This window comes from Barbus barbus, assembly GCF_936440315.1.
Source record: "Barbus barbus genome assembly, chromosome: 1".
Lineage (NCBI taxonomy): Eukaryota > Metazoa > Chordata > Actinopteri > Cypriniformes > Cyprinidae > Barbus > Barbus barbus.
Genome location: NC_136729.1, coordinates 42,646,321 through 43,223,036, shown reverse-complemented (window position 1 = coordinate 43,223,036; position 576,716 = coordinate 42,646,321). Strand labels below are relative to the sequence as shown.

General features: G+C 39.2%; 3 protein-coding genes and 1 pseudogene across 4 annotated transcripts; 2 read left to right on the top strand and 2 right to left on the bottom strand.

Moving 5' to 3' along the window:
* The first annotated feature begins 119,422 nt into the window (after positions 1-119,422).
* LOC306876174 (zinc finger homeobox protein 3-like) lies at positions 119,423-263,108 on the top strand. The gene is made up of 10 exons (XM_079427162.1): positions 119,423-119,832; positions 171,838-174,925; positions 177,906-178,402; positions 202,971-203,202; positions 241,885-241,992; positions 251,407-251,540; positions 251,990-252,190; positions 255,415-255,538; positions 255,651-261,116; positions 261,251-263,108. The coding sequence occupies exons 2-10, from the start codon at positions 171,874-171,876 to the stop codon at positions 262,963-262,965; spliced, it is 11,529 nt and encodes a 3,842-aa protein (XP_079283288.1). The 5' UTR covers positions 119,423-119,832; positions 171,838-171,873; the 3' UTR covers positions 262,966-263,108.
* A 41,698-nt stretch (positions 263,109-304,806) lies between these two features.
* On the top strand, positions 304,807-507,074 carry LOC306870409 (annotated as a pseudogene). Its single transcript has 32 exons — positions 304,807-304,998; positions 357,144-357,211; positions 375,000-375,083; positions 414,014-414,139; positions 418,559-418,642; positions 421,840-421,911; positions 445,692-445,818; positions 448,198-448,287; positions 450,951-451,007; positions 453,354-453,497; positions 458,367-458,513; positions 458,594-458,677; positions 461,218-461,378; positions 462,840-462,877; positions 469,388-469,632; positions 469,709-469,939; positions 474,637-474,845; positions 478,863-478,985; positions 480,160-480,257; positions 480,328-480,473; positions 480,566-480,805; positions 482,459-482,643; positions 486,395-486,401; positions 488,074-488,178; positions 489,603-489,770; positions 490,678-490,834; positions 490,923-491,090; positions 494,233-494,388; positions 494,463-494,635; positions 495,867-495,992; positions 496,164-496,257; positions 506,349-507,074. The product of its transcript is annotated as an uncharacterized misc_RNA (transcript).
* Positions 507,075-516,627: 9,553 nt separating this feature from the next.
* Positions 516,628-541,284, bottom strand: LOC306875382 (pre-mRNA-splicing factor ATP-dependent RNA helicase PRP16-like). Its single transcript, XM_079425896.1, has 27 exons — positions 541,110-541,284; positions 540,048-540,417; positions 539,128-539,339; positions 538,902-539,048; positions 535,416-535,578; positions 535,181-535,299; positions 534,244-534,323; positions 533,559-533,714; positions 533,313-533,474; positions 533,111-533,218; positions 532,894-533,012; positions 532,043-532,180; positions 531,735-531,921; positions 530,614-530,799; positions 530,265-530,405; positions 530,074-530,184; positions 529,168-529,284; positions 528,964-529,071; positions 528,770-528,882; positions 525,773-525,981; positions 524,047-524,201; positions 523,770-523,925; positions 522,234-522,368; positions 522,011-522,136; positions 521,417-521,512; positions 520,867-520,988; positions 516,628-518,151 (listed from the first exon to the last, which is right to left on the bottom strand). Exons 2-27 carry the CDS (start codon positions 540,362-540,364, stop codon positions 518,070-518,072), a joined length of 3,765 nt encoding a protein of 1,254 aa, XP_079282022.1. The 5' UTR covers positions 540,365-540,417; positions 541,110-541,284; the 3' UTR covers positions 516,628-518,069.
* Positions 541,285-543,126: 1,842 nt separating this feature from the next.
* On the bottom strand, positions 543,127-554,058 carry LOC306868112 (cytochrome b5-like). Its single transcript, XM_079414144.1, has 5 exons — positions 553,652-554,058; positions 545,952-546,080; positions 545,231-545,257; positions 545,099-545,130; positions 543,127-545,006 (listed from the first exon to the last, which is right to left on the bottom strand). Exons 1-5 carry the CDS (start codon positions 553,841-553,843, stop codon positions 544,916-544,918), a joined length of 471 nt encoding a protein of 156 aa, XP_079270270.1. The 5' UTR covers positions 553,844-554,058; the 3' UTR covers positions 543,127-544,915.
* Between the last annotated feature and the right edge of the window lie 22,658 nt (positions 554,059-576,716).

Sequence of the window (576,716 nt, the reverse complement as noted above, 5' to 3'; positions counted from 1 at the left end):
CCTTACGGAAAACTGGTATATCATTTCACAGAGATGAACAGCACTGGGAATTGGACATCTCTACTGAACATACATGGATCACCTTCACTCCAGTGTCATCTGGAAATGGACAGGTTCAGGGGTTCACATGGCACCTGCAATCTGGACATGAGCATCATTCCCTTAAATGACTGAATAATTCGTCTGTTTTTGCATATAATTTTACCGCAACTTGTCCAACAACTTTGTGATTGTGATCGAGTTCCTCGAGTTTTTTAAGAGTTTCTCTGTCTATGTTGTGAAAAACCATTTGCACGATCAGCTCAAATTCGTTATTCGTTATTATTATTTTGCATCATTATAATTGATAGATTTTATTTAAAGCCCTTTCGGTATTTCTTACAAATACAATCGCACGTTTAATATATATTATGCATAAATCATATTTCAGTGTAATTATACGGGGCCCACCTGTGAATGCCATTATTATTTTTGTATTTAGGCTATTTATGTGTGCAATTTATATTTTATGTATGCATTCTTTTCATTTTCTTCATTTATTTAGCATTTACCTGCCCACTCGTCGTGTCATCTCAGTAATGCGGACTGACTTGTGATTAAAAGTTAAAAATTGCATATGTATTGTTAGTATAAATTTATTAAAATAATATGACTTAAAAAATATTTTAGCATGCATATATTTAATTTTACATGTCAAGAGGTTATATATATATATATATTTATAGCTGTATGTTAAAGGGAAATGAACGACAAATGCTCATTTCGATGAGCTTTCGATTCGTTAAGTTTTTATCATAAGATAAAAGGTGCATTTCGTCGATTTATTATTAATAATTTGACAAAGTTTTTCATCAACGGAAATCCCTGCTTTATTAGGCTATTTTTTAAATAATTTTTTTCATTGTCGATGTTGTACTTAATGCTATATTGCTGATAAAATACACGTCATTTGTTTTTCATCTCTTTAAATATTTATAGCTAATAAATACATAGTTATAACGTGGGCTTATTTGATCGACCATGTTTAATGTTTAATATCCCGAATCATTTTTTTTTCTTTTTTTTTTTTTTTACTTACTAAATACTAAAGACTAAATAGTTCTATGCATTTATATGATATAGTCCTTAAAAATCTGTTTTATTGTTGTTTTTATGTTCTGTTGTTTGGAATGATTATAATTTTGATTAGAAACACCATTGAGTTTCATTTTGGAATATTATACATCATATTGAAATAAAACGCTTTTTTTCTTGTGGAAAACACAATGGCGATTATTCTTTTGGCAACTTTCAGTGCATATTTGTGTGTGAAGCGCGTGACCATGAGCGTCTCCAGTGAAGCCGGGCCTGATCATCGACCCCCGGGACCTTGAACTTAACAGAAGCTTTCTGAAGAAATCAGCTGTTCAGTGTGCTGAGATGAAAGCCATATGCCTCTGAGTCATTCACCTCACTCAATGCATTGTGACAAATGGACACTGCTGAGGTCCAGTCTGACCTATTTTCTCCACAATAATTACACCCTTCATATAAAACATTTGGACGTAAATAAAAGCCAAAGCATGCTGATTATTAAAGGACAGTCTACTGTGCATTTGCATCCTAGATTATTCATATTTATTTTAAGATTTTGCGGTCCAAGCACACCACCGAGCTTCTGAAAATCAGAAAATACGCTCTTGGCAAAAAGAAAGCCAAAAAAATCAGCGCTGTGGTGGCTCCACACAATATGAGTTTTACACAATGTCAGCACTAGATTTATTGTCACCTTCAGTAGATAACACACAGTAATACTATTACCTACTGTATATAAATCGAAACATATTTCTTTCTTTTTATTAATTTTTTTATTTTTTAGTTTGTCCTCTGTGTCCTTGTGGTGTTAGCCACGCTTAGATCACATGGCACTTTTGCGTATTTCCAAGGTATTTTGTTTTTGATAAATGTTGCTAAAATGATTGTTAGAGGAGGATTTTTACTATTTTTTTGAAAATAGGTGTTTTATTGCTGGCCCATAGATAAATATGAAAAAGAAAAAAAACAAAAGAATAATCTGGATGCACCGATTCAGTTTATTAGATCCTATTATTAATGTTAATATATTTTCATGATAGAAGAAAAATATCGTAATTGTGCCGGGAAAAAATGACACATAAAATAAGTAGATTAAATAGATTTTATGATTACATATATTATACCAAATAAATTAAAATGATTTAGTATAAACCAGCAAAACCACCCTCTTTTCCCCCTATTGCCATTATAATTGAATGACATTGTTCTCCTTTACCATCCCCTCTTCATAAATAATATGCAAACTAGTGGTTTTCTGTTGCATGCCTCTCTTCACATTCCTGAACAGGCTGCCAGTGGGTAATTAATCCGGCCAATTAAGCAACGATGAAGGCTAATTGGCCCCTAATTGCTTTGGAGAGAATGTGGCTAATTATTGCAGGCTAATTGAAAGCCTTTATGTGGCAGGTTGTTGTGTATTCACAGCAGCCGGCCCTTACAAGCTGCTCTCAGTGGTAAACACTATTCACATTCAAATGAGACTGAAACAAGCAGCCCTGCTATTAGTGTTAGTCACTGCTGTATTAACCTGACGTGTGCTGAGCTGATTTGGTTAATTCTGTTGATGGCACAGTGCCCAGAAGAGGGGAGAAGAGCCCATCTACGGTCGTGGACAACACACACACACACACACACACACGATGCACTTGTTAATGCTCCCTTTAAATTAAAAAAAAAAAAAAATCATTGCAACACAAATGCTTTACTCTCTTTTTTGGGGTCATATTTTAACGTTATTTACAAAATATAGATTAGAGATATATGCATTACTAAATTATTATTATATGCATGCAGCAAGGAAACTGCTGTTGGAGCAAGGCTTGCTCGTGCCGGTGTTACAGCTGCTCCGCGCCGCACATGTCTCAGTGTCGGAGGCGCAGATCTGCTGGTCATATCTGTGACCCCCCACGCCTCTCCCGCGGCACTCATCTGCGCTGTGCAATATTTGACCTAAAAAAGCATTGTATTGTCTTGACAGGCGGACGTACGCGATTCAAAAACGACACGATAAGAGACAAGGAGTGCTGTTTAAATATATAAAACCGAGAGTGCGCGCGCGCCGGTGCGTGTGGATGACGTGACGCTCTTTTGTTATTCAAAAATACATAACAATTTCATGCATTTTAAATGTATCTTCATAACATATTTACCTGCTCTGTTATGAATACATTTTAAATATCTAATTTTGGCTGCTTTTTATTTTATTTTTAAATTTTGTGGTGCCTAAAATAAAAAATACAAACAGTCTAGGTGGTGTAACTGTACAGAGATCCTAATAATGCAGTAACATTATAATGTTTTGTTTGCTTTGATTTTGCATAACGCTTTATAACCCCCCCCCCCCCCCCCCCCAAAAAAAAAAAAAAATATATATATATATGTTTCTAATTTATAACAATTTAGTTCTAAAATAATATTGCTTTTGAAAAACGTATGTCAGGCAAATCAAAGTCAGTGTGGCACCAACATGCATGAAGACATTTTGCTGTCAGGTGACAAGAAAAGAAAGAAAAAAAAAAAAGAGGATCCCAGTTTAAACCATAATCTCTCTCTCTCTCTCTCTCTCTCTCTCTCTCTCTCTCTCTCTCTCTCTCTCTCTCTCTGTGTGTGGTAGTAAAAAAAAAATCAAATAAATTTAGGTCAAATGAAATATCCCTAAGAAAATGTCTTGATTCAGGAACAATAAATATAACAAAATAATAATAATAACAACAACAAAAAGATATCTTAAACATTATGTTTGAAAACATATGGATGTGAAGTCAATGCACAAGGAAAAGTAGTTTACTTTTTACATCATATAGCTTTTGTTTTTTTTGCAGTTGTTTGTGGTATTTCTGTAGACTTAAATTAATTCCAGTGATTATGAAATAGAAAAAAGAAAACGAGAGATGCATTATTATTCACCAAACAGCTGATTATCACAAAAATACAGACATTCGTTTCAGAGGAAGGTATCAATCGGATTTCAAATAAATCTATTTAAATGGACAATTATGTCAATATTGATTTGGGGATTTTTGGGCTTCTGATGGCTGCGGTCTGGAGGTGGGGGTAATGAAGGGTAATGCCGAGAGAAGCGTGGGCCTCCCTTTGAATAATCCTAGATGATAAAAGACTGAGTGAACATTTTCCTAGCGGCTCCAAGGTCAAGTCCATGACCCTTGACCCCTGAGAGCGCTCTGTCTGGAGAGGGAGGAGGAGTGTGTGCACGTGTCTGTGTACGAGGCAGGTTCTGTCTGCCTGAGCTAGCTGTCCTGCTCCCTGTACCTCTCAGCTTGGCTTTAGAGTATACTCCATCTATTATTTATCAGACTTATTAAAAGTTATTTCTGAGCCGTCAGGTCTAGCCAGATGACCTGTGAAAGGAGGCCTCTAGAGTGTCCAGCTTTACTGATGGGGAGCGGTGGGAAAAAAAAAAAATCAAAATGGACTTACTGCACTTGCTAAAACACACAGGTTAAAAACAAACAGAAAATACGCCTTCAATTATTCAGTGCAGCATGTGCTATAGGAGGCATAAGAACTGCTCAATATTTTACAAGAACAATGCCAAAAGCAGATGAATGTTTAATTGCAGCCAGGTGCTGTTGGTGGATGTGAAATCTGCCGAGGAGAAAGTTGTAGCGTTCAATTAGGATGTAGAAAATAAAGATGTGGTTTCGAGGAATTGGATCTGAAAGGAAAGAGTTTATACACTTTCCAGTCATGATCATTGAGAATATTTGTTCGGTTAAAACAAAATATTTCTGTGAATGACTCATTTTTTATTTTAGTTTTTTATTTAGAGGTAAAATATGTATTTGGCATATATAATTATTTATTTTAGATTAAAACTGTTAAAAATAATTTAGCAAATTTGTAAGTAAAACATTTTACAATTAAATATTATTTCAGACTTTATACTTCACAATGTAATGTATTGATATTATTAAGTAAATCTTTCAGCGATAACTTTTAAATTGCTTTTAATTATGCTTACAAAATCATGAATAGGTTTTAAATTAGTTATTGCAATACTACCAGTTTTCTTTTAGTGCATTCATTAATTTCGGTCATTGTTAATTCTATATATACTAATATTTTTTTTTTAACATTCATTTGAATATATTAATGCATTTTTATACAATTGTGTTCTTTTACATAATGATTGTTTAAGCTGTACTTAAACAAATCTGATGGAATCATTTCCTATTTATGAAAATGCTCAAAAAACAACAACAAATATTTTCACTGCACAGTGTTTTGGTGCTGAATATTCTGCTCTCATATGCAAAAGTGTGAAAAACAGTCAATCTCGGTAACCTTTTCTGGCGTGATGTGATGTGCGTGCACGGACCTCCCAGCTGTGTCCGGAGAAAGGGGGGGTGTCGGAGTGAGGAGGGAGGGTCGAGGGGCCGGGCCTGAAAGGTCAGGAGGAGGCAGGAGACAGGCGGACCGGCTGGCTGCCGGGGCTTTGAACCTAACAGATGGAGAAGGTTAGGTGACGTCCCCTCGCCTGGCCTTTCCGCAGTAATTGAGGATAATTTGAGCGCCCAAAGAGAGCAGGCCTGTCCACTGTCAGGCCGAGGGAAAGGAGGTGAGGTTAATATGAAAAAGATTTTGCATTACCACTGGCTTTGTGTGGCTAGCCGCTCTCTCTCCCCGGTCCCAGACCTAATCCTGGCCTCGGGCTGCGAGGATGAAGACTTGTCACCCTGGGTTTGAGTGTAACGCCACGCACATGAATACATCTCTAGCTTGACGCTCCTCTCTGCTCCCCTATTAACCAGTGCTCTGCCAGCACTCATTACACACTGGCACCCGGACAGCAGGCAGGTTTGCGGACATTTGGGAAGGTTTTGGGGGAGATCTGGCACTACCGCTTCTATGCAAGGACAAAAGAGTGAAGGAAAATGTCTTGTGTTTCCAACTGTGAACACGCACCTCTCAGTGTGCCATAAACTGCCTAAGACACATTCAAGGCTTATGCTGAATAATGTGCATAATCTTGCATTAATGAAAGTTTGTGCATTTAATGCGGTTCGTATTTTGCATGCTAGTTCAGAATGATAGATTCTATATACAGAACAGTAAATGCTCATGAAGCACAAACGTTTGAGAAATGCATGTATAAATGTAATAACCCTATAAAGTCTACTCTCATAACTATTACACGAATTTAGCCATCTAATTAGCAACACGATGAAAACTAACCTGTTGTACACAATTTACTTCATGCCGTCTGAAAAATGTCCTCTTTCAGTCTTTTTGCAGTAAAATATTTACTTTTTATGATGTAAACATACGAACAGCTTTTATAATGTTAGTAATGTTTGGAGATACACTTTTTTTTTTTTTTTTTTTTTTTTTAAAAACAAGGTCAAATGCATCAAATATGATCCATCAGGCTTTTGAGGAACATTTATTTGTTCATCTCTTATCATTGTCATCATTGTATTACATTGCATTATTTTGCCTCTTAAATAAAAACTATAGTGCTTTGATCATAAAACTAAGCATTTAAATATAATCTCACTAAAACATTGGGAGATATAGAGTTACAAGTGATATTTTTATGCATTTAGTCTGCTATAGTCATTGATTTACATTACAAGCTATCAGAATTTATTTTTTTGGCCATATAAATATCAGCATCTACGCTAAATTTCATATTGTAGCTCAGTTTTGAGCTCCATATTCTGCTCTATCCTACTATGAACCATAAAAGTCTTAAATTATATATTTAAAGTATTAAATATATAAACAAAAAACAAATACATAAACTTATTTTTGCAGATTTTATATTATCTAATATTTTTTGGTCTAAAGTTTCAAAAACTTAAAGATTTGAAGATTTTTTCTGACTATTATTTCATTTGTCAGGCTGTAAATGGTTAAAAACAAAGTCATGCATGTCTTTTCAGATATTTCAATACACCGTCTTTATACCTAAATTCCTATCTGATTCTCTTAGCATGCACAGCAAAATGGCATAAAATGCAGAATATCTGTGTTCCTTTTGAAGCATTTTGTCTATGATAAAGATCAGGGAGCCAAAATAACACGATGTTCCTCAAGCAGTACTCTGTCAGGTAACTGAGGGACCAATGCTAGCTGGAAAGTTTTCTCTTTGGTGTGATGAAGTCATTTACAACTATTGATTTGATAGTCAAACTGTGAGCGTTAACCTTAAGAGCCTTGGAGGGAGTTTGTGGGTAAGTGGTGGTGCCCCAGGGACCCCCTTATCAGTGGAAAGTGATCTTAGTGAGACACAATAGACAGAGATGTATTTTTAAAATGCTGGCATCGCTCAAACCCCTTTCATAACTCAGTCCATGCTAACGCAAAGTGCCAGATGCCACAGACTCCCAGGACTGCTCTTGTCCCTATGAGCTGCCTACGGAGGGAGCATTTTAAGGCATCATACTGTATGTCTGCTCCTGACACGAAGGATGTTCCAAAAGATAGGCAAGTTAATGCTACCAATGTAACTAATGAACTTAATCATCGACCATCCCAGAATGCACTGTGACGATCTCCTTGAAAAATAATCTAAATAAATGTATATTTCGCTCATTCAAACTGTATTGATTACAAATAGTTATGCATGATTATTTTTTTTTTCTTTTTAGCATTTTACCTAATATTTGTGTAATTTTTATGCTTTATGCAGCATAGTTAGTTTAACTAGTCTCACTCATACAGCACTATCTGTGTGCCATGTGGAGTTGCTGCCTATCCAAATCAGTAACTTGAGAAGCTCCATGACCACCATAGAAGACAGCAGCCTATGTAGACAACAGGCAGAAAGCCTGCATACTACAGTAGGCTTTGATACTGAGCTAAAGTGAGATATTTTCTGTAGCATGATGCACCTATCACAGCAGTAACACTTGATTAGTTAACATTAGTAAATGCATTAACTAAAATTAAGGTTAATGCTTTTTTAATGTTTTTTAAAAACAAGGTCAAATGCATCAAATATGATCCATCAGGCTTTTGAGGAACATTTATTTGTTCATCTCTTATCATTGTCATCATTGTATTACATTGCATTATTTTGCCTCTTAAATAAAAACTATAGTGCTTTGATCATAAAACTAAGCATTTAAATATAATCTCACTAAAACATTGGGAGATATAGAGTTACAAGTGATATTTTTATGCATTTAGTCTGCTATAGTCATTGATTTACATTACAAGCTATCAGAATTAATTTTTTTGGCCATATAAATATCAGCATCTACGCTAAATTTCATATTGTAGCTCAGTTTTGAGCTCCATATTCTGCTCTATCCTACTATGAACCATAAAAGTCTTAAATTATATATTTAAAGTATTAAATATATAAACAAAAAACAAATACATAAACTTATTTTTGCAGATTTTATATTATCTAATATTTTTTGGTCTAAAGTTTCAAAAACTTAAAGATTTGAAGATTTTTTCTGACTATTTTTTCATTTGTCAGGCTGTAAATGGTTAAAAACAAAGTCATGCATGTCTTTTCAGATATTTCAATACACCGTCTTTATACCTAAATTCCTATCTGATTCTCTTAGCATGCACAGCAAAATGGCATAAAATGCAGAATATCTGTGTTCCTTTTGAAGCATTTTGTCTATGATAAAGATCAGGGAGCCAAAATAACACGATGTTCCTCAAGCAGTACTCTGTCAGGTAACTGAGGGACCAATGCTAGCTGGAAAGTTTTCTCTTTGGTGTGATGAAGTCATTTACAACTATTGATTTGATAGTCAAACTGTGAGCGTTAACCTTAAGAGCCTTGGAGGGAGTTTGTGGGTAAGTGGTGGTGCCCCAGGGACCCCCTTATCAGTGGAAAGTGATCTTAGTGAGACACAATAGACAGAGATGTATTTTTAAAATGCTGGCATCGCTCAAACCCCTTTCATAACTCAGTCCATGCTAACGCAAAGTGCCAGATGCCACAGACTCCCAGGACTGCTCTTGTCCCTATGAGCTGCCTACGGAGGGAGCATTTTAAGGCATCATACTGTATGTCTGCTCCTGACACGAAGGATGTTCCAAAAGATAGGCAAGTTAATGCTACCAATGTAACTAATGAACTTAATCATCGACCATCCCAGAATGCACTGTGACGATCTCCTTGAAAAATAATCTAAATAAATGTATATTTCGCTCATTCAAACTGTATTGATTACAAATAGTTATGCATGATTATTTTTTTTTTCTTTTTAGCATTTTACCTAATATTTGTGTAATTTTTATGCTTTATGCAGCATAGTTAGTTTAACTAGTCTCACTCATACAGCACTATCTGTGTGCCATGTGGAGTTGCTGCCTATCCAAATCAGTAACTTGAGAAGCTCCATGACCACCATAGAAGACAGCAGCCTATGTAGACAACAGGCAGAAAGCCTGCATACTACAGTAGGCTTTGATACTGAGCTAAAGTGAGATATTTTCTGTAGCATGATGCACCTATCACAGCAGTAACACTTGATTAGTTAACATTAGTAAATGCATTAACTAAAATTAACTAATAATGAGAAAAAAGCTCCTGCTGTTCATTGTTAATGTCATCTTAGTTCAATTAAATACTGTTAACAAATTAAAATTTAACATTAACGTAGATTTAAAAATTAACATCAACAAAAATTAATAAATTACCTAAAGTGATTAACTTATTTTAATGAATGCAACCTTATTGTAAAGTGTTACCGATATAACAACTGCACTGTGATCTGTAACATTAAATTATTTTCCTAAAATAATTTAACTAATATAAATAATATAATTGAATAGTTCATTTAAAATAATTTCCTAAAATATAAAAAGAAAAAAAGATGTATGGATGTAAAATTATACTGAATAGCTTGGATTTGAAGGTTTGAAGTAGTACTTTTTGTCTATTATTATTATTTTTTTTTTATCAGAATTAGTTTCAGATTTTATCAGAATTAAGCCACCACCGAAATCTAATCTGTTACACAATGACCTGTTCTGTAACTCAGCTGTGTCAGATTCAGAAAAATAGGGTGAAATTCATATCAAATTAGTCGAAACTCAATCAAAATATCTGAAGCTATTTTTTCTCAGTTTCAGTGTTGCTGTACGTACATTATTTTGCCTTTATAGGGATCTCCACTATAAGTATATAGTCACGGCTTCTCACAAAACGGATAATTTTATGGTTTATTTGCCTAACAGTGGTTATAGCTATTAAAATGATGCCCTTGTGTTTCTCATGGGCCGAGCACCGGTCAACTGTGCTTTTGCAGGACTCTAGCTTTGCTTTCTATTTTTGTGTATGTGTGTGTGTGTGTGTGTGAAGGTTTGTGATCCCAGCCTTCACCAGTGGGTCAGTACGGCTCTCCCCTCAGGCGCTGTCTAGCTGAAGGCTCTCTTAATGGAGCATCTCTACTGTTTCCTCTAGAGCATGGCCTGTCCTCCTCCCGGGTGTGCTCCAGGAACCTGGCCATTTAGAATGACTCCGGTGCCATTGACCCCATCTGTGAACACAGCCAGCGAGAGGGTCACTCAACTCTGGGCTTCATACTTCCTCTTTTAACCTGAAACACATCGCCACACCTGTGTGTGTGTGTGCGTGTGTCCATATGTGCCGAATGCCTCTGCCGGCTGCTCTTCAGATTATTATTTTTTCTTTCCTTTTCCATTCTTAAGGCAGTTTTATATCTAGCGATATTTTCAGCGTTTGCAGTGGTTAAGGTTGACATTTTGGGTTCTCAGTTCTGGATAATTTCTGCATGGATAAATGCTAGCTAGTTAAGCAACATGTTATAGATACATAAAAGTACTGGAGTGAAAGACATGCAGAAGAGTCTAAATATATGTTTTTGCAACAAAACGATTAGGAAAATGTGTTAACTTGTCAACATAATAGTGCTTCTAAAATAGCAAACTTCTAAAATTGTCAATGTTAGCTATTGCTAATGAAATTAAAAAGTGAGTTAATCACTAAAAGTGAGTTCTTGACACTATCGTTCGTAACTATAGCTACGTGTCCACAAAATTAGACTAAACTGTTGAAACATAAGGCCAAATTTTGAGACTTTCAGCATATAAAATTATGCTGCAAATAAATAAAAGTGCATTCAAATCAATATATTGCATTTTTATTATTAAAAGCAATTCACGTATATTTATATGCAGCGATCATGCTGTAAACTGTGTTCAATTGCCTTTGATTGCTTTGATTGTGAGAATTGGGTGTAGCAGCAAAGCAAGTGGGAAGTTGCAGACGTTATCGTGCATGTGTTTTGTGTTGGAGGCTGAAGTTGTTCATAGGGGAGGGCCGGAGGTGCGGCTGGCTTCTCTCTGTAATGATCCTCTTATTATTTTGCTTTTTTCTCTTCAAATGGAGAAAAAGGGCATTCATCATTCTGTTGACCTGGGAGATCACAGCAGCCAACGCGCCTTTGAAAAGTAAAACTGAACCTCGCTTTTAAATAAGATAAATAGTAAACAAATACAGGCCAACCCTTTGAAAGGGCTTGGCAAGAGATTTACCTCGCCCTGTGGCAAATAATATTTCTTGAACTGGGTTTAAATTTCAAGTGTCTTGGGCTTAGAGAAACCTGCAACAAAAGAAAATGGGTCTCAGAACAGCAAATATTATCTGCTGCCGGGGCAAGATGTCAAGATTGCATTTTTGTTGTCTCAAATGTATAGGAGCAAGGCTGGTGTTTGGCAAATCCCAGAATAAAACGATTTATTGCTGTTTATTTGGCCGGAACGGTATGGCTGCTTTGCCACATTTGCGTGCAATGTACAGAGACAAATGAGTCTGTTTACCTCTTTTTTGATAAACAGATGTCACTTTACCTCTAGCTTTTTCATAGCTTAAATAAAAACATATGCATAGAGTTTTTGTCTTGTCTTGTCGCATTGCATAGCCTGTCATATCTCTTATTGCCGTTGATGACATCAATACATCCAACCATATGATTTAAATAAAATTCAATTGCAACCTTCTGATTTACATTCGTTACTTATGTACACAATAACACCGCAAGCTAATGCAATCTAACCGATACAGTTTGAAAATTGGAAGTCATTCTTGTATATTTATATTAGACTAGTTTGTTTCATGAAATTTATTCATTTTGTACCTAACATCAGCGTGCATTGTTGATTCACATTACATTCATTTGTTGCTAATTCGATCTTATATAAACCATGCATTCATCTTGGAAGATAAAAGGAGAGGATGTTGTGCGCCCTTAGTTGTGTTGTGTACCTTGTGCATTTGAAGCCAATTACGATGATGACTGCAATAACTGTGTGTCTCATAATAACAGTGCTTGGGCCTCAATAATCATTTTGTCCCTTGATCAGTCTCACAAGGGGCCAAGATGAAAGCACACACGATTATGTATTAGCCTCATCAAGGGTTTGTGTCCGACTTGCCATTTCAGTCTACGACAATGCAACAACCCAACTCACCTGACTCTATTTCTGTGCTTGTTGCTTGTCTTTTAAATAAAACATCTTAGGTCAAACAAGTCGAGTAAGTCATATACGGAAGAGAGCTGTGCTTAATTGAGAACCCCTTTTCTAGTGAAGTACTGGCCAGAGCGAGTATGCAGAGCACTTGCACTCCTTTGAACTGATTTCGAGTTTGTTTGGAGTAAATACAGTAGGCAGGACTCAATGCAAAATATTTTTTTCTAGTGGCCCGGTAATAATAGTTACAGTTTCCGTTGTTTTTGACTCATGTAACCTTGTATTCTTATAAATAAGGTTGTTACAATACCAACATTTTAGAAACGAGTGGATTTTACAAGTTTCAGTTCCAGTTTTGATAACACAGTAAAAACTACTAGCCAAACTAATATAAAATTTGAGCATTATTAAAGGCAAGTAAACAGTCAAGAACAAATTACAAGCCAATGGCACAACTGAATGCACAAAGATACAAATGAAATACACAGTTTTTCGGGTAGCTCTAACAGCAGTATTCAGGTAAGATATACAACAGATTTGGGTAACACTTTATTTTAGGGTCTCTTAACTAGTTGCTTATTAGCATGCATATTACTAGAATATTAGCCATTTATTAGTAGTAATTAAGCACATATTAATGGCTTATTCTACATGACCTTATTCTACATCCCTAATCAATCCTACCCAATACTTAAACTTAACAACTACCTTATTAACTATTAATAAGCAGCAAATTAGGAATTTATTGAGGGAAAAGTCATAGTTAATGACATCTACACACTGAGTACTATGCACTGGAAATTTTTATTTCTATGCACTTTCAATGTTCATTGCACTAGTATTTATATATCTTAATGTATAGCTTATTCATATCCATTTGTAATTATATTCATAGTTTTTGCTCATAGTGTACATACATTTACTGTACAATCCATCTGTATAGTATGTTCATATCACCCATCTGTATATCATACTGATAGTATTTAAAAATTTGTAAATTATGTCCATAGTACTACTGCCTTATCTGTATATTCTGTACATATGTAACTATTGTAGACACTGTATATCCTGTACCTCTGCTTATTGCACTTCTGGTTAGATGCTAACTGCATTTCGTTGCCCTGTACGTTACATGTGCAATGACAATAAAGTTGAATCTAATCTAATCTAATCTTAATAGTGAATAAGTGTTCCCTATTCTAAAGTGTTACCCAGATATGTCGTAAGAAATATAAAATAACACTGCATAGTCTTCACTGTATAAATATATAGATTAAGCCTTATTAAAGTTATTCAGTCAAAAGCCATGAGTGATTGTCTCTCTTTTGTCTTGTTTGACTAACATTAATGATCTAGGTAGCAGCAGGTATTAGGCTTCACTTTGAAGGTATGACAACGATGTGCTAAAAACTGAAAACATTTTTTTCTTTGTGTTTTTCACGTACAGAAGACAACGTTGCCATACAATCCTTTTTTACACAGTTTGCAAAAACAACATAAAATGCTATTTTACGCATGCCAGGCCAGTCACTTTGTAAAGAAACACTATGTGAACATGTAGCATGAATGCGCAGGATGTAGTTTTTTTTGTAGTTTACACGTAGATGAAATTATATCATTTTCAAAAATTCAAAAATTTCCATCTTCAAACCTCAAAAACACTGTTGTTGTGTAAATGAATGGCCAAAACACATAAAAGTTTTCTGGTTTTAGTTGAAAACAGTGTTGTGTAAATGCACCCTAAGACCTCGTGCAAATCCCTTGAAAGGTTAAATTTGCAAAACTCAAAAACATGTGCCACAGTACTGCATTCCATGAACTGTCCCAAACGTCTTTCACGCTGGCTTCAGGCCATCGGGCAATCCTTATAGTCGAGCCCTGCTTGTTTCTGCCAACAGCATTTCCCCAGCACACACTGCAGCGGGCCATCGAGAGAGAGGAGAGGCGGTACCCTAGCCCTGCTATCATCATTTTATTTTGATTTCTCCCCCTCTTTCTTTAATCCCTCTGATGAAGTCTGGACAGGCAGAGGCATGCTCTCACAGACAGCAATTTCAGCACACCATATGCGGCTCGCACGTCTGGCCTCATGGGGAGACAAGAGGACAAGCGGAGAGGAGCCCTGGTAGGAGCTCTGAAACACAGTATCAGGGGAGATAGGAAGGACCGTAAGACACATGAAGTCGGAATTGGACCGAGGTGTTGGGTGTGGGGTGGGGTGTTTTCACAGCTTCACCACGCTTGTGATAACCCCTGATTCATTCGCTCGCAGCCGACCACCCCGTTACATCTGTCCATCATGCCTCCCATACATCTATATCCCAAATTTACTGCCTCAATAACAACACCGCCGGACCCCAGACAAATTATTAGACAGGGGGCCACGCACACTATCTGCAGGTAAACAAATGAGGCAGGTACTCACACAAAATGGCGGCCAGTCATCTCCCACCCGCTGGTCTGCGGAGCCTGCACTCCAGTCACGTGACGTGAGCATGCAATGGAGACATATAGTGTGATGCCGGTGCCGTCCAATACCGAAATATCTTCCTGCTGCTCTACAGAATGATTGCAGTCTCTGCTACATGTTCCACATGATTTTACAATATCTGCTGTTCATTCAGCAACCAATTTTTGATTTAGTTTTTTTTTGACACTGGTGCATATTTTTGCTGTTGTATTTGAAATTGTAATGTTTTCCCGATGGAGGTGAGGAAGGTAGTGCATCCTTCAAAAAAATCTGAGTAAAGCAATGCGTAATTGAAACACAAAAATATGATAATATATAAAACTCACATTTTTTCAGCTCTTTGCATTAAAGGTCCTAAAGCATGACATAAATGTGAAGAGGAAAATAGCACAAAAATGGCAAAAGATTAAATAAGAGGAACTGCCTCTACATCACTGTGATCGCAATGAACTGCTCTAAATAGACTGACCAATAACAAAACAACAAACCAATTTTAAATGATAGTAATATTTTTTTGTTGTTGATCGTGTAAAGTAATTAAAGTATTGTTTTATTGTTGATAGTGTAAAGTAAATATTTGAGTATTATTTGTTAATAAAATTGTTAATAAAAATATTATAGCATTTCCCTCTTGTTGATAAAGTAAATATTATAGTATTCCAGTATTCCTTTCTTGCTGATAATGTAAAGTAAATATTTTAGTATTGTTTGCTTGTTGATAGTGTAAAGTAAATATTTTAGTATTGTTTGCTTGTTGATAGTGTAAAGTAAATATTTTAGTATTGTATGCTTGTTGATAGTGTAAAGTAAATATTTTAGTATTGTTTGCTTGTTGATAGTGTAAAGTAAATATTTTAGTACTGGTTGCTTGTTGATAGTGCAACTTAAATATTTTAGTATCGTTTTCTTTTTGATTGTGTAAAGTATGCTTGCTAATGTCAGTTTGCTTGTTGATAAAGTAAACATTTTAGTATTTTTGCTTGTTGATAATGTAAAGTAAGATGTTTTCATGTTGATTATATAAAGTAAATGGGTTTCCATTAGCTTATGACCTGAATATGAAACCTGAAATTCTACTGGTCTAAAATAACCCAGAGAGGCCTCCACATTTCAAATGTCCTCCAGACACCACTGATTTGAAATGATATTATTAGTCCGTTTGTGAATAGCAATTCTGAAAAACCGCTCACGCTGACTGCCACTAAAAACAGTTTGAATAAATATCTAAAGTTTCTAAATCAGGGACGTCAGCATTCGTTTCATATCTCTATGATTGTGTCAAGAAAGGGCACCGTATTCTCGAGAGGAGAGGGAATACCATAAAGCAGGGATGGTTTTGGTTGGGGAGAAAGTAAAATAATTCAATTTTGCTCAATAGACCATGCTCAGTTACATGCAAGGAGAGATCCATAATCCCGTGTGTTCTCTATCTGCCTGCATTTCTAGTTCGCACGCTGCTGACCAAGCAGCCTGCTCTTTAAACCATATGCCTGCTTTCCATACACATAATAAATCCATTGCGTTGCTCCCACCCCCCCTCAAGCTTTGGTTTGGCCGCTGGGTGATATATGAATTTACCTCAGGAGCAGTGTTCTTCATTTGTACCCCTCTCTCTGGCCGAGAGGAACAGAAGAGAAGGTTACATTTAAACAGTGATTGGGGAGTATATAATTAAGGCTTGGAAGGGCAGCTCTGTCTTTTAGGTGTGAATTGAAGGGGAATGAGAATGACTCTGTCTATTAGATGCTCTAAAGTGAAGCCACTGTGCAAGACTGGATCGCACTCTCGGGATTTCGGCTGTGCCTTGTGAAAAACATCTTCTGTTCGGAGAGGTTTTAGTGAAAGGACTGAGGAATCTGAGGTGTGTGTGTGGTTAATAGTGCTTATTCTGTGATTTTGCTAGATGTATTTGGTAGATTATTGTAAGTCACCCTTGAAACTCAACATAAATATCTCTAAATACAAATGAAGCATGCAATTACAGGTTGAGGTTGGTGCTTGAGATGCGAAAATAAATGCATGCTATCAAAAATACATTTTCTTGTTTTACATGGCCGAAGTGAATGCAGTACAGAAGAGAAAGACAGAAAAAACTCTATATATTCACTCTCTTCTTCGCTTCCTCCTAAACAGTCAGCCCATCACTCAGGGAAAGTATTATTTCCAGTGTGAAATGTGGTTGGGCAGTGGAGGGGACTTCTTTAATGGTACGTGGAGCAGGCTTAAATGTCTTTCAGATGACAGGGATGGAGCATGCTGGGAGATTGATGACATTTATGGGCACACACACCTATGCAGTCCTGCCCCCAGCAGGCCCTCATCGGACCCACATCACCAGCACATTAGGCAGAGGGAAATGTTAAATGCATGTGGGGAAGGAGATGGGAGAGAGGAAAAGTAAGGAGAAAGAAAGAAAGAAAGAAAGAAAGAAAGAAAGAAAGAAAGAAAGAAAGAAAGAAAGAAAGAAAGAAAGAAAAGATGAGGAACGTATTTTGCTATTGACTTGATGTTGAACATATTTATAGGTTTCTTTCAAATGTAAAGATAAATTGGAGTGCAAAAGTAAAAAAAAAAAAAAGTCGGATCCTCAACATCATAGATGGAAAAGAGACACAAAGGATAGAAATGTAATGAGACCAAGTTATATCAAATTTTAAGTTTAACCCACAAAGATAATAATACAGACACAGAATGAAGATGAAAACTAAACTATAATTTTATCTGTAATTTTAGTCTTGAAATGGAAGCAAGACTGAAACTAGAAATGTCTACACTGTAAAAACTGATTTTTCAAAGTTGAAGTATGAAAATAGTAATTCAGTCTTTAAAAATGTCATGTGTAATTCTGTAACCTGCTTATTTTACAGCACAAACTACATTTTGTAAGACACTTAAATTATGATAATACAAAAAAAAATTATTATCACAAAATCTAATTTATAGAAACTGTTAAATCAACAAGGTAAGACCCCAAAAAGTATACAGTTAATGTCTTGACATAAGAAAAATAGATCTTGATATCTATAACTTTAATAAACACACTTTTGCAAACACAATTTCTGTACACATTGATGGGCCGTAGTGTTAAACCTATAAGTAAAATAACTCCCCACGGACACATGTGATGTATGTTTATTGTTTCGAATTTATTGCAACTTAACTCTTGAAAACCATTCTTTCTAATGTTTCTAAAGCTTCTTTCAATCTTGACTGAGTGAGAGAGAGGCTCTTCTGTGACCATTCTCACCTTCTCACTATTACTGTTATTCTGTTTCCAGTCACAGAGTCTCATCTCTGAGCTCACAGCACACAAGCTCATGTTTTTGTTAAGCCTAATGCAATTTATAATGTGCTCAAATATTATTTGTAAGATCCCTCAAATATTTGTTTTCTCTGTTTTACTCAAGCATAAGCTTTGAAGCAATCTTTATTCTTTAGTTTTATTAATGCAAGCTTGAATTTGCACTTTTTTGCAAAACAAGTTTGATTTTAGTAAGGCTATATCTTTCTGTTTCTCAAAATGATTAAATCTATATTTTATCTGTGATATTGATCATATTATTTTAGATCTGTTTCAAACCGTGGACTTCACTTTGGGAAGACTGCACAGATTTAAAAGAGACATTTGTTTGTGTGTGTGCGAGCCAGAGAAATGGTAAGTGTGCACAGCAGATGCTTCTATGCATTTGTATGGGTGAGTGCGGTCCCTTGCCCCGGCTAGACTTGACCTCGGACCCCCAGCTTTCAGCCAAGCATTGTCACAGAGAAGGTCAAGGCTACTGCACACATGTTCTATCCAGACTCACTGGAAATCCAGAGCAGAGAGGGAATTATAAAGACCTGGACGTTTGAAAGTTTTCTATGTGGGTTCACAGTTCAGAATATAGTGTTCTTTAATAGTTTTTTGATGTGGATAGTGCAAGACTGAGATTTTCTCCTGTGAAATTGCCTTTAATATTTAGTTTTTATTATGTGATCTTTATTATGCTAAATGTTTGCAGTCACTATTTTGTTATAGGCAACAAATTATTTAATAATATCATGAATACACTGATGCAAATGACATGTTTTAGAATGAACAGTCTGGTTATTTCTCATTTAAAAACAAATTATACAAATCTTATATTTTCTTTAAACACAATGTATGCAGTATAATATATAGGCCAACACTAATGTATTAAAGCGTTTCCAAATTATTTATTTGGCTTAATCGAGTGATAGAAAAGGTTACATGATTATTGTTGTTTTTTTCCTCCTTTTCACCGAACATTTTATACTGCATTTGGGATTATGCACTTTTTGCATTTTACATCTAATTATAAAAGAGACCACGTAGGCTATAAAAGCTCTCAACAAGGCATTGGAAAGGTGACAAACAAAACGCAGTAGGCTACATACAGTAATAACATCAATTGTATTTCGTCCAGCAGTGGACAAAGCAGCTTTAGACCTCTCTTCTTTAGTTTTAATGAGTAAAATATAGCCGGCTGGGATCAGCATTACCTCAAAAGGTATATTTGCATATAGCGCGGGAAGGGAGAAATGCATTTATGAGGTAAAAAGTTATTTTGTGCTTCAGTTTTGTTAATATACACTGAAAAGAAAAAAGAAAAATCTCACTTAAATGTCCCCTAAACATGTAAATATTGACATGCTTCAATAATATCTATGCAATGTGAAGAGTACCATTTTTTGTCAGCCTGTTCTATTTTTACTTGTCCTATTTAGTTTTATTGTGAACAAGCATCTACAAAATTAGAAAAAAAAAAAAAAAAAGTTATGAAGGCATATTTTGTGCATGGTGCTGTATTATAGACAGTTTGACAGGTGTCAGAAGTCTTGAACTTGTCCTTTATAATATAATTGTTAGTATATTTAAAACAAATCAAAGGAAAACTGTTTTCTAAATAATGTTGGGGGCATTATTTTTATATGTACTAAGTAAGAAATAGCAAAACATTAAATACGACATTATTGCATTAAACTAAATCATCAGAAATAAACCGCATAACAAACAAACGTGCAGCATAAGAAACTATTTCCTCCTCAAAATGTACTCAAAGGATAATGCAAATGGCTTCCCTTCCTGTAATTCAGCAGTGTATAAATGTTGTCATTTTGTCACATAAAAAGATTAACATCAAAAAGTGCTTCAGCAATATGCTGTCTTTTGTGTCTGAACGCATCAATCACCCTTATGACACACTGTACACAAAATTACAGGCTGCGACTAGTCTGTCTATATTTGCAGATGTCAACAATTGTTTACCAAGAATGTCTTTCATTAAATCAACAAAAATTAGGCGACTGTAGAGAAAACGTAGTAGTGAAAAGCCAGGAGTTTTTACTGAGCTCACTTTGGACTAAGCAAACCTCATCTCAATCAGGACCTTCTTCTCATTTCATCTATTTCCAAAAAAAAAGGTACTCGCTGTAGGGTAATTGTCTGCACCCTATATAGTGCGGTATCGTCGTTGTGGCTTTGGGATTTTGCCACTGATCAAAGTACTGCTCCTGTACATTAATAAAGGCTTTTTTGTGCCAGCTTGATTAGCTGTAATGTGCCTGCCTGCTTGTCCATGTCTGACATGATCGTCAGATGTACGAGGCAAGAGGGGGGTGTAGAGAGTGTTGTATTTCAACATTGCTGCCTTTTAAGGGCGCTGGGGCTAGATTTGTATTGATTTGAATTTGATAATGATTCTATTTGCTCTATTAAATTTGTATATATTCAAGGGCTCAGTTACACCCAGCTAGAGGAAAAAAATGGAGAAGAAGAAAAACAAATTAGTGTGTGAGGGTGGATTAAGTTGCATGTAATCTTAGAGGAGGGCCATTGGTTAGCATTATAGGAAGTGTCCGTTAAGTTACTAAGAACCAGACACAAAGGCTCGGTGGAAGTGTGTGCGCTGTGTGACCACATGGATTTCAGGAAGACTTTTTTTATTTATTTGTCATGTCACACCTATTTCCACGCTCATTCGTGCAAGTTCCAGTGTATTTACTCTAAGACACTCATAGTCACTTGTAGTCAAGGGTCCAGTTGTGTCACGAGGCCAATGGGTCACCTGTTATTAACAGACTTGGCACTTGTTGGTACCTCATTGATGGTGGTCAGTGGGCCTGCCGATACCTGTCCATTTCCATCAGCTATTGACAGAGGTCATTATCAGGCTGTGACACGGACCTCTGGGATTGAGCAGTAACGCGGGCCGACCCCTGGCTGCTCAGGTCAATGGTCCTCTGGCCGGTACGACCACTTCTCCTCTCTCACACACTCACACTCCTCAGCATATGTCAGCAGCCTCTCAAGTCCAAACGTGCCTCCACGCAAATGACAGATTAACACCCGAGACAAGTGTGAAGAATCCCACTAGTGAAGTTCCACTCTTTTTTAGGCTGTAATATTGGGTTTTTCTTCTCTCTCTTTCTGTCTGTCTCAGTTCAGTTTCTTTATGATAGTATATAAAACATAATATGTAGTGTGTGATAGAAATAAAGGCAGTATTTTATATTTCCATGCAAGCGTAACATATAGTACGATACTAATCTTAAAAGCCGTTTAAACTACAGATTTGTGCTCATTCTTGTAGGTAATTGTTAATTGTGCCTATGTATGAAATGTTTTATAACCAAAATTTAAATATGGTTTTTCACTGGGTAGTAAAGACAAAGCACACACTCATTTCAAACATTAATTGCATTCGTTTTGGGATAATGTAGATTTGAAAGAGGTTTTGGGGTGTCACACAGTATATCTACAGTATGATTTTTTTCAGCATTTTGGTTGCACCACATGACTTGGCATTCAAAAATGTGTTAAAATATGTTTTTCTAAACTGCTAAATGACTTTGAATGATTGAAATAATTAAATGTCTGAAGATTTGCTTTGAAACAATTGTCACTTAGAACTTGTAAATTTCACAAATAATTACAAAGAAATGCCAAGCAACACACTGAATTGAAATTTTTGAAGTAGAAAGACTGAAATAGTGTTTTCTTGTAAAATATACTCCAATTATCTTTGTCTTGTTTACAACTTCAGTTAATTTTTTATTTGTATTTATTTTAATTTTACAGTGACTTTCATTGTTGTAATGAGATTTTTCTTCATTATGATATCAAGACAGATGCATTACCCTGATCAATGTGTTCAAGCCCCCCAATTTTTTCACACAATGGGGCTTTGAAAAAGCTAAAATATAATAGAATTGGTAGAATTATTATTATTTTTTTTTTTTTAAAGTTCACTACATGATTCCCATAATTCCATTTGTGTTATTTCATAGTTTAGATTATATAATTGTTCTAAAATATGTGAGATATTAATACAGAATTAGCAGATGTGTCTAAACTTTCAACTGCTACTGTTTAAAAAAACCTTAACATTTTGTACTTCACACCCGCGAAGAAAATATAGCCCAATCCATGCATAATTGAATAGCTGTATGATTGCATGAGTTTAATGTCCTTTTTCTGTGGTTCGAGAGAGAGCTCAGGGGGCTGTTTAGTGTAATAGGATGCTGATATTTTAATTCTGATCTATGAGAAGAATGGCACGTATTTATGTCACTTCCTCTTCTCGAGAATGTTTGACCACACCACTCAAATCACTCTAATTAAGCATGGTGGCCCAAGGTTAAGCTGGCTTTAATTGCCTGTCATTTCGTTAAACATAAAATGTGTTTGTCTCACATTCCAGTTTAAAAACAAGTTATTTGTAGTGTTATGTGATTGTGTGTGGCTTAGAAATGAAATTGGAGTGATGCTGTTTGCGTGTGTGTGCGGGTGATCATGCATGTCATAATGAACTCTTGAACCCATGACCCAGACAGAAAAGCCTGAAGTGTGTGAATTGCTGTTGAAAACAGCAGCTAATGACTTAAATGCTCTAAATTGTGCACAACACTTATCACATGGATAATAGCCTCTAGCATCCCTCTTAGGGTTGATGACTGTGAATCTGTCACATATCCTGTTGTTGCATGCATATAGACTTTTAAGCAATTTTTAGGTTTGGGAAACAAATGTTGTAACACTTCATTGAAGCCTTTGTGTATAATGCATTATGTTTTCATAAATGATTGTAAAGAAAAATATAAAATTTATATAAATTTATAAAATCTATAAAATCTATAAAATTTGCAGATCACGTGTTTGAATGCATTATACTTTCCAAAGGTGTAAAACCACAGTATTACAATGTGGTTACAATTATTCAGAATTGTTTTTTGTAAGAGAGAGTAGTTCAAATGCATGTTTTTAACCAAGCAAAACCCTGTCCACCATGTCCTCCCCGGTGGGGACACTGGAGGTCCCGCACTGCGCGCGTTCATCCGAAACCAGACCCAATGAAGTCCGACACACACCGTTCATCTTCCAGATGGAATGATTTACAGATTTATCCAGGACCTTGTGTCTCTGGAGTCTGACCGAGACCCAATCACAGAGGTACATTTATATTCTTTAAGCTGATGTTTGCTATTATGAAATTAGAAATAAAGCAGATGAGATGCATTTGGAGCATTCTGTGCATAATAGGACCTGAAACAATGTGAAAAAAATGACATAAGTGTGACTGGATGGATGGGAAAGAGTGGACACTGCTTCTCCTAGGGGATTTGAGGTCTTATAGGAGAAAAAATTAAAAATAAATTACATTGAGATGCAACAGAGATTGTTCTGTCTTCCGTGTGTTGCCATCTCAAATGTAGAAGAAAACCGAACGCAGCCATTTTTTTCACTTTATGCTCAATGAAGAGGGAAGACTGGATTTCACTCCTGTGATTCTCTCATCCCTCAGACACAGCCACCTGTCTCTTCCCTACATTCCCTTCCTTTGTCTCCTCGATAATAAGTATTTTTGTGGGGCGTGGAGAGAGGGAAGAATAAAATGACTGCAGAGGAAAATAGAAAGTGAAAGTGAAATGCACAGGAAAAAACGGATGGAAGAGAGGATATGATTGAAAAGAGGAAGCATTGAAAGCAGAGATGTGACCTTTTTGCTGTTTCTCTGTCTCTCTCTCCCATCCAGCACCAGCTATATGTGCTGGTGGAGGAGCCATTTTGTGGCCTGTCTCATTACGGGGTGTTTTATTCAGTGGTGCGGTGAAGTGCTGGTCATCAGGGCAGGCGTCAGCTGGAGCGTGTGCGTGTGTGTGTGTGTGTGTGTGTGTGGGGCGGGGGAACGAGGGGCTGCAGGGGGTCAGGATTAGACAGACACACCCCTGGGCTTGAACGCTTGAAGCTCAAGTTCATCACAGCAGACAAAGCCATTGGGGTCTCTGTGACAGACTGATGACTTGACTCTGCAAATTGGTTCTGTTGGACTTTTCATTTCATTCGTTTGTTTATTCATTTTGTTTTATTAACCAGTTCAAAGTTGTTTTGCACAGAGTTTGGTCGTTCATAGCTCAGAAAGCATGGGCCTCTCAGTTATATGTAGACTTTATTATTTATTTTCACTTTTCCCCAAGGAATTTTAAGAGAAATATCGATACATAGACATCTGATACAGAAAGCTATAAAATATCAATAACTTAACACAGATAATTTGGTCTTGGAAGCATGTGATATTTGAGTTCATGTGGAAATCACTGGCATGTAATTGCCGCCTCATTATATTTTGAATTAAAATTTTATGTTTTAGTGATTTTGTTTGAGCTTTTATTGCGTTTTATACATTACATACACTAAATTTTGTTTTGTTTTGGTTTTAATAATTTTAATAACTCATCTTCAACGTACATTCTAGTAATTCAAATTTTTTTTAATAAAAAATCTAATACATACATTGTATTTTATTTGAGCTTCTTAGTAGTTTAATAGTTTTACTTTCTGTTAAAAACAACTCTGGGAGACATAAGAAGCATACGACTTCAAATGTATTTGTCCTGCTCTGTCTAAGATGTCTACTGTATGTCAGAAAATACTTCACTCTGTGACCCATAACCTTACTGCCCTAATGGGGACACAGTAAGGCACATGAGTCATTCACTCACAGTCAGTGTGTGTGTGTGTCTGTGTTCTCATTGGCTGGACTATTGTGTCATTCTGTAGCAAAACCTACACACACACACACACACACACACACACAGTCACGTAGTGAGTCTCCCTTCATGTATTGTCTATGCCTTAGACCTGACACCATCACATAAGCACTGTCACCGACCACCAGTCTGCCGTTTAAAATGGCTGTAATGTTATGAATGACCTCCACTACTGAGCATGGACAGAGGATGAGGATGGTCATGGGAAACTGTTTTCAAGAAGCACAACATTGCTGTTTAGATAAACAGCATGACCTCAGACTGATTTCTACCTTTATAATATAAGTGTCTACTATTGTAATTGTTGTTTGAGATATTTGTAATTATGTTTGAATTAGGGTCATAACCACTGAATATGAGGCCATTAGCCCCCATATTCAAATATAACCTATTTTTAAGATTCTCACAGTTTTGTAAAAGACAATAGAATATTTTGAATAGAAAAAAGAATATCTTTAATAACTATGTGGAAGTTTTAGGTTTTTAGTTAGCAAAAAAGGTGGGATTAATAAAAAGGCAATTTTGGCCTGAGCAAATTATCTTTTTGAAATTAATACTTAATATTTTATTATTTCCATATATATTTGATGTGCTCTTTGCATTTTTGCAAAAAATAATGTATCCGTCCACATTCATTTCACCACACCACCTTGATGAGTACTTCAAATGTGAATTAAAGCACTCCATTTTTAGGGAGAAAATGAGTAATAATTCAGAAATATTAATAATACATAATAATAATGCTGTTCAGGAGAATTGAAAGTTCAAAAACAGCAGGAAAGAACAGAAGCAGAGACAGGTGGAGTCATGGAGGCAGAGAGGGTTCTGACTGGAGTTGTGTCATGTTAAGTGTTTTGCCGGGTCCGTGTGAGTGTGATGTTGGACCGGTTGGGGTTTGGAGCAGGTAATTGTGTGGAGGGAGGGTTGGTTAGTCATTTATAGTGTGCCAGACGAGCTCTCCTCAGAGAAAGCTAATTGTGAATGAGCGTTAACAGGTCTCCCCCCCACCTCTTCAGCTCGGCCAGTTGTACTTAACCGATTTAAAAGTCCCTGCCAACACAGGCACCCTTATTAATATTAATTATCCTTCGTGTTAATTTTAGCCAATCCATATCTCTGTGGGCTTGTAAAATGCTGAAGATGACAGGACTACTGAGCAATTCACGAATATCCTCCACCTACTCCTCCTCGCTCTGTCTTTTTCCCTCTTTCCTGCACCTTGTCATTCTTTGAAAAAAGCATTCTTTCTTTCTGTTAAATTGTCTCTGAAAGAGAAATGAGTTCTTTTTTAAGCATGGCTTTTAAAACTGATGTATAAAAATTTGGATGATTATGAGTGTATTAGAATGATTGAGTTGTAATAGTACCTGTTCTAAGCCTTAATGGTTGTGCTGAAATGGCCGTGACTATTTCCTCCGCACCCTCATCTTACCTGCACACAATGGCTTTCTGAACTTCACCAGAATGAGCTGTTCTGATGATTTGGGGAAAGGCAGGAACCAAAGTGGGTTTCTATATATAAACTGTTTTAACTTCAATACGCCTTCTTATGTGAGGTGTGCTGGTTGCTGGTCTGACATCTGATGTCTGGATATGGGGCTTGTGGTTATGTCCAAGCTTGAATGAAATGTGAATCATTGGTTCAGTGTGTGGTTTTGTGTTTTCTCGGACTGCTGCTTTTGGCCTGAGGTCTACAGAGACCTGTGGCCTAACTTGGTAAGAATAGCTTAAAATGATGGTTCTCGACAAGTTAATAAAAAAGTAACTTTACCTAATGCAAACTTTCCTTGAAAACAATACGTTGTACGTAGATTAAAAAATGTACTTTTTTGTTGACTTTTATATGATTTTGGGGTCACAACTTAATGTCTGAAGTAGAGCTTGAATGCCAATAACAAAGACTCAAACACTTTTTTCTAGGTTTTGACCATTTAGATCGGTCTTGCAATATTTCATAATCAGTAAACAGCTGCCCACACTTTTTTATATACATGTACAGTATAGATATGAGCAGTTATATATATAATAACTTATTTTTTTGTTAATTTAGGCACACCGACAGCACACATTTTGGATGTCTCCTTTATCTGACCTATCTATTTTCAGGTCTTGAAGTCTCTACTAATGAACTAATGAGTTGATTCAGATTTATGTGATTAGGAAGAGTTTGGAAATGTGTACCATATGTCCTGTACAATAAGTCACACCAGGTTAAAATTGCATTGTGCATTGAAAAATAAATAAAGACACATCAATGTTTGTCACAATTTCTATTACATTTAGAAATAATGTAAAATGCCAGTAAATAATGCAGTTAAGTTCCCCTCACACCACAAGAAATCATTTAAATCTAACTGTATTCAAAACAAAAAATTTAAAATAATGTCACTATAACAAAAATTATAGTGACATTCATTACAAACAACTTTTTATTTTATAAATGGCAAGCCTAAACAAATTTATTTAAAGTGAAACTGAAAATACTAATGTGTGGGAAATGCATTATACAAATAAACTTGGGCTTATACCTCTGTCGTTTGGCACAAATCTAAAGGTGTTTTGTATGCTTGATATTAATTAAATTATATAATTTGCTATGGAATAAAAGTCGCTCAACGTTTCAGGTGATCAAAGGAAAATGTACTGGTAATCTGGAAAATACAGCACTTTTGGTCTACCTCCAGGAGCAGAGTTGGGAAATGCTGTATTGAATTTTTGGTCTTTTTTTTTCTTCAAAATTTCCAAAAATCACTAATGAAGTTGTAGGAGAACTTAAAAAGCCTGATGTTTTCAGGTAATAACATTTATTAATATGAGTGCATATTTTTATTGTCCTTTTATGTTTAATTATTTATTTTTCTGTATTATTTGGTTTATACTTCCAGCTTTTGGATCTTAGGCTATCTTGCATGAAAGTGTGGACCCATTGGATAGCATTATTCTCAATTTTAGATATAGGCAGTAACACACTGGCGCACACACACACACACACACACAATGAATTGAAGTCATTTTGAAGAAAAATGAGAGGCAGGGTGATTTTGGACAGCTTGGAGAAGCTGCCAGTGATGTCATTAAGAGACACCGGCCTGATAAGGCATGCGGACTGGCTGAATAAATAAATAAATTAAATTAATATCTTATATATTCTTTTCACCTCCCTCTAGGCCTCGCTCACCAAATCATGACCACTGGCTATATCTCAAACCCCCCACCCACAATAAAACCCTCACACCCTTGACCCCGCACCCCCCCGCAGCTCCAGCTCTGATTCTCCACCCCCCTTTTCCATCTCTCTGCGTGTGCAGAGGGGGGGAACCCGAATGCGGCTTGGCAATAAATAATAAATTTGATTAATATACATTCAGCCTGAGTCACAATTTAGCGCACCCGTCCGCCCCCCACCGAGACGAGTGGCCAAGGGAACAAATCCAAAAGCACTAGGCATTCCCCCAGCAGAAACATGTGGCAGCTCAATAATAGGCTAAAACAACTAGAATCAGACAAACAAAAAGAGCAAGAGACTGGAAAGCATATTATAACTCATCCATCTGGATCATCCTAGTAGATTGGGTGCAATCACTTGTCGAAATTGTCTTCTAAACACTCAGAAAGAAAAGAGAGCTCCGCTTTGTGTGTTCTCGCACCGGCTACCGGCTCCGTCAAAGGTACGGAGGTCTCGGCGCACCACGGTCGCATGAATGCCCGAGCCGGCGTCTACCTCTCCAGCCAGCCAGCGACTGGGAGAGTGTACTAGTGTTTGTGTATGTGTGTGTGCGGGAGGGAGAAAAAGAGAGAGAGAGAGAGACACGGAGAGAGGGAGAGAGTGGGGGTATTATGCACTCTAGATGTTGGCTCTTGCTTTAAGCAGCCTGCCTGCAAGCCCAGGTACAGCGCGCCGGCTCTCTAAATAAGCAGCATATTCAGGAACCCCCATCAGGACAGTAGGCAGGGCTGCAGCCTGGGTGTGAAATCACACTAATGCGCCCGCTCTAGTCAGGTTGAGCAGGATCACTCACTCTCTCTCACTCACACACCACCGTTCCTCTACTACTGTAGCCCCAGCACCAGCAGCCAGAAGACAAGTGTGGATTGGACATCAAGGAGGGCAAGAAAGAAAGGAAGGAGGCAAAAAAAGAGAGACAGAAAGGTCAGTACACTGCTTTCTGCTCTTTGGAGTGCAGTTGCACTCTCTCTCCCTGTGTGTGTGTGTGTGTGTGTGTGTGTGCGGTGGAGCTGGGACTGCTGCGTGGTGTTGGCTGAAAGTATTGATTGTAAGTGAGTTTGTGGGGAGTGCACGCTTGTTTGATCCTGCCAGGTGTGAGTATTGGCTTGTTGGGGGGCTCTGGATTCAGGAGCAGGCCAACTGCCTTGACTAGTGTCTGCGAGTTCACAGGTGCTGTGTCGCTGGTTCTGTGTGCGAAACTGTTTGCACCGGTATAGATCTGATTGAATCGGAAATGGGTGTTCATGTGTCTCAATTGCTGTGTGACGGGGGTGTCAGGGTCTATATTTAGGCATTGGGTGGGTTGGCTCACCGGTCAGATAAAAAGAGTTGGGATGGGGGGTGTGGTTGTGTGGGAGGGGGGTTTCAGCAAAAATATAATAAGTCGATTTGTCACAGTGATGCGTCTGCGTGACAGACAGCCGTGCCGTACGCAAGACTTACGTACGTTGCGTTGACATATCACACACGGGGGTCACTGCACTCGTGACCCCAATGCACGTGAGGGCAAACCCCCACGTCATTGAGGAACACTTTTGTTGCACTCAAGTCATGTCCGAAAAAATCGTATGTTTACGAGTTGAACACACATGCACATCAGCACAAAGTGAAACTTTGAATTGTTTTTTAAACCCAGAGTTTCCAAGTTGGGGGCGTGTCAGTGAGAAAACATGTTGGATACAACGGATTCACCTTCTGTAGTAATGTTACATTTGTTAAAATTAGATTAGATTAGATTAGATTCAACTTTATTGTCATTTATGCAGAGTACAAGTACAGAGCTAATGAAATGCAGTTAGCATCTAACCAGAAGTGCAAGAATATAGTGTTTTATATACATATAAGTGCAGAGTAAATGAAGATAAGATTTACAGAATGTACAGTGGAATTGCTATATACAGTATTGAGCAGAGTATATACAGAATATAAAATAGGAATGCAATGTAGGGATTGTATGTACATATGAACAGAGCAATGTAGGTAAAATGTAATTGTAATTGTAAGTTTAATTACTGTTTTTCATATTTACAATAAAACTCTAAGTTACATATGCAAAATACCAAAGTATAGTACAATTGCAGTAGACTGTATAATGATTAAATTTATAGCACCTTTATAAATTACTACAAACATAAAGGCAAATTAAAAAAGCAAAACATACCCGATGTGCATTTATTTTTATTTTTTTTAAAAATGTAGAGTTAAAAAAATCCTGTTCATTTTATGTAGAAAAGGTGTGTTGCCATCTTGTTTCCAACCAAAGTGACTTGAATGAACCTGACGTCTTACTGTAATTACAACTTGCCAACTCATAAATATGAAATTACATGAAGGACTTTTAATGCACCATATAACCCTTGAACATGAATTCCTCTTACCATCAACTACAGGCTAATGAACATTTTGAAAACAAGTTTTTGATTTGAATATTTGATGATTATTCTTACTCTATTTTATACAGGTATGTTTATCACATTACTTACAATAGTAATTGTAACTTGTACATACACAGGACTTTTTCACAGAAAGATGTCTAAATGGACTAAATGTCATAGAGGTGGTCGCAGTATAGGCCCCTTCTCGTGGTTCGTGTCAACGTTCAGATGCCTCATACCCCACACGCAATGCTGTGAGAAACAGAAAAAGGCAAGATTTACCAAATTGTCGGCAACACTAAAGACATCAACACACACATTTTAGCCATCGATCATGGCTGTCGCTGCATTTCTGTGGCGACAGTGATTTATTCCAGTGTGGGAGCCCATTTGAGCTGTGATGGAGAAATAAGCAGCACCCAGTCTGGCTGGAGGACTGAATGCTCACAAACCCCCTCTGAACATAATAACACACGCCGCGACGAGATGCTCCTTGGCACGATTACACGTTCACCTCATGCTAAACACTACAGAAAATGTCATAAATGTGTAAAAATTTGTCTATATTAATATGTTTTAAGTATCAGCGAATATGCAGAAGCGGTATCAAGTATATTTTTCAATTTTATCTTATTTAGATTAGATGTTAACACCAGCTGTACTGTAAAATTGCAAACATATGCTACATATGTGGGACGTAAAAAGGAAATAATTCTGCTTCCAAGCCACATGGTGTGCTGTGCTGCATCTGCTCTCCTCTAGACTGGAAACTCTGTACAGAGATATTCAGAGGACAAGTGCATTCACACACACACACTCACTCATAAACACACTGAAACAGTGGCTCAGTTTTACCAGCGAGTGGAGAGCGTGATTTGGATTTCACAGCATGTTTTGTGTATGTGTGTAGCATGATGTTTTGTGGGCAAGGTTTAATTTTCATCTAGTGTGTGCATGTATGCATTCTCATCTGGCCATATTAAGATGATAAATTCTTACTACAGGTCTCTTGATCTACAGGCAGATTCATGAGAATGAACATGCACATGTTCATACGCAAGCAGTTCATATTTAAGCTACCTAAATGGATCTATATATTTTTTGTCATCGCTGTGTGTGTGTTTGTACTGTTCAGCTTTTGATTTTGATCAAAGAACGTGTGTATGTGTCATTATCAATGTGTGCCTATTTTAGGGCCCAGCTTTATGTTTACATGTGTATTAGATGTGTAAATGTGGGCATTTATGAGCATTTCTTGGCACGTGCACTGGCAGAGTGTATAACTGCGTGATTTAGGTGAATGTGTGGTGGTCCAGGTCTCTATATTTGTTACACTGGGTGGCTGCATCAGTAGCTGTGATCTCAGCCTGGCCTGCTTGTTTCAGAAAAGAGAGCGAGCGTGAGAGAGAAAGAGAAAGAATGAGGGTCTCATGCTTGCATCACAATACTGTAAAATTATTTATATTATACAATATTTTGTGGTGTAATAATAAACCTGAAATCACATCTGAATGCACATTTTAATTGGAAATACATATACACACAGTTGTGTGTGGAGTAAAATGAAAGTGACGTGACGTGGCCAAGTATGGTAACCCATATTCGGAAATTTGCGCTCTGCATTTATCCCATCCAAAGTGCACACACACAGCAGTGAACACACACACCGTGAACACACACCCGGAGCAGTGTATCATGTGTTTCGTCATTTTATTTACTATATATCTGGATTTCTGTTCAGAATGTGCATCCAAATATCATTTTAGGTTCATTACGCCACAAAACATTGCATATTTGTACAGAATATGAGTGAGTATCATTTTTAATATTGGGAAACAATCCTTGCATTGTAGTATTAGCCTAAACTTGTAGCTAATGTTGATATGTTATTTTATTCAAGACTCACCTTTCTTTTATTTTAATTTTTTGGATTACATTTAAATTTGATGTGAACTGTAATATTTAGATTAGATATAGTAGTATTTAAATCACTGTCCTATTTAGCAGGTTAGCTCTGGTGCAGCTGTGCTGCTGAATATGGCAGTTTTGGTCTCCGCTCTGATAACATGACCAAAATTCGGCTCTGCACCTCAAATCCAGGATTAATGACAGCTTTTAGGGCTTAACACGGGCAGTCATTCATATGGACGAGGACAGCGTGGCCGGCCTCTATCCTGTCTTATCGTCTGGGAAAGACCGGAGATGCTGTATGCATGTGCTGTAGCTTCAGATGTTGACCCTATTGAACTGTGAACTGAAGTTTGAACTGCTAATGTAAAATGTGTTCACTGTAAACATCACATTGAGATTTATATTGTCATTTTAGCCTGTAGTGAAGAGATTATGACCATCATGGCAACATATATATTCTTATAGAGCAATAACAAATTTAGCAAAATTTTGGCTATTTAATATACGTAAACAACCCAACTTGGTTGATTTGTTAATGTGTAATAAATTTTTTTTTTATAATTTAAATAAATATTTGAATTACTAATTAACATCAATTATAACAAATTTTTGTATAGTTATGTCAAAATGAATATGCCTCTTGATTCTATGAAGTTACCTGCAATATTAATTTGCTGTGTAACATGTTAGACACTAATGTAATTTCATATAAACAAATATAAATGGACAAAAATGTAATCTCTTCGTAGATCTATTGACATAAATGGTGATTTTATATATGTATAATCAATTTATAATAATCTCTTATGCGAACCTAAACATGATAATTTGATTCTTTTGTAGCATTTAAAATTCTTCTTCTTCTTAAAAAAATAACATATGGCTAAATTTTAAAATATCATATTAAAGAAATCTATTTAATTGCATTTGTTGGAATTTTTGAGAGGATACCATTAGTTGTTTTATGTATGTATTTTTTAAAGAAATGAAGGATAGGCTTGAATTTAAGCTTGTATTTATGGTTGTGTCTGAACTGTGTATGTGAAACATGTTCGTTTCTCTTGTCTGTTGTGTGCTGCCCTGAGGACATGTGGATGTTCTGGTTGGAGATGTGCAGCACGGTACTGCCGGAGTGCTTATCTGAGCTGCTTGCTTTTGAAAGGATTTTGCGATATCAGGCAGTATTTAAAAATTAAATCAGCATGCTACTAATCTGTAGTATGAATTAAAGAATTTTAAAATGTAGGTATAATTTGTGTGTCTATTTCAAAATCTGTCTGTATTTGTTGTATGTACTGTATGGTCGCTGCACACAAGGAAATGTGTGAGTCCGGCATGCTGCATCCGCGGGAGACGAGCCCATTGGCTGCACGAGATGATTGACACCTGTTCTCTGCCTATTATACATCTTAGTCCGGGTTGACAGAGCATCCGTGAGCCGTGGATTGGTCGCTTGCTTTTGATGTGCGTGATGTGCGTGTTCACAACAATCTAGAATCCTCTCAACCCCATTGTGACGTCTGCTAAAAGTGAACTCCTGAATTTCATTTACACCAGTGCACAAAAAAAATTCTTTAATTCAGAGCCGGAATGTGAGAGTTGGATAGGTGGGGGAAAAAAAGGAGGGTGTTTCGCCTGCTGTTTGCTTTGTGTTAGGACATCATTACCAAAGAGACGCAGAATGCCCAAGGTAGAAAAAAAAGTTGGCGTGTTCCTGGAATTAATTTAACTACATGAGATTTGCACGTCTTCTCCTGACATTTGTTGTGTCTCCTTGTTGTTTCTCGGCCGTACCATGCTGTTCCGTTCCATGTTAGTCAAACGTGTAAAATCCCTCAGAGGGTCTGAGGAGCAATCGTGCCGTCTGGAGCAAATACAGATGGTCATCTCGCATCTCATTCCATCTGATTACCGCAATCATGTGGATAATCCTCATCAAACTCTCGTGTCTGGGCTTCTGTTGTACACTCGTACTGTACGTGGAGCCAGATCAAACAAGAGCTTTGGCTTTCCAGCCATCTCGGTTTATTTTCTGTGTCACCGATATCCGAGGGGCTTATTAGTTTACCTTCTTTGTCTTCCCCTCGTCCCCCTCTTTTCCATTTTTGAGAAGCACCGAGAGGAAGAGAGAGGGCTGTCTTGCACCTCGGAAAAGCGTTCGGATCATTTGTAGGCCTGAATCACACATTCTAACTGAAATACACATCCAGTTAAAATATGATAATTCAATCCCGCTCTGTTTTTATTAAATCACGCTCTCGGAATGCTGCGCTCTGCCTGATAGCGCTGTTATTGTTTGTGTAAAACACATTTTCTTTTTCTGCCTCTCTCTCTTTTGGGCTGGGGGTAGATGTTAGTGGCCAGTATGGGGAGGTAGTACGTCAGAGAAGACTAAAATGAGATTTCTCAGCGTGTCGTGTGTGTGCGCATGGTACGTGATGTGTGAGACTAATGGCTGTCGGTTTGGTGCCTTGGCGTTTTCATTCTGCCTTCCTGTCCTGTAATCGGAAAAAAAGAGACAAGGGAGGAAAAACAAAGAAATAACGGCGAAAGAAAGAAAGAGAACGCAGGAGGGGAGGAGAGTCTGTTTATTCCTCCATCCCCCTCCCCATCATCCGCCTCTTCTCTCTACCTCTGGAATATAATCCACTATCTCCTGACCTTCAAATCATGCCGCGCTGCAGTCATTCCAATTCACTGGCCACTATGAGCGTGAAATGTCCTCTAGCCCATTCCCCTCTCTCGGCATGGCCTCACTTCCTCTTTTGCTCTCTCCGCCCCTGCACGTATTACACACACATGATCGTGCTCCAAAAAAGCCATAACACACTGAACATTTCACCGTTTTAAAGCATCTTTGTCCTTTTCCCCTCTGTAAATCCATTTAGTTTTGTCAAAGGCTATTTTTTTTTTTTTTAAATCTGTCTAATTGTGACTATTGTGATAATCCTGATTTAAAAAAAAAATGCTGTGGACTGAAACAAATTGAAAATTGTTTCATTTAAGTTTAGACTTGAGGTATTTTAAAATGGGTACTAATTTAATAGTTACTATATTTAATCAGCCTTACATATAGGTTACACCTATATACAGTATTTTGTATAATAATTCAGAAAAAAACTGTGATTTTATGTATATGTGTATATATATATATATATATATATCTATTTCTGTTATTGAAAATACGTTTATTTCATATGATATGATTATTAAAAATCTGCTGTCTCTTTGATGTGTTCATGAGCTCTTGAATCTGGAGGGAGATTCTCAACACTGAGGGCCAAGAAAGGTTCTGAAGCTCTGACATTTCTGACAAATACATTTGAATTTTTTTTATTGTGAATTCTTTTCACTCTATACGAATTATGAGAACAGTAAACAGTAGTCTGTGGTAATTTTTCGATACATGTGCATCATTAGAATTCACACTGTTCGACTGAATCATATGTTGCAAGGACAACATCATGCAGCGGTTTGTTTCACACTAAAATTGAAGGTGAGATTGTGACATGGTGGGCTTGTTCATGGTGTGTGTGAGAAGGATGTGATTTTATTTCTTCACTTCCTGATGCAGTGGCTTTGAGGTGCCTGAAGAGCGGAACCATTATTGCACTCAACCTCAGAGCTGGAGTTTATTCCTCTAACACACTTTTTCTCTTATTTTTTTCTCTCCCCGTTCACTTGCCGTTAAGTAAGTGTGAAATAAGAATTTGCTGTGTGCCCCTTCCGGATTTTTCGGGAACGTTCCGTTTTAAGATGCATTGCATCATCTTTGGCAGTTTGCCAATTATTTTTGCCTTACCTATTTTCTGGCATTGTGCTTCGTGAAAGTGATTCCCAACCAGGAGTACTTGTAGGCCTAAAGAAACTACAGTTTATATAAGTGTATATATATATACACACATTATTCAGACACCAGATATAATTTTTGACATTTTTTTACTAGTGGGTCCAGCATACATTTATGTAAGTGAGGATAGCAAAATAAAGTAAACTGTGAGATATTATACCCTAAAATTTTTCATACAGTGGACTTTCAGTAAAACTTTGGGACCAAAATTTATTCAGACACTTTGACCTGACCATGTTTTTCTTTAATTGCAAATGCAACCTTTTTACAAACACCGACTGAACAAAATGAAGCATTGCTTGGTAATTGGTTGACCTAAAATGGTATTATCTAATTGTGTACTGCTATTCAACAGCTATTCAACTTAATTCATTACATACCTTTCTATCAAAGTTATCTGACATTATCAAGACGAATTTGTTCTGATACAATATAACTCTATAAGTCCTTGTCATATTTTATTACCATTTTCCAAACTATAGCAAATAAACTGTGATAATATGAGAAATGTTGAAGGTGTCTGAATACATTTTGGTTTGACTTCCATTTAGTCAGAAAACATTTATGTTGTATTCTTGCCATATTCAGCAGTGCTTCGTGTTTTCACCCAGTTTGGGATCCTGTGATTAAATCACTCGTTTGATCTAGACTGCATTGATAGGCATTGGCGTGTGAATGACTGTGAGTAATCAGTGTTTACGATGCGCTGTGAAGTCTGTGTGAATCTACACAGTCAGCATCAATTAAACTATGTGATGCGAGGATCTGTAATGTGCAGGTTTAAAATTGTAGCTTTACAGCTACTCATAAATTTAAAGTAACTACTCATAATATAAAGCAGGTTAAACTTAGCTACACTTTTGAAAAAAATAAAAAACCTATAGCTATGCACTAAGAAAATGACACTAAATAGGTAAATTCAGTCATTCTATTGATAAATGTAGTTGGGTTTGTATGGCACTGATTTTGATTCCAGGATCCTCAGACATGCTCATATGACTTTCACTGTTTTTAATTGTATAAACAGAAGCAGATTTGAGCTAATTGAAACTAATTAGGAAATGTGATGCTTTGTTAATGTGTGTTTGAGCAGTGTGAAGATGCCCTGGAGGACCTTGGTAGTCTCTGGCTATTCATTCTCTCAGGCCCTGCCGCTCAATGAATATGAGCCGAGCTCATACACGTTATTGCGCAGAGGTTCTGCCGCTCATTAATCACATGACCTTCAAGGGCGAGCTTAATGACCTTGCAGGAGCAGATCAGGTGGAGATGGCTGATGCTGGGGAATTAAATTGTTTCTGATCACGTGGTTCTGCAAGGGGCCTGTCTTGCACTGTCTGTACCAAACAGACTGATTCTGGCTCTCTCATGACATACTGTACCATAGGATGAGATTGTTTTAGTTTAAGTAAGAGTTGAGGTGCAAGAACCTGGAAAAAGATCAGTATGGCAGAGCAACGTTTGTATAAAGCATTGAGCAGGACATCCTACATATCATGGCACGCTGAAGATCCATTATCCTCCCCCACAGGAAAGAAATTAAATCTCTTTATGGTTTCAATTGTTCTCTTAGACAGAGATTAAATAAAATGGAGAAGTTTCTTACACACTTTGATATTTCAATACTTTTTTTATGGAGAAAAGATCTTGATATTTTCACATGTGTCTTGAAGTTCTCGGTAGTGTCTCAACTTGTTCTCAGTTTTGGACAATTGTCTTTTGTTTACATCTTTATTTATAATATTTTAGGATGTTTTGAAGAAATCTCTGAGAAAAAGTTGATTCTTAAAGCGTAACTCAAAACTATATATTTTTGGTAATTTCACATATGTGAGAACAATAGTATCTCAGACTGTTCTCATATTAGCCAAGATATCAAATTCTGTTCGATTTTATTATGAGTTAATTATTTAAAAACCAAATGATCTCGGATCTCATATTCACATTCACTTTTCTGCATACTCTTACTGCATGTCAACAAATATATATAAAAAAATTTATTATAATTTTTTTTTTTTTTTACATCTTTATTGCTCATAATTTAGAAATTTGGAAGAAACATCTGGAAAAAAAGTTGACATTTATATAAAACATAACTCTTTGGGGAAAGAGACCTCACACACATTATGTGACTTCAACAGATCTCGGTAGCATCTCAAACTGAGCTCATATTTGCCAAGATACTTAAGTCTGTGAGATTTCAATATGAACTTATTCTTAAATAACAAAAGATCTGAGCTGATATCCACATTCACTTTATTGCTTTGTACTCTTACTGCATGCCAGCAATTGTCTCATTTGTTTACATCTCTATGACTCATAATCTAGGAATTTGGAAGAAACATCTGAAAAGTTGACATTTAAATAAAACAAATCTATATCTTTTAGGAGAAAAGACCTCACATACAGTGTGTGTCTTTTAAGAGATCTCAATCACGTCTCAAACTGTGATCATATTTGCCAAAATACTAAAGTCTGTGAGATTTCAATTGTTTAAAAAACTAATGATCTCTGAGCCGATATCCACATTCACTTTATTGTTTTGCGCTCTTATAGCGTGCCAGCAACCGTCTCATTTGCTTACGTCTTTATTTCTCCTAATTTAGGAATTTTGGAAGAAACATCTGAGAAAAAAGTTGACACCTATATAAAACATAACTGACAACTCCATTATATCCCCAGAGTTGTGAAAAAGCAACCTCTGAGACGTCCTTCTGCTAATCAACCATCACGCTGCTTTATAAAAACTGGTTATGCCTTTTTTTTCATAAGGTTTTTGAAATCTCTAAAATGTTTCACTTGAGTATATTTGAACATTCTCCTTGAATGGCTCATGTAAGTTCTCTTTGAGAGTTCATCGCAATGAATCTTTTCTCTGATAAGTGTCTTTCTGCACTGAACTCAATGAAAGCTTTTTGTGAAGTGCCTTTTTCTGTTGTCATTCTACTTTCTCATAACCTTATAATTATTAAAGGTGATTATAATCCGGATCCCACTGATGTGTAAACTTCATATAAAATTGTGTCGGCAGCACTTTCGCTTCCAGCAGCAATCTTAGCATTAAAACATGGTCTTTCTTCTCGGTGACATTAAAATGGAGGGATTTTGTTTATCCGTGCCTTTGTTTATTTAACATTTCGCACAGCGGGGGGAGTTTTCAGATAGCTTGTTTTCAAGACAGTCCCTGCAGACAGCGAGCAAACACTCCACAGTTTCATCAAACAGAACAATGCTCAACTTTCCCCCCTCAGCGCCGTGCAGCCAAATACGCCAAAGCAGTGCACCACGACTCAGGATGATTGAAAATGATTGTCAAAATTTTTTAGAGTCTGTAGCAATATGCATGTGAAATTTGTTTTACTCTCTCTCTCCTTTCCCCTCTTTTTCGGGATCACAAACATAGGTGTGTACCCCTTCAAGGAGACAAACACATAGAGGAAGAGCTCTCATGGCATGCAAATAAATATACATATGCATGCATTTAATTTTAAATTAAACTTTTGTTATTTGAAGGTGCATTCTGTAAAACTGGCTTGCCATTGACAAGAAGCTGTAGGGAAGAATGGGGTAAAGATATGTCGACCCTTAAAGCAGTGCATCATTTTTGCGGTAGCATATTTAGGTCACATTTTAATTTAGGGACCAATTTTCACTATTAACTAAGCATTAACTATGACTTTTGCCTCAAACTCTTAATTTGCTGGTAAGATAGTTGTTAAATTTAGGTATTGAGTAGGATTAAGGGATCTAAAATATGATCATGCAATAAGGCATTAATATAAGTACTAATAAACAGTCAATATGCTAGTAATATGCAAGTTAATAAGCAACTAGTTAAGAGCAAGTATAAAGGGTTACCCATATTTTGAAAGGAACAATTACATCCATCTGTCTATGATTTAGAAATACACTTGAGAAACATTTTTTTTCTTTTCTTTTTTATCCATGACAAGTTATTTTTAAACATATTGAAAGAAAACCTTTAAACCCATAAAAAAATTATAATACCAAAAAGCATTTTAAAGTTTCACTATATTATAATGTTCTGATTAAATAAATACTTTAATGTGTTTATTTACTTGTTGTCTGTCTGACTGTATGTGTGTGGATAGTTTATAACAATAAGACTTGGCATAATACAAACTTTTAATGTAGTTTTTTTCATTCATATTTTTATTTTAATGTAAAAATGGCACAACTTACCTCTTAATATTAATTTGCGTCACTTACATATAATCTTAGTCGATTGCTTTTAGTTAATAGCACTTACATATAATTTTACACTCTTAAAAATAAAGGTGCTTCACGATACCATAGAAGAACCTTTTTGTCTAAATGGTTCCATAAAGAACCTTTAACATCGGCATAACCTTCCTGTTTCACAAAAGGTTCTTTGTGGCGAAAGAAGGTTCTTCAGATTATAAAAAGGTAAGAAAGAGATGGTTCTTTAAAGAACCTTTGACTGAATGGTTCTTTGTGGTACCAAAAATGGTTCTATGGCATCGTTGTGAAGTACCTATTGAAGCACCTTTATTTTTAAGAGTGTTGGTAGTAGCTGATAACAGTTATTATAACATGTATTTTGCACATACCTTATTTCTTCTTTTCAAGATGACAGTGTAAATAAAGAGTGTCATATCTTACTTCAGTCTCTCCTAGTGAATGAAGAAAATTGAGTGTCTCCCTCATTTCTATCTCGTTTTCAATTCCTCTTTCTTTGTGTCTTCATTAGGCATAGAACAGAATGCGTAGTTGCATAATGAAAAGTGCATTATTAGGAGCGAGACATTGTTTCACAAGGTCACCTGCTGCCAGGGTTCGATGTCAACATAAGGATGATGATGCTGAGGAGGACTGTGAGGGCACAGAGAGAGGATAGAAGCAACAGACTAGTTTTGGACCTTATTAAATTGCACTTACTCTTGAAAACATTGCATCTGTATAAAAGTCTGCCTTTCTCCACTATTTCCATCTTTTCTCCTCTTTCTCTCAAGTGCAGACTTGATTAATATTTTCTTCTGTTTGGTAACCATGGCAATGAGGTCAGTGGATATGATGCTTAATTGAATCTTTCCCGAGCTTTTGTGTTCACCTCTTGTGTTCGAACACCACAAATCTTCTGCTTATTTGAGTCTTTCTCTCAGCACTTGTGATTCATTTTGTGTATGCTTATGCATTTAGTCTCAGAATGGAGTTTTGAATGCATGTCTGGAAGAGAGCTGTACAGCATATCAAATATTCACAATGTATTTGCAGCAGTTTTGCTGATGATGTAAAATTTAACAACATGGTGAACATTACAATTGTTTATATCTCAAAAATAAATGGTTTGAAGTGTCATTGCAGTAGTTGTCTTACAACTCCTGAGAATGTGGAACTGGACTTTTTTCAAGGAATTTTTTTCAAAATTTTTTCAATTCTGAAAAAAAGTCAGAATTGCGAGATATAGACACAAAATGACGAAGCAAACTAAAAAAACGAACTAAAAAAGTCTGAATTATGAGATATAAACTCAGAATAGCGAGATATGCACACAAAATGACGAAGCAAACTAAAAAAACAAACTAAAAAAGTCTGAATTATGAGATATAAACTCAGAATTGCGAGATATAGACACAAAATGATGAAGAAAACTAAAAAAACAAACTAAAAAAGTCTGAATTATGAGATATAAACTCAGAATTGCGAGATATAGACACAAAATGACGAAGCAAACTAAAAAAAACGAACTAAAAAAGTCTGAATTATGAGATATAAACTCAGAATTGCAAGATATAGACACAAAATGACGAAGCAAACTAAAAAAACAAACTAAAAAAGTCTGAATTATGAGATATAAACTCAGAATTGCGAGATATAGACACAAAATGACGAAGCAAACTAAAAAAACGAACTAAAAAAGTCTGAATTATGAGATATAAACTCAGAATTGCGAGATATAGACAAAAAAGGACGAAGCAAACTAAAAAAACGAACTAAAAAAGTCTGAATTATGAGATATAAACTCAGAATTGCAAGATATAGACACAAAATGACGAAGCAAACTAAAAAAACGAACTAAAAAAGTCTGAATTATGAGATATAAACTCAGAATTGCGAGATATAGACACAAAATGACGAAGCAAACTAAAAAAAACGAACTAAAAAAGTCTGAATTATGAGATATAAACTCAGAATTGCAAGATATAGACACAAAATGACGAAGCAAACTAAAAAAACAAACTAAAAAAGTCTGAATTATGAGATATAAACTCAGAATTGCGAGATATAGACACAAAATGACGAAGCAAACTAAAAAAACGAACTAAAAAAGTCTGAATTATGAGATATAAACTCAGAATTGCGAGATATAGACAAAAAAGGACGAAGCAAACTAAAAAAACGAACTAAAAAAGTCTGAATTATGAGATATAAACTCAGAATTGCAAGATATAGACACAAAATGACGAAGCAAACTAAAAAAACGAACTAAAAAAGTCTGAATTATGAGATATAAACTCAGAATTGCGAGATATAGACACAAAATGACGAAGCAAACTAAAAAAACGAACTAAAAAAGTCTGAATTATGAGATATAAACTCAGAATTGCGAGATATAGACACAAAAGGACGAAGCAAACTAAAAAAACGAACTAAAAAAGTCTGAATTATGAGATATAAACTCAGAATTGCGAGATATAGACACAAAATGACGAAGCAAACTAAAAAAACGAACTAAAAAAGTCTGAATTATGAGATATAAACTCAGAATTGCGAGATATAGACACAAAATGATGAAGCAAACTAAAAAAAACAACTAAAAAAGTCTGAATTATGAGATATAAACTCAGAATTGGGAGGAAAAAAAAGTCAGAATTGTGAGATAAAAAGTTTAAATTGCTTTTTTATTTTTTATTTTGTGGCGGAAACAAAAAAACAGAATTTTGATAAAAAAAAAGTCAGATTTGCGAGAAGAAAGTCAATTGTGAGTTCTAAACTCAGTCGAAATTAGTTAATATCTAACAATTCAGTCTTTTTTCTTTCTTTTTCTATATATTTTAAGATATAAACTCAGAATTGCAATTCTGTGAAAAAAGTCACAAGAAAAAAATTCTTCAAAATGTTTAAAGTTTAGATCTCGCAATTCTGACATTTTTCTCTCAGAATTGCAATTCTGAGTATATATCTTGTAACTAAAGACAGCATTGTGAGATATGAACTCACAATTACCTTTTTTATGCTGTATTCGTTTTCTTTTTTTTCCTTTGTTCTGTTTCTTTTATTCTTTATTCTTCAGAAACAGAATAGTTTTATAGATATATAAATTTAAGGGTAAACAGAAGGTCAGAAACAGAAAAGAAAACTGCTTATCACGCTCTTTTAGAAATGTACTGTATATGTAGTTAAGTCATGCTATAAGAGAAATAGTACTTAAAAACAATACAATTTTAATGGGTTTTTGTTCAGTATTTGAATCTGAATGCTACAGTGATGGTTCTTCTGATTGAGGGAAAAATCACTATAGAAAATACATAAATATGTAGATTATAAAGAAACTCGTCAAAGGCTGGAAAACAGTGAAATATATATATTTAGCTATATCGCACATCTCTCATCTGGATGACAACGTTTGCTTCATTTCCCCCTCTTTTTTCACTTTGTTCTTTTCTTTATTGCTGATGATGGTTATTCATCAGTGCAATTATATGTTTTATGTCTCTATCTGTCCGTGTCCCTCTCGCTGCTTTTGTTTCTTGCTTTCACAGTGTCCTGCTGGGAGTGGAATTAAAGGATTCAACTCTTTAATGCAGTAATAGATGCTCACTGCCACTTCTGCATCTCTCTCTCTCTCTCTCTCTCTCTCTGCTTGCTTACCCTGTTTTTCACCGCCGGGCCACATTTACATACTCAAATCATTCTCAGGAACGATTGTTAAATTGATTTCAAACGACTCTGATGATTCAAGTGGTGAAACAAAAAGCCATGCAGTCAGCCAGGCATTGATACACAAAGTGATCCAGTGACACTGAAGACTCTCCCTGAGCAGGTGCTCTCATTAATACCCACAAAATTGGGGTCCTTCAAGATCCAGGCATAAGTGGGACGTCTAGTCCCCGCACACACACTTCGTTCAGGATGTCTCATGGGTTAATCTATGACAACACTGGTGCATGTCTTAGAGAGGAGTTAAAGTTTCGATTTCTAGTTTATATTTCATTCTTCTTGTTTTATATACACTAAAAATGGTGGTGAAAAAAAAATCACCTAGAAATTGCTTGTAAATTTTCATGAATAATTACAAAGAAATGCCAAGAAACACTTTGAATTAAACATGGATTTTCAAAGCAGAAAATCTAAAATAATATTTTCTTGTAAAATGTACTCCAACAATCTGAATTTCACTTGCAATTTTATTTTTTATTATTATTTATGTGTAGCTACTTTATATGGGAGTAGGCTAATTTGTATGCTAATATAATAATGATTCATAAAAAATCCAGCCATACTCTTTCTAAAAAATAAATAAATAAATAAAATATAATATAATATATATTTTTAACTTTTGATTAGACATGGTCACAAAAAAGGATTAGATTAATTGTAAATTAAAGAAATAAATCAACTTAATATAATGTAATTATTATTATTATGTTAGTATTAAAATAATATTAAGTTGTATTGTTGTTCTTATTAAAATTAATGCATGTGGTTTTGTTGTAGGCTAATAGTTATGCATGTTTATATTAGAAATTATACTAGTTATTGTGTCAAAGCATAAATAAAACATATCAGATAAGTTAAATCAGACACAAGAACTATTAATATATCATTAATCTGCACTGGTATCATAAAACTGATCTCATATTGTGAAAATGGTGTATGTTTAGTATTTTTCAATGATCAAGATAATATTGGATTTAATATTGGAAGTATCTGCCTGGGTTAGATAAAGTTTCTTGATATGTGTCATGTCTTGATAAGCAGAGTGAATGATATGTTCACTGCTTCTCATTTTGTCATTCGAAGTGAGATTTTGTATTAGCAAGATTAAAATTAACATTTTATTACATGCAAGGCACTGCATATTATGTCCACTTAATTTTTTTTACATTCAACCACTGCACCCCATGTCAAGTTAAATTTGCATAGTGGGATACTTATTAGCTGTAGCTTACAGTACACCAGCTTGGAAACATCATAGTGTAAAAGAAAGGTGAAGAAATGGAAAAATAAATAAATAAACGAACACACTCCACATCAGATTTGACATATGCACTATAAAATAACCATTAGCAGTTAGCTACAATCTGAAGTGACAGTCTATCAATAATGTCCGTCTGAAAATGGGACAGGTTTGTTGCTGCCTCTAAATCATTGGAGAGTCCATAGAGCTGAGACACAGGCAGGTATAGAAAATGCATTAAGGCAAGATGTTGATGGGAGTGGTGTGAGCGTGGGGACACTTAAAGCTCCAGGGGATGTGACTTTAGCATGCCCTGTGCTGTGACACACACACACATACACACACACTGGAGTAATAGCTCAGCATTTCAGCTCATCACCCTTACCTTTAAACCTTATGCTGTGCTGAAAATCCTTTACCTAATTTAGTGTTCCCAGTCAAAAATGACTGGCCTTTTAAAAATTGCTTGTAAATCTCTCATATAATGCTATATTATCACCAAATCTTGGTGATATATTGGTTGTAGGCCTCATTCATCTGAGGTCATGCATCTCCGTTTTTTGAGAGAAACAAAAATTGTTTGCGGATAATTCTGGCAATATTCACTCAAAAACTGAGGTGCTCAGATCAATGAGGCCTCTCTCTTTTTTTCTTGCTTTCTAGTGGAAAGTTTTTGTACCCTGCATGAGCAAAGTCAGTAAATTTTAGCCCAATGCAATAACTTTAACTAGCATTTTCGAGAAAAAGAAAATTGACCAGAACACACCATGTAGGCTAAACCCCGTAAATCTGAGCATGATAAATGTGAAAATGTTGTTGGGAGTCTTTGCAGGAATGTATTTGGACATCGTAGCTCTGTGAGATTTAATTTAATATTGATATCTTTCAACCAAATGACTTCTATGACTGCCAAGCGTTGTTCCGCTGAAGGTTAATCAAAAATGAATATGCATTTTGTATCAAGTCACTAAATTTCAATAGCCCAAAAATTTCATTTCCTCTCCATCTACAAAAAAAAGGCATGGATATATTCGCCTGCCAGCAAAAAGCCCTTAATTGCTCTTAATCTTTTATCTATATCGATGTCACTTATGATAATCTTTAATAAAACGGAATCATTAAAGCTCTATTAAAGTCCTCATAAAAAAATGTACTTTTTTTAACGGTAGCACACACAAATCTCTTCTGCCGTGACGTCTGGTTAAGTCTGCGTTTATTTAGTACACCATTTCAGACCTTTACTCACCCAACGGCCCACTCTTAATGCACACAAACACCCACTTAACTCCATTGCCTCCTCCCCCTGGCGATATTAGCATAAAATTAGCCTAGGCTGTGCATATGAATGGGCTCTATTCATGAATGAAGTGAATGCGGGTCAGGGTGGACCAGGGCGCCACGTGCCTTTTCTCTCCTGCTGGTATTAAAGTGGCAGCGTCTGCTTGTCTGCTTGCCAGCGGAGCCCAGCCATCTGCCTGCGTGCCGCTCTACTTGGCATAACAGGCTGGCGTTATGGCAACAAGTGTCTTTTTCCACATTGCCACTCTAAAACTTGGCAGCCGGCCTGCCTGTTTGCCCGCCCCCGTATGCAGATAAAGAGCTTATTATGCCCGGGCAGTGGGTGGGGGAGCAGGAGGCGGGGTTGCTGATTTACATATCACCGCCAAGTTGACACCCTCCAGATGCAAAACAGCCAAGTAGCAATTAAGGCTGCTTAGTGCTTTTGTTTAGTGCGGTGGAGCGGGCATCGCTCAGACGTCTCCAGAGGGGACGTGTATGAGAATTTCAGCTTGGCACGTGGCTCCTAAAACCCCTCCCTTTTCGTTGCTTGGCACGCGTTCGGCTTGAACATGCACACCCCTGTCGCTAGGTGGTCTGCTGACTTAGGCCTGGCACTGGGAGCTGCTTTCAAGCGCTAGTCACTGATTACATGGATCACAAACAACTGATACCGGCCGATCACAGATCACAAACACTGCAACAGCCTGCATATTCAGGCTTATTCTCCGTTTCATGCTGACTGATATAGCGACCGTTTTTATACTGACACTTAGTGTCCTGGATGCAGTGTCTCGCAAAAATGAGTTTTCAGTTAGTCAATAATGATATTGTGGAAATTTTCTATTCGCTGTCAGTCATGATTTGTTTATTCCCTGAGCAAAAGTAATCACTAATGTAATGTAGAATTATTTAAATGAAATAAATATCCATCTGATCATGTGATCTCAAAATGGCAGCCTCCATATGGTGACCTGCCTAAAAAAAAAAAAAAAATTTTTTGTAATTTTACATGCCAGTATTTTATTATTGTATAATCTTGCATGTGACTGTGCATCATCATTATTATTATTATTATAGGATTTGATGTCCAATGATTTATTTATTTATTTATTTTAGGAATCATTGTGATAATATTTATACTTATTATTAGTTTGAATTAGTTACATTTTAATTGTATATATATATATAGTCATTTTTATTTCAGTTTGATATTTTAGCTAAAATAATTGTATTTATTTTATTTTATTTTGTTTAAGGTTTATTTTATTAGCAAGTAATAAAAATGTTTTTATGGTCTTAGTTTCAGTTAACTATAATAACCCTGGATCCATGCCATGAAATTTCCCTGTGCTTTGGATCTGAACCAGAGAGATGCACATGCATTTTGGTTGAAAGGTCTATGGCTGAGTATGCATGTGCACACAATATGCGTTGATGAATTGTGGGTGTGTTTCTTCATCTGTTGAGAAGACCTTCCATAGCCGCGGTATAGAAAAACACTTACTGCTAATGCAAATAACAGGGCAGTATAAATCAGTGGCCAGGAGCGGGCAAGCGTATATTGTGTAATAGTTATTGCGAAATGAAGTGGCATTGGGATCAATACCTCACTATATCTCACTCTGCTGTGGTGGGCCATTGGAGGCAGGGGTCCTCTCTACTGCCTCCAAGGGGCACCATAAATCTGTCACTGTGTCTGGATGTATATGTGAACCTATGCCCTCTTATTAAAAAGAGCCAGTAATTAGCACATTGGCCCAAAGCTGCTTTAATGCACCGACAGGAAAATAAAACCTCATGTAAAGCTATTGCGCTAAAATATGTCATAGTGTGCACTGTAAAAAATGATTTTTCAAAGTTGTAAATAAAACAAAGATTATTGAAGTGTTTTTACAGGAGTCTTTCTACTTCAAAATTTCACATTTAATTCAATGTGTTACTTGCCCTTTCTTTGCAAATTATTTGCAAAAATAACTAGCAAAAAATAACTAACAATTTCAAAGTGTGTTTTCAGAGTTCTTTGTTTTTAAATGCAAGAACAAAGTAGTAGAAGGAAAGAAGGATTTTAAACCTGGTGGGTGTCTTTTCTGTATGTTTTCCCACAAGTCCTTGTACAGTAACTGTGTCAACCCAGTCAATACAGTCCTTAAGGTCTCAAAGGCTACTAGGTCGAATTAATTCTCAGTATAATTTATGCTTGTCTCGCTGTACTGAATGTGTCAACTGTACAATTCACAATACAATTTTTAGTTGCTCTTGTATTTATTGTTTTAATATAAAGAGCAGATGGCTGTGAAGTGGTATGGTTTGAAATATCGGTGTGGTCTTCCCAGTGTGTGTTTGTGTCTGCAACGGATTATAAGCGCAAGGGCCTCCTGTTATTCTTGTCAAGATGTACACTTTTTTTTTTGTTGTTTTACAATATGCCTCCTATTGTCATAGATGTAGGTTTGTTCTTTTCCCTGGCTTGTCCATTACAAGGTTTATTCACAAGCTGATTTTATATAGCGTTTAGTACGGTCTTGGGGCCAGAAATGATTGGGACCAGTCAGAAAGTATTCGAGCAAGAATGATGATCAGTCAGCTTGGAGATTAGAGACCTTGGTGTTTTCTTTGAGACGGCTGATTGAAGTGGATGAGGAAAATTGAATTTCAGATTTGATTGAAGGCTGTTTGATTATGATTATTTCTTTGTGTGTCCTTTTTAGGTCTGCGAGGAAACAAGGAAAGGGATTTTGCAGCTGCTCTTCATCGACTGTTGGTGAGTCTGAGCGCACAAAATCATTAAAAGAAGTTTGTCGTCATACTGCGTGTAATTTCTGAATGTGCCATCTGTAACCTACCTCGTGGGCAAATTTTCTGTCTATTTTTTCCACAGCGTCCGAAGTGCATTTAGCTGGGAGTGTGAATTATCACTGTGGCAGAGACGTTTGTGCAGGTTTAGATGTGACAGTATATCTAAAGGAGCTCACTACAATATTGATCTCTCACTGGAATCGATTGCCATGTGCTATTCCTGGCCTCTGTCACTCACTGAGAATTATGGGTAAAAAATGGGATGCCACTACATGACAAAAGGTAAAGGGAAAGTAGGAACAGAGAACATTTATGTGTTGATAAACTACAGCACTGTGCTTTTTCTTTAAAATGAGCGCAGATGTTTGTAATAACATGTAATTAATGTGTTATTACACATTCATGTTCCATTTTAAATGATAAATTATCATTTAAACTGATTTGAAATAATTATAAATAGTTTTTGGAGGGTTTTAAAGGCATTTAGTTCATTTCCTTCAAGATGAGAGGGCGAAAAAGCTCTCTACTGTTTTATTGATGCTTGAAAACATCTCCCTGGTTTCATACTTGCCTTTAAGACATATGATCCTAAAAGGAGTGCTTTGTAATACTTTATATTGAAGTCCCACTGTTTTAAATGCAAGCGAGTAATTACCATATAAATATCAACCTCTCTTTTATGAGAAATTTAAAGACACTTTCAGTGTAAAAAACAGATGTTGAGGCAATCTCGCATAATTGGATATCGACATTATGTGGTTTTGCTAATCAACACCAATGAAGTGGCATTCTATTATTATTTTTTTAATTTATTAATCCACTCAAGTGCAGTTTTATGGCTCTGAAGTGGTAGACTTGTAAACCAACAGGCCTGCGCTCTCAAAGGGGAGCCAGATGGAGAGTGAAAGTGTTTTGGCAACATGTTTTCTAGCAAAGCACACACACAGGCTAACAGTCTCTTCATTTGTAAACCGATGTTGGTCCGTGGGTCTTTGCTGGCCATATGGCTGCTCTTCAAGTCCTTCTTCTAATCTTTCTGTATCTCACCCCAGCCTAGCCTTGAACTTGGAGACACTGGATGGAGGTCAGAAGCCAAAGGTCGTCCTGCCTGTCTGAGGTTGATCTTGTCGTATGGATTATGAAGCGGTGGGTTGTTTGCACTTCCACTCCGGAGTGGAGGAAGGGGCAGTTGCTCAGCACAGCTCAGAGATACAGCCTCTGGCGATCGAGTTCGACTCATGTGTTAGCTGTGTGTTGTAGGGTTAGAGTTCCTGACCTCTGACCTGCATCAGTGAAGGACGCATGATACAGCATGAACAGTCCTAATGCTCTCCTCAATGAGTGGACAATAGACACTGCTATTGATCCACTGGTGCTGTCTGTCTCACTGTTTGAGAGAACTTGGTCTGCTTGCTGTCAACAACTAGACATCTACTAGTGTTGTGCCTTTCAATATGAAAGAGATAAATCAAATTAGTATGGGGTGGGGCGATGGAGCGAGTTCCATCTGTGCTCTTTTATGTTTTTGTGTGCCTTTGGGCATCGCATTGGATCTTGTATTTAGTATCATGAATGTAGCAATTTTAGATGTGATTGGCAAAATAATAATAATAATAAAAAATTATTTGAAATTCAAAGAATATCAGATGACTAATTTTAAATGAGAAAATGACAAACATTACACAAGAAAGTGTAAAATGCCTTGAAATAGATTTTTGGAAATGAAAAAGAACAAGTCACAAATCTGCAGTAAAAACCAGGAAAAAAAATCAAATCAAATAAAAAAGATAGATTTAAAGGGTTACTCCACCCCAAAATGAAAATTTTGTCATTAATCACTTACCCCCATGTCGTTCCAAACCCGTAAAAGCTTCGTTCGTCTTCGGGACCACAATTTAAGATATTTTGTATAAAACCAGGAGGCTTGTCCCATTGACTGCCAAAAAATTAACACTGTCAAGGCACAGAAAAGTATAAAAAAAAATTGTCAGAATAGTCCATCTGCCATCAGTGGTTCAACTGTAAGGTTATGAAACTACAAGAATACTTTTTGTACGCGAATAAAAGAAAAAATCGACTTTATTCAACAATTTGTCTCCTCTTCTGTGTCAGCCGCACTACACGGTTACGTCTTCTACGTTTATTTACACTTTGATTTGAATGAAAACAGTGTATCCGGCTGACACTGAACAGCATACGCTATATGCGTTTAGTGGATACTCTCCAAAATGGCGCTACGCTGACGCTAACATCTTCTTTTTGGGGTGGAGTAACCCTTTAAGGTCAATCTGTAAAACTTAAAATATTGATATCATATGTTTTACAGGTCTGGCGACCTGAGCTGCCTTATTTAAACATAAATGTCTCTTATCTATCTATCTATCTATCTATCTATCTATCTATCTATCTATCTATCTATCTATCTATCTATCTATCTATCTATCTATCTATCTATCTATCTATCTATCTATCTATCTATCTATCTATCTATCTATCTATTTATCTATCTACCTATCTATCCATAGGCGGAGTTTGGGGGGGGGGGGGGGGGGGGGGATCAGAGCCAATCGATTTTGTCAGATCTATGAATACAAAAATATTTTCAGATTGTCTCGTTTTATTTGCATTATCTTATTTTAATGAGTATGTTAAGGCTAAATTATTTGTAATTAATGTAAAAAAAAAAAAAAAAACCTACTCTCACAACTCGCGAATCTCAAAGTATCGTGTGAGTGGACTCTCTTCTCGTTCTCTTCCCGCTTTCTGCAAAGATACGCTAAATGAACAAAATGTATATTCGTTGTTTTTTTAATAAACCCACAATAAAAATCGTGGAGGTCTCTAACTTTGACACTTCTCAAAAGAGGCGGATTCTTCTACATTAGGTAAGACATACGTTTTTATTCCACTCTTTGTATAGCCAACCAGTCGTTGTTGTAAATGTATTTTAAAGGGGCTATGTGTAGGTTTTTACTTAAAAAAATCTTTAAGATAAGAGCTTTCATTTGTCCATTTATGAGCTAACCATAATGTAATAGGAAGAATGACACCTTGACTGTCCACCAAGGTTGCCTCTATCAGCCTGTAGGCTCAGTTGTGTCTGGAGGAGTCGGGTCCAAATTGGCGCGAAAATTCACAAAATGTGACGTCATGCGCGTTCTCGTCTACAGCGGCAATCGCTAGCGGTAGTGTTTGAAATGGACTCTGTGGACGGAAAGAAGCGACCAGCCTCCAGCACAACCCAAGACACCCACAAAAGCTCATCGTAAGCTTAAAACAAAAAACAAACAAACAAACAAAAAAGCCTCATTTAGTGCGCACCGAGAACGAGCATGAGACTGGCTGCAGTTCCTCTAACGGCCACTGGTGTCAGTAACTGTTAGAAATTTCCGAACTTACGCAGTGCTCCTTTAAATGAAGAAGAAAATATATAGGCTATAAATAATTGAAAATGTAGAAAATATGGTATATGCAGTGTGCAAAATAAAAAAAAATAAAAAATGGTATATACGGTGTGTAAAAAATAAAAAATCAGAGCTCATGGTCTACCGGTAGGTGCCCCCCCAGGCAAAAATGTGAAACTCCGCCTATCTATCTATCTATCTATCTATCTATCTATCTATCTATCTATCTATCTATCTATCTATCTATCTATCTATCTATCTATCTATCTATCTATCTATCTATCTATCTATCTATCTATCTATCTATCTATCATTATTATTAAACAGTATAGATTTTTCATCATTCATAATAAATTAACCTTTGAGCACCTGGGTGGAAGAACATTTAATTACCTGGAATGCATTACTTGTGCTAAATTTCTTTGAATTGCAAATCAGTAAATTCCTCTTCCTGTCATTTCAGTTCAGCTTCCATAGCCAATTCAATTCAAAATCACATTCATGTATTGAAAGAGAGACAATTCTTCAATTATGAACTTTGCACAGCCCTGATGTACATGATCCATGAAAGTGTTCTGTAACCTCAGAAGTATTGTGCTTTAAGCCTAATCCTCACACATCTGTGAGACTAGCGCTCCATGTGAGGGATCTTTACGCCAGCTTACACCATTATTTGCTTCAGTTACAATTACAATAAAACTATGTGTAAAACACTGCAATAATAAAACATTATAGCTTGTATAACTTACTCAGGAAGCCCCCGTTCCCCTTATGATAGCACCATATGACAAACAGCACCATGAGGAGTTGAACTGTAAGGGCCACTCGTGCTTGTGGCTGGGCCAGGTGTTAGACCACCACCTTCTTCCACCCAAACCAGCCAAACCACGTCCTACTACGTTCTCTCTCCTCCCTACTGGTTTTGCAATAGCCACATCTGGATGTGGAAGTGCAGAAAGCAGACTAGAAATACATGGGCACAGCAGGCCCCGCTCTCTCATTTTTTCCCTCCTCCCTTTCCCTCGCTCCCTCACTTGTGTCGAAAATCTGCTGGAGTGGTTAGAGGTAGAACAACATGTGGAGCGGCCGTTTTCTCTTTCGTTTTCCTTTTTTTGTGTTTTGTTTTTTCCCCTCCTTCTCATTCCAGGGGAGATCCAGGCCAGTGATAATCCCTCTCTCTCCTCATTAAAGGGAGCTGAATAAACACAGGCCTCTTCCAGTTGTTCCTGCAAATTTCCTCACCAGCCGTCAGGAGACCTTAGAGCAGGCTGGCCCTTCAAAGGCCTGGAGGGCTGGTGGTGGCTCGGGGAGTGCTGGGTCAGGAACATTAGCCGCCACTGAGGGAGCCCGGCCTGGCCCGGCACTCATTTAGCCTGCGGTCAGAGAGAGAGAGAGCAAGAAAGACAAAGACAGAGTGCAGGAAGATAAAGCTAGAGACATTTTGTGAAAGTTTTGTTGCGTTTGGCCCTTCTTTCTGTATTTGGATCTGGTTGTCACTGGATTTTGGAAGAAATACTTCAGAGTTTTAATAACACACTCACTTAGCACAACACACCACACACTAATAAGGTTTTTGGAGACTCTAAATGAGTAGTAATACTCCAGACACAGGCCAATCTTCTCCTCGGTTAAGTTAGAGGCTGTTGTCGGCCTTGTTTTAATTTACAAGCTGTGTAGTGACATTCATTTTCTCCTCTCTTCACTTCCTGCCCATCAGCTAAGAGGGGCAGCGGTTCACTCGTGTCATTTGTGGAAAAGGCAATTAAACAGTCCGAATAACTGCGGCAACTTCAGCGGAGAGTGAAAAGGAGCCAAACCTCTCATTTAATTGCTTACTCAATGACTCTGTAGGATGAATAAATTGATCAAATTGTGTCCCAAGAGGTAATGTGGAAAAAAAGCACCCCTTAAAATGCTAAAAGCATATCTATTATTGCAGTCCAATGTTTGTATGTGGGGTTTTTTCATCTTATGTTACAACAGACTGATTTAGATTTTCATTTTCAAATTATAATCAGTGTGATTGAAAGAAAACAGTGTTGCCAAAGACTTGACCAATCAGTTGTGCTCTGATGCATTCAGCATAGTCATATTGGAAACATGTGCCTCTATCTACATTTTTGCTCATTTTATTTACAAAAAATATGATTGTGAGTAAGATTATCGATTTACAAAGACTTATTTTTGAGCAATTCCTTGCACAATACTGTGTTATGACTTCAAAACACTTTTATGATTTGCAAGATTTGTAAAATAATATAATTTTGACATTTGCATCACATAATCAGCTCCATATGTATGACTTTTTGACGTAGAAAAACTTGCTTGTAAGCTCACCTGGTACATTATTACAATTCAAATCAATTCAAATTACCATGTTACGCCACTTTATAAAAATAGCTCAAAGACTAAAATCACACTTGCAAATTCATTTTATCTCATGTTTGCTTTTATTAACACTACCGCGGTTTAAGGTATTTTCAAATGCAAACATTAAACTTTTAGCAGATTTAATATCCGGACAATATGTCCAATGACCATGATAACAAAATGTTGCCACATTCACATTGATCTGTTTCAGAGAGAACTGAACAAGCTTTCAACCACTCACGGTAAATGTTTACTCTGAAAGTGGTGCGAAAAATGCAAGAAGCATTTGGGTTGCATTCGTTAAAAACAGCTTGCAAAATTTCACCATGCCGTTCATCCATTATTTCCCATCATCTTTTTTCTGTTTCTATTATAAGGCCAAGAAAAAAAAAATATATATATATATAATTGTAACTATGCTTCACTATACACCATTTGTTGTCTGCAGCAAATGTGTAAATCAAATGGACTGGTTTGTAAATTATAGTTTGGATGCATGTGTGTGTGTGCTTTATGGTGATTATATGTGTGTGAGGGTGAGTGTGAGTGTGTGTGTACATGAGAAAGCCTTGTGGCCATCAGACTCCCATCAGGCCATTATTATTGGTTGAGCAGAGAGTCAGTGGCAGAGGGACCTGCCTGGAATACTAATGAGCACAGCAGGTCAGCACACACATACACACATTTAGCATGCACATGTAGTGTTTGATCGCTCACAGTTATTATTTATCAGAAAGGAAACAAGATGGACACAACATGGCTGCCAAATGGACGTGCTCTCTGGATGTAGACGTGTACACTTCACTTCATCAGGGGAGCAGACACATCATAGCTTACACATGCTGAACTAACGTCACACACCACAGTGTACACACACCGACGACCACTGCACAAAGGCAAATATGGCCTTCTGTGTCCCCTTTTGGTCTGTTGTACACACACACACACGTGAGGAGACATATAAGAATGGTCATTACAGCGTACAAAGCAAACACGCAGTTCTGCTGCTTTAGAAAAAAGCTTGTGTTTCTGGGTCCATTTTTAACTCTTCACATGTTGGGAAAGACGTTTGTTATTATGAAGTATCTAGGTTTTCTAAGTGTGGTATTGTGTATTATGAATATTGTTGGCTCTATGACAAATTGCTTGTCATGTTGCTAATTTTTGAGTTGTTTTGTATTAATGAATAAATATAAGTGTAGCTTGTAGAAGGTCAGGCTTCAAAGTAGTCAATCTACTGTATTTCTACTGTACTGTCTTTCAGCTGCCAGGCAAAACAAAATACACTATAGAAGTACTGTAAAACTGCCCATATTGCAAGTCTCAATAACACTAATTTGAATATTTACACTATAGAAGTACTGTAAATACTGTAAAATTACCCATATTGCAAGTCTCAATGACACTCATTTAAATATTTGCTGCTGCAAGATGTGATGTCACATTACATTGGCTCTCATATGTCTGGTGGCTGATTATGACATAAACATATAGCTTTAAACATCATTTTGAAAAAGATTTGAGAGCTGCGAGGAGAAGATTTTCAGTCAATAACTTGTTACAGTTCTTTTATAAGCTGTAGCTGCATAAATATAGTGCATAGCTTAAAATTAAATGCATTTTATGGTGCTTTTTTAGTATATTGTGAGCATGGTATTATCATCTATAACATCTACCATGGTATTATCTGACATGTGTATATATATGTTTTGGTGGTGCATGGATAAACATCGCCCTGTCCTGCACAACACTGCTTCCTCCAGTGGTAAAATGAAGAGTCACATTGAGATTATTTTATTTATTTATTATTTTTTTTTTTTTAAGACAGCAATTTCTGATTAAATACTGTACATCCCTGTAAGAAGAGCTAATTAATGAACACAGACGTATTGATTAGTACAGCGACAGGGATGAGACATAATGAGAGGCTGGACAGAAGCTGAAAATGTCAAAGCCAAAAGGTTTCCAGGGATGGAGAGAGTGAAGAAAGAAAGAAAGAGAGAGGGTTGGTGGAAGGGTTGGTTAGGTTGAGTTCAAGGCCATGAAGAGGTACGCTGACCCCGAGGAGTGGGGGACGCTGGAGAAGAATTGTGAATGGCGTGATGGGCTCAACCTGTCCGACATTCAGCCGACTCTATAGAACCCAAGGGAGAGCAGGGTCAGGAGTGCCCCTCCATCCCCCTGCACATTACTGCACCATTTCAAGCCGCCCAGCACCTATTTCCTTCAATAAAAACTAATAACCTTCTCTGTCAGGAATCACAGCAACCCTTAAGTGTAGGACTGAAGGGGCCCACGCAGGATGGGCTGTAATTGCAGAACAGGAGTCCAACCCCCAAATCCGCACTCACACACACACTCACTCAGAGATCCCTGTTTTACAGTGTGTTGGACTTGTGTATGTGCACTTTTTTCACTCAGCCTATCGCTCCTCGTGGCTTTGCCGCTGATTGCATGCACTGCTCGGACTCTACTCAGCAATCAGCCAAAGGCCGTGGAGCAGCAGCTCAAGGAGGTTTTTAATTGGAAGGATGCTGCAAAATGGGGAACGGCACATTCACAAAATTCACAAGGAAAGCAGGCCAGCTTCTGTAATGCATTATGGTGTGGGATTCAGATCTGCGCATATAAATATATATCTTAAATCAGGATGTGCTGAGGGCTTGAATATTTGTGATAATTGAGAGAAATTGTCCATCCATCCATCGATTTTTTTTTTTTTTTTTATAAAATTTAAAACATTTAAAAAAAAATTGAGTACTGAGTCACAGATCTCCTATCAAAAAAGTGTGGCCATATTTTAATACTCATTTTTTAAATACTGTTTTGGATGCAAAATTGATGTATATCATATTTTCCTGCAGTACAGAGTCATTCACTTGCTGCTTTGTTGTTGACAGTTAAACAAGTTTTGTTTTCTACAATGAATTAAATGTAAATATCTGCTTCAGCCTGCTCTCTTTTTGTCTTATAAAATATCCTGTTACTTTTGAGATGTGAGAAACCACTGCAAACTATTCGGTGCGTGAGCAAACTGTCCAAATGAATCAAACTGAATCGTGAACTTTTTTGCAAACCCATTTGACCGATTAGATCAAAAGAGTAATTCATTCATGAATCTGGAATCATTAGTCCTGATTCTAAACAGCTGATAGAAAACACACATGACTTGATTGCTGAAATATTATCAGAGAAAATTATTCTATGGTCGATATACGTAATCTCATTATCATAAGGATTTATTAGTGATATTTAACTAGGGCACAGCGGTGTTTCAGTGGGGCTCGTGCCCCAGTAAAAAGGGTTTAGCGACACCCCTGGTTACTAGATTAACACTGAAAATATAGTGTCTATTGAAACTGGTACCAGTTCAGCATTCTGTACAAAAAGCTGAACTGATACCAGTTTCACTTGTTGCTACTCTTGATATGTGTACATCCAATTTATGAGTAACATTTTCTGGTCTATTTTTTTGCAGTAGGCATTTGTTTACTAAAACTGGCTCCATTTCCTGTAATAAAAGCCATAATGGTAAATTTGACAGGATGGTTATTGAGTCAGTGAGATAAAAGAGCCGTCACTGCCATTAAATTTTGATTTTAAATGCACACTATTAGAGCAACCCAGAAAGCCCATTTCTCTGACTTTTGTTTGGTATATATATATATATATATATATATATATCTGTAAACTTTTTTGTGTTATAGAAAGGCAAAGAGAATGCATTCACGCCACCACGATTTTACTATCAAATGCACTATTCGCTCTACCCCCCCCCCCCCCCCCCCTCTCTTTCCGCTCTATATCTCCATCTCTTCCTCCTTCTCGGCTCATTTTTAATGGCAAATGAATGAGACAAATGGCCCCTCTTCGCTGCCAACACTCGGTGCCCGGATCAATCAGAGGCCCAGCAGTAATTAACTCTTTGCTAAACTTACACCATTGATTTCCATTTAATGCTGAGCACCACGCTCTAAATGAAGACCGATACCTGGGCGCAAGGGTGGAGGACACTGTAGGGTGGCGAGCTGTGAGGACTTGGGAATCTGACAAATTGGGCCCCCTTTAATTGGGAGTGTAGCAGGCTTAGCAGGGCCCGGTCAGAGAGAAAAGCACAGCTGGGGACTAATTGGGGTGGGTTGTGCGCACCGGAGGGGACCCTGTCATTGTCTTTAGTTTGTTCCTCTATTACTCCACAGGGACCGGCTTTCCCAGCGACTGTAGTGATTCCTTATAGTCTTAGTGGAGCGATCATGTGACCAGGCAGCAGAGTGTAATCAACAGCCCATGTCTGTGGGCTTTCTCCCAGTCTCCCTTATCTGTCCCGATCTGTATATCCATCTTTGCGTAGCAGAGCCTGGTAAGTTATTAAATACTTGAGGGCGTTAATGAATAGGATGCTTTCTCAGGCCTCGCTAAGCTTTTGTATTACGGCAGTCTGTCAAAGGCTTCCTTTGTTTGCACTTTCTAATTGAATCTGTACAAACACGATCCCCCTTCCGAAAGGGGGTCTGCGAGGCAGCGGTTCGCCGCACCGAGGCACTGCAGACGGAGCTGTTTTCGAAGTTGGAAAACGTTAAATCTCATTTGGACAGAAGGCCGCTGACGGAGAACAGAAGGCGCGTGAAGTGCTTCCACAGCGGCGGATACATTCTGTCTTTTCCCGTCTCCTCTTCCCATTTCATTTATTCCTGACTTTGATACATTCTTCAGAAGCATTAATGGTTTAGTCTCAGATCAGTTTACCATCCCGCCGCCATCTATCAGGAAAATAGATGAAATTTTGCATTTGAGGATATTGTTAGCGAGATTCTCTCTCTGTTCTCTGTAGTGCAATCGTTCGCCCGTGGCTTGATGGCTCTTGTCTGAAACTGTTCTCCATTGTTCCAAGGCCTGGTGGGGTGCTCAATGTCTCACTTAAACTGCTGTCACTTGCCAGCCAATGAACTTGACTTTAAACTTAGGGAAATCCAATTGGAGGCTAATACACCATAATGGGCTGATCGATACTAATTATGGGGCCCCCACGTCGAACAAAAGATATCACTCTGGGCTCACGTACACTTATGTGTGCACTCAGCAGTTGACTTAGAGGATGTGCATGTGTGAGTGTGTGTTTGCTTGCATGCGTGTACCTGTTTTGTGTGAACTGTGAAGTGGTAGTCATGCTCCAGGGTTATGTTTGATAAATGTGCATTGCCCGATCAGATGCAGATCTTGCTCATGAGATGGAGGCTGTTCCAGATCTGAAATTGGCCATGCAGACTGTTTTTAATGTGTCTCATACTGTTTTAATTGATCAGCCAGAACTGGTTAAGTCCAGACTCCTGCAGGCTGGCAATGAAATTAGGCCTGCTTACAGACTGAAATTTAAGAAAGACTCAAAACGGCCATAAAGAACCGACGCTGGAAGATTCAAATGGAAATGGATTCACACTTTTCATGCCAAATTAACTCCTACCAAGTCTCTTTAAATGCTTAAGGATTTTTAGCAGCATACACCATACACTGTTTTGCAATCCAATTAAATTATATTGAAACCATTTCAAACACACTAATGTGCAATAAATAGATATATTTATTAATTAGGTACAATTTACAATACAATTGCATTTACTCTATTATACATTTACAATAACTCTCTTTGGTGTCAATATGATGCACAAAACAGTGCTGAATCTTATGTTTTAGAGTGAAAAGCAAACTCATACTTTTATTTTAATTGTAGGTTTAAAAAATAATATTTTTGTGTAACTAAAGAAAACATTACCTTTTCATATTCTGTGCTGCTGATGTCTTATTGATGCATTAAGATATATCAACGTCATTTGCTCTTCAAAATAAAGCATTTTAAAATAACGTTATGGATGAAATGTATTAAGTCATATTCAGCTTTTCCAGAGTTGTGTTGGTAATGTATGTTACAATTATTTTTGGCTTTTGTTCCTCTTTTGTAAGTCGTTGTGGACAAACGTGTCTGCGAAATGCATGAATGTTAATGAAAAGGAAATTATCTGTATTTAATGAAACGTCCAATTTTGTATTATTATTTATTTATTTATTTGTATTATTATTTTATTGTCATTCATACATTAAGCATGGCTTAAGTATCCAAATACTGTATTTCTACAGATTTGTAGGTTGTGTAGGATGAATCCAAATTTTGTCCTGTCCTGTTGGGACATGTGTTGCATGATAAATTAACATTTTCTGCTCGCTCTCTCACCCTGTTGCATACAAATACATGTTTGTGTATGTGTTTTCTGTGCGTACACATCCTGTAATCGAATTAAGAGAATGACGCACTTTCTTACTCTGTTGAAACTCATTGTAATTGTCAGTGAATGGTGCACTAGTGTGGTAATGTGAGAGGACAGAGGGACATCAATGAGAGATCGTTCATAAAACCCGGCTCAATGAGACAGACCTGTCTGGAATGTCACGTGCGCTGACACAAACTGCCCGAGTGTGCTTGAAGCCCGACTGGCATCCACTCATTGTGACATGACTTTTATGAGGAAGAGATAGACACGACCGGACAGAGGGGGAGAGAGAGTGAATGAGTGGAACCGAGATAGAAGAGGGAGAGAAAGATAAGACAGGATGCAGAGGAACAGAGAAAGACAGATAAACAAAGAGTAGAAAGTAGAGGAAGTCGGACAGAGCTGATGAGTTAAACTTCATATTCTGTTTAGACTAACATAATGTTTTGTGTCCAAATTAACCTATATATTTATACAGTTCAGGAAAAGTGCAGCACTGGTTGTGTGGAGTGTGTGCCAAGCCAGACTGTTGGGGTTTTTACTGTAGTGTGAAATTGTGAAATTGCTTTCAGCACACACCAACAAATCAAGAAGAATGACTTACACACGTTTGCATAAACAGTCGAAGGAGAAACACATACTGTATGGAATAGAATTTGGTATTATATGCTGTATTCAGAATATTCGAGGCTAAATAAAGCTTCTATGGTCACACAGTCAGAAAGAGTGGGTAACAAAAATGCACAAATAAAAGTATATTGGTTGCCTTACATATATAATTTCCAACCTGTTTTTACAAGCTAAAGTATAACTAAAATATTTTAGGGACCAGGGAACCACTTTATATTAGGCATCTTTAAAATAAGCAGAAATAAAATTATTCTCTAGATGATTATTATATATAGTACCGAATATATATATACGTATATATATATATATATATATATATATATATATATATATATATATATATATATATATATATATATATATAATTTTAACTTTACCTTGAAATTAAGTGTAACTGTAAAAAAAATATTATAAATATATATAACAGTTGATGAATTCATATTTTTTTCACATCATGCATTCATAATTTTTGTCACAGTAAATGCTAAATGTATTGTTTAAAATTTACTATGACAACTAAGCATAAACCAAACCCTAAAGTTAGTAGTACATCTTAACTAATATTACTCAGTACTTAAATGTATAATTACAGTTTAACAAGGACATCTTAAAAGTGTAACCAAATATTATGATACAAAATATGAATTATTATTTTTAAAGTACACAAATTAATGTTAAATGTAAAATTGCATTTGTAAAAGATTTTTAACATAATTTCACCTTTAAAAATCATTTGTTGTGTATTTAATAAATTAAGCATCTACATATTGTGTGTATGTGTATATTTATATAATTGCATTACTATTAAAAATTTATTTCAACAATTTGTCTACTTATTTACTGAATATGTACACAATATATGATATGCCATACGCCACAAATGGCATGAATAAACCTTAATTTGCATTTAATCTGGACTATTTTAACTCTCTTACTCTTTCTTTAACTAAGTCCGATTGTGTGATTTTGATGGTGCGTTTGAGACCACCAACCATCATGTCATTTTCATCGCCCATATATTGCGACTTGTAATCATATTGCGGCTTATAACGATAATGGTCCTGCAGTCCATAAAAACGGCTGTATATTTCATAAATATTAATTCATACTACAGGTGTGTCTGAAGTATACAGGCAATAATGACTTAAGTAGCTACATAAAACGCTATATTAGTTTACGATGGCTTTCTCTAGATTAAGAGAAGAGTGCACAGGCATGTCTCATGTGTATGAATTTATACGTGTGAGCTGTAAATACACTGACGTCATGCATTAGCTTAATGGCATTGTTTCGTCGCATTCTATCAAGATGCGTGAAACACAATGGTGTGTGCAGCGTTCCTCTGTTCCCCTCCCCCGAATCCCGTCTTATTCGTTTTTCTTTGCTGTTTTCCCTTCTTCGCTCATATTTCTATGCCCCTGCACTATCTTGGACAGTCTCTCTCGCTCCCTCTCTCATCATTTTAATAGTGGACCTCAGAGCGGTTGCTATGTCAACCAGCCAGCATATTACTATGGCAACGGGTCTGTGAGGCGAGCCTGCTGATTAGGGAGAGATGTCTAGAGTAGCCTGGCCAACAGTGAGGTGCAAAGAGAGAGAGAGAGAGAGAGAAGGAGGTAAAGGGAAAGGTGTTTTGGGGGGGTATGTGTATGTGTGTGTTGTCTTGAAGTGTGTAAGGCTTTCTATAATTAGAACTGGGTAGACATTTTTACCAGCCCAGATCGGATCTGTATAAAGCCACAGCCACAAATGTGCGGCTCACTGCTTTATTTCCCACAGCAGGACACGTTTACTTAGTGGTGTTGATCTGGGGCACTCAAGTTAATTGTCTTTTTGCCTTTCCATTTTTTTGTCTGCCTAATACTTCCTTCATGCATCTCAGTACGCGTCCTGTTTGTTTCTATTTCTAGGCACTTAATTTCTCTTCACCTCTCGGCTTGCCAGTGGTTCTGGCAAATACACACGTCACATTTACTATTACTCATACAAACCTTAACACAAACTATTCATTTTGCATTCAAGTCCTCCAAAGACGTTCCCACTTACCAGTTAAGAAATCTCAATTACTGCATGATATGCGTTCACAATGTGCATTCATATTTAAAGTCAGAGTAAAATAGACTTTCTCCCCTTTATTTTTCACTTTATGACAAAGGCTAGAATGTTTTTTTTTGCGTTAATACAAGACATATTAGGTACCACTTCATGTTCCTACTACAGCAATAACAGTAAATTATGCATAATTACATGTGACTAACCATAAACCAAACTTATAGTAAGTACATGCTGATAATTCATATTACTCAGAACTTACATGTATAATTACATTTTAACAAGGACATCTTTAAAGTGTAGCTAAATATTATTATGGGTATAAAGTATTATTAATATAAAAATGGTCTATTTCTTTTTTATTAATTTATTCATCCTGCAGCTCACAAATATTAAAGCTTAAAAGTGTTCCAAGTTTGGTAGTTACAACTTGATAGTGGGATTGCAAACTCATAAATATGATAATTCCAACAGGACGGACATGATACTTGTGCAGCTTTAGGAGAGTCAGGCTGTTATAAGCCTGTCATTTTATGTAGTGGTATTGAGCAACAACCCTAGCACCCAAAAACCAACTTGACAACCATCTTGGTAAACACCTTGCAGTTTAATATTTTGCATGGGCAAGCACTCCTTATATTTACTTAAGAAAACCTAAAAATTTAGTTTGACATTTAGAGACATAATTTTGCATAGCTAGTCATGCAAGAAGCATTGCAGCATAAACATTAGTTGCTAAAATCATATATGAGGCTATAACTTTTCATTAAGACATTTCACAAATAATTACAAACAAATGGTGACACATTGAACTAAACATGCAGTTCTAAAGTATATAAAAATATACTCTTTGAAACAAATTACACTAGTTTTGCATAGCTAGCATGACTTAAATTTGCAGCTAAAGTCATGTTTTAGGCTATACATTTTGACTCAGAAATTGCTAGTAAATTTCACAAATAATTGCAAAGAAATGACAAGTAACATTGAAATAAATGTTCAATTTTAAAGTAGAAACACTGAAATATTATTTTCCCATAGAACATACCCTAGTAATATTTGTTTTGCATAGCCAGTTATGTGAAAAACATGACACTCTCAACATTAGTTGCTAAAATCATATTTGAAGCTATAACTTTTCACTCAGAATTACAAAAATAATTACAAAGAAATGGCAAGTAACACATTGAACTAAACATGCAGTTCTAATTGTTAGTACATTTCACAAATAATTACTTTGAAATGGCAAGTAACATTTTGAAATAAATGAGCAATTTTAAAGTAGAATGAATGAAATATTATTTTCCAGTAAAACATACTCTAGCATTCTTTGTTTTCACTAGTTTTCCATAGTTTTGTGAAAAGCATTACACCCTCACCATTAGTAGCTAAAATCATATTTGAGGCTGTAAATGAGCTCAGTGGTTCCTGTGTGGAGGGTCCTCTGGTTGATCTGGTTGGTCACGTCTTTGTGGGAAGGGGAGGAGGGTCATAAAAGAGCTTCACCCACAGCTATGGCATTAATGAACAGCACACGGGGGGCTGTACAAAGTTGTCTCACCCCTCATGCACTTACCAGGGCCCCCCAGACCTTCCTGATCTATCAGAAAAACTAATTACAACATCTAATTAGGGAGAGAAGGAGAGAGACTGACCCATGCAGCTCATTTAGGACAGTAATTACGCCTTATTTATTATTCATCTCACAGCTAAATAAGACTGACATTTCAATAACAATAAAAGATGGAACATTTAAAACAAAAAGTGTCCGTACTAATTGCCCATTTACAGATGAGAAACAGAATGTTGTTATTTGCATTCGAACGCAGTTCGGGCGACAACAGTACAGAAGATGAACGTGGAGAATGAGGTTGCGGCGAGCTCGCAAACGAGGCTGACCCTCATCACAAGCCGACCGTTATTTTTTAGTGGCGCTGCATTTATTAGAGAGTCTGATTTTTAATGGCCCTCTTTTTCTCTGTTGTGTCAGGTCTTTACAGAGAGCGGCTCTTCTGCCTGGCCTCCGCCGTCTACCTCTTGAACTGCTTCGCGACACATTAGGTCGCCACTTTATTATGAGCCTGTGTGTGGCCCGCTGCCAGAATGGAATAAAAAAATGACTAATAATAGCGTTCAGAAAATGGCTGGCGTGAAGGATGCTGTAGGTTATTTATTACATTTTTATGGCCGTTTTTTACAGTAAACCTCCCCCAGCCCTAGCCACCTTTGTACATTACAACATTTTATCTTCCATTTCTTTAAAACTCCTGTTCTGCTCTTACCCCCCATCCGAACAGCTCATTAGGGCAGTGTGCGTCTGCTGGTCTCATATACTGCGCTGGAGGTGGAGGAATAGCACATAATTATGAAGTGGAGATGGCATTACGCTCATCAGGAATTATGGATGAGTCTCTGGGTGCCGGCCTCGGTATCGACTCACCACAGGCCCGGCGCAGGGAGGACGGTGCTGAAAGCAGACGTTTGGGTTACAGGTAGAAAGGTCACCTAGAAGAACAGTATCTCATCGCCCAGAACATCACCTGCCTTAACCTACACACACACACTTACTGCAGTCATCACCAGTCACAGCTGACACTCGTGTCCTCCAACCTTGTATACTGTTGCTGAGGCAACTACCACGATCTCTGTTCACCCTACTTCATCCATGGAAGGGCACCTCTGATGGAAACCCTGCAATCTGAACTTTCATAGTCAGAATTAGGTCTGTATTAATGCTTAGTAAGCTGCCTACATGCAGTAGCATCACTGCCTATCTTATGGAATATGAAGGCTATTTCATAATTTACGCAGACAGAAACAGAATGAGATACCACATTGTGGTAAACATAAATAATAAATAATCCCGAGTGGTAGACAATGTCTAAAGAAGAATAAATAGTGAATTTCATTGAATAAAGAAATGTAACAAACCCCTAGTTCAATCAGTGTAATCAAATTTAGATTATTTTAGCCAATATTTTTTGTACATTTATGCATAGTAGTGTTGTGTGTTACCCTTATAAAAATTAACCATGGTTTTACTACTGTTACGGGAATATGTGGTTGTAGATAAACTAAATGAGGATACGGAAGACAACGAGGCATCAACTCACTATTTCCATTTATTAACGTGTGATCTGACAAAGACGTAAGGAGAACTGAGGACTTATTAAGGGATCAACCAAACGAGGAAACAAGATAATTAATTAAACACAGGTGATAAGAATGAATGAACTAACAAGGAAGTGATGAGGAAAACCGGAATAAAACCAAATAAGGGCAAACAGGAAACTAAGCAGAAACCAAACCGTGACAGATATCACCCCCCTCCCGGAAGGGGGGCGGGCGCCCTGGAGGCTGGAGTAGGGCCAGGACAGGGAGGAGACAAGGGAAGCCTCCAGAGCGGATCAGGAGACTCGGGAGGCCATGGCGGGACTGGAGACTCGGGAGGCCATGGTGGGACTGGAGACTCGGGAGGCCATGGCGGGACAGGAGACTCGGATAGCCATGGCGGATCAGGGAGCTTGGAAGGCCATGGCGGATCAGGGAGCTTGGTTGGCCATGGCGGATCAGGGAGCTTGGATGGCCATGGCGGATCAGGGAGCTTGGACGGCCATGGCGGATCAGGGAGCTCCATGGCCTTGGCCCTTTGCCTGGCCACACAGGCTGTGATTATATGGCCCCCTCCCCAACATTTTCTTGGGGAAGTTCCCCTCTGGGAGCCATTGAGGAGGAGCGGGCTCTGTGGGGCGCACTGGAGGAGCGGGCACTTGAGGGCGCTCAGGCAGCGCAGACTCTTTGGGGCGCTACACAGCACGGAGCTGGACGGAACCAGCGGAGACATAGGAGAGCTGGACGGAACCAGCGGAGACGCAGGAGAGCTGGAAGGAACAAGCGGAGATGCAGGAGAGCACTTGCGAGGAGCAGGCACTGGAGGGCACTTGCGAGTCTCAGACGGGCCTGCCACATTCTCAGGCGACGGGCTTGCCACATTCTCAGGCGGCGGGTTTGCCATATTCTCAGGCGGCGGGCTTGCCACATTCTCCGCGAACGGCGGGCTTGTGTTGGCCGTAAACGGCGGCAGGCTGAAATTCCCCACAAACGGCGAGCTTGGGGAGACTCCGACTCGGGACCGAAGACTCTCCAGACACCGGATGACCGTCCCCTTCCAATTTAGGTTGGAGGTGTCTGGGAGCTTTGTGCGATGATGGTACGTGATCCCGAGCCGGAACAAGGTCTTGAGGACATGGTCATCTAGGGTACTGGAGAGGGCGAGCGGTACGAATGCCCTTGCATAGTCCAGCGGGTCTGGATGGGATTGGGCCAGGGAAATAAATTTGGCTCGGTCATCCATTCTGTCCTACGGTCCTGTCCTCTGTTACGGAATATGTGGTTGTAGATAAACTAAATGAGGATACGGAAGACGACGAGGCATCGACTCACTATTTCCATTTATTAACGTGTGATCTGACAAAGACATAAGGAGAACTGAGGACTTATAAAGGGATCAACCAAATGAGGAAACAAGATAATTAATAACTACAAAAAAATAAAAATAAATAAAAAGGTTAATATACTGTAGTTAAACCATGGTAACCGCAAATTAAACATGGTCTTGCTATACTACCCATAGTTTAACCATGGTATTTGTAGTAAAACTGTTGGAATACAAATGGTAATAAAAAAAAAAAAAAACATGATTACTGCACTTTTACTACAATAAAACCATGGTTAATTTTTATTAACAAGGTTAAGATGTTCCCTTAGAAGTTAGCTGCCTATATAGTCAGTAAGGCTGCTCAGTAGGTTTTAATATATATATACACACACACACACACCCAAACACATATCACATATCTAAATATTAATAAGCAGTGAACTTTTAAGAAATATCACAACAATATGCCAATTTCCTTTCTTTTCAAGAATTTCATTATTTTTATTTATGGCTTTTCTGTGTATGACCTTCTATTTTCTGAAATAACCCTGTTAAAGACTGCCTGAATGACTCATTTTAAATTGAAGAATTAACCTGTCAGTTTTTTAAAGCACATAACTACTGAAGGTTTGCATTTAGATATGTTATGCTGTTTATGTGTAATGAGGACTTTTGGACAAGTTAGCTTGTTATGTAGTTCAGCTTTACTCTCACATTATCATTAGATAGATGGGTTCCCGTGAGACTGCTAAGCCAGGCTGATCAGAAGGGAAGAAAGGAAAGGAAAAGGAAAGAGAGGAAGAAATTGCAATCAGTGACTTCCTCGTGATCCAGTGCATTTATAGCGTTCGCCTCCTCCCGCCCACCTAAACCCAGAACTTACTGTGTGCCAGTGCAGTTAACAGGTCCAATTAGAACAGTTTCCCCAACACACACACACACACACACACACACACACAATATATAACGCAGTGCCAGTAGCAGTTGCCAGCTTCTTAATGCACACTAATCTTTATGACGTTTACCTGCTAATATGGCTTGATTCAATAAGTCAAGTGGCGACAGACAGATTTCCAGAGAACTAGAAATCAACTGTTAATATTTGACTCAGTATGCACAAGGTGTCTTTGTGCTAAAGTGTGCATCTGTGTTTTTCTGTTGCATCAGAATTAATATTAGTGAAAAATTTACATATTTGCATTGATATTGACCCTTTATGGGTCAATGATGTGTAAGCATGTCCATGATAAGGACAGTAAAAAATAAAATGAAAAAAACTTTAACTTAAAAAAAAAGATTTGTATTCATGTAAAAAGAAAATGGTTTATGTGGTAAATGGTTTCCAAATATCAATAAGCATTTTTAAGAGATACTAAATAATTATGCTGATTACTCAAGATTTTTTGTTCATATATATTTATGTATTTATTTATGTATCATGCTGACATTTTTGACTATGCCCCCTAAAAATATGCCATTTGAATTGCATTTTTAATGAAAAACTAATATCAATAATAATGAGGGTCATGTTATTGACCCTTATACACATTTATTCACACATGCATATAGACACATTGACACTTCAGCAGAGAGAGTGATTTAGTTCTTGACCTTGTGGATGCAAAAAGGAGAGTTGAAGCCCAGTGACCCATATAGACTGGAGGAGTTGTTTTGGGGGGCGTCTCTCTCCTTCGCCCTCCCTTCATTCCTCCCTCCCTCTTACTTTCTACTCCACTTATCAGCTGAAATAAGTGCTGTCATCAGAGACTGGGATTGATGGCAATCCCAGCATGCACCCTGCTACATTATTTAAACCTGGAGTGGACAGCAAGATTTTTGCTTTTGTCTTCTAGTCTTCAGCTGTCAGAGGTCTCAGATCTGTGATTCCTGTTGTGTCATTTAACCAAGCTCCAGTGTGGAGCGGCACAAAGAAGTCTGACAATTTGACAGATTTGAGCTCCACCACTGTATCCCAAAGAAACTGGATTTTGGCTTCACGGCCATGCGAATCGACATGCAAAACCAGATGCACAGACCGAGAGAAAGTGAAAAAGAGAGTGAGCTCTTCACCTCAGGGCTGTGGGGGAAGAGTTTGAACAATGTCTCCCCAGGGGGGTGATATTTTATAGTTTGTGTCCATCAGTGGCGTGGCCCGGGGCGCTGGGGTTGACAGTAAGTGCTCTCAACACCGCTGACACTGATTCATCTGAGCTACGACATACATGAGACGAGGGGAGGGGGGTGAAAGAGGACGAACGAGGCAAAAAAAGAGAAGGGAACGGTGTTGAGACGTCATCTTAGAGCCCTGCGTGCACGACACAGACTTTACCTTTTCATCCGCATGCGCGATACCTTTGTGTTTGTGCGTTTGTTGGTTGGGCTGCCTGGTTTGAGAACGGACCCTCCAATCTAACATGGCATTTCAATTTCTCCTTTACTCCACCTTCTCCGTTCCCCTGCTTCTACATTTATATAGAAGAGGAAGACTGCAAACCCCGGGCCCGCAGGATACGCATACTAAGCAATCAATGTGTCACCTCTTCTTGACAATCCTTTTTTCTCCCCCATACAGAAGACCTGCTCATTTTTTCTTGTCAGCAGAAGGTAGTTTGCTGTATTGTGATTCGGCCCAATAGCTGGTTGATGGAGGTGCATGATGGGTCCACACCCAAACCCCCACCGTCCCGCGCACACGCGTTCTAGACGGCCTCCTCGGCTCGCGCGGAGGCACCCCACCCAGAGCCGCATCTCCATCTGAGACTGTTAAATGTGATAAGCGTGTAGTGTGGCGCAGAGGCCTCTGATTAATAAAAGATGGGGCTGTTCCGAGCTCCCAGGGGGATGTCCTTTCTGAACCGACCCGCCCCATGCGCGCACAGACGCTCAACACAATGCTTCTTGCACCCGCACAATAGACAGGAAATGGGGAGCGAGAAGCAATCATGGAAATATAACATTTGAAACGTTTGCGTCCTGTGCCCCTAGCATCTCACACATGTGCATTAGAATGGACAGTGATTCGCCTTTTGAAAAGCCAAAAATATGACTAATATATTCACATATTTGGGAGATACATATGTGAGACGGGAAGTCTCATACCCCGCTGTTTTGGAGCACAAAAAGCAAAGTTTTCCTTTTATATATTCAGATTTTGAACATGTGCACTGATGCAGTGATGTTTTTATTGTTGATCTATATGGAAGAAAGGGACATTACATCCGTTTGCATATTTATGTGTGAATGTGTGAGCGATCCGGATGCTTTCATGCAAGGAAGCTTGCGTGGAACCGTGTCACCTCTTCACTCATTGACATGTAATGGCTTTGTTACCAACAGACGCTTTGTCCTTATTCTCCTCATGTTTACACGAAAAGACAGCATAACCCTGGTTGCCCATGGAGACCAGAGACATCCCCTTTTCTCCCTTCCTTCTTGGCACTTGAATGTCTCAAATTTAGATGATTCATCCTCTATTTCTGGTTTCAAATGAATAAACTGGGGGATAAATCATAGAAACACAAATGTAATCATAAAGACACACGTCCAATCTTTTTTTTACAACATCTTGCAAAATTGCATAGCTATTCCTCAAATAATACAGCATAAACCTAAACACACACACATGTACACACACAAATTCTCATCAAGCCAGTACCTCAGCCAGGTAGCTTGTAGTTTTTCTCTTAAGACTCTTGAATCTGTACAGTTGCTGCTCTTTTGTAGACGCTGCGTTTATCTTTTTATAACCACGCCCCCGCCGCGGGACCAGACAATAGCAGGTCATTTCTAATTTTCTGCTGGATAATGGCTGTCATGTTAAAATGAAATAGGTCAGAGGTCAGTTTTGCTGGATGTGATTTCTGGGGACACGGTCCTTTCCCTTTTCATAGATTAAATGCTTTAATTCGATTCCATTGAATATTGTCTTTTCAGAATGCCGGCTGAGAAAATAGCTTATGCTTTGAATGAATTTCATATGACAACATTATAAATTTAGTTTTACGACCAGCATTTTGGAATTGTATGTCAACCTTTGGGTTTATTTACTTATTCTGTAATGAGTGCATCCAGATACGATGCAGCTGTGCATGTGCGTTTCTGATATTCATGTGTCTGTGTCCCTTTTGACCTCATCAGCGGGCTCCTCCCACTAGCTTCAGCTGAAATAGATTGATATAGCCGGCGCATGAATATGTATGCAATATGCACATTGACTTGAACTTGGTTTTGACCTTTGTTTCCATAAACAATTTACATATACAAACAAGAGCCATCGGCTTCACTCGGGACAATTGAGGTACATAAGATCTTTCCATACATTATTATATATATGCATATATTTGTTTTTTTCTCACAGCATTTCAGTAACATATATATACACCCAGAAAAAAAAAAAGAAAAAAGTTGACCCTTCACTTTTTTTTTCTTTTCTTTTTTTGGCCAGCAAACTAGTATATACACTAGCCAAAACAGATGGCAGTTACATAAAAATAATTCTTGGCTCTAATGAATATTATTGCCAAAAATGAAATGGCGATGTGTGCAATGTAATGGAATTCTTTACACTCACGTTGACAAAATCTAAAATCTAACAACAATTATTACATAATCTAAAACTAAATATAAATTCATTGTGAAATCTAAGGAGTGTTCCTGGCAAAAAAATAAATAAATAATGTCAATTATGTGTTAAATCTAATAAAATGCATTATTCATTCAATATTTATTGCAATTATTTGCAATACTTGTCAAAATGCAATAATGATTAATGAAAAAATCAAATAGCAAAATCAAATGCTCATTATTGGTTAAAAAAATCGAGAGTCAATTAGTGGAGAACATTTCATGACAAATTCTAAAATCTAAAAATAGTTATTTTAATCTTCTAATTGCAAAACTGAATGGAAATTCCACGTGCAATCTAATGGATATTACTGGCAAAAATCAAATGGCATGTATTGCCAATTCTTGACAAAATCCAATGGCAACTCAAATGCAGATTATTGGTGAAATGTAATGGTAATTTCTGGTAAAAAGCAATGGCAATTAGTGGAAAATGTTTCATGAAAAATTGTAAAATCTAATGACAGTTGTTGGATATTATTGGCAAAAAAATCCAGTGTCAATTATGTGTGAAATGATGGAATTAACGCCAAAAAAATGAATGGTAGTTGTTGGCAATTGTTTACAAATTCCAGTGGCAGTTCTAATGCAAATTATTGTAATATTTCTGCCAAAAATCTAATGGTGTTCATGTCAAAAAAATTAATGGCAATTCCTGGCAAAAAAAAAAAAAAGTAATAGCAATTGGTTGAGAACATTTCATGACAAATTACAAAAACTAACCTCAGTTACTGGTTGCTGTAATCATAAAACAGAATGAAAATCTTTAAATCTGATAGCAATTTCTCTCAAGTGGTACTCTTCATACAAGCACTGTATTTATGTGTTTGACATTTCTCCCCGCTCTACATCTACATTTCAGTCCATATCTGTGCTGGCGTGAGACTCCATCTCCCAGAGAGCTGCCCAGGAGAAGAGGTGGGGTTGCTGTACTCTCTTAAACTGCTGCCCTGGAAGGTCATTGCTCACAGTCATGTGAGAGGCCAGTGCGGCCCCTTGGGTCCTATGACAAACAGGGCTGCAGTGCTGAGGTGTGTGTCAGGGGTGTTTTTCCACAAAGCATTCTATAAAAGTGTAACCGCTCCGTGTTTGCCCTTTCCTCCCTGCACGCACGCACTGCTCAGCCAACAGGCCCCTAAAGAGCTCTTAAGAAATGCTGAGCCAACACACAAGCCGGCCCTGCTAGCAACTCTAGTAATTCTCTTTCTCGCTCTTTCTTCCACTTTTCTGTCCCACGTTCCCTCACTAGTGCTGAATCACGGCAGACTGCGACCGCCTCGGAGGGGAGAGCAGGAAAGGCGGCACTTGTTTGGGGCCTGAAGCTAATTATGGAGCATTAGAGCAGGGCTAAATAAATGTGTAGTTTTGCTAATTGCGTGCCAGTGAAAACAATAACTCTACAACAGATGCCCAAGGGCACAGGGGGATGAGAGGCTCTGGGAATAGAGGGCCTTGGCACGGGGCCATCAGCGGCCCCTCCTGCTAACTCACCAATGATCTGTGCCAGCAGCACTGAGAAACACACGCAACCTGGCATCAACAGTTAGCAGTCAAGCTGTTTCTGCATGTGCGTATGCGCTTCTGAGTGTGAGAGAGAGTGTTCCCATGATTCCCAAGCTGATGTTGTGCATGCAAGCATGCACCGCAACAACACCAGCAATCTGTCCCTGCCACCTTCACACATCGCTGCATTAATAAACATGAATTAGTAATAGCACAATTAGACCAGGCCCGAATGCAGAGAATGCGAGAGCACAAACTCGTGCTTCTGAGAAGCTCTGTCACTCAATTCCTAATACTGTCCCAATGCATATGTTTCTTTTGTGTCTCACACGTCTTTCTTTGTATTTCTGTATGTCTGTGTGTCTGTGCTCTAGGTTTGGATCCGCTCTGTGATGGGAGACGGCGTTTGAACGGTGCACACTGCAGGATCTCCGGTGGCCTGCCGGTACGTAAGCCCACTCTCGCACAGATTTCCCAGCAGCACCTGAGTGAATGAGGCTAACATGAGTCTTTACACCCGCTTAGACCACACATAGGACATGAGTGACAGCGTCACATCACAACATCATGTGTCAAATCGGAACTAGAGATCCAATCACACTCTATTCTACTATAAAAATGACAGGGAATCTGAAAAACACACTTGCATTCGAACTTACAGTGGCCTCTCAGGTCTTTACCGCAGTGTTTAGATAAGATTAGCCTATCTCTCACAGCCAGAAATGCCGCGATGAGTAGCAAGCATATGAGTCTGAACTGTTACAGCTGGTATGTGCTTCACACTCACACACACAGGTGGACTGCAGACTGCCTGTCTCAGGTCCAAGACGAGGCTCCCTCAGCAGGACTTATGCACGCACATTGCAACGGAATCTCCTTGTAATCCAGTCGTAATATAGTGCTAACTTACTGGCAGACACACACTGCCACAGGCTCTTATTGATCATTTTACTCACACACAGATACACACAGTCCTGCACTCACAGGTGTGCACATATACTATATTGTGGCCCACTGACATATTTGTCTGTTGTAACACTAGTCCAAGGAAGTGAAATCTTTTCATATTTCCCCTTTTCCTTGCAACCCGTTCCCTTTTTATTCCCTCATTCATCCGTCGGTTTTTTTTTCCTTCACTGATTGTGGCATTAGCACAGATTGCTAATGATCCCTTCGTTTTGAAGCCTTTCTTCATCACAGTCTCAAGGGAGCCGTTTTCGTTGTGTTTTTACTAATTGACATAATTTATTGACTTGTTAAGGGTTCCTGACCAATTAATTATGCTTTTTTTCTCTCATTCTTTACAAATACATGTCTTGCGCTCCTTAAAATAGAAAGACAGGACTTGCGGATCTGAAATTATAGAATGAGGTCATTCCTTTTATGAAAAATAGAGCTTGCGCATAATATTTGTTTTCCTTTCCTAACTAAAAAGTATACATATATCATTCTTCTCTAAAAATATATTATATACCCAACATTAAAATTGCACAATAATATAGTTTATTTGCTGTAGCACATCCATCATTGAAAGATATCAGTGGAGGATACCCACAGCCTAAGTTTGAGTCCAAACTTAAGATATAAACTTCTAGGTGCGTATAAATAAAGTGTTTTTGGTATTTTGAGCCACAGCACACCTCAATTTCCCTAATTTAGCACCTACTGCAATGAATCAGGCGCTGGTAACATAATCAGTCTAATAACCTGCGGTGTGTCTGTGTAACCACTTAAAGAAATAGTTCAGCCAAAAATGAAAGCTCACAGTCATTTTGATTCCAATCTGTATGACATTCTTTCTTGCATGGAACACAAAAGGAAATATTTAGCAGAATGTCCAAGCTGCTTTTCTACATAAAATAAAAGTGAATGGGGACCAAGGATAACAATGGTGGCCAATCACTTTTGTAGACTGGAGAAAAACAGCTCGGGCCTTATGCAACATAACCCTGCTAGAAAGTCAAATGGGTTTGGAACAACTTGAGTAATTATTAACAAGTTTTGGGTGAACAAAGTTTCGATCATAATCACAATCCAATGTTGTCTCCAACTCCATAGTATAGGTCTTTGTATCATTGTGTCTCATTTAGATCCATGTTTCAGATGCTCGTTGGCAACCAGGGCACTACTACCAGCATGATGTCATGCCAGAGGAGTACGCCTTAAATGTATGTGTTAAAGTGTACATTTCCATTACACAAAGGTATTCAACAGAAAGAGACAGGGCTTCATTCTCTAGGTTTTAGATTGTGGGGCTGATAGGTGATCAGTGGTCTGACATCCTGTATCAATTCTCTTCATTATGGCCTGCAGACCAGGCCTGATCCTCAATCAGCCCTGAGCACATCAGTTGAGCACAAACCACAGTGCTGCCGAAATACACTTTGGTCTGGATCAATACAGGCCTCCCTTGGGCTCTTGTGCCTGATCCCCCCTGGTGTGTCATGTGACTGAGTGGCAAGACAGGCCTGATTTTCTAAACAGCCCTCGCCTCATCCATTGTTCTCCACTGTAGGACCAGCAGATCTTCTGTTTATTATCCAGACTTTTGTCCAAAAAGTGAGACAAATATTCAGTCAGTAGAAAGTTGAAAGTGTCTGTACTCCAATAGCGAGAGACTGATTGATATCCAATTTTTGAACGTTCCACCATGATCCATTGGTGCACAATTGGGGTTTACAAAAAGATCAGGGACCAAAATCCTTAAAGTGGCTCGCAATTATCCTCAAGGCTATCAAATGCATTGGACCTGCTCTCGGTATGATGTTTTCTTATTTCTTCCGAAGTGATCGCCGCCGTATTTAGCAGGCCTCCTTATGAGCGAGAAGTCATCGGGTGTAGTTGTTCGCAGGTAAATTTTATGGTACGTGACTCCATCGCCGTCAACCACAGGCGTTTTTTTTTTTTTTCTAGAGAGAATAAATGATAATTAAATTTACAAAGCAATCAGAATTAATCGCGTACCATCTCCCACAGCGATTACACACCTCCACCTACCCCAGCGCACACATACGCTCATTTAATCACCAGGCCAAACCTGTGCCTGTTTTCGTTCATACGTAACCTCTCTCGCCCACTCCCTCTCTCTCCGTAAATTATTTTGTATACTTACGGCGAAACTCATTAGTCACCCCTCCCTTCCGCGGCTTAACGAGAAAGCGATTAGAATGCATGTTAACGCAGTCCCAATGGCTGCTCCTGCTTGCTTCTCTACGTCCACACCACACTGCTTTACCTTCAGCACTGCCTCCTTCTGCCTCTCTGTGAGATCTCCCCTTCTCTCCCCTCTACCTCTCTCTTCTGTGGCTGCAGCCTCTCTCTCCTTTCCTCCCTCTCTTTCCCTTTCCTCGTCCTCTCTGCAGCCTCTCTCTCCCTTTCCCTCGCTCCTCCCTCTCTTAGAGCTGCAGGCTGCTGGGGGTTTTAGACGGATCACTCTCACAATGCCTGATCAATACGACTATTGATCGGCTGGCAAAATGTTTATAAAATCATCCCGGGCAACCGGAGCGACGGGGTGGAGAGGAGGAGCGCGAGCGAGGGGAGGGCCGTGAGGGCGATGCCATTCGGCCAGGGTAGAGGAGGCAGCGTGCCCCTGATTGGTCGCTTCTCTGCCCGCCTTGCCAGGCAACTAACGGGGTACGTTGTTCCGGCACGGCGCTCCTGCGGCGCTCTGTCGAACTTTCCAGCCCCACGAGCCGTCACCACCACCGCAACAGCGGCACCATTTTTACTGCACGCCGTTGGCTGCCAGCCAAACTCTGACAGCACTCACCCCCCGACATCCCACCTCCCAGGAGTCAGTAACCTTCATTTGCATAAATTAGCAGGCGGCAGGCAGTGCCAGGCTCTTAACGAGTCAGTGTCATGTCATGTCGTCCCTCCTCCCCTCGCTCGCTTCCTGCTACACGAGGACACGCGTACTCCCTGCCCACCTGCTTTGCAGGTTCCCTTTGGCATGGAATACCCTCTGGACCCTTTTCCATTTCACCGGCTCTCTGTGTGGCTCCTGGGACCCTGCTCCCACTATATCAGCATTATCAAACAACACGTCCCCACAGATCCCTCTGCTCCTGTGTGAGCTTGTGCTGGGAGATCTCAGACTAAAACACATGCTGAGTGCTGCCCTTGTCCCTGAGCACATATCCTGGGATCTTACTCTTCTGAATGGTGCTGCGGTTCCTGCAGACAGTTTTCCCACCTCTCACTTAGAGATGCTAACCACAGCAAACCTAGCTCGCTGCTAATCTTTTCATCTAGAGCTCCATTCATGATGGAGAAGGACTCGTCCTTGACATCCCAGCAGTCGTGACAGTAAAGAATCATTAGCATTCATCAGTCATTCATCAGTGTTTGAGGAATAAATCTAATCTGCAGTTCTCACAAAGATGGTAGAAAGATACCAAGAACAATTAAACTCTTGCATCAGACTCTGCTAATGCTTGAAATAGCAGCAGCTCCCTCGTAGCACAGAAATGTTTAGAAAGTCCACAGTTTATTGCTAGAAATGTTTTCAGACACAAAATATAACCGTTCCATGTGGTGTATCAATTACAGACACAAATTACCTGTGTCTGTAATTTTTTCTTTGTTAAAGAGAAGAGAATTAAAGAGAATTATTAATAAATAATGTCAATTTTTGTCATTCATTCAATGTAAATCATTTGTTTGATGTGAGACTCTTTAATAAACAACCACAGTGTATCTGTGATATCCTCCAAATAATAGTGTTTAGCGATCCTACCACTGCTTCTGTGGCACTTGCCTTAAAACACTGTATTTGATAGCCTAGGGCAAAGTCACATAGGTCAAGCCATCAAGTGGAGTCTGTTTAATTAAAGTGGTGTTTTTAATTAACCATAAAAGCTACTTATCTCCCCAACAAATTGGAGCATAGATGGTCTCAGCATCAGGTCTGTTCTGAAATACTAACCCCGCTGAAATGTATTAATATTAGCATAAACTGCCTAAGAATATGAAAACTAGTAAAACCGGAACACTTACTTTCATGGTCTAATGTTAGTATTGTTTTGGCAGAATCTAAGTGGCAGATGACTTTTTGCAAAATTGTGCAATTTTTGCATGACCATAAAGTTTGAATGGCCATACAGCATTTTACATCAGCAACAAAGGATATGGGGTTTCTTCTCCCCTTTGCTATGCTAACTATTCTTAATTTGGCGATCATATCTTGTTAGTTGCATTTTGCATTATTTTTTCCCTGATTGATGAAAGCCACAGTATAGAACAGGCTAATGACCATTGCTGGTGACCGATTCTGCTGTGCTGGAAGACCCTAGATCTGTATCCTTCACTCCATTTTTTTGTTCTCCATCTTTTTCTGTGTACGGTCTCAATCTTTATCCTCTCACTTCTTTTCCTGGTTCTGTTCCTTCTTTTATCTTCATTATTTTCCTTTTGCTTCTGTTCTCTCGCATTTTACTCTTTCATATGCCCCCTCCCCTCCTCATGCTGCATAAGAGGGTGTTTTATTTATTCCATCAGAATGCAGAGGGGCTTGGGGTGTGCGTGCCTCACACAGAAATCAATTTCAGCTCAGCCAGTGGAACCAAACAAAGCACCATGCTCATCGTAGCATCCATGTGCGCTTACGAAACCTATCGCGCTCATCTCTCCTCTACTTCCCTCCCTTCTTGGGAGACATTTTGTTCTCACTCTACCGCCATTATTGTCAATCACTGTGCACAAGTGATGAGGTGTGAACACAGCTGGCAAATGAGTGATGGCCATGTGTATATCATTAGCAGCAAAATGAAGGAAACTCAAACAAGAGCGTTGTCTGTTTGTAGATCGCTCTTTAATGATTCAGAGTTGATTTCTCCCTTTTATCTTACTCACTCTCATTCTTTCTCCTCATATCTCACTTCCCCTCACTTGTTCTTTCTTTTTCTTTGTCTGTCACAGAACAATTTAATTACTCAGAGGTTGCTCCTACATCTCAGGAGAACACATCTAGGAATGGAGTTCCTAGATGTGTTCTGTTCAAGTGTTTATTTTGAGTTTGCTATCATAGCTATGCATGATTACATTGTTTGTTTCACCTTTTTTTGTGTCTAATTTTTCCCTGATGTCTGTGATATAATCAGTATAGAAATGCGACCAAATTTTGGGTTGTGACCTCGTTGAGAAGTACTAGAGGAGGAGACCAAATAGTGGGTTATGCGCATATTCTCATGACATCTCATTTATTATTGATATGGGATGACTAAATTTTATTATATTTTGCACTTTGGTACATGAAAACATTTTTTTTAGATTTTTCTATTACAATCATGGCTAATATTTTACAATAAGGCATTACAATAATGCATTTGGTATCGTGAACTAGCATTTCTTAATCATGGTTAAAGTTAATTTTATGCATACATTTTTCAAGTTGTACAAATTAATTGATGTATTATGAATGATCATTAATTAACTATGAATAAGTGAATTCAGGAATTAGCAGTAACCTAGATTAACAAATGCTGTAAATTTGTTTATTGTTATGTTAGTTCATGATGTTCAGTTATGGTTAGGTTTAGGGGTTGGGCTTTATGGTTAAGTTTGTATAAATGATTATTACGACTTCTCATGAGAGTGGGTTATAGATTACTCAAGTCTTTGTCAAGTCACAGAAACATCAGAAAGTAGTAGACTTACTTAAAGTAAGAGTCTCAATTTTCTCTCCATTTTATCTCATTGCAATCCAGGAGAAAATATTGAGATATAAAATAATGTTGTTTTTTTATTGCATATATAGGCATACATATGTATACTATGTGGATCCACCGTATATCCATGGCATGAGTCATAAATCTGTGCATTAGTGTGTGTTTGTGGGTGTAAATGTGTCCTCGGGGTGTGCTGAACAGTAAGTAAGTGTTGATAATAATATTCTTTTGTGGACTGTGCTGTATAGAGGCCTATGGAAGCCACAACTCTGTCCCTTGGTCTATTTTTCTCGCTCTCTTTCTCTCTCGCTCCTCTTAATGTGAGTTCTGGATCAGCCTTATTCCTCGCTCCACTTTTATTGATTTCAGCGAGAAATAGAGGGAAGAAGAAAGAAAGGGCCTTTTCACGAAGAAGTTAAATGGTCAAGTAGCGGGTGGAGGGTGGCTTTCACCACTTATTGACGAGGTGGAAAAATGTCACTATTATGGAGGCCCTTTCAGGAGATAGCGAGCTGATTGGATGAGTGCCCTGGGGTCAGGCGGAGCGCATTCCCAGCGCAACCAAACAAGTGTGTATAAAAGGCCAGAGGATTCAGTTGAACATGTAGAGGTACCTCTTCACCAGTTGCCCTGTCTATTAGCTGTCCAAGCTACTGTCCGAGGCTACAAGGCGCTGTGCGAAGCCATCGCCTATCTTTCTTCTCATTTTCTCTGCGGGAGGCAGTCTTACAGGTCTGATCTTGCCACCAATGATCAGTAAAAGTGTTTGTTTGTTGGTGTTCTGGCCTCCGTGGCCTGTCTGAAGAGGGAGTCAAAGGAAGCCAATGCCTGATGTGGCTCAACCATATTCAAAGCCTCCAGCAGATAACGTCTGGTGCCAACTGTCTGCACGTGGCTGGTGTCCAAAATTCAAACTAAAGTGCAGTGTGGGTGCTTGTGTATGAGAGAAATAGGTTAATAGGAGCATGAGAGAATCAATGGAATTTACAAGGAACAAGACTGTTGGAGAAAAGAGTTTGGCGGACGCAATAGCAATGTGATTCCTGAAAGACTTCTACTGACCTGTGGCTAAGGGTTCAAATATAAGTCACTCAGGCAGTTCTGGGAGATTGACGTCAAGGCCTTTAATTAGGGAAGCGCATCATCTGGCAAGCCGGTCCCCATAGAACGAGACTAGAGCCTAGCAAAGGTCAGCGTGCCACAGAACAGACACTGGATGGCTTAATCTGAGGTGAAATGGTTGCTTTTCTAAATTGATTCCAGTTTGGCGAAGACAAGGGCTGTCTTGTGTTCTAATTGAGCCACTTGAAGACTTAGGCGGAAAGCAGGAACCCTCTCTGAGGAAGGGTTCATAAAGCAGGACACATGAACAAATAAAAATTGTTCAACTGACATCTGGAACAAAGCTGTCTCCAGGCCCAGACTGCTGCGGGAAAACCAGTAGGCATGCAAGCGCAAACTCGCACTCATTCACACATGCTTATCCAAATGTTTGGGGATTGGATATCTAGTATTGCTTTCACAGTGCTGTTGGAGTTCACTATATAAATCACAGATGAAGTGGTTCCAAAAGTTAAATCCCATTTAGTAAACAAATTTCACCAGCAGCACCAGCAGAATAATTTCCCTAGCAGAATAACACATTGTGTTTTGTTTTATATATATATATATATATATATATATATATATATATTTCTTTCATTGTTAAATATGAAAAAAGTTAATATTTATTTATTTTGATTTTGTTTATTTATTTATTTATTTTTTACAAAGCAAATACTTTAAGTGGCATCCTTTAACTAAAATATAGTCCCTGACATAACAGGACGTTTCTGTGCAACAATAAGTATGGTTTGCTGTTACTATATCATTTATTTTAACACCACTGCAATGCTGTATTGACCAATCAGAAACCAAGACTAGAACTATTTATTTTATTATACTAAATATATATTCCTACTGTAATAAGTTGCAACCCCCAAACATGGTGTAGCCACATGGTTGCCAGAGCACTTGACCTAAGATGGAAATTCAGTTTTTCTCCCACACACACATTAACACATGCCACACTGGCTCACAGACTTTTTCAAGCTGAATGCATAATATATTAAATGAAATAATGTTTCTTGTGGGGATGGTTGTGGCGTGGAATGGATATGCATTGAATCTCAATGCAGCTTGGATCCCTCAATTTGTGTGATGACAGGAGGTAAATGAGTAAGTGTGTGTGATATGGGGGAGGCCTTAGCATATTGCCTCAGGCCAGTCTGTGATGTCCAGAGACGTACATGAGGACTGTACCCCCCGCCATCCCAGCAGACACCAGCAGACCGCTAGATGTGGACCCAGCAGTCATTAGTGAGGTTAAGATTCATTGGCGCTAATTGATGACTATTCCCCCTCTCCTCAAACCCTGTGTCCATGCAAGAAGCTCTTGCCCACCCTCACCCCTCCAGTCTTCAGACCCTGAAGACTACAACTCCTAATTGGACCTACTCGACCCCCCGCCATTAAAGATTTAGAAGGAGGGCGCCTTGTAAAGCGTTAAATTTTGCAGAGTTAAGCTCAGGAGATCGTCCTCGCTAGGCTGTACAGAGAGGCAGTTGGTTGGTGGGAGATATGATTGAGGTAAGTCTATAATGGTGGTACCCCAGGCCTGAAACCTGCCCTGTAACTACATGAGTGACAAAGGAGAGAAAGGTGTTCAAGCCTTAATTTGTCCAGAAGAATCTTTTTGGGTTCTCAAAGAGACATCTTTGTACCTTATTTACCCATAAAGTAGTGCCTTGGAACATTACTACTCTAAAGTATTAATATGCATCTTTTGGGAGTAGATAAGGTACAATGTTGTCCGTTTAAGGGAGAAAGGGGATGCTAGAGGAAGGGGAGGCCATTCAATGCAGTGCCGTAGTTTGAATTCACAGGCCCCCCTGTGAGCTGTAAGTCTCCGGTCCCAGTAAGTTGCATTTTGGAGTATCCATCCACCAAGCCGCTACTTGATCTTGGCAGACTAGATATGCTGCACTGCGGCAGTTAGCATGGGCAAACGCTTCTGCTGAAACCTACTCAGAATTACAGGTATGGTGTACAGGTAAATTGGGAGGAAACTTCCATAGCAGATATAGACAGGTGGTGCTGGGGTGGAGGAGGGACCACGTTTGGGTGGAAATAAATATGTTTGCGTAGATAGATAGAAAAAAAGAGCAATTGGTTCTTCTGGTGGAAACAACTAATCAGCCAATCATGACTCAACTGTGCATTCATGTTTACTGTTATGTTATTAAGACAGCATGCCATTTCAAAATAAGTAGTGATGTATGGCTTCATGTGGAGTGTTTCAAATGTCCGCATATGTGAGACAGCAATATCCTGTACCCTTCAAAGTACTATAATATCTCTGCCCTTCAGAGTGAATAGGACATAGTGATGCTCACCTTCAAACGGATTTCACTCATTGTTTTCCTTGCCCACTTCAAACATTTACAGCACAGCCATTGATATCCAGCAGCTGATTCATTATCACCAAGGGTTAATGCTAAATTTTCAGTCTCTGCCAAAAAATTCATTCAACTTCTACTGTTAATACATCATCTTTCTACTTTAATTTTAATATTTTTTTTACTTTTATTGCTGTATCAATTTCAACAAAAAGAGTTTGGCCAGTTGTTACCATAAACAATTTAATACTGACATTCAAGTAGAATTTTTCCACTTCTGTGTTAGTTCTTTTATGGTTTAAAACTGCCTTTAAAACGTTCAAGCCACTGACCTTTGGGTTGCATCCAGAATGCAAATGACCTCAGTGAATACTGATTATACAAATGAATATTTAAGACTTTTATGAGAGAGTATTATGAAACTCTGTGGAAAAAAATTTCACTACATGGATATGCAATTATTTGGTGTCCTAGATATCACTTTGACAACCCTGTTGAACAGAGAAAACAAACATGCGCGCAAAAAACTATTTGGTATTTGCTCTCTCTCTCTGCTAGAAAAACTCCATATTTTATCAGACCGTTCCTCTGTGTTTGCGCTCCTGGTGCGGGCCCACTCATTGGGCCCGTGTGATCTGGAGACGGGGTGAGGAATGTGAGAAGCATCTTAGGAAACATGAGCTGCTATTTTCCCACAAGCGTAAAAAAACAGATGCCAGTGCTCTGGAATCCTGGTGACGCAATGCTTTCGTGAACGGGCCAGAGAGGAGGAGAGAGGAAGAATGAAAGAGGGCAAGAGGGTGAACGAAAGAAAGAAAGAAAGAAAGAAACAGAGGGAAATGGACGGCTGGCATGAAAGAGGGAAAAGCAGAGAGTAGGAGAGGCAGCTGTAAGTTCACTGGGTCTCCGCTGGGACAGGTTCCTGGCCCCTGCCGTCTCATTTTTTTCTGCAGGAACATCTGTGAAGGAAGACCATTAATTGTTTGTTGGCTAAGTGATCATTACAAAAGCAGATGCTTGATGCCTTTTTTAAGAAGCAAGAATAGAGACAAAGAGAGCGAGCGGAGCGATAGAGCAAAAGGCAAGAGTATATGCTCCCTCAGGCTCTGATTGAGAGCAATACCATCAGCAGCATTTCTTCACCCACCCTAATTTCTCATACGTTCAGATACCCCCTTAAACACAAAAACAGTGCACATCAATGCTTGCTCCTCCATCTCTGCCTCTCCTCCTGCTCTAATTATCGGTGCCTCTGTAATTGCTGTTATATTCATCATAGCTTTTGGTATTTATAGGGTCTGTTTTGATCATAGTAATAATGTCACTCTGGAATTCCCATGCTTGGGAGGAGAAGAAGAAAGAGAGAAAATGAGAAAAGGAGAAAGGGGGAGGGCAGGGGCTGATGTTTGGATCCTGGCAGACTCTCTCAGACATCAGTTGCAGTAGGGGCCCAGAGGCCACTGCTCCAGGCTGCTCTGCTGCTTGGCTTTGGGTGACCCGGGTCCCGTGTGGATCGGGCCTGGCGGGGCTACATGCTCAACGGATCTACGCTGAGCCGAGCCAGGTCTCGCCTGCTGGGGGTGTTCAGGACCAGAGCTGCACTGAGTCTTGGTGTCCCAGGGCCGGAGGAACTGTGGTCTCATTTCCCTTGCCTTTTTCACTCTTATGCCCTCCCTCCTCCTCCTCTTTCTTAATTTCTGTTCCTTCATTTTTTTTCTGTCTTCATTCAATCCCTGCTGCTTAAATGGTCTGTTAAACAGATTTTTGCTGGTCACAAATCATGGCTACATTTAATCATGTCTAATTAAGTCAAATTTATTTAAGTAGCTCTTTTTCACAATACACTTTTTTTTTTACCAAAGCAGCTTTACAGAATATCCTGATGTTAATAAGATCTAAATATCTTCATGTTGCATTTAGCAGATGATACACGCAATCAATCAGAGTTATGGTATATATTACTATTAATTACCCATTTTTCCTTGTAGAAAAGAAAAGGAGAATTTGTAAAGAATGTTCACGAAGCTCTTTTCCATAAAATGTCTATATGACAGTACAATAACCATGCCTGTCTATAAAAGTGCCATAAGAGTAGTTCATATGATTCCTGTGTTAAAAGTCTTCTGAAGCCATACGATACTGTAGCTTTCTGTGAGGAGTAGACCAAATTTTGTATAGGATATCAATCATATAAAACACTATATTTATGACTGATATTTTTTCTTTTCTTTTCTTTTTTCCTTTTCTTTTCTTTTCTTTTCTTTTTACAGAGCAGCAGCTATCACATGGACTATAATATAGTGCACAAGTCACCTCTTTTATGGTGCTTTTAGTGCTTTTTTACTGATTTGGAACTTGAAAGCTTATGGTCTCTGAGCTATTGTTGTATAAAAAAGACTTGAAATCATACCCCCCAAAAAAAACATATTCATTTTGTGTGTGTGTGGGGGGGGGGGGGGGGGGGGGTTGCACAGGATTTTTTTTTTTTTATAAAACTTACAATAATAAAAAGAAAAAAAAGAAAAAAAACTAAACAGTGACAGATTTGTTTTTCCTAAATATTTCTGTAAACAACTTCAGTGCGTTGACATTTATGCATTTAGGCTTGTCTAATTGGCAGGCTTGTTTACTGGACATTTTTCTCTGGTAATCAACAGCATGGCACCCGCAATGAACATAAAATATTCTTCTTAGATCATCTTGGACTAAGTTGCCGAGACGTCACCTAGTCCAAATCAAGCACACCTTTTCCTAAGAGCCATGACTGAACTCTCCACTCATCTCTGTCCCTCTTTACTGTACATGTCTTTGGCTCTCTTTTTCTCCCTGCCTCTCTCCCCCTTCTGCACAGCTCCCAGTGTTTGGGTATATATTTTCCACCCTTGTGTGAGGCCGGGTGAGTGGGCCAAGGGAATGGAAAGGAAAACAATCATGCCCTCTCTCCTGGCCCTTCGGAGCAGGCCACCTATAAATAACTACGGGTGGCGCGCCAGTCCCACCGCCCATGGCATGGGAATCTTGTCTCCTTCAGCCCAGCCCTGGGCTGCTCGACCACCCTGGGAACCCTTCAGCCAGGCCACTGAGGGCGGACAGCAGGCCAGAGCAAAGTCGAGGCTGACGGCAGAGGAGGAGAGCTCTTTCTTCTTGACTTTCTTCCAGCCTTTCTTTGAGACTGTAATTGTCTGTCTCTCTGTTGTGTCTCTGAGGAGAGTTGCTGACTGTTTCATCCCTCTATACCGCAGCCTCTTCGGTGCATCCTTCTCTTTCAAAGCAGTTTTACACTGCATTTAGTCTGTTTTTGCCTTATAAAGATTGTATGAATATGTGCTTTTAGAAGTGTAAGGAATCCGGTTCGTGGAACTCAGATGAAGCATTTGTTTTACCCCACTGAAAATTGATTTTGACTTTCAAAGGCTTGCTCTTCACAGTGCTGTCTTCCGTGTCAGTGTGAGACAGGTTTAGCTCACATTTTTGGAATTTGAGGTAATAGTTTTAAACTGACAGACTAAACATCACTCTTCTTGACTGTTCCACTTCTGAATAGTAAATACTTAGACAGACACACACACACATGCACAAACATACTCTTAAATTCTCTCTCACACACACACATCCAGAGGCAGATGGTGAAAATGAATCTGTTAGCCGGTGGTAATAAAGTTCTGAAGGTTTGTTATGTTATGCACTAAAGCCACGATATGCCTACAGGTGGTTTTGTCACTGTGTTAGTCAAAAACAATCCCCAATCCCTCTGACACTGCACTACAATGGCAGGGGTGGGCAATTTAAATGGGCCACACCCAGCAAAATGCTGAATTGAAATGACAGGAAGTGCAATTTGAATTGTAATGTCAAAGAAATAGAGTTGCACTCAAACATTTAACCAATCGAACAACAAAAGTTTATATATATATATATATATATATATATATATATATATATATATATATATATATATATATTTGTATCATTTTTAGTATAATAATAGTAGTAGTAATAATAATAATTTAGATTGTGTTTAATCATATATAATTTAAATACTTAATTATCCAAAATTATAATTATTACATAATTATCCAAAAAAATAATAATAATAATTTATTACAGAAATGTGATAGTTTCTTTACTGGCAGTTCCTTGTCACTTTATCTTTTCTTTTATGCTTTAGTGAAATATGTCAGTCGTTTCAAAATGTGAACTTGATTTATAAATGATATCCCAGAAAATATGAAAAGCAAAACTGGGTTATTCGCTTTTTTTCAGCCCTGTTGGCTGTACTCTCTAGTATTAAACAGAGATTTTGTAACAAATCCACCGCATGTCTGCTTTTTTCTTCCTTTCTGTTAACTACTAACCTCAGTTTTATGTCTTGATAGATTTTCAGTCCTTCCCTTTAGCCCTTAATTTTTTTTTCTGCATAACCCCATTTTTCTCTCTTCCTCACGAAAACCCCCTCGCTCCCTCTCCTACAAGGCACACTTGTTATTTCTTCGTACAAGGTCCCGTAATTAAGTTTGACATAAGCGAAGGGATTAAATATGTGGTTTGGGAGGGGGAGAAAGGGGCTCTGTTACAATCTCAAGGCCAGCTGTAAAATGGAACCAGATTGCGACACTTGGAGTTGGAAAGTTTGGGAAAGCTGCCGAGACTGAAGCTGTGTGTTCATACAGCACTGGAGTATGAATCCCTCTGCAGCGTAAGAGCAGCCAAAAAACTACTGCTCCCCCTAAAATCCACCCCCTCTGAAAACCTGTCCCGGCTCACATGCTAATAGACCGCAAGCCCCCCAATGCCCACCATGCCATGCGTCCGCTGCCCCCCTCATGCCATCTTGCCACAGATCAAATGTTACATTTTAGAGTAGGCAAGATTTCTGTTGTACATATACGTGGTTCAAGGAACTTTAAAGAGTATCATAGTATTCCTATGGTGCATGTCCATAAAGCATGGTATTACTATGGAACATGGGCCAGTCACATGATTTTTTCCATTATTTTTCTGTTTTAAGTGATATTTTTGTTGCTAATTATTTGGGAAATTATGTTTTAAAAATCAAATCAAGAACATACTGTAGTAGTTTCAAGGGTTGTTCATACGGGACGCATTAAAAACAACTAAAAAGAACAACAGATTTGAAAAGGTCCATATATACAGTAAGTAAATTAATTCCCATTAGTGTAATTTTATTATCATTGCCATAGTATTTTTGTTAATGTTTTGAATTACATTATTTTAGTATTTTTGTTTTTCTTTTTTAGTTTTAGTAATATTGTTGTGTTTTTTTTTTTACCTTTTAGTTTTTACCTAAGGTAAGTTTACCTAAACAAAAATGTGAAATGTTGCCAATATTTAATTTAATTTAATTTAATTTAATTTAATTTAATTTTATTTTATTTTATTTTATTTTATTTTATTTTATTTTATTTTATTTTATTTTATTTTATCAGTTAATGTTTAATTTATTTCAAGTAATTATTTTTTTTTTTTTACTATTTTTTTTTAACTTTTCCATATATTGTTGCTTGTTCATATGCAAAAATGAGTGTTTGTCCGTATTGTAATATGCTGTCCTGCACTCAAATACATTCATTCAAAACCTCTTAGCCTGTTCAAAGAGCATCGCCTGCTTAGGTAAAAAAAAATCATTTTCATATCATGGAAAATATATATGTTTAAATGAATAAAAATAACACGTGTTCGGAGGATTATTACAGCAGGAAGAGAGATTTCGGTCTTTTGTGCCAAAGACCTCTTTGCTTCTTTAGTCATAGGACTTTGGCCTTCCACGCCAAAACCACTACTGCAGCTCTCTCAAAGAACGTCTTAGGTTACTTGTGTAACCCTAGTTCCTCGAGGGAACGAGACGCTGCGTCAACGACGCTTTGGGGAACGCCAATAGCGTAACCGGCTCTGAATACCAATCAAATCTGTCCAGAAATGGGAAGGGATGTCACGGGCGAGGTGACGTAATGACCAGCTGGTACAAAAGCACGTGCGGTGAAACCGGCATCAGCTTATAGAATGAAGCAAGCGCTGGCAGGGATGCCGGAAGTGTGGCTCCGTGACGCAGCGTCTCGTTCCCTCGAGGAACTAGGGTTACACAAGTAACCTAAGACGTTCCTCTTCAGGAACTCGAGCTGCGTCAACGACGCTTTGGGGAACGAGATACCAACGGCTCCAGACTTCCGCACCCCTGCCCTGTGTGTCCAAAAGAGGCGCACAGCTAGGGCAAGAGAACGGAAGAGACTGGAGTGGCTCACATGTCCAGGCCAAGGATCTGACTAAGGTCAGAGGCGTGGACCAACCCGCAGCGTTGCAGATGTCCTGAATAGGAACAACTGCGAGAAAGGCCTTGGAGGCCGCCACACTCCTAGTGGAATGAGCCCTGACTCCCATCGGCGAGGGGAGGTCAGAAGACTCATAAGCCATGTGAATGGCATCCACAATCCACCGACTGAGGGTCTGCTTGGAAGCAGGCAGACCCCTCTTAGAAGGACCGTAGCACACTAGCAACTGGTCCGTCCTTCTCCACATGGCAGCTCTGTGGACGTGCTCGCACCTGGTCAGGCTCCCGAAAGGGAGGAGGACTAAGCCTCAGTGCACCACGGAGGAAACATGTAACTAGGGGTTGTGCGCCCACTGTCAATCCAGCAAGAGGGGTGTGGTAAGCAGAAATTGCCGCCACATAGACCTTCAAGGTGGAGTGGGCTAACCCTGCGGAGAGTCGAGCCTGCAGGAACTCCAGCACTGTACCTACTGGGCAGTTAACTGGGTCGAGCTGGCGATCTCCGCACCATGAAGTGAAGAGTCTCCACTTCAGGGCATACAGTTTCCTCGTAGAGGGAGCTCTGGATTGGAGAATGGTCTCAACAACCTCGGTTGAGAGACCAGAGGCTATCAGCTGTGCCCCCTCAGGGGCCACACCCACAGCTTCTATAACTCCAGGCAGGGGTGCACAAGGGTGCCTCCTGCCTGTGAGAGGAGATCCCTCCTGACTGGAATCTCCCAGGGAGAGCCGTCAAGGAGGAAAATCAGGTCCGAGAACCATACTCGGCCCGGCCAGAACGGGGCTACCAATAGCTGCCGGTGTCCGTCCCGGCGCACTCTCTCCAGAACTCCGGGGAGCAGAGCAATCGGGGGAAAGGCATAAAGACGAAGCCTCGGCCACGTCTGTACCACAGCATCCAGCCCCTCGGAGCTGGATGACGTAGAGAGTACCAGAGGGGACATTGCGCTGCCCGAGTAGCGAAGAGGTCCACCTGGGCCTGGCCAAACACTCTCTAGATCTGCTTCCCCACCTCGGTGTGAAGCATTCCCGGATAACAGCCCCTGCCTCGACAGGGTGTCGGCTCCCCATGAGGTACTAACTCAGATGCTCAGAAGGGAGCGGCATGCTCAAGGTGACCCTCTAAGTTGAGGGGAGCAATGCTAGCTCTACCAAGGCAGATCTCTGGAGAGCGGAGCACTTAACTCTCTGCATGAGAGGGAGCTCAAGACACTCAGAAGGGAGCGGCATGCTCAAAGGTGACCCTCAAAGTTGAGGGGAGCAATGCCAGCTCGACCAACCAGGAGAGCTAGGCCTCATAGCCCACACAAGGATCTGGTGTGCCAGCCTGTACAGGGGGCGCGAACCGCAGACCTCCTTGGTGGTTGCTATAAGAGACCACCGATGTGTTGTCGCTTGCGAACTAACACATGGCAACCTCTTAGGTCTAGGAGAAGTACTGAAATACGGCCAGCATCTCGAGCCTGTTGATGTGCCAGGCGAGATGATGACCCCTCCACCGACCGTGGGCAGGGTGGCCACTCATGACCGCTCCCCAACCGGTGAGGGATGCGTCCGTCGCTAGCATACGCGGCGACAAGGAGCTTCCAACACCAGGCCCTGGGACAAGAACCAAGGTTGTCTCCACATGTCCAAGGCACGTAGGCACCGCCGCGTGACCTTGATCATGCGAAGCGGGTTTCCCCTCGGGGAGAACCCCTTGGTCTTGAGTCACCACTGTAGGGGTCTCATGTACAGCAGGCCAAAAGGTATCCCGTTGGACGCAGCTGCCACCAGACCCAGCAGTATCTAAACCGCTTGACAGTGAGTGACTGGCCTTCTTTCACCCTCCTGACTTTCGTGAGGATTGACTCGATCCGAGCAGGAGACATACGTGCCTGCACCGTGGTCAAATCCCCACCACCCCCAGATAAGTGGTTCTCTGTAATGGAGAACGCACACTTTCCTTGGGGTTCAGTCTTAACCCCAACACTTTTAAGTGAGCGAGAACAACACCTCAATGTTGAGCCGCCCTCCGCTCTGATAGAGCAAGAATCAACCAAAGGCCGATGTAATTGAGTATGCGGGCGCCCCGTAGCTAACGTGGCGCCCACACACTCGTAAAAGTGTGGGGTGAGAGTGCTAGGCCGAAGGGAAGTACCCGATATTGGTAAGCTTTTGCCCCCAAAAGCAAACCTCAGGAACTTCCTGTGAGTGGGAAGGACGGAGACATGGAAGTATGCGTCTTTTAGATCTACGTGTCAAACCAGTCCTCGGACTTGATCTGAGATACTTACCTGCTATCAGACCAGTCCTCGGACTTGATCTGAGTACTTACCTGAGCATCTTGAACTTCAGTCTTGCAGACTGAGCGGTTCAATTGATGCAGATCTAAAAAAAGGGACGCAAACCTCCATCCTCCTTGGAACTATGAAGTACCGGCTGTAGTACCCGGACTCTCTTCGGAAGGAAGACCCACCTCGATGGTATCTTTCCTTAAGAGAGTATCTACCTCTTGTTCCATTACCAGAGCCTGCTCGGGGCCCACAACGTGGAATTCACCCCATTGAATTGAGGCGGACGAGAATCAAACTGGATTCTGTAGCCTCTCTCTACAGTGCGCAGGACCCATCGAGACACATTTGGCAGTAGTATCCACGCTGCAAAATAGTCTACTAAGGGAACCAGTCTCTCGAGACTGGCCTCTGGTGTAACCCGGAGCGGCTAGTTCGGTGCCCTGAAGCGGAACCCCGGCAGGGAACGGCCGAACTAGCTGCTCCAGAGACCCCCGAAGGGGTGGCGAGCATCTCAGCTCCGCTACGATACCGGGCGGAAGAGACTGAGATATGCGCTCGCTGGAGACCGCTGCGCCCTGAAGCACCATAGGTGGCAGGGTTGGCAGAACGATCTCCTGAGGGCGCTGGGGGGAGTGACGATCGCCGTGCGATCGTCGCTCTACCGCAGCGGGGGCTACCCTCATAAGCCCTGATCCCACTCACATCAGGGCTTCTTGGCCGAAGACGTCTTCGCCTGCTTGGCTGGGAGGTCTTTGACCGCGCACCCTTCTTACCGCCCCAATCCGCTCCTGCGGGGGCACGCTTGCCTATACGAGGAGCCAGCACGCGGCAGGGGCTGCTCTCGCCCAGCAGCCCCATGAGCTAGAGAGCGGCGAGGGAGAAACCGCTGGAACTCCGCCACCTGCCTCCTGAACCAAAAAAGGCCAGGCGGCAAAGTGGGGCGTCCAGAAGGAAGGCCCTGTCACGATTGCTTACCATAAATCCGACAGGGTCCACCAAAGATGCCTCTCCGCCGCCACCAGGGCTGCCATAGATCGCCTGACGGTCTCCCTGGCGGCGCGGAGAGACAAATCAACGGTTTTGCGGAGCACACAGATGTGCTCCGCATTAATCCCCCGCCCTCATCCAACTCCTTGAGCAGGTCAGCCTGGCATGCCACCATGATGTGCAAACATAAGCCAGACCGACCTGCTGACGCGTACCCTTTGCCTTCAGAGACGACGCAGCGTCAGGGGACAGATAGCTCGCAAGCGTCTGTTCCACCCGCGGCATCGCTCTGTAACCGCGCTCACTCGTCCCCATGACACTACCGAAATAACAGAATGAGGGGACGAAGAGGCGGGCCGAAATATTTTCCCTACAACCTCGACACCTCAGTGTGGAGGTCGGGGAAAAAAAAGGGCAGGCTCAGATGTGGAGGTGAGTCTGAAACCGCAGAGAACGCAGTATAACCCTCTCTGCGGTTCGACAAAACACTCCACAGGCTCCTCATATGGGACGACAGAGTGGGTGCAACATGCTCGACGCCTCCCATGTCAACCTCCTCGGAGGAAGACGCGAGAAGCGCCGATGCTGCTGCCCGAGGGGAAGAAACCGCCACGCGTGCTTCCGGACTCGGGGAGCGGTCGCGGGATCCGGCAGGTGCGAATGGAGAAAGAGCTCGCTCGTCTCCGATCCCTCTGCCAGATCCCGTTGCGCACCCCACGAACGCCGTCTCCGCTCCGCCTTAGCGGAAGCGGGTCAGTGCCGCGGGGAACGCTAGTGAAAGAGCCCTCTCCGGAGAAAAGAGCCTTTCGGGAGCGAAGCACACGCAGAGGAAAACCCTCGCAGTGCGGACAATCAGCCCCCTCGAGGGCTGCCTCCGCATGCCTCGCTCCCAAGCAAAGCACACACAGACTGTGTGTATCCTCCGTACACAAACAGCGTTTTGCACGGAGGAACACACAGCCCGTATTGCGCCTCACTCCTCTCCCCACTTCGCTTTGACATGTTTTACAAACAGACAGACAACGGTAAATAGGACTCACCAGTCACAGAGCGCTTCGCTGAATGACAAAAAGCTGATGCCGGTTTCACCGCACGTGCTTTTGTACCAGCTGGTCATTACGTCACCTCGCCCGTGACATCCCTTCCCATTTCTGGACAGATTTGATTGGTATTCAGAGCCGGTTACGCTATTGGCGTTCCCCAAAGCGTCGTTGACGCAGCTCGAGTTCCTGAAGAGGAACCCTACATTCCTAAACAAAACACAAGCTCTCCCAGCCAAAACTCTGACACACAAGCCGCCAAAACAAACACGTGCTGCAACCTTTTCCCCCGGCCGCCATCTGTACATATGATACATGCTCTGTAGCTGTTTCAATTATCACAATTTGAGCTGTTTCTTGAAATGTTGATTCACCCATTGTTTGCCTTGAACTTTGTAATTCAACTCCGCTGTCAGACACATGGATAATTTGCTGTCTGTCCTAATGAGTTCAGTGTTTCTGAGAGCCGGTTCACTAGCTAGCGCTCAATCCTCGACACAGAGTGTGGAAATGCGAGCCGTGATGGTCACGTTGTGAAAAAACACAGCATCTCCATGAGATTTCCCTTCTCCGTGAACTCTGTGCGGTCTTCGACGGGAACTTTGCATTCTTAAATAACTCTGGCAAAAACGTTCTAATCTTAATGAGTCTGAACAGCAAATCTCTCATCTGCGGCAAAAAGGGATTAGGAAAGCAGGGAGAAAAACACTGCTGTTCCACTTTGATGAATTGTGTTTAGTAAATCCCTGGGTATGAAGTTCCTCTGACGAACAAAGCGCTGGAGAGGCATGGATGCTTTTAGACAACATAACTTATCAGAGAGAAACAGAACATGCATTTAAGGGGAAATACAAAGGAAAAGCAGATTCGTCACTTCGGCAAATGATAGAAGTGGTTAACTCTTTTTCTCAATCCACTTAGCTAGTTTTGGTAAAAAAAATAAATAAAATCAACCCAAAGTAGCTTTGCACAAATTAAAGGCATTGTGTTTCTCCTGGCCTTATCATCCTCGTGTTGATTTATTTTTACATGATGCGGGGGGCCTTTGTTAACAGTAAACAAATAAATTGATAATTTCCTGCCTCTTAGCGGAGTTGCTATAAACAGCTGTCATAGTGATTAAGGAGTTAATGAATAGGCATAAGCGGAGACCGTGAAGCTTTGCAGTTTTGAAGCAAATTGGAAAGTTACACTTGGGCTAGGTTTTACTTTAAACTTCCTAGGCCTGAGCTTCAGGCTTTGCTGTAGGTTCATTTGGTGGTTTATATTGTAACATACTAAAATATGATGAATGCAGATTAAATCTAAAAGAAATTATTTGTTTGTAGCATGGCATTTTTTAAATGACAGTTTAACTCTTGTTTGGGGGGGAAATAATATAATTGTTGGTGTGTGCATGTATGATGAATATCTTCACACTTGACTTTTGTTAATTTGGGAATACATATATACATCTGGTCACCAGGAGTCTTCTCTTGAGTGACAGATAAAATCTGGGAAGTCTGTAGCTATCACAGGATGCATGGGTTATCTACTCCTCCCTCCCCTTATTCAGACTCACTCTTTTCCTCTCTTCCCTTCTCCCTTTGCATTATTCAGTTAATTCATGAACATATCCCTCCGTTATTGATTTCCCATGAACCCCTTCCAATCTGGGAGGATTGAGGCGGATTGATGCATAAACGCCCATTTCATTGATTTGCCATGCGTCACTCATTTTAGCTCAGCTCTGTCTATAAGTATATACATGTATAGACAGACAGAACAGAACTACATATCAAAATGAGAATTTAATTATTTATTTATTTTGTCTTTTTTATTATAAATACAGTCATATTGAAACAGGAAGTTGTGGGTAGAAACAGGACACAACACATGCAGGATTTTAATTTGTGGTCATGAGCACAATGGCTCAAAACATCTGAGAGACATGCACTAACTAGCAGGCCATGGCTCAGACGGGCCTATTTTTTTATTGTATTTTATTTAATATTATTGTGCGTGTGTGTGTGTGTGTGTTTAAATATTCCTTTTGATGCTTTTCATATGTCGTTTGATGCCCCATGTTTTCTCTGTTAAATATTACTCTTGCTTTCTCATTGATTTCTCTCCATTTTTCTCCACCTCCTTTCCCATCTCTCTCCACCCCTCCTGCTGTTTCTGACAAGTGCTTGCTAATGCTCAAGTAGCACAGTGCCTCTAGGTCACACATGTAGACGTGCATCAGAACTAAAGACACGTAGTGTTCCCATTTGAATTGACAATTCCCTGACAGAACTTCTATGATCATCCAATGGGCTGAGCTGTTCTCTGACATCCATCTTGAGAAAGTGCTGCATGGGCCTTAACATGAGCAAAGTTGGAAAGTGAGTCATTGTGTTATAATACGAGTAGACTTGCTTGTAGACTCTTGTTATTTAAGAGGTTTTAAATCAAGGGTCTGTCAGCTACATACACTCCCATGTCATTTTCTGTGAACCAAAGTATTGTGTGTAGAAGCGGATGGAAGTCTGTACTGTATATTTCTGCTTTTTCACGTATGTACAGTGGGGTCTAAAAGCCTGAGACCACACAGAATACATGGTATGTGTGTGTGTGTGTGTGTGTGTTTATGTATGTGTGCATTTATTTAAGACCACAAGCTTTATCAGAATTCATGCACAATTAAGATTCTGCAAATTGAGAGTTTGAACTCCAATTTGTGACACTGATCTTCTGAATTCCTTTCTTTCTTCCACTGAAGCAAAACCTCTCAAATTATGCTAGATAATCTGATCATCAGGTTTTATATAAATGTGTGGATTTTCATGCAGTTCGAGTGTCATTAAAGTAAAATGCAGACAAACCAAATACTACGAAATTCTGAAATTCATTTTTATTTAACTTTTCTCCCTTTTTTATGTTTTGCTTTTTCCCAACTTGCTATGCTGATGTAAGGTATAATTTGCAATATTATTAATATATAACAAAAATAATGTAATTTATAAAAAGTTATGTAACATATTAAAATGTAAAATTCAGCACCCCTCGGTTTGAATGTGTGCAGGTGTGTGGAAAGAAGCAGTTTACATGTGTTTAGAGTCAGTTTAGAGCATGTGTATTTATTCCTGTTCTGAGTATTTGCGCGAGACGGAACGCGTGCGTTCCTGTTTCTCTGTTTGTCTGGGAAGCACACGAGAGAGAAAAAGTGAGATGCAGAGAGCAAGAATATTTTATTGAGGCATGGCTCGCCTGTACCGGTCCAGCCGTCTGATGTACAAGGAGCCCAGAGGAAGGAGGTTCACAGCTGTTTGTAGACTATACGAAAAGGAAAGGTCAACGTCGTAATGCAGCACGTTTCTGTAACGTGTTTTCATTTCTCCCCTTTCCACCAGAAAAAAACGCCACTTCGGCTCCCTTCAGTAGCACTGGTGCATTTAAATTACTGTTCTTGCCTGGAGAAGAGTGGTTCAAGCATAACCCCATTGTATTTTTTGATAAACTCTGTAAAATGCACAGTATAAGCTGGGGGAAGCAGCATGGTTTAAGGGCACAATTGCCGTGCAAATTTACCATGGAAACTTCCGCCACCCTTCCTCTGCCGAAGTGAGAGAGAGGAAGAGAAGGATGGAGGGAGAAGGGTCTGACTGTTATCTGTAGATGCAGAGCAGAGCAGGGAAGATTGTCTTTGTGTTTGTCATCTCGCTATGGGGGCTCAGCTGTAAAGGAACAATAGTTCTCTAATCCCAGCTCTGATGCCAGATTAATATTCAAGACCACCAAAATATTAATTCCAGCCAAGAGCAGCGCATGCAAAATAATGTCAAAACACTCAAACAAATAAAGACAACAACGAATCGAGAGCACACAAAGAAAACTCTCCAGCTTGCTGCAGCGCTGCCCGCAAACACACACACACACACAGACATCTCATTGCATAGAATTTGCCGTTAATCTTCATAATAATTTTGTTTTCAAAGAAGACTATTTGAGGTGTGCTATGTTGTTTTTCGCAGATTGTCTTCACTTAGCCAGGGGTTTTATTCCAGGATTTGAATATTTACAATTTGAAATAATGGAGGTTGTAAAAATAAACCCTGCTTTATGCTCTGTAATCCGCACGGCTCGAAATTGCCTCCCAACTTCAAAGACCGTCCTGGAGTTGTTGGCCATTAACATGATTTGATGCGAAACTGCTGCAGCCACAGGAAGTGTCCGTTATCAAATAGTTTGTCAATGTTTTTCCTACTGATATCAGTGGCAGTGTGGATTGTAATGACAATTTCATTCATTTCTTTACAATAATGTTCATTTGTAACTTGACAGAAACTAAAAAAAGGAAAATAGGTTCTAACATGGAGAAATTATGTTACATGCAAATCAATACAGGCAAAAGCAACTCAGACTACATTAAATATAGGTCACTTGGAATATATTGATACTATTTACTAATATTCAAATAGGATTTTAATGACAGACACTGTAGTATATATTGTCACAACCATTTTGAGAGAAAACCCACATCTCTTTCTATCATGTTGTTGGTGCACCATGACTCCCATCAAAAAACAAATTTCAGTCTTAGTCCTGTGTCATATGTCCTTTATCATATTTAGTCGACCTGTCCTGTTTTTTGTTTAGCCAAGTTTTAGTTGACTAAAAGTCTGGGAATTTTAGTCTAGTTTCAGTCAATTAAAATTTAATCACATTTGCATAATGGTAAAACTTATAATAATGCTCACAATTATATCACGATTACTGATTATAATTGTTGTCATTTTACATCTGAATTATTGTCACCTATAAGCATGCACATGGTGAATTTTACAATATCGATTTATTATCATTATATATGATTTATTAAATATACACACTCTGTACATTATGAAAATAATTAATTCCAATAATTCCAAATTATGTTCATGTCTTTCTATTAAAACAACAAAAACTGACTTTGTATTGTTGCACAGAGGTTGCATTAGTGCATTTATTCAGCAGCCTCAGTCACAAACAATATATCCATGTTTGGATTTATTACAGTTCATCACTGAGGAGGTTTTGATGGCAGATTTAGTCGCAAACAGTGCAAATGACTGTTTGAAGGAACACATACTGGCTGTATTACACTTTCATTTGAGCAGAATATCTCAATAGAAATTGCTCCAACTTACATGTTTGTCAATGTTTTCAGCTCATCAGCGCTTTTCCACAGTGTAAACAAGAAAGTGTACAAACGGTTGCCAGGTTGTGAAGATAAAGTAAAACGCAGGGGAGAAAATGTGTCATTTTAAGAGAAAAGCACTGATAGGGGGATCTTGGCATCTGGCAACCCCACGCAAGAAAGCTTGTGGATGTCTATATTTTTTCTCCTCTTTTTTTTTTTGGTGAAGAAAATATAGAGAAATTTGGGATAGTGTTTGGGAGGTTTGTGAGGAAGTTTATGGATAGTGGCAGATCCAGGGCTTTTCAGTCAGCAAGAAGTTGGCAGAGAGGTGATTTTTATGGGGTGAGATGTGTCAGAGGGGTCTTGAAGGTTTCCTATAGCGCCTGACATGTTGAAATGGACACAGGCCGGGAGAAGGTGACAGGTGAAGAGCTTTAGTCACCGTCATGGCTTGATGAACAATGATGAATTGCCTCTTTCTGCTTCGGCATGGAAATGGGCCAGTGAAGCAGAGCTGAGTGATGGAGGAGAACGGGCCATGGGACGGCGCTCAGCGTGGGTTGTCTGGATTGCATGGCTCGAGGTGTTAATGAAGTGTTTGAGGTCCTCTCCGGCTTTAGTATAGGTGCAATCCTTTGTCAGATAAAGCTCAGTCAGCACGCGTGCACACACACACACACACATGCAGCGTCTCTCAGTCACTAATCCAACAGCAGGGGACGGGTTGTGCTCCTGCCGACAGTGAGATCTTCTGCACAATGATAAGGTCTAATGTGATCTGGGCTAGTTAGATTAATCTCTCACACATGGCACTAAATATGAAGGGTCATCTTATTTTAATCCTCAAATCTCCACCACACAGACACATGGACCACTGTCTCACAAACTTCACCAATAATCTCACTCTTAATTCCTTATTTTAAGACTTTATCTGCCTTTCAATCTAACCAAGGAGTGTTTTCAAATGTGTTTTTGATGGGCTTCATGGTGCACCAAAAAGGTATTCTTTTCACAAAATGCTTGCAAAAAATATATACTCCAATATCTATTATTAAAATTATATTCTAATGTTAAGTAAGAAACATTTTATTGTTTTGTTTATGATTTTTGAGGGGGTCACATAACCTGTTCACATTTTAGCAACTTATTTTATTTTCTATCAGGTTTTAAATGAACAGTGCTAAAATTATATTTTATATTTAATTATAAAATCTTATTTAAAAATTACTCATATTTAATGAGTTTCTTTTCCATTTTATTGCTTTGCTGTTGATTTTTGAAGATGTCACCATATGTTAGCATCTGCCTAATTTTTGTCTAGTTTCTGTCAAGCCACAAATAAAACAAAAATGCTTATTGTACAAGTATAAACAAAACTGTCATTAAAATCTTATTATAATATAAAGTGAAAGTAACGTCAGTATTTTGTAATGAGTTTTTTTTTTTTGCATTGCATTCTCTTTGATTTGTTAATATCTGTTTTTATGATTTCGCATGATTATCAAATTTCAAATGAATTAGAATTTTAGTCGAATTTGAACGTGCTTGCATTAACATTGACAATGCTTAGTCTCTTTAATATCTAATTTTCTAAAATATTGTTAGTATTTTGCATTGCAACACAGTTTTGTGGTTCAACCCACACTTATTAGGACTTGTATGTTGTTCTTGATCCTTTATTTAGAGGACACCAACGGAAATAATATTAGGATGCAAGGATGTAACTAAATTTGCAAAGTTAAAGTCTAAAAATATGTCATTAAAAACTGCTATTGAATGTCCACTATTTAAAGTATCTATGGTGATCAGAGACCTAATATCAGTCATCACTCATCAGTCAGTTTTTTTTTTTTACATCAATAGTACGCTGTTGATATTTTCACATCTGTCTGTACAGAAGTTATCCATGATCCATGTAGTCTACAGTATGCAGTAATGTTTGTACAGCTTTCTCTCAAGAGCCCTCAAATAAACCATCTCGTGGGTCTGACGGGATCGCCTCGTTCATATCTCTTTAAACTGTTGTTGATATCCAGCTACTGACATGTGACATGTCCTTTAAAGGGAAAATCATGAGGGATGTGTCCAAGTGTAATTGTCCCATTTTATTTCGGGGCTGTTTTGCTCTTTGTTGCTCTAATTGATTTGTTCCATAACCGATTTAAATTCACACACGACAAAGATAAGAAAGTGCCCAGATTTTGAGGGAAGTCAAGACAAATTGAGGTCAAAACGTGGCTGAGATCCTCTTGGATTCACGTAGACCATTGGGATTACTTCCTAAAACTGGGGTTATTGTTTAAAAAAAAGAAGACTTGGTTAATTTGTTATTTTGAAAACCTGTTTTCCTGTCTGAAAGTGTGTCATGTGTAGACAGATGCAAGAATATTTATTCAGACACTGAGATTGTATTAGGATGTTATTGTTTACTTCGTTACTCCGTAACCCCCACAAACACACACTTTTCCAATGGTACAGTTTTCTGCCAAAATCCAACCAACACGCATCAATTTGAACAAAGATCGCCCTATTCTGTAGCCTTAATTAGAAGAAAATTGTAAACAGACGCATGCCTTTCTTAAGGGATTATCCATACTTTATGACAGAGCGTTTGAAGTCAGGAAGCTTTCTGAATCAGCATTGCTTAAGTGGGTCCCGTATAGGACATTGTTGTCTTCAATTATTTTCCCGTTATATACATGTCTGTATGAAGCCAGGATATCATCTATTATTTAGAGATGCAATCGTTTCTGTTTATCAGGTCTTTTTTAAAAAGGGGTTATCTGTATGCATCACTTTTTTGATTAAACGGAACAAAGCGTAATAAAGCAAGAAGGGTTGAAATGGCTGCTCGTCTCTCCTGCTCCGCGGATTCCCAACCTTTATTGTCATTTAATGCGAGCGATGCCGAGCGAGAAAGAGATCTGAAGAGCAGCTGGTGCTGTGCTACGCTAACACACAGGGAAACGGGTTTTACACAAGTTCTCTTACACAAATACACACGCATTTGTACTGAAACTTTCTCTGAAGCGCTCTCTTGCACACTGTTGAACCCAGGTCTACACAGAAGCTGAGAGCTACTTAATCTTGCAAACAGTTTAGGCTTATGCGAGTATCTAACACTAATTTGTTCAGGTGCTGATTACTGCTCTGTCCCTTTAACTGGCTGGTTTCAGAGGGACGCAGTTTCTGGGAATTTAATAGGACATTGGATGTCAGTGTTAATAAGTTTGATATCTGAAATATTATAGAATATTCTGGTATTGTTTACTAACATCTTCTTTACTATCATTTTCTTTCTTCTATGGAACATAAAAGGAGACATTTTGAATACTGTATGAGTTGCTCTTTTCCATGCAATTGAGGTGAATGGCAAGTACATTCTAAAAGTGTGTTGTGTTAACATGAAAGAATTTATCTGTATTCTATAGGACTTTTCCCAAGTGTGTGTCCCATATTCTGAAGAATGCATTGAATTGTGTTGTGTTTTAGGGTTAAAGAGAGATGTTCATAAACTGGCAGTTTTCAAAAATTACCAGTACCTTTTCCATTTTTCTACTGATCTTTCATTGCAGCCCGCGTGAAATGTAACAATGCTTCGGAGACAAACAGGCCATTATTTAAGCCAGTGGTTCCTAACCAGGGGGACGGGGCCCACTAGGGGGCCTCAGCAAACTTCCAAGGGGGCCTTAAGATTACTTAAAATGATTTAAATTAAGCTAAAACAACTAAAAATGTCAGATGAAAACTGACATTAAATTTCTTATTTCAATTAGTTATTTATTTTCAAACTATAATTTTTTATAAAAAAAAAAAAACCAGGATTCCCACAGTCTTGTAAAACCTGGATAGGTAAGGTAAAGACCTGAAAAACTACAACATTCAAAAAAAAAGTCATAGAAATTTCTTTAATAAGTATATATATTTTTCTAGTTATATCAAGCTCTAAAATAAATTATCAAGTAGAAATTGCTGAGAAATTGCCAGTTTTGTGAGCTTAAACTTAGTTTTGGCCTAGTGGATAGAGAGTCGGACTTGTAATCCAAAGGTCACGGGTTTGAGTCTCAGGTCCGGCAGGGATTGTAGGTGGGGTGAGTGAATATCCAACTCTCTCTCCACTCTCAATACTACAACTGAGGTGAGACCCTTGAGCTAGGCACCGAACCCCCAGGTGCCGCAGCATAAATGGCTGCCCACTGCTCTGGGTGTGTGTGTGTGTGTGTTTGATCACTGCTGTGTGTGTGTGCACTTGGATGGGTTAAATTCTGAGTATGGATCACCATACTTGGCCACATGTCCTTTCCCTTCCTTATCCTTTTGAAAAGGCTTACTAGAAAGAAAGTTAGAAAGTCATACAGATTTGGAGAGACATGAGTAAATAATTCCAGAATGTTCAATCATTCCCTTTAAGCTGTTTAATTTTAGTGTGGTCACATTTACTGTTGTTCAAGGAATTTTCACAGGCGAAATCTCAGGCCATTTTAATACGAATCTGGAATTTTGCTTGAGAATGAAAAATTTCCTAATGCAGATTTCGCATCAGGTTCAGCTGGTCACGAATTCGCCATGTTGACCAACATAAAGGCGCTGGGTTTGAAAGTGGCTTTTTTGTGAATGGACCTTTTTTGTCCAGAAATCTTTTTCCAAAATTTTGCTAATGTGACCACATTATTTACAACAAGCAAGTTTTTTTTTTATAGTTGAGACATTTTCGTAGCAAAAAAAAAAAAAAAAGTGCAGATCCTTTTTTTTTTGCTGTGTTTTCACTCTCTAATCTCAGTCACAGACGTATCCACTAGTGCTTAACTGTCCTTTGGAGACTCTGCTATCGGTGATTAGCGTGGCCTTGACATAAACGACTGGATCAATACATGATGTAAGCACTCGGCCAAGGTCACTGCCCCTGCTGTACGATGACCTGGCTGGGTTCGGTCAACTCCTGGCTGAGAAATTCAGGGTGACTGACCTTTGCTGACCTAGGCATTGCATGTCAGACTGACCAGAGAGACTTAGGCTGTGGTGGCTGGTCATTGGGATGATTCTATAATGAAGTGTTCAGTATTGCCTTCCTGTCAGTCAGTAATTAAAGGAAGAGATATGAAGCCTGATAGGTGTTGAATGGACAAGCGGGCCATTGGCTACAGAATGGCAATGAACATGCAGTGGAGCAGTAAAGTGACATGTAAACTACTCTGATATGGACTGCTAATGGCTGCCTGGAAGATAGATTAGATGGGCTGCCTGGGAGTGCTGTACACAACATGAACAGATCTTTAATCTGTGTTATGTGTGATATTAAAACAATGTCCAAATAATTTAGCACAAAATTTTACATTTAAATATTTCCTAATTTAATTTAATTTAATATTTAAAATAATTTACTTGTAAAGTTTATGGATTTTTTATTATTATTTAAAACATGTAGCATTTTTATTAGAAAATTAATGCATTTAATAAAATACATTAAATTGTACAGTACATATCATCATTTGTAATAAATGTGTTGGCCTGTTAAATGGCTGTAGTTTATCATTCGATGTAAGTGTTTTTGTTGGTCTTGCATTGCTTGTGTTATACATGTATAAGGACTATTTATGTATGTATTTTCATTTATTGCAGTTTATTCAGGTCATATGGTACACAACCATATTTAGGGCTTTCCCAGTGCAGGTGAGGAGAGTCCTGGGAACCCCGGCTTCCCAGTCATCCATGCAACCAGCTGCCACCACCTGAGACCTTGCACATTCCTCTGTCCACTAACTATTTAGTTGTCAGTGATTTGGTTAAGTGGAATTGACTTTTATCTTCACTGTGCTGTGGGGCTGCCACTGGCGATACACATTCCCCCATCCCTCAGACGCCTGTCTGCTCTCAGCCCCTGTGTCACATCCAGCACATTGCTATTGGCAGCCAAGGAGCGGCTGATCAATAGCCCAGGTCAGGGATGGCCCGCGGCCCTGCTGCGCTGCAGGCTGGGGTATTGATCCAGATCCACTCCGTCCCGCTGCTTCGCCCAGCGCAAGGCCCCAGTCTGCCCGGTGGAGAAGGTGCGAATGGGGAGGAATGGCCCGAGAGAGCTTTTGAATGCAACGCACCCATGCCACTGAACTGCACTAGAAACATTTAGTGTTGTCCAGCAAGGATAGTACGTTGTAATAGTTTGTATTATTGCAGCCAGACCTTTCTCATCATGTTGCAATATTGAGTATAATTTCTGTAATATTGGTGTGACCAAAAGGAATTTCAAAACTGACTGTTTCAGACAGGTTTCCCCATATATCATTAACCAGACTAACAGATAGTCATGCCTTTTACATCACTTCCTGTCTGCCGGCCTCTGCACAGAGCAGCGGACCTTGTCTTGAACATGGAGGGACCTTTTTATAATTTTTTTTTTAAAGGAATGAAATGATGTAATATGATTTACGGAAATAAAGGAGGGGACACATTTTTATTTGATATAAATGTAATAAATTTGATATTTGATATGATTTAAGATAAATAAATATATATTTTTTATTTAAAATATGCACTCTTTAGCTCTTGATACCTAATATGTTGAAAATATCTCCATTAATGTGTCTTCTTGCTCACATTTAGTCATGAATTTCATGAATCACATAGATTATAGCCTATATTTTCAATTCAAAATGCAAAAAGTTGAGTAGATTGCATCACTGCATATTACCATTGGTTGTTTAACATATCTATCATAATGAAAAAGTTAGATATTAAATGATATTAAATAGCTACTCACTTCTTACCTCATGCTCTTTCACCATTAAAACTGAAGCGAACCGTAAAGCCAGCCTTCTTTCATTTAACTGGCCATCTCAATTTTTGACATTGACAAGCACTGTTATAGATCTGTTACTCTTACGACAAGCACTGAGGCAGACCAGCCTAAAACTTTTCATCATCCAAACAACAAACAGAGCAGTATCAAGAATATCAAATACTGAGCGGGACAATTTGGCCATTTCGAATTATTGGCGAGTACTGGTCCGAGTCATTGTCTATAGCGGTCACGGCCCTGGCGCAGAGACCGGCATCGAAAAAGTTCAGACTGCCACACTCCATCCATTCATCCTCCATCTCGGAACCCCCGCCGCACCTCCTTCTCCGTCCCCTCACCAGCTTTCCTGCCTCAACTGCTTGTTTTTGTTGCAGTTTTAAGTGCCTCTCCCTGGAGCTCCTCATCAACAACTTAATAAGAGCTCTTGGGAACAATTAAACAGCATCTTTAACCCTGCTCTATCCACAGAGGTAAAAATAATCATAAAAATGTTGCCAAATAGAAGAGACTCCAGAGGGACCGTTCAGAAATCACAGTCTGTCTCCTTCTCTGTCCTTTATTCCCTCAACTGAAGCCCAAGCAGCACAGGCGAGAGCTGTCAGAGCCGTAGCCTATGATAGACACATTTACTCGGCTTTCTATCCCAGCCCCATGTGGCGTTCCCTTTTGCTTTTCCCTCCTCCTTTTTTCTCTTTCAATGTTGGAACTGACATGTGAATAAATATGTACTGTCTAAGTGGCTTTGTTGTTGTGTATGAGAGATCTTCCGCAGAGTGCACAATTATGCATGTTATTACAGGAATATGTCTTGTTCTGGTTATGGGGGAAATTAAGTTTCTCCGGAAATTTCAGTGTTTTTTTTTCTTCTTCTTCTTGCCACAAGAGGAAAAATTACTCAAAGAAATGCATTTATTACTTAATGTAATCTGGAAAATCATAAGGTTTTGTCCTGCAGCAGTAATAAAAATAATTATATATTAATTTTCCGTTCTCTAAAACAGCTTATTACAGAATTCAAAAGACTTGATAGAAGCCATATTGTTCTGTGTCCTCCCCTCCTGAAAGAGATTTAGCCGGCTCTTTCTCAGGGGGAACGAGCACGCAAAGCGAAAAATCTGCACTCACTTATGGAGCATAACTAACAATGGCCTTACCTCCTCTCAGCTCTGCTTTATAAAAGGCAAAGAGTGTGTTTATACGTCTCTGTGAGAATCTATTAAATGTGTTTCTTGTTTGATCCTTTGTTCGGTTGCATGAAAGAACTTTTGCTGTAAATGTTAATAGCATGTTTTTTTTTCTTCTTATTCCTAGGTGGCGCTATCACTCCGAATGGCTTTTCCACCGACTGTGGATGCTTCAAACCAAATAGCATAACTGGGTCTTGTAGCTTTGAGAAAAAACCTGGAAATACCTGGAATTATAGGACTACATCATCCCAAGCCCTTGCCAAGGGACTTACTAGTAGTGCCCAGGCACTGGATCTGAAAGCTTTACATTCCTCTTTGCTTTTGAATATACCAACAGACCAAAAAACAAAACAAAAACGATAGCTTTAACACTAGCGATAGATTACGGCCATCCGCCTGCCATTGCACCAAGCCTGCAGTGACCGCAAGGGTTGTGACCTTTCTGGCACCCACTTCAAACGGACACTTGAAAAGAAGGACACGGTCAGAGAGGGCTTCCGAGCGGTGGCAACTGAAACCAAAAACCCCATCAGGTAAGGCTGTGAAGTCACTTCTTTTCCTGCTGGCAACACCCCCAAAGCTCCTCGGGGGCTTTTGAAGCCCAGATGGACTCCCTGCGTCCACGCCCACATAGGCGGCTTCTCCTCCATGCTGGGCCTACAGGAGAGCCCACTGTAGATAAAGGCTTCCCGGGTTTGAAGACTCAATCACCTGTCTGCTGCTGTAGGATTAGAGGGAATGTGTGCTGATTGAATTTGTTTGGCTCAAAGATGCTTAGGTGCAGGGAAATCCTGGAAAGCGACTGAGAAGGAGATAGATTGATTGACAGAAAAGAGTGTACAGATGTACAGACACGTTATCGTCGCATATTTTCATCTACATAATGCAAGTTAGCCTGTGCTGCAGGAATATTCTGAGTTCACTAAAAGTTGAACTAACACAAAAACCACAAAAAGTCATTTTCACTTGTCTTTCCTTTTCTTACAAAATAGAAACAAGACAATATATGTAAGATTATTTTAAAGTTTTACTAAACAATTCTGTTGATCCAGTATTGCAACTTCATTACAATGTTTTAAAATGTCCATAAAATGGTAAGAATTCAAAATAATACACTGGTTTTGACAGTAGAATTAATGTAGCTGTTTTTATAAACTTTCACATTTCAGCTTTTAAATTCTTTCAGAAATTGGCCCCATTTAGTTCCATTGAAAGGCCCTCACTGTAACTTTTTTTTTTTTTTTAAACGAAGGACAAGTCGAAATTACTTTTTGCAGTAATCAATATAATGCCATAAATGTTGTTGCTTTTTTATGTCTGATCTGACTTTTAAAAAAGACTTTCATTGCTGTTTTTGGAGATGATTAAATAATTTACTTGATTCAATTAAAATCAGTTAACTTAGAAGTTTTCACACTGAGTAGATTTTAGGTTAATTCTATAAACATTTTACAATGTAGCTACAAAACAGCCACACAGTGCTGCCCCGGTGACTACCATATTCATGTGTAAATGTTAATGTTAAGCAGTGATATTTTTGTTTTGCAAACATGACAGACACACATGCTCTTTAGCTGTTCAAAATGATGGTATTCACTGCTCTCAGTGTAACCCTGAATGAAAGTAACTAGTGTTTACAGAATTAAGCATTTAAAAAGAAAAACAGACGGCAAAGGAGGTAGAACGCAAGACACTCAGGGAATCAGCCAGGTTCTGAGAAGAGAGCAGGGCCTTTGTTTGAAAAGTTCAAAGTAATTTTGCCAAATTTAGGTCATTTCACATTAGTACTCTGCGGGGAGCTGTCATTTGTGGGGAAAGAGAAAGCAAATAAATAAATAATCTAACAGATGGAGCACTAAAGCTTTTCGTGCATCTCACTCCTATATTATTAGCCAAAAATACAAAAAATAAACAAACACTTCAAAGCATTAAGAAAAAAATCCATCTGTGTTAAACTAATTAGCGACTTCGAAATGGGCTACGTCAAAGGCATATAGGGTTCGAGGGGTCAGGCGCGCTCACAACAGGACAAATGTAAGTCAGCAGAAGTCATAAGCGGTGAACGCCCCTGTCAGGAGAGCCAATCTCCCCCCTCCTTCCCTCCACCCATCCTCCTCCTTTTTCCCCTCCATCCGAGAGCGCTAATGGAACAGTGCTCTTAGCCCAGGGCTCCGGCACCAGACCCCGCTCTGCATGAGGGATGTACTGCACTGCGGCCGGGGTCGCTCCCTTTGTGCCGGCCCTCCTTGGCCTCGCGGTAAAAAGAGCCATGCATGATTTCATACATGAAAGATACATGTAATTGGACAGCAGCAATGCCTATACGCCATATTTACAATTCTAAACAGAAGACGGGAGAAGCAATTCCCTTTATCTCTCTTGGTCATAGTCTCTTTCTCTGCGAGGAACGAATTTCTGCATATCGCAGAGCCCATGATGTACAAAAATACATGAAATGCAGATTATCACACTTCTTATTTACTTTCATTATGGATGAGTTGAATGTGTCATTTTGACACAGCCCAGCGTCGCCTCGGTGTCCTGTCTCATTGCTAGATCGCTTGGACAAAAATAGAGGAATTATTCCCGCTGGCCTCGCTTTCTGACTAATGCTGTGGCGGTGATGCTGTCGTCCAGGTCCTGAAAGGGACGTCCCGATGCTTTGTTTATCCGTGGAGAGATAGCGAATGCATTTGTGTGTTTATGACCTTCATAATGCATCTTTAATAATGGAAATATTTGAGTTAAGAATTTGGATTTTGCACGACTAAATGGTTTGGTGTAATGCTGGGGAATATACAGCCTATGTCATTTATTCCTAAATTTGCTTTTGGACTTTGAGCACCAGAATCTGCTTTATGTGACATTTGACTTGTCTGTGTGGGTCGTGTTGGGGACGCAAACAGTCGTGTTGTGTGGTGGCCTGTTTTTGGTGGGGTCCCTTCTGGAGTGTTAATGTAGTGCCAAGTTAAACACCTCTCTTGTTAATTGTCCTAACGAGCTCATGCTATGCCGTGAACGGCTTTTTTAATGGCTTGTTTTATGGGCGTGTGGAGCTCCAAGGCCAGACGGGGTCTCCGCCGATCCTTACGGGGGCAGCGTTCATGTGTTACTGGCCGTAATGCACAGCTTGTCCCCCTTTTGACGTCAACCCTACCCCCACCTCTGAATTTTGCAGAAGCCCACCTGCCTCTGAGTCCTGGAGGTCACAGGGCGGGGGAAATGGCAGGGTTAAGCACCGTGCAACTATGTTCCAGCCGCTGTGGTCACTTACAATTATACCCCTGCTACATCACCCACAAGACTAGTTGCAGGTTTTAGGCTTTGGCAGAATTTGCTGGTGCATGTTGCTCCACTTGGCCTTTTCCTTGATCCTTAGCTACTCATATTAATTAGTATTCTTGTAATTACTTACACATTAAATTTATGAATTATGATGCAAAACACAATAAATATTTTACTTTTTTTTTTTTAGTTTTATTTGAATTTTTTCCCCTTCGTGATCAGCATAATGACACATATTTTCAATCATTTTAAATCACTAGTGCTTTCTTCTTTTCTTTTGCATAAAACATCAATGAAATGAATAATTTATTCAGACATTTATTACATTCATAGATTACTAGCAAATGTTTTTTTAACAATACAGTACTAATTTTCCTTGTTTGTATGTGCATGTTTTGTGATTCACTTTTTCACACACGTGGATTATCTTCATATTCAGAATTAATTATATAATTTACATATTTTACACATAATTATTTAAATATTATTTACAAGGTGTTTGGCAGCATAACTGTTGAAATACATAGTATTTATTTGAAGTCCAACACACACACACACACACAATTAAACATGGACTGCATGGAAGAATTTGTTGCTGGGTTTGCTCTTTCATTTGTCTTTGAACATATTTGTCAACAAAATGTCATCTGTCTATTTTTTAAGCTAACTGTTCATGACATTTGGGTCATGAAATCACCGTATTTCTCGGTTGGAAACTCAGGGTCTCCGCTTTGAGATGAAATGATTTCCTGAGCAAAGCTTTGCACATAATCCTGCCATATTTGTCAGATGATAGAAGTGGGGAAGGACCCTGCATGGTGACCCTTGGCGGGAGCCCTAAGTCTCTGTTGCCCTTCTGTGGCTGCTTCCACCTGCTATACATGAAACTTATGAGCCAGCTGTGGATATATAGGCCTATATGCGTTTTGCCAAATAAAACAAAAACAAAAACACGCATTTGTAATAAACGTGTCTTATATTTTTTTATAGACAGGTGGCTATATTTGTTTATTATAATGTTTCGTAGGAACTGGAGTTGTTAAGGTTTGGATATTGTATGAATGTAGTAAAAGCGCAGAATTATTCAGTTCAAATGGATGTACAGGCCCAAAATGCGCACATGGCATTGCATCTATATATTTCATTTTGATGTCGAGAAGCGGGAAGACCATCTTCACTTTTCTGCTTTTTTCTTGATTCTTGAGATCTGCTTTAGATCATTTTGTTGTAGTGCATTTCAAACTGGACAGTCGTTTTATTTCAGCCTGTGTTATTCTCTTACCTGCACAAAGATAAAATAGAGGTTGCAGAGAATCGGCGGTGTGAGGATGAGCTGGTTTGCAGTTGTAGCTCCTCTGGACGCAGACTTGCTCCAGGCTGCTTTTCTTTCTGATTGTTGCACGACCGTGAACAGATACATTTGTACTACTGCTTAACTGCACAGACAGTGAATATGATCCGTTCCTAAATAAAAATAATGATAGAATTTAGCAAAAAAAAAAATACCGAAGTATATTTTGGATTAAAATATAATTCATAAAATGGTCGGTGATGCACACACACACACACACGCGCGCGCGCAGGTGTTTTATGATACACTGATATTATTCGATTAACACATTCACACATTCGGGTTTGTTTTTCTCTGTATTTTTTAAAGGGTTATAATCAAATAGTATTTTTAAATATTTACCAATTATATTATCCATTAATATATACACCTAGAGCTTTTTAGGCTGCTGAAAAGGTTTCGACTGAAACCGAGCCCAATAACACCATACATCATTTTATCAATCTGTATGCAAATACAACTCAGTGTTTATAAATATCTTGTTTAGAGGATCGTTGTTTTTTTATTTTATTTAATAATTGATTTAGCTACAATTAGTTTATGTGCATATGTTAATTTTGTTTTCGAATTACACTTGTTTGGGCAGTATCAGGTAACTTTAACGATCCAAATCAGTAACAATGGAATTTAATTTAAGACAATAATTATTAATTAATTAAAAAACATTTGCATAATTAATTGATCTAAAACTTTAATGCGTAAAAACGTTTTGGAAAAGCACAACACATAAGCTCGTTTTTTGAAAATGTAATTTTGATTAATTAGTGTTTATGAGGGCAAATTAAGTTTTTTATAATTAAGATAAATTGACATGCTGTGCGTTATTCGAAATGTTTGTCTTACAATCTGTTCAAAGCAAGACAGTCTATATTACTAGGAACGTTCTCATTAATTAATTAATTTAGTAATTTATTTAAAATTATGTGTTTCGAAAGTAATTTTAAACACGCAATTATTATTATTATTGATTTTTGGGGTTCAAAATTAAATTTCCAGACATCTTTATTTGCTATATAGACTACAAAACATTGAAATGATGTGTAGCAGCATATAACAAAAAAAGACACGAACATATTTAGCCTTGGACAAACTTTTATTGTGTTTATTAACGCATTCCCTGAAATATTCAAATATTAGTGAATATAGAGTGTTTTGACACACTAAAAGGAACATATGTTAACATTTACCCCCGCGTAACTGAATTTTTGCGTTGAGTGTCCAGCTCTTTTTTTCAGTCTCATACTGGACGTATTTGTTCCACATAGATATTTTGAGATGTCAGGTTATAATGTAACGCTAAAACATGCATCATTCTCATTACATGTATGTATTTATTGACAGTACTTTTATTGGTTTTAAATAGTTAATTTAAAAGTTTATAGTTCAGAAACGTTATCATTTACGCAGTTCTGCGATTAAACATTCTACATCACTACAATAACAAAATCATGTGAATAAAACAGCGTCTTTTGAACCATTATACAGTGGTATTTGAAATAAGAGATGGCATGTTTTCATCTGTATGTAAAAAAGAACGATGCTGTTCACCTTCAATTTGTCTTTAAGGTGCTGATAATTAATACATTCCTTTGACGCGCATCATATTTGATTCACTCACGTGTTTGTCATCTGCGAGCTGATTTATATCATAAGACAATGTCGTTTTATCTGTGAATCTTGATGTTACACAGTCATGAAATAATTTTGCAGTAAGTGCAATATTGCTTATTCTGTCTTACAGCGTTTAATCATTTATACACTGCTGTTTTTTTCTGTATTATTATTTATGATTTCCATCATATCTGATTTTTCCTAGCTCATGATATTTTCATTTTCTGCTTTAAAATTGGCCTCTTTTCATAAACTCACACACAAAAAGGGTCTCCAGTCGTGCGCGCTACGCGATTCAACTATGGCTTCGTGAGTAAAGTTAAGATATTTGATGAAGCCGGGTGAAATGGTAAGCAAGGAACCTAGTCATTCGCCAACAGACATTTACCTGTATGCATATGTGCTCGATTTGACGCAGTCGGTGACATAGGACACGCACAGATCTGCTGCAGATGGCAGATAGGGAACATATATCCCTGACAAGGCAGGTTCATGTTGTGTTTGAGCCCTTTGACCAGAGTGAACATAAGAGGGCGCTGCCATTGCACCTGGTAACACGTCCTGCCCCATGCAGCCACCCGCAGCTTTAGGCCGGACAATGCTCCTGTGCTGTCAATGCCATTGAGTCCCAGTGTGCTTCAGAGCAGCCATGCGCCACAACACTCACCTCCTCTGCTGCTGCTGCTGCTAGTGCATGCGCCCGTTGGAGGGCCCGTTCCCAAAAAGCCGCTGCTGTTCACCGGTGACTGAGTAAAAGTTGTGTTAGTTAACCATGCGGAAAAAATGCTAATTAAACGCCAGATTCTTTCATTATGGACGCATGAGGATGGAACCCCTTTGATAGCTCTATCCGAATGCAGCTTGAACGTGTGTGCCTTCCATATTAATATAGTAACACAATTCCCAAATATGTTTATATTTATCTGAACTACTATGTTCTTCGCTTTTTAATAAAGTTACGAGACTGTTGTAGACAGCTGTCTTTATCTCTGAATGCTTTCGCCTGTTTTCATTTCCTTACGGCTCGTTTTTGGTCTTTATTATTCAGTGGTGGCACACACGGTGCATGAGGGTTAAAAGCACAGGCTGTCTTTTTGAAATGCTGGAGAAAAAAAACAACAACATACACATTTAATTTTTTTTTTTTTTTTTTTTTTTTTTTTTTTGTCCTCTCTAAATTTGGTAAAACAATTCTAGCATTTTGTTTTTATCATAAATAGCAACGGATTGTGATTCTGTTACTGCAGTTTAGAGTTCATATGTGAAATTCATTGTTTGCACGGCGATGGACCGAGGTTTACACACACATCTCTAGTCAGATCAATCAGCATGTTCACCAGAGGGGTTGGTCATGCGTATTTGGATGTCTGTTCAGTCATTCCCAGTCATATTTAGGACAGAGCATTCGCAATTGATTGGACCTAACAGATAAGAAACACATTTAGTCTATATTAAAAGAGCATGCAATGACGATTTGAGTGAAGAAAACGAAGCCCAGGTGATATTTGCGTCCATAAATACGGCTATCAAGCGCCAGACAGGACCACACTGCATATTAAAATGTGCGTAGATTGGCCATGGCAGGTTACAAAGCGACAGACAAGCTCTGATTCTGTCCCTTTTCACGCACCGGCCTCTTATTATCTCACTGCCCCTCTAACTCTTCGCGCACTCTATTCTCCCTCCATTCATTTTTACAATCCCTCTTTCCCAAGAGAGCAGGCACATCACCAATCCTGAAGATACTCTCAAGGCAAAATCCGTATGCATATCAAACATATCAACGTTTTATTTTGTAACTTTTAATTTGTCACTTCTGTTTTCAGTCGCAGAAGTTAGTTCCTGCGAAGGTGTAGTCCTGCTTACTATTTCATATATCTCTCCATGTGCGCGTCAGCAATATAAAAATATATGCTTTTAAAACTACAACTTATGCGAGCACACACACGGACACCCACGCGCTATCCACGCACACACAGCAGCAACTGTCACGTCTAGCCTATATTATTGCACGAGGCCTGAGTGTTTAATATTGCTATTGTTTATATAATGCATTTGATAATGCTTCAGTGCGATGGATAGTTTCCTTCAATCTCCCAAAGCGAGTTCCATACTGACTGCATGCTCTCCAACATGTTCTGTATAATATGACATGAGATGGAAATAAAATAAAATACAATATTTATTATATTCTATATATTTATTAAAACATTATGAATGTTATTACATTGAAATATTACATTTCCTCTGATAATAATTATTCTACAGCACATTTATGACAACTTCAATATGTAATTCTAAAATAATATACACACCACAATCAATTATAATCGTGCAGAACACAATAAACATGTAATTATTTTTTGACATATAAATGGTATACATTGCCTAATGCGACAGTAAATGATTGCACGGAATTTGGCATCATGTATTCAGAGAAACAATTCGGAAAAAAAAAATTGTCTTATAAGAAAAAGAGAGAGAAAGAAAGAAAGAAAGAAAAAACACACTCAACAACCAAAAAAGTTATAGCCTATATGATCATTTTCCAATAAACTTTATGCAATCGATAAAAACAGGTTAGCTGTATTTGGCAAGATTAGGGCCCCTTGGAGTTGTCAATAGCGAAAGTAGTCATTGAGAGGGAGAGAGGAATTGTCATTTCTTTACTGAGAATCAACAATAGAATTATCATGAGAAAGGACACTGGCCTGGGCTCAAAGGTCGGTACACGCTTTTGATTCGGGAAGAGGGCGTTTTAAATGACCACCAAGAGCAGGAGAATTGTTTTGGGGCAAAGTGAAAAAAGCAAACCTGTGGAGAAACCCACCGATCTATACTACAGTTGTTACTATTGATCAAATGTCACCTCTTTGAACGCACGCGCTTGAAAGTTACACTACTTATCGAGAATTATTAAAAAAAACACACGTAAAGCGTATCGTGTCATTTTATCGCCGCTGACTGTTTAAGGAGCGATTTACATGCTATTTAAATGTCTAACTAAATACACATGACTTGTGTTCAAATGCTCTATTTAAATTATCTTTAAATTATAATAACACATGTTGAGCTGTTTATTGCTATGAAGTAAAGTGCAGGAAAGACAATGTTCATTAAAAAATTGTGATTTTTACATTGCACTCTCTCCCTCTCTTCACCTACTGTCTGTGAGTGTATGAGAGAGAGAGGAACAGAAACAGAAAATGTCATATTAAAACTGTTCATAAAATCTATACAGTGCTTTTTGGTTCACCTAGTCTACTCTTAAAGATAATATCTAAAGAAGCATCTCTTATCATATATTGCTGATCGTCTCAAAGTGAATAAAATGCGTAACCTACATTGCCTTTGACTTTGATTACAGGCTATGATTTTGTCCAGAAAAGCTGAAAAGAAGGAAGTGGTTGTTTTTGCGCGGTCTAGTTTTTGCACAGTTTTTCTTCGCGTTCGGTTGCAATGTCTTGATTTTTCCTCGTGCACTCATCTCAAGATCCAGCATGATGGGACAGACCGTGAACGTAAATACTGGCAGTATACTGAGGTGTTACTACGACATATAAAAGTGCAATTTCATTTATTACACATAAAAATTATTATAGCTACGATTTTACAAATGTTATGTTACATGCATAGCGTGTTGCTAACGTGTCGTTTTCAGAAATAGTTTGTTTACTTCAGAAAAAGGCAATACTAAATATAGCTACAGATATCATCCTATAGCTATCACGTAACGTGCATGCTGAAATGATAACATTTCCTGTGTGCATCTATGCTCATCTTTACAACCAGATTTAAAAAAAATAAAAAAAAACCTGATAATAAAGGTGTTTGTGATTTACCAATGCACACAGTTTATTAGTCTGCTTTTTGTCAGTGCTGTTCTCGGCATGTTTTAAAGTGTGTTGTTCACCATAAGTGCATAAACACTCAAGTGTTTTGCTTATTTAGCATTTGCACCGATAAAGCTTCACAGAGAGTGTTGCGTTATGTTATTGTCCACATAAAGCCGTCTTTGTTTCACTTTTGCTCGTTCTAAAAGAAGAAAAAAATCTAAACTGTGTTAATCCTGTCATGAGATTTTTGTTTTATTAAATGCGAGGCAGCTGGACGTGTGACGAACTTGCTGGGGTTTGTAAGCGCTCTAAAGTTGTCGGGTTCGAGGTTATAAGTGCGTTATTTCATTTCTTAAACATACTCGTTTTGATTCCTAAATCTAAAACTAGCGAGCAAATAACGCACCGCGCAGCAGCAGCAGCATGCGCGCTCGCCTCTCCACTATTAACTTTCAGTGTCTCCCTTCTTATCCAACTCTTACTTTGCGCTGTACTTAATTCCATATTTTCAATTCCCGATCACTACTTTCCTCTTTCTCGTTCTCCATCTATCCATCCATCCCTCCCTCCCTCCTCTATCTCCCTCCTCCCTCTCTCTCTCCTCGGCTCTCTGCTGAATCTTATTGATCCAGAAGGTGGCTAATTAGCCCTTCCCGTCGTGCCTGTGTAATGAAGCACATGCGCACTGAATTAATCACAGCCATTTTTTGCAGGAAACTAATTAGCAGGAATAAAGATCCAAAGAGTTTTTTTCTTTTCAATCATCAGATCTCACTTTCACCTCTTCCTCTCTCCCTCTAACACAAGACTCATCGCCTGCTTTGCATCCAAATTATTTTTATATTGCCTTTACAACTAATACTCCGGTTTTTTTACTCTCCGCAACAACAATGATCTTTCTTTTACCATCATCCTAAACGCAAACTGACCAAAAGGGACTGCCTTGATGGGATCTTTAGCAAAAGCGTCTCAATACTGGATTAAAAAGCAAGGATCTCAAAGCGGCAGCCAAACATTGTAAGTTATAACTTTGCTTTCTCTTTCTTTCTGTCTCTCTCGTAGCGTTACGATCCTCTTTAGTTTCAATAACAGACTAAAGCGATGGCTTTCGGGATTTCGCCGCATCAGCCCCGGCTTTGCCTATTCTCCTAGCAGGATAAAGAACAGGCGATCGCAAGTTATTTTCATGCAAGTTGCTTTTATTTGATGCCGTTTATTAGTGTCGTTACCTGTGTTTACATCTGGCTTCGTCCTCGCTCTTCTCATGACTGGAAGAAAAGAAAAGGGCAAGACAGCGATTCCTTTTTCCAAACAGTTGGATTTAAAACACACTTCTGCACGTTCATGTATTCACACGGGTCGCAAAAGGACCGAATAGTGTCAAGAAAGAGGTTTTTGAGAGTGTGTCGATGCGCGAGGCTGCTGGGAGAGGAGCGGGAGCTCTGCGCGATCGTAGCCGGGAGAGGAGCGTCTTAGTCCAGCCTCCGAGTCCGTCCGCGTCCGCTGAGCGGGAAGCGTCGCCCGCTTTCCCATTTTTACACCGATATGCTCGTTCGTCCTCTACTTTCATTTCCTCCCTCATTTAGCGAGCAAAAATCCTCATCATTGCGCCCATCGTTACTTTTTAGTGTGGATTTCTCCGCCCTTTGCCGTGCATTTCAGTTCCTCTACTTTTTCGCTCCTGTCACTTTCGCCGTCTTTTCTCGTATTATTATTATTTTTTTCATTCCAGACGACGTGAAAGTTGTTCTTTGCTGCTTCCCAGCCGGAGTCACATGCAAATGGATAGGCATGTGTGTGTGAAGTGTGTGCGAGTGTTTAGGGGAGTGTGTTTGGTATAGAGACGGGTCTCAGGAGCGGTTCAGCCGGAGCTCACGGAGCCTAAGAGCCGCGCTACACACACTGAGATCACGGCGAACGACCTAAAACTAAAAACCCACGCTTACGGCGTGAATTTGTGAATCTAAAAATCAAAACGATGGAATGAAATGTGATTTCGACAACAAAGACGATGAGAAATAAATCAGAATGACGTTTTAGAACCTGCTACGTTCTCCCGAGAGAGAAAAATAGAACGAAAAAGAGTTTTCAAATTATAAACAACTTCGCCTCGCTTAGTTTGAACTCGCTTAAACTACTGAGGCGAAATTGCCCCCACAAATAGACGAGGGGCTTGAATTTTAATTATGCCAAAACTTAATGAAGACCACAGGTGTGGCATGAATAATAATAATAAAAAACAACAAAAAAGAAAATGGAAATGGGGACTTAAAAAGTAGCGTGAACGAAGAGCGATTGAGAGATAGATAGTCCTTCCAAGGTGTACAGACAAGAACAAACGGAAATGTGGATCCATAACAATGATACAATGTAGCCCACAGTGAGATAGAAAAATGAGAAAACAGAAGAGATGCAATGGAAGGACAGACAGACCCAGAGCTGACTGACTGTTTGCGAGCTGCTCATGGATGTGCAGGGTTGGGGAAGAAAGAGAGGGGGAGGTTGAGAGACTTGGGGTCAGATGGCAAGAAACAAGGGAGCAGGGGTCACCGAGTGAGTGGAAGAAAGATAAAAAAAGAAAGAAAAGGGAAAAACCCAACATTACCGAGCCAGCGAAGAGTGGGAAAAGAGTGGGGTGGATTATGTTGTGGGGTCACACAAACAATACGTTGAGATTGTGGGGGTTAGCAGTAGGCTACTATAAAAATATACCTCAAGTTTGATCAACAAAAGAGCAGAGTGTTTGATTTTGCACTAGGAAAAAAAGTCCTTAGTTTGAAGTAATGGATTATCATAATTTTTTGTTGGAGGAGAGATAGAGAGAGAGAACACTCATGAAGGAAGGCATGCATGCAAAGAGAGTTGAGGATAGACAAGGTCAAATAGCCACGGGCCATATCGAAGGAATCAGGGAAGAGGTCAGAAAAACACAAATCCCAAGACCTTTTTATCCTTCCCAATGTGTCATAACAAGAGGAACCAGAAGCTAATGTAGGGACGGCACACTTGTTTAGGTTAAGACTCTGCAGTGTCTGGAAAGCGTAGGTTTTTGCATTTCGCTTTTCTTTTTTAAACAAAGAGGAATTATTACAACAGAATTGCAGAAATCTGTGTGTGTGTGAGAGAGAGAGGGGGGAAATTGGCAGGAAAAGCCATTGTGTGTTTTTGTTATTATATTTCAATCTTTTTTCCTTTTCTTAACCGTTTAAAAGAGGGCATAGTGGGCAAACTAGCTTCTCTGTTTTTAGGAGAGAGAATGAGGGAGGGAGGAGAAGGACAGATAAGTCAGGGGTTTAATGTCTCTCGGCTCCCTATAGAGGGGTGGCAATAATTACAAACGTCACACAAAAAGGATATATAGTATAATTCAGATGCTGTGCATGGACTCTCTCTCTCTCTCTCTCTCTCTCTCTCTCTTTCTCTCTCGCTCGCTCCAGCTCTCCCTTATCCTTTCTCTCCCTCTCTGTGCTCCGGCTTTCACCATCACAAAACAAAGACAGCAGGCAAGGTCTTTGCCATCTCACTCACTCTTCAAAAACTCACGGATAGGCTATTCAGGGCTAATCCTTTTGCGGATAATGATTTTGATGGCAGTTGACTCATTTCTAGGAAGTCATATTGTTTCACTATTTGTTGTCTGTCCTGCCTTTTGTGTTTCACCTGCTCGTGAAACACTTTAACATGTAGCATTTAGTAACTCTCGTCCATATTCAAGCAGTGTAAAAACTACGTTGCGTTGTGTGTATGTACTTAAGTCAGGGAAAACACTCTTATTATAGGCTCTGAACAGATTTGTGTGCTGTAAGGATATTCGCTGTGTTACAGAAAATGAGTTGTGCATATGTTTGCGTTGCGGTTTGGCTGAAAGTTTGCATTGTCTCAATTCTTTCAGGCTTTTCGCAAGCCTACAGAAAGATACAGACAGGCGCTGTAGTCTGTTCATTTGTACCTGATTTGAAATAAAAGAATAAACTGCTCACCGTTTCTGAGATATACAAGGACACAGGCTAGAGTGTAATGATTGATTTTTCACCGTAGTTTATACGTACATGTGTCAGATTTTTTTGTACGTTTAGTTTTAGTGTAGATTGTAACGGATGATATAATGTTTTTGATTTAGAAAAAAATGATCTTAATTGATGTAGTTTTTTAATTATAATTTGTTAATCATTTGCTGCTCACATTTGTACCTAAATTAATGTTAAATAAACACTATTTACTTTTATGAATTTATTAACATTTGTAACTATATTATTACAATTATTATTAATTCTGTTGTTCTTGCAGTTTTTTTTAGAATGCTGTTTAATTGTAATTTTGCAGGATTGTTATGCTGTTCATTTGATACTGTCGCTAGTGAAATTGCTGGTTCAGCAGTAGATTTGCTATATTTGCTTTCTTTCTCTTTTCTATTTTTTTTTCTCCTGTGTCTTGATTTCTAGTCACTTCCTCTTACAACAAGAATTGTACATATTGGCAAGTGTACTCATCCTGGTCATCTGTGGTGCATGAATGGAGATGCTTGATGATGAGACGGCATGCTGTGTGGCGTATGAGTGTGTATGGATATCGTTGTGGAGATATAGGGCAGGGGTAGACTGTGCTATCCTCTTTACCCCTCCCTATTCTCTCTCTCTCTCTCTCTCTCTCTCTCTCTTGCTGGCACCCTTAGGGAAAGCCTCAGTGATGTCCTCGGTGGAAGAGGGCCCTCTTTGGGTCAACATCAATGACAGGCCGCCTATGAGTATACTGCCTGATAATAACAGTAATATTAAATGTTTATACATTTCATGCTCATTTATTTTGTAATCACTATTGCACTATTAAATATAAATGATGCATTAAATTTAATATTTATGTTATACTGTCTTATATTAACTTATGTTACACAATACAAAATATCACAGCTATAGTAAGCATCAAATACACTGATATTTTTAAAAAAGCTTACACTGGTGTGTATATATATATATATATATATTGTAGTAACAAAAAACACACCGCATAGAGATGGTCCAATGTGAAGGTGAAAGCGGTGTGTGTGTATGTGTGTGTGTGTGGAGAGGAGCCGATCTCTGTCACGAGTTTTCCATTAATCCAGTCGTGCCGAGGAGGCGCGCAGAGAAAGCCCAGCCACCTCCATTTGCTGTAGGGCTTGGATTGTGAGTGTGTAAATTAGGTTAGCAGGAGCACTGGGTCTGATTACACATGATGGTTTTGAATATGCAAGCCTGTGCAGTCAGGACCAGTTCTTCCAGTCGTCCCATAATGAGGAGGAGGACAATGGCGTATGTGTCAGTGCTATCATTAAACCACGGACTGGGGGTAGACTGAGCGTGGGTGGGGAGGATGGTGTATGTGTGTGTGTGTGTGTGTGTGGAGGGGGTTCAGGGATAGTTAGGTACGCTATACCTGTGTAAACTCAGCTTTTACCACAAGCTCAGCTCAAGCCACGGTTTCACCTTTCAGACGGTTGCACTGACTGTCTGCATGTTTCTTTCTGCTTCCTCTTTTTCCCCCTCCTCTTCTTTTGCTGTTTTCTTTTATTTGTTCCCAGTGAAGTTGGCAGAAATGTCTGTGGCTTGCTGTTTCACAATATGTTGTCATGTTAACTGTCTCCAAATCACTGCGGTGGAGATTTATGATAGAGAAAATATGTGTCTGTACACGTGATCGTGTGTAATGCACATCTCATCTGCCAATTGTTTTTTATTGAATTTATTATATAATACATTTTTTTTCCCCTAATGTTTTCAGGATAATTTCTGTTGTGCATATATACACACGTGTTATAACAGCATGATTTAACTACCACATCCAAACTGCTAAATAAAGCGTTTTTATTTTTGCTTCAAAAGGAAAAAATGAGCGATAGAAAACAGAAGGAAGGAAGCAGAAGTCTTCACCTGATCTAGTGGATTCTGTGCTGTTTATAGACAGGGCCAGCCCTGAAAACGAGATCTATATATGTTTGTGTGTGTGGAACGGCGACAAGAATTCCTCTTTTATTGCGAGAAGCTGCTTTTGCACATTTTCCGTCGGTCAGGGAATATTTTGAGAGACAGACGTAGCCCTCAGCATTTGTCATTCACGGCTAATGTCATGAGGACGCTCAATGCCTGCATTTCACAAACTCATGTGAAGCAAAATAGCCAATTTATGAAAAGAAAAAAAAAACGGACAAAAGATTGGTGTCATTTTTGTGTGTGCACTGTCAAACTGTCAAATAGTAACTGAAGAAATGGAATTGATATTTGCATAAATATATAATATGATCCAAAAGCAGATGTTATTTCAGGGTGTTTTTGCTGAGGTACACCCCCATGCCTGTCGTGTGTGTTTGTGAGGGTAAATTCTAGCCTAGTAGCTTGCCTGCACAGGCGGCAGTGATATGGAGGCTGTGGGTAATAACAGTGTAGCCGGCCACTGGAGCTGAGGCTAGTTTCAAAAGACAGCTCCACGTTCTCCGAAACAGAGATGGACCTGCTCTCCCCCCTCCTTTTCGTTGCACCCCGGAGTCCAGCGTCCGGCCCTCTGCGCTGTCGCTTATCATCACAAAGAGGCAGAATGCATAAAACATGGAGGACACACAGACACTGGCAGCCCAGGTCGCCTTTCTCTCCATGCAGAAACAAAGCGTGAGGTCCTGTGGCCTGTGACTTGGACCCGATCCTTGCCTTCTCTCTCTCTCTTTCACTCTCATTCACGCTTTAATTTTTTCGATCACTTTCTCAAGTGTGCACACTTATTTTTGTGCAAATGCATGCATGCGAGGGTCTTACAAGTGTCATTTTCAAATGAAAAGTCCTCTTTGTACACATAATAATGATGTTTTTATTAAACATATTTAGAGACAAAAAATGTTATATTAATAAATATGATATATTAATTAAAGGATTATTATATTATTATTAAATAATTATAATTATCAATTGTTATTAGAATAAATAAAAAAATTGAAGTAGTAAATATGTATGCATGTCTGTATGTATAGTATATATATATATATATATATATATATATATGTAATATATGTTTTATATATATACATACAGAATGTTACAGAATGTTCTAAAAGTCTAATATTAGAAAACTCTGTTCTAACGGCTATTTTTATGATATGATAATAATATATTTGTCGATATCGCTTGTGCGGTGGTGGAGGCCCTGAGAGCGTCTGCAGATGTCATTTTTCCAGCGCATTTTACGCTTAGCACAGCATGTGATACAGCCAGCGTTAGCCTCAGCTAGATTAGCACCATGACATGAAAACAGACCTGGATTGAGTGTGTGTGTGTGTGCGTATCGGTCGAGGAGTGTCGCTGTATTATGCTCTCTCTCTCTCTCTCTTGATTTCGTGGCTGTGTTAGATCACAGAATGCAGTCATTTGTTGCATTACTGCTGCATTTATTCAGCTACTTCATATGTTGCAATTTTTGCATTTAAGTGCAAGAATATTTGTAGCAAACTTTGAGACTTAAATAAGACTGTTATTCTATATTTTAATTAGAAAATATTTAAACTTAAAATTGTATTGCATTTTTCTTTCCTTTAAGGCTGCATATTGCTTAGCATTGGTGGACGTATAAATAGATTTTCATGAAACGTGCAGCACATTTGTTCCTGAGTGACAAAGTGCTTAGATCATTTGCAACTGAGCGCCGTGGTGCATGCGCTGTCAGTAACGTGGGTCTTTTCTGTGCATGTGAGTGAGTGATCGACAGCACGCGTGTGTGTGTGTGTGAGAGGCTGCAGGAATGCTGAGTGGGAACGGGTGAAGCCCGACAGGCCGATGGCACTTCCTCTCTGTGTACGGCACAGCTTATCCTCCTCAGGATTAAAGACAGCAGAAAAGAAAAGAGAGCGATGGCAGGAGCCCCCCTCTCTCTATCTCTCTCTCTCTCGCTCGCCCTCCTCTCTCCCGTTTTCCGTGTTTGGAGAAGGGGAAAAAAAACCTCAAACAAAAAGCGTGATTCATTTGCAAATGTGCAGCAGCCCATACGGGTCCCCCATGGTGCACTGGGAGAGGAGGAGCGGAGAGAGCGAGGATGAGAGGAAATAAAGGTATAGTAGAGTCGTTCGATTCTGTCTTTGTGGCGTTGAGGCCTAGCGGTACGTGTCAGGCCGGTCGGACTCTTGAATCCATTAGTTTGGTCTGAAACGGAGCGGCTATTACAAACTGCCATGTTTACGTGTGTGTGTGTGTGTTTCTGCACGTGTGAGAGGAGTGCTTGTGGTTTCCAGGTTGTGTGAGTGTGTGTGTTTAGTACTGAAGGGGTTAAGAGGCAAATAGATACCCCTTTGTCTCGGCGGCCCTCTTTGTCATTGTTGTGCTGGAATTGAGCTCGCTGCACCTCACTTGACCACAGCAAAGCAATAAAATGGCCCCTAAGTGCTACGGGCTCCATGTCCCTCTAACAGCACATCCTTTGGGCTTTCACTTCTCACACACACACACACACACATGTGTGTGTGTGGAGGATTTAATACCATGTATGTTACACCTGTTTCCATTGTAATATTTTTTGTTTGTTTGTTTCATTCACCTTTTTTTTTTGACTTGACAGAAGAGAGAATTGTTATTTAGGCCTATTTTACATTTTATTTAAAAAATATAATCTTGAATCATTACATTTTTAAACTGTTGTTCCAAACTATAGTCAGTCATTAACCTTATAAAATAATTTATTATATTTATTTGTTTATTATTCATTATGTATGTTTATTTATTTCATTGTATTCATTTTTCTTTGTATACTAATTATTGTGTGCATGCATTATATATATATATATATATATATATATATATATATATATATATATATATATATATATATATATATACAGACACATTATTATTATCTTTATTATAATTAACTATCACTGAACATATGTTGAATATTGTTGAATTTAAGGGGTCTGCATTTTTATTATCTCACTTATAATTTGTATTTTAATTCATATATGTAAACTTAACTATATAAATTAAAATCAGCATTAACAATACATTTATGATATTTATGATGTTATTGTTATTCAGCAGCACAAGCAATCCTATATGGCCTGTGCTAGTCATTTGACATGTTTTATATAAAAACATAATTAAAGGTGATACTGTTTGTGTGACTGCATTACACACAACCACAGTATCACCTTTGTGTCTGTTTTGTGTGTGTGTGTGTGTGTGTGTGTGTGAGGATCAACTGATGGCAGCCATTTTGGTGCCATTTCAAAAATATTTATGAGGAAATCAATTTAGGATTCAGTACTGCTTTATTTTGCATAATGCATCATTTATGCAACCATAGTCTCAGACTGACAATTTAATATTTAAAAATGATTCTAAGAAGCGCTGTTATATGTAAATGTATATTTGTACATTTATTAAATCCGTTATTTTTGTTCAATATCAAGTAAAAACGCTTTTAATTTAGTACTTTTACATTATTTTAGCCGTTTATTTACAAGCTGTAAATAAGCTGTAACAGCTTTTTTTAATAAAAGAAAAATATGACAGCAGTGCGCAAATATCAGTGTCTGTGTCTCAGCGCTCAGAATAAGTAGTGTTGTTTTCAATAGTAATGATGATTGTTTACTTTGCAGAATTCTTTTCCTCCCAGACATTATAATTAAAAAAAAGCTGTCTCTTCTTGTCCCCTTCCTATCACATAGGTATTTAATGAGACATGAGAGGTGTGGTGTGATTGGTTTATTGGCACGAGGAGTCCTGTGAGAGGTCAGCTCATTGGCTGAGGTGTTTAATTGGTACTGTTGGACACCCCTCCACCCCCTCTTGGGTGTAACTTGTTTTTGCCAGGTGCTCTGCGCTCTCTATTAAGTGTTACATAGGACCACAATTAAATCAGGCCTGAGTGAAGTTGTACTATTGCTGTCTGTCTGGCGTCTGGATACTCATCCTTTACCCACACGTGCACACACGCAACCTCTCTCTCTGCACTTGTTTTATTCATTTTGTGCATTTTGAAAATCAAATATATTAGAAATAAATCAAAGGAGCAGTGTGACTCTACACAGAGATGCACATATATAAAACACAGAAGACGGCGGGTTACAGTGTGTGGATCTACCCTTTTGTCGTTTGAAACGAGCTTGCGTCCTAAGGTTGTAACATATACAAGCCTGTCCTTATTCTAATTTGGGGGTCTGGGGTGTGATCATGTCACTGGGGATTGCTGAAGGCCAGACAGCCACAATAGATTGGTGACCCCCACACCGTGACGTCACACGTGCTGTCTGCCATTCTGTCATATGTCAACCAGAGGCCGACCTTTTGTGACATACAACCAGTGTCAAGTACTAGATATTCAAATTTTAAAGTCTACATGAGTTACAGCATTGACTGTTTACTTTCTTAAGGCACATTGTGTTATTATTGGAACAATTTATATGTGACCCTGGACCACAAAACCAGTCTTAAGTCGCTGGGGTATATTTGTAGCAATAGCAAAAAATACATTGTATGGGTCAAAATGATCAATTTTTCTTTTATGCCAAAAATCATTAGGATATTAAATAAACATCATGTTCCATGAAGATATTTTGTAAATTTCTTGCCATAAATATATCAAAACTTCATTTTTGATTAGTAATATGCATTGAAGAACTTCATTTGAACAACTTTAAAGGTGATTTTCTCAATATTTAGATTTTTTTGCACCCTCAGATTCCAGATTTTCAAATAGTTGTATCTCAGCCAAATATTGTCATATCCTAACTAATCAGCTTTCAGATGATTTATTAAGCTTTCAGATGATGTATAAACCTCAATTTTGAAAAATTGACACTTAAGACCAGACTTTGTGGTCCAGGGTCACATATGTGCATGTTATAAAAATGCAAACAAACTATTGCTATAACATTACTAAAAAAACAATTGTTTGTCTTTTTGATCTTTGAGCAAAATGTAAGAACTTCTCATACTAATAGCTTATTATACTTACACTATTTTTTAAATAATTTGTAAAAAATTATAAATAAATAGGTGTTGCTTAGTCATGCCTTAACCCTTCGTCTAAAGCGGTCTAAACTAACCGGACAGCAAATAAGCGATAGAGTGGGAGAGAGAAAGAGAGAGGAGTGTAGGGGGGTCAGGCAGAGGTGAAAGACAGGCTTGGCGCTCACATGAAACATTGCTGGAAATACACATCGAAAGCTAATTTATTCAGTATTAATATCTGAAGTGGGTAATGACAGACATGCTGTCAGGGAACATGACACTCGTGTGACAGGGCGTCAGAATGTGTCAGAAGTCCAAATCACATACAATATATGGAACTGAGTCATGTTGCATGTAAAAATATCCGCTTAGCCTGCTAACTTCAAGATTGGCTTTCTCGCATCAAAAAAAGAAGAAATGTTAATGAGATCTATTTAACATTTCATTTCAGTCACCGAGCCAGATCAGGTTTTTTAGGTTTTTGTTTTGCTTAAGTTTCCTGGTCCTCAGATATGTCTTCTAAGAAAAAAGCTCAGATGTTTCTTCTCTAAAATTTCAGAAAAGATGTCACGCACTGCACCGAGATACCAGTGTCTGCAATTAAAGCAAAAATTTTGCATTTCTCATCAAATTCATCCCAAAACAACAGTTGTCTATAATTATATCTTACCTAAGGAATTTTTTAGGAGAAGCGTCTGAGCAAAAGTTACTACTTAAATAAAGAATAACTGAAAACTCCACCGAGAATATCCCTAGCTCTGAAAGAGTAATACAATTTATCAGGGTCCGATGAGGGTTCGTTTTAGGCAGAGCTGCTGTGAGGGCCAGCTGTGTGTGTTTTTCTTAGTGTTCTGTAGCTTATCTCTGTTCTGGTGTGGGTAACTCCTGTTGGTGACTTTCATTGTGTTTACAGTGGATGGGATGGAGGGATGGAAGGAGCACAGACACTTGTTTCATCATTTCCTTCCTCCTCTCCGTTTTTATGAATCAATCTGTCATAACAACTGCGAGAGACATGGAGGAAACTGAAAGAGAGAGAGGGACAAGGGGGGAGACTCATGGAAAGGAAAGAATTGTTGCATGTTGTACAGAAAGAGAACAATAGCAGCCATCCCAAGGCTAGATGAGGTGATCACATAGCAGTTGCAGGGAAGAGGTTATGTGTTATTTTTATTTCCCAACTCCATCTGTGGGGCCGAGCGCTCGCAGTATCAGGGGTCTAAACGGGCAGAAAGAAAACGTATTAAAACTTCCTGAGAACACAGTGTGTGCGCTTGCCTGTTTTGTCAGGGCTCATTTTGTTGGGTCGAAACGCTCTCGTGACATAAGCGGAGAAACAGGAAGCCTGGCTACCATCTTTCACAATCTCTTTCGAAACAGGAACTGAGAGCAGGCCAAGCCATGGCCCCTCGCTGCTGGCAGATGGGTGCCAACATGTTGAAGGCAACGGGCACGGGGGAGGAGAGCCGCAGAGGGGGCTTGTGTCTGCGGTGGGCCCCCTGGGATCCCTTTCCCTCTCCTGGAGGGTCCGGAGGTGTGGTCACCGTCTGTTATGGGCATGGCTCGTGATGGTGTGTTTAGCACTTGCCAGCAAGAGCATTTATATGCAAATGCTAAACAAGCATTGGTGAGACTAATTATGGCAGATCCCATTGAGTGCGTGCCAGCTCAGAGAGAGGAAGGGAGGTCCTACAAGCTGGGGTGGACTTGCCCTACTTGTTTACTCATTGTCTTTCTTTATTAGCCCCTCATTGACACTCCTCCTCAACGTTGAGGGGGGTCTGTTTGCAAGGGCATCTCCTTTCTACGGGGAACTGACTCTTGGGCTTGATGTTGACGAAAATAGCAAAGAGTTCCTCAGTTCTTGTTCACTATTAAGGTGGTGGGAAAAACAAGGTGTACCAGTTTATTGTGATCAGGTTTATTTTTGGAACATGTTAGCTGGTGTGTTGCCTGTCCACGGGTCCACCAACTGGGAACGCAGCTGATCAACCATTTAGGCTAGGGTTGTGCCGATAGACGATAGTATTGTGTATCGACGATAGTCAGAGATATCGCCTGTGGCTGATGCCTTTGACGATAGCAAGACTATTATTATTATTATCAGGCTAGTAATACGATCTAATTAATATTAGGGCTTATTTGTTCCATCATATTTCTTTTTGCATGTTTTTACAGTGTGGCGTGTTAGGACCAATCAAACACGATTCTGTTGATGAGTCATCGCTGAAACAGCAGAGATTTGTTGTTGAGTGTGTGCATGTGCTTACTGAATTCAGCTCTCTCGTGAATTCTGTCATCATAAAGTGAAAGAAGAGATTTATTTATCATAACGTGTAGATAACTTCACTGATTATAACGGGAGTGTTTTTTAAAGTGCATATACTCACGCTAGACTGAAGTCAGTGATGTTCTTTGATAATTTAAGTGTTCTTTGCTCGTTTTCTGTAGCTGCTTTTTGAATAACTGAGGAAATGCAAGCTTTATAATTAGTAACTTACAATGTTTTTATTAAATTGTTATCATGTTAAATACAAATTCAGTCATATTAAACACATTAGGCAGCTTTTAGCGTTACGCTGGAGTTGGTTTACTTTACGGCAATGAAACTAAGCAAGTAAATAATTAAATAAATTAGCACAAATATATCGTGTACCGGCAATCTCGCAGGCTGGCAGTAGGATGATATGACGATTGAGCATATCGCCCAACACTAATCTAGATCAAGTTGGACCAGCTAGAAACCATTAAAGTTTCTACTGACAAGTCTCCAAGTTGCTAGTGGATGTTAGTAATCGCATTTACATAAAGTTGAACTCTAAACTTTATGCAAATGCTCAACTTTGTCACCGAAGATCTCACATGCCAGCTCAAATTGCATTTTCTCATTGAATATTGCAGATTTCCAGTCGGATTGCCTGTGTGAACACCCCTTAAAACCAGCTACCATCTGAAAATGGGTTTTCCAAAAAGGGGGGATGAAACCTCTTAACACATGCCCTCCTACAAAGGATGCTATAACTAATTACAAGCGGTTCTCAAAATGCATTTAGGTCAGCTGTTTTAATCGTATGCAAATTTATGAATGGAAGAGAGGGAAATATTAACTTTCAGAGTCAGTGGCTCACTCTGACTGCGGACAGAGGCGGCATGTACTCAACTCTGAAGTACCCCTGCAGTCCTGCCAGAGAACAGGGCTACACTTACTACCTTACAGTTCAGACATGAGCTTTAGAGGCTGTGCGACAACACAATAAATCAGCATAAAGGACAGAGTTCACAAACCTGGCAGCACATTTTATTTGGCTAATTATTTTTAGGTGCTTGGTAATCTGAATTTATCATGGCGTACATATCGTGCTGCTCCAAATGTTTACACACAACAGCAGATCTCATATAAGCCACGTTTCAAAACGGACAGGTTTTCGTTGATTGAAAAGTGTCCCTCTCTTGCAGAAATGACAGCGGTGCTGGAAGCAATTAGCTCTGATGGAATTATAGCAGAAATGGGCAACTCTCCAAGAGAGAGACGAGAGGGCAGGCGATTCCTCCATTTTGAGCAGAAATGTTTTTGAGGTGGAGGAAATGAATTTTGACAGTGTTTGAGACTAGCCAGATCCCCGAGTTTGGAGTTTGGGTTTGACCTCGGTGAAGATAAATCAACTGGATAAGCTTTGCTCTGGTCTGGTTTCCAGCTCTTTCACAGACCAGCTCATCCCTCAGTGCTTGTTTCTCCTGCAGTTAAAACTAATTAGTTGTGGTGCCTCTTTAGTTATCCTTGATAAGCAGTTATAGTGGGCCGGAGAGAGGCACTCTCTAACGCTGTTCCAGAACCTAGTGTGCTGCCTATCTAGACAACATTATAAGGGATCAATCATAGGCTCACTGCCAAAGCGACAGCTGATCCAGACCGGTAGGCAGCAACATTAATGCTAAGATACTTGTTTCATCCAAATTCTTTTTTTTAAGTAGATGACAGTGTCAATATAAATGTTTACTTCATACTTACATTTCATTCAATATTAAAAACTATTGATAACTGTTCAAAAACTGACTTTTTGTTTTCCCAAAGTGGGTGTGTGTGCTATGCATACATTCTTATAGAGTATCATGTTGTTAGTATATCAATATGCTAACAGAAAACTGTATTGGAATCAGTTATGTTTTACATCTCTCATATGCTCACAATTTTGCCACAGAAGGCAGCTGTCTAAGTAAGCCGTAGACAGCTAGGGAGCTTGCTAGCTTTTGGAACAGGGCCCATGACTGTGTACTGCAGCCATGCATGCTAATAATTAGCATAGAAGACAGACAACGTGAACGAGAAAGATTCTTACTGTCTTGTCATTCTTTCTTTACACTATGTTGCCTTTTCACTGTGCCAAGTTCAACTTCCACACACACACACACACACAATTAAACACATAAATGCATGACTGTTTGTATGCACAGTGTCTGGTGAGGGGCATGTTTGGCTGGGATACGGTGGTTTGATCAAAGGTTGTGTATGTTTGTGTAAGCCATGGCTATTCACTGAACACAGCTGGTCAGCACTGTTTCTCTTGCAGAGGAAAGCATAAGTTCTTCTAGACCTCTGCCCTGGACAAGGGTCTCTCTCTCCCCTCACTGTGCCAAACAACTGTCACACACACATACAGTGGCCTAAAAAGTATTTAAACACTCAGTTCACACTTAAAATGTATGAATTTTATTACATTTGATAACCGTATCTAACTTCAATTTTTTACAGACATTTTTACAGTTATGTTTAATCAGCTGGACTTTAGTGAATGTATGAAGTCAGGTTCTCCTCAAGTTCACACAGGTGTAGTTCATTAGTGTCCAAAATACTTTTTTATCTTCACTTTAAAGAACATGTCTATTTGTCTTAAAGTCATATTGATTTACATTTTTTAAATAATTTATTAATGTTTTTTTTTGCATGTGCTACCTTTGTTCAAAGTAAATGTTTTAATATTTTGTGAGTAATGCAATTATATTAAAACATTTTAACCCACTGTAAAAATAAGTTTTTTTTTTGTTTGTTTTATTGTTATTGTTTAAATGCATTTTCTTTATATTCCTGTCGCTCTTTCATATTTTCTTTTTTTCCCTTCCACATCCCTTTCTCCTAATTTTAACATTTATTTCTCTCCTTTGGAAAAGTGTGCATGTGCTATCATTATTTAAAGTAGATGTTTTAATATTTTGTGATCAATGCAATTACATAAATACATTTTAACCCACTGTAAAATACATTAGGCCTACATCACAACAGCTGTTTTTTTATTATTTAAATGCATTTTCTTTATATTCCTGTCATATTTTATTTTTTCTTCTTCCACATTCCTTTCTCTCCTAATTTTAACATATTTTTGGGGGTATTTTCTCAAGGTGCTTTTCTATTCATTGTTCTTTCTCTCTCTCTCTCCATAGGCTTTTCTCCCCATGTCGTCCTACTTTTTTTCCCTCTTGTGTTGTGTTGTGTGTTCAGACTCTGTCAGAATTGAGAAAGGCATTCAGGGCCCTTAATCCCAATTCCCTCTATCAGGAATGCAAATGTGTGTGTGATCGTGTGACCCGCCAGGGCCTGGAAACATCTGCAGGGCTCAACAATAAGGGTGGCCCGCTGGTCTGCAGCCGGTGTGAGAGTGAGTTCGGGCCAGTTGATGGAACTGTCACTCGCCCTGTCGGGGCACAACATCACTACGTTTGAATGCTTGAAAACATAAGCATATGGTTTCCGTGATTTTTTTTTTATGGAATGTTGTTATGCATTATGCTTGTTAAACCAAGGTGAAGTTATCTAGCTGGCAAACAAGTTTTGTTGAAATTGTGAGTAGAACTTCAATTATTGGTGAAAGTATCTCTATGAATTGGCTTAAATTTATAAACTAACTAGTTTTATATTTGATATTTGAAACTATATGTTTTTTTGTGAGGCCAAAAACCTGAACTACTAGCTTGATCAGGTCAGAAAGAAAAAACAAATCTTATTGTTGATCCCTGATCTGCATGAGGAGCCCCCCTCATACTCACACTCTCTGTGAATTCATTATTTCTCTTCGCAGCACTATTAACCCTGTCTTGCATGGCTAAGCTCCCAGCCCGGCCCCTTTCAGAGGCCATGTCTCCACACCACGTCTGTCCATCTGGACACTAGACATAACACACTGTTGAATCTCCCTCAGCAGTGTGTCTGTGTATGTGGCTTTGGGGTGGGGGTGGCCTGGGTGAGGCCTTCTGTCAGGCTTGTGGTTGATACTCATCTGGCTGGTAGCAACTGAAGGATTCTTCCCCCATGTTTTACCCACTTCACGAGTCTAGGCGGAGCCTGTCCATGCATAAGAGCAAAGCTGTACTGTCGGCCAATAAAATGTAGTTATTAGATTTGCAACCGCCCCTCTCTGACAGGTATCAGAGGAGAGAGAAATTATTATTTGGATTGTCTCTGTTTTCGAAATGATAAATTAATGGTAAAGCGCATCTGACAAAGTGAATCTGCGTCAAAGCCAAGTGGCGCTGATTGAATTACAGTTTCAGAGACCTAAACTCTGGCCACATTCCTGCATTGACTCGCAAGCCGCAGCATTGGCTTGTACGAACACATACACACAAAGGCTTCATCTATCTGTTGGGTGAATTCAGGTGAAGTGGGCCACAGTTTCACATTGACATGACTGTTACAATGTGGCCTGGTTTACCTGAATTTACCGTTTGTTAGTGATGCCCAATAAGAAATATAATGTGTGTGTGTGTGTGTGTGTGTGTGTATCTATTTATTTATATAATATTACATTATATTTATAAAAAATGTTTTAATTATAATCTATGGAATAAAATAATGAAAAGAGGACAGTTATATTTATATAGCTTATACTACTACTACTGCTACTGCTACTAATATATCTAATTTATTGTGATTCTTAATCCAGGCCTAGAAAAGTAATACAAATTGATTATATTTATCTAGATTATATTTGAATCTATCTATCTATCTATCTATCTATCTATCTATCTATCTATCTATCTATCTATCTATCTATCTATCTATCTATCTATCTATCTATCTATCTATCTATCTATCTATCTATCTATCTATCTATCTATCTATCTAAATCAAAGTCTTTTTTATTTTTATATTATTTGTAATTCTTATACTCTAATCTATTTGTCTTTTTTATTGTCTCTCTTGACCATACAAACTTGCAGTGATTGCTAACTTGCATCAGTAGCACACTTTCTGATGTGCGAGCGAGCACATGGTCACACACGGCCACACACCCCTCGCATTCAGCGAATGGTGGACAGCAGGGGAGTGGGTGTGCGTGTAGGTCCGTGCATGGATCCCCCTGCAGTCACACACTGTCTTCCTCACAGCATTTATGTTGGAACAGCGGTGCCGGCCATTGTTATCAAAGGCGTGATTAATCATTACATTTGTGCAAAGCAGGGGCGCTGTTGCCATGGGGATCCAAATGATCTGCACTGCTTTGCATATCAACAGAAAAGTTTACAATCGTGGCAGAGCAAGGGCGAGGCCTCAACTGAAACCTGCCAACCTGCCTCGGTCTTGCTCTCTCTCTTTCCCTCTTTCATTCTTTCATTCGCTCTTAGTGGATGTTCAAATAGCTCTTCAACAAAGCCTTCCGCAAGCTAATCAAGATGGCTCCTAATGAGCCAGGCTTGAGCACACAGAAGGAAAAAAGTGCGTTAACAACTCAGGAAATCTCATTCACATTGATTCCACTCTGTTTAACATCAAATGCGTCCACTAATAAACTTCACAACACGAGAAGTGAAACTTTTTACCTTTTTTCCCCCATGACATCCACCGATCAGGCAGTGTTATGACATCATGCAATGCTTAACCGCTTGAGTAATCTGCAGGACAGAAGAGGAAGTGAAAGCGAGAGAGATTTGGCAGTGCTCGAGGAGAAGTTTGAGGGTTATTCAGCGTCTGAGGGTGTTTGCTGTCTGCTGAGAGCTCTGGAATGTTCTTTGTAATGCGTTCAGACCTCAAGCCCTGACCTGCCCGAGCTAAAGAGCTTCTAGTGACCCCCGAAACACTCAGAAGGACTTGACAGCGTAGCTATAACACGCCGTTCGTGCTGAGTGCTTAGTTTTCAGTCAAAACACAAGGCGACCGCATTCAAACCATCCATATTTTTTCATTATCTGCGTCGGACACATATTCATCCTGTTTGTTTAGTTATTTCAAACAAACTCTGCTTGCTGGTTTTGCTGGAATGGGCTCTCGGCAGCCAAATGGGATTTGTATATGTAAATATCATTTGGACATGCAGCGAGGAACAAAGTTGGCTAATTATAGCAGCTCTGAGGGTTAGCGTGGAAAACAGGCCCAAGTTTGGCCCTCTTTCTAAAACGTACAGTGACTGACTATAGCAAAACAAATCTGGACATCATTGAGGACTATGGGATTGTTGAGTACACCATCTTCATCAGGCATTTTGTAAAAGTGTTCTGCAATTTTCAGAGCATAAATCGTTCATTGTTTACTTAAACACACACTCACGACTCGATTTTCTGGAAACCAGATTTTGTCCATTCTTCACATTGCATGCCATTCATGTGACAGCTCTGATTACATGTTGCCAGTTTATTAACAGTTGGTTAACAGGATTTCATGGAAGTAGGTGTCAACATGGCTGTTTTGTGTTTGTTCATCTTTAAAGTATGTGCAGCAGGTTTGGGGGCGATAAAACACACACACATATACAATCACAGATACGTCAGTCTGTGAGTTTTTTCATGCCCGTAGTACAAGAGGAAGTTTTTCTTCTGTAATTACATGCAGTCCTGACACGTTTATGCTAGGCTCCGCCAGAGCGAGGCTCACTTCGTGACAAAATAGCACTTAAAATTCCTCCCCAAATCATTTATCAGTGCCTTATTCTTACTCCCTCCATTTCCGGTCACTCGCTGTCAGAAAGGTTTGGTGAAAGAAGGTATGGTGTGCATGTTGTGTGTATAGTGAAATGTACACACCAGTCAGGGTGAGGATGAATGTCGTATGTGGCATCTGTTTAATACAACCCAGCATGTGTTTCCTTTCATTTATTTATTTCACTCTTGAAATAGACGAAGGAAGGAAGAAAGGGAGAGAGTGGAAAAAGATTCTTTGCGTATTTTCTAAACGGCATATTTCCATACTAATCTATTACTTTATTACTGTATGTTCAGTATTGTGCAGTATGTATACTTTACCCAGTTTGCAAATGTATTAAAATCATACAATAACCAGAGGAGCTACTCTGAAACTAATTGTTAGAATACTAAAATGCGGAGTATACGACTGCAGTACTGTGCTCAGGATTCTTTCTCCCATAATGCAGTGCGTTCAGTAAATGATCCCAATAGGGTCTGGAAGCAATATCAATTTTCTTAAGCGAACTGTAAGGTGTATACTTTTTTGCATTCAATTGATGAGTTGATAAAACTTCACAATAAGCTTTTAGTCGATGCATTTACATATCATTTTTACTGCAATTATGTAGGTTAATGTTAATTTATAAATATGTCAACATTTGTTTTCCCCATAATGTGTGAACTTACCATTTTAAAAAATGTATTAGTATATGTAGAAATGATTATTAACCCAAATTAGTAAATGATTAGTTTATGATAACAAATGCATTTTTATTTATCAAATGGGAACTTCTACTACTGTGGCAAATGTTTTTCACTGAACACTACATATAGTTTTAGTGTTTTTAAAAACTAGTATGCATTATACAGTAGTCTAGTAAGAGATATACTAATATTCCATTCAGAACATAGGCATTGTTGTCTGTGGTTCTAGTGTATAATTCCCAGAGCTTAAAGGGAGTATTTTAAATGCATGTCTGTGCTGAACGGGGGTGTGGGCAGTGGTGGGGTCACTATCTGCTGTTTTATGTGGAGGAGAAGTCTTTGTGGATGTGTAGCGAGCTGGCAGAGCACAGCACGGTGATATTGAGGTCAGCTGTCCAGAATGATCTCATGTTAAGGAATCGGCAAGTCAGCAGGGTCAGAGCAGAAATGCTATGACGACACTTTCTCCATGCCGATAAGGACTTGCCCTCTTTCCGCTCTTCTCCTGGGAAACGGAGTAAGAGAGTCCCACCGGCACCCTACCCACCAGACTGGAGAAACGGCACAGATCACACATTGTTCGCACGCACTCATTCACCTCTTTTATGAAAGAAGCTACCTTCGCTTTAAGTCTTTATTCACGTTTCCCGAGCACAATCTCTCTCTATTCCAGTTTCTTCCACCACACACAGCCTGCGAAGTTCTAAACAAATATCAAAAATGGCTTAAAATAGCTATTGGAACGTTTCCTGGATGCCATGGTGGTGCTAACCGGTGCCTGAACAATCCCTGCCTCTGTTTCCCATGTTGCTCTGACTCTCAGCCTGGCGGACGAACTGAGCTCAGGAATTCGGCATACGGGCAACAAGAGCGGATTCCTCCTAAAGAGTTCCGTTTGGAAAGCACAGGATTGTAAACAGATAATGGCACTCATGCAGAAAGGAACCGGAAGTGGGAGGGATCGGGCCAAGTTGGTGCTGGAGTGTGAGTGTGCTTTTTTTCTTTCTCAGCACATGTGACTAGCATTGTGTAATCTTGAGGTCTTAATTTGGCCATTTGAATGCTTGGATTGGTGTAACAAACGTGATAGAACACTGTAAGGATCTTTGTGTATGTGGCCAAACGCGCACACACCCTACCCCCAGCCGCTGCTGTTAAAAGATAGAACCAGAGCTCTTTGTGATTTTGAGGGTGTGTAGATGTAAGATGATCAGCTCTGTTGGGGGCAACTTTGCGCTGCCTGCAGTTTAAACTTTCCCATCGTTTCGCTTTTCAATGAAGAAATTCCCCCGGCACAGACACATTCTGCCACACACACACGTACTGACACACATATGTCTATAATTTATGGCTGCGAGGTCCTTGATCAATTGATAGCTGCGAATCCTTTGGTAAATAGAGTTTCAGACATATTGCCAATAGACTTGGGCTATTGATCGGAGTGTAAATTAAAACTTAATCAGGTCTCCAAGATAAGATTTATCTCCGCCCCTAGCAAATTACAAGGCGGGCTCGGAGTCAGGCGAGGCGGCCAGCGGTGCCCTAGGAGAGCGTGCCAGTCCCGGGTATCAGACCGCACTCCCTTCTGCCTGGCTGCGGTCTACACTCACTCAGAAAATCTTTGCACGCTCCCTTTCCCGGCCCATTGAGTGTGCTTAGGGTATTTGACATAGTGGATTACATTGTCAAAGTCTTGAGAAATCGGGATTGGCTCTAAAAACATTGCTTGTATTTCTTTAATGGATTGACTTGTTTTGTAATCCTCTTCCCCGCATTTTTACACTCTCGCCTCGCCTTGTGATGAAATATGTAAATCGTTAAACTTTCGCCTCGTTTCTTCAATAGCCACAATCCCCCGCATTGGTCATTTTCACAATAGCATTTCCACGTCCATTTATGCAGCCTATCATTGTATACATATTCAGCACGAGCCATATTTTATATGTATTAAGACAATCCCTTTGAATTGCACATTGATTAGATTATGGATTTTTACAGTAATTGCGAAGCGGAGATTTTCTCTGTCCCAACCTGTCTCCATTATTAACATTGGGAAATGAGAATGCATCGGAATTGAAGAGCTTCCTGTGATGCTGCTAGTATCTCGGTGTAGGGTTGACGCGCCAATAGAATAACCACCGATTTTGTACGATAATTGACGTTTAACGTTTTTTTCAAACTTCAGTGGCATTGTGCTCTTCGGATATCTTCCTTTCTCTGTAATTAAAACCAACATTTAGTCTGTGATTAGAGGATGTACTAGACTCCTCTGTGGGATTATACTGCTCTCATTATCTCTCCATTCTGCTGCTCATATTCAGAGAAGATAGAAAGACAGGAGGAGGAAGAGGAAGGAGCCTAATTGCTACATCACCAGCCTTCGTCTATAGGTGAACTTTAGGAGGCCCAGGAGAGTAAGTCTGCCTGGAGATGCTAGTACCTTTTATACATTTTTTATAACAATGTATCTCCCCTCAATCAGTATTGCCATTGGTTTTTGTGTAAAAATATCTAAATATTCCTAAAACAATTTAAATTTATTTATTAAGGCTTGTATTTATACTAGCATTAGTTTCCAGGTTAGTTAATACTGAGGTTTAGTGTTGATCTGGTTGGTGAACCAGTATAGTTTTGATGTTCACCAGCAAAACTTAGCTGGTCAGAATCTTTAAGAACATGGTTTACTAAGAAAGTTGTCCTGGTTAGGTTACTTAAAAAGCCTTCCATGATGGGAACTAATGTGTAAAATCCAACATATGCTGGTGACTAGCCATTCAGTTTTTTTTAGCGAGGTCATTCATGACGTCACTTGTGATGAGGGAGGTATCCTCACCAAAAGGCCACGTTAACTCCTGTCCTCCCAGGTGAAGGGGATATTAAAGGGGTAAGTAATAGGCTCTCTGGCCAGATAAGCTGTGGAAAGACTGGTTTAGTTAGGAAAAGTGTAGTCGGATCTTAGCTTGATAAAACCACTCTTTCCCTCTATAATACCCAACAGCTAAAATCAATACATAGGATAATACTGCCGCTATTCCTTCAGTTGCTTTTGTCTTCCGCCACGCTCTGCCCACATAGACTGCATCAAAATAAGTGTGTGCGTTAGTAGACGCCTGCGTAACTGGCAGGAACTGATAGGCTTAATCTACTATATTTTAGATTTACTGATATATTGCTAATTTAGTTCCTCTTGAGGTCATGCATAACTGTGTGTTTTTTTTTTCTTTCTTATATCACACTTCTCTTTTCCCTAGATGAGAACGAGTGTGTGAGCCTGTGTTGTGAAGTTACACATGTAGGTCATACGGTGCTAGTGGACGGAGTGTTACTTCCAAAGGATAAGAAGCAAAAGGGTGTGTGTCTGTTTTCACTCAGGTCAGGTGTATGGGTAAATCTGAGTGAGGGAAGTTCCTGTCAACACCTTGATATTTCTGGAAGTGTGTGTCTGAGTTTTTCTCTCGTCCACCTAACTTTGTGGCTAAAAAGCATTCAACTCAGGCCTGCTGGTCTTCATCATATACGGCCTACTCAAAAACACTTTTTAGCTCTGGATATTTGCTGTACTTCTGCAACCTCTTTAAGTTAGAAATGGTGTTTAAACATTGCAGTTTCTTTTACTATGAGTATTAGCCAGAGCTGTGGCCTAGCATTTAGCTCACATGGTGCTATGGTGCTCCTCTTCCTCTCATCCACATCATTTCCTGTCTTCTCTACTACTGTACCTATTAAAGGATTAGGTCTCTCATCTGTATCTTTTTCATGAATTTCAGGGACGTATTGTGAAAAAGGAAGTACACATTAACATACTTCTGAAAGGATTAATTATTTAAAATAATAAAACAATTATATACTAAAATATGCAAACTGAATATGCTTTGAGACACTGAATTTCAGGTTAATTGCAATGAAACAATGGATGCAATGAAATTTATTATAGCGATGCAATGAAATTTATTACAGTTTAAATTCATGTTAAATGCAAATGTTTGAACTTTAGAGGGTATTTTTGACACACTTATATAGTACTAAATGTACTTTTACATTTATATTGTACTTTTAAAGCAAAACGTTTTATTTGACATTACGCTTTTATTAAATATTGTACACCAGTACACTTAAGTGGCTTTTTATCTATTTAATATTATATTATCTGCAAGTACAGTACAGTAAAAGTATGAAAAAACATTCAAATTCTGAAGCATACTTCTTTTTCACATGCATACACATTGAAGTTTAATACTAAGACTCAGGGATTTGCTCATTTCCTTAATCCCAAGTATGAATCTTCACAAGCACTGCTAAAAATGAAAACTGCATATTTTAATTGTAAAACCACTAGTAAAGTGATACTTGTTTTCTATTCCGGCCTTCTCAGTCGTCATAGTGCAGCTGTAAAATATTGCCCCAGGTGCCGAGAGGTTAGCCTGTGACATCCTCACCCAAAGTGCAGTGTATTAAAAAGCAGTGGGGCCCCAGATCTCAGTATATCACAGAGAGAGAGTCTGTGATAAGGCCTGCCTGCCTGCACGTGGATCAATGAAGGTTACTGACATCATATCACAAAGTGATAGCCAGTGCTTTACCCCCGGCTATTTATCAGCCCAGAATCTCACAGAGAGAGGAGACGGTGCTACTAGGGGCTCTCTGCTTTTTCTCCGTTACCCCTAACTCTTTGTACCACACCTCGACCGCCCCATCCTTTCACCGTGTCACCTGTCTGTCTACTACTGGAATGCTTTGGTGGTGGGCCGTACACATCAATGCTACTCAGGTGCTTTAGCACTACAATAATCTTTCTCACATTCGCCTCTCCGCCTTTCTGTTGTTGTTTTTTTCCCTCCGTGTCAATACCGTGCTGCGTTTGGAATCAGCGAGCTGTTTCCAAGGGCCTTAATTGGCTATTGAATGCTTTCATTTTTTTTAATCAAGTATTTTGATCATGGCCACATGTATCGAGCGTACGTTTGTGTACTATAATTTTCCATCCTGTAATCTTGTGCCTCTTGAAGCTGAGCAAAATGATTTTCGGCGTAGGGAGACAAACATCTGTGTCCAAGGAAACATCGATGACCTTCACATCTTTACTGACCATTTTTCGCCCCTCGTACGTCTCTCTCTCTTTGTCTCACTTCCTGTTATTATCCTCAGATTCTTTGCTTTGTCAAGTTTTCTATGTGTCAGCCCCGTTCTGTGTGACCATGCCTCTGCGTTAGTGTGTGTGAGAGAAAGCGTGTGTGTGTGTATGGGCGCTTATACTATCAGGTAGCGTATGAGTTCCATTTATCAGCTGCCCGGGGCACATTGTAGAGGATTTCCCCCAATGGGTTAGTGTGTAACTGCTCTGTCAATACCTGCTTGTCAAGGCAGTGGAGAGCAGAGGGAAAAAGACCCCTCACTCTGTGAACCGAAGCCACTTATTGAGCAGCCAATAGCTATTTACCTCCTGACAGGAAGGGGGAGAGAAGGCCCCAGCTGAGGTAGTCAGACTTTGGCTCTCTCGCTCTCTCTCTCTCTCTCTTTCTCTGTCATTTGTTTCCTCATCTTGTTTAGTGTGGTTTTAAGTGGACTTATGAAGGATACATTAGCAGTACAACCTAACTTCGGTGTATTTTGTTGATCAATAGCTGTGGAAGAACAGATTAAGAGCACGCTCGAGGTGATTGACCCTCCCAATTTAGGAAGTTTCATGCTATTGTAACACTAATGTAACATTTCCACTAAGCTCTGAGCTTTCCAGACTGAATTTTCTTACTTACTGTGCAGATTTTGGAGGGAAATCAGTGGATTTAAATGTGGTAAATTGTGTTCAGTGGAGCTGAGAGTACTACACCCAAAGTTTGGGAGGAGTTAGTTCATCTAGTCCTGTCAATCACAACAAGTGACAACAACAAGCGCTTAGTTCACCACGACAATTCCTCTCCTGGCATCCCTTGACCACTCTAATCTCTACTATTAATTAAGTCCAACGGGGAACCAACTTGATTTGATTTTCTTGTTCTGACCCATACTTAACGTTCACCTTTTTCTTGAGAAAAAAAGCCATTTTTATAGCTATATACTTTACCACAACAATTGTCTTGTTTGTTTCCTGAGGAATTGTATCAATAGAATTTAAGGTATAGATATTGAGCTATGAAAAAGCAACATCTGAGCAATAAAATGCCTTTCTTTTTGGTGTTAGTTGGGTGTTTGTGGTGCAGTAATCTGTGTCTTGTGCTCTAAAGCCCAGTTTCCTCTGGAATCGTTGTGTTGACAGAGCATCTGGATCAGGGTGAGCTGCTCCGAACACGCTCAGCACTTCTCAGTGTGGAGGTGACCCAGCCCAGGCTGACTTTCATCTGGCGGTCACACCCTGCCTATAACCCAGCCCCGACCCCCTTCACCCCCTCCGCCCCCAAGCTGCAAACACCTCTCTCCTCTCCTGCCCCTTCGCCTGCGCCCCACCGTGAATGCCTGTTTTTATGGATATTTCATTTAAACTGATCTACTTTGATTCAACAAACAAAAGGAGCTTTCTCTGTGATCTGCATTTTTTTTCCTCCTCTTCTTTCCGTCCGCTTTTGTTTTCTTTAAACTTCTCACTCTCTCCCTCTCCCTCTCTTTCTTTGTGGGTTGAGTGGAGCGTTGTGTTCCATGCTGGGCTGTTGGTGGCCTGTTGGGACACGTTTGGTATACCTGAGTCACAGAGCAAATGTTTAACTCATGCAGGTCCACAAAGAGAACACACACACATGCATACATGCATGCACAGCTGTCCATATCAGCCTAGCATCAGGCCTCGAGACATCAAAATCTGTACATTAAAGCAGGCGCGCACATACAAGCTCGATAGAAAACAAAGCAAAATCATATGCCCGCACAAATGGCCTTTCAAACATACCACACACGAATCCCCCTCGGTAACCCGGGCGCCTTCCCGTTGCCAAATTGGAAATGTATTTCATGTTTATTAAGTTGAAATGAGACGTTAATTCCACAAAAAAAGCAGAAGAGTCATGCTAGAGCAGCATCTGAAGATGTCCCGCTGTTAAAGGACAGCTGTCCAAACAAGCAGAGGGGGGAAAAGAACTAGAAAAACACATTATATAAACATTTGACAACAGTTGCTCTGTAATCTGGTATTACTTCCACAAGCGGAGGAGAGACCCGTGGTCCTGGGTTGGGCCGGGCTGAAGGGGGACACCACTGCGGTGGGGTTGAAGCCTGGTGTGCTGAAGAGGTCAGTGGCAGATGAGAGGGAATGAGGATTCATGGAAATCCCGCTGAGGAGAGCTAATCACGTTTGATGTGCATGTGAACCCGAGCAGGTTCGTTGCAGCACTATCCTCATGTGTGAACCGGGCACAATGACCCACTAATTGGCTACCATGGTTTTCTAGTTTCATAAAGCTGTTTTTATTCTATATTCCAAAATACACTGCACCCACATCTGCCTATTTTTAAAGAAAGATTACACATCTCATGTCTCTCTTTCCTTGTGTGCGTTTTTTTGTGTGTGTAAGATGATGGTTTGATGCTTGGGGGGGTTTCCAGCGTAAAACCTCCCTAGAACAGAAGGAGGTTTATGTCCTTGGCCTACTAGTGGGTGGCATCCCAGCATTCTCATGTACATTGCAATTATGTGTCAGACTGTGATGAAAAGAAATGTGCACGTTTTGCTCTGATACATTTATCTGTGACCAAAACTAAATAGTAGCCTACATTGGGTACTAGTAGACTAGAAGTCAGCACATGTCTTGACACTGAGCCATAGTGCTCAAGAGGATAATACAAATTTGTATCTGCTATTGTGAGGTAACAAAAATATAAAAAGGTCAAAAAAGTTGAAATATGCATTTCTTGTTCTGACACATTCATCCATGTTTGAGACCATATGGTTTGCTATCAGCAGCTATGAGAATGATGGTTAGTAATATATATAAAATGATAGATATTAGGATGTATTAAAAATAAAAATGTTATCATTGGTGAGGCAGAACAGGCTTTCATATCAAATCTTTGGAGAGGAAGAAAGAGAAAAGCGATGAGGAAGGCTATGAGTGGTGGTGAGTTGTACCAGGATAAAGTAGTTAAAAGTGAGTCAGCTGCTTCTTTGGTTCTTATCACAGACATGCAAACATACACAGACTTCCCGTGCCCTGACTGTCATCTCTTTAATATTGTTTTGGAGCTGTTCAGGTGTGGCTACCTTTGGCAGCAAAACCTAGTGCTTAGGGCAATAACAGGCTAGTAGGCAGGGTGCCAGTTCAACTCAGGGCAAACTTTTAACTTCATCAGCTACTCCATCTCTTTCTCTTCCTCTGCTTATGTCTCCCTTTCCCAAAGAGAGATTGACCTTTATACAAGCCTTGGAACACTTCAGCTGTAACAGACTTCAAACAGAGCTAAAAAGGGAGAAAAGAAAAAGTGTCTATTAAAACATACTTACATTCCCTTATTTGCTCCTGTGATTCTGTGGGCATGTAAGTGACTTGGAAAGACAAAAGTGAGCAAGAGACTCACACAAAGACAGTTTTTCTCTTAGTTGGCCTCAGTCTTTTTAGGATGTGATCTTCCCACATCAGAGTTCAGAGAGTAGAGGTCACGTCTGGAATCACTCTCTGTGCTTCATCTCTTGCTCACTTCTAGCCCTCATAAGTCAGACGTTCTCCACAGAAATGCTGTGGTGAAGGTATGAGGTTGAAGCAGCCAGACAGTCTATCGTGCAAACAAATAGATAGCCTGAGAGCATTTTCGGTCAGCTCTGGTAAATCTGAGGACATTTTGTCACGGAACGGGGCTGTTGGAAAAAGTTAAGATGAGCACAGCTGAACATAGCAATCTGGCTGCTCAGCACTGATTCATTAGTGACTCATGTGCTTGATGCCAGTATTCCTGGCTGTTTTTAAAAATAAACCTCCCCATTTCTCAACCTCATCTCGCTGAACTCTACATAATAGATGAATTTATTAATTCACTCACCACAGCTTGTCTTGCTCAATCATTACTCCGTCCCAGAGTTGAGGAGCCCCACAGGACTAGAACAGCGCCTGCTTTCCCTCAGGTTCCTGTCAACCGTTCAGAAACCTACAGAGATAACAGAAAATCGCGAGATGGGTTGAGTTACTACAGAGGTCTTGCTTAAGCTACAACCCTCTTTTCACTCTGCTTCCATTAGAAGATCGGTGTAATAAATGAGTTTTGGTCAGAGCATTGGCTTAGTGTTCAGATGGTGCTCATGCAGGGAATTTGTTCGAGTCTTGCATTTCCAATTCAGTTGTGCATCTTTCCCTATTGTTTCCTTCCAATGCCTTTTAAATAAAAGTGATGAGAACAGTAGCTATTTAGAATTGATGTGAAAAAGATGTGAGCTATGGCTAGTAAAGAAGTGGATGGTCTAATTGTGTGCTCAAACAAAAACCTGCGGAGGCAACTTTCCCAACTTTCAAAAAGATTTTGTATTGTAAAACCTTAATAAAATGTACTAAAACTATGCCTTTGTGAGAAAGCTATCAAGGTTGTTCTGCCCATGGAGTGGGACTCTTTTATTAACCCTGGTTTGTTTAAGGCTGTATACATACTCAACATGCGTGTGTATTTTATTATTAGCGTGGTCATGTGGATGTTTTTGTTTGCACGGTAGTACAACAGTAATTAAAAGCTATAGGGACCATTTGCGAGTCTTTTTATTTGCTGGCTGCTGGGGTTAAGCTGTCATTATGAAAATGGCCGTCCTTCCCCTGCTGATACCTTTCTTCAGCTTTTGTGTGGAGATCTGTGCTTTAATTACAGGTCTGTGAGTGATGTCACTGCTGTGGCGTCTCCTGCCATTCACCCGGCGCCTCCCCATTCCCCCCATACACGTGTGCTTAAACACACACCTGCCCCAGCTTCCCTCCATTCCTACCTCCTACCTCCATGAGTCCTCCTCAGCCACACTGGTGCTCGGATCTAAACAACTCCCACCTAACCCCAACCCCCACCCACGATTGTTTATAGATGGCTTGATTATTTGTTCTGTGAATGCGGTTATTTAACTTTCGTTCTCAAGCGGAAGATAAGGAGCCCTACAACTGTTTTAACAGGAATGAACTTGTGCCAGAACGGAAAGAAGTTGGTATGCACGCACTTTTTTTTTTTTTTTTACACGGATGTACACCTAACACGTGAGTTTTAAATGTATGGGAGTATTCAGGGGACGTGTCTTTGAGTGATTTGGATTCCTCACGAGGTTATTGCCGGGGAAAGAACAAGAAGTGGAGGCACGCCACTGAGTGAGAGAACATTTCAATGGTGGAACAGCGGACACGTAAAACAGCTGGAGAAGCAGGATAAAGGCATGTACAAAGCAAATCAGTGTGGACGTCATGCATCAGCACTACACCTGACCTAGGGAATGCGTTACCTAAAAGGCCACAAAAAATGCCTGGAGACCATGGAGCTCTTATCGTAGATGTTAGATGACCCTGCTAAAAAAAAGGAGAAGGATCCATCATGAAGTCTAAGAGCCCTGCAGATAAACAGGATTGAAGGCTTTCTCTCTGCTTTTTGTATGTGCGGAGAGAGCAAGGGGAAAGAATGGTAGGTAATGTTATCTTGTTCACAGTTACAAGAATCCTGCTCAGAGAATTCTATGGGGTTTCAAGTTTCTAATATGTATATAAAGTTTCTCTGGCACAATGGAGCTTTTGTGGAGTGCAAAATGACCCCCCCCCCCCCTGCCTCTCTCCCTTCGTTAAAAAAATGCATTCATATGCTAGCAGAGCTACGAGTGCAGACTCAAGTTTCTGCTATCTTTATGTGTTGTGTCGTCACGGAGCCCCCGCGGGCTGAAATGTGCATCTCATTCACCAGCTCCGGCACTCTGCCAGCACTGCCAGTGCTCCTTCCAGACATGGATTAGGGAGAAAATCTGGGAGAAACAACAGGCTCCTGATGAAAAAAAAATAGCTGGAATGACAGGTAACCCAAGCCAAAGAGAAGGACAGAGAAAGAGAGAGAAGGCAGACGATAATTACAGAGCTTTTTGTTTTCAGGGCCACATTTAGCTGGCTACTTAAGTGCCTGATCCCAAATATATGCCTTGTAATTATAGTAGTGGGCCCCATTAGGGCAGAGGTCTTTGGGGGGATTATGCTTTGTATGTGTATGTGTGGTGAAGTAAGAGATGGCACAGTCGTGTACCATATCCTTGTCCTTGATTAGCTGTAGATGCTTGGGTCAAGTTGGTTAAGTCAAGTCCCTGGTTTGCCCATGTGAGGGAAGCACAGTGTTTTCCTCCTGCTTTCTGCTCAGTTACTGCTGTGAGTGCTGCCTGAAATGCCCATTCTCAGAGTTCACAGCTGAAACATACAACCTAATTCACATCTGTGAGTGTCTCCTCACTACAAGCGTTCCTTCTCACTCTTTCTTTCACTGTGTGCTGAAGCAGGGAGATGTATGGTGATTATGACAGGCTGTCTCAGTGATGACTGCCCAGTGTGGCGTGTGTCATGTCGAGTTGACTGGGACTTTTTTGGTGGGGTGTCTGTAGAGGCCAAGCGGTAGGAACACCACCAGTGCTGGGTATCATTAGACTGAAGGAGACAGTGCCAGACCTCACTTACAGGGGAATTTTCAAGCCATGGCACTCAGCCAGATCCTTCCATTGTTTTAGCCCTTGTAGATTAGCACGGTGACACACAAACACAAGCTTAGACGAACAAATGGCATGGAGCCGTGCTTTGAGACTGAGCAGTGGAGAAGAGGAGAAGGTGATGGCGAGCAGGGGCGTAGCTGTGCCTGTGTGTGTGTGTGTGTGTGTGTGTGCTTGTGGGTACATCAAGCCAACCTGAGAGAAAAAGAGGGAGATCTGCCTCTTTAAGATGTTAGCTTTCCTAATAGATTCTTAAGCACTGGCTTTAGTACATGTTAAACCAGGATTACCCAATCAATTATGGCCAGTCCAAACAAGGATTACTTAAAACATTACATTTTTCTTGTGCAGAGGGTAAAAACGGGGCAAATGAAGGGAGCAGCACCAGTGGTGATAAGACAAGCAGCTCATCCAGGTCAGCTTGACCCTGATCAAAAGGGACATTTTTTGTTAGAGGGTTGCCAGAAAAAGGACATTGCTTGGCCTCTTCTAGATCCACACTTTAGTGATATAATCTTATAGTAGCTTGCTTTGTGCACAAAGATTGCACTAATGAGCATCCTTCTGAGCCTTAAAATATTCAATAGGACACTCTGCAGTCTTGTTGACTTAAGATATGCGCACTCGTCAGGTGTGCATCAAGTATTTTCCTTATGCTTGTTGTTTGCAGCAGGACCCCATTTAAAGTTACTGTTATGTCACTCTCTTGGGCATTTTATTTGCACAGGTTGGGTTTTTCATTTGAGCAACAATGTAAGGGGTTATGCTTCTGTGGTGAAGTGCATTTTCTCAGTGTGATGTCATTTCAATGTGGCCATGTTAAAGGTGTTATGCAAGATGGGTTATATGTGTTTAATAGTTTCTTTGAAGATAGAACAATAACATGAATGAATTGCATATTTCATTAGCTGACGTTTGTGTGCACGTGTCTGTGCTCTGGCTGTGACCTTCCTGAAATCTGATCCGGAGGGTGTAGCGTAGGGTGTACGTGCTGATACATCGCCATCTCTGCAAATATACAGAAAGGGTCTGTGTCTGTTTACTTATTTTAATCTCAATTAGCAGTCAGAGTCTTGCTGCACAATGTGAAGCAAGTATGGACACATTCTTGCCAAACCAGCTCTGTGTGTATGTGTGTACTTCTGCGCTTGTGTGTGTGTATGTGTTTAATTGAGCTCACCTCTCACTGAACCAGTACATACTCAATGCATGTTGTAAGCACATGATGGTTGGAGCTTGCCCACACTGCTTGTTCCCTTTCCTTCATTCCCTCACCTTTCTCTGACTCACTTTTCCGTGACACCTTGACTGCCTGTTGTGTCTTTCCGTGAGTTTCTTTGATGGAGTATTTTACTCAGGCTTACGGTGTGAGTTGTCCCTTTTAGACGATACACAGAGCCTTTGAAAATAGCTTGTATATTATCTTAACCTCCGAGTGAGGGGTCAGCCCCTGTTGAAAAGAGTGCTCAAGGCGAAAGAGAGCAGGAGAATCCCATTGAATGTCTTTTATAAACCCTTTCCCCCTTTACATTCCTGCGCCATCCCTCTCTGCTCCCATTTCTGTCCGGGTGGCGAGTGAATGGTGACTGTAAACCCTCTCTGCCCTTCCTTCTGGCTGGGTGACTGTGGTAGGAAATAAGAGTGGCCTAATCAGGCCTAATAAGAATGTGTTAGTGATGGGGGGTGCTGTTGAAAGGGTTTGAGTCCTCTGTGGAGACACAAATAGACAGAAGACATGCCGGGTATTGAGTTACTATGTCTGGGCCGAACTAGAAGAGCTCTCTTAGTGTCTCCTACATAATGTACTAACACAAGGCATGACTTTGCTGCCAGTTATCATAGCTACTGTCAGTGGTACACAAGAATGTGGTTGCATGTGCTTTTGTTACATGGGTTAACAACACACAAGAGTGCCATGATAAAAAAAAAAAAAAAAAAACTCATTGTAGAACTGTATTTAAGTCATTGTGTATTGTGTGCATTGCATTTTAACGTGTTTTGAGTAAAAAAAATTAATAAATAGAGCATCACGTCATTGACCCATGTCTGATACCGATGATGTAGTGCAATGCACATTTTGTTGGGTTTAAACGTGCGACACTTGTAATTCAGATTTGCTTTGTCACTGTAGCAACATTTGTCTTTGATATCATTTGCGATGCGTCTGTAGCACATCTGTTTGTTTTCTAGCGTGAGAATATGATCCCATCTTTATCACATCTGTGCCATCAGCTGTGGGAGCCCTCGGGCTAACTCCCACCTCCGAGCAAGCTGAGAGACAGGGAAAACACAACACAAAAAATGTGACTGTTTTACCCCCTTTAGAAATGAATCCTACTTAATTAAGAAGCAATGAAGTATCCACAGATAGCATTCTGTAATTAGCTTAAGCAGGGGCTGCTGTAACCAGATCCACTGCATTAATGACAACATAAGGCCCTGTGAAAAGCATCATTGTTCTCTGGATAATTGTCCTTTTAGTTAACGGAGGGCAGGGGAAAGGCTCTCCTTGTTAGAGGATCTTGGCTGGGGCGGTCGACAGCCAGGGGCACAGATAAGAATGGGTATCTAGGGATGGGGCTGGCACTGGCCCTGTGCCCACTATGACAAGCCCACTTGTGCCCTCTGCCGAAATCCGGATGGCATGTATAGGAATTAGGCCTCCCCTGGGTGTGAAGGGGGGGGGGGGGGGGGGGCACGTGTTAATGACATGCCCCTGAAGGCTAATGAATGAAGAGAGATCAATAAAATAAGGCAGATGTATGCAAACAGCATGCTGATTATGCTGCCTAATGACGCCTGCTGGAGCAGAGCTCAGACGGGAGGGATGGGGAGGGGAAGGAAAGTGCCATAGAGGCACATGGAACATTTACGTCTCCTCACACACTACCAAGGAGTGAATTAAATAGCTCCTACTCAAGGGGTAAACTGTCAACTGATTAAATGTCATAGATGTTTATGGCAGCGCAACTTTTTTTGTTTTCCTCTATATCCGTGTTGTCAGTGTCACATTTATATTAAATAAACCAGTGTTTCCTGCACCGCTGAGCCTGCTGCCGTGGCAAAATAAATTCTATTTTATCTAGTTATGTTAAATGATTAATCGCGATTAATCACATCTAAAATAAAAGTTTTTGTTTAAATAATATGTGTACTGTGTTTATTTATTATGTATATATATATATAAACAAATGCATTCAGTATATATTTTGAAAATATTTACATGTGTATACATTTATATATTCATATTATTATATTTTATATGTAAATATATTTAATATACAAACAAATAAACATAATATATTTTTCTTAAATATATACATGCATGTGTTCCTGATTAATGTTAATGTACTATTGTTTACTAATTTTCATTCATACTACATTTAACTGGTGTTCATTCATAAGACTAAAGCTGTAAAAGTATTGTTGATTGTTATTTCATGTAAGGTACTGCCATTTAAACATACTTAAACATAAAACAACTTAAAACATAGAATGTGCCTTCTTACAAAAGTTTTTGTAAGAATATAGTGGTGTTAAGTCACACTCTATTTTTTAAAACCTTTGTATTGTAGTTTATGTTAGATTTTGCCTATAAAAACTAACATAACAAAACTAACATAGAGTGATTTGGTAACATTTAACGATACGTTATTTGCATTACTGTAGATAAGAACGAACAATACCCCTAATCTTCCAATCTTTTGTTAAACGTATACATATCCTAATTTTTAACATTTCGTTGTTAGTTCATTCAAGACTGGCAGCAAGCTTTTTGAAGTTAGTCAGGGGCTAGGGGTTAGGGTGCAGCCTAGAAAGGCAGGTAGCGTCACCTGTTTGGAGCTCTTTTCTTTGAGCTCCCCATTGTATCCAACCAGCCGGAGCTGTTAGAAACACGATATCTACCTTTAAGCAGAGAGGGCGAGCAGCCAAGACTTAACTGCTGTCTCATCCTGGCAACTGCATGGATGCTGTCTGCTTCCATTCATGAGGACTCAGGGAGATGAAATGAAAAGAGAAGGACTAGAAGAGTAAAAAAGAAGTCCCCTCCCCCTGTTCCCTCTCCGTTTATTCCAGGATCAGGTCCTCTGAGGAATGTGTCGAGCTCTGTGTACTTGTCCAATTCAGCCAGAACTAGAGACACAGACTTAAGTCCAACAGATAAAGCCCAGGTCTGCACTTTCCCCAGCAGGACGTTTCTGGTGTTGAGTTTCGGTGTAGGTGACTGTACGTCTTAGATTTTGAATGTTGTTCTCTTTATTTCCTCTGACCAAGCCACTTGGGTTTACAAAACGACAGGCAAAAGACTTCATGAGAACAGACGTCCAGTGCCATGGCTTTGTGCCAGTCTCGCAGAAGTTGAGATGTTTGCTAGTGTGCTCAGAGGGATATTGTAAACGAATTGTCTGGCTGATGACAACAGAGCCAGCCACTGACGATGGGGTTGACGGTTATTCACATTATTTTAATGAAAACAAAGATCCAGCGTCCATCAAGCCAAACGACGTGCCCTGCAATGCATCAATTGTTTTGTTGCATTGGCTTGAGAATATGATTACGCCCCTCCACTCCCCTTGGGCTTGAAATTAAAACCCTAGTCCACTGTTGAAGACCTTGGAGGACTTTCTAATAAGAGGCCAGAGAGCAGGTGGTGACCCCCTGTGGCCTTGGAGTATATTATTGACCAGGGTCCGGCACCCTGGTTGATTGCTTTATTGTATTGCTATGAACCTCGGTGGCTGGAGACCTCTGGTTGACCCGGGACTGGAGGGAGCATTGCAGTGACCCTCACCTTAGTGGAAGAGATATGTGGCTTTGACCTGCGCCTTGATGAGGGAAGGCTTGACCTGCAGGACTGCGGGGATAATGGCTCTTCTTCCAGTCACCTTCCTTCTGTCTCAGCCTGTAATTTAAAGGCTGTTGGGTCAGTGGTGTCCTCTGCATTCGGGTGGGGCTCTGCCCTGACTCCAGACCCTGTACATGACCCAGTGGTGTTCATCATGTCGGTCTGGCAGGAGGGAGGAGGAACAAAATGCTGATTAATCTTCTCCAAATAACAGCAAAATGCTGCACGATCACTTTGATACTCGAGAGCTGGGGCTTGGAGGGAAATTAATCTACACTCCTGGCTACCCTGTGACGCCTTCAAATCCAATGATAAATCTCTTTATCATTGGAAATGAAGGGTCAGTAGCAGATGCAAGCCGGTTTAATGCAAACTCATACCTCCCCCTAGTCGATATGAATATGTTGTTGAAGCCCCAACCAAAGACGTCATGGATTTCTTGCTTCCTGTCTCCGTTTCTGGATAAGACTACAAACCCCGGAGTGGTGATTGACACGCAGACCTGCTGGATCTCCTGTGCTCTCCATAAACTGTCACTCTGTCAACCTGATCAAGGCACTTCAGACTTGCAGGAGAAAAACCTTTTCTAAACGCACATACATAAGCTTCTCACTTCCTTATTACCTTTTGTTTTCCTTTGTTTTGTCTTAAGTGCCAGTTTCCAAAGGCTTCCATCAAAGCTCCAGCAGTAAATGCGGGTTGCTGAAATGTTTGAATAACAGCCTTGAGTGAAGCGTGCTTGATCCCTCTTACATGTAATATTACCAAAATACATGGCTTTTAGTGTGACGCGTTTCTCGTATGATTTAATTTCAAATTGACTTCTCTTTTTGTGTGCTTTTAATGAGGATGAGAAATGGATAGGTTTAGATAATGAGCAGGCGGTGACAGGGCCAACAGGTGTTGCTTTGGCTTCCTTGTCTGTTCCACCTCCCCCACACCTTACTGGCTAACATTTAAGTTTTTATAGTTGTTCGTTTTTGTCTCAGCTGTTAATCTTAAGATTGTATGTAGTCCTGGGTTTGGTTAGGCTTTCATCCCAGTACGTCCTAGCTGTTTGTTTGCTTCGAGCATAACTGCACCATTTGCTTTAGTATACAGAGCTTTGTTTGTCTAATGCAGGCTCGCTCACCGTGACCCAGTCAGGCTTGCCACTGAACTCCCTCTGCACCCGCCCAATGAAAGGAGTGCACCTGGCATCATAGAGTTCACTTCAATTAATCCCTCCGAATTACAGTCCCTGAGCCAATTAAGCACCTCTCGTCTTACACACTCCCTCCCCAGCACGAGACTCTGTCCATTGCTGACATCAACCGTTCAGCCCTGTTGAGAGAGGGGTTGGGCGTTACACCTTTGCTCTCTTCTCCGCATAGCCCATGCAAACTTTGGCCCGATTTGGCAAATTTTATAGAATGCCTGATCCCTGAAACTCTCCCTAAAGTGGCGGAAATGAAACACTGGGACCTTCCCAGCAGTGAGGGCAACTCTAGATAATAAGTGTCAACAATGTTTCAGAGAATACCTGTTAGATAACTTCTCAGAAATTATTGATCTGCATTTCAGCGTATGTGTGTGCATTTGTGCACATTTTAGCATATCTGTGTAGCACTTCAAATACTAAGGCATGTGGAGCTTTCCCATGTTGTGTTTGCGTGTATACATAGCCTCCCACTCGTGCCCAGAACCCTGGCAAAGGCAATTCATTCCAAACTTTCTGCTCCACCGAGCGATTTCATTCACAGTATAGAACTATATCTGGCAGCTTTCCCTTACCTTGTACACACACACACACAGGCGCAGTAGCGTGTGACAGGTTCTCTAATGGTAAGGAAGATTGAGCAGAGCAGTACCGTGGCCTTAGGTTAAGATTCCAAGTGCCTTGCTGTTGATCTTTTAGTCCTGTTTCCTTTAGTAATCTAAAAACGCACGTCCTGACAGCCATCGAATGTTTATCTTGTTTTCTGGCACGCTTCCTCTTTGTCAAAACAGTGACATCATTAATTAAGCACAGTTTCAAGCTCTTCAAGGCCTGGCAGATTCCAGTTCCTTTGAGCAGCACACAGATTTCATTGTGTTATATTTTATTAGCATCTAGTGTGTTTATTGTTGAGTCAGTGATATATAGGGCTATATATGATACAGACAAACAATAAATAAATAAATAATATTTTTTTTTTGTCTAGTTTAAAACACATGTGCCAAGGTCTTAATATTGTTTCATGTGGTTTGAAAAGATGGTGCAAACATCATGTAAATGTCAAATAATAAAACATTTTCTTTACACCTGGACTATGTGTGAGTATACACAATCTTATCATTATTTTAGGAAACACTTATTCACGATTAACTACAACTTTTCCCTCAATAAGTTCCTCATTTGCTGTTTATTAATAGTTAGGAAGGTAGTTGTTAAGTTTAGGTGTTGGGGTAGGATTAGATATATAGAATAAGGTCATGTAGAATAAGGCATTAATATGTGCTTATTAGTACTTATAAATAGCTAATATTCTAGTAATATGTATGCTAATAAGCAACTAGTTAAGAGACCCTAAAATAAAGTGTTACTATATATATATATATATATATATATATATATGTGTATATATATATATATATATATATATATATATATATATATATATATATATTATATTATTATTATTATTTTATTTTTTATTTTCTTACTTCATATGGCAATACATTTTATAAATTGAAATGGAATATATTTGCATACAGGATCTTATATTTTGTATTCAAGTAGATACAATTAGATAAAAGTAGAATAATGAGATAGAACAAAAATAAACTATGTCACTTACTCTTTAATATGTAAAGATTTATTGGCTCTTCAGTATCGAAACATCTATTAGGTTCTAATCAGCTAGGTAATGGTAGGTCACCACCAGAGTGTCGCAACAGTGACTGTGTGCACTGCTGGAAAACAGAGCCAAAAACAGTTTGCTTACTTCACTCTGAACAATACAGCGTGGACTCAAGCTCTTTTCTTGTTGCCATTTTGTAACCGGTTTTAAGCTCAACCTCCTAATGAACAAGTCTAAGTTGCAGGGTTAGAACACAGACATGTGTCCTGTCTTTAAGCATGCTTAATACTCAGTGCTTTTCTGCCTTTTTTACCCCTCTTAATCCACCCGCCTCCTCCCCCAGCAAGAGATGATGGACGGGAGTTTATCCCTTCGACTCGCAACAGTGAATGGGCCCTGTCGTTGCAGTTTGATGTGTTTGCAATGAAAAGGTCTCTGTGTTACTCCACCATGCCAAAGATAACTTTCTGGGTGTGATACTGATTTGTCTGTACTCAACACTTACTTGTTGGCATGTTCTTCAAGTCTGCATTACTCACGGCTCGTTTTCTGGCCCAAACGCTGAGCCCTGGGAGACCTTTAGTTATTGCAGGAGGTGTGTGTGTGTTGGATGTGAGAGTTGGAGAAGGGAGGGGGGGGATTCCATGTATCTTTGAGTCTCTTATTCTGCAGGTAATTACACAGCAATGTAAATTACAGCGAGGCAGCAAAGAGCCATGGCCCCTGCCGGCACTAGCCTGGCCCTGCATTCGTCCCTCCTGCCTGACCCTGCAGCTAACAGCTTAACACAACAAGCCACATCTTAGTATGGGCCCCTGTGCATGGCTGCCCTTGGATAAATCATTAGCAGATGATGCTTTCTTTTGAATTCCCTTTCTTTTTCTCTTTCAGTTTCCATCTCTACCTAACCCTGCCATACATTACGCGTAGTTCAAAAGGAATCATATCTGGTTAATATTTAGCTACCAGGTCCCTGTGTAAAGGGGTGGAGACTGTTGCTTTGGAAAGCTGGAACTCGTAGGCACGCATACTGAAGATATGTTTCTGTCCACGGAGGAATGTGGCTTCTCTTCCAGGACCTGACCTTTGACCCTGTTCTGACACATGACTGAGATTCTTTAAGCTGCACTAACGGCTTTCTCTCGCTCCTTTTCTGCCTCTCTTTCAGGTCTCTCTGTTATTACGCACACATTGATCTGTCATCAGCAGTTAGAGCTCCATGCTCTAGTCTCTTCCTCGGCTTTTAGACGTAAATCCTAAAAACATGACCACAGAGTGACTGGAGATCAGTGTCTTTCTCTGTTTTTCCTACCTCTCTCTCTCTTTCACCTTTTCTTTCCTACTTTCTCTTTCTGGCCCAGCTGGGCTCCAGATGTAATCTGCATTTCATATGGCGCAGTGCAGGGAGGCAGGCCATGTGAGCGGAGCTGAGACTGGGCCGGGATTTGGGTCTGCCGCTCAGCAGTTCAGCTAGATGTTGCGGTTAGCGTGATGTGAACTTTGACAGTCTGTCATGCTTAATGCCTCACTTCCCAAACACAGCTCAGTGAGGCTGATTTATATCTAACAGGTGCTGCATTCAGTGCAGCAGCGGGGCTGATGGGATAGGGGACAGCTTGTGGCTGCCTCATTAAAGAGAGGAGGAGATAGAAAGCTGATTCTCTGTCTGATATCCACACCCGCCGGCAACAAAGAGCATAGAAGGAACTTGGACTTGCGAAGAGTTGCCACGCTTCTGAGGTTTTTAACTATTCTTCTTCCTATCTCACATGCTTTGGATTTCCTCTCGCCCTGCTTGGGCTTTTAGGCGCGGTGGGCTCTCTGACCTCTGCCGAGTGCACAGTGGCTTAAGCCTTGGCAGACACCACAATGCCAGGATTGTCTGGGAGTGTTGACATGCCAGCAAACTTTGACGGGCTTATGTTAGTGGCACGGTGTCGGTTTCCCCCCGGCCGCCCCTGTGAAGGCAGTCCTTAGCCTCCTCTCTCTTCTTTCAACTTTCTGTCTGTTTCTCTCTTTCACCTTCTCTCTGATAGCAGTCTTTACCAGTTGGCCTGCAAACTTGGATCTGGATCCATTTTAAATCTTGATAATTAGCTGAGGGTTTGCAGGTATCTTTTAGGCCTTTCATGTAAGTCTGTCTTTGTAGGTGATTACAAGTCTTCCGTTTTCTGGTGGGTGTGGCTTGGCTGTGACTGAAATGGTCACAAATGTGGCATCAAATAAAAAGTTGCGACGTCATAACGATTCACAAACAAATGATTCTTCGGAGCCAGTTCTTTTTAACAAGTCAGTCTGAAAGATTCACGAAACGGATTCTGGTTAGCAGTTAGTAGTTTAAGTCAGACTCATTCAGAATCAAAGAGCTAGAAAGGGATTCCCTCACTGAACTATGAATCACGTGGTTTTTATATGGCACAAAAGCTATTTTAAATGAGAGCAAATTTATTTTAGGATTTCTAGTAATTTTTTTATTCTTAGAAATGGGTGTGGCCTTTTTTCCGCTCTAGGTTGGACATCCGTGGAGTGCCCTTCATATAATCAAATTAGTTTTCAGTTTGAAAACCCGATCTTCATGCTGAGCTCAGCTTTTTGTCACCCCTCCCCTGCTGAATGAAACATTCGTTGTGTGCCTTGACAAGTCAGAGGAAGACCATTAAATGTTTTCGATGTTCCTCTTCGCCTGGAGCGTTGGCATCTTTCGACACCAGCCTTGAGGCCACCTTGTTACACACTTAACTACTTGTATTCTCATAGTGTTTTTCTCTTTCTCTTCTTCTGTTGAGAGTTATTCATTTCATCACCGCTGAGGAAGAATGCACGTCACTTCACTTGCTCTGCCTTGGCTCTTTTTCTCGTAAATACTGCGGGCTAGGTCTGTACAATGAGATAAACCGCAGGCGTCTGTAGTTATGGTTATGATATATTGGTAGCATCTACATACCCCAAACGGTACACTTAGATAATGAAAGTTGTTACAGATCGAACCATCTGCAGGTGGATTGGCACGGTGTAGTTTAGAAAATAATAGTATGAACATTAACAATTTGGTTGTTGTGTGTAAAACGAAGCTTTGAACATCATCACTGTCGGCTCCCATTTTCTTTATGTTTCTGCTGAAAATGAGCCTGCTAAGCTTCCGTAGCAGCCCGTAAAAATAAACTGTCAGTAAGTAAGAGCATGGGTACCTAATTGGAGATGCTGTTGTTCGAGAATAGCGGGGCTTTAAGAGTTAGTGCCATCTGTTTAATTCGCCCCGACAGTAACTACCTGTAGCTTGTTCTTTGAGAGCAGCCTGAAAAAAAAAATGTTTAACTGTAATTTGTTCGCTGTGCCTCGTTCTCCGGATGTTCAGCACCAACAATTCTCTGGCTTTGCTTCCCTCTGTTTCTCCAAAGAACACATTATTCCTTGTACTTTATTAACACTCCATAATTCTTTAAAGGGGGTCGGGGCGGGTGTGGGGTGCAGTAGAAAGCCATCCTCCCTTGAGGTTTATTGCTTAAAGCAAGCACGGCTCTTTCCCAGGATAAGAGATTTAACTAAGCAGAGAGGAATTTGGGCCAGAACTCATAAAAGAAGTATTTGTGTACCAGAGAAAAAGTTCGTACTCTCTTTCCAAATCTTTGTCATTAATGACTTTAGCAAATGTGAAGTGGAGAGTGAATGGAGATGCAGTGTAGGGTCTTCAAAGAAAGCCTCTAATTATTTATCCAGGATATCCCGCTGAAGAATTAGAGCGAAGAAATCACTTCCACAGAATGGTTTCACTGGGACGCCCTTTAATCCCCCTTGTTTGTGTGAGCGTGCTTGCCTTTGCGCCGGTATTAGATCCTCGGCTATTTGAATACCCACAGTCAGGGCAGAACATGTAGGAGATTGCGTCTTCTCCTCCCCGTTACTGCCTCCTGAACCCAGAACAGCTGTCACCCTCTTCACTCAGGGTTCCTCCGTAGTCTGCCCTCCCGTGCCATCCAGAAGGATCGTATCGCACTCCTCAGGTTTAAACGTTTAACAAAACACCAGGCCTCGCTGTGACTCCTCTGCCTGGCAGCCTTGAAAGCTCTCTGTGTTTCGGGGCCACCTTTGCTAGCCTGTAACTTTTTGAGCCCTGGCATGCAAGTTATTGGACCGTTTGAGAGTTTTACACTTGTTGAGACAGAGCGTTAAGCCCAAGAGTGAGCCTGTCTCCTCTTGCGTTATGATTCTCGTCACTTTCGGGACACCTGATAGCTTGGATTTGTTTCAGCGGAGCAATAAAAGGGTGTCTGCGCCTTTAAGAATGCCCTACTTGGATTATTTGGCTAATTCCAGGCGCTGTCTCTCCCGTCGTTCTGTTTTACCAGGTGCAAGACTGGGTCATTACTGAGGTATTTGTTTTCCAGATTAGTTAAAAAGGTCTTGGATTAGAGGCGGGTTATCCAAACTCTAGCCTGCCTGATGCTGATTCTTGAGTTAAAGCTCAGGTGTTCAACATGTCGTTGAACAGCATATTGTGGCGTTACTCACAAATAATCCTTTATGACTTCCCCGCAGGGTGGAAAAATACAACTGCGGGTCTTATATAGACCTCAAATCCAGTGTCCCAGTGCTGTGTGCAGCTGAAGTCCCTCTCTCTAGCGTTTACATGGAGCTTCAGTGATTATGATAATGAACAGTTTTATCATCGGCCTTACAATCAATAATGCGGCTTTTTAAGGTTTAATATTTCAATGGTATTGATCATCTTAACAACCGTGTTTGCGGTCGACTTGCCTTAACTGCAGCCTTAGTGAGAGGAGAGATGAAACAGTAAGGGTATGTATGAGGGGGAGATGTTTGGACATCAGGAAGTTGAGTAGGAAGGGATTGAGCAAGGGGAGAGGGGGAGTGGGCTGACTCAGAGTGCCAAACTCCTTATAGCAGATGAAATGTAATATTTCTTATATGTATAATAAATCAGTGGTGTCATGGGGGAGTCGGGGTGGTGGGGTGTCTAGGGGATGGTGGTCTCATTATGTAGATGTTGACAGAGCTCAATCTCTCTATCTGACCCAGTCAAACATCCTCTTTTACACAAGACTGATAAGCGTGGCGCTTAAAGAAAATAAAAAATAAAAACTCTGTAGTTTGCATATTTCTCTTCTAACCGTCCACACTCGCTTTTATGTTTTCTCTATCTGTCTGTCTCTCTCTCTCGTTCTGTCTCACTCCCTCACGAGAGAGGAGAGAGCCGCTTCCTTGAGCTATTAATAGAGGAGATTTGATAATTAATGAAAATTAAAGCCTTTGGGCCTGGCTGCCTTTGACACACACACACATAAGTGCACACACTCACACATGTTTACCTAGATATCTAAATGGTGACTTATCCTTGACTTCTGTGGTTTTTAAATTATTTGTCTCTTACTAATCCTAGGGTTAAATGTAGTATTAAATTAATATATACTACCCCTAACCAACTGCAAATTTAGGATGAAAAACACATTATTAATAATGTTAGTAATATTAATAGTTAGTAAGGTAGTTGTTAAGTTTAGGTATTGGGTAGGATTGATTAGGGATGTAGAATAAGGTCATGTAGAATAAGGCATTAATATGTGCTTAATTAGTACTAATAAATGGCTAATATTCTAGTAATATGCATGCTAATAAGCAACTAGTTAAGAGACCCTAAAATAAAGTGTTTATATATATAAATATATATATATCCTAAACTTGGAATTTAACCCAAGGCTAGGTTAGAGATGAGTATTTTAAAAAAAACTGAACTGAAGGATAAGTCCCCATCTAGATAAATGCCAGGTAAATGGATTTTCTTGGATTTTACTAAGCTCTGACCATTTTTTTTAACCAAATGTGTTGTCAAAGCATGGTATAGTCACACACACCCACGTAACCCTTTATTGGAAATGCAGTCTGAGATTCTTATGATTTGTGTATTTTTGTTGTCAGACCAACTCTCGCTCGACCTTTGAACATGCAAGTTTCAAGTCAGAATGCTTTGTGGTATTTTTTTCAAAAACTGATCTGTTGGGTTCGCAGTGAGCACGTCTTAAACACGCCTTCAGTATGCGTGTGGAGAAAACAACCTGTAATTAATTGTTTGTTAGAATTGATCTAGTTTGCAAATGCAAAGTGTACAGGCAGGCACATGAAGACACAACATTCTTCACGAGAGCTAAACAGGCAAATGCACTCTCTCTCTCTCTCTTTCTGAGAAGTAAGTAGGCTCTCTCCACTCCTCCCTCCTGTGTTGTGGAGCATGCTGTGCGCACTCAATGTGCCTGGGGGTGAATGGAGGGCTTTTTGCAGCACGAACATGATCACCCATCTCTGATTATACATCAATACCTTTATCCCAGGGATAATTTATGCACTTACAAAACACAAAGCTTTATCTGAACCAACCACTGGGGAATGTGGAGGCAAATGTGCTATTACTTTACTGTAAGATTTGTTAAGAAAAGAGTGGAAAAAGACAGCATGCAGGGGCCAAAACAAGAATTATTTTACTATTCTAGAAATGACATCCTCCCCTCATTTTATCTTAAATGTGAGCCTGGACCACAAAACCACTCATAAGTAGCACGGGTACATTTGTTGCAATAACCAGCAATACGTTGTATGGGAATGGGTTTTGTGCCAAAAATCATTAGGATATTAAGTAAACATCATGTTCCATGAAGATATTTTGTAAATTTCCCACCATAAATATATACAAATTTGGGCAACTTTAAAGGCGATTTTATCAAAAAAAAAGAAAAAAAAAAAAGAAAAAGAATTTTTTTTTTTTTTTTTGCACCCTCAGATTCCAGATTTTCAAATAGTTGTATCTCAGCCAAATATTGTCCTATCCTAACAAACCATACATCAATGGAACGCTTTAGGTGATGTATAAATCTCAATTTTGGAAAATTGACCCTTATGACTGGTTTTGTGGCCCATGGTCATTATTTTTTGTTTCATTTTAATGTGGTTCATTTTATGTAGGTATATTTTTACTTGATAAATATTCCTACACTATAAAATGCCTGTAATATATTAAGATGATATTGGATTTTCTAGAGAAAAAAAAGAGCCTCTTTTATTCTTAGCATACGATGCCAAGAAGAAACGAGTGGCTGCTGGGCAAATGGAAGCGCTTACCAAAAACAACAGTGAGCGGAGAATCTCTAACAGTATGCATTTTTAATAGGGGAATGTGGATTTGTTTAGTGTGGTATTAGCTCTGTGGCTGCGAGTGGGCTGGTGTGAAGCTCATTTGTACTCGCGGCCCTGTTCCTCCGCCAGCCCCCCATGCTGCCTGCTAATTGGCAGGAGACTGGGAGCTTCCTGCTGCGTGTTCGCCACTTTCCCCTCGCTCTACCACCCCACCAGCTCTTTTTTGCCAGCTTTCCCCTCCGAACTGAGTAATTAACCCACAGCTAATTAACCACTTCTAATTACACAGAGGAGCCTGTTTCTTTCGCACTCACCAAAAGTGATGAGCCACTTTGCCAGCGCGCGGATTCCCCTTCAGCTGCCTTTGAACCCGCTCCAGATTTCATCGGCGGAATAAATGGCGCTAAAAGCAGCCTGACGTTGCATCACACGCTTTGTCAGGAAAACATTTTTATGCTCCCTTTGTTTTGCTACATTGATTGCGTTTACAGATCTTATGCTGTTACCCGAGAGCGAAAATTATCACCAAGATTCAGTTTCAGCCCCTAGAACAGAGAACGCTATTGATACCTCGGAATCAATTCGTTTGTGTTCAGGCCAGAGACCAATTAGTAACAGATGAGTTTGCAGATGTTTACTGTTACATAAAGTCACAGAGGAGTGCCTCCTATTTCCACAACAAACATAATCTATTAACTAGTGCCAGCGTGCAGGTAGAACGCTCGGGCCTCACTCACTAATGGCTGTGGCTCTGGAAGCGATGCATGCTGGGAACCGGCGTTTAGTCCCGTTTTCAGCACCGCATTGGCAGTAGCTGCAGATAGCTGTGCTCTCTCATCCTTTACCCACAGCCACGCTGCACTGATCTCTCTTTCTTTCTCTATCGCTTTTCCTCCCTCTCTCCACAGCCTCAGTCTCATCACAGCCGCTGCTATTTCTGTTGCACAGACTGATAGCTTGAACTAAAGATCATTGATTTTACGGGAAGCAGTGTTTACAGCCAGAGTGCCATCGACCTGAGGTGACTTTTTGCCTTCTGACACAGCAACTCCTCTGAAGTGTCGCTGTGTCTACATGAAACGTTCAGGACGAGGAGAAGGAGGTGGAGGAATTTTTCAGTCCTCTCTGTTTACCGTTGCACGCTAATAAAGCTGAAATTGAATAGGTGCTGACTCAAAATACCCAGTGAGGAACTTCTGCAGAAGTGCTTTTGAATTATATGAGTCATGACATTCTGTCACTGATGTTATTAATCATTTAACAAATGAGGCATTTTTATAATAAGAAAAAAATAAATAAATAATATATATATATATATATATATATATATATATATATATATATATATATAATTGTATAGAAGTTACTCTTTCTTATCTGGTGTGGTTTTTATCAACATTTTTAGTCTGCGTATTATATATCATATTATATTTTCTTGTATTATACAAGACTTTTAAATCAACACATTGTTTGGAAAATATTTCTTTATTTAGATTTTTTAATTATATTTATTGTGTTTATATGTATTATTTATAATTTTATCTATTGAATAACTATACTTTTGGATTCTTTGCTTTGATTAGGACACATGATGGGAGGAGAATAAGACAATGTTATTTTATGAAAAAAATATGAATAAAGAGCACTGCTGCAGAAACATTCTTCATTGTCCTTACATAAATACTGCATGTTTTTTGCACATGTAATGAGCTACAAGTGTCATCTACAAATTGACACAAATATTTTGTCCGCTCAATGGTTATGTTTAAGTTGTAGATTCTGTTTTATTTTTAACAAAGCAAAATGCAGTCATTTTAGCATTAAGATTGATAATGCAGTTGTGGCGTGAACAGTTTCTCTACATATGTTTGTGATTTAATTGGCCTTACTTCAAAGATGAGGCCTTCTCACCCAGCTTCAATGAATATATCCCCTTGTGCAAAATCAGGAGGCCCTCCCTGCTTTATCAATAGAAACCTTCCCTTCCCACATCTTCCTGTAACTTGCCTAGCATTTATGCCATTGATTTTTCAATAAGCGCCCTAACCCTGTAGTGGCCATCCTGTGCGATGCCTAGATTTTGCGGGAGATGGGAAAAGAAAAGCAGACCACAGGGAGGTGATGATGAAGCCTTTTTCTTCCTCTGAAAGTCTCTGGATGGATACGTTCTCTACATATTGAGGGGTGCTGGGGGTGGGGTGTGGGGGGTCAGGCTTGCACCCCGTGGCGGTTCTCAGCTGGGGCAGAGCAGGAGTTAATTCCCCAGGAGAGGGTAGGGAGCGCTGGGCCTCTGGAGGCCTGGCCCCTGGGCAGGTGATTGTGCATGCTTATAATCAGACGGGTTCTTAGCCTTTAATTCCCTCCTTGCTCAGCCAGTAAATCCCACCAAATGAAAAGGCCCATAAATAAAAACTTATCTCATTTTCTATCCCCTCTAAATGACATCCAGACCCAGCTTCTGACAGTGTTAATTATGTACTGCACTTTTTTTTTTAATCGTTAGAAACCTTATCTATTTTGTTTGGCAGGTTAAGAGGGAATGTTTTCTATTGTGCTTAATTTGAGTTGAGAAGAGTTTCTGTGTCCCTCTATGAAACACTTGAATTCCTGACTCGCAGTTTCATGGAGAGGGTTGCTTAATGAAGCCGATAACAAAATCTGTAGGATATAAAGGAAACAATGATGTTTTATATATATTGGTGAGAGAAATGCCTAATATGCGTCTGCTTGTCTGTCTGAACCTTCGTTAGTGTAGGAGAGAGATTAAAGATTCCCTTGTTTAAACAGGTGTCGCTTCGGAAGCAGACCTTGAGCGGACAAACTACATTATATCTGCCCGCCCATCTGCGACTGGCAGACTCCAGACAATCCTATTGCACATCAGTAACCATTGCAGGTTATTGAATTAGACCATCTCCCTTTTAAAGGGCAATCCTGTTTTCTGTAAGCAGCAGACGCGCCCAGACGGCTTGGGCCGCCACTCTCTGGTCCTGTTTAATTCTTTAAAGGAAGCCATCGCATTTGCTTTAAATGAAAAGCGTATCATGACAGATTTTCAGGAATGACCATTTGTGATTGCCTAAGTCATAATCTTTTAGCTGTTTATGTTTAACAGTTTTAGTTCTCTACTCCATCTATTACATACAATCCCAAAATGCTGCAGCAGCGCTAAGGGGAGCATAACAGGAACAGGTTACCGGAATGTCATTTTTGGACTTCTGTCAGTTGTTGAATTTAAATGTATTGTTGCTGATTGACATTTTAATTGTGCAACACTTAATTCTTTTGTATTGGAATTTTAAAGAAACACTTTAAATGTGAAAGAAACAGCTGTCCACTTAATCTTCATGTTTTATTAGTCAATAATAACAATATGTCTGTTTAATTAGACAAAGTACTGTAATTATAAGAACTGTAATTCTGGCGTAAATTTTTTAGAATTATATAATTACAATTAGCAAAATACATAACAGCAGTAAAACATTTACAAAAAAAATAAAACATGGTCATTCTTTGACATGGGTGGGTGGGGGAAGGAGCGTGTGGCTTTGTGGGTTGGACTTGAGGGGTGTCAAATTTTCATCAGACATTCATGAAGAGGGAGTCAAACATTATCAATCTCCCCAGCCAAACGCTCTCATGTTAATACATTTGGTGGGGGTGGGGCTGCAAACACAGTGTCTGATCACTGCTGAAATTTGCATCCATAAGTAAATAAGTAAATCAAGTAGAGGCAGTGAATGTGCTAATCAGGCAGGACGTGGTGGTTACGTGCTGCCGGGAAACTTTGCTCATGTAATATTCAGCAATGGAGGGTGAAAGGGCAGGCCAGAGTTATTGGTTTCAGTCCGGTTGCCCCCTTTAATCAATGCTGCCTGCATCCCTTTATTAAAATTATTAGCTCAGCAGTATCTCTCGCTATCATTTTATCTCCTTTATCGCCTGCTTGAAATTGTAGCCTGCTCATGGCTCTTTCGTTGCTCGGGGCAGCACTCTCCTTTAGAAAGTTTGGCTCTCATTTATTATTTCAGAGGCAAAGGAGTGTTTAAAACCAGGCTAAGCGTGCAGGTTATTGGATGCTAGATCTATACACAGCATTTAGAGTACCAACATTGCTGTTGTATTTTAAGCTTAAAAAATATTATAAACAAATGTTTCTGTGTTGTGTGTATTTACGTACATAAATATAAATGCTTGCTGTAAAAAGCATATCCGCATTCAATAAATGCATCTTACGGGCGTGATCGTGCAGTGTGTTCTGTGTGTGGGATCTCTCTATAATGGAGGTCCTAAAACAGCATGGCTAATATATTTTTGTAACCTTCAGTTCTTTCTTCGGGTGTGAGATGGATCATGTGCTGATGGCGGGTTTCACTGTGTCTAATTAGCAGCACAAAGAGCTTTTTTATCCATTAAGTTATTCTGTTACTGTGTTTCTCAGACTCAACGTTAATTAAAAAAAAATGTATGCGGGATTTGGAACATAGCAGACTCTGGGTGTTGTGTGGAAGGTCTAGATAAAAGATAGTAACTGGCTAATATGACAGGATGAGGCATCTGAGCTGCCTTATTAGTGGTTGTCTTAGGTATTGTGTTTAAGTACCTAATCTAACTTAATGAGCACTCTGTCATTTTCCACCATTATATCTCACACTTTTGTTTCTCATCTAATCTAATATACATTAAGCTATTCCCCACTCACTATTAGGGTTGTGTATTGGCAAGAATCTGGCGATACGATACGTATAACGATACAGGGGCTGCGATACGATATATTGCGATACATTGCGATACTGTAAGCAAGGCGATATATTGGGATATTTCTTATTTTAGGAATAGGATATATATTTTTTAGGAAAGCTGTCATTAAGAACACACCACCATATGCAAACCTTAGCAAAGAATAAATAAATAAAAATAGTTTAACCAGAACACACTGCAGAACACACTGGGATCTGCATTTGCAATAATCAGTCCCTGTAACATTCAACATTATTGAACCACTTTTTGTGCAGTACGAGTAAAGGGGGAAATATTCAAGTGCTTGCATGATTCTTTAGTTAAATTTATGTATAAAATATATTTTATAAAAAGAAAAATACATATTTATAGACTTTACTTTAAAGGTTCACAGTTTAAGTTTACAATTGTGACATACAATGTCACAACATTTGATCTGAACAAAAAAATTACATCTGCTTAATATCAATGAAAAATAAAGTGCTTGCAGGATTCCTAAAGAAAACAAAACAATTGTAAAACAATCAAATAAATACAGATGTCAAACATTCTCAGAACGTTTCAATGTGGATTTCACAGGTTTTTCAGTTTGTATTTATGTTCCGCGTGGAATCGCAGAGACCGCAACGTGAGAACCGCCCCAACTGCACAAAACGCCCCCGAATTACGAGAGAAAGCTGCAGCTGCGCGACGACTCTACCACTCGCCACGCCCCGCGCAAAGGCTCTTAACACGGGACGCGGCAGAACCGAGGTTGCACTCGCGCCGCGGTCCTGGGGCGGACATTACCACAATAGCCCAAATGGCGCCACACTTCAGCTTTGTACACCGAAATGAGAACTGGAACAATTCTTTCATCCTCCATTACTGGCAGCGAACTAAATTAACGCTAACATTAGTGGAGTGCCCTGATGCTAGTATTTCCTGTCACTGTTTAAGTTCAGCGATGAAGACTGTTATCTAGCGGTCAGGATATGAACTCAAAACGAAACAAATGCCATGAATTTTTTTTTTAATATCAATATTCCATTTTGGAGAATCGATACAGTATCACCAAACTAAATATCGCGATACTCACGTGTATCGATATTTTCTTACACCCCTACTCACTATACATGTACATAACTTCCCCATTTATCAAGATGCTTTGTATGTCCAGTTGAATGTTCATCTGAAAATGAGCTTGAATAGAAACAATGAAAAGAACGCATTTAAGATGTCTATTATGTACTTTTCTTATTTTCTGAGACATTATACATTTCAAGCAGTAGTTTAAACCTGTCTCTTTCTCTCTTTTTTTCTCTTCAGGCCTGGATGCGATGAACGCCTCATGTAGGCATCAGCATGGAAAGCTGTGAGTCTCCCGTGGTTTCTGGGACAGACGATGGGCTTGGCTCCTCCGCCACCTCCCAGCAGCAGCACCATCCACAACCCTGGAACGATCACCCTAACACACAGGTCCCTTGCAACCAGCCCCTTTCCTTGGAGCCCCTGTCTCTCTGTGCACCCCACTCAGCCCAGCTCCAGAATCCCAGCACACCCTGCGTGGCTGTAAAACAACAGCAGCAGCAAACACTGTCACAGGCTCACGGTGATAATTCCACTGCCAGACAGCTGTACCCCAAAAGAGAGGGGTTAGAGGAGGAGGAGCAGGAGGGAGTGAGCTGTGGAGAAGAGGACGAAGACTTGGAAGAATTGGATGAAATGGAGATTGACAGCTGTTTCCCTAGTCTGCAGCCCTTCCCTGGTGTACCTATGGTGCCAAGTGGAGGGGGCATGCCCATGCTCATGCGGCAACAGCCCTCCCATCGGAGGGGAGTCACAGAGAGTGGGAGCGAAGAAGGAGAGGAAGAGGAGGAAGAGGAAAGTAGTGATGTGGAAAACCTGGCTGGAGAGATAGTCTACCAGCCGGATGGCTCTGCCTACATTGTGGAGAGCCTCAGCCAGCTGATCCAAAGTGATGGGAGCATGGAACCAGGCCTGCTCCCCTCAAACTCTCTCCCCAGTGGGGGAAAACCAGGGGAACCTGCGGGGACCTCTTCTTCGGTGTACCCTCAGATCATCAACACATTTCATATAGCCTCGTCTTTCGGAAAATGGTTCGGCTCCTCAGACCAAGGTTTCCCCAATACCTCAACCCTGGCAGGCCTCAGTCCTGTCCTGCACAGTTTCCGCGTCTTTGATGTGCGGCACAAAAGCAACAAGGATTACCTGAACAGTGACGGGTCTGCCAAGAAGTCCTGCGTATCCAAAGATGTTCCCAACAACGTGGATTTCTCCAAATTTGATGGCCTGGCCCTTTATGGCAAAGGCAAGCCCATCCTCATGTGTTTCCTCTGCAAGTTGTCTTTCGGCTACGCACGCTCCTTTGTCACTCATGCAGTCCATGATCATCGCATGACCCTGTGTGAGGATGAGCGCAGGCTCTTAGGCCACAAGCATGCATCGGCGATTATACAGGGCATTGGGAAAGACAAAGAACCACTCGTTAGCTTCCTAGAACCAAAAAATAAAAACTCTCCTCCACCGCCTACCCTGGTACCCATGAACTCAGGCCAGAGCTTCTACGGCACGTTCAGTGGGGTTCATTTAGAAGGGGGCAGCAGTAGTGAGGGAGGTGAGAGCCTCCTCAACAAAGACTCTGACTCGGGTCTCCAGCAACAAGCCCTCCTCACTTTGGGGGGTCTTGGCAGCCCCAAGCCCTCCCTTACCTCAACCCCAGGCCCAGCCAAAGACTCCAACACTCTGTCCAAGCAGGGTAGGAGAACAGAGGGGTCTGTAGGGAAAGAGGGGACTCATAGAGGGGAGGATGGGGCTGCAGAAACCTGTGAAAGAAAGGCTCTCCTTCACGGTGAGGAGATGGCCTCAGAGGAAGAGGATGATCTTCTTTTAGAAGAAGAGGATGAAGAGGTAGAGGACGAATGCACTGCGGTGACCTGTAGTGGAAGTAGCAGCAGCGGTGGCGGATTTGTGGGGGAACCGGCTGTCTCAAACCAAAGCATCTCCAAATCTCCTTTATTAATGCCTAGTAGCACTCTCCAGCCTTCTGCTTGTCTCTCTGCAGCCAGCCCCAAACTCAGCAGCAAAGCCTCTGCTTCCATGTCCTCCTCTTCTATCAGAGGGTCAGAAGACGGGATGGCTGCAGATGGTGGAGGGAGAACTTTAGATCTCTCTCTGAGCTTTAACTGCCAGGGGTCTACACTCCCCGCGGCAATGGCGGCAGTCGCTGGCAGAGGGGGAGAAGAGGATGGGGCCGCATGTTCCTCTGCGAGCACGTCCTCCCCTCTTGCGTCCAATGCTGCTGCTGAGGAAAGTGCCAATCGAGATAGTGCCACAGCTCCTGAACCAAATGAATGCCCAGCAGAAGGAGATGAGGACAACGGTGCCCTCCTTCACCACCACCACCACCTTCACCACCATCACCACCACCCGCACCCTTCACCTAATGCTCACACGCACCTCCATCACACAGCTGCTTGTGACATGTCAGGAATGAGTGAGTGCACCCAGAACCATGGGCCTGGGGTCAGTGGAGGGAGTGGAGTGGAGTGCCCGAAGTGCGACACTGTCCTAGGCTCCTCTCGCTCACTGGGTGGCCATATGACCATGATGCACTCGCGGAATTCGTGCAAGACACTGAAGTGTCCCAAGTGCAACTGGCACTACAAATACCAGCAGACCTTGGAGGCCCACATGAAGGAGAAGCACCCTGACTCTGGAAGCTCCTGTGTGTACTGCAGCAGTGGACAGAGTCACCCTCGCCTTGCCCGTGGGGAGAGCTACACTTGTGGCTACAAGCCCTTCCGCTGTGAGGTCTGCAACTATTCCACTACCACCAAAGGCAACCTAAGCATTCATATGCAGTCTGACAAGCATCTTAACAACATGCAGACGTTACAAAATGGAGGAACTATTCCGACCGCTGGTGAACAGGTGTTTGGGCATGCACCTGGAGGGGTGGTGCCTGTTTCTTCGGCTACCCAGGCCAGTAGCCATCATCCTAGTCACCACCATCATCCTGCCCAGTCCTCCACCCACATGGCAGGGCCCTGTGGTGCCCCTTCACCCACCAAGCCAAAAAGCAAGCCCACCTGGCGGTGTGAGGTATGCGACTATGAGACAAATGTAGCACGTAACCTGCGCATCCACATGACGAGTGAGAAACACATGCACAACATGATGCTGCTTCAGCAGAACATGACCCAAATGCAGCACGGCCGGCTTGGTCTAGGCACCATGCCTTCACCCTCAGAGGCTGAGCTGTACCAATACTACTTGACCCAAAACATGAGCCTGCCACCGGGCCTTAAGATGGACCCATCTGGAGCTGATGCCCAGTTCTTGCTTGGAGGTTTTCATCTGGACCCCAACATGGCGGCTCTGGCCCCAGCACTAGGTGAGTTTAATGGGTTCCAGGTAAAACATATTGCAGTTTATGTGGGTTTTGAGCGCTGTCTCTGTGTTTAACTATTTATCTGTAATTTCTCAAAGACAGATAAGAGCCTTTCCTGTTTATTCAAACCATGCCTTTCCTGTAAAACTATTTGACTTTTATCTTATATGGGTGATAGATTTTTTTAATTCTATGTTATATTTCTGTTTTTCCCCCCACATGTAGTGTTTTTAAACTCACTCTTGCTGCATTATTATCTCCACCCATACTAACACATGGCTACAAATGCTTTATTTCCCCACGCTGACAGCTCTGTCTGTGCCTGTAGCCTTCAGGCACACCTTCCTTGTTTAACATGCACTCACTCTCTTAAACAAGGTGTGTGAGGGAGAGAGAAATAAAAAATAGGCACATATAAGGCTGAAATGTATTTGAAGTGAAGCGAGTGTCTGTATGCAAAGAGATAAGGGCCACTTAGCCAAGTGTGTAGAAAACAAAATGTGTGGAGTGGGGGGAGAAGTCATCATGTTTTATGAAAGGTGCACTCTTCAGTCTTGAGTGACAGGTATTATTTAACCTGATTTACAGCATAATGAAAAAAAAAATCTGTGGCAACATGTTCAGTATGTAGATTTCTTGAAATAAAGACATGATTCTTTAATGCAGACCTCATGCTTGGTTTAATGCCTGAAACAAGAAAAAATATTTGTTTATTTGTGTTTGTAAATGCTGAAACATAAAAAAGCATAGATGCTACATTAGATTTATGAGGATGTGGTTTTAGCTTATTGAAATAGTGCTTACTAGTCTTGCAGATTTCAGCTTCCACAATGCAGACACAGGCACACAGACAAGAAGAGGGAGTGAGCGAGTGGGAAAGACAGGCACACACATCTTCTTAACACTCAAGCTTCGGTTTATTTTTTCGCATTCTCTGTGTCATTCTATCTGGGTCACTTTAGCTGGGAAATTCCCCCTTTTGCTGCCCCTGTGTTTCTTGTGAAAGATAGTGTGACGGAGTAGGCTGGGGCCAGGGGAGTGTTCCACATGGCCCTGTCCTCTAGGCTCATACTAAACATCACTGTTTTCATGTCAATACTATGCCACTACCACTGCATACCAGCTTGTCCTTTTTTCCTGCTTTTGTAATTGCAGCTATATACTTTACCATAGTCAAAAAAGGAAGGAAAAGGGGCCTAGTGAGGGTAATTCAGCAGCATAGTAGAATTTGGCATGCCAGCTACGGGCCCACAATTTGCACAGACTTGTTTCAAACTGTTGCCAGTTCAAAGACACAAACAGGAATTGATTGCTGTGACTAATTCTTTTTTATCCTCCCTCCTCTAGTAATTTGGTTTGTTTTCTGGTGAGGGAATGTTCAATAAACATATTATAGGGAAGAATTGACAGGACATAAGACTTATAAAGAACAGTGGTGTTCAGTGCACTTTCATATATTTAAAGTCTCACAGTACTAAATATCACATTTGTGTATTTGCATATTAGTGACATATCTCTGAGCTCTGGTCATCATAATTAAAAAAAAAATTGGTTATTGCAAAGTAGAACTTGTAAATCCTTTCAGATTAATGCGTTTTCCATAAACATTCCTGTTCTGCTTAAACATTGATATCGACTGGCACAAGCAAAATATAAGTCATGCTCAAGAGGTCATGAATACAAAGCAGAACTGACAGAATTACAGGTATTTACATGAAAGGTTTATCAAAAGAACATGTCTTTCTTAATCGATGCACATTGTAAGAGTACTAAAAAGGAGAGTTTGAGCAAATTTCAAAAGACCATAAGGCAATAAGAGGCATAAAAAACCCTAAAGACTGCTAGAGAGAGAGAAAGAGAGAGAGATTTTTAAGAGTAAAAAAATCAACAAACTAAAACAAAGAATTATTAATAGAAATAGTTTTCTTCAGAGTGGTGGATCTGACAATGATTTGAAGGAGATTGCCAGAGGTCTTTCTGTCCCTGCACTAAAAGCCGAAGGTAATGGTGAAATTAGCAGACCGCATGCTGCCCCAATAAATAAAAGGAGCTGCTGGAATTAATTTAGTGTAAAGCCATACTGGTTCAGCGGGTGCTCTCAATCTGGGCAGTGACAGATTGAAGATCAGCAAACTGAGGCAACAGCTTCTATGCATCCCTTGTCTCCAAATCTCAGCCTCTAGCGTCTTCCCCAAGCTGTTCTTAGATGCCTTTTGCTTGTGTTGTTGAATATATAGTTTCTTTGGCTCCCACAACTTCTTTTCATTCCTTAAAAATACACGAAAACAAAAAAAAAATACAAACATTTTGAGCAGGAAGGTGTTTGCATTGATTTGTTCCCAATCTAAGGTGAAAGAGCCAGACTTCAACAAGGAAGATCTCATTTTTTATATAATTATTTTGTGAAAAGATGCCTGTAGTTGATTTACAGTAATGTGTGCTTGGGAGCTCTTTAGATCTCCAGTAATGATTGAATAACTTTATTTTTGCACCTCCGCTCACAGACTCTGGAGTTGATTTAATGGCAGGGCTATGAAAGTGCATGACTGTGTAAATCCACACCTCCACTCTCTCTCTTCTTACTCTTTCTCTGAGCTCAAAGGAAAGAATAATCTTGATTTAATAAAATTATGTAGATAAATACACACATGCACATTATCCTGGAGAGCAAATCCACATTGACTGCACAGACAAACATGACTCTGTTAAAAGGCTGAACTGTGCACCTTTTCCCTGTTTCGCAGGACATTCTTGTAACTTGAGGAAGTTTAAATGAGGGAGGGAAAATCAGCACAGATGAAATGCCCATCCATCACTGTTACATTGTTTTAGACCATGTGTCCATATGTCCCTTATTGCCACAGATTAAAATTAATGGATAAGTGGTGTTAAATGCTGTATTTTAAAAGAGACAGTGTATTTGTGAAAGACTGATATTCTGTCGGACAGATCACTGATCACTTTTTGTGTCTTTTGCTCTCAGTTGGAGGGGACATTGCAATGGATGTACGCCTGGGTGGGGGACAGCTGGTCTCAGAGGAGCTGATGACCTTGGGTGAAAGCCTATCCCAGACCAGCGACCCCTCCCTCAAACTCTTCCAGTGCGCCGTGTGCAACCGCTTCACTACCGACAACCTGGACGTGCTGGGCCTGCACATGAGTGCCGAACGCTCGCTCCCAGAGGAGGAGTGGAGAGCGGTGGTGGGCGACTCGCACCAGTGCAAGCTGTGCCACTACACCACGCAGCTCAAGGCCAACTTTCAGCTGCACTGCAAGACTGACAAACACGTCCAGAAGTATCAGCTGGTGGCACACATCAAGGAGGGTGGCAAGGGCAATGAGTGGCGCCTCAAGTGCGTGGCCATTGGTAACCCTGTGCACCTCAAATGCAATGCCTGCGACTACTATACCAACAGCCTGGAAAAACTGAGGATGCACACGGTCAACTCCCGCCATGAGGCCAGTCTCAAGCTGTACAAGGTGAGTGGCTCTGGTAGCCCTACACTAACCGAGTGCCATACCTGCACTCCACTGAAAGCAAAAATGCTGTTCAGCAATCTCATAACAAAAATAAAACAATTCATATACAGCTAGGAAAAGGGACATTTTGAACCAGTAAGATTTCATGACCCAGTGCAACATGAAAACAAAAAGCCTCGTAGCTTGTACAACAACTTCAATCTTTCTGGTTAGCATACAGTGTTACACTTTCTACGGGTTTTAAACACACCTCCAGCCTACTGTGCGACTGAATCGACCAGCTCTCTCCGTCTCTACTGCCCACTATGAGTGATGGCCCGGTGCAGTATATTAAGGTCTAATGCGCATGCAATGGAGAGGGGAGAACAGGGGCACTTAGACGGAGGGAGGAACATGGCAGGTCAGCAGGGTGGGGAGAAGGGCAGCTGATGAAATTGCTGGAAGAGAGGATGAAGAAGTGTGAAGAGACAAGAGGTTTGGTGCTAATACCGTTCGGAGTGGGAAGGGCAGAATCGCTCTCGACAGCTGTATTGATTTTCGCCGGACTTGGAGCTTCACCTTCTACTCTAATCATTCCATAATAGCCAATGGATGAACACTCTCTGAACAAATGGCCATAAATCTAACAGGCCTGATTCCATTTAGGCACCTATCCTGTGTGTCTGTGAGCCTAGCTCAGGCTGTGTTTAACCTAGACTGGCACGACTGCACACAGGGACTTCTCTCCTTAATTCTCCCTTTCTTTCTCTCTATCACTTGTTCTCACATGCTCAATGAGATACTGACTCACATACCACCCATTTGAGCTATACATCACTGCCCATGCTTACTCGACCTTTGTTTACACTCCTTTCTCAAGACTACATGCATTTGCAGCCTACTTTAACATACTTCTGAGAATATTCAAAGAAAAAAAAAAAAAACGGTAGGGTCAGACATCATTGGCTATTAACCTTACCAAACGTTGGCTAAGACATTGGCTTAATAGCTATTTGGCTTTTGGTTAACATTACTTTCCCTGCCAGCACCAACTAAATGAGGGCAGCTGAAAAGGAAAGTGATTTTGGAGCCATGTTATTACATTTTGATATAAAATTACCAAGACCACTATTGACTTCATTGCAAGTTTCCCATATGTGGACCCATTACAATCAGAGATATTCTAGCATTGTCAAAGTTTATCATTACCTTGGCCCTGGGCTGAGAGGCTCTTGGTCAGCTGTGCCCCTGATGAACTAGTTTGTAATGGTAATTAGGGGAAAGCCATAAACCAGCTTCCTCTGCATCTGGTGATAAAAGCAGACAAGCCTGAGCTGAGATTGTCTGCCATACTCAAGCTGGAACACGCAATGAGCGTATTTACAAATACCACAATGATTCAAATATGTAACACAAGACTCCTGATGTGATTGGCTGACCTGTGGAGGCATTGCTGTAGTCATTGTCCTCATGTAGCGCCAGGCAGGGTTTGAGACCAGGGAAACCAGGAGTTTTAGAGTCAATGGTGAGAAATAGCAGAAAAACACCTTATCTAGCCATCAACTGTGATTTATTATGCTGCGTGGAGCTGGAAATTCCAGCATCCACCTCATACTTACATTAATCAAGTCTACTGTTAGCACCGAAATGTTTTAGAAACACTATAATATTCCTTCCGCCACCGACGTTCCCTTTAAAGAAAGAGGGCTAGCAGAGAAGAGACTAGTCCGCCTAACTGCGAATGTTCAGTACTCTGTGGCAGATTAGAAATGTTCGACACTTCCAAGCATGATAATTTGTAAGCTTTAAGCTGCTTAAAATGGTTCCTCAGCCCTAAAAGCCCCACAGATCCGAACAGAGGAAGAGAGAACAGAGTTGACTGACAACAGCATCAGCTTTGTAAGCAAGCAGCTCCCATCAGTGGCGACAGGCCTACCCGCAAACTAAGACATTCACAGTTTGAGTTATAGCTGTATTTCATGACATACAAATGTGATTAGAGGACGATAAGCACATGCTGCCGCTGAGGTCTTGCTCTAGCATGGGTTTCTAACCCCACAATGACACAGGCTTCACTTTGCAGTGAATTTATAGCCCTGATAGACATACTGACTGGCTGACACCAATAGTATGATTTGCTAGCTCAGCTAAGCTGACTGTACAAGTGGTAAAACAGGAAAGGAAAATGAAAAACACTATTTTTTCCCTCCAAATGAAATCTGATTCAAAATGCAAAAATTTTCGACCTCCTGCTGGGAGAAAATAAATCATCAAGTCAGCATAAACAGGCCCTAAGATGTGGTAGATCCTTGGGACACTTTGCCCAAATCAAACTGGTTTGCATTAAACAGGCCCTTTGTGTGCACAGCTCCGTAAATTGGAGCCTGTAATTATTGGAATTAAAAAGGAAGGTTTAAACTGAAGGCTAAGCTGGATGGGATAATTTGAGAGTCTGTGGTATGCGGCACATATTAGGGTTTTCTAAAAATACACCTTCCCCCACCACCCCACGGATTGGAATGTTCCGAAAGCCTTTGGAGAGCTTGGGAGAATTGTCCTAACCGCACAGACCACTGCACAGCAGGGGTGATGCTTCCCGACTTTGCTATCTGGGGTACAGGACTGAGTTCCTCTCTGGTTTCAGACACACCCGTCAGTCAGTCTTGAGCTCATCTCAGATGAACTTTTACCTTCCACTGCTCCCTCCAAGTTCCCGCTCGCTGGCTGCTTTGTAGTGGCGAGAATGATGTCATGATGGTCACCCATAAGCACTTGCAGATGGGCCGTACAACAATACCCAGGTCATGAAAAAGCTTATGCTTCTCAAGTTCTAAATTGTTGGTGGAACCTTCAATTTGCAGAGTCAGAGAAAGTCGCCACACAGCTTGTGTATGAAAGTGAACATGAAATCGAGAACAACACTAATTGCTTTCTTAATACAAATTCCAGATTTCATGGCGCACTTGAAAAAGATGCTTTTGTAATCATTCATCACAATGTAATAACTTGTTTGCAACCTTCCTTTTTGGCTAATATTACCAAACCACCTGTCAAAAAGAGACTTTTTACAATCCTGTCAAATAGGATTGTGTCCTGCCCTACATTTTTTGCTAGTTTTACTTCCGTAACATGAATTGCAAATGCCTTTTCAAGATGACTTTAAGTAACCATATACTGCATGATTAATTTTCTCTTGCACCACTTGTATATACACAAGTATACACCACCGCTCTGTAGAGGACACATTCACTTGATATTTGAGTTCTTGTTCATGCTGAGTAAGCATGTCTCAGGTGCTGGGCTGCACTCGTGCCAGCCTTGAGTCTGAGACTTGGTTCTCCACTCCAGACAGGATGGAGAGAGGCAGGTCTTCCAGGCAGGCCTTTCAATCGAAGAGGAGGAGCTTCGGGCTGGCTACCTTCCTTGTCTCAGGGGCCGGTACAATCTGGGGTAATTGAGATTGATTGGATGTTATTTTTCCTCTTGCAAATGTAGTCCATTAGCTTGGCACATGCATAATCAGTTTAGAGCACAGTTAACTGAATGTAATCATGTTCTTCGGTGTCTGCTCGCACAAAATCCACTCCAGATGCCGCTTGGCCGTGGAAAGAGAGGAAGAAAGTGCCGTCACTATCACATGGGGAATCTTTACCCAAGAAAGGCCTCATAACATTCACCCCCGCACCACCAGCACCAGTGTGCTGGTCTCGCTCCATTAAACACACAAACTATACAAACTGTGTGCTGCACACATTTACACACTCCCTGTACATGTACAAAAACACACACACACATGCTCACACATTCTGTCATCTGTTCTCTACTGCCCAAAACTCCTGCGAACAGACACATGTTGATGTGTCTCAGCTATGCTAACAGCGCTTTGACTGTGCTCCAAGCGCGGCCCAGGATCCAGCGCAAAGCGTCTGGATTTTGGACTCTCTCTACTTATTTTTCTCTCCAGTGCAATCCAACCGGATCAGCTGGGGCGTGAGGAAGGAAAATGTCTACACTCTGGAGAAAACAAAGAAAAAACACATTAAAACAAAACAGACAGTAATGTGTAGAAGGGGATTAGCCGTAGCGGCTGTACTGAAAAGTATTAATGTGCTTCTCAGATATCGTTCTACCATTTACAACGGAATCCTGATCAATGATGCAGACCCCCTCCATTAATAATTATGATTTTTATCATGACTTATCCTCATCATAACAACAGACTCCAATCATCAAAAACAAATAGACTGAGAATGCCCTGGCTCCAGCAAGATTGTGTTTGTTTTTTATTATCAAATAAAAGTGCAGAGTAATTTCGAGTTAAAGTCGCAAGGGAGTATTTTACCACTATTGTTACGGCTCGTGGTTATATCTTTCATCTGTGGACAGTGAAGCTCAACCTCTATGCCAGAGAGAGTGCCACACCCAAACTCCATAAGTCCCTCCAGACATCAGTTAGAGAAGAGACAGAGAGAAAGATGATGGGAGGGAGGGGGGAAAGCAGGTCTGAGAGCGATAGAGAGAGAGAGAGAGGCGCTCATTTAGATGGAGATACTCTGCTAATTATCATGGCTGGCCTGTGATTGTTCAGTAATAGTGCTCAGTGGGGAAAAAAGGTTTGCTGCTGTTCCAGGAAGGGCTGAGCTTTGATTTACCGGTAGTACCACGCTAATAAAGCGCCCATTCCATATCCACAGAGCCGCTACTGAGACATCCTGCCTCCCTCCAGTCAAAGATACAGTCCATATAAAGTATAGGAGCCCAGGTTTATAATTATAAGACCCTTTTGGATTTGTATATGTCATATTTATTTGTTTATCGTAAGATCTCGATGTAGATCCATGTCAGCACCAGGTTGTCCTTAGGGTGCTGAACTCTGCCTCACAGAAGCCAAACAGAGGCTCTGCTCCCTTTAAGACAAGGGGCGGAGGGCTTTTCCCCAGCAGAGGAGTCAAGTTTTGCTGAGAGAGCTGTCCGTTAGCGTGGGAGGGGCGTTGTGCAGCGCGACATTGGTTTGTAGAATAGTGGGCGGGCTTAAAGCTGTGTCTGGAAGTCTGCGGGAATTTCACAACTCCTTCAGCCCCCGCCTCAGTAAGGCCAGGCGCTGACCCGTCGCACAGCTGCAGCTGATGATTACGCATGCATATGCGCCTCTAAGTATGTGTGCATTCAACTGAGGAACCAGCAGCCAACCAGATACACATGGTAGGCCATGCACAGCTTTCATACAGTATGTTGTCCTATAAGTTGGGAGAGAGGGGCAGGGATATGGAAACGGACTGCAAGAGAGCGGATCTCTTTGTGCAGAGGCTGAGGAGCAGATATTATTGTGTTGTAATAGCTGTTTGTTTTGATTTCTCCCCCCTCTTTCTTTTTGGGCAGCCAGACAAGAGCAACTGAGCAATGCTCCTGCCACTGCTGAAGGAAGCTGTTGATCCTATTATCTGCTGCCTGATCAGCACAAACAGGGGATTGGAGACTGATGAGGGACTGGGCTGTATACAGGGATCAGAGAGTATATTACACCACCGTAGGAAGGCGCAAGAGTGTGGTGGTTTATAAGGGATGTGTAGACATAGGCAGAAATATAAACAAACCCAAAGTATTTGAAACTTTGGAATGTAACTGCTCCCGCAACGTCTCGGCTACGGACATAACTGATACCACAAATTGTGTGGCTTGTTGAGTATTCCAGTACTTTTCTAAGGAGTCAGACAAAGTTTTTGCCTGGCAGACGATAATATAAAATACACTGAACAAGATACTTAAATCATATCTAGGGGATAAGAATATCAGAACAACAGATTCAGGAGTGGACTGTTTTGAGTTGAACTTCATAAAATACTCTCAAAACACCTTAGACACTAAAATCAGTTAGCACATTTTTATGTCAGTCTTCGAAATTGCCAGTGTGATTTAAAGCCATATTCCTACCTTCACCTTATATTTGGGACTCACTCCATCTGCGTTTCTACTGCTTGCATGTGTCTCACTCATTCCTCTAGCACATCTTTCTCCACTCTTTGTCTCTTTAAAATGAATAAACAAAGCAAATACCCATCATGCACAAAACAAACCAGCATGGGTCACAAGCTGGTGGGTGGTCCCGCTCCGCTGCTCTCTTCTTAAGGTTAAATAGCTTTAATCCAACCAGCCTGGAAAACTAAATATTTCTCCAGCCAAATCTTCTTTCTTCCCCCTTGTTTTCTCTTGATGTTTGCAACCTTTCCTTCTGTAATTCTCTTTTTAGTACGCTGAATATCTTTGCCTTATAAAACACCTTATGAAGGGTAAAAAGTGGAAGTTATAAAGATATAACAAAAAACAAAAGTTCGTCAAAGGTAGGCATCATCACACTGACTAGCTAATCTATTTTAATTGATGAGTTATGTGGAGTGCAATTACACTGCCGTGCAATAAACGTGCAGGACTGACCTGACTCCTTTTTTATGTAGTTATTTGACATTTAGTAGATGCTTTGAAGCGATTTAAAAGTTCACTTACTACAGGCACAATCCCTCTGGAGTTAAGTGGCTTGCTCAAGGGCACAATGTTGATAGGTCTCAGCTTTTCTTGCGTTTATGGATTACACCCCGGGTTTGAACCTCTTGACTTTTACGTTCCCAGCCCAGATTTTTTAGCAACTTTGCCTTTTTATAACAAGGCTTAATCAATGTTTTATCTTAGTAGTGCCAGCCTCAGTCTTATAAAATATATTATAGTTGTATAATTTATATTGCAATCTCAGCCCACACCCCCCTAATCAGAAGCTCCTCAACTCCTTCCTCCACCTCCAACTTCTCTCTGGCATAGTGAGAAGACTACATTTGCCCAGTCTTCAAAAATACCCTTTAATAGCCTAATTTGATCAGCTTGATGTATGTTTTTTTTGTACATTTACATGTGTTTGTTAGTCAAATGTGAGTCAAATTAGTTCAATCAAAGTCTTGAATCATGGCGTAGCCCCTGGATGGGTAAGGCCTAGCCTTCTCACAGAACATGACCACGGTATCAAGGCAGGTAGATTTTCTTTGAGGCAGACACTGGTTGAGGAAGAAAGAGAGAGTGTTTAGGAAAAAGACAGTGGGTGGTAACAGGCAGGCTTACTGGTTCACCAGCATCAATACATCAGTGACTTAGCAACCAGATTAATGGCCTGTGAGTGGCCCAGGCCACAAGGCTGCTCTCGGCGCTTAGTGGAAGGCAGAGCGCTAGAAAACACACTGTGTTTAGCTTTGGGCTGCTGAAGAGAGTCTTGGGACAAATAAATCCACACATGAAATGAGGCTTTGGACCTCACTGTTTTTCACTCACCCTTCATCACAGACAATGTCTCTCTTCTGAATATTCACAACGATGTTGTGCTGAAATTAGGAAATCCACATCTTCCTTGTGCTGGACACCCATGAGTGTTTACTTGTGTGCGATCAAGGTCCACTCCACAGCAAGCTAGTTAAGTGCTGGACTAGAGCTTTCGTTGTGGAAAGGCTGAATGCTGGATATGTATTTAGACCCTGTTGAAATTACAAGGTGGTCCAGACTGGTTTATGATCTGTAGATATTGGTCAAATTGGTAACCATGCTGTTCACCAGCAGCTTGCTCAGTCAGTGTGGTTTTGATCCAGGTGGCAGTTGTGGTATTGGTTGACCAAGAGAATATTTCTGGCTTTAGCTAGTTAAGAATCAACAGGGCCAACTCATAGACCTTACTTGATATTAGCCTTTGAGTAGAGCTAATAGTACAGCCTGGGGTTTAACCCGCCCCCCTGGCCTAATTGCCACGCACTCGAGTCCAAGGTTAGGACTGGGAGCTGTAAATCTATCAGTGTTATGGGGGCAATGTTCTCACCAGATGCAGACTACAGATTTTCATCCCTTTGTAATTAAGCAGTTCAGCCTGAGGTGTCATATGGTTTTTATTGAGGCCCCTCTGGAAAAAATCATTTCACACCTTGTTTTCTCATCATGTGCTTTTATGCATGTAAAGAGGGGGAAAACCAAAAGAAACTAAATAAAAAAGTGGGAAATGAGGGATAAAAGCTCTACAGTAATATATGGAGATGATGGTTTGCTGTATTAAAAAGCAGAGATGTAAAGTCATCAGGAAGTGACTCAATTAGTTCAGTATGTTATCCCCAAATGCTTTCTTTCCTTCTTTCTTTCCTTCTTTCTTTCTTTCTTTCTTTCTTTCTTTCTTTCTCAACCTGTGTTCTAATAAAAAAGTTGTTAGTTGGGAGTCAGAGCAGAGAATTAGAGGGCCAAAAAGAGAGCGGTGAAGGAGTAGCACTATTTTTCAAGGTCAAACTTTCACTGCAAGTTTACAAGCCTTGCATTCTCTGCTTTCAAACTCTGGTTGCCCATACAGGACACCTAGTGTTTAAGATGCAACCATTTACAGATATGCATCCCAGCATTTTCTTTGAGAAACCCCTCCCACTGATTAGGTGAATTCTGAGGTCAGCCTCTCAGAGGTGCCTTATTTTACTAGCTGCAGCTGCTGAAAGTAGGGGAAACACTTTTGTTCTGTTGTTAAGTGGTTTCACACATTTGTGTATCATGAAGCATTTTTCAAACAGCACTGCTGATTTATGAAGTGGAGATCTTGGCATTGTGGGTGCAGAGATGGAACACAGAGACAGCAGAGGAAGTCTTCAACATAGCCGCCACATTCCTCCACCCACTCCCCACAGGATCAACCAAATTCTCTCTCTCTCTTTCTTCATCCCCACAGCATCACCACATTCAATCAACACCAGGCCTAAAATTAGGCTGCCGCAGACTTGATCGTTCATTTGAACGGGTTATCTCTGTCACTGCAAAGGCATTTCCTTAATTTATACTCGTTAGGTTGGAATGGTCTTGTTCTGCTAATTTGAACCAGAAAGCCTGTTTTTGCTTCTGAATAAACGAGGTCTCAGGGAGACGTTATATTTTTGCCACTAGAGAAGATTACAAGATCTTGGTATGCAAATGATTATTCAAATTATTGTTATATTAAATTAAGCACTGAGAGAAGAGAGGTAGTGCCATATTAATGAGTTATATGAAGCAGGCTTTATTAAATATTTGTTGATGTTGCAAAGGGAGAGGCATGTGTGTATTAATTCAGCACTGGCTGGTCCCAGTGGGTTTCTGTACACACACACACATGCACACACGCTCACAGAACAAAATTTTTGTTCTGTGTTTAGTCTGAGCAGATTTAACAGATTTAAATCGCACTCTGTTAGAGCGTCACATTCAGAGTTATGAGATCCCTAGCTCTTCGGTGACCCCCAACCCTTTTTAATATGGATCTTGTTACCCACATCCCAGTGCATACTTTAATAGCTGTCACCTTAGAAATGTTGTGAATGGTAGACCCACTTCTCCGTTCTTTCATTCAGAAATATAGCTTGTTCTCTGTAATTCCAATCTGCTTTCTCTCTGATCGGTTCCTACATTTTGTTTTATGGCTTCAGGAATCTTTCAAAATTGTAAAAACAGCTGCAGTTTATGGGAAATCAGGTGAATAAAGTACGGTGTTAACCAACTTATTTCAAATCTTATTAGATATTATTCCTCTGGCCCTAATATTCAGTAAAAAAATGTAAATCACAAAACCACAAAAACAATGTCTCATCATTCCATTTCTATCCATTCTAACTGTTTTCAATAGCTGCTCTTTCATTAAAGAACAATGTGACAGACAGGCCCTTTGAATTACTGCGCGAGTAGATGATGTCCTGTGCTTAGTATTGTTTTCACTTGATTGAAATAGAATGAAACTTGAAGTTTGTTTTAAATTGTGAAAACTTTAAATCAGTGCTTTCATTGCTTTCCTATTTATTGAGAAGTCTAGTGGTTTGTTCAGACTCTAAAGCTTCACCTCTGTGCCTGGGTAGAAAGGAATTCCCAGTATTCAACTTAACTTTTAAATGATTTAACATGATGAAGCCATCTCCAAAAAGTCAGGGCTTTATATACAAAAATCAACTGCAATCTGCCATCTCTGATCAGAAGCAACAGCCATCAGAGCGAGGTTACAAAGGCAGAACAGGAAAAGCCATTAACTGCCAATCACAGCATCGATCGACAAGCCAGTCCACCACTACCATCACCACTGCCCCCCTTTTACTCACATGCACTCTCAAACACTCCAGCACACATGCAGTGTTGCGTATTTGTGTCCACATTGCATGTTGTCATCAAGCTTAACAAGGTATAACTCAGAGTTGGTCCGATTTTTTTTTTCAATAACTGAGTCATAGCCCAATAATTTGACTGTCGACTATTTATTAAAAACACTAGCCTGTCTTTATCCATTCTTTAAATGCATTATTTTTATTCCCTGCAAATTTCGCTTCTCCATCCAAAACGATTTTAATTACAATGCAAACCCACACATTTCTTAAGGAACCAGACATGTGATTTATACAGCTTTGCATCAAACCAATATCATGCAGACAGCAGCTGCACCCTCTCCTCATCAGCACCGGTCTCTGCGTTTTTGGATCCCGACTTCAGATAAAATAGGAAAACTAATAGAGTTGGAGAAGGACAAAAGAAAAAAAGGCGATTGATTTTTTTTCCCTCCATTTTCAGTAGTGCCGTTAGGACGTAGGGTCTTTAGGAGAATATTTACCTACTTCCCAGCTTAATAGAGATGCTGTATATCAGAGGGTGATCAGGAGCAGAGGTCAAGACTGGGGGGAGCAATTAAAGCCTGTGCATCTGCCAGAGCAGGCCATCCCATTGTGTGCACTGCAGGCTGAAACAGATAGGTGTGCAGGGAGCAAGCAAAAAGGCAATAGTTATCGAGCACCATCTCGTGTTATTTATCGAGCTTTACTGTAGGTGATTCAGACCTCACCCTGCCTAGACCAAACCCACACTGAGCTGTAAAGGACTGCAAAAAAACGGACCCACCTGTCAACTTTTTGTGTGAGCTTTTCAGATATGCTCTTCTTTATCTCCTGGATATTTCCCCTGCCCTCCCCTGGAGTGCCTTTGACCTGCGCTCCATGACCAGCCAATAAAGCCGGACGGCGTAGTCATGATAGATGTGGCCTGGGGCCTGTGCTCTCTCACCCCACTGCTGTGGCGTCCTCGTCGGCACATGAGGTGGGGGAAGAGGAGTGGAGGAGTGGAATGGAGCGGCAAGGAAGAATAGAAGGCCAGGGATATAAACCAGACCAACCATTTTCTCCCGTCCAGCTCATAAATATTTGCATGGCTGATTTATAAACAGGCCATGCTAAGACAAGATCAAAGTTAACCGTATCGGTTATAGAAAAGCCTGGCTTCTCGCAACGTCGCCTCGCACACCACGCTTATACCTATTAGAGCTCAAGGCCATACATCAACAGACGTATTGGCAGGGTTTCAGATCGGCCTGCTCTCGCTGAAAGGCTAATGGTGCCCCTGCTGAGGCTGTATGGGGCTCCGGCCACAGCGCGAGAGACACATGGATTAGTTTAATACCGTGTCTTTGTGCTAATGAAACTGCATAGCCCTGTCGAGCAGCCCAGGTTGAGTGGCAGAATGCAGGTGGTGGTCTGGTTTCAAAGTATGCGGTGTGATGTTATGTATAGCCCTGTTCGGATGCAGGAGTGCGGACACCAGAGACAGCGTGTCCGAGAAGAGAACGGCAGACAGCTGTTCGTGCTTCTCTAACCAGCCAGCCAGGCGACCTACACAAAGGCCAAGGTGGGGGTAGGCGATTAAGGGTCACTTCTAGCGTGGGACTGCTAATGCCGGACCACATGGTAAATCTGTGACACGTAAACATATGTTTGTACAGACTCACGCATGCGCATCGCAGTTGTGGCGGACGAGGGGTATCCAGTCCTGGGCCGCTCACACATTAATAAGTGCGCAAGCTAGCAGATGCGGTTGGCTTGAGGAGGAGGGCTGTTTGTTGACCCCTGTGGGAGGGTTAGCGAACTCAGTAATGGTAGAGAAAGAGAACCATTCTCCATGGAGATCTTCTCCTTTTGTCCTAAAAATAGCTGAATAAACAGGGAATCCATCACCGGGACAGGGTGTGCCCCGGGTACGAGCGCAGGGAGAGCTGCTGCTAAACAGGCTGTCTGAAGACATCTGTCTGAGTCGAATATAAAGCCAGGGTGACACGCAGACAGCAAGCTGGACATATATGGACTACACGACCCCCCTTCTGTAGCATTCGGGTTATATTAAGGGATTTTAATGTTGCTTCTCTCCAGGGCTGAGGGACTGCCTCGTGTACTGTAACTGTACTGTTCACCATTTGCTTTCACCACAACATCATTTTGACAAATTAGCCTCAGTCTCGACAAACTGGTTTCTAAAAACCTGCTGTCTCAAAAAGGCTAATAGAAATTGCTGAACATCTGTCGAACGTCGTGGTGCACACATTAGAGGATGTGCAGCTACGTTTTTGTCTGCATTCAGCTCCATTAGCACCAAACTGCAGTGTATTTCTGGCCTGGCCAGCAGTTGTGCTCTAATCTACAGGTAGAGCCATGCGTAGAGCACTGAGAGTTTGTTATGCACCAACTTCAAAGATCTCCCACCGCATCAGAGAGCTGCCGCTGAGCAGGCAGACGCAGCTTTGGTCTGGGAAGGGTTACTAAATTATTACTGATGCTTTGGGGGGTAACTGTCCGACCGCAGGTCTGGGGAAAATTAATCATTTATTTGATTGTCCGTATGTGCTGATTAATCAATTTGAGCGAGATCTTCAGGATTAACTACCCTATTATTCCTTTGTAAGAACAGATAAGAGATAAGACTTTAAAATATCATGTACCATTTATCATGTATTTTTAGTCCTCTGCAGATGAAGGCAGGCGAAATAAAAACTGAGGTGAGATTAGGCAGAACAGCAACAGAGGGAAAGGGGGAGGGAGAAAAAGAGAGAGAGAGAATGATTCCTTAGATCCAACCAGGACAGAGCACAAAAGATTTAACTGCTGTACTTCACAAGAGGTGCAGGATGAGGAGTGAGAACAGCTCATGTACTAGACTTACATAACCAGAGAGAGCCTTACTTTCAAAAAGCAACATGCAAGGAGAAATCAGCAAGTGGTGGAACAACAGGAAGTAGAAAACAATAGTGCTCTGCACCTGTAACCACCTGACTGAGAGCAAGGCAGCGAAAGGTGGTGGTTGGCTCCAATGAACCAGTGAACTCGGAACCTGTCATAGGTGAGTGAGTTGTACTTGCTTGTGGCTGTGCATGATCAAACAATGGCATAGTTCCTGGGCGCACCACCCATGTTCGAATCCGCCCTATAAATTCTCTATCCGCTGGCTGCTTGATGTGTTATGTCATGTGGTAATGCCTTTGATTTCGACATACCTCCGTTTGTAAATACATGAGCCTCTTAAAGAGCTGTGGTTACTTTTACAAGCATGGCGCTCCCGGCGCTTTGGTGGAGAATGCAGGGGAGGGAGAATGAAGGCGAGAGACACAGAGACCGGTTTAGAAACTGTATACACTTCTCTCGTAGCGCCATTGCCAAGTGCACTTATGCCTCCAGCCGCTCGTTGCACATGCAGAGCAAAGTGAAGTGACACAGAAACTCGAGCCGAAGGAGAAGTGAGGGCCTCTCTGTTAGCGGCGTGCTTGGGCGCAGTTATGCACTTTCTAATGGTCTCTACCTGTTAACACATTGTCATCATGCACCTCTGATGCTGTTTGCATGCTCAGTAAGTCCAAAATCAAAACAGGGTTGGATCTGGTGCCAGCTAATGCCATTGTGCCATATTTTAAAGTCTCTGCTCTTCAGTGAGTAACAGCTTCTTTTTTTTTTGCAAGTACCTAAACTGGCTGCAAATCTCATAAGAAGGGCACTCTTCCACAACATTTAATACATTAAAGGAATCACGTTGGTGGCTTAGTGCGATCCTGTAACTAACGTTCAATTTACATTAAGAGCGATACAAAGCTTTGCTGTGCTGTCACAGTAGCAGCGCTCGAAATTAAATGCCTCCAAATGGGCAGCCATCGGCACAACCTCTACAATGACACGGGGACTGATGGCGTGAGCAAGTTATTTTGGGACTCGCATGCAGAGGTCCTTCAGAGGGCCCTGCACAGTATCTGTATAGCGACACTAAAGCAACGGAACTGCCTCCAATTAGACCTGTACCTTTTTTTATTTTAGTGATAATGACCATATCTCAGCTGTAATTATGCTGGACTTGGAATGATGAGGGCTTAGGTTATCGATCCACTATTGATCACTCTGATCAATGAACACTTTGTTTCTTTTTTATGGAAAGTGAAGTTGTATTTCTTCTTTCCTTTGCAAGTTAATGAGTCGGCGCTGATGACGGGTCCCATAAAGCGCTCTATGTTTTCATCGCCCATGTGTATTCCGAGATTATGGAATGGACAGGTGAGCCTCTCCCAAAGAGCTCCACTTTTCAACACAAGCGCTCAGGCTCCTCTGGGCATAGGCTGGAGGCCAGGGTTTAAAAAGTGCTTGTTTCAAATGCATGTCTTGCTGAAGGGCAAAACATACACTGCTTCAGGGGAGTAATATATATATTTTTTAAATTAATTAATTTATTTATTTTTTGAGATACACATCCTGATAGTATAGACATTGAATACTTGTATAAACCTGCATAGCATGTTGTGTATTGGAAATAGGACTAAAACTGAAACATTAATAATAAAAACATAGTCTAAAATATTAAGTATTAATATAATATTTATTCAGTGCAGTCTAAGCTAGAACTGTGCTTTATGAACAGTAGATTGCACACCATATGTTTTGTTTCTCACAATATTCAGGCACTGTATGTTTAAGTTAATGACACTAATTAACAAGTTAATTTGCTCCGATAAAGTGACAAGTACAAAACAGCTCCCTATCCTAGGCTATTGGGAGTTTAAAGCTCTTTATGCACTCAGTAGAAGTCAAAGCAATTGAGTAAAGGCAAACAAAGTGTATCTTTAGAAACAGAGAGAGCCACTAGAAATAGGTGGATAAGTAGATAGGTGCTTAAAGTTTGTGTTACCACTACATTGCCCTTAGACACTCAGAATGCGTATGTGCTATGCAAACAAGCTTCCAAAAGTAAACCCCCCCAGCCCGCCCCCGCTCATTCATTTGCATGTGAAGAAGGTGAGAACTCTTAGGGCCTGTTGTGCCATTGTAGGCCCAACGCAGTTAATAAAAGCCAGGCCCTTTAAGCAAAGCTTAAATATTTACTCTGGCACAGGGCCACGATCAGGCCCTCTCATTACACCAGTCCTGTGGGTGAAGGTGAAGCCGGGCAGATGAGAGGGGGGCAGAGCCTGGCAACTCAAACATTTCCTCATCGGAGACCAGTTCAAACACACCATGCTGCCGACTCCAGACTGCCCTTTGTGAATTTTAGAAAAGAGAACAAGGAAGAGGGGAGCATTCTTACTGCTTCATAACCTAGCCTGAAGCATCAACCAATTATGTGGTGATGAAATATTCAAGCAGACTAACAAGGAACGTTGGAGGTGAAAGCTAGATAATACAAACCTGAGTTAATACTGTGGAGTGTCCTTTTCATCACGTCTATGGCTTTTTTAGTATAAGGGATTGTTCACTTGGGTTGGGTGTTGATAACTTGTGGTTTATTGGTAAGGGCTTGACTATAGTTAACTCGGATGATGATGATGATCATCATTCAGGATCCTTCTATACTTTATTTTAGTTTTGCCCCGACTTCTGTGAAGCATTAGATATGTTCTGGAAGTATGCGGACGAAGAGTTTGTTGTTTTCACTAATTTTGTGTTATAACTACCCCTATAGATAAACAAATGCGGTAGTTCGGTTCCTTTTTTACTTTTTGTACACCAATTATAAACCCATCTATAGACTAGCCGCTTCTAACAAACTTGTGCCACCACTCATTTTCAGTTAAGTCCAAAAGGTTTTTATAACAGTGGCTACAATGTTAAGTCACGCTTACTATACTCAGAAATACAAGATGACTCATTCTGTATCTCCAGGAGTGTTTTTGTATTTGTCTTTGTGAAAGAGACACAGTGATTTCTTTTGCAGGTAGGCCATGGTTTTTTTTGTTTGTTTTTTCTCACAAATTCTATTCTTGCTAGATCACCAGAACAAGTCATGTGTTTTCAGCTAATATAACAAATAAGACATCATTGAACGGTCTAAGTACCTCTGAATGTCTCTCGATTGATCGTGTCTGTCTCCTGTCTGCATGCCCCGAGACATGCACAGAATTCTTTCACTGTCCTGTCCTAATAATTAGCAATACCGTCTCTTACCAAAAGGGAGGGTTAGTTATGGGAAGCGTGCTGGAGGTTGCGGGAGTAGGAGGATCCGTACAGGTCCTAAACTGCCCTCCTAAATTTCCAGATGGCACCAGACGGCCACAGATGTCTAGGGACAGTTGGAACAGCTGTGCGTGCTGCCCCTAGAGCTCCACACAGCTGTCGCCTCCTGCAGGCAGAGTTATTGTACTACGGGGCTGGATGCGGCTTGGCGCTACAGGGCTCGCATTCATAAAAACAACAGGAGGCTAAGCTGTTAATTAGCTCTTCATGGTGGAAGGCGACGTCTAGCGATTAATATAGTTTTGCAACTCTTTTTCTTTTACCCAGCCCTGGATTAAACTTAATTTCCTGCTTGATCTCTGAGTCACTTACTGTAAAATGTGGCTCAGCTCAGTGTACAAGTAAAATGTGTTGGTTTTGACTTACTCAAATACTCCATTATGTGTATATTCTTGCTCTTATTCGTAAAGGCCTTGGAGGGCATTGCCACTGCCGTATTATCACCGATCTGGGTATTGATATCTCCACCGCCACGATCCCTTCTGTAGAGTTCCCTTGTTCTCTCTTCCTTTCTAACCCTATCCAATTCACCCAATGAATTATGTGGACACATTGATCAGCTGATTGAGAACCATTGTTTGGAAATGCAGGGGCATTACTGGAGGAAGGATTACCCTATGCTTGTTTTGCGCCGGTGTATGCGAGAGGGTATTATTTAACTGCTTGTCACTACACCCTCCCTCTAACCGCTATTGCTTTTTACTCAAAGACATAAAGAAACATACACAAACGAGCGTACGCATAATCAACACAAGCTAAATGACTGCAGGCATTGATTACCTTCTTTCTACAATTATGTTCCTATTGTTTACTTTCTAGCTGCTTATTTATTCCAAAGGAATTCAATAATTATTGCTTTATTTACTGTTAAAGTGCACTGGGGTGGTATAAGCTGCTGGAGAGGATTGTTTTTAAGGCCCCCATTTCTGTTTTTCACCCTTGTTCTTTCTCAATGCACATGTACAGTAATCCATCCAAACCGGACCAATCTATGACAGAGAAATAAATCACAAATTCAGCACAGCCATTTTTACCGAACTTGTTTAAATCACTGTACATCTGGAACATGAATTGTAATAGCTTCGTAAAGTTTTGGACAGATAAATCACAAACAAGATTGCTTTAATGTCTCAATTGTATCTCCTAGACAGAGATTGAATGGAGATTGACTTCTCTCGTCCTCAGTCAGTGTGAGAACAATCTCACAAATTGTGTTCAGATTGGCCAAGATAGCAATGTCTTTCATTGAAGAGCCAGAGATTTCAATGCGATCCCAATTAAAACCATCAAAGATCTCAATTTCTAATCAAATTCTTCCAAATTATCTGAAGTTTGATATCTACATGAATTCATTTTATTTCATTATAGACCTATACTCTCACTTTGTCAACTGTTCCCTCATTTGTGTCTGTGGCTGTTTCTCCTTTTTAGGAGAAACATCAGAAACAAAGTTGTTTCTTGAATAAAACATTACACAGAACTCCATTAACTCCTGAGTTATGAAAGAGCAACATCTGAGCAATAAACGTTCCTCTGGGAAGTGGGAGAATGGCTATTCCAGGAGTACAGAGCAAAGCAATCCTGAAAACATAGCAGAGAGTGAGAGAGGTGCAGGAAGTGGTAGGTATGCAGTTAAGGGGTGGGTACGTCTTTCCAGCCACAGCACAGTGTCTGGGCATGTCGCCGCTCGCAGTGGCTAATTTGAACCAGCCGCTGAACTTGGCATCCAGAGCAGCTTCTGTGGTCGTGGTTCTGCTACTCCTTCCACTACTGTTGCAAAATAAGAAACGAGATAAAGAAAAAGAGAATTAGAGAAGTGACGAAGGTAAATCAAAGCTTTTTACTACTAACTTTCTTGAAATATCATATATATATGCCAACTTTTTTGGGACAGATCAGTTCAGTTTTGTAGAGCTAAGTAAACCCACTCAAACACACACATACACAGAGGGTGAGATATGAGAAAGGGTGCAACTTCCCATCTCATCTCTGCTTGGGTTTTTCTGCCCATTAGGCAAATCCCTTTGTCTCTTCTCAGGATGCAGAGCAGTGATATCATTGGCTATTATTTAACCAGTGACATCATTAGGCCGGTTACAAAGGTGTCAACGCACTTGACTGTATCCATCAAGATGACATGCGGCTGAATCCAGTTTAGTTTGCTACCCTTAAGGCACTGGTGTGACCCCATATCATCATGATATCAATGGATATATAACCTGGCATAAAGTGTGTGGCCAGTGGTTTGTTAAAGGTCCCATGACATGCTGTTTTTTGGATGCTTTTATATAGGCCTAATTGGTCCCTAGTACTGTATCTGAAGTCTCGTTCCCGAAATTCAGCCTTGGTGCAGAATTTCAGCCACTACGAGCCAGTCCCAAAATGAGCTTTCCTTAGGACGAGCCATTTCTGTGTCTGTAGCTTTAAATGCTAATGAGGAGGAGAGAGGCGGGGCAAGGTGGAAGGGTGGGTGTGAGGCCTGCAGCTTGCGGCCACGGTACCATGCGCTAATGTTGACAGTGGATGTATCGCAATGGCTCGTAGACACGCAGTCGTTCGAGCTTTTCAGTTTGACCCAGAATCTGATCCGAATGGAAAAGCACCAGATGAAGAAGTTGCAACTCAGCGGCTACAGCAGGACGTCTCCGAATGGTTAGTTTAAAATATTGTGTCTGGATACGGTCAGTGTTTCCCACACATAGACTTTACCTGGGTGGACCGCAACAATATCCACCGCCCGCTGCCATCAGTTCCCGCGTCTCACACACACGAGAGCGACTTTAACACAATATTTAGTAACTTTCAGACCCTTTAGGCGGCTTTTTTTCCCATAACGGGTACATACTAACAAACCTAGCGACTTAAAAAAAAAAAAAAAACCTTATCATTCAGTTGGAAGATGTCTCCAGTACTGCCCCGCGAGCGCAAGGTCTCTCTCCAGGCGCAGTGTCGCCTCTCTCGGCGTCTGTTCTGAGCAGCGAGCGGCAGAGAAGCAACGCTTTCAGTTTGCCTTAAAGCAGCAGACTCATCAATAAATCATTTAAAAAACAGCGTTTCCAAGCTCTTGTCGCTTACTGACTGTTTGGACTTTTAAATATGAACATAATTTGTCTGTTAATATGCACAGTTTATTACTCAGACGCAAAACAGTGCTTCACTTGTTTGCAAGCCATGACGTCTTTCGAGGAAAAAAAAAATATTGCGCTCGCCTCGCACGGTCGTAGCTCATTTTCTCATGGGCGGGCAAAGCAGAGAAAGGGGAGGTAACCTTTCCCCGTATGATGACATAAGGGGAAGATTCCAGATTGGGCCATTTTCTCAAAGGCGAAGCAGGATACCCAGGGCTCGGTTTACACCTATTGCCATTTCTAGCCACTGGGGGACCATAGTCAGGCTAGGGGAACTCATATTAATGTTAAAAAACCTCATAAAGTGAAATTTTCATGCCATGGGACCTTTAAGCATTTTGGCTTAGATTGTGGTTTAGTCCAGTTTCTGTAATTTTCCCGTCTTTGGTATCAGTATCACACAGTATGCATGTGTGTGTCAGGTTTTACCTATGTGGGGACTAAATGGTTCCATAAGGACAGTAAATTCTAAAATCAGCTATATTGTGGAGACCCCCCCCCCCCCCCATTTCCTTGTCAGGAAAATGGCTTAATAAATATCCATAATGAAAATGCAAAATGGTTGGTGTTAAGGGTTGAGGTAGATTTTAAAATAAAAATAAAAGTGAATGGAAAGTCCCCACCATGATACACTGTAAAAAGCAGATGTATGTATGTGTGTGAGCGAGTATGAGTGGAAATCACCAGGCCTCGCCACTAAGTGCTGAGAATCATTGGGATAATTACAAAGCAATACACATTCAGACACTCTCTGGCTCACTCACAGTGGGAATTCGTCAGCTCTGGGAGAAATTGATAGCTATTTAGCCACTGGATAGTCATCTGTTTTAATGCATTAATTTTGTATTAAGAGCACTGCCAAATTTAATAGTAGAAATAGGGGTTGGATCAAAAGGGGGTCTTGTATGTGTGTGTGGCTGTACACGCACCACATGCACATTTGTGTATGGCTTTAGGCCAGAATAAAATTCTCTACACAAATGCATACGTGAATGCTTGGCCAGTGTATGTGTGCGGTCCAGTGCACATACATAACGCGTAACAAACCACAGTACTCGAGCGAACAATAGAGTATAGAGTATAATCTATATACTGTAGGTTGTTGTAATTCAGGTAGGAAGTGACAATTATGTGGCATGGTGATAGTTTGACATCAGATAAATAGCTTGCATTCAAATTCAGATTGAAAAAGAACTGACTATTCTGAACTGACTGATGAAAATGTTTGCTTTTTTCATTAGTGATAACAAGTGTATCATGATTATTAAACCATTTTATTTTTTATAAAGTATTAATAAAATGTAGTTTTTGTTGACCAAAATTAGAGGTAATTTTCGTTTGATAGTAGGTTTGACTAAAATGAATAAATGTGACATGATGAAATATTGATAACATTTTTATTTTTCATTATAAAACAAATCTGTGTGTAAAAATGAACACCTACTGTAGAAGACAGTTTGCTCTAATATCTTGTATAGCAGCTCTTGCAGTAACATTGAAAATCCAACACGGACCTGCATATGAATAGCTTGCATTTGTGTGCATGTACTTGTGTAGAGTATGTTGTGGAACTTATAGCCGCTTTACCACGATTCAGCTGTGGGCCTGGGCATTTGTGGAGGTATGCTGAGTGCCTGCCCTGTACTCGGCTCTCTGGCAGTTAAAGTGGTGAGGGTTGTGAAAGGTGTGTGTTTTTTCAGCCCACATAAGTGGATGCTTCTGTAGATCCATGCACAGGAGCAGGTAGGTGTTGAAAGTGATAGCTCTGCGTGATGGGAGCGAAGCAGGCAGAGACACAGTGTTGAGTTGCGACGGGGTGGATAAGGTGGGTCGCCCTTGCTTTTCCTCACCTACACAAGTACAGGGGACTGATTCATCCTCCACTTGGGTCGTTATGTGCATATGTGTGTGTGAGAGACAGTAATCAAAACTCCTGTCCGGTAAAGATGGGCCGCACTTTCTGCGCACACGTGCACTCTCTTTATCTCTCTCACACACACACACACTTACTCCCTCCAGCCCACTCAGGTTTCGCTCCACTGCACTTCCCCACAGCTCATGTGCTCTCCTGTAAGTCTGCCATTAACTTCCAGCCAATTAAATGAATTTTGAGTAGTAATGTAAGCCATGCTGACTCTGTGGCCTTCTCTGGCTCCAGGGGCCTGTATGCGGCTGTTCTGGGGCCCCTGCGGAGGGAAGACTTCTCAACAGCACCCTGACCGGCCCCTCCCTGCTCGGTGAACATGACTTTTTCATTAAGCCGCTGAATTCCTGCACTTCAGTTGGAGGTGATTTATCAGCATGGAGCTTCATCTCAGGATCATAGGAAACAGACAGGCCGCACACAAGCACTCTCTCATGTGTTATTGTGTTTCACGTTCAGACCCAGGGGTGTGTGTGTGTGTGAGTGTGTGTGTTGGGTGGGAGATTAGGTGTAGAGAGCATCTCAGGGGTCCCTCGTGTGGATGATTCAGATGGAATCATGTGGAAATATCTGTGTGTTTGTAAGAAAGAGACGTAGGTCCTTGGACCTGGAGAGCAATATATGTATCTCTGCTACATGGAAATTATGAATATAAATGAATATTATTTCTTATGTTGTGTAGGAGAGCCTTGAACCTTCTAATATCCCTTACATACAGTATCATCGCAATGCCATGTTGGTAAAACGATGTTATTCTTTGAAGCACCATGGTGCTTTGGAGTAAATATAGTAATTGTACCAAAATTGTAATGTTGTAGCATATGGCTAACATATTTAGCATCAGTTGTGTGGTAGACTGTCTTTAGTTTGGGTAAAGAAGTGATATAATGCTGTTCTCTGGACTGAGCCAGCTAAGGATCACCCCCATAAATCCTGCCCTTTTTATGGGCGCTGTAAAAACTCCCCGCATTTTTTTTTTTTTAAGATCTTTGAAGTTTAGTTCAGGTGTCGTCTTTTTCGCTCCACTTATTTCCACAAAAACGGCTGAAGTATAGAAGCACATTTCAGTTCATATATTCTCCTCCTCTCTTGTGAAGAAAGAAGAAACTGTGCCATCTCAAAGCACGCAACAGATTGATTTGGTGTTTTATGCAAGCAAATCTGTGACAGATCAGTGTACCTGAGCTCTGATATGCTGCATATGTGTTAGGGAGGGTGAGGTAGAGAAGCGCAGCTCAAGCAAAGCCCAAAACATCCAGCAGCACCTACTCAATGACATCATACCCCCACTTCAAACAGGAAAGGGAGAGAAGCAGAGCAAGCGAGAGCGTTAGGAGAAAGACAGAGCCTTTTACGATCACCTAATAACTCCATTACATGGAGCTGAGGGGCACACACAAAAACCCATTCCTGGAAGTCAGTGGCCCTAATGCACATCTTAGGTATACCAGGGTGACATATGATACCAGCATCACAATTGCCTTGAAAAAAAAATCCCTTACAGCAATGTTACCCGAAAATTAAATATTACCAGAGAAGGAGAACATTTCAGGGAACATAATATTTTTTTCCTCTCTCACTGTTGTCAACACCTGATGTGGCCTTAATTGGGTTAAAAATCTAATGTTACTCTGGCTTTGTGCATCCGAAGCCGATGGAAACACATCTCATCTCTGCGCTGCAGGGCAAAGCCAACTCAGCCGCGTCTTAATGAATCAATTTGTTTTCCCCGACCTTTGTCAGGGTTTGGGGGTGGTCTGTGCAGGAGATTAAGAGCTTCTCCAGAAGAGAGAAAATACATGTTTCGCCAGGCAAAAAAGCAGAGAGATATTTTTACAGATTTGCATCATCTCCTTCATGGTGCAATTTAGTTGATTTTTCGTGACTCACGTTACAAACGTAAGGTAAACAACGAGTACAAGGTAAAAAGGCCTTGGAAAGATGTAGATATTTAATCGCATCATCATAGTTGGTCTTTTTATATATGGTCTTACAGGGGAGAGAGGACAGGAAATGATGAACAGAAGTGATTGGAAATGTTACGAGATGTTTTATGTTGTTTTTTTTTTAACTCACATTGCCCCTTAAAGCACCACAGTTCAAATGCTAGCTCCTGGCCATGGCTCCAACCATCTTATGTGTTTTGAGTATTAAAGTTTCCAATGACCTTCATGCACCTTTGTCACATAATTTCAAAGATGCACCGTGCCGTTCTTGAACTCAGAAAGGTTATTTGTTTCCCTTGTTTTACATTGAGTGTGGACAGTAGGTATTGTCTCGCTATAAATCTGTCACTCTACATACACAAACATAATTCACCAAAGAGATGATGGCATGAATAATGAATAAGTGAAAAACTGCCATTGATTAACACCGGCAGTATTTACAAAATTTGCTTTCGTGAAGCTTATAAAACAATCATGACTTGAAAGAAGACATGAATTAAGGTTAGCCAAGATGTATAAATAAGTGCTTTCAGCATTCAAGATTTTTTTATTCAAGATTTTTTATACATGCACAGCATACAGCATACATGCACAGGTGATAACTAGGGACTAACAGTCAGATCTATAGACCTTCAATGCCCATATTGTGTTGGTCTTGTCTCATTGATTAGGTGTGGTGTGCTCAATGAACAGAGACTCAGCTCGGGATTGTTGTGTTACCGTTGGGTGTGCGGTGTGGTTGGCTTATTTTGAGTTTGTGGATCGTAGCACATATCTGTGGTCCCCCCAAGGATCTCTATACCTTCTTCTGAATATGGTTAGAGCTCCCCACCACCGCCCCATCTCTCTCACTTTGCCTCGCTCTCAAAGAAGCAGGATTTGACTCACTGGTGATCAATATTTAGCATCCCATGCGTGAAACAGGCAGATGTTTGGAGTTTCCTTTTCAGAGACGAAAGACTTCTCTTGAGTGAAAGGGATCAATGCACTTTCCTCCGTGTGTCCCTGCTCAAGCTCTTCCTGTAGATGCTGACATGCTCCTCTCGGCTACCTCCTCAGCCCCGGGGACGCCAGTGTCCCTCTTCTGTCTTGTTACCACACAGAGACACACACTTACGCTAAGGTCCAGAGACCAGCATACTGTTGATGAATGACGTTGACTTTGTGTTAGACAACAGAGTCCTGATTGGTAACTAATTCATTCATTTGTAAATGGCATTAGGTATCCCGTTCATTCAAAACCCCATGCTAACTCTCTTGTTCATTCTCTCACTACAGCATTTGCAGCAGCACGAGAACGCTGTGGAGGGCGAGTCGTGCTACTACCACTGTGTCCTGTGTAACTACTCCACCAAGGCCAAGTTGAACCTCATCCAACACGTCCGTTCCATGAAGCACCAGCGCAGCGAAAGCCTGCGGAAGCTACAGCGCCTGCAGAAGGGCTTGCCTGAGGAAGAGGAGGAGTTGAGCGCCATCTTCACCATTCGCAAATGTCCTTCTGCTGACACGGGTAAGAAGTAAAAGAATACGAGTTTATATGCTCATCTGATCTTCATGGCGTTCCCCTCTTTTGAAACTGACAGTGGAAAATTCCCACTCCATTCATAATTCAGACTTGATAATTGATAGACATTGCTTTGTAAATAGACTACAATGTTCAGTGTAGTGCGGTTTCAGATCCGGTTACCAGTAGAGCAGATTCTTATTATCACCTGGTTCTTCAGACCTAGCTGTGCGGCATCAGGTGCACAGGGGTTAATGAGATGTTTCTAAGTGAAAGAGCACAGCACATCTTCAGTCCCTTGGCCGTGCCTATGACATCACTGGCGTGGCTCCTTGCTCCGCTGATGACTGATAAGGCGAGAGGATATCCTAAGGACAATGGCGATCTGGCACAGGCCATTCATTAATACGAGTACAGTCCCCGTGCTATTCTGCCATTAAACAAACAATCATAGATGCCATTAAGCTACGAACCGTGAGAGGAGGGGGCGCCAAAAACAAAAGACGGGGGCTGAGGCCTTAGTCAGGCCGTACGTTAGTTCGCCATTAAGATGACAGAGCCGCAGTCAATTAACACACTATTTCAGCATGGATTTGGTTTTCTAAGCATTTTGACTCTTGTGCCCTGACAAAAGACTTCTATTGTGCATTACTCCCCTCCTTCCCGTGAGCCAGGCGGCCCGACTGGCTCTTAGTGTTGTGTCGTTGGGGGGAGAGAGAGAGAGAGAGAGCGAAAGACGGCGGGGGGAGTTGGCCTCTAAAGACGCTTTGTTCCGAGGAGGCAGGGATAATGAAGCCAGCGGCCGGGAAATTGCGCAAAAGGCAGTCACAGATCTGAGGAGAATCATTAGAGAACATATTTAGCCGAGCAATTAAGGACAATTAAGCTTTCTGCTCGCTGCACTCCAAATATGTTAATGACTATAGTACAGTGGACAAGTGAACATGCAAAGGCAATAGGAAGGCCCACTTAGGTTAAAAGGGTGGGGGTGCGAGAGATTTAGAGTGTGTTTCTGGGTAGGTGGAGGTAAAGAGTTCACAAACAAGTCTGGTTTTCTCTCTCTCCCTCGTGCTCTCTCTTTTTTGGTTGATGTAGCATTTATTTATATATTTTCTTGGCTAACCTTTGATGTGCGTTAATGGATTCCCTTGTTTGTGAGGCTGTTTGGAGGTTAGGTAATGACTCCTGCAGTAGAGATGTGTGGGCAGAGCAGCATGCAGTCACTACACACGCACACACTTGCAACACTCTGCCATCTTTTTTTCTAGTTGCAGCAATCCAGTCGTACCCCCTTGACGTCAAATGAGCCGACAACTGACAAACAACACATTATGTCTGCTGTGCGGTGCAACTTTTCCAAACTCTTCCAGGATTAGTCAGATGAGATGTTCTTTTTTAGTGAGAAATAGCTGCGTTCTTTGATGATGGCTGATTGCATGGCCATTCAAGCTTTTTGATGTATTTAATTACTAGCTTTTTCTAGACTAGATATTATTGAATTTCTGTACCTTTAGGAGAGAATATGTAGGTGATTAAGGCTGAGGTCTAGCCCACTGCTGACTGGGAAATGCTGATGAAGGACAAGGTGAGTGTAAATCGACCAGCAGCTCAAAAGGGAACCAGCCTGCCTCTTATTATCAGCTATTGTTTCCTACGCAGACGGAATGAGCGAGAGAGAGGGGTCCCAGCATCCCTGTCCTTTGATAGTTGATACATGCTAAGTGACGTCAGGATCAGGCCTGAGAGCGCTCTGTTAGGGAGGCTGGGTCTTCAGAGAGGAACCGCTGTCCTAATAGCCTTTGACGCTCTGTTTACCAAACGGAGTGGGCTGCAGTCGGAGCGTTGAACAGCTGATTGATTGCCCTACGGATGCAAGATCAAACTCAAGCTCCTATCGGCCAAGCCGTGGCACACTGCTCAGCTTGAAAACAAGTCCCATCCCTTTAAGTAGCGGGGCCAAAGTTGACCAACTCTTGTATGTAGAAATAAGTATATATATATTTAAATGTCAGTTAAATTAAATGAGGTGTATAATAAAGAATGTCAGCCTTCTTCGCCTTCTCCAACTCCCTGCTTCAGCATCTTGTTCGAATTACGCTGATAATGAACATACTTCTTCATCAGCGAGTACGAAACATTGCTAATTCCTCACCGCCGTCCACCGCGCTTATGAACCCGCCCTCCCCCAGACTACCTTTACACTTCTTAATGTCCTGCCCCCCTTATCCAACTGAAACCATTCCCTGATGGTGTAATATTTAATTTCCTCCCCGCTAGCTCTTCTGAGGTGCTGGGCTCTTTCTTGTGGTTGAGGCACAGTTGCTAAAGTGGTAGAAGGCTCCCCCGCTTGTTAAAACAAAGCTGGCCCTGGATTTCTGGGTCAGCTAAGCAGCAATTCCCTTGGCTGCTGCTGTGCGGTGTACAGCTCTGTTGTAGTTAGGTGCTGGGCTTCTTCCCCAAGCAGAGCTTGACTTTCCTACTCCCCAATTTTTTCACCCCAGAGTTTCTGATGACCCTGGGCAACAACAATGTGGACTGAGAAGTTTTGCGTAACCCCTAACTCCTAAGTATTAAACTTCAGCATGCAAGTCATCCTGTGCTATGGGCATGAATTGTACCTCAAATCATATAGACTAAAACATCTACGGCCAGATTTACTAAACAGGGCAAATTAGCGTTAGAGCACAATTCCATAAGAGCGATGGGATGGGAAAATTCTGCATGTGATTTACTAACAATGAGCACAATTAAGAACACAGATGCAGTCAGATCATTTCCATATGTCCAGCGCAATCTACCAAGAGCAGCACAAATTAGCGCTTGCTTTAAGATATGCTTTTTTGGGCGTTAAATAATGCTGCAAATAAAAAGTACTTTGATAAGCGCAAACATTAGTAAATCGCATTGCGTGATTCATTTTAATACTCTCCTCCCATAAATGTTGTGCCTGAAAAGGAAACTCCTACAAATGCATATTCAATAAGTTATATATCCTGACAGTTCTATTTTAAGGCCAAAAGACAGTTTGCTCTGGCACAAGTAAATCTGTTAGTAAATATGGCCCCTACTTTTCAATTGGTCTAGAGTTCAATGAGTTCAGAATGTAGTATGCAGATAGTTCGCATGAACTAGGAGGTGGGACTCCAACCTAAAACTCAAAACTCTTTGCCGAACAATTAGTGTGGAAGTCTGCGAATTAAGAGCCCCCAGTAATGTACATTGACCAACAGATACAGCACTTTAATAGTTCCCAAATTAACCCCTGAGGGAGGTCTTTCGCGTCTCTCTCTGTAGAGCTGTCACATTCCATTTTCTGGTCATTTGTTAACAATATCAATGAGCATCATTTTTAAAAAAGATCCATACCACTACTTCAGAGAAAGTGTGCCATAGCAGATGCTGTTGATGAAAACAATTGATTGTGGAAATATTGATTAGCGTTGTTTTCAGTTCTGATCCATATGATGTTATGATATTGTTTTCTCTCAGAACTAACTAACTAAGTTCAGGCTTGATTAAAGTAACCAATCACCTGTGAATACATGCCAGCTAAGCATTATTAGACCCATAACGAACACAATACAAGATATTCAGATATGACATTAATACATACACACAAGTCTGTATGGCGGTGGAGTCTGGGCGCGAGAGCAGGTGATGCAGTCTGGGTTTCTGTGTCATATTTTTTATGCCCTCTGATTTGCCCACTGAGTGCTAAGGCGGCAGAGTTCCCCATCCAATTAGAGCAATGCGTGGATAAAAGGCAGGCATTGTTTTAATTCCTGCCCCCGCGTTGAAAATGTGCTGCTCAAGCATGCCATTCTCTCACTGGATGTCCATTTATTGTTCTTAACCCTTTCGCTAGCCACAACACAAAGGAGCTCTCTGCAAGAAGGGTCTCCCAAAATGATGAAGCTCAGGCACCCAAGACAACACACACTAACACATGCTTACACGGACACTGTCAGCTTCCCGGGTGTGTGTGTGTGTGTGTGCATGTCTGAGCTTGATGTGTGGGAAGAGACACTACAGCAGGAGATGACAGGTTTTATGAGTGATGTTCACCAGGGCATATAGCTGGATGACACATTGGGGTCTCTCATTTCAGAAGACTTAATGGACTGAAGTTTTTTTGAACATTGCAGACTGACAGATACAGGGGAGAGAGAGAGTAAGAAAAGAGGTAAGTGGAATTGAAAGATGGTTAGTTGGCTTTTTGATGGCGCCACAGGCCTTTGGGTGGCATTGCTTACAGCCAGTCTGGAAGATTTGTGTATGTTTGTAGGAGGGAGGAGAGAAAGCTGTTTTGGAGTGCGTACACATTGCACCGGCGCTGTGGATTAGCTGCTGATGTAAATCTTTTTCAGTCGCAGATGGCAGTGCCGTGATCGCTGAGCTATGACGTGCTGCAGGAAATCCCTGTCTGTAGACACGGGAACAGCAGACTGCTTGGCTTCTCGTGCCAACCGCAGCCCTCCCTCTCAGTGCCCAAGTGGGAGAGGGAAGTGCACTGGAGAGTCTAAACTAGACTTTGACCGATCCAAGGGTCAATGACGTGACTTTTTGTTGTTATTGTTGCTTTATCTAAAGAATTAAATTCATACTTACAATGACTTGAACACACCTCTTCTCTGATGAGCGTGTTTTTAATTTTTGAATTAAAGTTAATTTACATATTTAGAGTTTTTTGAAGGCATAAAGTCAAAATGTCAAGGTGATGGAACTGTCCTGATATCAGAATGAAGAAAAAAAACCTTACTGCTTATGAAATAATAAAAAAATATATATATATTTTTTCTTTTTAATGAATAACTCATATTTCAAAAAGAAAATATATAATTGAATATATACCTTTTTGTATAATATGTATACAGTATAATATATACTATGTAAAATGTATATTATATGATTTTTTTTTTCTTTTTAAATTGTTAATACACTTGTAAGTCACTGGCCCCTAAACTAGATTTGCATTTTTGCTGCCTAGACCAGGACATGGGGAAGAGTATAATTTTAAGAATATAATTTTTCCAGTTTCTCCCTATCCCAGCAAGAATTGCATCTCTCTCCTCCAACTACAATCTGCCAGCAGCCTCGTGAATAGTATAAGCTGCTATGCAAAAATACATTGCATGCGCAGATTGATACATTATTAAAGCAAACGCTGGATGTTTGCTAGGCTCTTTGCTTTACTTACTAAAGCCCTTGGACGACGGACAGGAAATATCAATCGAGAGGAGAGTCGAGCGGTGTTAAAAAGGCCTTACCTTTATTTTTACTGGACTGGAATGGCACCCTGTGCTAAGAGAGATGTGAATATTTGTGTGTGCGCATTTGTATGTGTCTGTTTCTTATTGACTGGGGCCACATGTCTGCATGAAGCACATAAAGCATGTGCATTCCGCAGGGGAAGAGGCGCTATGAAGGCTAGCTAGGGCTATCCAGGGCAAGGCTCGTGTCTGGATCCGGGGCCCGTATAGCCCTGCAGACAGCAGCCGGGCCTGGAATGTCCTATCATTTTTACATGCTTGTAGAAATGCAAAGTAAACCTTCCCAGAAACAGGATATTATAGCCTCTAACCACGACCCCCACACCCCAACCATGCCATGGTACATCTGAGCAAAGACAGGGCAACTCATGCAACAAACATCATTGAGGCTTCTTTTAATAAAGTCTGGTATTGCTGGGATGCTGCTAGAGATGAGGGGAAGTGATCCGATTGGCAAGGGCCCCGCCAAGGACCCGGAGGGCCTCGGGTCGGCTCCTCTTGGACATCTGTCCCCTAATCCGCAGTTGAAGGGCACAGCCTAGCAGAGGAAATTGTTTTTAGTCCTATGAGCGTGCCACGAATTTCATAAATGCATTACCTTTCATTTTGAAAAATATTAAAATGAAACTGGCCCTTTTATTAAAGAGCCTAAGTGATGGCTTTATGGATTTTCCACTCAGCACAACGTTGGGCAGGGCTCATATGTCCACGCCAAGCTCACACAAGGAAGTCTTTTCTTTGCCAGTTGGTTTATAGACAGCCGCTGTATAAATTCCTTCCCTGGCTCATCCTGCTACTGCAAATTGACCAAGAAGCGGTATTGCTATTCTGGGATTGTCTGTGAATCAAAGCAGATTGCGTGGCGATTTCTTCTGCCGTTTTACTTGCCGGGCCCGCATAGCTCTGACCACTGGCTGCCCTAAGAGGGAGGTGAGAGGAGCTTGGGTCAAATGGAGGGCCTCGAAGCAGTATGTGAGTCTATGTGTGTACACTGAGCCTGCTTCTTTGCTCCATCTGGAGATAAGAGGGTGTAAATTGTACAAGTGCAGCAGATTTGTATTGTATACAGGCTCACATGCTCACAGACACCAAATTAACATGCATGTGGGTGTTCACAAACCCACAGTGGAATCCTGCGTGTGGGTGAAAGAGGCCTCCTCTGTCATCAAGCCCACTTCAGGGCCCTCCATTTCAGGCCGTTGTGAGGTGCACTGCCCGGAGTGAGCGCAGAGAGCATTATAATATTAGTTTCTCTCCCCCTCTTTCATTCTCTTCACCCGTCATTACGAGACACTCTCCCTGAAAGCTGATCCAAAAGATAGACAGTCCATCAGGAGGCAGTCATCTCATTTGTACTTACCAAACGTGCTAATGAGTTCTATTCCGGGGCCTGGAGGCTGCGGTGGGGAGCGCAAGCGGGGCGCGAGGGTTTCGGGTGGCAGGCTGAAGGCTCGCGCTCGTCCTGTGTCAGTCAGGGCACTGAGACCGCAGAGGACAGGAACTGTCAGTCATGTGTCCAAGCTGACTGCGGCTAAGCAGAAATGTGCTGCTGGAGGAAAAACAGCAGATGACATGGAGAGAGTTGAAAAGGTCTTTAGAAGTGAAAGTCCAATATATTGTGTTCTTTTTTAAAATACAAATTGTTGACCACTTTGAGATTATTAGTATCACCCGCAGACTGTAATTTAAGCATCCAATATCTACTTTCAGAATCCTCCAAAATGAAATGATATATTTTATGTGACCCTGGACCACAAAAACAGTCTTAAGTTGCACAGGTAAATTTGTAGCAATAGCCAACAAGACATTGCATGGGTCAAAATTATATATAGATTTTTTTAATGCCAAAAATCATTACCATATAAAGTAAAGATCATGTTCCATGAAGATATTTTGTAAATTTCCTACCGTAAAAATATATCTAAATAAAATTTTTGATTAGTAATATGCATTGATAAGGACTTCATTCGGACAACTTTAAATGCGATTTTCTCAATATTTAGCATTTTTTGCACCCTCAGATTCCAGATCTCAGCCAAATATTGTCCTATACTTAAAAACCATATATCAATGGAAGGCTTATTTATTCAGCTTTCAGATGATTTATAAATCTCAATTTAAAAAAATTTACCCTTTTGACTGGTTTTGTGGTCCAGGGTCACATATTTTATTTTATTTTTTGTATTTATTTTTTTGTATTTTATTTTATTTGATCCTATATTATCCTATTTTATACTTTTCATTCGCATGTACTGAATAAGTGTCCACAAACACACACATTATAATTAAAATCTGATAAATGTAGAGATAACTAAATGTGGAGTTCTTCTCCAAGTATTTTGAAGTGATCTTTTGTATGTCAGATGTTAAGAAATGACTGGCTGTACATTCATATAGATTTTTCTTTTAGTTATGGATGTCAGTTATACTTGAGACTGAAGCCAATGGGTTTCTAGCTGCTCTCAGATTTGGCATTTGATGCCACGCTGCTACTTCAGTGAGACGGGTGATTTTTCCCTCACTTAGAGTTTCATCAGTTTGGTGTGACCACAGGCTATAAAAAACACAGAGGGATTGAGCGATGGAGTTTTCCCGTTGTTGATCAGAGACGGTGAAAGTTTTAGATTTTTGTCTTTTTTAATAAGTTGATTTGTCCCCTCTAGAGAGGAAGCGAAAGCTCAAAAGCTATGATCTTTGGCTGTGGATGAGCTGCCTGTGTCTTCAACATACACAGCTCTGACAGCAGAAGCCCTCTCTCTCTCTCTCCGGCTGCGGCTTCTCAGGGCAACTGGCACATGAAACAATCCCTCACTGATGGGAAGATGCACGTTTCATCGCAGAAATGCTGTCTGTTGTTTTGCGGCTAGAGCGCCGAAGATCGGGCTCTCACACACATATAGGTACTGAAGAGAGCCATCTTGTCCCTCTGACCTGTCAATTAGAGCCAGCCAAGCAGATGGCACTGATGAGAGAAGCAGGAATAATTCAATATTCCACCCTGCTAACCTTTACCTGTGGAGCCGCTCGGCAGCCATTGATTCAGCCCTCGCTTGATTATTCACGCACAGCCCAGAGGAGAGAAGGAGCGAGCGACAGAAGTGGGGATGGAGGGATGTTAGGGAAGGCAAGACGGTTGATCATTGTGACATTAGTGTTTTCTGACAGGGGTCTTTGAGGGGAGCGAAGGCAGGATTCCTACACGAAGATGCCATCATGTTTGCTCCTTGTATGTGGCCGCCAAAACTTCACAAGCAAGGAACAGCGATTCTCACGCTGTAGGCCGTCGCAGGGCTTATCGATTAGCCACACTGTAACATGTGGTTAGCGTTGTTTATGAAGACTTCTGATTAGTCCACATACTGCTGCAGAGGCCTTCTGGGGCAATACGATGCCCCTTCAAGGCCTTGTTTGTCCGAAATGGACTCGACCAGATTCCTGACAGAGCGCGAGGACTGTTTGACCAGATGTGAGGGCTCCTTTGCCCAGCAGTGGTCGGAGACAAGCTGCTATTTGTTTTTGACAAACTGGGACATTCCTGGAGTTTGACTGGGCCAGATTTATGACGTCTCAAGGTTTCACACTATCTCTTTGTCTGCTTGGACTCTGTCTCTGTCATTTCTGTTTTATTAGCTGCTAGCAGACACATTCTTACTGCAGCCCGTTCAGATGGGTCTGAGCCCACTGATTGATGATCTTTAGACAAAGACGTTCAGTGCGAAGCTAATGTTGTGTATTTATTCTAGCACTTTGTGTCTTGTCAGACTGTGACTAGATAAAGTACGAAGTCAGGAGAGCCGCCATGGCACATCAAAGGCTGAGCTCTCATGAAAAGAATCAAAACCATTTTTTGCAAGTCTTGGTGTCAATTTATGGCCATTTGGCAGCGATTGCACCTTTATTTTAGCTGTATTTTACCAGCCCTACGTAAAGACAGCGGAACAATAGCACTACTGAGCCCGAATTTCCCTCTTTCTTGTTTTACACATTGCCTGTTAAACGCTTACTGCATATGCAATCATTGTCTGTTGATTTCCAATCCTTGCTGCAGTTTACAAGCTTTTTTGCCCTTTTTATTGCTCTGAGATTCTTGGCATGGTCATTCGCAGAGGTCTTGGAGTGCATTATTTTTTTTTTTTCCGGTTAGAAATGAGTTTTAAAGACACAGAGAAGGGAAGGAAAGGAAAGAAGGCAAGTATGTCGGAAGGTTCCAGCTCAAGCCACCCTGACCAATTGAAAGCATTAAAGATGAATAATCCACAGTTCAGAAAGCAAGCAAAGGTCAATTTTCATGCTAACTGCTCAGTCACCGTACAGGAGTGCTCTGCGTATCGAGTCAATTCAGCTGTGCCGTACAGTCAAGAGGGAAAGACACGCAATTCCGGCCCCACTTTAGAGCCGTGTGGCACTGCATTAGAGCGAGTGCCGCTATTAAAAGCTGCCCTCTGTTTTCTCCCCTCATTCTCTGTGGTCAATGACTCTACACACCTGTTTTGAAGATTCCTTAGAGTTCCTCTCATTCTGAAGGACTAACTATCAGCTCATACGGCCTTAAAACTTTGCAGCTCTTTAGAAATGGAGTTTTTATCACTAGATAATAAGTTTTATAATGTTCATATGTTTCGTAACTCTCATGCAAGCGGTTAGCATGCCAGATACACTCTTGAGGGCCTTGTTTTCTCTCACTCTCTCCATATTTGCCCTCCTTCTTTACTGTTGCCCATATGTAGGGGGTGCAGATGGAGCCCAATGTAGGATTTAAATCAGAATAAAGGGATTTAATTTGTGTGTCTCTGGTCCCTGCTTATCTGAATATTCAAACAGGCACTAATAGTGTCTCAGAAGGGTGGTTGAGCAGACAGGGACGGAAATTAGCATGAACTTACCAGAATCACTCCGCTCTGTGTCCTTAATGAGCCAATGCTGTGGAGCAGCCATAGAGATGACAAGCCAACCCGTGCCTGTTAAAGAAAACATACTGTACACACACACATGCTGGCTTCGCATCTACTAGTCCCTCAATTTCAAATCCATTCCCATGGTGTCAGTCATTTAAACCAGCACAAACCAGACACATCAACAAACGATGAATAATACAGCGAACCTCTGTTTATTGCTGAGCACAGCCTAGAGACTCGAACGATTATTAGCAGAGTGTAATATATTAATAGTACATAGCATTTCTCAGGCCACAGTCAAAATGAAGTGAGGAGAGATTTTTTAAAATGTGTCTTTTGCGTGTATTTGCTGAATATCACACACAGTTGTAAAGGAGGTGGAGACGCTCATGGAGAGATAGGGAGGATTCATGGTTGGGATGGAGCTGCGGCATAGGTGTCCGAAACGAGCATGCAGGTCGCTGTCAATCATGCCATGCCTGGTGCTAATCTGCTCCTGGTTTAGTTTCCGAGGTGCCTGTGTCAGTGGCAGGGAGGAATTAGGCAAAAATGGACCCTTTTTTGTAATGTAAAACAGGTGAGAAAATCTAATTGGGAAGGGAGGAAAGAGCGATGTCTCCTTTGTTTAAGGGTCTTCCGCAGTCACTTCGCAGGCCCTATTGTGCGCAACCTCACAATAGCATTAGTTTGTGCTCCTGGCCTGGGCTCTTCCTTTCTCAGCTTCGCTGTGCAGTCAGCTCCTGTCCGTTCCACTCTGTCTCTGTGCTTCACCTCCACGCCCCAACAGAGCCCCAAAAAAAGAGTGGATGAGAAACAGAAGTCCCCGTGTCAAAATCCTATATATGCACCCTTTTTTCTTATTCGGACCCATAAAAAAAAAAAGGCAAATTCTTTTGGGCTTTGTCTGTTCGCCGTTTCCCACCTCCAGGAAAGTTTTTTTTCCCAGAGAAATCCATTTCTCGGACGAAGCCCGAGTCTCTCCCCAAATGTTATCTGATTTCAGGCATTCGGGATTTTAATGAGAAATGATTGAGTTTTGATTGCTCAAAGAGTTAAGTGCCGCTCTCACCATCAATACAGAGCGAGTTCCCAGCCACAAGAGATTTCACTTCCAAAGTCTAAAACCGCTCGACTCCCCATCTAGAGAACGTGAGGGGGAAGGACTATGACTAGTAATAACTGATGAGCAGATAATTAAAAGCACTTCACTGCTGATTTTATTATTCTTTAAGATAAAAAAAAGTTCTACCCAAACATTTTCAAGTGGATCCGTCTGACAGAGGAAACCCTCAGAAGGCATAGAACACCTTGTTTGACCTAATGGCCGAGCTCCAAGTCATTTCGAGTCCTAACTGTATCTGACTGATCAGCCGAATGATAGTGTGACATTTTACTTGATCATAAACAGACTCGGCTCTGCGAGTGATTCCTCTCAAGTGCGACAGCTGCTCCAGTCGTCTTTTATCTGAAGATAGGAGCCATCTTTAAATTAGCTCTTGAACATCGCTACAAAAGAAGTGCTCTTAAAGCATATGTGATCCTCTTACAGATGCTACATGTAAATGTAGTGTGACTTAGCACCCTGCTTTTTACTCTGAGTAAGCAGGAATCGAGCAAATGTGACACTTAAGATATGAAGCTATTGAAATAATATGAAAATCGTCTCAGTGAGTGGCAGCAAAATAAGATTCAAGGTTAGTCCGCTCATTCTAGGCAGCACTGAATGACAGATGGATGTCCAAAGAATGACATCCCCCATCTCTCTCGCAGATTTGCCCCTTGCCCTCTTCTTTTGTGCTAATTGAATAATGACTAACCTCATCATATTTAGTGCACTATTAATGGCCCTGTGCCTTGTGCAAGTGTAATCATGCGTGATAAAAAATGGGCCAAAGTTACTCAGCTACATGTAGTCTTGTGCACATTAAAGTGTCCTTTTTTTGTCGGAAAGGTCATTCATAACTTGGTTGCGCTGTTGATGTACAGTGAGAGATATTGATTGATTAATGCATAAGTGCTCGGAATCCATTTGGCTCAGTGAAAGGGAATGGAGGGAGGACCTCTCTCTCTCACTCTCTCGCCCTCCCTGTCTCTCACTCTTTATATTTTCGCCTCTCCCCCCATTGTTCGAAGGGCATCATTTTTCGCTGGCTGGGTTTAAGGGACAAAAGGCCTGTTTCTGCCAAGTAATGCATTCAAAGGAGCATTGATTCTCATCAGTGTCAGTTGAATTACTCTCAAAGCCTTGACAAGGATTGCTCTTATTTTAACCTCCTGTTTTTTTCTGCCTGAAGAGAATTTCCTGCCCCAAGCTCCCCCTCTATGTCCAAAGGAAGGGGCCTTTTCCACCCATAGGTGTCCACCTTGAATCATGAATACATAAGGTTGCAATGGATGCGAGTACAAAACATAGGTCCTTTGATTGACTTGTGTATGCACCCACACGCATTCAGAGCTTCCTGGACCTGTGTGTTCATTTATGATGCAATCGTACCTTATCGGCTGTTACTATAGGCTGTCGTGGGGCGTTAAACCATGCCACTGCTCTGCGTCCATTGTCTGTCCGCAGATTAATTCCGCAAAGACATGGATATGCTCCCCAACAAACGCTGTGAGGCCTCCCCAGTCTGGCCAAGAGGGATTTTTAGGGCAGGGTCAAGAGGTCAGTACCTTTGCGCAACATGACAAGGCAGGAAAGAGCTTCATCAGCCTGCTCCTCAGCGGGGAGCTCTGTGAACCGAGCTCCTGAAAAGCGGCCCACCTGCCTGAGAAGCTGAGAGAGACCCCAGGCCTGTGAACCCACTCAGCTCTGCGGCTTTCATCTCCTCCGGGGAAACCTCCATTACATGCCCTCTCCCTCTGGACTGATTACTGTTACTGATAATGCCCGTATATACACACACACACACACACACACACATAGTTGGTGATATCCTGCTGGAGTTTGAAAGTGAGTAGCAAAAACGAATGATTTGAAGGCAATAGCTCCGGAATATGTATGCAATTAAAAGGAAGAAATGCAAATTGTGTTTGATAATGTCGTTTCAGATTTGTTTTCATCAAATGCGATCTTTTACGGAAAGATAGCTACATTACGGCACAACTTGTATGCGGCGAAGCGAATACCGTAATCACCCTACTGTTGAAAGGTAATTCTTCGGAATATATGGAGAGTCGCCATGTGGCCATTTGTGCGTCCGGTTTAACGCAATGAGAAACAACATATTAATGACAACGGCCTTTCAGCAGTGGAGGCAGTGGGCAATATCTGAATTAGCCCTCTAACACTCATGGCGAAATTGCATTAATGCCGCTCGCAGCTGTCATTCTCTGAAAAGCCCATCTTTAAGAACTTTGCTTTGGGGGAATGAAAAACAATCATATAATGGTATAGTAATTTATGCAGGCCAATGTTTTTCAAATGTTGTAGTAATTATGAGAAATACTCTTACTTTCTCCTGCACAGGCGTGGAGAGCGAAATCTCATTTCCGAGGGAAAAGCGGGGAAAAGGAACACCCTGAATAATCATTGTGTTTAATGCTCTAGTCATAATCCCAGGTTTTATGATGGTTTTCTAATGATTTTCTAATGATGTTAAATATTAGTAGAGAGTGCAGCTATAATTTGAACGCAGCGGTCGTTTTTGCAACGCTCTATCAGCGCACCCGATTGCAACAGCAATGAATATTGCGGTGGGGAATAAGATTTAGGGTCCATTCCTTTTGGTGTTTTATTTTGCCGTCTCCCTGTCCTCCATAAATCCTCATCAGGTCCCTTTCCTTATTCCTCCCGCCGAAGCCACCGCCTTCACCCGCTCTTCCCAGGTGGGAACGCAATTAGGTGCCGAGGCCATTTCATTCAGTGCCACTGTCTGCTCGCTCTCTGCAGTCATTCGTACTGAAAAAAAATGCCCCTCTCAAATGAGTTGCACCAGCCCTGGTGGAGCAAGCACCTCAGTGGTCCCCTGGGAAATAAGAGCATAAAAAAGAGGGGAAGGGAGGAGGTGGGAGAGGTAAAGGGATTGGAGGGGGGGAAATGGAATGGACCGAGAAGGGGGAGAAATAAACTCTGAATGGCTATCAAACGAACGCCGGCAAATGCGCGGTCCCTGATGACTGGCAACGCACAGCAAAATATGTATTGGAGACAAAGCCTTTGTCTTCTTCCTGGGCCCCTACAATGAATTACACAACCAGCCCCCCACCCCAACACACCACCACCACCCAGCTTTTTAATTAAATGGCTGCTGTTCCATCTCTCTATCCGTAGCTCCCCATTACAGAGGCTAGATAAGGGATTGCTATCTGTAGCATGTTAAGAAAGGCTTCTGGGCAGCCAAGCCTCATGAAATTTGTCACAAGATCTCATTTTCCTCATTGCCAGACGTGATGCTTATAATTGATGTGGAGGCAGTAGTAATTTATTGGCCATCTGCAATTATCATCCCTTACGAGCTGGGGGTTGTGACTGCAATTTAGATGGTGTGGTGGGGTGGAATGGGGGGGCAGCGAGAAACAAGACGGGAGGGGGTGCATTGCGTGCATCAATGCAGAATCCTTTTGTAATTATTTCCTTTCAAAGCCATGATCACCTGAGAATGCCAAGAAACTTCTTGACGCTTTGAATGAATGAGCCATGAAGTCTGGATCTAAATTGCACCTTTGGAAGCATTCAAGTGACAAAACGTGACTTTTAATGTGAAATAGTGTAAAGTCAGCAAATCAGATTGGAGCTTGCCATTTTCCAAAAGCTCTTGCAACTTTTTTGTGCAAAATGCATAAGGCAGGTTTTCACTACCTTTTCCTTGCGGACTGTCCTATCGCCTCTTCCCGATTCCTTCCCCTGTTCCCGCATCACTCTTGGGAGCGTTTCTAATGCAGTCATTTGAATACTGAAGAGGATCAGGGACTTGCACTCTATCAGTGCAAAATGCAATCAAGCATTTATTTTTATATTTTAATCAATTCTTGAATTTATTTTCCTCAATACCTTTTACTGGCAGATCTAATTGGGAAGAGCAAAGAAAAGAAACAACAACGAAGGGCAAGTCGACACTGTATAACATGAAGGAAATGTATCCATTCAGTGCGAAAGAGCAAGAAATCAATCTCTTTTTTTCTTGTTTAATGTTCACTCGCACTGTTTGGATTTTCATCTGTGTCTCAAGTTCATTAATTTCCCTTTTCTGGTCATAACATTAAACAATCGATAAATAAATCCTCCAATTGCCAGTATGAGCCGAGCAGCTGCTGCTTTAAAAACAGGCAGTCATTAACACAGAAATATCATTAGTGATTTTAGACTGAAATGAGTGTTTGGGGCACGTGAACTGTCTGGGAAAGGGTTTGTGTGTTCATTAGCAGTGCCCGCTGTGCGTGGGTTGGTATGTAGTGTTTATCTTTTGCCACATCCTTATTTATACCATTCACTCTGAACATTAAGGGTGACTCTCTGAAAAACACCTCTGTATTGATACTCATTTTAACGACTCAATCCAGACATGCATGTGCATATTTAATGGTTTCTGACACCCCTGAGACTCGCAGTTTTGCGTGAAAATGCATGATGCGTTTTTGATGCACCCGTTTTATTGTCACTTCTCCACCAGACTATACCACAAGAGGACAGTTAGCTTCCTGCCTCTAGTCTCCGCTACACTTTGATGTGCATCTCGTACGTGGGATATTGCGGAGAGGTTGATCAGAATCAGCGGTTAGCACAGTTTCTGCCATCGCAAGCTGTCACACAGACAGCCTCCAATGGCAGCGGATGATGGGTCTGTCACCACCCCTCCACACAGAGCATGCTCAGTGAATCACGGGAACTGAGGCGGTTTGTTTTGTACAAGCTGTATGCCTGTTGTGTTGTGGCCAAATTAGACTTTCAAATCACCTGAAGCCAGTGGGAGACTGAGAATCTCATCTTTTTCCCCCGTTTTTTTCACATCCCTTAATAATCATACCTGTTTACTCTTCAGGGAGTCCTTTCTATATTTTTCCTAAATGTGCTGTCTGAGTGTAGAGCGTCTGTAATGAAGCCAGCAGGCAGCACGCTCAGGACTCAATGAATGGGGAAAGTGCATCACACGGGAATGCAGGATTGGAGGCGGTTGAGAATTATGGGTAGGGATTGGAAGGGGGGGTGGGCGGTGGGGTCTAGACTGTGTGGGGGGAACGTGGCACCCTTCATGCTATTATCTTTATGGTATAGAAAAGCATGCTTCAGGCAATCAGCATGAAATTGTTAATTGCTCAGCCCACTTACGTGTCGCCCAGGGGACGGAGTCTGGGGGAGCTGCCTGAAGGAGGCGGCTCGTGCGAGTGACTGGGTGCCCCTCCGAAGCTCCGAAGCATATGCTTTCATAGGCAAACTAGTCTGAATCCAGCCTTTCCCTTTGCATCACACATTCCTCTGACCTTGATCTTCCTCTCGCAGTCGCTTCTTCTGCTAATGTGCACATCTGAGCCACCTCGGCTTCGACAGTGCCCTTGTCTAATGTCAAAATGTCTCTGGAATCCTGGCTGTGTGTGAGTGCAACTAACCTTTGTGCTAGCCCTTATTCAGGTTTAAAATATGCTTTTCAGGAATGTTGTTTGTAGTCTCTGATATGTGTAGTCTGAGTTAAAGGGAAGGGAGCATATTGGGAAGATGCCTCTGGGACGCTGTGCTCTGGGTCGGGCTGTCATGGCTGTGCGGAGAAATGTGCCAGTTGAGTCATTTAGAAGTGAATGAGCCGCTCGGGCAGATGAACTCCTGCAAAACGAGTCTCTCTTTTAATAGGACTCTAGGGGAGTTTGGATTCCCTGTCTTCTCAGGACAACCTCATTTGACGCGCAACATTTGACCAGTGCCCCACATATACTTCAAGTGGCTTTGAGAAGGAAGTGGAAGGAACTTTCAAAACAATTACTAGAAATTGCAATATATAATGCAATATAATATAACATAATATAATATTTTGTGTATTTTACATATGAATATTTGAATTAGGCTATTATATCATGCTTTGTATTTGTTTTGTAAAAAATATATAGTGTGTGCATAAGTGTATATTTTTAGAGGGCTCTACAAGTATAAAATGAACTTTTACTATTATGGACATATATTTATGATATTTTTCACAGCTGAGAATAGTCACTGTTAAAGGGTTGAGCGCTTTTCATTAGCCAATCTGCTTTGTCCTGCCATCATTATTTCTGCATTGTTTAGACGCATGGCATTTATAATGGCTTAAATGACCTATTAACAATTTTCAAATCGTCTACTTCCGAGGTGTCATGCGCCAGCCGAGCAACTGCCATTGCAAAACCAGCAAGGTTTTGTCCTGAAAATGGTCCTTTGCAGGTGATATAACACTCTGTGTTCTCGCCCTCCAAATTATTTGTTATTAGGCAAATGAAGTGCTGCACACCTGCCATTATATCCCTCCATTTTGTCATGATGCATGTCCGCCTATCATGGGCTGTTTTTCCTTTGTCCCCTTATCTACCCTTGTTTTTCTCCAAGAACATGGTGTTTTAGTCCAACATGCTGCTGTAATATTTAACATCTGCATTCCCTGTAGAACCCTCGGTGATACAGAGAGGATTTTAAGTGCTAATCAATGTGTCTTAAAAAGCAGCATTGATCTCAATTAGAAAAAGAAAAAGAGAAGTTTGGGAAGGAGCGGCTCTAGGACTGAATGTAGCACATGTTTAACAGCGGTGAGGATGATCTCGCTCAGATGTGCCTCTTGACATTGTAAAGGTTATAGGTAATCCTACTGAACATTCCAACAAGTCTTGAAATAATGGTTAGAATTTCCCATTGCTATTTCCGTTTTTAGTGCCGTCTGTCTGCCCAGATGTTTCCGTGTCTGCCTGTCTTTTCTAGAAGCACTACACTGGTGGCAGAAAATGAATAATCAGAATTTGAATGTATTTACTGATAAGTAAATAATTAATAAAGATAATCATTCATTTAAATTAAAAGAAAACTCAGCTTAAACCAACGAAAACAGACAAGAAGAAAGTGCAGAAAAGAGAGACCAGATTTATGTTTCTATTGTGTAGGTCCTTTTGACTGTCTGTTTTTTGGCACTAACGCTAAATTAGATTGACTTGTGGAATAACACTAGTCTGGGATGGCCAACTTGCTCTTTTTTATTTACCTATATATATATATATATATATATATATATATATATATATATATCCACCTGCGTGTATCCTGTCTCTCTCTACTTCTGCTTCCTGACTAAGCCAAGCAAGCCAGCACTTCCTCTTAAACAGAAATGAAGGAATCTCTCAGTTAATTCCTGGATGACATCAGGCTGTTGTCTGGCCTGTCCGAAGGAATGATGGGGATGAGAGGGAGCGAGTGCCGGGCCCAGGGAGGGAGGAATGGCAGCTGCTCGGCAGGAATTGATTGCATTAATTGATATGCCAATATGTAAGCTTGTTACATCCACCATTGCTTAGGATGATGGCTAACAAGTCCTGCTGATCAATGGAACCAATAAAGGCTTCATCCATTAATGAGCAATGTGGTAATTAATGTTAGCCCTAAACCAATTAGAGCAGCTACTGCATTTGCTGGTAAGAGCCAAAAGAGGTCCTGTCCATTTTATCTCTTTTCCTATTGCTTGCTGCCCTGTTCTCAGCCGACACGCAGATCACCCTTATAAAAAGTTCTGTGGTGGTATCATAATGGAAGCAATAGTGTCAGTAACAAGCTGTTCTAGATTTTTTGGAATATAATACTATTTTTTGATTATCTGATGTTGAATCAGCTAATTCAGCTGGCTCATAAGAGTCATTTGTTCTGAATTTTTTCACTTTTTTGGCATGCAACCAGTAAAGACAACGCAGTAGACATGTTGTCTATTATATTTTCTTTGTATTATTTTGCAGTACAAAAGTTTTTTTACCGTGGTACTGTAGATTCAGCAGCAGTGCAGGAAACACTTTTAGATCCATGGTGCCTAAAAAAAATAACCATGTCCAAACCATGTACATCTAAAAATATGAGCACATAAACTGTGGTAAAAGTAGAAATTTGATAACGTCGACTCATACTCACTTCCACACAATTAGCAATTTTAAAACAAGTCCTACAACTACACGCATGATCAGTGTCATGTGATGACACATTGCTGAAGTCTGATATCAGCCCTAGTAAATGTTCACGTTGCAGCGTTCTGCTTTAAAAGAGACGTGTGCTTATTACGCACAGATATCGGGTTACAGAGCTGAACGCGAATCTCGTTCCTCTCCAATGACATCATCGCTCACCTGCCTATTGTGGAGGTATTTTGCCAGCAATCTCTCTTTCCCCGTCTCTTTTTTTTTTTTCACCGCAGCTGTGTAGACAGAGTGACAATCCCGAGCACTCAATCAAAGGGCCTCTGATAGACACCCGGTCTGTACAGGAAACACAACACGCTTATAAATCAATACTATTGTTTTCACATTGAAGAGCAGGACCAGTCCTGCCTGGAATCCATTACCTCACTTATCAGGCTACACCATTTTAACAAAGGACATTTTTCCCTCCCCTCCCCCTGCCCTTCTTGACTGATGTAGCAAAAGTAAGTTGTTTTTTCTACTTCTTCTTCCTTTAATCCAAAAAAAAGGTTATTACCACAGGAATAGATATTGTAGATAAGGTGGGACATTGTAAATCTCACCGAGAAAAAGGGACAGGAAAGGAGACTGAATTTGGAAAGAGAGGACAGCTCACAGAAATGATGGTAATCTTGCTTTATTTGCCATTATGGTTCTGCCTCCCAAGGGCTTGTAATGAATTTATGCACTTTAAGTGAATGTGAGAGCTGGCACGGCGACGGGTTGTGTGTATGTCTCTTTGTGTTTCATAAATTATGGAGGTCATCCTTAATTATGTATTTGTTTTTGCGTGAGAGATTATGCGAGGGGTGTAAAACGTGTTATGTTTTGCATGTTTTGTGTAGTGTCTGGGGATAGGAATGGGGACTCTTGCCAGGCTGCCAGCAGATCACAAAGATACAGTGTGAAATGGTACATTCACTAATACATATGAAAGCTTACGCAGGGAATTAGGATGTGTAAACATCCCAGAGGACAGTTTTATTGCTTGGAGGTTGCTCTTTCATGGCTCAAGAGACCTAATGGAGTTCTTAGTGTTCTTCTTTTTGAGTTTTAACTTCTAAAAATTCTTAAAGGAAAATATTGTTATTGGTGTGTATATATATATATATATATATATATATAAGTAGGAAATGTATAGAGCTATGAATTTAATGTGGATAACGTAACTCAGAAAATTTGGTCTTTGAAGAATTTTATGAGACATATTTTAACTTTGGCATCTTGATATAATGTGACCACATTTGTTGAGACCTCTTATGAAACTTAGTTTTTATTCAGAGGGCCTCAGATAAATTCTAAGTGGGCTGCAAGATGACTTAATAAATTATTATTGTTAATATAATATAATATTTTCTAACTTTAACCAAAATAAATATGCCAAAAATAAACTCGAAAGGGAGCTGCAAGATGACTTAAAATAGTATTTGAATTAAAAAATGATTATAAATATAATAAAACTTTAATCAAAATTAAAATATAAAAAATAAAATGCCAAAAATAAACAAAATCCAGATGTAAAGTGAAATATTTCCCTTTTATTTCCCACCCCAAAACTATTGTTTTTATTGAAGAATTTTTTTTAATAGAACATTACTTCTGGAATCATAAAATTAATGATGAATAATTAATTTAATACATTATATTATAATTGTTATAATTAACCATATTGTTTAATTCAATATATCAGAAAGGTTTTAAAACAAGCAGCAGAAATACTGGAAAATCTTACACTGAAAAAAAAAAATCTGTAATTTTTACAAAATAATTTTAGCAGCTGTGGTTGCCAGAATAATTTTGTAAAAAAATACGGAAAAACTGTAAACACATTTACAGAACAGTATAAAACTGTAATTTACAAACAAGGAAATTTGAATGTAAAATCTGTTTTGTACCTTTAACATACTGACAACTACTATAACTATGCAGGAGGTAAAAGAGAAAACCTCATATAGAATCAAAGCTCATCACAAGTAGCTTCGCCACAAGCAGAAGTATATACTAAGATATAGTGTACATGAATGGAGGAATTTGAATATTGTATTGGACCTTCAAGTCAAAAAGGTTTGAAACCACTGCTTTAAAAAAGGCGTGCAGTAAACTCAAGCAAACATCTCTATTTGCGCTCTATTTATTCTCATTAGTGTCTAGGAGAAACTATTCAGATATTAAAGAGATCTGATTTTGCTACTGGATTGACTGAAAAAAGTAAAAAGCAGCATTCGAAAGGGAGCAGGAGAGATAGGAACAAGAGAGGCGGGTGCTCCATCCATCTCTTAGACTGAAACCTATACTCCTAATTGGTGCTTACAGCGGGGCAGACCAAATAAACAGTAAGTAAGGTGTCTTGGTGGTGGAGGAATGTCAATTCTTGCAACTTGCTCAAGCCTACACTCTGAATGGTTGTGTATTGACCCTAGCAGACCCCTGGAGGATACTCTAATTGAAAATTAATATTGAATCAATGCCGCAGGCAATTTGCATATTGATTATAAACATCCAGGAAGGCACCAAGTATGCGCAGGATCAATAGGGCCCTTCTGCAGCTGGGTGAGCACACTACATCACATGGCAGCTGCCTGCTCCGGAGGTTAATGACTGGCGCTTGTAGAGCTGCTCTTGTCAGGTGAAATCCAACCAAGGTTCGGCTTCCAAACCTAGAACAGGCTACTACGGACAGATGGAGAGAAAAAAGGAGGTATGAGAGACGTGTCAGCCATTCTTGAGGCCAAATATTTAATGCCATTGCCAGAGTTCTTTTTTTCTGTGGATTTCAGTATGATTTAGAACCAGTCTTTGTTAGTTCCTAATTCTATTTGAGAGCGGAAGGAACGTTTTCAAAGTTCGGTCAGCTGAAATGATCAATATTTATTCTATTTTTGAGCACTTTTCACATTTTTTTCTTGTTAAGTATGCGGTCACTCATAAATGTGTCACATTACGGACGTAAAATGCATTGCAAATTGTGAGTTACGAAGGAAAAGACTTACAGTTGTTATGGCCCCAAAACCCAGCTGAACAGCGCTGTTGTTGTTTTAGGAGGACACATTGACCTTGTTTTCTGCCCTGCAGTTGAACCGTGAACCTACAGAAACAAATTATGAGTACATCTGTGATAGCTTGGTAACCTTGACTTCCTCTCCCTTTTGAGGAGTAGAGCATGATATGAGACGGATCAAACGGGCTTCGTTTTAATTTTGGTAGAACATGCACAGCATTAAGAGACAAAGGAAAACAGAATTCAGCACTTTAAGGTCCAGATTATGATTCAACACATGCATTCCTCTCCCTGACTCCCTGTAATGCTTTCCACATGTTGAACGGGACAGAGCAGAAGAGGTTGAGAGGGGAGAGGGCAAATAAATGAGAGAGGGAGAGGGTGAGAGTTAGCTGTGAAAAGAAGAAAGAGAAAGTTTGGCTGGATATAGTTACTTCTCTAAACCTCTCTAACACAACACACTGCCACAGGTGATGGCCCTGCTATCAACTCATTGTGCAGTTTAGCTGCTAAGACACAACTTTTTGCCTTTACTTTTGTAAATGATAATAATTTTTGCCTAGTGGAGTTTAAAATGGGTGAAATGTTTTATATTAAAGGAAGGTCCCGAGCCATAGCTAGAAACCAGAATACATACAGAGCCTTTGACAAACCTTTATCTTAAAGAGTTAGTTCACCCAAAAATGAAAATTCTGTCATTAATTACCCTCATGTCGTTCCAAACCTGTAGGACCTTCGTTCATCTTCGAAACACAAATTAAGATATTTTTGATGAAATCCAAGATTTTTCCGACCCTCCCATAGACAGCAAGGGTCCTACCACGATCAAGGCACAGAAACGTAATAAGGACATCGTTAAAATGGTCCATGTTACATCAGTGGTTCAACCGTAATTGTATGAAGCTACGAGAATACTTTTTGTGAGAAAAGAAAACTAAAATAATAACTTTATTCAACAATTCTTTTCTTCCGCGTCACCATTTTGACGACGTATGCGCATGATATTCCTGCGCGTAAACAATTAATGCAAGTACGAAGTACCGAGTCAGTAGGCTTTTTAATATTAAAACACCCAGGATACGCACAAATGGGCATTTTAAACGATAAACTGACACAAAGACATTTGAATATGTGTATATGGTCCTCCTTCCGCACATTTGTAAACACTGACTCGGTACTTCCGCTTAAGTCAACCGTGACCTTTTCAACGTCATTGCGTATTACGTGACGTCGCGAACGCGCATCACAGAACAGAGCAAGGTGAGCATTTGTGCTTATAAAACTTAAACTTTTTTATTTATTTTTGAAATGACCGATCGATTCGCTAGATAAGACCCTTATTCATCGTCTGGTATCGTTTAAAGCCCTTTGAAGCTGCACTGAAACTGTCATTTGGACCTTGAACCGTTTGGGTCCCAATGAAGTCCATTTTATGGAGAAATGTTTTCATCAAAAACCTTAATTTCTTTTCGACTGAAGAAAGAAAGACATGGACATCTTGGATGACATGGGGGTGAGTAAATTATCAGCAAAAGTTTTTTTAAAAGTGAACTAATCCTTTAATAATGTGCTTGCTACGTTTCTGTTCCTTGATCGTGGTACTACCTATGAGAGGGTCAGAAAGCTCTTGGATTTCATCAGAAATATCTTAATTTGTGTTCCGAAGATGAACGAAGGTCTTACGGGTTTGGAACAACATGAGGTTGAGTAATTAGTGACTGAATTTTATTATTTTTGGGTGAACTATCCCTTTGAGGGCACTCGCAATCTTTACCACCTGAGAGAGGCTAGAACTGAGATCAGACTGACCCTTTCCCATTTTTACAAGGAAGATCTTGCTCTCGCGGTCGTTATAAAGCCGCAGACGGTCTGCGCGAGAACCAACTCCCCCCGCTGGACGGCCTGGCCTTTCTCGGGAAGCCTGGAGCTGAGGCCAGGGCCCTGGGAGCCAGGCTGCATCTTATTGCTTCATTACAAGCCCTTTCATTGACTTGGCTGCACTGAACTGATGAACTGAAGCAGTGGACAAGAGCACATAATTGGGAGAAATGAATTCTTATCACAGCTTTCTCATGAGGCCGCCAGTCCTGGCTGGAGCCATGCGAGGCTGTTTTTTCTGGCGCTCAGACAGAGAGGGAAAAGAAAAAAAAGCACAGAAAAGAGGATCTGGGATGAGGCTTCCGCTTGTATCTGGTTCTGGATAAAGGGAAACAAAATGAATGTGCAATTTGGGCTTAATTTGAAAGCGGAGGCAGCCTAAGCCTAAGTCGGCCCGCCGTGAACCTCGCGCTTAGGCAACTGTCCCGTTCTAATACCTCCTTGCTCCTAGAGGTATTAGAAGCAGCGTTGTTTTGTTTCAACTAAAAAAGTGCAAAGGATTCTTCAGCGTCTAATGCACTCTGTTTATTTTCCTCTCGGCAGCCCCCGGGGGAGAGGCCTGTATTAGTTAGTGGCTTCACCCAGCTCATCCTTTCAGTCCACTCATCAGGCATGGCCGCCCCAATGTTTACCTGTGGGATGAATAATTAATGCGAGCTACCTGCTCCCTCATTTCAATGAGACAGACCTCTGGCTAATTAGAGAGAGAAGTCTTCCGCTCCAAGCCTCCACAGCGGGGATGACATCAACAGCAACAATAAAAACAGCAATAACGGGAGCTCTGTAAATAAAAGCAGGAAGTTGCGCTGGCCTGCGATTGCAGAATTTGGTGGAGGGATTGGTGGAAAACCTTGGAACCAATTTAGGTGCAATGGTGGTCTCAAAGGAGCAGAATAATAGTTAATCCCATGCTTGCCCAAGAGAGACCAGTGACAAGCAGGCTCTCTCTCTCTCATTCTCTCTCTCGCTCTGCAAAGTCAGCACAAAGAAGACACAGAGACACACACACACACACACACACACACACACACACACAGAGGCTAACCTTTCATTCCACAAAATGCTGCTGTGTTGATCCTGAGACCATTAGCCATACAGTTTCCTCTGAAAGTTGGAAAGTAATACTAATTGCATGGCCAAGCATTCCTCTCACACTGCATAAATTAATAAGAATATTTAGCTTGCCTGGCTGATGAGCCCATCAGCCGCTGTTTTTTTATTGGTTCTCCTTACAGCCACATAAACCACACATACTTGAACTTTACATCACCAGCATCATGTTTTTTTTGTTTTATTTACCATTGTAAAAAAAAAAAAAAAAAAAACTGTACTATTTGTTATATGTGGAAAAAAGTTTATCCTCAGCCCTGTTAAGGGCAAAACTGAGGCTGATTACAAATAATGCTTGTTAAAGAAAAACAACTTCCTGCTACTCGTGTGTCCTCTAAAACAAATTATTAAATAAATAAATAAATAAGTAATTATTAATATTTATAGAATTTTACAAAGCCAAAAACCAGACAAGTTGTTCATCTTTAGATGTCTTTTTCAAGAAGTATGCTTTCAATTCAATATTTGAATTTATGATTTTTTTTTATATGCATACATGCATATTCTAAACTGAATCGAAGGCATATTTTCATGAATAGTATTATATAAATTATAAATAATTAAGTAATGTATTTTATATACATAAAATGATATTGTATAAACATTAATATTAAATCTCAATTATTAATAAATGTTATTATAATTGTAGAAATGTAATTTGGTGTAGAGGACACATAAACAGCAGGTAGCTGCTGATGCATGTTCGAGCAAGATTGGTGCGATCATCTCATCTCTAGTCTTTTCCTTCTCTTTCCCTGAGCCAAAGATAACTCGCTGAGTAACAGGAGTGACTGTAATAATTTCTGTTCCCCTCTCCAGGAGCCCGTCACAACACAGCGCTCAAACTTCACACCGCACCGTGTGCCCTTGTCCGTATAGACTGATTCGAGACACGTGTCAGACAAAACTGAAATAGCTAAAATCTTGTTCTGAATGAAGCCAAGTAGTATGTACGCTCAGGGGTGAAGGGCTGCACTTTCAGCTGTGGGAGGAAGTGGCCTTGGAGGGCCGGAAGGCAAAACAGAGACACTCTGGGAGAAAATTGCAACTGTGAATATCTGTAAAAGCACGGACGGTCCCAGGGCTCGGCTTAAAATGAAGTCCCGGGTGCCGTGCGGCTGTAGTTAAAAGCGTAAACGGTGTGCGAGAGAAAATCGAAAAGAAATGAAGTGTGCTCACTTGACATATGTGACCCACGCTAGTGGAGCTGAATACAACCAAACTGACCATGGAACTGTTGCCTCTGCCTGTCATTAGGGCTGAAGTAAAGATAGATAGAGCGAGGGGAGAGTAGAAAGGAAAGGAAATGATGGAAAAGACAGAAATTTTGGCCTCGTTGGTGTCAAATCTTTTTCAAAGAATGTTTTCGAGTCCTTTCTTTCCAGTGAGCCAGTCACCATACAGCAAATTGGTAAACTGATTAGACTGAGATTAGAGGCTGCTGATAAGAGATTGGATGGATATACTCTCGAGATTAAATGGATAACTAGATCGACTGATAGCTGAGTTGGTGCGTCGCCTCTCTTCCTCGACCTCCCCAGTTTCCATTGTAATTAAGGCTTTAAGGTGTGCACGTAATCAAATAAATAAATAATGCCTGAATTATGCGATAATGAATTAATACATTACAGGAGGAGAATAAATAAGCCCCAGCTAATTGCATAAGATGAGTTTTTTTTTCATTAGCTTTTTGAGGGGAAATCTCATTATATGCATCACAAACTATAATCCTCCTTTAGAAATATGTAAATTTGCAATCACAGAAATAATAAATAAATAAACTGACAAGAGGAAGGAGAGATACTTTTGAGCAGCGTTATGTCATGTTCGCATTCCGCTTCCTTGGGCACCTCATTTGTCTCGACGTGACAAAAATGATCTTCGCCCACCAGTACATTTGATGAATTTTGACTGCTGTGTGTATTGAAATCAAAACAATCGTCTGGTTAATGATACCGCAGTTTTATTTCATATTTCATTGGTTTTATTTTTTAGTATTTTCAATCACTCCTTCCGTGAATGGTCCCTTTAAGAACCCTAGGCTGGCCTAATATTTGCCTAATGTTTGTCTGCCACAGCTCACTATTTTTAACATACACATTGTGTCTGTTACGGAAAGAGCCCTAGATTCTCTTAAGCGCTGTAAATTTTCATTTTGCTATTTGCACTTTTCACCACATTATTTCCTAGATGAAAATGTGCTCTGCAACCCTGTAATGAGGATGAAGTGTGACTTTAATTATGAAAAAATGAGCGTTTCCTTTCATTTGGCATGAGCTCTGAAGTACAACGTTTTACTTGGGCTGTCAGAATGCATACATATACCAGGGCATATACTCATGCAAAAAACACACACGCGCAAATATTAATTGTCAGCCGGATAAACATATCTATAGTAATTACATCAGAAAATGGAGATGGGGCCGATCATGTTGTGCATAATTACTGCAGAAAAACAATGCATGTCTATTAAGCGTCATTATGGAGCTTTCACGGATAGCAATCCAATTACCACTAGTTTGCTTCTCACTGTAAATAGGCACATTCGAGACAGTGCAGTCCCGCAGTGTCTGGGCGTCTCGCAGCACGAAAAGAACAGCGGTTCACCACTGATCTGAGATCTGCTGGGTTTGTTAAAGGTCCTCTATTAGATATGTGACCATCAGCTGATCTGAGATCAGAGTCCAGGCTGGTGGTTGCATCTGATTGCTCCTGAATTATTTATCCCGGCTGCAGCACGCTAGGCTCTGAGATCCAGACCCCAGTATGGCGACAACGGTCCTCGCTAATGGCCATTAGATGCCGTCTCGTAGCTACTACAGAGGGAGATTGTGTGTGCGACGGAGGGCTTATAACGGGGGTTCAGGATGACCCCCCTGCTCAATTACTTCACGCTGGGTCGACCCGAACGCCTCTTTGTCACTAAAGAGAGTGAGCAAAGCGAGATTCTCCAGATCAAAGTGCAGAACTTTTTAATTAAGAAAGAGAAAAGGCTTTATTTGTAACGAAAAAGAAAGATAGAAACAACCAGACATTTTCCTATTAAGGAGAAATGTCAAGCGCAGTGGTGAAGCGATAGTCTGCTCGCTTTCCTTTGTTGTCCCTCCTGACATTGCTGGCTAATTTTTCATGGTTATTTGAACTGGAAAATGAAAGAGAGGTTTGCGATTATTTCCTATAAATGACAACACAATCGCATTACGCTTCAGTACAAACACAGAGAGGATATTGCCTTTTCATATTTCATGTGAACGTAATGGATGGGTTATGCAAAGAGGTCCAGAAAGAAAGACAAATGGAGGAAGGGGGCAGCAAGTGTTTGATTTGTATTAGAAAATGGCCTGAAAGTGGGACGGATGAACCGTATTTCCTTTTTTTCAATAACTGGTGGCGATACTGAGCTTGTTTTAAGTGCCTGCACGACGTAACGATTGGATTTCTGTAGCGGATTGCTATTAGCTGCCACCGGGGGTGGAACTGCAGCGATCCGGTGTGTGTGTGCAGGGGGAAGCTTTTCTGTGTGTCCACACCGCTGCCTCTGCCTGGAATACTGGTGTACTGTTTACTGCATGCTGCACAGTATTTTTCAAAAATGCTGCAATATTATCACAACATTTTTTTGTTTTACTGAAATGTACAAAAAACAGCTTGTCTATCTGATTATATACTTAGTCAAGAAGGAGTAAAAAAAAGTCAGGGTGGATATTATTTCCTGTTCATCTGTCTCACTGGAAGTGAATGGTTAGATAAGAGGATACAGTATTCTGCTTAGTATGAACTGCTGCATACTCACCAGGTTATTCTATGGCCAATAAATTAGCAGTAACACTTTAGAATAGGGACTAATTATCAATATTAAATAGTTGCTTGTCAGCATGCCTATTATTAATATATTGGCTGTTTAGTAGTGCTTACAAAGCACATATTCTGCTTAACAACTACCTTACTAACTATTAATAAGCAGCAAATTAGGAGTTTGGGGCAAAAGTCATAGTTAATGGTTTGTTAATGGCGAAAATTGGACCTTAAAATAAAGTGTGACCAAATTAGCATACACTCTAAAAAATGCTGGGTAAATATTGGACAGAACACATGATGGGTGGTTTTCAACCAACGTTCTGGGGTGCGTTTCCCAAAAGCATCGGTAGCTAACTATGGTGGTAAGTACCATTGAACTCTATTGGTAACAACGGAACTTGCGACCATAGTTGCTTTTGGGAAACGCACCCCTGGGCAGTAACCCAACCACTGCATCTAAACAACCCAATCGCTGGGTTCGTCCATATTTTACCCAGTGCTGGGTTATATTTAAGTGTACCATCCACAGTAAACATACTGCATACTACATCTACTGCTTTTTCTGCCTGGCTGTGTTCCAAATGGAATACTGGAGTACTGTTTACCGTATACATATACGGTAGGATACAATAGGATATAGTATTCTGTTCAGTATGAACTGTTGCATTTTTTATCAAATAACAACCATGGTATTCCATGGCTAAAATCGTAGCATACCATCCACCTTACAAATAATGTACAGTATACTGCAAAAAAAACTAAAAGTAACATGCTAGTATGCTATTCCAAACATAACTCTGCTTATGAACGCTATGCACGAAAGGTCTTCTCCTTATAATAACGGCCAGCAACTCACTGCACTTCAGAACGTGTGTATGCATGCGTACTAAGTGATTCACTATCGCGGTTCGCAAAAGCGAAAAAAACAGCATTGAAATCATACCTCTCACAGCTACGAGGGTGCAATGGATTCCCAGCGCTCAAACACATCAATATGAACCCCGCTCTTATATTTCTTAAATAAAATTGATTAAGTCATCTGGTATTCATAAGCCTTAAAAATTCTGTTTTATCTCCTGGTCCGCTGACATAAACAAGCAGGTGGTGCTACACAGGGTCTTCAATTGCAGGACACACGTTTCCTACAGAACGCCTCGATGCCTACGGAGCCCACCTATGGCGGGATGCCGTCCAGATTGAGTTTGTGTTTTCTTAATGTCTGTTTTTTGATGTACACAGACTCCTGTTGCATTATCCACACAGGAGCCGTGAAGGGCAACATGCGTACACAGTAAAGACCGCACGCCAAGGTGGCCGCTACATACATACGTGCGTACGTTCAGACCGCATTGATTTTCTGAGCTAATACCTCTACAGAAGGATCCACAGGCAGATGGATGCACTACAAAGATATGCAAATGCAACGCTCAATATATCGACAGGCGGAGATCTTTCTCAGACGTCCCACTGTACCAGGCAGAGCAGTCTAAAGAGAGACGTAAACAGATAAGTAGCTGTTAATGGACAGGCTCTGGCTTACACAAACATTGGACAAACCTTGCTGGTCCTCCACACGTCCACGGTCAAACTTTTCCTGGTAGGAAGCAGAGCGTGTTGGTTGATGCGTAGCATCCACCTTAATAGGGAATATTTGCATGGAATATGAAAAGCAGCGAGTGTATTTTGTTTTCAAAACAGGGAAATGTGATATAATGACATTGAATTGTTAGAGAATTTTTTTTTCACTGTTTGTGGATTAGCTCTGTGTTCTCATTCAAACATGAATTTCCATATCAAATATGACCGATCAAGTCGAATATCACATTTAAAGCCATTACAAATGCGATCGTACAGTGTGTGTGCAAACACTCCACCTGGTAATTAAATGGAGTTTGTGGCCAGTGCCGTACATGGGGAGAGATGAGCTATGAACAGAAGAGCTGTGACAGTTTCAGGTTATGATTTTTATGTCCCTTTTTGCCAAATGAAAAATCAATACCTTTTTTTCCGGGTTATACATATTCAGAGCGCCGTCGAGCCCCTGTCCTTAATGGGAGGGGGGTATCCGCTCGGCTGTCACAACTGTACCATCACATTTTCCAAGCCACTGGTGAATATATCAGACTGTATGTGATTGCCCTTCTTGACTTTCCTCCTCCTTTTCCTCTTGTCTCAAAATAACAGAAAGCAGTGTAGTATGAGAGAAAGATAAAGAGGGAAAAAGTATGTTATGTTAGAATGAGAGCAGTAGGCCAGTAGTGTACGCTGTGGCCGTTGAGGGACGCTCTGACAGCCCGTCCTCTCCTTTGTGCAGCAAAATGTCTCCAGGCGCAAGAGAGCAACGTCCACACGGCCCTTTCAACCTCACAGAGTGCAGGGCAGAAAAAAGCACAGCGCACTACTCTGCTATTAATGTGTTTTGTGTTTGAGAGACCACTGTCAAACACTGCCTAATGGCTCCTGCATGTGTTTGTGTGCACAAATGTCCCCACAAGGATATTAAAACCTGAAATCATGTACACTGTGGAGACCAAAGATCCCTCTGGTGTTATCATTTGAAGCCCTGACTGGAATATGATATTGCCACAATAGTTTTTTGATTTTGTAAAAATTATTCCTATTTTGATTGTATTTTATCCATCTAAATATTTATAAATGGTTAAAATTAGATTTTTGAAATCTTTAAAAATCAGACTTCAAATGGTCATGAAAAAACCTAGAAGTAAATTTAGAATAATAAAAAAAATCTCCAAAATGTATATAGTTAATATGGTAACACTTTATAGTAAGGTCTGATTAGTTCATGTTAGTTAATGCATTAACTAACGATGTGCAGTATATTTGTTACAGTATTTATTATTTAACTTTGTTAACATTAGATAATAAAATTTTGTTAGTTAACTAATGTTAATGAATGGAAACTTTTACCATTATATTATATTATATTTAGTGCTGTCAAATGATTAATCACGATTAATCGCATCCAAAATAAACGTTTTTTACATAATATATGTGTGTATACTGTGTATATGTAAGTATATATAAATACAAACACATGCATGTATATATTTAAGAAAAATATGTAATGTTTATATATTAAATATATTTATATATAACATAAAATATAAGAATATAAATATAGAAATGTATATACAGGTACATATTTTCAAAAATATATACTGTATGTGTGTGTGTTTATATATACATAATAAATATACACAATACACATTCATATATTATGTAAACAAAAACTTTTATTTTGGATGCGATTAATCGTTTGACAGCACTAATTATATTATATTATATTGTAAATATATATTATATTATAAAGCAATAGATAAGTGATTGTGAGTTGTTCTTTTAAGTTATTTATTTTACATTAATTGGTCAAACCTGCAAAAAAAAAGTGATCTGAATAATTAATTAGCGATTCGGTCTGAATCTAAATTTTTTTTTTCTTAACCAGCAATAAACAATGACAAAATGAACACTATATGCATAGAAATTAGTATTGGATTGGTGTTCAGCTGACACGTGTACATAGACAAGCAATTAAAAAATAGTTTGGTCAAAATGCAGACATGCGACCATAACGGTAAACATGCCTTGTGTTTATTTACATATTTCTCTATAATTTTGTGCAAGCGGTGTGATGTGTGTCACTTTCAAGTCACTTCCTCGTGACGACAGGCGCAGATCAGAAGCTATTGGAAATGTCATGCTTGTGATGCGATGTCACGTCAGGTATTGAAACGGAATTATGTCTGTTTAGAAGAGGAGGATTTGACAGTGCCAGTGTAAATTCAATTTCCCCTGATTAGACGTCTCCTTCCGCCGCGGACCGCATCAGTATGTGAGCCGTCCACCGAAATGGCCAGTGATTTTGAAAGGCTTGGGGGATCAAATTAAGTGTTGCGCAGAGGGCGTGTGGGGTCGCCTCGGAGGGTGTATGGAGAGTCGGATGTGAGGCGGGGGAGGGGTGAAACGAAACTCTTGTTCTAAGGCAGTGTGAGCTTTCCCTTCTGTTTGTGATCAACTTGCTGTTTAAAGTTTGCTAGTTGTTAGCTTGCCCACCCTCCTCCTCTTCCTCCTCCTCGTCCTGCGCCTCCCCCACAGCCCCATGGAGACACAAAGTATTCATTCACATTTAGATTTGGGGGTCACGACAGGGCCAGTGCTGAGCAAACGCCATGGCTTCTGGAAGGCAGGTCAGGAATCTAGCACATAACTCAACCCCGCTCCGATACAGAGCCACGGCCCTTTAAACCAAAGAGGTACTTAGCTTTTCTTTTTTCGTTCTGGAGGTGAGTGTGTGTTTGTTTGAGAGTGTGTGAGAGCGATAAAGTCGAGCTTGTCCTGGTGTTTTGGGGTGTGCGTGAGAGGGAGGGTGTTGCTGTTGTTTGGGAGTGTGGTCACCATGTCGGTCTCCCTGACGTTTGCCTGACTCACGCTCTGTGTTTATGGTGATGGAGGGGTTTACCCAGCGTGCATTGTTTTTAGTGGGTTTTGCTTCAAACGCAGTTTTGGGGAATAGCTTAAATATTTTGTTAGGAAATTGTTTTATGATTATATGGTTGTTTTCCCACAGCAAAATAATGTAGAGTAATGGAGTGGCTGTGACTGGAAGGTATTTTTGAGTGTTTACTTGGAGTTTATTCTTGATTCTGATTGGTTGACAGACATGCCAAGGTGTTGATTAGTTTTCTATAACTTTTAGTTTTGACTGCTTTACAGTTTCACATCCGCTCCGCATCTTTGCTGGCGTTTATGGTTCCATGAAGAACCTTTTAACATCTACCGAACCTTTATTTTGGACCGAAGCATCCTTATAGTGGAAAAAGTTTGTTTGTGTTTTTTCTCCACATTACTAAATGTTCTTGACACTAATAAGAAAAAAATTGAAAGTTTTTTGAGGAACCAAAAAAAATATTTTATGGCACTGCTGCAAAACCCCCTTTTTGGAATCATTATTTTTCAGAGTGTAGTAAACTTGTCTTGGAATGTTTTAAACACAATTGTTAAGAAGTGAATCAAATCAAGATCATTTAAGGATAAAAACCTGAAAAATATACACCTTGCAAAGACATACATGTGGTAACTGTGGTTTAAGCAGATTTGATTCTGGACCGCCACGTTGATGTGCTTTTAATTTTTTTTAAATTCAGCGGTCAATCATCAATTATTCCTCACACATTATAGTGCATTTGGTGGACAGAGGCATTAGGGTTTTCGCCTATCCGGTGATGGTGTCTACAGATTGCGGCTGGTCTGGGATGGAGGCAGTGTTTTTTTGTGTGTTGTGGTTTAGAGGGGGGTCCTGTTTTGGGTGGGAGGGGCATGAACGAGGCCGGAGAAGTGCTGATATGAGGAGCGGACAAAGCGTGAAAGCCCCCAGCATGGAGCCTATGTCCCATTGTCCCGCCGAACCCTTCTGTCACTTTCATTTTACACCGCGCGCTCCGAAGTCAGGACAGCTTTGATATAGGGAAGGGGTACGGGAGCGGATGGTGGGGGGCCAGAGGGGGATCTCGCAGAAAAAAAAAAAAAAAAACAGGACAAGCAAGGGAGAGAGAGATAGAGTCCGTGAGGTGTGAAATAAGATTGCTTTTTTATCCAACAGTGCAGCGTTAAAGACAAGGAAGCTGTCTGTTGTGGGGCAAAAAGAGGGGGAGAAGGAGGTAGATGGGGGGGTGGCCCCACAGATTTACAGTGATGTGCACTGTGACACCTGGTTAAAATGATAACCAGTGCTTCGGTAATCCTAATGAGAGTAATGAGAAAGAGCAGCCGCTCACAGAGAGACCGACTCACAGCGCTCCACGGCGCTCTGGCTGGAGGAAGGGTGAGGCGAGGCAGGCCAGAACCAATGCTAAACCTACAGAGGATCCCAGGAGCTTCTCAGGTACGGTTCTTCAACGTGTTTTCGAGAGTGCCAGTGCCAGTTTTCGAGAGTGCCTGATTTCTGTCGAGCTAGATGCTAGGTTTGTGTTATGAACGCTTACACTGGCCCTTCGGTCTGGGTAGGAGAGGCTTGATGGAGCAGTGGTTACCATGTATTATTTATTTGGCGGTTTGTGCCTGTCAGTATGATTAGTATGTGTGTAATCACCATTCTTCTAGGGAAACGGGGGAAGGCAGCTCGGTCTCATCTGAAGGTAATCGCACAGTCTTCTGAGTCTCATCACTTGGCGAGGACTTCCTGTCTAGCATCTGCTTTTGTCATCTCCACATATTTCTCTGTCCGCGTTCTGTATATATTTGTCTGTGCCTTTCTAACCTCTCTCTGCCTTCATCTGCTCTGTGTGTGTGTCTTGCCAATTTCTCTTCCTTGCTTGTATAGGGTGACACCTATAGGTCAGTGTGAGATACTGCACGTCGAGAAGGACCATGTGTGCCGGGTTTGAACATTTCATCTGCAGTTCTCTCACACGTTATCATGCGTTTCCCGGTCCGCACGTACAAAATGAAAGTCAGTTTTCTGTATCCCTCCACGTCTGGCTTTGTTGAAATGTTGTGGGATTGCGTTTCCTCTGAGAACAGACAGACGTGCTTTGTAATTTTAGTCGCAGCGGTGGGTTTATTCGGTTGGCGTGATTGGATTGAGGCAAAAGTTTAATATCACTGTACGAGGACGGGTTAATGAGGACGATTAATTAGAATACCTAACCTTCAGGGTATTGTCCTTTACATTTTTAGGATTTGGGTTAGCAAATGGCCTCTCGCCATAGCTGCGAGTGCTTCCTCTTAATCTATTTCCAGGCCAGATCTATGACTACATTTGGGTGGGTTCTTTCATTTGCAGCCTACTCTAAGGCCACTTGTGACCTTTCATTAATTATGGCTGGCCCGGGTTTAATCATTGTGTACTGCGGTGGTGGCGGAGATGAGGAATAGGCACATTCATTTGCCTCTTAGACACACGGCCATGGGTGGAATTAAATGTCTACCTTTCTGCGTACAACTGGAGGGGGGAGGGTGGCCGGCATACAGTCGAGGAGCATGATGTTGATGAGAAAAGGGTGAGAGATGATTTCGGGGTGGCAGCTGTTGCGTGAAGCAACTCTCCATTAAGAGAAGGAAGTGTGCTAGAGCAGGAATTAGACACAGTGGCGGCTCTTCCAGAGGTGTAAAATCTACCTAGGGATTACTTTGTAATCTGGCTGCTTCTGACTCCATATCATATAGTAATTCCCAGCCTGGCGAAGGTGGATTTATCTAGACAGCAGTGCGTGTTGCTTTCATTTTTTCTATTGCCTTTCGAGCCTATTTCTTAGCCCAATGCTGTTGGGTTATGGAGAACGGAAATTGCTCGTTGCCTGGGGATCATAACAGAAACAGGCACATTTGTGAAAGAATGAAATTTCGCATATGTATATATAGCCGGTTATTCCATTTACGTGCCGTCATTTAAACACAGAATCAGTGTGGGCTCTGGGTAATATGGCCTAAGTGCATAATCCATACTGCGATCAAGCGCTAGGTGCTTCATCTACACCAAACACAGGTGCAAATGCAAAAAGCACTGAGCAAATCACAGTTTTTATGCTTTGAGAAGCTTTTGTGGTTGTTTTTAGAAAAAAAAATGAGGCTGAGATGAAATTAACAACAGCTCTGTTTATCTACCTCCTCGTTCAAACCTGCACTCCTGTTATTGTTTAATAATTTGTCTGTTTTTGCATTTGTTCGTCTGACGTGTTATTGCCGTTATGCTGAAAAACAACTCTTGTGAATTAGCGCATGTATTTTTACAACCTTGCAGTGTACGGAAGACTCTGTATACCAGTGTTTTCTTGTGTAATTACTTTCTCCCAGAATGCCACAGCGGAAACCACAACGATTGTAGGCTTTGGCAAACGGTCTGCCCCAGTCGTGTTTCCTCTCGGTGCATCAATAATTAACACAGTGCAACAAAATGCAGAATTACACATGGCAATCCACACAAGACCATCAGATGTAAATGGCTGCTCTAGATACACACACACACGCACACTCACACACAAATGGTTTCTTGTAGCACATTATGTCAAGGAGATGGAATTTTTAGAGATGTTGATGTATTACTCGCAGCGAGAGAGTTATGGCGGAGGCGTTTATTAAATACGCCGCTCCATGTTCATGCAGAGACCAAAAAAGCGTTTTTGAAGAATGATGGATTGAGGTTGTAGTTTAACAGTTCTAGAAACCGAACACTGATGAGAATAAACTTTAATGGATTGCGGGGCGGCTTTTGGAAGCGGCTGGTCCGGATTCAAGTCGCGTCCCAGGCGGGCTTCTAAAGCAGCTGGAACGTTATTGGACAATAAAAGCTGTTTTAAGTTAAGGGTTCGAATATTGTCGTGGAATAGCGATCTTTGAGGATGGAGATGAATATTTGAACAGGATATTTCAGCGGCTGTTGTTGTCCTGTCGATATGTCAATAACCCACCTGATAGAGTGTAGAGTGCAGGGGGAGGCATTTTCAAAAGAACATTTAAGTACATTTGCTGAGAATTAGCTGACTTGTGTAATAACTGATAAGGCTTATTGACTGCCACGGACTTTACTGTTGCAAAATCAATGTTTGTGTGTGCTAGCCACCGTACTTTTAAACAAGCTCAGCCTGGGAAAGGGGGTGCTCGGGGGGCACGAGGTGGGAATAAAAAGGATTGATGCCCATTTTATTATCTGTTTTTCAGCATCTTCTCTCTGTTACTTACACATGGCATTATTGGAGATCCATTGTTGGGGGTTCGCTGCCTTTAAATGGCCTAATATATTGAGCATGGGGCTTTTAAGATGGTTACAGGGGATTTCTACATTTGACTTGGCAAAATAAAATGAATAGCGGGCTGAGTTTTAAATATTTATTATTTATTAAATATATATATATTTTTTTTTTTGCTTTGCATTGCCTTGGGTTTTAAAAATGAACTTAGCCCGATATTGGTGAGCGGCCCAGCAGCAAACTGCAGCAAGGGACTGTAATTATGAACGTTGGGAGAGGTACTAGAGAAACTCTCCTCTCTCTTGAAACTCACACAATTATTTTTCCTGTCTGCATGCTCGGAGCCGCTGTGGAAAATGTGTGTATGTCTCTACCACATGTGTGCGGTTTGCTGCAGTTTTATGTTCATATTAAACAGAGGAAGCCATAAAGATATTTGTGTCATGGTCCTGCATAAATGAAGAATTATAACTGTGGAGTCGAGGCTCGTTTTAAAAGAAATCTCTATAAAATGATGCCATCAAAAATATAAGACATTATTAAAATAATCATGTGCTTAAAAAGAAAAAAATTTATAATTTGGTCATTTGTAAATTTTGGAGGCTCAAATATATTATTACAGAAAAATGCAAGTGTGTGTGTGTGTGTGTGTATGTATATATATATATATATATATATATATATATATATATATATATATATATATATATATATATATACCCCTATATATTGTATTTTCTACGATTGTATGGTCCAGCATGTGTGGTAGGAGAGAGAAGCGGCTTGGTCTTGTAACCTTGTAAATGCTTGCCAGAGAATGTAATTGTTGGGCGCTCCTATAGAAAAAAAACGCTGCCGTCCCTTTAAGTGCTTCCACCAATTCTGATGGAGTGCTGATTTACATATCCCATCCTCTCCTCCCCCTTCAGGAGAGCTGAGTGAGGATGTGGAGGCTGCCAGTGAGACCACCACAGATCAGGAGGACCAAACCAAAGACAGAGAGTGTGGGGGGGAGAGGGAGCTCACCAAAGGGACAGGTAAGCCCTATCTTTCCAATTCACTATACAGGGGGTCCAATATAGCAGGGGGCTTTTAGATTTTAGGGTTATCTTTTACACATAGATACTGAGAAACCTTTATATTCCACAGCTTTAGTGTTGTGGCTTATTAAATAAGGTGATGTTTTAATCAAATATGTCAGCGGACTTTTAAGAAGCTCACATATTTCCAAGAATCAAGCTTAATTTAATATGTTTTGTTCCTCACCCCTGAGAATTTAGTTGGAATTCCCAGGAAAAATTATCCCTGATTATTGCGAATCTGGTCAAGTGGCAAAAACACAAGTCAGGGCCTGCTTACAGAGTTACAGCACGGCCATGTGTCTAAACACATGTGACTGTGTTCTCTGCCTCACACACACACACACCTCTGAAGAATGCTATCAGATAGGAGTATTTTGCAGGCGGCGATGGGGGCGGTTGTGGCAGGTGCAGGTGTCAGGTTTCATAGAGAGGTGTGGTTTAAGAGGAGGGGGGCTGCTCGGGGGGGTTGGAGTGGAGTGGAGTGGAGTGCAGAGGAGAGAGAGGCCTGTGGAGGTGTAAGTGGAGATCAGTGGTGCGTTGCTGTGCCGCTGATGTGTACGGAAAGCTGCGAGGGCCTGCAGCACGTGCTGTGTTACGAGCTGGTGTGTGCATGTGTGAGAGTGTCAACTGGTCTATGGTTCAGTCATATGTACCTGTGCATGATATGTACCATTTTAAAATGGCATAACTCTTCCCATTAGGTCTCATTAGTTAATGTTAACTAAAATGACTTAATGCAACTAAAATCAACAATAAGTAATGCATTCATTACAGTATTTATCAATCTTTATGTTAGTGATTAAAAAATGCAGGTGTTTATTGTTGGTTCACATCAGCTCAGGTCCCTTAAACAATTAAATAATTAACATATAATTAATACATGTTTTAGAATTATTTTTCATTGTTAGTTCACTAATACTAATGTAGTTAACGAATGTTAACAAATTAAACCGTATTGTAATGTATTACCAAAAAAGGAATACAAATGATAAAATATGAATATGGAAACACATACAGTATGTAATGTAATTCAAATTGAACTGTGTTCTTTCAAACCCCAATCAAGACTACCTCTAAGGTGTCTACAAAATAGTTCCAAACCCATACATGAAATAAAGTGCAGAGGGTGATCATTTTAAAAACAAAATGTTTTTTCAAAAAATGTAAAGCAATAAAAAATAAAATAAAAAAATATTTAAACATTTTAATAAATAAATAATTTTAAACAATTAAGAAATATTCATGATCTTATCATGCCTTTTCAGTTTTTTAAGGAAACAAAATAACAATAATAATAATGTGTTTATGTTTGGATGCCAGATTTAGAAGAATATATGTACTACCTGGCTCCGACCCGGTTGATTATTTTTCTATTTTATTTTTTAGGTGACTTTAATAATAATATTGATAAATGTTATCTAGTGTAATATGGTTTAATAGGAAAGCACATGTAGTTTGGTCACAATGAAGGTATACTTACCGGTCGTGCTGGCTGTATAAAAGAAAAAACGGTTGGGTAAAACAGTACATATGCATGCGAGTGTGGTTTCGACGTTGAGCATTAGTCATGTCCTTCGACAGGTGCTCGCCGGTCTGAATGATCGCTGTCCATTCTTGCTCGCCATCTCACGTTTGAAGTTCCATTCGCGCGGAGTTCAATTGGTGCCAGTGTATTGAAGCCGTCTGATTGTGAGGAGGAAGCAGTCAGCGCATGCACCTGTCTGGGACAAGTGTTTTCACTCCAGCTGTACCTCACAGGCAACAGGATATAACTTTGTTTCTTCATAATAGCAATTTTAGTCTTTTGCATGTTCCACGTTTTATTACTATTATCATTATTTTTTAAATTCCGAAACTACAGCAAAAAAAAAAAAAAAAAGTTCATTGGAGCATTTGAAAGCAAATCTGTGATTTTTTTCAACTTTCATTTGAAATGAGGCTGAGTTGTTTGTGCACTTTGAGCGAGTGCCACTCAGCTTTGATGGGGAGAAATAAAGATATGCATCACTTGCCTGAAAATGGCTAAAAGTATATTTTAACACATCAAAATAAAGCACTTTAAAAAGCATTAAAATGAGCTGCTTGATTAATAATTCAGGCGTTACCTGTGGTGCCGAAGAAGACGACTCTGCACATTAGGAACCCTTGCGTCTTTTTCTGAAAGGCATGCGATTCCATACAAGAATATTCAATTCCTTTCCTCCCCTTGTCAGTTGCTAATCACCAAATAAGTGTGTTTCTGTGTTTTCACAAAGGATAAGATGTGCTTGCATATGAAAAATTTACAGGCTTCCCAGCAGCTTATTAGGAACGCTTAGTTAAAAATAGCGTGCATTAGGAAGCCAGGTCTAGGGTACCGTTTGATGTCTGAGGAGAGGTGGAGAGGGGAGGAAGGAGTGACGGGGGTGGAAGAGTGAAACCTGGTGATGTTGTGATCTAAGATACTGGTGCTGCTTTAATGGAAGCTCTTTTATATTCTTTTTCTAATCGTGTTTAGAACTTGCTTTCATGATTGACGGACAGAGCAGCGTGAGACGAGAGGCTTTCTGAACTCTGCCTGGGAAGCGCTGGAATGCTTTTAGTAAACAGAGGCGCTCTTGTTTTGGCTGGAGATTGTCTGAGAATGCGTCAACGGTGAGCCGCTGGACTCCGTCGCGATGGGGACGTGGCTAACCTGTTATTTCAAGGCACGCATCTGAGCGGATTTGAGTCATCCTGTCTGCGTGGGCTGTTATTAGGGCCTGTCATTAGTGTTGTTGAAGGTTTTCCTCTCATCCTAGTCATGCGAACACCGAGTGTTGAAACGCACTTCGCAGATGACTCTCGGAGTGCATAACGGATGGACTGAGAACGTGGAAGATACGTGCCAATGTGGAGCAGGATTGTCAATTCACTTAAGGACTGGAGGAGCAACCACAATATGATTTGAGATGTTTAACATAAATATAGGTATAGGGGAGGGGAGGGGGCGGTTTACAGGCAGGGGGGTCTGCGGTCCTCAGCAGGTTTATGAATAATTCCTTTCAACCCCCAACTTTCAAATTACTGGGGTTATATAGCGAGGGAGGGAGAATAATCTGATGCAGGTCAGACGCTATCTGACACGGCAGCAGCAGCCTTCCAAATTGCTTCCATCTCTTTTGCCTTATATATTTACTTAAATATATGAATGTCATGGATTGGATGCACAGGGAACGGTGTGTGTGTGTGTCTGTGAGAGACACTGACAGGAGAGACAGCATTGAGAAGGACAGCAAAATAATTGTCCTCCTACTGCAAGGTGAACATTAGCACCCCCTGGATGCAGAGGAAGTGCATTACAAGCAGATCTGTTTCCATCTCCATCATTATTTCATGGCCTTGATGTCCATCAATAGATTTTACAGGAGTTGATGTGAATAGGCAGGAGCTCTAGCCGCGGCGTGTTATAATCGTAGTAAATGCAACCGTAGCTGTCAGGCTTGTCAGCTGACTGCGTGAATATCGCTGAAGAAATTGTACATATACGGATGAAAACTGTCATGATTTTAATGATGCCATATTTATTGCATCATCCTGAGGGTGATTTAAGATGAATTTACCGGGTAGTGAAACAATCTGAAAAGCATGTCACTGAAGTTCTTCCTAACACCCTCTCTCTGAAACGAAGCATCAATCAGAGCCGTTTTAAAAGCACGGATGCGTTTGCATATTCATATCGTGTCCTTTAAAAGCTTGTCATCCCTTAAATTAAAATTATTTTTGTCTTGCGGACTAATAGGCTATAAATTGTCCTTGTTTGTGAGCCAGCACTCACAGAGACCTGTGTTTATGAGTTTTACTCCCTGTATTCTAATTGGCATGCCATCCTGAGACAGAGAGAGAGAGAGAGAGAGAGAGTTGCATGTATGTGTGTCAGTGCGTGTATGTCCTCTAAAGGTGATTGCAGCGTTAGCTCCCGCCTAGCCATCGGAAGATTAATAACGCGTCCACTAATTGATATCTCCTTTTAATTTCTTCATTTTAAAATTTGTCTTTGTAGCAGTCACGCCTGTGGGGTTACATGGGCACTTCCTTTGCAGAGCCATGGAGGTGGTCCTTTCATTTAATAGTGGGTTATTCACCAAGGGAACTGTTATATGATAAGCCGCAATATGGAGTGGCGTTGGCGTTAGGCTTTGGTTGTAATTTTCTTTATTTGAAATTAATTGATGCAAAGTAATTACCTGAGAAATATGAGGTGAAATGGAATATAGCCCTTTGTTGCTCAGGGCACCGACACGGCCTGCAGATTAAAAAGAGGAGGGATGAAAGGGGGGGAGGGAATGAGCAGAAAAAGATAATATTCAGTTATTGTTAGCCGTGGTAAAAGTGAATGACTTATAACACTGGGGAGTTGAACCGCTCCTTCGTATTAATGGTTAAATAGCAGAGGGACTGAGAGCAGAACTGTCATGAGGAGCGGGGAGAGAAGGTCTGGGCACAAAAGCAGGACAGACGAGAGAACGATTGAAGAGGTCTGACCTCTGGAAAAGAGAAGCATGGGATGCTATTGTCCATGCTTCGCAGCTAGCCTAACCTAATGCTTGTTGATCACCTTTGTACCAAACTGATCTAACCATCATAAACCACCATATGTTGATGCTCGTGTTGCAAATTGGTGAGGTTTTTGTAGGACTCGCTGATGGTGCCTTTTTTCGGAGCGAAAGCTTGGCTGGATAAGATAAAGAAAAATTGACCACTTGACGTTTCCAATGCCTTCTTGGGAGCACATCTCCAGAACTCTGTTAGGTTTTTGCAAAATGCACATGCTGCACTCCATATGCCAGGAGAAATCATTTTTCTGCTCTTTCCCTGTCCGCCCACTTTCAGTGTCCAGTTAGTCTCATAGGAAATGACTTCCCAAGGACACCTGGGTAATGATGTGATGGACATTTTCAGTGGCGCAGGACTTGTTGCGTTACTTCTGCCATGCTTGTGTCAGTCTTATACTCGTGCGGTGCCTCCCTTCACTAAAAGTGTTTCACGTCTCTGATTTAGAGGCTTAGCACTCAGCACTGACACCCTTCTCTGGCTGGCTGAGAAATGCTTCTCAGCTCCAGGGGTTGAGAGAAGGTGCCAAAGTCCAATTCACTTACGGGCAGTGTTGTGCAAGTTACTTCCAAACTGTAATTCATTACAGATTACTTGTTACTGTTATTTAAAAGTAATCCCTTACCTTACAATATTACTTTCTCAGAATTGTAATGCGTTACATGACTCCTGTATTACTTTTGAACCGCTCTTGACAGTCGCGGCAGCACGGACTCATGTCATGTCCACCAGCGCGGCAATTTTTTTTCATCAATAATTGATGGATGTCTAAAATATAAAGATAAGGAGAAGCCTAAAACAGGCCAGAGGACCGGCCCGCATCTGAACTATGACGTGAATATTGTCCCGAAGCCGGGCCTAGGGACATAAAAAAGTTGGAGCCCGACTTAAAAAAAAAAAAAATTAAAAATTAAAAAATTGGGCTAAAAGTGTGTTGTAACTCAAGCGTTACTGAACATATACTGAGTAAAATATTACTGAAAATTGATTAGTAATGCCTTACACTACTGCGTTACAGCAAAAAGTAATCCGTTACTGTAATGCATTACTTTTGTAACGCGTTACTCCCAACACTGCTTACAGGACACTCCAGAACAAAGACCTCCTGCTTACGGAAAAGGCCCATGAATAAATAATCACCTAATTGACTTTTAAGACTTTTTTCACTGCTTCTCCTTTGGCTTTTGTGATGTCAGATGAAAGTTGGGGCGTTGTCGCTGTCTCTGTGGGTTTTGCTGCAAGTGCGGTCTACTGCTGAATGGTAGAATTGAAGTACAGATACTACATTAGGACGGTTTTGTAAAAAGGCACAGGGGGCGAGAGCTGCACACAGGCAGGATGAAGTAGATCCCACTCCTGCCTGTTAAAAACCGTGTGGCTTTAAAAACAAGAAAAACCTCCAGAAAGATTTTCGTTTTCGTTTTTGTGTAACACTATTTCTGTCAAAAAATTTCCATCATAAATACACATAAATACACATTATATTGATATTTTGCAATTTTGAGATTATTTGTGTGGGCTAATATTTGGCTATTTAAAGACTATTTTTGATTATTATGAAATTCGTATGTTAAACCGTTGGAAACTCTATGCTTTGTTTCTATGCTTGAAACTCTATGCTCACCCAGGAGCTTTGTCTCCATTTTAAGCACTTCCCCTAAATGTATATTAACTACAATGTATCACTGCCTTAGTTAGACTTTTGATTGTACATCAGAACATAGGATCAGTAGATCTAAGACAGATTCTTTAATTTGTAATCCCACAGTATGTATGCATGATATGATTTTGTCTTCATCTCCTTTCACATTTTGTGAAATTTTATTAAATACATGATACCCTGCTCTCAAGATTTGGCCTTCGAAAACCCATATTGGTCCACCACTATTACACAGTGATCATACCAGAGCCTGACACACATAGCCAGGTTCACGAGGAGAGACCAGGGAGAGGGAGGGAGGGGAGAGAAAGAGAGACCCCAGCCATCAGGTTCTGGTCATGGTCTCTAATAATGGATCTGACCTGCTCAGATGTTGAGGCATGTTCCTGCGGCCGCCCAACCGTGCTGAACACACACGCATTGCACATGCCAACAGTCCCTTTTCTTTGCCTGTTTAATGGTCTCCATTTTGTTCCAGCGTGCTATGTTTTTTCCCCGTTTTCTTCCTCCGTCTCTTGACAACAGAAAACAGGATACGGTAGCTGGGCTTTAGTCATGGGGGTTTGGTGGCAGAAGTGGGTTTTTGGGGCTTTTTAAAAGCAAACAATTGATCAGATTTATGGAGTCCTAATAGGGCGTGACGAGGTGCGGCTGTGCCCAGAGGCAGCGGGCCGCCCTCCCCTCCACACGTGCTGCAGGCCTCCGGCAGGCAGCTGCTCCCCTGACCTCATGTTATTCACTTGCAATTGTCTATTAGACAGAATTTACAATGAAAAAATGTACAAGTAGTACTCAAATAGTGTACTTAACCCCTTTTCAATCATACTTAGAGTCACAGGCAATTGTTTTGTTGGTTTATTTACATGTATTTAGCTTGTTTAGCATAAAAGCATTAGCAAAATGTTCTGTTTTAAACCACTCTACCTACTTTGCTCTCTATGCTGCACTCCCTAACAAAAATGTACCATGGTAACCACCACAGTTACTGCAGTTTTTGTTAAACGTATAGCTTGCCTTTTAAAAAGCATTAGCAGCTTGTGTTTGATGAGAGTGGTGGCTAATACCAAGATTCCACAGTTTTATTGTAGTAAAAATAACTACAGCTGTTTTTGGTGGAAAATTTGGGTTACCAAGTATATTGATCCAGGAACCTTCAAGGCACCTGAGAAGGGGTTTCCCGGGAAAAAAATTGGGTAGGCAGATGATAGATGGGCTAGGAAGAGTCAAGGGACCGCCACAGAGACAGCCAGTGTCAGTAGGAGCAGTGCACTAAGAGAAAGTAGCCAGGATAGAGAGTAGAGGTTAATGGCAACGAATGGGAGGTTCCTTTGTTTAACATTTCCTTTGTTTATTGGTGGATGTGTCTAATGGGATTGGCCATGACTGGACCTAATAGGGTAGCACTGGCTGATTGGGGGAGTCTCTGGGAGCCACAGCAGGCAGCGTTCCCCAAAGTAGGGCCCCCCACTAAAGCCAGCGCTCAGCTGCCCTGCCCTGATTGGACCTGACACTTTAATGTCTGCCCAAGGAACATGGTCAGCCCGGCTTAAACTGACCCCCACACCCCTCCCCACAATCTCCTGTTCTCAATTTGCCCTTTCTGGACTGGACAAATCATGCCAAATTTAACTCTTTATAGCCTCGTTATGGGCTGGTGAGAGAGAGTGTCTTAAGTTTCACTGTGAATTCTTTCCCCTAGCAGCGTGAACAGTGTGTTCTCCCAACCCCTCTCTGGCTTAGAGAGGATTTAGTTTCTATACGAGCTGATTATTTTTACCATGTGGTCCGATATCGCTCTGTATTGCCACCTCTAGTTTGCATCCTTTGACTTTATTGTTTATCCATGCATTCTAGCTAGCTAGCTTGAGATGTAGTATTCAAGGTTTTTTTTTTTTTTTTTAGAAATGAATGAGCCACACCAATAGCAATAGATTCAATATTAGCACCCGACTTCGTTTGCGAAAAGTCTTTTCTTAAAAAACTATATCAAAATGTAACAAGAAACTTGTGCAAAACTATAAGATTTGCTGAAAACCAAAATAACTATTTGCCATTCCAATGAGAAGTGCAAATAAGCAAGGAAAAAGAATCGAAATAGGAACCAGAACAGAACTCTTTCTTCTTTATACATTTTGAAGCCGCCTGTGGTATATTTGACTCTTTTCAAGTTGGGCGAATCCCTTCGCTGAAGCCACACTTCAAATGGCTTCATCTGAGAGAGCATGCATCCTAAAGCTGCTCACCGTGGCAAACTAATGTTTTGATTAGATGTCTGTGCCGGTGTCTGATGCCCTAAACATCCAACATAGGGAAAGACAAGCCGTCAAAGCATTGCGCACTGCCTCTTCTAAGTGCCATGGGAGGAGCGGTTAAAAGACTACATTGGTTTGGAGGGGGAGCAGTCTGCCTTAGCAATCCGCCGGCCTGGCTGTTACCTGTTCAATGCCTATATATCACAGTTTAGAGAGGCATGCTACTCACTTCCTTACAAAAATTAACTGCAGTTTCTTAATTGTACCGTTACTGCGGTAACATCAGTACTAAAATCTGCTGTAATACTGCATCCATGTAATCAACATTGTAAGTGAAGATAAGACAGCAAACGGGATGGTGATGTGACACCAGTCGGATTTGAACCACTTGAACGCTAATGCTCAGCATTTGTTTACCTCACTTTTACTGAAATACAGAAAGCTGCAGAAATATATTTTATTTCCATTATCACACATGCACTATTGTACTGTAGACTCACTGTTGTAGCTATCAAGAACATAAAAAATGTGTATGAACACAGATGTCTTGAAAAATGATTTTTCAGACTTTTACATGTTCCTTGAGTATCATCAAACCAAAGGCAAAAAACTATGCTTTGTTTCAACATTAGCAAATTAATTTATTACCACATTTTCATTTTAGTCTGCTTTTACTAGTAAGCTCAGCATAGCAGGCTTCATAAAAGCCATTTTAACTGTGATACATTTTTTTCATTGTGCAGTACAGCATCATTATACGGCACAAAACTGCAGTTTTACTGCCTTTCATTTCTGTAAAGGCTGGCTTATTGATTGATCGCATGCCCTGACTGCCAAATCGACGCTGTGTTTTGACAAGTAGGCTTCTTTTTGTGTCTATGACAGCATCCAACCAATCGGAGAGGGATCAGACGGATTCCCCGGTCCCCTCCAAGCGGCCTTCTTCGAGGTCCGAGGCAGCAGAAAGCCCCCTCTCGTCGAAACGACCCAGGACCGCTGAGAAGAGCAGTGGAGAGCAGGTATGGAGGAAAATCTACAGCCTCTGCGAAACATTAAGAATTCTCTCTGTCTGTTTTTTGTGAAGTAGATTCAGATAGACCTTATCTAATCCCCAGGCATGTAGGTCTCATTAACTGTACCCATTAATTAACAAAATATCCAAGGATGTTGTTTTCAGTCCTTTTTAATATGGAGTAGTAGAATGTAGCTGGCCTTTTTAAATTATGCATGTATTTTTTTCTAAAAATATTATATTTCTCCATCTTTTCTGCTGATCTTGCAGTGCTAATTGTGCAAAAGGTGAAAAATCAATATGATATTTGACAGACGAGAGCCCTTTGAAGTGTCTACCTCTCAGAGTAGACCACTGCTCACTGCATGGGAGATAGACGAGCCTTGCTTTGCCCTTGATTTTACCACTCTTCCCAAGAAAATAATGTTCTTTTTCTGCCTTCTCGTTATTGTATAGATGTACCAGTGCCCCTACTGCAAGTTCAGCAACACAGATCTGAACCGGCTCAGAATGCACGTGATGACGCAGCACTCAGTGCAGCCCATGTTCCGCTGCCCGCTATGCCAGGACATGCTCAACAACAAGGTTCACCTGCAGTTCCATCTCACACACCTCCACAGCGTGGCACCAGACTGCGTCGAAAAGCTAATTGCCACAGTAAGTTACCTCAGAAGTGTATTTAGGGGGCAATCACAGAGTAGACTTTACCTTCCATTTCATATGCATGCATTTGTTTCCTTTAATGAATGTCCAAGGCATTCAACCAAGTTTATTCTACTTCCACAGTCAAAAGAACCTTACTAAATATTTCCCATTCAGTCTCTCTAGAGGATGGATATGTATGAAGCCCAGTTAATTTCTCTCTGCGATCTTTTGTTTTTCATGTGAGGCCTCACTGTCCTTCTTTTGTGTGCAGGTCATATGCTTTTTACACAAAAGCAATATGGCCTTACTGCCATGTTCAGTAGTAATCATGTCAGACATCAACCTCACAAATGACTCACAGTTTCTCGCTCACTCTGCGAGAAACTCACTTTTGACCGCAGACATCATCTTGGCAAATTAGAGCACATTTCGTGACACTGTCGAGATCTCTGAAACTCAAAAAGAGACGCATTACTAGGGTCTTCTCAGGCAAAAATTCTGCGAACCAGTAGACTTATGCAAGCCTTGGTTTGCTCTCTATTTAATTTCAGCGCTGATTAGAAGAAACAGACAGTTGGTTTGTAGACAGTAGATGAATATTGTAATTCTTAACTTTAGAAGAAATGTTCTCGGTTTAGTGGAAAAATTATAAAAACCTCTTGTGATTACCAAGGTCATTTGTATTCCAGGCACTCACTAGAAGCAGTAATACTTACATCATCCCTTTACGTTATTTCCACCTCTCTAGTCCCAGAGCGCTCAGGCCTCCAGCAGCCTAGTCTGCTCGGTCCCTCAGAGAATACTCACCTTATTCCATTTCAGCTTCTACTGAGACTACCCTGCATTCATGGGTTTTTTTTTTTTTTTTACTGAATTTTAGCAGTGAAATAATTATGTGTAAGTTTGCCTGTGGTGTTTGAATTGCTTGCTTGGCCAATCACTCTGAATTCTGTGAAGGCATCTCCACTCCCCCAGCCCAAAAGCAAATGGTGAACACATTAGTAGAGGCCAGACAGCAATATTTTTTCTTTTATAGACGTAATAACACACCGAGCGCTGTACAAGTGCGGTGCATGATAGAAACTGAGCTAATACAATGCACATTAAAATCGGTACCTTTTATTACAAGTAACGAGAGATGGAGAGGTACACTATCCTGTTCCTCGTGTCAGGCAGACAAGCTTAATGAATTCTGAATCAGGTGACTTTTATTTCTTGCAAACATTGCATAAAGATGCACTCTCTTCCACTCACCCTACCTCCTCCTTCTTCCTCTTCTCTCGCTCTCCCTCCCTCGCTCCCTCACTCTATGTCTAATGTTCTTTCTGTCTAAGATAGGGGTAATGAAAATAATTGTGCTTCATTAATTCTGAGCCTGGCTAGATGATAGCCATTTGGAACTATGTTTGCCAGTTAGACGGTCCAAATTAAAAGTGACCTTGGCATACTCTCAGCACTCGGCGCTCTTTGCCTAATGATGCAGTTGTCTAGAAACAGTCCACTTTGTAAAGTTAATCATAGGCATGTTTTGTTTCTGGAATTCTCCATACTGGTCACAATCATTTAACACGTTAAACTAGGAGGAGAGTGGGTGAGGGAGGAAACTAAAAAGCAGAAAAAATGGCTACATTTTGCCCAGTGTGATTTTGATTGCAGTAACCAGATGTTTATGGATGGCTCTGGTTCACTGACTATTTCTCAGTGTTTCAGGCTCAAAGGTTGCGTAGCACTCTGCATTTGATGGCACTGAGTTAAAGCTGCTGGTTGTGATTAGGTTTTAAATGCACTATAAAACAGCTCCATCTTTCAGATCTCAGAAGACCTGTAAAACTGTAATGATACTATGTTTGCTTAGGTCTCTAACAGGAAAATAGTCATTTTTGGTTAACATAACCTTAATAACTTGACTAATTTTATAAGTTGTGTTCAGTTTGAAGGAAGTTATTTAATCTACAGTTCAGTTTTTTTTAAAATAGATAAATAAATGATGACGTAAAGCTGATGTCAGGTGTTAGAAAAATAGGATTGGTTGTCTCATGGGAAGGAAAAAGAGGCACAGAGTTTGCACAAAAGGGCACAAACAAGGGATGAAAAAAATGATACATGCAGAGAGAGAGAGAGAGAAGGGGGATATATTTGTGGGGTTGGGGTATTGAAATGCATGATGAGTGAGGCTGATTGTTCAGTTTGGGGAGTTAATTGAAGGAAGGTGAAGCACACAGTGGCTCATCTCCCAACCCTTTCCAATCTCAATCACTGATTATTGTTAAATAGGGTCCTGTTAATGAATCTGTTTTTTATTATTATTCTGAGAAAGAGAGAGATAGTGAGAGAGTAAGAGCCATGCATGGAGAATCATGTGCATTTAAAAGATAGAAGGGAGGTTGCTGTCATTCACACTTGATTAACTTCAACCTTTGAAGTGCCAAGCAAACCTTGGTACACCTTTATCACAATAATATTCATTGCTACTTTACATTTTCTAATTACATTGAGTGAAAAACATGCTGCTTGCCATCTACCTACATTTTAAATTTATCCATTTTTTTTTATTAATGACTTTGTTTCAAATAATAATTTGCATAATTGTTTAAATTAAAATATTCTTGTTTGCTGGAAAACATATTAATGAGCGCTTTATGTTAAATTAAGAGTGCTGATCATTATCCAGAGATTGACAGTTGTTGCATTATCCAGAATTCCAGGCTGAATGGCGGCATTTCACCATTGCACCATGCTTTTCTATTGGAATGAAAAGCACATTTTATGAGGTGGAAGACTTATTTAATTAGGCTCTCTAATAAGCTTTTCAACTGGCCAAGGTAGACCACTCAGCCCATCACACTAATTGGCTGCAGCAGCAGAACTATCGCAGAGCATGACAAAACACCATCAGTGATCAAAGTGCAAATTCCATGGATGGCAAATTAAGTCGCCTGTGTGAAAGAGGGGGACAATAAATGTGTTTGTGTCCAGTTCGAATAATATGATTATCTTGTCAAATATTTTTTATGTTTATAGCACATCTCTCACCTGTACCACCTTATATGAATTTTTTCTTTTACAAATTTTTGTTTACAATGAAGGATTACTGTATATGATGCAGAAAGTTTGTCTGTTTTGAATGTGTAAGCTTGTCCTTTACATTAATTTGAGAGGTTCTACATTTCTTATCAAGAAGCTATTGTTTAAGGCCTATAATTAACCTAACAAATACTATGTTTTTCTTTTTCCAGGTGGCAGCATCAGAAGTACTGCCAGCAAGCTTGTTCTTACCAGTCCCTGGACCAGAGAAAGATACTCAAACTGCACTTCAGTCCATGGTCAACTCAAACTCTGATGACATTAAAAAACAAACAGGTTAGAATGTTGTGCAATTAAAGACAAACATTTATGAAAAATACACACAAAAAAACACACAAATATGTTTATGTTATCAGAATTTTAATGCGTGTTATTTTTCTTATTGCAGAGGTGGCAGATGTTGAGCCTGAAAAAGGAGTTTGTCTGGCCTCGGACACTGCTGAAGCTCGCAAGTCTCCTCTTGAGGAACAACAGCCTGCAAGAGATGATTCCACTGGTTTCCTTTGCTGGAAAAAGGGCTGTAACAAAGTGTTTAAATCCTCCAATGCCCTTCAGATGCACTTCAATGAGGTCCACAATAAAAGACCCCAACTGCCTGTCTCTGATCGTCATGTCTACAAATATCGCTGCAACCAATGTAGTTTGGCATTCAAGACAATAGAGAAACTTCAGCTGCATTCTCAATACCATGTAATCAGAGCAGCCACCATGTGTTGTTTATGCCAGCGCAGCTTCAGGACCCTACAGGCACTTAAGAAGCATCTGGAGACCAGTCACCTGGAGTTGAGTGAAGCTGACATCCAGCAGCTCTATGGAGGTTTACTGATGAATGGAGACCTAATGATTATGGGTGATCCCTCACTTGGAGAGGACCAGGGAGCTCTTCTTGATGATGAGAAAGAGGGAGACGAAAGTGACCCAGAGGAAAAGCAAAGCCCAACAGGCAGTGACTCTGGATCTTTGCAAGAAGATTCTGGATCTGAACCTAAACGAGCCCTGCCATTTAGGAAAGGCCCCAACTTTACTATGGAGAAGTTTCTAGATCCGTCCCGTCCTTTCAAGTGTACAGTCTGCAAAGAGTCATTTACCCAAAAGAATATTCTTCTTGTACACTACAACTCTGTGTCTCACTTACACAAAGTCAAAAGGGCTCTACAGGAATCCACCACCGGTCAGCCAGAGCCTACCAGCAGCCCTGATAATAAACCCTTCAAATGCAGCACTTGCAATGTAGCATACAGCCAGAGCTCTACACTAGAGATTCATATGCGCTCTGTTCTTCATCAAACCAAGGCCAGGGCGGCAAAGCTCGAAGCAGCTGGCAGCACTTCTAGTGATGTTAACAGTAGTGGCCCAAGCGGAAGCACTTCCAATAGCACTTCAACCCCAAGCCCTATTCCAGCCACTAATTCAACTACCAGCTCCAGCAACAGCAGCAGCTCTCCAGCTGGAGCTCAGACAGCACAGAGCATCATGGGAGGTAATCATCTGTCAAGTCATTCTCACAATGTTGAGAATTTGGGTAACTCAGCCTGTCATCCCTCTCCCTCTGAGAATCATGAAGTGAAAAAGAAGAAATTTGCAGATATGCTATCCTCGAGGAGTCATCAGCAGCAGCTCCAGCAACAGCAGCAGCAGTTGGCCCAGGCTCAAGCGCAGGCACACGCTCAGCTCCAACAAGAGCTCCAGCAGGCTGCTCTCCTTCAGTCCCAGCTTTTTAACCCTCTTCTCCAGCACTTCCCTATGACAACAGACGCTCTTCTCTCTCTTCAGCAACAGCAGCTGCTCTTTCCGTTTTACATTCCTGGGGCAGAATTTCAACTGAATCCAGAAATGAACCTGAGCAGCTCTTCATTGAACTTGAGTGGATCTGCTTCTTCACTGCTGGAAGAACAGAAAAACTCTGCTCAGCAGGCCCAGCAGAGCTGCTTACAACAACAGCTTATGCACCACCACCTTCAGCAACAGCATCAATCTCATTCCCACTCCCAAGGATCGAGCCAAATGGCTTTACTTCAGCAGAGTGCCCTTTCACACCCTGCAGACAAAAAGCCAAAGCCATCTCCTCACACTGAGAAAGAAAGAGAGCTGCCAAAGGATAAAGAAATTAGTAATAAAGCTGAGGATCATGTTCCAAAAGATATGTCAGACAAGTCCAAAGAAAAGAAAGATCCTCCTCAAGCTGTTGTAAATGTGAACCATGACTCTGGATTTCCTCCTCCAAGGATTGCCTCAGATGCCCGAGGGAATGCCACCAAAGCCCTACTGGAGAATTTTGGCTTCGAGTTAGTAATTCAGTACAATGAGAACAAGCAAAAAGCACAAAGAAAGCCAACAGGATCTCTCTCAGGGTGCAGTGGGCCAGCTGGTATCACCAGAGTAGTTGACCCCATTGAAGGATTAGCGAAACTGGAGTGTGAGTCTTGCGGTAAGCTCTTTTCCAACATATTGATTCTCAAGAGTCATCAGGAGCATATCCACCAGGCTTTCTTTCCGTTCAGATTCCTAGAGAGATTTGCCAAAGAGTACAGGGAACAATATGACAAGCTGTATCCACTGAGACCTCAGACACCAGAAGCTGCTCCCCCTCCTCCACCGCCTCCACCCCCACCTCCGCCTCCCCAGAGGGTACCAACACCAAATATACCCGTTTCTGCTCCTACCCTGACACCACCAACTGCTCCAACTCCTCAGCCTCAAGTTCCACTGGCCCAAATTCAAATGCCAATGGATCTGCCTCTCTTCTCTCCACTTATGATGCAGCCCATGTCACTCCAGTCATTACCTTCTCAGATTCCTGCCCAACTGCCAGCTGTGGAGCCCAGTCTGGCCACTGATCTGGCCCAGCTCTACCAGCAGCAGCTTACCCCTGCCATGTTGCAGCAACAGAATAAGAGACCCCGCACCCGTATCACAGATGACCAGCTAAGGGTGCTCCGCCAATATTTCGACATCAACAACTCTCCCAATGAGGAACAAATTAAGGAAATGGCAGATAAATCTGGACTCCCCCAGAAAGTCATCAAGCACTGGTTCCGCAATACACTCTTTAAAGAGCGACAACGCAACAAAGACTCCCCTTATAATTTTAACAACCCTCCAATTACAACTCTTGAAGATACAAAAATTGATTCAAAACCACCCTCCCCTGAACCTCAAAAGCAGGAATCATTTGGAAATAAGAGGTCCTCAAGGACAAGGTTCACAGACTACCAGCTGAGGGTGCTGCAAGATTTCTTTGATGCTAATGCTTATCCTAAAGATGATGAATTTGAGCAGTTATCCAATCTTCTGAACCTTCCAACTCGAGTCATTGTTGTGTGGTTCCAAAATGCCAGACAGAAAGCCCGTAAAAATTATGAGAACCAGGGAGATGGAGGAAAAGAAAGTGACCGACGCGAGTTATCCAATGACCGATACATTCGTACTACCAACTTAAACTATCAGTGCAAGAAGTGCAGCCTTGTTTTCCAGCGCATATTTGACCTTATTAAACACCAAAAGAAGCTCTGTTACAAAGACGAGGATGAAGACGGGCAGTATGACAGTCTAAATGAGGACTCTATGGATCTCTCTCATGAATACTATACTCCCTCTGGGTCATCAGGTCAAACACCAGTGCCCTCATCCTCAAGCCTCTGCCCTCTTCCTCCTTCATCCTCTGCATTCTCTCACACCACATCATCTGAAAAGGAGGAGCCTACACCAGCTAACACATCAAACTCTTTTGATGAAAAATCAAAACACTCTTCAGAAGCATCATTGGGCCAAAGAGAGCAGACATCTTTGAAACAGGAAACCATTCATCCATCTGAGACTCCACAGCAAAGACCACTAAGAGAGGAAAAGACACATACAGTCCCAAAGAATTCAAAGCTTTCTTCACCTTCCCTCTCCCAACAGCAACAGCATAGCGGTCCCTCCATTTCACATACCATTCAGACCTCCCAGAGTTCGCACATGGCCCTTAATCCTCATTTAGCCTCTGCCTCACAGCAGCAGTTGGCCCAGCAAATGATCCCTTACCAGTGTGAGCAGTGCAAACTTGCCTTCCCTTCATTTGAACACTGGCAGGAACACCAGCAACTGCACTTCCTGAGTGTCCAAAATCAGTTCATTCATCCTCAGTTTTTGGATCGCCCAATAGACATGTCCTTCATGTTGTTTGATCCTAGCAATCCTCTGCTTGCTAGCCAGCTCCTTGCAGGAGCAATACCGCAAATGTCCAGCAACTCTGCCACCTCCCCATCAACACCTACATCCACTATGAACTCCCTGAAGAGGAAGTTGGAAGAGAAGGCAGGAACTAGTCCAGGAGAAAGTGACAGCATGAATAGTGGAGAGGAGCCACAACGAGACAAGCGCCTCCGAACCACTATTACACCAGAGCAACTAGAGATTCTGTACCAGAAATATTTGCTTGACTCCAATCCTACTCGTAAAATGCTTGACCACATTGCTCATGAAGTGGGGCTTAAAAAACGAGTGGTACAGGTATGGTTCCAAAACACAAGAGCCAGAGAAAGAAAAGGTCAGTTTCGGGCTGTTGGGCCAACTCAAGCACACCGCCGCTGCCCATTTTGTCGAGCTCTATTCAAAGCTAAAACTGCCCTCGAGGCCCATATTCGTTCACGCCACTGGCATGAGGCTAAACGTGCTGGTTACAACCTAGCGCTTTCTGGTCTGCTACCTGAACAGGAGGTCATGCAGTTGAAGATGGATCCTCTGGATATCTCCAGCTATGCTCATCTTGCCCAGTCTAACAATGATGCACAATGTTCATCACTATCACCTGTGAGCAAAAGCATGGACTTGTCCCCCAGGGCTCTCCTGAGCCCAACATCTATTAAGGTTGAGGGAGCAGAGGAGTTTGAAAGCCCAACCATTTCCTCAGTTAACACAAACTTTGATCAAAATAAACTTGATAATGATGATTGTTCTTCTGTGAATACAGCCATCACTGACACTACCACAGGTGATGAGGCAAACGTTGACAATGACAGTGCTGATGCAAAGCACAGCCATAACAGTGGAGATTTTCTCTCTAAGTCTGGGGGTGCGGTCCCCTCCATTGAGAACGATGAACAGATGTCCTCGGGACTGGTGAGCCCTGCAACAAGCTTCTACACAAAAGACTTTGAAAATGAAAATATGATAGACTACAGTGAAACATCTAGTCTGGCCGACCCTTGTTCACCAAGTCCAGGGGCCTCTGGAAGCAGAAGCATTGATAGTGGAGACAGACCTGGTCAAAAGCGCTTCCGAACACAGATGTCTAATCTTCAGCTGAAGTTGCTCAAGTCCTGCTTCAATGATTATAGGACTCCAACCATGCTGGAGTGTGAGGTACTTGGCAATGACATTGGACTTCCAAAGAGAGTTGTTCAGGTCTGGTTTCAAAATGCTCGTGCTAAGGAAAAGAAGGCAAAGCTCAGCATGGCTAAGCACTTTGGTATTAACCAGACTTCTTACGAGGGACCTAAGACAGAATGCTCTTTGTGTGGTGTTAAATACAGTGCTCGCCTCTCAGTGCGAGACCACATCTTTTCCCAGCAACACATCTCCAAAGTAAAGGATACCATTGGAAGCCAGCTAGATAAAGAGAAAGAGTACTTTGATCCAGCGACGGTTCGTCAGCTGATGGCACAGCAGGAGATGGATCGTATCAAGAAAGCAAATGAGGTCCTGGGACTAGCACAACAACAAGCCATGCAGCAACAAGGGATGTTTGACACACCTGCCTTGCAAGCCTTGAACCTTCAGTCAGGTTACCCAAATCTACAGGGGATCCCCCCTGTTCTCCTGCCAGGTGTTGGTGGTCCCTCCATACTAGGCTTTAACTCATCCAACTCAGGTATGTCATCATATTATGTCTCTAGTATGAGTGTGAGACTTTTGAAATAAGAGCCGTAAAACTAACTACTAATTCTCAGATGTATATTGCAACAATCTTAATCTTGCTTTGTTTCTCTGTGTCAATTTCCGCAGATTTAACCCCTCCGAAACCTCCGAACCTCCTGAACATGCCTGGTGCCAGTGTACCCTCTCCTAGTCTCCCCACATCTGGTTTACCCAACAAGATCCCTTCCTCCTCTTCATTGGCCTCGCCCAGCCCAGCTCAGGCCAGCACATCTGTCGCCCACTCGAGCCCTACCCCCACATCTACATCAAACTCTTTGATGACCCAGCCAGGCCCTCGTCCTGATGCTCCCAAAGATCGCGATCCTGAGAGGGCCAGGGAGAAAGAGAAATCCAAGGAGAAGGCTGAGAAGCCCCCCACACCATCCTCAGCTGGGGGTACTCCTGCTCCCTCTACTTCTGCTGCCAGTGCCAAGAGAGAAAAACCAGACACTGCTGTTCCGGCCACCTCGATGCCAACACCTGGCATGGAGTATGTGGTCGATACTGCCCAACTTCAAGCTCTACAAGCAGCTTTAGCTTCAGATCCAACAGCTCTGCTAACAAGTCAGTTCCTGCCCTACTTTATGCCTGGCTTCTCTCCATATTATGCCCCTCAGATACCAGGTGCTCTTCAAGGTGGATATCTTCAGCCCATGTATGGCATGGAAAGTCTTTTCCCCTACAACCCAGCTTTATCACAGGCCCTGATGGGGCTGTCACCAGGATCTTTGCTTCAACATTACCAGCAATATCAGCAGAGCCTGCAGGAGGCACTTCAGCAGCAGCAGCGGCAGCTTCAGCAGATCCAGCAACCCAAAGCAAGTCAAACGTCACAAAACTCGGTGGACCGTAAGGACTCTGCCAAAGACCCAGTAAAAACAGAGGAGCAAAAGAGCAATTCCTCCATTGAAACCTCTTCCATTCACAACAGCCACCTAGCCACTGAGCAGCATGAAGTGGATGGCAAAGGTGCAGACCCCCATCTTGACCAATATATTGTCCCCAAAGTTCAGTATCGGCTGGCGTGCCGCAAGTGTCAAGCTGTCTTCAACAAGGAGGAAGCGGCTATCAGCCACCTCAAGTCAATTTGTTTTTTTGGTCAGTCTGTGGCAAACCTGCAAGAGATGTTGCTTCGGGTACCCAACAGTGGGAATGCAGCAGAAGGTGGCCTCTACGACTGCCTCGTCTGTGACACAACACTAGAAGGGGACAAAGCTCTCAGTCAACACCTGGATTCAGCCTTGCACAAACACAGAACAATCAAGAGATCCAGAAATGCCAAAGAGCACGCTACTAATTTATTACCTCACTCTTCAGCCTGCTTCCCCAGTCCTAACACCGCATCTACCTCGCAGTCTGCCACTCATTCAAACAACACCCCTTCCCCTCTGCCAACAACGTCAGCCACCACACCGTCCTCATCAACGTCTGCATCTTCATGCACCTCCTCCTCCTTCACAGCCACTCCACTCAACACAACAGCTACAGGCAAATCATGGTCCCAGACCCCTTTCTCCAGAGCTTTAGCTGGGAAGTCCAATCCCCCTTCGTCTGCATTGTCTTCTTTTCCTCCAGTTTCCTCTCCTTCAACGGTTACCTCAAGTTCATTGAGCACCTCAGGGGTCCAGACCTCGATACCAACAGACATCTTTACCGACGAGTCTGATTCTGACAGCAGTCAGAAGTCAGCAGACAGGCTGGGCAGGCCAGCAGAGGAGCCACAACAGCCTGGCTGTCTCAAAGACAGCAGTAGTTGTAGTAGTAAACTCGCTAGTGTAGGATCGGACTCCATCAGATTGTAAAAGCTTTCAGTGATGAACAATATTTAAAAAAAAAAGAAAAAGAAAAAGGAAAAAAAAACACAAGGCAAAAGAAAACAAAAGAAAAAAAGCAGCAATGTTTAAAATATGTTTAAAGTATACAAACCAATTTCAGAAAAAGATGTGTAAAGACTAACTGCAATTCCAAAGCTTGTAACCAAAAATTTAAATGTTAATGGATTGTTTTCCCATATCAACATGCTGGTTTTAGTTTATTACAACTCCTAATACATATATATGTTTATATATATATATAAATATATATGTTTATATATATATATATATATATATATATATATATATATATATATATATATATATATATATATATATATATATATACATATATATATATATATATATATATATATATATATATATATATATATATATATATATATATATATATATATATAATAGAATAGAGATCACAGCAGTCAACAGTCGGTTATTGCTAGTGGAATGCTGTATTGCAGTGGACTGCCTCAAAGTTGTTTGAATGGCACCACAATTCTCTCTACAAAGAACGAGTCAACAAGCTGTCCCTTGTTTGCAAAAGTATTTCTGCTTAATAGCACAGTCACATAAAGCCAGTATGTACTGTATGGGAGAATAGTCTTACAGTTTTCTTGCTATCTAAGCATTCAGATACCAATGGCTTGCTAAAGAAAAGAAAAATAATGTAATGTCTATTTTATTCTCAGGTCAACAGCTCACAACCTTTTCTTGTGTTATAAAAAGTCATTATTTTATTCATTTTGTTCCAAACAAATGATAGACGTTTCTGTTTTTGTATAACATTTATTGGCATAAAGTATTCAGAAATGATACTAACTCAACTAAAATTTCTGGGCATTCAATGAGTAGCTGAATTGCTGGTTTTAAACCTTCTTAATTATTAGTATCATTAAATTTTTATTTGTTTGTTTGTTTTTTAATGGGAGAGTTACTAATCCCATTTTACCCAGACACGAAAAGCATTGCAGACTTGGTGGGGGAAAAATATTTTTTTTTTTTAGGAAAAAACTTTCTGTATTTATGATAGATATATACATTTTTGGTGTTCAGTAGATTGTTGCATTGGAAATGAATTTAAACAGTATGGTAGATTGAAAAATCTTTGTGTACATTTAGCTTTTGTATCGTCCAACTTTAAGGCGCTTCATTTGTTGTTGTCTTGGTCATTCCAATAGACTAGATTAAGGAGCAGGAAACGATCTCTACTCTATTTATGTCCAATTCTGAGCTTCTTGTTTTTGTTCTCCCAGCTGAATCTCTTTGTCACAAGGGGTTTCTCTCCTTTGGTTGGTGCAGCATTGACCAAAAGCGACGGGAAATTTGGGGTGTGTTTGAAAATTGTTCAGTTATATTTGTGTTACCTTAGTGCACTTACCACTGTCTGACTTTCTCTTTCTTTCTTTCTTTCTTTCTTTCTTTCTAGCTATCTATCTGTTCCTCCTTTCTTTCCTCTTTCTGTACCCCCTGCCTTTGTAGATTTGGAGATAACTGCCTCTCCTTTAGCACTACAAAGCAGATATGTGTTTCCATGTAGTGTGGCTGCAGTCTGCTTTATGTTCATTTCAACTTTTGTGTTGTCATATATGAAAATGAAAAAAGAATAATAATAATAATAATTCTCACGCTTTAAAACAAAAAGGAAATCCAAAGACTTAACACTTTCACCATTGGTGCATAAAGATGAGAAAAGAGGCTTCTTTATACTTGAGAATTTGTTGCTGTTTTTAAGGAAAGAAAACAAAGTTTTAAAATAAAAGAAGTACGCATCAGAGTTGCCGTTTTTGCTTCTTTGCAAGCAGACAGGTGGCTTTTTTACGTCAAATACTAAGAAAACCAAAAATCAAAAAGGGCCCTTGTCCTTGCATTGTGGAGTAGCACCGTTACAGAGCCATTGCAGTTTGTAAAATAGAGGTTTTGTTGAAGTTTCTGTCACACATGAAATCCATTTTTTTTCCTTTTGTTTTCTTTTTGTAAAAAATATATATAAGGTCTGGTCTTTAAGGACATATGTTTTGCTGCTAATGTAGATTTGGAAAGGAAGAATACCTAGATGCATGCTCCTTTTGCTTTTTGGCTAAGCTTTAAGAAAAAAAAAAGAAACAAACAATAAACCATTTCCCTGCCCCAGCTCATATTTTTTTCCCCTTCTTGTTGCAAAAACGGAACTTTGAAGACTGTGAATATATGTTCCAAAGGACATTTTAGCTTATTTTTTCATTTTTGAACAGACCAATGTTAAAAGCCAATGATCTCTAATGTTTGTAAAAAATAACAGTGCATTCCAAATACTACACCTGAGTTTTAATTTCTTAAGCAAGGACTGCTTCTTTTTATTCAAATTGAGTATAAGTCTATTTTATCCCATTTCTAAGGAGACTGTAAGCTGTTGTGTAACTCTGCCATCATGGATTGCTGAATATCACCTCACTCCGATTATGATGTGTCGAGAGTGAACAGAATCCCTGCAGCCATTAAATGACTTTACTCACTTAAACTAGATCACCAAGTCATAGTGGTTACCAAAAATGTACATACTGCAACCTGTCTGGTACTTACGCATCTCCCTGATCCGGTGTCATCATGCTTCTTGATTTAGAACTAGTCTTAGAACGAAAGGCTGTTCGGCAAAGCCGGCCTCCCCTCCTGGAAAAGCGAGTAGGGAATTCGTTATCTGCAGGGTGTAAAGCCATTTTCATGCTGGAAATGTCTTTTGCAGGTTTGTAAGGGGCATTTTCATTCCAAAGCATTATAAGACCAGGGAAAGCAGGATTTGTTTTAGGTGTCCCTTGTTTTGCGTGACGACAAGGTAGAAGTGTCCAAAGAGGTCCCTCACTGCAAGTCATTGCAATGGAAATGGTAGCGTTTTAGCGAAACGGCCCCCATCCAATCGTAAATGGAATTGCTCTTTATTTTCTTTTCCAAATCACGTCATTTTTGAAATGCGTAAAAGATGCTTTAGGGGGGCACAAACATATTTGGCTTTAGTAACGTATTTCCACACTTGTCCAGGTGTGTAAACAAGCATTACGTCTTGCAGAACAAATTGATTTGGTGTTATTTGGTGTGCATGCTATTGAAATTGGGTTCCTTTGATCTGCAAGCTGATCCACTCCTCTCAATCCATGTTATATTGTTCGTAATTATTTTTGAGAAGTCTGATATTGTATAGTTTATTTTTGAATGCTTTGCATTGTTTTGGTCTCAGATAATATCTTTATGTTTATTTTCATATAACTGTGTATTTTATTTTCCTTCGTTTTTGTTGTTGTCCATTTATAAATTAATGTTACAATGCCAGCTTTAAATTGAAATCCCATCTATTTGTTTCCTATCATTCTCTGGCCACTTTATGGTGTTACATTGTTCCTATATTTGTTTGTCTTGACACAGTTGTGTATCTCTTGCTTCCAAAGTGTTCTCGTTTTGTATTGGCTCTCGTGTGGGGCAGAAGCCCTCACAACTGTTTCAGCCAGCATGGACTTTGTATGTGCGAGCGTGTGTGCGTGCGTGTGTGTTTCATAAGAGCCAGCATCAGTCTGAGTTTTTATACTTTGTATTCTATTTTCTACTTTCATTTCGCACCAAAACATACTGAACTGCAAAGCTGAATCTTCATTAAAGGGGTTTGACAAGTCTGATGTTCAACACAATAATCTTGTAACGTGGCGAAAGAGGATACCGAAGCACTGAGCAGTTATTATTTTTGTTAATTATATGAATGTGGCCAAAGCTTCATGCAGTCGAAAACATGAAAAACTTTAGTTGGTGCCCCTGATGAGTGTATATTTATTGTGGTTAATCCAACACATGGCTGAGATACATCAACTCTCATTGGGATACTTGATTTTTTTTTTTGTGTGGACATTTTGCAAAGAGAGAACGAAAGCGACAGGTTTTGCTGTAGAGGTCATCCTTTTGCCCACTGTGAAAATAAACATGTATACAGATATAGATATATTTAAAGAAGACATCAACACTTTTCTTTGAAATGACAAAGAAGGAAATAAAGAGAAACGAACTCTGGGAAACTTGAGAGATGACATTGAGATGTCTGAGAAGGCTGTTGTTGACACACCAAAACTGGGCATGGGAGCCAAAGGCAGGGCCGACGCGCCCCAATATCAAGTCATTATTTAACTAACACTATATGCCGACGGGAGTGGACTCTGCAACCAGTGGACATATGTGACACGGAGAGGAATTTATCTCCTTTTTCTCTCTCTGGCTCTGCATCTACTTGGACATTTTCTGCACTTCTGAACGGGATGGACTCAAACGCATACGTTGTCTCCCAGTTCACGGTGTTGCTACCTGTTTCATTTCCTCCTGCCCGCTTCAGTGACTGACACGTGGTTCCACTCTGGTGTGGACCGGATCCATCAAACCATAAAGAGTGACTTTACTGTTCAAGGGGAGGGGATTTTCCTGGGTGTCATTCCTGAGGAAGCAGATAAACACAAAAAAGCGAATCAACCAAAATTAATAACCAAACTAACAAGCAACCAAACGAAAAAAACATTTGCTCCAGTTTCAACGATGAACTGCTGCTGGAGCTTCCTGTTCCTTTAGTGGCTCCTGGTGCCACAGCATTTTTTATGCTTTTTGTGTTTCCTTTTTTTTTTCCTTTTTTCTCTTTCGTTCTCCTCAAATTATTCCTCCTCCTCCGAGCCTCACAAGCACGGCTCTGTGGCTCCAGGTAGCCCATCCAAGGGTAGAACTTACAGCCTTGCAATGTACAAAAAGAGCAAGTTAAACCAAAAATGTTGTTCTTGATGTCTTTTCTATACTGTAGTCTTGTTAGCTTTTTGTTACTGTAATTATATGATGAAGATTTCCAAACTGTACCAAATTACATGGAGACTAACATACATAAACCACATGGAACTTCAGACTTTTAAAGAGAAACTTTTGTCACAAAAACCTTGTTGTCCTAGTTAAGTTGATTGTAGATGGTAATTGAATATACTCCTTTGAAAATATTTCATCAAGTATGTTTCTTGCTCATTGTGATACATTAAAAAGTATGAGCATAAAAGTTTATCGTGTGATACGTTTTTGGCATGAGTGAAGAACACAACACAACAAAGGTCACTTTTAATTAAAAATGCACGTTTTTGGCATTAAAACACACATGGATCCAATAATAAGCAACATAGTTCATCTGATCATTGGCATGAGCTTGATTCTGAAAACGCAATTAACCCTAATTGCAATTAATCTAATGCAACATGCACATGATTTGACACACATTCCCAGTAGTTCATTGTCTTGTTGGTATGGTATTCTCTGCAAGAGCAGTCACATTGAAATTCCTCTTAGGGAGCATTCATGAACAAGATTAATTAAAATATATTAAGCAAGATATGTAGACATGTAGCTAATTAGAAGTGGCTGTTTATGACAAATTTAACTTGATTAAGACTTACAATCAAATATAATTCCAAGTGAAGTTTGCTGTTAAAAGCACAGCTCGGAGATTCGTTTTGACTCGTGCAGAGGATCAAATGCAACGTTGCAGGCTAATTCAAAGCCTTGTGCAGAGCAGGATCAGATGAAAGCTCCCTTGCGTACGCCCTTTGTGTGTGTTATCATATATGTATTTTCTATCAAAATATTTTGTGTGCATGCGTCTTACTTTGTTTCTCTTGATTATTTGATTTACAGTATTTGGAAGAGAAAGAGAAAAGAACTGATTACTAGCAGCAGGGATGTTTCACAATGCTGGTGTTCAGGGCCATTAATGAACTCCTGCTCTGTACGGCTTTCAACTAAGGTTTTTCACAGGATGTTGGAAGAAACACTTCCACATCTTGTTGCAATCAGACACAAACAATCTACATTTACATTTCTTCAAATGGCAGGTTGCAGTGCATCACTTTGGTCATTTATTCAGGAAATGTTTCGGCTAAACTTTAAAATTTTGTCTCAGTTACCCAAGTCAATTAAATTTATTACAGACAGGTTTTATGTTCAAACAGACAAATGTTAGGCTCCTGACACCTAGACTGTAAATGTGCCATATGACTAATTTTATAGCAAACGCTAAAGCTTTATTATATATATATATATATATATATATATATATATATATATTTATATTATATACTGAATATGCTGTTAATAAAAAATAATAGTCATGTCTTTAGATTATGAAGCATACTAAAAGCATACACACTATAATTAAAGCAACCAAAATATACACTTTCCTTTTTACTTAAATCACTCAATACATTTTTTTCTGGGTGGAACATTAATGAAAATGTTTGTTATTTTTACAAAATACACCTCAGTACCAAATGAGTGCATTGTATAGTAAGTTAATACCAATGTTACATCTACCTGCTCTCTAGGAATCAAACTCATGACTTTGTTGTTGCTAGAACCCGCTACAGTAAAGCTACTGCAACCTTGAGGCTGTTGTACAGAACAAAATTCAGTTTCTTCTCATCTGTTAAACACATGACAATAACATGCACTGGACTGATTTGCAACAATCTGTTTTATATGAATGCTTAATTTAAAAAATATATATTAGCACTGATCTCGGTGGTGTGGCATAGATGCTAAAGATCAGGAGCCTGTCAAACATCAAAAGAATAAAAAGCACCATAAAACCACCATAAACGTATTAAAAGCATGAGACTGTTTTTAAGTCATTTTAAAGTAATTTTAATCCATTAGTCACTGATAATATTTACGTCTGCAAAAGATTACATCTATAGCCCTCATCCGTGTCGAAATTCAAAAATGTACTTCTTTTATGATGTTTTTTTTTTGCTCACAATGAACTATTGTTATAAGGCAAGTGACATTTCTTCAAAAAATGATGGCTAAATATTAACAGAATTTCCATATTTAGGTGAACTATTCCTTTACTTAATGAACTATTTTTATTCAAAGTGTCCACATAGAGTGTGCATCAGTGCAGAACACTTTGCAGAAACGTATCTTTTGTCCTGTGTTGAAACCAATTTTCCCTCACTATGAAGAGCAGCCAGTGGGTCTGTTCTCAGGAATGTGACACACTCACACCATATTGGTTTAATTCTAATGCAGGAAAACTCCCTATGAAATGAGATGCTCTTTTGAAAAAACAAAACTGCTTTAATATGGCAGGAGGGGTTGATGGTGGGCCTCTCTTGCAGCTAACCGAAGGCATTGGCTCCACTTTTGAAGTCTTCCTTGATAAAGGACTGCTATTGTATCTGCCTGTAGGCCGCAGTTGTACATTAATATTGTGCAGTTTGAAGCACTTTCGGTTTTCTTAGAAGGGTTGTAGCAAGGGGGGACAGGATGACCTTGAGTGCTGCAAATTGTCAGAATTTTTAAAGAATCGTTTTAAAGAGGATTTGAACAGAGTCCAAACCTAATGACACGGTTTCAAAGGACTTATGGCTTTAAATTCATATTTCAAACAACCACACTTTCGAGCTACAGTTAACCCCCACTGTCCCCACTGTGTTACTTAACTGACTGAAGAGATGCAATTTGTCCTTAGCGTAAGAATATGATACTTGACAAAGTGTTGAATGACAAGGCGCACAGTAAGATCAGTGGACAGGGATTTAGACGTGTTTTTCACCATCTAACGGCTCACATTTCCACAGCAGCGGATCAGACCTGCTGTTTCCAATATTTCTCGCCTGTGGGACCAGCTCTCTATTGTTTTAGAGCTTGTGTAGCAGAGGAATCCTATACTACGCATCTCTGCCCCTAAGTGTAGAGTTCTAAGAGACAGGAAGTTGAAGAGGTACCTCTGCAGTTCCTCTTTGCGCTTCCATACCCCCTACTGTCTGGATTCGAGGAGTTCAAGCAGTGTAAGATATGAGCTATCCTGGTCAGCAAGTGGCTTCAGATCCGCTGGCCATGCTGAGCTAGTTAACACACAACAGAACATCCTTAATGAATTAAAAAACGCTCTAATTGGATCAGTGTGAAAACCCAAGCCGCTTCCTCTCAAACTCTGGACCAGATGTTACACATACTCAGATGCGATGTTGGCCAAGCACAGGGCCTGAGTTTAGGAGTGTGAAATTGAGTTAGCACCTGGGTGTAGCGCTGATATTAAGCAAAGTTGCTTCCTCTTTAAGGTTTGTGACCTGTTGGTGTAGAGTTCACCTCATCGATTCAGGTCCCCAGATTTAATTAGCTTCCCAAGGCTAACTTTGATGCACAATGTTCCTGAACATTTGTACACTGAATTTCAGAGATTTAGCCAATGTTAGACTTACACAAGAATGGTTTGGTATATCACGATTTGGATAACTTTTGACCAGCATAGTCTGGAAATGATCTCAGCCAAGCTAGGTTAAGGTGAAACTTAAAGGAGGACTTAAAACAGAAGAAATTCAAAAGGGTGGACCAACAATATGGCAGAAAAATTGGTACAAAAGCAGTCACTGGGGCGGTACCCTTTCAAAAAGTACTAAAATGTGCATTTTTTATATTAATATATGGTAACGCTTTATTTTGATAGTCCACTTTTGACATTCTGCTAACAGTAATTAACTTTGCAGCTACATGTCAACTAGTAGTCATTAGTATACTGTCTGCTTAATAACTTCTAACACTTTATTTTGATAGGTCCTATGATGGGACTATGAGAAACTGCAAGTATATGTCAACTTATTCTACTAACCCTAAACCTAACCTAACAGTCTACTCTGAGAGTTAGTAGACGTAGTTGCAAATTAATGAGAATTAGTTGACATGTAGTTTCAAAGTTACTTATAGTTGGTAGAATGTCTAACGTGGACTATCAAAATACAGTGTAACTTAATATATATTTTAAGGTACCAGTATGAGCCCATTAGGGGTAAATAAGATACAAAAGTATAGGTACTGCCCCAGTGACAGCTCTTGTACCATATTTTTTTTTTCTGAGAGTGCAAGATGATTGTTCTCAAATAATGCAAATAATCTAAAGACCTTTCAAGAGTCTCAGGAAAATAGGCCAATTTAATCAAAAGCATTTTCTTTGAATACCACTGTGAAAAACAAGGACGATTAGAGCTTTAGGTATGCAGTCAACACAAAAGTGTGAATGAAAATTGGCAAAATGTCATGAGACTATTGTACATGATTACTATTTAACTGAAAAGTATCTTAAGGTGAAATGGTGGCTCAGTGGTTGCACTGTTGCTTTAAATCAGTTGGAGTTCTGGCTGAGCCAGGAGGCCTTTTCTGTTCTCTCAGTGTTTGTGTGGGTTTCCTTTTTGCTTCTTTAAATTCAAAGACATTCAGCATAAGTGAACTGAAGACACTAACCCAGGGGTGTTCATTCCTGATTCTGGAGCGCCAACGTCCTGCAGAGTTTAGCTCCAACCAGTTCCAACACACTTGTGATTTGTGGATACCTCGATTAGTTGGTTCAGATGTTTTTAATTAGGGTTGGACCTCAACTCTGCAGGATAGTAGCCCTACAGGAACAGGTTTGGACACCTCTGCACTAAACTGTCTGTAGGTGAACGTATGTCAATGCATGAGCCCTGTGGTCCAGGATGTTTGGATGGGCTTAAGCATCCCAGAGACCCTATGGAGAATAAGCTTTTTTGGAGAATGGAAGTATGATTAGCTAATCTCCCAGTTTAATATCCAGTAAAGTCTGGAACAAAGGCATTCAAGACTGTTTAGTCTCAAAACTCAAGTTCACATGACAGATGAAGGGTTAAGCACTGCATGGGATCTCCAAACACTGAGCAGCTCACATAGTATGGTACACTGTTGCAGTGGTGCTATGTGATGTCTCATGCATTGCATGTGCTCTTCTAATCAGTCTGAGGGTTTAGAAAAACCCTCCAAGCTCTGCTTCCATCATTTGCGGAACATCAAGGGTACAAATGTTCGACAAGTTAAGTCAGAGTGACTACAAAAGGCACAAGTGTGCAGAAGGCTGTGTGATCACTGTCATTGTCTTAAATGGAAAACATGAATGGTTTACTGGCTGCTGGCACTGAGACGTATGACCACATAGGCAGCAAATGAGGAGCAGAGGGCTGGGAGGGAAGCCATGGCCTTCCCTATTTCTGCTTAGCCCACATTCTGGGTTTGCTCAAGATAGGCCCAGAACAGCTAATTTAGCAGTGCTTGTTAAATTGTTAGTTCATATTTGAACAAACACACAACCCAAAGTTGTTGTTGTTGTTTTTAGCCCTATTTTCTTGGATAAAGGAGGTGTAAAAGGTAAATGGAATCAGATCTAGGTAAACCTGGTCTAGGTCATACTCAACCCAACTTCAAATGGTTTGTAGTTGACAATGTAGGTTTTGACATGTGCACCGTCTACTGTCCCACAGCTTGCACTGTATGGCTTGTGGAGTTACAATGATCTTCAAAATTAACTTTTACTTGGCAGATGATGAAATAGGCAATAGTTCCATAGACTTGCTTGGAAAGAGAAGCTCGTATCCAGGACTGAAAAAAAACCTGCTGAAAATACATTGAACCTTTTACAGAATTATCCACTGTTAAAGGGATAGCTCACCCAAAAATGAAAATTCTGCCATTAATTACTCACCCTCATGTTGTTCCAAACCCGTAAGACCAAATTAATATATATTTGATCAAATCAGACCCTGCATAGACAGCAATGCAACTGAAATGCTCCCAGGCTCAGAAACACAGTAAGGACATCGTTAAATAATCCATGTGACATCAGTGGTTCAACTGTAATTTTATCAATAGGGACCAGCAACTGTACTGGTAATTTTTGTGTACTATCCCTTTAAGTGTGTTAAATAGTCATGAAAGATTTGAAGTACATTATAAGTGCACATTTAATACAATTAAGCACAATGCTTTTTCACAATGTTATACATGGATAAATGGATATGAGTCATGGTATATTTATGGGCCAATTTGACCCCTTTTATGCATTCTGCAGATCAAGTTCTTAAAAATAGATATTTTTATTAATTTCTAAAAGCGTTTTGTTAACTATTGGTGTAATTTTCTTTAGAACAATGTTTTAACAGCAGAGGTTTTCTCTCTGCAAGGTCTTTGCACGTGAACTGCTTGCTTGATTGGCCAGGATTGGTCCCTAACAGACTGATCCCTAACAGTCCTGTGAGATAATGAGATCAAACACCAAGCAAGGCATTTTATTTGGTCAAGGTCTTAAAATCAGGCAGGGCTTCTCCTTCATTGCCATGCATCCTGTGATCACTTCCTTCCTCTGTCTTCCCTCTCTCTTCCATCTATTCATGTCAGGCATCTTCCCTGCTATCAATGTCAAAGCCAAATTACGCTCACACTGTGAGGACAGGTCAGACTAATTCAATCTCATCCGTCAGAAGAAATGATGGGTGAAGAGGATCCGAGGAAGAGACGTCCAGAACAGGGAGAAGACTTAAATGGGAATGACGAGTCACTCCTTTGAGTTGAGGGAAGCAGCAAGAGCTTTATTTAAACAGGCCCTCCTCACAGGCAGGAATATGAGGCTGTCCCTGACAAGAGCGGGCGAACTGATCAATTGATCACATACACCTCAACTGGAGCATCGCCAACAATTTCTTTCTAATTTAATACACAGGGCATTTTAAAGGAATAGCTCACTCATAAATGAAAACCAAATGCATACTACAAACATACATACATACTACAATAAAAGTGCAATCTGTCTATTAATTAATGGAATAGTTCACCCAAAAGTGACAAATTCTGCCATCAGACTTTCCCAGTTTCGAGGCCCATTCACACCAAGGACAATATCCATGACAATAACTATTACATTTTAATGATCATTCTAACTCAGTGAGAATAAGAAAGTCTGTACCACAGCTAACGATATCTTCTAAATCAATTTCAGATTTTGTTCCCCATTCTGTTTTAAAGAAGTGGATATAGTTATAATATAGCTAATTAAAAGCCTAATATATCTAATATAGTAGACTTTTAATCTAATCAACAAAATTACTGATGGAAATAGCCATATACCAAGGATCAGACATATTATTGACAAAAAATTTTACATTTTTATTTTTTGTTTGTTTGTTTGTTTACAACAATGTATAGCATTGTTTTATTATGTGGTTTAATTATGGTCAACTAAAATTTCATTTTCGTCAACTAAAATTATTAGATTAAAATCAATGTATCTTTTTTTTATCAAAGGACAAAAACGAATCACTGAAACATACATGCATACATTTTCTTTTTATGTGAATTCCACAGACTGAAATATACCATAGTTCAATAGGGTAAAATAAAACCAATACAAACATTACAGCATACTTTCCCCCAGTTGATTAATCACAGTTTGTTAAGACTGCTGTCAAGTTTTGTTTGATTATAAAAATGAGGCATTATCTAATCATATTCAAAAATTGAAGAGTCGAACTCTAAACATTATATACTGTAAAGCCATGTTCAAAATTCTCATTTCATTTTGTCAGTTTTTACAGAGAGGATTTTGGATCTCCCTTTCTATTTTTAATCTCTCCATAAATTAAAAAGGACTGTCAAAACAATACTCTCACCATGTTTTTAGGAATAAAATGCGTAATAAAATTTGAATCAAGCAAATTACACATTAACAAACCACTCTGTAAGAACCTTTAATGTTTGATGTACTGTATGTAAACGCTACTGAAGTGGAGGAAAAAAAAAACTCACTTTAAGATAAATATTACAACTGAAATCTATACAGATCCAAATAGATAAAGTACAAGAAAATAAGCACTTAAATGTGATTTTGGATGTTTTCTTTTCACTAATTTCCACTAGTTTCCACAATTGACTATAGTGCCTGGTCTGTAGTGCCTTAATAGTTACGTACATTTTATAAAATAAATCTTAGATAATGTGCGTTAAAGAAATTTAAATCCAAACAGACAACATGCATTTTACTGTTCATTGGCACATTTATAAGTCTCAGACATTCTGGTGTTCCATACTCATATCAATCAAACTCCTGCAACCTTTCATGATTATCTTTGACCAACACCCCTGACCCGTCCCGCCGCCCATTTGGTGTCCTAGGGAGGGCGTCTGCGGCGAGGGTGCATTGGCAGGCACCAGGCCTCACGGTGCACTTCCTGTCTCTTGGACACAGCATCAGGTGTCACAGTTTTCACAGCACCTTCTGTTTCTGGTTAACACGAAATGAGCTCCATCAGAAGGAGTCTGAGCAAAACTGAGCAAAAATCAGGGCTGACAGGCAAGAATATTAGCCTGTGACGGCAGCCAATAATTGAGCGATCGGCTCTCTCTCTCTGGTAATGAGGAGAATATGTACAGGGAATGTGGTTGTACTTTTCTCCCTCTCCCTCTCTCTCACTTTCCCTTGCTCTTCCTTCTTGGTTGCCCTCTCCTTCCCTCACTCCTCCAGCCTCCTCTTTTCTTCAATACCCGATATATCATTTCAACAGAAACGGAGGGATAGTCTTACTTCACTTCAAAGTTGTGCTCCAGGTGTCATCTCGGTAACCTCAAAGTAACGTTATGCAGAGAGCTCTCTCGGGCCTCTGTGAGAGAGCAAAACTTTTTTTTTTTTTAACTCCTGAAATGTTTGCTAAGATTTATGGGAGTGAAAGTATATGGTGCCGTGAGAGAGTGGACCATTACACTTCATTACTGTTTGTTTTTTCTTTCTCTCCCATGCAAAAATGATAATGGGAGGACCATGTACGCTCTTTTTCCTTCTTCTCTTGGGGTGTCCCAGTCAATGTGCTTCTCAGATTAGTCTCAGATGGGTCTGGCAAAGTGCTTTAATGGTTAACCCTTTCACATGTAAAAAATAAAATGTCTTTCACACATGCATTTATATTCCCATGAATGGGTAGCAAATTTTCTAAGTAAAATCTGCATGGGTTTGAATAGCATGATTGGGGTCAAAGGTCATTTTGAGGTTGTTCACCAAAATGACCATAACACAAAAGGGGCTTTAAGCTTAATATATATTTCAATTTAAGCAATATATTTCTTCATCTTTTATAAAAAATCTATATATTTCATATTTCTGACTTCTTATGCAAATGTGTGATTATTTTAATAATAAAAACAAGATATATTTCAGATTATTTGTTTTAAAGGGTTGTAATAAAAAAATATTACTACTTTTATCAATTATACAATGTAAATGTTCTACATGAAAACTAAAAATTTATGCAAATTTGTGATTATTTTAATAATAAAAGAAGTAATATTGCAGATTATTATGCCTTAATTCTTCGTGGCATAGATTCAACAAGGTGTTGGAAACATTCCTCAGAGATTTTGGTCCATATTGATATGATAGCATCACGCAATTGCTGCTGATTTGTCGGCTACACATCCATGATGCGAATCTCCCGCCCCACCACATCCCAAAGGTGCTCTATTGGATTGAGATCTGGTGACTGTGGAGGCCATTTGAGTAAAGTGAACTCATTGTCATGTTCAAGAAACCAGTCTGAGATGATTTGAGTTTTGTGACATGGTGCATTATCCTGCTGGAAGTAGGCATCAGAAGATGGGTACACTGTAGTCATAAAGGGATGGATATGGTCTGCAACAATACTCAGGTAGGCTGTGGCGTTTAACGATGCTCAATTGGTACTAAGGGGCCCAAAGTGTGCCAAGAAAATATCTCCCACACCATTACACCACCACCACCAGCCTGAACCGTTGAGACAAGGCAGGATGGATCCATGATTTCATGTTCTTTACGCCAAATTCTGACCCTACCATCTGAATGTCGCAGCAATAATCGAGACTCATCAGACCAGGCAATGTTTTTCCAATCTTCTATTGTCCAATTTTGGTGAGCCTGTGTGAATTGTAGTCTCCATTTCCTGTTCTTAGTTGACAGGAGTGGCACCCGGTGTGATCTTCTGCTGCTGTAGCCCATCTGCTTCAGGGTTCGACGTGTTGTGCGTTCAGAGATGGTATTCTGCATACCTTGGTTGTAACGAGTGGTTATTTGAGTTACTGTTGCCTTTCTAACATCTCTAACCAGTCTGACCATTCTCCTCTGACCTCTGACATCAACAAGGCATTTTCTCTTTTTCAGACCATTCTCTGTAAACCCTAGAGATGGTTGTGCGTGAAAATCCCAGTAGATCAGCAATTTTTGAAATACTCAGACCAGCCCGTCTGGTACCAACAACCGTTCCACGTTCAAAGTCACTTAAATGCCCTTTTTTCCCCATTCTGATGCTCATTTTGAATTTCAGCAAGTCGTCTTCACCACATCTAGATGCCTAAATGCATTGAGTTGCTGCCATGTGATTGGCTGATTAGCAATTTGTGTTACCAAGCAATTGAACAGGTGTACCTAATAAAGTGGCTGGTGAGTGTATATATATATATATATATATATATATATATATTAGAACATTTGCACTCAATAATTGATAAAAGTTATTTATATATATATATATATATATATATATATACATACTGTATATTCAATTATTTAGTTAGTTGGTTATTGTTGCTTTCCCCATCTGCATTGCAGTTATGTACATTTTTACATACACAGTATGCATACTATTTACTGTGCAAAACCACCACATTTTTACCCTATAAATTAATCTTATTGCATAAATTCTCACTCTGCAATATTTCCTTCAATAAAAAAAAAATTATAATTTTAACTAGTGCAAAGTCGTGACGTATTGTCAAGTATGGTGACCCATACTCGAAATTGGTGCTCTGCGTTTAACCCATCCAAGTGCACACACACAGCAGTGAGTAGTGAACAAATGCACACACACACGCACACACACCGTGAACACACACCCGGAGCAGTGGGCAGCCATGCTGCGGCGCCCGGGGAGCAATTGGGGGTTCGGTGCCTTGCTCAAGGGCACCTCAGTCGTGGTATTGAGGGTGGAGAGAGCGCTGTACATTCACTCCCCCCACCTACAATTCCTGCCGGCCGGGGGCTCGAACTCGCAACCTTTCGATTACGAGTCCGACTCTCTAACCATTAGGCCACGACTTCCTCTTATTAATTCCTCTTATTCCACGACTTGCTCTTATTAATGCCCCATTTGCTACTTTCCCCCCTAAAGTACATTAAGAATATTAATGAAATGGGAAGATTCATATTTTAAACTATAATGCAAAATGAGAGTTAGTTTCTCGCTGAAAGTGTTAATAATGTGAAGAAGTGTCAATGAAAGGGAGGTGAATGAGAGCGAGGCGTTGCAGATCCATATGTCTGCAGCCGTCACACTTAGGAGTATATTTAGGAGGGAAAGCCTGCAAAATATTCAGAATAAATCTAGCACTCGGCATATATCAGCCATATTCAAGTTTGAAACCAAGAGTGTGGGTGCATGTGTAAATGACCGTAATATACGTCTGCTTCACTAGGTTTGATATTTCATGTATGTATGCATATGTTTTAAACAATTGAAGCCTATATGGAAAGCAAGAAGGGTTACAGCTGTATCAGAGCATCACTTACTGTTTCAGACAAACAGACCCTTTGAGGTAAGGCTTCAGGTTTCACATAGTTTTTGGGACAAGGTCCAACCCCAAGCAGAATTCTTAATACAATAATTGGTAGAAGACTTGCTCTTATTAATACTTCTCAGACTGCAGCCTGTTTCGGATTTCTTTCTTTTTTTTCCCTCCTCCACCCTTCCTTTTTTCCCTAACCAAAATCAGTTTTGTGTGTTGCCGCTCGGAGGGCTGTGGGACAGGGCCCTGACCCCGGGCGTGCTGCTCTAATGATGAGAGGATGAAAGCGCTGAAGCTGGTTCCCAGGCTGGCCCGTGAGGGGGTGCACTGCTGTGAAATGGGCAGATAATGGAGACCAGGTGTGTTTAGGGGATCCAAAGAGGAGAGAGATTCTCCTCTCCTCGCCTTTTCCTGAATGGGAGGTGCATTCCTGCTCCAAGTCCATACCCTGCCTGGCAAATTCCAGATTTGCCATGTAGTATCCCTGATATACTATTATAGTTTCTGAATACACTGTGTGTATATATTTATTTCAAGTAAAGATATATTTTTTTTAATGTTAACAATAATAACCCTGGTACACACTGCAAGGTCATGGGAGTGATTGCAAGATTCCAGTATTCTTTTGCAAGCAAATAATTTATTAAATTTTTATTATTGCCTAACAGAGTGATATTTAAAATTGAATTAACTGTAGATGCTGTTGTCACGTATTTTTGTAAAAAAATTCTGAAAGTTAATTTATTTCCTATGAAATCTTAATTAACAGTGTCGATTGTATGAGCAAATGATCAAAAGCACAAAAAAGATCAGTGTTAATTAATTCCTTTTGTGATGTCATTTCAGAAAATTGATGTTCTGGCTGACTGGGTTAATATGTCAAAACTGCCATTAGTATATATTAACAAGGTGGAAATCCAAACATGGGACATTTACATTGACTCATTCAGGTTTTAATTAAATACGGTTTTCCTTAGAAATAAGGGACTAAATTCAAAAAGCTTTAATAACATACCGAAAACCTTGACGTGTTCCCAGGGGAATATTTGGAGGATTATAGCGTAACCAAGAAAAAATTATCAAAAATCATATTTAAATAATATAATAACAAAGAAAAATGTAATGTCTGCACACTGATGATACCACTGCAATATACAGTATCAGTGCCTTTATTTTGTCTCAAAAAGCACAACAGTAATGATTTTTCTAAGGCAGTTTTATTAAAAATTACTCAAATGGCCTAATTGAACTATGGCCTAATCCTGGTTTAGTCTTAGCCCTGTCTGTGAAACCAGGCCTTAGAATATTGACCAAGTACAAATCACATCATAAGGACGTTCTTAGAATTATGAGATTGTTTATCAAGAATAAATAGCACCACAAGGGCATTTTGAGAATATTGATCTCAGAACTTTTTCTCTCAACATTATGAGAGCTAATTATCAAATATAATAAAATTATAAGAGCGTACCATAAACATTACTTTAAGAATATTTTGTCCTAACATTCATCTAACTTTTAAAAACCGTTAGTGAGAAAGTTCCTTGTTAACTGAGTCTTGCCAGCATGTACAGTAGACAGTCCTGAGTCTTAATGTGGTGGAGTACTGCAGGTATGACTATTATAACACTGAGACTAAGCTTATTGGCTCTTCTGTGGATTCCTGCATAAACACTCTTTTATCTGCAAACTTCCTGGCGATTAAACCAGACCAGAGCAGTGATCCTGTGATATAATGACTCGCTTTGATGCTGATAAGTGTTTTGCTGCATAGATGAGCCTTTGTGTTATCTTTCATCCAGAACACCTTCATTTGTTGAGCGTTTACCCCTGATGCTTGCTGTTAATCTCGAGTAGCTGAAGTTTTAAAGGAAAGGTCAGAAGGATCAGGCCGCAAAAGTGTTTCTAATCAGAGCAGACAGTCTCACAAAGCTCCCCCGTAATTACAATCTAATTAGCAGGCACCAGATGAAATCCAGCATGCCATTTCACATCAATAATTTAACTCCTTCCTAGACGGCCTTTAAAGAACATGTCTGAGGAACGGATATTGCAGCTGGCGTTAAAATACAGAACGTCTCACTCTTTCTCCTCACCGCAGGTCATAGAGTGTGTCAAACGCAGGCGGTTAGGGCTGCTTATGAGGGCCTTTACACTAGGGGCCCAATCTAGACCCTCAACATCACAGCACTTCTCAAAACCGCTCGTCCTTCAAAGGGAATGTGATAGCATTATAAAGCTGGATATTGTTTCTCGTTACAATCTTGGTCGTGTTAAGCCAAAATTCAGATGTTTCTAGGGCCAGGGCACATGTCTGAATGCGTGTGATGAGGAGGGACAGGAAGTTGACGGATGCTAAGGCAATCATTTTTGAGGAATATTGAAAAGAGGAAGATTTCCATTTGATTTACTCGCTCTGACTATTGAAATGTCTATCACTTTCAACTGTTTGTCTTGTGAGGAAAACAAAAAAACCGCAATTCCAGTTTTGGCATGTTGGATTTTCTGGCATATTAATCATATATTGACATTGTGTTTACTATAGAAGTCCAGGACGAGAGGAAATCATAAAAACAAGTATGGAAGCGTTATATACCGCAGATATTAAAACAGAGCCGTGTGACGAGAAGGTGGCTTCTTGTACTATATGTCCAACCTCTTTATAATTACAGACTTTGTCTAGTGTGGAGAATCGCTTTGACGTACAATCGTGTGCAGCTATCTGAAGTTATTCTTGTAAAAAGCTCTTTTGGCAGAAGCAGGCGTGCTGAGTGTCTGAACAGAAGGAAATAGGATTTCAAAGACAGATCCCTATTACTTTGTGAATTAGGTTGTTTGCAGCAGAAATGCGCGCTGTACTGTTAGTCAATTGTAATGCGTTGATCATATTTTTGTGTCCTTTCCTCTCAGACTGTGAAGTCACCTGACAGGACTTGATAGAATAAGTATTGACTGCACAGGAGGGATCAGTATACTCAAGTTTGTAACTGACATTGTTTGTGTGCTCATCTTTTTTTATCATTACGGTTGACTAACAAAAACCTAATTTTTTGGGAGCAAATTATCAGCAAGTTAACCACAAATAAACAGGATGATGTTTGGTGGCTGGTTTGAGCATTTGCATTTTCTGCTAGAGTACAAATTATGGAAATTCATCTTATGCGTTTTTATATTTTTTTTATTGTATATTGAGAATATACTAAATATTAATATATTCAAGTATGCTGAATAATACATAAGGAATTGCTACTTTTCATATAAAATATGGGACATTATGTGACAATATCAGTCATAATATACATATATATGTACATGCAATAAAATATACATGTAAGTAAATAGATTTGAACGTATTTATCATATATTCACATTTATATGGGAACGTGTACTTACAGTATATATTGTAAATATTATATATGTATTTGTATTTTTTTTTTTTTTTTTTGTATATAAAGCACATTAAATCGATTTATAAATGTCAAATGTCATTTTCCATCCAACATATGTTGCCTTTAACGACATCCACTATAAAGAACCTTTTGTGCAGTGGAAAGGTTCAAAAGATGTTAAATGTTCTTCATGGAATCATTAATGCCCGTAAAAGACCTTAATTTTTAAAAGTGTATTGGTACTATTTTTGATTAAGTGTGTGTGTGTGTGTTGTGCATAAGTTCAACATACAGGCGACATGCATATGCATATCATCACAAGTACCTTGTGTTACATTATGCTTGAAAACAGTGGCTTAAATTACCAAAGATAATTTATGAATCCTTTTCCACCTTGTTGTGCCTTCAAGGAATTTCTGAAATCATTATTTTTCAGAATTCTATGGGATTCAAATACACATTTTCCCATTAAACATCAATCAAACTAAATATTATTTTGAAACGAGCAGCAGAAAGAAGGCTCATTTGACCTGAGGAAACACATATTAAAAAGTTTTCTCTCCAATGAAAGATAGACGCTGCACAAAACTAATCTTGTTCCCTGCTTATCTGATGATAATCACTTAACGAGGAAATTGCCTCATATTAGAATCTGGGAGACTGTAAACGTGTAAGTGTCTGGTGAACACAGACGTGTTGGAAAGCAATGATATCGCTTCCTGTCTGAATGACAGGATTACAGTGTGTGTACGTTAGTTTCATTATGTGGAGATAAAAGCTTTTGATGCTTCACACTGATGTTTTCCTCACTTGTGCCTCCACCAGTACAGCCTTGCATTCACTTTCAATCATACTATTCTGGTCACTGACTATATCTGAGCAATTTTTTTGTTTTACTGTAAAAACACACACATGCTTTGTGATTTGCACAGACTCACACAGACATAGAAAGCAATCAAGCTTAAGGTTAAATTACAAAATTAATCTCTTTTCATGTAAAGCTCAATAAACAGGGTTTGTGGCATAATGGCGCAAAATTGCACTTAAAGTAAATTGGGTTATACATAGGTTATACAAAATACATATGAAATATATTTTAATGTTTATCTAGAAGACTAGAAAGTTACTTTAAAAAATAATGCACTACAATATTGTAATACTCAATAAAAAAGTAACTTTTTATGGAAAGTAATGCAATATACTACTTTTGCATTAGCTTTGTCACCTGCGCTAGGCTTCCTTGTTTGTTTTTTAATAAATAAAAAAACCCTAAAGTTAAATCTTTGCAACTTTAAAGGTACCCTTTCACACAAAAAGTGAAATGAATAAGCCCCAGTCTGTGGGAAACACCTCTGCCTCTGCACCTCACTCCAAATTTCTCTCAACATGGCAACAAAAACGTATTTTAAAAAAGATATTTTGTTGTAAATTTAAAAGTAATACATTATTTAACTAGTTACTTCCAAAAAGTAATCTGATTACACAACTTGCGTTACTTGTAATGTGTTACCCCCTAAACTGACGATAACTACAACTTTTATCAATTTTTATTAATAATTCTAATTATATGAGAACGTGGAAGTCCAACCCACAACTATAACAATATTGTTGAAATCACTTTCAGAACATAAAATGTAAATTATGAATAATAGCTAGCAACAGAAAATAGTTATAAAAAAGCCAAAAAAACATCTGCTATGTCTTTACCTGACACCAGGAAAGAACAGAAGTCTTAACACAAAATTATGTCTTTTTTTTTATAGAATTTTTCAGCTTAAATAATGCACAAATGAATGAATAAATAAATTTAAGTGATTTTCACTTTTTTTTTTTCTATAAAAACTAAGTGACTCTATGGTAATAAGCAGTATGCCCTAAATGCAATCAATTAAAGGGTTACTCCACCCCAAAATGAAAATTTTGTCTTTTATCACTTACCCCCATGTCGTTCAAAACCTGTAAAACCGGGAGGCTCGTGACTGTCCCATTGACTGCCAAGTAATTACCACTGTCAAGGCACAGAAAAGTATGAAAAGCAACGTCAGGATAGTCCATCTGCCATCAGTGGTTCAATATGAATTTTATGATGCAACGAGAATCATTTTTGTATGCATGGAAAATAAAAATAGCGACTTTTTTCCAACAACTCGTCTCCTCTCTGTCTCTCCGCGTCAGCGTAGCGCCATTTTAGAGATTATCCACTGAACGCAAACTGCGTACGCTCTTCTGTATCAGCCACAACATTATCCTAGTATTCTGACGATGCTTTTCATACTTTTCTGTGCCTTGACAGTGTTAATTGTTTGGCAGTCAATGGGACAGTCACAAGCCTCCCGGTTTTCATCCAAAATATCTTAAATTGTGTTCCGAAGACGAACAAAGCTTTTACGGGTTTGGAACGACATGGGGGTAAGTGATTAATGACGAAATTGTCATTTTGGGGCGGAGTAACCCTTTAAGCTTATATTGTATTGACTGCGGGAACATTCATTTATGGTGGTCAAGATGGTTATTAGCTGGTTTGTTGATTGTCTACCAACTGTAGATGGTCTACAAAATGGTAGTTACTAAATCCCATTATCACCTTAAGCTGGTTTCAGCAAGATTTTTTACAGCAACAATCAGAAATAATTGTAAAAAAAAAAAAAAAAAGTAAACATGCAGGGTAATCCATTTTCTGTAACTGATACTGAGTAATCCATCCCATTTTTCCTTCGATTTATACATTTTTGACCAAATGTTCCCGCTTGACTACTGTAACGAGGTATGATGTATTGAGCCTTTGCTGTTGCCATGGAGACCATAGTCCCCTGTTACTTGTCACTAGAACACAAACACGCATCTAATGTCATTCCATTCCATATGTGGGAGAATAGTGAGGAAAAGAAGGAGCATCCATCTGTGTATCTGCACACACACACACACATCAAAAATTGTGTTTTATTTTTGTGAGATTGATCAGCGTGTTCCATTGCCGTGTGTAAGCGGGCAGCAGAGAGAGAGGAGGCCTTTAGGGGAGGGGAGACACCTCGTCTGCTGCCTCCACCCAAGCCTTCAGAGATTGAAGGTGGATCTGTAGATTACAAAATGGAGTAAGCATGTCTCAGAATAATTGCTTTTTCCAGAGAGACCTCTGTCATCTCTCTCTCATCCTTCAAAGCTGCTAGTCTACCGGTGTCTTGCAAGAACCATTGAGGATTCCACTGAAAAATACAGAGATGAAATATTCATCCTATACAGCAGCTCTTCATGAAGTATACATTTAATTTGCTGCTGGTTACAAATCTAGAACTTAAATTTCTCATTGACTTTTGTAGCACAAATATTAGGGGAGAGATCAATAAATAGTCAAATATCTCTACCCTTACAAATATTTACCATTAACTATAGTTTTCACCCAAATAAGTATGGTTATTGTTACTGTTGTCATAATAATAGTAATTATTATTATTATTAGTAGTAGTAGTATTAGTATTATTATTATTAAGAACCTGAAGATCAATTATTTGAATTACTATGGTTATTGCTACTTTAGTAACAACAACAACAACAACAGCAGCAGCAGCAACAACAACAACAACAACAATAATAATAATAATAATTATTATTATTATTTTAATTACTGTTGTTATTGCTTAGTAACAACAACAACAATAATAATAATAATAATAATCATCATCAAGATTCTGAATTAGATCAATTAATTTAATTAATTATTATAGTTATTGTTACTGTAAAAAAATATTATTATTGTTGTTGTTGTTTATTGTTGTTGTCATTGTTATTGTTAGTAATTAAAACAATTGATCTTCAGAGTCTTTATTATATAATTATAATAATAAATTAATTTAAATAATTACTATGGTTATTGTTACTGTCAGAAAAAATAAGAATAAGATAAAAATATTATTTTTAAAAATCTGTTTAATTTATATATCCATTGGTCTTTCTGTTCAAACTAAGGCTAGTAATTGTTTAAAATCATTTTGATCAGCTTGCATAATATGCCAACATCAACGCCATGGCATTTACAGCCCTGGCAACTGGTTCAAAAAGTGCTTATGAGCTAAAAACATGACAAAATTAAAAAAAATTATAGAAAGCTGTCATTGAGGTAATGAATACAGTAGCTTTCTCCAGATATTATTCTGTGGTAAGATGGTAGTGAATTCCTTATTAAGAAATTTACTTACTGGTCAAGGGACATGATTGATTGCATATATACAGTATTCTAATTGCATTATTTATTTATTTTTATAATTAATTACACTATTGTAAGTGCACACACTGAAACTGCCCCTAATTTAAACAATAGAAATGAGATATTATCGCTTTGGTAGAAAACACTAGTCATTTTCCAAACTTGAACGAGATTTGAAATGAAGTAGTACTCGTTCAGAAGTGTTTTATTCTAGTGCTGTATAATTTGCAAGCTGCTGGCTGTCCTCTTGAGCTTCACTCTGGTGTCTTTATTGCTGAATATTGCTCTCATTTAAATGGAGATATGGTTGAACAAGCAAACAGATTAACAGCAATCAGAATACTTCACACCGCAGTGACTCACACACAGCAGAACATGATCTAACTGTCACTGTGACCTAGACACAATGTGAGTGAATGAGATTGTTTCACATACTTTATTATATCACGCCTAACTCCAGTCTTGTATTCCAACTGGTCGTTACAGAAGTCTTGCTGTGCTAAAATTCACTATATCGTAACAGCTGTGACATGAAACAAATTGACCATATCACTGAACAGCACACACAGAGGCCAACAAATAACCTTAATATTTTTATTATGTAACTATTTTATACAAGCAAAAAGTCACAAGTCAACAAGTCAAAGTTTAGCTGGTTAGTATGGTCTAGTTAGCCCCTGCTGGTAGATGCTGCAACTACACCACAAGGGCCTAAAAAGTGACTTTCTCCATTGACAACTTTCAAAAGTAAGGGTAAAGTGTAGAGAAGTTGAAAGAAATCTCCTATGCTCACCAAGGCTACATTTATTTGATGGAAAATACACTAAAAACTGTAATATTATGAAATATATTTTTGCATTTGAAAATAACTATTTTAAATGTTAATATAATTTATAATTTATTCCTGTGATTCAAAGCTGAATTTTCAGCATCATTACTCCAGTCTTCAGTATAACATGATCCCTCAGAAATTTTGAAAATAATTTTTGATGCTTACAATTTTGGTTAAAACTGTGATGCACTACAAAAACAATGCTTTTAATTAAGGGCAAAGTGACAAATTTACAATGTCACAAAAAAATAAATTTTTAAATGCTGGTCTTCTGAACTTTTTATACATCAAAAAAGTATCACCATCACCACAAAAATAGTAAGCAGCAAAAACTGTTTTAACTTTGATAATAATAATAAAAAGACCAATTTTTAAGAATTGAGCACCAAAATATTAGAATGATTTCTGAATCTGAAACCTTTAGTAATTAAACGGAAACCTTGAGTAATGGCTGCTGAAAATCCAGCTTTGCATCAAAATAATAAAATACATATATTCATACAAAATATATTCATATACTGTATATATTTGAAATATAAAAACAGCTCTTTTAAATTGTAATAATATTTCACAATATTACAGATTTTACTATCTTTTTGATCAAATAAATGCAGCCTTGGTGAGTATAAGAGACTTTCAAAAACAACATTTTTAATTACTCCAAACTTAAGACCGGAAGTGTAGTTTTTTATTTGTCAGTTCAAGATTTTTTTGAAGCATCTTCAAGCATGAAGTTGATTTATATTTTTCACCATAGATAGTTTGGGAACTACATATAGTTACAGAGTAACAATGTTTGTAGTCATGACTATATTCACATTATAGCACTGCCTCTCATTCCTTATTGGTTGTTTAAATCACTTGTGAGAAAACGTCTTGGTTACGTACGTAACCCTCGTTCCCTGATGGAGGGAACGGAGACGTTATGTCGTGACGACATTAGGGGATTTACTTGGAAGCCCCAAACATCTCTGACTTAAGAGAAAACGCCAATGAAAATTGGCTAGTGGATTTTGCATACCTGAGCAACGCATAGGAGGAGGCAACACTCCGTGTGGAGTGAGCCCTCACCCCAAGGGGGCATGGCTCGCCTTGGGATTGGTACGCCCAGGTGATGGCATCCACTATCCAGTGGGCCAACCTCTGCCTGAGGACAGCCTTCCCTTTCTGCTGACCTCTGTGGCAGACAAAGAGCTGCTCAGAGCTTCTGAAGCTCCGGGTGCGGTCCACGTATATGCGCAATGCTCTTACGGGACACAGCGACGCTAAGGCTGGATCTGCCTCCTCCGAAGGCAGTGCTTGCAGGTTCACCACCTGATTGCGGAAGGGCGTAGTGGGACCCTTGGGCACGTATCCAGGCCGGGGTCTCAAGACAACGTGAGAGTAGTCCGGCCCGAACACAAGGCACTCTTCGCTCACCGAAAATGCTTGGAGGTCCCCGACCCTCTTGATGTAAGTGAGCACGGTCAGGAGCGCTGTCTTAGCCGACAGGAATTTCAGCTCGACTGAGTCCAGCGGCTCAAAGGGACCCCTCTGAAGTCCAACCAGGATGATAGAGAGGTCCCAGGAGGGCATTAGGGGTGACCTAGGGGGGTTCAACCTCCTGGCACCCCTCAGGAGCCTCATGATAAGATCATGCTTTCCCAGGGACTGGCCGTCCACTGCATCGTGATGGGCCGCGATAGCTGCCACATACACTTTCAAGGTGGAGGGTGACAGCCTACGCTCCAACCTTTCTTGCAGGAAAGAAAGCACTACTCCAATCGTGCATCTTCTGAGGTCTTCCCGGCGAGAAGAACATCAGTTCGTGAACAGACTCCACTTCAGTGCATAGGCTTGCCTTGTTGAAGGAGCTCTAGCCTGAGTGATGGTGTCAGACTTAAGTGAGACAACTTAAGTCTGCCGCGTCCTGTCCAGGAGCCACACATGAAGGTTCCACAGATCTGGACGCGGGTGCCATATGGTGCCGAGCCCCTGAGAAAGGAGTTCCTTCCTCAGAGGAATGCGCCAGGGAGGGGCTGTCGCGAGGATAATTAGTTTGTGAAACCAGGTCCGGGTGGGCCAATATGGCGCGACCAAAAGGACCTGCTCCTCGTCCTCCTTGTACTGCCATGCCCGACCCTCGAACGCAAACCGTAGGAACGGTCTGTGTCGCGGAAGGATCGAAACATGGAAGTAAGCATGCTTCAGGTCGATCGCTGCAAACCAATCCTGGGGCTGGATGCACCTGATCATGCGCCTGTGCGTCAACATCTTGAACGGGAGCTTGTGCAGGCCCCGGTTCAAGACTCGCAAATCCAGGATTGGTCGAAGACCACCGCCTTTCTTGGGTACGATGAAGTAAGGGCTGTAAAAACCCTGCCTCATCTCGGCTGGAGGGACCGGCTCGATTGCATCCATTGCCAGGAGGACAGCAATCTCCTCACGCAAGACAGGGGCGTTCCGAGCGTTCCGAGCTACCACTGAGGTCTCCATCAGCTTACAGGCTTTGGACGGGAGACACGGACGATTCCTCCAAGTGGCGGCGTTTCACGGGCACAAGTGCACCGCGACCGCTCTCTCCACCTGGGGAATGCACGCGTACCCCCTGGCAGCCCCGCCATCGAGGGTAGTGAGGACGGAGGAGACAGACAAGCGGCTTCTGGCCATGAAAGGGGCCATCCATGACTTTGTCAGGTCCTCATGCACCTCCGGGAAGAAAGGCACTGGAGTAGAACGCGGTTGTGAGCCGTGCCCCGCTCCGAGAAACCAATAATCCAGCCGCGAGGGCTCGGGACTGGGCGGTCTGTTGACCTCCAGCCCAATGCTCACGGCTGCCCGGGCAAGCATGGCCGTCAACTCTGGGTCCGGTGCAGCGGTGGCGACTACACCTGAGGGGGGCAGCCCCGCTGCACCTTCATCCTCAGAGGATGTAAACCCGTCCCCCGATGCTGCGATCGACATCCTATCCTCGGGAGGCGCACCGAATGAAATACTGGGCGTCCCGTAGGACGAACCAGTGAAATCACCCGGGAGCCGGAGGGGACATTCGCTGCGTGAGGAGTAAGAAGTCCGTGGGGACGTACCCGGAGGAGAGGCTCTTACTGTAACCCTCAGATCCCCCAGAGCACCAGCCGGCGGTCCTCTGCTCGAGTCAGAGAGACCGGGGCGGGTGGCGGCAGAGGGTGCCAATCCTTTCAGAAAGGAAAGGCGAGATCGCAGTGATGTCATGCTCATACGCCCACAACAGGCGCATGAGTCATCCACAAACGCAGCTGCAGCATGCTGGAGACCCAGACACTGAAGACAACGATCGTGTCCGTCATCCGCGGGCAGGAAACGACCGCAACCAAGAGGACACGGATGAAACGGTATCTTGAAAAAGATGCGATCGTCCGTGATTTGCTTTTTTAGATTTGCTCTTTCAGTTGAAGTGCCCAAGGGAATCGCTGGTGAAAGGGACTCCGCTGTCTACACCGTGACGCCAACCGGGAACAAAACAAAGATGAGGCTTTGTGGAGAGCAGCACAGTCTTCAACCACTTGGCTCCGAAGCAAAAATCTGATGAGTGGATGCACCTGTCGCCCTTTTATACCCGTATGTACGGGGAGTGGCTCAGGTATGCAAAATCCACTAGCCAATTTTCATTGGCGTTTTCTCTTAAATCAGAGATGTTTGGGGCTTCCAAGTAAATCCCCTATGTCGTCACGACATAACTCGTAGTGACCGACAGATAGGGAAGGCCATATTCTCATACTGAAAGTCTGCACTCTACGGGATGAATAAAGGGAGAAATTAAGTTGAATTATGGGCAGTCAAGATGGTGTTGAAATGGCTGTAAAAACAGAAGTGTTGGGGGAGTGATCACAGACGAGTGATGAAACTCACAACAAAGAAGACAGAACGCATTACTGCTTCGCAAACATTCTGACTTTCTGACTTCTTCTGTCATCAACTTTTTGTATTGATAAACAAGTTTTTCTCCCTCAGTGTGTATGCATCTTACCTTGATATACAGTAATATGTAATATTCATATATATATTTTTAAATCAATAACGTTGGCTAATTAGAATGGATAAAACCTAAAGCTAAAAAGACTTTATACTACTTTATAAAGGTTTTTTTTTTAAACAACTTGTCCTAAAAGTTGAACAATTAAAGCAATAAATATAGTAAAGATTTGTGAAGATTAAAAAATAATAATTTGGCTCAAGCTGTTACCCTGAGAACATTTCAGCTTGTAAAAGCTAACTGTCTCATCCTGAACTGTTTCAAGTATTTTTGTTACATTTTCCCCCTTTTCCTCTTTTCATATCTTTAGAGAACTAAGTTTGACTGTTTCTTTCTAAAACTAGCACAGTGCCAAACAAAGGCTATTTCTCCCCCCTCATCGGCCTCCCAAACACACGTCTGCCTGTGAGCGAGACAGGGCTTTTCTCACCTGCGAGTAATAAAGGGTCCAGCACAGAGAGAGAAAATAAGTGAGGATTAATGTTCAATGCGAGCAGATTATTTTCCGAGAGAAGACAGGAAGGAATGCAGTGCACCGGCAACAGCGCCAGAGAAGCAAACATACAAGAGGTCTGCACTGCATGTGGACAGAAATAGGTGAAAACAAAGATTCACAAGGTCATGGTTATTATTATCATGTCTGGATCAGCTATAATAGCAGAAGACTTAGCTTATAAGGATCAACACAAATTAAACCTTGTACAATTTTGCTTAATAATAATAATTAAATCATACAGTATTTTAAAACATTCTTGTGTCTTCAAAAGAGAATTTATTTTAATTTGTTAGGCATATATATATATATATATATATATATATATATATATATATATATATATATATATATTATGAATGAAACAGAAATGTGGATCCAGCATGCAGGATGCATAGAGATTATCTCAGCAACAATGCAACATTTGCAATAAATGTTCAAATTAAGGTGTAGTTAAGGGGGTATATATTAATATAATGTTGTGTATCATTTATGTTCTTATGCATTTCAAATGTATACCTTTGGGTATTAAGGATTATTAAATTATGCATTTTCCATATCAACCTGTTTGTCTTGTTTGATGTGCATTTTAATAGGCTATGACTACAGAGAAATATCTACAGAGAAATCTATATTGATGCCAGTTACCAGGATGTTACCAGTTATTTTGACATTGTGGACTTGTAAACATGTCTAATTAGCTGAATGTTCTCTACCTATCAGGGAATAAATATGCAAACATGGGGGAAAATAATGAGGTATATCTGTGTTAAATGTCTTTGAATTGCAATTCAGCAAAATGCACTTCCTGCCATTCCTATTCCATATTCTGTGGGTGTGTCCAGTTCAATCACATCCACTAACCAACCATCATGGAATTACAATTTACTGACTAATTGGTAATAACAGTCATATCAATGAGAATTTAAATGCTCTAAATAGGTTGATTTCAGTTTGAAATCCACATAAAAATGTCCACATGATATGCTGTATATCTATACAGTGGCTACATGCTTGAGAGGAATGAGGAATGATCCTGGGCCAGACAGTTTGTCGACTCAAACCCTCCCATTTTCCCCTCTGGACTTTCTCTGTTTTCCTGTAAGCCGCTAAACTGAGATCCCATGTACTTGCAATGAAAAGTGACAGGTAATTGACTAAACCATTGGAAATCAATGGAAAGTAAATGCACTTCTTAAGTACAAGTGAACAGCTGAGAGCTACCTTCTGTCTTTTCTCTCCTTTTTCTCTTCTTCTCCTCATTCTCAGCCTTTCTCTCTCTCTCTCTCTCTCTCTCTCTCTCTCTCTCTCTTTCTTGCTGTATCTCCACATTTTCTCTATCTAGAGCTTTCAATCTCTGTCTGTGTCTCAGTGTGGGTCAATATGGATGGTTGGAGCCTGAAATGCTGTTTGTTTGTGTGTGTGTTTGTGTGAACAGAAGCATCACCAATGCCTAAACACTCAATAAAACCAAAATGTCCAAGTAAAAATGTACACGTTTATGTTGCACACATTAAAACCACCATCTGACAGTCTCGACTTCAGAAAATCACACCAATACAAACCACCCACAGACCATCAGATGGATATCACACACAAAACTGGTAAGAGTTTTCCCAAAAATGTCAAACGATGTGATTAGCTGGCCTTTCCAGGAGTTAAGGTGCTCTGTCCCAAATCTTGCCCTCATCCCTTGTGGCCCTCTGCATAAAGTGTCTGGTAGTAGAACACCACGAAGTCCAGGAAATCCAGCAAATGGGTGTATCGAGGGCACATATAAAGCAGCTGAAAAAGGCTTGTAAGCATCATTCTAAATCATAAAATGACACAAGAGGCACCCTTGTGAACAAGCACAAGATACTTCAAGCAGGCCATTTAGATGATAGTTGCATCCCTAGACCAGGGGTGTCCAATCCTGTTCCTGGAGGGCAGAGTTTAGTTTAAACCTGTCCCATCACACTCGCCTGAAGTTTCAAGCAAACCTAAAGACCTTTATTATCTGGATACGGCTAAATAATCTTTAATTAAAATTGGAGCTATAGTGGCCCTCCAGGAGCAGGATTAGACACCCCTGCCCTAGACTGTTCCTTTATGTCCTTCCAAGAAATTATATCCCTTATTCAATATTTGTGCAATTCATTCCATCACATAATAGATATTCTAGAATTTAGTAGAGACTTAAAGCAAGCAAACAAGATATCCTTGTGCACACCTGTATTTTCCACTTTGCTTTTAGGAAAAGGCCTGTGTTTGATTTTGTTTTTAACTGCCAAAAGAAGACAACTTCAAAGCAAACTTTGTATGATCACTCATACTTTCTTTTACGGTCTTAAGGCAAGCCAGCTCAAGGTGGGTCAAGCAAATGACAAACGAAGTCAAAAAGGCACACCCAGAATGCTCTTCTAATTTGATATCTTCATCTTACCCGAGCATCCAATATGCAAATATTTGGGAATTAAGACAATTAAGATCAACTGATCAACATGATTCATATTCAAAATGGCATGCAAGGGTTGCTTTGCTTGTGGCTTTACTGACTAATTGGTGATTTCCACTCACGTACACTGAACATATGAGCTAATTGGCCATTAGCTATAGTCTTTGTGACTTTTTGCAACAGTTGGCTTTCTTCACCACAAGTTCTTTGATGTTGGTTTGTTGTGTCACAGCCTTGGCCTGTTTTTGTCCAGAATCAGCTGCAATGTGGACTGAGAGATGGGGGTAAGTCACATATGTTCCTACCATCAAGTCTCAAGTAAGTCAAGTCCCAGTGCAAACAAACCAAGCAAGTCAAGTCAAGTTACTAGCTTACCTCAAGCAGTCAAGTCACAGTACCAAACAGAGACAAGTGTATTATTTTTGCCACAACCTTATTTATTTTTACTTTAGAAATGAAATTTCTTAAATATATATTTAAAATAATCTTATTTTAAATATAACATTTTGAAAATAGAAAGATAAAATTAAATGAAGCTTTTAATTATGAAATTAAAATCGCCAGAAGGTGGTTGCAAATTACTGTCTTCATGACTAATGCTGCCTTCACGTGCTATCGGAAATATCGTAAATACGAGTTTCCATAATCGGAAATTGGACGTATTTACAACTGGGAAATTCGGAAATAATTTTGATACCCGAGTTTCCGAGTTGGGCGAGTCATAAACTTTAAACATGGTGGAGGGGACAACCATTGCTGCTTTCGATGCTGTTCTCACAACAACTAAATCGCTTTGTCTTGTCGATAAAGTAGTGTATTTATAGGCTAGATGTGAACGATCATTTGAAGCATATTGTATGTTTTATAAGCAGTGAAATAAGCATGTATTTGACCAAAATTCCAGCATTGTCTGCAAACTGCATGTATAGCGCGGTGAATGTTTATATGATTATCAACCAATGGGATGCTACATTTTATTCTTTCCAACATTAAAGCACTTGAATACGACAAGCTCGTAATCACGACTTCATAAGTGGGAAATTGGAAATTTCAGACAGCACATGAAGGCAGCATAAGTCACAGAAAAAAAAATCTCCTTTTATGGATGTGGTCAGTTTCAAAGTGTTTATGTCCAAAAGAAACAATTTTGGGAGATTCTATTGCTTTGTGTATTTCACATGCTGTAATTCCCTTTCAGTCAGCCAGTCACGTTGACGTTAGGGACACCCAAGTGAGACCTCTAACGTCAGTCGACGTAACGTCTCCATTCCCTCCTTCAGGGAACGAGGGCTACATACGTAACCGAGACGTTCTCTGCTTGTGCAGCTTCACTGGTGCCGTTGGTTCCGTGTCTTGCAGTTTATTTACCAATTTATGATTTATTTTTTAAAAATATTTAATTACAGTTATTATAAAGTCAAATCAAGTCATTGGATCTCAAGTCTAAGTCGAGTCATATTTTTATTTAGTCAAGCAAGTGTCAAGTCCTTAAATTGGCAACTTGAGTCAGACTCCAGTCAAGTCATGTGACCCAACTTTATGCTGGTTCCACCCAGTCAATCTATAGGGTGCTTTGGGGTCAGAAAACCATAACTAAAAACATAAAAATTAAAAGACCCAATTTTAGCAAATGTACAAATAAGGAGAGCTCTGAAATTCAGAGTTTCATCTTTCGCTTACGGGGTTCACACTGCATGATTTTAGCCCTGATTTTCATTCGCAGACAGTTTTGTGGAAAGCTGTATGAACCCGGCATTAAAGACTGCAAAGGACCAAAACAAATCTGTACCAGTCTTCAGAACAACACTTGAAATTAAAATAATAAAACTCATTCACACTTCTCCAAATGATGTTCCTCTAATTTAGTAAATTTTTGCTGATGTAATGCTCCATTCCGGTTAAAAGACTTTCCTCTTAATCCAGACCACCACTGTCCCTCAAGAGCTCAATGGGGGTGGGGCCTGATCAATAGCATTACATTCAAACACACTGTTTTTCTATGAGTTGTCTTGCTCAAGTTCTTCTTCGCTTTATAGTCAAATAAACAAATAAGAACCATGAAATGCAGTGAACAGGAAGAAGTTACAAAAGTTGCAAAAACACTATTACATAAATGAGAAGACATCAGTGCATTGAATAAGGCTGGATGGTGTAACAGTATATATACCACACAGTGATAGAAATATGTGAAATATAGACATTTGCTATATGGCTTATTACACTTTGCATACATGTGAGAGTTACAAAGAAACTTCCAGTAGTGTAAAATGCAGAGTGGGTCATGGTCAAGTTGAAGAAAAAAGAGTGTTGTTTGGCATAATGCAAAGATTTAATGAATGGTTTTTCATTTATTCTGAACAATTTTATATTTTGGTTTGCATGATAGATACAGTACTGCTACTGTGATATATACCATACCACCCACACCTACACTGAAGTTTCTGTTAAGGCCCTTTGCCAATTTGTGTCTGCTTTCTTTAACAAGAGCCTGCTCAGTCTGAAAGGTTAATGAGGTGTGTGTATCACAGCAAGAGAGAGAGAGAGAGAGAGAGAGAGAGGTTGTGGGTGAGTGGAGGCCTGCAGGTTCATGTTTCCATGAATAAAGCACAAAACAGGGCCTAGATCTTACATTTTGAAATCTAAAAAAATATTATTTTTTCTTATGTTTTTCAACAAATGGTCAGTTAAAAGATGTGCTTCACTTTTAAAAAGCTGTTAAATCAAACTAAATATTATATGAGCTACTTTTTAAATTATTTTTATTTTTATTATTATCTTTTAATTTGTTGAAAAATATTTTTTTTTTAGAAAAATGACCTGAATATAATTTCTGTAGATCATGATATTATTGTACAATTTTATTTGATGGATACTATAAGACCTCTGAGGTGGACCAGACCAAAAATCACAAGTCCTTAAAACAAGACGTTATTTTATGTTAGGTTAGTTTTATGCTAGACAGTAGTTTATCTAAAATATCCAATATTTCACATTAAAAAAAAGAAAAGAAAAGTATTTATGGCTCTAATTTTTGTAAAAGTTGGGGGGGTTCTCATGGGACACAAATGTGTACCGTGTTCATATAATGTCCATTTTATTGGTAATGGCTTGCTCCTGGCAACAAGACTAGGTTGTTTCTCTTTTTGCTGCCTGTGTTTTCATTACATATTAAAAACCATCTCTGGGGAAATTAAGCTGTAGGTACAACAGAAATTAAGAACAGATCTTTGTCACGACGTAGTCAGTTGTAGATGATGAACACAAAGATGTTTGCGACAGTTTATCTCCATTATCTCCCAGCCCCGCAGCAAACACATACACTCGATGCATGAGCAGGGGTGCGAATAGGCAGGGGTTAAACTCATTGCAATATAAAACCAGAGCTGTTCATAAAACGGGGGAATAAGATGGAGAAATAATATTTCAAGTGTGATTAGTTCATCCGCAGGGCACCTTGTGCGATTGAGGACGGGGATAGGTGGGGGGGATGGGAGTGTTGTGCACAAAGAGCAGTAAATTATATCTAGCCTTTGAATGATTCTTGCAGATCCTATTACAACAGTGAGCGTGAGAGAGGGCGATAGAGAGAGGGAGAGAGAGAGAGGGAGAGAAAGAGTTGCAGCAGAACAAATCGGATGAATTCTGTTTCCAGCTGTCTGAATGATCGGGAGGAGCACTGAATGCTAAGTGCAGCGAACTGGGCTTAAGGAAAAGGGGAGGCATTAAAAAATGCATTTGTCTCAATTCATTATGCTGTCTAACCAGCTGCTAAAACACAGCACATACTGTAAATTCTCTTTGTTATTCACTTCTGCCAGCTCTGTGCCCTCTCGCTTGGCCTTCCTCTCTTCCTCCAGCCTATGAAGAAAACTAAAGTGTAACTATCTTCTTTCTCATCTGAGCCTGTACCTGGCCTGCTGGAATATTTCAAATGTTCTTGTCCCCCATTTGTCACTTCGAGTGATGATAAAGTAGCTGACACTGGCTATTGCATTAGCGCTCCAGTGAAGATTGCCTCCTCGCGAAAAAAAACGTAAGACAGGCAGAATTTACTTGCACCGCTCTCTCGTCTGCCGTGTTTGTGTGCAGTCACCCAAATATTGTGCCTGATCAGAGTTTTCCCCAGCTCAGCTGAATTAAAAACACACACAAGTGATGAATAATTTCCACATTTGTCATTGTGGCCATGTGCTCCCTTAAAGTTAAACTGTGTCATTTTTATATGTTTGTATATTTATGTTTTCTATACTATCCCTGTAAGTAAACATAATTTGGGAAAAGTATTCAGTAAAATTTTTAAAAACGTAACACTGGCTCAACCAATAGCGTGAGTTTGGGGCAGGACTATCTATTTGACTGACTATTGGCAGATGGGAGAGTGTTTGGCAAAAGTTCATAATTTTTTTATATTAGTTCATCATATTTAAAAAAAAAAATGAGTATGAGCCATGAGTAAATCTATTATTGATAGGTTAATGCCAGGGTTTATAAAAATCTTGATGCCAGGGACCCCGAAATAAGATGATCCCCTTGTGAAGCATCTCCTTCCTAAGACATGAAGGCCATTATGTAGGCTTTTTTAATGTATAAAAACTCCATAAGTATGTTTGAGAAAAATAGTAACTGTGATATTATAAAAAAAGTAAATTCTGCTTAAAAATATATAAAAAATTGACTGCTTAAAAATATAACAATATAAAAAAATTATATTTCCATTGTATTAAACCCAAAGAAATGATTAAAATACCATATTTAAAAGTAGATGTTTAAGGCAAACATTTTCCATTCAGTTTCATAGTGCTTGTCATAAATATTGTTGCAAAGCAGCTTTACATATAATGTTGCCTCACAAGAAGAAACAACATGGAAAGACACAATAGATATACAAATTTCTGAAAGCTTGTATATTTTAAGAAAAAGAAAAAAAGAAAAGTGTAGGCTATGAAGAACTTGTTTTGATTTGTTATTGGCACCAGAATAAAATAATTACCATTAATGATGATTTTTCATGATTTCTGACCAGTCTTTTAAAAAGCAAAATAAAACAATAATAATGTAAAATTCAGTAAATGTCTTTTTTATGAAACAGGTTGTTCTTAAAAATGAACGGAATTCTATTATTGAGCTAATACATTAAAAACATTGCATACTAAATAAATACATTATGTAAAATTTATTTATTTACTTACTTGCTCACGTCTGTACAGTCTGAGCTGCATGAAAAGTACAGCCTGAACTTTTATCATCTCCTTTGTATTCCACAGAAAATACAGATTTGGAATAACATAAAGTTTCTCAAGCCATGTGACAAATGAAAACACTATATGTTCTAAAATCAGCTCAAAATATCAAACATGTTTGATATCCTCTGTCAGGATGGAATCATAGTCTGAAGATAAAAAATCAGAATCTGTGACCATTATGCACTTTTATACAAAATCCTTCAAATTCAAATCTGCAGACTGGCTCTGATTTTCAGTAACTTGTTCAGACTGTAAATTGGGGGGGGGGGGGGGGGGGGTCTGCGCAGAAGTCGTGTAGTGTATTCTAGCCTTCAGGTGAACTTTTGCTTTAATGTAATACAGTGTCGTGCTCATCAGCACCACCGACATAAGTGAAATAACAGCAAATAAAAACGAGCTTGTTCAGGATTTGACCCTTTCAAACGGTCAAATGAGTGTCTCTTTATATGTGGAATTTCTAGACACAAGTGTTGCCACCAACTGAGTGCTCAACATTCTGCAGAGGATGAGAAATGAAAACAGGTGAGACTCTGACAAAGACACGCTCCTCATAAGTCACCTCATCTGATTGTGTTGCATTACATTACCCGGCCTGACATGTACTACGCCTCCAACCGCAAAAACCCCTCCTGCTGACCGCGGTCTCTCTCCCACGTTCACCACCAAAGAGATTCCACTGGGGTCAGAGATCAAGCGCCTTTTGGTGCAACATTTGTCTTGACAGAAAATTCAAACTGCAGACCGGAGCGATAAGAGCCGACTAATCATAATATAACCAGAAGCTAAATGAATGTCTTTGTGCTGGACTTGCGGGTTAGTTAAAGCTGCTCAGTCCCTGTTCTGCTGAGAATGTTGTACTTACGCATCAGAATATTAATCAAGTCTTATTTTCCCTCCAAACACAGGGAGGTAGACATAAACGTAATAGGGTGGCCGGACATGTAATGCGGAGCATTATTAATAAAGTGGGGGGTTGAGGGTGATTGGAGAGGGAAAATTAAAACGAGAGAATCTTGCACCCTACCTCCTTCTTTAATTGCAAATTTAAATTTCCCATAATGGATTCTGACATCTCAAGTCACCAAAATCCATCATTCTGAAGGGTATTTTTCTTCAATTAACCCGTCACCCCACAGCGTTTCGCCTCTTTCTTCCCAGGTCCGCACAAAAGAAATGAAGAATTCTAATCACCTTCAAATGTAAAGCAGATTGATAATTCACTTTCCCCCACCTCCTCCTGTCTCCCTCTCTGCTTATTTTCATCTGACTTCTCTCAGATCAGAGAAGCACCTGCCAAGAGTTGCTGCCTCCCAATATCCATCCACACATACCGCCAAATGCTGTTTATTTCACTTTTTTCCTACACTATTTATAGCAAAGTCTTGTTGTTGACTCTTACATACTAATCATGGGAGATCATAAATTTGGAGAGCAGCAGACATTTTGGTTTAGAAATACGTTCCACACCATCTCAACCACAATTTATGAGCACCAAACTAAATTCTATGTCTGAAAGAATGTTAAAAGTCTTACAGACATTTTCTTTATAAGTAAATAAATAGATGGATGGATGGATAAATGAATGAATGTAGTGTCAGTTGCTTGCAAAGCTTTTGTCTTGAAAATATTCTATTATTAAGAGGTGACTCATCCATGATATATTGAATTGTAAGTCCCCTTATTTCAGCAGTCTATAGTTTTTGTCTTAGCAAATCCACATTTGAAAAACTAAATACATTTGACTGATAGCTGGGTTAAAAAAATAAAACTATGTACATGATATAAACAACCCGATCTCATGAAAGTGCGTATAAATAGAACGCAAAATAAAAATGAAAACTTGTGGTATTAATACGCAAAAATGGATTTTGGCGTGCATACACTACGCGATGGGTAGGATTAGGGTTTTGGGGGATAGATAAAGTATGAGTATGAAACGATATGCTACTCACTGTTGCTATTTTTTAATTATACAATTTAAAAAAATTAAAATTGCAATTTATTAATAGAATAAAGTAAGATTTTTTTTTTTTAAGATTTTTTTTTAACATTTATATATTTAAGCTTTTTGGAGTATGGATGTAGGATGTAAATTGCCTCAAGAAATGGCATATGTGGACTAAAACTCATTTGAAATGTTATCTGATCATTCAAGATCAGAATGGGTCACATATACTATTGGGGCACTGCCATAAAAGGCGAGAAAGAATAATTATGTCGAAAAAAGTTTTTTTCTTTGTCTGGTTTAATTGTCATTGATTTGTTATCAATGTTAACACTCAACTTTCTCTAAATCTAGTTCATTCAAAGAGCAGATCATAGACTAAGTTCTCACCAGCCTGAGTATGTGCTTGTCTTTTATGTCCATGATCTTCCCGTGTGAAGCTATTGTCAACGCATACTATGAATTCTTTAAATACAATGTGTGTGCAGGTATCAGCTTTCGAGACAACAACTTCAATTTCAATACCAGCTTTTGCAATAACTCTTCAAAGCCAAATTCATTTTAATGCAGCTTTTCGCTTAGTTTGCATGCACAAATGATTTTAGGCTGCAGTTGCGAATTGTTCTTCACGTTTTATTGTTCTTATTCACTTTCCATTTAGAAGACGCTTTTCATCCATAGCCACTTACGGCGAACTAACTGAAGTAACAGTCCTCCAGGGGCAAGCTAGGGTGAAGTGCCTTGTTCAAGAGCACAATGATGATAGAACAAGGCTGTGATGTCAGTTGCTAGGTCAGCTGCTCTTGCTCTTGAACATGTAGCCCAGGTGCATATTCATTAGGAAGCCACCAGCCCATTTTCCTTGAATTTCCATTTATGTTTCAAAAGAAAGCGGTAAGTAGAGAAACATCAAACTTTTTTCACTTATTATTTGTAATTAAATAATTAAAAATAAAGAGGCCATTTAGACAGAACCTTGACGTTAAAGCATGAATCTGAATGTTTTCGTAAGTTACAGCAATCATTCAATGAGACAAATGACAGGCTTTGCACAACGTTCTACGAATCAAGGGCTGAGAAAACGTGTTTACGAACTGTCTTTTGTTGTGGGACGTGAAATACAAATAAAAAAGATTCACTCTGACAAAATCCTGCTTAACTTCTCAGTTCTCAGTGGATGAGCTCTTTCTCTAAACACTGACATTCACAAAGCCGATAATTAGCGACGACAGACACGGTTTTACACACAATATAATTGTGTTTTCGGTCTCTGTCTAAGCTATTCACCACAGTCAATCACTTTCATGTCCTTTCATGTATGTGGAATTAGATATAACACAAAGAGAGTGAAAGCACTCAAGAAATGGACGTGTTTTTACAGCTATTCTGTCACCACAATGTCATAGAAAATTGCATTGTCTTGATTGTAAAAGAGAACATTAACTATTGGTATGCGGCTAACCAGCATTCAGAGTTAATGGGACAGATTCGAGCACTAAGCTGAGGAATTTTTAAATCAATAAAACAGCCCTGAAAGACTTTAAAGGATGGGTGTAGTCGGTCTGAAGTAATGTACTGTTCCATTAAATCATTTATTCCAAGATCCGTCTATGCAGGGGAAACAAATGAGCCCCACACACAGACAACTGAGAGGACAGGAGGACGGACAGATGGACATACTTGCGAGATTTTCGATTGTCAGAGAGGCGATGGGCATGAGAATGAGGGACAGTTGAACGGCAGGGACAAGGCACCTGCCTGCTGGCACAATGTCAGACTAGCCAGCAGTTAGATAGCTGTTGATTTTTCTTTATTTTTCATAAGATTCGGATTTAATTAAAGGGTTAGGAGAAAAATGGCCTAAACTGATGGTATAATGAGTTGCTGCGGGACATCTTTTTAATAATCTCAGTTTGTAACAAAGACATTGCCAAGTCTTAGTGTGCTCATGAGTCACAGGCTTCGGTGGCCATGTGCTTTCATTGCCCAGATAAATCTCTCAGAGCCTAAGGAATGCTTTTGTTTGCACGTAATCTTCTGATTAAACTGATGACTTCATTTCACCTTCAGCTCTAACCTATAACTGACAACAGAGAAAGGCTAGTGCAATAGATCACATTCACTGTGTACTTTTCTCGGTGGACCTCTAACAAATACTTTCCTTTTGCAAAAACATTGCTATGGTCTTCAGATATTTTCAAAAAAAAAAGAAAAGAAAAGTAAATAAATATAGCATGCTTTAAGAAATTTTTAGCATGCAGGCTCTAAAACAACAACAACAAAAAAACACAAACATCAGTGTTTCTCATTAATTTCAACTTACATTTATGAATGATAATCATTCTATAACAAAACATGATGTGAAATGGTAACTGGCTTAATTCACTACAGAAGTGAACATAAAATCCAACATAAACAGGGTTCACCAGAGGGAAAAGTAATAACGCAAAACAACTATTTACAACAAAACAACATCAATAATACTAAAAAGAGTTAAGCCGCTATTAATTCTTAATGACAGCTTTTTAAATGCACCCCCAGCCATATGAATCACGTTAATATATATATATATATATATATATTTTTTTTTTTTTTTTTTACATATTACTGTAACATATTATCTCCTTGCACATTACACTGTGGGTTATATTGCTGACTGTAATAAAACCATGTTTATAAAGTGCGGCTACAGGTTTCCTAGACGCGTCTGCCTCGTGCTAGTCGTGTTTGGCATGTTCCCATGGAGACCAGCACCTTTCTTTGACAGAGTTCCGCCCACCTGGCCGCAGCTCTGATTGCGATTGGTCGGTGATAAGCGAGTTCTGGATGTTCATTGGCTCGCTGCGCTGTTTGTCAATCTGTGAGCAGGATGTGTACAAGTGGGTGAAGCGGGAGAGAGAGGCGGCGGAGCGGGCGTTTAGAAATGATGAGAAAGTAACAGTGCAGAGATTTCAGTCTTTATGTTGACTCTTGTCAAAACGTCTACAGCTTGGAGAAGATGAAATCTACGTGAACAGTCATCAAATCACGAGACACGGGTGAAATGAGGCACTGTCTGTGTAACTGCAGTGCAACAGGTAGATGAATTAACTTTGTTTATTCCGCCTCATAACCACTCAGACAGAAGCAAACACTTTTTATGGAAAAATACAATGATTTTGTTAGAAATATGCAGCAGACTTACTCTTTTAGATAATCAAAGCCTGTCAAAATAAGGGAAGATATTTATCTAACACGCAAGACCTGCAAGAGAATAATTTAAAAAGCTTGAAACATGTTTTCCCTTTAAATATAATCAGTATATTTTGTAAAGTCTTTTAAGGAAGCGGTGTTAATTGCTTGTTTATTCAGTGTGTGGTGTAATTGCGATTATCAGATTTAACAAGAGCTGCAAATGAAGCATAGCTCATAAAGATTTATTTATTACTGTACATATCTGAGAATGCCCGGATGTTTCCATCAGGCTCTTCTTCATAACACTCAATTACTGCTAATCAGAGTTTGTTAATGCAGTTTGTGTAAGCTTTACAATCTTCTCATTAACTTATTAAGCAGATAACTGTTATTGATATCAAATATAGAATGAATTTCCCTCTTTATCAGGTTGGCTTGCCTTAAATTTCCAGTCCAGAAATGAATATGATGGCAATAGGAAATAAATACTTTGCGAAAAGGTTGTTTAATGTAAAGATTTGTATATAAAAAAATAGTATGTTTATAATGTAAAAGGAACATAAGTTCAACATAAAAAACCTTATTGTAAAATGTTACAGAATAGGGTGGCAGATGTAAAATAAAGGATGTTCATTGACTTATAAATCTTAAATATGAATACACATGTTTTTAAATCTTAAGATAAAAATTTTATCCAAATCGACTTACAAATGAGGACAACAGAAGCAATCAAAACCAACAAAAGAGCAATAATATGTAAGTGCTGTGATAAGTCTCAGTTAGCCGAATGCAGTACATGTAGCAAGGATTTTTTGTTTTGTTTTATTTTTTTATAATAAATAAAAAGAAAACAAGTAGATAGAATAGAAAAAGAATAGAGAATACTAGTGTTAGAGGCTCTATTTATTTTAAATAAAAAGAAAGCAAGTATTGTAAAGAGTGCAAGTGTTAAAGGATCAAGTGTTTTTTAAAAATAAATAAATAAAAAGAAAACGAGTAGATAGAATAGAAATAGAATACAGAGTGCTAGTGTTATAGGGTCAAAGAATAGAAATAGAATACAAAGTGCTAGTGTTAGAGGGTCAAGTATAGATGGAAGAGATGTGTTTTTAGCCATTTCTTGAAGATGACTAAGGACTCAGCTGCTCGGATTGAGTTGGGTGGGACATTCCACCAGGAAGGAACAGTAAAATGTAAAAGTCTTGTGAAAGTGATTTTGTGGCTTTTTGGGGTAGCACTTAGAATAGAGTAGAGTAGTTTAAAAATTGCAGAATGCAAAGATCTAGAGGGAACATAAGTCAGAAGTAGTGAATTAGGGTATAGGGGTGCAGAGCCAGTGGTGGTTTTGTAGCCAAACATCAGTGCCTTGAATGCGAGCAGCTATTGGTAGCCAGTGCATATTGATGAACGGAGGTGTGACATGCACTCTTTTCAGCTCATTAAAGACTAATCTTGCTGCAATTAGATAAAATGTACAAAGAAGGAACCAGCATTTTTGTAAATTCTTATATTAGTTTTTTTTTTTTGCTTAATCTGACAAACTCGGGACATTTTATGTTACATGCTTTATTTTATATGAATGAATAAAGCCATATGAATAAAGCACATCCTTTCTGATTCCACAGAGATATGAGTGTTACACTGCATCTTGATGATCGGTCATGGTTGCTCTGTTGTAGATGTTCTCCGTGCCATTTGTTTTCTCTACAATGATTTTGGTTTTTGGTGCATTTCTTTACTAATATGAACCAGGTTGCATCAGCACAGACAGAGATCAGACCTTTTGTCACAGTTGATGAGAACTCCAAGGTCTAACCGTCAGACTTCAAGCAATGTATTTTCTCCATAATGTTCTTTTTTGCCCAAATCTTCCCTTTTTCATGAAGAAGTCCCCTGGTTTTCTCATTAATTGCAGCTGTGGTAGACGATACAACTAGCTATTGTGATTTCAGGCGGACAGACCTTGGTAAGTTTCGCAGCACATTGCCTAATTAGAACTGGTTACATGTGGAAAACAAAGGCAAAGTACGCTTGGGGATTGTGATATGTTATTAAAACCGTTTATTGCGGGGGCGGCTGGCTTTTAGGACAATGAGGGGGCCTATTGGAGATCTGAGGGACTTTAGCTGTCATCTGAGGCTGTGGTTCACTTTCTTTTCTTTACTGCTGCTCAAGGGAATTTTTAGTTTGTGCGCCACAGAGCTTTGTACTTCTGACCTTCATGTTGAATTTGTCTGTGCGCAGATGACCAGCCCCATTAAGGAGACAATGGATAATCCAGACCAGAGGAATGGTATTCTGTAATGCATGTACTTTTGAAGTAGACTGTCTGCTCCCAGCGTATTTTATGTACTGCAACTGTTAAGGCAAGAATTACGAAAATAGGCCCTTTGAAATTGCTGTTTTTAACTCAGATAGGGTAGATAGATAGGGTAGATAGAGTCATGCACAACACAAAACTTCACATTGCTAGTTAAATCAGGATTAAGGCCACAATGTACAGCAAATGCATCTTTAAAAGTCATTCTGCTGTTCATGTGTGAAGAGTGAAGAAATATCATGTCTGATATGAATGGTAGGAAATCTGATATTTTGAGGTACTTTGAAACTTTATTACCACAGTGCATGACTGCTAAAAGGTATTGTACCATAATGAAAGCCTGACAGTTTGATCAGCACCTTTAACAGAATTAGTTTCTTTACATCAAAAAGCTTTTTGGGTTATGTTTTTTATATCTCACCTTTCCATTAAGTGGCCTCGTGCTGAATATTTTTCAGATGCCCTTTTTCACCGGCGCATACCAGTCAGAGAAGAAAGAGTATTTGCCACGACATGAAGAGAGTAATTTCTTTACGAGGCACTTGCTCTCAGCTCGTGTAAATGTATTACTAATTCATTGGGTTCCTCCTCAGCATTTAAAGAGGAGCTGCTTTTTTTTTAGACGAATCTGGCCGCTGATGACTGATGAAAGCGGGTGGTGTCATGTCACAGGTTCAGGGCTGCTGCTAAGGATTGTGGGAGACGATAATGCGCACCTAGCTTTGATGAAAGATGATGAAAATTTCAGGGAGTAAAGGGCCCCACAGTGTCTTCCAGCTTCAGGAAATAATAAATGTCATCTTCATGCTTTAAGGAGCACTGGAGGTTTAAGCAAGACTTTATTTTAAGAATGCAGATTTTAGCTTTATTTTTGGAAGTGTCTGAGAATTTAACATCTATGAAAGAGGTATACGGTTTTGACATCCTAATTGTTGAGTATCTAGATTTTTTAATTGCGATCATAGATTTCATCTAAAAGTATTTGGATTAGAAAAACTGTTTTATGCCATATTCTGATGATCCCATCTCATTTGAATTAAATGAAGCTGCAAAACTGTTTATTTCAACATCAACTAGTCAGTTGGTTGCCCTAAATGTTCACCCAAAAAGGAAAATTGTCGTTTTTTTTTCCATGCTCAAAATTTGCTTGTCAAACACATCTACTGTGTAGTGACCATTTCAATGCAATTACTAATAATGGGGCTGTTTTCAAGCCTGAATAAGGATGCATGATGGGCAAAAAAATAAAATTGCGTTCAAACTATTTATTTATTTATTTATGCATATCCTGCTTGCAGTATATCCTGGGTGTTGCACCATTTATATTGAAAGCTTGATTGAACCAAAAAACGAAACAAAACAAAACAAAAATATTGTTTAAGCTTAGTATTTCAATGTCATGTAGTGCAACATGTTTATAGTTAATGTGATGGACAACATCTGTGGTTACTCTGCTAAGACACCTTTTGTGAACTTGAGAACTGATGTCCTTTGCTTGCAGATGCCACCTTATTTTAATATTTGGAATCTAAAACATTGGCATTTAGTCATTTGTAAGTGTGGCTTAAGTTTGCTGTTTTGAGGGCCACTGTTTTTTTTTTGTAATCCTTTCGATGCCAAGTTTGCAGTTTACAATAATTGTGAAAGGTTGTTTTGACACGGTATCTGTTGGGTGTTGCTCCATCTAAAGTGCAAGCTTGATTGAATCAAAAATGTTTTACAATTCTTAATTGCTGCAAACCCCTGTAAATAGAATGTTTTGGTGCTTCATGAGTAGACCTAAAAAATGCTATTGCACATTTTATCCTTCATATAATGTATTTAGCTATCGTACAACAAATCTTTCAAAAATATTTGTATTTTTAACAATAAAAACAAAAGATATACTGTTTAAATTAGGATTTCGCTACTTTGTGGTTGTCAGACGTTAGTGGCACATGCTCATAGTTAAAGTGATGAACAACACTTGTGCTTATTTTGCTAGGACACCTGTGTAAACCTCAGAACTCTCGTCATTTGTTTGCAGATGCCAGTTGATCCAGATATTCTGAATCAAATACATTGACATTTATACCTTTTTATGTGTGGCCTAAGTTTTATGTTTTGAAGGCCACTGTTTTTACCAAGTTTTTTGATGTTTACAGTATTTGTGAAAAGTTATTTTGACACATAGTCTGTGATCTCCCTGTACACTAAGGCCTCTCTGGCATAAAGCGTATAATTTGCGATCTATTTTCTTTCTATGTCTCAAGTTCAGAGTGGACAAAATAAATGCACATTTTCTCCAAACTCAGCTTCTCAGTCTTATAGTGAATAGAAACCACCATGACCCAGCCAGTCGCATTAAATGGCATTCTACTGTTTACAAGTAGCAGTTTACTCGCCATTACGCTTGTGTAAACAAGAGTGAGTGCGGATCATTGTAAAAAACAGGGTCTGAGTGGTTGGGCTTTTATAGGGCATATTCTCTTACCCTCTCTGACACTGAGAAAGCTTTATATAGACTTGTCCGATAAATAGTGTTTGTCCTCCCTGGTGTATTGTGGGAAGACAGTGGCAGGCAAGTGTATGGAATCTCTGATACGTCAAAGGACAGGTCGGATGATTTAGTAGACGTGTAGGAACCCGGACGGACAAATGAGCCTATAGCCACAATTTACCGAGACAGGTCGGGCTTTGTCTTTGAGACTTACAAGTGGTGTTGTGATGGTCTAAGAAGCAATTCATCTACTTTGAAAGGATGCTCCCTGAAGTAGGCCTATGGCTTAATACCTTGACAAGCGCTTTAAAGACGTGCCTCTTTGTCAGTCTCCGCAAACGTCTCTCCGTCCGTGTATGCATGCATTGCACTATGGGAGCTGTGGGGGTATTAGGAGCCGGGAAAGATGAAGAGATGTCTGTCTGTGGTCTGTTTGACGTTACAGACCGCATGCGCTTGCTGATACTTGATCTGATGTTAATGTGCCGCTCTGTGAGAGAGAGCGCAAGAGAGGGAGAGAGAGCGAGTAACGGAGGGGGAGATGGGCAGATAATCCCGTCTGCCTGATGAGATTGAAGGCTCGGATTGATTGATCGCCTAATCATAGGAGGAAATGGGCCTGAAAATGAATGGGACTCAGCCCTTGGCTTGCCGGGGAGCCGGGCGGCTGGATCGCAGGGGATGTTAGCTGCAACTCTACATGGCCTTAATGTGCACGGGACCTGATTTCATTTGCGTCTGATATACAGTTATACGATCCCTACTAAATGATCAAATATAAAAAGCAAGAGGGGGAGCCAGGCAAAGGGTGTAAATCAAGCTTTATTGCTGGAATATTACTTTTTCATGCCATCTGAAATTGATGCTCGCAGGAAGGTGAACGAATGAAAATCCAATACGAATTAGCACCAGTGGAAGCGGCAAAGACGAAAAGGAAGCCGAAAAAGAGATGACGAGGATGTGAAATACTAGTTAAGGGTACCGGCGGATTATATTTTTTCCTCCTGATTAGTTTCGCATTATCAGCCCGGTACCTCGCAGATTTGTTTTGAGAAATTTCCTTGCAACTGGGAGGCAGGATTACGAGAAGATCCTGTGCCGTCATGATGAGATAACGGGTGGGATTCTCTCGCTTTCAAAGGTACCTGAGGTTTCAGCTGCATCTGAGTGTGTAACCCAGAGCTATTCTTCACCTTACTGAGGTAAACTTCATCTCGGAGGGATCTCTGCTGGTGAGCTCTGCTTTGCATGAACCCCAGCCCTTGGTGGTGCCTGTAAATGAGACAGGCCTGTCACATCCTTTCGGTCTCCGAATCTTGCTGGTGGAGAGGTGCATGGTTCATGCATTTATCTCTATTTCCACCTGAAGCCCGACAGACCGGCAATAATACTGGCATGTCCATCCATGCCAAATGTCCATCTAAGCCCAAAAGACAGCAGCCCTTTTATGATTGGAGCGTGAGCGTAATGAGGGTAAATTTAGCGCTTAGCTGCCATTTGTAAGTGGAGGTGCCATGGCAGATCAGGGGCAGTATGTGACTAATGAGATGATGTCTGTTATCACCAGCAGTCTCGTAAACAGGGAGGTCATTTGGTGTGCCAGCCCGCATTGTGGATATGTGAATCTTATTTGACAGAGAACGATGACCCACACCGTCCCTCCTGGCTTGTCCCTTTGGATCAGTGGCAGTGGCTGTCACAGAGCTGAAGATGATTTCTACTCGCTGGACACACTCGGAGCTGGCAGGAAAGGCTTCAGTTAAGCTCTCTTTCTTTTCAAGCCATCCGTTTTTCACCGAATGCTATCAGTGACCAAGAATATATCGTGGTTAGAGTGTATTTTACCACGCTCAAGTGGGTTGTTTTTCCATCATTTTGATAAATATTTGGCCTTTTTGCACTTTTATTAGAGAGAATATACAGTCCCCAGGGATTTACATAATCTTGCACATTGGCTTTCATATATGTTCAAAGCAATAATCAACATAGACATTGAAGGGGACACTTTACACTTTACCCCCAGTATTCAGATGATCATTTGGATTTTCAGTAACTAGTTCAGAACTTTTACATTTGATCCAATCCAATTCACAATATCATTATATTGTGCTCAATGACATTTTAGAATGCCATTTGTGGGTTTCAGGTAGGCCAGATGAAACTCACTTCTGGTAGGTGACTCCCTTGTAGATGGTGGGTGATTATCCTCTCTGTTTCCTCCTAGAGGAAGGTGTCTGGGCTGCAGATTTGGGCAGGTTTCCAGTCTGCATATGCTTTGGAGTCAGCAGAGGGCGAGACAGAGACTTTGTGAGGCCTCAGTGTGCCTGCTGAAGGAGAGGGAGCTCGCTGATCAATAGAATTGATCATGAAGTCAATACCCCAGTTTATATCCCTCTCTGTTTACTCCCACCCGGCTGTTGGCGTGTTAAACAGAGTGTGCTCTAAGCAGTCACCCTCGGGACCCTCTAAAAGCCGCCCTCGCACCCACCATTGATTGACACGCAACAAGCAGCGGGAAGTGTTGACAGTGCAGTGGCCAGATTCTATTTCCAAATTCCAGCAGAAGATCAAGACGAGATGGCTTGGCATATCCCAGCAGCTCCACACGTAGTGGTTTCAACAAGTGTTCATGCGTCCTAACGGTGCTGAGTTTCTGATTAGCCTAGCTCAAAGAGTCTCCAAATGCAACATTTAATCAAATTTGGGATTGATTTATTTTCAAGGACAAGAACGGATGACCTCAGTCTTACTCAAAATGATTTCTCTTACATTTTCCTGGCCGCTATTAACAGGGATCTCAACTGTTCTGTACATCTTGCATCCAGAAAAATAGCTTTGTTCATTTATTTGTAAGAACTCAATATGTCATGTGTTTCATTTTTAAAGGTAATTGCGAGTATATTTTTAATGATATACTCTACATAGTTTCACGCTGCCAGCTGATTTCATCCTTTTTGTATGTAGACCTTGGGCTTTGCTCATGTAATACAGTATAATGAGAAAGATAATTGAGATATCAAAACATAGTGTTTGGAGAGTCTGTTCACTTCAATTTTCCATTAGCACAAGCTCTGCTCTGTAAAGTGAGTTGACAGTAATCTTGAAACAGTGAATTATAACCATGACACTTGACAGAAAAGTTAAATGACTGTTTTTGTGCTGGATTGTTCCAATAGGACCAGCGTTCTCTTGAGAGTGACTACTTTTCTCTGTCTCTCTCTCTCTATTAGCCCAAGCCCCCCCCCCCCCCCCCCCTTCAAAAAAACTGACTCTGAAGACCCTGCAGTGATTTAATCTTCACGTGATTTGAATACGTTTGACCTGATACAGACAACACTAATTACAAAACCAAATCAGCTCTTTAATACAGTGCAGGGCTCCAGACAAAAAAATCGAGTAAGGAGCCATTGGCTCCTATAAAAGAAAAACTTAGGCGCCAAATTATTTTTTTAGGTGCCACAGAATAAAAGTGGTTTATTTTATTATTATCATTTTATTTTTCCCCCCTATTTTAACATTTAAATCATTTTGTCATATGTTTATGTCTTATCTTTTCTAGGCTTTATCAGCATTTTAATCCATCTTGTAGATGATCAGGTCGACCGGGGGACTAAGGTTCACTTAAAGTGTGAATTAAATGTCTTTTACAACTTGAAATATACAGTCACAAAGAATTGTTCGTTACACAGAATCTGTACCAATATCATAAGCATCACTTGGCAACTGAGTGCAGTGCATCCTATAAATGTTGTCACGTCTTTCACACATTCAGTCTGTTTTTCTTCATTAGTAAAATGCAATTTTATAGGAGGAGTTGAATCATGTACAACAGAATAAGTAAAAATATTAATATGCAACAGCGCATGAATATAGCAAAACGCTCCTCTTTATAGTTATTTTTCTAGCTGACTGATGAGTTTATGGACACTGAGTGGTTATTCTGAGGTAAATGTATTACAATGCAATGTTTACAAGCTTTATACATTTCCTCAGTTTGAAACACTGAATGAGCTTTTACATAAAACAGTTGTAGCCTACTATAGGCTTTCTTATTGCCTACCTTTTGATCATGTTCATTTCATACTATAGTAGTAAATCGAAATATATAATGGCTTCACTTGCTGCTTTAACTGAGGCGCTAAAGAGATCGCGCCTGAGCATTAAGTGCGATACTCTCCGCTCGCGCGATCCGGACGCATACACGGACCGTGTGGACGCGGGGTGCTGGTGTTTATATTACCGAAAGTGTGCGCTTGTGGTCCGCATTAAAGAGCACCCAAACCGCATCATTTGAATTTCGTAGCATTTTAAAGCTGATACTTTGTTTATTAAAAAGTAAGACAGCACAAAGCTTTTTGCGATTACTGGATGGCAAGTGCGCTTCAAATAACAGGAAGTCCATGCATTAACAGAACACAGCCTATAGACTAAGATCTCGATAAGAAGATCGACCGGACAAGTGTAAATGCATCTGGTTGTTGAAACCACATATGGTAATTTTACTCCTCCCATAATATTAAAATAATAGACGTGTGAGAGCGTTTTATAGGCTATATGGCATGTTATAGTCAGATATGACAGCGCAATGCAACAAGCATCACCGCGAATGAGTAGCGGAATATTTCTTCAGCAAGCGACGCGCAAACTGAATGAACCTGAAAGTAAGCCGCAGACGCTCAACACACAATCTTCTTCATTAAAAGTAGCGAGACTAGCCTATCTTTCCAGTGCTGATGCCGCGCGCTCTCTTGATATTGAAATTAGCTGATAATTAATAAAATTATCCATTGCTTGTGAACTCCGTTATATTTGCATATGAAGCGGGAATTGAAGAACGGATTTATATCCGTTTTGCGAAGACACATTTATGTGGCCAAGTGTAAATGGGGAAACGTTTTAACAAATCATATAGATATCCGATCAGAGAAAATGCATGAAGTGACCAGGTCTCTCTCACTGCGTTCAGCAGACTGTGTGCGGCAGAGACGAGGACTGTTTGAAACTCTTTTCAGTAAAACTTTGATGCGCATCGTCTTATGTAAGTTTAATACGTGAACATAACAAAAGATGTGAGCGCAAAACAATCGGGAAAAAAGTCCTTTCATGCAAATTATATATAGTCGCCAGTGGCGACCTCAGCAAAAACTTCACTCGCAAATTAATATTTTTGGTCGCAAATGCGACCATTTTAGTCGCAGTTTGGAGCCCTGCAGTGCTGTGCATATTTGTGAATATTTGGCACTTTGACGCAGTGCAGAGCTGCTACTGTGATAAGAGCTTGGTTGATGTCTAGCTCACCCTATTTGCCTGTAGGGTCGAACATCACACAGCCTTTTTAGGGCCAGAGTTTAATTGGTGCCAGGTTGTCTTTGGCATTTCAAAGTGCAGTTGCACTTACCGAGTCAACGTTGCCTCTCAGTGTCTGTTTGCTTGATAGCTCAAGATGTGGTCACCTGGAACGAAATGTTGTGCCTCGCAGGACCACAGTGCTACATAAATACAGATATACAACAATAAAGTAAAAAAACACTATAAACCTATACACAACTAACCTACTGACATATTTTAACTATAAGTATACTATATATAAATATTTACCCTATATAAACTAAAAATAATAAGATAAAAAATACAAACTATACGAATGCTTCACATAAATACTGTACATGTGCAAAGAGAAACATTTTGAGTCAAGCAGCTGGTTGGGGAACAGTGCAGGATGATTTGTAGTGCATGAGCATGTGAACATACATATATTGCTGAGTCTTTTGTGGGATTGTGTACACACAGCAGTGTGTGTAAAGTGTCTAGTGCACATAGAGGAGAGTGTGTTACTACAGGTGGTTTGTACAGGCCCACTCACCTTACTTTACTTTACTTTTAGTCATTTAGCAGACGCTTTTATCCAAAGGGACTTACAAATAAGAAAAAGTAACTAAAACTAAAAGTTAACACTCTGTGAATACTCTATACACACCCATTTAAGAAAATACAGAAATTAAATAAAATTGACAAATGCATACAACAACATATAAAGGAAAATAAATAAATAAATAAAATAAAAATAAAAAGCGATACTTATATCCTTTGCCGGTGTCCTAGCCCGGTGGAGTCGCACGGTAGAGTCGATGGTCTTTACACTCTTTACTTTTTACTTTTAGTCATTTAGCAGACTAAAGACACCTGTGTGTAGCACACTTCGAATTGCACAAAAAAGTTCCATACAGTTTTTTCTTTGGTGTGGTAAGGTTTAGGGTGGGGGGTGGTCCATGTTTCAGGAGGTAGGGGTTTGCATGGGGTTTCAGAGGGGTGCGGGGTGGTTTGGGTTCAGAGCTCTCACAGCCTGGGGGAAAAAGCTGTTAAGTAGTCTGGCGGAGCGGGCTCTGATGCTCCGGTACCGTCTTCCTGATGGTAGGAGCTGGAAGAGATTGTGAGAGGGATGGGTGGAGTCCTTCACGATGCTGTTGGTTTTGCTGGAGCATCGTGTAAGGAAAAAGTGTAGGCGCTGTAGTGCCTTTTTGGAGAGTGACATGGTGTTGGTGGTCCAGGTGAGATCCTCTGTGATGTGCACCCCCAGGAATTTAGTGCTGCTGACTCTCTCCACAGTCGAGCTGTCGATGGTCAGTGGGGGGTGGTCAACAGAGTTTCTCCTGAAGTCCATCACAACCTCCTTTGTCTTCCCTACATTGAGGGACAGATTGTTAGTGCCACACCATTCAGCCAGCTGTGCCACTTCCTTTCTGTAGTGCGTTTCATCGTTGTTGCTGATGAGACCTACCACTGTTGTGTCATCAGCAAACTTGATGATGTGGTTGGAGCTGAACTTGGCAGTGCAGTCGTGGGTCAGCAGCGTGAAGAGTAGCGGGCTGAGCACACAGCCTTGTGGGGCACCTGTGCTCTGTGTGGTAGTGCTCGAGGTGTTGTGGCCGACACGGACTGACTGGGGTCCGGTTAGAAAGTCCAGGATCCAATTACAAAGGGAGTTGTTAAGGCCCAGCAGGCCTTTAGTTTATTTATGAGCTGTTGTGGGATTACTGTGTTGAATGCCGAGCTGAAGTCAATGAACAGCATTCTAACATAGGAGTCTTTATTTTCTAGGTGGGTAAGAGCCAGGTGGAGGGTGGAGGAAATTGCATCATCCGTAGAGCGGTTTGAACGGTATGCAAACTGGAGCGGGCCGAGTGTGTTGGGGAGGCTGGTTTTGAGTCAGTGCTATGGGACGGTAGTCAATTAGACAGTACAAAGGTGATTTCTTTGGTACCGGTATGATTGTTGTGGATTTGAGACATGTGGGGACGACTGCCTGGCTCAGCGAGGTGTTGAAGATATCTGTAAGCACATCTGTCAGCTGTGCAGCACAGTCTCTCAGAACACGGCCAGGTATGTTGTCAGGACCCGCAGCCTTGCGTGGGTTAATCCTAGATGGGGTCTTCCTTACGTCGGCTGGAGACAGACAGACCGCCCGGTCGTTGGGAGGTGTGGGCAGTTTTTGTGCAGGTATGTCATTCTGCATTTCAAACCATGAATAAAAGTGGTTGAGTGCATTGGGGAGGGATGTGTCATCATCACAGGCCTGTGGCGGGGGCTTGTAGTCAGTGATGATCTGAATGGCTTGCCACAGGCTCCGTGTGTCTCTGCTGTCTGTGAAGTGATTGTTGATTTTTTGAGCATATGACCGTTTTGCATTTTTGATGCCACAGGACAGATTGGACAGATTAAAGGGACAGGACACTAAACATGCTGTCGACTGTTATTAAAGGGATAGTTCACCCTAAAATTTAATTTCTGTCATTATTTACTCACTCACATGTTGTCCCAAACCTCTTAATTTCTTGTGCTGAACACAAAAGATGATATTTTGAAGAATGAGGGTAACCAAACAGTTGCTGGTCCACATTGACTTTGATAGCAGGAAAGAAAAATCCTATGGAAGTCACTGTGGACCAGCAACTGTTTGGTTTTCCACCTTCTTCAAAATAGCATTTATGTTCAGCAGAAGAAAGAAAATCATTCAGGTTTAAAACAACTTTTGAGTAAATGATGGTATAAAAATAAAACATTATGACAGAATTGACAGACAGATGACTATTTAGTTTTAGGGGGAACTATTCATTTAACGTTAACAAAACAACAAAATGCAAAGAGAAAAATCACTCACTATTCTTGACTGAAAAACTTTAATACAGTTGCTTTAGGAATCAGTCTATCTAGTGTTTTATTTTTATATTTGTTCATTCAATTTCATTGAATGCTCCTGCTAAATACACCTTTTGTACCTGAAAATAATGCACTGTTTGTTTTATTTGTATATTGTGTATATTTGTAATGTGTATCTTTGTTCTTATTTTTTAATAAGAAAGATAAAATGATGACAAAGATTTTTATCTTCGCCCACTTTGGCCTAAATATCTGCCATGTCTTTTTTTTTGTTTTTTGTTACCTTGAAAGGCTTTGTCTTTCTAGTTTGGCTGTAATGCTCAGACAACTTGTAAAACCAAAATAGTAAAACCAACATGACAAAGAATCGTGATAAAATCGTGAATTGTGATATTTCTGAAAAAGAAATCGTGATATGATATTTTTCCCATATCGCTCACCCCTACCAGACAGTGATGAATCTCTATCCGCTCGGTAGCTGGTTAGCCTGTGCTGCTGAATGGCGTAGTCCGGGATGTTGTCGTTTAGCCATGTTTCGGTGAAAACAAACACACAACAATCCTTTGCCTCATGTTGTGTAGACCGACTGAGTTGAATTAAGTCCAGTTTGTTTTCCAGAGAGCGAACGTTTGAGAGCATGAGTGTTGGAAGAGTCGGTCTTTGGCGATCATATATGTTTTGGAGTGATTTCCTTGTGAGTTAGCGGTAATTTTACACTATTTGGAGATGAACAGACGACATTAAAAGACATAAAAGCACTGTCTTTGGGACCCGGAGCAGCCGCTGCGTCTGACCGCGCCGCCATCTTGGATCATTACATCGTTCCAGTTCCTTTTAACAGTTACTGTTAATTAAGGGTTCCATAAAGTATTCTTTTAGTGCATTTATTTAAGGAATAAATATTTTGAATGAATAAATATTTGTAATAAAAGACATAAGATATGCCATTGGAAAACAGTGAGATAATTTAAATAGTCTATATATTTTTATGTGTTTACATTTTTAATGACTTTTCACAGTCTTTTTAGAATTATTAGATAAATTCAGTATTTGGCGTTATACTACGTTAAACTATACTATATTTTATTCATTTATTTTAGTGCTGTCAAACGATTAATCGCGATTTATCGCATCCAAAATAAAAGTTTGGTAACACTTTAGAATAGGGAACACTTATTCACTATTAACTAATAAATTCGTAATTTGCTGCTTGTTAATAATTAGTAAGGTAGTTGTTAAGTTTAGGTATTGGGTAGGATTAGGGATGTAGAAAAAGGTAATGTAGAATAAGGCATTAATATGTGCTTAATTACTACTAATAAATGGCTAATATTCTAGTAATATGCATGCTAATAAGCAACTAGGTAAGAGACCCTAAAATAAAGTGTTACCAAAAGTTTTTGTTTACGTAATATATGTGTGTATACTGTGTGTATTTATTATGTGTATATAAATACAAACACATGCATGCATATATTTAAGAAAATTATGTTGTTTATATATTAAATATATTTATATATCATTTAAAATATAAAGAAATGAAAGAATATGAATATATAAATGTATAAACGTAAATATTTTCAAAAATTATACTGTATGTGTGTTGTATTTCTATAAACATAATAAATATACACAGTACACATATATATATATATATATATATATATATAATGTAAACAAAAACTTTTATTTTGGATGCGATTAATTGCGTTTAATCATTTGTAGTAGTCGACTGATATATTGCAAGGCTGATATATCGGCTGATATTTGGTATTTTTCAAATATCGGCATTAGCTGATAAGTTTTTCTGTTTGGCTGATGTGTTCAAGGCAGGACTTTTATTTTGACAGCGATGAGAACGGCAGCACCTGAGCACACAGTGCTCATATTATCCCTCTTGTTCGCTGTTGTCGTTAACAGTTCTAAGACGGATATCTAATGACCAGATAGAACTGCTAAACAAAGTAATTAAAATGCATACAAAAAAGTTTTATAACGATTGCTTTAATATTAGTAGTAATAGAAAGGCAAAATTGTAATACTTTCTCGTTTGCCATCAGCATTCAGCAAATATGCATTTATATCATTTAAACAAATCTTTGAATGACTAATGAACATTTAGGCCTAATTTCACAAATCTTGCAGACTTAGTCGAATCTAGTAGAGATCTTGTGAAGTGTGCATTTGTATCCTGCATGATCACATATGTTCTGTGTGACGGTCGATGCATGTGAATTGAATGCGGACAGGAGGAGAGTTCAGTTTCAATAGAAAGGCACGATAGACAAACTTTAAGCTTGTGATTTCAAATTATGCTGTGCTTTATGCATTTGCCCACTGTCATATTCATGTCATTTTCAACGTGTGCTGTGTGTAAAATGAGTGTTACCTTGGCTTTATTTGAAAAATATGATTACCAATGCACACAAACTTCACAGAATACTGAGTGCCCTGTTGGTTACAGTGTTGACTTCCTTTTGAATTATATTTTTATTAAATATTTATTTATTTGTGAAAAATACTTTGACCTCTAAAGTCTAAGTATGTTTATTTTACACATTTATTTTTTAAATCCATTTTCAAATAATTTCAAATTTCTTAAATATTAATTAACATAAATACAATTATATCGGCTTTATATCGGCCATCGGCCACCTTGCTTTCCAAGATATCAGCATCGGCTGTCAAAAAACCAATGTCGGTCGACCACTAATCGCTTGACAGCACAAATTTATTTAAAAAAACACTACTAACAAAATGTGTATCTCAAGCTTTATGTGATGAAAAACTATTACACAGTCTCACAGTCAGCTGTATGTGCTTGATTCACTAAAAAGAACTGACTCAATAGAACTGACTTAATAGAGTCATTCATTCAGGAGTCAACCTACACTGGTTGCACTGTATGTGTTTGATTAATTAAAAGGAGGAGACTCAGTAGATTCATTCGTTTGGAATTCGGAAAAACACTGGTTGTGCTGTATGTTTTTGATTTGCTGAAAAAGAACCGACTCATTAAAGTTATTCATTCTATAACCCAACTGCACTGGTCTCACTCTCTGTTTTGCGTTGCAGATTCATTAGTGATGCTGTAACTCCACCGAATAAATAGTGCAGGATACTCTGCCAGAATATTTCACTATGGTGTTCTGTTTGCATTGACGGAAGAATGCATATGCAAGAACTTTTAATTGAATGTTTTTTTGGTTCTGGAATTTTTAAAACCAATGGTTCTGTTTAGATATGTGGGCAGCAACCTCTTTTGAGGGACTGATGGTTGTTTAATGCATCATTTACTGCCCGTAAACAGTTTGTGTAAAGGTGTTTATAGATGATTCGTGAGCGCCCCTCACCCCACCCGTCCTCCAAAAGGGTTGGCCTGAGTTACACAACTTTGATAGGGGCTCAGTAAGGGTAGGACGGGCTAGACTGTGGTGGTGGAGGTGGTTTTGGGTACTGAGCACATAAAAGCTTCACGCTCAGCTGGGGCCATCTGCCTTCCAGCTTCTGAATTACTCCACACAGCATGGCACCGACTGCAAACGAGAGTGCGAGTTCATTATGGTATGCCGCATGTGTTTTTCAGCACCCTTTTTTGGCCGGGCATCAGATAAAAGTCATACTGCACTGGGCGGAATAACAGAAGATGTGGAGGCCCTTCTGTAAAATTGACTTTAATCTTTTTGCCTTTTCCATGTCACCTCCAAACATGTGGAGTCTGATATGATAATAATGTGAACCTGTCCTGGGTATTAGAGTTAAGCTGGCTGATTAGGCCACACATCGATTAGTCTATCACTCAGTACTGACCGGTTGAGAAATGCAGTGGCGATCTGAAGGATGAGGGCTCTCACACACACACACGTTTGTTTTTGTGAATTGTGGGGACATTCCATAGGCGTAATAGTAACCTACCCCTTACAGGAAACTTTGTGCATTTTTACTTTCTCAAAAAAAAAAAACTCACTCTGTATGATTTATAAGCCTCTTGAAATATGGGGACATGGGGCAATGTCCTCATAAGTCACCTTCTCCTTGTAATACCTATGTCATACGCATGTCATTATACAAATGTATGTCCTCATTTGTCACAAAAACGCGCACATGTTTGTTTTTGTGAAAAGTGGGGACATCCCATAGGCGTAATGGTTTTTATAATTTACAAACTGTATGTGCTATTGCCCTACACCAACCCTACACCTAAACTTAGCCCTCACAGGAGACTGTGCATTTCTACTTTCCCCCCAAAAAATCTCACTCTGTATGATTTATAAGCATTTTGAAAAGTGGGGACATGGGGCAATGTCCTCATAAGTCACCTTCACCTTGTAATACCTATGGCATGCCTGTGTCATTATACAAATTTATGTCCTCATTTGTCACAAAAACGTGCGCACACAGACACACACACACACACACACACACACGTTTTATGCATTTCAGAGGGAACAAGGCTATTTATCAGACAGATCTTCCATTTATTCTCATTTCTGTTTAAACTGTTGGTGTGGGTGTTAATGCTTGTGAAACAGACTGAAAACAATGTTTTTCTGATAAATTCCTTTTTTTGGGAAATAAGAATTGGTAGTTTTTGTCCAGAGACTGAGTGTAACTGAATTATAGGAATAGTTCACCTAAAAGTGTAAATTGACATTATTTATTCACCTCTAGTCACTCGGAAACTGATTGATAGAACGATAGACTGTGCACGTTTATATATATATATATATATATCCATATAATATATACACACACACCAAGATAGACATATAGATCTTCCAATTTTTATTGGTAAATAAATAGAGATATGAATGCTGAATAAAAACGGTAGTGCACATTTATATTTCAAGGCTTAATCAACTGTGTGTCTTTCTGTGACCTTAAAGGTGATGGATCACATTTAGGGATTCCTTTGAGGCTAACAAATTTTGGGACCCATTTTACCCATATACTTTGACCTGACTGTGTGGAGAAATTGTGAGAGAAAGAAAAACAGAAAGAGAGAGAGCAGTAAAGGTTATTGTTACAGAAGTAGGACTCGGATAGAGAAATGGATTAATTGACAGGTATTTATTGACAAAAGCTGAGCAACAAGGAGTGAGACAGGTGAGTGGTGATCCTGGAGGTCTTCGGTGAACTGGAGAAGTGTTAACTTGAGTATCTTCTTTTGACAGGGAACTTGGAACACGAACTGGACACATACACCTCACCCAGATGGCAGACAGGGACAGAACACAGGAGCAGACTGACTGGGGATCACTGGAGAACACACTCGGAAGGAGACACTGCAGGTAAGTTGACAAGGAGGTAAGTAGTCGGCATAGAGCTGTGATAGCTATGGCAGTCCTCTTCGCATGAACGAGACCGGACACTGGGGTGCTGAGCGGAGTGTGTGTATTTAAGGCATGGCTAATGAGTGGCTCAATGATGGGCAGGTGGGTGTGATCAGTACTCAGGTGAGGGAGTGCGCTGTGATTGGTTGGTGACAGAGCCTGGCAGATCTGTGACACTACCCCCCTCTCCTACCCCCCTCTCCACGGCCCACGTCGTGGTGGTCTACCCCTCCCTCTGGGTGCTGGACGTTCCGGATGTCTGACATGGAACTCTTCACTCTTGATCCTAAGACAGGATCAAGAACATCTCTAGGAACCCATGATCTCTCTTCTGGGCCATAGCCCTCCCAGTCTACAAGACACTCCAGCCGACCACCACGGCGTCGGGAGTCCAAGATCTCCTTAACTTGGTAGATGGCGCCGTCTTCCAGCATCAATGGGCGAGGGGGTTCCTCCTTGGGGCCAGGCTCTGTGGAGGGAGAAACAGGAGAGAGGTAAGGTTTAAGCAGTGAAACATGGAATGTGGGGTGAATTCTGTACTGAGGGGGAAGCTGAAGCTGGTAAGTGACCGGGTTGACTTGCTTGATTATGGTGAAGGGGCCAACAAATATGGGATTTAATTTCTTGCAGGGTATGCGCATCCTGATGTCCCTGGTTGATAGCCAGACCAGCAGCGTCCCAGACCCTCTCGCTCTCTCGGAACCAGTAGTCTACTGATGGTACATCCGCCAGTTCCCCAGACCAGGGGAACATGGGTGGCTGGTAACCGAGTACGCACTGGAACGGAGTCATACCGGTGGCTGGTTGGCGCAGAGAATTCTGGGTGTACTCGGCCCAGCCAATGAACTGGTTCCAAGAGTCCTGGTGGCCATGGCAAAAGGTTAGAAGGAATTGTGCTACTTCCTGGATCTTTCTTTCAGTCTGCCCATTCGTCTGGGGATGGTATCCGGAGGACAGACTGATGGTCACACCTAGGAGCTTGAAGAAGGCTTTCCATACTCTTGATATGAATTGGGGTCCACGGTCAGAAACGATATCCTCAGGGATACCAAAGTATCGGAAGACGTGGTTGAACATTAACTCGGCAGTCTCCATTGCTGTGGGTAAGCCTTTGAGAGGAAGAAGACGACATGACTTAGAAAATCGATCAACCACCACCAGAATGCATGTGTTACCATCGGAGGCAGGAAGGTCCGTAACGAAGTCAAGTCCTAGGTGTGACCAGGGCCAATTGGGAACGGGCAGAGGAAGCAGCTTGCCTGCTGGTAAGTGGCGTGGACTCTTGGACATGGCACAGTCTACACAGCCTTGGACGAACCTTCTAACATCTCCGGCCATATTGGGCCACCAGAAGTGATCTCTTAGCAGCGAGAGGGTGTTGTTGGCCCCTGGGTGGCCAGTGCCCAGAGATGAATGTACAGACTGAATGAGGGGTGTGCGTTGAGCCCTGGGAACATATTGCAATCCGGGTGGACAGCCCGGCGGAGTGGCCGTGGAAGCATTGGTGGGGGTGAATGGACTTGAATTCCACTGAATGGGAGAGTGGCGCTGGCCTGGCCATGGGACTGGAGATCACGGTAGTGGAAGAACTGGTGGAACTGGTGACGGAAGTGATGGGAGGTGCAGGCGGTGGTGCCGGTGTGAGAGCTCGTCGGAGTCTGTCTACGAGCTCTTGGAAGGGGTCGGGAGTGCTCACGCTGTTTGTCTGTCGGTGATGGTCTTCTGTTACAGAAGTAGGACTCGGACAGAGAGAGATGGATGAATTGACAGGTATTTATTGACAAAAGCTGAGCAACAAGGAGTGAGACAGGTGAATGGTGATCCTGGAGGTCTTCGGTGAACTGGAGAGGTGTTAACATGAGTATCTTCTTTTGACAGGGAACTGGACACACACCTCACCCAGATGGCAGACAGGGACAGAACACAGGAGCAGACTGACTGGGGATCGCTGGAGAACACACTCGGAAGGAGACACTGCAGGTAAGTAGACAAGGAGGTAAGTAGTGGGCATAGAGCTGTGATAGCTATGGCAGTCCTCTTCGCATGAACGAGACCGGACACTGGGGTGCTGTGAGGTGTGTGTATTTATGGCATGGCTAATGAGTGGCTCAATGATGTGCAGGTGCGTGTGGTGATCAGTACTCAGGTGAGGGAGTGCGCTGTGATTGGTTGGTGACAGGGCCTGGCAGATCTGTGACAGTTATAACCCAGCTCTTGTCTGAACAGTCTGAGGCCTTTAATCCAGGAACAAAGTAATTAAATTCCACCTTTGCAGAAAAAGGCCAATTAAAGTTGACCGCACGTCTCAGAAATGTAGGCATTTGCTGGCGAAAGTGAGCTCTTTTATCAGAGCAGTGGGAATCTTCACCCTGCTGCTCATGCTATCCTTGAGAGCACACCAACACTGTGCCATTTACACGCTAAGAACATGTGTCCCTCTTCTGTAACTGGTGAAAACTAGAGGTGGATATCACTAACTACTGATACATATGCAATACATATATCATGATTCAGTACATTGCAGTGCATCAGAATTTCACAGTTAGATTGTGATGGAAACTGTGCCAAATGTGTAAGAGAGACCCAGTGTGTCCACAGGAATTTTATTATTTTTTTTAATTTTAAATTTATTTATTAGGATTAACCCCTTGAGATGTACCATCTCGTTTTCGAGGGGGTCCCGCAATGTATTACAATCACAGCATAGTAACAAAAGGAAGAAGATTAAATCTGTGGGCTAATACTAAATCTCTCTTCCACATAGCTTCCTGTTCTTTTTTTATTTTATTTTTTTACGCTTCTGTACCAAAAGTAATAAAATAGACTATTTTACTGTGTATTTTCAATGTAATTACCTTAGTAACATGCTCAAATCCTAAGTCTTTTAGTTTCACTTATGAGTTTAATCTTTTTGTGCTTTATATCAGTGTTGTTTGCTGAGTTGCTGCCCAGATTTGATTCCAAATCAGTAATTTTTACAATTCTGTCTGGTTAGTGGTGTCTATGTAAACAGTAGTTAGTAGGAGCTTATTAGGCTTTGGAACGGAGACTTTATATTGTTTAATAAAGGATACACTGTAAAACAATTGATTTTAATAGTTGTAACTAAAAAATATTGGGGTATGTTTTACAAACAAATACAATACTATTTCAGTTTTTCTACTTCAAAGTTTCACAATTAATTCAATGTTTTACTTGCCATTGTTTGTCATAATTTTTTTAAATTTACTAGCAAATTCAGAGTTAATTTTTTTTAAGTATTGTTTTAAATTATTCACCAAACATTTATTGATTTGTTCATTGAATCATTAAGGCCTTTCACATAGTAATACCAGTAAATTGCCGTAAAATTACCGGAACGAATTTACCGGTAAATTCAAAAATGTGCAGTGGCGGCCCGTGGGTTTTATAATAGAGGAGGCACACTAATTGAATTGGTCTGGGGATCCCTGCCGATTATTATTATTATTATTTGCTTAACCACTTTAAATTGGCTTTTTGGTTGCTTTTACTTTTAAAACGACACACAGCAAGATAATATAATTTCACTTACCTGGCCGATCACTTGAAGCAAACTTCCATCCCTTCTTAAAAGTCTGTGCTAACTGCCTGTTGTGCCATTTAATTAAGCCGCGACTGCTGTAGCCTATATCCAGCTTAGGCTTGTTCTTCCTTTATTTTTAATTTGTATATATACTGTTTGAATGACAGCTTGGTAAATCTGTTGGTGATCAAATATTCAATATCGCTACTCATCATAAGTACTTGGCACATTATCAACACAGCAGGAGAAGTTCAAACTAATATCACGTAAATTACGTCTCTATGATGATTGTTTGATATACCAGAAGGGAGGCTAGCCCTTTTCTCAACACTCCTCAGCGCTGAAAGTGAATACTTGATGCTGATTGGTTAATTATTTTTTTACCAACGAAGGCACGAGAGTTCAGCGCTCCCGCTGTGTTTGTAAACATGGAGGGGTATACATATACGCGTGGTCAGTGTTTTTGTTGATGTTTTCATTTTTGTGTCAAACTTTCACATTCATACAGCACTTTTGGCCTAGAGACATCGCAATACACACGACTTCAAACCGAACTACACCGTGAGGAGTAAATACGTAATCTGCATCAGAATGTTATGTTTGGCCCAGAACCATTGAATTTTGAATTTCAGTGGCTCTGGATTGGCCCAGAGTAGATCTTATGTCACCTTATTTTGAACTTGTACGTGCTCATGCCGATAAACTTCATTCTGCCTTTACACACAGCAGAATTCCTGCAATTTACTGGTAATGTTACAACTTCTCATACCGGTAAATTGCCGGAACGAATTTACTGGTATTTTTGAAAAGGTCCTATTCACAATTTTTGTAATTTTCCAGAAGGGGCTATTTACTCACCCTCATGTTCCAAACCTGTATGACTTTCTTTCTTTTGTGAAAAATACAAACAAAATAAGATATTTTTAATTATATCTCAGTACTTTATTGTCCACACAATGATAATCAGTGTTGTTTTTGACCCCACTGACTTTCATATTATGAGCAAAAACAGTTGACACTCTTTCGAAATAAGAAAGTCATGCAACTTTGCCAATGCCAAACATTTCATAAATGTCAGTAGAAAAGTTTGATTGAGTAGTATGTTCAGGGTGGATGATGTCAGGACAGCTACTGTAGTGGTATTAGATAAGACATATCTTAGGTTAGGGCAAACAGGCCTGACTTAAGGCTCTAATGTGGAATATTCTGGAACAGAGCCTGATGTTGGTTGCTGTGCCAGGCCTCTGTCCTTAAATCCTTCTCCAAATATTGGGAGCGTTAAGAGCACTGGGGTTGTGCGGCGTTACAATGATGAAAGAGACAGCAAAGCAAAGCGAACAGCCTTAAATGCAGCCAGAGTTCTATCAGATTATGTTTACTTAACCTCTGAGCATCTATTAATCTGTTCCCAAACTCTCTGGTTACAGTGAGCGATGGGCACCCCTGCCATCGGTCTCCGGTACAACTGGCCCCAGCTGCTCCCCAGCTGTGCTCTCTGGGTTTTAGCCTGCTAAAGTAGCCCCATCCAACACCCCGGCCTCGTTCACATCAGCCCATCAAATACATCTGTAGCGCATTCACCTCACAAGGCTACATTAAAGGGTCCTGCGTTTACCCAGAAGTCACCTCGACACATGATGCACACACATGTCTTTGCCTTCTCTGTATTCATCAGGGAGTTCTTAAGGATGATGGATAAATAGTTTGAGCTGTTGGGCTGATTGTCAGCTTAATATGTGTGCATTGAGTGCCGCTTTGCTTTGTTAATTTGTTTTGGCTAAAACTGATGAATACAGGAGCGATGAGGGTTGAAGTCTGGTGCATGTTTGAATCATCGTGTGTGTGTAAGACAGATTAGGAACGCTGCAGGCCTGCTCTATGGAGGGATGAATACTGCTTGTGCTGTCAGGCCCAGCAGTCAGCATTCAGCAGGTTGCCACTGTCAAACACTAAATCCACGGCAGCGACCCTCTCTTCGCCTCTGGCCTTTCTCCCTGTAGATGATCTCTTAGTCCTGCTACAGATCCTCCAAAACATACACACACCCACATACGCCAGTCTAAAGAGGCCACATCACACCTTGAACTCCCTACTTCTTTTGACAGGCTCAAACAGAACCACTGGTGGTCTTGCTCTACTCAGCATCAGACTTCTTCACACACAGAAGTTAATCGATAGGGCTCTGGCAAAAAGCCTATTAATATTCATAGAAATTTTGGATGATAGTTTGACCAAAGCTGTTAAATCAAGCAGTAAGATGTTCCCAGTGCTAGGGTCAGAAGTCTTCATTAAGCTTAAAATCTTTAGAAAAGAAAAAAGTTTGCTGAAATTTAGTTTAGATAAAAATGAACTGGATTTTTGGGTGCAAAATTCTAATCAAAGAATGCTAAAAATTGTCAGATTTACCAAAAATGTCATTTCGCAAATACCCTACAGTAAATGGTGTTTTCCAACACTCCCGTCTACTGCTGGTTGGACTAAACAATTTTGTGAAACTGAATTTGTTTTCTATGAAACACAAAAAAAAGACACGAGGAATGTTTCAACTGGTTTTGTCCATTGGGTTCCAGGTACTTTAATTGTATAGACAAAAATACTAAAATGTTTTCAAAATATCTTCTTTTGTGTTCAACAGAATAAGGTTTGGAATGAGGAAATGGTGGCAGAATTTTAAATTTTGAGCTATTCATTTAAGCTTCCAAGAGCATACATGAGGGAACTAGTCATCACTCATTAAATTACACCAAAGAGTACAGAATACCCAAGATGTGTCACTCGTATGGTTTTGAATGGGGAAAAATCCAAAACTCAATATGGCTGCTCTATCGAAGGAAGCCCGTCTTCTGAAAAGCCTTAACAATGAGCTTTTTAATGCGATTTGAGCAAAAGAACCAACATTTATGAGACATTTGTCAGATAAAGAGATAGGAGCTGCACTTGCATACTCAAATTTTGTGTTTTCTAGAATCCAAATAGACTTATTTATTATCACTGTATGTGTGTGTGTGAATGGAAGGGCATAAATGAAGACGGTATATACAACCTGAATCCCGGAAATGTTGGGGTGTTTTTTTAAATTTGAATAAAATGAAAACTAAAAGACTTTCAAATCACATGAGCTAATATTGTATTCACAATAGAACATAGAGAACATAACAAATGTTTAAACTGAGAAACTTTACACTTTTATCCACTAAATGAGCACATTTCAAATTTGATGCCCAACATTTCTGGAATTCGGGTTGTAAATTAAACAAGATAGAGACTAGAGGTGGACGGTAAAACAGGAGAGAAATACACCTGTCGATCGTTCTTAATAATGAATGAGACAGGTTTTACAAAATTTCACGTCATAAAAGTAGCTCTTTAGTTGCTGCTTTATGTGTTCACCAGGATTACATGAAGTGAACTGCTTTGGAGACAGACCGCACTGGGAGTCTCCGCCAAGACTCATAGAATGGTTTCTTGTAACGTGGAAACTCAAGCTGTGTTATCCAGTAATTGAGGCTCCCTGCAAAATCTGTTCAGTAAGCAGTATGGGAGGCCATTTTCAAAGCTGCTGCAGTATGCTGTTTAAAGGGACAGTCCACTGAAAAATCTAAATTCAACAATCTAAAGTCGTCATTTATTCATTTTCATGTCATTCCAAACCTGCATGGCTTTCTTTCTTCCGTGGGACACAAAATTAGATATTTTTAAGAATATTCATGCTGTTCACTTAAATAAAGTGGATGGAGACTAAGCTCCAAAAGGACAAAAAGCATCATAAAAAGGTCAGTATAAGCTGTGTTACGATTCAGAGGCTGCATCCTTAGAAGGCGTTTTTGAAGGCTGCGAAGGTCAGAACGAGTGTTGTTAAATGGGATGGTTTTAGCTTACGAAGGATTTCTCTTGTCACCTAGCAACTATGACAGCTGCCATTGACAAGCAGCAGTAATGTTTATACTGGACTTTTTTTGTTTAAGTTATATTAAACAGGTTCACAGCCTGTGTAAATGTTCACCTTGATCCAATTATGTCCATTTTAAAAAGCTATAAAATCATATGTTTAAACCACCTTTTTGTTTACATATTCAATACATTACATATTCAATTAAGCTGAAACCCAGTGCTTATTAAAAAGTACAATTCAGCATTCTCTCTCTCTAAAACAAAACAAAAAAAAAGTAAAATAAAATAAATGAATAAAAAATTCTGTCATCACCAGGGGTGCAATGAACCTGGGGCCACAAAGAATCTATGCTCAATCCTTCATTGCCCGAGAAATGAAGGATGCATTTTGAGGCTGCATATGAAGAAGAACTTATACAGCCTTCGTTTGCACCATTGTGACATATTCAGTCTTTAAATGCAGCCTTCAAAGAATGCAGCCTCTGAAGTGGGACTCAGCTATACACAATATTACAAGTCTTCCAAGGCATATGATGGCTTTGTGTCAAGAAAAGACTATAATTTATGTTATTATTCAAATATATAAATAAGTACAGTTGTGGTTACCATTCACTTATATTGTTTAGTTCTCTTGTAAATGCTTATCTTTTAAATGGTAAAAAGTCGAGATGGATTTTATTTAACATTTACCTGCAGTGAGATTTATTATATATGATGGAAAAACATCTAAAAAAAAAAAATTCTACTAATGAGAAATGTTACTGTCCTTTTAAATGGTTTGTTCCTCAGTGCAGTCCCTCAGAACTTCCACCAAGCTTGCCACTTCAATCTTGTGCTTGTCTCATATTCTGTTTTTATTTTTATCACACTAACTTTTAACTTCCTGCTGTTTTGTGTATTGTTCAGTTCTTCTTTTTTCCTGTCTGTCTGTCTGTCTGTCTGTCTCCCCCCTCAGTTAGCATTGAACTGACACATCCTTTTGAAAAGGTATTGATGCTGGTTTGTAGAGATGTGCGCAGTGCAATGCAATGGCCCTGCTTTTTATTGCCTGCTGCATACTAATCCCAGAGCTGGGGGTGTAAAATGACACCTGCAGGGTGCAGTGTGTATGAGTGTGTGTGTGTGTATGTGAGACAGAGCGCTACACACCCACATGAAAGTACTGCCATTAAAAATGATCAAAGAAATTACTGCACTCTGCTTCACAAGCCTGTTCTCATGCCTGGCTCGGTGTAGGATACATCTTTGTACTCGCACACACACACACACACACACACACACACACACACACACACACACTCACACTCATACCTCTGCATACATCAATTAGCATTTGTTAATAGATTCCTGGAGATTCACTGTGTATATATTTCCACATAAATTAGCCTAAGGCCTTTTACTGACATAAATATGCTTTGAGGAAGAGGAAATGTTGCTCATGGATGAGTTTTTAATTGTGATCTGTTTTTTTTTTTTTTTAATGCCGAATACTTCTAAATTATGTATGGATCACTCATATTTTGTTAACGTTCTGCAAACTCATAATGAAATATTGATATAATATTAAGTTAAGATATATTATTATGTGGTGCAGTGTTATCATTAGGGGTGCTGACTGAAGGAAGAATCGCTATTGTATCGCACACTTAGGGTGTTATTCTAAACCCTTAACCTTAACTAATAAACTTTGGCTAGTTACTCATCCCACACTTGTGCTACAGACTTCAATGATGCATCAAATCACAATTAAACTTTTTTTTTTTTCTTAGTGCTGATGAAATCTATGGAAAAATCACAAAAGTTCATATCTAGGGCCCATAATATCATAGAGGATGGTCTCTTTTTATTAGTGACCATCTTCTTTTTTTTGGTTTTGTTTACTGAAACATCAAAATCAGAAAAAATATAGTTTATTTAGAGGTTTTTAATGATATAATTATGCTTCTACTCCAATCCATTATTACAGTATAAAAATATAACCAATAGCTGTAGTAAAAAACTTGTTTTAAGGACATATTTATTCAAACATACATTAAATACGGACAACAGCACTAATGAGTGATATAAAAATATGATGAATATGTAATATAGTGCATATTTTTTGCACATCGCTCCTCTCTAAAGTTTATTTTCTAACAAGCTATGCACAATTAATGACTTGTGAGGTAAATGTAACATTGTGTGACATATTGTTTCCAAGTTTTAATGAGATGTTTATGCTGTTAAAATGCTGATTGAGTGATTACATGAAATATCATTGTCGCTGTTTCAGTCAGTTATCTCAGCCCTCCAAAACCTTTTCAACAAAACCATTATTTATTTATTTTTTGCTCTTTCTGGCGAATATTTCTGGTTGCTTAAATTTCAGCACATTTTGATTTGGGCTTGATAGCAACCACCTGTGGCTCCCGGACAGTTATGTTTGTACTGATATTTTATTTTTAACATTTAAATTAGTTAATAATAACCATTGTAACATTTTTTACATAATATAAAAATAATAAGGTTGAAAGATTTTACAAGCTGAATTTTGAAATATGTACTTATTGTTTTTGTGTATTTAAATAATTTCAATTTACCATGATGTCTTTCTACGTCTTGCCACATCATTTTTTACTTAAAGCATCTAAAGCCCAGCATCCACCACTTGTCCATTTACTTTCCACCACCATTGTAAATAAAGCTTACGTTTTTATTTGTCTTTATACAGAGACAAAATTTTCCGCCACCGCTGCGTCTACCTACTCGCAACAGACCCACATTATGATTAAAGGCAATTTCGTTCCCTACCGAGCCCGGAATAAAGTGCTTGCTCATGTTAAATGGCCAGTCTGGAATAGCAAGTGCATCCTAATATGCAGCCATATCAACACGTGCAGGAAAACAGCCATACACGGGAGGCAATATCATAGCGTGGGCGGTCAGGGAGAATGACGGCGGGGTACTAGAGGAAACCGCATTGTGTTCTAATTATTTTCGGAAATGTCATCATCACTATTCTTTTATTTCTCTCCACGTTTGCAATGAACGGCACAGAGAGATGGTTATCTCAGGGAGCCATTTTAGTGAAGGAATACTCCTTCAGCCCCTTCCCCTCCCTCGGCGGTCCATTTTAAAAGCGAGCGGCTGGCTGTGTGGTGGGCTTGGTAATTTTGCTGGCTTTTCATGTGTTGGAGGGTGATGAGTCCTCTTCCATTAGGTAGCGTCGGCCTGTGATGTATGATGTATGCGCGGCAAGGCATTCTGATGTTTATTCATGATTTTCAAGGCAATGTCTCAGTGAAACCCTCTGATTTCCTTTTAAGGAACAAACTTTGTGAGATTGAGATTTCAGTTTAAAGGTGCAGAGCCCTATATCCCGCAGCGATTCAGCCTTGCTTCTTTTCCTCCCTCTCTCTTTTTAATCTTCATCTCTCCTCTGATATTACCTCTGTCAGCTTTCATTTACTTGACCACCCCAAGTAAAAAGATCACATATAGTTATAATTCTGCCAGCTAGCTTTCCTTCCATGCCCTCTCCTCTCTGAAGGATTTGTTAAACATTTTAAATGTAACATTTTCATATCTAAAATTTTCACACAAGCTATTGCACTTTTTATATTTATGAGCATTAATGGTATTTTGTATGTATTGTAAAAGACAGCAAAGATTAGACCAGAAAGTGGAGAGAGGGTTGGCATCAAGACTGGATTCAAACCAGTGTTATCATGAGCACACAGCTTGTATGTGTAAGGAACATGTGTACTATAAAGTACACTCTGCTTACCGCCGAACAGATAAAAATTAAAATTATTTTTTTTAAATAATACTATTGAGTATCACAGTTTATACAAAAATATTAATATTAGTTTTCAACAATGATGATAATAATAATAAAAAAGTGTATTATTGTTATTGCTATTATTTATTATTATTATTATTATTATTATTATTATTTTAAGCACCAAATAAGCATATTATAATGATTTCTGAAGGATCATGTGACACTAAAGACTGGAAGAATGGCTGCTGAAAATTCGGCTTTCCATCACAGGAATAAATTACATTTTAAAATATATTAAACAGAAAACTATTCATTTTAAATTGTAATAATATTTGACAATATTACTGTTTTTATTGTAAATGCAGTTTTGGTGAGCACAAGAAACTTAAAAAAAAAAAAAAAAAAAAAAAAAACGGTCGGTAGTCTATACATATTTAATGTTTTATTTTTTTTGTATTCTTATTATAGTTAAAATATGATTTATTTAAAAAGTCATTAAAGGGATAGTTCACCCAAAAATGAAAATTCTGTTATTAATTAATCACCCTCATGTTGTTTCAAAGATTCAAATTCTCACAAATTATGATATTTTTGATGAAATCCAAGAGCTCTCTCACCCTCCATAGACAGCAAGGGTCACGGCACAGAAACGTAGTAAGGACATCCTTAAAATAGTCCATGTGACATCAATGGTTCAACTGTCATTTTACGAAGCTACAAATAGTTGAATGAAGTCATTATTTTTATTTTCTTTGCACACAAAAAGTATTCTCGTAGATTTATATAATTATGGTTGAACCACTGATGTCACATGGACCATTTTAACGATGTCCTTACTACGTTTCTGTGCCTTGATCGTGGTTGTACCCTTGCTGTCTATGGAGGGTCAGAGAGCTCTTGGATTTCATCAGAAATATGAATGTCTTACGGGTTTGGAGCGACAGTGAGTAATTAATGACAGAATTTTAATTTTTGGGTGAACTGTCCCATTAAGTACACAAAACGTATTGATTTGGGACGTACATTGCTGAAAGTAGTGAGCATCTTTAATTCAGTAAGTTAGTCAGATGTTGATTGTGTAATTGTTCTGTTGGATTCAGTTAAGAACTGATTCAAAGTAATAATTTGTGAGATCAGTTATCTCCAGTAATCCCTTCAAACGGATTGTGAATCAGACTACACTAGACAACTCAATAACCATATAACGTCAATAAACCTAGGAACTGTTACATGATACTGACAAGGCTGCCTGAGTTTTTGCAAACTGGTGAGTGAGTTGAATTTTCTTTTTTCTTTTTTTTTTATTGCAGTTGACAGCATGTCACTCACCATAATTCATGTGGATCCAAACGTGGAACATTCTTTTAACCTGTTGCCAGTAATGGCCCAGAGCCAACATAAACTTACTTGTTTACAGAGCAGCAACTAGAATCTACTTTATAACAACTGTAATGTGCAAAGCTAGTTCCTATTTGTCTTGTAAATTACTTTTTAATGATAATTAAGCCACATCCATCCATCACAGCAGTACAAATCCACACTGACTCCTCCTACATAAAAAAAGTGACATACTTTCCAATAACCGACCAGCAAGCCTTAACGCAACGAATGCGTCATAATGTAGCAACATAGGGCAGGATAAATATTAAAGACCTACGCAGAGATGGACAAAGCCTGGAGTTGTTGCATTGTTCGGTGTGAATGAAAGCAGCGAGGCTACAGCGCCACCTGTCTTCAGCAGAAGCCTGTAATGAGGTACCACGTGGAGCCGGAGAGGCTCATTGTCCAGATACACACGCTCTCACTCACACACACACACGTGCATGACAAATGGCCCCGTGCTGCCAAGCCACTTCATGCTAATGCCCGTTTGGTGTGTGTGTGTGTGTGTGTTTGGCCGAGTGCCTCTATTTGCATACGCTGAGCAGCGAGTGTCCCGGCACCTCGCTGTGTCGTCCTCTCTACCCTCCCTGCTATGTTTGGTGTCAGAGCCTCTGGGATATTAATAAGAGCCCTGTTTTATGTTCAGGACTGAAAGCGGTGCAGGGGAGCGTTAGTAAAGGGAATCCGTCTCCTTGTGCTTAACATATGTAATGCCACACTAATCAGCGTCAGCTCTGCCGCACAGCGGCCCCATATTCACACTGATATGATAAATAATGCAAATGTGGCCAGCCACCGCAAATGCCAGAGTGAGCCAGTGAGGAGAGAAAGCGTGCCGGAGACCAAGAGCCGGCGGAACAGAATGATTGTTGTGCTGTCAAATTGATTTGCATGATAAAGGGCAGCCTAATTGTAACACTTAGCTGTGGCGTCCTGATAATATGCTACAGGATTATTAAAGGACGCGCGTCGGCTCTCCTTTGACTTGACTGATATACCCTGGACTTTTTGGGAGGCACCGGGTCGGAGTTGTTTGCTGCCACCACTCCCAGTGTGAAGCCTAGTAGCTGCCGTATGCCACACACACACACTTAAATTTCCATTTAAACGCCCATGTATTTCTGTTTCTTGTTCATTTTCTGTCACATAGGTGGCATAGAGTGGACTGAGGGGGGTAGGGGAAGAAGCCTGCCATGCTTCCTTTTGACTTTCCTTTCTTCAGCGGTTCCTTCCATCTTTCCTTACTTCATTTTTACTTTTCTTCAGTCCTCCTTTATTTCTATCCTTCCTACACTATAAAAATTTTACGTTTAGGAGTACAATGGCATGCCACTGGGGAAGGACCCTCAAAAGTACATCTTTGTACCTTATTTACCCCTAAAGGGTTCATAGGAATACCTTAAGGGTACATATTATCACTCAAAGGATCTAATATGCAATAAGTGTTGTCATTTTAAGGGTCCTGTTCTGGTGACCAGCTGTTGTACTTCTAAAGGTGCAATTTTTGTGCATTTTTGTAAAGACATAAAATAATGAAGAAAGGATTTTCCCTTCTTTCCTTCATTTTTACTTTCCTGCCTTCCTTTCTTTAATAATAAATGATTGATGTTTCAAATTAGAAAACACTGTAGAAAATCCAATTTAGTCTCTAGCTTCAGAGGAATGAAAAAATAAAGGAGTGGAGTTCTGTATCACTGAGCCAATCTTTAGCTTTAATGCTCACACAGGGGCCGGCACTCTATGATTTAATGTGGCTTGTGAAAATGGCCGCCATTATGTACACTATTAACAAATCAAGTGCTGTGCTATCCCAGAGTGAATCTGTCGCACTTATGCTGGGTGGCTTTATGCCTTCCACTTATGATTTATGGACCCTTTATAATCAAAGCAATTGCAGAACACTGGAAGTTAGAGATTAGTATTCAGGTTTCTGCTCTTTTTAATCAAGGAAAAAAACCAGTGTCTAGCTTGGTCTAGCAGGTGGACCTCAGTTTAGCACCATCTGGAAGTCCAGCTGATCAATCATCTAGACCAGCTTAGAGAAGCAAACGACCCTAATGACCAGCAAGAATCCATGTAAAGCCAGCAAGGACTCTTCGAAGATCTAGTCTTTCTACTTATCCCTAATGGGCTCTGTCTTCTTCCTTGTCCTAATATTCCAGCTCTGGCTCTTGCTCTCTGACTCTACTGGAATCCTAATGAAGCCAGCATGACCGTCGAGCTTCAGCCAGGAGGAAGTCTGGCTTTTCGCTCTTGCTACAGATTGGTTAATATCCCTGTGCACCGCATTAAAAAAAATAAAAGGAAAAAAATGGGCATTCCTATTTAATGAACCATTTCCTCAGAACAGGGACACAAAAGCCAAACCATAAAATTGCAGAGAGTGCAAGGAATAAAAGCAGCGTACGCTATAAAAGACACATTTCCTCTTTTTGTTCTCGCTGTGATAGCAGTAATGCTCGGCGATCACATTGAAAACGCTGTTAATTATTTTGGCCAAAGCGCAGAAGGAAAAGTTTGCTCAACTCCCTTTAGCGCTCAGCAACGTCCATATGTCCATAATCTTGAAAGCATTAAAATGCAGATTTTTTTCAACCCTACTTTTATGCCTCCCGAAGGAACTTCAAGAGAGGCTGGATTGAATTATCTGCTTATATTACATATCCACTACAAAATCTCGAACCAAGGTAAGGGACACATATCTAAAAAAGCACTAGTACATATCAATACTCATCAAAAAGTGTGCACTGACACAGTCATCAGCATCAGGTGACATATTAGCTCTCTTACAACAGTCTCCTCCTGAGAAGCAAAGCGTAGAGCCCTCTGTAGGTCTAACACCCGCAGTCAACAAACATTCATATTCTCGGCTCACACATAAACAGGTACAGCTGCTCTAAAAAAAGCAACCTGCCTTTCATACACTTCATCATAGCATGCAGATGTTTTTCTAAGTCTTTTCACACGTTAGAAAGGGCTTCTGCATCCAAGGCCACAGCTGTGTGGATCTAATGTCTTTTCCCCCCTCCTCTGCTTTAGTGAATGACTCTCTATTGTGAACTATGTCAGCTCTGTAAAGATTTGGCTTGGAAAGGGAACAGCTCTGCGGAGTACATGTTAGTTTTATTTACGTTGAGGTTTTATTCGCGATTCGAGCTGGGCTTAAGTGGGTCTCCTGCGTATTGTATTTAAGCAGCTACAGATGCCGGCCCGTACGTCTCAGGGTTCCCATGTTGAAATTGGCTACCACATTTGAGAGGTACCTCTGACAGGAATCCCCGAAGTTGCCAAAAAAGCTGCAAGATGCACTTTCCCCTGATCCAATTAAGTCTGTCATTGCCCTTTAAGTGAACATGTGGACATAGCAGAAACATTTTTGCAGCAGTCAGAGGTCATATACCAGAACCTCCACTCATATGTTTAGAGAGAGTTGTCTTGGCCTTTCTCTTGTCAGCTGTGCAGCCCGATCTAATTTGGTGGGGTCCGAGACGTGGATGCCGATCTCCTGACAAAACACGTAATTTGGAGCGGTGACAGGCGGCTCTGGGGTAGGACTGAGTGATTCAGCAGGACACCTCGGCTTTATTAGATCAGTCCGGCGCTTACCCATCACCTCATAGGAGTGCACTTGCCGTGTTCGTGGGATCCTGGCACACACACAGGTGACAGGTTAAACCCACACAAGTCAAATGTGATAGACGAGGCAAAGCGGACTCCAGGCTGAGCATTTTTGGCAGTCGTAGCTATATGAAAGATTAGCGTATTCTATTGCTTATTCTCATGTTCTGTCGGTAACATTGAAACTGTGACGAGACAAGCTATATTCCAGAAGCTGCCTTGCCATTGACTGCCTACTTGGGCAGTTGCCTTCTAAGGGAACAACTTATCTGTCCACACAATTGGCACTAAAAGAAAAAAGTATGGGAGAATTAACTCACAATTGACTTTAACAGAGTTTGGTATTAAGCTAACATCGTAATACATGAATAATTTTAAAATTCAGACATATTAGGTAAGAGTCCATTTTTTGTTTTATTTGTAGTTTATTTCTATACAATATGTGTCATGATTATGTTTGATTATTATAGTATCATGTTGTTAGCTTAGCAATATGCTAACGTCAAACTGGAAATATTGAATTAAAGTATATTTTGAAAGATCTCAACTTATTCACCAACATGAGGTCACAATGCATTCTGGGATTGCCTTCTCCTTGAGGAGATGCTATATACTGTATGTAGTGTTGCCTTATATGGCCAAAACAAGGCATCCTTATGTTGTCTACCTTTGAAAACAGGCAGCTCACTAGGTTTTGTAGCAGAGCTACAAGCAAATAAAAAGCCATGTAGAGTAGAACTCAGAGGCAGCAGGAGTTTGAGTGTTCAAGATCGCACCCTGGACCAGATTATATTAAGTGCTGTCCTTTGCCTTCTTGGCAGCAAAGTGAAGACACTGTGTTCAGCAGGTTCAGAGTCCTTTGATTTACTCACAGCTTATGGTGACTACAGTCTGCTGTGAACCAAACCAGGCTACCCAATCATGCCACATGTCCCATGGAAAAGAAGGGATTTGAGCTGTGTTTGGGGAAAAGGAAGATGTCTGCCAGCATGAGGAGTAGGGCCCCGGTGGAGAGCGAGAGAGAGCGTGTGTGTGGACTACAGGCATCCTCCTGCTGTAATGAGAGCATAAGCTGTCAGAGGTGCGTATGTAATGACTCCCCTGCCAGCTGCTCAGTTCAGGCCCTGCAGGACGTCATGCAAACCAGCAGATACGAAGACATACACTCTGACATGCACACTACACCCACACGCGCACATTACAGACAAACTTCTGCCTTCCCCTCTTCTTGATGAGTGTCACAGCTTGATGCTCCTAAGTTTACAGATACGTTTAACATTTGTTTGAAATGAAATCATAAAGATAGTTATAGTCAAACACTTATAGTCAAAATGACTCAATGAATAAAAAAGGCTGCAAGCAGACGCAATATAGTAAGAATCAAAGGATTGTAAACTTTTAAACAGAATAATTTGTTATTATTTTTAATTTTGTGTAAATTAAGTAAAGCAAGTTTCTGTTATATAGATTGTTCAGGGCAGCACTAAAAAACTTATATATAAATTCTATATTATTTCTATATGAACTGGCCAGTTCTACAGTATATTAAACTCACAAACCCCCTGCAGTTCCTTCACGAACCCCAGTTTGATAAACCTTAATGTAATGTAATGGTTAATGCATTTTTGTGTTGTTAATAACAACTAAATAAATATATTTACTTTCTCTTTGTATCTTTATATCAAAACAAGGTACAAGAATATCCATTTAAGTCAATGTGGTAAATGTGTTAGCTCAAAAGTAATCTGAAAGTCATTAAAAAGTAGTCGAATTATACCTTAATGTGAAATGTAATGGATTACATTACTAACTACAATTTTCTATATAATTTGCTATCAGTAATGGACTACAATTTTGAAGTTATTTACCCAGCATAAATGAAATTTCTCTGCAAAGTATATGTGTAAACTAGAAAAGAGGAGTATGTAAACTATGTAAGTGTTGAGTCTTGCTGATTAAGCTTGTTGAGGACATCTGCATACCAGCATCCAACACAACATATGTTGGTCTTTTCAGCAGAGAAAGCTTTTGGATTTTGGCCCTTGTCTGAGTGGTCCTGGCCATTGTGCAAAGCTTTGACGCCATGTTTTCAATCTTAATGCACCTGTGACAGACAGCTCAGCCAAGCCTCAGCCAAAAAGCTCTTAACAGCACCTGCTTAGCGATGTCAATTTGACTAATTCATCACAACACTTCTCACATACCAAATGAATGTCAAAGGCACTGAATATTCAAAAACTCAGGCTTTAAAATGAACAGCCTGCTCATGTGGGAGCTGCAGTTTTACAGATAATACTACACAGATGACTTAGGCCTACTTTTCTGACTTACTTTTTTAGCATTCTTATAGCAGTCATATCAAAATTATACAGATGTGTTTTTCCGAAACCTGATAAGTTGCCTTTCTAGATTGCATTTTAAGGCATAATAGATGTGCTCCAAGCACAAAGGCTGTAACTAAAGGTAAGCTATAAAATTATGCTGCCTTCTATGAAGCCTCATTTTGGATAAACTGAACACATGTTGATTGCATATGACAGACTAGACATGGCTTCATCAAAATATATTACAATTACTTCTGTGAAAAGAATAAATCCAAAACGGCAGACAGAATCATAAGGTAAACTAAGCAGTAAATATACTTATTTTTCATTTGATTTCAAAAAGTATGAATCTGAAATTCTGAAATTGATAATTTTACAGAGTATTTGTGTGATTTCTGAGTTTTCTCAGCAACAACGTTAGCTGTTAGAATCAATGTGAGTTCAATTTGAGTGGCTTCAAATGTAAGCCGTCCAAATCAGTCACTTATGAGGATGTACTTTTGTTAGAAGGCGACTTCACATGTAGACACATTTCCCATCAATCCTTTATAAACCATTTTTACCGCAGCCAATAACATCCCTTGGTCTTAAAGGCCTATTATCATATTGTGTGTAATGATTGACAGTTAACCTTCACTTGAGTTCATGCTGTATAGACATTGTAGGTGACCTCCGTGGCCCTAGCAACGGTGTATTAATACTAATCTGATTGAATTACCAGGAACCAATTAATGTGCAGGCCGGTGCCCGGGCAGCAGTTAAAGAGATAAATGTTACTGCACTGCTGGTGCTGCAGGAGGACTGCGGATTTCAGCGGCAGGAAGTGCCATCTCTGCAGCCTCCGTCTGGAAATGTTAGAGGCCAGGAGGTGAAAGCATCAGCATACAGGAAGCTTGAAGGTTGGCTAACAGTGTGCCTGCTTGGTCTGACTCAAACCTCCCCACTCAGCTCCCTCATTAGCTGTGTCGCGCAGGAGGGGGAGAGAGGACGTTGAAAAGGGCAGTGTTTTAAGGTCACTTAAGAAAAATACAGCCACGGTTATGTGGCGAGAGGAAAGCATTGATCAAACTGTACATGTTTTACACTAGGTTTCTTTTTTCAGCTCTTCAGATCATTTTGGGAGAAAAGCCACTCCTCTTTAATACTACTAGGTCTGGTATTTTTAGGCTACTCGATGATGTTGTTCATTATGGCATTTTAACATTTTCACAGGCTGTGTGTGCTCTCTTAATAGCGTTAGTGCGTAGAGGTTGGTGACACAAAACCATTGATCAGCTGTATTTTTGGACAGTGGGATTTAAGTGGATCTGAGCCCTGGATTTAAGAGAAGTGCCTCTGAACGTAACAATATGACTAGCTAAATACATGGATGCCTGGGCCTGCTTATATCATGTCTCCAGACAACCTCAAGCTTAATATCTTCATTAACTCTTAAAGGAATGTGCTGCTTAAATACTACTTAAGCTCTGTGGTTAACAACATGTCAACAGTCACATGCTTAAAATGGAAGCGAATCATTTAATCTTTCATAATATCACACTTTTATGTCCAGATACTGCGGGATTTTGAGAGTAAAGTTCATTGCACACTGAGTCCAAAATTTTCACACGTTAAAAAATAAATACGACCTCACGTTGTGTCAATCATGTTTACACACTGCCTCCGAAACTTTTGTCCATCATAAAAAAATTTGGATCAGGTTTTTTTCTGAGTTTTCACATCCGTAGCATGCATTTTGATACGAAAGGATGAGGAATACGGAAAATCGCACGAGAAAATTTCGGACTCCGTGTGCAATGACCTTAAAAAGTTGCAGTGCTCTATACAGTAGAATAGACACTGCAACCAATGTCCCTTTGCCCATTTTGGTAATGTTCCCAGGCAGATATTTTCTGTAATATACATGCAAGTTCAGATCCTACTTTAGTGGGGAAAGAGAGAATTCTACACAACTGTCTGTCAGAATTGCATTTCAATAATATGTTTTTAAATCAGCAATGAAATTGGACAGCATCATGTGTTATTTCTTGCTCAAATCCCACGGAAAAATTGTCCGGTTAATGAATGCATGAAAATGTCAAGAAATCTTTAAAAAATTTTGAAAAATCTAATTCTAGGGTAAACAAACAGAAAAATCTCAATGAAAAATGAAATGTGGCTTTTTTAAGTGAAAGTCCTTCCAGTACTGCCATATTTAGTGTTATGATTACTCCACATCTCCCTACTTGTGAGGCAATATCACAATGTACTAAAACAGTACAACCTGTGAGGACAGCACAAGCATGTGCATTTAAACTGCAGTAGAGCCATTTCTAAATTAATGAATCTATATATATATATATGTAATATAAAAATTTATAGTAAAATATAATACCTCAAAAGCAAGCAGGCACCATGACAATGCTGATTTCAGAGGACTTTTGAGTTCACGCTTGACTGATGCAACATGTTGTTAATGTTGGTGTTGCTAACCCAAGTTAATCGATTCCAAACCCCTTTGAAATCAGAAATATCCAGAATTTTATATATTAGTCTGTTATAACCTCACAGGGAATCATAAGTGGTCTGCTACTGAGAAATCTGTCAGCTAGGCAGATAAGGAAAACAGCATTACTGCGCCTGACAAGGTCAAGAGCTTCTGGAGGGCAGTTTGAGCTAGAGGCAGCAGATTTCTTACTACCTGCCAACCAATGGCAAAGCCAGTATGACCCTTCAGGGTCAGTTCAGTGCCAAAGTGATGGAAACCTGACTATGGCATGCATTTTTCATAAATGATGGGCTCAACCCAGTGAGATGGTCATGAAGTGAGTAGTGGACTTTGCAGACGACCAGTTTTATTGGTTTATTGTTAGACTCTTCCAAGAAGAATTCTTCAGGATTTACATCTAAGACTGATGATACCACTTGATATGGCTTGTGCCACTCCACTTTAGCTAACTGTCAAAATACAGTGCCACTATGAAACGAAGGCGTCTGGGGCATAAACAGTCAATCATCTGCCTGCTTGCGCTTGCATTTTTCGTGTTTTCTTTTTTAAACAGAGCAGCAGATAATTAAATATTTTGAAAGTGGTTAGAGAGGAAACAACGAGGGTCTGTTTGCTCTGTGAAAAATAACGATTGCCTACTGTAACAAGAGCATGGCTGCTGCTCCAAACAATATTGCTTTAGTGCAGGTCTGCATAATAAAGAGGATGCTTATGCATATTAATGAGGGCACTTTGCATAATTTCTACTCCATGTGACATGCACAGCAGAATGCAGACACTCTGTCAGTTGTACTTTATTTGTTGCATGAATAATGTTATTTCCGTCCACATTGCTCCATACAAAGATCTCCAGTTAAACAACCCCCCTCCCACCCTGTCTTAACTTCACTTGCCCCCACAGCCATGGCTTTCCCCCCATTCCGACACACACTTGTGTCTGTAAAAACATATGGTAGAGGTGTGTGTGATTCCAAACGAGGTCCTCGTTACCCCCCACCCCCTTTTCGTTCGTGCGAGCTTTTGGAAGAACTACAGCGACATCTGCATGTATCATGGCTCAAAAGCGCCAGGCAGATACCCGCTGCAAGCGGGCTCTTTCTGCCAGGCTGCTGCCCCTTTGCCCCACAGCTCTCATTACAGCTTTCATAAACGTGGCTAATTACTCCGTTCTGCATCCTCTCAGCATTTGCATATGCTAAGAACCACCCAAGGGTATTTAGCAGGTGAGACGTGGGCAAGACGGCTATAGTGATTTTGCCGTTTGCGATTACTTAAGCTAGTTTAGCGAAGAACTGAATATAATCTAAATATGGATGTATATATATTTTAATAAACTTTTGTATCCGGCACCCTTTGTGCCACATGTGAATAAATGTATATATTTTCAAACTTGTATATTTATTATTTAATATTTCTGGCTTTTTGTGGCCATGTATTTTTCAAAATAAATTTATACATTTATTTACTCTTTATATTACATGTAAATATTTTTTTTTTCTCTTTTGAATAAAGTGGCTTAAAAGGGTCATAAACAATGTTGAATCAAGCTCTCATTTTCGTGCACCAAACAATCTCTTCCTCTTAATTAAGTGTGTAACCGTTTGTTTACATTTGTGTGTTCATGTGTGTGAATGCGCATATGTGTAAAGAAGCTCTTTTATCTATTCTTTCCACAGGACAGTGTGCCAGACATAATGACAGCGAGCACATTTAACCAGAAACAAAAGATCAATTTCGCTATGTGATTTAATACAGGCAATCAGAGTCTCGGTAAGCATACTAATTATGCGCATAGTCTGTTTGATGGGTGGTTGGCAGAGGGGGCAGATGTGAGCAAGTGTTGGATTTGTTTCATACAAGGCGAAAGCTTGTGACAGAATGCCCCCAGCGATTCCCACGCTTTACTCCTAACCCTGAGTTGCCAGTCCCACACCTCCCGATCTCGTTGGCGCCCAGTGCCAACTTCTCACATCCCCACTTCTTTATCAAACATATTTAGCAGCAAAATTTCCCAGGGCTCCTGAATAAACATGATATTTAAAAGTGTTCCTTTAAGATGTAATGTACAAGATAACATTACACATGAGAAGTGTACAAATATACATTTCCTTTCTGTGTAAAAGTGGCATATTTTGGCCTTCGTTCGTGAAAAAAATATTCCGGTGATTACGAACAGACGTATCCGCATTCACCCAGCACATAAACAGTACTCTTGTTCCTTGGAAGACGCTCAATTAATCCGCATATGACAGGCTGAGCGAGCCCCTCCTTCTTTTTTTTTTTTTTAATTAACGTTGAATTAAAATGAATTGGCAGGATGCCGGAAAGCAGGCACACAGCTTTGAAGATTGCCATCGCATAATGAGTCGCTCTTTCCTTTTTTTAACACTTTGTGCTCCTCATTTCCCCACTCCCTGTTCTCCGCTGCCAGTTGCCAGCGTGCCTTAGCGATTTAATGATATGCAAATGAAATATGCATAAAACCATTCTGCTGTACGATGATTAAGCGCTGAGGACATTAGCAGGTGCCCTGCCATAGGCTCTCATGTTGTCTCCTCTCCATTTCGCTTCGCCCGCAAACGCCACCTCTATAACAAAGCTCAACACTAATAACTGCAGAAAACTAACCATTTTAATAATGACGGTAATATCCAATCGGCAGAAATTTAATCCCGTGCAGCGTTTGTCTCGCCCATGTTTTGTAATATCCACATCCAGGGAAAGCAGAGGTCCTTGGCATTTGAAGGATTTGGCTGCAGTGAGCAGGGAGAGAGGAGAAACATGCTGGGTTTTCCTGGGGAGGACTTGGGAGAGACTAGCATAGCCAAGCATTGCAGTTGCTTTTCTCTGCTTGTTTGCATGTGGTATTATGTGTATGTTGGCTCACAAAGAAGGAAAATATTCTCCCTTTCTTTTCCTTCTGCCTCTCCCTCTCCCCCCCTCTCCCTCCTTGTTTCTGCCAGCCAGTTTTTTTTCCTCCTTTTTTTTGTAATCCATTTGTATAATGAGGACGAGACGCAATTAACTTCCCCCGTGGAATTAAAATAAAAGACAGATCATCCAAACCTCATTAGCTCCAAACGATTATATCCTCACGTGTTCCGCGGCAACAATTAAAAAAAAAAATACACACAACAAGAATTATGAATTAAAGCACTAATCGCATATGCGACAAATACTTAATCGATCGTGTTGACGATGCCCCAAAAGATGCCACCATTGCCCAGCCTGTCCTTCCTGGTGGCAGCCTTGGTTCTGTCATCTTGGTGGTTATGCCAAGGCAGTGTAGGAAGCACAAAGATCTTATAATCCCTCCCTTTGGATGACTTCTTCAATTATTCATATTCCACAACCGTGCCCCTTTGTCCAACAAAATTGAGAGGCATGAGAACTGCAAGTAAAAGTTTGGAGTATCCACTCGTAATTAGCGCGCACAGATGAGCCTCCTTCCCCCGCGCTAATTGCCGTTTTAATTTTCGCCATGCATTTTAATCAGTTAAAACTAACTTAAGCAAATCATCCGTTCTCGCCGGTTGCATCGCCCCCACGTAGTTGGCTGTGTGCCCGATGCCCATCGTCTTTGCGGAACCGGGGCGACGTTCCTCCTCCGAACCCTGCAGGTACCAGTTCTCAGAAAGGGCTACCACTTCTGTGGTCGATTTATATATCTAAAACATAAACAAAACGAACGGGAGGAGTTTGCCAGTTTCTTGATTGGGTGGCAAAGAGGGGGCATGCAAAAAAGTGGGGGGTGCCAAAAACGTTCCCACAACCCCCCTGCCCCATTTGGCAGAGTTACAGGCAGGCTGGTCTGGAGGTTACCGCCTCCCCAAAGAGTCTGATGGTGTGATTCTGTGCCCCCTCCATCAGGTTCCTGCTTGGCTGTTGTGGGTGGCACCCCCCTTGTCTCTTGTCTCCCATACGGTTGATGGCGTAAAGAATCTACAGTCTTAGCCATTCATCTCCCTGGTGATTGCTGTGAATGTAGATAAATCGCACACGCCTGCCTCCTCCTTCCCTCTCTGGCATAGCCTTGCTTGCTGCTGAAGTGGAGTTTCATACTTCTTGTATTTCCTCTTCTTATTTTGCTTTTTAAAAAGTCGATCTTGAGCTACACCTGAAAAAGCCCACGTAGTGGAGAAAAAAAATATCACTTTTCTTTGTTGAACGAATTAAAACGATTAGCGCGTCGTTAAGAGAAAATGAATAAATTAAACCCCATCTGGTTAGTTGATTATGATTTTATGTGCCGGCTCATTAGTATGCATCCTCATGTTTGCTGATTCTCTTTCTTGCCCCTTTTTTGTGTTTAGCCTTTGTAAACATCTGCTGTTCTGCCGTTGGCACCGTCCCCCAGGTCCTCTCGTGTTGAAAGGCGATTGGCAGATTGGCAGCATCTAACGCCGCAATGCTCGTGGTAGACATTCTTCACTGCATTGGTTGGCAGGCGCTTGACGAGGTGGTGGTTCATATAGTGCAAAATTAAGTAGTAAAGGGAGCGGGGTTGGCACAAAAAGATGAGCACCTCCCTTTTTCGTATAACAGCTTGCTGCTTTAATTTTGTTTTGTCTTGTTTTTCTTGCGCCAATTTGTTTTCATTCACAGCCGCCTCGTTGCCTTATTGAATCCGTCGCGCTAATTAGCTGCGCAAACTTTTCTGTTTAATTAGTCAACAAAAGCACCACCGTTGTCTTTGTTTGTTCTTGATTCCAGTTATCTTTGCCAACCGATCATGTCGGGCACGTACATGTTCATCTTTCCACAACAGATGCCACTGCAACGATCCTGGCATCCTGTTCAAAAAAAAAAAAAACGCCTTGGCATCTCCAGAAAACGTATCGCCGTGGATCGGTAGACGCTGAAATGTGCCACATGTATCCACCTGGTGTCTGCGGCATGGTTGCCAGCATAGAACTTGGCATGGCATCTGCTGCCTGGCTGGCAGACTGCCTGCTTGGCACAGGAAAATGCGCTGTAGGAGAGAAGAAAGCGAGGAAGAGAGAGGGAGGCGCTTCATGCCCCGCCTCCAGTGCCATTTGGTGGACAGCGCCATTTTCCCCATAAAAGTCTGGATACACTTTGTACCTTTACAGTCCCGTGGGGTAGTGTGGTTTAACGCGACTGCCATTGGCGTCCATTGCGATGGCATGCAAGGACTTTGTTGTCTCTCCCGCCCTGATGCCAGGCAGGCATTATCGACATCTTCACGTCTTTAAATTCCGCACTGAACGTCACCGACATTCCGTAATCACAAGCAGCAGATGGTATTCCCCTCCTTTTCCTGTTCGCTTTGAGTTGAGGTTTAGCCTCGTACTCAAGAACCCCCACCAGCAATCCTACTTTTAATAATAGTTGTATACACGTTGCTTAAAAAAAAGACCATTCTCCTTCGCTAAAACGAACCAAATGGCGTGAGTCTTCATGTTTTTTTTTTCTCGTGTCTACCTGCCTCCCCCCCTAAAAGCGAGCGCTAGTCCACCTTGGCGCTACCACTGAGTGGATGGCACCGTGCCAGCTTTTCACGGCCACAATCCGCATTTGCAGCTTGTTTCTCGTGCTCGCCCATCCCCTATCCTCTTCTTGTCTTTTCGCACCCTCCCCTCCATCGCTTTCAGCTCTGCCAGCACATCCCCCTGCCGCCCCCCCAACTTTGTTCCATAAGCCTGACATTAATTAACATACGGGTTAATTGATTCTAAGAGCTGATGAATTGCTCATAACATCTGTCGCAGGCTGGTTACCCTGCTGCCCACCCCACTGCACCATTACCCTGGCATTGCCAGCTTGTCTGCTTTGCCCTTTCCTCCATGGAGGTGCTCAAAGCCCTGCAGCCCAGCATCTGAGGTGAACAGTTCCCTTGCTCCTCTGTACGCTGGGAAGGTGGCTGCTTATTGGAATGCATTGGAATTTTGTTATAAATATCTAAGTCCTCCTCGTAACCACCTCCCACCCTTTCCCCCCCTCTCAATCACCCTTCTATACTGTCTTTTCCTGATCCACTAAAATATTATCTGTTTCCCTGGAAACTTTAGTTTTTGGGTCTTAATTTTGTTCTAATTCAAGATATTTTTCATAACATTCTGATCAATAACAACATTTAGTGTGCCGTTTATTTTAATCACCGTTGTGAACTTTTCATCTGCACTTAATTATTATGTCTTATGTGAGCGCCACTGGAAACGTTTCTGCAGTTTACTGCTGAATTAACGGTGTCGGTCATATTTCATTAAGCAATTATCAAAAGTGTAATTATCAAATATTATTGGGTCTCCGCTTTTTTTTTTTTTTTCGTGTGTGTGTGTTGCTCTATTCGGAGCTGACGAGGCTAAAAACATGAAGCTGTTTTGAATTATTTAATCATGTGATTTCCCCCTCAACTCGGTCTCCTCTCTGTAATTAATTAGTCTACGGCAGTGCTCACATGCAAACGATATCACCGACTCATTAAGACGTATACATGCACGTTAGCAAATCACCACATCTTATTTTTGCACACAGTATTATTTGTTATTCTTAACCACATCATTTAATCAGAAAATGTAACTCTGGAAGATCAAGTTTTGAATTACACTCTCAATGTTCCATGGCAAGTATTGCCCTGCATTTTTTTCTGGAAAGCAGCATGCTTGTGTTTTGGGGCACTGGCACACATGGCTCCGGCAAAGCTCGATACGACATTCTTTCCTCTTTCTCGTCTTTTGCTTTTTTTCATTATTAAATAAAAAGGAGCACAAGGCTTCGCAGGCAACAAGAGGAATCCATTATGCAAATCGCCTGTTATTTGCATAATGTCTTATGCCAGGAATATGCAAATGAAGCATATAATTTATGAGTGCCTGTATCTGTCTCGGAGTGTTCCCATAAGTTACAAAGAGAAGATTTATTTTAATTTTTTTATTATTTTTATTTCTCTCTGTTCTTCTCAAACTGGTAAAGATGACAAGCACCATACCCACAGAAAACAAGCACAAAGTGCGTTCTCACAGGCTGTGTACCATCAAAGTGTGAGAAAACTTGGCAGCTGGTGGCTAGGAGACAGGGGAGGGGACGTGCGGATGGCAGATACGGGGAAACTGGCACAATAAATCGCTTTTCAAAAGGGCGGTAGCAGAAGGCACTTTCCTAAAACAATTGAACGCGTTAGCACGACGAAAAGAAAGGGAAATGCAAATGTCAACAAGCCTCATTTAGGGGGAAGTTGGAAATTCCCTGCTGTCCCCCCACACTACTGGGTGCCGTCCTGCCCACTTGGCTGGGCGTGTGCCCCTCTTGAGGAGCTGCCAGCTTTGCCTCTTCCCCCACAGGAGTGTCTGCGGAGTCATTCGTGATGTTGGCTGCGTAGTGCAGCTAAGCTAGAGAGAGGGAGAGAGAGGGATGTAGAGAGAAGCTTCATGAGGAAATGTAAATGCATGAGTACGTAAGTATGTGAGAGCACGGGCTCTTCCAGCACCCAGGAATGCCAATGCCGCCTTGGCCAGCACAGCAACGGCGAGAGTGGGACCATCGCCGTCGTTGTCGTCGGAAGTGCCCTGCTGTCTGTGATTTCGCTAATTCCATCCATTCTTACCTTTTGTGTTTGGCTTCTCGTAATCAACGGCCTGTTTTGCATACTTGATCTCTCCCTAATGTGACACATTGAGGCAAGGCAGAGGGAGGGTGTGTGGTACAGGAAAAAACTGTCTTTTTTTTTTTTTTTTGTGCAGTCGACTGGAGAAGTGATAATCGTTTTTCTGTGTTGTTCTTCGCAAGGCCTCTGTTCAAAGCGAACATCCTTTGGATGTTTTCTCTCACTTGCCGTCAAGTCATGATTCGTCAGGAAAACTTCAGGATTTTGCCCGTATGTTGTCTTTGGAACTATTTCCTTTGGATTGGGATGAAGTTGGCATGACGTTGTACTTGCTTACCCGGATTACTCTTTGCCCTAGGAATGCTCTCTATCTCTTCTGTAATATTTCCACAGAATTATACAGCCAGTTGTATACTTAACTGCTTTCAGAGCCCATTGTACCCTACGTGACTGCTAAGACTGATGATCCAGAGGTCGTGTGGCAGTCTGGCAACCGCTCGGAGCAGTGTGTGGGCATCTGGAGGGGTATGAGAGGATACTCAGAGCCTGAGTGAACCGGGCTGGAGCTGATGTCCTTGGTTTCAGAGCGATCCGCTGGCTGTGGTGCTGTGTCTCGTCAGGTCTCCTGCTCTAAGATTCTGTGAGCCGTTGTTAATTAAAGCGCAGAGATCATTATCCGCATTCGTTTCGTTCGCCTGGAAATTTTTGCTTGAAGATATATCGTGAATATTAGCGTGATGTAATTGGGAGCTCTCTGTAATTTTTTTTAATAGCGAATCCTTTTCTTTTTTTCTTTACATTGCCGTTAAGCCTTCATCTTAATTATGCAGAGCAGACGTTTCATTATTCGCTTGCATACTGATGAGATTTGTGGAGATTTTTTTCACAGAGGTTTCTTAAATGAATGGGTTAAGAGATGTTTTTTTCTTGTATTTTATTTACATTTTTCTTTTTGTAAATTTTAAAGACCAGTTGTTAAAAAAAGTGGAATTTTAATGAATGCAAGACGTTTCTGAAATATAAAGTGGGATTCATACAGAACGAAAGTAGCATGACTATTACTTGCTCAATTATCAAGCTTTCTCATTTTGTTGTCACATGATGCTTCTGTAAGCATATGTATCTTCATTTACTATTCCTTCATGTGTTTAACCAAAGAAAGACAAGTTTTAATGTAGTTTGGCTAAGAAAGGAGATTAAAGCATTTAAATACCTCACATGACATTTCTTCTTTTTCTTTAAAAAATATTAGTAATTTCTTGAATTCAAAAAGAGAAAGACAATTCAACAAGTTAAAGACAAATTGTATGAATAAAAACACTTGCTCATTTAACTCCAACATGAGTCAGCAGTTCAGGAGAGGACACTAAACTACCTTTTAGATGGCAACCAAGAGGAGAGACATTGGAGTAGGAATTTAAGTTGCAAGAAATGAAAAGAAACATTGTTTGTCAATGATAAAAATGATTTGTTCGCTGTACTGAAATACTATACTGCAACATCTTTAATGCTGGATTTTTTAAATTAGCTAATATAATTCCAAAAATGTACAACAATACGTTTTAAAAGTAGAATTGTTTTATTTGTTTATTGGAATAAAATGGAGCATTGCATGTTAACTATTTTATTGCATGAAACATTGCTTGTAGTACTAAAACTTTAATTAGAAATTAAATATTTTGCTAGTGTAAACATTCACAATTTCTACATAAGATGGAGACATTCTTCTTGATGTATATCATGATTATGTTTCAGGTTAACATCTTTTTAAAGAAATAACATTATCCTTAAACCGGACTGCTTGAGAACAATACACTCGCATACACAACAAAACATTATACTACGTGCTTGTGTAAATTTGCGCTATAATTGGGAACGCTGTATAATTGTTCAGTAATTACAATTCGTTTTTTTTACATTGTCGTTAAGCCGTCGTCTTACTGTAATTATGCAAAGCAGACAGTTCATTAGTTGCTTGCATATTGATGAAGCCATTCAGTCAGACCTCTTCTAGCAGAAAGATTAACATGCTTTATAAAATGACCGCTCTGTAATGCATTTCATCAAATTCTTAATTTTTAGATTAGAGTTTCGTGGAAATAGGTACCCTCTAAATAAATAAAGTAAATAAAATAATAAATAAATAGAAAAACAACCATGTATTTTTAATAAAAATGGTCTCTCAACTTGAAAATGGACTCATTGAGAGCCATTGTTAATGTGCAACTCTATTACAGTGTTACCAATAAAATAAATGGACAGCTATCAGTCATAGTTTCAATGGGTAGGCTACCCTTCGTGCACTTTCCCAAACTAATCCTAAACTAACTCACTAAAAGTAGAAAAATGCCCTCTTTGTTCCCTTTCACAGACTTATTATTTATATCATATATATTTTTTTCTTATAAATTCAGTATATTTTAAAATTGATTAATTTTAATATTTTATTTTTGTTATTTGTTTTTTATTTTCACAAGGTAAAGGTGATTCTGAAAGAAAATGTGCTAGGTATCTACTGTTATTCTGTAGTGAATGCAGCTTTCATGCGCATCTGATTGATCAATAAAAAATGCGCTATGTTGTTAAAGTTGTTGTTAAAGTGGTTATTCAGCAAACAGTTTGATTTGTACTTTAAGTTTAACATCATTTACTTTAAAAGGCTACCTTTAGCATTCAAGCATAGCTCACTTACCTTCACTGAAAATATCAAAATACTGATTCAGCACACACTTATTAAGGACCAGTGAGTGACAAAGCATGATTTAACCCTTTATCGCAAGTGCTGCACCTCTTCAGTAGTTTAAAAAGTGCCGGGTCAAAAGCCAGCTCAGCCCTGTCCAGCAGCGCTCGTGTTTTCAAATGAAACATATATATTAGGGGTGGCACGGTACATGCATTCATACCGAACGTCATGGTACGGACATCTCGGTTCGGTGCATGAGGCCTTACGACGAATAGGCAATTAACCCCAATCTAGAAGGGAGCGCCTGCAGCAATGCAATGCTGTTTGATAACCGCCAGCAGAAGAACAGCGAATGCCATGAGTTGCGCACTTGAAAACAAAGCCCACGAAACAGTGATCGTGTGCTGATTCTGAACACGTCTCTCACATAGACTACAAAGGAGTATACTTTAAAGGCTTGCGCACTCAACTGTTTGCGAAATGGAGCTTTGTGCTCGTGTATCCTACCTCTCTCATTTGGCACAAATCCAAATATCCAATATTTCCATATTTGCGATGTAACGTATCTGAATGCTAAACTATTATTTATTATGTAAATTATAGGCTTTGTACTTCAGTCGCGTTCCAACGGTGACACAGAGGCAGGCACGCTGATGTTTGTATTTTATGAATAATTGAGCAAAATAAAAATTAAACAGATTTTTTTTTTGGTAAATGTCTGCTTTTATTCAGTGTCACAGATGTAAATGTTAATGTGTCAAGTACAAGATGCAATAAACCTTCTCAGAAACCTTGTGACAAATTATGTAGTGTCCTTTTTTCACATTTATTGAATTAATTCATGAATGTGTAAGATTTTTTATTATGAAAACCATTCAGGGTCAGTGTTACACAATAACTCTAAAGTCATATACATCCAGGTGTTCCATTCAGTTTGGTTGGGCACTTGAAATGTGCCCTTTTATACCACTCAACAGTGAATGAGACATGGTACTTGATTATGGCCCGATCCACGTGCTTTGCATTCACTGTGCATCTTGACCCCACACTATATGTCACTTGGCTAGCATTTATTTCACAAGATGCTCTCTCATAAAACTGGCAATCTAGCTTCAGCTGTGTGAAGGTTTTAGCGTTCAGAGTAACAGCTCCACAGAGCACAAAGACACAAATAGGCCCAGGCTATGAATAATTGAGGTGGCCCTTGGAAAAGATGGATATTGGCGCTCTATGAAAGGACTTAGACAGCTCTGTCATGGTAATCACATAAGTGACTCAAAACACTTCAAGTAAACAATCATCCATTCACGGGTAGATGGAGAGGAGCAGCTTGCTTCGTGTTTGATGGTGCGGTAATGTTCAGTGTGCTCTTCAGGTGTAGGGATGCACACAACTACATATTTTCAAATCAAGTTTGTAGCTTTTGCACTAATTGAGGTGTCTACCTGCATGTGTATGGCTGTAGCGGCAGTCCATTAAAGGGGATAAATTTAAGGATGCAACTTTGAGAAATAGTTTACCGCACAGTTTTAGCTGTTAGCAAAAGTGTTGCTACTAAATATAAACAACAAACTAATCAGTTGTTGGATGGCTAGTGTTTGACTAAGACCTTGTCTGTCTCTGGTAAAGCCTAAAGCCAGGTACACACCAAGACGACGGCGACGAAAGCAGACTGCGGGGTCAGCTCACGTCAGCAGCGTCTGGGTCCAAAGTTGCCCTGACACACCAAGCCGATGCTCGACACCCGACGGCCAAGTAGCACATCCGTTCTGCGCTTTTCTCGTGCACTGATTTGCCAGCTGAACAGCCAATCAGAACGATCAGATGGTCCGACTGACCGACGAGCTCCGACGCGATACAACATGTCGAATCGGCTGAAAAAAAGCAGACAAGGACCAACTTCAGCCGACGGTGCAGAACACACTGAGAAAACTTAAACTTAAACTTAATTATTACCTCACAATGCTTTCACCATAGCGTATCATTTGTAAACTAATATATTTTAATGTTTACGTCACAAAATTAGCACCATATGTATGGCTTTTCTAAAATTGTAAACTTGCTTGGTAGCTCACCCAGTACACCATTGTGCTTGTGATATGGAGCATTCATGTATAAATTCCGTGAAACATGAGCCACAATTAAAGAGGTCAAAAACTTGTAGAGCAAGCCACTCACCAGACATTTTATTTCTGAACTGCTGCAATAAGTACAACAGTCAGTGTATTAAAACATTGCCAAATTCACATTCATCTGTTTTAGTGGCACTGACTGAACATTTCACTTTGAAAGTGTTGCAAATTGTGCAATTGTGCCAAGCAATATCAGTTTGCAGAAAGGTTGCCACAGGCATGTTTTTCCAATAAGCCTTGGTTGATTTGTTTACATGGCTGAGGTTTTCCTACTTCATTTGTGTTATCGCTGACAATTATTTATCATCATTTAGCTAAACCTGAGCACTAATAGGCATCTGTCTGTCTTTCTCTCTCCGCTAATAGTCGTCTGAGTTATGATGGAAGCCATCCAGGATGCCATCCAGGAACAGACTGAGAAGCCTAAAACTAAAGTAAGTTTCAAATATTGTATTTCCATGAAACCTGAATCAGCCCTTTCTGTTGCGTGACAATTGCTATGTCCCAACCTTACTGAGCTGCCTCATTGTGTACGGTCTTACATAGGCGGCTGAATCAATAGTGTCTGAAATTAGCATGCTGCTAAGCTATGAACTTGATGGCTATATTAGAAATAGCATATTAGCTTAGTTGCTTGCTACTTATGGTAGAAGTATAAAAATGTAAGAAATACACTCAAACATTAGGTGAAAAAGCCCCAGGCTCAAAGCATGCCTCTACCTGCAGTACGTGTTTGCAAAATAAAAAAAATAAATTACCTATATTGGTACATATATTGGTATATATCAGTTTTCAGCTGAAATTAACACTAGTAGCAGTAAAACACCAACAAATTGTATTCATTTTCACACAAATGTGTGAACGCACATTATGATTACAGGGGCAGATTATCGATTAATAAAGACTGATTTTTGTGCAGATTCTTGCACAATACTATGTAATGACCTCACAACACTTTTACACAGTGCATGATTTGAAACCTAACAAATTGTAATGTTTACATCACATAACCAGCTCCATATGCATGGCTTTTCTGATGTAGTAAACTTGCTCAGTAGCTCACCTTGTGCAATGTTGCTTTAACACCTGGCACATTTGTTATGTTGCCAGATATATGTTTATCTGTTTTGGATAAAACTGAAAACACTTTTACCACCACTCACTGGACATTTCACATTGAAAGTGTTGTGGAATATTAAAGAAGCAACATAATATAATTTTGCTGAAATGTTACTACAAGCATGTTATTCCAATGAGCCTGGATTGAATAGTCCAGTTCACAACAGTTTTCCATCATTATTATTCAGTCCTGAATAAAAAGTTTTTTGGGATTCTGCTCATGGTCTTGGATGAAAACTGTTTGTCACAATGACTTCTGGGATTGCCTTGTCTGTGAGCGATACACTACTAAAATCTTATAAGGCAACATAATTTTTCTATCTTCTTTTCAATGTAGTTATAGGATTGGCAGTGCAGGTAAGTAGTTCAGTAAGTATTGCAACAGATCCAACATTTACATGACAACAGCCACTATTGTGTGTTGTTGCATATGCAGTACATGACCTCGTCCCTGTTTCTTTACTCTCCATCTGCTAAATGGAAAAACCCATGTGTTCCCATTTGTCTTTATTCAGCGTATTGCACCTGCCTGAGCGTAAGGAGGACCTGAAACGCATAGAAACCCCTGAGGGTATCCGATGCTTGGTTAGGCAGTTATGTTAACTATAGCATACCATAAACGCCTACATAAGCAAAGGATTGAATAATTCACAGTGCTTGGCAGATCTGTAATTAAGAGCATCTTGTAGGCCCCTCCATAATTCATTTCTGCTGCCCATATGTGGTAAACAGAGCTGGCATGATGAGGTAATAGAATGAGGTGACACGATGCTCAGGCCTGACATGGCCATGGTGCTTCATTTAGCCTGAAGGGAGGTAAGGACCTCATGAATACTGTACATAAATGTATACATGCAGTGATAGTTGTGTGCTAATGTTAGTATGAGCAGCATCAGGCAGTCTTGTTTTCGTGAGTGAACTCCAGTCATTTAATAGGAATGCTATTGGAAAAAGCGGATTTCGCTGCAGTCAAGTTAGTCACTCGGATTCTCAGCATTGACCAACAGAAAGCTGCTTGGTTTGGCAGTGACTGTGTAAACTGTGCTTCATATAATGCTAAACTATTTACAATAGATAATGATCCTTTTTTATAAATTTCTCTGAAATTGTTGCTAATGTGAATACAACTTTAAAGAAATATACTTGATTATTTCTCAACTTCTGTTTTTAAATGTTGCTTTATGAAAGTGAACCAAACCAAGGATAAAATGCAAGATTGAACCAGCTCAGTTTAAGAACAAAGCAAATTAACTTGTGAGTGCGAATCATGGTTTCATATAAAAGTTAAAATAACTAATCTATAGTGTATATATTTTAATACAATATAACCTTTATATTGCTGTTGTGCATTTTCTGTTTTCCGTAATACATATTTTTAATTTTAGGTTGACAAGTGTACATTTGACTATACATTAAGTGAACGTCACCTATAATTATTTTATTCACATAAAATGCTAAATGATTTTTGTGTTAGCTTCATATGGGATGAGGATCACAGTCTAAAATGGTTATGCAATATGAAAAGTTGATGTTAATTTGAGTGAAAGTCTTCATTTCTTTGATAGATGCCCTCTGCTATGTGGTTGGACTGCATGTCCTCAGACGATGGTGAGGCGTTAGAGCTCTTATTGATTTAGCATATTTAAACAGCTCCAATATAAGAGAATGGCTTAAAAAGGGCACAACTAATTAGTCAGTTGTCAATAATTGACACTAAGATGTATGCAGTGCGACTAGAACTGGCTTTGATTGAAAGGCCCATTTATCTTTTACAGATCTGACTGTGGATGTGCTTTTTTTCTTTTCTTTTCTCAAGCGTTTAGTGTAGAGGGAAGTGAATTAGAAGTGAGCTCTGTCGAGTATGAATCATTAACCTAAAGCAGACCATGTCTGTTTCATCAGTCATTGAATATTCACTAATAGACTATCAAATTGTTGCCTCTGGGTTATGCTGTGATAACCTTGGTCTCAGTCCATACATACACATACATGAGATGCGCTCTGGCAGGGAGTCGGATGATGTCAGCTGTCAGGCTTGGGGACAGCGGTTCAGTTCATTGTCTAGCCCTCTCTTTTGGAAGTCTGCCGAACACAAAGTGATTCCCAGAGCTGTCTCATGACCTCTGATCAGTAATTGTGAAAGTCTTTTCTTGCACCATTTGTGTATAGACATAAAAATACTGGTTTGCTGAGGACCTGTGCAATCATGTTTTCCACCTAGCAGATGAAACAGGGTGATGAAATCTTTAATATTTACATCGAAATAGAGACCATATCTATGGACCAGAATGTCATGTAGACTTGGGTGATATTTGACTTGGGTTGGAGAGCAGCCACTTAAGTCAATGACTTGAGAATATTAAAGTTAATCTGCCAAGTTCTTACAAACTTATAATCATTTTTATGCAAATTGTTTTTCATGGTAAAAAGTTACTTTATTTCTTGTTTTATGTACTTTATTCCTTCAGGTTGTTTGCACCAAATGACTTTGGCAGACAAGTTTTTCAAATATTAATAAATAAATTACTAGATTTCTAAGAGGCAATTATAAAGTATTAGTTCAAACTAAGGTTTTTTAAAATACTTTTTTTACATTCATTAAAAATATTTCCATCTTTAAAACAAAAACAAAAACAAGTTTATTTGTAGAAGAGGGATGCTCCATTCATTGTATTTTGAAATAAATTAATTGATTCATAATTGATCATCAGAGCACCCTATCAATCACCCATTTTCTTCATAGAATGTAAAAATCTATTCGCAGTATAGTGTATTGATAATATTGTGAGTTTTTGCAGTACCGGTGTATTGAATAGAGATGTTCCGATACCCTTTTTCCCGATACCGATACCGATTCCGATAACTAGGCTCAGGGTATCGGCCGATACTGAGAACTGATCCGATACCTTGTTGTGTATCTGGTTATACAGCTGTATGTACTACTAGCCCTGTATGAACTGATACAATTATTTTATGGTGTGCTTCACCATATATATATATATATATATATATATATATATATATATATATATATATATATAGATATATATATATATAGATATATATATATATATAGATAGATATATATATATATATAGATATAGTCTGGTGAGTACACAAAAAAAAAAAATAAATATATATATATATATACAGTATATAATGTTTGGAAAATGGCACAGCTTTTTAAATATCTAAAATTACACTCTTAACATCAGTCAGTCAAGCATAATAAATATATTATGATAATCAAGTATTATTTTACAGAACTTTAGTAATTAGAATTAAAACCTGGTAACCACGTATGACTGCATACTAGTCATTTTAACTGAACTTGGTGGTGCTTTTTTGCTCACTTAGCGTTTCTGTAAAAAATGGGGAGGGTTATCAATAATACTGATAAGATAATAATCCTACTATGAATTCTACTAAGAACAATATAAAACGCACTAAGGATTAATGAGCTACTGGATTCATGAATATTAATCACGTTGTCTGCATTTGCTCGAACTGATTTGCTGAAATCAAAACAGGGACGATAATAGGTGAGGACCAGCCAATGAGATTGTCGTTTGCGCATTAGCTCTGCCTACTACCGGAAAGTCCGGCAGTTCTTAAAAGCTGAAGAATAGATGAAGAGCTGCATTTTTTAGCCAGTGGCTAATATTAGACATAATTTAGTCGCCCAGAGTGAAGATTTAATCGCATATGCGTGTGATTTACTGGCAATGTGCTAGCACGTTTGTATTTCTTCTTCGCTGCTCTAAATAGTTGAAGAACTGATTTCCGATTTGCAGCGTTAAGCAAAGCTAGAGGGCATGGGTTCAAGTTAGGGCTGCACGATTATGACAAAAATCATAATTGTCGATTATTCCCTTGAGATTGTAACAGCGATTATTAATAACGATTATTTTTGAACAGATTTATGCCATTGTTTGAAGCTGCATGCCATATTTTTTATATAAAATATATATTTAAAAAAAGGCTGAATATAAGCTGTATATTTCATTTACAATTAAACAGACGAAATTTCAAATTACAGTAACATTTTAGAGTACAATTTATAATATCAGGGCTCCAGACTAACATTCGAGAGCAGTGGCACCAGCACCTGATTTGGTAGCACTGAACATGCTAAGAGAGAGAAGTTTTGTCTCTTAGAAATGCACATTAGAACAGGAGCTTGAGATCAGAGTAGCAGGAGCTTGAGTTGGGATGCAACTGTAACAGCCTCATCTTTTATACATAACCAAAAGTACAGCACCTCATTACCATGGTAAAAAAGTAGCCTAACTATATGGTTTCTATGTTGTTTGTATTGAAAAACAGTAGCCTAAAGACATTCAGTCAATTACAAATCCACATCAACTGATTTGGCTTTAAACTAGTTTAAATGAAAGAGATGTGATTTGTACTCTCTCTGCTCTGAACTCGAGTGCTTCTTACTGGATTTCACAGCGTTGTTTAGCGCGTGATGCAACTGGTCACTGTAATGAACGCATACACTCTAAGCTCGTGCTGCGCTGTTTTCTTTTGAGGCGAGAGGATAAAAGGTCAGTGTGGCGCGCAGTTCAAACGAGTACTGCTATTTTGTTCCGCTTTTAACACGTTTGGCGTTTAACATATATATCATGCACAACAGAGTGACAACTATTATCAGTTAGACAAAATGTCTTGTCAAGTTCAAGTACTCGCCGATAACGATGCCGGAATGTTTTGTGGTATCGGTGGAATTTCCGATACTAGTATCGGAATCGGAACAACCCTAGTATTGAACTCATCAGTGTGACGATGTTTGTCCTTGCGCCATGTCACACATGGGGTCATCATTGACCTCTACCTCTCCCTCTCTATCTTTACCTCTAAATCTAATTTTCAGCGCCACAGCATTGTGTGCAGCATGCTCTGGTGGCTAAAGGTGCTTGTTAAAAGCTATAACTTATCTCACGTTTGAAGCTAATGGGAAGAACACTGGCCACAGTGAAAAATAAATTACATTTTCCCCCCCCCCTTCCCTTGCTCTTCCCTTCTAACCCATCGCGTAATATAGCAGTGGTGAGAGTATGCATTACAGATCCGAGACATTAGAATTTATCTGTACTGCACAACGCTGACTGATGCATTTGAAAATAATGTACTGCAGTCCCAACATTACAGGACCCTGTAACTAATGGACAGCTCTCGCCTGAGCTCGCCTCTGTATATCATTCAACTGCTGCACCTCATCAAGCCCAGAGTCCTTTACAGAGCAGCACAGAACATCCTTTACTTTCTGTCTTGCTCTTATGGTACGTGTCCACTGGTGTGGAATAAATCTGCCCACTGTTGATTTGGTTTTTGGTGTCTGTAAAACATTCAGCGGTGCAGTTGTTGTCATATATGGGTGTTTCTGGGGCACTTTTATTTAACAAGAGTTGATTTTTAGTTTATTGATTCACAAGAGATTTCAGCATAATTTTAATGTGAACTCTTTTGGAAAATTGTTATCATACCTTCATTATTTAATTATGCTGGTTTGTAAAATGCATTTTATGTGTACATTTTATTGTTTTACCCTTGTACCAGAACCAGACTTTCAGGCTTAAAGTAGTAAAACAATCATAAATCATTTCAATATTTATTGTCTGGATTTTTCTTTTTTTAAATAATAAATATTATAGCTGACCCTCAGGGCCACTTTCACCTGACCAACAATTTTACCTGTATTTTTTAAATAGCACTTTATATTTTATATTTATTAGTTTGTGTACTTGCTTCGTAACCAAGAAAGCTAAAGTGTTAATGAAGAGCTTGATTGAAATGAAATATAAAACACGATGCGTGAGGAAAAGATAAATCAGAATGACATACTACTTTCAAATATTAATAAATAACAGAGTTTTGTTAAACACTACTTTTCTAAGAAATAACAACCCTGACATCTCTGGCTTTATGCCTCTTAAAAGCCCCTTTTCTCCATTAAAAAACAAAACAAAAAAACATGTTAATTGTGGAAGAGGTATTTTTAAGTCATTTTAGTTTTTTTTATGAATTTTTTAAAAAATGAATAGGTCTGTCATTGACCCCTGGGGCACCCTAACAATCACCCACATTTTCTTTACAGAATGTAAACATCTAGTTGCAGTGTATTGACAATATTGTGCTAAGGACAATGTGATGCATGAGGAAAAGATAAATCAGTATCACCTATAAACAGAATGTTTTAATTTAATGGCATTTCCAATAAAGCTGTATATTTGTCTAGATTTGCTAAAATTTTAATATTTTTTTTGTTGTATTTAAGATATATTAAATACTAGCTAAATTAAATTAACTTTACAGAGAAAAAGGATGATGTTTAAAATGTCTTGTATTGTATATTAGCATCATCAGGTAGAATATTTTTCTTTCTGATTATAGCCCCATTCACACCAAGATGAGATAACTACAACAATAACTGTAACAATAACTATATTGGCATCTACACCAAGGGAAGATAACATTTTGTTTATTATAAGCATCCGCTGCAGTCTCATGTGCTGCTTTAAATGCTGTACTCTTTAAAGTGGGGATTGGATGTCAATGTTTTTATCATTCATCAGCTGAAAAATAAAAGATTATGAAAGTGATTCCAACAATACCGTTCCTCTGTGTTGTTATTGTTGTAGTTATATATTGGTGTGTGTAATTCACTATTGTCAAAGAATTAGAGCTGTTATTAAAAATGTACAGTTATTGTCCTTGGTGTGAACAGGCCTTAAGTCAGGTTAGTGCTGAAGGAGACCATTCAAAGGTTCAGAATAAATTACATGCATATAACCTCAGACCCACTATTATCATAAGAGTATGAAACTGATAAACGTCCAGATTATTAATAAATTCTATCACAATCTAGTTCTTTGTGACCCTCTGATTTTCTTGGTCTTGGTTATTATGTTGATGCATTCAATACTCTACCAAGGACATATAGCATTTACTAGCCGTGTAAAACAGTACACTGTTCTGTTCCACAGTACCCTACCTTAACGTTTGTTTGTTTTTTCTACCTAACCTTTTTTATTTAATAACATAAAATATGTATAATGTGGACCGATTTAATAATTACTGTCAAAGTTAAGCTTTTCAGGAAGAAAAAAAAAACATTCAAAACTTGCAGACATGAAGTAAACATGGCCAAATCAGTCACACATCAGCATTCAAAGCGTAATAAGTGACTGATGAGATTTCTTTGAAGCACAGCTATATCCCAACTCTTTTATCCTTCATCCTATTTCCACTGTCTGTATTTCTTTAATAGTGTTTATCTAAAATAACCATGGCCAGCTGCCTGCTTAAGCCAAATCAGCCCAAAGAAGGAGAAGACGGAAAGGCCAAATGAATTCCATCCACGCATAGGTCAGAGAGACAGAAAGTGCATAGCAATGCAGTTTGGCCATCAGACAGGTGGAGATGGGATGCTAATAAGATCACAGAGAGATGGGGAGCTCGGGCCCCTGGGAAAGGTATAAAGGTGTTGTCTGCACATTACAAAAAAGGACTAGCTGAAAAAAATAATGATGCCTGCCTTAAGGTTTATTAATAATCAGAGGCAGGTTTTTCTGTCCAGAGGATTATTATGGCATTGAACCAACACAAACCAAATCAGAGCAGATAGAGGAGGAAAAGAAAAGAAAGTGAGAGAGAGATAAAGCAAAAAACCGGGAGTATCTTTGATATGAGGCCTCTTCCTTCCAGTACTGTCTAGGTGTTTGGCTCAGTCCATGTGGACTCTCATTATCTGCACTCTCCTTTTACTCTTAATGGAATACTCAGATGGTAGGCTACAGCGGCTCACGGGTGGCATGCTTTTCCTCCCAGACAATGCCCTTCCTCTAACAAAGGTGCACAAGAACAGTACTTTGTAAGAGTACCTGAACAGGTCCTGCTCGTCCCCTGTGATAAAAGACCTAAAAGCTCTGTCTAGCTGCCCTCAGCTTAATTGGAAATTCATAGAATAGCTAATTAAATGAGAGACCTGGATGAAGGATGCAGTATTCGGTATCACCCGTCAGGAAAGACCAGTGCTGCGTTGGCTTTATCATACTGCGGATACCTTAAGTGGATAAGATCTCGGTTATGAAAGAGTAATGTGATTATAATGCAACAATGCGGAGTGCCGAATGCTACGAGCAGAAGACAAATATATGCTTAAGCCCTGTGGGTGTGTGAAAGCCAAACGTCAGCAGTACCTCCATTTAACCAGATGCACATGCTTTACTTTGAATCTCTCTTTGTTAAGGTAATCTGATGTCTACAAGTGAACTACTTTAAACTTTCTCAGGGAATGTCCTTGGGAGCCACTGTCCTAGTGTCCAGTCCTGCAAAGGAAAGTTCCAGCCTGCTCCTGAAGACTTTGACTACCTTGTTCAGGTGTCTTCAGTTAGTAAAGTGAAAGTGAAAGTGAAGTGACGTGTGACCAAGTATAGTGACACATACTCTGAATTTGTGCTCTGAATTTAACTCATCCAAGTTCACACACACACACACACACATGTTGTTTTTTGTGGTTTATGGGGACTCTCCATAGGCGTAATGGTTTTTATACTGAACAAACTGTGTGTGCTATTGCCCTACACCAACCCTACACCTAAACCTAGCCCTCACAGGAGACTTTGTGCATTTTTAGATTTTCCAAAAAAACACCATTTAGTATGTTTTTTTAAGCCTTTTGAATTACGGGGACATAGGCAGTGTCCTCATAAACCACCTTCATATTGTAATACCTCTGTCATACCCATGTCATTATACAAATTTGTGTCCTCATAAACCACATAAACATGCACACACACACTGTGAACACACACCTGCATATTTTTTCAGCCATATTGCTGCGGTGCTTGGGGATCAGTTGGGGGTTTGGTGCCTTACTCAAGAGTCTCACCTCAGTCGGACCTGAGACTTGAACCTTCGGGTTACAAGTCCAACTCTAACCTTTAGGCCACGACTGCCCCACAGCACAGTCTTTGTCCCTGCTTCTGATGACCCACTGTCCTGCAGAGTTTAGCTACAGCCCTAATCTAACTCTAACCCACCTGAACCAGCTAATCAAGATTTTCAGGTGAGCTGAAGCAGGTTGGAAATAAACTTTGCAAGTGGATCCTCAGGAGCACTGTTGAAGACCTAGACCAGAGGTTTCCAAACTCGGTCCTGAAGGGCTGGTGTACTACAGAATTTAGCTGCAACTTGCCTCAACATACCTGCTTGGAAGTTTCTGACATGCCTAGTAAGATCTTAATAAATTGGTTTAGGTGTGTTTAATTAGAGTTGGAGCTAAACAACGGCCCTCCAGGACCAAGTTTGGAGACCCACAGGAGCCTGGCCTTGTAGGAGCAGGATTAGACACCCCTGCTCAAAACATATCCATTAATTACCCCTAATGATAGATAAAAAAAAAATGTTACAAGTCTCAAGCCATAGCCCAACTCTAACCTCAATCCTACATCTAAAACAAAAATCAAATTTCCGGTTTCTAGTAAGGTCAGCCAACCCTGCTCCTGGAGGGCTACCTTCCTGCAAAGTTTAGCTCCATCCCTAATCAAAGACACTTCACCCAGCTAATCCAGGACTTCAGGATTACTTGAAAATAACAGGCAGGTGTGTTTGAGCAGCGTTGGAACTGTAGCCTGCATGAAGGTAGCTCTCCAGGAACAGTGTTGGCTATCCCTGGTTTAAGAATGTTTTTCCAAGACCAACAAGGACTGATCCTACATGTTCACCAAGTCATACCTACTGAGGTCTCACATGAAAGAGTGCTCAGTGGCGAGTCAAGCCACATGGGTGAAGATATTATTCAGTTTGTCTTTATCCAATACAGTGGGGCAGGTATCCGCTGTCCTCTTAAATGAGCTTGCTTCAGATGAATGGCATGGTGAATCAGACTAGAGTGCTTTAGTAATTGGCCTATGTGGAAAACTTTGCTGGGAATGGTTTTAAACCAGGAAAGCACTGAAATGCCTTTCTGGGTGGTTATCGGTTAGCAATGCAGCATTAAAAGGTCGACCGTGCCTGATGCAAAATGGAGCCGGTGAGCGACTGTCCCAATTTTAGCAAATCCCTGCTGCCTTATTGTCTCCTGAAGTGGCCTTGTGCTGCTCGCATTTATTAATGGTCCACTAGAGGATTTATTTGATTATTGCCTTTATTTCTTTTTCTGCATGTTTTTTTTTTACTCTGTCTGGCTATCATTTATAATTTCCCAAACTGCATCCATTGCATCAGCTTGATTTAGACGGATCTGATGGAGTCAGAGTGCTTTTTTCATGGTAAATAGCTCATGTTTCAATGTCAAGGCATTAACGGTAAAATTGTGCCTGGTATATTTTCATTTGCTGACTATAACAGCCCCAGAACGTAGTCATTGTGTCCTACCCCACCCCCACCCCATATTCCCCTCTCTCTATAGCTTTGATGTGTGCTATCAGTAAGCCACATCGCTAACACCCCTCTGCACCCCAAACCACTCCATGTCAGCACCTTTTGATGTAGCCTATGTGCACATCCAAATAGAATTTTTAACAAGCTGCCATTATCATTTTGATTTCTGCCTGAATGAAAAGAGTGACCTCTGGCATTTGTGCGGAGAGCGAGGTGGAGGAGGCAGTGCAGGGAGATACGACTCATTGACATTAAGCCCAATGTTGTGTGTGCCGTTTCTGAGAGTGTAGCATACTGTCACAGGAGTGAAAAGAAATGACAGATTCTCAGATAAGGCCTCTGTCGTTCTCTGTGTACTCAGTGGGTCTAAACGGAAATGTTAGCTGTTTCTGATTTAGCCATGGAAGAGGAAAAATAATTTTATGCTGATGAGTTTATTTATAAATTGTTGGTCTTAGAATTACACTCCTATCAACCAGTAAGAGTGTTTGGTTAGGGTTCAGCATAGGGCCGGGATTGAGATTGGGTTTGAGTTTAAGGTTTCAGGTTCAACTAAATATTTTGATCCTGAAAAGGTCTGTCACGTCCCTCTTGAAAAAACAAGCATATGCTGGTTAGGTATGTTATGAAGCATGGCAGCTGGTTTGAGCATGTTTAAGCTGGTCCTGTGCTGGTTATAAGCTGGTTATGAGCTGTTTTTAGCTGGTCATGTGCTGATCCTAAGGAACTAGCTCCTGCTCAGGACCAGGTTAAACCAGCTCAAACCAGCTGCCATGCTTCAAAACATACCTAACAAGCATATGCTGTTTTTTTTCTACAGGGACCCCAGAACATGCATGTACATTAGCTGAACTAACATGAAAAACAGTTTAGGAGATTTTGGTGTTTCCACATTCAGAAAATGTTTGCCGTTATCAAGATGGCCGCCAAATATAACCCTGCTTCCAGAAAGGACTTTTTGTTCAAGTAGTTTCTGTTTATATATTAACAAAAGTTTCTTGTCAACAGCAGCCAACAGTTAGGCTAATGAATTACAGCATATTGCTGTATCACTCTATTAATATCATATTTTACTCTATTAAAAATAATGAAATAAAAAAAGTAAAAGGTAAAATGACTTTAACACATTGTTTATCATAATCTCTATGCATAAATGTCATGTTATAAATGACATGAATTAAAGGCTGGAGTATCATGTTGCGAACTCGTTCTGCTGAAAGCTATTTGGCCAGACACAAAACTCTCTGTACCTTGTTGGAAGTGAGATTCATGGGACATAATGTAATTTTCTACAAAAAAAGCTATTTGTAACAGCAGATTAAAAAGAAATCCCATGGCCCTAGCTGGACAAAGTACTTCTCTTCTTTTCTTTTTTCTCTCTCCCTTCATTTTTTTCTTTCAGCTCCGCTGACAAAGTTGCAATTAGCATGCTAATACTGACATCTGAACCTCAAAAGCTATAGAGTCAGTAGGAGGCTTTTCTGGGTGTCTGGAGATAACAAAGGACCTTTTACAAAAATTACTAGATGAAACACTGCCATTTATTCTGAAAGGCCTGATTTCTTCAAGATATGGGTGTTTGGCTCTTTTTAATCTCCTTTCCTCAATATGCTATTGAGGTTGTGTGTGTTTATGGCTTGTTGTGGTTAATTAAGTTGCATACACTTTACCATTCTTCTTTGGGTAGAATTCAGTGGATCATCCAGGGTTGTATGATGCATTTTAGAGTCTGTAGTGGTTCATTTAGGAGTCCTACCTGGTTGTCTTTTCAAAGAGTTGAAGGATCAAAGGATCTCCTAATGCAGAGGTGCTGGGCACCAGCTAAGACCTGTGGTTCAAAGATGGCTGGTCTTAGCGTCAGGTCAGAAATAATGAAGAGCGCATAATAGCCCTATTAATGGAACCTTGGGGTCCAGACCCAAGTACTCACAAGAAACAAAGAAATGTGTGCAGTGCTACAATTGAGAAAGAAAATAGGCATTCTCCTTGATTATGCAGGCAAAGGGAAACAAATGGTGTGAAAAGTGGCCTGTTAGTATAAGGGGGCTCCTGTGATCAAAGCAGCTGTGTCTAAGTTTTTGCTGAGCCCTCCTGCTTTTGCTGTTACTCGTAAGAGTTGGAAATGCTGGAAATACAAGCAGGGCTTTCCACTTCAATGCCCTGCAGTAGACCTTCAGTGCTGTCAGACTAGAGGCAGTCCATTGGAAGCCTTGCTGTCTATCTTGCATTAGGCTAAACCACAGAGCATTGTCGTACCTTATATCTTCTGTGGTACTTGCTGTTATTTAGTGCTCAAAAGTTCAGATCTCTTGCAGAGAAATTTTCTCAGGTTATCATTTGACTCTTATTTACTGTTCTCTTTTTTTTTTCTTTTCTCAATAGCAATGAGACCAAAGGGAGAACAAATTGAGACTTTTTGTTATAAACCGTGCTCAAATTTGCAAAGATTTGCACTCACTACTACATACCCCCATCGCCCCTTGCAGGCCGGGGGGTACCCTCGAGAGAGCTCTCACTCGCGGTGCCATGCGATGGTACTGGACCTCTTTGGTGGACGGCTCGACGCTCCGCCTCCTGGCGGACGGCGATGGCTCCTCCGGTCGAGGGCAGCCGGCAGCGAGTCCCCCACTCCCTGCTCCTCCCCAACATGGCGGATGGCAGCAGGCTACGGCCACATGGCGAATGGCGCCGACTCCTCCGCTCCCTCTCGGATGGCAGCCCCCCTCCTCGACCCAGGAGCACGGCAGCGAGCCTTCCGTCGCACCTGTTGTTCCATCGCTCCAGCACCACCGCCGCCTCGGGCAGCCAGCGGCCGCCCCCGCTATTCCCTGCTGCCCGATCTCCTCAACACCGCGATCCCCCTCAGCAGCGAGGGCTCTCTCACAGCGTTTCCCTCCTTCCTCCTGGGTTTCGGCACCATTGTAACAAAGTTCGTAGGTCGGGAAGAAGGAGGTGGGAACCGGCAACTATTTAAAGATTTAATAAAAATAAACAAACACAAAAGTAAAGCAGCAGCCCCTCACGGACGACTGCCGCACACAAAGCACAAAATAAAATCCAGGCCTGGTCCTCTCTCGTCTTCCACTGTCATCACTCCTCCTTTTATCCTTCCGGAGCTCCTCCGTGGGACTCGAGACCGGTGAGTGGTGCAGGTGTAGCTCATTATCATTCACTCCACCGGCCTCGCTCCGCTCCCACGGCTCTCGGCCCCGCCCCACTCACTACTACAATATGTTATTGTGTTTTTTCCATACAATGGTGTAACTATGTGAGCTAAAATCTGCATAATATTAGGAAGTTCAAATGGCACGGTTGCATCAACAAATACGTGGGGAAGAATTCCGAGTATGGGTCACCATACTTGGCCGTATGTCACTTTCACTTTCACTTTAAAACATCTGAAACAGTCTTCAAAATATCATTTATTGTATCCTACAGAAAAAAAGTTATATTCATTGTAAATATGAGTATGAAAATGTGAGCATGATGATATCATTATTTTGAAGTAGTAGCAATAGCATTGTGCTATAAGTATGGTATTAATTTTCACTTCTCACTCATGTTTCAGTTAACTGTAACCCTTCGCTTCACAATCTGCTGTGGATTTCATACAGCAGTCTAAACACAATGAAATCTTGATTAGATCATTCAACAGTTTACATAACAGCCCTTCTGTTTATTGCTCTCAAATGAGTTCTCTCGCTTAGCAACATCAGATGTTCAGTCTGATGGAAGACAGTGCCTGGAGAAATTGATTTCCTTACCCTTCTGTATCACAATCTGATTTATCGGGGCACATTTCAGATGTTCATTAAAACATCTTTATGTGTGTTATCTAAGATTTTCCTCGCTGATGTGCCCACTTATGCTCTGTGTGATATGAAATAGGCCTCTTCAGTGCATAAACTCATTTTGCTCCAAGTTCTGATAGGAAGACTTTGACCTTTTGGATTTTTTCTTTTGTAACAGGATACTTATAATTCACAGTGTGATTGTTGCTTCTGAGGTGAAACCTATTGTGCCTTCTCACTTCTGCTGCGTGTCTCATATTGTCATATACTCATATACTAATATCACAGTATCTCATATTGTGACCCACAATTGCAGAGGCCAGTTTAGTAGTGGAAAATGGATTCATACAATCCCTGGAGTTCACTTACAAGTACCACCATGACACACTCTACCTGCCAAGCTATTCTATATGACTGATATGTGATGCATCACAGAATGGTGCCATATCTCTCATATTGATGCATTCACATTATATGTGGAGTTTTGAGGAGGTCTTGGTGTTCTTTATTGACATAGTGTTAAGAATCATAAAGATTAAATGGGTTTATCTATCCTTACATTTGTCCATTTTTCTGTCATGTAGGCTACTACACCACCAGTCAAAAGTTTGAAGCAATTAAGATTTTTGAATATTTTTGAAAGAAATCTCTTATGCTCACTGAGGCTGCATTTATTTGATTAAAATGCAGTAAAAACAATAATATTATGATTTCTATTTGAATATGTTTTCAAATATAATTTATTCCTGTGATGCAAAGCTGAATTTTCAGTATCGTTACTCCAGTCTTCAGTGTAACATCATCCTTCAGAAATCAATCAAATATGTTGATTGTGTGCTCAAGAAACATTTTTTTGTGCTTCTTAATACCTACCTTAATGCTACCATTATACATTTTGGACAAGTATTCATCAAGAATGCAATGTAATAGGACTTCACTGTATTTGTCAGGATTGTGGACTTGTTTTTCCCTGTCCTCCCTACCTCCATGAGACGTCACAGAATTAATATGAATATTTTAATTTTTATTATTTTTTTTACTGGTTTTACCTGTATTTTCAATTTTGTACTTGGAGATTCAGGTTCAAATCTGGTCTGTGTCCCTGACATTCCCCCTCTATTTTCTTGTTTTTTACTGTCTTACAAAATAAATACATAAAAATAAGTGAATAAAAAAATAAATAAAATAAATAACCTTCCACACAGTTGATTGGTGGGTAATTTTATGACATCTGTCATGGTAAACACACAAAATCTGATTTAGATGGCATGACATTACCAGAGCTTTAGACATGTGTTTGGACATTTGTAGGTGATTTCTGCCCAACTTCTCATGTGCACATGCTTGTTAGGTTGAACATGTCCCTGCAGCAGTCACTGTTGAAACCCAAACATCTTTTGTGTGATCTTACTGTGTCCGAGTGTTTGTATGACATTCTTAATATTTAATACCCTCACAAATAACCATGCAACTCAACACATAACCATCTTGAATAAGTCTCCTGACATGGCAGCGGTCGTGTTGTAGGTGGAGGAGCGAGAGGCTCTGATCCTTGAACTACAGGATGTCATCACTGAGCTACACCAGGAGATGTCTCTGAAAGATCAGCACGAGCTCCAGCAGCTTAAACGGCTCCTTCAGCTGGAGGCCAGAGACTTTTTTAGATCCAGCTGGATGTGATAGTCTCATATCTTAATCTCATATACTCCATGTGAAATGTGCTTTCACAACCATTCAAAAGTTTGGGATTGGTAAGATTTTTGAAAGAAGTCTCTATGCCCACCAAGGCTGCATTTAATTTAAATAAAATAATGTTTTCTATTGTAATGTTTTTTAAAAATATATAGTTTATTCCTTTGATGGCAAAACAGAATTTTCAGCAGAAAAAAAAAATCCAGTCCATTGTCACATGATACTTCAAAAATTATTCTTCAGATATTATGAACATGCTGATTTAGTCTTCAAGAAATATTTATTTTATTGTTATCAAAATGGCTGATAATAATTTTGAACAGTATAACTTTTGAAGTTTCAATTTGATAAAATGTCAGTGAAAGCTATATGATATTAAAAACACAAACATTTAATAAAGAATTAAATTTTATTTTGAATATGTATATGTACAGTGGTGGCCAAAATTATTAGAACACTTGGCATATTTAAGAGATTTCAGTTTTTTTTGTTGAATTGGCCATTACAATACCCATAAAACAAATTATTGCCGTTATTTATTAATGTTTCATGAATATTATGAAATTAAATAATGTTTTGGAGGCCAAGAAAGGTCAATATTTTCAAATCTGTCATTTTGGCCACCACTGTATATATGTGTGTGTGTGTGTGTGTGTGTGTATGTATATATTATATGTGATCTCAAATACAAAAATTGTATTGAAATGTATTTGAATGTCATCCTTGTACCTGCACTTTAAAAAAAAAAACTTTTCTTAGCTCTATAAAATGTTCTTTATATAGTCCTCTCCTCCTACATGTGAGTGAGAGAGCAACTCATTTAGTGTGCTGAGCATCTCATTGACTTTTTAGGAGGTTCAGTGTGAGAACAGAATCACTGCAGGGATGAAGCTGTAGAGCAAACCATTCAATCAGCTCAATGTTCCCCTTCAGCCCAGATGACTGGATGAAGGATTGGCATGTCAGGTTTTGATTGAAGAAGTCTTTCACAGGCATAACAGTTGTTTAAATTACAGCAGGCTTTCTCTAGCGCTCCCAGTGATGCGATGTCCAAATAAACCTGAGGAGATGAGAATATCGAAGGGTTATTATTATACCACAGCAAAACATAAGAACATTGACAGTGTTTGCATTTGTCTTGCATTCTGACTCAAGTTCTCAAATTGCTCTCTGTTAGTCCCGTGCCCTTTAGATGTACATACTAAACACACTCTGTTTCTCATCTGTTCAGGTGCAAGGTTCAGAGGAGACTAAAGCTCAGCTGAGACTAGACCTGGGTGAGAAAGCAGAGAGCAGCAGCACCACGCTGAATGTCGTAAGTACCCTCAAAAGCAAGCGTTTGTTTATGAGTATGTGTTCACACCTCACTTACTCTTAACCTCATGTCAGCATGGTTCTATAACAAACCAAAAAACATGTTGAAAAAGGTGTTGGGGTTAAATGGATATCTTAATTTAATATTTTAAATACTAAATGCACTTAAGGCCATGTTTTAAACAATGTGAAGTAGAATGCCAAAAACACTACTAATAATGGATAAACTGTAGTGGACAGCTTCAAGTAAGCTTACTGCGTTAATATAAGTTAAATATATTATTAATAATAATTGCAGTAAACAAATTTGACACCAAGTAATGTGGTTTGTTACCTTGACTGTATGCTATTTAGAGAGTGTTGATGAAACCTGGTTTGTTCATTTAGAATTCGACAGATTTGAAGTTAATGGGACAGGGGTGTATTACAACAGCTTCAAATGGGGTTCATTCACTGAGAATTTAAAACCAGAACAGAGACCTGTTTTATCATAGGACATAGTACATGAATTAAACCTGTAAAGCCTGACATATAAAAAAAAAAAAAAAGGCAGATATTTTTTTTTATTTTTTTTTTATTCTTAAATGGAAGTGTTTATTGAAATTGTAGACAAAAACCTTAAAAAAATAAAAGTTTACATCATATTTAATACATCAGACTTGTTGGGCTCATATAGTATGATATAAGAGAATGTATATCTCAGCTCGAGGAGAAAAACACCTCGGTTTTTTATTGTGGGGTACAAAACATATCATTCAAAGCAGTATGATGATGATTGAGATGTACAAATAAACATTCCACAAAAGCCTGATGTATCATATTTTGTATTCACATTTTAGCATGATTTAAAAAAAAAGGATAGTAAACCTACAGTAAGTTGCTTCAGTCCAGTAAATGTTCCTCTCAAAATATTACCAACAATTTAAAAGTTATTCTCATGTATACTTTATAAAAATAAAATAAAAAATCAGTAAAGATTTCACAAAAAATATATATAGTGAAATCAAAATATGATCCAGCAAACTTTATTGGGTTAAAGTAAATTTACCACTGGTTTAACATGCTTTTAGTAAGAATAGTCATTATACAATGAGTTACAAGGTGATCAGTGTTCTGTTCGTTTATAGTATTAGTAATCTAACTGCATTTTCAGTACAGTCTTGAGTTGCTCTTTACTCTCATGTGAACTTATTGTGAAATCAAATAAAATACAATATTTGATTGGCCCATATGGGAGCTCTGGCTCTCAGAACTATTCATTACGATATAGAGACCAGCTCGGTTCATCCGTCTTGGTCTCAAGCGCACAGATATGAAAACCCACATTCCCATTGAGTGACAGGAGGAGCAGCGAGAATCTGTGTGTGTGTAAGTTTCTGATGAGGCTAAAGCAGGAGCTGAATAGAGCCACTGTCCCTCCTCCGTTCCCCATCTGGGGGCTGCTGACATCTTCACGCATCTGGCTGAAAGCCCAGAGACACTGGGAGTCAGTTAACTCTAATGAATTGTAATATTGTGCAATTTTAATCAGGCACTAGTTTGGTATAATTATCATATAATTTCTGGATAGGATTAGATGGCAATTAAATCCATGACTGAGAAATGGGAAAGAGGTCAGCTGTGGAGCGAATAGACAGACAGTGACAAAGTTCTTTTTGTTTTTGTCTAACATGAAAATTGTTCTTAGGAAATAAAGTGGTTTTTCTCAGTCGGTTATTGGATTTGGTGTGGTTGGTTGCAGTGATTCAGGATGTAATTATGCATGTCGTTTCATGTTATTAGGTAACGTCTGGAGATTTTTTTTCTCTCAGGTTGGTGACCCTCAAGTAAAATCAAATATCAAGGGTCTTAAGGTGGTTTGCGATGGTGTAGGTGATTGATTTGGCTGTTTAAAAGCCTGAGAGTGTCTCGTCCTGTTCATCGTGGAATAGAGTGGTTCCAGGATTTGTTTGGCAGAGGTGAAATGTCACCCAGCATACGTTAAAGGACTTGTTCACGCAACAATTTTGATAAGCTTGTCATCTGTAGTACTTATAAAATCTAATTTGCCCACGTGCTTATTCAAACTTGCTGCTTTTAGATAATGATGCCAAAATCTGGTTCTTATGAAACTAATTACTGCAACTTTTGAATATATAAAAATTAGCTACAGCAGAGGAGGAGATTATTGGAAAATGAGTGAATGAAAATGTGCCAGATCAAGGAAAATCCAGAAATATATATGGCAAGTCTTTAGAAATTTACTCTTTGCATTTATTTTGATTTCATGTGGTTTTGAAAATCTTTTATACCATTTTACATTTGCATTTAGCAGTCATTAAGCAGACGCTTTTATCCAAAGCGACTTACAAATGAGGCCGATAGAAGCAATCAGACCAGCAATATAACAATATTATGTAAGTGTCGTGACAAGTCTCGGTTAGTCTAACGCAGTACACGTAGAATTTTTTTTTTTTTATATAATAAAATAAATATAATGAATAAATAAATAACAAGTAATCAAGTAGATACAATAGAAAAATAATCGAGAATGCTAGTGTTAGAGGGTCAATTTTTAAATAAATAAAACAAGATCGAATAGAAATAGAATAGAGAACCCTACGTTAGAGGGTCAAGTGTAGATGAAAGAAAAGTTCTCTTTTGAAGAAAAGTTTCAATTTAATGACTCGAGATGTCATGTGGTGTAACCATCAAGTAAAAAGTAATAACCTATTCAGTGTAAAAAGTCCTTTTTTAACAACTAACATGAATATACTGTGTGTGTGTGTGTGCATGTGTGTGTGTGTACATAATAGTGAAGGATCATGTCAAATCAACCTAGGGTTCTCTTTTAAAGAATTGTTCTTTTAATTTTTTTTTTTATTAATTATGATGTCAGGACAGTTGCATCATCCTGATATTTTTGTCTTTATGCCCCCTCAAAAATATTTCATATTTATATTTTCTTATTAGTTTTTTTAGGAACATGCTCACCATACAAAAGGTGTATTTATGTCATTGTGTGAATGAATTGTTTTAAAAAATATTGTAGATGAAATGAATAGATTTAGACAAAAATTGAAATCACACTTGATTCAAATAACAGCTTAAATTTGAGTATTTTCGTCACACAGGTCTATCGTCTATCGTCTAAACTTGGAATATAGCTCACGAGTTGAATAGCCTACTTCTATGGTGCTTTAATGCATTAGAAATGCAGACTTCTTAAAAATAATTTTAATTTTGTGAATTATTCCCATATTTTTGGAAATTGTGGCAATATGTAAAGGAAGCGGTCTTATTCCAGTGGCGCCTACGGGCAAGGTAAGAAGAAGGGGAAGGTTATCTGTGTCAAATCACTTGCTCTTACTGCCCACTCTTTGGGTATTTCCCAGCTGCCCAGGGGCTGTCGGAATCCTTACCCTTGTCTTCTATCTCCCTACTTTGCTCCTCTCCTCTCTCCTCCCCATCATTCTTGTCCTCACTGTAGCGGAAACGCATTGCAAAGGAGAGCCAAAGTCACACAACATTAGTTTGGTAGTAGCAGCAGCAACAGAAAGCCATTACTCTTCCCTGACAGTATCAAAGAGAACAGTGGAGCCGGGGTGCGGCCGGTCCCCCTCCCTCTCGCTTCCTCAGCTACACGCTGCTCGCAGGAAATTGCCTCATACTTCAGTGCGCAGGAGGTGACACGCTGGTGACAACCACGCATGTGTCACTTTCAGGGTCTGGGTGGGAGCAACCCCTGAATTCTGAGACAAGTGCTGCCCAGGGAGTTGCATGAGGCCAGCGCCTTGGAGGGCTGCATCCGGCAGACCCGCAGCTGATGCGCCGTCTTAGAAGTGCAGCGGGGTTTGGAGCCCTGATGCTGGATTCCATACTAAGGTCGATGCAGAGACTAAGAGTCAAGATCGGAGTGAAGTGCTCCTGGACTTGTTGTGCGACACCACTCTGTCGTACTCTGAGACGAGTGCACTGAGCTGCACACTCACCGGTGAAGAGCTGTTGTGCCTTTGACCCCCTCTTTTAAAGCACAGGGGCAAATTACATCCCGAGATAATAGAGCGCTGCAGTGATGACGTGTTTTTGTAGGCCTAGGCCATCACAGAAGTTAGCATCACCCTGGTTCCCTCGACAAAATCCCAATAGCATTTTGCCACTTGCTTTTGGATTATTGCAGAAAATAAGGTCTGCGACCAATAGTAATGTATGATTCTTACATGTTTTGTTCAACATTATAATCTTCAGAAGTGAACAACTTTTATGAATTCTGAAGCCTAAATACAATTGCCAGACGTATAAAGCCAAACATAGTCTATAAATGAACTACACTACAGTCACATGACTTTAACGTCAACGCCATTAAGATTCTGACAACTCTTTATTTAAAAACATTTTCCCTCAAAGTTTAATTTAGAATAGTTTGCAGAGAGCTTTTATAACCATAATGAGGCTGGGAAAGCAACTAGTGAGTAATTGAGTTTATTAGTGATGTATTTAAGTCATAGAATAAGTGTGAAAATATCTTCAGATTGATAATATGAATCTGAATAAATTAAGATTTTCTGGCATTTAACCAAAATATATTCAAAAGCCGAATCGGGACGATGGAACCAGATGTGCTAAAGTGCTAACTAGTTTCCAGGTTGACTGGAGGACCGTTTCAATGGGAAGAGGAGCAGTGATGTAATGATTTTACTAATTAGTGTTTGACTCTCTCATTTAAAAGGCGGGATTTATTCCACCATATTGTCCATTGCACATTTTTCCATAGTAATGTAAGTGAATAGTCTTGGTAAACTGTTAGCACTTCCATTCATCTCAGCAGAAGTTGTTTGGCTCACATAGGACCCCTCTGAAGTATACTATTTGAAATCTGCCATCTTTGCTCATGGGAACCACAGAACCTTTTGAGCCAATCATGTGACTAATCACTCTGGGGACTCTGGAAAAGAAAGTCATGGCAATGCTAAATAGCTAATAACAACATAAAGTGCACAGTCACAAACCATTCACTATTGACTGTCATAAGTTGTTATGTGACAGGGAAAACATAAGTTGTACTTTAAAAGGAATTGTCCACTTTATTAAAATTCTATGATAATTTACTCACCATTCCAAACCTGTATGACTTTCATTGTTCTGTGGAACACAAAAGAAGATATTTTGAAGAACACTGGGCAATGTTTAACATTGATTTCCATTGTATGGACGAAAAACACTCAGACATTCTCAAAATGTTTTCCTCAGAAAAAAGAAAGTCATACACTTTTGGAATGACAAGAAAGTGAGTAAATAATGACAGAATTTTCATTTTTGAGTGAACTATCCCTTTAAGAGCATAACTGAATTGGGCACTGATAAAACATTTACTACATGCCAAAGAAATATTTAGGTTTTTAGAACCAAAGTTACATGTAGTTACATCATCTACCAGCAGGGGTTAAAAAGGCCATGCTAAACATGCTAACGCTGACCCTGTGCTTTTCATAGCTCTGGAAATTTGAATGTGTTAAAGGTTGATAGAGTTGCATCATGCGGTTCTACTTGGTAGCTTTTGTCAAAGCAGAGCAGTCTGTGTTTTGTTGTCACATAAAGACAATTTCATGGGTTTTCAAGGCTGTTCACAGTGTTGCTGCCCCCAACCCCCCCCCACACACACACACATATCCCTCCATTAAGCTACAGACTACTGGAGGAGCAGGATGTTTATTGCTATTATACAGCAAGTCTTTGTTACAATCGTCTGCGTTTTCCGTCCTCTTCTCCTTGCACCCCCCGTCCTTTAATTTGGTGCAGGGTTGGGGGGATTGCGGCAGGGGCCGGTGTGGTGGCCGCGGCTGTGTGATTAGAGCGAGAGTGCTTCTCAGCAGGACTCTCTGTTTTATATTCATCAAAAGCGCTCGCTTTGATTTGCTCCTCCTTGACGTGTGGCGGTGCAGGCTGTCGCACCGCTGCTGAGGAAATCATGCGCTTACAATGTCCCAAACCCCTCCTCCTCCTCCACCAATTCCCTTTCTTAGCCAGCTCCCTCACATCCCCCTCCCACCCAAAAGACTCCTCTGCCCAGCCCTCAGGCTGCCCTGCCATCTTATTAATTTCTCTATTATTACTAATATCGCCTTTTTCCCTCAGATAGGCCAACTTTCTCCAAGGTCACTGTGAAAGATTTGCTGAGCTGAAACTTAAAATACTCCCCTGTTATACTCAAGCCCACATATACTGTCTTAAATTTAGATGTTGTTCATTTCATAGTGAACGTGATATCTTTTTCTTGCCTTTCTTTGTTTATGTGTTTATGGGTCACATTTAAGGGGAATTCACAAAATATGTATTTGGCTTGCTTATTATATGCATATTCAGACATTTTTATTATTATTAATATGAGCCTTGTCTTTTTAAACACATTGATGCGTTTTCATATTTTTAACCATGTTCTTCAGCCATTCCACATGTTTTATATACATTAGAAAGAGATTCAAAAGGTGAGAAATGGAAAAAAATCAAGAATTGTCACAGGAATTAATGTACTTATCAGACAGAGCTTGTATGCTAACCACTTCACCCTGGTTCCAACTTAATTTAGCAGTTTATTTAAACGCCACAGTTTTGTGACATTTTGCCTTTCAGAGCAGTTTTTGGCATTTGCACTATTTTTATTCCCAGGGGACTATTTGAGAGTAGACAGGAACCACTTGGAGAAAAGGGCAGAGTGGGACTGGAAAATGACCAGAGTCATATCCAAATGCATGTCAGAGCAAGTGAGTTACCAGCCAAGTCTCATTTTCTGAGCAGTCGGTATAGGGCTGTAAATAAATTAATTGACAGAGTTAATTACATAGTATGTTGATTAATTCATCAAATTAACTGCAGTTAATTAAATTGCTGATGAAGAAATTAGATATTTCGAGATATTACATTGAGGCGGATGAGTAAGTGTGAATAGACATTAATTAACTTAACAATATAACATAATCATAATCATAATCATGAAAGGATCATGCAGTATTTTTTTTATTAAATTTTTCTTTCTTTTTTTGCTAGTAGCTAGAGTTCCTAGTAGCGCAGTGAATGCATTGTAGAAATGTGAAGAACAGTCCTGTTTACTTACATTAATCTTTGCATTGATTCTGATTTGCATTAATGTAATTGGTAATTATGTTCACTTAACTTCTTTTTTAAAATTACATTTACATTTATGCATTTAGCAGATGCTTTTATCCAAAACAACTTACAAACAATGACAACAGAAGCAATCAAAACCAACAAAAGAGCAATAATAATGTAAGTGCTGTGACAAGTCTCGGTTAGCTTAACGCAGAACACGTAGCAAGTTTATTATTATTATTATTTTTAATAGTAAATTATATATCATGAAGTGACTCTCACAAGCAGGTCTGGAGATTAAGTTCATGTGTTTATGTCGTCATATAGTGAGACGCAGAGGCCGGAAATCATTGTAAGCGTCACGAGTGCCTCAGTATTTGTGTAGTGAACAAAACTGTCTTTGCCATTCATTCATACAGAGGCAAATGGAACATACAGGATTCATATTTAAACCATTTTTTGCATTTTAATATTCACAGACACTAGTCCATATACGATTTGAATTAAGCGACAGACATAGTTTTGATTTATTCATCCAAAAATGTATGAGTTCCGTGGCATTCCACGCTATAGAGTAAATTCCTTTATTATGAATGGACTCCACAATCCCGTCCGCATTTTTGCAGAAACCATATGGCCCTAGAAATGTAACCAAACTTCAGAACATTTCAATTCAAACATTGACATCACATCACAGGTTTACGCTCCCAGATGCGTTCTCAGGCTCCGAAATTTGGCACTGATTGATTTAAAGTGAATCGGTACTCGGTAATACCGACGCAATTCGGTCGGTACCCTTAAAAGTACCAAGTTTGGTACCCAACCCTAATATACACAATTCACTGCAGTTTCCTTTTCGCAAAACTTATGATTACAGGGGCAGATTATCAATTAATCAATGGAACCTTGCATAATATTATGCTATGACCTCAAAACAGTTTTAGCATACTGCATGACTTATAAACTGATATATTTTGAAGTTTGCATTGCATAATCTAGCTCCTTATGTATGACTTTTCTAATGTAGTAAACTTGCTTGTTAGCCCACCTGGTACAGCACTGCACTTGCAAAGTGGAGCCTCTGGGTACTATTCTCATGAAACGAGTCATGATAAAAGCTAGCGAGCTAAAGTGCCGAGATTGCTTCAGCAATCAAGGTTAGGTTGGTTTAGGACAGGGTTCCTCAAATCTTTCCCTGGAAGGCCAATCTGCTGCAGAGTTTAGCTCCAACCCTGATCAAACTCACCTACCTGTAATTTTCTAATGATCTTGAAGACTCTGATTAGCAGATCAGGTGTTTTTGATTAGGGGTAGAGCTAAACTCTGCAGGAGTGGGCCAGATTTGAGGATCCCTGGTTTAGGGGTTTAGTGTAGGTGGTGCATTATTTTCAAACACAAGAGTATTAACCTTTTAGCTCCACTCACCAGACATTTAATTTCCAAACTGCCGCATTACATACAATAACCGTCCAATAAAACATTGCCAAATTCACATTCATCTGTTTCGGATAAAACTAAACGTGCTTTTAGTACCGCTCACTGCACATTTCACTTTGTTAAGTGTTGCGATAGGTGCTAGAAGCAACGTAATATCACTTTGGCAGACATGTTGCCAAAGGCACGTGTTTCCAGTGAGCCTGGGTTGGTTAAATTGATAGCCCTATTCTTTTCACATAACAATTCAGAAACCATCATCTAATTTTTAGCATTTTCTTTAAAAATAGGGCTTACCAGAAAACTGAAAACACTGGCTCTCCAGTAGTCAAGCACTTTGAGGCTGTATGTCACAAGTAGCCACTAAGGATCAGTGGTCGAAGGTTAATGAAGCTGGACCTGTAGGCATTCCTCACTCGAGTGTTGTGTTGTGACATGTAATTTGAAGTGTTATTTTAGCTCTTACATGATAGTTACTGATATCGGATGGAATAGGTTGGTTTTATCCCACACTTAATGAGCTTCCAGTCTCATCCCATCCGCAAGCGTTTACATTGAAATCTCATTACCCAGAGAAGCCGTACAGTCAATACAGCAGAGTCTGTGAAGCCTCCAGCTAAACTCACACACACTCATTTCTCTCTCCATACAGCTCATTCACCACACAGCTCGGGGGATTTCTAGCCACACGCGTTCGGGTTTGAACTGCACTGGTCCGAGTGCGGCCAGGAAATTAACTTTGTAAATTATTAAAGCTATTTCCAACTCCGCAAACATTGTCAGGGAAAACACAGCGAGCATAAGAATGCATGAGTGCACACGGATGTAAGTGTGCATACACACAGGTGTGTGTTCAAGGTCCACGGGGAGGGATGGACCAACAGAGGCCGTTTGCTTGATCCAGAAGTGGACGACTAACAAGGTCACACCACCCTCAAGGTCGGGAGGGAACAAACGCTCTGTAATATTTCACAAGCGTCTCAGTGGACACTCAAACAAATGTACACATACACAACACACACTCCTTCAGTAAGTGAAAATCATCATGAAGTGCGCCATTTGCATTCAGGGAGAGCAGCAGCAGAATGAAAAGCAGGAACAGGCAAGGTTGTGTACTGGGGCTGTGCATTTCATTTCTCACCTTCAGCAGCCTGTGCCGCATCTAATTCAGCCTCCAGTGCCTCCCACATCATGTAATGTACTATATGCAGGTGAGGATATGAAGGCTTCTTTGTCAAATTCGAATAAATGCGCGCCACAGCAAGGGTTGAGTCCTCTACCGGCGACTCTGTGAACTAGATCTAGCGTGGCTAGGAGTGAAAACTCGTCTACATTATTTTGGATTTTTTTCCCTTGAGCTCGCAAAGTCTGTTTTGGAAAAAACACCTGGTTCTTGTATATGAGCTCTCTGCCAAAACATAACATGGTATTACTATACATAACATGACAATACTGTTGTATTGTGTCATATACTTTTTTGTATAGGTCAAATCCCTTGATTGTACTGTTTTGTATAAATTAAAATGAAGCATTTCTTGTGAAAAGAAGAACACTTTAGCATACTTTTAAAATGAGTACTTACTGTATTATGAAATTAATATACTCTAAAACTGAATTTAATGTTTTTGGACACTAGATGCATAAATGCATGTTTATTGAAATTGCATGAAAATGTGTTATAGTTTATAAGATTCTATTAAATGTGATTAGATGAATTTAGATTGTTTTTTGACCCACTCGGGTAGGACATAAGTACATCTTTATATGGAATTTCATTATTACTGCTGATTGTTCTGACAAGCATTTATGGCAAACTAAAATATACTTTAATGTTGTTTCTTTTATAACTTGTATGTCAAGTATTTAAATGTATTTGTATTTACTTTATAATGATAAAGTTGTAAATTAATAGATTTAAAATATATGAACTGTAAATGTAATACTAAATAAGACACTACTGTTAACATTATTAATATTTAGAATGCCAATCAGCACAAAAAAAAGCCATCTGCATGTGAAAACCACATTAAACCTTGAAAATTTTACTGTTAATTACTTAAATGAATAATGAATTAATAATTCTTTATATTATATTCTGATAATTGATAAACAGGAACATATTAAATTGGCTGCCCAATGCTTAGAAAATTGTTTAATGTGAAGACAGTTTATTGTCTCTCTTTTCTCTTCATTTATAAACTCATTCCTCAGATGCGTTCAGTGTATGTCTCTTATGCTTCACTCTCTGTTTGAATTGTGCTTCAGCATCTCTGACAGCCTCTTCAGGATCACTGCAAACATCACAATTCAAATTACACGAGGAATCACTGACGAGCCTTGTGCTGTTTGTTTCTTCTTATTTTGACACATGTAATGTTTTTATTTGTAGGCTGCGTGTATGATTAAGAAAAGGGTTTGTGAATCACACTAGCATCATTTGGTTTATCTGCATGAGCTCCTCAGTATCATCCTCTCATCAGTCTCTCCTCTTACCCTGTGAAGTCAGAGAGTTTGATTGTGCTGTTGACGAAATCAGCTCTTGGCAGCCGATCCTTTTGTTCTCCATCTGCTTAAAGTGCCGGAGGTGTTTCAAAAGCAATAAAGAGTCGAGCCATTTCAAAAGATGGAAGCTCTCTCATCAGATGAGGGAAAGTGCTTTAGTGCAAAGCTAGACAATGTGATGGTTGTAGAAATTCAACTTCAGGGTTGGCATTGCAACCAATTTCAGCTTTGACACTTCATCTGCACTGATCTGCAGATATCAGTCATCTAGTAAAGGGTTCATATCATACATATATATTTTTATTTTCCCTTGAGTCTGCTTATAGTGTTTGTGAAGGTCATCATTTCATTTTTTTCTCTTTTTTTCCATAACCATTTTCCACCCTCTCTCTGACCCTTAGGATTAAGTGGGCCATTTTTAGCTGCTATGATTTTAATGCCGTATTCACACTTAATGCACAGGAATGATTATATGGACACTGCAACGGTTTTGATATGTCGTCACACTGAAGTCTTTTTTGAAAACATAAATCATCACCATACATCCTAGTACATCCCTACAACTTTTTCTTATTCTATTCATATTCCATTTTATCTATAGCACACCTGTACATATTTTTTTATTTGTGTGTGTGTGTGATTTATTTATATTCTACATGTGTATTTTATCCATATCTTTTTTTATTATCCATATCTTATTATTTTATTATTTATATTTTTATTATTTTATTTTAGTGTTGTTGTTGTTTCTATGTACTGGAAGCTTGTGACACAAAAACAAATTATATATATATTTGTAAACATATGTATATGTACATAACATATGTATATGTACTTGTATATGTAAACATGAAAATGACATATGACAGAGTATTTCTGTGCCTAAGACACTCCATGATTTGTATAGGTTTTGGAAAGTTTTTGTGAGTACGGCCCTGTATGACATCATTCTCCAGGACTTCTCCAAGAAGAGTGCGTGCGCGCATCAACCAGGGGTGTGTTTCCTTTTTGTAAGTTTGCGACTCTTTGTGAATGTTCGTTTGAACTATGGTTTCGGGAAACACCGAATTGTTGAACTACGTTGGTAACGATGGAAGTTGCGACCATAGTTGGCTAACGATGCTTTTGGGAAACGCAGCCCAGAGCGAGGGCAAGAACACGTCCATCTCAACATGTTCATTCAGTTATGGAAGTATGGAAGTTAATTTAAGTCAATAACGTTTTTGTCCCTGATTTATTTATGTCAATGTCACAGCTTGCAGACAATCGCTACCCAAAATCTTAGTGTGTTCGTGACTCTTTAGCTCCACCCACACCACGCCTTCAGGAGCGTATACACTCGAGCGTATACACTCACCTAAAGGATTATTAGGAACACCATACTAATACTGTTTTTGACCCCCTTTCGCCTTCAGAACTGCATTAATTCTACGTGGCATTGATTGGATAGCATCTTGCAGTTGATGGAGATTTGTGGGATGCACATCCAGGGCACGAAGCTCCCGTTCCACCACATCCCAAAGATGCTCTATTGGGTTGAGATCTGGTGACTGTGGGGGCCATTTTAGTACAGTGAACTCATTGTCATGTTCAAGAAACCCATTTGAAATGATTCGAGCTTTGTGACATTGTGCATTATCCTGCTGGAAGTAGCCATCAGAGGATGGGTACATGGTGGTCATAAAGGGATGGACATGGTCAGAAACAATGCTCAGGTAGGCCGTGGCATTTAAACGAGGCCCAATTGGCACTAAGGGGCCTAAAGTGTGCCAAGAAAACATCCCCCACACCATTACACCACCACCACCAGCCTGCACAGTGGTAACAAGGCATGATGGATCCATGTTCTCATTCTGTTTACGCCAAATTCTGACTCTACCATCTGAATGTCTCAACAGAAATCGAGACTCATCAGACCAGGCAACATTTTTCCAGTCTTCAACCGTCAAATTTTGGTGAGCTCGTGCAAATTGTAGCCTCTTTTTCCTATTTGTAGTGGAGATGAGTGGTACCCGGTGGGGTCTTCTGCTGTTGTAGCCTATCCGCCTCAAGGTTGTGCGTGTTGTGGCTTCACATATGCTTTTCTGCATACCTAGGTTGTAACGAGTGGTTATTTCAGTCAAAGTTGCTCTTCTATCAGCTTGAATCAGTCGGCCCATTCTCCTCTGACCTCTAGCATCAACAAGGCATTTTCGCCCACAGGACTGCCGCATACTGGATGTTTTTCCCTTTTCACACCATTCTTTGTAAACCCTAGAAATGGTTGTGCGTGAAAATCCCAGTAACTGAGCAGATTGTGAAATACTCAGACCGGCCCTTCTGGCACCTACAACCATGCCACGCTCAAAATTGCTTAAATCACCTTTCTTTCCCATTCTGACATTCAGTTTGGAGTTCAGGAGATTGTCTTGACCAGGACCACACCCCTAAATGTTGTGACATTGTATGTCACAATTGTAAACTTAAACTGTAAACCTTTAAAGTAGAGCCTATAAATATATATTTTTCTTTTTATAAAATACATTTTATACATACATTTAACTAAAGAATCATGCAAGCACTTGAATATTTCCCCCTTTCCTCATACTGCACAAAAAGTGGTTCAATAATGTTGAATGTTACAAGGACTGATTATTGCAAATGCAGATCCCAGTGTGTTCTGCAGTGTGTTCTGTTCTTTCCTAATGCCAGGATCTTTCAGAAGATTATGCAGAGTGACAGACACTTCAGCAAAATGTTTGCAATACTGTGCCATTCAGAATTGTGAATTCCTTTTAAAAACAAATTTAAACTCTGAATTTGACTTGAATTTGAATAAAGGTAAAAAACAGAATGCAGAATTCCAATTCAAATGTGAATGAAAGGAGGCAAATTTAAAAAGAACTGAAAATCAAATGTTGTAGAACGATAGATAGTAGATAGATAGATAGATCTAGGCCCAAGTTTAAGAAGAGAAGAATAAATCACAATATATCACAGGACAGAAAAGTCACCCTCACTCCCAAACTGCAACACCTGGCTTTGAGTGAGCTAAGCTGAGGCCACTGTAGGCTCCCAGCCAGCGGATCATATACGGGCTGGAAGTGCTGACCATGATTGCTGCCAGCTCTCGTGGTCAGCTGAGGTCCTGTCTGCACTGTAGGGCTTCATTAGAGCACCTCTGCAGCTCTAGTTTTTCCGGTCCCTTGCAGACTTAGGTTTGTAATGTAAGAAAGGTAATCATTACATCTGTCAGCAAGCGCTGTGGGTTATCACAGCATTGCATCTGATATTATTTCTCAGAACTGGTTCGTTTAGTGAGGTAAGTTAAATGAGGCTTAGATTCGAGTGTGTTTATTGGTTGTGTTTTGTGTGTGTGTATAAGGGTGAGCGACCGAATTGTGAGAGTGTGCGTTCTGGCTGAGGACGTGATTGTGTTTTGATGAGGTCTCTGTGCCGCGTCCTGCTGTTCTCTTGTTGAGATGCTCGGCACCCTGCATCCCCTTCACTTTCCCAATTTGACAGCTGATGGGATCTTATATGGAATGTGGGAGAGTTTGAATTGCCCGCAATATACATAATGACCTCATTTCTCTTTTCCCTCCATTGCTCCTTACCGACCGCCTCCTGCATGCTCTTTACTCTTCCATCTCATTTTCTCTCTCTGTTTTTACCTCTTCTACCTTTCATTTACCTCATGCTGGAATATGAAATCTCACTCCCAAACAATTGATTTATTTGTTTTTAGTAGAAAAATTAGGGTTTCATTCACTATTTGTGTGAACATGCTTACAGGTGCATCTAAAAAATGTCTCTTTTTTTTTTTTTTTGGTAACATATTTCAAAAAGTGAAAACTTTTCAAAAATTTTTGTTTTCTGATGATTAGAGCTTACGGCTCATGAAAGTCAAAAATCCAGTATCTCAAAATATTAGAATATTTACATTTGAGTATTTCATTTGAAATACTCAAATGTAAATACCAGAGACAACATTAAATTACTAAAATAGGCTACATCATCGGTTTCTAATTACAGTCCTCGCACCCTCCCCGCTCTGCACATTTCATATGTATATCTTATCACGTCTGACGGTTGTTCTGTTTGACCGTAAGTCATTAAGTGCCCTGTGAAGTGGACATCACCAGATATTCCGCCATGATTCCAGTTCAAAGTGAGCGAATATGTTCTATACAAATGACATTTAAGTGTGCGAGACGTGAATTTCAGTTGTATTTATTTACAGCGGAATATTATGTCACACTTCTCTAGTAAGTTTAGTCTGTGTGTGTGAAGATGCTGCGCAGCGTAAATCCATGAGTGAATGTTCCGAAGTGAAATAAACTTCAGCGGATTTTCCCTGTTCAGGGAGTAGGGAGCAATGAACACTGTGTAGGGAGCATGTCAATTGGCACACAGTTCATGCACGTAGCTCTCTTCTAACGAGCTGGTTATCTGGTTATCTCTTAACTAAGCGAGACATGCAAAATATGCAGAGCGGGGGCTTGAGGACTGGAATTGGGAACCGCTGGGCTACATCATGTGTCATTCACCAGTGAGGAAACTTTATAGCACATTTAGTAAAAGTACTACAATACCAGGAAGGAAGATTGAGTTGTTGATGTTTGCCTGCCATTCTTGCTCGTCTGCACAGCGTGCGTGAACTCGCTGATGACGTATCGTGTCTGCGCGAACAGGGTGCGCAGAGGTATGCAAATACATACGCTGACAGGCAGGTAGGAAAGCCAATTAAAACGCTCGGACCGAGCTTTTTGATTGGTCGAACATTTCTTGGTCCTACACCTTACACAGAATATATAAATACAGATAAATACATTTAGACCACTTAACTTAATGATTGCTATCAGGATGTGAAGTGACTTTCAACCAGAATAACAACAAATGTTTCTGAAGACAATCACCTATTGCACCTTTAACTAGTAAGAATAAAAGTGCTACACTAACTAAAATACAAAAGTGAGATTCACCAACTATAAAAGTCACTGTTAGCATTGAAAATTGGAAAGTTTTTTCAATCAAGAGCTTAGTTAATGTTAGTTAGAAACCTAACAAGCTAATGTTTAGGAGTGTTTGAGAATCAGTGATGTTTTTAGGCCTAAAGACATTATGATGTTCTGTACTTATGAAAAAGAAGGGTGTTTTTATTGAACATGCACTTGTAGTGTACTTTATATCATAAAAAAGTAGGTCCCACTTTATATTAAGTCGCTTTAACTACTATGTAATTACATTTCAATTAGTCATTTAGCACAATGCACTTATTGTGTACATACATGATTTTACATTGTACTTGTATTTAAAAAAAATCCTGCATGTATTTACATCTGTAATTAATTTCTGTAATTATATTTATAATTACACCATTGACCCATCCCTTACACCTTAACCCACCCTTAAACTCTTTTTCACAAGAACAGTCTTGACAAACTACATACAAATGTTGTCATGCACTTCTTCAAATTGACTGATTTCATATCTTGTGGTAAATGATTGGAAAGTATAATATTAAAGGCAATACATTAAAGTCAATGCTCTAATGGTAGTAGAACAAACACTTCAAATCATTTATTTTTGTTTGCTGTGGGACGACCCTGATACATGGGCCTGTAGGCACCGGCCATACCTTCTGCTCCATAGCTCCTCACATCCAGAGCCAGGGTGGAGAATATTCATACACATCTACGTCTAAACATCATCTTCTGCAGTTCTCTGTAAATTTGTATTTACTCTGCTCTATTTTTTCTGAGATTTGTCCACGGACAATGACTATTTATGGCATTACCACAGTCTATTGTTCCCTTAATACAAACGTGTTCAGCATTTGCCTCTGTGTATTTGGATAAACTGCTTTTTTTTGCCTCCTCTCCCTCTGAGCAAAACAATCCTGTTTTATTATTCATCAAGCAGACACTGTTCTAAATCTCCCTGCAGCAAAATGGAGGTGCGGTCGTGGCAGAGGAGGAAGGCATGAGACAGAATAGTCACATGGACACGGCCGCTCCTCCAATTCCCATGTGACTTGATGCTGGGTGACAATGGAATTCATTTCCTAAGAGCTGCCACGTTTGTGTGTGTGTGTGTGTGTGTGTGTACGCGCATCAGAGCGGGCTGTTGTAATGAGCTCTGGCAGCAGCCTGCTTTAGTATTAAAGGCACATACACTTTTTTCTGTCTTCTGCACCTTTAGTGGGCTTCAATGATCTGTTTACAGCTAGCAAAGGAGAGATTGGAGCCTTGCCGACTTTAGCCATGCAGATTACAGCTTCCTTCCTCTCCAAAGACTTCAGTCAGGATGGAGCACCGAGGTCTATAATACCTGGAGACATCCGATAGCATTCATTTCAGTAGAAGTCGCCCGACTGGCCATTGACATTTTCAGATATTCTCTTTTGTTTATGTTGTATATTTTTTGATACATGTTGTTCATATATGTTACATTTAATTAATTTTCATACTTTTTTGGGGGAGCTGCACAGTTAGTGTCAAACATTTAATTCTGTTTTAAAGATTGTGATTCAAAATTCAATAAAAAAAGCTCCAGGTGTGCTATTTTTATTATTATTATTATTATATACAACAACAACAACAAACAACAATATATATGTACTGTGTATATATATATATATATATATATATATATATGCAGTTATATCAAATTATTCATCATAAATAAAATATAAAAATATAAATATTACTAGAAATATTACTATTGTAACATTTCACTGTAAAATAGAGAAATCTTCATATTACATTTAAGAAAAAATATTATAATCAGAAGTTTTAATAATATTTCATAAATAAGATTTTATGAGCTAAATTGCTAAATGTAAAGGACATTTTTGTCAGCAGCATTTGTGTCCACTGGGAATTTTGTGTCAGCTTAATGATTTAACACTAATGTAGTTGTTTTAATTTGTGCAAAATTAAATATGGAGTCTAAGGCCCATAACTACTCACTTCTGACCATCAGTCCCACACTTTAGGGTCACATCCCCAAGGACTCCCTCCATGCTAATAATCATTAAATGACCTTAAACACAGTCGATTATACATAATGGTGTGCCAGCACCCATAAATGGGGCAGCCCAGGTTTTGGTCCACCAAAAAGGCTGTAAAGTCGGCTTGCCGTGGGCAGGAGGTGTGACCACGTGTCAGAGTGAAACTGTGAGGGCTGATGGAAGGTTCCTGAAAGTCATTGGTGGGACGGGGAGGTCAGTAGGAGCAAGGGGGTGTGAAGGTAATATAACGAAGCCGTGCTGTGCTGAGTTAGAGGTTCGCAGTTCGACATAAATCACCTTGGTGGCTAAATTGGATTTATTTGCCATTCAAAGGGCCACATAATCTTTCACACAAATTATCCGCTTTTTGGATAGATGGGAGTTTGTGCCATCATAGTGTGAAGGGTTTTTGACAGGCTGTTTTCTCTTCCTCCTGCCGGGGGTAATCAGCGGGTGAAAATGGTCTTGTGGTGGAGATTCCCTGTGTCATTATGGGATAGTAGTGGCTGCCAGTTTATCCTAAGCCACCACAGCTGCTCAGCGCTGATTTCACATGCATTCTGTGGGGAATTGCTATTGCACACAATCATCACATTGGATTAAAAGTTGTTGTGATTTTTAAGCACTCAACTCCTTTGCCAAAATCAATAGAGTAAGTCAATAGCTAACCCTACTCTTGCCACTGTGCGGTTTTGCCTAGAGTAGCCGACTTGCTGTGCCTCGCTATAGCACCTGAGCTATAGTCACGTGTCAAATTAATCCAGGAATGCTCAATCATCGCTCTTTAGTCTCACATCTGTCTTGTTCTATTCAAGTCTTTTGATTTTGATTGTCAGGTGAATGTGAATGCTAAGGCTTCTACATTCTAATAATTGTTTTGTTCTAATTGCTATAGTGGGCAATCTGTATTATATGGTTTCCTCTTTTTGCTAAAGTCAAGGCAGAACAGCTGAAGAGAATCTTGCTGAGCAAGTTAAATGGACATGCTAACTGATTAGCAATTTTGAAGGTAACTGTCACTCCCATGAGGTTTGTTATTTTTAGAGTTATGCACTATCAACCCAATCACATGCCAGCAATGTGTTGCTCAAGCATTAGTTTCTGCATTTGTGTACTTGTGTAGATGTGTTTTCATACTTGTTGGCCCTAAGCTATCGTAGCTCACTAACTAAAACTTGGGTTACAGTCTCTTTAATTCAAACAAATACGAGCATGGGAGACTGAAGACTCAAGAAGAATGCAAAACCATTTCATTTTCCAAAGTTTAGCGAACTCTAATTTGCAAATTCACCTAACAAATAAATAAATAATTACCTAAAAATAACAAACAGAGAATTAAAAGGTCACAGCTGGCCATAAACAGGTAATTATGTGGTAAAGTTCAAATTATGAGAAATAAAGTTGGAATTTGAATTTAAATGCAGTTTTACAATATGAGAAATGTCACAAATTCTGATTCAATAAAGTCACAGTTGTGCAATGAAATCTTAATTAAATGTTAGAAACTCACAATTATTAATAAAGTTCCAAATAAAGTCACTGATGACAAGTTTGTGGAGACAAAGGGAATGTTTCTCAGTCAACATACTATAGTCTGTGCTTTTTTTTTTTTTTTTTTTTTTAACTAGAGATTGTAATTTCTGCTTTAAAATGGAAAATTGTATTTTTTTATATTTATATTTTTAATGCTTTTTTGAACAAAATGCATACTATATTCTACAAAGATGCATTCTCTATATTTGTTTTCATAGCCTTCCATTGGTTGGAGGACAACATTGTGATGTGAATATATTTTTTTAATAAAATACAGAATATAAAAAATAGGATTTTAATAGGGCTGCAGAAACTAATCGAAAAAACAGATATAATGACCCCGATTGTCCTAAACGTGAGAATGCTTAGTATTGCATGCTTCAAATAAAAGCAGACTTTTTTATGCGACCTGCCCTATTATGTGCTTTACCTGATGCATGTGCTGTTTTATTTTCCTTAGAATTAATTTTTAATTATAATTCTTATTTTTTTGTTATCCAATTAATCAATTAAATAATCAACAAATTAATCGATTATCAAAAATAATTGTTATGGTTAGGGTTAGCCCTATTGTTTTTATCTGATTAATTGAAGAAACAACCACCAGATTAATCAATTAGCCAAATAATTGTTAGCTGTAGCCCTAATATTTTGTTTACTTTGGCCTCACATGGTTTAGTTTGACCTCTTCAGCTTGTGAAGGCCAATTAAGAACTTTCTTGTCATGCAGGCATGAAAAAATTATATCTTTTATAGACCATCATTAAATCCCACAGACTTCCGACTCTAGATCCAAGCAGACTTCCCTCTGTTTGTAAAGCAGAGCCGGGCCGCGTGTTAACGTTAATTGAGCAGCGCTAATAGCGAAGTGTCAAGGATGCAGAAACATTCTCAGCTGAAGCCAGTCCACCAATAGGCTCTTGAGAATTATTTTTAGCTCATTCGATCTACCCATACACAGATGAAACTTTTTTCATTAGTTTGTGTAGGTGGCGGTGATAAAATGAATGTTTGGCCCAGTGTCAGGAGTGAGAATAACCACGCATTGTGATACTCAGCAAACAGAGTTAATGGTGAGTGCTCAGCGGAGCGAACAGAGAGAGTGGGTGGCAGGTTTACTGAGGACAGAATAGAAAACTGATTAGATGATTTTCGCTTGCATTTTTGAAGGTGAATGCCTAAAGAAATGGGCAAAGTCTCCAACTTCTGTCAAATTCTGGTGCCAGGGAAGAGGAAAGGTGGACCTATTTAAGGTTGCGGCTTTGCGAGTGCTGTTCATGTTCCGACTTTCTCGTTCTTTCTCTCGTTTGCTCTGCTTCTGTCTCAGCTGTTCACACACACACACACACACACACACAGATGTGCCCGTGGCGAGGGATGAAATAAGCTGCTGCGTGCTGTAAGACAGGTGTCAGGGTGTCCTCTTCGGCAGCCATAAAAGTTAATTAAAGAAGAGGAAGGTTTATTGTGCTCCTGCACAGACGCAGGACCGCTGCTTAATAACAGCCTGTCCTGTATCTGCTGTCAAGACGAGCAGCCCGGCTGGATAATACACCTCTGTCTGTTATTTGCTGCTCTTTCAAAAAAAAAAAAAAAAAAAATATATATATATATATATATATATATATACTCTTAGAATGTGAGATATTAATTAAATAACCTGTGACAGTTATCTGTGAATTTAGTGAGTATATTATTTATTTATTTATTTACAGATATTTCTTGTATTTACTAGGACATTGAGGCTGGAAATAATAAGGGAACAGGAGTCAGGATGTGACATGAGGTGAATTTGAAATCACATTGCTGCATGAGCACTATGACTCAACAGCTCTATTCTAAAACACAGTGAACTGCCTTGCTTTTTACAGCCTACATAGGCTGCTGTCTTCTAAGGCACTGTAACCAAAATAGGTATTATGAGGGGATTGATAAACTCTTTGTGGATAGACTCTGACTGTATTACCAGATGCACGTTAAACTCACACATGCAGACATAGAGCTCGCTTCACTGTGAGAGGCTGAAAACACCGGATCATGAGATGCTCATGTGAACACAGTGCCGCGCTACATTCTGAAACAAACTATATACTTAATTAAACCACAGCCTTTTGATAAGCGTACTAAGCCAAGCAATGATACAAACCACCACATTAGAGATCTCTTTCTGTATATTATTATGAGAGGTTTCTAAATATTTTCGGTTCATTATGATACTATGGCGGGCCAAAGTCTAATGTAATTAATGTGACACACTGGACTGGATCCACCACTAACTAGAACAAATATAATACTTAAAATAAACAACTTTAAAGCTTATACTGACAGATAAGTGGAAAATTCACAGTAACATAACCTCAGAAAACATTTAGAGATCTCACAATGTCCCTGATTGTTTTATGAGACAGCTCACTGTAGTTCATTGCAGATTTTTAGGGGGTTGGAAGATGAAAGATGGGGGACCAAATAGCCTGCTAAATAGGGTATATCAGCGCCTATGCATGAAACGGTGGACGTCATCACATTTTGCTTTATGTCCAGATTCAGTTTTAATTAGCAGGGCTCAGCTGCAGTGTGCTGCAATGGATGTGAGCGAGAGAAACAAAGAAAAGAGGAAGCGAGGGAGAGAGAGGCAGAGGGTAACAGTCCAGCAGTAAAGGATGCATTAAGCAATTAAAGTTAGGGAGCGCGCGAATGAAGTGAAGCAATGATTTCTTTTTCAGTAATTGCCTGGTGATCACAAGGGAGTCAGGCATAGGAAAGAAGGCAGAAATATACTGTGCATCAGCATTTTATATTGACAGTCTTTAACACGCACATGCACACACATACAATGCTTTTTTTTCTTCTAGTTGCACAGAAACAGCCTTTCTTTCTGTGTGCATCTATACTAATACATCTTATACATCAACCTACATGAATAAACACACAGACATACCTTATGCATGCATTTGACATTGTCTAATTATGTATGCATGAATATTTGATGAAGAACACTGCATTCTCAGTTTACTGTATTAGTCAGTGTGAATGGTGGGATTATATGAACAGCGCTCAGACTGACTCATTTATGATTTATCTGGTGGCTGTGGTGGAGCTCGGCTTGCTTTCCTGCCTGCTTTCAAAGCATTTATCTCGCCTGTCTGCGCCAGATAAGATAGAGGAAATTCTCCAGTCAGGATGCAACAAGAAGAGGTAGGAAGAATAGGAGCGATGGAGAAGAAGGGGCCAGAGGAGAAGTGTAACCTTTTGTTTGTGGCTGGTATGAATAGTGCAGCAGGGCGCAGGGCTGTGATTAATGCTAATGTATGCAGTTGGGTGCGGGCAAGGCCTCCTGGCCACTGATTACCTATAGTGGAAGTGTGGAGGGGGGAAAGGGAGGGTGACCTGGCTGGCCATCTTATTTCAGTTAATACGTCGCAGCATGCAACACACAAAGCGTTGAAGAGGCAGGAGATAATCAAGAGCCCAGCCCATGGGGACAGGCCAGATATTGGACTGCACAAGCAAAAAGCAAAGCCAGAAGGAACACAATTTATTCCACCAAAAATTGTTTTTTTATTTATACCCACTGAAGTACTGAGGAAAACCAGTTTCAATGCAAATCTGTTGGCAATTTGCACTGTATTTGCATGTATTTCTTTTGCACATAAAGAAATACATAGCAGTTTACAAAATGTCAGGATCACATAACCAGGAGAATACGACTTGATTTGTCTTGTTAATATTTGTAAACACATCTGGCTGTGGAATAAGTTATAAGTTATAAATATGCCAAATATGGTGTTTCTGCAATAGCATAAATGTGTGGCTCATTCTTCAACTAGAGTGGTTAAAAATAATTAATGATAGTTAATGGTTAATAATAAAATGTATTTCTATGCATTTAAAATTGGTTTAATATATTATATTCAGTTAAATGTAAGCATTTTTAAAAATTAATTTTAATCAAATAATGGTGCTTACTACTTAAATTAACAAATTAGCACAAATCCAAACTTTTTAAAAAAATATGTTAATGTTTTTTAAATATAAATAAATGTTCAAATTTTATGTTTAGACAAGATCATATTTATCAAAATTGTATTAAAGATGTGAAATTCACAGGTATAAAGCATAAAACCATATACTGTAGTAAAATGTTACATGAAATTTAGCTAAACTTATGAACATTAATAAGAATTAATCATATACCTGTCAGATGAACCATTACTTGCAATTGCCTTTGCACACTAAAAGTAGTCTGAATAAAATTCCCCTTTTCTTCAAGAGGCAACATATTTGTTGTAACTCCACAGACATAAAACTGGGGGGACGCAACTTTTTCTTAAAATATAATAAAACATGTATTTTTTAGTTTTACATGTTACATAAAAACTATCTCTCTCGGTTGTCCATCGACATCCGATGACGACGTCCACACCTTTAACGGTGAGACTTTTGATGACTAAACAGTCCTATCCTGGACCCACAACTCTATTGCAGGTGGGGCATATGTATGTAATGGTAGTAGTAGTGGCAGTGGTGGCAGCCATGGCTGTATTTCTCCTGGCTCACTTCTGCTGTCTTATGGTTGTCCTCTCCATCTCGAGCGTATGAACCCCATCTCTACACAGCTTTTGCCAGATGGTATGGTCAACATCCTCCTGGTCTTCGGGTCTGATCTTACACTTCTTCAAGGTGCTCTTCATCTGATCCTTATATCGCTTCTTCGGCCCCCCAGCTAAACGTTGACCATGATGTAGCTGACCGTAGAGCACTCTGGGGGGCAGTCGACATGGGGGCATCCTTATCACGTGCCCCAGCCACTGCAGCTGGCGCTGGGTGATCATGGCCTCAATACTTCTACAGATGGTCTTTTTAAGTATTTCAGTGTGAGGCACACGATCCCGCCAGGTAACTCCCAGAATGTGCTGAAGGCAGCTTATATGGAAGCGCTCTAGGGACCTGATGTGACAGCTGTAGGTTACCCAAGCTTCACAGCTATAAAGGAGGGTGGTGACACAGACCACTTGGTATACAGCAACTTTTGTGGAAGGATGAAGATTCTTGTTGTGAATTTATTGGGATAGCCAAACCTGAGGAGTACATCCCATAAGAGCTCTCTTTTCACAGTGTCGAATGCTTTAGAGAGATCGACAAAGGCCATAAACATGTCCTGATGTTGCTCCCGGCAGTTTTCCTGAAGCTGCCGGGCTGTGAAAATCATGTCAATAGTGCTCTTATTCTTCCTAAATCCACACTACGATTCAGGCAGCATTGACTCAGTAATGTTGTTAATGAGTCTCTGAAACATCACCTTGTCCAGGACCTTACCACCCACAGAAAGGAGTGATATGCCCCTACTATTGCCACAGATGGCCTTGTCACCCTTGTTCTAGTAGATAACAGCAATATTTGCATCTCTCCATTGCTGTGGGATGTTCTCATCAGTCCAGACCTGGGTGATGTACCGGTCAAAATGTTCAGCCCACCTCAACAGGATACTATTTTGGTCCTTCAGAAGTGTTAGTCCATCTGCTGTTTTCAGGGAAGTGATGCAGCGATTTGTTGGTCCGTAGATGGTTTTGACAGCATTATAAAAGTTATGCATGTCATTTTTATTGGCAAAAGACTGGATTTTGTGTGCCTTTTCAATCCACCATTCATTCTGCATGGCACTTGTTTCCCTTTGCACTTTCCCCCGGATTTTCTGCAAATGCTGTCTGGTTTTGGTGGATGAAGGGTTTTCTAAAGTTGCCCGGTGTGCTTTGTGCATATCCTTAAGCAAGTTATGGATGGCGTCTGAGTTCTCGTCAAACCAGTTTTGCTGGTTCCTGCTCTTATAGCCGATGGATTGGGCAGCTGCGTCGTAAAGCACAGAACTGATATAGGCCCACTGTTGTTCCATGGTGTTTTCTGAGCTCAGACAAGGTTCCGACTCCCTTAGTTTCTCATCTAGGAGACGTCAAAACTCATTTCTTGCTTCTGTGTTTCCCAAGCGGTTACAATTTAGCTTCTTTTTGTTGGGCTTTTGCAGACGCAAGGGGGGGCGCACTGTCATATGGAGCTTGGCCACAATCATACGATGGTCTGTCCAGCACTCTGCACCTCTCATGGCACGAGTGATGAGAACATCCTTGATGTCATTACAATGATACAATGATAAATTCAATCATGTGCCAGTGTTTAGAGCGAGGGTGCATCCACGAGGTCTTATACTTTGCCTTCTGCTGGAAGATGGTATTGGTTATAGTAAGGTTATGCTCAGAGCAAAGAGTCAATAGTCTCATGCCCTTTGCATTCACCCTACCATGCCATGCCTGCCTAGTACTCCAATCCATATTCTGTTGTTCTGTCCGACCCGAGCATTGAAATCCCCAAGCAAGAGGATCTTATTACTCTTAGGGTCTGGCAAAGAGCTTCATCCATTGCCTGATAAAAGCATTCCTTATCCTCATTCTCAGATGGTAAAGTTGGTGCATAGGCACTGAGAAGTGTGGCATAATGCTTTTTTGCCAGGGGGATACGGAGGGTCAATAGCCTTTCACTAATGCCAACGGGTGTTTTTGTGAGACTTGGTAGAATGGTATTCTTGATGGCAAATCCTATTCCATAGAGATGTTGTCCACCTGGTGGGAAACCTTTCCAGAAGAAGGTATAACCCATGGTATCCAAACCACATCAACTGGTCACTGGAGTTCCTCAGGGATCGGTTCTTGGACCCCTCCTCTTCTCCACGTACACTACATCGCTGGGTCCCATCATACATGCACATGGCTTCTCCTATCACTGCTACGCCGATGACACACAGCTCTATCTCTCTTTTCAACCAGATGACCCAACGGTAGCTGCACGGATCTCAGGCTGCCTGGCGGACATCTCGGCGTGGATGAAAGAACATCACCTACAGCTCAACCTGGCAAAGACGGAACTTCTGGCCTTCCCTGCCACTCCGACTCTACGGCATGACTTCACGATTCAGTTCGGCTCATCAATGATTACCCCATCAACTTCGGTCAGAAATCTTGGTGTAATCTTTGATGACCAGCTGACCTTCAAAGAGCACATTGCAAAGACTGCTCGTTCCTGCAGGTTTGCTCTACACAACATCAGAAAGATCAGGCCCTTTCTGACAGAGCATGCTGCGCAACTTCTTGTCCAGGCCCTTGTTGTTTCTAGACTGGACTACTGCAATGCTCTTCTGGCTGGTCTGCCATCAAACGCAATCAAACCTCTACAAATGATTCAGAATGCAGTGGCACGACTGATCTTCAACGAGCCCAAAAGAGCGCATGTTACACCTCTCTTCATCTCCTTGCACTGACTACCAGTGGCAGCTCGCATCCAGTTCAAGTCACTGATGCTTGCGTACAGATCTACCACAGGCTCTGCACCCTCCTACTTCCGCTCACTATTACGAACCTACATCCCCTCCAGAAGTTTGAGATCTGCTAGTGAGCGACGCCTTGTGGTACCATCACAGAGAGGCTCAAAATCACTCTCCAGAACATTCTCGTTCACCATTCCTGGCTGGTGGAATAATCTTCCCACCCCTATCCGGAACGCCGGATCCCTGGCAACCTTCAAGCAACAACTGAAAACTCATCTCTTTCGGCAGTACTTGACTTCATCCTAAACTCAAAAAAAAAAAAAAACTTTCCCTCTATCTTTCTCTCCACCTACTAGCTTGTACTTATTTGAACAATGACTGAGACTTGGTGTTACGAACACTTCCTCTGTCTGACTGCCTCTTCAAGATGAATCGCTTTTTTGTATTCCCCAATTGTAAGTCGCTTTGGATAAAAGCGTCTGCCAAATGACTAAATGTAAATGTAAATGTAAATAACCCGTCCCTTCCGTAGAAGGGACGGGTTATACCCTTGGGGACGCATTATCGATGTTGTAACAGCTCATCTCAGCAGCGATCAGGGCTGTTCTCCGGTGAGGTCTGTCAGAGGTACCATGCGGGTCCAGGAGAATCCTTACATTCCATGTTGCCAGTTTTATACTGTATCGTTTCTTATTTTCCTTATTTTGACCGCAGTAGTGGAATAACCCGATAGGCGCGGTAACCTATCCAGGTAAGTCATTGAATGGGCAATTTTTAGGCCACCTTTTCTAGGCCCTTCCCCAGTTGAGGTGAGCAGTGCGGTCCCTAAATAGGGCTGCTCAGTCGCACAGGGTTCTGACTAGGAGCTCCCAGTCTATTCAAACCTGCTCCCATTGACAGATGCCCCATCGCCGTCAGACGTCAACTATATGTAAGGTCCAGATATTATCACCGTGGTCAGAGGTGGAGACCTGCGCAAGGAGAGTTTTAAAGTGCCAAAGGGGGTGCGCCATCTCCAGTAGCACTATCTTCACCATGATGAGGTAAATCCCGGTGGCAAGGGTGGTCCCAGGACAACTGGTCCCACATCTTGGCTGCAGGAGGTTGCCGGGTCCTTCATCTGTTAAGCCGATGAAGCTTCATCTGTATTGTGCACCTCCAGCGCAATGCTTTTCTGTCAAGGTGTGCTCCCTTAACCTTGTTCAAGTTTGACTTGAACTTGAACTTGAACTTGAACAGCATGCACTAATATGCACTAGTGTCACTACTGCACTACTGCACTAGATGCTTCACACACACCCTGTGTGCTATCACACACACCATAAAAAAAAAACTATAAAAACTATATTCACAATTTAACCACATCCCAGGGTACCTCTTTTTAATTGAGATGTCCATGTTAAGCTGACTGATTTGGTCAGTTCACAGCCATTAACGTGAACACCACATTATGTTATTGTGTTCCAGTGATTAAAACAAACAAATGCAGCTTTATTAAATTAAGAAGGACATGGAGTCTTTACTGCTGATTATTATTTCATGAAACGATGCTCAGAATTATCATTTATAGGCTAATTAGATTTAGTACTGCTGTGAGAAATGCCAGACTGCTCTGACTTCCCCTCGGACAGTTTGAGATGCTTGCCAGAGGTCAAACAGAGCCATGAGCTGGATTAAACTGCTCATCTGAAACTTCAGGTTAGCCAAGTGGATTAAATGTACAGTGGAAAGGTTGGTCCAGAGCATAAGACCTTCAGATATACACAAACAATGAGTTCATTATGCAAGGAAACCATCACACATTTCTTAGTACACAGAAAGCCATTTTACACTACCCTTCGGCTCATGTACTGCTAAACCTAAGAGAGTTTTTCAGGTGAATCATGTTCAGAACGTTCATATAAATATGCCACTTGTTGTTTGGAGATTTTATGTTTAGGGATTTGATTCCAAGGCAGGATGCATGCTGGGGTATTTCATCCAAATAATTAAATAAGTACTTCCAGTGTCTTAAGTTACTTACAATTATTGGCCTACACAAGCTTTGGTGACTTAGGGCCCATTCACAAAAAAGGTATTTTTGAGTTGAAAATTAGAGACATGAGCAGAGGAATGGATGTAAGGAAAATTGCAAGGTTTTGAGACACATTTTTTAAGTTGAACTTTGTTTCACTCAAAAAAATATTTTAGATAATGTATTAATGTTCATACTTTTTTACTAAATAAATGTAATTTTCACAATGAACGGATTTATGCTGATTATTAATGCATTTGAACTATTATTGAAGTCAGATCAAATAAAAGATTTATTTATTTATGCATTTTTCTTAACTGTTTTTTTTAACCTATTTTATTAATGTTTGATTGACAAATATGCATTAAATTAAGTTTATTAGTTTATGTAAAAACAAAGTCATTGTTTGTTAGTTTTTTTCTTGCATTAAAATTTGTTGTGTTTTATATTCCAGCCAAGTGTGCAAATATATTAATATAATAACTTGTTTTCATTAGGTGGAAATGATAAACTTACGCATCAAGCTCAGGGAGATTTAGTTTCTGTTGATGTGTACAAAAGATAAGTAGGGGTATAAATGGAAAGCTTTGGTTCGTATTATAGACCTCCATGATTTATTTCAGAGAAGAGGCTGGACTTTAGAAGGTAGGTCATACTGTGCCATATTTTTGCCCACATTGTGCCAATAAAGACCAAATTTACACTGAGCATGTGCTGTGTGTTCCCATCTATGGGGAAATGCTAGAGGTCATAGAAAAAAGCATGCTCATGCTGCATGGAGAAGGCCTAACCACTCCGCCATCAGCCTGTGTGACCTTTGCCCCCCTACAGAAGAGCTCTCAGGGTCACATTAATGCATTCATTAATGCATTTCCATGAACTTATTGCAAACCAATTGGTGAATGGTGAACAGACCGGAGACCCACACAATCCCAGAGAAAAGGGGAAGGGGAAAGAGAGTGACAGAGATAGATTGTGCTCCCCTCCCCATTTGTGAGATGGAGCAGTAAAGTGCTGTCTGGCAGACGAAGAGCTTGTTTGGTGGAGTGTGCCACTAGGGAGCGCGAGGCTGGGGCTGTGAACTTAATGAAGTTTGACTAAACTCATCAGCGTCTGAGTATCAGGATCTCAGAGACAGAGAAAGCAGATGTGGAGGGGGAAGAAAAGCAGAAATTTCCAAAGGAATCGGCTCACTTAGAGGTCATTACTGTTCTACAGGAAGTCCCATGTGAATGGAGAGGGGGTAACAGAAAGAGTAGGGTTGGGGGGTTGCAACCCACATGCTTTGTTCCCCTTCACTTTTATTATATTTTTTTCTCTTTTAGTGAGGAGAAAGAAACTCCAAACTCGAGTTGACTTTAAAAAAGGTAGGAATTTAGTGTACTACTGGTAATTGTGATGGTTCTAAAGAATGCTGCATTCATACAAATCACCAAAAGTACAAGTCAACAACTCTGAAATATTGGAATTTTTAGAGGGTGATTTTTCATTTTTAATGTATTAGACTTGAAATGCCATTCAGAATGATCTATAAGTCACATTAATAATGAAGAAATTCAACTGTAAAGCAAGTAGCAGTTATAAAGCTGCTGCCATTTTGGTTGTTTCAATACAAATTTTCAAACAATTTTGACTTTACAACTTAGAACAAAAATATTTTGTTCATTGCACAATATTTTTACAAGAAGCAAGTCAGTTTATGTTTTCTTGAGTGTCAGCATTTCTAAGATAAACTCCCTAAAAACCAAAGGCTTTTGTCAAAGCACATTGCTGATGTAGATCCATTCATTAGAACGTATTCACAACCAGTTTTAACATACCTGTGTTAAGCTTGCATTCACTCAAACATAACTAAGTGGAAACTTGGTTAAATTCAACATTGAATCAGAATGAACCCTTTTTACATTTTTCACACACATTCCTCGTATTATTGTGAATGTTTGACTTGTGAAATACTGTAACTTGCTCTTCATCTGATACATCACAAAGTGAGGAACATTTGATCATTTATCAAAAGAGTCAGAGCAAATGCTGTCTGTAAGTATACATTAGATTAGTACAATATAGGAATTATATGAAGAGAAATAACTGATGTCACCTATGCCGCATGGGCCATTGGATAATGTTGACCAATATTTAAGCAGAATTTTAGCAAACCCATATTCAGTCTGGCTTCATTTTTGTTTGGAATGCCAATGTTTCACAAACCGATTAATTACTGCCCATATTTTCTTGTGTACATCACATTGTGTAAGCAAAATGGGGTTGAAAGGCAATTCGTATTATTATTAATATTATTTAAGATTTATGTATATGAATTGCATATAAAATGTTCATCCATTTGGATTATATTATATAGTTATTATATTTTTATGTAGGTTTAACAAGCTAATAAACTTAATGGGATTTGTCAGTCAGTCATACATAAATGAAACAGACAGTCATACTAACAAAGGAAAAGTGTTTTAAATACACAACCAGGTTTATGTATTTATAATCAATAAATCCAATCTCATTCATTTTTGCTTTGCATTTTTGCAAAACATGACTTAGTACTTGGTGGCAAAACCCTTGTTGGCAATCACAGAGGTCAGACGTTTCTTGTAGTTGGCCACCAGGTTTGCAAACATCTCAGGAGGGATTTTGTCCCACTCCTCTTTGCAGATCCTCTCCAAGTCATTAAGGTTTCAAGGCTGACGTTTGGCGACTCGAATCTTCAGCTCCCTCCACAGATTTTCTATGGGATGAAGGTCTGGAGACTGGCTAGGCCACTCCAGGACTTTAATGTGCTTCTTCTTGAGCCACTCCTTTGTTTCCTTGGCCATGTGTTTTGGGTTATTGTCATGCTGGAATCCACGACCCATTTCCAGTGCCCTGGTTGGCTTCAATGCCCTGGCCCTGACGGTATATGGCCCCGTCCATCGTCCCTTTGATGCGGTGCAGTTGTCCTGTCCCCTTAGCAGAAAAACACCCCCAAAGCATAATGTTTCCACCTCCATGTTTGACGGTGGGGATGGTGTTCTTGGCGTCATAGGCAGCATTCCTCCTCCTCCAAACATGGCGAGTTGAGTTGATGCCAAAGAGATCGATTTTGGTCTCATCTGACCACAACACTTTCACCCAGTTCTCCTCTGAATCATTGGCAAACTTCAGACGGGCCTGTACATGTGCTTTGTTGAGCAGGAGGACCTTGCGGGTGCTGCAGGATTTCAGTCCTTCACGGCGTAGTGTGTTACCAATTGTTTTCTTGGTGATTATGGTCCCAGCTGCCTTGAGATCATTGACAAGATCCTCCCGTGTAGTTCTGGGCTGATTCCTCACCGTTCTCATGATCACTGAAACTCCACGAGGTGAGATCTTGCATGGAGCCCCAGACCGAGGGAGATTGACAATTATTTTGTGTTTCTTCCATTTGCAAATAATCACATCAACTGTTGTCACCTTCTCACCAAGCTACTTGGCGATGGTCTTGTAGCCCATTCCAGTCTTGTGTAGGTCTACAATCTTGTCCCTGACATCCTTGGACAGCTCTTTGGTCTTGGCCATGGTGGAGAGTTTGGAATCTGATTGATTGATTGCTTCTGTGGACAGGTGTCTTATATACAGGTAACAAACTGAGATTAGGAGCACTCCCTTTAAGAGAGTGCTCCTTATCTCAGATCCTTACCTGTATAAAAGACAACTGGGAGCCAGAAATCTTGCTGATTGATAGGGGATCAAATACTTATTTGACTCAGTAAAATGCAAATCTATTTTTTTTTTTTTGTTATTCTGTCTCTCACTGTTCAAATAAACCTACCGTTAAAATTATAGACTGATCATTCCTTTGTCAGTGGGCAAACGTACAAAATCAGCAGGGGATCAAATAAGTATTTTTCCCCGCACTGTATATATATACAATATATATATATATCATGCATTTAAGATTTACGATATTACACATAACATTTCCTTCCATTTGAATTGGCCAAGTGTAACAGCCTTGAAATATGTAGAATGTAGCTCTTTATAGTTCAGTAGACTGGTAAAGTTAGAAAATTTAGCTAAGAAATACAAAAATAGAAAGAAATCTTTTATTATCTGTGGTGACAACACAGGCTCAGACAGATTGCAGATATATGTTTTAAGGTTAGGATGTTCTGGCAAAGCAGATGATAGTTCAGGGCACATTACATTCCTTGCATACAGAAACAGATAAACAATGCAGATGAAAAACAAAAAAGCAGATTTTTCCCTCTTCAGAGTTTCATTCAGCCTCACCCATTGGCACGTTTGCTTATATGACTGTTTGTGCTATTGATATGAATGAAGTCTACCTGACTTGTTTTTCTCCTTTCGCCTCTCATGCCTTCATTCCGTGATGCTGTTTTTCTCTGCCTGTCCTCCTGCACTCACCCTCCCTCCCCTCTTCCATCTCTGGTTGCGGGGGGAACTTACAATGCATTTCACGTCGAAGTGGAAGTGTGTTGCTATGGTGATTGCTAGGGATTTAGTCTGGAGTGACATGAAAAGTCCGAATATTTAAGGTGTCCTTCTAACGCAGAGCCGCTCGGAATGAGCAATCACCTCTGAGGGTTACATTTTCTCGCCTCTCTCTTTCATTATCATGTCTGTCTCTCTGGAAATATCACCATTGATTTTCAAAACACACTGACGGATAAACTCGGAGAGACATCAAGCTATGCAGAAGAGAGCTTGGCTTTCTAGTAAATACCTAAACAGCGCTATTGTACAATATGCAGTCACCGTCTGAATCTATGGTAGGAGTAAACATATTTTTGATGATCTGATCAGAATGAGGCTTAAAAAAAACACAAGGTAGCGTTTCTGTTTTTTTCCACCTTTCTTTGCCTGCAATGAGAAAAGCAGGTTCCTAATGTCCTTTCCTCACCTTCCTAATGGAGTGTTTCTCCAGCGCAGATTGTGTGGTTTAAGGATGTTCTTGGCCATGGGTAGTGAGGAAATAATTGATTGTGTTGAAGTATAGTTTGCTGAGGCCACGCTTGTCCTTGTGAGCAGGTTTGTAGGCAATCAGTGTTAACTAACTGTTCTCCAGAGACGGTATTGAGGAAAGGGTCAATACGAGCGTGGAAGGAAGGATCATCATGTCGTCATCGGCTCCTCTCACCAGCACTTGTGAACTCTTTAACTTTCTGCCTTCACAACAAAGCGGATCTCATGAAATATATGTTCTTCAATTACACACGCTCTGGGAGCAGATGTTTTGCCCTGTCTCATTGAGTTCTTTCGTCTCTGTATTTGCTAGCTGTGTTTATAGTTCATCTCTTTCTAGTCTTATTTTAATCAACTCTCTCATTGATGTTTCTCCTAAAACTTCTTCGGAGAAAAAAAAAAGAAAGATTTTGATGTTATACCGTATGAAAATAGAGCTGTAACATGAATGTAGGTAGCAGCTCCGATCATTTGGTCGTGAATAGATTTGATGAGAAGATGAGTTAACATTGATGGTATACAGTAGTCAACATTTGAAGTGGCTCAAAGAAGTTCATCAAAGTTGTCCTAAGACAAGAACGGGTATTGCTTTGGTTTTAGGACATCTTTGATGAAAGGTTTTGATCCACTTCAAATGTTGACTACTGTATATTGTTTGCCTGTGTGTCCATGACATATACTGTAAGAGTCTCCACAAGAAAGAAAATAAATGTATAAAAACTAGTCAAATCAGATGTAACAAGTTGTAGAAATGTACTCTTTGAATTCATAGTGGTTATAATGGTTTTAAAAAAGCTTTTTTTGTCATTTTCAAAGAAAATGACAGATCATGTGGTGTGACCAAGTAAAAGGTATATTTCTCACATCTTGAATTTTTAAGTTTTTAAATACAGTATATTGTCAATGTCAAAAGTATATGTCACTCTCAAATATTATTATATTTTTAGGGAGTTGTACCACGTGACATTTTACTACCCCTAATGACTTTACCTTCTCATGACCTCAATATTTATTACATTACAATTTCAATAAAATGTACTTACCATGTAACTAAGTTATGGAACAGCCTGTACTTACAGTTTGTAATAATATAGATGTAATAGGCAGCGACTCTTACACATATGTAACAGGCCGAGTCTGTTACACAGCAACATGTGTAACCAAAAGATTGTTACATGTGTTGCAGACATTATACAACGTAATTACAAATGTAAGTACACAGGCATAAGCTACTTAAAATAGTGTATCAAGATTGTACTTAAGTGTATTTCAAGTGTATCTATACTGTACACCTTATCCAGCTGCACCTTAGTTTGATTTAACCCACCAATACACAGCTTAAATACATGTAATACCTTTCTAATTACATTAAAATTACAGAATATTACACAGGCATAAGCTACTTAAAATAAAGTGTATCAAGATTGTACTTAAGTGTACTAGTAGCGGTGTAACAGACTTGTTTGTTACATATATGTAACAGTAGCTGCCTATTACATCTACATAATTACAAACTGCAATTACAGGCTGTTCCACAACTTAGTTACATAATAAGTACATTTTATTTCATGTAAGTACAATGGCTACTACTAAGTACTTAATTAGGTAATTACTCTGTATTATGACACCTTCATTTGTTTTAATACTGGCTGATCTGTCTGTTCTGATGTCCCGACCCAATCACCTGAGATGGATGTTAATGTATGAAGTTGGAATTTAAAAGTTCAATTCTGAATGGCACATAACCCTAGAGGGTAGATGGCTTGCTTGATTTTACATGGATGAGAACAAGTCTGTAAGGGACAGATGTACAGTGTGTTCAATTGCTGTTGTTCTTGGCGTTTATTGTTTAGCCAATGAAGCATTTAAAATCTGCCTTCTGAATTAATTTCCAGTGAACTAAAAAAAGCTGACATGAAAATTAGATTTGAACCTACAGGGATGGTTCATTCTCATGTTGTTCCGTATGCCTTTTTTCTTCTGCTGACTTTCAGTCAACCTTCAAAATATCTACTTTTGTGTTCAAAACATGCACATTTTGAATGATGTGTGGGTGAGTAAATGATTACAGAATTTCCATTTCTTGGTGAACTATCCCTTAAAGACTGTACACTACAGCCTATTGAAACACTATAATTCTATCCCTTACAGCCTTGTTATAATTTATCTCAAAGGAAATATGGTGTATAACCTCAAACCAAATGTAAACAAGTCCATAAAGCAATGCTAAAGTCTGCAATCTGGTTGGTAATACATGATTGGCACACAGCGCTGTATCTTCCCAAGAACCCTGATCTCTTGTGCAAAACACGGTACCGACTGCAATACATTTTATGTATAATCATTTTCTTTAAATTTTTTTAAATCATTTTCTATATCATTTTAAAATTCCTTGTTTTTATTATTTTTATTTCCATGTTTTTATTGATTTTAATGTCTATTTCACTTTCTTTTATGTAAAGCACTTTGAATTACCACTGTGTATGAAATGTGCTATATAAATAAACTTGCCTTGCCTTGCCTAATGGTTAGAGAGTAGGACTTGTAATCCGAAGGTTGCGGGTTCGAGTCTCCGGCCGGCAGGAATTGTAGGTGGGGGCAGTGAATGTCCAGCGCTCTCTCCACCCTCAATACCACGACTGAGGTGCCCTTGAGCAAGGCACCGAACCCCCAACTGCTCCCCGGGCGCTGCAGCATAAAATGGCTGCCCACTGCTCCGGGTGTGTGTTCACGGTGTGTGTGTGTTCACTGCTGTGTGTGTGTGTGTTCACTGCTGTGTGTGTGCACGTTGGATGGGTTAAATGCAGAGCACGAATTCCGAGTATGGGTCACCATACTTGGCTGAATGTCACTTCACGTCTTGCAGACAAATCTGACTGTGTAATGTATTGACAGTTGAGCAGTCTACATTAAGTGCATACATTGAACGCACACGTCTGTCAAGGGAGGGGGGTTATTTAGGAGGAAGATCAATAGAAGGTTAAATGACCGGCCCCTCTTCAGCACTACAGGCCCAGCGAGAGCAAGAGGGAGTCACTCTTCCGAACTCGCCCCCTCCTTCTCTCTTTCCCCACTGCTTCTGCAGCCATCACACATACTCAGCTTAGTTAGCCTGGGAAAAAGAGCCCCAAACCCCGATCAATAACTTTGGTCTTGTCTACCTAATTGCTCATTGGTTGACATTGGCACCCGGCTATATGTAAGTGCATGTTCCTGGAGTGATTCACTCTTCCCTTCCCTCTCTCTCTCCACCTCCCTCTCTTTACTCTCAAAAACACCTCACGCCCTCCGTTCCTTCCTCTTCGCCACGTTTGGGATGGGAAACCCGAACCGCAGTTGTCACGTCGGGACGCAAGCATTCAAAGACTCCGGAAAGACCTGCTCCTCTCTCATCAGGCCCGTGACGCCCAGAGCGTTCAGGTAAATAAGCTCCGCTAATGACCATTAGGCAGATAAGACTCGCTCTCGCTCTCTTGCGCGCCTGTTATGCAGATCCGCGACAGGAAATTACCTTTTTTTTCCTTCTTCTTCTTCTCTCCTCCCACACCCCCCTGCATCGATGATTACCATGCCTTCAAGTCTTTTAAGTGTGCAGTGTTCGAATAGCGCTCTGATTATTCTCACGGCATACTGCATGAATAAACAAATGCATGAGGGCGCATATCACGCCAATGCGTATGGCTACACGTTTTTTGTGTATGGAAATATAATTTTGGTTTGTTTCAGCGGGACGATAATGTCCGAAATACATGTTGATTACGGCAGTGCTGTTTGCATTTCATTTAACGTCGAGTGCTAAAGCGACACTGCCCCTCTCTCTGGATTCAAATGCGATATTGATCAGTCAGTCTCGGGAGCTCAAATCAAAACAATGATGCCGGTCCTCTGCACCACATGCATTTTAACCTTAGTTTTTACGTATAAACAAACAATTATGGTCACTAAATGGATGCATGATCCATTTTCCAACCCACCATTTGCCATAAGAAGAGTTTTGCTATTCCTTTCTGCTTTTTTTCCAGTTGTAGTGTGCTAATGTCATGATTTAAATGAAGTATTGATCAGTTTAGGAGGGGAGAATGGAGAGAGAGCGCAATTGTAAGGCAAAGAAAGAGCAGGGTTATCGGCTTGCATCACACACCGAAAAGCAGAGCTAAAGGATGAGCTGGGTTTTTAGGATTAAAGAGAAATTATTCTTATTCTTCCCTCATCGTTTTAGTCCACAGTCTGGCAGGAATTTGAGCGTTCGCTATGCCAACAGACGGATGGGAAGACGAGGCAAGGCTTGAAGTGCTTGACACCAGACCACAATCAATGGGTAAGGCGAGGGGCGACTGTTTGATTTAGGTGACTTAGGCAAATTTTTGGATTACTCTTGGGCCTCTAATGAGCAAGGCTGATTAATTTATCGTCAGCGGGGAGTCCCCGGGCCTCCATTTTGGATATGCGACTGTCATCGTGCGACGATTTGAAATGCAGACGAGGATGGCGGATAATGTCAGACTGGACCGGAACCAGGGGTCTGCCAAACCTCCTCCTCCTCTCTCTTTTTCTCGACTCCCATCTTCCCCTCCTCTCCGTTCTCTTTAGCAGGTGACCATATTGTGCTAATTACAATAATAATTATTTATTTTCGATGTGACGTGGTGGGCCTTGCTTTAATTATTTGAAAAATAACAACATTAATGAATATTTTTTTGCTTCAAAAAGCGGATAATGGAGTGACATGGTGCAAACTGCTTGTGTATGTAACCGAAAATCGTAAAGATCCTTCTGCAGAAGTATTGCTTGTTCTCCCGCTCTTCCTGTCGAACAATGAGCTGCGATTTCGCATTTGGTTAAGAAGCATTGATTTTTGCTTCTGCATTTAGTGCAGGGCAGCCCTAGCTTGTCCGGAGTGTCAGGGTGTATGTGAAGGGTCCTAGAACCTCTCGGGGTGGATGTTGGGGCTGCGATGAGGGCCAGATGAACACCGGTTCCTCTTTGCCGGAGCTCTAGTCATGAAGGGTTCTGCGAAACCAGCAGGCGAGCAGAGAAACGAGCTCTTTGTAGTGAATTGATTTTCTCTTCCTTTGCGCCCTGCCCTCTATTGTGGTTGGATAGCTGGACGTCCAAGAGCAGAGACTGTGGGATCTGCAGAGAGAGCTCCAGAGGGGACACGAATGCAACCAGCAGCTGCACAGGCAGCTACAAGATGCCAGGAAGCAAGATCAGGAGCTGCAGGCTCAGGTAAAAGCTTCACAGCCAGGCCCAGGCTGCTCGGGCCCACACACTCTCTCTCTTTCTCGCTTTCTCAATGTCAGTGCTTTTGTTCTGGGCTTTTCTTTGTTACATACTTTGATTTCAGACTGCTACATTTGCAGTAATTCATGTATTTTTCTCTTCTTGTAAGCATGGTCATTTCATATAAGAAGAATAATAGCTTTAAGTATAAAGAACTGGCTTGTGCTGTAACACACCAAGTTTACCAAGAGGAAATGTTAGTCGGGAATGATTTTGAAAAAGCTTTGAGAGAAAAACAAAACAAAAAATGATCTAAATCCAAGATACTTTATGTAGTTTGAAGCTTTTTTTGTTTTTCTACATGGCTCTTGCTGTAATGACAGCGGCTTATGAGCTCCAGTTGCAACTTTGACATGTGAATGGATGTTTTGGCTCACTGAAATACTTAATATACAGTTTGTTGGGAGTCTGAAATCTGTTGTTTTTAGGGACCAAATAAGCTCTGTATTTGTTTAGGTGACTCTGCTAGCCTTGTTATATTCCAGGTTTGTTATAGAGACTGCAGTGCATGTGTTGAGCAGCTGGCAGTGCCTGTCTGAACTCTTCCAGCTTGACTGAAGTTAGAGTTTACTTTTAGGCAGGTGTTTCCCCTCCCTTGTTGAGGTGAGGAGGGTCCCACAATTTTCCTGCCAGATGCCAGGGAACATGATCCCAAAGAAGACATTTACTCTGGAAGGAAAACTGCAAATAGATATTAAAAACATGTCACAAAACCCTACTAAGGTAGCTCTTTCAAACAAAGCTCAAGAGACTTTATGATCTAAGTTATGTTTTTTTATATATCAACCCTGTCTGAGATGTTTCTTCGGACAGCTATGCAGTATAATCATTTGATTTTAAGATTAATTGATGAGAAATATTTGAGCTTACATTGAACTTCCTGAAACTCTAGTAAAGGACACATTGAAATGACAAAAATCAGAGAAGGTTAAAGCTGTATTCTCCATTTATTCTCATTTGGATATTGAATGTTGTGTGTTTTCTCTCTTTTGGGCTGTAAAGTGTAACACATACATAATTTAAATGCATCTAACTAAACAAACAGTTTGTTGTATTAGGCACGTAGCTGCAAGCTTGTTTGCTGCAATGAGACTCTGAACCCTCCCCTCCTGGATGGGACTGCTGACCAATCAGAGCTCAAGCCAGTGCTGTCCGTCACCAGTGGCTGTGTCACCTGTCTCTAGGCGTCATGGCAGACTTGTTGGGGGAGCTCAACACTGATTGCTCAGAGAACAATCTCACAGTGCCTTTGTTTACTAACACTCCCACAGTTAAGTTCATGGCCTTTTTATGCTCCAGCTGCAGTTTGTTTGCTATCATGAGGGGCACCTTTATCATCTCAGTGTTCACCGCTTTATAGTATTTTAACCATATTCATTACTTTGTCAGCCTGAGTTTTATGTGCAGTATCATTTTCAGTTCTCAAGACATGATGAAAAATAGAGGCAACGCAAATTATTATTATATTTTCTTCTGTTTAGAAGATATATTTAATTGTTAAATGTGCACTAAGTATTTTTTCTTCATGATTTGCTGATTGATGCTATAGTGCTGTTGCACTTTATACTGACACCTATTGCTGTGGATGCAGCATCGCATTTGTGGTCACCAGTGCTGTTTTAAATAAATATCATATACCGGGAACACACTGTACGCAAGAAACAGAAAAGGTGTGTAAGAAAACTTGTCAGGAGTTTGACGTTATCAGCTCATACTCATTCTGTGACTGTGAGCTGCATTACACATGGGGCTGAAATGTAGGCGTATCATGAAAAGCATCCACCTTATTATTCCAGTAAAAATCCAGTAAATTTTATGGGTCTTGCTTCCGGTCTCATTTGCTTCCAGCTATTTTTAGATGTACAAAACTGCTCGTTTTGCTGCTTGATGTTGCAAATTGGTGTGTCTTATCATATTATTTTAGTGTATTATCTTAATTATGAACACTGGTTTGTAGTTAAACAGTTTTACCGTTTACTGCGTTTTTTTCCTTATAATTAACCGGAAGTCTCGCCCATAGGCTTACGTCCGCGTTTAGGAATAAGGTGGATATGGATGGTGGAAATACCGGCATATTTAAGAAGAATAGTGTAAGCAGCACTACACAAGCACATGAAAACAGCGGCGCAACCGGTGTTTATCATAGCAAAGGCAACATATCATATGAGCTCCATGAGTGGAGAAAGGGAATGCCAGAGTTTATGATGGTTAGAAGAAATCTCTATCATTAATTCTGATCATGAATTAAAAAACAAAGGCAGTTTGATGTTCGTCGTAGGAGACATCTTCACTGCAAGACTGAGCGGCAAATCTGACACTGCCAGAATTTCATTGGCGGTCCAATTTGATTGCAATGGCCATTAATCGGCTGTTGGTGAACATGTCAAACCAGCGATCAAAGACTATAGCCTAGAATTATAGGACAATTTTAGGATTTTCAAAATTTGTTTCAGATGACCAAATCGTGGCCCAAATCGCACAGTGTACACTGGGCTATAGCTGATTCATTTATTGAAGGGTGAAAGGTTCAATTATAGAGGTTGTAAGCTCCATACCTGTTGATCCAATCAGCCAAGACACATTGCTCTATACATCTGGTAATGTCATGCGTTAGTGTTTACAATAAGGCCGTAACCATGTCTTGAACATTGGGACGGACAAAAACTTTTTTCTTTTTTTGAACAGATCTAAATAGGATTTAAAGAAATTTCAGGGAATAAAGAAAATGATAGATGAGCAGTAAAAGTAACTATAATTTATTGTAATCAGTAAATAAATAATTATCCACACATTCTTTCTTAATCAGATGCCTAATATAGCAAAAATGGTTTCATTTATTTTTTATTGTTTCATTGCTTTCAGTTATTAAATACACAAATGATGTACATGAATTGCAATTGAAAATTGATAAATTTGAGGAACAAAAATATGCATTACTGGATATTACTGTCATTCTCTAAACATTTTTAATGTAAACATTTAAACATCATAAATATTTAACTACTTACATCTTGCCTTACATGCTTTCACTGAAGCAGTCCGCTGGAATTCATGTTCGGCTTCTGATAACAGCCTGCCTTCTTTGATTGACCATCGCAATCATTTTGACATTGACAAGAACTGTTAGACCACTGAGGCAGCCATATTTGATTATTGGTGGTTATGGCCCTGTTTTACAATGCAGTGTTGCCATGTGCCTTTTTGTCCAATGTTGTTGAAGTAAAGAAATCTCAAAATATTTATTATTATTATTATTATTTTATTTCATTTATTAGGATAATGAATTATTTTATTTAGCATTGTCCCATTTCAAAAATGAGATCAGCTGAACAGGATGTTAATACCAGGTGCAAATGAAGCCATAGTTTGAGTACTCAGGGCCGCTGGTGGCCAAATGGGTGCGTAATGTACATAAATTGTTTATTTTGTATTAGCCTACATTATGTATTTTAACAGTTATTTGATGAAACCATATAATTATTAATTAACCAATCATTATTGCCTCATTGTTTTTATATAATGCATTATAAGTAATTTTATAGGCTATTGTTGGCTTCTGTTTTTATAACCAAAAAAAATTATCTTAATACTTCTTTGTAAATTATTATTTGAAGTAACAAAACCATGGTTAATTTGCGGTTACAATGGCTACAAAAACAATGATTTTTGGTAAAAAAAAAAAAACCAATGGCTAATTTTCGTAAGGGAACATGGAAACTCAGAGAGAATATTAGATGTGTTGGTGGTGGTGACATTATTTCCCACATTAAAACACGTTATTACGTCAACAGCCAAAAAAGTTTCATAGGATTATGAAGTGATGCACGGGCTTCGTTGTCACTTTTTTTTTTTTTTTTTTTTCACTAAAACCCGAACAATGTCACGCAACCCCATTATTTCACCAACAATGAGAAGTTATCAGAAAACTAATCAGAAATAAATCACTGGAGCTAGAGAGATCACAAAATGAAAGTGATAAAAGTGGCCATTTGTTTTATGCTTTGTTGTTTACTTAAAGATTTAAATCCAAAAGCATCGATGTTTTACCAATTATTTGTCAGGACTGAAAATTAGTCACACAGAAATAAAGTGGTATTTGCTGTTATTTCACAAAAGAAAGAGGACACGCTTATTCGGTCACGTCTGATTCTGTTTATTTGTATGAGTATGTAGTACTCTTCATGTGACTCAATATGGAGACCTCCATGAGTGGGCAACCCACTCTATGTGAAATAACACAGCACTGTCTTTATCTCATATGTGTGCACACGATCTTTCAAAACTATTCATTGCTTTAGCTGTAATAAAATACTTTGTTTTCTATAGTAGAGCTACTGTATATGAAGTGTGTCTGCTCTCTTGTAGCTCTCAGAGGTGAAAGGGAATCTGGTGAAGCTGCAGCTGGAGGATGAAGCTCTACTGGGAAACATACGACACCAGGCCACTGAGGTACAACTGCTGATGACAATTTAGATCTATAAATTAATTCATTAAATTATTTTCATGCTTTATTGTGTATTTGAAAAACGGTATTGATGTATAAACTTTTGGAGATTTTGGTCTGTCATAATGAAGATTGGTGCTACACTTGCATGGCTTGTAAATAGCTTGGGATGTTAAAAATTGATTAAAAGGATTGATTAAAGGAAATTGGTACCAAGTTGTTTCTTTAATTTAGTTTGTTACCATGAGCATTACATATAATTAGAAGTATAACCCTGTGACACACGAAATACTTTGATATTGGGTGCAGCATGTCTCGTACCTTTCATATAGTCTGAGATCTTTTTAGCTTGTTTGTGCAGCGGTGTTGTGTGTATATGTTCACGCTCTCTCTCCCTCATTAACCTGTATGGCCGTGGATCTGAGCTCTAGGAGATGTCTCTCTCTCTAGGGGGCTGGGTTTTATATTGGAGTTATACATAGCCATGGCTGAGGGGCTGCTGAGAAAAGGTCAGGCCTTAGTGAGCGAGTCTGATTATAGCTGGGAAATAAGTGCTCCACGGGGCTGATTGCAAGGAGGTCACCTCCACCAAGGGTCAGATTGAATGAGTGTGTCTGTGTGCGCCCTTGGAAAGAAGCTTCAATTGCATTAAGTTTCTCATGTCAGGCGCCGCCCTGTAGGTGGACAGAATCACTGTGGAGCTAGGTTTGGTTCGGTCCACGGCGGAGCAAAAGAGCAAAGAGGCCCAAGAAGCTAGGAAGAAATGCCACAAACTGGAGGATGAGCTGTCTGTTGTCCGAGCCCAGCTGAGCCGGTGCCGGGAAGGGACGCAGGGTGCCAAAAACAAAATGAGATTGGATATTTCACAGTTTACAAATACAATCAAACCGACGGTGAATATATGCACTTGAGTAGTTGCGCTAGGAATGGAAATGTACCTGGCCATACCATTCAGGGTTATTATCATTAAGTAAAACTTTAAAATAATAATAATGAGAAGAAGAATTTATACTTGAATCAAAATAAATATTAAATGAAATAAACTAAATAAACTGAATAAAAAGTTAAATATTGTAAAAACACACAGCAAAATGACTAAAACTTTAACCAAAATTAACATGAAAACAGAAGATATAAACATAAAATCCAACTCAAAATACTAATAAAAACTATAATAGTATATCAGTGATACTAAAACAACACTGATACCATCATGCAGTGATGCTATTGGCTGTTAATATCATGGTACTGAATGATGAATATTCATATGCACCACTGTATCTACATGGCATTCCAAGGTACTTCAGTAAATACCATTTATTACCATCGGATGTGTCTGAGAAACCATTGTCATTCTCTAGTTTGTATGTCATTGTAGCCTTGGCCCAGATTACACACTTCACGTGCACTTGTGGACTTGCAGTGTCCACTGTGTATGCATGATACTATAGGTTGTCCTATTCATCATTTTAGCGAACATCCCTTTGCGGCTGCTATGCACACTCAATGCAGACTTCTACCTGGCAGTCAAAGCGGCATTTCATCACAAAAGTGTGGACTCAGAAGAACGCAAGGGTTTTAGGGTGTGATTTGGGACAGGGCCTCTGTCTTTCAAATACCATCTACTGCTCTCTGTAATGTCACATGGTCTGGGAGTCATTACTGCGGTTAATGCTATTCTGTTTATCCAGTTGACCTCTACACATTTTACTGAGCAATTTTACAGACTTCAGATTTTTGGAATAGTTTTTACCCTGAACATGCATTATACTGACAGATGTTTAGGATAGAGGAACTTGTTAAAGAAGAAAGTAGAAATATTATGGCTGATTACAACTTACTAGGGTACTGTCTGTTCTGTTTTTGCTGTTTTTAGTTTATTATTCATGCCACTTTGATAATAAAATAAAATAATAAAATGCAAATTTGTAGAAAAAGTTTTAGTATATTCGAATTTGCAGACCAATTAGTTAAATATAATTGTATATTTTGTTTTGTTTTGATTTGATCAGAATTGCCCCTTGTTTCTTTCTATCAGTTATCAGACCCCTTTTTTGTGAAATTCCACATGAAATTGTGAATGGCAGAAAATCTCTGTCAGAATATCAATGAGAGCTCATGGGTGCTACATTCTGATTCTTTGTGTTTTATGATTATATTTGAATGATTGTTCATGATCTAGAACTTTAATCAAATTTCTTCTTTTGAGAAGTTTCTAAACATAGTATATTTCAGCATTACCTGCAAAGCCTCACCTAGAATCAGACCTATAATTCATATACACGAATGCCATATTGTTTACTTAAAGGCATAGCTCTCTCCAAAATGAAAATGCATTCATAAGTTCTCACACTCATGATGTTCCAAACCAGAATAACTTGTCGAAATGTCTAAAAGGAGTCATAGAGGTGGTCCATATGTCCTGTACTCTATATTTCAAATCATCTGAAACTTTATGATGAGGAGCAGACTGAAATTATCAGTCCATTATTGTACAGTTTCATCTACATATTTAAATATATTGTCTCAAGGTTTCCAGCGTATAGCAAATTTTTATCTATTCCTCTCACAAATCTATCATATTACTTCATTTATATCATATAAGTCATATGGACTACTTTATTGTGCTCTTTGTCCTTTTTGGAAAGAACATGAGGGTGAGTAAATAATGAGAATTTTCATTTTTGGCTGAACTATTGCTTTTAAAATCATTATTACTCCACTGCACAGCTGGACAATTTTGCCTTTTGAAAGACCTTCATATCAGAGGTTAAAATAAGCCCCCGGCACAAACCCGTCTGCCCACAGATCACACACTTCCACACTCTTAACGCTCATGATTTTCACAGAAATGAAGCTGCGTTCGTGATTGAAACTGTGGCCGCATTATTACTCACCGGTGATTGTGTGAGTGTATACGTGTCTGTCTTGCGTGTTTTAATGACGCATACATCTTTTATCTGCAGCCTGCACTTAATCCCAGCACTGCTGGCTCAGGAACAGATTACTGACAGCAGATGTGATGAGAGCAGGGGAACCGCTTCTCATTATGACAGAACAGTGCAGCCATTTTCTCACTGATCTGTTTGTTCTGAGCTACCATCTTTGCTCTGGTTATTGTCTCCTTCTCAGAACATTTCTGTGTTTGATGGTAAACATTTGTGATGTGAATTTCATGATCTTTGTGCATGTGTGTTCCCAGGCTGAGCAGATCCAGCGGCTGGAGGAGGAAGTGTCCAGGCTGAAATCTCAGCATAGTTCAGTCAGTCAGCAGGTAACAGCAGGTCTTTGCTCCCAGTGTTACCCTGTCAACAGAACTGTCACTTAAACTGTCACTTTTCTTTTTTGGACCTTTTTCTACTTAAATATTGAAAGGCAATCAAGAGATAGATGGGGGCCCATATCAGTCCCTTTAAGGCACGTTGTATACTCTTGGCAAATCCCTCTATTAACTTAAGTTAATTTAGCTGGATTTCTGCTGCCATTAAAGAAAAATGGCTTGTAGCACCAGAGTTATAGTAAACTAAAACCATAAAAAGCTTTTGATTCTTGAAATAAATAAATAAATTCAATAATGGTCTCAGACATTTGGACCACATTATGTGTCAAATCACCAATAATATTGCTTAAATTACTCCAAAAACTGTATGGTCCAGCAAATGCACATGCTCAATTTAAATCACAAAAAGTAAAGTTATAAAATAAAATTAAATTAAAAACTTACAAAAAAAGAATAATATTTTATTGGTCATGTGACCATTAACCAACATCAGAGAACTGGGAATGTGAGAATTTGTTGTTGAATTACCTAAAATCTCAGGTGGTGCTTTAAGTAAATATTTTAGGCCAAAGGGTTCAACTGATATTTTCCAATGGAAATTCGAAGTGCAGATCCATGCACATTTTAACAGCCTATATTGGCTTCAACTCATTGCAATTTTGAGGAGGATCAGAACTACAGACCTGCATCAAAAGTGTAAAAAAAAAAAAAACTATAAGCATGGCACTCGCAGTTAATGAAGAGAATTTAGATAAAGAGATTTGAATGATTAACTAGATAAAAAAGTTTGTCGAGACAAACTTTAAGTTGGCTTGAGAAAGCCGGACCAGAAAGTTAGAAAAAGTGTAAAAAGTTTAAAAAGTTTTATGTTTGATGGTTTTCAGTCTGAAAAACATTGAAGTTTAAAGTAGTTTTAAAAGCTTAAAGTTTGATAGACAGACAGACAGACAGACAGACAGACAGACAGATAGATACTAAGGACCTCAAAGTGTTTACTAGGGTACTTAGAGAGGTTGCTATGATGGTTGCTAGGCTAACTGGGGTGGTTGCTAAGGCAGTTGCTATGCGGTTGCTAAGGTACTCGGGGTGCAAACAGAGGGTACCCTCCGTTCTCTTGGGGAAGCAGTGGGGACAGCTGGCCGCTTGAGCCCTCGGCTGTGTCCAAATTCAGGGTCTGCATCCTCCTTAGGATCCTTCCTACCCGGTTGAAGGAGGAGGGATCCTCCGACGTCCGCAAAACCCGGAAGTCGGTGTTTGTGAATTTGGACAGCCTACCCTTCTTTCAGTTCCCTCCCTTACCCGTTGCTCATATCCTGTCGCCTAGCAACCGTGACAGCGCCAAGCAAGAAGCGGGAAAATGGACAAACAAAGAGTTACGTTATTCTCCTCATTGTAATTCTTTTGGAAGAAATAAAGCAATTAAATAAATTAAATACTTTCTTTGCTCGTTGTCGGAGAGTTTTTTATATCAGACTACAAGACAGTCACATCCAGGTAAGCCATTATAGCCTATTTTTATTTGTTTTTAAGTATTCTACTAATTTCTCCTACAAATTCATTGAGCCGAAGCATAAACTTTAGCTTGTTTTGTCAGAGAAACTCCTCTCCCACTCCGCTACCGCTCGCTTCGTCCGCCATTACGCTCTGCCGAAAAGAATTATGGGATAGGTAGGACGGGAAAGGATGCACCACACCCATCCTTCCAATTCGGGGAAAAGGAGGACGTATTTGTGGGCCGCATTTGAAGGATCCTACGAATTTGGACAGCCTTCGTCGTGGCGCTGTGAAGTAACATCCTTCAAATGAGTACTCCGAAGGATGCAGACCCTGAATTTGGACACAGCCCTCGTGGAAGTTAATGGTGACTCGGGCTCCAGGTGGGAGTAATCAGCTGTATGCAGTCCAGCAGGGGTCAGCGCCGACCAACGCTCTCTCCTGGAGCCCCCCTCCTTCCTCCGGCGGAGGAGTGTTAGGGCCCGGAGAGTGCCGAATGATTGCTAATAAAACATTTGATTGAGAGGAGAGCGGAGTGCCAACCATAAACAGGCTGGATTCTGCCCTTTAATTTCACCATCTCCAGAGAATTGCTTTTGCTGTGCCGCAGAGCGAGGCTTATACACAAACAGTTAGTTGTCTAGCCTAGAACCGAAGATCTAATTTTGCTCGCGCGAGCGTGTGTGCGTGCGCACGTTCAGGTGTTGGTCTATTTTGTGTTCCTGGGGACAAAAACTAAGGGCTTTTCATTTTAAATTCTCACTGCTGTAGATGCTGCCTCGATGCTGATAAGAAAAAAACAATCATTTCATACTGCTGAGAAAATTGGCCGTAGTGCGGCTAAGATGGCAACAGCCTTGCGCAGAACACGTCGGATTCTAATTTGTTTTTCTGTCAGGTTGAATCGTGTTGCTGAGGTGTGTGTGTACCTGACTGCATGCAGACGTTGTATTAATGCACCGTATGATTGACTAAATGCATTTTTGCTGCACTCCCAGTATATAATCACCCCTGTAACGTTCACAACAATAACAACAACTCAGAATTTCAGAACTTTGCATAAAACACGCTTGCTTGCGTGTGTGTGTGTGTTGGGCTCAGATGAAAGGTTAACGCAGGAGCATATATCAGACACTAGCATGCAGTAATAAAGGGCCGGCTATAGAGCTGCTTCTCTCCTTCTGGGAACTGCACGCATTTTTAAAACCTCACTGACAGCAAGATAAAGTGCTCGTCCAATTAGAAAAATATTTGGGCGCATACCTTCCTGCGAGAGTCCCCAGCTTTTTTATTCTCAAATCCTTTTTATATGGAATCTCGGGCATTTTGGTTGTTTGTTTTTCGCTCCACGAATGCGGCATGTGTGTTTTTGCCCTCGCAGCATGTGTACGAGCGATCGCATGCATCCGGTTTTTGTAAGGGCTACGGTTGCAGACATTGCAATGCCTGCACTCCACGATCACGCACGCGCCCTGATTAATTCTTAACCCTCGTCCGTATTCTTTCCTCCTTCTTTTAAGAATAGATGTATTTTGGGGGGCTTTTCTTACAGAGTGCATTAAAATTAAATTCTCTCTTGTTGTTGTGAAAGAGGTGCACGTTAAAAATAATTGGATGAGGGAGAGAACAAAGGGCTGCCTCTCCCTTGCGCGGCTGCATGGCCCAGCGAGGCGTTAATGCCGCGCCCGCCGCATTGTTCGGCTGTCTGCAGCCATCTCCCCAGCCAGACACTCAGTGCTGCTCAAGTCACTTTTAATGTCTGATAATCAAGGTGAATTTTCAAAAAGCTGCCATTTTCAAATGATGGTGTATGTATTATGTGGAGATGGGGATTTTGAGAGAGGGGAGGGGGCCAGCGGTGGAAGGCAGACGGGATGAGGGCCATGCACAGTGAAAGAGAGACACCTACTGGTTGCGGTCCAAACTGCCGGGACGCTGTGCAGGGGGTTTGATGGTTGCATGACAGATGTGTGATTGGCTTGCGTGTAACCCGTGTAGCTTACGTGGAATGCGTCGGTGGAACATGGCATTCCCGAGAATTGCGGTTTCTTTATTAACTATATTGTTCGTAGTACAAATCAGTGAAAGACAGCCAGAATACATGAATATGAGTAAAACACCATATTGTGCTTTTCACAAAAGAGGACACTTATTTATATAATGGATTTTTAGTGCATCAGCAATCAGCTATAAATATACCATTTATACAACTTGTCAAATGCAAATATGCAGACGTCAACTAATTTCTATTTATCAATTTGTTTATTGTTAGTTCATACCTAATGCAATGTTAACAAGCCTTATTGTAAAGTGTTTAATTTATTTAATTTGGCTTACAAATACACTCTTTTGGCAAATGTTTTGTGCTTTGCTAGACAAACGTGTGCTTCTCAGTGGTTTGCACCTTTATTTGCCACTGACATGTGTCAGCTAGCTTCGCAGGCTCTTCCATGAATTTACATTTTCATTTGTGCAGTACAGATGGAACCAGCCATTCGCTACTGTACATGAAGCTGCGCCACGATTTTTATGCTGGTTTCACACATACAGCTAAGGCATTTTCATTTCAGGGAATGAGGCAATTTTTGGGACATGAATTCTGGTAATGGGACGAATTCTTGTTTCCAGTGTTATTTATCGTCATAAAGATACTGTAGTTTTTATATAGATTTTTTTTAATAATACTTGAATAAGTTTTTTATATTCATTTTCTGTTTTATTTTAATTAAAATTTTAGTAATTTTGTTTCAGTTTTACTTAAATGTTGCCTTGGCAAACATTTTTTTATGATTTTATTTGTAAATGCTATAATCCATTAACACAAACATATTTGCTGATAGAAAAGTAGTTTGACCAATAGCATGCAAGCAGTGGACATAATCGACCAATTGTGGCATACGAAAAGGCGGGATGTACAGAGAATGGTCAAAGCGATGCTAATACTTGTACATAGAATGTATAAAGACAATGGAGAGCATTTCAATATCGAAACGAATCCCAGACATTTTGTAAATGTACATCTTTTGGTGTGTAGCAACCAAGCTCTGTCTCACTATACAGCCTTTTTATCTTTCTGCAGTGCTTCTGCATTCTCATTTTTCACCCCAGCGTGCACCGCACCGAACACTGCAATGCATTACAGAGGTGAATGTATGCAGCACATAGAACGTAATCAGTGTGTATTTATTTCCTCCAGACTGATTTACTCTCCCCTGGCTTGGAGGAGGGAGAGGAGAACAACCATCTGCAATGAGCTTGATGTATCAGATCACACTGTTTTTTGCAGTGCAATCCTTTTTATTACTACATTGTGACTGTTTTTGTTATTTTTTGGGCTTGTGCGTATGTGTATTTGTACATCCTGTTTCAAGCAAAAGTCTCTGTGGTGCTGGACTGAGGCGACTGAAAATGGGATGGAAGCCTAAAATTGCCGCTGAGCTTTATGAGGGCCGTGACGTGACAGGGTCCAAATGCATTATCCTCTCCATAAGGCCTCAACTAGTGATAAAGATGGAGAAAAAATACTTCTTTTTTTTGCGTTCTTAGAAGAAAATGGACGAGTAAAAAGCCTTTGGTCCAGTGCGTCTGTTTTCGTCATTGATTATGAGAGCGCTGGGGTTTGTTTTAAGATGCCTGTCTTCAGTGGACTGACTTAATACACCGACAGAGCAGGGGAATGTGAACGAGGAGGACAGGAGCCTGTGTCTTCACTTCTCTTTCATGAAGAGGCCGCTGCAGACGTGCCGTGCTTCCTGAGAAGGATCCTCGTCTCTGTGCGTGTTTGTGACTGCGAAACGAGGACGGAAGTATCTTTGAGGCACACAAACATTTATAAACAAAGAGGAATGCTTTTACCCACGCAGGGTTGTCATGGGTATTTGTGTCTTCAGTACTGGTGGATGTGACTCTGACCTGTTGATCAACTGTGCTGCTCTGAATCAACAAAAAAGGAATGTCATGACAATGCATCGCGACAGGTTTCTAGTCATTAGTCCATCCTATCTGAAAGCAAAAATACAAAGTTCTGGCATGAAACTCTAGATGGCACAGAACTCAATATGACATAATGACATCATTTTCACATGTAGCATGATTGGTTCTCTCCTGTATCGGTAGCCAATGAGCTCGCTGCCCAACATTCAAATACTTGGCTAATGCTTGTGGTTGCAGCACACTTCAGAAAACCCTCCACCTTCCCCAGCTCCACCTGTACAGATCTGCTACGGGGTGATCATGTATGTTATGGAGGTTATTCATATGTTATATGTGCAGCAGCAGTATTTCTTACATGCTCACAGCAGCATCTGCCAATACATCCACAACAGGATGTATTGGCAGTGCCAGCATATCTATTCCACCAAGACCAAATATATTACATGTACATTACCAAAAAAATAACATTATGGTTGAACCACTGATGGCAGATGGACTATTTTGACAATGTCTTTCATACTTTTCTGTGCCTTGACAGTGTTAATTGTTTGGCAGTCAATGGGACAGTCACAAGCCTCCCGGTTTTCATCCAAAATATCTTAAATTGTGTTCCGAAGACGAACAAAGTTTTTACTGGTTTGGAACGAAATGGGGGTGATTAATGACTAAATTTTCATTTTGGGCTGGAGTAACCCTTTAAGGGGTTTATATAGAGTAGTAGAGAACTGTAAGTAGTTGAATATGCCATTTGTTTGGCAACATGCTATCATACTAGTGTTTTTGGGTTTTTTTTTACACAACAGAATGTGTGCATCTCTGTTGTGGAACTATAAACCATGTAGAGTGATAGAGTTAATGCCAATATGGGCACGGTGCCCACGAGGAGGCAGTGTGTGGCCTGAGCCTTCCTCTCACACACAGACATACATATAAACACATTTGACCCATCAGATACAGGTAGAAGAGTCAGAGTCCTGCGATACAACATGTATAGTGTATATATACCAAAAAAATTGTAAACACACACATATGCACTTATTTTGGAAAAAATAATTGGTACTAACACTAAAAATGTGTTTTATCACAGAGTGCTGAGGAATATTTCCACCCAACCCCCTTTTCTCTTTCTCATTCCTCTTCTCTGCTCTCCTCTTTGTATCCTTAAAATATTCCGCACATCTCGCTGCAGTTCCGCATGACAGACACCCCTAATATAATCTGTGTGTCTGAATTCTAATTTATACCGTCAGGATAAAATAAATAGTCTGCAGTTAATTATAGGGAGCCAGCGCCTGCCTTTGCCCGGGTGATTTATGAAGTGCGTGCAGGCATTCACCAACGCATTTTTCTTAATTTATTTTTAATCTGTCTTTCTATTAATTCTGCAGCAAACGTCTTAATGATGTGCGAGATGTGCATTAATGAGAGCAGGTGGGGGTGGGGTACAGGGGGTCTGGATTTACCAGGACCGCTCTTAGACCCCCCTCTTCACTCCAAACCCCCAAAAGCTCTCCCTTCCCCTCTCTCTCTCTCTCTCTCTCTGTTCATGTGTTTGCTTTGTTCTGTTGGCTCTGAGGCTGTGTATGCAATGCCAGTAAAAAATAGTTATACCATGGAGCAGTGATAGTATCAGATGGTAATACTATGTTACTTTGATATCCATAGATTACCATATTTATACCTTGATATTGACATAGTACTCTAAGATACTTTAAACAATATTATGCTGTATATCCAAAAACATGGTATTACTGTACCATGCTACAGTGGCATGGGATAGGCTGATATATCAGGTCATAAAAGGCATTTTGAGGTTATGGGCATTTACCAATATCACTTTTTTTGTGATAAACTAACAAATAATTCAACTTTGCATAATTCACGTTTACGTTACTTAACTTTGTGCTCTGTCATACACAATAACTTAAGTGGCAAATTAAGCCAAAGAATGAAAGGAAAACTTGTGTATTGCTTTGTTCCAATACCTATCATTGCTTGTTTTGAGTCTCCCATGCTGTGTTGCTGCCTATTTAGACCATTCCATATCAGTCACTTAAGAAGTTCCCTTAAAGTTATGATTCTGCCTTAGAGTTTAGCTGCCTATGTAGGCAATAGACAGCATAGCAGCTCACTAGGTTTGGAAACAGAGCTTACAGATAAGTGCGTCTGTCTCATCACATCTCCTCAACTCTTTTCGCACATCTCCCCATCTGCCTTCCTTTCATTTCCTCCTCAGAAAACAGATCCTCGGTAAAGCAGCTAAGCATGGACGGCTGCGGCGCAGCTCCTGCAGGAAAAGAGGGATAATTTAATTTATCTTCCTTTTTGTCTCTCCAGTCTGCTCATTTTATTCACACACAGATCATTACACACCAAGACCCCATTTTCATTTCCTACTGCGTACAGACGCACACATACACACACACATACACATGGCTTTAACTAGGCCGGCAGGCCCAGTCCTGGTGCTGCTGTCGATCGATACCTGTGCTTGGATAGGAGAGATCTGCACTGCCTTAATAGGTCCTGCAGGTCCTACCATAAAACACCTCTACAGACCTGAGGACCAGAGGCTTCATAAATTTCTCTCTCTCTCAGTGTCTCTGCAAGATGGAGTGGGACTGAATGCAGCCACATGGGGTTGGGGCTGAAACAGAGTCGTGCTGGGCGGCACAAGGGATCATCTGAACAGTGTATAGCTTGAAAGGAAAGTATTGGGAATGTTTTTATGGAGTGGGCTGGCATGAACGTGTGTTTTCTTCTTTCATTTAGCACAGGAAACTATTTAAATTAGCTTAATCAGCAAGACAAATTCTATTTTATAACAATACTGGAATCAGGACGTTTGGTTCTTTTGGCGGTTCTAATATGTTGAATCTGGCACCAATGAAAATGGAGCTAGAAAACTGTATAGAACAATGTACTAAAAAAGTGCAATACAGTTCAGCGTAGAACATAAAACATAACCAGTGACCGATGTAATCTGGTTCTCAAGCTAATGACTCTTATGAGCCAGTTCTTGTAGGTGAATCATAAAGCACGAGCAGTGATGTCTGATTCTCGAGTGACTGATTCTTATGAGCTGGTTCTTGTAGGTGAATCATACCGTGTGAGCAGTGATGTCTGATTCTCGAGCAAATGATTCTTATCAAGTCAAGTCGCTATTATTTGTATAGCGCTTTTAACAATGCAAATTGTGTCAAAGCAGCTATACATCGGCTTGATATAAAGCTGGGTGGCTTTACATCAGCTTTACAGTATTTAGACGGGGAAATAGTTTGTAGAAATAGTGTCATTCTCTGGCCAGACAAAATCAGCAGTTTAAATCTAGGCTAAAGAAGAGCTTTTGTGCAAAGGACTCATCTGGTTCCTGTGGTCTTGTCCCGATGGCCATCTAGGAGACAGGGTCTTCACTGGGGATCATCTAGTTGTCCTGGTCTCCGCTGGCGTTCAGGGCTGTAGAGGTCACCTCTAGGAGCTGATCCACCATCTGATCTGGATACGTACTGGATCCGGGGGGCACAGTAAATGCTAATTATTATTATTATTATTAATACTTTAAAGTCATGTTCATATAATCACAAAATTTTGCACCAATGTGTGCAGCCCAACAAACAAGCATTTAAAGGGATACTCCACCCCAAAATGAAAATTTTGTCATTAATCACTTACCCCCTTGTCGTTCCAAACCCGTAAAAGCTTCATTCGTCTTCGGAACACAATTTAAGATATTTTGGATGAAAACAGGGAGGCTTGTGACTGTCCCATTGACTGCATAGTAAATTGCACTGTCAAGGTCCATAAAAGTATGAAAAGCATCGTCAGAATAGTCCATCTGCCATCAGTGGTTCAATCTGAATTTAATGAAGCGACGAGAACACTTTTTTTCTGCGCAAAGAAAACCCAAAGAAAAACTATTTTATTCAACAATTCGTCTCCTCTGTGTCAGCGTAGCGCCATTTTGGAGAATATTCACTGGACGCAAGCAGTGTGTCAGCCGTGCCACACGGATGTGCTGTTTTCATTCAATTCAAAGCGTAAACAAATGTAGAAGATGTATCCTTATATCCTTAAATATCTTAAACTGTTCCGAAGATGAACAAAGCTTTTACGGGTTTGGAACGACATGGGGGTAAGTGATTAAGGACAAAATTTTCATTTTGGGGCGGAGTAACCCTTTAAAAGATACACTTTTTATATTTCTTCCTCAAATTCAATAGAATCAGTAATCGCTCAGAGGAATTGGTATTATAATCGTTAAATTCTCATATCTTGTTGCTGGTGGTTGCCTGGACATGACTATGGGGTTGCTAGGGTTTTCTGTGTAATTTCACCTAGCAATCTGATTGAAGGGGTAGTCAATGGTTCGGTCTATTTTTCTTACACATCAACAAAAGATGTTGATCACGTCCTACTCGGCGGAATTATAGCCGCCAAAATGCATGCCATCTAAGCTGATCTTTTCAGCGGGGTAAGCTCAACTGTTGATGAGATGTTTGTGAGACGGAAAGCATTTGTAGCGGTAGAGGTTCTCCAAGTCCCAGCATGATTCATTACAAGTGATTTTTACCTTCACGACGCTTCGCAGCAAGAACACACGCAGTCGTGATTTGGCGTGTGAAGCACAGCGGGTTGAAACGAGGCGCGCAAGATTGGATTAAGAGTTACACGGGCAGAAAAAGGAGATGGCCGCCCAGCATCTGTTCTCCCTCTTTCCTCCTGGCCCTCAGGCAGCGCGCGAGTGTTATATAATGTGTGTGCGCCTGCATTAGCCAAACAGATAGCTACCAACTTTAATTGCCTCTGCATCCACTTACTCACCCCTAACGCCCTTCAACCTCATCCACCCATCCCGCTTTCCTCGCCCGCGCAAATAAAAGAGCGAGAGGCGGGAGATGGAGGGAGAGAGAAGGCGAGCATAATTACTTATTTTAGTGGACTGCTGTAGAATGCCTCTCACCAAATGACTCTAATTCCAAATGGTTAACAAGAGCCGAATAGAGCCGAATCCGTGTGACAGCAAATTGCTTTCCCATTTGCAGCCTTAATGGCTTTTCATACTTTGCACTTCCAATAAGCAGTAAACTCGGAAATTAATATTGCACGCTGTGTTATGATGCAAATGGGAGGGAGATAGGAGAGCCGTACCTTCATGCAGAAAGCTCTGATTAGATCTGTAATTGCTTCACTCTGATTTTTTCTCCCTCTCTCACCCTCCGTTTTTCTCGTTCGTAACTTTCCGACTTATTTATTGAGCTATTTTGAGATTTGCCATTTTACTTATGCATCAACATTGACTGCACTTTTGATTTGTGTCACGCTGTGGTTTTTGTTTTCAAATCAATGCTAATCAGTGGTAATTTGCCAGCGGCATGGAGACGTTCGTCCTGGGGGTTTAATGTCTTTGCTGTCACCTTTAAGGTGTTTGTCACACATTCTAGTCAGAACAGCTTTTTAAAATGAAATCGAATAATGACAGGAGGCTTGTAAACGAGGCACGAGCGGTTTTAAGGTGTCTTATTGAAATGCACGCCACTTGCACGGTTTCACGATGAATAGACAATTGCATTCGCCGGTTTGAAGATGTTTGCAAAACACTCTGAGGTGACGTGTTAATGGCGGTACTAATGAAAGCCTGAACTCTAAACGCTCGCTCTTCTGCCTGATTTGCACATGCGTCTCACATTTAGCTGTGCTTGATTAAATGTAGATTGCTCTAGATTAAATTAAATTAAATTTGGATTAAATAACATCAGGGCTGGAATGAAGCATGTAAATGTGTAGATAATGTAAATAGGAAGATTTTCCTCTCTGTTGGGTAAAAATGACGTCCGACCATCAAACTTCAAATGATTCACTAAATCATTTGAATCATTCGCTACAGTAGCTCATGTTCAGAGTTAAGGATCTGAACGAACTCTTAACCTTAAAAGTATGTATTATACTTTGGCGAGTAAATGGACAAGAATGATAGGGTTGGGTCGTAATAGTGATATATTCCCATTCTTTATTTCGGGTTATTCTGTGTGTGTTTGTTTTACAAAAATGACTTCTATGAGCTGGTGCTTTTTAGTAAATCAGAAACGGATTAGCTAGTTTATCCAAACTGATCACTCTTATTAGCTGGTTCTTTCAATGAATAGTTCAAAAAGATTGTATGAATCAGTCTGAAACATATTCCTGTTTTTTTTCCTCTATCCCTCTGATGTTAAGAATTCGTAATCAAAATGGACATAATAATCTAGAGGAATATATAGAATCAGAATTAAACTGAGAGCTCTCTCTCTCTCTCTCTCTCTCTCTCTCTCTCTATATATATATATATATACACAGGTGCATCTCAATTAGAATGTCATGGAAAAGTTCATTTATTTCAGTAAATTTCAACTCAAATTGTGAAACAATTTGTGAAAATCGATTGTGAAAATCGTGTATTAAATAAATTCAATGCACACAGACTGAAGTAGTTTAAGTCTTTGGTTCTTTTAATTGTGATGATTTAGGCTCACATTTAACAAAAAAATCTCAAAAAATTAGAATACTTCATAAGAATACACATTTTTAGTGAATTGTTGGCCTTCTGGAAAGTAGTTAATTTACTGTATATGTACTCAATACTTGGTGGGGGCTCCTTTTGCTTTAATTACTGCCTCAATTCGGCGTGGCATGGAGGTGATCAGTTTGTGGCACTGCTGAGGTGGTATGGAAGCCCAGGTTGCTTTGATAGCGGCCTTCAGGTCATCTGCATTGTTGGGTCTGGTGTCTCTCATCTTCCTCTTGACAATACCCCATAGATTCTCTATGGGGTTCAGGTCAGGCGAGTTTGCTGGCCAATCAAGCACAGTAACACCATGGTTATTGAACCAGCTTTTGGTACCTTTGGCAGTCTGGGCAGGTGCCAAGTCCTGCTGGAAAATGAAATCAGCATCTCCATAAAGCTTGTCAGCAGAAGAAAGCATGAAGTGCTCTAAAATTTCCTGGTAGATGGCTGCGTTGACTGTGGACTTCAGAAAACACAGTGGACCAACACCAGCAGATGACATGGCAGCCCAAATCATCACTGACTGTGGAAACTTCACACTGGTCTTCAAGCAACATGGACTCTGTGCCTCTCCACTCTTCCTCCAGACTCTGGGACCTTGATTTCCAAATGAAATGCAAAATTTACTTTCATCTGAAAAGAGGACTTTGGACCACTGAGCAACAGTCCAGTTCTTTTTCTCCACAGCCCAGGTAAGACGCTTCTGACGTTGTTTCTGGTTCAGAAGTGGCTTGGTAGCCCTTTTCCTGAAGACGTCTGAGCGTGGTGACTCTTGATGCACTGACTCTAGCTTCAGTCCACTCCTTCTGAAGCTCTCACAAGTGTTTGAATCAGCTTTGCTTGACAGTATTCTCAAGCTTGCAGTCATCCCTGTTGCTTTTGCACCTTTTCCTACCCAATTTCTTCCTTCCAGTCAACTTTGCATTTAATATGCTTTGATACAGCACTCTGTAAACAGCCACATCTTTCAGTAATGACCCTCTGTGACTTACCCTCTTTGTGGAGGGCGTCAATGTTCGTCTTCTGGATCATTGCCAAGTCAGCAGTCTTCTCCATTATCGTGGCTTCAAAGAACAAGAGATACCCGGAATTTATACTGTAGGGATGGTCATTTAATGAAACTCAAATGTAAATATTCTAATATTCTGAGATACTGATTTTTGACTTTCATGAGCTGTAAGCTCTAATCATCAAAATTAAAACAAAAAAACTTTTGAAATGTTTTACTTTATATGCAATGAATCTAAAATATATGAAAGTTTCACTTTTTGAAATAACTTACAAGAAAAAATTAACTTTTTCATGACATTCTATATATATATATATATATATATATATATATATATATATATATATATATATATATATATATATATATATATGTGTATATATGTGTATATATCAGTGGCGTTCCGTCCATCTAAGCTGTGAATGCTCCGCATACCGCACTCGACTAAATCAAAAGAAAAAAACAGTGAAACTGTATATTTTTATGTTTTCTCAAGCAAAGCAAATTTTAAAAGTCCACTGAAAACATATCTTCTTATTATCATAGACAATGTATGTTGAAGATATACGTTATTGTCAAAAATGTTTATAAAAACGTGGGCTATATACATTTTAATAATTACAAGCAGGAAAAGAAAGAAACAATCCTCTGAACATTTTGAACATTAAGATGTTATTGTTCCCTTTGTTTTGCGTATGCTCATGTCACTTGCAGTTAAAGTCCGTCTATGATTTTATTGTTGTTTGCAGCGTTGCAACTTGGCAATAATTAAAAAATATTATTAATTTGGGTACTTTGCATATTGGAGTAGTATCACCCATGTGGGAGTTTTAACTCCTATTCACTGGGAATAAGAAAAATCATTCAGTCGATGCAGAGACATATAGACCGGGGGAATCCCCCCATCTCCACACCCTCTGTTTATTATGTATCACAATGTAACTACGTGTAGACATTATTTTGATGGTTTTTACTTGGAAAACCAGCTATATTTTTTCTAGCATTCGAATAAAACTGGTTAAACCTGAAACGATAGAAGAAGGATTTGGAGATTCATTTTATTTACAAATAAGGCAGGAAATGTGCATACTTTTAAATCGACACCTGCCACGGGGTTTCTTATTTGTTGTCTGTGATCCCTCTTGGAGTGTGGATTCTAAAAGCCGATCTTAATCTTATCACTCAGCATGCCCGGTTAAAAAAGTCACCGCTGGCCACTGATATCATTTTTTTATGCACATTAAATATGTGATTAATTTGCAATTAGTTAGATTAATCCAAATCATATACTGTATATACGCATACGGAACTGATTACATGCAATCTGGATTATGTAATCAGATTCCTAAAATTTAGTACTCCTAATTGGATTATATTACATTTTGAAATGCTCATAATCAGATTACAGTTACTTACATATGGATTACATGATTGCATATTATTTCTAAATTGGCAGTAAATTATTCATAATTTATTGATTTTCCCCAATTCTTCTTCTTCTTTTTTTCTTTTAAAGTTTCCTTTCCAAAAATCCTACTGTATGTCATACCATTTAACTTTGACAACATTCACAATATAGAAAGGCCTTGTAAAAGTCATGTAAATAATTTTGTGATCCATGAATTTTGTCAGAATGCATTACCTAAAATGAGTAACATTGATTATGTTACTAAATACTATTTTCTATAATCTGTAATCAGTAACAGACTACAACCAGCACTATATATGTATATATGCACTCACACACACACATACATACATATGCTGTACTATATTGTTATGATATTATAATGATTATCATTTCGGTACTCTCTTTCAAATGCCATCATCTTGGTCCCTGCCAGCATTCTCCAGCTTTGGGTTGAAAGTGTACTGTACATTCTGCAGCCCCAGATGCACACAAGCAGCTGACCTTTGGACAAAAATAGCAAATACATTCAGCCTGATTGGCTGGCGATTGCAAGCACTGATTGAGGTTAAGTGGCCTTTGGTCTGTTGTGTGCTGCCAGGCCGCTGTATGCAGTAGGACTGAGGGGAGGGGGTTCACCTGACCACCGCGCATGCAATCTGATCCCCTCACACCGTTTCCATGGCAACCCTCTCTTTCTAGTGCTTCTTGTTCCCATTTCACTTGTTACTTCGGTAATTGCCTCAGAATTTCCCTGCCTGGGAGAGTATTGGGGAAAAATGATGATGATGAAAATAGTGATAAGACAATATTTATGAACGGTGCATTAGTGGACAGTGGATGGAGAGGTAAATTTCAAAGGTAGACGGTGCTGGAAAACAGATGTAGATGGTTGATGATGGTTTTACGTGGTGGTCCAAGCTGGACATTTCTGGTCATTAACTGGCATAGATGACCGATCGGCTCCACTGAAGATAATGAATACCTAGATCAGGGGTCGGCAAGTAAGTTTGGCATCGGGCCAAAAAAAAAGTTCACCACTAGTTGGCGGGCCAGAACATAGCCGAAGGATAATGTAAGATATTAATTTATGAAAAATGCAACCAAAGTTGCCTGTGACTGACTGTTACAATGTATTTTGTAACTGGGAGTGAGCTGTTACTCTGTGTAAAATCCTGCAACGGTCATTAACAAATAGCCACATTTGTGTGGCGGTATCCGATCAGAGTATGTGAGCGGAGTGGAGCGTCAACAATTTCCCCTCTGTGCTCCGAGCATTTAATAATTACTCCACTCCCGCTCAACTCCGTGCTCACTGATATCCGAAACACCGCTCCGCGTCTAAAGTATTTCAGGATGTTTTAAATATCACAGTTCTATGGAAGCCCGTTTCCGCCACTGAATAAAAAATTTAAAAAGCCTATTGTGACTTTTAACTCACAATTATGATTTTGGTTTTTTTCACAGAATTGTGAGATATAAACTTCCTTTATATAAACTTTACTTTATAACTTGCAAGTTATAAAGTAAGAATTGCGAGTTAAAGTCCAGTTTTGAGGGGGAAAAAGACTGATATGTTCTCAGAATTGCGAGTTTATATCTCAGAATTATGACTTTTTATCTCACAATTGCGAGTTTATATCATGCAATTCTGAGAAAAAAAGTCAGCTGTCAGTTTAAAATATTCAGAAGGAACAAATTCCTTGAGAAATATAACTTCCTGCTCATATCCACTGCAGTCATCATAGCCTTCACATTCTTTCTGATTTGAGTGATGCTTTTCTATCTAGCTAGCTAAATATGTTTAACATGTGAATTCTTGCTAAATATGCAGTTATATTACAGGTCGTTGGCATGAATTGTACTCGTGAAGGAGCGGTGATGGAGCGCTCTCGGAGCGAGTGAAAACCACGACACTCCAACTTTTAAAAAATCCGCTCTTCGCTCCATTCAAATTCACACCGCTCCACTCGCGCTCCGTTCACATACTCTGATTGTGAGTAACTGTTGCTGTCATGACAGCTCTATTTCAGAACTAGCCGCTATCAAAATAATCTGGCTACGGGCGCGGCCCAGATATTATTGCTGGCCACTTTTGGCCCGCGGCCCGCCTATTGCCGACCACTGACCTAGATACTCACATGCTGGAAAGGTTAACATTAGGTTAATGCAAACACAGTCTAGCTTACTGTGATTACAATAAGCTAGGACAATATGGCAAAGAAAATCTGAAAGTTTTTCAGAACGTTTCACTAATTCAAGATAATAATTTACATTTTAGTTTAACTAGTCCTTTAATTGTTAAGATTTTTAAAAGTGATCAGGCAGAACAAACTGTAAGGTGTATAGACCTGAAACTTTGAAGGGTGGTATTGCCCACCCCATCTACAACATCACCAAGGCTTGCCCTGATGGTCATGATGGGGGCGCTACGGCGATCAAAAGTACGTAATCGCAAAACTCCTAAACCGCTCGTCACAGACTCAAGTCTCTTATATCATGGGAAGCCTTGGCTCAAGACAAACAAAACACACTTGTTGGATTCTATCATGAAATTTTCTATTTGCTATTTCTATTTCTATCATGCTATTTTGGATTTTGTTTGAAAAACCTACTTTTGCAAACTAGTCCTAGGATTTTTGCTCAAACCAAACGCAGCACAGAAAAATTCACTGGAGACTGAGAATCAGTAATTATCAAAAAAACAATGGCAAAACATTCGAAATTGGCAGGGCCACTTTTCCTAAAAGGCTTTTCAATGGTTTGACCACTGTGTGGCATTATAATACGATATTGCATTTTTCAAGTGTGTAAATGATTCCATATTGTGCGAATTTTCACACACACACACACATTATTCATATAATATGTTAGAGCTCCTCATTCTGAACAAGTTTCCCTCTAGGACAGCTGATGTCAATCAAATCGTTTAAATATTGGAGATTATTTGAAAAATCTACTTTTGCAAACTAGTCCTAGGTTTTTCGCTCAAACTCAACAAAACCACTGCAGTACAATTCTCTGGAATCTCTAGTAGGGTTGTGACGGTTAGAAAATTTTCCCACAGGTTGATCGATGTGTGACAATACGAGTAATACCGGTATCACAGTTGGGGGAAGTTAGTTCGTTTGAGTTTTCCCTCTTTTCCTCGCTTTCTTTCACTTTTAAATAGCTTGTAAAAGCACTGTGCGCATTTTACTTTCACTTGCAAATTAGCGGCAATTCGGCATCAAGCAATTGTTCATTTGAGTTTTCCCTCTTTTCCTCGCATTCCTTCGCTTTTAAATAGCTTGTATAAGCGTAGTGCACATTTTACTTTCACTCTCAAATTAGCGGCAATTCGGCGTTGATTCAATTCAAGCAACAGTAAAATACAACGTCAAACTCCTAGAACTTTTATTAACAAAACAAATAAAAATACACCATGCTATATGCCTAATGTAAAATAACGAATTACTTAGGCTACCCAAAGTTTACATAAATATATAAAACTGAAAATCAACAAACACTGTGGAAGCGAATAAATAAGAAAGATAGAACGTTTATTAGCAAAATGAATAAGAAAGCTTGGGGGAATGGCATATACACCTTGATGTAAAATAAAATAAATAAAATACACAAAGTTTAAATAAAGTAAAAATCAGTAAACACTGTGGAGCTAAATAAATAAGAAACAAATGTTTAAAAAAGCTTCCACAATCACCTAAATAAATGGCAAAAGTCAACAGGCTTTTCAAAATACGAAATATTGCCAAACAGGCGCTTTTGCATTTAGTTTCTAAACTAAACCTTCTGCCATCGTCTTGTCTTTCTCATCTCACTCTTCTTGTCAGTCAGCTCGACTCACTTTCCTCACGTGATAAATTAAATCTGACTCCTGCTCCTGATCTGTGATGCCACTATCATTTGGCATGCTGCATTGAGCATTGATATTGTAATAAAATTTCAGTTTTTAATTGCAGTGTCTTTCATCTAACTGAGCTAAATGATTTTCAATACTAAAAAAAAAATCAAAACGATGGTGGGGGGCGGTGCCGTGGTGGGCAAATGACGTAACCTGTGTTTGCAGCTTAACACCGGTAACATCATGTTTTACTTTACACTTTACAACTTTACACTTTGGTTAGCTATACCAGGGTTGTTTATAATAGATGTGGCCAAATCTACCCAAAAGCGTATAAATCCTAAATGAAAACTCAAAACTTCACGAAACTAGGTGAGCACATGCTGCATATGATAATAAAGAAGCATGCCGACCTTAATGGCGATCGGATTATAGGGGGCGCATATCATCATAAACATCATATTTCTATGGTAAATTATCTGGAATTGCCAAAATGCTCTTTTTAATCACCGATTTAAGTGGTTACAGTCTTGCTAAATAATAACTTAACCATTTAGCATGTTTCAAAATCCAGCTTCATCACCTCAAGTGACTGCCATTTAAAAAGCAGCAAATCAGGGCCCGTATTCACAAAACACCTTAAGGCTAAAAATAGTTTATAACTCGCCGAATTAAGAGAAAATCTTAAAAATAATGGATCACTGTGTGCATAGTTAGTAAGCATGCTGATATCATCCATAGCAACGAGGTCAACCCTGCCCTTACTCTTAGCTTAAGACTTCTCTTTATTCCTTAGTAAAAGTTTGTCTCAGCAGCTTTGTGAATAGGTTTTAAGAGAAAACTCGTAGTTAAATTTTTTTTACTGTTATTAAGGAGAACTCTTAGTGCTAAGATAACATGTTTTGTGAATACGGGCCCAGATTGTTAGAATAATTTCTGAAGGATTTTTAGATTGTAATAAAATTTCACTGTTTTTACTGTATTCTTGATCACAGAAATGCAGCTTTGCAATAGAAATTTCTTTCCAAAAAAATTAAGAAATCTTACTGACCCCTAACTTTTGAATGGTAGTGTGACCCAAGATGGTGACATCCAAACTTTGAGTCCATTTCAAAAGATTCTAGTGATTTCCTGTTCTCTTGTCACTATTATTGTCAGTGTTTCTTCAGTGTTTCCAACCAGACTCCCCTGATTTCTTCCTACGGCCATTAGCACTAGCGCTCCAAGTGTGAGCTATGTTTTACCCTTGAAGCGGTGCTGCATAAGTCTCTGGGGATTGATAGGCCTGGCTGATGCTTCTATCCATCATTATGTGCAGAATATCAACAGCAGGAGAATAGAGCACCTTATGCTTTCTGATAACAGAGAGATTCAGCTCGAGCTACTTGTCTTTCTCCTGCGCTCCAGATCCTATAACCTTTAAGACAAAGTTCTCAACAATAACAAATGTGCTAGCCAGTGGAATATTTCAGAAATTAGGGCATAAAAGTAAGAAATTACTCACACATTCGCCCCTTCTTCCTAAAACAAAAACACAAAAGTCGTGGCCACGTGGAATTTATATTGTGTGCTTTCGGGGGGAATGTCAGTGGAATTAATTGATTTGCCCGTATTTGTCGGGAAAGAGCAAGTGCCTGACTCCAGCCTGTGTTATTAAAGCTAATACCTCAGCGCTTTACTGCCGTGAATCAAGCTCTGACCGTGTCCTTATGATGTATGGATTTATTATTCAAAGTGTTGTGCAGGTCTGGGAGGCCCTGCACTCATCCTGGCCCCTGGAGACCTGCTGTGTTTTCAGAGTAAAGAGCACTTAGAGAATGGCCCGCGGCGGCTGCATGCCGGAGTGCCTCTGGACACAAGCTACTGTCCAGACCTGAGGAAACATCTGCAGATGGACCTCACAGTGAGGACTGTTTGGATGAAATTGCTGTCTCCAGTGGAGCTCTGTGTTTCCAAAGTGTCTGATGATAAACCATACAAATCTGTCATGCATTTTCACAGCATTGGCTTTATAGTGCACAGAGTGTTTATTTAAGTTTATTTCATAAAAAATAACGTACCAGCTGGTCAATATGACAAAATCAGGATGCCAGCATGAAGCAAAGGGCCCTAATATCAACCTGATGGAGATTATTTTGCATCTGTGAGCTAAAGCTACAGTATGTAGAAAAACTGATAAAGAGTGGTCAAATATACAATCAAGTGGTCATTTTCAAAATATTTGACCACAGAAGGCCATGATCAACCAATCAAAATCAAATATTCCAGAGAGCCATGTAATGATTAGCAAGAGCATTAATAATAGTAATGCTTGGTGTAAGATGCAACACTAATGAACATTTAATAAAGTCAGTACTAAACCAATACGAATTCTGAACATGTACAGTAGTTGCATGAGTTAAGGCAATGAACATGGATTATTTTTGTCCAAGCGAGTTTTAGTTAAAATATGTCCTCTTAAAAACTTTAGGAAGTTGAACTTTCCTGGTTTGTTAAGGCAGACTTTGAAAGGGTGCTTTTTAACACCTCTGTCCAATCAAGGAATCTGGGTCAAAGAATGTTCTTTTTGACTCATTTTGTTCTCTCTGGCTCTGATCGGGTGTGAGGAATGCTATCATTAAGGTAATGTTCTTGAGAGGGCGTTTAGCTGAACTGTGATGTCCCTCTGCTCCTCCAGCAGCTGCAGTCTCAGCCCAGTCTACAGTGACCTTTGCAGCAGAATATATCAGCACTGAATATGCAAACACATCCTGAACCAAACGACTCTTCACAAAGTAAAAAAAAAAAAAAACTCCTGTTTACAAGCACAGCCTCTTCCTTTGCTCATTAATAAAATTGTTCCTTGGCATGTTCAACGTTCAGTTCAGCTTGGGAAGTAGAAATTTTCAACTTTGTACTTGTGGCAATGATGCACTGATACTATGAATTGTGGACATTTTTTTAAAATTTAATAAAAAAAATCACATTTATTTTTTTAATTCTATTTATTTATTTGTTTATTTTTTTAAGTTGAAGTATCAAAATTACTAAAAAACAAAAAAAATAATAAAAAAAATAAATTAAAGCTAAATCAAAATAATTAAAACAAAAAACTAATAAAATGCATAAAATTACCTTTTTATACTTTTTGCATATAATTGTATAATTGCATAATTTAAACTTTTTATTTAAGTATTAAAATAATCTGAAATAAAAACTAAAGCTAAATTGAAATATTAAAAAGCTAAATAAAGCACATAACAGAATGGCTGTTTAATATAATATATTTTATTTGTACATATAAAATATAATTTTATTCAATATAATTTTAATAAGTTGAAGTAGTAATTTAATAAGACTAAAATAAAATAATCAGTTAAAGCTAAATCGAAATATTAAAAATAAAGCACATAACAAGATTACTTATTTTTAGATTTTTTACACAGAATTTTATTTATGTTTTATTTTCAGTTGAAGTATTTAAAACTAAATCTGATTTAAAATAAAAAATGTACTATTAAAGCACATATAAAAATGACTTATTTGTATATTTTTTATTTTATTTTATTTTTCAGTCATTCTCACTCATTCTTTTTGTGGAATGGGCTGATCATGACACTGTAGAAGATCTTAATCCATGTAACCTGACCAAACATGGCAAATCAGTGAGTCCACCCTCAGCCCTGCTGCGAGGGTCAATAGCACAGTTCATACGTTTATTTCCACATTTCTCTCCATTTTATTGATTAATGTTTTCTTTTGGAGCGAGACGGTACTTTTATTGCTTTGGCTTTTGTGATATGTTTTTGTTTTGTTTAGGAGTGCGGAGCGTGCTCATGTATCATGCACTTCTGCACAGTTTGCCCTCGCTAGCCTGTGGTGTTCGTCAGTAATTAGACCATAGTCACGGAGGTGGCCAAGTTCAACCTCTTCATTAAGGATCACTCTCCTCACGGCAACAGCTGTAAATGGAGAGAGAACTATCATTCAGAAGTGCTGAGTGGAAATGTAAAATAAACATACTGTGAGATCCAAAAGTCTGAGACCACACTGAAAGTCTGCGGTTCAGAATCTATTATTGAGCTGGACATTTAAAATAAATAGATTTGACATTCTGAAAATTATGGATTTTTTTTAAACGTTCATTTATATTCTTATAATAACAATATAGTAATGAACATTGGAATTACATGTCAGAAATGCTAAATATAATAATTTTCACGACTGTATATAGTAGGGTCATTTTTTTAAATTACGCCCAGGTTTTTTTTAACACTCTTAATAGTTAACTTATCCACTAACTATATTAATTTTTATTTTATTTGATCTTTTTTTGTTTTGTTTCAAATTCCCAGCAAATCTCAAATGACATGTTTAATAACATTCTGTAAAATAAATTACAATTAAAACCTTAATATGTAATAATAAAATAAATCGTGTTCATCTGGGCTCATTTCATTGTTCGCAATTAAATAATAGCATTTTTGCGAAATTTGACAAAATAGCAGCTGGATTGGAAATAATGCACAATAGAAATAAATATTTATTTATTTACATTGATTTACCTTGTTTGTTTGTTTACCTTTAATATTATTACTTGTTGCCTTCTATTACCTATCTCTAGCATGTCGCCTCTTTGGGAAAAAAGCAGTCATGGTAAAATGACTCCGTGAGTAAATGTTCATTGGGAAAATGATGCCACAACTTCATATTTTTATGATGGATTTTCATAACTGAAGATGGATAGTCTGGATCTGGATCAAGGGTAAAACAAGCCTGTACATTCAAAGGTCAAGGCCTTTGAAAAATAGCTAAATTTAATAATAAAGTCATTTTTAATCGATCTTCATATATAAATCTGTTAGTTTTAATAAAAGAGCCCCGGGACCCAAAGTTAGAAAAACAGCAGTAAGTGTTTAGTTGGGATCACCGCAGCGCATGATTAATGATGTCACGTCTGAGGGCGGTTCCTCCGTGTGTCAGTTCGCTGCGTGCGTCCAGGTTAAGTGCAGGTGTGTGTGAGAGTGCTTCGGCACGGTGGCCGTCTCTCCCCCCTCTCAGGGACCCGGGCACAGCTTTCCCAATAGATCTTTATTTACAGCACAGGAGTTGGAAACGGCTGGTCAATCCATTTAGCCTAAGGCCACTGATTTGTTCGTATTTACTGCAACACCCAAAGAAAAGCCGAGGTATTTTTCCCTCTCTCCTTCCTATTGATTCGGCTCTTAGAAAATCTGCTCTGCTGTCTAAACACTATTGATCCCCCTGCTCTCCTCACCAGCTCTTTTTGGATGGATGAATTGAAATTTCATTTCCGACAACTTGTTCCTTTTATTTTTTGCCTTTTTTTCGACCGAGAAGCAAGACTCAGAACGTCGCTCAGCGTGGGTCAATAGCCGTATGAAGGCTGAAGGTAAAGGTCAGTAGAGGTGAACTGTTCTACTGTTAGCTGAGGGTCTGTACTGTAAGGGGCCTTTGAATTTGGCCAAAATGAGAGATGATAGAATCCATTTCCTTCGCTTTTAAACTTTTGTATGACCCATAATGTGTGTGTGTGTACCTACAGGAATGGTGTCGGCTCTGGAGGGCACGAGGAGCTGAAAGCAAGAGAAGAGGAGTGGAAGAAAGAGAGATCCTTCTTTCAAGAGCAGCTCAATGGCGTCAGAGAGGAGCTCCACCGCGCCAACCTCAGGGTACCACCGCCAAACCTTTCTTCCCATTAGCCTTTTCATATTTCTCAGAAGTGGAAGTTGTCTTAGTTGGGTAAACTACTATAGTGATGAATGGAAACTATAACAGAAATAATGTTTGTGTTCCCATTTGCTCCAGTAGCAAAAATCAGTATCGTTCATAATATTTCGGACTTTTCTATGACAAAATATTGAGAGATTCTATATATATTAGGGCTGGGCGATATGAGCACAAATTCATATCTCGGTATTTTTTGGCTGATTTGTGGTATATGGTATATCTCGGTATTTTGTATGTGAATTAAATAAAGTGAATGTAGCATGTAGGCTTATGTTATGTGCAAAAAAGGGTTAAAATCACATTACATTCTAACATTGTAACATTGCGATCTAAAAACAAAAATAATGCTTTGCTTTTAAAGCAGAAGTTAAATTTACTAAACTAAAAATTAAAATAATAAAAAAGCACAGACTAATTGAGTAAAAAGGCTATTTTGATTACCCCGTTATACTATACAGTTCGTGCTATCATACAAATACACTTATTGTAGGTTTAAAATTCATTTCAGCAAAATGTATGGAGTTATTGCGCTCCTATTTCATTGCGCTCTGTCTGTTTGGCGTGCATGTGTGCGGCGGTGCTCGTTCTAAATGAAGTCTGTGAAGTTTAGCGAAGAATAGCAAAGCAAAAGCTCATGCACTTCTGACAGCAAAATGGAAATATTTCCATGGCTTTCTAACATTTACAGATGGAGAATAGGCTATACTTGTGAAATGTAAGTTATGCATTAAGGAAAACGGCACATCTCAAACACATTAAACAGCGCGAGTAGCATCTCTGTCAGCTTCACACTCAGCCTTTCTGTCAGAGCTGCTTTAAACTGAAACTATAAACTATAGCTATACTATATCTTACAAGTTTAAACCCTTCATATAAAGCTTGTCACATGTTTAGAAGAAATTGTATTATGCAGATATTTTTTCAGATGTGCTTGTATTAAACTACTGTAGGCTATATCGATATTAACGGTATTGCTTCATACCGTATCGCCTATTAAAAAATATATCGTACAAACTCGATATACCGCCTAGCTCTAATACATACATACATATATATATATATATATATATATATATATATATATATACATACATATATATATATATATATACATACATATATATATATATATATATATATATATATATACATATATATATATATATACATATATATATATATATATATACATATATATATATATATATATATATATATATATATATATATATGCTGAAGACACAAGTGTAATGGAATATAAGTGGAATACTGACAACAAATTAACCAGATTTTACATTCATAACCACAAGAATTATATTTTGGATAAGATTGCATAATCACTTCCTCAGACATTGTGTTAAAAACACTCTTATCTAGTTATCTGTAATTTAATACCAGTGCTATATAACACAAAGTATAGTGTTATAAATGTACATTCATTTTTCTAATAATGAAAATATAAAAGTTGCTAGATTTACGAGGTTAATAAGCATGGAAAAGCATCATTGTCTGTGAAAAGAGTCCACGCTGCTCATAAATATTCAAACAAATCATAAATATTCCAATAACGACTACGAGCCCATCCCACATTCCATTTCCAGCTCTTAATGTTGATGCATATTTTAATAGATTATCATTACCGCCATCATAACTCTTATTACGGTAAACGTAATTACCAGATTTACGGCCGAATTATTATTTTCGTCCCCTGCAGCCATTTTGCTCAGCAAACCCAATTTTTCCCCCCGTCATAAACAGACAGCTTCTTAGTCTGCGTCCCCATCCTAAAATGTCGAGCCGTTGATAAAGATAAACACACAAACAGGCGACGGCGGCTGCGTCCGTGTCTGTACGACACTCCATCTGAATTGCATATACGCCCTGTCGCTGAGATTGTCATAAACCGTATTAAGAAAAATGGTCACGCGGTTTGACACAAATTGGAAAATGACATTTGGAAAGCGCCGCTGCGGTGGAAATTAGAGATATTAAAATTATAAATCAATGTCTGGGTTGAAGGAACAAACGTGGGGTGGGGGTTAAAGGTCCCCTCATGACTAGGTCCCGCTCGGGATAATCTAAACCCACTGGGCTTTGATTGTTCATCCACTGTCCACTCATAAAGAAAGGATGAGAGGATATTGTGTCTTTTCTGTGGAGTCAAGTCAGCTTATTTAGCGGCTTCCACACCACAACCTGCTAATGGATCATCTCAAAGGTGTGATATGCATTATGCAAAGGCATCCGCTTGACACTTTTAACAAAGCCTTTCCTCCCTGTGCGTCTCACCTTCAGTTGCCTTTGTTCGTGTGTGTGTGTAGGAAGAAGAGCATCGGCTGAAAGTGCTGCAGATTGATGAACTCCAAAGAGAGGTTGACAAGACGCTGGCACTGCTTGAAAAGGAGAGAGAGGTCAGCAAAACCTTATTTAATAGCCTCCTGTACATGCATTTTGGGGTGCACTTTTTAAATGTGCCATGTGAAAACGTAAGGATGTACCTCCGGTTGCAGTGAGCTTGAAGTTCACACTTCTTTATCTGCCATTTTTTATTTATTTTTTAAAGTAAAAGGCTCCCTGATGGTTAGGCCTGCTGGGTCTCTGAAATCCTTGACACGTCTGACCCTTATTCGTCTCAAGACTCTCGCTGTACTCTTGATGGTGCTCAAAGCTCAGAACACAGCAGCATGTTATACACAGCACGATAAAATAGAACAGTTTTCCACTTTCTACACGCTGCTATTATTCACATTCTCTTCTTCAGCTCTCCTGAGCTCTGAATATCTGCTACTTTCTGTAATGGACCTTTCATTTTAAGTGCCACAGCATTGGTAAAGTTAATGCACAGGTTAAGAGGAAGCTCAGGGATCATACTAAGTAGTGCGGTTTCTCAGCTTTATCTCCACACAATACAAAGCTGTCACTGGGGCGGTACCCTAAGGTACAAAAACTAAAAAGGTGCTTTTTCATACCTTGTTTACACCTAAATGGTACATACTGTACTAGCAGTGCTGGGTAGATTACTTACAAATTGTAGTCTGTTACTGATTACAAATTACGTGACGGAAATTATAGTTTGTAATGTAATCTGTTGGATAATGTATACTGACTACTTTTTGATTACTTTTAGATTACTTTTGACCCAAAAGTATATTCCATTCTTTGTTATCAACATCTTGAAGTGTATTAAACATTACATTATGCCAGGGTTTCTTAAACTGCGGTTCATGAATGAACTATAAGCAGTAGAATTTTAGAAAGGAACATTTAAGGGGTGAAAATGAGGGCAAATCAAATTATGAATAATTTACTACCATTGTGTTAATAATATGTAATAATGTAATCTATAAAAAAAAGTAACTGTAATCCAGATTACATGTAATCAGTTACTACCCAGCACTGCATAGTAGTCAGTACCGCCGCTCCCAATACGCAGAGTACGTAGTTTGCGTAGGGCACCAACTCCCAGGAGGGCACCATCCCAGTTACTAAAAAAAAAAAAACAACTTGACACGCCATTTCCACATCCGCGACCGCTCGCACCTCATGTTTGCATCTGAATGCAAATTATCATAATTGATAGACAACTATGCCCGTGAAAAGACATCAATCCCGCGCCGAAAAAAAAGAAAAAGTGAAAACGAAGCCCGTGCATCACTTCATAATCCTATGAAATTTTTTGGCTGTTGACGCTAATAACGTGTTTTAATGTCGGAAATAATTTCACCAACACATCTAATATTCTACTCAAAGAAGAAAATGATCTAGACCAGGGGCACGTCAAGTGATCACAAGCGAGACTATGGGTGCTCCAGAGCGGGAACAAAATGTCAAAAACAAAAAATGGATTCCATTGCAAAACAAAAAATCCACATCCAGGCCCTCACATAGCAACGAAGGCCTGCTTGGGCTGATACGCTTAGGTGTTTTTTAATATGTAGCTCTGTCTAATAAAAGTTTTTGTACTTCGCTTGCTATGTGCCTGTATGTGGATTTTTTGTTTTGCAATGGAATCCACTTTTTGTTTTTGTTTTTGACATCTAATATTCTCTCTGAGTTTCCATGTCCCCTTACGAATATTAGCCATGGTTTTAACAAGAATAAAACCAAAAATCATTGTTTTTGTAGCCATGGTAACCGCAATTTTTTTTTACTTCCATAATATTTGAAGGAGGGGGGCACAACAATGCAATCCTGCTTAGGGCACCCATTTGGCCAGCAGCAGCCCTGACAGTAGTACCTTAAAGGTATGTTTTAGCACTTTTAAAAGTACATATTAATACCTAAAGTCTACATTTGACAGCTTTGTTTGGTCCTTTTTTTTCTGAGAGTGTAGATTGAGATTTAATGGTTTCAGTATTCTGAGAGCATTACAAGCACCTGTTGAAAAGCTTTCATTGTCCGTTCGCTTCCCCTAATATCTTGAATCCAATCAAGGCTGTCTCAGTTTTGAATTTCTGTCATACTCAAATTATTTAGAAAGTAGAAAAAGGAGGAGAAAAAAAGATCAAAATTAGTACTAAGATGTAAATATTTAATTTGATTATGATTCTTTGCTCAGTTTTATAATGCATCGTTTAATTGGATCATGGTTTGATCATGATTTAATGTTATATTTTGTTTATTACAGTTACAGTTTGCTATGTAGCCTTGATAAAGACAGCCTTCTGTTTTGTCATGTTTCAATGCTTCGTTTCTTAGTTTTGGGTTTATATTCTTGGTTATCTGCTAAACCAATCATCACAGCATGTTTTATAAAACATGCCCAGAATATAAAGTGCAGTGTGTGTTTCAATGCTTGTGATTAACGCTCACACCTTGCATGAGACCTTGCTTTTGTTTTCCACTACAAAAGAACAAGAAGAATAGAGGAAATCAGTCAATGCACACAATATAATAAGAATCCATTGTTGCATTCTCCTGTAGTTTACCTATGGAGGAAAGATCAGGTAGAGCATCTTCTCTAGGACACTCTGAAGGACTGTGCATTTCCTTTATTTTATTTTCCTGTTGTTCTTACACATTCATCCCTCAGCACCTCTCTGTTCTCTTCATCTCTCCCTCTCTTTTGCTGCAGGATTGTGTAGAGGTCGAGGAGCTGGAACGACTGAGCGAAGAGCAACTCAAGGACAAGGTCTCTCAACAATCCACTGCCTATTAGCTTCTAAGCAATGTCTTCCTCACCGCAGTTAAGTGGCAGTCATAACCTTGCCATAGTTTGAATTAGAGCTGCAGCCGCACGTGTTAGACACTTAACACCGAGACCCCACGCACACGCATACACAATCGCCAGTGATCAAAACAACATCTCATATTATGACTGGCCCTAAAATAAAATCTAATATTATGTGCTGCAGGGGCCAGATCTCAGCATCAGGACGCCAGTCACCACTCAACAGGCCACTATTGAAAAGCTGCAAAAAGACATATTTTCTAAATCGAATAGTCAAGAAGCTCTCTCTTCCTCAAATATAAAGGCAACTATATATCTTTATTTATACTGTAAATATAAAAATCTATACAATTTTTTTTTTTTTTTACAGCTGTTGGATATACAGACCTAAAAAAACACATAAAACTATGGCTGTCAATAGAATAAAATATATATATGATGTCTTTAGAAAGAATCATTTTTATCTTTAGAGATATTATATATTAATATATTATATTATCACACAGTTTTTCTCTGTTCAATATTTAATAATATTCAATAAGTTTATTATTATAACAATATAATATTTTTTATAATAATATTAAATAGTTTAATACCGTTTAAATTGTTAACTTACCTCACTAATTGACCATTCTGACCCGAAGGGTGAAGCAGACTTTAGGTTAAGTGTTAAGACCCCCCAGGTATGTTTTATTTCCCATGTTCTGCTCACAGTTTAGTGCACAAGCATTTCAAAGTTTACTCCATTGACTTTGAGCATTGATGGATACATTTGGCCCATCTACTGGAGCTTTCTTTTCAATCACTCAAATGACTTGCGTTGCTGTCCATGCACAAGTCGGGCACACTGTGAACGTCACACAGACAGTGGAGTTGGAAAAAATGCAGACGAGAGAAGCATAGTTTTGGCTTTAGATAGGCTGGACTCATGTTTGGGTGAGGGTAACCTGAGGGCGAGTGCTCAGACGCTCTTGTTTTTACAGTGTGGCCTCCATGAGCTTAGACCTCCGTAACGCAGCTGCTTTAAAGTGCGACCAACCGCCACTTACCACTGCATTTTCCTCTGCTCCTCGGACAAGATTACTTTCCAAACAGAGTGCAGACAGCTTGATTAATAGAGGGGTCCACCGAGGTGCCTGCCACAGTATATTTTCACACTTACTTATGCTCATTTCATTCGCATGGACTTTTATGCGCTGAACCTTTCACCACAGGAGTCCATCAGTTCATTAAAAAAACACAGCTCTTTGAGACGATGTCTGGGAAAACTCATTAAAGATTCTAGATGTTGAGTTTAAGAGCTGATGGACAAGGTCACTTCTAAACTAACTTGCTTTTCATCTGTGTATGGGCATCAGTCACGGTGTGATGCAACATTCATTAAAAGATTTATGTAAATATAGAATGTCTTACTAAGGCTTCTGCATGTATATTAGTGACTAAAGCTGTGATGAACATGCTGTATATGGTCTTGATATATCTTCAGCTCAGTTTATTGGCTTTCTTGCTACTTTTATGTGTGTGTACAGTGAGAGATAGGACAGAAAATGATAACTGGACATATAACTGGACCAAAGCGCAGACAGAATAGATGTGTTTCTAAACTGGAGACAGCAAGTCAGTCTACGGTCTACAAAAAAAGAGAAAAAAATATGCATTTTAGTGCAGGAGCCGATATTTACATATGGCCAAAGGAAGATGAAATTCTGCTATCAAATTTATGTAAATATGAGTTGTCACTTGACATCTCCCAGTAATGTCTTACTCAAATAATATTTAAATGCTTAGTTTTATGATCAAAGCTTTGTAGTTTCAAACATATAATGCAATGCAATACAGTGATGATTGACAGATGTACAAATGAACGTTCTTTGTTCATCAAAAGCCTTATGTATGATGTCTGATACTCATATTTTAACACAAATTAAATAATAATAATAATTTATGGATAATAAAGTAAACCTAAGTTGCTCCAGTCAAGTGTTTATCTTGAAATATAACTAACAATAGAAAAGTTATTCTGTTATACTTCTTAAAAATTACATTTCAATACATTTCACAGCAAAAAAAAACAAGTGTACCACAATCTGAAGGTGGAGTATTTTGATCATGTTAATAATTTGTAGGTGTTAGACATTTGTATTTCAAATATGATACAGTATCCTTTATAGGGATAAAATAAATGGCACTTGGTTTGATATTTACGTAGCTAATTCAATAACATTCATGCATTTTGCTAAATTGTCCAAATATTTTTTGTGGCCACTGTGCATGCATGAATGAAGCTTCCTGTGCATGTGCGTGTAGGTCAGACATCAAGAAGAGTTTATCGCAGAGCTGCAGAAAGAGCTGGAAAAGGCTGGATTTGACCAGAAAGAGAAAGAGCTGAAGGAATGGAAAGAGAGCTGGTACTCCGGCACGCTCACACACAGCTCCAGCAGGCCCAGGACAGCCTGGAAATACAGCAGGAGAAGAACCGCAGCCTGATGATGTAGACAATCTCCATACTGCAGTGAGGACAGGACAAAACACTAGAATTAAAGGATAAAGGTCAAGGTCAAAGGTCAAAATTAGAGTCAATCGATTCACTTATTTAACAGAAGCTCTGTTAATATGCGTGTGTGATTAGTCTAAACGGTTTGAAATCATACAAACAGAATGAAGAAGTTATCATTTTATATAAAAAATATATAAATAGAAGGGTGTTAAACATATTTAATTAATTGCATGCATTAGCCTGTTAAAATACTTGGAAAAATGAAGAAGACAAGTCAGGGAGGTTATAGATATAAAGACATAAAGGATGTGGGGAAGTGAAGAGCTGTGATAGAGACTGGTGGAAAGACTGGAAGGAGATAAATGAGGAAGAACAGGTTGTGTGTGGATGGCTAGAGGTTGACAGGTCTCCTGACTTTGACCCCGTGACCTCTCCTCATTCACACATCAGCACACTGGGGGCCAATTAAGCTGAGCTGAGCTTTTTGAGCTCCTACCCTTCCCTCCACACACTTTTTAAAACATGTACATGAGCACTGGGTTTTTATTCATCAGTTTGCACCTACACAAAGACCTTTGCACTTTAATAGAGGAAAGAAACGGAAGAAAAGCAGTTCACTTTTGATTGCCAGTAAATTAGAGTTTTCATTCAATTTGACAACAATTTACTCAATTTAGTTTGTAATACTTTTTATCATTATATCATGATTACTAGCTTTCCTGTAGCTCAAATAGTAGAGCATGGCGTTAGGAACGCCAAGGTCATGGGTTCGATTCCCAGGGAAAGCAAGAGCTGATAAAATGTAAAAACTGTAACTTGAATGCAATTTAAGTCGCTTTGGATAAAAGCGATTGCTAAATGCGTAAATGTAAATATAATTCTAATCAAAATGTCACATCTTGATTGTCCGCTAAAACGGCAGACTTGTCTCATGTGACATATTCCAGACTTCTCCAATCATTTTGTACACGTAACCACGCCCCTTTCTTCCAATTGGCTGCAAGCATGCATTCAGATCTGCCTCATCCAATCAACAACCAGTGGATAGAACCAAGTCTCCGCCCTATTCATTTCACTCGGATCTTCATCACAATATGGAAAAGCTTTGTTTCTTCTTCCATTGCGTGATGACTTTAAGTGTTCTGCTATCAAATAATTTTGTCCAAAATTTTTACTGTCTTTGTATAATAGTTAAAAATGCAGTATGCAGTTTCTGCACTACCATGGAATTACAAAACTAAAGCATACTTTCAAACAACCTCTGCCATTGCCCCTTACAATCACCATCTAGTTGAGATTATTCTTATCTTTACAACATTTTACTGTTTTATCTGGGACTCTCTTCTCTAATGAAACCCAAACATTCCATCGAATTCCTCCATCTTGTAAAAACACTTCCAGTGTTTACCCTTGTTTTACCACGTTTCTGTTTCAGCGTATTTTGAGCAGTTTTAGAATTTTGGCTTGCACTTCAATTCCTTTTCCCATGTAACATGTTCAGTCTGCTACAGTAGCCACACCCCTAACGCTTGCTATTGGTTGAGCTGGGAAGAGATTGACAGATCTGAGCGGACAGCTCTAAATGATTTGCTGGTGCCTGGGAGGAAATAAACACACAAATTGCATACGTATAGTAGTCAATGACCAATAACCTGGGTTAAGACTATGTATTGTGACATAAAATATAAATAAAAATTAAATCTTGCTCATTTGTGTACTTCACATGACCCTTAAAACTGGTCCGGCCCAAATTCTTACTAAATATTTCAAGGACCCCTGCTTCTTCAATTTGTGTTGTGTCTTCCTTTATGATTACTGTAGGCAATTTGATTAGACCATCTATTCTCTGCTTTATATACTACATCCACTTGCAGAAAGAAGCTAGCATCATGTTTTATTTGAAGTTGGATCATTGTGTTTGGAATAAAGGGGGGGAATGGTACTTTAGCAGATAATTATGTGTAATCCACGATCATTTCCAATAATAACAGACGAAGTGGTTTGAGCCCATGTTATACAATTTGCCATTTAATGTGAGATAGGGTGCTGCTCGCTTCCTAAGAATTGAACCATTTCCTTAAATCGGTAATTTGCCCTGCTTCCAGGATGCATAGAGCACAGAAATGATGGAACTTCATATTCCAGTACTGTCTTCTTTATATAGAAACAGAAGATGATTTTTGTTTGTTTTCCATTCTTTGTTTTGATTGGATTGAACCCTGCTGTGTTTAATCGATGCCTGCTCAGGGTCTGTCAGATGGGTCAGTGTGAGGACAAACTGCAAGATTTGAGCCAGGAAACAGGATTGTTGAGAAAGAGACTGCTAGGACATGAGCAGCAAACTACAGTTTTATTTATTTACACAGTAATATTGTTGTAATTACATAGTTCACATAAATATCATTATAATTTCAAATAACAATTTTCTATTTGAATGTATTGCAAAATTGTATTTATTCCGGTGATGCAAAGCTGGGTTACACTTTATTTTAAGGTGTCCTTGTTACGGTGTAATTATACATTTAAGTACTGAGTTATATTAATTAACTACACATACTTACTATATGGTTAGGTGCTAGAGTTAGGGTTTGACTTAGGGTTATTTGCATGTAATTATGCATAATTTATTGTTATTATAGTAGTAAGTACATGTAACGTGTAACAAGGGCACCTTAAAATAAAGTGTTACTCAAAGCTGAATTGTCAGCATCATTACTCCAGTCTTCAGTGTCACATGAGCCTTTGGAAATCATTCTAATATACTGATTTGCTGCTCAAGAAACATTTCTGATTATTATCAGTTTTGAAAATATTTTTTTCCTGCTTAATATTTTTGCAGAAACTATGATTTACTTTCTTTTTTCAGCATTATTTGATGAATGGAAAGGTCTAATGCAAAAGAGTGTCTGTACTGTCACTTTTTGTCAATTCAGTGCATGCTGGCTGAATAAAAGTGTTCATTTCTTTTTTATTAAAGAATGTGTGTATATACACTCACCTAAAGGATTATTAGGAACACCTGTTCAATTTCTCATTAATGCAATTATCTAATCAACCAATCACATGGCAGTTGCTTGGTCTGAGTATTTCACAATCTGCTCAGTTACTGGGATTTTCACGCACAACCATTTCTAGGGTTTACAAAGAATGGTGTGAAAAGGGAAAAACATCCAGTATGCGGCAGTCCTGTGGGCGAAAATGCCTTGTTGATTCTAGAGGTCAGAGGAGAATGGGCCGACTGATTCAAGCTGATAGAAGAGCAACTTTGACTGAAATAACCACTCGTTACAACCGAGGTATGCAGCAAAGCATTTGTGAAGCCACAACACGCACAACCTTGAGGCGGATGGGCTACAACAGCAGAAGACCCCACCGGGTACCACTCATCTCCACTACAAATAGGAAAAAGAGGCTACAATTTGCACGAGCTCACCAAAATTGGACAGTTGAAGACTGGAAAAATGTTGCCTGGTCTGATGAGTCTCGATTTCTGTTGAGACATTCAGATGGTAGAGTCAGAATTTGGCGTAAACAGAATGAGAACATGGATCCATCATGCCTTGTTACCACTGTGCAGGCTGGTGGTGGTGGTGTAATGGTGTGGGGGATGTTTTCTTGGCACACTTTAGGCCCCTTAGTGCCAATTGGGCATCGTTTAAATGCCACGGCCTACCTGAGCATTGTTTCTGACCATGTCCATCCCTTTATGACCACCATGTACCCATCCTCTGATGGCTACTTCCAGCAGGATAATGCACCATGTCACAAAGCTCGAATCATTTCAAATTGGTTTCTTGAACATGACAATGAGTTCACTGTACTAAAATGGCCCCCACAGTCACCAGATCTCAACCCAATAGAGCATCTTTGGGATGTGGTGGAACTGGAGCTTCGTGCCCTGGATGTGCATCCCACAAATCTCCATCAACTGCAAGATGCTATCCTATCAATATGGGCCAACATTTCTAAAGAATGCTTTCAGCACCTTGTTGAATCAATGCCACGTAGAATTAAGGCAGTTCTGAAGGTGAAAGGGGGTCAAACACAGTATTAGTATGGTGTTCCTAATAATCCTTTAGGTGAGTGTACATACAGTATATATAAATATTTGAGGTGAAATAGTATTTATTTATTATTTCAATGCATGTTCAGCATTAAATTAATTATTTATATTTGTAATCAATATCTCAAATCAATATTATAGGCATCTCCCTAGGTTTTGATGCAGAGTTTATACCTTTTCACAAGGGTGCAGGAATCTGAAAATTGTGGAGGTGCAACTAATCATCTTGGCCCATGAATATCAAATGCACAACAGTCATCCAGTACCTGATTTTCTGTGAGGCAGACGTTGGTAAATAGATGTTAACCATAGCTGTTTACCACTTTGCCAATGCTAAGGTTTGACAGTAGCTAACTGGTGTTAATAACCCCATGATCAGCTTGACAAGTGTTTTTGTTTTTTTCACATGTTGAAACAAGACGTTTAAGCCATTTTCAATGCGAAAAAGTACTTAGACATTTCTAAAATGTAATTGTTTTCACCACCGTGCCTTTTCATGTTTTGCTTTTATTAGTTTTGCTCCAGTTTTATTGATTGTGTTGTAAGTGCAGTGTAATGTGCTGTGTAAGAAAAGCAACAAGCAGGTCTAGATCAGAGATGGACTGAGTTTAAGACTGATCCACATCAATACACCACCTGCTACACTCCCTCCAGCCTCCATGATCTGCACATCTATAAACACATCCACTAACCGGCATGATGCAACTTGACCTGTATTAAGAAACATTGCATCTCTGTTTCTGTGCATGTGTTTGGACAGCTGGTGGAAGAGCAGTCCACAGTCTCCAGGCTGAAGCGTGAGCTACAGGAAGCAGAACATCAGAGGGATCTCCTGGACTCTAGAGCAGCTGAGCTGAGCTGTGACATCCAGCAGAAAGACTGCAGGCAGCTCACAGAGCAGGACGAGGTACACCGCACCACATACTTTGGTATCTTTTATAGTGTCTAGTAAGTGTTCATGTAGAGTAAAAGCTGTGTGTGTGGTAGGTGTCCAGTAGAGATGAGACAGTTCTGAGATTGACGGCAGACCTGCGGGAGAATCAGGAGAATCTGACCGCTGCACAAGAGGAGGTGAGGAACACCTATCAATCATTTTGCTCACCTTTTGACTATGACATACACTTTGAAAATACAGCCACCTACACCATTATTGAAATGCTCACCAAAGCTGCTTTTATGGAACTGTATTTCAGTTAAAAGAACTGTTTTCTATTTGAATATATTTTCAAATGTAATTTATTCCTGTGATGCAAAGCTGAATTTCCAGCATCATTACGCCAGTCTTCAGTGTCACACGATCCTTCAGAAATCATTCTAATATGCTGATTTGCTGCTCAAGAAACATTTCTTATTTTTAACAGTGTTGAAAACTGCTTAAAATCTCATAAAATGCATTTATTTTAAATAGATATCTTTTGTAACACTGTAAAAAACTATTTGTGACATTTACAGTAAAATACCAGCAGCTGTGGCTACCAGACCTTTACCGTAAAACAAATAAAAAAATAGGTTTTACAGACTTAACTTAAATTCACAAAAAAAGCCTAATTTCATTAACTGATAAAATGATGAGATTCAAATAATCTTTGAATTTTGAAACATTGAAAAATACTTTTTTACATTGAGTAAACTTGGTCAGCTTGGAGCTTGCGAACATTGTTTCATTTCACCTTGATCATATCAAGATTTACTTGTTTATTTTGGTGCTGAGATGTAGCTCAGGTACATATATAACTCTCAGACTAGAAGACTGCATCTAAAGGTCTCTGTGGGCCGGATCAAGGACGCGGGCCGTCCAGTCCATCCGCTCTCACTCACACACTCAGAAGAATAAAGATGGACTTGACGCCCGGCCCGCCTCCTGCTCGCAGCCAAACTTTTGCATAACCTGTCAATTGAAGTAGAAGCTGTTCTGGTTGATTTATACATCTCTGACTGGTCAGTTATTTGTTTGGCAGAGTGTCCATGTATGTTATAAATGGGACAAAGCTGTCACTTCAGTGCTGACTGGGTGTTTTGAGTTCTTTGAGAGATTTTCTTTTTCATATTTATTCATTTATTTTTACTTTTTTCAGAGCGAGCGAGCGGTGAGTAATGCATTGGATTCTGCTCCATGTACTGTTTTTATCATTAGCATTCAGCCCCAGTTATCTTCCGAACTTATGAGTGCCTGTGAAATGTTTGTGATGTTATTTATTTATGTTGCCCTCTCAATTATTCATTTGTTTATTTATTCATGGCAGAACTAACTGCAATTGGAAAATTCATTTTTGCTGAAGGGCACATCCATCCCTCCCCCACCACACCTCAATCCGCTCTCCCTCCCTCCTGCACATCAGGTTTGTTAGGAACTGCTTCATGTGGCATTTCCTAAGACTCAAGGGGAGATGGCATTTTAATCCAAGCAGACGGCTGAAGAGACGGGAGATACAGACAGGGAGATACAAAAAAGAAAGCGAGTACTCCATCTGCAAAAACTATAAGGGTGATGGTGCAGGATTATAGCGAGACATTTAATGAAAGAGGGATGAATTTGATAGTCCTTGTATATCCACGGTTCTGTGCTACAGCCGTGTTTCATGCTGAATTCCCTCAGGCATCTGTGCCTTCCTGCTTTTTCTGCCCATTCCTTTACTGCTCAGTTGCCCATATATGCACACTATATGGACAAACGTATTGGAACACACCTCTTAATTATTGAATTCAGGTGTTTCAGTTAGACCCACTTCCATATGTGTATAAGATCTAGCATCTAAGCATGCAGTCTGCATTTGCAAAATGGGATGCCATCATTGCAATTAGTCAGTTCGTGAAGCACAGAGCGGTGTTGCTTAGTGCTGAGGCACATGGTACGTAAAAGTCGCCAACGCTCTGCTCTACTGACATTAATATCAGCACAAGATCTATGCAGCGGGAGCTTCATGGAATGGGTTTCCATGGCCTCGCATCAACAAGTACAATGCCAAGCATCAGATTGAGTGGTAATATTAATATTATTATTTAGTAATTCAGATCATAGTAAAACCATTTACATTAAGTGTTTCCTATTTTAATATACTTTAAAATGTAATGTATTCATATGATGGCAAAGCTGAAATCATTATTATCAAGGTTGAAAACATTTAATATTTTCGTTGAAATTAAATTAATAGTACTTTTATTCAACAAGGACACAGGAAATTGATCAAAAGTGACAGTAAAACATCTTAAATATATGTTGTTCTTTTGATTTTTCTACTCATCAAATAATCCTAAAATATGTTCTTGGTTTCCACAAAAATATTTAGCAGCTTAAATTTTTTATTTATTTTTTTTCATTGAAAATATGAAGGATTTCTGAAGGATCATGTGATACTGATGGCTGGCGTAACAGCTGCTGAATATTCAGAATAAACAACATTTTAAAATGTATAGAAAAGTTGTTTTTAATTGTAATGCTATTTCACAATATTACTTTTTTACTGTATTTTTTATCAAATAAATGCAGCCTTGGTGAACATAAGAGACTTAATTATTCCCCACACACAAGATAAAATATGATCAAAATAGCCATATGCTTTACCATAAACTTACAGTTAATATTGTCATTTGTTTGACTGTGGTGTGTTTAGCTGGCAGAGCAGATGCAGCAGGTCACGTCTAGGGAAGAGGAGGTTGTGGCCCTGCAGAAGGAGGTGCAGACTTCAGGAGATCCTGAAACAGAGAGTAGATATGATGGAGAAGAGCAAACACGACACAGCTCCAGCGAGAGACAGACTCCCTTTACAGACAGGTAAACACACACACACAAAGTACAAACACACTAAAAATCACAAATTGGCCAGTCTGGGTATTGACACCTGAGAAAGATCCAGCGTAAGCATGAGTTTGGTGGTGTTGTTGTGAAGCGCTTGTGTGCGTTTAGCTGAAGGGTGTTTGTGAGCGCACTTGTGTGTAATATTTCCTGTCTGCTGCATCGACAGTCCACACATAGCCATGGAATTCCAATTAACTCCCTTTAATTAGGCCCTCCCTTGCTCATGGCACAGTTCCTTCATTTATTTTAATCTTGTTTATGCACCTTGATTGTTTCACAATATAGATTTTTTTAATTAGGGAAGATTGATTAAATTGCATTGATTCTCTGTCCTTATTAAAATGAAACAGCCCCCCCACTCTACTCTCTCCAAACCAGTGTTATTTTTCATAATTAGTGCCTGTGCCTTCAGCTTGTCTTTAGGTATGTGTGTGTGGTATGAAAATCATGTTTATCATACTTCATTACAGCATCTGAAAAACTGTTGTAGTGGTAGTCACTTTATGATTTAGTGGAAGTTTCATTAAATGTTTGTGTGCTGTTTATTAGTTGCATTTTCCAACAGAATAGGTCCTAAATACATGAAATGCTTTGTTTTGTTTTGTGTTTATATCAATATATTAACTTAAATTATAAAAATGAACACAGAAATACATTACTATTGTAAATTATGTGTATACGTACTGTAAAAAAAATGAATATGTAATGATAATTACAATAATAATCTTATTTTCACTTAAAGTCCAAACCCTTGATCTTCAAACATTTCAAATCTATGTGCTTTTATTTTAAGCTGTAATTTTCTGTATATTATGCAACTGTGTAAATAAAGTAAACTTAACGCATGTTGCATTCCAAAATGCATGTTAAACTGCATTTAATGTAAACCGAGCCTCTGAGACTGATTGTCTCATGCAGCCACATTTATTTATTTAAATTTTACATTCAGTGTTGTTAATTATTAACTTTCATTAATAAAATCTCGTTTGGAAAAACCTGACCAGAAAACACCTAGCATGGAAAAAAATCTTTCTGATAGTGATACTAATGATATTGTTTCTCTGTATCTTTGTTCTCATAGAATTACAACAATCATTAGAAACATGTTTATAGTCATGTGAACAGGCCTAGTGTTATATGTTGGCTAGTTTTGCACATCAGGATTTTACTGATTTTATTTACAAAATATGAAAATGTATTTTCTTTCACGGTGGCATTAGATTATTGTAGTAGATGATTGTTATAGCAGATGCTGACCGCTTGCATAACACTTAAAGCCCTCTAGAAGATGCAGTGCTTCTCAATCTCCTGCTGTATGCTTCATCTGATAAACACTTGATGCTGATCCATAGTATTTCTAATCATAAAGCTCAGCTTTTAATTTTGATCGATGACTCCGTTTATCCTTTACATAACACATTCCTGTCTCTGTTCTAGCCCTCCACCTCCCGATCGCCCCCACCTCTCTCCGCCTGGTATGAAATTTATATTAGAAACTAAATGAGATTTGAAATTGTGTGTTTGACAAGTGACTTGATGACAGGGTTTTATTGCAGGCCTTGATCCATGGAAATTTTATGCTAATAACACTGCTGGCCAGCCGATCAAGTACGAAATTAATCAGCGGTGGAAAAGAGTGAGAGAGCTCCATAAAAAGTGTGTCTACCCTCCTCTCTCTCTGTCTGTCTGAGTCTCATCTGAAATAGCCACAGGCTGTTGTCTGTGTGATGAGTTTGCGACTGAAATAGGGACTTAGAAAATTAGACTGAGCTTAGCACTGATTCATGTTGTAACGCCACCACGCGACACACCGCTGTCTACTTCTTCCAAGGACTCATCAAGGTGTGTGGAGTAATTTTTTGTTTATGTCGCTTTGGCCCATCTTGGACGTATACTGACACCTAGAGATGTGAATGCAATATCGCTGATGCCATTGATGTAGACATGCAGTATTCACAGTCAGCCATTGATTTATTCTGTGCGAGAAAGTGTCCAAACGAGGAAGGACAGGCATAAAGTAGATAGCTGGTAATGTGAACATGTCTGCCCAGATTAGGCAACCAACTCCATGTAGAATAAAACATTTGATTAGGTTACTGATATAATGAGATGAGGCTTCAAAACTTTTGAAAATTAAAATCTATATTTGTCAACTTTTCTAAAAAGCTTCATTCACCTGTCTCAAAAATTGTAACAATATAGGAATAATGAATAGGGAATATGAAGTCAACTATACAGTAATACAGAAATCTATAGTCAAGCATAAAGAGTACATTTCGTAATATAATAATTATTACTGATTTGTATTATTATTATTGTAGGAATAATGGGATTTTGTCTGAGCAGTACAGCCAAACTAATTTCCCTATTATAAAGACAAAGCCTTTCAAGGTAACAAAATATAAAAAAGAATGGTGGATATTTAGGCCAAAGTGGGCGAAGATAAAAATCTTTGTCATTATTTAATATTTGTTATTTAAAAAAAAGAACAAAGATACACATTACAAATACACATAATATACAAATAAAACAAACAGTGTATTTCCAGGTACAATAGGCATATTTAGCAGGAGCATTCAAGAAATTGAATGAACAAATGTAAAAATAAAACTAAAAGTCTTACATAGTATTTTTTTCCCCCTACTATCAAAGTCAATGAGGACCAGCAACTGTTTGGTTACCCACGTTCTTCAAAATATCTTCTTTTGTGTTCAGCACTAGAAAGAAATGAATACAGGTTTGGGACAACGTGAGTGAGTAAATAATGACAGGAATTAAATGTTTGGTTGAACTATCCCTTTAATGACAGTCGGCTGCATGTTTAGTGTCCTGTCCCTTTAAGACCTGCACGCATTAAATAAACAGGCACGCATCCATTTCTCTCTCAACTGTTTACTTTCATTTTAGACATAAACAACTGAGTCTATATGTAAACCTTGTGTGTTTTGACAGTATTAGCTCAAAAGATAACTTAGTTGAGTAATCAGGCGCTGTTAGACAGGTGTTTTAGTGCGCGCGCTTCAGGTGTACGGGCTCAAAAAATGAAAAGCTTAACCGGCAAGGCTTTAAAACACACGCAAATAATGTACTTTTGTGATTGCGAATAAGTGCAGTGTTCCATGAGCAGTGTTGGGGGTAACGCATTACAAGTGCAAACTCAGAATATGAGACAAACCTGCAATAATTCAATACTTTACCACAAATATATCTAATCTCATTTTATTAACCGATGTTTTTGCTGCTGACCTTTGATGATCCAGTTCAACCTACTAATAAGCAAAAATGACCTTAGATAAACTAACAATTGTGCTTCATTGTTTTTTATTGCTAAAGAGTGTTGAACCTTCTTCTCCTGTCTTCTACTCTACAGACGTGAATTTACTTTTCCTTCAGCCTGAGGTTTATTCATTACACTTTTTGTTGTGAAAGGGCTTTTACATTTGCTATGATTAGAACTTCTTGTATTAAAAACAATCAAGCCCTGCTCATATTTAAAAAGTTACAGAAAAGTAACGTAACGCATTACTTTCCATGTAACGTAATTAGTTACTTTTTTAGGGAGTAACGCAATATTGCAATGCATTACTTTTAAAAGTAACTTTCCCCAACACTGTTCATGAGTGTAACTCTACCATTGAGTTAACACTGATGTGAATGCATGTCGCGCTGTACAGTATATTGATACGACGGGCGCCAGAACTGTAATTGATAGAATGTGCGCTGTAGCACGATACTACGATATTTCTTCAAAAGCAGATCGTGGAGAAAAAAAAAATTGTCATATCGCACACCCCTAGTTGCGTCTGTGTTCTTTAATTTGCGTGGTTGTTAGTAAATCACTGGCAGACACTTCCCCTCCCATCAGCGCTGTTTTGGAATTGCGCTCTTGCGCAAATTTGCCCTGTTTAGTAAAACTGGCACTTAATATATAAGAAGAGCAATAAAAATATTTTTTTCTAATTCATTGCCAGGCTGACTAAATGAAAACCTTATAGAAGTCTCATGATTAACTTTGGCAAATAATAATAATAAATAAGAACCACCTTTTAACTGTACTATTTTCTGCGATTTTGAATCCTGGTTATACATCTATATGCCATATCTTTGCCTCATTTAAAAAGTCTGCATCAATGCTTCTTTTGTGCCACAACTGCAGTGTAAATCAATTTAGTTGGCCAAAGTCTCAAATGTCCACATTTTGCTTGTGGTTGTCAAGTCTCGCCTTGCCTTTACCACCTTTTACTAGTTTACATCAACTTAAGGAACATTCATATTCTCTCCTTCCCTCTGCTTGCTTGCTTCATTTATCCCATTCATCTGTCAGTGGTTTTCCCATGTGCATGTCCGTGTTTCTCCTCCCGGCTCGATTCCAAGGAAACAGAAGCGTAGGTGAATCACTAATGGAGTCATTATCAGCTTCCACTTTTTAAAAAAAACACAATTAGCGGTGTAGTCTTAATGATGCTTGCAAGGGAAGTCATGTGCACTGAGGAGACTCCATCCAGGGCCTTCACCATGCCCAATAAATCACGCAAGTTAACTCACAGAACTAATATACCGCATGTGTGTGCGCGCAATAGTCTGTGTGATTTATTATTTTCACCCTGCGAGACATCTGTTGCAGTGCTCCTTATTTTTGTAATGCATCATCAGCCAGGGGAAAAAAATTATATTATCCAATCTGGGATCGTCTCTCTCTCTGGAGTCTAATAATCTAATGTAGAGCTGCTATCAGTGAGGCACCACAGACACGCTTCAGGGAGCAAACAGGCTTCGCTGATTTCAGTCTGAGAATCTCTAGCATTCATTATATATGCCAGCCTGTGACTGCAGATGTGAGTCTGTAAATATAGAGTAAAACAGGATGCTTGTGACTCTAAATTATGACTAAATGAGCTGTATTCAAGTGTACTAATTAAGAGTGCCATTGTACTGAATAGCAGCACGGCTATGATTCGAGCACTTCTGTGAACTAGAAATTAGAAGTAACTTTGTATATTTATTTTTTGCTAATAAAAATAGAAAGTTCCAAAAGAAGCCCAAGCATCAAGCAAAATAGTAAATTTTATGAAAGTATTGTATTTATTTTATTGTATTTACGATATTATGTTGTTAAATGTTGTTGGATTACAAATTTATAAAATGATAAATCTAGGTTCCAATGTAATAGTATAACTATTTATATAACTATATATAAACTGAAACAGTGTGTTTTACATTTTGAGGTAAAGATGATGACATTCTAAGATGAAGTCAGGCAGCCCAGGTGTCTGAGACATTAACCTTTTGTCTTTAGGCACTTCCTGACCATTTGGGTGATACTGTCAGGCTGATTGGATTAGCACCTATGCATTTGAATCACACTGTTATGCTGATGATATCAGGGCTAGGGAAATTCTGGTAATGGGCCGATTCCTGTACTGTATTTGAATTCTTTGTTTAGATTGTCTCCACCTCTGTATCCCTCCCCCTCGAAATGTATATAAACTACAATGCATACTGTTTGAGTCAGACTTGGATGACTACAGCGACTACTGCGAGTTCTCAATAAAGAGTAACTTATCCCAAAGTCTCCTGGTCTCTGCTTTGACGAAGGAAAAAGTTTCCAACAATGTTTAATTTGTATCTGCCATGTAATCCTGATACATCTGCTGGTGAACCGGATATGGCAATACATTTAAATACAACCAACCAGCTTATTAGAATGCATATTACTAACATATTGGCTGTTTATTAGTACTTTACAATCACATATTAATGTCTTATATGCATGTCCATATTGTAGATCCCTTAATCATACCCCATACCTAATCTACCTTACTAACTAATAATGAGCAGTAAATTTGTAGTTTATTGAAGCAAAATTCTAGTTAATAGACTTAATAGTTAATAGTTAGTTAATAGTGGGAATTCTCCCCCGAACTAAAGTGTAATTTTATCATTGAATATAATAGTTTTTAATTGACATGTTGAATTATTAAGTTTAAGTAATGTGTATATATATATATATATATATATATATATATATATATATACAGTGGGGAAAAATGTTTTTGATCCCCTGCTGATTTTGTACGTTTGCCCACTGACAAAGAAATTATCAATCTATAATTTTAATGGTAGGTTTATTTGAACAGCGAGAGACAGAATAACAACAAAGAAATCCAGAAAAAAACGCATTTCAAAAAAGTTATAAATTAATTTGCATTTTAATGAGTGAAATAAGTATTTGACCCCTTCGCAAAAAATGACTTAGTACTTGGTGGCAAAACCCTTGTTGGCAATCACAGAGGTCAGACGTTTCTTGTAGTTGGCCACCAGGTTTGCAAACATCTCAGGAGGGATTTTGTCCCACTCCTCTTTGCAGATACTCTCCAAGTCATTAAGGTTTCGAGGCTGACGTTTGGCAACTTGAACCTTCAGCTCCCTCCACAGATTTTCTATGGGATGAAGGTCTGGAGACTGGCTAGGCCACTCCAGGACTTTAATGTGCTTCTTCTTGAGCCACTCCTTTGTTTCCTTGGCTGTGTGTTTTGGGTCATTGTCATGCTGGAATCCACGACCCATTTTCAGTGCCCTGGTTGGCTTCAATGCCCTGGCCCTGACGGTATATGGCCCCGTCCATCGTCCCTTTGATGCGGTGCAGTTGTCCTGTCCCCTTAGCAGAAAAACACCCCCAAAGCATAATGCTACCACCTCCATGTTTGACGGTGGGGATGGTGTTCTTGGGATCATAGGCAGCATTCCTCCTCCTCCAAACATGGCGAGTTGAGTTGATGCCAAAGAGCTGGATTTTGGTCTCATCTGACCACAACACTTTCACCCAGTTCTCCTCTGAATCATTGGCAAACTTCAGACGGGCCTGTACATGTGCTTTCTTGAGCATGGGACCTCGCGTTGCAGGCATTGCTGGATTTCAGTCCTTCACGGCGTAGTGTGTTACCAATTGTTTTCTTAGTGACTATGGTCCCAGCTGCCTGTGATCATTGACAAGATCCTCCCGTGTAGTTCTGGGCTTTGACATGATCATTGAAACTCCACGAGGTGAGATCTTGCATGGAGCCCCAGACCGAGGGAGATTGACAATTATTTTGTGTTTCTTCTGTCACCTTCTCACCAAGCTGCTTGGCGATGGTCTTGTAGCCCATTCCAGTCTTGTGTAGGTCTACAATCTTGTCCCTGACATCCTTGGACAGCTCTTTGGTCTTGGCCATGGTGGAGAGTTTGGAATCTGATTGATTGATTGCTTCTGTGGACAGGTGTCTTTTATACAGGTAACAAACTGAGATTAGGAGCACTCCCTTTAAGAGAGTGCCCCTTATCTCAGATCCTTTCCTGTATAAAAGACAACTGGGAGCCAGAAATCTTGCTGATTGATAGGGGATCAAATACTTATTTGACTCAGTAAAATGCAAATCAATTTATAATATTTTTGAAATGCGTTTTTCTCTTTTTTTTTTTTTGTTGTTATTCTGTCTCTCGCTGTTCAAATAAACCTACCGTTAAAAATTATAGATTGATCATTCCTTTGTCAGTGGGCAAACGTACAAAACCAGCAGGGGATCAAATAATTGATTTCCCCATTGTGTGTGTGTGTGTGTATATATATATATATATATATATATATATATATATATATATATATATATATATAAGTTTTAGTAATTTTGTTGTCTTTTTTGTTTTTAGGTTTTAATTTAAATTTTTTATTATTATTTTCTATTTAAATTATTCATTTAAATTATAGTTAAAGGTTTAGTAGTTTTGTTGTGTTTTTGTTATTTCTATGTTTTTCCTTTTTTAATATCCCTATATAGTTTTTATTATTTTTATTTAAGTTTTAGTTAACTTATAAAAACCCTGGGCTGTTCAATTGATTTGAACATTTCAACACACTTGTGGTGTCCAAGAAAAGCTATCAAAATATGCTTTTTTCACGCTATCAGGCAAACTAGGTGTTATAACACATTCTGTTTATCACTCAGTTTTGTTGTTTGTTGTGTGTAAGTGTGAAGTCCAGAAGGAGGAGCTGTGTGATCTGCGTGAGGAGGTGCAGCAGTGGCAACAGGAGGCGCAAGAACAGATGGAGAGCCGGGTGAAGGAGGTGCAGGCCCTTAAGGAAGAGCTGCAGAGCACACAAAGCCATCTGCAGACGCACAGAGATAACCAGGAGAGTCTGTGCCGAGAGCTGGAGACGGCCCACAGACAGCAGAGAGACACGGAGGACGAGGTGAGACAGCTCAGCAGACTTCACTTTCACTATATTACAGCTTCTGCTTCTAAAAATAAGTGTTTGTGGGTGTCAGGGCTCCTGCAGGGCGGAAGCTCTCCGCAGTCAGGATGCAGAGTTGATTGAGCTGAAGGCAGGTCTACTGGAGGCTGAGAAACTGGGCACAGACGCAGAGGCCCGACTGCAGCCTCTTAGTGAATCCCTCGAAATCTGCAAACACAAGTACAAGGCCTGCCTTAGCAAGATCGCACAGCTGGAGAACACACTGCATGGCCGCGAGGAGGACCTGAAAGAGGCCCACAATCAGGTTGGTATTTACATTAGTATTAGTTACCTTTAAAAATTAAACCTGCATCGCAGCTGTAGGGATGCAAAGTATACTGGTTTTGACTATATTTCTTATAATATTAATCCTTATTCTTTCCCGTTTCCAACAGAATATCCATTTTGTTTGTACTGTGCAATAATTGACCATCTTTTTGATAATCAGCCGTAACATGAAAATAATTATTTGGAAAGGGTATCACAATAAAGTTATTTTATTTGCAAATGTCATTGAATCGTTTGATTTGGTGCAATGGGTAATAAACTCATAAACTGGGCCACTTATTAAATTTAGTTTTAACTCATAATCTGCAAATTGAAGATATAGAGGTCTGTGTGACAAACTTTTCAGATCATATGCCTATTATATTTAAGACTTTTATTGATATTCAACCTGTTCTCTTGGACAAGTTGTTGTGCTGGTCAAGGAAAATAAGTACAAAAACAAATGCAGATTTCTCTCTGTTGTTTAAAACAAATTGTAAACCCTTGATGCTTGAATCTCCGCTGTTACATCTAGACATGGATGAGCATTGGACTTTGTTAAGGTCAACTTGTGTGGACACATTGGACTGTATTGCCCCACTAAGATTAATAAAGCAAAAATTTAAAGTAAATCCCTGGTTAAATGAATCCACTCGCTCCCTCAGAAGACTATGTAGGCAGGTGGAGAGAAGATGGAAAAAGAGTAAACTTCAAGTCCATTATGAAGCACTTTGAGATTCTTTAAGTTTTAGAAAGCTGTAAGGGAAGCAAAAAATACCTACCTTTCCAATATTATTAGGGCTGAGGCCAGTAACCCGAAATTATTGTTCTCTATTATAAATATGGTTATAAATCCATTGAATAATATGCACCAAAAGTCCTCATCGAGTTCTTGTGATGAATTTCTAAGTTTTTTTAGTCAGAAGATCGCTGACCAGCGTCTCCAGATTCCGACAGTGGAAATGGACCCATCAGATTCCCCTGCCTATAGTGCAGCGAGTTCCAGCTTATAAATACATCCATATTACAAACGATTGTTCAAAACCTGAAGCCTACCTTTTGTGAAAACAACATGATGCCTAGTCGTTTGTTAAAGCAGGCTTTCAACTGTGTATCGCTGAGCATATTGCACTTGATTAACAAAAGTTTATGTACAGCAGTGGTCGGCAACAGGCCAAAACTGGCCCGCCAGCAATTATATCTGGCCTGTGCCTGCAGCCAGATTATTTTGATAGCGGCTGCTTCTGAAATAAATCTGTCATGACAGCAACATTTACTCACAATCAGAGTATGTGAACAGAGCGCGGAGCGGTGTGATTTTGAATGGAACGAGGAACAGATTTTTTAAAAGTCGGAGCGTCGTGGTTTTCACTCGCTCCAAGACCGCTCCACCACCAAGTACAATGCATGCCAACAACCCGTAATATAACTGCATATTTAGCAAGAATTCACATGTTAATATTTAGCTAGCTTGATAGAGAAGGATCACTCAAATCAGAAAGAATGTGACTATATGATGACGGCAATGGACATGAGCAGTAAGTTATAGTTCTCAAGGAATTTGTTCGTTCCTTCTAGTCTAGATACTGACTATTTTCAGCTGAAAGCATGATTTAAACAAGTACTACAACACTTGTTCACACGCAATCGCTCTCTCAATATTCAAATAAATGCAATCTTTCAGTGCTACTTCATCTGTATCCAATTTCAAATGAGCAGAAATCTGTAAGAAATGCATCGATCCGTAGGTAAAATAACTGACGAAAACGTAGTTATTTTCATCATAAACAAAATTTGCACCGCAAAAATCAGCTATTATAATGCTGACAACCATGTTATTAGTCATGTGGACGTGGTAGGAAAAACGTTTGCACACTAGTGTTTCAATAAGTCACTTTGAAACTCTCCTGTTATTTTATTTATTAAAATTTTTAATATACGTGATGAACAGAACTGTGATATTTCAAACATACTGAAATATTTTAGATGCGGAGCGGTGTTTCTGATATCAGTGAGTGCGGAGTGGGAAATGGTGAACCCGAAGTGGAGTGATTATTAAATGCTCGGAGCGCGGAGGGGAAAATGTTGATGCTCCACTTCGCTAACATACTCTGATTGTACACCGCCACACAAATGTGGCTTTTTGTTTATGACTGTCCTCCTACAGGATTTAACACAGAGTAACAGCTCACTACCAGTTACAAAAGACACTGTAACAGTCTGTCACGGGCAATTCTAGTTGCATTTTTCACCAATTCATTTCTTAAATTATCCTTTGACTATGTTCTGGTGAAAAAAAAAATTGTCCATTAGATTTTAAGTATGCTGTTGTGTCACCTCGGCTTAAACGGCCTAATTTGGCCCCAGATGAGATGAAGAACTACAGACCTATCTCACAGTTGCCTTTTATATCAAAAATTTTAGAAAAAGTGGTTTTGCAGCAGCTACTTGAATTTTTAAATAAATTCTTTTAGAAATGTTTCAATCTGGGTTTAAGGTGGCTCACAGTACAGAGTGAGCACTATTGAAAGTTTTCAACGATATCTTTTTAGTGCTAGATAAGGGAGACTGTGTTATTTTAGTACTATTGGATCTTAGTGCGGCTTTCGACATGATAGATCATGAAATTCTCATCTCTCGCCTTGAAAATCTGGTAGGCCTGAAAGGCATGGTCTTGAAATAGTTTCGATCTTTTCTAAGCGACAGATATTTCTCAGTTAATTATGGGAGCGCAATTTCAAAGAAAAGACTGCTTCCATGGGGGGTCCCACAGGGATCAGTTCTCTCTCCTACACTGTTTTCTTTATATCTGCTCCCCTTAGGTAGCACTTTTAGAAAGCATGGAGTATCATTCCATTGCTTTGCCAATGACACGGTTGACACCCAACTCTACTTGCCACTAAAACACCCAACGAAATCTCTGACTGAGGTCATTGTTTTTGGCCAGCCAAAAGATTCTACTAAATCACTTTTAGACTTAAGCCCATTGGCACATATCTTAAAACATTGGTAAGAGAGTTAGGTTTTCAAATTGATGACAATTTAAAAATGGAAAAGCAAAAAAACAAACATTTTCAAATTTTCAAATGCCGACTTCGAAAGAGTTATTCATACATTTGTCCTATTATGTCTGGATTTTTGTAATTCGCTGTATGGGGGCAACTCCGCCGCATCCTTGGCTCAATTACAATCAGTTCAGAATGCCACGAGGCTTCTAAAAAGGGTAAAGAAATATGATTCTATTCCCCGGTACTTGCAAACTTGCACTGGCTCACTGTTTGTTTTAGTATTAAATATAAGATTTAAATTTTTGTATATAAATCATTAAACAACCAGGCACTGTTGTACCTCACAAACCTCTTGACACCTTAAAACCCCCCTAGAGCCTTGCGCTCAGAAAACTATAAACTTCTGGTAGTGCCTAGGACAATTTGTCATCAAAAAAGCGATAGAGCTTTTTCGGTAATGGGGCCGAGATTGTGGAATGAGTTGCCGCTACATATCAGGTCTACTAAATCTCTGTCAATGTTTAAGAAACTTCTGAAAGCTCACTTTAGGGTGGCAGTTTATGTGAGTTAAATTACATAGTAGGTTATATGTGATTATTAGATTGTCTGTATGTGTGCGATGGTGTTTTGGTTGTTTGCATTTATGTAAAGCACTGTGGTTAACCCCTGGGGTTCTTTTAGTAGTGCTATATAAATAAACCAAACCAAAGTGCTATGTAGTTGTACTTCTCCTCTAAACCAATACCTTCCAGTGCACCAGAAATGAGAAATGCATTTTCTTTAGAAATTCATATTTTTATTCAGCAATAAATTTATGAAAGTGACATTAGAGACATTTGTATGATTAAAGAAGGCTTCAAATAAATGCTGTACTTATGAACTTTCTATTCATCAAAGAATCTTGGAAAAAAATTATCAGTTTCCACAAAAATATTAAGCAGCACTACTGTTTTCACCATTGATGATATTATGAAATATTTTGAGCTTCAAATCAGCATCAGCGCTGAAGACTGGAATAATGATGCTGAAAATTCAGCTTTTCTTCACAGATATAAAGTACATTTAAAAATGTATTCAAATACAAAACAATTACTTTAAATTGTAATAATATTTAAAAATATAACTTTAAAATATATATAAAAATATATATTTTTTACTGTATTTTTACAACTTAAAAAAAAAGAAATACAAGTTTGGTGTGTATAAGAGAATTCTTTCATGTAAAAAAAAAATCTTACCGAACCCAGACTTTTAAATGGTAGTGGACATTCAATGGACCAAATGAAGAAAATAATCAAATCATCATTTTACTGTACTGTACTGTACTTAAAAATAACAGAATTGCTATAAATACAGGTATTGTATCAGTGTCACACTGTAAAAAAATGATCATGATTTTAACAGTAAGTTTCCTTACTACTGTAAATACAGTGAATAACTGTAATCGATCTTACCATATATTTAATGTATTTTTACAGTAAAAGACTGTTAAATATACAATTTTAATACCTTTTTACATTGCAGCAAATACCAAACAGACTCAGTCATGCATTTAGTTTATAAAAACAGATCCCTAATGACCCTAATTTTTTAGCTAAACTGAAACTATAAAGCTGTATATTGCATTACTGAGAGAAGACAGTGGTGGTGTTGAAGTGCTTTTGGCCTGTTGTTTGTGTCTCTTCAGGTGGCACAGAGGGAAGAGCAGGTCCTCCGTCTGAGGGCTCAGGTTGTAGCTCTGCAGGGGGATCTGCAGGTACACTGCACCCAGCTGGAGAGTGGAGACGATGCCCTCGCCGCTCTGAGCCAGCAGCTCTGAGACACACTGGGAGAGCTGGAGCACCTCTCAGAGCTGGAGCACATCTCAGAGACACCGCTGCTACCCTTCATCGACAGGTAACCCGACCAGAAACACCACTAACTAACCCACAGCTTGAGTAGGTGGGTTCCTTCTCAAGTGGAATCAAACATCTTTGTCATTCCTGTCAAACAAATGTAGTCCAAACCCTACCTCTACTCCTAACCATTAATAATCACTAAACTCAAAGGGAATATGAGGAATCTGATTAGTTGATTATTCAATGATGAAATATGATGTTTCAATGAAAACATTTTTATTATCGATATCCTCAAACAACAAGATCAATATCATCATCAATATTTAAACAAACAAACAATAATAATAATAAATAGTAATATTAAGTGTATATATTGAATATGTTGTTATATATATATATATATATATATTAGTGCTGTCAAATGATTATTTGCGTTTAATCGCATCCAATATAAAGGTTTTTGTTTACATAATATATGTATGTGTGCTGTGTATATTTATTATGTATATATAAATACACACACATGCATGTATATATTTCAGAAAAATATGTTATGTTTATACATTAAATATATTTATTTATATTATATGAGTATAAATATAGACATGTAAATGCATGTAAATATTTTCAAAATATATACTGTATGTGTATGTATTTAATATATACATGATAAATATACACAGAACACGTATATTATGCAAACAAACTTTTATTTTGTATGCGATTAATCGCGATTAATCATTTGACAGCACTAATATATATATATAAAACCTTTTTTAACCTTTGATAAAAAAAGATAAAAGGTATTTACAATTATGTTATTATTACAGTTGTATCACCCTGACTTTACTATATTCTTAAGTTTATTAAGCTATGAATAATATTGATATTAGTGTTTTCATATATATTTAATTTTGTTAACCTTTTTATTTACTTATTTTTAAAGAAAAATTAAAGTTAAAAGGTAGTTTTATCTCACAGTAGAATTTATTTCTTATTATTTCATAAATATCATTGTCTCGTCTTAAAAAAGATTATCACATGACTTTAAGAAAACAGTTGTTTTTTAAATATTAAAAAGCTATAACATATTTTTGTTAAAATATATTTCTTGATACTAATAATTTCTTTATTTCTTTATTTATGCTTTTCTGGAGAGTTGTATCACCCTGATGTTTTGCTTGGTGTCTCTCCCCAAATATATCAAAATCAATTTTAATTAAGAAAATGAAAACATGCTCCTCACAGAAGATGTATATCCGATTCATCGCATGTATGAATTGCATTTTTAATGGTTTTGAAAAAAAAGTTATTAGATCCATCAAAACAATCAACATCATGTCATTGACCCAGGAATATTACTCTAGAGATATTGATTCAGAAGAGTTGTCCTGCTTCTGAGAAACCGCTGTATTTTCACACCTGTGAACTATTAAACTGAGTATGAGAAAGGCTGCAGATCTGAACAATGAATGCCCCATAATGCAACGGACTTAGCATGCTCATCTGTTCCCTAGAGTTGAATTCTGTTGGGTTCAGATTGCATATCAAGCCAATTGAAACCTAGTTACCACACATACAGGTGGAAAGTGGCTTGTTAGTGCTGCCTGAGGTGTGAACACAATGGGGAAGCGAATCTACGCTATTCTCCGGGTGCAAAAGCCAATCTGAGCTTCAGATACGTTTGTGTTCTTACCGGATTGTATTGATCCAGGTCAAAACCTTCCCACTTCTCGCTATGTGAGGAGAGAGCATTTCCAGGTGTTTCATTTCCCACAGTGTCAGCGAAAGAGCTGCTGTAGGCTCTCTTGAGGAATTCTGGGAGTTGAAGTTGCTATTGATTTGTAGTTGTTAGGTAAAGATTGCATGTGTGGCCCTTTCAGACACAGCGACTGGTGTTTAAATGGACCTGAAGTTGTTTTGACTTGCCTGTACATTCACCGGGAGGGCAGCTGGGTGGCGTAAAGTGGAAAAGCCTGCTGGGTCTGCAGTGTCTCCTTGAAATAATGGGCATTGCTCTCAGCGGTGCAGGGACAGGCCTTGTCTACAGCCCAGCGGTGCGGTCACCTCTGTCAGATACTGTGCACACTTGGTGTGAGGACCTTCCCGTGCCTTTTTCTCCTCCAGCACCTCTGGCTTCTCCTCTCAGATGCCTGTGATGCCCAGCGTCCCATTAGCAATCCCTAAACATCGCACTCATACACGCTATTTTGATCTAACTGTTTGCAGTCAGGACTTCAGAACACACACGTCCTTCAGCCGTTCGCCCATGTCTCCTTCCCGTATGTGTAAGCTCCCCCTAATTGCTCCCGCTCACTCAGAACCTGCTGGGCTGTCGGCATTGCAGCACGTAACCTTCAACAGAGTGAGAAGGAAAGTTTCCTTTATCTGTGATTGTGATGTAAAACAATCACATCAGTCAGTCGCCTCACTGTCTTCATTCTCAGTGGAAGCTGTCAGCTGTAATATACTCGTAGACAGACTGCTGTATAGGACTCTCTGAGATGATGCTCAGCTGGACCAGGGGCTTTCTAACGATTTTGATACAGCTATTTTGAGGTAGATCATTCAAACTTGAAAATTTGGTCATTTACTCACCCTCATGTCAAATCAAACCTGTATGAATCTGAATCTTCTGTGCAACACAAGTGTTGAATGTGCAGGTTGCTCTTTCCATAAAATTATAAACTGGGACTGATGCAAGATTCAAGAAAAGTGCCAATGCGTCATAAAAGTATCCATAAAGTAGTTTATATGATGTCTGAGTTCTGAATTAGTATAATAGCTTGTGTGAGATTTTAGTCATTATTTACTGCCAATCTTCCGCTCCAGTGGACTGTTATCTGCTCATTGAGTCAACTAAGGAACCGGATCAGTCTAATTTCTAAACGAATCATTCAGATCGGTTTTGTGTACATCTATCAAATCATTGAACTGAAATTAACATTTCATTCATAAATTGGACATAACTTCTTCTCTCATGCTACTTATTTCGTTTGCAGAACACAAGAGAAGATATTTTGAAGAATGTTGGTAACCGAACCAAATTTACCAAATTTTTTATTATTCTATATTGATTTCTATTGTATGGACAAAAAACAGAAAAACAAAGATATTTCTCAAAATATCTTCTTTTATGTACCACAGAAGAAAGAAAATCATACCGGTTTGAATGACATGAGGGTGAGTAAATGGTAACAGTATTTTAATTTGTGGATTAACTTTAAGTTTTACGGTTTGTTTTGTTTTTTCTTCATGTCATTTTCATTCATTCATTCATTCATATGTGCTTTTATTATTTTAATTGCCTTAAAATTAAGATCTTAATTTATTTTAATCAGATGTCTATATTTCATGTATTTCATTGCTCATTGTTTTATGTGTTTCTCAGAACAGCAGCAGCAGACAGTATTACATAATGAAATATTATCTTCATTAGGCCCGAGCCCATTTGGAACTGTTTTATATTCAGTCTTCAGTTCTGACAGCGCTGTGCTGGACTGATTTATCTTTCTCAGAAGGAAGAAGAACTTAACTGTCAATAGGGCCTGTTATCAGACCTTAACGGCTGAAGAGATGAAAATAGAGACCAGATCAAAACAGAGCTGTGGTTTTATATGCTGTTTTACAGTTCAGAATAATGACTACCCACTCTTTCTCTCTAGATTACAAATTGCTTCCCTATTTTATAGCTATTTTTAAGAGATAATTCAACTAATTTCCAGGCACATAAGAGACATTGGAGAAGTTCGGGGCACGTAATAAACTGCATCATCCTGGCTTATGAAGATTAATTAGGTGATAGATCATTTGTCACCTAATTAATATTCAGTAGTCTTAACTAAAAAGCAGGTAAGTCGGCACTACTGGGCTTTAAGGTTTTTCAAGATATATTTTTTAGTATATGTGTTCCCTATGAACGAAACCAATGTCCATGGTGTTTCTAGCATCCATGTAATAACAGGAAGACAATTTTCATATTTATTGCCCCCAAGTTTGATTGTGTAAACGGCCAGTTGCTGTCATATGAATTTCCAACATCACCGTAAATCTTAAAACCTTGTGTCTTTTCTAGGCTGAAGAGCAAGAAGAGATGGTAGTGAAGACACAGGCTGATTTCTCCATCTACCGGGCCACTCATGCTCACTCTGACTCAGACTACGAATCCCAGCTGTCCCGCATTCAGGAACTGGAGCACGTGAGTGAAGGGCTATAAGTGTTTGTCTTTCTAGTTGAGAGAAACACCACATGCTACTCTCACATCTGCATGGATCCATCACCGTAATCTCTGCCTGTTACAAAGATGGGCTTTAAATGGACCCACCTGCTCCCCGTGTCGCACGTTACTGTATGCATTGACACCGTGCAACTCGGGGACTATTTATCAGTCATGAGCGGAGGCTTTGATTGAATCCGGAGAGTCTTCGCGCAAGTTCATGGGCACCTTTGTGACTAATTGTTTGTTATGTCAGCGTGGCAGCAAGCCATCCAGCTTTAATGGAGTGTAGTGGAGCGATCCATCAGGCTGTCGGGGAGCTCGCACGTCAGCCGAAGTGTCAGAGTTTCGTCGCACTCTATGCAAACGGCGGCGTGATTTAGTGCCCTCCTCATGCCACTGCCCACCCGCTCCCCCTTCTCAGATTGATTACCCTTCTGTCCCGATGACAGTGCCCGCCATCTTCTGGCAACCTTTTAGCAAGGTTTTATAGATGATTTCAGCACCTCGTTCGGCTATTTATACATCTGTAAGTGGCCATGAAATATAAATTTGTCTTGACACGTGTTGGCCCTCAACCTTGCCCGTGTTTGCTGATTATGCCTCTTCTATATTAGTTTCACAATCAGATCTCGCTAAAACCTGTCCTGTTTGCATGCAGCAGACAGAAACGCGGCGTCAAGAGCCGTGATACGCCGGTTCACCTGTCAGAGCCGTGACATGCGAGCGCAACGCGGTTCCCAGGGTAATTAAGAGATGGCACCCACACGTAGAGCATCCCAGAGACTTAATTGAATGGTTGGCGTGTCTAAAGCACAGGCTGCCAGATTGGAGGCAACACCTGTCAGGGACAAACCGGGTATTTGCCTTGCGACGAAACCTCAGCAGGCATATATGTACATGCCGCAGTGGGGATGCTAAGTGAAGGTCAGATGGGAGAGGAACGGAGTCGGAGAGGCGAGCGGAAGCAGCGGGCATAGCGATAGCCTTAGGAATGGAGACAGCTCGGGGAAGAGGGGGAATTCTTATCCGCCTTAGGTCGGCCCCTCCAGCGCCCCGGGCATCAACATGACTCCCCCAAGGCACAGTCACAGAAGTTTGACAGCTGTGTGACGACTTCGCATGTTAGTGGAAGTGTGTGTGTGTTTGTCCTTAGGCGCTGTTCCAGTCGCTGGAGCGCTGCGGTCAGAACGCCCAGGAGTTGCGGGGTCTACCAGCTGGAGTCAGCACGGCACCGAGATTCCAGTGCGGCAGGTGAGTGAACTCGCAGTTCACTTTCTCACTCGATTCTCACACTGATTCCAATCAGCCGTGTGTTTTGCAGAGGTGCAGCGGCTGCAGGAGCAAGTGAGGAAGCTCCAGGCGGATGCAGCGGATGAGGGCCGGAGACGAGCACAAGTTGATTCTCTGGAACAGAAGGTAGCCAATCTGGAAGGAGAACTACAGGCAGCTCAAAGGCAGTGTGATCAGGTAAACAAGTACACAAACACATATATACACACTGTATGTACAGATCAGATACGTTTTGCCTATGGCAGATTCTCACAGTCGCTCTCTCTCAGGCTATCCAGAAGAGAGACGCCCTACTGAGACAGTCCGAGGCTGATCTTCTGCAGGCGCGGGAGAAGATCCGAAACAAGGCGGTGGAGGTAGAGAGGCAGGCCATCTCTACTCGAGGGCTGGATGCTGATCTACAGAGATCCAAGAAAGAGAAAAGGCAGAGGGAGAAAGAGTGCGCCTCCCTCAAAACACATATGCTTCAGCTCAGAGAACAACTGAAGGAGACAGTTGCAGAGACAGGGGTAACAGAGCAGAACACCTGTAGAAATTTCATGGTGAATTGCCATGATATGAATAATTGTAAATTTCCTAAATAAATGAGAAAAAAGCTTTGCTGAAGATTTGCTGAAACTGCAAATACATTTGGACACCTAAGCCAAACTTGGTGCTGGATAGATTACTTACAAATTGTAGTTAGTTATTGATAGCAAATTACATGACAACAATTGTAGTTATTACCATAATCAAGTACATTATACAATTTAGGTAATAGAAATTATATTAATTTTTTTGTTATCAAAGACATGGTGTGCATTAAACATACCTTAGTCAAGATTTCCCAAACAGGGCTTCTTGAAGGTACTGCAGGGGGTTCAAGTTGATGAAAATCTAGTAAATAATGAAATCATAAAAATTTTATATAAGTAAAAACAAATAAATATAAAATGCACAGCAAACAGGATTAAATATTGTATTTGTTTACCTGCATATTACAGTATGTGGCCATTAACCAACATCAGACAGATCCATTCACCATCAAATGTAGAAGCCTATCTGAACATATATAATTGAAAAGCTTTTTTAGAAAAGAAAACTTAAAATATAAACAAAGGGATAATCAATGAATTAAGAATAATTTACAGCCATTGTGTAAACAATATATAATCAGGTTATTGATAAAAATGGAACTGTAGTCTGATTATGAGCATTTTAAAATGTATTACACACTAAACTATACCTGTGCTTACTCTGATAGGACACATTCATTAAAAACAATCTTGGCGCCAGCTGATAAAAAGTCTTTGTTAAAATGGATCAAAAATGAGAAATTTTGGTTCAGAGAAAGCTTGTTTCTTCACATGTGCTTGCTTGACCCACGAGAACAAACCATGGAAATTCATGCTGGTCTAATTTGGTCATTTCAGTAAAGGCAGTGATTTTCTCTTGATTTTGCAAAAGAAAACCAATTGCATTTAAATCTGTGTGACAGAGTGTGTGGGTTTGTGCACCTGTTTGTATTCTTCAGCAGTCTGAGTCTCCCGTCTGAAATTAAACAGCTCATCAATTCAGAGCCTCAAGCCATTAGATACATGCACATCTTCACACACACCACTGTGGGAATGATGCTCATTAGAAACAATATCCTCAACGTAGATGAAGACAGGCAGATGTGGCCATGGTATACCCTAAAAAGGGATTGGCATGTTATTTTTTATGGGCTACAACATATAATGACTTAGACTTAATGAAAGGTTATTTATATGCATTTGTATGTATGTGTATATATATACACTGAACAATATGCCACACCTGTGAGGTGGATGGATTATCTCGGTAAAGGAGAAGTGCTCACTAACACAGATTTAAACAGATTTGTGAACAATATTTGAGCGAAATAGGCCTTTTGTGTACATAGAAAAAGTCTTAGATCTTTGAGTTCAGCTCATGAAAAATGGAGGCAATAACAAAAGTGTTGCGTTTATAATTTTGTTCGGTGTGTATATATATATATATATATATATATATATATATATGCACACACACACACACACACACACACATACCTCAATCATTTGATCGGTAGTGCATATATTGTTAATCACATCCAAAACTCTGACGCTTTCGAAGTGAAATCACAGATATTATGTTTTATATGTGCATATGTTTCAACCCAGGAGCTGATGCGGCAGCAGGAGAAAGAGCAGCTGTTGGAAAGAGGTCAGTGTCTGGCTCAGGAGCAGCTCTCAGAGCGTGTGGCAGAGGTGGTGCGGGCAGAGAAAGCCCAGAGGAGACTCCAGGCAGAGCTCAAGAGAATAACAGAGTGTCTGGAAAGTACCCAGCAGGAGCTCCAGGACTCACGGTAAACCCAAAACTAGGGGGTTAGCATGGTCCAGCTAGCCCCTGCTGGTAGATTCCACAACTACACAATTACTGTATATGGGTAAAAAATGGATGGCCATTCAAAAGTAACCATGTGTTCTGACAAAACTGTTTGCAGCAACATACAATCATACCTTGAAAAATGAAAGTAATCCACGGCGTCCTCAGCAGTTCAGATGTTGGGAGAAAATTAAGACTCTTATGTTCAGTCTTACATCCAAACACAGAGCACAAGGATTGCTTGCGAGACATTGTTGATGTCACAGCTGCTTGAGCGCAGAGAAAATAGAGGACAGCTTACAACCGCTGAGGGCAGAAACTATGGCAATGCAGGCCTGTCAATCTGCCCCCGTGGCCTGGCCCTACGCAATGTGACATCACAGTGCGTGAAAATCAAAACGGCAGGCCTAGAGAGACTGACTTGGATTAAAGGGGATTAAAAAATGAGGAGTGAGTGGATTTTTATCATTGTAGGGTGGTTGTGTTCACACACTCCCAACACACATTTATGTCCAAATAGGTGCCCTTTAAACACCTGTGAGCAAAAATGGCTGCCATTTTTGCATGTTGCTTTCTCAGCATTGACTGTTTTCCAGTGTGCTTGAATGCAGTTTGAGTGATTAGTTGGACAGCTTTCCAAACTCAGTTCCTCAGGATGACGCTCTCATATCACACTCATATTAAGGCTGCTAGTGAAGCTATGAGCTGATTTTCTCAGCTTTATACTGTCTTCAAGTCATGTCTGAATGATCGTATTTACCAGATGAGCGCACATGAACGCCACCACAATGCCAGTCTTACCAGTGGGAAACTCTGGATTTTCTTTGAGCCCTGACTTTCAGAGTTTGGGGCAGGTCTAATGTATACCTATTTCAGGTTAAATACAACTTAAACTCTATGGATGGCAGCTGTCAATTACTGCAGAAAATAATTTATTAATTTAAAATGTAGGTATTAATTTAAAACTACATTTCCCATGATGACAGCAGCATGATAATAGAGTGCACCAGTTGGGTTCCAACAGTAAAAATATTCTATTAATTTTCTCCATAGAGGAATTGATTTTTAACACTAACTTCGAAACCTTTACAGACAGACTTACTGTGAGCTACTGTGTTGTTAATCATCGGTGCATATTATTTCAAATTATTTTTTGAATAGTCAGGTTTAACAGTAGGATTACTGGTAAGAAACTACATTACTCATAGTTTTGTAAAGACATTTCAGTCACACTTCATTAACCACAACTTTTAACTTCAACGTTTACCCCATTAAACTTTTAATTTGCGGCTAATTAATAGTATGGTACTTGTTAAGTTTAGGTATTGGGTAGAATTAGGAATGTAGAAAATGGTCAGAATATGTGCTTTATAAGTACTAATAATCAGACAATATGTTAATAATAGGCATTTTAATAAGCAACTAGTTAATAGTTAGAATTGGTCCCTATACTAAAGTGTTACCCGAAATTTCTGCCAAACAGAATGACGACAATCAAATTGTGCCTAAGAACTCTTTAGCGACCCTCTTCTCCTATGAAGCACTGACAATAATCAATAACGTAATCTAGTTAGTCTCTACACTCTAAAAATACTTAAATATTTGTTTGCATAATACACGATTGTTCCTATATATAGAATCAACATCTTTAAATCAATAGTTTTATATTTCCATTTATTTCGATTATGTCATTCGCAATGCTTCATTGGACTGTTGGTTCTTTTATTAAAGGTTGCAAAGCTTTTTTGTCCAGTTTTGAAAGGGATAGTTCACCCAAAAATGAAAAAAAATTAAAAATCCATAGAATACTAGTCAATGACTACCAGCAACTGTTTGGTTACCAACATTCTTCAAAATATCTTCTTTTGTGCCCAACAGAAGTAAGAGGTTTAGTTGATTATACTTTATTTTGGGGGGAGTGAACTATCCCTTTAAATGCTTCTTTGCTTTAAATTAAAGTTTGTAATGTTGCGATTCACCTTGTAGCTGTATGGTTTGATAACAGCTTATTTCTAAACCCCTAGCGGTAAAAAAAAAAAATTAATGGTCAAAAATACTTTTGGAGCTAAGGGACGGCACTGTTGAACTCTATGGAAGTCATGATAAAGTACGTCAGCCTCAATTACACACCTAATACACATTTGCTCTCCATTTTGTGTTGCAGTTGCTAAAAAAGCATCTTTGGTTTGTTGGTAGATAAAAGAGAAAGGAAGAAAGAAAACTACAATTTACCCTAAATGTCCATCGGCTTATTTACATTTGCCCACGTCATGCAATTTCTTTGAATAAATAGCTACTTGTTCACGTAAAGGTGTAAATGCCCTTCAAAATGCACAAACCATCCCAGATGCAACTGTTTGCATGAATGTTTTGGTTGTTGAAGCCACATATGTGAATGCTACTCTTCCCAAAACTGAAAAAAAGTCTCATATCTAAATTTTACTCATTCCAAAATGGCAAAAAAATAAGGTGTGAAAGAGTGTTATAACAGCTTCTGGTAACCATGCAGCACTACTGCAGCACCAGATATGAGCTTCTTTCTTCAGAAAGCACATGCAAATGAAACTCAACATTCATCTTAAAGTTAAACACACAGTCGTCTTCATTAAAAGTGGTGAATGCTAAATTCTGTCATCAGTGCTGATGATGTTCTCTCAACGTTCGTCCTTTGATTTTGAAATGATCTAAAATGCAGAACATATCTTTTGCTTCTGGTGACGTGAACACTGTTGAATTTGCATCAGATCAGATTTATATTCATTTTACTGCATGTGGCCAAGTGTAAATGATAGGTATCTGATTAATAAAAACCGATAAAGTGGCAAGTGTAAATGGGCACCATTATGTTCCAAACAAAATCACTTCAACACACAGTCCTAATTACTTAATTATACTATGAACCCATAATTATGAGTTTCCCTGGAGGACTTGCATGCAGCATCAGCTAGGGAGAGCGAATGGGATTGGAACTCAAACCAAGTTCCCAAATGAGCCAACAGCTCTTACATTACGTGTCCTTTGACACTTACCGAATTTTATAAAGCGAAGCTGCAATTCTCAGGACAGCTCAGAGTGTGTTTTTGCCTTCATGATCCTTGGCGTGCTGCTTTTACCTCTCGCTCTCCCCTCCTATGAGAAGGTGTGCTGCTCAATGGAGGAATCACTGTGGGTCTGGATCCATATGTGGAAACAGATGTTTAACTAGCTGGAAGGGGACGAGAGAACGCATCTTAACTTGCACCTTGCCAAAGGTCTCTTGTTCAGTCAGCCATCCGCTGGTGCTCAGCACAACTTCCCATCTGCCAATACGCATTACAGAGGATTTAGTAATTAAGTGGTAAGTTGAAGACTAAATTGGGTGTTTGTGGGCCGCAGATCTACCCCAAGGTCCCTGCAGCCATGCAGATAGGGGATTCTAATTGCTAGGGATATTGATCATTCCCGGCGAGGGTGTGCTGGGGGATTTCGCGAGCGATCGATTAGCTGTTACCGTGGCTGCTTCGCCAATAGCAGAGAAAGAGGTAAGAGAGACACGTGGGGCTTTCACATGATCTCCCCACGCTCTTAACCTTATGAAAAAGTGACACATCACCTAGTCAACCGCCCGCTTCGGTGCCCAGACACCCTCTCTTGCCCTTGACTTGTTTGGGTTTCATCTGAAGGCCGAGAAGGTTTGGGTTGGTCAATAACTCTCACTTCTGCTACATTAAGCTTTTCTCTTGCTTTTCCAGTTTTTTTGTGAGTGATTTGAGATGCTGTGGTGGGTCTGATTTGTTGTAGTTGGGTGTGATTTGTTGATCCATGCTGAAACGCTGCATGAGCTCATCGCCGCCCTGCACTCGTAATTAGTTTCGGCCACGCTCATTAAATATTCACGCTTGCCTTCTCTAATTAAATCTAACCTCTCTCTCATGCTCACCGTTCCTGCATGTTATCATGCCTCAATTAAGATGCGTTCTGGTCTGTCTGACTGACTAGTTGAGTTGGAGAGAGATGTTCTGGAAGTGTCCCATTCTCTCATGCCTGATACACAATTTGCTCTGTAAGCACTCCATGCTATGCAAAAAAAAAAAAAGACCAGCTTCAACCAGACTTGGCCTTAGATGCTCCAGAGTCCATTCACTGTCGTTCTAATGCGAATGGCACATAGGAATGGTTGGCATACTTTAATTATTATGGAAAGTATATTATTTCCATAATAATTAAAGTATGCCATGTGGATCATTGTGATGTTTTTATCAGCTGCTTTGGACTCTCATTCTAATAGCACCCATTCATTGCAGAGGATACACCGGTGAGGAAGTGATGTAATGCTAAATTTCTCCAAATCTCTTTTGATGGAGAAATAAACTCATCTACATCTTGGAGTTGAGTAAATTTGCAACAGATTTTTATTTTTGGGTGAACTATTCCTTTAAGTGCAAACTAAATGCAATATTTTTGGACACTTAATTGCATTTTAATTGCAATTAAATGAAAATGTATCATAGTTCAAATTTTTATTCAATGCAAGTAGATGAACTAGTCATGTAATAGTGAAGCAGTGAACTAGTGTTGACCCACTTAAGTAGAACTGAAATACACTTTTATGTGTAATTTCATAATTACTTCTATTGTCTTTGAAATATGTTAAAGTGTAGTGCTGAATGTACTGGCTAACTGGCTGTAATTTCTATTGAAACTTTTATATAATGCATTTAAATATATTAATATGTCATTTGTAATGATGAAGTTGCAGTTTATTAGATTAAAAAAACATATTAACCTTAAATGTAATATTGAATAACACACTGCAATTAAAATTATAATCACGTACTTTACATTTGCTTTACTATGTTAGTTAACACAGTGAAATAAGTTTACTTCTTTAAAGCATGTCAAAGCACAGACTCATATGCAGAACCAAAATGAAAATTCTGTTATTATTTACTCACCCTCGTGTCGTTCCAAACCTATTAGACTTTCATTCATCTTCAAAGCACAAATGAAGATATGTTTAATGACACCTGAGATATGTCTGTCCCTCAATTGAAAGTCCATTCCACCCAAACTTCAAAAAGACAAATGAAAGTCTTACTGTATGTGTTTGGAACAACTTAAGGTTAGTAAATGATGACAGAATTTTAATCTTTGGGTGAACTAACCTTTTAAACTATTATAAATTCCAGTATGGGTTTTGCTAGTTAGCGCTGGTCTGGTATGATCCAGCTTCCCATAGGTCCTCCCTGGTGGCCCCCATAAAAAAAAAAAATATATATATATATATATATATATATATATATATATATATATATATATATATAAAATCACCACAGCATGTGGTGATTTGATACTTTGAAACTCATATTACGTTGTCTGGACTGGTGGAGGATGGAATTTGGTAAAATAAGGCTCATGTTGTCCTCTTCAGGAGGATGCTGGAGCGTGTGAAGACCGGAGACTCCAGCAGGAGAAACAGCAGATCCAGGAAGAGCTGGACATCAGCAGAGAGACCATCTCAGCCCTGCAGATTAAGGTGCTTTAAACGGCAGCATTATTAAACAAAAGTGCTTCACAAAGCCCCCTGTAAGGCCATGATCCACTGTATTGATCTGTATCGATTACTGTGTGCCTGAGGAACCACGCATGCTTGCATGCATTCTCGTGTATGTCTGTAGTTTTGTGGAAAGAGCATGAGCTCCACATGTTTGTGTAAACCTGATGCTTATGATATCCAGCATGATTTGTGAATAATCCATCTTGTGGAGAGAAGCACATCTGACTGTCTGTACAGTGTTCTTATGGACAATGTCATGCATTTGCTAATTTGATTAGTGACCTAGAAATAGTACTGAATATTTAATATTTCTTATTTATTTTACATAATAAAATGAGTTTGTTTTAAATCCTTTAAAATTCTAAAACTTTGTTTATTAGGTTTAAATTAGACTTTTACACAATTCTGTTTAATGGTGTGAACTTGGTAAAAATATTTGATTTTAAAGAAAAAAAAAAAAAAAATCTCCATCAAAATCTCCATCTCAGACATTAAACCGAGGTCCTGACTCTCTGTGGTCATTAAAAATGTTCCCATGGCACTTCTCGTAACAGAGTAGGGGTGTAACCCCGGTAGCCTGGCCAAATTCCCTCCACTGGCCTCCTAATAGTCCCCATTCATTGAATTGGCTCTATCACTCTCTCTCCTCTCCACCTGTAGCTGGTGTGTGGTGAGCTCACTGGCGCCGTTGTCCTGTGGCTGCACATGCACTCTGGTGGTGGTTGAGGAGAGACCCCCACATAATTGTAAAGCACTTTGGGTGTACAGCAATACACAATAAAGTGCTATATAAATGCCTCATTCATTCAAATCAATTTGTTTTCAATTTAATATAATTTAGCACCCTCCACGTTACGATATAGTTTAAATGATGCAAATGTGTACAAATCAGGTAGAAATATGATTTTATTACTCTGCGCTGAAGAGATGTTAGTCTAAAGCAAAGCTGCTCCCTCTGTTCATCTGGTTGTAAATTTACTCTTCTATCTATAGAAACTTTTGTAGATCTGATCCAAAAGTCAGGGGCAGTTTCAAATTAATCTCCCTAATCCCAGTTTAATATATGTTGTACAGGAGTATATCTCTAATTTAGTCAGCCATCTGAGTGAATATGTCAGCCGTTGAGTTCCCTTCACATCTTTCCAGTTTATCTGTGATGCTCTGCACTATTAGGACGTCATATCATGAGGATTCAAATTTGATCTTTTGAAAATAAAAGTTTAAGGTAATAAACGCTGTAACTTTCAAAATGCAAAACTCCTCAACATTTGTGTTGCAAAAATGGCTTTTTCAGAAATCCTTATAAAAGCATGTATATGTAGCCTATGTGATACAGTGCCTTAAAAGAATGTGATTGTCAGCTCTCCATCTTCTCTGTATTTGTGTGTGTGTGTATACTGTAGCTGTGTGAACAGGAGAAGCTTCTAAACACACATCAGGAGCGTGTTTCTGAGCTGCAGTTCACCATCCACAGACTGCAGGAAAAGGAAGTGAACAGCCAGACTCAGCTGCAGCTGTGCAGGAGCGATTCGGAGACCAAAGATGAACAAGTGCAGATGCACTACCAAGAGGTATTATGGGAGCCACATATTAAAGGGTTTTATTTATGATGCGAGTCTTCCTTTGTCTTTGAAGTGTTACAAGCTGTTCTTGCATATAAGATCCGTAAAGTTGCAAAGTCTCAAAACCAAAGAGTTCTTCTATATAAAAGGTAAGACTCATCTACGCTTAAAACTCATCCTAAAACGCCTCATTCAAACACGCCCCTACATGACAGGATAACACCACCCACGTTTACGCAAAGAAAGAAGGCGTAAGTTTTATTCTCGCTGTAGTATTGTTGCCACTGCCGCCATGTCGTGGAGACGCTGTGTGTTTTCAAATATTGGGTGTAACATTTCCGTCTCATGCTTGAGGTATCTGGCCAATCACAATGCACTGGATAGCTGGCCAATCAGAGCACACCACGCTTCTCAGAACGATGAGCTATGTAAAAATCGACGCATTTCAGAAAGGCGTCAGAATGTGGAAAATAATGTGTTTTTTGAAGCTTAAACTGCGTAAACACATTGGATTACACCAGATACACAAAATAATGTTATTTTTAGCATCATCGTATGACCCCTTTAATAATCCAGCCCAGAGTCTCTATCCAGTGCTATTTTGTTCTTCTATTGTCCTCATTTGCGAGTTGCTTTGGATAAAAGCGTCTGCTAAATGACTAAATGTAAAAACATAATAATAAATATATATTATTTGGAATCAAACACAAACTGAAATATAAAACCTTAAACTTCTTTTTGAAATTATTTTTATTTTAGATAGTTATCAAGGCAAGTTTCATTAAGTTTTTTATCCTAACAATGTGAAAGTCTTTTAATGCATCCTTGCTAAATAAGAGTATTAATTTCTTACAGACCCCAAACTTTGAACAGTAGTTTGAGATAAATGTTGCATTTCTTGCTGCTCTTTTCTCAGATGAGCGCTCTGCAGGCTACGGTGACCAGGCTGAAGCTGGATCTGGAGCAGGAGCAGGAGAGGTGGCAGCAGGGGATACGAGAGGCAGCCAAGAGGGAGAGACCTTAGACTGGAGCTCAGCACAGCACAGGCCTCCCATAAAGAGTATATGGAGCTGGTACGCTCACTTCTACTACCACACAGACACAATGTGAAACATGCCAACACACTGGAGACAAATATCACCAGTTAGCTGTGTGTTCTAGATGGCTGAGTACAGCCGAGAGGTGAGGGCCCAGAGGAGTGAGCAGGCCCGTCTGCAGCAGTGCCTGATCCAGCTGACAGAAGAGAGGGTGACTCAGGAGGAGCGAGTCAGACAGATGAGCGCAGATCTACAGAGAGCGCACAATGAGAGCAGGTGCTCTCAGGAGGAGGTAAGACTGATGCATATGCATATTGGGATTCATTGTTCAGCCTATATTTGTTACCATTTACATATATTCATTTGGCAAGATGATTTTATCCAAAGCAACATGCATTGCATTCAAGGTATGCTTTTTATTATTAGTTCATGCATTCCCTGGGTAATCGAACCCGCAATCTTGGCATCGGGTGTCCCATGCTGTACTATTTAAGTATTCAGTAACATCAGCTACAGGAACATCAGCCACTAGATTAATTGCAGCTTTGTAGATGTATATGTATGGTCTTTATACAGTAAGAAATTGAATATGTAAAATTCCTCACCAATTCAATTTGTAAAGTAGTAACATACACCTGTATTTCAACTAACATTTTCATACCCATGCATGCAACACTAGGTTCAAAATGATTAAAATTAATGTAATTGTCATTTTCTATTTCCCATACTACATGTTTATTAATTTCATCACAATTAAAAAGCATTTTCATTTTCAGAATTAAAATTTAAGGAAATGGGTGGATATTTTATTGTTTAGTTCAAAAAGGAAATTTTCATAAATTCATTTAGGTCACAATTTGGTCATCTAATCTTTTTTTGTTTTCATTATTTTTCCTGGATTTCAGCAAATTACTTTTCTGTTTTAATGCAAATAAAAGCCTCAACTCAATTTATATTGATTAATTTCACAATGTCTTTATGAACGTTTTAAAGCTTAAAAGTTTTGGTTACTTGGATTTTCAATGGAGGGACGGGAATCGCTCAGGTTTCATAAAAAATATCTTAATTTGTGTTTAAGATATATTAAGATTAACCCAAGTCTTATAGGTTTGGAGTGACATGAGGGTGAGTAAACGATGACAGAATTTTGGGTAAAGTACAGAAAGGGTTGACTAATACTAATGCCATTAAGCCACAAACCCAAACCTACACTTAAAGTCTGATTGGTTGATAGAAATGTTCCAGAACCAACAGTGATGTCCATAAGGAAGGGAGTTCTCTGACTTTGGCAGACCCCTCAGTGACACTTTGTCCTGAAGTACCTAAAATATGTGCAAAACTGCAGTGCTTGTGCAGACAGTAGGGCCAGTGTAGTTATTTAAACCATTCACTCTCATTCTTTAAGTGCTGTCAGTGTTGTAGGGTAACTCTAATTGGTTTTGGATAACCATCCTCATCATTTTATGGTCAGCAAACTCTACAGGATAACAATAAAACTGAAAAATAAAAAATAAAATGTCTCCACTGTCCAGGCCCTAATGTATACATATACACACACTCATGCATACACCCCGGTCGGACTGCAGAAATAATGATTATGCGTGTGTTGTGCATCGGTTGTCTGTTTTCAGCTCTGGCTTTTAAAAATAATTGCTGTTGGTGCTGCAGCCATATCAGAGGAAGGCCAGTAATGATTCTCGCCAGTCGTGTGGAACGCAGGATGCGGGGAAGCGGGAGGAGACAGACGCCAGAATAAAGGCGGCTATCATTTCTGTGTGTGTGTGTTGTCTGCCTGGCACATAATTATGGTTGCATAAGGTTGTGTATTCATATGGAGTGTGTGTGTGTGAGGTGCTATGATTACAGCGAGCGAGCGTGTGTGTGTGTTTGCAAATATACTCTGGCCCCCGTCTATAAATCATGTGTGAATTGAAGAAACTGATGAGTCGAGAATCTCATTTGAGTTTGTGTGTGGGATCACAGAGGGATTAGAGTTGGATATAAAGCTGCACAGGTGTCTGAGACTACCTCATAGCCCGTTCACACACACACACACACACGCTCGCAGCATTTTAATTGTCTTTCTCCTTTTCTTCACCGCTTTTATTGGCTCCCCTCTGCTGTGTGTGTGTGTGCTCTGGGTAAAGGTCACTGCGCTCCACCATCTTACACACTGACAGCGTTACTAGCCATGAAACTAGTCTGCCTTTTAATTTAAGCTGAATTCTGCTATGCTGAAAACCTGAGATCTCATATGAGCCAAAATTGCGTGAGGTGCTATAGATTTGCCACATCGTAAGAGTGTAATAGTGATTTGTTCAGGGATAGAGATTTTAATGCAGGTAAAGATTAAGTCAGCACTTATATTTTGTGTCCTTTGCAGAGGAATATTATCAGCATATTATATACCACAAACTTGTGTATGTACACACACACACATATTTATATATAATTTTATTTCAGCTTGCAGCATTTCCCATTTCCACGTAGTTTACTTTAAGATTTAATTTAGCTTAAAGGGATAGTTCTCCCAAAAATTAAAATTCTGTCATTAAGTACTCACCCTGTCATTCCAAACCCATAAGACCTTCGCTCATCTTCGAACAAAAAATATGACATTTTTGATGTAATCTGAGAGCTTTGACCCTTAATGAATGTTAATTTTTGGGTGAACTATCTCTTTAAGAACTAAAGTAAATATACTAATACTAAATAAACTAAAACCTGATATAGACATACTTTTAAAAACAAAAACTCATTAAAATGACAAAACACAATTACAAAAATGTTATTTACTAAAATGAAAATGAAAACGAAAAATATTAACAAAAACTATAATAGTATATCAATAATAGGGACTATTACTATACTATTAATACACACAAAAGTATGGGGTCAGTGGGATATTTACAATACAAAAAATATGAAAATATCTGTTTTAAAATGTAATTTTAACAATACCTCTGATGTCAACTCAACTCAATTATCAACATCATTACTCCAGTCTGCAGTGTCACATGATCCTTCAGAAATCATACTAATTACTGATTTGCTGCTCAAGAAACATTTCTTATATTGAAAATGGTTGTGCTGCTTAATATTTTTGTGGAAAATGTGATACATCTTTTTTATAAAAAGTTCAAAAGAATGCTTAAAAAAACAAAACATACATTATAAATGTCTTTACTGTCACATTTTATCAATTTAATTTATCGATGCTTAATAGTTTCTTCAGACAAAGCAGTCGATTTCCAGGTAAAAAGCTTATTACAGGCAGTCTTGCCCCAAAATCAGGTCATTTGTAGAGCCACAAATTAACTGGGGAAGTTAACAAAAGATATAGTTATAGTCTCTGCACATTAGGAAGTATTTAAGATTTTAACATCAAAATTACACATTTGGCCTTTAATTAGGACTGATTTCTGTCGCTTCAGGCTCGGGCGTGTGAGGGGTGACTGGCGGAGCTGCACACCCAGCTGACGCGCTCACAGCAGCAGATGACGGCCCTGCGGGCCAGAGACGAGGAAGTGCTCAGGCTAAAGATGGAGATGGACTCTCTCAGAGACAACTACACTGCTAAAGTAGCTCAGGTCAGCCACAGTATCCTAACCTCATTTCTATTATCCTGCTGTGTTTTTGTGTTCATTTGTCTCTTCCTGTGCAGGTCGAGGCTTTGCTCTCACAGATGGACGCTGTCAATCAGAAGTACAGCGCAGCTGTGTGTGAAGCCGATGTTCTGCGGCACTGTTTAGGAGACGCACGGAGTGACAGCTCTCGACTTCACAGGGAAAGCGAGCTAGTCGTGACCAATGAGAACCAGTGGGTGAAGGAGCAAAAGTAAGAATCTCGTCTTCTGCATTCAACAAATATGATCTTTTTGACAAGAAATCATTCAGTACCATGAAATTACATAACTTTTTTGTAAGTGTAAAATGCTAAAAGCACAGCTGTTGGAATACTTGATTCTGCATTCTGCGGACAAATATTTTTTGTATAATGCCAACTACATTGTATTCTTAAAACTAAAACTATTAAGATGAAAACAAAAACAAAATTATAAAAAAAAAAAAAAAATCTAAATATGAATATTAGAAATGTTGCCTTGTCAACTAACAGAAAGAAATGTTTATGTTGAAGTACTAAAATTACTAAAACTGAAAATAAAAATAAAGCTTGATAGAAATATTCACAAAATCGCATAAAATGATTAAAACGTCACTATATTTAAAATCAAAACTAAATAAATAAATAAACCTGAATTCAAAATATTAATAATAAGTATATAAATAATACTAAAATAACACTGGCCCCAAGCAACTGATTTCTTATTTATACTGACAAATATTATTTACTTTGAATATTTTTTCTCAGAAATTGCTAGTAAATTTCACAAAAAATTACAAAGAAATAGCAAGTAACACATTGAAATAAACATGAAATTTTCAAGTAAAGCATACTCCAAAAATCTACAAGTTCAAAAAATATTTTTTTATAGTGTAGCTTTGCTAGTTTAATGCGTTTTGTATCACTCCATCTCTTCTATTATAACAAAATAATAAGTTCCACTCAAATCAGCACTTTGTGTCTATTTATGTTTTTATTTTGTGTATATTTTGTATTTTATAAATAGCTGACTAATTAACAGTCGGTCATCATTGCCAAATAAACACCTTCATACATTTAAAAAAAATATTTTTCAATGTTGTAAAATAAAACAAATATTAACCTGTTTAATATTTTTAATTCCATTTTATGTAATTTGTTGAGAGATTTATAAGCAATTTTTTTTTTTTTTTTTTTACTTATCACCCTTTTAGTGTTTAAATTGCAGTAATGCCCGTCTGGCTGAATGTTTTTCCTTGCATAACATCAAATGTGAGTTTTTACTGCATTACATATCGCAGATCGTATCCCATGTTGCACTGTGTATTTCTTATTGGAACCAGTATATAGATTTACAAAGTCTAGAAAGTGTCTGTGGTGCATCAGAAGTTTTGCATCCAGAGAGAGGCAGTGTTATAATGGCTGTATCATTATCATTCAGCATCATGGTTCATTGTGACAACAGCTCGCAGCTTCCTCACTGCAGCCCATTATCTCTGCCCCTGCTCCACTCCAGGCACACTAATGAGAAACTGGCACTCAAGATCAAAGACCAGAGCAGGAAGATCATCCACCTGACAGCTGAGAGAGAGTAAGCCCCGCTCACCCTGTCCAAAGCGGTTTCCGCTCCTCTCAGCTAGGAGTGTGTACAAACATGGATTTTAGGTCCAAGTAGCAGGGAATGTGCATGCAAAGATACGGAGAGAGGGTGCGCTTGTGTGAAATGGGATTAGGCTGTAATGTTTGTCCTGTCTTCATGCAGTCACCTTCAGGAGAATGTGAAGGGTTTACAGGGGGAAATCAGGAGGCTGAAAGCAGAGCTGAATAAAGAGAGAATGGAAGCAGAGCGACTGAAGGTAACACACACTCCAGCGCAAAGCCTCTAACACACTCCAGCACACGGCCATAGATATTTTTTATCAGTATCAATTTTTAAGTTGAAGTCAACATGAAACTGAAGTTATGACTGACTTTACTACTGTATTGTGACATATTTCAGAGTGAGACGGCTATTGAGCAAGAAAAAAAAAAATGTTGGGCGGCACTTAATCAGTTACTGATTGGACAATGAGAACTGATCATTGCAGGCAGGTCTGAATGCAGCTGGCTTAACTGCAGTCAGACACCGAGTTAGTCGTTTCACAGGAAGAGCAAGTTACAACATTCTGATTAAAGATTTTTTAAAAGTAAAAAAAAACAAATCAATCAATAATACACTACCATTCAAAAGTTTGGAGGCAGTACAGTTTATTTTTGTTTTTATTTTATTTATTTATTTTTTAAGAAAATAGGGGCACGTTAAATTGATCAAAAGTGACAGTAAAGACATTTATAATGTTACAAAACATTTCGGTTCCAAATAAATGCTGTTCTTTTAATTCATCAAAAAAAGCTGTATCATGTTTTCCACAAAAAATATTTAGCAGCAGTGTTTTCAACATTGATAATAATCAGAAATGTTTATTGAGCAGCAAATTATATTAATATATTACAATGATTTCTGAAGGAAAACCATGTGACAATGAAGACTAATAAATTATGTTTTAAAATATATTAAAAAGAAAATTATTTGAAATTGTAATAATTTTTCACAATATTACCATTTTTACTATTTCAGTTTTTGATCAAATAAATGCAGCCTTGATGAGCACAAGAGACTTCAAAAGCATTGGAAAATATTACCCCAAATATATATCAAATAAATTCACAGGTGAATTGCTCGCAATTAGTCCAGTAACATGCATCCTATTATGGGTTATGAAAGGTTCTATTTTTGGTTTTGGGAGTCCCCAACAACAGGTTGACATGCATGCAAGGTCAAAAAACACTTTTTCTTATAATATGCATTTATTTTTATCTTGTTTGCTCAACGACTCCCAAACAATTCGCTCAATGATTAATTTTTCCAAACCCCTCCTTTGCGTGATGCTAATCTGCGGTGATTGGTCGATTTCATTTAAAGCAGTGTTTGTGATTGTGAGCAGTGCTGTGTACAGCCGTTACTGGGGAAACGGCTGTTTTTAATGCACCTAGTGGCAGGCAATATGCTAATATTTCATTTTACATGCAATTTCCATTATTCTTATTACTCGCTAAGAATTGTGGTAAATTTTTTTACTACCATTATTCACATACCCCACTGGACAGCACAAATGATGGACTCAGAAAGAGCAGGTGTGTTACTGGCCGCTGTTTTAATTGATTTACGTCTAATGCATAATGATTTTGTTTGGCTGTATTCCACGCTTTTTCGGCGCCATAGAAATGTGATGGAATTTATTTGCCTATACGCTGCCGTCGCGTTCTACTCACCGTTTCTGGATGAGGGTAAGGAACAGAGACTGGTGGCAGCTAGTTGTGTTTTCCCCAGAATGCGATGCTTTCTTCCCCGCCATCGTTTCTTATGCTGCATTCACGTGAATTATCATAAATATGAGCTTCCTAGTCGGAAATTGGACATGAACGGCCTTAGAGAGGCCTTATATGACCAATTTCCGACTAGGAGACTTGTATTTACGATAATTCCGATAGCACGTGAATGCAGCATAATCTCCGTATTATTACAGGTGCGTGTCACGTTATTCATGTATGTCACAAGCGCATGCGCACTTTGGTCAGAGCGGCAATACTGCGATAAAGGTGTTTACATGCCTGTATATTTCGATTAAAATCGGCGGTAAAGGTTAATCGCAATACTGTCAAAATCTCATTATAATCGCATTACGAGGGTCCATGTAAATGCACTCATTGAGCTGGAACACCAAAAATCAAGCATCACGTTAGTTCAGGCAGGCCACGTCATCAGCTGTTCCTGACGTGTACCAATCCAGTTTCGACACCCATTACAGAGGTCTATTTAAATCCCATTCATTCAGCCTCTCTTCTATTGCTTGGCTGCACGTCACTCTTAACTTCCTCCTCCATCCCCAACTCCTCCTAGCTGGGATTTATTTATTTAAATTTGATATCTGTTGAGGTTGTTTGAGTACATGGCAATCATCCTGTATGTATCTGGCTGTTTACAACAACTCTCGGTAAATTGTGAATTGATATATGTATGCATGATTACTGGATCTGTTCTGTTACCCCAGGGGGGTTTGACTTGCTGCTCTCCCCGCTCTGTCCAGGCATGGCTGCATGGACGGGCGCATGGAGTTCGCCCAGAACAGAACCATGCCACCAACAGTAACTGTAACTTTTACGAAAGTGGTCCTGACTGAAATGGCAATTAAAGGGCAGATGTCTGTTTGATTTGAAGAACATCGGAGACAATTTTAAAGAAAGAGTTCCAGAAATTTGCCGTTTGGGACAGAGTGCAAACATATGGCTGAGGTTATAGGGTGAAAATATTGTTCCAAATCCTTGCAGATTGAGTATAGCATGCCACGGTGCAGAAAATATCAACTTTTCAAATATGTTTTATGTAAGCTACCCTGTAGAATTTGTATTTCTCTTTGTGTATTCTTGGTAACATATTTTGATAAGATTCTTATCTTATTTGTAACAATCAACTGTTTTTCACGATAACCGCAGCACTCACCTCACAAGTTACAATCGTCATTAAGTGAATATTAACATTCACCTCTGTGGCAAACAGGCCGTACCACCAATCTTCAGGATAAACAGCTCTTATATGTAGGTTTTGCCTCGAATCACCTGTCCAGTTTGATCTTTCTTCTCCTCTTATAATTCCTGAATGACCCAGTGCTGGCCATTTCCTATTTCACCTCTCCCTGTCTTATTATTTTTTCTCTCTTCCTCTATTCTCTGTTATCCCGTACTCATGCATAACATCAGCGAGACCGTCTTTGTTGTGATTAGGTTGGTATTTCTATCAGATGCAGAGAAAAGGTGTCCTATACCCATAGTTGAAGGTCCGTGTCACCATTAGCCATCTCATTCTGGAGGGCCTGTCCTCACGCCGCGCAATGATCCCACTCTGTAGGTACAGGCTTATCCTCTGTAATGGGGTCTGATCTGATTCACACTTGTGAAATTGGAAAGGAGAAGTCTAGAGATGATTGGAGAACTTTTGGCATAGTTGCGGATCTGCCGGTCTGAACCCAATCATTGGGGCGTTGTTGACCGTGCTGATGAGCACGTCCTGCAGGGGTGAATCCATTCTCCTCCCTGTTTGTTCTGAAGGTCCAGGACCTGCTCCACATGCCACCTTATTCCATTATTGATGAGGGAGAAGGAGCAGGAGAGTCGGAGACCTGCTCAGAGTTACAGTACTTCAGAAGTTTTAGTCAAAGAAAAGTCAAAGAGCCAGTGAAGCGTCTGGTGTTGTTACCACAGAAAGACTAATAATGCATAGTGCTTTTTCGGTTCACCCAAAATTGAAAATTCTCTCATTTAGTTTACCAAACCTCTATGACTTTATTTCTTTCTTGGAACACAAACGAAATTTTTATTATTTATTGCTGTGTTTCTTTGCTGTAACTCCCCAAATATGGTGCCGTAATATGTTCTTTGTCAGGTTTGATGTCTGTGACATTTGGTCATGAGAGACTTGAGAACCCATTTTGGATCAATAATTTGAAATGGCACCAAGTGCATACAACTTTTGTAGTCCATTGGACATCTTTGGTGGACATGAACATGAAGGTCGTCAAAGAAATGGCTTAAATTTCGGTCTATTCCTGAAAGTTATAATGGCTACTGAAAACTTGGAATGCATTTCCATATGTTTTAACAAAGCTGCTTTACTGCTAATATTAATATTTGAAAAACGTTTGTCACCTATTCAAAAATGTGCTCCAACCAACATGCAAGAACACACACACGTATTGGAACAGTAAAGACAAAATTGCTGTTGGCTGTGGAGTCAAGACATTTGCAAATATGTATTAAAAGATGAATATGAGACAAAACTACGGAATGTCACATTTTATTATTAGCCGTTTCAACATGTTTTACCAAATAAAAAAAACAGCACTTTTAGAGTTCATCCCACTCATTGATGTGAGCAGAAGTATTGGGACAGTTGAACATAATGCAGATAAAAGATTAAAAGCTATTATTTAGTTGCAGATCCCTTGCGCACAATCACAGCAGTGAGTCTGGGACTCGTAGACATCACCAGACTCTTGGTCTCATCCTTTGAAATGCTTTTCCCAGCCTTTAATGCAGCCAATTCCAATTGTTGCTTGTTTTGGGGAGTTTCTGCCTTTACTCTCCTCTCCAGCTGGTGAAATTAAATCTGGAGATTGACTTGGGTAATCTAAGACTTTCCATTTCTTTGCCCTTATAAAGTCCTTGACTGAACTGGCAGGGTGTTTTGGGTCATTGTCCTGATGCAATATGAAGCACTTCCCAATGAATCTGGGGGCATTTTCTTGAATATTGGTAGGCAAGATGGCTTTGTATCCTTCCAAATTCATTCTGCTACTGTCATCATACATTAAGTCATCAGTAAAGTTGAGAGGGTCTGCTCCAGAGGCAGCCATGCATGCCCATGCCATAACACCACCTCCACCATGCTTTACAGATGAGGCTGTATGCTTGGGATCATTTGCAGTTCCCTTTTTTTCTCCACATTTTCGCTTTCCCGCCACTCTTTTCAGATAAAAGTAAATTTTGCATTTCATTTGGAAATCAAGCTCTGGAGTCTGAAGGAAGGCTGGAGAGGCACAGAATCAAAGCTGCTTGAAGTCCAGTGTGAAGTTTCTGAAGTCAGTGATGATTTGGGGTGCCGTGACGTCTGCTGGTGTTGGTCCATTGTGTTTTAGCAAGTCCGAAGTCAATGCAGCCGTCTACCAGGAGATTTTGGAGCACTTTATGCTTCCATCTGCTGACAAGCTTTATGTGGAGATGCCGATTTCCTTTTCCAGCAGGACTTTAGCACCTGCCCACACTGCCAAAACCACTTCCAAGTGTTTTGCGGACCATGATATTACTGTGCTTGATTGGCCAGCCAACATGCCTGACCTGAACCCCATATGGAATCTATCGGATATTTTCAAGAGAAAGATGAGAAACAGTCAATCCAACAATACAGACGAGCTGAAGGCTCAATAGTGCCTCAGCAGAGCCACAGGCTGATCGCTTCCATGCCACCTCTAATCATCTTTATTAATCATCTAATCAGCTCTAATCATCAAAATTAAAACAAAACTTTTGAAATGTTTTACTTTACATGGAATTAAATCTATAATATATAAAAGTTTCACTTTTTAAAAAAAAAAAAACTTTCGTGATATTCTTATTTTTTTAGATGCACCTGTATGTATGTATGTATATATGTGTGTGTGTGTGTGTGTATATTATTATATATATTTTTTTTTTTTATTTTTTTTTTATGAAACAATAACTATAAAAACAATGATTAAGATACACGTGTTTGCATTTAAGGTGTAAGAATATTTTTTGACTTTTATACACTTGTATTATATTGTTTACATGTTTTATCATTTTTACTTGATGGTCACACCGCATGACATTAATACAGAGAATATTTTGTTTTCATTTTAGTTTTAGTAATTTTGCTTTGTGCTTTTTTTCATTTTTATTAGATTGGTTATATTTCTATTTAGCTTTTTTTAGTAATCTTAGTAGTTAAAGTCATTTCATTTCAAGTAAATGTCAAGGTAGTATTTCTAATTTTTAAGTTTTAATCAAGTATATTAATATTTTCTTTTATTTCAGTTTTATTCCAATTAACAAAAACATGTTACTTAACTTTATACATCTCTGATTTCTAAGAACTTGGCATATGTTTGAAACTAGATTAAGAGAATTCATTGTGAACACGCTCATACTTCATTGACTCATGAACCATTTTTATGTTGGTTTTATTACGGTGCTTATTTGACACATTAGTTCCCTTTGACTATTGAAATAAGGTCTTGAATATTTTTCATGTTTCACTGAAGAAAAAAAAAAAAAAAAAAAAAAAAAAAAAAAAAATCGTACAGGTCTGTAACAACATGAGGATAAGCAAATAATGACAAATTAATAATAATAATAATTTTTGGGTGAACGATTCCTTTGTGTGCATGTAAATTTTTGTTGGTAGATGTGAGACCAGTAGAAAGGACAAACGACATCCACACAGCCCATTTGTTGAGTTCTGATACCAAAGTAAAGCTCAGCTAATGTTCTTCTAGGACACTCCAAGTACCTTCAGGACAGAGTAAATACAAATAAATAGATAGGAGAGGAAATGGCTTGTAGGCTTGTGGTTTATTTATGACCGGCAGGGCTCCTTCTGCATGCATGGATTCCCAGCTTTCATTAAGTGTCATTACTAGAGCTCTTAGGCCAGGTGTGGCCTTACAAATCTGCTGAGACCTGACATACAGCCCGATTCGAGGCAGCGTGTATATGGATGGACTCTTCCAAGAAGAAGGGGCTTGATCCTTTGGTTGAGTAGATTCAGCTTTTAGTAAATACAGAACCGTATGACCGCTTGCTTTGTTGTGATAAATAACTTATAATAGCCTCAGTCGTTCCATCAGAAAGCTACGGTTGTGTTCATACCGCTGCGGATGAGGGCATATACGGTCGCATTTAATGGCAAGCCTTGATCAAAATGATCAGGAGGGATGTTTATCACTGCGCTCGAGCTTGTTTTTTTTAATGTATAGATTTTAGAAGAGAAATAAAACCGAGATGCTTTTACAAGACATGCCCCCCCCGCCCAAACCTTGCTATTCATTAGCAATTTCCACTTTCCAGTTCACTTCTTGCAACGTCCCCTGATTGATGGAAAGCCTGCCATGTTTATTTGGATATCAGGGAATGAAATATTCATATTGTACGCTTTTCCAAGCAGAAGTTATCTGGGTGCAGCGTAAATGGTACTTGGGATTAGATTTTCACAGCAGATTGCAGTTATTAAAGAGAAAAAAAGGAGGGGGTTACAGGGAAGCTGCCATCTTCTGGGGAGGCAATCTATTTCTTTTCACGCAGACTTGGAGCGGCTGCATAGCCTCTTAATGCACTGGAGCAAAAGTGCTTTGGTCCGCAACCTTTCACACTTCCTCTCCCTTTTATATGATTGAATACTTAATAACTTTGACTTTGCTTTGAAAGCCTGCGCCATGGGGCCTGTTCGGTTGGCTCGTGGTGAGGCTGGCGTACCTGAGTGTTTGTTTGCTGCTAACTGCCCTTATTACTGGCTGTCTGTCAGCCTCTTCCCCTCTTGCTCATCTGGCCTCATGTGCATCTTCTGCACATCATCTCGCACTCTTTATCTTCATATAAGACTGACTTTTAAGCTGTTTTCACACTTAAGTGTTTTTTGTCTCATATGATTGTTGCTTGTCACATGTGACCTGGGTAGGATCTTGGTTAAAAGTCTATGCAACATTTTTTTTGTTTATTTTTTTTTATGTCAGGCTAGGTAATAGTGGAAAAATGGTACTTTGCATGCTAGAAAAAAAAAAAAAAAAAGCTAAATTTGACTAAGTTTGCATGACAACAATTGTATTAAAAACTAATAACCTTACACTTTGAAATTTGTATTCAAACGTTCGCATTTTCAGGCCCTCAAAACACCGTTGCCATGTAAAAAAAAAAAAAAAAAAATATGGCCAAAACAAACACACAGACACACAAAAAAATAATAACTGTATGAAAGCGGTGTCATGTAAACACCCCGAGTCTCAAGAGTCTCATGGTTTAGTGAAACAGGGATTTTGGGAACTCATTCCTTGGAGCAATTTCGCTCATTCTATAGAGCAAAATTGAGGTCATATTTATTCTATGATCATAAAGTCAACTATTTTAACTGAACATCCCTCTATCTCACAATCAACATCAATTCAACAATGCAAGCGGGAGAAGTTTCATTGGCCATCACGATCGCGGATGACAACAAGCAGGATCAACACTGTTCATGTATCGCAGGGTACGATTAAATTAATGTGCATTTAACCAGTTTAATATGGAGAGGCACTGAAATGTAGACCTTCGTTTATGTGTTTTTGACTTACACTGTACAATTGTGAGAACAGTCCGCTTTTTAGGTTTGTATGTTATCATGGACTCACTAACTTTAACGTTAGCTAGTTTTAGCCAGAGATACCTTGCTGAAGCACAAGATAACGTTAACGTTCTGCTTAAGCAGATGAAAATTGTAACTTAATGAGTGTATGACAACCAGAAAATCAATGTTTTTGGATTCAGGAAATGTAATAAATTATATTGCCCATTCTCTCAGGATACCCGGAATCAGTGTAACAAGTACTCCAGGCACATCCTTTTTCCATTTTTGAAGCATAAACCCCATAAAACCGATGCGAGCTTTGGATCTTCCAATGTTTCTCTGGTGCTGAAATCTAAAGATGTCCGAGTTCCGCTCTCCGTGCAACTGATACTCTACTACCATTGGCTAGTCTGCGTTTGAGGGGAGGGGCTTACCGATAGGTCAATTGTTTCACAGTCAAACAAGAAAGTGAAAAGATGGGTTTAGAGGTACTTGCAACTCTGGTTTAAAAGAGTAAAAGGCATTTTTGTAACTCATAACTTCTGGAGACAACTTTTCAGTTTCCATGTGTTGTCCGACGGTCTTCGCACATGTTATCAAATGGAGTGTACTTTGAAAGGCTGTGTGTTCAGATGTGTTTGTATAGGCTAAGTGCTTGTGTCAAAACTGAAGTGGTCAAAAGCTGCCCTATAATGAAAGAAATCTTTTACAATTCTTTTAGCAGTTTGTCTCACGTGCATAGTACACATACATATATTATCTAAACAAAAACTTTTATTTTGGATGCGATTTAAGCGCGATTAATCGTTTGACAGCACTAGTTCCTACCCAGTGTGAACCACACCTGCGTTCGAATAAATTGCACCCCAGACCACCTTTTGAAGAGAACTCGGTTGATGTTTGAGAAAATGAACCGAACTTTGACGTCAAATGGCACCAAAAGCTGTGGTGTGAAAGGGTCCTTAATGAAGCGCTATTAGCCTACAACCACAGCTATCCGTAAGTGCTGTGGTTGTAGGCTCTTTATTCAGGCGGCAATTGTCTCGCTCTCCATTTCTCTCTCTCTCTCTCCATCCCCCTTTCCCTGACACGCACAGAGCTCATTAGCACATGGAGTGCTCGCAGCCCTCGCCGAATGTGACCCTGCCTAATTGTGCAGCAGGTTCATTTGCTCGCGCTGCGTGATGTAGTGATTGCTTATTTGTTCTCCTCAGGGCTTCTCTCGCACATTAAAATGATTGACTCATTTCATTCAGGGTACGTTTACCGAGCTTTATTTGATAAGCTCATGCCCAAGGTACCCACATCCATCTTATTCTTATGCTCAAAAGTTATAATGTCTACCACTGCGGATTATTATTCATACAGCTGATTGTTTCCCCGGTTAATTATGTGTTTGAATAATTTAGCATGTTTATCCTTCCGGAATTAAGCAGCGCAAAAGGTCGTGCATTAGCTATGCGGCTGAAGTCACCGACGAGCCCATTGTATATGCTAAGCTGTCTGACGCAGACAGTGAAGAGTTCGGGGAATACGAGGAACGGTGATTTTCTCCTTAAATAAAGGGTGAAATTTGCATGCAGCCACAGAGACACGGTGCGAAAAAAGAGATACATATTTGGCTAATAAGCTGGATTTGTTTTCCACAGAGAGCATAAGGCTTGACTAAAAACCTTAATGAACTGTTGAAGAATGAGAGTGCTCATTATATCTGGGGAACGTGCCGCAGGATTCGTCGGTAGCCTTTGACCTTTCATCTTCTATGTAACTGTGGTCAGACCTTCAGAGCTCTCAGAAATCAAAAGCAGGGGTAGGAAGAAGCCAAAGCCAGTCGAGAAAGAGAGAGATGCTGCTAGAATAGAATATTAATTTCCCAGTGTCATGCACGAGAGTGTAATTATGATGGACATGTCTGGAAATAATGGTTGTTTAGTTAATTGGAGGAGCCCATTGAAGCAGTAATGACCTTGTTTATGAGTTGGCTGTAAATAAATTGCATGTTGTTTGTTCTTACAGTGAAGAATGAGGCCGAGGAAGAAGAAAGCACTTGCTGACCACCAGCAGCGCAAGTCTGTGCCAGTCAGTACCTGATCGACGTGGATGGCAATAGAACTGTTCTGCGAACAAACACACTCTTGGATCCTTTCTTCATCAATGACTCGATGATTATCAAATGATGACTGATAATGACCTTATGACAGATAACTTCCTGACAGCCCAAATAGCCAAGCAAATCAATTTGCAGACTTCTGTCCGTCAAGCTCACTGAGTTGTCTGTCATACAATCAATCTGTCTCCTATTTGGCAAATTCCCAGCATTATGGTAAACAGGTATTGTTACGGTGCATGTAATTCAGATAACAGGTATGCTGAGAGGCTAGTGAATGGAGTTGTTTGTTCCATTCCTGAAACCGGTCACAAAAAAAGCTCTAAACTTCTGAATGATCGTGCAAAAGCAAAACAAATATATGTTTGCACAAAGGAAAGGAATAAATACAGGATAAATGTTTACAAAAAGGGGAATCATTATGTTTCTGGTCAGTTTGTTGACGTTGTCAAAAATACTGGTTTACTTTGGTTGTTTTTACTTGAAATTGTGTGAATATTTCTCATGGTCTTTAACGTGCTCACAAAGTTTCGACACTTTGACCCACACATCTCATGGTTAAAGGCAGGTGCACAGACCCAAAATAGTTCATGCATATGATTTTTATCTTTTTGTTTTAAATGCCATGCACACACAAAAAAAAAACAAAGAAAAAAAAACTCCAAAACAAAAATTAAATACAGAAATACTGAACAGATGTTTTAAAAAAAATAGTTGTTAAAAACCAGTTTAAAAATAGTATGATCTCATGTTTACTTTTTTTGTAATATGTAAAAAAATATTCATGTTAAATGGTTTACCGTTTTTTTTTTTTTTTTTAAAGTCATGTTATTTTTGGTTAATTGTTTTGAATTCATTTTAGGATTAGTTGACCCAGAACATAACGATTACATCCAAAATACAAAGGATAAAAAGCACTCGTCGTTCTTTAGGACATTGACATTCATTCAACACTGAATAGTTTGCTCCATTAAATAGAAAGACCACACATATGCAGCCAAAATTAGCTTTAAGAAAAACACAAAAATGCATTTGTCCTCTTTGCATCTGCAAAAAGTGTCCATTACATAATTTTCCTATTTATTAATTTATGTCAACTGTCTGACTTCTTCACACTTGGCTAGATTTTCCTTTGTAATTTCACCATTTTCTTATCTTCTACATTTAGCATTTCAACTTAATAACCTGATACAAAAGCCTGTGCTTTCTGTTTTTCTGCACAATGATTAGAGGTAATTTATACCAAAATCATCAGGTACATCATTCGCATATACATCACTGACTCTCATTATCATTTTGTTTGACGGATATGGAGTACACCCACCCTTGGAAAGTAGCGGCAGTAAGTAATTGCTGTCGTAAGGTCATTTGGGTCACTATACCTCGCTGACACAGCTTAAAACATGTCTAAGATGATTTACGATTACCTCTCAAACTGACCAAGCTGGTCTTCAACTGGTCTCTTCCAGCCTGACCAGCCAAAAAAAAATACCTAAAACCACACTGGGAGGCCTGTTAAAACCAGCAGACCGTCTTAATACTGCTTTAAGCTGTTTTTCCTGCTTTAGCCATCAAGACGTTCAACCAGCTTCACCAGCACCTGAGAAACACTAAAGACCATAAACAGACCTGGACCAGCTCGAGAATTCATGTCTAAACTGGACTTTTCGTCTGGGTACTCATCGTAAAAATGACTACATCTCATCTGTTGATGAAACCTGATTCATTTCTGAATAGCTCTGCACTAAGTATCTGATGCCCCTCATGTTCATTTATAATCTGACATCAGCTGCTGATTTATCTTTGTCTTTCAAATTAAATTTGTTGACATGCAATACTTCATTTTTAATGAACGTTCTACTGTGAATTTTGTGCCTAGTTACATTTGTAGATGAATGCGAGTATGAATTCTAATGGCAGGTAAAGTTTCAATGCTGCTTCTGTCATAGTTTGTGGTTTAAAAAAGTTAAAGGTATTGCTTGTATTTGTACATTAATCAATCATGTAATAATGCCTCATATGACTGATCGCCTAGTACCTAACATTATAATGGATTTCACGTAGAAGGCAATGAAAAGATTTCAGTGATGTGTCGTATTATTCAGCAACATTAATAGCACTTAAATTATTAAATAATGTCATGCCTTATTCACTATGTCATCATGCATTTCCTATAAACACAAATCGGTCAATAAATGTGATACATGTTTGTGTTTGGCAGTTTTTTTTAACTAGTCAGGATTAAATGAAACCATTTCAGTGGATGACAGCAGCAAACTATCTACTTTTTTGTCAAATCATGCTTTAATTTTTCTATTTCAGATCACGATGCTATTTAGAATAAAATCCTCCTGCCTGAGTTGCACTGATAGTTGTGCTCACATATGCATGTGGAGAGCGTGTCGGTGATTGAGGGCTTGTTTGAAGTGTTCTGAGTCGATGAGCGTTGAATCCCAAGTGACAAGCTGTGAAATCGATACACGACAGTCGATACCCAACACTTAAGGTGCCCGTTGAAAAAAAGCATGCCAATAATTGTTAGTAATACTCCGATTTTCCCAGAACACTGTTTAAGGGCAATTCTAGTGAAACAGACTTCTCAAACACAATGGTGCCCTGAAGCTACGCAACCATAATCGCATGCAAAACAAGGTTATGATTATGTTGTAAATAATGAGGAAGGACTGTGAACAGCAGTGAACAACAGCGTAAATAATAAGTGGGTCATATGCATCTGTGTAGTGCTTTTGATCTTCGCACATCTCATTTTCAAACTCATCTCGGGTTGTGTTCCAAGAAAGGCAATAAAGCAACTTTATTCATGCCACATTATAGACAAATCATGTGATTATTAAAATTAGGTAATAGTCGACAATTGGTTTGTTTTGTTTTTTAAATAAGGGATGAAGGTACGTTATTAATAATATCCTGATTTAAACACTATTTTATGCAATATATGATTTGCCATCAGCAATTAAATATTTTTAAGCACTCCGCTTCTAGGTGAAATAAAAAAAAAAAAAGATTTTTCAAATTTGTAAAAAAACAAAGACTACTGGAGTACGTTTTACAAGAAAATATTATTTCAGTCTTTCTACTTGAACTTTAATTCAGTGAGATACCATTTCTTTGTAAGATGTGAACTTTACGAGCAAATTTACTTTGAGTTAAAATAGTTTCAAGGTAAATCCTACACCAATTATTTTTTCCCCAGTTTGTTCAGACAGAGTGTGGATGCATCAAAATTTGTATATTTCCCTATTTTATAGTAAGTGAAAACCGTAGCCTAGCATGTCCAAATTCACAGGCATATTTGTAAAATACTAAAAGTCCAGCGACCTACTAAAAGTGCATGACCTCTTTCCACCAAGATTCTTAAGTTTGCATCAATGGACACTTTACTATCCAGTGAAGCAATGCAATTTACGCTGGTAGGTCACATAACATTGACAACATGACCAATGTGGTAAGTATAGATTATATTCATGAAACACAGTCATACCGGAGCCGCTGATTCATACTATATAGAACAAACTAGGTACCTACTCAATATGTTAGTATTATTGACAGCGTGTAGGTCTGCATTAGAGGTGAAGATTTTCTGCAAGTTACATTGTTGCGCCAGTAGATGGCGACAAGTTGTGAATGAGTCACTCAGTACGTTAACATGGACAACAATATTCCGATTTTAACACAATACTCTGATTAAGAATCTACCATGTAAACAGATTTTTGCTTATACCTTAATCCGGCTAAAGTCATACTCGAAGTTAACAAATCAAATTAAGACACATTTTAGTCGCATTATCAAAGTGCAGTACAGACATGTATACTAAATCACACTATTACAGTGGTGTAGGACTTTATGCCCCATTTTGCAACAGGATACACACGCAGCAGTCAACCGTTTGACGGCAAACAAAAAAGCATGGCTTCAACAAAGTCGTCGTCTGTTTGCATGTATAGCATGACAAATATTTAACTGCACTGAAGCTTTCGTAAAATAAAAAATTAAACACCCAAAACATGCATACCAGCCTCTCGAACAGCATACGCCATTACGACGCCATCCGGCGTCCCCTCCAGAATTTCATGTATCAACATATAATTCTGGAGGGGATGCCGGATGGCGTCGTAATGGCGTGTGCTGTTCGATCTATGAACTATAATATGTAAAACGGGAATATGAAAGCAACTCATGTAAACACCTTAATCATAATATCTTATTCAGAATAAGGTAAATAATTAGATTACTGATGTCCATGTAAACGTAGTCATCGAGTCATTCACTCCTATCAGACTTGTTTAATAACACTGACTCATTAAGGAAGAAAACACCACTAATCGAGCGTTGGTTGAAGATGCGACTTTGTTCATGGCAAAGCCAAAAGTCTTTAAACGGATCGCCTGAAATTTGACCATGTCAACAATCACATGTTTGTCCCCGTTAATGCAACAACATGTACAGCAGCCAATGAAATTGCTGTATTGGAGACTATATTTGCATATGTGACAATTACGCAAACATCAGATGTCATATTCATTGAGAACTTTGCAATGGTACACTGGTATGCAAATATCAGACCTTTTATTTGTTCATGAGTAATAATGCATCAGTAAATTGTCTTATGTCATGATATGGCATGTCCTTTTTATTGTTTAGTTCCACGTTTTTTCTCAGGGAGAAAAGTCTTAATGTAGGCCTACATTTGTAACATTAACATCAGTAAAGCAATTCTGCAATTAACTACAGAAATGATTAATATTCATATTAAAAGGCCTTTTATTTTCTTAAAAGCACAAACTATCAATCACATGAAAGAAGGTGTATAGAATATTGGTTACAATAGGTTTTCAATATTTTTGATTATGCTGATCATTTAGATAACTACTAATTCATGCATCAAATATGACAGAAGATGTTATGGTGTTAAACAGATGACAAGAAAAACGTAAATGTAGGGATGACCCTTCTAGAACTTCATAGTACTGTGGATCCTATTGCTATTTTTATTCAATCTGGTGTTAACGGAGCACAACGGAATGTTTTCAGACATTAGGCTTTATAATGGCAGTAGACGCAGTTGAAATGGAGACTCACTCTTTATTGCTTTTCTCTTTGTTGACAATGACCAATACATGACATGACCCCCCCTCCCCTCTTTAGTCACCCTAAATCTCAGTAGAGCGGAGGGCATCTGGTCTAAACCCACCTGTAAAATGAACGGGCTTCAAGACCCAAAGCATCTTGGGATCCCCGAGCTCATCTGTAAGGTGAGGTTTTACTCTTAAGCCACCGGCTCCTATTCACACTGACACCAAGGCCATTATAATGCCCTCCATCATCGCAAAGACCTTCAGCAGAAATCTCTTGTAAAGATGACTGCTGGCACTGCCATTCAGGAAGAGGATTTTAAAATGTCAGCCAATATCAGAGATTTGCCTCATTAAAGTGGGTTGAGGGGGGCTTTTCCCCAAGACCATTATGAGAGGGAAGAGTTCAGGGGAAATATAGTGTATGGTCTGTCTATTATATTTAATATCGTTAAAAGCACTGTTTATTTTAAGGCAAGACACTATAGATATGGCCATAATGTCCCCAGTTGATTAATCACAGTACATTAAGACAACTGTTTTGTATTACAAGTTTTCTGAAGTGTTGCGTTTAAATATGCAAATGAGGCTTTATCTAATCATATATGCACACATTTGCATACATTCTGAGAACAGAAATGTGAACACTGGATAAAGCCAGGTTCAAAATTGATGACCTCTTTTTAATCGCTCCATAAAACAGAAATGGATATAAACTCAGAATCCAGGACTTACTTTCTTGCAATTCCAAATTTACATCTAAATTCTGAGTTATCAAATATTTTATTTCTGCCATGAAAAAAAATGACTTTTTCCTCTCACAGTTCTGACTTTTTTCTTGTAATTGCACATTTATCTCTCACAATTTAGTTTATATCTTGCAGTTCCTAGTTTATATCTCACAATTAAGTCAGAATTGCGAGAAATAAGTAAAAATTGTCAGCTATAAACTCACAGTTCTGTGAAAATAAAATGGTCAAACTGTAATTTATAAACTTTCTTTCCCGAGTTTACATCTCGTAATTCTGACGTTTCTCTCTGAATTCTGTGGATTTTTTGTTTCTGCCACAAAATCTTTTTTTTTTTCTTAAGTTAAAAAAAAAAAAAAAAAAAAAAAAAAACTCTCGCAACTGCAAATTTCTCTGAGTTTATAGCTCATAATTCTGTCTTTTTTCTCAGAATTGCAAGAAAGAAGTCTGAATTGTGAGATAAAAAGCTTCCAAGGATTTAAAGCACAGCGCAGGAGAAAAAGACTAGTTTTAAGAAAACTGCCTGTTGCGATATGCATTGTAATTCAAATTTACAGACCCAAATAGATACATTTCTCTTAAATGTGCATTTTGGATGTTTTCTTTGCACTAGTTTGAGAGAAGTCTGAATTGAAGTTATTGAAGCCAAATAGCTCAAAACCTCAAAATTAACCAGGATCTGAAAGTGGTTTTGCCATTAGTGTCTTGCCATAAAACAAACGTTATCATCAGACTGCAGGTTATGGGTTAACATCATGTAATACGTAACCCATTACACCCCCCTTGTGATGTTCATGATAATGCCTTGCAAAATGAAGAAAACAAACACTCAGCAAAGGACATTTTATCACACAGGGTTATCAATCATAATTATAATCAGAGTGTATTACCTCACCTCTGCCTGATGGACGTCTAATTAAATGTCCCCTGGCTGTGGTGAATAATTGAATTCTGGGATGTCTGTCTGGTGAGCTCACACTAATAGTGATACGGACTTGATCTTTCGGCTTCTCTTTGAGCTCACCAAGTATTTTACTGAACTCTGGAATATCAGCTGTAATTGAAAAAAAAAAAAACCCAATTAACGGTAACATAATTCGTTATGGCACCTGAAATGAATTTTTGATCAAAGGATAGCAGCAAATCTTATGAAAGCATGTTTATGAGGCTCCAGGCAGAGCTCAGGTCAGTCCGCTGCTGTGTCCAGATCCAGGCTCCAGGTGTCAGGGTTTTTACTGGCCCAAGTAAATGTGAAGGCAGCTTGACTACACTGGGAGACTTATGAACTGTCCCTACTCGATTTACTTTGCAGCAAAGACCATCTGCAGATAATAAAAGGGAATCTGAACAATGAAGAAAGCTTATAATTAGATTTTGATGGTTATCACTGAGCCTGCGTCCTAAATTGAACTCTGGAGGTGTTCATCAGGGCCTATAACAGTTTTCAGAGTGGTCAAGAATTAGCATTCTTTTAATCCTAACTCTTCTAATTCTTTTGAATTTAATATCAGATAATAATTAATATCAAATACAGTTAGCCTAGTATGGGCAGATCCAAAATGTCAAGACACCTGAAACATAGACACGTCAAGCAGTATGAAGACTATAAGCAAATCTCAAATACTTGATTGTTATCGTCAAACTATATTATTGCCCAAAGATATATTAAAAATTGGATATGGAGTACATCCTGCTATAAATGCAAATACTCACATAAACCAGTATATAGCAAATCTCGGCAGCCTGATTGTATTATCATCATCATAAAATATAAACTTTAGTATTGCTACCGAGACCCAGGAATATTTATGATTTCATTGTTTGGATAACAAGATTCTTAAAATGATTAATTCATTTTTATGTATTTATTTATTTGGGAAAAACATATTTTACTGATATATCAGTTTTTAGGTCCCAGGCTTTTTATACCCATGTAAATTAATATATACAAAATCTGAACTGCCTAATATTTTATTTTGCATAATGTAACTATATTATTTCCAAGCTGTTTATATAAAGTTGGACAAGTAACTTTATCCACATACAAAGAAAGGAAAGCTAAAAAGAGAAAGAAAGAAAAAGAAAACTATAAGCCATTTTCTCACCCAGCTATAATCTCCTATTTGTGAATTTAAAGCGTGAAGATATCAAGATATTTTAAACATTAGCATCATTTTCTGTAAAGTTGCTTTGTAACAATATGTATTGTGGTCTGTGTGGGTCCTAACCCCCCAGTGTAGTGACGGGGACACTATAATGTCAAAAAGCACCGTCTTTCGGATGAGACGTTAAACCGAGGTCCTGACTCTCTGTGGTCATTAAAAATCCAATGGCACCTCTCGTAAAGAGTAGGGGTGTCCTGGCCAAATTCCCTCCACTGGCCCTTGTCTATCATGGCCTCCTAACAATCTCCATCCACTTGATTGGCTCAATGACTCTCTCTCCTCTCCACCTGTATCTGGTGTGTGGCGAGCGCACTGGCGCCGTTATAGTGTGGCTGCCGTCGGATCATCCAAGTGGATGCTGCACACTGGTGGTGGTTGAGGAGAGACCCCCCCCCACATGATTGTAAAGCGCTTTAGGTGTACAGCAATACACAATAAAACGCTATATAAATGCATCATTCATTCATTTTGTAAAGAGCTATACAACTAATTTTGACTTGACATTGATCAGTTTAATAGTAAAGCTATGTGTAGTCATAACTCAGTTGTTCTGTGTTGGTCCTGAAGTTTCCCAGCATTGCTCATTTTGGATTGTGACACCCGGGTAAGGCCCTTCAGCAGGAGTGTCAAAACCTGCTCCAGTAGGGCCACGTCTGCAGAGTTTAACTCCAACCCTCCTGTCTGTAACTGAAGAAATCCTGACGATTCAGAAATCTCTTGTGTGTTTAATTAGGGTTGCAGCTCAAGTCTGCAGAAGTGTGGCCCTCCAGCTGAAGGATTGACACCCCTGTCTTAGAGATACTGTGAAGCTGATGATATGGATCATGAGTTTTAATTCAGGGAGCCATCCAAAATGTGCCAGTGGTTGTCATACTTTCATTACAAATGCTTTTTTTATTCCCTTTCCTATTTCTACCACTGAAATTAGGAATACTTAAATTTACACCATCATATGTGACAGTATTCTCATACTTTGTGAACAATAAATGAGAACGATTTTGTGTTCCATGACTACCAGTATTTTATAACTAGATAATGGTTTTTCTAAATCATCATATAGACTTTGGAAACACTAGAATAAGTTACCCAAAATGAAAATGTACTTACCCAAAGCCCACGTAGAGGAGTTGTTTTCTGGTCAGAACAGACTTATAGAAATTCAGCCTTACATCACTTGGTCACCAATGGATCCTCTGCAATGAATGGGTGCCGTCAGAATGAGTCCAAAAGCTGATTAAAAAAAAAAAAACATCACAGTCCACGTGACTCCAGTCCATCAGGTAATGTCTTGTGAAATGTTGAGTGTTTGTAATAAACAATCCCTCAAGACCAGGGCTGTCCAAACTCGGTGTCCTGCAGCGTGTAGCTCCAACTTGCCTCAACACACCTGCATGGAAGCTTCTATATGCCTAGTAAGAGTTTGATTAGCTGCTTCAGGTGTGTTTAATTAGGGTTGGAGCTAAACTCTGCAGGACACCGGCCCTCCAGGACCGAGTTTGGACAGCCCTGCTCAAGACGCTTTTAACTTCAAACTGTTGCTTCTGGCTAAAATGAGTTCTCTATCAATAATATTGCTTTTTCAAGTGGAAAAACTCATCTCATCTGAATCACGAGAGAATTATGCACAGATCAAGCACTGTTTATTTGTAAAAGCAGACCAAAAAAAGTTTTATATATGTTGGTGGATTTGAGAGGACAAGGGATGGATTTTTCACTGCAGAAAGCACTGTTATGGAATATGGCCACATGTTTTGGCCAGAATTGACATTTTAAAACACCTTAATGATTAATTTGTTTCTTACATCACAAGCTGTTAATGGACTGGAGTGGTGTGGATTATTGTAATGTTTTTATCAGCTGTCTGGACTCTCATTCTGACGGCACCCATTCATTGCAGATGATCAACCGGAGAGAAACTAACATTAACAATGACCAATACATTTGTTAGGGTTTTTTTTTTTTCTGTATAGTTATTAGCATTAGTTAATAAACAACTGTTTACTGTTAATTCCTATTAACAGATACAATCGTTAATTGTAATGTATTATCAAATTGGTTTGCTGTTATTTGAACTATTATAGTATTGTAAATGTTACTGAGAACGCAATCACAGAGTCATTGCTAACTGTAGAAAAATATAATAATTGAACATAACTAGAAAAATTTGACTCTAGAAATTTCCAGGACCTTATAATATTTTATTCGTTTCCAAGATTTTTACAGACCTGGAAGTCACACTTTTTAAACTCCATGGTATTTCCAGGAATGTGGGATCATATGACAAATTGAAGCCCTAAGGAAGGACACTTTTTTTTGATCTTGAAGTGCCTTGAACACTTTCTGGGGAACAAAATGAGACGCTGCAAAAGACTCGAGGGCAATGGTCAAAGATGTCCATTTAGTACATGTTTACAATGGAAAAACCACACAATGGATAGCAAAAATTAATTTTGTGTATACAGCCCCTAATTGTGCAAATGTATTAAATGTTATCTTTAACACACTAAATGCAGTGATTCAGTCACTACTTACAAATAATAAAGCACTTCTATATTCATTTTTTTAATATCTAATATAAAACAGTAAAATTGAAATACAAAGGAGACACAGAATGAACTTTTTACACACTCAAAAATAAAGTTATTCCCAGCCTTTCTGAAAACTATTTGTCACATCTAAACATGTTTTGACTCTAAATCATACAACAAAAGAAAGAACCAGAATATACAGACGTACTGTACACATCAGTAATGAAGAATAATAAAGCTCAACAGACCTCTTATTTCAAAGTTTCCATAAACACAAACAGAGCCCTGAACACCAGAAAGACCCTCGGTGGCAAGCGGTTGATCATGTTGTGGATTGTGTGAATGTGCAGCATAGAGGCCGGTCATCTCTGTCGCTACACAGCACATCTGTTCAATGACTTGCAGCCCAATTGCATCAAAGACGACGCAGGATTTGACCGCCGCCTGGTCAGTGTTGATTCCAGCAGAATGATGAAATATTCTAGCAATGTTTTTGTCAGAATAACAAAGACAAGCTTCATCCACAGGGGATTAACCTATCAAAGTATAGGAAGTTAATATTCATGGCTGCTCTGTGTTTTCTGAAAGAATGATACAACAGCTGCGCTTCACAAACCAAAATATGACAGAATGTGAATTATAATTCAATGGTAAGGTGAATATTACAGCAGGACATGAATAAATTCTGCTGTTGTGGTTTACACAAACATTCAAGAATTAAAAAAAAAACCTGTTGTTGGGTTGAGTATATTTATAACGTCAAATAAAGCTTTTTTTTGTTGTTGTTGAAGTGCGTTCAAATATAAGGACAAATGTGTTTGTTTTTGAATTTGGCTAAAAATTGATTGAATGCAGTACTAGCATCCTTTTTTTTTGTCTCAATCCAGAGAGTCCAAAAGATTCACAAATAACACTTTGTCTGAGGGGAAGAAATTTTCACCTTATACAATTGCTCCTACTTCTGGACAAATCTGGAAGCTGCATGTGACAAGCACTGTGATGATCATATTTAATAACATTGCACTGACTGAAGCAACTATGGCAAATAAAATCACATTTGCAATATTATCTGGTTGAAATTGTAGATACGAGCACTATAAGCCAAATCGGGCCGGTGTTCGTTTTGGTGTCATGGGTGTTTCCTCCCTCCTTCCTGGGGTGCAGATCTTTATTGCCCTGTTTGGAAATAATGAAAAGACGTGTTTATTTCAGGATGTTAATTTAAACAGAAAGCTTGTGTGTGTGTGACTGTGACGTGCCACACAGCAGAAGTTGTAAGATTTGCTCTAAGGTTAAATGAGAAGAATAGACAGAGCGGTGACAAGGAGCTTCGGGCCGAGAGAAAAGGACAGTTTGTCTCTGTGGGGACCTGCGGGACGAGGGTCTGATGTAGCTGACAGGGTGATCTATCATCTTTAATTACAGCGGTGCACAGCGCTCCCCTCCTCACACCGCCAGCAATTACATCCATCAGGCCATGACCCTCCTGCTCCTCCACCACAGACTCGGCTCACACCTCCATCACTTCACTTTCTGCTGCCTGCCATCTCAAAATTTGAACTTTTAGCCTATTTTATACTTTTTTCTTAAAGAATATTCCAATTAACTTTTACATTTTATAAAGAAAATGTGGGTTGCAGAACTCTCTGACACGGTGCTGTGGCGTTCTGAGTGGTTGCATTTTGACATTACTTTGAATGTTTTTCAGCATGTTGCTATGCGGTTGCAGCATTAAAGGAATAGTTCACCCAAAATTTTCTGAACAATTATACACACGTAGGCCATTATATGTAGAGGAGTTTGTTTCTTTGTCTTCACAGATTGGGAGAAATGTAGCATTACATCACTTGCTCACCAATGGATCCTCTGCAGTGAATGGGTGCCGTCAGAATGAGAGTCCAAACAGCTGATAAAAACATCACAATAATCCACACCACTCCAGTCCATCAATTAACGTCTTCTGAAGCAAAAAACTGTATGTTTGCAATAAACAAATCCATCATTAAGACCAAAGTAAGAGTCCATAATCCATAATAATGCTTCCTCACACTGACATTTTTGCGTTAGACTGTTTTCACTTGTAAAAGAGGCTCGATCTGTGCATATTTCACTTTTATAAACACTACCACCTACAAAGTAAGATAATATATGTTTACTTGTGCATTGCACTACAAATCATCTTGCACTCTGTGCTGCTTCCCCTAAAAGATCTCGTTGTACAGTATTTATGTAAAGTTCTAGTACAGTCTCACTCAGATTATGTGTATGCAGTCATCTATTTATAGTATAAGTATAGCCGGATGGTTAACTGTGTATAGGTTTATAATTGTTTTTCTTTTACTTCTATTGTTCTGTTTATATTTGTTTAATTAGTATGGAGCACTGCGGTCCTGTGAGACATGACATTTCGTTCCACTACATGTAGAAGAATGACAATAAAGCTCGACTTGACTTGACTTGATATTATATTATGATATTATGGAGAGAGGACTCGCATTTTAGCTGGATGCAACAGTTTGAAGCTAAAAACTTCTTGATGGATTTATTACAAACATGGCACCCATTTACTTGTAATGCTAAATTTCTCAGAATCTGTTCTGAAACAAACGCATCTTGGATGCTCTGAGGATGAGTAAATAGTGAGTTTAATTTTTGGGTGAATTATTCCTTTAAACTTCAAGAAATTTCCTACATTTGCGAATAAAAATGCCAAACACATGAAATGAAAAAGCAAGGTCTGAAGACAATTTTTAAAAGCTGAACTTCTTTTAACTTGAGCCCTGCATTTTGAGAATGGCACATCATGCTCACAATTACAACATCGTGTTCACCTGGATAAACAAAGGAAAAGCAGCTCAGCGGAATGCAAAAAAATTTAAAATTTAAAAAATGTGAGAATGTACTGTACTTTTTGCACTTTCAGAAAAACGGTTATTCTTATTTTACTGCCTTTCCAAAAACAGAATTTGTTTAAAAATCTTACTATCAAAATCCATCAAAATGAAAATATTTGAAAATGGAAATGAAAGAGATTCTTTTGTCTCGTCAGGAGCCATCAACCAGATCACTAAAAACCAGCAGAACACCTTAGCAACCGCACATCAACGCCCTGGCAACCAAGCACAACTTCCTGGCGCTTTATGGCAGTGATTTTCAAAGTACTTTCTTCAGAAGAAATGTAAAATGTCCTCTAAGTGACCTGTGGGTCCCGCAGGATTCAGGTCAGGTGAGCTGAGCTGTGATCTCATCTTAGATCAGCCAGTGTCTTCCTATCAGCTTATTTAAAACCCCATGAAGGCATCAGAGCCCAAGAGGGAGGCCGGCACCTTAATTATCCATCTCCCATCATGCAAATCAAATGTCTAATCTCCACTTTTAATGTGATTATTGTCAGGACGTCCATCACGCCGACAGTCAGCCGAAGGCTTTGATTCAGAGATAAAAATCCTGATTAATTAATGAAGTGTTATTTTACAGGACACATTTCTCGCTTTTGTGGAGCTGACAGGTGTGTGTAAAATTAATTTCCCGGATTAGTCTGAAAATTAGCGTCCGTCTCTCTCGTCCCCCGTCCGTGGCGGTACAATTTAAATTGCTACAGTAATGGGGGTCAGCCAGGAGTCAATATTATTTCTTTTTCCTTCCTGTGGAGATGGGAGGTGAGAAAAGCTCATCATGGGTAAGACAAGGAGATGTTAGGTGAGGAAAGAGATGGGTGTGAAGGGGATAATAGCCTTCCCAAAAATTGCGACATTAGTATTTTAGCACGGCAGTCATTTGATGGCTTCCGTCTAAATAGGACGATTCTGATTTCGCGAGAGTGCGAGCAGTCGCTCTAAAGAGCAGAAAGTGACTCTAAACTCTGAGTGACAGCAGTGATGGCTGAAATACCTGACGGTGCCCAGATTGTTCTTCCTCTCCTGCTCATCTTTCCGTGCACGGATCTGTTCTTGTGCAAGAGACATCTCCTCCTCCATGTTGGTGATCTCCTCTTTGGCTCTCTTTCGGTTCTCCTGGAAGAGCGACCAAAAGTGAGTGAGACAAATGTGACCCTGGACCACAAAACCAGTCATAAGTCGCACAGGTAGCAATAGCCAACAGTACATCGTATGGTTCAAAATTATAGATTTTTCTTTAATGCCAAAAATCATTAGGATATTAAGTAAAGATCATGTCCCATGAAGATATTTTGTAAATTTCCTACCATAAATATATGGACAACTTTAAAGGTGATTTAGATTTGTTTGCACCCTCAGTTAGTTGTGTATCAGCCAAATAATGTCCTATTTATCCTAACAAACCATACATCAATGAAAAGCTTATTTATCCAGCTTTCATATGATGTATAAAAAAATGGACCCTTATAACTGGTTTTGTGGTCCAGGGTCTCAAAGGCGTACTGTATGTGTTGGGTGTGATATTCAGGAAGGATGTTGCTCACCTGTCTGGTCTTTCCTGCATGTTTGATGCTGTAGAACATGGGTCCCAGCTCAGCCAGCCACTCGCCATCCACCGCCGTCACACACTGCATGTACTCCTGAAACACAAACACACTAACGTGTCAACAAATCACTCTTCACTAGCATTTGGGGATACGATATTGAATAACATGTTGTTGGTAGTATAAAATGTCAACATTGTGAATATCATGAAGATTTAATATGGTTTTTATTCAGGAGCAAAAAATATGATTGCGTGGATTCAAAACTGATTCAATGCTTCAATTCAATTCATGGTCACAAACATGCATACAAGAGCTGATAAAAATGTAAAAACTAACTTGAATACAATGTAAGTTGCTTTGGATAAAAGCATCTGCTAAATGCATAAATGTAAATGTACTAACAGTAATTTTGTGAAATATTAATACAATTTAAAACAAAATCATAAAATGTTGCAAGCTAGATTCAAACTTGCACCCCCCATATAAGCACCAGAGCGCAGTGTCAGGGCATGTGCACTAACTAACCATTATAAGCAAACCGTGATTCATACTAACTGACTTCACATTCAAGAGCTGAGGAGGAAGAAGTACCTTTGTTGTCATGACCAGCTCATGGTAGATGATGTAGTCAGGGGTGTAGCCCATCCCGAACAAAGCACTGGTGGGGTGCAGATGGCAGGGCATCCCAGTTCTCACATTAACATACTCCCCTATTCCCTAAACAAACAAATACATGTCATGAAGATGTTTCACATGCCGCTTGATGAAACAGAATCCATAATTACATTGCCAAATAAGCCAAGTAGTTGTGTACCTTTAATTTAGCAGCCTGGTGAAAGTACGCAGCACAGATGCACTTCCTGATCACATCCCAGTCTGAGCCGCAAGAGACCAGATTCATTTTCTGCTGCACCATGATGTCTTTGAGCTGAGCTCGCACCTCACGCACCTGTGACACACCACACACTGTTATTCATGATAAACTAAATAAAATACAAGAGGAAGCACACTTATTTAGTGCTGAAATTACACACCTCAGCTTTCAGAGACAGATTATAACAGGGTTTCTTCAGGTTTTATGAAGTTAACATTTTAAGACCAAATAAAGAAAATTTAAGGAACACAATGGGTTGTATTTGCAACACTTCAAATTTTAAATTACAACCAATATCCGTTACTTTTTCAACTTTTTAAAAGGCTTGAATACCTTTGCTTCCAACCACTAGAATAGAATATCTTTTATTGTACCAAACGTCAAAAAAACTTGTTTTTGTCTTGTTTTCCAGTGCAAATATCTAAAGATGCTTAAATGAAGATACATTTACTTCAGAAGCAAAATGACATAAGTCTTGTTTTTTTCTAAATGAAGTGAGTTCATGGTTTAACAAGAACAAAGATCTGCCAATGAGCTTAGAACAATTTATTACAAGTTTTTATTTCCATTTGACAGATATTTGTTCTTGTTTTAAACATAAACTCACTTAATTTTGCTCACCTCTCGGAAAACAAGATTTTATATCTTAATCTTGTACTTTTAAGTAAATGTGTCTTGATTTAAAGTTGATTTAAAGAAATTTGTATGGCAATTTTTTTTTTTTTTTAGCAATGTATGCAATATTTAATGCCATGATTTTATTAATTTAAGACCTTCTGCTCTGACTAAGACCTTTTTAAGGCCTTAATTTGTGGAGGGGTGAATTAAGACGTTTTAAAGCCTTAAAGCTAATAGTTAACATCCTATGTCTCAATATTTTCCTAAAGCAGGGATATTATCGTTAGCTAAAACTCTTAAAACATTTTTGTTAACTGAAAAAGCTTAAATAATAACACAATGTAAACATTAGATGAAAAAATAAAAATTAGAAATGTTGCCTTGACAACTAACTGAAGTTGAGGAAATAAAATTACCAACAGACAGGAAGGAAGGAAGGAAGGGAAGAAAAAAACCTAAATGGTATTGTTAAAATAACAACCCAAAACCTAAATGAAAATGGCATCAGCACATAATAAAATGAATAAAAATTAAAAATGAAAGAATAATGAAAAATATCATTCAATTCAGACTTGTTGTAAGCAAACTTTCACGTCCACATACAAAGCTTGTTGAAAACGCAGCTTATATTACTACTCACTTCCGCATGTGAAGAGGATATTTGCATAAAAGTCTTAAATGGTACAGCAGCAAAAAATGCATACCTGTGATGGTCAGAGATGTTTTTTTTTTAATGCAAAAATAACTTTGGCTACCATTCTATGTGGATTTCCAGGAAATAAAATAACAAAAAGAATGATATTGCCCCTATAATACATGAATTTGATTGATTAAGAGTGACACCTCAAGTTAAGGTACCTTTCGCATGGCTTTGGTGTGGATGAAGTGATCGTTACACCAGATGCTGGAGTAATTGTTCTTCTTCCACTGCAGGTAAACGTTGAGGTAGGTCAGGTGATCACTCTCAGGCACCAAGAACTTCTCTCTCACCTGGTCACTCTCCTCCTCTCGACCCTAGACAAGTAACGGCAGATTTGAACGGTTGCCACATTTACAGATCATAATGCTCTAGTTATGAGATTGTTAACGCTTTTGAGTGTGTGAAGAACACTAGAACACAATGCACACTCGGTACCTTTGGTCTGTAGAAGATGGACGGCACAGACAACATGGAGACGACGATGAGAATGTCTGCACTGCAGCCCATGTCACATGACACGATCAGCATTTTAGACAGAGCCGGATCCAGAGGAAACTCCACCATGAGCCGCCCGGTGGGCGTCAGAGCGCCTAAACAGGGACGAGAAGAAACCATCCTCAAATGTCAAAAGGGATTAGACAGCACCTCTTTCAAAAGTGCTGATGGTGGGAAAATGATTCCAATTTGAGATTCTTTTTCAGAAGCTCAGATTTCAAAGATTACATGACAGACTAAGAAGATTAGTGAGAGAGCGGAGTGAAAAGCAAAAGCAGATATTTGGGCAGGTAAGCCTTAATCAGAATTAATCTGCTGTTAACACGAGACGAGAGCTAGAGGGAAAAGTGCTCCACATAGTCAAATCCTCACAAACCCTGAGAGATACGCAGGAAATGAGATTGAGATCCCTCTCTGGTCACACAGACAGTATTACTTCAGTTGCTACAGCTGAACTTTGAGTAAGACCTTGATACTTCACTGCAGCACTTAGCAAGCTTCAATCTACCCAACTAGAATGCAAGATACACTTGAGTGTAACTCAAACAACTCAAGAGTTTTATCCCTCAAATAAAAATAATGTCACTACCATCAGTTATCTTTAAACACTGATATATCCAAACAATCTAGTGAATATATCAGAATCAGTGTTATTGATTTACTACTATATTTTTTTCCCAATATTAGATATTTTTATATTTTCTTTTACATTTTTGATCACATTCATTTTTCATTTTCATTCTTTACTCCTATTAATTTTAATTGAAGGTTTAGTATATTTGTTGTGTGTTTTTGGCATTTTAATGGCTTTTTAATGTTTTTTTGTGCATATAAGCATGTTTCATGAGTTTTATGTATTAATTTTTTTAATGAAGCTTTAGACTGTAATTTTAGCATGCTTTCATATATACTGTAAATATTTTTTTTGTTAATATTTTTATTGAAGGAAGAACAGGGTTCCATACATACAAAGAGTTGACAAAGTTTCTCTTCATTTAACATTTTTTCTTCTCATCCCTCTTCCCACAACCCACCCCACCAAAATAAATAAAATAATAATAATGCATAAGTAAATAAATTAAAAGTAAAATAAAAATGTATTAATTAAATAAATCAGAGCTTTCAGCTTTCAGAGTACAATATTAGACTTTGTTGCTGACAATACACACTGAAATAATAAAATAAAATACACTAATTACCCAATAATTAAAAAAATTCTATGAAAAGCATGTGCAACAATTAAAAAAAAAAAAATTAAAAAAATCAGCATGAAATGTAAATTAAAACGGACTTTTCTTCCCTATTGTGTTGTATAAATGAGTGAAAGACTCAAAACATGTAGGGCTGGACATGATTTTGCCCATTGGGAATTGATTGGATCAAAGAAAGTGGGTGATGCAAATAAATTATTTATAATAAATACTCCAATATTCTATACCATTTTGATTTTCTTGCTGACTTGAAAGATTTTATTTCATTTTAAACAATGCCCAAAATAAATTCTTGACACTATTATCTAATGGCACAGTTCAACTAAGAACAGATTCACTCTTGACTGTACCTTTGAATAAAATGTGGCAAAAGGACAATAAGTAAAAACAAAAGGTTTATGTGGTCTTATGCGGATTCTCTTTCTCAGGGCAGTGTCTGAGGCTGGTGGTCTCACCTGTGTTGTCAAGCGCTCCTAAGATCCACAGCTGGTACATGGAGTTCAGCATGTTGTCTTCAGGCGGCGGGTCCATGAAGTGGAAGAGCAGGAGTTCTTGAACTCCCAGTGACTTGAGCAGCAGCACAACATTGGCCAGGTTAGTGCGCTGGATCTCTGGGATAGTGGTGGTGAGCATCTCATTCTTGTAGGCACTCTGAGTGTATAACCTGAAGCGGACCAACACAAAAGATAAGAGAGGTCAATTCATTTGCTATAGACATTTTAACATGTCCAAACCCAATGTGACGCAGTGGCCAGAGAAAAATCCACGGGATTTCTTGTTAGGGAGCTTACACACAATAGAAAACATAGACAGGCCTTTTAAATTATAATAATATTTCTTAATTACTGTATTCAACTGTATTTTTGATCAAATACATTGTCTTGGTGAGCATAAGAGGCTTCTACAACTTATTTAAAAAAAAAAATCTTGATTTTTTCCAAAGTATTAACCATATACTAACTATGGTAATATTTCTTATTATATTAGCTTATTGTTATGCACATTACTAGCATATTGGCTGTTTATTAGTACTTATAAAGCACATATTAATGCCTTATTCTGCATGACCATATTCTAGATCCTTTAATCCTACCCATACCTAAATTTACCAACTACCTTATTAACTATTAATAAGCAGAAAATTAGGAGTTGATCGAGGGAAAACTCTTAGTTAATACTGAATACGTTTTCTAATCTAAAGTGTTACCAGATATTTAAAATCCTGGGTAAATTTGGGTTATTAAAACTTCACTGATTAAGAATATTTTTGATTAATCTTTAAATAAACAGGGAGAGAGAGAGTTCTGACTGGCTGTGATGTTGTTGCCTCGCTACAGCAGTCTGATGAAGAAAATTATTAATTTTATAAGAAAGTATTAGAATGAAATTAAGAGAGGTTGGTGACAATCTAGGAAAGAGTCCAAATAAAGACTTGATGAATAAAGAATAAATCAGACAGATGCATGTAGCACACCATTGAAAAACGGTTCCTACATCCCATCTTTAAAAGATCCAGAGGGAAGCCCATAACAATGAGCCATTCCCAAACTACCCCTGAGCATCTTAAAATATCACAGCTCTCCTCGCCGCTCCATAGAGACAGATCTGAGAGAACAGCAGATTTCTGCAGCTATTCAACTAAATGGATAATTCCTCAGAAGATGGTGAGAAGAAGAAGCTCTGTGGTACAACATATGCATTTATGCATATCAGTCCTACTGGCTCTTGTGAAGATGCCACAATCACAGCCAGAGCTTTTGAGTTATAGATTTAACACACATGCCACACACATACACACGGCTTTTGACCGCATTACAAAGCGTCTGGTTGAACAGAATTGATTTCTGATGCACAGATGTTTGGTAAAGGATATATATAACTAACCCGGCAAGTGCCGCACACTTTCACGAGCAGCCAGAGACACTCACAGGGAGGCAAAACAAGCCCCTGCGTGAGTTTCCTTTGTGTGACCGCACAACAGCGAGACAGCATGTCGCCGCATCTTCAGGACTGTGCAGATTTGAAAAAGGTCACAGTCAAAAAGCCCACAGGAGCCTTTGTCTCACATTCTCAGAGGTGTAAACAAAAATTAAACTGCGTGAAATCCTCTCAAGATTACCGTCCCATCCCGTCCCCCTGCCTGATAGATGATAGATGTTTCAGAAAAAAGGGACTGGAGATCTGAAGGAACGCCGTTCATCTGCCTGTATGAGCAAAGAGAGGCCAGAGTCTGTATTTAAACTACAGAGACACCTGAGCGATTCGCTTCATTTGGATGATTCGTTCCAAAGTACCGGATCAAAAGCATGACTTGCTGTTTCATCACTCAAGTTTCGCCATAAAGTCATCATGAAATAAAAATATATCCATGCATGTGTTTTTTAAATTATCAAAATAAAATCTGTCAAAATATTAAAAAAAAAATCTAAATCAAAATATCTGATTTTGCGAATCAGTTTAACTGTATCATTATGGAATCAATTTAATGCCATATATATTTGCAAGAGAATTGAAGCATTGCAAAAGAAAATAAAAGTTTGCAAATGAAAATGAAAGTACTGAGAAAAATAAATATGCTTTTTGCAAACAAAAATAATGAATTGCAAAAGAAAATGAAGTATTGCGAGAAAAAAAAGGTTTCTTGTCGGCCTATTTTATTATATGTACTTAATGTAACATTTATTCATAATAAATTAATTCAAATGCTGTCTATGGGTGGTGATGGCGCAGTGGATAAGACACATGCCTTTGGTGTGAGAGACCCGGGTTCGAATCCACTGTGAAACACCAATGTGTCCCTGAGCAAGACACTTAACCCCTAGTTGCTCCAGAGGCGTGCGACCTCTGACATATATAGCAATTGTAAGTCGCTTTGGATAAAAGCGTCAGCTAAATGAATAAATGTAAATGTAAATGTAAATGTCTACATCGCTTCAACCACCAGAGGTCGCTGTATACCTAAAAGTGCCAGCGGGTAAAATTGAACCATGCCATGCCTACTGTTTTGATAATGCTATAAAAGTGTGCACACTGAGAGAAATAAACAGCAGATGCTCATATTAACAACTTCTTTAACTTGAGCAAACGCTGCGAATACACATATACATTTGTTAATAAAGTTAATAAAATGAAAAATGCATGTTTTAAAGCTAGTGAATAAAAGGAAACGATCCACCCTTATGCCTCTGCTCAATGACAGTGCCTGGATCAGTTGTGATCTGCGTCTCGGGCCGATGATGTCACTTCCAGGGAGGCATGCCCAGGCCTGTTGTACACGCCCCCATCCCTTGACTTTTTGATTCTCAGTTCTCTGAATCATTTAAAAATTTTAAACACAGCATCATTGCAAGTCTGACTTAGACCCACTAAACTTTGCCACTGTCATAAACTGAAAACTATGTGTGCCCCCTCTGCTCAAGAAAGATCAGCGGTTTTTACTGATCTGTACTTACCTGTAACACTGTCCCGGGCCTGTTCTGCCTGCTCTTCCAGCCCGCTGGTTTGCATTGGCTTGACTGATGGGGTACACCTGCAGCGCATCCATGCCAATTCGAGGGTTGAACACCTAAACAACAGAAAGTAATAATTCTGTTAGTATCAGATGTGCCATTTCCCTATTAAAGAAAGCAGTTTCACATGGTTTTACCTTCAGTTTGCAGTAACCAGAATCCACCACAAACATGATGCCGTCCACAGTCAGAGACGTCTCAGCGATGTTTGTAGCAACAATACACTTCCTCACTCCATCAGGAGCCTGACAATAAACACACAGGTTTAGTTCACAAACCATCTAAAGCGTTTTGTCTTATGATCAGGATCTTAAGAGTTTCCAACAGAGACCAAAGTTTACCTTCTGGAAGATCTTGGCCTGCAGGTCCGAGGGCAGCTGGGAGTAGATGGGCAGCACTGCCAGGGCCGGAGCATTCTCTAGATCCTCCAGTCGCTCCACAATCTGATCTGACGTCACCTGCAACAGCATAAACATCATTTGTGTTATACATTGCAAGCTATATCAATAACTATATTTCTAACTAACCTTTGTATCTATCTCTGTGTTTATAAATATGAAATTCACATATAAATACTACCAGCCAAAAGTTTAAAAGTTAATAATTAAATTTTGAAAAACAGACGCATTATAAATTATTATTAAATATTAACTGCTTTATATTTTAAAATTTAATACAGACCGCAAAGCTGAATTTTCCACAATTTCTTAGCATCATTACTCCAGTCTTCAATGTCACATGATCCTTCAGAAATCATTTAAATATTCTGATTTGGTGCTCAAGAAACATTTCTTATTATTATCAATGTTGAAAGCAGTTATTTGCATTTTTGTGGAAACATGTATATAAAATTTGGGGGTAAAAAATAAAATAATACTTTTATTCCAAAAAGAATGCATTAAACTGAACAAAAGTGACAGTAAAGTAAATTAAACTGAATTTCTATTTTTATTTTTTAAATGCTTTTATTTTGAAATTTATATTCATCAAAGAATCCTGAAAAAATGCAGAATCATGATTTCAAGAAAAATATAAAGCAGCAAAAGATTATTATTATTATATATTTTTTTTGTATTAGTTTGATTTCTGAAGGATCATGTTACACTGAGGCTGGAGTAACGATGCTGAAAATTCAGCTTTGCCATTACATGAATAAATTACACAGAAGTGTATATATCTTTTTAATAGTGTACATAAATTGCGATTCCATTCATAACATCATTTGCATGACTAAAGATTCTCCTCACCTCAATGTCCTCCTGACCAGGCATGAAGATGAGGATGTCACCCACCATCCCGCTGAGATGAATCTGTAAGGCCTGTTTCACAGCCGCCTCCACATAGTCCTCCTGAGGAACCTGAATCACACCAACACTCAGCATCAGTACAGCACCCCAACCAGCTTCAGCTTCATCTAAAGACGCTATTAACACCCCACCTTGCTGAACAAGATATCCACTGGGAACGTCCTGCCGGGAATGTGGAAAACAGGAACATTGCCGAAGAATCTTGCAAATTTGTCCGAGTCCATGGTGGCAGATGTGACAATGAGCTTCAAGTCTGAGCGTCTAGACACCACCTAAGTAATCAAAAAGCCAGGTTGATAAAAGGAAGAAGGGAGAAGATGACTCATCAGTATCACAATCTAAATTTAACAGTACTCTTTAACTATATAAGCAGCGATCAAATTAGTGTATGAAAACCAATTAAACTGACTATGGGGAAAACAGTTTTAATATGGATTAATGTAACAGTGGAGGACAGACAGATGGATCGTAATGGCTCACCTCTCGGAGCAGCCCGAAGAGCACGTCAGTGTTGAGGGAGCGCTCATGGGCCTCGTCCATGATTACAGCGCTATAGTGGTCCAAATCTGACTCCCGCAGAGATTCCCTCAGAAGAATCCCATCAGTCATGTATTTTATCACAGTCTTCTCTGATGTACAGTCTTCAAAACGGATGGCATAACCAACCTGGAATAGACATTAAAGAAAAAAAACCTTAGCCATGGAAAGTGCTGTTATTATAACAATACAGTTTTACAATAATATACACTACTGGTCAAAAGTTTGGAATAATTATGAGATTTTGTAGTGTTGTTAAAAGAAGTCACTTATGCTCACAGAGACTGCATTTGTTTGTTAAATATACAGTAACAACAGACATCTAGTGAAGTATTATTGAAATTTTAATAGCTGTTTTATATTTTAACATTTTAAAATATAATTTATTTATGCCATGGCAAAGTTGAATTTTCAGCAACATTACTCCAGTCTTCTTCAGTGTCACATGATCCTTCAGATATCTTTCTGATATGTGGATTTGCTGCTCAAGAAACAAGGCTGTTTTTATTTCAATAACGTTACAGCAAAAACAGTAATATTCTGAAATATTATTACAGTTTAAAATAATTTTCTATTTTTCATATATTTTAAAATGTCATTTATTCCTGTCTTCAGTGTCACATGATTATTCAGAAATAATTCTAACATATACATATTTATACATGGTATATTTTACAATTTATTTATAAAATTTTAACATTTTCAAGATATTATAATAAATATCCTTTTTTTGGCCATTCATGGATACCAAACAGAATCTAGAAATCAACAATGGCATTACTATATTAACATTCAACAGCAACTTATCTTTCTAAAATGTTTATTGATATTCACATCAGTGATATTTTAGTTTAAATTATGTTGTTTCTGTCATTTTTATAATTTTTTTAAAACATGTCTTTATATTTTTTTATTATTTTTTGTTTTATTTTTAGTTAAGTACATGAAAATTATCATTATTATTATTATCATTTCAGTTAACATTTATTTAATTTCAAATAACAATAATTAACTTTATGGTTTTAGTAAATGACAATTAGGCACACAAGATGTTAGGCACCAACCTCTTCTCCCAGGCTACTATTAATTTCTTCGCTGACTCTCTTGGCCACACTCATGGCTGCCACTCTGCGGGGCTGTGTGCAGCCCACCATGCCATAGCTGGTGTAACCGTCCTCATGAAGATACTGCGTCAGCTGAGTCGTCTTACCACTGCCCGTTTCCCCCACCACAATCACAATATTGTTATCCCTACCAAAGAGACAAAGAAAAACATCAGCATACCGGGTGAGCAGACACATGAGCTCACAAATTTAGTGGCACAGTTTGTTCTTAAGGAAGCACGTAAGTGAATTAATTTTAGTGTCAGAACCTGATGATGTTGAGCAGCTGCTGGCGAACAGCAAAGATGGGCAGATACTGCCTCTGCTCTAACAGAGTCTTCTTCTTAGCAAACTCACTGCTCGCTTCATTCTTCTCCTTCATGTGATCAGCAAACTTCTGCTCCGCTCTGAAAAGATGAAAGATAAGAAAGAGGCCATGAAGAATCTACAGATGTTTTTCAAATTATGTGCTGATTTTGGGTTAAAGAACTGCAGCATTCTGTGGAATTAATTTAAACATGCTAAAATGTGCCAAGCGGAGCTGGGAAAACTACATGCTTGATACCAAATACATAAAATATATCTACACTACTATTTAAAAAAAATAAATAAAAAAAAGTCTCCTAAAGTATAAGCCATAAAAAAAAAAAATTTGATCAGTAAAACAAAAAATAGTATAAAATATTCCTGCGATGCAAAGCTGAATTTTCTGCATCATTGCTCCAGTCTTCAGTGTCACGTGATCCTTCAGAAATCATTCTAATACGCTGATTTGCTGCTCAAGAAACATTTCTTATTATCAATATGATAAGCAATCATGATAAAAGTTATTTTCAGGATTCTTTAAAGAATAGAAAGTTCAAAGGAACAGTTTTGTAACATTATAAATGTCTTTAATGTCACTTATGATTAATTTAATGCATCCTTGAGAAATAAAAGTATGAAGTTCTTTCACAAAAATATTTTACTAATCCCAAACTTTTGAACAGTAGTGATGCCAGTTTGCCATACATCATGGTTTCATACCGAGGGAATGAATCTAAACATGAGATATCTGTGAAATAAATTTGTAATATTTTGTAATATGTTAAAATAGAAGGAATCAGAAAATGATATACACCTGTAATCCACTTTTCCATCTTCTCCAACAGCTTTTCCATCTGATCCATCCTCGGTTTTCTTGATTCCCATGATGTCACCCAGTTTGGTGCCAGCGAGCTCCCAGTGTTTGTGTTGTGCCTGTCAGGTGAAAGAACCAAATGTAACAATAATTACATCTACACTACTGCCCTGGAGCGAAAGAAGTGTAAATGAAATATAAAAAACCAGCTGTGCACCTTCTTTCTCTCTTTCTGCTCTCGGTGTCGGCGGACCAGCTGACTGCCCTTGCGGGAGATGATGGCCATGTCCGAGGTCGCGTCTTTCACTGGAATGACCGGCTCGGGCTGGAGTCACAGGACGAATACAAAATCATCAGTTAAAGACTCACAAGTCTAGTGACTCACAAATAAGCACATTCATGCTTGGAAACATCTGTACCTGCTTAGTGAAGACAATCCTCCCGTCCAGGAAGGGTGGCACGAGGTTATGGACAAGCAGATGTACTCTAGCTGCACTGTCTTCCTCAAAGTCCTCATCCACCTCCAAACGCTGAACCACTCCACTGGTGAGCATGCGGTTGGTCTCCCAGCGTTCGTTGTCCTGAAGAGAAACACACATGTGAGTAAGTATGACACACACGTTGAGGTCTTTAAGGTGCAGATGTGTGAGGATGTGCATCGGTACCTCATTGATTTGCCGTTTCTGTGCTGAGATGCGTTTCTGGGTCTGCTTCTGTAGGATCTGCTCCCTCTTCTTCATATATTCCTCTGAACTGGATGTCAAGGGGTTGTGGAACTCATCAAAACCTTCATCCATCATGTACCAGTCTCGATCAGCTTGCTGTTCGGACATAACACAGTGAGTACTCACCAAAATAACAATGTGAACTGGTGTGTATATACAGTCAAATCAAAATTCATTCAGACACCTTCAACATTTCTCACATTATCACAGTTTATTCTAGTGCCGTCACGATTCATCGCATCCAAAATAAACGTTTTTATTTACATAATACGTGTGTGCACTGTGTATATTTACCCATATAGTATATATTTAGAAAATATTTACATGTATATATTTATATTCATATATATAATTGAATTTAAATATAAATATATTTAATAAACAAACTAAACAGATGCATGTGTGTCTATTTATATATACACAGTACACACACATATTATATAAACAAAAACTTTTATTTTGGATGCGATTAATCATTTGACAGCACTAGTTTATTCACAAAAGTCATGAAAAAAAAGAACAAACAGCAAAAAGCTGTTTTTTCTTTGACATAGTATGCGCTTATGAGTCACACACACATTCAGATCAGGATGGCACATATATTAGAAATCCTAAGATCACTCACCCTCTGATCTTCCTCCCACTGTTCCTTCTCTTCTTCATTATTAAATAGGATGCCGTCCTCTCCATCCTCCCTCTTATCACCTAAAAACAAGAGTCTATATAAATATAACACTATAGATGCTGTACACTACTGTTCAAAAAGGTTTAGTACTAAGAATGGGAAGATTTTAGTTTTTTTAAAGAAGAGTCTTTTCACCAAGGCTGTGCTAATTTAATGAAAAATAATCAAAAACAGAAATATTGTGAAATATCATTACAATTAAATTAACGTTTTCTATTTTATGACATTTTAAAATGTGAATTATTTATATAATGGCAAAGCTGAATTTTTAGCATCATTACTCCAGTCTTCAGTGTCACATGATCCTTCAGAAACCATTCTAAGGTTAAGAATGCATTCCACTATGCTGATTTGTTGCTTAATAAACCTTTCTTATTATTATTAGATGAAAATATTCAGCCTTGTGTGTGGAAGTGTTATTTTTCTTTAATGAATAGAAAGTTTTTTTTTTTTAAATCAGCTTTGCTGAATAAAACATTTGAACGGTAGTGCATACATGATACATGTGCATTTTCAAATTAATCATTGGCTTAATACATGTTCTTGATATTTAAGATGTTAGGTATTAGGAATAATATTTAAAAAAATATATATTTAAAAATTAATTTTAAGTAAATCAAAATATAAAATACATAAGGGAATTATTAATAATAAAAAGCAAATAAATAGACAATAAAATAAAGTAAAAACAATAAGACTTTGGGAAGTAACTTACTTTTGAATTTTCAATCAATATGTACCAAATAAAAACAGTAGTAATAAAGTTTAAAAATGTCAATGTAAGAATTTGAATTAAGTAGGAAACACGCCAGGAAAAAAAATTTAAAATAAACATACAAAATTCTCCACCAAAAGAACTTGTAAGTGGTGTCTTTACCTTTTCCTCGGGACAGGCGTGGAGTGGAGCCAAGGTGCTTCCTGTCACTGGCCCACTCGTTGTACTTATATGATGGGGTTGGTAGAGGAGTTTCTGCTGGATATTGAGGTTTACTTGACCTGAAAACAAAAGTGACAATGTAACATCTACTAATACTCCTACTGACAACACAAACCACGTCAGCACAAATAACCTTCAACATTAATCACTGAGGCTCTGATGAAGTGATTCACACCTGTCTCTCCTCTCGCTGTCACGGACTGAGCGATGGCTGCGCTCGGAGCGGTCGTTCTCCTGGTGTGAGGGGGCAGGAGACGGGCTCTCCCAGTGAGAGTGGCGTGAGCCGACATATCCACTGTCATCCTCATCCCAGCTGGAGCGTGACGGAGTAGCCAAATCTGTGTGGACATATGAAACACACTTGATCCATCATTTATCCAAACAGGAAAAGTTGCCCAACACACTTGTTGGTCCTGGAACAGACTACTGTAGCTTTTGAAACAGATTTTAGGTTTAGGTTTAGATTATAGTTAGGATTAGGGCTGCAAAATGTAGGGGAAAAAATGGAATTGTGATTTTACACAATTTAGGGAAAAATTGAATTTTGGAGGGGAAGAAAAAATGTCAATGACAGAATCATGCCGATGAGTAATGCAGTGTCGTCTGAGGGCCCGAAGACCACGACCACCCAACAAAGGTCTTTGGCCTTGTCCCTTACGCACAGAGATTTCTCCAGTTTCTCTGAATCTTTTGATGATATCATGCACTGTAGATGATGAGATTTGCAAAGCCTTTGCAATTTGACGTTGAGGAACGTTGTTTTTAAAATATTCCACAATTTTTACTTCTGAGAGACTCCCTTTTATAGCTAATCGACGTTCGCCCAGCTGAATCCCCCCGTGCCAACTTTTTTGAGACCTGTAACAGGCATCAAATTTAAAATAAGCTCATTTAGTGGATAAAAGTGTAAAATTTCTCCGTTTAAACATTTGTTATGTTCTCTATGTCCTATTGTGAATAAAATATTGGCTCATGTGATTTGAAAGGTTTTTAGTTTACATTTTATTCAAATTGAAAAAACATCCCAACATTTACAGAAGTAAAAGCAAAACAGTAAATATTAATACTGCAATATTCCACTGTGAAATAAAAAAATATTTATTTTTTAAGAAAAATAATACAATAATGCATTTACTTTACTACTTTAAAATGACAAAAATAATAAATATTTCATAATTTTCAAAAATACTGAACTTTTATTTTGACAGAAAACCACAAGGAGCCCTTAAAGGGTCATGATACCCCAGACTACTTTTTCTGAGATTTTAGCAGAGGTGTTTGTGTTGCACATCATAGAAAACAATGTTAGCATCCGATCATTTTATTTGTTGGAGAAAACTGGTTCATTTTAAGCTATTTTCATCTTCCGGGTTTAAAATCTACATTGTGTTGACGTCACAATTTGTGATGTGGCAATGGACTATAGTACATCGATGACACGTCGGTGTCTATTTAATTATTCAAGAGACTGCGTGTTCTTATCCTATGAGAAGACACTTTGTTTAATTATTCACAGCAGTGCGTGTTGATTTGCTATGACAGACCCAGAGCCATTGAGAATCAGACTGTGAGATGACATCGTGCACATTAACTGAGAGAAATGTTCATGGATCGAAGGAGAGTGTTTGTTTTTGCTTTGTAATAAGAGTTCGGCACAAACGCGATTCATAAGCCCCTTTCACACATACAGACTTTTCCGGAAAATTACCAGTAAATTGCCGTAAAGAGATCATGTACAGGACCTTTTCAAAAATACCGGTAAATTCGTTCCGGCAATTTACCGGTGTGAGAAGTTGTAACATTAGCAGTAAATTGCCGGAATGATGCTGTGTGTGAATGCAGAATGAAGAATACCAGTATGAGCACGTACAATTTCAGAATGCGGTGATGTAAAACGTGTACTCTGGGCCAATCCAGAGCCGTTGAAATTCAAAATTCAGCGGCTCTGGGCCAATCATAACATTCAGCGCATTTATTTGTGTTTTTAACTCGATGGGAGCTAAATGAAACTGTCTGAACCCAAAGCTGCGTGTGCGGTCTGTCTCTCAATTTTGGAGGCTTCAACAACATTCTTCCCAACCTATCAATTCCCTTATGTTCCAATATAAGTTTATAGTTCAGGTAAGGAATGGATGTATAATATGTAAAAGGAAGTGGGTCTCATTCACTAATAATTGCATGGATTGTTTCATATTTGTACGCACAGGAGAACTACTCACGAAAAATATCCTTCTAATTCACAACACATTCTTAACATCGTTCTGATGTTGGTGAATTTGGAGTATTCTGAATGAGTGGCCACATGCACAAGGTTAGTCATAAAACACACACAAACCCACTCCATATAGGGGCTTTCCACACAAGCTTTCCTTACAGCCTGTCGTCAAACTTGCCGCTGTTTGCAGACTTCAATATAATTATAGTCGTGTTAGGATGAAATATAACTTCTTAACACAATTATAAGGCCGTACAGAGTAAGTGCTTTTTGCATATGTGTGGTTTCAATTGCTCCTATATTTTTTCATAAATTTAGAATAAATTTTATTACGAAATTTTTGGTGAATCGTGATTTGTTCTTAAAATCATTTGGATGCACATTTCACACAAAAATGTGTGCGTACTCAAGCTTAGTGAATGAGACCCAATGTTCTAGGGATGCACGATATTGGATTTTTGCCTATATCTGATACCGAATATACCGATATATTTCCTTTTGTTTCGAAACAACAAGTCTCCCCTGTGTGGAAATTATAAGCAAATTATTTTTAATTTTGGTTAGTTTTTAACAAGAACTTATTTGTTAGAATTAAATAAGCAATAATGAAGTTCTTTTATAATGACAGTACATTGAAGCTTTGAAAATAACTATAAATAAACTATATATAAATTGCTGCATTTTTTTTTTCAGAACGATGCAGTAGTAACCATAACATTTTATGTTAAGATTTAACATTTGTAGATGGTCTAAAGCAAAAGAGTTGTAAAAATTCTGAAAATCTTTTAGAGCTCATAATTTGTTTAAAAAAATAACATATGACACATTAATGAATAAATCAATATATATATACAATTATTTAATTTACAAGTGTCATGTTTGTGATTTTTTTTTTTATTCATGCAAGCTATAGCTTCTTTAAATCAAAACATACTCATGATTTTTTGACATCAATTACTGCTTTATTTAATCAGAAACACAGTTTAAATGTTATGTATTTTACTTTCATTTTATTAAAAGTAGGTCAACAGCGCCCCCTACGAAATTAATACTTTACGGAATGGGCATTAGGACCTGGGGGAGGCTGCCGCTGCACGAAATCAGTGAATCTAATCACCACTCAGGCAAAACTTTGCTTCAAGAATGAGTCACACTGTTGACGTGATCTAATCGCTAGCACACCCTGAGCACATGTGAGTTAACCGATTCCTCTTATCGGCAAGACTTATCGGCATAATTGTTTCATATCAGGCCGATGCCGATATGTACATTTAAAGCCATTATCGGCCGATTCCGATATCGGTCTGATAATATCGTGCATCCCTACAATGTTCACTTGGGTCAATCTCAGGAATAAATAATGCAGGAAATTACATTTAGCACATTCAGTAGTGCTAAAACTGATCAGGGTAGCGTGTTCTGAGCACATCTGCGAGCGTGACTGACCTTTGGGTCTGTTGCGGGGTGATTCGGGCTCATCGCGGCGAGTACCGCGGCTCATGCGTTCGGAGCAGCCGTCCCTTTGCGAGCGTTCACTCCTTACGCTGCCATCACCTCGCTCAGAGCGACTGCTGCGGCTGCTTTCCTGTTCATCTGCACAAAGCCCATAAAACCAAGATCAGAGTCTGACACAGTAAGGTGGGATCTCTCAGGCCGAGATCACCTGACCTACCTCTGTCTCTTCTTCTGTCTCTGTCACGGTAGCGATCCTGGTCTCTGTCCCTGTCTCTGGCTCTGTCTTTGTCTCTGCTCTTGTCTTCTTTGGAAGAAGCATAAACCCCATGCTCACGTCTGTCCTTCTCCCTCTGTTGATGTTTCTGCTTGAACTCCTCACTAACCCCTCCTGGGTTTGACGGCGTTTCTGATCCAGTGACACGGTACTTCCTGTAGAAGCATGTAACAAACTCATGACTGCATTGCATTTATTTATTTATTTCATGTGTGTCCTTGATATTTAAGATGGGGGGCATTAGGAATATTCTGGATAATGAAAAATATTATAAAATAAATAAATATATTGTTTACAAATATATAAATTACATAATATGATATTATGTATTATTATATATATAATTTAGTATCATTGATGATATACTACTATATTTTTGTTAATACTGAATTACATTTTGTTTTTACATTTTCTCTTTTCTTTTATAGTTAAAGTTTATAGTTGTGTTTTTTATTAATTTTTTTTTTATAAAGCTTTGGTTTATTTAGTTTTAGTAAAGTTTAGATTTAACTGTATGTGTGTTTTGGTGTTGTTATACAGAGAATACTCTAGGATGGAGAGCTTTTCTTTCACTGTATATGATCAAATATATTTAAGATTGATTAACTATGCAAAAATTTATGTAATTACAAGGAGACCCAGAGCATTTTTGTGTATTTGTTGTTCCTAAATTTTTCAGAAATTTAGAATCAATTTTATTATGAAAGTCATTGATGAATCATAATTGTTCATATGCAATAAAAAAATTGGTATATACACACTTAGTGAATAAGGCGCACTGTTCTTTAAAAACAACAACAACAACAACAACAACAACAACATATGTCTATGTACTAAATATTTTTTTTTGAAGAACAACCCACCTTTCTTTTTTTCGATTCCCGCTATCGTCATCTTCTTGATTTTCATCATCAGACCCCGAATCACTTTTCCCCTCCTCCCAGTCCTTGTAGGACGTCACCTTGGATTTCTTGGGTTGATCATCCAGTCTTTCCTTCCCCTCGCGCTCCTTGCGTTTCTGTGCGGCCAGAAAATCGAGGCCCAGGAGCGAGGTGCGTGGAGCGGGTGCTCTGAACACATGCTGTTCTGATGAAGCGCTCTTCTTCTTCACTATCAGCCCCCCGACCTGAACACTGGGGTCACTCCCTTCCAGCCGATGCAGGGAGGAATCATCCTCCATCTCTGCTGAGGTCTTGACCACAGTACTCCGCTGATGGATTTCTGGTAAAGTGTCTGTGTTTGGCCAAAAACACACAGTCTTTATGATCCAAGTAAACACATGCTGATAAAACATGACATTAATATGATTACATGTGATTTAAGTAAACTTGTGAGTTAACTTTAAGACCCGGTTTCACAAACGGGGCCTTAAGATATTTAAGCAACTTTTACAAAAATGCCTTAGAAGAAAAAATTAAGGTGTGCATCTTGACACAGACATATTTTAAGATATGTCAGAGCAAGATATTTTCAGTTGAAACGTGCATTTTAGTCTGGGACTAGCTTAAGCCTTGTCTGTGAAACCGGGGGTAAGTGTTAACTTGTCATTTAAATTTGTCTAAAATGTCGCTAAACAATTTTAGGGGAAGTTTTGCCACTAGAAAATGTGATTTCTACTACTGATAGTTCCTGTCGCAATATCATTACATTATATGTACATATACAATATATTACTACAGCTAGCCTAGCATTAGTCATGGAGGTATTAGCCATATAACAAATAACTTTAATCCATAGTATTTTGTTTGCCACGGTAATTTTTTGCATGGTTAAAAAACATTATAAGCATTATATCATATATCTACGTTTATAAGAAACCGAGAGGGATGTAGCTGATGGTTAAACGGCTCATGATGACCCTCTTGAGATGTCTGTTAATGTAAAGCAGTCTATTCATTCATAAGAGAGAGAAAACACGGGTTTACCTTTCAAACGATATCCTCAGAAGCCAGTCATATAAGTTCCTCAAATCAGTTCTACACGGTATGATAAAACTTCTGGAATGTATGATTTAATATCAATACTCAATTAAACAGCATAGCGGCAAACGTCAACATTGTGTACAGTAGGGCGCCATTACTCTCCCAGCATTCCCAGCTTAGTGACGTCCCATCCGACTCCTGAATGAATCACTCGTGTGAATCGGTTCTTTCAAACGATTCAGTCAATCCGATCACCAGTGTTGGGCTAGTTACTCAAAGAATGTAATATGTTACTCAATCATTACAAGTTACTCCTTTCAAAAGTAATATTGTTACTTTATTTATTACTTTCTGGCAACAGTAATTAATTAGTTACATTACTTTTTCTTCACGCCCCACAGAATACATCTAGAATGTTACTAACAACATATTTCTGCTTCATTATTTGACCAAAATCAACATTGGATCGTTATTTCTCAATCACTCAATAGTAACATTCAAGTAGAAGTGTTGTATTAATCTCATTAATTGTCATGTGTAGCTCGAAGCTAATTGTAATTTCTCCGTTACCCATACATACGATTATATTTCATTATGTATTTTAGCAAATAACATAAGTTTGTAAGAAACTGTTTAATTTTCCAAAAAAAGAAAAGAAAAGATGTTTAATGGGAGGCACTGCAGGCAAAAAAAAAAAAAAAAAAAGAGATTTTCATAAAGTATTTTTTCAGACTAGTGGAAAGAAAGCATCCAAAAGACACTGTTAAGTATTTCTTTTATAGCACTTTATCTATTTGTGTCAATAGATTTAAATTACAATACATATTTTTAAAGGCCGTTTACTCTCCTACATTGAGCCATATATCTCCACTTCAGTAGCACCAAACTGTACATCTTTATTCCTGTCTATATCCTGAGGGATTTTACAGAGGGATTTGTTCATACACAATTTGCTTGATTATATACAACATTTTACACCCCCCCAAATAAATAATTGTGAAAATGTACTGTTTTCTGTCTGTTCTAAGTATTTTCTGAATTATGGAGTGACAAAAGGAGATACCCCAAAAAAGTATAAACCTTTGACTCTAGTATATCAATAAAATGAAATAAGAATTTTGAAACCAACTTCATCCGGTGTTTAGATTTTAGTTCTAGAAATGTATGCAAATTAGCGCCTATTTCATTAAATAATGCCTCATTTGCATATTTAAACCTAACATTTTAGAAAGCTTGTAATACAAAAAATGTTTGCAATTATCAATGTAATCAATCAACTAGGTAAGTAAGGTGATAACTATTAGTTATTATTTTTTTACCCTATTCACCTGCAGTGTCTTGCCTTAATTATAGTAATATAATGCTGATCAGGGGGATGTGGGTGGGTTGTAATGCTAGAGTAAAGTAAAGCCACAATTTAGTGTTCAGATCATCTTTTTGTCCTGACAAAATCAATATAATTTGATTTTCCATATGCCAAGCTTGCCTGCTACACTGGAGACTTCACATGCATTGAATCAACTCGTCCGAAAGAACCGACTCATTGAAGCTCCTCGCATGAATAGTTTCCAGTAGATTTCATTATTTATTTGAATTTCTTTCAATTCTGTTCTGTGCTTTGTGTGAAAGCACAGAACCACACAAATGATTGTATTTCAATGTCACAGAGGCACTGGTTTAGTTACTGGCGTACTTACTGATACAAGTGAATCGATTGAATCATATGTATTTTTTTTTTTTTTTTTTGCGATGCTGCTTGCAACAACATGTATTGTGCAATAACTCATACTGTTTAAACGTGCAAATCACAGCACTAAAATGATTTTAAATAAAGCTAAATTGAATAATTCATTCATTCATCAATAGTTCATTCATGCATTGTCAAATACTGTCTGTACTTTAAACCATCCATAAATGCTTTAGCACTAATACCTAACCGTTTTAAATTCAAATGCATCTCCCTAATTTTGTCCAAATTCTAAAATACAATATTCAAAGAATGATACTACACAAATATATTTGCATTTTTAAACATTTATTAAAACCTTTAACACACACAGATTCAGTAAATCAGTCGTATTCACGATGACATACCACAAATAATCCTAATCTGACAGATAAATTAGAACTTTTAATTAAATATGACATTTAGTTTAGCGATAATAAAGGTCTTGAACAAAGAGCAGACAGGGATCTAGAGACTAACACGCTTGTTCCCAACTCAGGACTAAGTTTTTTTCCCCCCACTATAATTAAAATATAAATGACATTAATATGTGAACCAATGGAAACTTGACAATGTCATCAATATCTATAAATGCACACAAACATGAACATCAATTGTTAGACAAAGCTGAACACATTGACTCATCCCGGGAGGAAAATAATTAATTTGCACATTTCTAGGGGCAGGAATGTCAAATGATTCTAAATATTACACTCAAACAAAACACATGGCAAGAAATTAATAAAAACAATAATACAAAATAAAAATCTACTAAGAGAAACGGTTTTTATCATACAATACTAATGATATATGACTATATAACTGCATAATAATGACTCACGATGCGTTTCATTAAAAACTACCTGATTTAAATGCAATATTGTTTGGAAAAGAAATGCAAGATTTAACAACAGAAGTACACAAAAGTAGACATTTTGGTTTACTTATACTTTTGAAGTAAAAGGCGACACTTGCATAATGATGATTTTTCATGACCTGCCCTTTAAGATAAAGCCAGTAGAGATAGAATATACATGCAAGTGCTTGCAATGCTAAGAACAAGTCATTAGAGAAGCACATGCATAATGAATATATGAACAGGTACACTACAAGCTGTACAACAGTTCAAGTATCAAACACTTCCCAAAACTATAGAACTACTAGAAAAAAAAAAAAACATTGAAATATCTCTCAAATGCATTATTACAAAAAGGCTGAATAATGGAGTCGATTTCAAGTTTGCAGATACAGATACGGTCCCACACTATAGAAATCTTCATTGTAAGAAAAAGCATACATATAACATTAAAGCACTGTATGACTGTAACTCTATGCTACATTTCAGCAATTGCATGTTGTCTGATGTTGAATGACAATATTCATGCAAAAGTGATATGACAACATTTGAAACAATGACAATATTTTCGAGTTTTGCTTATAGGGACAGTTCACCCAAAAATGAATCATTTATTCACCCTCATACAGAATTTTCATTTTTGGGCAAACTATCCCTTTAAACCATGTTGTTTTTAAAATAGCAATTTCTTTTTAATAGCTATTCTCTTCTCTTGGAGATGTATCTTTCAACTTCACTTGAATCATTTGGTCAAAATCCTTAGGTAATAAACCCAAAGCAATTCACTGACAAACATAAATTAGCAGCTATGTGAAGGCTGTGGACACGTGCTTTGTGATCAGCGAATTAAAATCCATTAGCAAAAGCTGGACCATACCTGAAGGACCTGATCTTTCCAACTACACCCTAGATTAATTTAAAGGAGTTGAAGTCATTTCCAAGTACATTTTTAAAAAAGCGTGACAATCTGATGACAGAAAGCGTGACCAAGATAATGCTGCTGGTTTAGTCCTGCAGGTTAGACAGAACTGCGAATTTTGGCAGAGAAAAAAAAAAACAGTGAACATGAGCCAATGGGCTTTGGAGCTTTTCCAAATAGCTAGCTGGGTGGAAACTAAAGAAGAGAGGATGAGCAGTTTAGAGAGTGATCTTGCTGACTCACTCACTCAAACAAGTCAAGGCCTCCAGACAAGAGAAATATATTTCGGTGGCAAAGTTTACAGGAGTTCAGGAGGATTTGTGCTCCAACATGTAGTAACGGTACATGACGCCCACAAGTACAGCAGCTATGGTGGGAATTAACCAGGTGGTCCATGACCTGTGCAAAAGACAAACACTCATTTAATAAAAAAAACATACAAACCAAACATGAGTACCGTAGTTTATGCAGAACATAGTCTGAATTCTTACCCGGTGTCTTTGGAAGTTGTAATGTAAACTTCCTAGAACAGAGAAATGTGATAAAGCGAGCAAACGTTAACAAACTGCAACATCTTCATGCATCAGTCACAAAGGTCAGGTTTTGTTTGTTTGGTTTTTTACCTTTTTTGACACTTTCTTTCTATCATCCTGAAACAGAAAGATCGGTATCATTAAAGTTCAATGACTCCACATACTTGAAGACACAGACTAGATAAGGGAGGAATAATCGATAAGATCGTACATCCAGTTTACGATCTTTTACTGCAGAGAGGAACACATTTCTATTAACAATACACATCTAAAAAGAAGCACAGTGAACTACTGTAAGAAAAGCACGTATTCCAAATAATCCTAAACATGAGAAAGCGTCATATTAAGCTTCAACATACTCATATGTTTGAGGCATGTTTACCTAAGCACATAACTTACATTCGATAAGGTTATATCCTTATGTAATATTAGAAATTCACATGGGTATTTCCAGTTTGCATAAAGGCTCAAACTCAAAATGTTAAATATCACAAACTTCAGCAACACTGGGCATGATGTATTATAACGTTTTTTAATAAAATACCAAAAATAAGATTTGGCTTTTCAAATTAGATTAATCAATCATCAAAATAATTGTTAGTTGCAGTCCTAGACTAGATGAATACATTTAGTCATTTAGCAGACACTTTTATCCAAATCGACTATGAAATGAGGACAATGGAGCAATCAGAATTAACAAAAGAGCAAGGATATGCAAGTGCTATGAAAATATGTTTTTTTGATTAGATGACTAGATCACAAAAATCTCATGTATAAGTAGCAACATTTGAAGAAAAAGAGCAAACACTACCATATGAAGTTCGCCGATGTAATACTGCTGGAGCATCTCTCTGGCATCTGTGGAATGACCCACATCCTCAAAGCTTTCTGTTGCATCTGCGCCTGCTAGCTCCAGCAGAACCTCTTCACCTCCTGGATGCTGTCAAAGAAAAGATGACAAGGTTTAAAACCTTTGGACACCGGCACTCTTTAATGATACATCTGATGACATACAGTGCCCTCCAAAAGTATTGGAACAGTAAAGACAAAATTGCTCTGTTGGCTGTGGAGTCAAGACATTTGCAAATATGATTAAAAGATGAATATGAGACAAAACTACAGAATGTCACATTTTATTATTGGATGATTCAACGCATAGATGTTTTACCAAATAAAAAGAACAGCACTTTTAGAGTTCATCCCACTCATGGATGTGAGCATAAGTATTGGGACAGTTGAACATAAGGCAGATATAAAAGATTAAAAGCTATTATTTAGTTGCAGATCCCTTGAGCACAATCACAGCAGTGAGTCTGTGACCCATAGACATCACCAGACTCTTGGTCTCATCCTTTGAAATGCTTTTCCCAGCCTTTAATGCAGCCAATTCCAATTGTTGCTTGTTTTGGGGAATTTCCTTGACTGAACTGGCAGGGTGTTTTGGGTCATTGTCCTGATGCAATATGAAGCACTTCCCAATGAATCTGGTGGCATTTTCTTGAATATTGGTAGGCAAGATGGTTTTGTACCCTTCCAAATTCATTCTGCTACTGTCATCATACATTAAGTCATCAGTAAAGTTGCGAGGGCCTGTTCCAGAGACAGCCATGCATGCCCATGCCATGACACCACCTCCACCATGCTTTACAGATGAGGCTGTATGCTTGGGATCATTGCAGTTCCCTTTTTTTCTCCACATTTTTGCTTTCCCATCGCTTAGATAAAGGTTCATCTTTATCTCATTGGTCCATAAACACAGTTCCAAAACTCTTCTGGCTCACCTTTGTGCTTTATAACAAACTCTAATCTTGTCTTTCTATTTTTGGTGCTGGTCAGAGGTTTGCATCTTGCTGTGTAGCATCTGTAATTCTGTGTCAAAGTCTCCTGAGGACAGTAGATTGTCAGAGCATCACCCCAGCTTTCTGGAAGTTGTTGGTGATTTTACAGACACGTCTTTTAGGGTTCATTTTCACAGCTTTTATGATTTGTCTGTCATCAACTACTGTTGTTTTCTCAGCCGTTCTCAGGTAGTTGTTGGTTGCTGGTGGTTTCCAAACTCTTGATTTCTCCATGCCCTTTGTTTTTGCTATAGCTCTAATTGACTTCCTCTTTTCTTTTAGCATCCAAATTGCTTTTCTCTCAAAGTCAGCTCCCTCATCTTCATCCTGGTTTGTGTGTGTCATCATCGAATGCAAGATTCAGAATACAGAAGTAATGGATATAACTGATACGACACATTCCCTGCTTTTAATATCTGAAGAATTAATGTAACAGGACACAGCTGATCACTTAGAAAGACCTGTGAGGCAACTGCTCCAATACTTATGCTCCCATCAGATAGAAGGATGAAACTCTAAAAGTGCTGAACTTCTTAGCTGGTAAAACATCTATGTGTTGAATCATCCAATAATAAAATGTGACATTCTGTAGTTTTGTCTCATATTCATCTTTTAATCATATTTGTAAATGTCTTGACTCCACAGCCAACAGAGCAATTTTGTCTTTACTGTTCCAATACTTTTGGAGGGCAGTGCACTGTGTGTTGCACAACATTCAAACTCTAATCTCACTAATGTTACACAATAATGAGAAAGATTGACATTCTGGCAACTAACATCAAGATTTCTGTGTAAGCCTTTAGCACAAAGCATGTTAATACAAGGGTTAGGATCCAAGAACCAGTTCTCATAGCATATTAGTGCCCACGCACTTTCAATTCCCTAAGTGCGTTTCATTTTTTCCATAGGTATTTTAATACATCTTCACTGAAAACTTACAAGCCACGGACCAAATAGATGAGAAGTAAATTGGAACGTTACAACCTTTGACTAAAAGAAAAAACATATTTGGAAATAGGGTCCTTAACAGCTTAATGAAGGAAAAAACTACAATCCCATGAATTACTGTAAATGACAATGAAAAGTGATGCAGAAATAAAGTGATTTAAAGATGTTGATTGTACATATAGAAAAATATATATATTTCATGTTTACTGCAAAATACGCATAGCCTACATTTATCTTGTGTCATTCACAGTGCTTCATAGAAGCGGGTGGTTCTTCAGGTGCAATTTGCTCGTCACCGTTCTTTGATTGGTGGAGATTTGTTTACAGAATCATAGGTAATGTAGTTTTTCACCAGGGGCCTATACCATAAAGCCAATTTAGCTGGCATACCAGGTAAGTTTAGTTTGCACCAATTATGGGTTTTAGTAATCATGAAAGTGGTTTGGCTCTTAGCGGTGTTCATTACCATAGCAGCTTACACTCCGAGGCTAACCTGCTCCCAGACAGTTTATGTTTTGGTTCAGAGATCTCAAACCAAAATTTTACCAATCAGCTTTGGTCAAAGTAACATCTCTGACAAAATGTTACTCCCCCAGCTTCGCTTGCTCCGAATTAAAGGGCACTACATAGTAAAACATTTTAGAGATAAAATCATCTGGCTTTTAGTGATGATTATTTATTATAATTACTTGATATGATTTATATAATTAATCTATTGCACAAGCTGTTGTAGTTTTAAAATTATAATTTTAAATAAATACATATACAGATAATATGCAATATAAATAAGCTTTATAATCGATAGATAAGGCATTAAACATGACTACATATGAATTTTGAATATTTTTTTTTTGTCTCTTTACCTATATGTTATTAACTGTATAAACTAGCTTCACAACTGTCACTTGCACTGATATGGCAATATGTGTTCTTTAAGTTGTCCACTTTTATGGACAGCTCTTTTCATCTTGCTGTGTAAATGTGTTTAATCCTTCATGTGTTTCCAGTCTTTTAACCTTTGGGAGTGAATTGCATTTACTGTCTTGTGAGAAGTGAAACACAGTTTCAAGGCATGTGATTGGCTGTTCATTAATGATGTCACACTTTCATATGGACGTGCTTCATAAGCTCAGGATCAAAGCCTGGGCTGACAGATAAAGTTATTGATGAGCGTCATGACGGCTTCAGCAAAAGTTGATATATCCATTAACAACCTCATAGCTTTTTAAAGGGTTATACATTTTGCAAAAAAAAAAAAAAAAAATCTATTTCTCCTAGAGAAAGTGAATGGATTTTTACTTTGGGAAGCCGACTGCTGCACTCAATTCAGAACTGAATCAATCTTTGGTTCCATAAACAGTTCAAACAGAACATTGCATTTTGGTGAATCAAAATAACTTACAGAGTCACAAATTAAAACCTAGTCCAACTCGAAGGACCTGTTTACTGTTTTGTTGTACTTTAAATCTAGTAACTGTTAGTTCATATTCATAATATGACAACATGATACATTTTAATTGTAATATGAATTAGTTAATAAAAAATATATTATTTAACAAACTAATTTAGCGTTATCTATTTTTGTTAAGTATTATTTAATATAGTTAGCAGCTGTCTGAACTGTATATATTCCACCTCTAAAAGTTCCTCTTTTTTCTCCAAATATTAATTTCCCAAAAGAACTAAAAATATTGTTAATCACGGAATCAAGATTTTTATAGTATCTGACAAATAAGTACTAGTATCTAATGAACAAGTACTAGTGTATATTTAATAGGTACTAGTATCTAATGCATGAGTACTAGTATCTAAAAAATATGTACTAGTACCTAATGAATAACTACTAGTACATAATGAATAAGTGCTAGTACCTAATAAATAAGCGCTAGTATCTAATAGATAAGCGCTAGTATCTAATAGATAAGCGCTAGTATCTAATAGATAAGCGCTAGTATCTAATAGATAAGCGCTAGTATCTAATGAATAAGTGATAGTACCTAATAAGCACTAGTATCTAATAAATAAGCACTAGTATCTAATAAATAAGCGCTAGTATCTAATGAATAAGCGCTAGTACCTAATGAATAAGCGCTAGTATCTAATGAATAAGCGCTAGTACCTAATGAATAAGCACTAGTATCTAATGAATAAGCGCTAGTATCTAATGAATAAGCGCTAGTACCTAATGAATAAGCGCTAGTATCTAATGAATAAGCGCTAGTACCTAATGAATAAGCGCTAGTATCTAATGAATAAGCGCTAGTATCTAATAAATAAGCACTAGTATCTAATAAATAAGCGCTAGTATCTAATGAATAAGCGCTAGTACCTAATGAATAAGCGCTAGTATCTAATGAATAAGCGCTAGTACCTAATGAATAAGCACTAGTATCTAATGAATAAGCGCTAGTACCTAATGAATAAGCGCTAGTACCTAATGAATAAGCGCTAGTATCTAATGAATAAGCGCTAGTACCTAATGAATAAGCGCTAGTATCTAATGAATAAGCGCTAGTACCTAATGAATAAGCGCTAGTATCTAATAAATAAGCGCTAGTATCTAATGAATAAGCGCTAGTACCTAATGAATAAGCGCTAGTACCTAATGAATAAGCGCTAGTACCTAATGAATAAGCGCTAGTATCTAATGAATAAGTGATAGTACCTAATAAGCACTAGTATCTAATAAATAAGCGCTAGTATCTAATAAATAAGCGCTAGTATCTAATGAATAAGCGCTAGTACCTAATGAATAAGCGCTAGTATCTAATGAATAAGCGCTAGTACCTAATGAATAAGCACTAGTATCTAATGAATAAGCGCTAGTACCTAATGAATAAGCGCTAGTACCTAATGAATAAGCGCTAGTATCTAATGAATAAGCGCTAGTACCTAATGAATAAGCGCTAGTATCTAATGAATAAGCGCTAGTACCTAATGAATAAGCGCTAGTATCTAATGAACAAGTACTAGTGTATATTTAATAGGTACTAGTATCTAATGCATGAGTACTAGTATCTAAAAAATATGTACTAGTACCTAATGAATAACTACTAGTACATAATGAATAAGTGCTAGTACCTAATAAATAAGCGCTAGTATCTAATAGATAAGCGCTAGTATCTAATAGATAAGCGCTAGTATCTAATAGATAAGCGCTAGTATCTAATGAATAAGCGCTAGTACCTAATGAATAAGTGCTAGTATCTAATGAATAAGCGCTAGTACCTAATGAATAAGCACTAGTATCTAATGAATAAGCGCTAGTACCTAATGAATAAGCACTAGTATCTAATGAATAAGCGCTAGTACCTAATGAATAAGCGCTAGTACCTAATGAATAAGCGCTAGTACCTAATGAATAAGCGCTAGTACCTAATGAATAAGCGCTAGTATCTAATCAATAAGCGCTAGTATCTAATGAATAAGCGCTAGTACCTAATGAATAAGCACTAGTCTCTAATGAATAAGCGCTAGTACCTAATGAATAAGCGCTAGTACCTAATGAATAAGCGCTAGTATCTAATCAATAAGCGCTAGTATCTAATCAATAAGCGCTAGTATCTAATGAATAAGCGCTAGTACCTAATGAATAAGCACTAGTACCTAATGAATAAGCGCTAGTACCTAATGAATAAGCGCTAGTATCTAATGAATAAGCGCTAGTACCTAATGAATAAGCACTAGTATCTAATGAATAAGCGCTAGTACCTAATGAATAAGCGCTAGTATCTAATGAATAAGCGCTAGTACCTAATGAATAAGCACTAGTACCTAATGAATAAGCACTAGTACCTAATGAATAAGCGCTAGTACCTAATGAATAAGCGCTAGTATCTAATCAATAAGCGCTAGTATCTAATGAATAAGCGCTAGTACCTAATGAATAAGCACTAGTCTCTAATGAATAAGCGCTAGTACCTAATGAATAAGCGCTAGTACCTAATGAATAAGCGCTAGTATCTAATCAATAAGCGCTAGTATCTAATCAATAAGCGCTAGTATCTAATGAATAAGCGCTAGTATCTAATGAATAAGCACTAGTACCTAATGAATAAGCGCTAGTACCTAATGAATAAGCGCTAGTATCTAATCAATAAGCGCTAGTATCTAATGAATAAGCGCTAGTATCTAATGAATAAGCGCTAGTATCTAATGAATAAGCATGAGTATCTAATAAATAAGAACTAGTATCTAATAAATAAGCACTAGTACCTAATAAGCACTAGTACCTAATAAGCACTAGTATCTAATAAATAAGAACTACTATCAAATGAATAAGTACTAGTATCTAATAAATAAGCACTAGTATCTAATAAGCACTAGTACCTAATAAGCACTAGTATCTAATAAATAAGAACTACTATCTAATGAATAAGTACTAGTACCTAATAAATAAGCACTAGTATCTAGTAAATAAGAACTAGTATCTACTAAATAAGCACTAGTACCTAATAAGCACTAGTACCTAATGAATAAGCGCTAGTACCTAATGAATAAGCGCTAGTATCTAATCAATAAGCGCTAGTATCTAATGAATAAGCGCTAGTACCTAATGAATAAGCACTAGTCTCTAATGAATAAGCGCTAGTACCTAATGAATAAGCGCTAGTACCTAATGAATAAGCGCTAGTATCTAATCAATAAGCGCTAGTATCTAATCAATAAGCGCTAGTATCTAATGAATAAGCGCTAGTATCTAATGAATAAGCACTAGTACCTAATGAATAAGCGCTAGTACCTAATGAATAAGCGCTAGTATCTAATCAATAAGCGCTAGTATCTAATGAATAAGCGCTAGTATCTAATGAATAAGCGCTAGTATCTAATGAATAAGCATGAGTATCTAATAAATAAGAACTAGTATCTAATAAATAAGCACTAGTACCTAATAAGCACTAGTATCTAATAAATAAGAACTACTATCAAATGAATAAGTACTAGTATCTAATAAATAAGCACTAGTATCTAATAAGCACTAGTACCTAATAAGCACTAGTATCTAATAAATAAGAACTACTATCTAATGAATAAGTACTAGTACCTAATAAATAAGCACTAGTATCTAGTAAATAAGAACTAGTATCTAATAAATAAGCACTAGTATCTAGTAAATAAGAACTACTATCTAATGAATAAGTACTAGTAACTTTACAAAAGACACTAGTACCTAAAAAATAAGCACTAGTAGCTAAATGATAAGTATTAATACTTAATGGAAAAGATACTAGTATCTAAAAAATAAGTAGTAGTAGCATTCAATTAGATACTAGTGCGGCTAACAGATTAAATGTTAAAACGGCTTGCCATAGGCCGCGGGTTGAGGCGACCCCAATTATGTGATATTTAGCCCCTGGAATGCGACATTTACCAGAGGAACCCCTGCCAAAAAAAATTATATTTCACCTCGTGTCGGGGATGAAACGCAGCTTGAACCGTTCAGCTCAACATGATCAGGCTAGCAGAGCAGTCTGTGTATGTTTAATTTAGATACTAATATTTCCGTAGAGAGTTAGCTAGTTTCATCCTCCACTGCAGTGAATCTAGTATGCTAACTCACTAATCAGGCCACAGAAACTTTGATGATCCTTGTGTTTCGAGTCTAGACACATTCCAGCTACTAACTTAATTAATAAGAGTAGCCCGTGTTTAAGATGATATATAAACCGCAGCATGCAGGATTTGGTGTGATGTGGAGGACATGATGAAACTTCAACCCTCTTACCTCCTCCAAAAAACTTGTGATATCGTAAACTTTATCGTGGATAATGAGCCATATGTCTTTGCTCGTGTTATGGATCTGAACCTCCTCGTGTGTGTAATATTTGACGCGGCTGTTCTCCTCCGGCGCGAGTGTGTTTACATCCTTCACGTCCTGGTTCTCTCTTTGCACTGAGCTCTCGGCTTCTTCCCCCATATTCACACGGTTTCTGTCGCTTCTCTGCTGGAGTTCAGTGGAAACCAGTGCTTGGGTTTTACCTGTAATCTTTTAGCTCGAAGCTGTTTTTTAATACACCTAACCTGACCAGTTCAGTTCTTGTCCAGCCGGCACACCATTTCACCAGCAGTCACGAGAAATGACCCAATCCGTTCATTCGAACCGAACCAGCCAATCAGCGCTCAGCTCACTCTGCACACGGCCAGTGAGGACCCTGTAGCAGCCAATCAGAATCAAGAGCAGATCATCACGAGACCGCCAGACGTCAAACGCATGTTACGCGCACATTGTTCTTACGCTCACGTTACACAACCCCAAAAGTCCTTAATACCTTTTTGTTTGCGTGTGTATATTATTTTGTGATTGGATTGATGTATTTGTGACCCTGGACCTATCATACGGGTCAATATTACATCATATGAAAGCTGAATAAATAAGCTTTACATCGATGTTGTGTTTATTAGGATAGGATAACATTTGGCCGAGATACAACTATTTGAAAATCTGGAATCTGAGGGCTAAAAAAATCGAACTATTGAGAAAATCACCTTTAAAGTTGTCCAAAATGAAGTTCTTAGAAAATGCATGTTACTAATCAAAAATTAAGTTTTAATATATTTACGGTAAGACATTTACAAAATATCTTCATGGAACATGATCTTTACTTAATATCCTAATGATTTTTGGCATAAATAAAATGGATAATTTTGACCCATACAGTGCATTTTTGGCTATTGCTACAAATATACCTGTGCGACTTAAGACTGGTTTTGTGCTCCAGGGTCACATATATCATCAATTGCATTGTAAGTGTCTATTTAGAGGCGTAAAAACAAATAAATTGTCTACTATGTCAAAAAATAAATAATCCAAAAACATTCAAAAAAGTTAAGGCAAAGTTTCATTAAGTTGCTTTTGGAAGAAAAAAAAAAAAAAAAGACTGCAGATGTCTTAATATACAATATTATGAAAGGTTTTAGGACACAACCATTGATGGTAAAACCATATAAACCCTTGATTAAACCATATTTATACTAAAGATAACAAAGTCATAATGATCTAATAATTATAATGAGTCATAATGATCATAATGACCTTGAAAGTAAAAATTTAATTTACAACTTTTGTTTTAAAAAAGTACAATTTTGAATAAAATGCTTTAATTTTATCTTGAAAATGTAATTGAGTACAAATATTCAAGTCTCAATAATAGGCATATTCAAGTAGTCTAGCTTTAATACCCCCAAAATAATATCTGGGTAAAAATGAAGCTTAATGATTCTATATAGGCTAATTTTTATACACTCCTGTCTATTAAACATCACTTTTTTTTTTTTTAAAGGTTTCAGGTTTGCATTGAGTGGGGGGAGTGAATAGCCAACACTCCACCTTTGACTGAGGTGAGACCCTTGAGCAAGGCACCAAACCCCCAACTGCTCCCCGGGTGCTTCAGCATTAGCTGCCCACTGCTCCGGGTGTGTGTTCACTAATGTGTGTGCACTTGGATGGGTTAAATGCAGAGCACAAATTCAGAGTATGGGTCGCCACACACCACTTCCCTTTCCCTTTTCTAAACACTGGGTGTTTAGAAACTGCATTTGTGTTGAGAGGAGGTATTAATTTGCTCTGTTTATTCTCATTTGTCTCTTTCCTGAAACCAAAACTAACAAAACCTTCCCTGAATGAGTTTGCTAATGACTTTTGCTGAGTTTGTCATTCCAAGCAACTTTCCCTCATTTGCATATCTAATCAGCTAGTGATGAGTGCCATGTGTGCACTACTGATATCTGTTTAGAGAAAACAGAGAGCTCACATTTGGTCTCATCTGTGAAATGGCTCATTAATAAGTGCACTTTCCCATTTTTACATTTTAAATCTGTAGATTCTGATGTTGTATTAATAACAATGAGATAATATGCAAAATCTACCATGGACAGCAGTATCACAAGAGGCTGTCTTTGTTTTTATAAATTGTTTATTTATTTCATTTTCTATTTCAGTTATTTGAATTTGTAAAAATCATGATTTTTTTTCATTTAAATTATTTAAACTAAAAGTTTTGGTGCCACACTTCAAATTTATAAACTAAACGGCTGATATATGCTAAATAATGTGTCATCTTTCAATTTAATTAAAGTAAACCTAAACTAACAGATTGTGCCAAAGTAGGTTGAACTATGCAAAAGATGGTTATTGGAGTCACAATAGTGCACTGCCCAAACCTTTATATGTTCAGGCTTTGAGTTCTGTAACTTCCTCAGCCCTCCAAAATGTTTCCAATACTGTTACAAGTGACTGAATTCTTATTGGCTGGCACACCTCTATGTATACCATATGGGTAAAATGGCTACTATAGTAGACTATGCAATTTATCCTTTCTTTTGTGTATGACTAAAATCCATTCCTCTGATTCACGCAGGAATGAAATGTGCTGCTCGGACACGCAGTGTGTGACAGGTTGAGTCCACTATATGGGTTTTTTTGGAACCATTTTTGTTGGCGGGGCAAAAATGGTAACTAAAGATTGTGTGAATGTAAGTTATGTCATTAACTTGTTCACTCAACTGTTATTAAAATTGTCCAGCAGGTGACCTGATCGGCAGTTGTGTGATGAGGCCCATCTGAAGTTGCATGCAAAATCTGCATCCAGGAGTGAGTGGTCAAAGTTTGTTTATGAAAAATTGCATTGTCCTTTTTTGTGTGTTTGTGCACTATATATTAAGGATAAGCACAACATATATTAAAATGTATATATATATATATATTTATTTTTACATTTTATTTGTACTTAGTTTATGGAGACCCACATTCAAGGGAGGATCCAATACCTTTGCTACAATGGAGAAAAAAAGCTTCAGGCCCTTAGGAACCGAGGCAGTTTGAATGAGACTGGACCAACTTGAAATATTGATCTAGCTACACAATTACCAACCATCACAGCCAGGACCCTCGCTTTCTGTCATCACAGTTTTGATGTGGACTCTATTTTGCTGTATTTCACGACTGCAGGTTTATGCTTTTATCAGATTTAGTTTCGCATCATTTACATGAACTAAAACAGTGTAGGTTTGTTTTGGTAACGGTTGCATGCACCACAAGTAACTCCTTCAATTTTTTATTTCCTCCCTCCAAACTGTCAGCATTTGCACGTTGTGACATCCTTTCGGTTGGTTTGTTTTCGAACAGGGCAGTGAATGGCTTTTCTCCAGTGTGCATTTCCTTCTTCCTCACAGAGCGATAAGGGAGCAATGACTCTTCACGGTGTGAACACTTGTAAGGTCTGGCTTCAGCATTTGGATCTGATGGATATCTCACTTAAATGTGCAGTTGTTATCGGGAATGATTCATCTGTGCATCTTGTTCCAAGAGAGAGTACTGTTTTCGTTAATTTTCAGTGTACTTGTAGCATTGATTTGCAGCAGATGTCAACCTGCCCCTCTTGTTTATTTCTTCTCCCACCATCTTTTATTTCGATCACTTTTCACAGTCCATGGGGATCCCTATTAACATATTTATATATTAACAGAGTTGGACAAATTACACGTACTTGCTTTTAAAAGTGCTTATTTACCAAAAGTAAGTTTCCTTTTTTTATGTCAATGCACTGTTATATTATTGTTGTTGTAATACTTGCAATACCTAATGCCTTTGAAGCAACTTACAATACATTATGCCTACTGAATGCATTGTAGTATCATTGAAATAAAGAGCTTTTAGAAGGTTAGAGTTGACCAAAAAATAAATAAAAAATAACACCCATAACCACCCCCACACAAGCAGCATGGTAGTGATCTCACACAGCGCTGGCAGTGTGCACCCATCTACATGCAGCCATTCATCCACATTTGAACCAAGTGGACAGTGAAATTGCTGTAAATACAGACTGATAAAATAATAATAATAATAATAATAATCAAACCTGCTTTAAAATCCAGCAACACAACTTTACAACAGCAACACTGCTTTAACAAAAAAGCAAAAGCACAAGATTTTTTTGACTTGATAACTAAAATTGAAAAAATGATGGACGTGTGTTTAATATATACCACAAAATTAACTTCTTGTCATTGAATTGTTGTAAATAAATATTACATTTGCAACTGGTCATTGTTCAAAAAATGCTGTGAAATCACTTCGTGCAGCCCTACAAGAGTGATTACTGATATGCTGTCTGAAAAGTCACATTTTCAGAGAAGAAAAAAATCACCCACTGACTTTCAAAGCTGCTACATGGAAACGACTTACTACTTCGAGGACCTAGAAATGTAGTGGAGTGAAAAGTAGGATATTTGTCTTTCAAGTGAAGTCTGTATATTAATGTTTCATTCTAAAGTGCCACTTCATTGAATAAAAACTGTTTCCTCTCATGTTGGTGTATGTAAGATTTTTTTTTTAAATATATGTAAGGTTTTTTTTACAGTGCATCTCTAAATGTTCCAAAATATTTTTGTTTTCTTCCCTAAAGTGCCACAGAAGCACCATTTCGAGTTTTTCAAATAACCTTTTGGTGAGTAGCTAAAACTGTTTTTTCTTAGTGTGAATTTTTATATCAAAAAACCTTTTCCCAACCCTCCCCCCCAAAGAACATTTGGTAAAATGGAAAGTTTTCATTGATGTTAAAATTAAATGTTCTTTATTCACAAATGGGTCCTTCAAGAGGCAAGAGAAGTGCCTTTATTTTTTAAAAGTGTAGGATTTTGGGAAGACTGGTTGTGATGTTAAATTATTGCTTAAAATCTGTGTTTAAAAATACAATGTTTAAAAAATATAATGTTCAAAACTAAATCTAAATATGTTCAAAACTGATGTGTTTCCAATAAACTTTGCATTCAGCTATACTGTATGCAAAGTGGTCTTGCCAAACAATCATTGCTCACCTTATACAATATTTGAACAATAGTACATTATGTGTGCATGATTGCAACAAATGATATGCTTGAGACCTTGAACAAAGACTGATGAGAATGAGAATGATATCATGTCCTAACCAAGCACAATGCAATAAATTGACAAGCTCTTTCAGTACAGGAGGTTTTGTTTGTTGCTTTGAATGTATGTGGATGGATTAAATCATACTGGCTAGTTCCTGTTAGCTATAGATGCATATTAAATATCAAATATGTTCTGATTGGCAGTAATTGGGATGCATCAAGCAGCATTTTTTTTTTTTTTTGCAGGTAGCATGAACAGATTTGTCATTGCACCTCCTTAGGCCTTGCCCAATTCTACATTTGGAGTAATACATTGAGAATCGATTCAGAGGTTTGTACAAAAGATGCCTTCTCGTGGTGTATCCATTGCTTTAACATCTACAGTTTTAAAACTGGCCACAAGGTGGCAGTAAATGCATTTAGATAGGGCTGTGTGTACAATAATATCCAATATACAATAACATAATACAAATATATGGATTATGCATTTTTACATTATACAATGTTCATTTGGCACGAGGACAAACATGCACACCCCCAGTCTGCTCGGACAAGTGTGTATATGACAGATCTACCTAATCTGAAACATTCATTGAATATTATAAATTTTTTCATTACAATTTATGAGAATAACAATTTGAGAGAAATCTATGTTTGGTTTGTCCCTGTTTTGCTTTAATGACAGCAGCACTCGAGCTGCAAGAACACAAGTTGGTATCAGACCCGATGATCATGTTCTAAATTTATAAATAAATATTTTTAGCAATATATTTTATGGGCTGACGATATGCATTCATTTCCATGACTTTTCCAGGTCAAAAAAATACACATACAATTCCCTCGTGTAGTACATCCGGATTGTTCAAGATAAATAAAACTGGCAGTTTTTAAAGGAATAAATCATAATAAGCAACATGATTTCAGCTTGCATATTGATTTTGAGCCATTTTAGCATATTTTAAATCTTGTTTTATCTTAATCTGCGGCCCTCTTGGAAATGGGGCCCACTCCCAGCTTCTTGATTGAGAACCACAGACTTATTGTTATAATTTCCAGATGTATTTATTTTAGTTTATATTTATTTTTTTCATGTTTCTGTTTATTTTCAATGTGGCTCGGACATTTGGACCCTGTTTTTCACCTCTAAGTTTGAATCAGCTCTCTACACGTCATTGTTTTTATTAGTCTAAACACACATTGTGAGCACTAATGCATCTGCCTCTGTGTACTGTATGTCTCTGCATCATGTCCCACAACACACAACAGACTTCCCTTCAATCCAGTAAATATTTGCATACTTTTCTCTGGCAGATGGACGGCGGACCATGTAACGGCTCTGTCCTCTCAAACTAGTTTACAGTGAAACCTAATGATACATGCATAACTTGCATAATGTTAAATGCAGATAAAAACAGCTACAATGAAGACAAACTGGCCAAGAGAGCAACAGCACAGATGAAAAGTGGACCTGGTCATCAATGACTCTTGTTTATTTCCGTTCATGCAAGGAAATGAGTGATTGGGATCTCAGTTTAGCAGCACTCAACAGCTGGGAATGTTTACACAGGAAATTAGATGGTGATTTTCACTTTCTGTCCCCACTGTGACATATGGAGTGATGCATTATGATGATTCTGAGGATGAATCACAATTCAGTGCCTCTATGAATTTTAGCAAGACACTCATGCATAAAAATACATTCTGTTATGATGCAGGTTCATGTTTATCAGTGTGCTATCTCATATTAAAAACCCATGTTTCTTTATCCGAATTAGACAATAAGACATTGTACACCGTGCGTCATGTCCATCGGGTCCGGTCTTTCCTGCTTTATCCTCTCTCTTTATACCACCATCTGTGCCTCAAAGTCAATGGCAGTAGAGTGTGCAAAGATAAGATGTGAGAGGTTTACAGATTTTATTGAACGCTGTATAAACTGGGAAATCTCATCCTGAAATGTGGCATGACACTTCAGGAGACTCGATATGTCACCACAGCAACGGATCATCGTCTACACAGCCTGACGGGTCAGAGAACATCATATGAACACAGGCCTGACAAAAACACCCAAGGTCAAAGCTCACTGCAGAGGCGTGACAGCATTGATAATTAAATCCACCCACGGTCTTTAATATACCAGAGCTTAAAACATCTTTTGTATAGCAGCGAGCTGCATGTGGTAAGAGTAGGTTTTTTAGACTATCAAGGTTTTGTTCGTTCTGCTGTGATGGAATAGTGCTACTGAATCTGACGGACCTGAATAGCTGAATGATGGAGATACCAGAATAAAAATACCTTGTGAAATTCTCAGCGAGTTATAGAAGGTGACACAAAAGTTTAAACTGCATTAAATGTTGTTGCTAGGAACCTAAAATCGTTTCTCCATTGACTTCCATAGTATGGAAAGAAAATACTATGGAAGTCAATGGGGATCAGAAAGTATTTGGTTACCAACATTCTTCAAAATATTTTTTTTTGTTCTGCAGAAGAAAGAAAATGTGTTTGGAACAATTTGAGGTTAAGTAAACAATGACAGAATTTTAATTTTTGGGTGAACTAGGAGCACTTAAGATCACATGACCAGCTGACATTATCTCAATAACCTTCCTGTTATTAGACACATTCACTCATGGAATGAATTATGAATGTCTCTGTCAATAGCACAATTCTACAATGCCATCAATAACTAAAAACATTTCACACCATTAGGTGTCAGTATGACTTGTATTGGCCAATAAACATACACAGATTTAATTCAATTATAACTTTCAGGCCCGGTTTCACAGACAGGATTTAGACTAAGACAGGATTAGGCCATTGTTCAGTTAGGAAATTTAAGTAATTTTTATTAATATGCCTTAGAAAAAAACATTACTGGTGTGCATCTTGAGACAAAACAAAGGCACTGATATTTTGTAAGATCAGTCAGTGCAAGTTTCTTTCAGTTTAAACAGCTCAGAATTACACTTTAGTCTGGGACTAGGCTTAAGCCTTGTCTGTGAAACCGGGAGAAAATACATAATCTTAAATATAACATATAATAACGTAAAAAACAACCTTTAAATGTTGGTTATGTTTTGCACAGCTGTGTGATTCTAATATATTATTCTCAATAATGACATATTGGTGCTTTAAGTGCAATATTTTTACAATTATTATTCTTTTTTGTTAGATAAAATCTATTAAAATTTCAAGTGGTTGTAAGAATGGCACATATTGGTAAAAAAGGATGCATTTGGTTTCACTTTTTGTGATCTCATTAGACTGGAGAGCAAGCAACAGAAAAAAAAGCAGACTTGCTGCTTTAGGCAAATATTTTGCCTCGCCATCAAAAAGAGAGAAAAATAACAAACATTTTTGAAAGCTAATCAGCGGCTGGAAGGGGGAGTATTTATTGTGAAATACCCTAAAAGCATGGTTGCTGCAACCACTGTATTCGGTAATAAGAAATAATATTCGTAGAATCACAGATTTTTAGGAGAGCTGAGATAAAAGACGGGCCACAGCTGAAGCCCCCTAAATATGGTTTAGCATAGACTTTTTTGAAAGAGATGTGTAATGATGAGAATGTAAAAAGAGGCTCTGAATTGCTATCATTACAATGAGTATAATTAGAATTCTGCTTGGGCAGGTCCAGCTGGCACAGATGAAGCTATCAGATGTCACTACACACGGTTAAATCTCAAATAATCCGGAATTTTGATGAGCTCTCACAGCCATAATGTTATGAAGTGTTATTTGACTATAAAACTCCAAAAATATGACTATACATAGGCCTACAATTCAATGCAGTTTCCGGCTGAAATAATATTTTATTCTTTTCACACCAATTATGATTACAAAAGGCAGATGATCAGTTGATTTACTTTCACTCACTTCTTTGCACAACACTGTGTTATGACCTCAAAAACACTTTTACCATAGTGCAAGATTTGTAAACAAATAGAGTTTGATGTTTGTGTCACATAACCAGCTCCATATGTACAGCTTTTCTGACATAGTAAACTTGCTCCGTTGCTCACCTGGTACAGTAGGTTAACTGTACTGTGGAGCAAAAAGAAAAAAAGAAATAAAAAGAAAATTCACACTCATGTCTTTTCATCTTTTATGTTCCATATGAGAAAGCAAGGCATAAGTGTTTATATCAACATAAGGGTGAGTAAATGATGACAATTTACATTTCTGGGTGAATTATATCTTTAAAATATATAATTAACTTTATTTTGAACAATTTAGTAGTTTATCACACACACACACACACGCACACACACACACACACACACACACACACACACACGTTGGTTTTTGTGGTTTCTGGGGACTCTCCATAGGCGTAATGGTTTTATACTGAACAAACTGTGTGTGCTATTGCCCTACACCAACCCTACACCTAAACTTAGCCCTCACAGGAGACTTTGTGCATTTTTAGATTTTCAAAAAAACACCATTTAGTATGTTTTTTTTAAGCCTTTTGAATTACGGGGACATAGGCAGTGTCCTCATAAACCACCTTCATATTGTAATACCTCTGTCATACCCATGTCATTATACAAATTTGTGTCCTCATAAACCACACACACAGACACACACACACACACACACACACACACACACAAAGTCAAACCAAAATATATTCAGATACCTTTAACATTTCTCACATCACAGTTTATTCGCTATAGTTTAAAAATGGTAATAAAATATGACAAGAACTCAGAGTTAAACTGTATCAGAAAAAAATAATCTTGATAATGTCAGATTACTTTGATAGAAAAGTATTTTTATGAATTAGGCTGAATAGCTGTCAGCTGTTAAATGTAAGTACACAATTAGATAATACCATTTTAGGTCAACCAATTACCAAGCAATGCTTAATTTTGTTGAGTCTGTGGTGTAAAAAGGATGCATTAGCAATTACAGATAAAACAGTTAAGACAAACATGGTCAGGTAAAAGTGTTTGAATAATTTTTGGTCCCAAATGTTTATCAATTTTACTGGTAGTCCACTGTATGAAGAATTTGTGGGTATATGTCACATATATATATATATATATATATATATATATATATATATATATATATGTATACAGTGCCTTGCGAATGTATTCATACCCCTTCATTTTTTTCACATTTTGTTATGTTGCTGCCTTTTTAAACTGATGTGGGGGAAAAAAGTAATTTAAAGCAATCTACACTCCATACACCATATTGACAAAGCAAAAACAGAATTGCCACAACTTCGTAAATTTATTAAAAATAAAAAACTCAAATAAGTACATTGCATAAGTATTAATACCCTTAACTAAATATTTAGCTGAAGTACCTTTACAGCCTCAAGTCTTTTTTGTTTGATGCGACAAGATTTGCTCATCAACATTTGGCAACTATTCTTCTCCTCACCTCTTCACCTCTCAAGCTCTTTCAGTTTGGATGGGGGCAGACGCACATTTTCAGGTTTCTCCAGAAATATTTGATTGGGTTCAAATCCAGGCTGTGGCTGGGCCACTCAAGGACATTCACAGCGTTGTGTAAAAGCCACTCTTGCTGTGTACTTAGGGTCATTGTCCTGTTGGAAGGCAAACCTTCTGCCTGTCTGAGGTTCTGAATTCTCTGGACTGGGTTTTCATTAAGGCTATCTCAATATTTTGGTGCATTGAGCTTTTCTTCTATTCTGATGAGTCCCTCAGTCCCTGCTGCTGAAAAACAGCCCCATAGCATGAGGCTGCTACCCGCACACTTTACTTTTGGGATGGTACTCTGCAGGCGATGAGCAGAGCTGGTTCCCTTCAAACATGATACTTAGAATTGAGGTTCATCAGACCAGAGAATATTGTTTCTCAGAGTTTGAGGGTCCTTTAGGAGCTTTTTTTGCAAATTCCAAGTGTGTTTTCATGTGTCTTCACTGAGGAGAGGATTGAGTTTGGCCACACCACCATAAAGCCCAGATCGGTGGAGTGTTGCAGTGATGTTTGTCCTTCTGTAGGTTTCTCCACATATGATCATGGAGCTCAACTAGAGTGACCATCAGATTCTTCGTCATCACTCTAACCAAAGCCCTTCTCCATCAATTGCTCAGTTTGGCCAGGAGGCCATCTCTAAGAAGAATCCTGGTTGTTTCAAACTTATTCCATTAAGGGTAACAGGGACAACATGCTTCTGTGACCCTTCAATGAAGCAGAATTGTTTTTCTGAACTCTTCCCCAGATGTTTGGCTTGACGCAAACCTGTTTCTGAGCTCTACAGACTGTACTTTTGAACCCAGGGCTTGGTTTTTGCTCTGATATGCATTATCAGCTGTTGGACCTTTGAATCTTTTTTTCCCAAATCATACACATTCAATTGAATTTGCCACAGGTTACCTTCACTCAAAGTCTATAAACACCTACAAGCAATATGAATGCTCCTGAGCTAAATTCCAACTGTCCCAGATAAGGCTATGAGTACTTATGCAATGGAATCATTAAAGTTTTTTATATTTTTAATAAATTTGCAAAGATGTTAAAAACCTTTTTTTTTTGCTTTACCATTATAGTGTATGGAGTGTAGATTGATATGGGAAAAAAAGTAATTTAAAGCAGTTTAACATATAAGGCAGCAACATAAAACGTGAAAAAAATTGAAGGGGTATGAATACTTTCGCACTGTATATATAAATATAAAAATATGTCAAACCAAAAATTATTCAGACACCAGATACACACACACACACACACAATTTATAATAGAATCTGATCTCAACACAACAGTAAATGAGTAAGTGGCTCCTTCATTGTTCTTGTTGATTATGATGTGACAGTCTTTGATGGTCTGTTTGGTGCTCTGCAGCCCCTCCAAATGGCATAAGGGCTTCCATGTGATCTAATATGGTCTCCTACACTCATCCTAATTGCATCTCCATGACAACAAACAGCTACAAAGTCACTGCCCAGCTAGCAGCTGAACCACATGAGGAGGCTTTAAAAATCAGTTTCGCATTAGCAGCAGTTCAACAATCCTTGAAGGTGTTGCTGTAGCTTCCTATACTTGTGCAATACTGTCACTGGATTTGCTGTTAAGAAACTGGTTTAATCAGCCTCACACAGTGGTCTTGTGTTAACCTCAAGTTTTCCATGCAACTGAACAGTTCAGACGAGAAAAGGTGAAAAACAGTCTTTATAGACCTGTGCAGATTATTCTCTTAAACAAGCCTGCTAAAGCTATTTTAACCTTCAAGGGTGATATGACCACCATAATCGGATTTAGGTGAGACTCTATCCTCATAATTTTTCTCCATTACAGAAGGCAAGAAAAGAGCTGAATTGATCAGATCTTCTGCAGCACTACAGAAGTTGCTGAGGCAGCACTGAGGTTCACAGCTATTGTTCCCACATCCCAAATAAGAAAGTTTATTGTATATGCTGCAGCCTTAATGCAGGCTGTTTACCATAGCCCTTGGGTGTACGTATATGCAATTTTTGTTTGGAGGTGAGATGGAACTTATATGGTCGAATATGTGAGAAATAGACCAGAGAGTTTCAAAATGATAATGCCAAGGACCCTTAAATATCCCCCCTCCCCCATGCATAAATGTCCATTCATAATGTGAGAAATATTTTGATTTTATAAAATCAGAATTAGCTTTATTGCCAGGTATGTTTGCACATACAAGGAATTTGTTTTAGTGACAGAAGCTCCACAGTGTGACAGAATGACAGCGACAGGACACAGATAATAATAATAAAAAATAATTAAATAAATTAAAAAAAGTACAAATATACAAAATGGACAATATGCAAAATAGCACAAACAATATACAAACTAGACAATTCAGTATGTAAAACAATTCTGTATGTTTTACAAAATGAGGTTGCTTGCAAAATTAAACTGTCATTGTCACTGTACTGAAGCCCAAGTAAATTAAAATGTTTCCTGGAAAATACTTTGTATTATTATTATTCTACCCATTCCAGCAGTCTAATATGGTGATAAACTCTAGATACAATAAAACATAATACAAATGCACATTCTTAAAAATAAAATAAAGCTGTCAATAAAAATAAAATGCCATTTCCATATTTAGAAAGATGAAAAATTAGAAAACAGTTATATCAAATTCATTAAAAGGATAGTTCACCCGAAAATGAAAATTGTGATAATTTGCTCACCCTCCACTTGTTCCAAACTTGTATGAGTTTCTTTCTTCTGTTGAACACAGAAGATATTTTGAAGAATGTTGCAACTAAACAGTCCCTGGTAACCACTGAGGTCCATATTTTTTTCCATACTATGGAAGTCAATGGCTACCCTCAAATTTTATTTACCTAAATACAGGTACATCTAAAAAAATTAGGATATCGTGAAAAAGTTATTTTTTTTCAAAAAGTGAAACTTTCATATATTGTAGATTCATTACTTGTAAAGTAAAACATTTAAAAAGTTTTTTTGTTTTAATTTTGATGATTAGAGCTTACAGCTCATGAAAGTCAAAAATCAGTATCTCAGAATATTAGAATATTTACATTTGAGTTTCAATTGATGACAATCCCTACAGTATAAATTCAGGGTATCTCTTGTTCTTTGAAGCCACAATAATGGAGAAGACTGCTGACTTGGCAATGATCCAGAAGACGAACATTGACGCCCTCCACAAAGAGGGTAAGTCACAGAGGGTCATTACTGAAAGGTGTGGCTGTTTACAGAGTGCTGTATCAAAGCATATTAAAAGCAAAGTTGACTGGAAGGAAGAATTTGGGTAGGAAAAGGTGCACAAGCAACATGGATGACCGTAAGCTTGAGAATACTGTCAAGCAAAGCTGATTCAAACACTTGGGAGAGTTTCACAAGGAGTGGACTGAAGCTAGAGTCAGTGCATCAAGAGTCACCACGCTCAGACGTCTTCAGGAAAAGGGCTACCAAGCCACTTCTGAACCAGAGACAACGTCAGAAGCGTCTTACCTGGGCTGTGGAGAAAAAGAACTGGACTGTTGCTCAGTGGTCCAAAGTCCCCTTTTCAGATGAAAGTAAATTTTGCATTTCGTTTGGAAATCAAGGTCCCAGAGTCTGGAGGAAGAGTGGAGAGGCACAGAATCCATGTTGCTTGAAGTCCAGTGTGAAGTTTCCACAGTCAGTGATTATTTGGGCTGCCATATCATCTGCTGGTGTTGGTCCACTGTGTTTTCTGAAGTCCACAGTCAACGCAGCCATCTACCAGGAAATTTTAGAGCACTTCATGCTTCCTTCTGCTGACAAGCTTTATGAAGATGCTGATTTCATTTTCCAGCAGTACTTGGCACCTGCCCACACTGCCAAAGGTACCAAAAGCTGGTTCAATAACCATGGTGTTACTGTGCTTGATTGACCAGCAAACTCGCCTGACCTGAACCCCATAGAGAATCTATGGTGTATTGTCAAGAGGAAGATGAGAGACACCAGACCCATGCAGATGACCTGAAGGCCGCTATCAAAGCAACCTGGGCTTCCATTACATTTGAGGAGTGCCACAGGCTGATTGCCTCCATGCCACGCCGAATTGCAGTAATTCATGTAAAAGGAGGTTCAACCAAGTATTGAGTGCATAGAAATGAACATACTTTTCAGAAGCCTGACATTTCTGTTTAAAATATCCTTTTTTTATTGATCTTATGTAATATTCTAATTTTCTGAGACACTGAATTTTGGGTTTTCATTAAAAACCTGTAAGCTATAATCATCAAAATTTCAAGAAATAAAAGCTTGAAATATTTCACTCTGTGTGTAATGAATCTATATAATATATGAGTTTCACTTTCTGAAATGAGTGACAAAATATTGACATTTTTCGTGATATTCAAATTTTGAGATGTACCTGTATCTTCTTCTGTGCTTAAAAGAAAAAGAGAAACTGAAAGGTTTTGAACAAGTGGAGGTTAAGCAAATGACCTAAACAACGAACTATCCCTTCAAAAAGTTTTAAACAATTTAAGAAATTAACAATTTTTAAAGGCCCTACATTTTTTTACATTCTGCAAAACCCTCTAATCCCAGACCCCAGTTTGAAAACCCCTGAAATGGAGTATGCCAACCATGACCCCTTGAATCAAAACCCCAATATACAGGAAAATAGGCTACTGCTACGCAGTCATTATACAAACTTCAGAGAGCTATATTTATTACATATTTGCCCAGCATGAGCTCCAGCTCTCCCATAAAGTAATTGTGCCTCCTGAGCTGTAAAGTAAACTGCCCACAAAAATGCAGCATATACTTTCTTTATTTGGGATGTGGGAGCATCTTCTGCAAACTTGGGCGCATCCCTTACATACTATATAACACCCTCGAGGTTTGTGAAAATGAAATGAACCACTATAAATGCCATCTTCATGAAGCATATGTGATCAGAGCAGAATGGAGTCATGCTCTGTCAAAGAGAACCTCACTCGTCAAGTCAAGCTACATGTCTGACTGCTCATGTGTGGGTTTTCACACAGGAACAGATATATTTACTCGGCTACCACAGCTCAACAACAACTTACCATCTCAAAAAGCACAAGCACTATGCTACTAGCCAATTAAAAATGATTTACAACTTCAGCAAGTCCTGAATCTTTTCAATCAAACAGCCGAAACAAACAGTGAAAAAAAGGTTAAAGCCAAAAGGCATATTTGATCTGACCTTTACATTACGTACCTGGCTAATTACTTCACTTCTGCATAACTGAGATTTAAAGGTTAAACTTCCACAGCTGCTTGATATTGTGTTTATGAATAGATAAGGAAATGTTTCAAAGGCTCTCGTGTGTTTAACCTGAAATGGCAATCAACAACGCAAAACCATTTCAGACTTCAATTAGGCCAAGAAACCAGGTCTGAGTGAATATGAGAAGGTGCCATCAAGAAGTAAAAAGGCACAAATAGCCATTGAACTAAAAGAGCATGAAGGAAATAGGAGCGTTTCTGAATGCTAACTTGCAATTAAAAAGACATTAATCAGAATAACCTCTGTCTGAGCAGGTCAATTTCATGTCAGTAGCACTCACGGTGACTCAACTTCACCAGAGCTTTAAAACTTCATCAGATCACAAGACTAAAAGGAATCTCAAGCTGGCTCTGGTTCACGCATATTGGTTTGAGGTGGCATGAGCGTCAGCAGAGTGCAGGTGGACGACACGCTAGAAAACCGCTCATGGAGAGAGTGGTTACCGTACCATCCGTGAACCACAGAGGGTTCTACAGAGTTGACGCAGCTTGAATCGCTGTCAGAACCTGGACAAAGTCCTAGACATAGTCTCTGAAGAACCAAATGTAATTTCCTTCTAAAGCTACGGTTGATCCAGAAGTAGAAGATACAATTGAGAAAGCCATTGGAGGTCAGTAACCACACAGAAATAAACTCGATCCATTCGGGGACACCACTGCCGGAAATCGCTGTGAACAAGGAAAACATGCTTTAGGACTTATTCTGTCTTCAATATATTACATCATGGTAATAGGTACTAAATAAAAGACATTTACAAAGCAGCATCTAATTCAGACAGCCTATATATTAAATAACTAACTTTAAGGTTAAAGTGGACAATTTCATTATTTACTCAATCTCAAGCCTTTTCAAACCTACAGGGGTGTAACTGTACTACACTTAAAGTCGGCATTAAATGGAAATTCAACCCATCTATTTTATAAATGCGTCTTACTGATTTTGAGAACAATTCATCCATGCATGCATTACTTTATTTTATTATTATTATTTATATAACAAATATAATATATGAATATACTATATAATAATTTGATCAAAAAAATAATATCTCAAGCTTATGGTGAATCGACAGACTTCACTTTGCCTCATTGCATTCCTAGTCTGTGTGACTGACTTCTGCCAAGTAAAAAAAAAAAAAGATGATATTTTGAATAACATTGTTAAGCAAAGAGTTTCAGTTCCCTTGACTTGTATTCATGTATTCTTTATTTGTATTGTCTCTCGTAATCTTTGTCCATACAGTGGAATTCAATGGGAACCGAAACTGGATACCAACATTCTTCAAAATATCTTCTTTGTGTTACTTCAGTGTTATTTCGGGTAAATTATTTATTTATTTTTAACTATGGTGGTGGCGTTAAATGAACAAGGTGTTCAAACTACAACATTTCACACACACACACACACACACACACACACACACACACACACACACACTGTATGATTAACCATCTCAGGTAACAGGCTCCAGGATGATGGCTGCATCAGGAAATAGAGATTTTTTTTTTTTTTAATACTTCAGTCCAATTTAAATTGAAAGTTTTATTTTATTTTTTTTATAACTTGAGTATGTTTTTGGCTACATTTATTTTTTTCAGTAAAATTCTCTGCATTCAGTATGTTACCAATTACAATCGTGTATTTGTATTCAGTTATTTAGCAAAATGCTCAAGCTGCTCTTTTCCTCAGAACCAAAGTAGACAGTAAACAAGGACTGTCAAGCTCCAAAAAGGACAAACAAGTGCCATAAAAGTGGGCACTTTAAATGCAATGTAGGAGGGCTTCAGTCTCCTTGTCTTGTCTTTCATCTCAGCTCCCCTAAAACTCTGTGATTATCTCTTCGTGTTTGCTGAAAACAGCAGTTGCAGTAAGCTATCGGAGGTCACTGCACTCAGAGTCCTTCTCTTATTGGTTGTAAGAAAGTTAACAACATATTTCCCTCTCTCCAGCCATGCACCATAACCACAGACTGCTGCCCCATCCGTAACTACTGTATTCATATTTAAATGACCTCAGCTAATATTAACTATTATAAACAGTTGCATTTTTATTAACCAATTAAAAAGATTAATAAAAATATATTCCACCAGTCCTTGTTAGTTAACCTGTAAAGTTTGGGACCTAAAGTATTACCAGAGCAACTAAATACCACAATACCAAATACACCAATGCAAAATATTAGGGCTGTCAAAAGTTTAAAATAATGGCAATCATTTATTTATTTTATCCTCAACACATTTTCCACAAAGAACTGTCCACAATATATTTCACATATGTTTTGCTTAATTAAATATTTTTTAGAATTGCAAACATTAATTTTCAAACTTCATATACCAAAATATATTATAAAATGTATTTCAGGAGCAAGAAATTACTAAATTTAGAAATTTCTTGACTTGAAATATATGGATATTTATATTTTTTAGAATATATACACTACCAGTCAGTTTTTGAACGATAAGATTTTTGATGTTTTTTAAAAGAAGTCTCTTCTCAAGCCTGCATTTATTTGATCCAAAGTACAGCAAAAACAGTAACATTTTGAAATATTTTCACTATTTAAAATAATCGTTTTCTATTTGATCATTTTAAAATATAATTTAGTCCTGTGATTTCAAAGCTGTATTTTCAGCATCATTGCTCCAGTCTTCAGTGTCACATGATCCTTCAGAAATCATTCTAGTATTCTGATTTGCTGAAAAAAAACCTATTATTTATTGTTGAAAATCTGCTTGTTTTATTTTGAATATTTGAGTAATGGAATATTTATTTTGAGTTATTTGGAATCATGTATTTCATTGCAGAAATCACAAAAAAAAAGTATAAGCTTAACCCTATAGGAAAGCCTTTCTAAGGCCTTAAAATGATCAAGATCAAAACTTCACTGAGAAACCCATTGTACACAATCTTCTCAATGCTATCTGTCACCTGCTTGATACACTGTAAAAATTAAGTGTAATTTTAACTGTAACATTTTGAAAAAACTCTACAGAAAAAAAAACTGTTAATAGGTTAACAGTAAGTTCCCATACTATATACAGGGAAAAACGGTAAAAGATCTAACCAGACATTTCATGTAATTTTACAGTAAAATGCTGTTAATTGTACAGTTTTTAGAAGTAAAAAATAACAAATCAATGTATAATTTACAGTCAAAAACTGTAAACTGATATTCCCAGAATTGCCATGCGTTATGTGTGTCATCCCTGGGTTGAATTGTGTGATCATTGCTCTGCCTTTCAGCTGATTGCTCACTGATGGGTTCATCGAGGAAACCTGCTGTTGGTTTCTTGTCTCGCCTTTTTAAAAGCTGTATGACAACTGGCCCGGGCGTCTGCCCTTTGGACCTGGTTTTCGTTTGGTTTTGGTTCAACTTTGTTTTACATTCAACATTACTACAGTCCATCACATTTTCATGCATTCACTGAACTTCACACCACTGATTCCTAACTGTTTCATGTTACATTGTTTTTTTGTTTTTTTTGTATAGTTCTATTTTGTTAATAAATTTTGTATATTATTCGCACTTTCTTGTGTGTCCCCGTTTTTGTTACGTCCTTTTCGAGCCATGGAGCATAACACCCTGCATGACACTCCACATTTGAAAGTATTTTGTTTAAATAATCTTTTTTTTTAATAGTTTTTGTTATCAGTTATGTGCATTTGGGCTTTGTGTTACATCTTTTGTTGTTTAATGAAAGTTTATTGCATTATTTAAGTATAACATCATTTTTAGAAACGTCATGTTAAAGTATGAGTATCAAATATGATCCATCAGGCTTTTGAGGAACAGAGTAGTCTGTTTTACTGTTAAAGATCACTTTCATATTCATAAGATTAAGTCGCCTAGCCAGTAGAGTTGCAAAGGCCTGTAATGTGTTTAAATGGACAGATTCTGGCAGAATGCCAAACAATGCTGTTAAGGGGTTGGGGTCTAATGGTAAAGAAAAAATAACAGAAAAGCATCTAAAGACTTTCCTCCAGAAATCAAACAGTTTCGGACAGGACCAGAAATAATGCAATAATGTAGCTGGTTCAGTTGCGCAGCGAAGGCAGGTTGGGTCAAAATCAGGGGATATTTTGTTTCATTTAGTTCTAGACCAATGGACTCTGTGCACTACCTTAAATTACAAAACCTTTCTTAATCCAAAAACTATTTAATGATGTCTTTATTTATAATGTCAAGTGGTCTGCAGTGTTCCTAAGAACATATCACACATTGTATAAAAAGCATTATTTGAAATAATTTTGCTCAGAACACTGTTTTAATTAAAGCATTTACATTATTTTGATTGAGTAGACAGATTGGGCATACTGAGAAGAACAATTATAGGCTCTACATGGGACTACAGTTATTCAGTACTCATGATGATTACATTTTTAACGTTCTGTTATTTAAGTCAAAGGGACATTTTCAGATTTTCATTTTTAGTTTTCTTAAAGTAAACAAACACTTAAAGGTATAGTTCACCTCAAAAAAATGAAAATTCTATCATTTACTTACCCTTGTTCCAAAATTGCTCCAAACCTGTATGAGTTTCTTTGTTCTATTGAACAACAAAAGATCTTGGTACAAAGCCTTGGTAACCAATCAGTTGCTAGTCATTGACTTCCATAGTATTTTTTTCCCCCATACTATAGAAGTCAATGTCTACCAGTAACTGTTTGGTTACCGACAATCTTCAAAATATCTTCTTTTGTGTTCAGCAGGAGAACGAAACTCATATAGGTTTGGAACAACTTCAGGCTGAGTAAATAATGACAGAATTAAACATTTTTGGGAAAACTATCCCTTCAAAGTTGAATGAAGTCTGTAAAGTTTGGGCTAAATTAATTGCACGAGCGAACCACTGTGAACGTCATTATATGCAGTGGAAGGTTCGAGAACACACTCTATGCAAACACGTTCAACATTGACAAATGCATAGATAATAAACAGTTTCCAGTTGGTTTTACACTGATGAGCACAATTACTATGTGACTTGACAGCAAAGCATTTAGCTGGCTGATACCCTGACAGCTATCCCTGCAAGTTAAGTATTAGAGAAGTAAAGAAGTGTTATTTAGGTGCTAAAGTTTAGTTGTGCTGCAGCTAGATGATCTGCCGTAAATGCAGTCACTGTCAAAAACACAAGTATCCAAAACGTGCTGCTAATGTCAATTACTTTCTATTGAAGCATGATATGATCATGCAGCTAATAAAAGCAGCAAGATTGCTTTAGGTGTTTTGTTTCAGCCTGCTGAGATATTTCTCTCATAGTCCAACTCCCAATTGACCCGATGTGTTAATTCAGAGCCGAAACATTAAAATGCATCTTTTGTCCTGTAGATAAGCAGTTTTGGGGTTTAGATTGTCAGGAAGCCTCTCAAGAATCATTCAATTTGTTTAATTATGCACACAACCCAAACATGTGCAAGAGGCGCTTGTGAACATTTCAATCATCTTTTGATTGAGAAAAGAGGCTCTTGATTTATCAGAGGAATATATTAGTTCAAAATCTTGTTTTTATTATCTTTAATAACATCACAAAACCTCCCAGCTGTCATTTGCAGTATGACTGCAGTAGTTAGTGCCACCAAATGACAACCGACGTGAGCATGAGGCTTTGATTGAAGCTGAGTGGGAAGTGAAAGGGGAATTTGATTCAAGATTAAAGTCGTGCCGTGTATGTATAGACTCATGCACGTCACCTCAGACGTTTGCCCATCTGACATTCTATTGTTGATTAAAGGGGAAAAATGAAGCTTTAACGACAGTTCATTTCTTGATCAGTGTGACCCTTTTATGTCTCACTTTAACTTTAAACACATTCCGGCTTTGGCTTACTTGCAGATTATGCCAGTTTTTGATGAAGATTTTTAATAGCTAATCTTTTCATAAATTAATCGCTTAAACCATTAGTCATGCTGAGTAATAAATATAATCATTAGATGTAAAATGACAGTTCAAGTTAAAGCAGGGCAATAACCCACACTAAAATGAATAATGTAAATGCCAGTTCCTTGAACTATTTGTCTTTAAATTATATATTTTTGAACTGCATAGCAACAGTGTAGCACGGTTATCATGGTAAACATTTTTTTTTCTAAATTATAGGAGTATGTTTTATAAGAAAATACTATTTCAGTCTTTCTACCTATATGTCAAGTTACAAAAATTGCAATGTGTTACCCAAAAGAAAAAAAGCAGAAGAATAGGGCACAATCTGTATTAATATGAAGGAATTTTCCGTGTTGATTTTTAACAGGATAGAGAGTTGGACTTGTAACCTGGAGGTCGTGGGTTCGAGTCTCAGGTCCGGCAGGGATTGTAGGTCGGGAAGTGAATAACCAACACTCTCTCCACCCTCAATACCACGACTGAGGTGAGACCCTTGAGCAAGGTACCGTACCCCCAACTGCTCCCCGGGCGCCGCAGCAATGGCTGCCCCTGCACCGGGTATATGTTCACTACTGTGTGTGTACACTTGGATGGGTTAAATGCAGAGCACAAATTCCGAGTATGGGTCACCAGACTTGGCCACACACCACTTCCCTTTCCCTTTACTAGTATTTTGAAATTTGCACTGCACTGCGTTATGTTTTAACAGAAATGTTTGTCAAAATTAATGGATAATGTCCTGGCATAGATTACAAGTACTTTTTTTTTCTTTTTAAATTATTTGTAAAATTTAACAGCAGTGTCTTAGTGAAAATAATTTCGAAGTAAAATTTCAGAACTAAATCCTTTTTTTTTTTTTTTTTTTTTTTTTTACAAGAAAAAAAGGGTTAACTGAAATATAATAATATAATATAATTATTATAAATAGTCAAAAACACACATGCAAAAATAAAATGTAAACAGAAACTATAAAAATAAAGTGACTAATTATTTATGAAAAATATAGTATCTCAATGATGCCAACACTGCTGTGTAGGGAATAACTCAGTGTTTGTGTGCACATGCTGTGCTCAGATAAGGACCAGTGGGCATTGATCGTATGGCTTTTTTGTGTATGTCTCATCTGTAACTTGTGACACAGGGCAGATGCTGCAGAGAGATAGAGCTTTTGTTCATGCAAATGGGGGGAGACTGTTAAAAGGCTATGTTATCACAATGTGTGAGGAAGCAGAAAGGCACACACTTAGACTGACAGCAGGACTCAGGGTCAGAAACACACTGACAGATGCCCCCTACTCATTTTAACAGGGGCTGCAGCCACGCTAGTAA

Bases quoted from the DNA above. Each gene is read 5' to 3' on its own strand.
- LOC306876174 (XM_079427162.1), top strand. From the start codon at position 171,874: ATGGAAAGCTGTGAGTCTCCCGTGGTTTCTGGGACAGACGATGGGCTT. The intron at 241,993-251,406 runs GTAAGCCCTATC...TGTCTATGACAG, and splicing joins GGAGCTCACCAAAGGGACAG to CATCCAACCAATCGGAGAGG. The intron at 251,541-251,989 runs GTATGGAGGAAA...GTTATTGTATAG, and splicing joins AGAAGAGCAGTGGAGAGCAG to ATGTACCAGTGCCCCTACTG.
- LOC306875382 (XM_079425896.1), bottom strand. From the start codon at position 540,364: ATGGAGGATGATTCCTCCCTGCATCGGCTGGAAGGGAGTGACCCCAGT. The intron at 523,926-524,046 runs GTACCGAGTGTG...TTACTTGTCTAG, and splicing joins CCATCTTCTACAGACCAAAG to GGTCGAGAGGAGGAGAGTGA. The intron at 521,513-522,010 runs GTACTTCTTCCT...TTTGTGTTTCAG, and splicing joins AGCTGGTCATGACAACAAAG to GAGTACATGCAGTGTGTGAC.
- LOC306868112 (XM_079414144.1), bottom strand. From the start codon at position 553,843: ATGGGGGAAGAAGCCGAGAGCTCAGTGCAAAGAGAGAACCAGGACGTG. The intron at 545,258-545,951 runs GTAGTGTTTGCT...TTTCTGTTTCAG, and splicing joins ACATCGGCGAACTTCATATG to GATGATAGAAAGAAAGTGTC. The intron at 545,131-545,230 runs GTAAAAAACCAA...TCTCTGTTCTAG, and splicing joins GAAAGAAAGTGTCAAAAAAG to GAAGTTTACATTACAACTTC.